This window comes from Simochromis diagramma, unplaced genomic scaffold (genome assembly GCF_900408965.1).
Source record: "Simochromis diagramma unplaced genomic scaffold, fSimDia1.1 OVJJ01000602.1, whole genome shotgun sequence".
Classification (NCBI taxonomy): Eukaryota; Metazoa; Chordata; class Actinopteri; order Cichliformes; family Cichlidae; genus Simochromis; species Simochromis diagramma.
This window is the reverse complement of record NW_024387040.1, coordinates 9025291-9529885: the sequence shown is the minus strand read 5'-3', so window position 1 is coordinate 9529885 and position 504595 is coordinate 9025291. Positions and strand designations below refer to the sequence as shown.

The 504595-nt window shown below is 41.8% G+C and overlaps 13 protein-coding genes and 1 pseudogene across 29 annotated transcripts; 5 read left to right on the top strand and 9 right to left on the bottom strand.

Annotated features, from left to right (window-relative positions):
* Positions 1 to 11012: 11012 nt before the first annotated feature.
* Positions 11013 to 19454, bottom strand: LOC120741036 (mannose-specific lectin-like). Of its 2 annotated transcripts, XM_040043628.1 has the most exons (4): positions 19447 to 19454; positions 18138 to 18142; positions 11438 to 11531; positions 11013 to 11339 (listed from the first exon to the last, which is right to left on the bottom strand). In XM_040043628.1, exons 3-4 carry the CDS (start codon positions 11525 to 11527, stop codon positions 11079 to 11081), a joined length of 351 nt encoding a protein of 116 aa, XP_039899562.1. In that variant the 5' UTR covers positions 11528 to 11531; positions 18138 to 18142; positions 19447 to 19454; the 3' UTR covers positions 11013 to 11078. The 2 variants fall into 2 exon arrangements, with proteins under 2 accessions (XP_039899562.1, XP_039899561.1); XM_040043627.1 differs by lacking the exons at positions 18138 to 18142; positions 19447 to 19454 and adding an exon at positions 11634 to 11708.
* Positions 19455 to 52164: 32710 nt separating this feature from the next.
* LOC120741271 (lectin-like) lies at positions 52165 to 53014 on the bottom strand. The gene is made up of 3 exons (XM_040044056.1): positions 52899 to 53014; positions 52703 to 52796; positions 52165 to 52604 (listed from the first exon to the last, which is right to left on the bottom strand). Exons 2-3 carry the CDS (start codon positions 52790 to 52792, stop codon positions 52344 to 52346), a joined length of 351 nt encoding a protein of 116 aa, XP_039899990.1. The 5' UTR covers positions 52793 to 52796; positions 52899 to 53014; the 3' UTR covers positions 52165 to 52343.
* A 13227-nt stretch (positions 53015 to 66241) lies between these two features.
* LOC120741270 (mannose-specific lectin-like) lies at positions 66242 to 67859 on the bottom strand. Its single transcript, XM_040044055.1, has 3 exons — positions 67035 to 67859; positions 66787 to 66880; positions 66242 to 66684 (listed from the first exon to the last, which is right to left on the bottom strand). The coding sequence occupies exons 2-3, from the start codon at positions 66874 to 66876 to the stop codon at positions 66421 to 66423; spliced, it is 354 nt and encodes a 117-aa protein (XP_039899989.1). The 5' UTR covers positions 66877 to 66880; positions 67035 to 67859; the 3' UTR covers positions 66242 to 66420.
* Positions 67860 to 86926: 19067 nt separating this feature from the next.
* On the bottom strand, positions 86927 to 89782 carry LOC120741223 (annotated as a pseudogene).
* Positions 89783 to 89910: 128 nt separating this feature from the next.
* slc4a2b (solute carrier family 4 member 2b) lies at positions 89911 to 136731 on the bottom strand. Of its 7 annotated transcripts, none has more exons than XM_040043977.1 (25): positions 136577 to 136731; positions 136337 to 136491; positions 122185 to 122264; positions 116418 to 116589; positions 107049 to 107217; positions 106725 to 106960; positions 105823 to 105947; positions 104782 to 105002; positions 100840 to 100976; positions 98712 to 98892; positions 98477 to 98612; positions 97751 to 97952; positions 97562 to 97670; positions 96913 to 97097; positions 96474 to 96690; positions 96175 to 96381; positions 95912 to 96060; positions 95610 to 95804; positions 94981 to 95208; positions 94786 to 94875; positions 94510 to 94676; positions 92840 to 93093; positions 92585 to 92754; positions 92070 to 92243; positions 89911 to 91830 (listed from the first exon to the last, which is right to left on the bottom strand). In XM_040043977.1, exons 4-25 carry the CDS (start codon positions 116475 to 116477, stop codon positions 91750 to 91752), a joined length of 3693 nt encoding a protein of 1230 aa, XP_039899911.1. In that variant the 5' UTR covers positions 116478 to 116589; positions 122185 to 122264; positions 136337 to 136491; positions 136577 to 136731; the 3' UTR covers positions 89911 to 91749. The 7 variants fall into 7 exon arrangements, with proteins under 7 accessions (XP_039899911.1, XP_039899915.1, XP_039899914.1 ...); XM_040043981.1 differs by having other exon boundaries at positions 97562 to 97667; XM_040043980.1 differs by lacking the exon at positions 122185 to 122264.
* Positions 136732 to 143490: 6759 nt separating this feature from the next.
* si:ch73-173p19.1 lies at positions 143491 to 157085 on the top strand. The gene is made up of 17 exons (XM_040044369.1): positions 143491 to 143651; positions 145897 to 146003; positions 146131 to 146270; positions 146478 to 146635; positions 147865 to 148023; positions 149668 to 150097; positions 151297 to 151395; positions 151917 to 152007; positions 152982 to 153205; positions 153293 to 153535; positions 153657 to 153755; positions 153876 to 154069; positions 154164 to 154338; positions 154447 to 154603; positions 154691 to 154844; positions 155526 to 155637; positions 155727 to 157085. The coding sequence occupies exons 1-17, from the start codon at positions 143631 to 143633 to the stop codon at positions 155900 to 155902; spliced, it is 2739 nt and encodes a 912-aa protein (XP_039900303.1). The 5' UTR covers positions 143491 to 143630; the 3' UTR covers positions 155903 to 157085.
* Positions 157086 to 157277: 192 nt separating this feature from the next.
* On the bottom strand, positions 157278 to 169213 carry abcf2b (ATP-binding cassette, sub-family F (GCN20), member 2b). 3 transcript variants are annotated; one of them, XM_040044373.1, is made up of 16 exons: positions 169203 to 169213; positions 163569 to 163591; positions 162620 to 162770; positions 162286 to 162498; positions 161544 to 161726; positions 161258 to 161429; positions 160263 to 160358; positions 160079 to 160181; positions 159787 to 159882; positions 159524 to 159643; positions 159026 to 159115; positions 158833 to 158943; positions 158691 to 158753; positions 158445 to 158573; positions 158161 to 158364; positions 157278 to 158082 (listed from the first exon to the last, which is right to left on the bottom strand). In XM_040044373.1, exons 3-16 carry the CDS (start codon positions 162756 to 162758, stop codon positions 157963 to 157965), a joined length of 1839 nt encoding a protein of 612 aa, XP_039900307.1. In that variant the 5' UTR covers positions 162759 to 162770; positions 163569 to 163591; positions 169203 to 169213; the 3' UTR covers positions 157278 to 157962. The 3 variants fall into 3 exon arrangements, with proteins under 3 accessions (XP_039900307.1, XP_039900308.1, XP_039900305.1); XM_040044374.1 differs by lacking the exon at positions 163569 to 163591 and having other exon boundaries at positions 169203 to 169207; XM_040044371.1 differs by lacking the exon at positions 169203 to 169213 and having other exon boundaries at positions 157529 to 158082; positions 163569 to 163684.
* chpf2 (chondroitin polymerizing factor 2) lies at positions 163805 to 170852 on the top strand. The gene is made up of 4 exons (XM_040044370.1): positions 163805 to 165285; positions 166737 to 167301; positions 167389 to 167571; positions 169078 to 170852. The coding sequence occupies exons 1-4, from the start codon at positions 165014 to 165016 to the stop codon at positions 170350 to 170352; spliced, it is 2295 nt and encodes a 764-aa protein (XP_039900304.1). The 5' UTR covers positions 163805 to 165013; the 3' UTR covers positions 170353 to 170852.
* A 2429-nt stretch (positions 170853 to 173281) lies between these two features.
* Positions 173282 to 230886, bottom strand: smarcd3b (SWI/SNF related, matrix associated, actin dependent regulator of chromatin, subfamily d, member 3b). 5 transcript variants are annotated; one of them, XM_040044377.1, is made up of 14 exons: positions 230452 to 230886; positions 200206 to 200426; positions 194588 to 194677; positions 192475 to 192517; positions 190222 to 190344; positions 189971 to 190096; positions 189190 to 189285; positions 182300 to 182401; positions 181847 to 182008; positions 180248 to 180345; positions 179605 to 179740; positions 176523 to 176645; positions 175996 to 176097; positions 173282 to 175902 (listed from the first exon to the last, which is right to left on the bottom strand). In XM_040044377.1, the coding sequence occupies exons 1-14, from the start codon at positions 230461 to 230463 to the stop codon at positions 175849 to 175851; spliced, it is 1488 nt and encodes a 495-aa protein (XP_039900311.1). In that variant the 5' UTR covers positions 230464 to 230886; the 3' UTR covers positions 173282 to 175848. The 5 variants fall into 5 exon arrangements, with proteins under 5 accessions (XP_039900311.1, XP_039900310.1, XP_039900309.1 ...); XM_040044376.1 differs by lacking the exon at positions 230452 to 230886 and adding an exon at positions 211732 to 215701 and having other exon boundaries at positions 189971 to 190093; XM_040044375.1 differs by lacking the exon at positions 230452 to 230886 and adding an exon at positions 211732 to 215700.
* A 2658-nt stretch (positions 230887 to 233544) lies between these two features.
* Positions 233545 to 251119, bottom strand: nfx1 (nuclear transcription factor, X-box binding 1). Of its 2 annotated transcripts, XM_040044367.1 has the most exons (23): positions 250863 to 251118; positions 249184 to 250029; positions 248416 to 248577; positions 247893 to 247970; positions 247601 to 247706; positions 246832 to 246903; positions 246607 to 246746; positions 246417 to 246516; positions 246109 to 246326; positions 245534 to 245631; positions 245397 to 245427; positions 245236 to 245318; positions 243672 to 243780; positions 243418 to 243537; positions 243097 to 243176; positions 242778 to 243008; positions 242243 to 242316; positions 241752 to 241853; positions 241325 to 241462; positions 241142 to 241208; positions 234239 to 234384; positions 234023 to 234127; positions 233545 to 233852 (listed from the first exon to the last, which is right to left on the bottom strand). In XM_040044367.1, the coding sequence occupies exons 1-23, from the start codon at positions 250879 to 250881 to the stop codon at positions 233777 to 233779; spliced, it is 3201 nt and encodes a 1066-aa protein (XP_039900301.1). In that variant the 5' UTR covers positions 250882 to 251118; the 3' UTR covers positions 233545 to 233776. The 2 variants fall into 2 exon arrangements, with proteins under 2 accessions (XP_039900301.1, XP_039900302.1); XM_040044368.1 differs by lacking the exon at positions 233545 to 233852 and having other exon boundaries at positions 234019 to 234127; positions 250863 to 251119.
* A 1885-nt stretch (positions 251120 to 253004) lies between these two features.
* Positions 253005 to 333962, top strand: asap1b (ArfGAP with SH3 domain, ankyrin repeat and PH domain 1b). Its single transcript, XM_040044236.1, is given in 30 exon segments — positions 253005 to 253767; positions 280016 to 280088; positions 285546 to 285691; positions 289916 to 289990; positions 290440 to 290489; positions 290694 to 290823; positions 298976 to 299061; positions 300327 to 300402; positions 301567 to 301653; positions 302924 to 302932; positions 303200 to 303300; positions 303422 to 303491; positions 308923 to 309010; positions 309298 to 309346; positions 312099 to 312265; positions 314552 to 314685; positions 314883 to 314974; positions 315051 to 315237; positions 317439 to 317524; positions 318229 to 318344; positions 318432 to 318499; positions 320274 to 320381; positions 324314 to 324542; positions 327595 to 327756; positions 329522 to 329600; positions 329701 to 329765; positions 329853 to 329902; positions 329904 to 330413; positions 331761 to 331883; positions 331985 to 333962. Coding segments are annotated over 30 exon segments (3417 nt in total). The 5' UTR covers positions 253005 to 253641; the 3' UTR covers positions 332060 to 333962.
* An 865-nt stretch (positions 333963 to 334827) lies between these two features.
* si:dkey-37o8.1 (uncharacterized protein LOC407641 homolog) lies at positions 334828 to 337496 on the bottom strand. The gene is made up of 7 exons (XM_040044237.1): positions 336790 to 337496; positions 336534 to 336713; positions 336164 to 336460; positions 335929 to 336079; positions 335503 to 335759; positions 335196 to 335430; positions 334828 to 335110 (listed from the first exon to the last, which is right to left on the bottom strand). The coding sequence occupies exons 1-7, from the start codon at positions 336931 to 336933 to the stop codon at positions 335004 to 335006; spliced, it is 1371 nt and encodes a 456-aa protein (XP_039900171.1). The 5' UTR covers positions 336934 to 337496; the 3' UTR covers positions 334828 to 335003.
* Positions 337497 to 339277: 1781 nt separating this feature from the next.
* fam49bb (family with sequence similarity 49 member Bb) lies at positions 339278 to 380082 on the top strand. Its single transcript, XM_040044238.1, has 12 exons — positions 339278 to 339348; positions 354159 to 354247; positions 363909 to 363991; positions 366058 to 366179; positions 366898 to 367003; positions 371100 to 371239; positions 372652 to 372729; positions 376352 to 376468; positions 376630 to 376709; positions 376790 to 376916; positions 376994 to 377064; positions 379270 to 380082. Exons 3-12 carry the CDS (start codon positions 363919 to 363921, stop codon positions 379331 to 379333), a joined length of 978 nt encoding a protein of 325 aa, XP_039900172.1. The 5' UTR covers positions 339278 to 339348; positions 354159 to 354247; positions 363909 to 363918; the 3' UTR covers positions 379334 to 380082.
* Positions 380083 to 426083: 46001 nt separating this feature from the next.
* On the top strand, positions 426084 to 434593 carry LOC120741440 (serine/threonine-protein kinase pim-1-like). Of its 3 annotated transcripts, none has more exons than XM_040044357.1 (10): positions 426084 to 426607; positions 427210 to 427283; positions 431607 to 431849; positions 431984 to 432136; positions 432258 to 432352; positions 432478 to 432525; positions 432629 to 432847; positions 433582 to 433762; positions 433849 to 434019; positions 434109 to 434593. In XM_040044357.1, the coding sequence occupies exons 1-10, from the start codon at positions 426564 to 426566 to the stop codon at positions 434198 to 434200; spliced, it is 1320 nt and encodes a 439-aa protein (XP_039900291.1). In that variant the 5' UTR covers positions 426084 to 426563; the 3' UTR covers positions 434201 to 434593. The 3 variants fall into 3 exon arrangements, with proteins under 3 accessions (XP_039900291.1, XP_039900292.1, XP_039900293.1); XM_040044358.1 differs by lacking the exon at positions 426084 to 426607 and adding an exon at positions 426693 to 426956; XM_040044359.1 differs by lacking the exon at positions 426084 to 426607 and adding an exon at positions 431116 to 431192 and having other exon boundaries at positions 427052 to 427283.
* The last annotated feature ends 70002 nt before the right edge of the window (positions 434594 to 504595 follow it).

Genomic DNA, 504595 nt, shown 5'->3' with positions numbered 1-504595 from the left:
GCTCCATATTTTACCCTGGACTCTTTCTTTTAATGGGTTTCCCCTGACAAAGGCTTAAACAGCAGGTGGGCGGGGTTGTGTGCCTGAGCTCACTATGACATCAAACAGACACAAGAGCAGAAAAAAACTATCAGAACCTGAGGGTTTAGAGCAGTATCAAGCCTAAGCTTTTAGCACAGAGCTTTGGTACATACGCTGCCTTCATTATCTGAAACTTCTGCAAGATTTAAAATGAGCTTCCAACACGGCAGCTTTTTGTACAGGATATAAATAGAGCAAAGCGGGAGCGGCCCCTTTCAGCATCACTTAATGGTAATGTTGCATTAGGTCATAATTTGCCATGTTTGAAACATGGCATTAAGGTGGCACAGTGGAGCAGTGGCTAGCACCGTTGGGTACAAGAAAGAGGATAGGTTCAAACTGGCGACAGCCTTTGACAGCTGGGGCTGGAGAAACAGTTAACAAAATTATTGGATGGAAGCAACAGTAGCTTCAGACATTGTGAGAATACTGCTGATTGCCCAACACTGAATGTGTCCAGGGCTGGCAAAAACAAAAAAACAAAACTGAAATGTGAGATTCACAGGTAAAAGGAACCAAAAGACAAACCTTTCATTAAAAATCCCCCCCCCCAAAAAATCCAAGAGTCGAAAAAACAAAACAGAATAAAAAAATAAGACAAACACGCAGTCTGACCAAGATCTCAAGAGAGAACGAACATTAGAACAGGAAGTAACTGACTGAGACAAGACGTTAATACTCAATTTAGAGATACACAAGGAGGGCTGCAATCAAATAAGACACACATGCACACACAAAATAAAATACAAAAAATTAAAAATCAATCAACTCTAAAGCTAGTAAACTGATAATTATAATCCTTAAACAGAACTCAAACTTCCAGAAAGGCAATGAAACTGGAAAATCCCCCAAATATCCCAAAAACCCCACAGACACAAAACTATGGCAACAACGCAACCACAATAATTTCTCAGAAAGATCTAAGTACAAAGTATTTGACTAATGTAAGTCAGGGCAGAGTTATTATTCTACATCATGTAATGTTTTTATAACTTAATGCAACATATTCACAATGTTGTTTTTGTAGCTTTGCTGTGATTGGGGCCAGTCTTAATTTGAAATGATTGAAACATCATTAAATCGACCCCCAGCTGTATTTTATAGCAGGAGAATCTGTTGTTCACAATCAAACATGCATAAATAAGTCTGAAAATTTAAATGCCAGTGCATTTCAATCAACATTATCAAATTCTTTGTAAACATTTATATGCTGAAATTATCGATGGCAGCGACACGCAAGCGCTCCCCCAAAATGATCTCAGAGAGACAGAAAGAAAAGAGTTCGTCTGCTGGTGATTGTTTTGCTTCACTTTTGTTGTCACCGCACATTTTTGTAGCTGTTTTCCAAGCAACAGATGTTCTGCTCAGTGGGTCTGTCCAATGAACCATCCACACAGCTTCCTTCTGATTGGTCGAAAGCCCAATCAGAGTGAGCGAGACTCACTGTGGAAATATTTGAAACATGTTTTTATCCTGTGGCTTCAGTTCACTTCAACAAACACATTGTTTGTGTGATATGTTGCTTTGTTTTGCCAAGTCCCATTGCGGTTTGAATTTATATATCTTCTTCATGCAGGTTTTGTTTTTGTTTTTTTAACAGCTTAAACCTAAACCAGCAACCAAAACTAAATTTGGACTCAGCCCCAGACAAATGAAACAAAACCAGAAACCACAGCAGCTCCCGCAGCTTGTTGTGCTTTTATTTCCTAATTTTTTAAAAAAAGAGAATGAAGCTTTTGATCTATAAGAAGGAAAGTTTCTGTTTAAAGACTCGGCAAAGTTACAGGCTTTGAACATTTCTCTATTAAATTACAGCCTGAGGCTGAGGTGCTGTTTTCTTCTTATTTGTAAGCAAGCAAGGCCTGAATGTTGGGAGTGGACTGTAGTTTTATATGGCAGAAATTAGAAAGCAGAAGGTGCTCTTGGCTAAGTTACAATTAAACCCTCCCACAGGAAGGACGGTGCAGTACAGCAGAGACCACAGAGGGACAGAACCAGCAGGATGATGCATGCAAGACTATTTCGAAACAATGATAATAAATATCAGACTTTCCCATAGAAGAGAAATATGTGAACAATGAATCTGAGGGAAATTACAGGAAACTGGAGAAGAAAATCATTATTTACAGCAATGGGATGATTTTTTTTTTTTAAATAAACACAAGTGCTCAAGATCCTGCTCAAGATGGTCAAACTCCTTAGCAGTGCACCACAGCTTTAACCCCTATAGGGCCCCCATAACATTCTGATTCCTGGGTAATCTTTGGTCATGCATATCTAGTGAGGAGGCTTGTTCCAGCTATAGAGGGTCAAAGCCGTCTCAAGAGTTGATTGTTCTTTTGTTTACTCTCTGCACAAACGGCTCACACTCAGAGAAAGATTTGTTAAATGAAACTGCATCATATTAACGTGCACGCATAGAAACTGTAGGAGACGATGGTTATTTGATTATTTCCACCTTGGGTTTTTTTTAGGATCAAAGAACAGAAAGAAAAGGAAAAGTAGGAGATTTTGAATTTATGCACTGTCGGCATAAACCTCTGAACTCTGGCATGTCCCACTTCAACAGCCAACACAAAGTTTATGCATCGCATCCTACACAAGTAGATAAAGGTCAACATTAAAAGATCTAATAAAACATTCTTTCTTTATTGATCCTTAAAACATATTTAGCCCATTGATCAACCAGTCCCCACCTGCAGGGGCTAAACCACAACAATATCATGGCTTTCCCTGTTAAAGACGCTGTCTGGATGGAAGCATATGAACTATATATAAACTGAGTCAGATGGTCCGTTTCCTCTCCAGTCCAGAAAAGTGAACGATCTGACTACCGAACTCTTTTACACGTTCTCTGAATCCATCATAAACTAACTTTGGCCCAGAGAAGACGGCAGTGTCATGCTTTCTAGGTTTTTCCCAGTAGTCCCAGCTTCTGTGGTCTTGAATCGTTTTTGTTTAAGTTCTTTTATCTCATTGCTTTTTTTCCAGCGTTTCCTAGTTTAGTTATTCATGATTCTAGTTCTTAATCTCTTGACTTAATTAGTTCCTTCTTGTGTCCTGTTCATTTTAGTCCAGTGTCTGTGTGGGTCCTTCCTAGCGTCCCCTGTTGTTGTCTGTCATGGCCCAGTGTTTGTTTACCTTTTGTCTGTGTCAAGTTCATGAGTCTTAGTGTCCGACTGTGTTTATGCTTCCTGTTTTACTTTGATGGTCTCTCGCCTCATGCATTATGTTCTGTCAATCAAAGATTTTCACTTCCCGTTTGGATTTTACTCTTCAGCCTAAATAAACTGCTCACCCTCCTGATATTCTGAGTCTTCCTCTTCACGACATGTTTTTCAAACACTGTATTTCTGGAGCATGTTCACACGTAGTTTCTACTTTATATGAAAGAGCTTGAACTTACATTGAACTGGATTCTCAAACAGTGATTTCTTTAAGTGTTCCTGAGCCCATGCATTGATTTCCACGACAGATTCATGCTTGTTTTTAATGTTTTGCCACTCGAGGGCCTGAAGATCTCAGGCATGCATTATTGATTTTTCATCTTGTGCCTTTGCACACAGATTTCTCCAGATTCTCAGGATCCTTTGATAATATACACTGTAGATGATGAGATCTTTAAAGGTTTCACAATCTTATGCTGAGGAACATATTTCTGAAATTGTTCTGCTATTTATAAAGATGTAGTGTTTTCAGATTAATCAATCTTTGCCTCTCTAAGATGCCCCTTTTAAACCATCATGTTACTAATCTGTTTCCAATTAGCAGCGTCTATTTTTCTAGCTTTTCATTGCCCCTGTTTCAAATTTTGAAATGTTTTGCTGTCATCAAATTCAAAATCAAAATTTTCTCTGATGAAACAATAAAATGTTTGATATGTTTTGTATATTCTACTGTAAATGCAGGTTTATGACATTTGCAAATCATTGTATTCTGTTTTTATTACGCAGCATCCAAACTTTTTTGCAATTAGGGCTGCATTTCTACAGTTGTATGCAACGCCAGTTCTTTTAAACTATGAATTCATTAATTGTAAATGACATCCATGTCCTTTTAACACCACTGACAGTATGAAAACTCACACAATAGGAAATGCCAAACACACAGCAGAACGAATTGAAGCTAACAGCACTCCTCTTTCAAATTAAAATCACCACATCCCTCAAAACTAAACCTGTAACAGTGCTGCTGTGCAGTTTTACGTCCTTTGAGCCAAATCCAGAAAGAATACGGTACTCAGTCTGTGTTTCTATGTATGGAGCTGAGCTGCTTATTACCTCATGGGAACATTTTTTAGTATAAACCTAGTTTGCCATCTAGTGGTCCTGATTTGAATCACAGAGACACTGTCTGTGCAGGAGTTAAATTTTCACAGTTAAGTCTGCATCACTTCTTAGTGTTTGCATTTAATGAGGAAAATAAATATCAAATGTTTGCTTCATTGCCTGCATACTCAAGTTTTTGGACGGGATCAGTCCTGTAGATTTGCATCACCACTTACCAGTTCATGTGTAATCACAGATTTGTGGAGTATAATCGCCCTCTTTCTCTATTTTTAGCTGCCGAGCCTGTGAGCGAGCCCCCGTTCCGCCAGTCCCTCTCACTCTCAATGAGATTTACTCTTGGCACATGGAGCAGCGTAGAGCAGACAATGGAGATGTCTAGACCAACCACATCTAGGACACAAAATGGTCTTTCATAAATGGCAGCAGCAACAAGGACAGGAGCAGCGCCAGCATGAATGCGGCAATATTTAAACGGCTCGCCTTGTTTACCAACTGTGAAAATCTGTTCTAAATATATCCTCGCTGCAAAGGGCCTTCATGTGTTTTTTCTTAGTCTCTGCTCCCCTGTATATTCAGGACTAAAGTGAGTTTATTCCTTGTCTCCCTGTCCTACATTTTGAGGCCTACTTTTTGACTGGTTCTGCACTTTTCTAAAGTCTGGAAAGGCGTTTTATTATAGTTATGAGAAAGTAATTACTGTTTAATGCATCATCAGGGAACGTTACCCATAAAAAGCTACAAGGTTTGCATTTTGATGAAAATAAAATATGATGAAGGCAGCATGGTGGCGCAGGAGTTAGTGCTATCACCTGAAAGCAATAAGGTCCTTTTTATGTGGAGTTTGCATGTTCTCTTAACATCTGCATGGGCTTTCAGTACAGAGACAAGCGTGGGGTTAGGTTAACTGGTTATTCTAAATTGCCTGTAGGTGTGAATGTGACCATGAACGCTTGCTTGTCTCTATGTGATAGCCCTGAGACCGATTACCATAGAGCTAACAAATAAAAATAGGGTGACACTTTACCCACCGACGCAAGACGAATGATTGAAAACAGTGAATGTAATTTCTGTTATGGCGCAACTGACTCATGAGAAAAGACTTTCATGAGAAGAAAAATGGAAGAATGGGACTGTGTTTATGTATCAATGACAGAGTGAGGACGGAAATACTGATGTCATCAAAACAAACTGTAAAGACAAAGCAATCCAGACTATTCGAGGCTGATGTAATTATTGTTGGTTTGGTTAGTTACCCTTCTTTCTTTTGTGCATATCTGAAATTCAAAAGTAACAAAAAAAGGTTAAACAATAATTAAAAATGAAAGAAAAAATGTAATTATTCGCAGAAACTACCTAATCCTGTAACACCAAGTATATGTATATTTAATGTATGAGTTTTTGAGACCTCTGCATCGTCAGTGTGATTTTTATTCATGGGAAAACTTGATGTATAAAATAAGATACATGCAGTGCTAGTGTGAGCAATAAATTGAACAAAAACTTTGCTCAGTTTTCTGCCAGTTATTTCAGGTTCAGGCTTGGGTCAAAACTGATAAATATTTTTGCTTGTTATGAATTTGATGCTTGCAACATATTGCTAAAAGCTTGGGGCCAACAGAATGTAATGCTAACAAAACAATGGAAGATCTCAGTTAGTAGTAACTGGGGAATAAAAAGAGCATCACAGAAAGGCAGAGCCTTTCAGAAGTAAGGACAGGGAGGGGTACATCACTCTGTGAAAGACTGTGTGGGCAAAGAGTTCAGCAATTTAAAAAGAACGTTTCTGTTTCTCAAAATAAAATTTATGAGGAGATTCATTGTCATAATCGGGGTGTGACTGTGGCTTTCTGAGATTTGAGGTTCTTTGTTTGGTGCCCATAGACTTGTTTATTTAACTTCATGTTTTCTTAAGTGTTTTTGTAGCCTTTAGTTTTTGTTATAATTTAGTCTGGTTGTCTTGGCGATTCTTGTCTTATCCTCTTGCATCAGTTCCTCTTTGTTTAGTTTAGTCCTGTGTCTGGATGTCCCTGTTTAGTTATTGTTCCTCACTTCCTGTTTTATTTTGGTAGTCATTTGTCTTCTGTGTTTTGTATCTTTTCCTGTGTCATTGTCTTTGTCCACTTCTCCTTAGTATCTGTGCGAGTACTGTATAAATAATTCTACCTTCCCCTCACTCTTTGTCTCAGTGTCTGTGAACATACACTTGTGTGTTTCCTTGTTGTTCAAGATTGTTACTGGAGTCCTTGCGGTTATGGACTTTGTATTTCTGGACTTGTGGTATGCAATTGATAAGTTAAACGAGTTAATGAGGAGTTGAAGACTTCAGAAGAGGTGCAAGAGACAAAACTATCTGGTAAAATTGTGGCTTGCAAATTAAAATGGTCTAAACAGATTGATTAAAATTGTAGGTGAATGGGTGGAGGTCTGTCAGTGGGGAAAAGAGGTTTAAATGTACCAGGTTTTCTACCACAGCTTGATTATTCAGTTCAATTTTACTTACTTTTATTTATATCTGTGGGATTTGCGTTGCAGAGTCAACAAAGTAGTTGAAAGTTGAGTGCACACTGTCCTGCCGCATTGGTGTTTATTATAGAAGATAATCTTTCAGATAAAGTGTAGCCTTTCTTAGACACACAGACTAGAGAGAGACCAGAGAACGCTACCACAACCAGAAACCAGGGAAGGAAAAACTCCCAACAGAGCCAGGCTCAGAGAGGGGCAGCCATCTGCCATGACTGGTGATTTCTGATGTTTCTATGTGCGTGTTTTTTATGTGTAGTGTCTTTGCTTGTATTGGTAAATAGACTGTAGTCAACAGGATTTATCAGAGGGTCATTTACAAAATAAACAAATAAAATTTCTGCCAGTATCTTCATGACTCTTTGTTTTTGTACCTTCTTCACAACCGATTCAGACTTTTGTGGCCATTTAAAATATCTAAATATTGTTATATTTGCTGCAATTTCCATATTCGATATTGGTCAGATCCCTTTGAAAGAAGACATTTTTAATGTCAGTGACACTTTCTAACTGTTTAAATAAAGGATATATGAAAATTACTTTGAGAAAAACTGATTGCAGCTTCTACTTTGTGACAGGAATGTTGTTTGTGGCTTAAGATGACTTGTTATCATTCATGAGGAATGCATTTGAAACACACTACCAGTCAAAAGTTTGGACACACCTTCTCATTTAATGTTTTTTCTTCATTTTCATCACTATTTACATTGTAAATTCTCACTGAAAGCATTAAAACTATAAATGAATGCACATGGAATTATGTAGAAAACATAAAAGTGTGACATAACTCAAACACTTTGCTTTGATTACTGCTTTGCACACTTGCCATTCTTTTGATGAGCCTTATGAGGTCGTCACCTGAAATGGTTTTTCAACAGGAGCTCCCAGAGATGCTGAACACTTGTTGGCCCTTTTGCGTTCCCTCGCGGTCCATCTCATCCCAAACCATCTCGACTGGGTTTACATCACATGACTGTGGAGGCTAGTCCATCTGGCGCAGCACTCCATCAATCCTCCATCTTGGTCAAATAGTCCTTAGCCTGGAGGTGTGTTTGGGGTCATTGTCCTGTTGAAAACATAAATGATGGCCCAACTGAATGCAAACCGGATGAGATGGCGCGTCGCGACATGATGCTGGTTCAATGTGCCTTCAGTTTTGAATAAATCCCCAACAGTGTCACCGTCATCACACCTCCTCCTCCATGCTTCACAGTGGGAACCATGCATGTAGAGAGCATCCATCCACCTTTTCTGCATCACACAAAGACACAGCAGGTGAAACCACAGATCTCAAATTTGGACTAATCAGACAAATCTCTTCTGCTTGTTGCTTTTCCTTAGTTGTGGTTTCTTAGCAGATATTTGACCATAAAGGCCTGATTCACACAGTCTCCTCTGAACAGTTCATGTAGAGATGTGTCTGCTTCTGGAACTCTGTGTGGCATTTATCTGGGCTCTAACCTGAGGTGCTGTTAACCTGCGATTTCTGAAGCTGGTGACTCGAGTGAATTTATCCTCAGCAGCAGAGGTGACTCTTGGTCATCCTTTCCTGGGCGGTCCTCATGTGAGCTGGTTTTGTCATAATGCTTGATGGTTTTTACGACTGCACTTGGGATAAATTCAAAGTTTCAGCAATTTTCAGGACTGACTGACCTTCAGTTCATTTCTCTTTACTTCGCTGATTGGTTCTTGCCATAATATGGGCTGTTAGCTGTGCACCAACCTGACTTCTGCACAACACAACTGATGGTCCCAACCCCATTAAGAAGGGAAGAAATTCTACAAATGAACCCTGACAAGGCTCACCTGAGAAGTGAAAACCATTTCAGGGGACCATATAAATAAACATGAAGACAGAACTAAACCTACACTAAACATGAGGGGCACAGGAACAAAACCCAAGAACTAGAAATCACAAAACAAAGAAGAACTAGAGCTAGAAATGAACCATAACCCAAAAGACGAGTAATGATAAACCATGTTTAAATCAAACATTAATAATAACACAGAACATAAAACACTGGGTCATCGACCCAGGACCGTGACAAGAAGAAATTAAAAAGGTTACAAGTAGCTCAAAATAAACCTGCTTTGCGATGCTCTTACAGAACTAATTTAATTAAATGGATGTGGGCTGGCTAACTGTTAGGAGATGGGGATCCAGATTTAAATAAATAAATAAAGCATTCATAATAAAAATTTCCTAAATCACTACTGAATGGCTTTGATCTCCAGGCCCTCAGGCAGCAGTGCATCAAAGCAGTGAGTCTAAATCATCTTAAGACTCCACAGCTCATCACTGCATCCACAAATGCAAATTCAATCATGTAATATAAAGAATAAAACTTCTTTAACATGTACTGACGTGCTCTGGCAAGTCACAGTCTGGTAACAAACCTGCTGGTCCTCTAAATTTCAAATTGCAGTTTGAACGACGCCATCTGTGATTAATGCAGATGGAGTGTTTAAAGTCCTACGAGTCTTTGACTTAGGTCTTCTTTTGTGCTCTGGTTTTTTATACTTTCTGATAGCAGCATGTCTTTGTTTCAGTCTGGTTTATGAAACCCTGGTTGTTCCTGCCTCCCTTTCTGTTTCCTCAGTCATGTCTTGTTTAGTTCTGTCAAGTTCGCATCTTAGTCCTGTTTGTTTATTGAAATCCCTATTTATTGAATTACTTCTTGAAATGCATATGATTTATATGAGTCTTCCAGCTTGATTTATCATCTATTATCACACCAAGAAACTTGTGTTCAACAACTCTTTCAATTTCCAGACCATCTATATGAATATGCACTTGTGCGTTTCTCAGGGAATTCCCAAATAAGACTATTTTAGTTTTACTCAGTTTATTCCTGTCAAACCATTTTTTTAAATTTTGCACATTTCTGATGTAATTGTATCCAGCAGCTCCTTTAGATTTCCCCCAGAACAAAAAATATTTGTCGTCTGCAAATAATACAAATTTTAATTTATCAGATGCCTTACAAATATAATTTAAATAAATAATAAATTTTGAAATGCAAAAATATGAAACAACACGCCCCAAACTGTCAAAGCTGAATAATAATCAAGAATGGATCTCTTCAGTTTTGAAACGCTTCCCATGAGAAGTCGCAATATATCCATAATGTCCTTAAATATCCTGCCTATGAACGCAGCTCAGGATCACATGATGTTTATTTCTTAGTGCAGCTGAGTTTGTGTGTTTCTGTGTGTTGTAGAAAACTATAATACTGTTGTTACCGTTTAGAAATTGTAGGTATAAAACAGTATGAATGTGTTTTGAAACATGGCGGTGCAGCGTTTATCACTGTCAACTCACAGAAAGAAAGTCCTGGGTTTGAATCTGCCCGCCAGCTGGAGCCTTTCTGTGTGGAGTTGGTCTCTTCTCCCTGTACCTGCGTGTTTTCTCTTCAGCCTCCTCTCACAATCCAAACACATGCATGAATGATTGTGTGTCTCTGTGTTACTACTGCGATAGACTGCTAACCTGTCCAATCTGCACCTTACCGTTCACCTCCTGGCACCTGTATAGGCTCCAGTCTCCCCACAACTCTGGATTGGATAAGTGATTCAAAAAAAAAAGGAGATTTTCAAATGTAATAATTTTCTTTTTATGTCAAATGTTTCACATGAACATAAACTACAGAAGCATTAGAGCGACACCTTGTGGTCTCTCTTCGCAGCTGCAAATAACAATCATTTGATTTGAATCATATTCTTCCTCTGCACCATAAACACTCAGACTCTTGGACTCTGATCACGAGTGACGTGAAATAAAGAAATAAAAATGAAAACATGTCTAATGGTCATTGGAGGAATCTACATAATCTGTGTAGTTTTGCTATCAGCTACACACCTCAAAGTTTTAAGACTGCTTCCTACACCTTTGCAACAATATTTATATTTAAGAAAATCTGTCTAACGGCAGAAATATAAACACACGGAACAAGAGAGGGACAAAGAGAGACTCAAGGTTGGTCAAATACCTTTCATTTTATTTATTTTTTGCCACTTGGTTACAATCCTTTGTGTTTTACGGCAGTGAACATGCACATTCAGAGCAGAAATTCAGAGCCTGATCAAAGCTAACCAGAAAGAAAAAGGAAAAGCTTGTTTATGCGCTGGTATATGTTGCTTTAATAGCATCGCTGAAGGTTTATGCCAAAGGATGGTCACACACAAGCATCACTTCATGCCTTTGGACGTTTCAGAGCTCCAGATTTCTTCGCACTCTCTGTTCACCACCAGTTTGCCGTCATCAGTCAGTTGAAGACGGCACATGTTGGCGATAGGTCCGTAAGAGTTTGTGCTCCATCTAGGCGTGTTACATTTGTTGTACATGACCAGGTTGCAGTCAGCCTGCATGCACAGACGGACAGCATCTGATCCATAGGTGTCCGAAGCCCACAAAGGCTTCCAGCCATAGATGACAAAGTTACCATCATCCTGCAGCCATAAATTATATGTTAGATAACTGTCAACATGCATGACTGGGAAACAAGGCTTTTATGAGCTTCTGAACTGAGAACATTTAAATTAGTCACCTGAAATATAGCTTTGAACTGCTTGTTGTTGGACACCAGGTAGTCTCCCCTGCGGAGCTCATCATTTTTGGACAAGAAGTTTCTGCTCATGATTCTAAAAGGAGAGAATATAAATGAGCTTGTATCCACAATATGAATTTAAAAGCACCAGGAATGTGTGAATCCATCAGTCAGTAGAGATGCGTGGAATACTTACAGTTTTTAATATTTCACACCAGCCGGTCTGCAAGCAGAAAAGAAGGGAAGTGTTAAAATTGAAAGCACATCACTCCATCTTTATATCATCTTGATTGGGGGTGGAGCGACAGTCACTGCCCTTTACAGTAAAGGGATGGCATTTCCTGAGAAGTGCTTTTTGTTTCTCTTTTTAATATCTGATCGTATCTGGCATCTTTTCCGAACAGAATTATGATCTGAATGCGCTGTGGTGCCAAACACATTTTGCATTTGCAAGAACAGGATCAGAATCAGAATACTTTAATAATCCCTGAGGGAAATTATGCAGCCTCTGTATCTGGACTTTTTGGCATGGGCTGCTCCCTTGGTCCTTGGTGGCTTGGACCATGTGAGTGGCTCTTGAGCTAAGAACAGGAGCCTTTTCACAGACTCTCACCCTTTGGCCGTGGGCGCTCCATCTGGTGTCTGCCTCATCTTCCTGATGGGATGAATGTGTCACATGTTTTAACTTTGCATGTGTTGCTGTGCTTTGTGTTTGTTTTTCTTGTTGAGTGTTTTTATACTTGCACTGATTGCATGTTTTTTTAGTGTGTATATTTGTTAACGTGTGCCGGAGAGACTCCGCCCAGTTCTGATTGCTCAATGGACACACCTGGGAGGTCATAGGGGCCAATAAGAGGGCCTGGCAGAACAGAGTCAGGGGGAATATAGATGTACAGATACCACTGTCAAAATCTGAAGGGAAAAGTATAGTTTGGACAGAAAGTAAGAACTTCTGGCAAATGGCATGGGATACTGACACAAAAGGGAGACATTTATATAGGGTTCAAAACACAATAGAAGCTGAGAGGAGTAGCAGTTTAAAGAGACAGGAGGAGGTTATTATCAGTAGAATACGAACAGGCCACTGCTTTTTAAATGGTGCTCTTTTTAAGATAGGGAAACATCCGAATGGGTTGTGTGATGGGTGCAATGCTATGGAGACGGTTGAGCATGTGCTTCTTAGTTGTAGGAAGTATGCAAGTCACAGGAGGGTGATGACGGGTGAAATGAGTGGTGGAAGGGAACTTACGTTTGAACAAGTGGTTAATAAGTTAAGTCATGGTGAAGGGAAAGGGGTGGTTCTTCGTTTTTTGAGGAATTCTGGTCTCATTAAGAGAATCTGAGGACTCAGGAGTGACGGAAGATTAAAGCCAGGAGATGACAGTAATGCAACAATTTTGGATGCAAGCTGCCGTTAAACTTGAAAGAAGAAGAAGAAGAAGAGTCAGGGGGAAGTGAAATGGAGTGGTAGCCAGTGGCAGGTGGCTGTCGCAGAGGGCAGCACGGAAGCCTGAATACAGCACCCTGGACATTCTAGGAGAGTGATGCTCGATTGGCGGATGCAGGCAGGTTTTTGGAATGAGACAGAGACTGGGATGAGACAGAGACAAGCGGAACCAGAGGATATTCTGTCAGTGGCTAGACCCGAGGACAGAGAGACACACAATCGAGTGATGAGCAGAGAGGTGACAGCCGGACGCCTGGTTCAGGAGACCTGATATGTGCTTGAACCTAAGGCAGCGGCGGCCGAAGTTCGGAGCTCAGTCTCGCCCAGCTAAAGATTATAAGGCGCTTTGGGTAATTAAAGAAGAGTGACTGCCGTGTTCCTCCTGTTCCTTAGTGGCTGCCAGAACGAAGTGGTGGAGGTTGGACGTCTGGAGGACGCCGCCGGCTTCACACCTCTTTAATAGATTATTCCAACATGTTCTCACTCCAAAAGAGTAACATTTTACGCTAGGAGACAAATCATTGATATATTTTGCTTCCAGGCACCCAACAAGTGCCTAGATTACTAGATTCAAGATTCAAGAAAACTTTATTTGTCACATGCAAGTTGCCTTGCAGTGAAATGGGACCCCCCCCCCCCCCCCGACCTTACATACACAACACGACATCACATGGGGAGACAGGTCGGAGACCGGTAGTATTACGGAAAAACACTGAAATGTACAATACAATAGGAAAGTCCAAGAGGAAAAAAAAAGAGACCTCTACTCATGCTGGGCTCCTATGGGAGGACAGCATGAGAACAGAAAACAAAAAACTCTACACAGAAAGCACATAAATGTCCACAGCACAACATTATGGAGCATGTGACAAGCAAAAGGGGTGGGTAGAGGGTGAGGAGTAATCCGAAGCAAACACGGCAGCCATCCTGCCCTGCAGCTATTTTTCCAGCGCCGGGCCCAGACCCGCCGTGTTCTCCAGGAGGGGACAAGCATCGAAGGTGTTTGGAAAGGGAGGAGTGCGTATCGATGTATGTGTATGTGTGTGTGTGTGTGTGTCCAGAGTTCAGCTGAGACAGTGTCCTTCGCCCTGCCAGGCTAAGTAAACAGTCCTCCAGCCAACCCAGGTGGCCTTGCATAGAATGGGAAGGAACAGTGTAAGCACAGTCTGTTATCAGGGTGTTTTTGTTCAGCTCCAGCCTTGAGACCACAGCTGGCGCCGAAGTGGTAGCCGCATGAAGTGATGGTGGTTTATACTTTAATGCGAACAACTTAAATGAATTTCAAAGCTGTTCTAACAGTCCGACACTGGTCTCTCAATCTCCCGTTGGAGAGCCGTGAGCTTCTCCATGATGTTATCAACCTTACGCTGATAACATCGATCGTGGCTCAAGAGTTGGGAGTTTGCCTTGTAATCAGAAGGTTGCTGGTTCGAACCCCGGCTTGGACAGTCTCGGACGTTGTGTCCTTGGGCGAGACACTTCACCCATTGCCTACTGGTGGTGGTCAGAGGGCCCGGTGGCGACAGTGTCCGGCAGCCTCGCCTCTGTCAGTGCGCCCCAGGGTGGCTGTGGCTACAATGTAGCTTGCCATCACCAGTGTGTGAATGGGTGAATGACTGAACGTGTAAAGCGCTTTGGGGTCCTTAGGGACGAGTAAAGCGCTATACAAATACAGGCCATTTACCATTTTACGCTCCGTGATGTTGTCATTCTTGTGCTCAAAGAGCAGATTGTGAGAACTCACGACCGCAGTGAGCTTCTCCAAGATGTGATCCAATTTGCGCTCAGAGGTCTTATTCTGAGTGTTCACGGCAGCCGCAAGCTTCTCCAAGATCTTATCCGTGCTGCACTCAATGAGCCCATTTTGAGAAGTCGTGCCTCGTCCCATCGTTTCAATCCCAGCGGGCAGCCTTGTGGGGGTTTGAACAGCCATGTTTACCATGTTTATAAGTAGTTTTAAACCTTGTGATCCACAAAACAGCATAACAGTAAAAGAAGAACTGACTGCGTTACAGTCAGTGCGGGAGAAGCGGCTTCGCTCATGCGCGGTTCATTTGCAGTTTGGACGCATAGGTGTGAACATCTCCTGCAGCTGTGGGAGGACTATCCTCCGCCCGTGAGCGCTTTAGCACGGGTGAGGTGCCCACGGCAGCACCGCTGCTTGTTGAGAGTAAGAGCAACACGCTCTTTCACGTCAAAAAGTCGTCATAAATAAGTCTCCAATAACACCAGAAAAAGTCGCCAGATTTGTCGCTAGTCGCTTTTTAGAAAAAAAAGTCGCTAAGGGGCCTGAAAACTCGCTAAATATAGCGACAAAGTCGCTAAGTTGGCAACACTGGCACCACCAAGCTGTTCATGTGTCTAACCATTTTTCCCCACTCGGCGACACACCCGCCGGGAGTCAAACTCTGGTAATTGGTGATTCTGTTCTCAGACATGCGAAGCTAGAGACACCGGCAACCATAGTCAATTGTCTTCCAGGGGCCAGAGCAGGCGACACTGAGGGAAATTTAAAACTGCTGGCTAAGGGTAAACGTAAATTTAGTAAAATCATAATTCACGTCGGCAGTAATGACACCCGGTTACGCCAATCGGAGGTCACTAAAATCAATATTGAATTGGTGTGTAACTTTGCCAAAACAATGTCGGACTCTGTAGTTTTCTCTGGTCCCTCCCCAATCAGACCAGGAGTGACATGTTTAGCCGCATGTTCTCCTTAAATTGCTGGCTGTCTGAGTGGTGTCCCAGAAAATGATGTGGGCTTCATAGATAATTGGCAAACCTTCTGGAGGAAACCTGGTCTTGCAGTATCCACATCTACACCAAAGAGTAAAACAGTGAAATGTGGATTATTAAATATTAGGTCTCTCTCCTCCAAGTCTCTGTTAGTACATGACTTAATAATTGATCAACAAATTGATATACTCTGCCTTACAGAACCCTGGTTGCAGCAGGATGATTATGTTAGTTTAAATGAATTAACACCCCCGAGTCATTCTAACTACCAGAAATCTCGAAGCACAGGCCGAGGGGACAGTGTGGCAGCAATTTTTCATACCAGCCTATTAATCAACGAAAGACCCAGACAGACTTTTCATTCATTTGAAAGCCTGATGCTTAGCCTTGTCCACCCCAGCTGTAAAACTCAGAAACCAGTCTTACTTGTTACCATCTATCGTCCACCTGGGCCTTACACAGAGTTTCTGTCTGATTTCTCAGACTTTTCATCTGATTTAGTTCTCAGCTCAGATAAAATAATTATTGTGGGTGATTTTAACATCCATGTAGATGCTAAGAATGACAGCCTCAACATGGCATTTAATCTGTTATTAGACTCAATTGGCTTCTCTCAAAATGTAAAAGAACCCACCCACCACTTTAATCACACTCTAGATCTTGTTTTAACATGTGGCTTAGAAACTGAACATTTAACAGTGTTTCCTGAAAACCCTCTCCTGTCTGATCATTTCCTGATAACATTTACATTTACAATAATTGATTACACAGCAGTGGAGAGTAGACTTTATCACAGTAGATGTCTTTCTGAAAGCGATGTAACTAAGTTTAAGAATATAATCCACCCACTGTTATCATCTTCAATGCTCTGTACCAACACAGAGCAGAGCAGCTATCTGAACGCTACTCCAACAGAGGTCGATCATCTTGTTAATAATTTTACCTCCTCACTACGTACGACTCTGGATACTGTAGCTCCGGTGAAAACTAAGGTCTCTAATCAGAAGTACCTGACTCCGTGGTATAATTCTCAAACACGTAGCCTAAAGCAGATAACTCGTAAGCTGGAGAGGAAATAGCGTGTCACAAATTTAGAGGATCATCATTTAGCCTGGAGAAATAGTTTGTTGCTTTATAAGAAAGTCCTCCACAAAGCTAGAACATCTTACTATTCGTCACTGATTGAAGAAAATAAGAACAACCCCAGGTTTCTCTTCAGCACTGTAGCCAGGCTGACAAAAAGTCAGAGCTCTATCCAGTTGTTCAGTGATGACGTGACGAATCCTACTTCCGGGCCTAAAGTAGTCTGTGTTTAATATGGCTTTTGTGTTGTTAACATGTTTAATGTTATGTATTTTCTTCTATTTAATCTCAAAAAGCTCCTAAAACAGTCAGTGATCACTGTTGACCTCCCTCGGCTTTTATTACCGCTAATCATTTATTTAAGCTCAGTTTTTAAAACCTTAGGATGTAACTACAGCCCAGCCCATGCAGCAGTATATGAATGACTAACCTCGTATTATGGATGGATTATCTCAGTTGTTCTCCTGGCTGAAGTTTGGTCCTTTTACAGCATCCTGCCATGCGATTACATTTGTTCCTGACCACCGAGAACACTCACGTTAACTTTTATCGAGTGGAAAAAAAGTTAGCTTGTTTATATTATGCTAACATAGCTGTGTCGCTAGCGGTCACATAGCACATCATTATATACCAGCTAGCCCAACTTCAGTAACCCTACAAACGTCACTGCTTTTTAGTTTTCTGTCTTCATTTATGCTGGAAGTGATAACAGAGCTGTACGTTTTAATTTGTTTCCAAAACCCCGCACTCAGGACATGCTATATTGTATTTAGATAGAAGCTAGCAAGCTAACTCCCTGCTAACTTCTAACTCCGTCAAATGTCATAAATTCTGTTTTCATGGATGCCTGGATGTTAAACTCAATTGTTACACCTGGTAGAGCAGAACGCTGATCATTTTATTAAAGATGAAAGACTTTAGACAGTTTTTCAACTCTCAGTAATGCCATAGTGATCGTTTGATATATGGACCTGCAGCGGAGTTTAGGTCCAGACACGGCTAGTGACGTCAGACTGAACAACCGGACTGAGCCAACCATCCCTTTAATGTTAACTAGTAATGACTTTATGAACTGAGCCATCTCTAGACCCAGCAGTCTTAGCTAATTATAGGCCAATCTCCAACCTTCCTTTCATATCAAAAATCCTTGAAAGAGTAGTTGTCAAACAGCTAACACATCATCTGCAGAGGAATGGCTTATTTGAAGAGTTTCAGTCAGGTTTCAGAGCTCATCACAGCACAGAAACAGCTTTAGCGAAGGTTACAAATTATCTTCTTATGGCCTCTGACAGTGGACTCATCTCTGTGCATGTAATGCTAGACCTTAGTGCAGCATTCAATACTGTTGACCATAATATCCTATTAGAGCGATTAGAGCACGCTGTAGGTATTACAGGTACTGCACTGCAGTGGTTTGTATCATATCTAGCTAACAGACTCTAATTTGTTCATGTAAATGGAGGCAAGGCAAGGCAAGGCAAATTTAAATGGAGAGTCCTCTTCACACACTAAGGTCAATTATGGAGTTCCACGGGGTTCAGTGCTAGGACCAATTCTGTTTACATTATACATGCTTCCCCTAGGCAGTATCATTAGAAGACATAGTATACATTTTCACTGTTATGCAGATGACACCCAGCTCTACCTATCCATGAAGCCAGATAACACACACCAATTAGTTAAACTGCAGGAATGTCTTTAAATGTTACAAGTAGCTCAAAATAAACCTGCTTTTCAATGCTCTTACAGAACTAATTTAATTAAATGCATGTGGGCTGGCTAACTGTTAGGAGATCATCCTATGCTCTATAAATTTAATGTGAGCTGTGACCAAATGTATTATATTGCCTTTTATTCAACATACTACCTATCAAACATGATCTGTAACAGAAAGATTTAGAGTGCCAAAAGTTAAAACAAGTAATATTCAGAAAATGGTGATTTACACAGCTGAATAGTTTAACTATTTGTTAAAACAGTTTTATTTCAACCAGAAAAGCTGAAATCAAAGCTGTTCAAATAATAAAACTGGTGGGTTTATGCGTTGTGCATTGGTGAAAACCTGGGTGCAAGGGCAGCGCAAAGGAATAAAAGTTTAGGATGTTTATTGCTAAAGCAACACAGGAAAGCTCTGAAGGGTGGAGTGACAAGGGGGGTAAGTGATGTCCAGATGGCTACTCTGTCTCCTCTAAAACTCTTTTTCCCCTAACTTTGCTCTCAGACACCTTTATCTGACCTCTCTGCCGTGCACAGGTGCCTTCCTTCACATCGGTGGGTGTCACATGTGGTGCAACGACCTGGTGTCTTGAATAGATCACTGGTAATGAGCCGACTGGAACCAAGTGCGTAAACAGTGACTCACAGGTGTGACACCAAAGGAGCGGGAATCCACCCCTGAAAGATACAAGGACACACACATACAGAGGGAGATGGAAAGAAACGGGTGCATCGACCAGGAGATCGTGACGGCATGTAGATGGGACGTGTAGTAACGTGTAGTAACCTGGAGAGTAATGTTTGTTAGAATGATTGTTGTGTGATGTAATGCAGATTCTTCATGTTTCTTTCTCTGTGAAACTCGGAGCTTTCTGTGTGAGAACAATCTGCTGGTTTGATGTTCATGTGTTGCAGTTGCTGGATTGAATGTGTGAGGACTGCAGGAAGAAAGGCTCAGCCTGATGTTAATGGGGATCCAGATTTAAATAAATAAAACATTCATAATAAAGATTTCCTAAATCACTACTGAATGGCTTTGATCTCCAGGCCCTCAGGCAGCAGTGCATCAAAGCAGTGAGTCTAAATCATCTTAAGACTCCACAGCTCATCACTGCACTCCACAAATGCAAATTCAATCATGTAATATAAAGAATAAAACTTCTTTAACATGTACTGACGTGCTCTGGCAAGTCACAGTCTGGTAACAAACCTGCTGGTCCTCTAAATTTCAAATTGCAGTTTGAACGACGCCATCTGTGATTAATGCAGATGGAGTGTTTAAAGTCCTACGAGTCTTTGACTTAGGTCTTCTTTTGTGCTCTGGTTTTTTATACTTTCTGATAGCAGCATGTCTTTGTTTCAGTCTGGTTTATGAAACCCTGGTTGTTCCTGCCTCCCTTTCTGTTTCCTCAGTCATGTCTTGTTTAGTTCTGTCAAGTTCACATCTTAGTCCTGTTTGTTTAGTGTTTGTTTAGTTTTGTGTCCTCTTGTCTTGTTGTATTCTGTTCACCTGTCTTTTCCCCAGCTGTTTCCTCTCTCCCTAATCGCCTTGTGTGTATTTAATTCCTCAGTTGCTGTCTGCTTGTTGTCTTGTCCGTCCTCGCAGGATGTTTTGTTTGAAGATTCGTAGATGTTGGATTCTTTGTTTGGCTGTTTCTTTTGAAAATCTGGATTAATTTGTTCTCAGTTTAAGTTAATAAAGCTGCTTTTCAGTTTATCCCCGTGCACCCACACACATGTACACACATCGGCATTATGAAAATACTGGACGAGAACACCCTATCAGAGCTCTACCTCCTCCCTGTACCCTGCAACAGCCATACCCTTGAATCGCTTTTTAAACGGACTCGTGCTTGGACATTGCTTCATTTCTTTACTTAGTCTGTTCCACAGCTTCACTCCACTCACAGAGATGCAAAAACTTTTTAGTGTTGTACGGATAAAAGGATGTTTTAAATGTAATTCCCCCCTCCAATTGTATCCCTGTTCCCTTTTAGAAAACAAATTTAGAATATTGTCAGCAAACAGGATGCTTATTGCTTTATACATAATTTGTGCTGTAAGAAAAAAAACAGATCTGTGAATTTTCGTATTTTTGATTTTAAGAATAGTGGATTTGTATGATCTCTGTAACCAGTTTTTGGATTATCCTTATGGCCCTTTTTTGTAATATAAAGATTGATGATAGCAAACATTTATTATTGCCCCAAACCTCTGCACTGTAATGCAAATATGGTGAAATCAGTAAACAGAAGAGAATGTGGGATGATTTGTGGTCCAGAATGTGTTTTACTTTACTCAAAATTGAAATACTTCTTGAAATTTTGTTATGTATATGATTTATATGCATCTTCCAGCTTGATTTATCATCTATTATCACACCAAGAAACTTTTGTTCAACAACTCTTTCAATTTCCAGACCATCTATATGAATATGCACTTGTGCGTTTCTCAGGGAATTCCCAAATAAGACTATTTTAGTTTTACTTTTTGCTACCATTTTTTTTTAAATTTTGCACATTTCTGATGTAATTGTATCCAGCAGCTCCTTTAGATTTCCCCCAGAACAAAAAATATTTGTGTCGTCTGCAAATAATACAAATTTTAATTTATCAGATGCCTTACAGATATATTTTATATAAATAATAAATTTTGAAATGCAAAAATATGAAACAACACACCCCAAACTGTCAAAGCTGAATAATAATCAGAATGGATCTCTTCAGTTTTGAAACGTTTCCCAGGAGAAGTCGCAATATATCCATAATGTCCTTAAATATCCTGCCTATGAACGCAGCTCAGGATCACATGATGTTTATTTCTTAGTGCAGCTGAGTTTGTGTGTTTCTGTGGGTTGTAGAAAACTATAATACTGTTGTTACCGTTTAGAAATTGCAGGTTATAAAACAGTATGAATATGTTTTGAAACATGGCGGTGCAGCGTTTATCACTGTCAACTCACAGAAAGAAAGTCCTGGGTTTGAATCTGCCAGCCGGCTGGAGCCTTTCTGTGTGGAGTTGGTCTGTTCTCCCTGTACCTGCGTGTTCTCTTTAGGTACTCTAGGCTCATCTCACAGTCCAAACACATGCATGAATGATTGTGTGTCTCTGTGTTACTCCTGCGATAGACTGCTAACCTGTCCAGTGTGCACCTTACCGTTCACCTCCTGGCACCTGAATAGGCTCCAGTCTCACCACAACTCTAGATTGGATAAGTGATTCAGAGAAAAAAAAGGAGATTTTCAAATGTTTTTTATGTGAAATGTTTCACATGAGCATAAACTACAGAAGCATTAGAGCGACACCTTGTGGTCTCTCTTCGCAGCTGCAAATAATAATCATTTGATTTGAATCATATTCTTCCTCTGCACCATAAACACTCAGACTCTTGGACTCTGACGACGAGTGACGTCCTAGTGGATTCATGAACTGTCAGTGCAGATGCTTGTCAGACACCTCATGTGTGCTAGTTTTTAGAGTGACAAAGAAACAACAGACAAGACTTCAACACAGGAAAGAAGCAGCATTTGTTTCGCAATGACTGTGGTGCACAAGTGGTTTCAGCATCCACACGTTAATCAGTTAGTGCTATAACGTATATGTAATTAACAAAAAAACCATGACAACCAGAGGCTGTATATACCTTTATGCTTATATGCTCTGGATGGGTTAGAGGACAGTGTCTTATTGCCTAGAGAACATCTTAACATACATTTTATTGCCGTTTCTTTTTTAAAACCCGATTTTTTGTCCTTTTCAGCATTTCCAACAACACTGCAGGTCCTCTTTTTAGGAATCAGTCTGCTCCACTGAGGGAAAGACACGGTTGTTTAAAAGTTTTTGACTCTGTGTTTATTTTCTCATAATTGAATCTGGACTTGTTCTCCTTAACATCCCGAATAGATGGAACATATTTAATAAAAACACACATTTTATCATCATACATGATGGTTTACTTGCAAAGATGGTTTCATATATTAGGAAATTAGGAAACATTAGGAAATTGCACCGCAGCAATTTCCTAATGTTGTAAACCTCCTCAACATCTGGCAATAAACCCTTTCTGATTCTGATTCTGATTCTGATATATGACTTCAGAAGCATCACTTGGAGCCCACCAAAATGACATTTTTTTTCTCTTCTCCCAGCTTTTTGACTTTCATGTGTATCATGTTTGCATGTTTTTCAGTTGCTAAAAATGTGTTGTAGAATTTCTATGTTTTGTTTTACGAGAAACAAATCACTGATGATGTAGAAGTCTCAAAAACTCATGTATCAAATATGATGCACTTGGCTTTACTGGGTTAAAAAGTCTTGTTAAAGAGAGGGATGATGCAAAACATTGGGAAACCTGTCCCTGTTCTTCTTCTTTTATCGTTCCTCTTTTTTCAGCTGCTCACTCACCACAGGAAACCATCTGCCTCTGCATCACCATGTGAATGCTATCCTCCTCTGTCACACCAACCCTCTGCATGGCCTTTTGTCCTGTATATCCCCTATCCCTCCTCTCCACATGTTCAAACCATCTCAGTCTTGGCTCTCAAACTTTCTCTACAAATCGCTCATCCTGAGCTGTCCCTCTGATGCACTCTGGCAATTACAAAATACATGTTATTAAACTAGCTGGGATAGGCTCTAGCACTTATCCTGAAAAGGATAAGTAATTTTTACTTGATACTTAAAAACCACAGCGGGGTTAGACTGGTCTGTTTACATGGTCTACACACAGTTTGATATGAGCCATAAACTCCACATACAAACATGACTGAGGGACAAAATGCAGGCGGAAGAAATCAAACATCGGGGGGAAACCAATGAGGACGGAACATAAAGGAGCAGGAAGTAAAAGACAATGAGACCATCAGTGCAGTGACTTTCCTGCAGTTAACGTTTGAATGGTGTTTCCACAGTGTTTCTGAATTGTGTGGGACTACTTGAGAGGAAAAAGTGTGAAAAATAATGTGTCAGGGCACAGCATGTGCTGGGCTAATGTCAAATGTATTCAACAGATATATTAATGATAAGACTTTAAACCTGTAAAATCTGGAGACAAAAACACTCTCAGAATCACATTTTCAGTTGTTATTGCGACAGTAGGTCAGTAGGTGTCTCTAGAGCCACCTTTCAATGCAACATCCAACACATGCAGACGCACAAAGACGCAGACACACAAAGTGTTTTATCACCACATCAGTTTCCAGGCAAAGACGCAGACGCACTCATAAAGTGAGTCAAGTTTGTTTCTCTAGCACATTTAAAGTACAGCTGTTGACCAATATGCTGTACATCTAAAATAATTAAATAACAGCCAACACAGGATGAAATTACAGAGTTTAAGAAAGGAAACATAAAATTAGAAAACCTGAATAAAAACAGGACAAATAATTGTCATGTACACAATAATGAATTGAGATGTTCTTTTATTAAAAACTAAGCCAAAAGAGAACATAAACTGAAAAAAAAAAAAAAAACTGGCTCAAGGAAAAATATCAGTTGCTAACAGGTCTAGACCACATGAAGATACTTTCAGGGAAGAAGAAATAAAAATGAAAATGTGTCTAATGGTCAGTGGAGGAATCTACAAAATCTGTCTGTCAGAGCCTGATCAAAGCTAAACAGAAAGAAAAAGGAAAAGCTTCCCATATGGAAAAGAAATAGTAAAAACATATATGATTTACTCATGAAAGTGGCCACTTTCATGAGTAAATCATATTTAAATCATATAAGGCTTGCATGATTTACTCATGAAAGGGCCACTTTCTCATTACTTTCATATATTTTTTTAGTAAGTATACAAAACATACAAGTTTCATTATATAATTTTTCAAGGGATCTTATATGTGTTTTCACTCTTGTATGCTTTTCATACAAGTTTCATACAAGACAGATAAAAACTTTATAAGATTTATATATATCTTTTCCATATGGGTTGTTTATGCGCTGGTATATGTTGCTTTAATAGCATCGTTGAAGGTTTATGCCAAAGGATGATCACACACAAGTATCACTTTATGCCTTTGGACGTTTCAGAGCTCCAGATTTCTTCGCACTCTCTGTTCACCACCAGTTTGCCGTCATCAGTCAGTTGAAGACGGCACATGTTGGCTTCAGGTCTGACAGAGTTTGTGTGCCACCTATGCGTGTCACACTTGTTGTACATGACCAGGTTGCAGTCAGCCTGCATGCACAGACGGACGGCGTCTGATCCATCGGTGTCCGAAGCCCACAAAGGCTTCCAGCCATAGATGACAAAGTTACCATCATCCTGTAGCCATAAATTATATGTTAGATAACTGTCAACATGCATGACCGGGAAACAAGGCTTTTATGAGCTTCTGAACTGAGAACATTTAGTCACCTGAAATATAGCTTTGAACTGCTTGTTGTTGGACACCAGGTAGTCTCCCCTGCGGAGCTCATCATTTTTGGACAAGAAGTTTGTGCTCATGATTCTAAAAGGAGAGAATATAGATGAGCTTGTATCCACAATATGCATTTAAAAGTATCAGGAATGTGTGAATCCATCAGTCAGTAGAGATGCGTGGAATACTTACAGTTTTTAATATTTCACACCAGCCGGTCTGCAAGCAGAAGAGAAGGGAAGTGTTAAAATTGAAAGCACATCACTCCATCTTTATATCATTTTGACTGGGGGTGGAGTGACAGTCACTGCCCTTTACAGTAAAGGGAATGCATTTCCTAAGAAGTGTGTGTGTGTGTGTGTGTGTGTGTGTGTGTGTGTGAGGAGGGGGGGATTAGTGGAGCAGTAATGTAATGGAGTGGAGCAATCGCAATTGCTGACGTGTTGTACAGGGGAGCTTGCTGCTGTGTTCTCCAGCTGTCCTTTGGTTGGGGTGAGGGAGAGGGGATCAGGGGGTTTATTTTATGTGTTGTTGGAGTGTCTCTTTTTTCAACCCACAGAACTCATATTGGGTGTTATTCCATGTTCTGTTCTGGGCTTCTCTCATGCTCTCTGTTTTTGCATCCCTTCATTATCTTTCTACATGATTAGTCCCATAAATCTGCTCAGCTGGAACGTTAAACCATCCTATTAAGAGAGGAAAGGTTTTTTCTCAAATTAAACAAGAAAATGCCTCCATTGCCTTTTTACAAGAAACCCATGTCAGAGGTTAACTCAGGGCTTATGTCTCGGTGGGCGGGGCAGCAGTTTCATTCATGTTTCGAGGCCAAGGCCAGAGGAGTATCAATTCTCATCAGCCCCAGGGTTCCATTCAAACAATATGAGATGAGATGAGATGAGAGATAGCCTTTATTTGTCAGAGAGGCCAAACGGACTGCAACTTCAGAAAACACTTGCAAAAAGAAAAATGCTGCAAAAAGAAAAATGCTGCAAAAAGAAAAACACTTGCAAAAAGAAAAATGCTGCAAAAAGAAAAATCCTGCAAAAGAACACACAACGCAACGGAAATAGGAAAAAAGACAACGGAAATGTTTCTGGGGAGACAATAACCGGACAGACCAGTTGCACGAACCAAAACATGCTAACAAGTGCACTGGGACTGGGAGACACTTCAAAGAAGTGGAACGGCCAAAGAGTAAACTTTCAAAAGTAAGTTCTGAATATTATATCACTTATTTATGTGCAAATGTTTAATAATGAGGAACATTAAAACATTACTGTCGGCCACATGCCGGGTGTTGTGCCAAAAAGTGATTGTCTGCCAAAAACTGATTTCCAATGTTTCTGTGTATTTTTATGTGTAATATCTTTACGTATGTTCGTAAATAGACTTCGGTGAACAGGGTTTAAGGCTTTACTTTAAGGCTGCAGACCCTGAATTGGGAAACAGTCCCTGAATTGGGATACAGCCATACATAGGCTGTATCCCACGGCGTATAAAGTAAAGGCTTTAAAACAAAGTAAATGCTGAAAGTACCACAAACAACATTCGTGTAACAAGGTAGAAGCCACAATCAGTTTTTGGCAGTGACTTTTACAGTTTTTCTCAGTCGCTTTGGTGCGTTCCTCAGAACACCATTAACATTTGCACAGCAGTTAGTGCATTTCCCAAAACAATTAGTGCAAACTGCAAAACCTAGTGGATAGCCTGCAAAAGCACGTCACATGCACAGAATTGATTATCCATACCTCAAAAGCAAGTATCCATGTCAATGAAACTGTCAGTGCCATCAAAATGAAAAGTCTTGACATCATCTTTATGAACAAGATAGTCAAATGGCATTGTCATGTTTCCACTATGACAGTTTATAATTTCAGTGTTTCCCATTGCAAAAACAATTGGTGACACCTGAAAATGCTGACGACAGCACTATGGCCTACCTGTACAGCCATCTGAAATGTGCAGTAAAGTCACTGTAGATGTTATGGGAGTCTTGGGAGTAACTGAGACACTGAATACGTACGTTTCACATTTCCATTGTGTAGAAGTGTTTGTAATCCTACAGAATTGTGCAAAAGAAAAACATGCTACAGTCACTTGTTCACTGTAGAATACATGTAAACATAAAATCACCCATTTGGTAGAGCTGTGCACTAATGTGAACAATAAACAGCACATGTAACAGTACAGTAAATCATTCTGGCACATCCAGACGTTCCTGTCTGTCTGGCCACATATTTTCATCTACATCACAACAGATGTTATCCCTTGCAATGCAGCGAGGAAAGTATCTCCTGGAGTGGCGAATCCATCCTCTGCAGGACCCTGCTGTGATGTCATCACATGCTGCATCCATGGCTGCTAGCAGGGCCATTTGCTCATGTGGATGCCGGTCATAAACTTTCCACCTCCAGGCAGAGAAAAACTCCTCTATTGGATTAAGGAATGGGGAATATGGAGGGAGATATTCAACCAGAATTCTGTCATGTGCTGCAAAACACTCTCTGACCTGATGGGAGTGGTGAAAACGGACATTATCCCAGACAACAACATACTTGCTGAGTTGGCCTCCACCTCTCTCATTCTCAGGGACTAGGTCCCTGTAAAGAGTGTCTAAAAATGTCAGGAGATGTTGGGTATTGTATGGACCAAGAAGTGGGATATGGGTGAGGACGCCGTTGTCTGAGATGGCTGCACACATGGTAATATTCCCTCCGCGCTGACCAGGGACTTCAGTGGTTGCCCTCTGTCCAATGCGATTTCTTCCACGCCTTCTGCCTTTGGCCAGATTGAAACCTGCCTCATCAACATATATGAATGTGTGCAGTGTTTCCCTGGCTTCCAGCTCCAGTACACGCTTTAGAGAGAGACAGAAATGCAATGTCACAATATGCCTGTGTACAGCAACAAACAGTAATGCATGCATTTGGTAAAACAGATTGTAGAGTATGTGCTGTGGAATTGCAAGTGTACTGCATGAAACTACGAAGTACTGTAAAACAGTTTGCAGTGCAGAACATAGAAGACCAGCTTTACCTGCACATACTGGTGACGGATCTCCTTCACCCTGTCACTGTTTCGTTCAAATGGCACTTTATACAATTGCTTCATGTGGATTTCATTTTTCTTGAGTACTCTGTCAATTGTTGAAATTGAAACAGATTCAATATTGCCAAATACTGTGTAATTCTCTATGACAGCGCTTTGTATTTCTCTCAGCTTTATTGCATTGTTTGCAATGACCATTGCACAAATGGCTTCTTCTTGCTGTGGGGTAAAAAGGGGCCCTCTTCCGCCTCCGCGAGGTTGTCTTACAATCCTATGTGGTGCAGAGTGAACTTTTTGTGAAATTGCAAATACAGTACAGTAACATGTGATGTGTCTGAGATGGCACAGTACAGTACAGTGTATTACTGTTTGCATACCTGTTTTCCCTACGGAATGTTTGAATGATTGAACTGACAGTAGTTCTTCCAATATTGGGTTGCACCCTTCGACCAGCCTCCTCCATGGTGAGGCCGTGATTGACAACATGGTCCACAATTGTAGCCCTTATTTCATTAGGAATCCGCCTATATCTGCCTCTTCTCCCTCTTCCCCTTCCCCTTCCTCCCCGCATCCTCACCCCTCTTCCACGGTGCTGACCTTCCATTTTGTGTCACAGAAGTGTAGAAATGGTACACACTAGCTCCTGCGCAGTTTATATATGCTTGCCAATTGGGGATTCACAGGATTCATCCATAATTGACAGTGAACAAGTTGTTTGTCATTGGTTACAACTAAACTTTCACACGCCTCCTCATGAGTGACAGCTGTAATTCACCTGAGATCAACTGTTCAATTTCGGAGACATTTCCAGGAAAAATGATACAGAAAGGTATAGGATTTGCTTGACAGATGGCCAATATTTGGCATGTGATAACTAGTTCAACAATTTTGTGTGTGATGACTCAAGCAATGGATGTATGACTATTAGTTTTATTGGGAACGACTATTCAGCAGCCATAGGTATGATTACTTTTGACTGACATGACATAAGCAAATGGAAATGTCAGAAAGCAGCAGGGAAATGTATGGAAGCAACTGATTCATGTCCAAAATCATTTGCAGTTTGTTCAGAGAGAGGAGAAATTGCTACTATGATGTGCACAAATGACTGAGTGTTGTGGAGGTTGAACTAATAGTTATGAGAATTTCATTTCTGATCTGTGAAATGCACCAAAGCGACTGAGAAAAACTGTATATAACCTTTATTTATGCAGTTAAAAAAAAATCTCATTAACATTAAAAATGTCTTTTGTAAAAGTAAGTTGACCAAGAGGACAGCAGAAATGGCAGCAAATATTACAATAGTTCTGTAAAAATATTTTAAGTAGGGATAAAGGACCGGATTGGTTATAAATGTAAGTACAATGACACAGAGTTGTAAAGATACTTGGAAAACTGATAAAACTTCTTTTTGCAAGTGTTTTCTGAAGTTGCAGTCCGTTTGGCCTCTCAGGGCCACCGTATCTTTTGCCCACAACCGAGATGACAGACCTTGCCGACCGTACATACAATACACAAACATCACATTGGGGAGACAGGTCAGGCAAGGTAGCGAGGAAAAAAAACATCGAAATGTGTAACACAAAAGGATAATACAGGAATGCACAGATATCAACACACCATAGCACAATAAACACAGACAAGCAACATGGGAAAGTGTTTCAGTGTGTACATCTGATCTGGGACCGCTGCAATCTTTCGACTGCGCCTCCAACTGACCCGATGTCCACATCAGAGGGGAGGTAAGCGTTGGAGGTGGCGTTGGATCCGGGGTAGGGAGGGTGATGCGTCGGTGAGTGCTTATCAGTATCAGTATATGTATGTGTGTGCGTGTCCATAATTCAGCTGAGACAGTGTCCTTCGCCCTGCCAGGCTAAGTAAACAGTCTTCCAGCCAACCCAGGTGGCCTTGCATGGAATGGGAAGAAACAGGCTAAACACAATCGTTATCAGGGTGTTTTGTTCAGCTCCTTCTGAGAACTCATGGCATGTCATCCAATTTTGCGCCCAGAGATGTTATTCCGGGCTAGCCCTTCCGAGATGTATCCAGTCTGCAGTCAGAGATCTTATTCTGAGTATTCACAGCAGCCATAGCCTCTCCAAGATCTTATCCGTGCTGACTCAATGAGCCCATTTTGAGAAACTTACACCTCTTCCCATCGTTTCAATCCCAGCGGGCAGCCTTGTGGGGGTTTGAACAGCCGGTTCCGCTTTCTTAATTCTTCGATAAGTCAGGGCCAAGCCAGCTCTGATCAGCCAGAACCCTATTACCATGATTCCGAATAGGTAGATATCTTCAGCACTCAGGCTTACCCGAGCCCAAACTTCTGGTTGAGAAAGGGGTGTCAATTGCATTTAGGGACCAGTTGATCCAATCCATAATTCCTCTTTTAGGTTTTAGAGAACAGACTGTGAGAGAGTGTTCCAGGGAAAATACAAAGAAAACGCGGCACAAGACAAGGACATAAGCAGGGAAGGAGTTAAACAACTCCTTGGTGGCAGAGCCCCTGGTGTTGATGAGGTCCGCCCCAGTTCCTGAAGGCTCTGGACGTTGTAGGGCTGTCCTGGTTGACACGCCTCTGCAATGTTGCGTGGAGATCAGGGGCAGTACCCGTGGACTGGTGGTGGTCCCCATCTTTAAGAAGGGGGACCGGAGGGTGTGTTCCAACTACAGGGGGATCACACTCCTCAGTAGGGATGGGTATCATTTAGGTTTTAGCCGATACCGGTGCCAAACCGGTACTTTTGAAATGGTGCCGGTGCTTAAACCGGTGCTTAAAGAATGGAGAACACAAAATTGGTCCAAAAACCTCTCATGTTCAGCTGTTTTTTTGTAAAAAGATAACAATGTTAGCCTTTTCTGCAGCTATAGGGGATTTATGGCATCACTCTTGGCTGGAAGCAGTGCTTAAACAATGGAAAAAACACAAACTTTGTCCAAAAACCTCTCATGTTTAACTGTTTTCCACTTTTTCTTTGGTCATTTTAGCCTTTTTGGCCAGGGTGAAGGGAGTATCTGCCATCAAACAAGAAGACAGCCGCATGTAGCTATGATGATGTTTGCTAGTTCACCTTACATGCATTAATTTAATAACGTGGTTAGCCTACTCAACATAAATTACACACGAACACCATTAAGCTACTCACGCAGAGAAGAACGGCTGCTGCTGCTGTCATCATCCGTCATCATTTCTGCTACACTGGCAGGGCTAGGGGCCAGGACTCTCCTCTTCGTGTTTTTGGGGGATGTTGCTAACTCCGGGTCCGATAACAGGCACCACACCCGCAGTAGATGTGCTCGGTGTGAGGTCTCACAGCAAGCTATCAAATACGGCGCATTTCTCGGCTTTTAAAAAAAACGCTATGCATCGCCAGGTGTTTCATCGGATTTGAGGTGTTACCTCCTTTGACAGTATCACAGTATCAGCTTAAAGCACTTGTTGCAGGCTGCTGAGTTTGCATATTTTGCTGTGAAGTACAACCAGACTTTTGACTGCTTTGCCTTGGTCATTTTTAATCTGTAGCTCTGCTCTAAAAGAACGTACGTACCTGGCCCCGCCTACTATCCTCGGAAAGGTAAAATGATTGGCTAGAATCTAAAGTGTATCACAGCTCAGGGAAAAAAAGCACCGAAATAAAGCATGAAATAAAATGTGCGCTGCTTTTCGGTCTGGTTACTACCGTTTATGTCAGAACCGGTGCCATCATGGCACCGGATACCGGTACCCATCCCTACTCCTCAGCCTCCCTGGGAAAGTCTATGCCAGGGTGCTGGAAAGGAGAGTTCGTCCGCTAGTCGAACCTCGGATACAGGAGGAACAATGCGGTTTTTGTCCTGGTCGCGGAACACTTGACCAGCTCTTTATCCTCTCGAGGATACTTGAGGGTCCATGGGAGTTTGCCCAACCAGTCTACATGTGTTTTTTGGAGAAGGCATTCAACCGTGTCCCTCGGGGTGTACTGTGGGAGGTGTTGCGGGAGTATGGGGTGTCTGGCCCATTGCTACGGGCCATTCGATCCCTATATAACCGTTGCAAGAACTTGGTTCGCATTGCCGGCAATAAGTTGGACTCGTTTCTGGTGGGTGATGGGCTCCGCCAGGGCTGCCCTTTGTCTCCGGTTCTGTTCATAATTTTTATGGACAGGATTTCTAGGCGCAGCCAAGTGGGGGAGGGCTTTCGCTTTGGTGGCCTCAGAATCTCATCTCTGATTTTTGCGGATGATGTGGTTCTGTTGGCTTCATCGGGTGAGGGCCTCCAGCTCGCACTGGAACGGTTCGCAGCAGAGTGTGAAGCAGCGGGAATGAGGATCAGCACCTCCAAATCTGAAGCCATGGTTCTCAGCCGGAAAAGGGTGGAGTGCCCACTCCGGGTTGGGGATGAGTTCCTGCCCCAAGTGGAGGAGTTCAAGTATCTCGGGGTCTTGTTCGCGAGTGATGGGAGAAGGGAGCCGGAGATCGACAGACGGATTGGGGCTGCAGCTGCAGTAATGCGGACGCTGCACCGGTCCGTCGTGGTGAAGAGGGAGCTGAGTGTAAAAGCGAAGCTCTCAATTTACCGGTCGATCTACGTCCCTACCCTCACCTATGGCCACGAGCTGTGGGTAGTGACCGAAAGAACGAGATCGCAGATACAAGCGGCAGAAATGAGCTTCCTCCGAAGGGTGGCTGGCCTCTCCCTTAGAGATAGGGTGAGAAGTTCGGCCATCCGGGAGGGGCTCAGAGTAGAGCCGCTGCTGCTCCACATCGAAAGGAGCCAGCTGAGGTGGTTCGGGCATCTGAGAAGGATGCCCCCTGGGCGCCTCCTGGGTGAGGTGTTCCAGGCATATCCCACCGGGAGGAGGCCCCGGGGCAGACCCAGGACACGCTGGAGAGATTATATCTCTCGGCTGGCCTGGGAACGCCATGGTGTTCCCCCGGATAAGCTGGAGGAGGTGGCTAGGGAGAGGGAGGTCTGGACCTCTTTGCTTAGGCTGCTGCCCCCGCAACCCAGCCTCGGATAAAGCGGATGAGGATGGATGGATGGTATCGGTCTGATACTGACGTAAATTACTGGATCGGATATCGGAGAGAAATAAAAAATGTAATCCGATCCATTAAATATCAAAAAAGCACCTCACAAAACTTGCGACACGGCGTAACACTCCTCATAACCGTTTTTTTTTTTGCTGGGAGTTTGGGAGTTTTAGAGCCCTATTAGTTAGGTTGCTTACTCCTTAAAATACCAGAATAGGGAGGATGGAGTAGGTTTAAGTTTATTAGATTGATCAGTATTGCTGAACTATGAAATATTTTTGGGTGCAGTGCATTTTTTTGCATACAGGTATAAAAGAATTGCTTCAGTGTTTGTTTTGTTTTTTTGAACTTGAGTATGAACTTATACAAAAAGCAGCAAGATATTAAAAAACAGTTTTATTGATTAAAAACACACTATATCGGATTCATATCGGTATCGGCCGATATCCAAATTTATGATATCGGTATTGGACATAAAAAAGTGGTATCGTGCCATCTCTAATTTTAACCCCACACTACTAACAGAAACGCTTTCTGGAATTTATGAATAACCAAATTAATTTTTTTTTTTTTTTTTTTTTAGACAAACCTTTCCCTGAACATTTCTAGCCTTTTAGTTTGGGACTCAATGAAGGCCGATCTCCAAGGACAGATCATTTCATATACAGCTATACACCCTCACTGTCAAGGACATTTTGGTGATAAAGACACATGTTTTCCATCCGATGGTGAGCAGCTACAAAAATAAAAGGTCAATGGTAGCCAAGAAGTGCAAAACTCAAGAATAGCAAATACAGTGGGATGCAAAAGTTTGGGCAACCTTGTTAGTAGTCATTATTTTTCTGTATAAATAGTTGGCTGTTACAATTAAAAAAAAAAAAAAAAAAGTTTGTTAAATATATCATAGGTGACACACAGTGATATTTGAGAAGTGAAATGAAGTTAATTTGATTTACAGAAAGTGTGCAATAATTGTTTAAATAAATTCAGGCAGGTGCATAAATTTGGGAATCACCAAAAAAAAAAAAAAAAAGGAAATCAATATTTAGTAGGTCCGCCTTTTGCAGAAATTACAGCCTCTAAATGCTTCCTGTAGGTCCCAATGAGAGTCTGGATTGTGGTTGAAGGTATTTTGGACCATTCCTCTTTACAAAACATCTCTAGTTCATTCAGGTTGATGGCTTCCAAACATGGACAGCTCTCTTTAACTCGCACCACAGATTTTCAATAATATTCAGGTCTGGGGACTGAGATGGCCGTTCCAGAATGTTGTACTTGTTCCTCTGGATGAATGACTTAGTGGGTTTTGAGCAGGGTTTTGGGTTGTTGTCTTGTTGAAAGATCCAGCCCCCCGCAGACACCTCTTCAACCGCTCTCTTTCCCCTGTGTGTCTTAAGTGCAAAACTGATGTAGGGACTTTAACTCACTGTTTTTGGTCCTGTTACAAGCTTCAAGAATACTGGGCTGACATTACAGGTGAACTGGGGAAAATCTTCCACGTTGATATAGAGATGGACCCTTTATCCCTGATTCTAGGTCTTCCAAGTGACCGCCTAAAAGCGGCGGCCAACAAAAGATTGTATAACACTAACATTTGCAGCCAGGAAAAATATCCTCTTACACTGGATCAACGATAGGACTCCCACTGTCTGTGGCTGGCGCAAAATAATTTTTGAACTGATTCCTCTGGAATACCTCACACACGTTATGCACCACAGTGTGGATCAGTTCTACGGGATGTGGCACCCCTTTTTGGACTATATTGGACCGGACCTTTCCGCTATCTTATTCAAAGGACTACTACGCACGTGATCATCACCCGAGCGCTGTAAGACTGACTCACCACCTCTTGTATGTTATATTTTGTATTTTGTATCTTGTATTATGCCTTATTTAAGAGCTGTTGTGTACGTTTTGTGTTTGTACTGTTTTGTTGGTCTGTGTCTAATGTCGAGACACTGTCTTGTTAAAGGAAAATCTGCAATAAAAACAATGATGAAAAAAAAGAAAAAAAAGAAAGATCCAGCCCCGGCGTAGCTTCAGCTTTGTCACGGATTCCTGGACATTGGTCTCCAGAATCTGCTGATACTGAGTGGAATCTGTCAAGGCTCTGTGTGCGGGTAGGTGGAGATGTGATCCAGGTGCAAGACTCAAACACGGAATTGTAGCTCAAAACCTCAGCTTTATTGCTGGAGAAACAGAAACTAAACTAAACTGAGGATACAGAAATAAACTAAGCAAGCAGACGGACGGAACACACAGAAAACTTGAGGGTGAACAGACGTTAACGACACGACACTGACGCAAAGACACACTGGGCTTAAATACACTGAGGGAGTCATCAAGGAATTAGAGACAGAAGGGGAACACAGCTGGGAGAAATAAGACCTAACGAGACGGGGAGAGCAAAGCTGGAACACTGACATCAGACAGGAACATGAACCTTCAAAGTAAAACAGGAAACAAAACACACTTTACTAAGACCCGGTCTAGACAGAGAGAGGCAGACTTGACGCTGAACTAAAACGGCAATAATAGCAAAATACAACCCGAACCTTAGTCATAATGCAGAAACATACCAGAATAACTGAAACACAGATCCATAATAAAAATCAACAAAGCACCAGAGAAACATAAAGAACAATCCATCATTCAAAAATAAACCAAAACATAAGGAACTCAAAATGCTGGGTCGATCCGACCCAGGACCATGACAGAATCCATGTGTCCCTCAACTTTGACAAGATTCCCAGTCCCTGCACTGGCCACACAACCCCACAGCATGATGGAACCAGCACCATATTTTACTGTAGGTAGCAGGTGTTATTCTTGGAATGCTGTGTTCTTTTTCCTCCATGCATAACGCCCCTTGTTATGCCCAAATAACTCAATTTTAGTCATCAGTCCACAGCACCTTATTCCAGAATGAAGCTGGCTTGTCCAAATGTGCTTTAGCATACCTCGAGCGGCTCTGTTTGTGCTGTGGGCGGAGAAAAAGCTTACTCTGCATCACTCTCATATACAGCATCTCTTTGTGTAAAGTGCGCCGAATGATTGAATGATGCACAGTGACTCCATCTGCTGCAAGATGATGTTGTAGATCTTTGGTGCTGGTCTGTGGGTTGACTCTGACTGTTCTCACCATTCGTCGCTTCTGTGTATCCGAGATTTTTCTTGGTCTGCCACTTCGAGCCTTAACTTGAACTGAGCCTGTGGTCTTCCATTTTCTCAATATGTTCCTAACTGTGGAAACAGACAGCTTAAATCTCTGAGACTGCTTTCTGTATCCTTCCTCTGAACCATGATGGTGAACAATCTTTGTCTTCAGGTCATTTGAGAGCTGCTTTGAGACCCCCATGTTGCTACTCATCAGAGACAATTAAAAGAGGAGGGAAACTTACAATTGACCCCCTTAAATACTCTTTCTCATTATTGGATTGACCTGTGTATGTAGGTCAGGGGTCACTGAGCTTACCAAGCCAATTTGAGTTCCAATAATTAGTTCTAAAGGTTTTGGAATCAATAAAATGACAACAGTGCCTAAATTTATGCACCTGCCTGATTTTGTTTAAACAATTATTGCACACTTTCTGTAAATCCAATAAACTTAATTTCACTTCTCAAATATCACTGTGTGTGTCTCCTATATGATATATTTAACTGACATTTTTTATTGTAACAACCAACGATTTATACAGGAAAATGACTATTAACAAGGGTGCCCAAACATTTGCTACCCACTGTGACATTTATTTATAGTAAAACAAGCACATGGCATTAAAAAAACCCAAAGGGTTATCTTTGTCTAATATTAAAAGGTATTTAATGATTTATATTTGTAACAAATCTGCATAAAAATACAAAATAATTAAAGAAAGAGGTGAATATTCTTTTACAGCACGTATTTGCAGCCCTATTGACCGAAACCTATTGAGACTGGGAAAAGAAGAAATGAAAGAGGAAGTGGCATGATCAAGTAGTGTGTCAACACCAACGGCCAAGCTTCTTTCTGTTCTTTTCTGACTAAACTGAGTGATCAACCAATGCAATCTTATTATCCATAAGAAGAGAAGAATAAAGAATTAATAAAGAAAAGTTTCTTTTCTTTATTCATGTAATTACATTTATCCCTGACTCTTGTACAGCTTTGTCTTTTTCTGAAAAAACATTAATACTAACACTAACACTTATTTACAACCTTACAAACATACTATTAAACAGCATTTCCATGGTCCTGTTAGGGTACCTGGGTGGTTGAGCCACTTTTTTTCTGTTAATAGAATTTTGAGTCTTGCTCATTCATTGTGTTCTCTGTGTATCTTATGTTTCCTAGTTCAGTTTGTTTACACTCTTGAGTTTATTCAATATTTCTAGTTTAGGTTGTCTTGGTTGGTATTTGGTCCTGTTCATGTCATTGTGTTGTCTCTGTGTCCTTCCCTCAGCATCCCCCAGTCAGTCTCGTCTGTTAGATTTTTGCCAGCTGTGTTTCCCAGGTGTTTCCTCTTTGCCCTGATTCCCTCTTGTATTTAGTGTCTGCGTCTCCCTCAAACAGGCAGAATGAACAGTTGGGGGGAGGGAGGGAAGCTTGCGTTCTGCCAGCTTGCGTTCTGCCAGCTTGCGTTCTGCCAGCTTGCGTTCTGCCAGCTTGCGTTCTGCCAGCTTGCGTTCTGCCAGCCTGCGTTCTGCCAGCCTGCGTTCTGCCAGCCTGCGTGTTTAGGTTTCCTATGCCTCCCTAACCCTTCCTATGTTTTGTTTTATGTACATTTGGTTTCCAGTATTAAAGCTGAGGATTAAGTTTAGCCTTATCCGAGAGTCTGTATTTTGGGTCCTCAATCCTACCTGCCTCACTTGATCCTGAATATTTGTCACGTTTCTCATGTTCTCATATGCAACCCTGTCTAATCATGACCCAGAAACATTTTCTGTAAGTCAGTTCATGGAAGCAAACTAGCCAACAACAATCAGAAACAGAAATTTAGTTGAGCAACTTTTGGGTGTAGAAACTTCAGAAAAAATGGATGTGAAAGCATGAGTGGTTAATTTAAAATAATCTAACAAAAACTTACAAAATCAAGTTTGCTGATGGTTTGGTGAGCAGTGGGGAAAATTCTAGTTTTCACATTGTCATACATTTAGATGTAGGTGTTTATAATCTCATTCTAGAATTTTTGTATAACCTTTGCATGCTTGGATGAAGTATGCGTATGTGTCAATATGACCTTGTGAAAACTGCTCAGCTTTGCTTAACGATGTTTGACTATGTTATCTGCGAACTGTGTAGGACATAGAAGGACAAAATTCCCAAGATGACCAGTGCCAGGAACTTCCTTGGAAAAGATAGTGGGAGTTGCTCTCTGCCCAGCAACAGCCTGTGGGACAAAAACCTGTCATAAATAAAAGATACAGAGAGTTGTGAGGGTATAAAATAGTGATGGGATTTCTGGCTCTTTTTAGAGAACCGGCTCTTTCGGCTTGGCTCCCAACTGGCTCTTCAGGTTGTTTTGTTTCTTTAATTAATTTATTATTAACAACAATGTAAAATTATGCACAAAATGAATTACTAATGTAAAACAAACAAACATGGTATATATATATATGTGTGTGTGTATATATATATATATATATATATATATATATATATATATATATATATATATATATATATATATATATATGTATGTGTATGTATGTATGTGTATGTGTGTGTGTGTGTGTGTGTGTGTGTGTGTGTGTGTAGATGCGCATGCGGTGGCCCCTGGAGACAAAGCACGTACAAATTCCACAACTGTGGATTGGATAAGTGATTCAGAAAAAAAAAAAGGAGATTTTTTTCAAATTTAGTAATTTTCTTTTTATGTGAAACTGAATGAACATAAACTACAGAAGCATTAGAGCGACACCTTGTGGTCTCTCTTCGCAGCTGCAAATAATAATCCTTTGATTTGAATCATATTCTTCCTCTGCACCATAAACACTCAGACTCTTGGACTCTGACCACGAGTGACGTCCTAGTGGATTCATTAACTGTCAGTGCAGATGCTTGTCAGACACCTCATGTGTGCTAGTTTTTAGCGTGACAAAGAAACAACAGACAAGACTTCAACACAGGAAAGAAGCAGCATTTGTTTCACAATGACTGTGGTGCACAAGTGGTTTCAGCATCCGCACTTTAATCAGTTAGTGCTATAACGTATATGTAATTAACAAAAAAACATGACAACCAGAGGCTGTATATAACTTTATGCTTATATGCTCTGGATGGGTTAGAGGACAGTGTCTTATTGCCTATAGAACATCTTAACATACATTTTATTGCAGTTTCTTTTTTTTTTTAACCTGTTTTTGATACTTTTTTTTTTTTTTGTCCCGTTTGGATCTTTAGCCATCAGAATTGTTGTCTTAAGGCCAAGATAGATGCCAAGCGGATTTATTTTACCAAGTGGATCATCATGGCCTTGCCATATTGGTCCATTTGATTGACCTTTATTATAATTATGAATTTATTTTATTTTCAGTTGCTACAAACAGGACAGACATGACTGGGGGATAGGACAGGGAGAAAGAATGAAAGAAAGAGAGGGAGAGAGAGAAAACCAAAGGGGAGAAGAGACGGTGAGAGGGGGGGAAGAAAGAAAAAAAACAACAAAAAACAAACAAACAAAATACCTGGGTCACCTGTATGGAGAAAAAAAAACAGAAGAGAAAGCAAACAACAAAGAGCAACATAATAAAAAAAACAGCACCATCACAATAAACTAGCTAGCAGTAGATATCATTAGATACTAAATAATAAACGATATTGTGCAGCACGCAAGATAGACAGCGCACAATGTGCTTTGAGGCAGCAGCCAAGAAAGCTGTAGTCCGCGTCTGTGAATACCCGTGTGTACACCTGTGTGCATACCTGTGCGGATCAGCATGCTTGCATTCCAAAGGTTTCTCCATGTAACGATCTGCTAGAGGGTGTGGGGGAGCCACAGCCCCGTCCTCCAGGGTATGAAGCAGGTATGGAGGAGATCAAAACTCCAGACATCCAGAGGCCCCCAGAACACAAGAGACCAAGGAAGACTAACAGAGGGGCAGCCGCGCCACTGTCCCAGTAAGAGCTGAGGAGAGTCCCAGATGAGGGCTCACTCAGCAGCCGTGGAGCAATTCAATTCAATTCAATTTTATTTATATAGCGCCAAATCACAACAAAAGTCGCCTCAAGGCGCTTCATAGATACAGAGAAAAACCCAACAATCATATGACCCCCTATGAGCAAGCACTTGAGCAGAAGCCAGGGGGGGTTGCAGTGACGTGCCCGTGAGCTCCGCCGGCAGCCAGCTGTGCCTGAGTGACCGAGCCCCAGGCCGAGAGGCCGGGGGCATCCCACCTCCGAAGTGGCCCCAGCGAGCCCCAGGCTCCAGGCCCCGATAAGCAGCCGCCAAGGAGTGAGCCGGTGTGTACCCGGACGCCCACCCCCAGACACAAAGAACCACCAACGCACCGATACCTGAGGGAGTCCGCCACTGGCAGGGGAAGTGGTGGTGGGTAGAGATAGGCCTCCAAACCTTGGAGGGCCTGAGATGTCCCCAGAGAGGTGGCGTCTGATACCCAACCTGACATATAGACACAGACATACAGGCACACACATATACAAACATCCATTCCCACCCTCATGCTCTCATATGCACTTACTCCACACTCAACCAACGTGGAGACAGACATAAAGAGACGCTGTACACACGATCACACTCCCCAAGCGTACTCTACGAACCGGGTCTAGGTACCCTTGCCCTTGGAGGGGGGAACTGCACCCAGACCCAGGTGGTGTTACCCTTTTCCCTTTGGTGGGGAGAGGCAGACCGCCCCGACTCCGTAGCAGCAGGGAGGCCCCACACCCCAGACCGCAGTCGGACGGCCAACTCCTCCTAGCCCCCCCGCTCCAGCAGGTCGCAGAGAATGGGGGTGAGAGAAGACTCCAAACCTCCCTCCACCCGCTCATTGTAGTGTTGATGCATGTGTGTTTTAAGGCGCAATTAAAACCCAGGAGGGCATGGAGCTACCTGCCAGAGAGCAGCAGGTAAGCGCATAGTCCCTCCTGCTAGCCCTCAATGTCTACGTGTATTTAAAATTGAGAGGTGGGCAACGACGCCAGGGGTGAGGTGTACACCCTGATGGTAATTTGGACTCCGTGTATCGTGCCCACCCCCAAGATATGTATGTGTAATGAGAGTGTGAGTAATGTGAATGTCTAAGTTGTGGGATAAAATTGAGGCAGAGGCAGCCAGAAGGGGACAGGGGGGGGGTAGCCTCCTCTGCACCCTGGTGACATACCCCTACTCCAAGGCCCTGCATGTGTGGGTGGTTGTGGTGGAGCGGGAAGAGGGAGGCAGCTGGAGATGGGGAGGGAAGGAAGGGAGGGGCAAGTGACCCCTCCCTGGGGCCAGCTCCCCCGCTGACCCCAGTAGGCATCCCCATACTCCGCGACCCGCCAGGGAAAGGGGGCCCAGGTCCATCCAGACCGAGACCCAGTGCAGCAGCGCCCCCCGGCCCCACAGAGCCCGGGACAGTCCACCCAACCCCACCACAGAGAAAACTGCACCCACCCCACCATCCACTCATCTTCCAGACTACATGAGACAATAGACGCCCAGGCTGAGATCTACCTCCATCTCTCCTGTATCTCCCCCTCCTGCAGAGAGTTCCTTAGGAGAGGAAAGCTCCTGCAAGGTGTGACAATCTCCTCCACCAGTTGAAGAGCCCCCCAGGTGGCTCGACGCACCGGCGGCACCCTGCGCCAGGGATGGGCCCCCATGCACCCACCCGCCCACAACCCTGGCAACCCACCAACCAGGACCCAAGCCCCCGAGGCCCGGCCAGGGCCCCAGCCCAGAGACTGAGCGCCCCCAGAACTCCACGCCCATCCCGGACCCACCCAGGGGCAGCCAGGCTACCAGGTCAGTAACCCACGTCCGTCAGCACAGACCCTCCCCTAGCCCTGCTGCACACAGCCACGAGAAAACAGTCACCCGAGAGCCAAAAGAGCCCCCAACCGGACATGACCGCTACCCCGGGTTGAGCCCCCCAAGGAAGATGCCTCCGGGGAACCCCCCGACGCCCTAAGCCTGTCCCTACCCCCACACCAATCACAACAGTGAAGGCGGGACCAAACTATGACCCCCCACCCCCACTAGGTGATGGAGCTGATCAAAGGAGCCCAGAGCAATTGATCTGATGTGGTGGCAGAGGCTGTATCAAGACTAATGTAATCTAATAGATAATTTCTATATTGGTTAGAATTAAGATTGTTTTTATTTTTCCAGTTCATGAGGACTGTTTTCTTGGCTATGCATAGGGCAGTGAAAACCATATGGGCTATATTCTTTTCTGAAGTGACATTATCTAAGCTGCCCAACAAACACACTAAGGGGGAAGTTGGAATGTTACATTTCAGACACTTTGATAAGTTTTCACATATCTCGCGCCAAAACTTCTGCACTGGTGGACAGAACCAAAGAGCGTGGATGTAATTGTCTGGTGTATTGCCTTGACAGTGTGAGCAGTTGTTGGAAGATGTAAAGCCCATCTTGAACATCCGATTGTTAGGATGCCTGGGTCATTGACCCAGGGGTTTTGAGTTTATTATATTATTTATACTTTCTAGTCTTTGGTTTCTTTGAGTTCTGTCTTATAGTTTATGTCTCTGTCTTCTCTAGCTGCTCTGTCTCCCCTGTCAGCTGTATCCCCTTGTCTAGTTCGCGTCTCTGTGTGTCCTTGGTGGCTATATCCCCGTGTCCAGTCAGTGTTTGTGTCTGCCCTGGTCCCACGTCTCTGTTCCCTCTGTTGCAGTGCGTGCGAGTCTGTGTCTTTGTTCAGTCTGTGTTATGTGTTTCCTGTTTTACTTTGAAGGTCTCTGTCTTTTCTCAGTGTGTTCAGTTTACGCTTCCTTTTGTCTCGTCAGTTCTGATTTGCCCCAGCTGTGTTTCCCTCCTGTTACTCATTCCCTGATTGCTCCCTCTGTGTATTTAAGCCCTGTGTTTCTCTGTGTCCGTGTCGCGATCTACCGTTTTCTTAGCTGTGTGTTCTGTCATTTCTCTAGTTTAAGTTTGTTTTGAGTTTTTTTTTTAGTTTTGTTATATTTTGAGTATTAAATTAAAGCCTTTTTTGAGTTCACGTCTGTCTCCGGAGTCTGCACCTTGGGTCCTATTCCTGTCTGCACACAGCCACACCCAACAGAAGATCGCGACCAGAACATGGACCCAGCAGACTCCGTGTGGTATCAGCGACCCGCAGTTTCTGCCTTCCTCAAGGAGATCGTGAGGGAGGAAGCTGAGCATGCCCAGGAGCTCCAGTCACCCTTCTATGGGTCACGTTTGGCTTTGGGAGGGCCCCGCAGCCTCCAAATGGCTACGGCCGAGCCAGCGTCTATGCCTCGGGCGATCAGGTTGAGCAGGTGCTCCTTCTCTCCAGTCGCTACACCTCCGCCTTCACCCCTGGATTACCAGTCCGACAAGAGAGTTAAGCGGCGGAGAAAGAGAGATTATGTGACACCGGACGTTAGACTCACTCCGCTGCAGTCCTTCGCTCTGTTTTTGGGTCTGCCACGTTCTGAGCTTCACAAACTCTCTGCTTCCTCATCGCAGCCCGGTCCTTTGGAGGATTCGCAGCCCAGTTCGCCACCTCCCACTTCCCGGAGGAGGCGACGCTCACACCGTCACCACTCTTTTTCTGCGGAGCAACTCCCGGTGGTGAGTTGTGATTGCTGTCGTTCCTCGGAGCTGGAAACTAATAATCATATGAACACTGCTAAGACTGAGACTATTAAGACTGTTAGACGTGGTGGTGGTAGGAAGTTAAAAAACGTTTTAGAAGAGTCTGTGTTTGCTGAGCCTGCTCCTTCGCACCATTGTGTGAATGTGAGAGTGAATGAATAGTGGCATTGTAAAGCGCTTTGGGTGCCTTGAAAAGCGCTATATAAATCCAATCCATTATTATTATTGTGTTCCTGCTCCCAGGGCAGCTCAGGCCTAGCATTCCCCTGCACCTGTTTCAGTGCTTCAGGTGAGGGAGGCTGAGGTCCAGCTGGTCCCTGCTCAGGTGTCTAGGCTGGCTGAGCCTCTGCCTGTCGCTGCACCCGTACCAGCTCCTCGGGTGGGGACTGCAGCTGCCCAGCCGTTGACTGTGCCTGTCCCGGCTCCCAGGGTGAGGATGACCGGGAACCAGTTAGCTCCTGCACCCGTACCTTCTCCTCGGGTGGGAGTGGCTGGTGTCCGGCAGGTACTTGCACCTGTTTCTGACCTCGCTGGAGGCTCAGGTGAGCCCATCCAGCAGTTTTCTGTAGGATCCGTAGGCTCAGACAACCTAGTCCAACCATCTGCTAATCCACCACCTCACCCGCCATTACTGCCATCGTTACAACAGTCAATACAACTTAAACTTCTCTCCATAGCTCAGACATTAGCTCACCTATCGGCTCAGTCACCTGCTCAGTTACCGCCTCAGTTGTTTGCTCAGTCATCTGTCTCCACTGGAGGGTCCGAGGAACCGCTTCAGCCTCCTGTCTCCGCTGGAGGGTCCGAGGGGCCCGTTCAGCCACCTGTCTCCGCTGGGGGGTCCGAGGGGCCCGTTCAGCCTCATGCCTCGTCAGCTGGGGGTCCGGGAGGACCCAGCCAGCACGTCCTAGTGTCTGCTGATGGTTCTGGCGAGGCCGTTCAGCCACCACCGGCTCCACCGCCTGGTCCGGCCCCCGAGTCTGCAGCTCCGCCTGGTCCGGCCTCCGAGTGTTCAGCTTCGTCTGCTCCTGAGGTCTCCATGCTGTCTGTTCCTGCACGGCCTGTCCGGCCTGTCCGGCCTGCACGTCCTGCTCGTCCTGCACGGCCTGCACGTCCTGCACATCTTGTCCGGCCTGCACGTCCTGTCCGGCCTGCTCGTCCTGTCCGGCCTGCTCGTCCTGCACGTCCTGTCCGGCCGATGACTGGACGTCATTGCCGTCATGGACGGCCCCCTGAACTACGTCGCCGTCGGTGCCTCCCGCCCGGCCGGCCTCCTGATCTGCTCTGTCGCCGTCGGTGCCTCCCGCCCGGCCGGCCTCCTGATCTGCTCCGTCGCCACCGGTGCCTCCCGCCTGGCCGGCCTCCTGACCTGTTTTCTGGGCTTTTGGACCATCAGCCTCCGGGCCGCCCCCCCTGACCTGCCCGGGTTTGGACTGTTGTGCCGTTAGCCTCCGGGCCGGCCCCCCTGAACTTTTTTGAGACTATTGCCTGGGCCTCTGCGCCTTTCGTGAGCTCTTTTGTTTGTTTGCTTTTGGACTATGCCTGGGCCTTGATGCTGTTGTTTTGGACTTTGTTCCTGTGTTTTGTTCTGTTGCTTTCCAGGCTCCGTTGTTTGTTTGTTTTTTTTTTTTTGTTTCTGGCTCCTTGTTTGGTTTGTTTCGAGCCCTCCATCCTGTTTCCCCTGCCGCCCACCCTGGTTGGGTTGTTTTTGTTTTGGATGTTTTGGTTTGGGCTGTCTGGAAGCCAGCCCTTAAGGGGGGGTACTGTTAGGATGCCTGGGTCGTTGACCCAGGGGTTTTGAGTTTATTATATTATTTATACTTTCTAGTCTTTGGTTTCTTTGAGTTCTGTCTTATAGTTTATGTCTCTGTCTTCTCTAGCTGCTCTGTCTCCCCTGTCAGCTGTATCCCCTTGTCTAGTTCGCGTCTCTGTGTGTCCTTGGTGGCTATATCCCCGTGTCCAGTCAGTGTTTGTGTCTGCCCTGGTCCCACGTCTCTGTTCCCTCTGTTGCAGTGCGTGCGAGTCTTTGTTCAGTCTGTGTTATGTGTTTCCTGTTTTACTTTGAAGGTCTCTGTCTTTTCTCAGTGTGTTCAGTTTACGCTTCCTTTTGTCTCGTCAGTTCTGATTTGCCCCAGCTGTGTTTCCCTCCTGTTACTCATTCCCTGATTGCTCCCTCTGTGTATTTAAGCCCTGTGTTTCTCTGTGTCCGTGTCGCGATCTACCGTTTTCTTAGCTGTGTGTTCTGTCATTTCTCTAGTTTAAGTTTGTTTTGAGTTTTTAGTTTTGTTATATTTTGAGTATTAAATTAAAGCCTTTTTTGAGTTCACGTCTGTCTCCGGAGTCTGCACCTTGGGTCCTATTCCTGTCTGCACACAGCCACACCTAACACCGATGACCTGTATAGTGCACTCTATGTAGTATTTTGTATTGTATTAATTGCAGACTGGGATTTTTAATCAATTTAAAGGTTTTTAAGCAAATCTGAGACCAGAAGTTTTGGTCTAAGCTGACTGATAAATCTGCTTCCCACTTTGCAATAGGAAGGGATATTGATTCATCTAATTTAGAAAGTGTTCTGTATATTTTAGATAATAATTTGGGGGATTTAAGAGTAAGGAAATGTGCCGCACTTGGTGGTGTTTGTAATTCAACTTGACTGAGGTTAAATTTCTTTTTTACTATGGATTTAATTTGTTGATATTCTAAAAATCTTTTCTTGTTGATCCCATATTGTGCAACTAGTCTGTCAAATGGAATAAATTCTGTTCCCTCTAATATATGTTCTAAGTATTTAATTCCTTTACAACTCCATTCTGGGAAATTAATCATATTATTGTTTTGTAATATGTCAGGGTTATTCCAGATAGGTGTACGTTTGCATGGGATTAATGAAGACTCCGTTATTTTTAGAAACTCCCACCATGCTGTCAGAGAAGAGCTGATGTTGATACTTTTAAAGCATTCATGTCTTTTGATGTTTGAGCTAATAAATGGTAGGTCTGAAATTTCTAGATCCTTGCATACTGCCTGTTCAACATCTAGCCAGGGCTCATCTAAGAAGGTATGTTTTAACCATTCTGAGATGAACTGAAGCCTGTTGGCTAAGAAGTATTGGTGAAAATTAGGCAGATCTAATCCTCCTCTATCCTTGGTTCTTTGTAGCGTTTTTAAGCTGATACGCGGGGGTTTATCTTTCCAAAGGAATTTGGAAATATATGAATCCAGAGTTCTGAACCAATCTTGTGATGGTTTGTTAGGGATCATCAAAAATAAGTAATTTATTTTTGGCAAGATCATCATTTTTATAGTGGCGACCCTTCCCATGAGTGATATGGGTAAAGATTTCCATCTAGTCAGATCGCCTTCTACTTTCTTTAGAAGTGGGATGTGGTTTAATTTAGTTAAGTCTGAAAGCTTAGGAGAAACATTAATACCTAAATATTTAATATTTCCAGATTGTAGTGGGGCAGAGGAAGAATTATGGAAGGAGCCGTTAATGGGGAGAACTGTAGATTTTGGCCAGTTAATTGAATAATCTGAAACTCTTGAAAACAGTTTATTAGAGTAATTACCTCAGAGAGGTTGGTTTGTGTGTTTTGCAGAAAAAGCAACACATTATCCGCATAGAGACTGATTTTATGTTCTATGTTCTTACATTTTATGCCCTTAATTGTTGTAGCCTGTCTAATTGCTGCTGCTAGAGGTTCGATAAAAATTGCAAAAAGTGAAGGGGAGAGTGGGCATCCCTGTCTGGTGCCCCTCAGGAGACAGAAGCTGGAGGATGTCTGGTCATTTGTTCTGATACGAGCTGTTGGGGAATTGTATAATATTCTTATCCAGTTTATGAAAGAGTTTCCAAAACCAAATTTGTGTAAAGTTACGAATAAAAATTTCCAGTTAACTCTATCAAATGCTTTTTCTGCGTCTAGAGATAATATTATGGTTTCGATGTTTTTATTGTATGAGTAGTCTATTAAATTAAGTAATCTACGAGTGTTTGTTGAGGAGTGCTGACCTTTTATGAAACCAGTTTGGTCAGGATGAATTAAGAGGGGGGTTATTTTCTCTAATCTCTTTGAGAGAGCTTTGCAGATTATTTTAAGGTCTACATTTAAAAGAGAAATTGGACGATAGCTTGAGGGAAATAAAGGGTCTTTGCCTGGTTTTAGCAGGAGACTAATGTTGGCAGAATTCATATTTGGTGGTAGTCTGCCATTTTCCTCGATTTCCTGCAACATTCTGTGGAATACTGGTGCCAAAATTGTCCAGAATTCTTTGTAGAATTCTGCAGGGAAGCCGTCTGGACCTGGAGCCTTATTATTGGGCATACTTATCAGGGCTTCCTGGAGTTCACTTGGCGTCAGTGGCGAATCCAGTTCCATTGCTTGACTGTCTAGTAATTTTGGAAGAGTTACGTTGTCAAGAAACAGATCAATTTCATTTTTAGATGGGTTTATTTGTGGTGAGTATAAAGTTTCATAGAAATCCCTAAAAATGTTGTTTATTCTTCCAGGGTCATATATTGTGTTCCCCGATAAATCTTTAGCAGCACATATAGTTGTTTTTTCTTTATTTATTTTTAACTGGTTAGCTAGAAATCGACCTGATTTGTTACTGTGTTCAAAATTCTGCAAGCGAAGTCTTTGTATAAGGAATTGTGTTTTTTTATTAATAGTTTCATTTAATTCTAGTTTTGTTTTGCATATTTTGTTCAATGTTTCCTGATCTTGGTTGCACGCGTAGGCTTCTTCTAGTGATTTGATGGTTTTTTCTAATTCCTGAATATTTTCATTTTCTTCTTTCTTTTTGTGTGATGAGAAAGAAATTATTTTACCTCTCATCACAGCTTTCCCTGCTTCCCATAGAACAGAAGCAGATATTCCGGGAGTGTCATTAAAGTCTAAATATGAAGTCCATTCCTTTTTAAAATATTTAATAAAGTCTTCATCTTTAAGCAATGATGTATTAAATCTCCAGTTTTTACTTGGCATAGTATTATTCTTGTGCATTAGTGTTAAAGATACAGGAGCATGATCGCTGACAGCTATAGGATGAATCTCAGTGTCTGAAATGTCACTCAGCAGTGAGCTGCTGACCAGAAAATAATCCAGATGAGAGTAAGAGTGATGAACATGCGAGAAAAAAGTATATTCCTTACTGTTGGGGTGAAGGGAGCGCCATGCATCGCGAAGGCCAAAGTCGCTCATATACTGTTTGATTATATTTGTGGATTGCCAATTGCGCTGAGTTCCTGTTGTGTTGAGCCTATCCATTTCTTCATTTAGTCCGAGGTTGAGGTCACCGCCAAGAATGAGTGTGCAATCGAGGTGTTCAGAGAGTGCACTAAAAAATCCGTGGAAGAATGAGGGTTCATCAACATTTGGACCGTATATACTTACAATACATAGTTTTTTGTTCAATATTGATAGTTTAATAATTAGAAATCTACCCTCTGGATCTATAACTGTATCGAGTACTGTAAAATTAACATTTTTATATATTAAAATTGCTACTCCCCGTTGTCTAGAATTATAACAGGCTGCAAACACGTTAGGAAACTCGGGTGTTTTAAGTTCGTTTAAACCTGTGACAGGTCTGTGAGTTTCTTGTAATAAAACAACATCTGCCTGTAGTTTTTTTAAGCTGGTTAAATATCTTTAACCTCTTTCCTCTGGTGCCAGCTCCATTTACATTCCATGACAAACCTCAGCATGCCCATAATTGTGTGTGTATGTCTAATGATGTACGCTGGGTGTTTCGTTTAGACAGGTGGAGAAAATGTGGAAACATCCCTTGTTTGTAAATAGAAAGAGAGAGAGAGAGAGAAAAAAGTGTGGTGAGAGGCTCCATAATTGTATTGTATTGTATGTGTGTGAATATTCACTAATATGAACAAGCGTGGCTTGCTTATGTGTCCTGCAAGTCTGTGCGTGCTGTGAGGCTGTTGTGAATGTGCTGCCGTTGAGCGGATGTGTTTGCGTGATCGTGGTGTGAAAATATGGAGAAATAGAGGGTGTTGTTTGTAGGTGAGTGGGGAAGTAGGTGACCACAGCAGTGAAAGACAAGAGAAAGAAAGAAACCACATGAACTGTGAGCGACAACAAAAAAAAAAAAAAAAAAGAAACGAAACGGAAACATTCCAATTAAAGCAATGACGGAGGGTGACGGTGTTATATCTGCTATGACATCATATTGATATTACTAGGTTAAACCCATGTTAAAGGAGAAAGTGTGAATGAAAAAGAAAAGAGTGTAGCGGGTTCTTATCTGGAGTGCAGTCAATATAACCACGGTGTGGTGCCGGGGTCGCGGTAGAGCTGTCCGTCCACGTAGAGCCGGTCCACGGCGATGACAGCACGGGAGCCTTTCTGGATGAAGCTACGTCGAACTGGGAACAGGACCTTGCGTCGTTCCAGGATCTCTTTGGGGAACTGGTCGTTCACAAGTCCGTTCCTTTCAGCTCTCTGCCGCGACTCTTCACCTGTTCCTTCTGTTTGAATTGACCGAATTTGGCCACAATAGGCCGTGGTCTCCCGGTCCACGACCTCACGCCCCCCAAGCGATGCACTCTATCGAAGTCGATGTTCTTTACGGTGTCCTCCGGCAGCTTCAGGTGGATTTTAATGAAGATTTTCACCGTTGCCTCTGCGTCCTCTCCGGCAGATTCTGGAATACCAGAAAAACACAAGATTATCTCTCATGCTACGGGCTTGTAGATCGATAACGGACTCTTTTATTTTTTTATTTTCAATGTTTAGCTGGGTCACGTTATCGGTGAGAGATTTGACCGACTCCCGTAGCGTGGCATTTTCAGCGGCAAGCGTTTCCACCTGCTGCTGGCTGAATTCCAGGGATTCTCTCAGAGATTTAAATTCCCGGTGTAAAATCTCCACCAGGGACAGCCTCGCATCGAAACTGGACAATCGCTTGTCGATTGACTCCAGGATGTCTGCGATGTCTTTGCCGGCAAGCGATGTTGTACCGGGGGAGTCTGCCGGGCGACATCTCTTCGATGACGGCGTCTCAATTTTGGCCGGGGAGGATGCGCTCTGGGCCTTCTTCATTACTAAATCTTGAAAACAGCGGTCGATGTAATCTTGGAGAGCGTCTAAACTCTCCCCGTTGTCCTCCAGGGTGTTAGAGATGATAGAACAGATGTTGTTAGTTATATGACAATTGATTAGTATATTTGGTAATACTGAAGCTTGAAAAACCTTTGTTAAACTCTATGCTACCATTTGCTTTTTTTTTCCCTGCCAATTCTCCGGCGTCTGACGTCACCTACAACATGGGTCGCTTACCTTACTCGTCACTCCCGTCACTTACCGTCCCCTGTTTTTGATACTTAAAAACCACAGCGGGGTTAGACTGGTCTGTTTACATGGTCTATACACAGTTTGATATGAGCCATAAACTCCACATACAAACATGACTGCAGGACGAAATGCAGGCGGAAGAAATCAAACATCGGGGGGAAACCAATGAGGACGGAGCATAAAGGAGCAGGAAGTAAAAGACAATGAGACCATCAGTGCAGTGACTTACCTGCAGTTAACGTTTGAATGGTGTTTCCACAGTGTTTCTGAATTGTGTGGGACTACTTGAGAGGAAAAAGTGTGAAAAATAAAAATATGTGCTGGGCTAATGTCAAATGTATTCAACAGATATATTAATAATGAGACTTTAAACCTGTAAAATCTGGAGACAAAAACACTCTCAGAATCAGTCAAAGGAGCTTGCAAAGAAAAGCGTCTGGAATTCTTTAAGTTGCTTGAAGACGTTTCACCTCTCATCCGAGAAGCTTCTTCAGTTCTACGGTCAAATGGTGGGGAGTCCCAGATTTAAACCTAGTGGGAGTATCCCTCCACAGAGGGACAAAAGGACCCCCTGATGACCCTGTAATCGCCTGAGCCAAGGTGTGAAACTGAGTGTGGGTCCCAATCAGCCAGAGTTTCGGGTGAGCTCTTTGTGAAACCTGGCCCCGCCTTATCATGCGAATTCCTGAGGTGTGTCTGTGTGTCTTTGTGTGTCTGCAAGGACGTGACGTCCAACACATGCAGACACACAAAGACGCAGACGCACTCATAAAGTGAGTCAAGTTTGTTTCTCTAGCACATTTAAAGTACAGCTGTTGACCAATATGCTGTACATCTAAAATAATTAAATAACAGCCAACACAGGATGAAATTACAGAGTTTAAGAAAGGAAACATAAAAGTAGAAAACCTGAATAAAAACAGGACAAATAATTGTCATCTACACAATAATGAATTGAGATGTTCTTTTATTAAAAACTAAGCCAAAAGAGAACATAAACTGAAAAAAACCCCAAACTGGCTCAAGGAAAAATATCAGATGCTAACAGGGCTAGACCACATGAAGATACTTTCAGGGAAGAAGAAATAAAAATGAAAACGTGTCTAATGGTCAGTGGAGGAATTTACAAAATCTGTGTTAGTTTTATATCAGCAACACTCCTCAAAGTTTTAAGACTGCTTCCTACACCTTTGCAACAATATTAATTCTTAAGAAAATCTCTTTAATGGCCAAAATATAAACACAAGAGGTTGGTCAAATACCTTTCATTTTATTTATTTTTTGCCATTTGTTTACAATTCAGGTTGAAATTCAGAGTCTGATCAAAGCTAACCAGAAAGAAAAAGGAAAAGCTTGTTTATGCGCTGGTATATGTTGCTTTAATAGCATCGCTGAAGGTTTATGCCAAAGGATGGTCGCACACAAGCATCACTTCATGCCTTTGGACTTTTCAGAGCTCCAGATTTCTTCGCACTCTCTGTTCACCACCAGTTTGCCGTCATCAGTCAGTTGAAGACGGCACATGTTGCAGTCAGGTTTGGAAGAGTTTGTGTGCCACTTAGGCTTGTCACACTTGTTGTACATGACCAGGTTGCAGTCAGCCTGCATGCACAGACGGACGGCGTCTGATCCATAGGTGTCCGAAGCCCACAAAGGCTTCCAGCCATAGATGACAAAGTTACCATCATCCTGCAGCCATAAATCACACGTTAGATAACTGTCTGCACGCATGACTGGGAAACAAGGCTTTTATGAGCTTCTGAACTGAGAACATTTAAATTAGTCACCTGAAATATAGCTTTGAACTGCTTGTTGTTGGACACCAGGTAGTCTCCCCTGCGGAGCTCATCATTTTTGGACAAGAAGTTTCTGCTCATGATTCTAAAAGGAGAGAATATAGATGAGCTTGTATCCACAATATGCATTTAAAAGTATCAGGAATGTGTCAATCAATCAGTCAGTAGAGATGCGTAGAATACTTACAGGTTTTAATATTTCACACCAGCCGGTCTGCAAGCAGAAGAGAAGGGAAGAGTTAAAACTGAAAGCACATCACTTCATCTTTATATAATCTTGACCGGGGGTGGAGTCACACTCACTGCCCTTTACAGTAAAGGGATTGCATTTCCTAAGAAGTGTGTGTGTGTGTGTGTGAGAGGAGAGGGGATTAGTGGAGCAGCAATGTAATGGAGTGGAGCAATCGCAATTGCTGACGTGTTGTACAGGGGAGCTTGCTGCTGTGTTCTCCAGCTGTGCTTTGGTTGGGGTGAGGGAGAGGGGATCAGGGGGTTTATTTTATGTGTTGTTGGAGTGTCTCTTTTTTCAACCCACAGAACTCATATTGGGTGTGTATAGGAATTTCTTTTACTTGTGTATTAATCACATTATTTTATTGTATGATACCTTGGTGCCACTGGATTTTAACAAGTCTCACACTCATACAGTAAGACAACTGGTGGAGGTGTAGTAAGGAAGTTGGGGGAAGCAGGAACTCCACAGGAAGAGTCTTTTGTCTCTTCGAGGACTCTGGGAGGTAGCAAGGGAGTGTGAACCTTAAGGTGTGAAACAGCTGTGTACTGCCTTTTGTTCCTGGAGAAGGTATTTAACTGAGAGCCATGCTAGGCTCAGGGAGACTCTGCTGACCTGCCCCGCAGTCATGTAGGCTCTCCACAAGCTTGGTTTTCTGTTCTTTGTGTGTTTGGATTAAAGAATGTTAGCTACCGCTCACCGCTCGTCTGCAGGCTTTATTTAAATGGAAAACTTCCACAACAGGTGTTATTCCATGTTCTGTTCTGGGCTTCTCTCATGCTTTTCTGTTTTTGCATCCCTTCATTATCTTTCTATAATCTTACATGATTAGTCCCATAAATCTGCTCAGCTGGAACGTTAAACCATCCTATTAAGAGAGGAAAGGTTTTTGCTCAAATTAAACAAGAAAATGCCTCCATTGCCTTTTTACAAGAAACCCATGTCAGAGGTTAACTCAGGGCTTATGTCTCGGTGGGCGGGGCAGCAGTTTCATTCATGTTTTGAGGCCAAGGCCAGAGGAGTATCAATTCTCATCAGCCCCAGGGTTCCATTCAAACAATATGTTATTTCAGATCAACATGGTCGTTTTGTCATTGTTTCAGGGAGGTTGTATAACGTACAGGTAGTTTTGGTCAATGCATATCCTCCTAACACAGATGATCCCAAGTTTTTCAAACATCTTTACAATTTACCAGACGTAGGCTCGTACTCTTTGATACTTGGCGGAGACTTAAACTGCTGGTTTGACCCTGTTTTCAAGGGTTCAAGTTTCTTTATTTGTCACATGCATAGTTATACAAGTATGACACACAGTGAAATGTAGCCTGACACGCTCCTCGACATGTGCAAAAATGAGGGGGGGGGTAGAGGAAGAACATTATATAACTATATATTTTATACATTGGGTGAATGTGCAGTAGTAGGAGCAAGCAGGTGAATTCTGTACATTAATATGAATAGACATCTGACTATTTTACAGGATAGACAATATAAACATATTTAAAATTAAAGGAATTTAAAATGTACATTGTGCCTTGGTTTAGAGTGTCTGGAAGAGAGTCCTGTCTCAGTCAATTATAGATGATGTGAGAGGGCGGGTGTGTGTGTTTAGGGCACGGATGGCTTGGGGATAGAAGCTTCTCTTGAGTCTCTCTGTCCTTGCCCGAATGATGCGGAACCTTCTACCAGATTGCAGAAGTTGGAACAGTTTGTTGCCAGGATGGGACGGGTCCTTCAGTATCTGCGCTGCTCTAGTCCGGCATCTCCTGGTGTAGGTGTCCTGAAGCGGGGGGAGAGCAATCCTGCAGCAGCGTTCTGCTGTACGGATCACTCTCTGGAGAGCTTTTTGGTCCTTCACACAGCTGTTCCCAAACCACGATGTCATGTTCTGTGTGAGGATGCTCTCCACGGCGCCTGTATAGAAAATCCTGAGGATCTTTGGAGAGACCCTGAACTTCCTCAGTTGTTGTAGGTGATACAGGCGCTGCCTAGCCTTTTTGGTCTGGACCTGAATGTGGGCAGCCCATGTCAGGTCTGAGGAGATGTGGACACCAAGATACTTGAAGGACTGCACCCTCTCCACTGGAGCTCCATTGATGATAATGGGCTTGTAGTCTCTGTGCTGACCCCTTCTGAAGTCCACCACCAGCTCCTTGGTCTTGCCGACGTTCAGCTGGAGGTGGTTGTCCTGGCACCATGATGCCAGATTCTTCACTTCATCCATGTACGCCGCCTCATCGTTGTTGGAGATGGCACCCAACACCACTGTGTCGTCAGCAAACTTCACAATGGTGTTGGAGCCATGGGTGGCCACACAGTCTGAAGTGTAGAGGGAGTAGAGCAGTGGCCAGAGGACACATCCCATTCAGCTCGTTGGTGAATGCAGAGTCAGCGTTGATCAGCGCAGTGTCCCTGGCTTTGTAGTCCGTAATGGTGCGTCGTCCGTGCCACATACTCCGTGTGTTGCCCTGGTGGAAGCGGGACTCCACACGTTCCTGGTACCGGCGTTTGGCATCTCTCACCGCGCGCCGCGCGCCGTATGAGGCCGCATTGTAGGTGCTCATATCGCCAGTGGCGAGACCCGCGTTGTAGGAGGCGGTCCTGGCGTTTACTGCAGTGCGGATCGATCTGTCCATCCACGGTTTCTGGTTTGGGAATGTGGTGATTCTCGCAGTGGGGATAATCTCCTTCGCTAGCATATTGACGAAGCATACTGCTACTTCTGTAAACTCGTTGATGTCGACTGCGCATGCTCTGAACATGTCCCAGTCGATGTCGTTGAGTGCGTCCTGTAGCGTAGCTTCTGATTGGGCAGTCCACCGTTTTACCTCCCTCGTGGTTACGTCTTCCCTCCGTATGTTTTGTTTATACTGGGGAATGAGGAAGATGGCGTTGTGGTCAGACTTCCCAAAAGCCGGGTGTGAGACAGCTTTGTAGCTGTCTCACACCCGGCTTTTGTATGGCGTGTAGCAGTGATCCAAAATTCGATCCACTCTTGTTGGACACGAGACATGCTGGTAAAAGTTTGGCATGACTTGTCTGAGGTTCGCTTTATTAAAGTCTCCTGCTACAATGAGGGCTGCGCCCGGGTCCTTGTTTTGAAGCGAGCTCAGCACATCATGTAATTCGGACAAAGCCATACCTGTGTCCGCTTGGGGTAGGATGTAGACCACCGTGGTGATGACCGAGGTGAACTCACGGGGCAGATAGAAAGGGCGGCATTTAATGCTCAGGAACTCCAGATGTGGCGAGCAGCTGCTGGAAAGAGTAGAAATGCTCCTGGCATCACACCACTTTCTGTTTACCATGAAACACACTCCTCCACCTTTGGTTTTGTTCGACTCTGCCGTTCTGTCCGCGCGCACAAAGAATGAATCCGACGGAGTTACGGCCTGGTCCGGCACGGTGGGGGTCAGCCATGTCTCCGTGAAGCACAGAATGTTGCAGTCCCTCATGTCACGTTGGAAGGTGACCCTTGCTCTTAGGTCATCGAGCTTGTTCTCCATGGATTGTACATGCGCGATGCGCCTGCTGTCTCAGTCTGTTCCTAATGCCAGCGCGTTTCCCCCGGTGCTTCTTTGTTCTGCGCCTTGGATGAGCGGCCCGTCCTTTGTTGTTCTCCGTGCCGCGTAGAATCTCTGGCGGCCAGGAAGGGTCAGGTTTAAAAGTGTCCAAGATTAGATGTGCAACCTTTGTCACCGATGTTTACAAGTGATCCGCTGTCGTATACTATAAGACTAGAGGATTTTGGGATGTAAACCAGAGCAAAAAATAAGTAAAAAACAAGAAAAGTGGATAGTCGGAGCGGAGCGGTCAGGAAGGCGTCTGGACGTGGCCGCGCCATCTGGATCGATCCTCATTAAAACCGGCCTGTCTGAGTAAGTCATCCTCGCGTATTCATTCAGCTTTTTCTACATATGGGGTTAGGGATATTTGGCGACATCTTCTTCCGACCGACAGGGAGTATTCTTTTTTCTCTAATGTCCATCACACTTTTTCTAGGATAGGCGACCTTTTCTTAGATAACTATTTGACTAGCATCGCGAGTGCCTGTGAATACCATGCCATAGTTATATCAGACCACGCCCCCCTAATTTTGACTCTGTCTATGACGACTTACCTAGAACAGACAGGAGTTGGCATTTTAACCCCACACTACTAACAGATAATACCTTTCTGGAATTTATGAATAACCAAATAAATTCGTTTAGACATAAACCTTTCCCTGAACATTTTTAGCCTTTTAGTTTGGGACTCAATGAAGGCCTATCTCCAAGGACAGATCATTTTTATATACAGCTATACAACCTCACGTTTTCCATCAGATGGCGAGCATCTACAATGGGGTGGCTGTGACTCAGGTGATAGAGCAGATCAGCTACTGATGGGAAGGTTGGTGGTTCGATCCTTGGCTTCCCCAGTCTACATGCCAAGTATGTTTGGGCACGATACTAACCCCAAAATTTCCATGGTCCTGTTAGGGAACCTGGGTGGTTGAGCCACTTTTCTTTTCTGTTAATAGAATTTTGAGTCTTGTCATTCATTGTGTTTTCTGTGTATCTTATGTTTCCTAGTTCAGTTTGTTTACACTCTTGAGTTTATTCAGTATTTCTAGTTCCTTGAGCTCCATCAGTCTGCGCCTCGGTGTGTGCGTTCCTCGTACTTCATGTTTTACTTTGGGTAATGGTCTCCTGTCTGGTGTGCGTCATTTTCAGTTTTGCATCCACCTGTCTCGTCTGTTAGATTTTTGCCAGCTGTGTTTCCCAGATGTTTCCTCTTTGCCTTGATTCCCTCTTGTATTTAATGTCTGCGTCTCCCTCTGTCCTGCATCCTGGTCTCCCTCGAACAGGGAGAACGAACAGTCGGGGGGGGGGGGCTGTGTTCTGCCAGCCTGTTTGTTTAGTTTTCCTATGCCTCCCAATTTTGTTTTTATGTACATTTGGTTTCCAGTATTAAAGCTGAGGATTAAGTTTAGCCTTATCTGAGAGTCTGTATTTTGGGTCCTCAATCCTGCCTGCCTCACACAGTACATGACTGGTCCTGAGTGTTTGTCACGTTTCTCATAATGTTCTCATATGCATCCCTGTCTAATTCTAACCCTGTTATCTCATCATGACCCAGAAACATTTTCTGTAAGTCAGTTCATGGAAGCAAACTAGCCACCACTAATTGGAAAGAGAAATTTAGTTGAGCAACTTTTGGGTGTAGAAAGTTCAGAAAAAATGGATGTGAAAGCATGAGTGGTTAATTTAAAATAATCTAACAAAAACTTACAAAATCAAGTTTGCTGATGGTTTGGTGTGCAGTGGGGAAAATTCTAGTTTTCACATTGTCATACATTTAGATGTAGGTATTTATAATCTCATTCTAGAATTTTTGTATAACCTTTGCATGCTTGGATGAAGTATGCGTATGTGTCAATATGACCTTGTGAAAACTGCTCAGCTTTGCTTAACGATGTTTGACTATGTTATCTGTTAACTGTGTAGGACATAGAAGGACAAAACTCCCAAGATGACCAGTGCCAGGAACTTCCTTGGAAAAGATAGTGGGAGTTGCTCTCTGCCCAGCAACAGCCTGTGGGACAAAAACCTGTTGTAACTAAAAGATACAGAGAGTTGTGTGTGAGGGTATAAAAGGGATGCTGCTAACAAGTGCTCATGCTGATATGCAAAAATGCTCCACATGCACACAGACTCTGTTGCAAGAAGCCATTGAACACTTAGAATGCATTTCATACCATCCAAAGGGCACATACAGTGGGGCAAAAAAGTATTTAGTCAGCCACCGATTGTGCAAGTTCCCCCACTTAAAATGATGACAGAGGTCAGTAATTTGCACCAGAGGTACACTTCAACTGTGAGAGACAGAATGTGAAAAAAAAATCCATGAATTCACATGGTAGGATTTGTAAAGAATTTATCGTAAATTAGGGTGGAAAATAAGTATTTGGTCACCTCAAACAAGGAAAATCTCTGGCTCTCACAGACCTGTAACGTCTTCTGTAAGAAGCTTTTCTGTCCCCCACTCGTTACCTGTATGAATGGCACCTGTTTGAACTCATCATCTGTATAAAAGACACCTGTCCACAGCCTCAAACAGTCAGACTCCAAACTCCGCCATGGCCAAGACCAAAGAGCTTTCGAAGGACACCAGGAAAAGTATTGTAGACCTGCACCAGACTGGGAAGAGTGAATCTACAATAGGCAAGCAGCTTGGTGTGAAAAAATCAACTGTGGGAGCAATCATCAGAAAATGGAAGACATACAAGACCACTGATAATCTCCCTTGATCTGGGGCTCCACGCAAGATCTCATCCCGTGGGGTCAAAATGATCATGAGAACGGTGAGCAAAGATCCCAGAACCACACGGGGGGACCTGGTGAATGACCTGCAGAGAGCTGGGACCAAAGTAACAAAGGTCACCATCAGTAACACACTACAACGGCAGGGAATCAAATCCCGCAGTGCCAGACGTGTTCCGCTGCTGAAGCCAGTGCATGTCCAGGCCCGTCTGAAGTTTGCCAGAGAGCACATGGATGATACAGCAGAGGATTGGGAGAATGTCATGTGGTCAGATGAAACCAAAGTAGAACTTTTTGGTATAAACTCAACTCGTCGTGTTTGGAGGAAGAAGAATACTGAGTTGCATCCCAAGAACACCATACCTACTGTGAAGCATGGGGGTGGGCCAAAACCTCCTTCCATCAGTGAGAACTTTGAAGATGAAACGAGGCTGGGTCTTCCAACATGACAATGATCCAAAACACACCGCCCGGGCAACAAAGGCGTGGCTCCGTAAGAAGCATTTGAAAGTCCTGGAGTGGCCTAGTCAGTCTCCAGACCTCAACCCCATAGAAAATCTGTGGCGGGAGTTGAAAGTCCGTGTTGCTCGGCGACAGCCCCAAAACATCACTGCTCTCGAGAAGATCTGCATGGAGGAATGGGCCAAAATACCAGCTACTGTGTGTGCAAACCTGGTAAAGACCTATGGTAAACGTTTGACCTCTGTTATTGCCAACAAAGGTTATGTTACAAAGTATTGAGCTGTATTTTTGTTATTGACCAAATACTTATTTTCCACCCTGATTTACGAATAAATTCTTTACAAATCCTACCATGTGGATTCATGGATTTTTTTTTTTTTTTTTTTCACATTCTGTCTCTCACAGTTGAAGTGTAGCTCTGGTGCAAATTACTGACCTCTGTCATCATTTTAAGTGGGGGAACTTGCATAATCGGTGGCTGACTAAATACTTTTTTGCCCCACTGTATGTATATTTAACAAACAAAGCCTATAAATCTCTGCCTATGTATACAATGTCTGTGTGTAGTGAGAAGGTGGAATTTCTTGTAGACTCCGGAGCCACTCACATCCTGGGCCATCTGACTTCAGGAAATCACATGATACGGTGAGGTTAGGTTTCACAATGAGCTCACCCGAAACCTTGGCTGATTGTGACCTACACCTGTTTTCATACCTTGGCTCGTGTGATTAGTTAGAAGATCATTAGGGGGCTCATTGTCCCTCTTGGGGGGACACTCCCACAGGGCTTAAATCTGGGACTCTCCACCATTTGACCCTAGAACTGAAGAAGCTTCTAGGATGTAAGGTGAAATGTCTTCAAGCAACTTAAAGAAGTCCAGACGCTTTTCCTTAATTCAATTCAATTTTATTTATATAGCGCTAAATCACAACAACAGTCATCTCAAGGCGCTTTATATTGTAGGTAGACCCTACAATAATACATACAGAGAAAAACCCAACAATCACGACGCCCTATGGGCAAGAACTTTGGCGACAGTGGGAAGGAAAAACTCCCTTTTAACAGGAAGAACCAGCAGAACCAGGCTCAGGGAGGGGCGACCAGTTGGGGTGAGAGAAGGAAGACAGGATAAAGACATGCTGTGGAAGAGAGACAGAGATTAATAACAGATATGATTCAATGCAGAGAGGTCTGTTTACACATAGTGAGTGAAGAAGGTGACTGGAAAGGAAAAACTCAATGCATCATGGGAATCCCCGGCAGCCTACATCTATTGCAGCATAACTAAGGGAGGATTCAGGGTCACCTGGTCCAGCCCTAACTATATGCTTTATCAAAAAGGAAAGTTTTAAGCCTAAAAAAGTAGAGATAGTGTCTGTCTCCCAAATCCAAACTGGAAGCTGGTTCCACAGAAGAGGGTCCTGAAAACTGAAGGCTCTCCCTCCCATCCTACTTTTAAATACTCAAGTAAACAACAACAAGTAGGCCTGCAGTGCGAGAGCGAAGTGCTCTAATAGGGTGATATGGTTCTACAAGGTCATTAAGATAAGATGGGGCCTGATTATTTAAGACCTTGTATGTGAGGAGCAGGATTTTGAATTCAATTATGGATTTAACAGGGAGCCAATGAAGGGAAGCCAATACAGGAGAAATATGCTCTCTCTTTCTAGTCCCTGTCAGGACTCTTGCTGCAGCGTCACACTAGAGATGTTGTGGATGGAAGAACGCAGTCTTACATATTTGTTTAATATGTGCATTGAAGGACATGTCTTGGTCAAAAATGTCTCCAAGGCTCCTCAAAGTGTTACTGGAGGCCAAGGTAATGCCATTCAGAGTAAGAATCTGGTTAGATACCATATTTCTAAGATTTTCAGGGCCGAGTACAATAACCTCAGTTTTATCTGAATTAAGAAGCAGAAAGTTAGCGGCCATCCAGGTCTTTATGTCTTTTAAGACATTCCTGCAGTTTAACTAATTGGTGTGTGTTATCTGGCTTCATGGATAGATAGCGTTGGGTGTCATCAGCATAGCAGTGAAAATGTATGCTATGTCTTCTAATGATGCTGCCTAAGGGAAGCATGTATAATGTAAACAGAATTGGTCCTAGCACTGAACCCTGTGGAACTCCATAATTGACCTCAGTGTGTGAAGAGGACTCTCCATTTACATGCACAAATTGGAGTCTATTAGATAGATATGATACAAACCACTGCAGCACAGTACCTGTAATACCTACAGCATGTTCTAATCGCTCTAATAGGATATTATGGTCAACAGTATCGAACGCAGCACTAAGGTCTAGCAGGACAAGCACAGAGATGAGTCCACTGTCAGAGGCCATAAGAAGATCATTTGTAACCTTCACTAAAGCTGTTTCTGTGCTGTGATGAGCTCTGAAACCTGACTGAAACTCTTCAAATAAACCATTCCTCTGCAGATGATCTGTTAGCTGTTTGACAACTACTCTTTCAAGGATGTTTGATATGACAGGAAGGTTGGAGATGGGCCTATAATTACCTAAGACTGCTGGGTCTAGAGATGGCTTTTTGAGTAAAGGTTTAACTACAGCCAGCTTGAAGGCCTGTGGTACATAGCCGATTATTAGAGATAGGTTGATCATATATAAGATCGAAGCATTCATTAATGGCAGGACTTCTTTGAGCAGTTTTGTAGGAATGGGGTCTAAAAGACACGTTGATGGTTTGGAGGAAGTAATTATTAAAGTTAACTCAGAAAGATCAACAGGAGAAAAAGAGTCTAAATGAATATCAAGGGTACTGAAAGTACCTGTAGATAATATTACATCTGTGAGATGATTTTGAGTAATTTATTTTCTCTAATTAAAATTTTATTTGTGAAGAAGTTCATGAAGTCATTACTAGTTAATGATGGTTGGCTCAAAAGTGCTCTGACTTTTTGTCAGCCTGGCTACTGAAGAGAAACCTGGGGTTGTTCTTATTTTCTTCAATCAGTGACGAATAGTAAGATGTTCTGGCTTTGCGGAGGACTTTCTTATAAAGCAGCAAACTATTTCTCCAGGTTAAATGATGATCCTCTAAATTTGTGACACGCCATTTCCTCTCCAGATTACGAGTCATCTGCTTTAGGGTACTTGTTTGAGAATTATACCACGGAGTCAGGTACTTCTGATTAGAGACCTTAGTTTTCACCGGAGCTACAGTATCCAGAGTCGTACGTATTCTTAAACGTAGTTAAAGCGCTTTCAGAAAGACATCTACTGTAATGAAGTCTGTTCTCCACTGCTGTGTAATCAATTATCGTAAATGTAAATGTTATCAGGAAATGATCAGACAGGAGAGGGTTTTCAGGAAACACTGTTAAATGTTCAGTTTCTATGCCATATGATAAAACAAGATCTAGAGTGTGATTAAAGTGGTGGGTGGGTTCTTTTACAGTTTGAGAGAAGCCAATTGAGTCTAATAACAGATTAAATGCCATGTTGAGGCTGTCATTTTTAGCATCTACATGGATGTTAAAATCACCCACAATAATTATTTTATCTGAGCTGAGAACTAAATCAGATAAAAAGTCTGAGAAATCAGAGAGAAACTCTGTGTAAGGCCCAGGTGGACGATAGATGATAACAAGTAAGACTGGTTTCTGAGTTTTACAGCTGGGGTGGACGAGGCTAAGCATCAGGCTTTCAAATGAATTAAAAGTCTGTCTTGGTCTTTGGTTGATTAATAGGCTGGTGTGAAAAATTACTGCCACTGATGCTGCCGCTGATACTGTATTGTTCTTTCTTTGTGATTGTTTATGTTTAAGTTGTTTGTTGCTGGTTTTTAGTTTGTTTTTTGTCTTTTTGGGAGCTGACACAGTCTCTATTGAGATGGGTTTTTGGGGGGGTAGCAGGAGGAGAGAAGCTGCAGAGAGGCGTGTAAGGCTGCAACTCTGCTTCCTGGTCCCAACTCTGGATAGTCATATTTTGGGGAGTTTAATAAATTTGTCCATATTTCTAGAAATGAGAGCAGCTCCATCGAAAGTGGGATGGATGCCGTCTCTCCTAACAAGACCAGGTTTCCTCCAGAAGGTTTGCCAATTATCTATGGAGCCCACATCGTTTCTGGGACACCACATCAGACAGCCAGCAATTTAAGGAGAACATGCGGCTAAACATGTCACTCCTGGTCTGATTGGGGAGGGACCAGAGAAAACTACAGAGTCCGACATTGTTTTGGCAAAGTTGCACACCGATTCAATATTGATTTTAGTGACCTCCAATTGGCATAACCGGGTGTCATTACTGCCAACGTGAATTATGATTTTACTGAATTTACGTTTACCCTTAGCCAGCAGTTTTAAATTTCCTTCAATGTCGCCTGCTTTAAAGTATTTAAGTGCTTATGCATATGCTTAGTTGTGACACTGCGATAGACTTCAGTGAAAGTTTCTAAAACTACATGAACCTATTTCAGCCTCAGCAGTTGGAGAAGACAACTCCCTTTACAGGTGCTGATAACGCAAAGGGCGTAAAACAGTAGACCCATTGTTCAGTTAGGTTTCATAGCGAGGCGCGTGATGTGTGGTATGATCAATTTGTAACTTCCTCCCTCTTCCTTGGAATGCATAAAGGAGTGGGAGCACCACTTCTGTTTCAGAACGCTCATTACCTTGTGTCCCTTTCTGTCTGTCCTGTTTAGTTCTGTCAAGTTCATATGTCTTAGTCCTGTTTTTTCTTTTGTTTTTTTGTTTTTTTTTAGGGTGTTTGTTTAGTTTTGTGTCCTGTTGGGTTGTTGGATTCTGTTCACTTGTGTCTTTTCCCCAGCTGTTTCCTCTCTCCCTAATTGCCTTGTGTGTATTTAAGTCCAAAATTGCTGTTTGCTTGTTGTCTTGTCCGTCCTCGCAGAATGTTTTGTTTGAAGATTCGTAGATGTTGGATTCTTTGTTTGGCTGGCTCTTTTGAAAATCTGGATTATTTGTTTGTGAAATGGAAAACTGGCGTACTAAATAGTAGCATATGGGTAATTTAAAGCAACTAACAACACCTAACTACTGATTTTATTTTCTGTTTATTGCAGGTTATTATGCACAAGCTCATTTTCATCAAAGTTTGGAGAATAAAGAACATATTTGCCTGAAATAGCAGATAATCCACTGCAGCTGAGCCTCTTGGCTTGAAAGTACATCACCAGATAAATTGCACTTACGCTGGTGACAGCCAGAGCTTTATTATGAGTGTGTGGAGATATCCATCAAATATCTCTCTGTTCTTCAGTATACGTGCAGGTACAGTAGCAATACTCAGCTGAAGTAATCAGCAGATCTGAGATAAAACCAGCTGCAGTTCAGTTATCTGCCTCGCTCTCTCCCCACAGCACCCTGTATCTCACCATTCACATGTCCCCACATGTACATCCTGATGTGAAATCCTACAGCTTTTTACCAGATATACATCTTTTTTGATTGTAAATGGTAAATGGGCTGTTTCTTATATTGTGCTTTTTTACTCCATTTGAGCACATATTTAATAAAAACATACATTTTATCACCATACATGACGGTTTACATGCAAAGATGGTTTCATATATGACTTCAGAATCATCACTTTGTGCCTCTGGACCACGTGGAGCCCACCAAAATGACATTTTTTCTCTTCTCCCAGCTTTTTGAATTTCATGTGTATCATATTTGCTTAATGTGGCATTTTTTGTTTTGTTGCTTAAAAATGTGTTGTACTATTTCTGTTTTGTTTTATGAGAAAAAAAAGTCACTGATGAAAAACCTGTCCCTGTTACAGCTCTGGCATTTAAATGTTTTTCTTCTTTTATTGGTCTCCTTTTTTCAGCTGCTCACTCACCACAGGAAATCATCTGCCTCTGAAGATGATTTCCAGATGACTGTGCAGAACCTTCCACAATGATGTCCAACACATACAGACGCACAAAGATGCAGACACAGTGTTTTATCACCATATCGGTTTACATGCAAAGAAGCAGACACACTCACCAAGGGTTTTATCACCATACCTGACGGTTTCCATGCAAAGACGTGACGTCCAACAAATGCAGACACACAAAGGCGCAGACGCACTTACAAAGGGAGTTAAGTTTGTTTCCCTAGTACATTTAGAAACAACAGCTGTTGATCAAATTGCTGTACATCTAATTAACAGCCAACACAGGATGAAATTACAGAGTTTAAGAAAGGAAACATAAAATTAGGAAACCTGAGTAAAAACAGGGCAGATAATTGTCATCTACACAATAATGAATTGAGATGTTCTTTTATTAAAAACTAAGCCAAAAGAGAACATAAACTGAAAAAAAAAAAAACTGGCTCAAGGAAAAATATCAGTTGCTATCAGGTCTAGACCACATGAAGATACTTTCAGGGAAGAAGAAATAAAAATGAAATCATGTGTAATGGTCAGTGGAGGAATTTACAAAATCTGTGTTAGTTTTATATCAGCAACACTCAAAGTTTTAAGACTGCTTCCTACACTTTTGCAACAAAATTAATTCTTACAAAAATCTCTTTAATGGCCAAAATATCAAAACGCAGAACAAGAGGTTGGTCAAATACCTTTCATTTTATTTATTTTTTGCCATTTGTTTACAATTCAGGTTGAAATTCAGAGTCTGATCAAAGCTAACCAGAAAGAAAAAGGAAAAGCTTGTTTATGCACTGGTATATATTTGCTTTAACAGCATCGCTGAAGGTTTATGTCAAAGGATGGTCGCACACAAGCATCACTTCATGCCTTTGGACTTTTCAGAGCTCCAGATTTCTTCGCACTCTCTGTTCACCACCAGTTTGCCGTCATCGGTCAGTTGAAGACGGCACATGTTGCACTTGGCAGAGTTGGCAGAGTTTGTGTGCCACTTAGGCTTGTCACACTTGTTGTACATGACCAGGTTGCAGTCAGCCTGCATGCACAGACGGACGGCGTCCGATCCTTCAGTGTCTGAAGTCCACAAAGGCTTCCAGCCATAGATGACAAAATTGCCATCACCCTGCAACCACAAAGAAATCACACATTAGATAACTGTCAACACGCATGACTGGAAAACAAGGCTTTTATGAGCTTCTGAACTGAGAAAATTTGAAGTAGTCACCTGAAATACAGCTTTGTACTGCTTGTTGTTGGACACCAGGTAGTCTCCCTTCCGGAGCTCATCATTTTTGGACAAGAAGTTCCTGCTCATGATCCTGCAACACACAACAAAGTCAGAATTTTATTTGTACACGTCAATGAAACCTGTTCTTCTTACATTCATTTTTATCCAAAAACTTGATAACAATTGCAAACTTCTGTTCATTTGCAGATATTTAACAGGATGCATTTATTTTAAAGTATACTTACAGGCTTGAATGTCTTCAACCAGTGAGAGTTCAGCAAATTCAGAGAGGTGATGTGTGAGAGGTAAAATTTACATTTTTATATACCACAGATGAGGGTGGTGACAAAAAGTGAAAAGGGGGCTGAGAAAGGGGCATTAAGCCCTCCTTTTTACGCTTTTGTTCGTCTGACATTTAAAATTTGACAGACTATACTTTAATCGTTCTGACCTTTCCATCTTGGCAAATCAGTCAACATCTTTGTAGAGAAAAGTGTGATTATACAGCATGCAGCATTCAAGGTCATGCCTTCAGGGACTTTACGAAATACCTCTTCAACAAGTTTTCTCCTGTAAGGGCAAATCCTTTTCTAGGCAGCCCTGTGCTTTGAGTAATTTTAAGTAGTACTTTGAGTTACCTACGTTAAGAATTTCCATTTCTGTCTTCTCACTCTTTTCTCTTAAGACTATAACATTAAAAAATACATGTAATCTGTGCAGTTTAACGGAAAAAAACCTGGCTGTCATTCTTACCTTTTTACATTTTTATTTTCCGGTTCTGTTCTGCTCAGTTGTTCAAGTAATACCAGGATATTAAAAGGTGAAGAAAAAAAAACAATCTTCAAGGTTTTCAAACAGCCTTTAAAGCTTTTAGGATTCAACTTTGAGCCAAATTTAAAAATCATGTTAATTATGTGAAATAGTATTTAGGTTATTGTAGAATTAAATTTACTTGTACGTATTATTACAGTGACATCTGCAGTCTTAACCAGCTTAACGTTGCTGTGTTCCTTAGAAGCCCTGCAGAAAAGTGGTTATTAGATGAGACAGTCTTTTTGTTAGTGGGCATGTTTCTATGATGAGGAATTTGGCCTGTAAAGAATCTGGATTTCTAACAAATTTAAACAACACAGAAATGCATTGTTACGTTTCCTGGGTAATGCAACGGTTGGGTAATTTATTACACACACAGCTGTTTGTCCTCGTTTTATTATATGTCACACATGGAATGCAATGAGTTCAACAAGAAAAAAACACTTCTTTCACACGTTTATCACAAATGAGTGAGTGAATGATAAAAATTAAAGTGGAGTATGCATTTAACCAGTTAACTAATGGTTACTACAGATTTCTTTCCTTATAGCTTTCTGGATATATTTGAGCTGCAATGCGAAATCTATGCTTTCACAGCCAAAAGTGTAGGAGCGCCACTGTGGTAGACCATTTTTTTGTAGTGATCCTCCCTGGCTTTCTTCATCTCCTGAATCAAGAAAGAACACAAAAAGATGAATGTGTGAATATTATTCACACATAGAAAACTACACAGAAAGCTAAAAAATGTCCAGAGTTTTAAAAGTAAAATAGAGAGCAGAAGAACATCAAAAGCAAAAACATAGAAAAGGACAACAACCCAAAATGTGCTTATTACACATGAGTAATATTACCTCTGTGAATCTCGGTTTCTGGATACAGTGAACGTATGGGTTGGGTTGGGCTTCTATCTGTTCTCCTGATGTTTTGTAGCAAACTGCACAATCCATCAGAGGCTGTGGAGCAATGACAACATGAAGAGCATAACAGTGGTGCTGTTGCTTTGATAGATGGTAAAGTTAACACTCCTTTTTTAAAAACATATTTGCTCACTCGATCATTCCTGTAGGGGCATCTCTGAGGGTCAGTCTCAGTTGTTCCTTTCGGACACCTGGTGGGTTTCAGGTGGAAGTGGTGGTAGAAGTATCTCATACCAAATCCACCCTGAAAGAGAACATAGGATAATTTTATGGGGAGCTACAAACACGTTGTTTGATACTTTGAAACTATCCTGCAACCTCAACATTTAGATGAGAGCATGGATCCATCCCATCCTGTCTTGTATCAAAAGGACAAAGCACTGTGTGGACTTTGCATATTCTCCCCATGTCTGCATGGGTTCTCTGCGGGTACTCTTGCTTTCTCCCACCGTTTAAAGACATGCAGTTAATGGGTTTGGGTGACTCTAAATTGCCCAAGTGAATGCCGTTGGGTTGTTTTGTTTGTCTTTCAGTGTTAGCCCTACATTAGGCTGCCGACCTTCCTCTTGCCCTTTGCTAGCTTGGAAACCCCGCAACCCGGATAAGGATAAATGGAAGAGAATTGATGGATTGAAAAGGTCGAAAGCACGATGGTTAAGTGGAAACTGCATCTTGGACAGAAACAGCTGCATTATGCTGCTAGGACAACTTCAGCTCTTTGCAAGTATCTGCACACAGCATGCTAACATTGAGCTAGCCAGACAGGATGCTAACGTTAAGCTAGCCAAAAACCCAGAGTGATTTTAAAGCTGACTGAATGCCGACCCCAGCCCAACAAGCCAGACCCTGAACTTCAACAGGTAACAAACCAATGAGCAGTCAGGCTGCTGCCTCTTTTTCTACCTGATCATGTTTCTAAAGTTGATCATTTTAAAGTCTCTGTGTGCTGTTTTTCATTTTTGCTTTGTGTTTTCAGCTTTGTGTTCGACTACACAGCAGGCAATTAATTTGCACAAATGTAATGTCTTTGATATACTGCCTAGTAATTGTGGTGACTCTCAAAATAGAGCCATCCCATTGAGAATCAATAAGTGGTAACAATAATTCTAACAAAATTATTGATTCGATAACAAAATCCTTATCATCTTTCTCATCCCTAATGGCTGATAAAGCCCATAAAATAAATGCAATAAACTGAATCTTTAATGTGTTTGTGTGGGAACAGCAGCCACAGAGAAAAGGTTCCACAGAGAAATCTGTTAGAAATGTAGTTTCTTGATGTAATTCCAGTTCAGTGTGCACAGCCCACTAACAGGCTTCAGAGCTTTTCTTTGGTTGTTTGTGATGGTCAGACTTTAATCTGCAGGGGCTGTGGCCTCCACTTCGCTCCACCTCCTAAACTATGAGACAGTTTCTGGAAAGAGGACACATGTCAGGATGCCAGGAGGCAGAATAAAAGTCCAAATAAATCTTCATGCGCAGAGGTCATGCAGAACAAGGCAAACAATCAAGGACTAAATTCCAAAAACAGCAAACTGATAAACAAGTAAGCAGGCCAAAGGGAACATAAGGGAACCAAGGACTACGAGGAAGACGTGATGAGTGTTATAAACACAAGTGAAATGGAAAACTGGCGTACTAAATAGTAGCATATGGGTAATTTAAAGCAACTAACAACACCTAACTACTGATTTTATTTTCTGTTTATTGCAGGTTATTATGCACAAGCTCATTTTCATCAAAGTTTGGAGAATAAAGAACATATTTGCCTGAAATAGCAGATAATCCACTGCAGCTGAGCCTCTTGGCTTGAAAGTACATCACCAGATAAATTGCACTTCCGCTGGTGACAGCCAGAGCTTTATTATGAGTGTGTGGAGATATCCACCAAATATCTCTCTGTTCTTCAGTATACGTGCAGGTACAGTAGCAATACTCAGCTGAAGTAATCAGCAGATCTGAGATAAAACCAGCTGCAGTTCAGTTATCTGCCTCGCTCTCTCCCCACAGCACCCTGTATCTCACCATTCACATGTCCCCACATGTACATCCTGATGTGAAATCCTACAACTTTTTACCAGATATACATCTTTTTTGATTGAAAATAGTAAATGGGCTGTTTCTTATATTGTGCTTTTTTACTCCATTTGAGCACTCAGAGCACTCTATACAACAATACCTATTCAAAAAAGCATGTTTTTTTTCTATGCCTCTTCCTAACATTCATACACATTCACACCACAATGAATCTTTTATAGGGCAACTCTGGGTTTCTGTATCTTGCACAAGGACACTTTGGTATGCAGACTGTGAAAGGCTCCATAGTTTGAAAGTTTCACATTCAACACTTTCAGTTTTAGCTAAACCTCCCCTGTAAGGCCTTATATTTGAAAAAGAAAGGAGTGAAAGCAGTCTTTAATGTGTACATTCTCACAGAGACACACCTCATCCTGTTTTTTTCTCTGCTGAAAACATTTTTCTCCCTGACATTTAACATCTTGCGTACAGATAGGAAAACAAGTATGAGCCAGAATTCCCCGGAGAAAGAGAGAGGAAAAGTGTGCCAAGTCAGTGTTAACTGAAAGCAGACTTTTGGGGTTTTTTCTCTTTTTAAGATTACAATTCAATGTTTGTCTTTTAAATTTAAGCTGAAAATATCCTGCACACATTTAGGAGAGTGTTGTCTTTATCTCACCCCATCAGTGACGCTACATGTTTTCAAAGTGGGTGTCATTATGAAACAAAAAAATCCGATGAGCTTGTAAAAGAGCTAAAGCTAAAAGATGCTTACCTCAGTTTCTAACTTCCCCACAGTTTTCAGAAAGCGATAATGGTGTTGGACCCTAGCGTGGGTGCTGAGCTGATGCATTGCCAGATCCACTCCTTTCTTGTAGATTTCAGGCAGACCATTGTAAGAATCCTGAGCTTCAGCAGAGTACAGCACAGCAACTGCACAAACCAAAAGCAGCAAACCAGCAGCCATTTTTCTCTGAGTCTGGGAGGAGAGCAGCTTAGAGAATAAAGACCCGAGTTCAAAACAAGTCCTATTATGGCTCTGGGAATCACAAGTGAAACTAAAAACATTGATCATTGACAGACCAGCAGCCGTACTCACTATTTACTTAATATCCCACCCGCTTTCCTGTAACACTCAGGAGGTCATAGCTTAAAACTTTCCAACAGAAAACATGCTCAGTGCCAAAAGAGGACTTAGATTATTACAATCAAGCCATGGTTCACTGATTCAGATCCTGGAAACAAGCTAAGCATGTGGTGCCAAGCTTTTAGCACCAGGACAAATCTAAAGGTTAGCAGTAATTAGATGAAAAGTTTTATTTTCATTTCATTAGATGGCTCTTTGTTTTTACCAACAAAAAATAAAACCTTTATTTCTGCCAGCAGAACACAAAACAGGCCTTGTGGTGGCTTCAAAACATGATGATCCTTGTTGGACATTGGTGGCAAAAGAAATCAAAGGCTCAGTACTCCAAAGAAAAGTACTTAAAATTCTGCTTAAATCAAAAAAAAAAAAAAAGTGAATTCAAATTCAAATTCAAATTTTATTTGTCACACACACACAACCATACACAGTATGACATGGGGGTGAAATGCTTGTAGCTGTACAATGCCCGACCATTAAATGACAGAAGAAAAGTTTTACAATATTTACAATTTACAGTTTACTACAAAAATTTACAAATGAACTTAGGAATTTACAGTAAAGAATGTGCAAATAGCAGAAGAGATTATAAAGATAAGGATTATAAATTATAGGAATTATAGGATTATAGGAAATGTGTGGTGGTGCGTGTGGTGACGTGTGTGAGAGTCCAGTCCTACACCTGGTTCAGGCCCCGAATAGCCTGGAGGAAGAAGCTCCTCCTCATTCTCTCTGTTTTGGCCTTAAGGGAGCGGAAGCGCTTCCCAGACCTCAACAGTGAGAAGAGTCCATTGTTGGGATGGGAGAGGTCCATCATAATCTTCCTAGCTTTGGACTTGCAACCGCTTGGTGTAGATGGACAGCAGGTCAGGGAGCTCTGATTGAATGATGCGTTCTGCCGAGCGCACCACCCTTTGCAGATCTCGTCTGTCCTGCTTGGTGCTGTTCCCAAACCAGGTGCAGATGTTTGCCGTCAGGACGCTCTCGATGGTGCAGGAGTAGAAGTTCTTGAGCACCTTCAGTGGCAGATGGAAGTCTCTAAGTCTTCTGAGGAAGAAGAGACGCTGACGGGCTTTCTTAACCAGGGTGTTGATGTGGCAGGACCATGACAGGTCCTGAGTGATGTGGACACCCAGGTATCGGAAACTGTCCACTCTCTCCACTGGCGTGCCACTGATGATGAGGGGTTTGTAATTCCTCGCCTGCTTTGTAGTGAAGTCCACGATCAGCTCCTTAGTCTTGCTGATGTTTAGGAGGAGGCTGCACGGCGTGGTCTGGTATCGCTGGGTTCAGCCAAGTCTCGGTGAAGCAGAGGAGGTTGCAGTCCCGAATGTCTCTCTGGAACTTGATTCTGGATCTGAGGTCATCAAGCTTGTTCTCGATGGATTGAACATTGGCTAGCAGGATACTGGGCATGGGTGCGCGGTGTGCGCGAGCCCGTAGCCTGTTCCTGATGCCGGCTCTTTTACCTCGAGGCCGTCGCTTAGGGTCGCGTCCTTTGTTCTCTCTCAGGATCTCCTTTGGCCAGGTTGGGTCCGGAGTTAAACATGGTGAAATGTTCGTGTATTGCAGACCAATAGAAACCAAAGTGTCTCTACTGTAGCAGATTTGTGTGTTTTGCATGATGCCCATGCAAGATTATCGCAGATATAGCAAAAAGTGACGAAAAACTGCAAAAAGTGGAGAAGTTAGGGCAGAGCATCCGGCACGGCAGCCGACCTCACCGGCGCCATTTTGATTTGAATGCACAGGTATTACAGAAAAATGTCCTTGTTAGTGTAGCAGAGCCAGTTTTACACACTTTATAAATATAGTTCCTTAAAAGGTTTCATGATAATACAGTTAAGGAGAAAAAAAGCAGCAGTTTGTAAGCATTTTGTGGGGATTACATTATTTTTCTCCAGTAACCTCTTTGGGCCACAGTAGAAATCATGTGACAAGAGATCCAACTGAGAGACCTTTCAAGGGTTGATGGACCAAAAAGGTTGGGAAACACTGGTTTAACAAGTTCACGGATTAAATATTCTCTGTGTTTTTACAGTTTTTCTCAGTCGCTTTGGTGCTTTTCTCAGATCAGAATGAAAATTCTCAAAGCCATTAGTGCAACCTCCACAACATTTAGTCGTTTGTGCACATCATAGTAGCAATTTCTCCTTCCTCTGAACAAATTGTAAATGCTCATGGACATGTATCAGTTGCTTTCATACAATTCTCTGCCGTCGACAACATTATCATTTGCTTATGTCATGTCAGTCAAAATGAACTATACTTTTAGATGCTGAATAGTCGTTCCCAATAAAACTAATAGTCTTCAGTCATTGCATACAAAATTGGTGAATTAGTTTTTAAATGCTGAACTTCAGCTTTCACTGACAAGGAGGTGTGTGAAGTATCAGTTGTAACCAATGATAAGCCACTTGTTCACAGTCACTCATCAATCAATCCCATGAACCCTCAATTGGCAAGCATATATGAACCGAGCAGGACATAGTGTGTACCATTTCTACGATTCTGTGACACAGAAATGGAAGGTCAGCATCGTGGAAGAGGGGTGAGGATGCGGTGGGGACAAAACAGGGGAAGAGGGAGAAGACGCCAAATACATAGGCCGATTCCTAATGAAATTAGGGCAACACTTGTTGACCATGTTGTCAATCACGGCCTTACTGTTCTGTAAATAGTTTGAAATGTTTATTTAAAAAAAAACACATTGGCTGCATTTTTAGTTAAACAGCTGCAAAAAACTTTGTTGTTTGCATAACTCAGTAACTTTTTAAAGAAGTAACTATATAATTAATTGCCCAGCATTGGTCATTATTTACTGTATTTTGCAGACAGAGCGTTACAGGACTCTCTCCCAGACCACAGACTCATAATAAGTCAGAGCTTTATTTAAAAAAAAAAGAAAGTTTTTTCAAAATTGGAGTTCAAGTTATTTTTACTTCCAGTAGTGTTAACATACTACACAGGTCATGAACAAGGTTTTTTTACATTTTCAATGTAAGTGGACTAAAGCACTTAATTAAAAGTCTAACATAAATGTAAATGCTGTAATTTGATTATTTTAATAAACCATGTAACTTGGATGGATTCGATGCTGGCGTGACCACAGTGCACACGTCCAATGTTGCTCACAGTGGTCCAAGGGATCGCTCAGGGAGTTTGTGTGTTCGCTCAGACACATGAAAAATTAGAGGGACTATTGCTGCTCAGTCACTTGCTCAGCACTCTGTGGCTCCCACACCGCCGCCTGTTCCTGCTGGAGGCCCAGAAGAGCCCCTCCACCTTTCTCATTCGCTGGGGGTTCAGGAGAACCTCTCCAGACTCGAGGAGCCTGCCCAGCCTCATGCCACATCAGCTAGGGGTTCTGGAGCGCCCGTCCAGCCGCCTGTCTCTGCTGGAGGGTCCGAGATTTGGGTTTGGGTCCTTTTCCTGCCTGCACACAGCCGTTTTATGACAAAACCTCAATGACCCAAAGCAACACTGTAAAGAAGACAGGGCCAAAATTCCTCCACAATGATGTCAGAGGCTGATAAAGTCAAACCAAAGATGATTACTTCAAGTTTTTGCTGCTAAACCTTGTTAAAGTAGCACTTAGTATTTGCAATTAAAGTAAAAGAATTGGGGGGGGGGGTTCAGTTTTTGTCACAGCTGCGGTGGCAGAGTGGTGAACGAAGGGCTCAAATGCAGGCACTAGCTTTGATGTGAGTAAGCTTTATTTTCAAAATGGTGAGAATACAGACTGAGCGAAGATGGGAAGGACAGAAACTAATATAAACCTAAACTGGCAAAAACTAAAGAAACAAACCTGAAACCATGAATCGCAGAAGAAAATGCAGAAATTATATGCAGAAAGATATGCAGGATAACACGCAGAGGTAACACAGATGGACCAGTCACAAGCAGAGGAAAACACAGGGCTTAAATACTCACAGGAGCAATCAGGGAATGGGAGACGGGGGGAATCAGAGCTGAAGAGACAAGGGCAAGGAAAACCAGACACAGCTACGCACAGGAAAGGGACCATCAAAGTAAAACAGGAAATATAACAGGTACACCCAGACACGAGCTTAACACTAAGACATCAGACATGGGAACAGGGATCGAACACCGGAGCTCAAAACAGAAGCCAAACCCTAAGAACAAGAAAATCTTAAGAATTAACCCGAAACATAAGATAATAATAATTAAAACCAAACCCACTGAGTCCACAGACTCAGGACCATGACAGTTTTTTTACCTTTTTTCTAAAAAAAAATATATTTTACTGTTCTGTTCTACCTAATTGCTGAAATAATGGCATGATGTTAAAAAATGAAAACTTTCAGGATTCAGCCATGAGCCAGATCAGCTTAGGTAAGTGAAATGGTAGCCTGACCTGGGTTAGTATTTGAGTTATTATGGAATCTGATTTACTGGGATTTATTGTTATTACAGTATCTGCAGTCTTAATTAGTTAAACACCAAACCAGTGCAAACCAGGGCAGCTATCCATGACAAGGTTTTGGTCTCATCATGGAAATCTTGCAGACACTAATGCATTGTTGGTCGCTGACCCAATGTTTTGAGTTCGCTCTGGACTTATTATTCATCTCTTTGGAATCAAGAGATTTTCTTGTTCTAGCTATGAATTCGTCTTGAGTTTAGTATTTCCTAATACCTCTGAGTTAGCTGTTGGTTCCTGTTTGATTATGTTAGTCACCTCTTTGTGCCCAGTTTGTCTCTTCTCTGTTTGGTCTTTCCGTGCCCTGTGTCTTTTGTTTTCTTGTTTCCCTCTCAAGTCCTGGTCCCTGTGTTTATCACTTCCTGTTCCCCTGATCATCTCTCTGTGTTTCATTCTTTTGTGTCAGTCGTGTCTCCATGTCTGTTCCCTGTATCACATTTTCACATCTTGCTCTAGGTCTCAGTCTGTGTCTTATGTCCTGTTTTATTTAGATAGTCACTCGTTCATGTTCAGATTAGCTTCACCTGTCTCGTAAATAACACACACACCTGATTTTCTTTTCATTGTATAGTAGAGAAAGCATACAATTATTATTATCTTCAACACATTTATCATTAGTAAGTAAATAGTAGCAATCAAAGTGACACTACAGTTGAGTATGCAAGCAACCACTTAACTAAGGTAACTTAGTAACTAAAGTATTTTCTTACAGCTAAAAAGAACCATATATTTGTGCTGCAATGAGGAATTTATTTTTAGTTGGCAGTCAAAGCGAAAAGTGTAGAAGCGCCACTGTGGTAGATCATGTTTCTGTAGTGACCCAACCTGGTTTTCTTCATCTCCTGAATCAAGAAAGAACACATAAACACATTTGGTTATTCACACAAAGGAAACTAAACAAAGAGATCCAACTTTATTCCAAACTGATGAAGCCATTTCACCAGGCTCAATGGTTTGGGGGCCATCAGAAGAGCAGTTTGAGACAAAAAGATTGACTTATTGCAACATTTGTTTGATAACAGGTCAAATATCTAGGAAATTAATGTAGGAGAAGAAGATAAAATGTAAGACACTTTTTAAACATTTACATTTGAGTGATAATACCTCTGTGAGTCTCTGTCTCTGGATGCAATGAACATATGGCTCGGGTTTGCCTTTTATCTGGTTTGCTATTGCTCTGTAGCAAATAACACAATCCATCAGAAGCTGTGGAGCAATGGTGGGTTTCAGGAGAAAGTGGTGGTAGATGTATTTCCCGTCAAATCCACTCTGAAAGAAAAGCAGCAAGTCAATGGATTTGGGCAGGTAGACATGGTCAAGCAAACCCGCTAAAGTTCAAATTGAGCATCAGAAAGAAGACAGGGGAATTAAGCGACACTGAACATGGCATGATTGTTGGTGCCAGACAGGCTGGTCTATTTAAGAAACTACTCGTGTACTGGGATTTTGTGGTCGACGCACCACTGCAATACGGACCACTATCTCTGAGGAATGTTTCAAGCAACTTGTTGAATCTATGCCATGAAGTTTTAAAGCACATCTGAAGGCAAAAAGGAGTCCAACCCAGAGAATGGATGCATGCTTACATTAATGCTTAAATTAATGAAATGTTTTTATAAGGTAAACACATTCAAATTCATGCAACCACAGAGAAAAAGTTCCACAAAGAAATCTGCCAGAAAAAAACTGTTGGTTGTTTGTGGTGGTCACACTTTAATCTGCAGGGGCTGTGGCCTCCATATGGCTCCACCTCCTAAAATATGAGACCGTTTCTGGAAAGAGGACCCAAGTGCAGGATGCCAGGAGGCAGAATAAAAGTCCAAATGAATCTTCATGTGCAGAGATCACGCAGAGGAAGACAAACAGTCAAGGGCCAAATTCCAAAATATATCACTGTGGTGAACTAAAAATAGAGAGCAGTGATTTCGACCGGTGCACAGAGGCTGTGATGCTCATGGTCAGTGTCCGGCTACATCGAATGATTCAGAGACTAATTCATTTAATTCCACCTTAATAACAACTGAATACTGTCTATAGTATAAAGACAATATATAGTATACTACAGTAACAGTATTAAAGTAGGAAATGGCAGTCAGCCAACATAGCTCATGAAGCTTATATCTTGTTGAACTCAGCTGTGTAAATCCACAAAGAGCAGCAGGTCAGCTGATCACAGTCTGTACACTAAAAAATTATTGTGAGTTGTGATTGTTTTCCTCACACTGAGCCCCTACAGCCAGTTTTAGGTTTCCCCCACTTGCTGAATCCCACTTTAACCCCTTATTGTACTCATTTTCCTGTTTAGATGTAGAGTCAAATTCACCCTCTATGATGAGGCAACAGAAAATAGATATTTACTTTCTTACTTTGAGTGCATTTCGGAGCCTGGACCTTTTCACTTTTACTTTAGTAAAGAAGTTGATTCAGTATTTAATCTTTTACTGGAGTATTTTTTTCTGTATTTTTACTTAAGTAAAGAATGTCTCTACTTTTGCCACCTTTGGCTATTCTTAACTTTAATGTCTAATTATGCTGTCGTGGCTGTGCAACTCATTCATTATCTGCAGGAAGAAATGTGAAATCCTGCAAGTTTTCACCAAATACGCATCAGTTTTGATTCTAATGAACAGCTGTGTGGAAACATCAGTCTGTTAAATAGTACTCCAGTCTTTGCACCTCATTATCTAAACATAAACTGTCAACAGTTTCAGTTTTATCAAACCTTTTTCTGTACAGCTGCTATTTGGCAAAAAAAAAGGAGAGAGGAAGAGAGAGAGGAAAAGCGCGTCAAATCGGTGTTACCTGAAACCAACATTTCAAGTGTTTTTCTCTCTCTTTAACATTAGGATTTAACATTTGTCTTTTAAATTTTAGCTGTTTCTGTTCTTATGCAGACCTTTAGGAGACTGTTGACACAGTCGGTAAGGTTATCACACCCCATCAGTGAGGCAGCTACAGGTTTCATTAGAAAATAAAAGAAAAAGAGGAAGAGTTGGTGAAAGAGCAAACATCCAAACCAAAAAGATGCTTACCTCAGTTTCTAACTTGTCCACACTTTTCAAAAACTGATAACGGTGTCGGATCTTAGAATGAGTGGTGAGCTCTTGCCGTACCAGATTGACTCCTTTTTTGTAGATTTCAGGCAGCCCATTGTAAGGCTGCCAAGCTTCAGCAGAATACAGCACAGCAGCAGCACAAACCAAAAACAGCAAGCCAGCAGCCATATTTCTCCAAATGCGTGAGAAGAGCAGGGAAAACCAAGCACTGAGTGCAAACCAAGTTCTATTATAGGAGATTAAAACACACTCAGTGGGTAATATCACAGAAGACCACGGTTGTCAAATGAGAAGTTAGACTACATCCTAATGCATTATTACAATTAAGTCCTGGTTCACTAATCCAGATCCTGGAAACAAGCCCAACATGTGGTGACAAGCTTTTGGCACCAGGACAGGATATAAAGTTTAGCAGTAATTAGTGCAAAATTTTTTGTTTTGACTTCATTAGATGGCTCTTTGTTGTCACCTGCACCAAAAAAACAGTTGTATTTGGGCCAGGAAAGCAAATGGGATGGTCATTTAAATATTTTATTTCCATGAAATGAAAACTCGTGAAGATTTCAGAGTCAAACATAGGCCTTATGAACACTTAACAAATGTTGATCCATGTATAGTGCATCCAGAAAACATTCACAGTGCGTCACTTGTTCCACATTTTACAGCGTTATTCCAGAATGGATTGAACACATTTTCCACTTCAAAATTCCACACAAAAAAATGACAAAGTGAAAAAAGTTTGCATGTAAATTTTTGTGAATGTATGTACTAATATGTACCTTATGTACTCTCAGCCTTTGCTTAATATTCTGCTGAAGCACATTTGCAGCAATTACTTTTGCTGCAATTATCTTTCTTGTCGCTTGTTTGAAAATAAAATTTGGCCTGTAAAGAATCTGAATTTCTAACAAATATAAACAACACAGTCATGCATTGTTGTTGGGTAATGCAAAAGAGGGGTGACTTATTGCACACACACAGCTGTTTTACTCTTTTTATTTCATGTAACACATGGAATACATTTAGTTTAAAAGGAAAGAAGCCTCCTTTCACGTGTTTATCACAAGTTAGTAAGTGAATACTAAAAAAGTGACACTACAGATGAGTATACATGCAACCTCTTAACTAAGGTAATTAAAGATTGCCTTTATAGTTTTGTGGATATATTTGTGCTGCAATTAGGATCGTATTAGCCGCTAGTACGAGACAAAAGTGTAGGAGAGCCCGTGTGGTAGATCATCTCTCTGTAGTGCTGCAGCCTGGCTTGCTTCATCTCCTGAATCAAGATAGAACACAAAAATATGTCTGGTGATTATTCACACTCGGAAAACTAAACAGACACCACAGACCATCCAGATCTAATCTAGGTTTTTGAGCCATCAACAGCAAAAAAAAAAAAAAAAAAGGTTTATGCAGCAAAACGTATAAAATGTAAGAAAAAAAAGTATTTTTTTAAACACATGAGTAAAATTACCTCTGTGAGTCTCGGTCTCTGGATACAGTGAACATATGGATTGGGTTCATTATTTATCTGGTCTTCAAATGCTTTGAAGCAAATTGCACAATCCATCAGAGGCTGTGGAGCAATGACAACATAAAGAGCTTTAGTTCTGATAGGCAATAAACTACTTTTTTTTTTTTTTAATGTTAGCATTCGCTCACTCGATCATTCCTGAAGGGGCATCTCTGAGGGTCAGTCTCAGTTGTTCCTTTCGGACACTTGGTGGGTTTCAGGTGAACGTGATGGAACAAGTATTTCACACGAAATACATCCTGAAAGAAATAAAGGTAAATTTTATGAGGTGCAATTGCAAAATGGACTAAAACCTAGCAGGTTTCATCGCTGATTTTTCTGTAGTAGTCAGCTCACGCAAAGCACTGTGGTGCAGAGGTCATGTACAGGAAGGCAACAATTAAGGGCCAAATTGCAAAAACAGTCTGAGAAAGTGGTAAACAAGCAAGAAGGAAACACTTGAGCTCTAGTATGTTTCCGGCTTACTAAATCCACTGCAGCTGTGCCCCTTGGCGTGCATCAACAGATAAACAGATACATGTTTACTGTATGAGCCCCTGCGTAATTATGAGTGTCTGTAGATACGTAGCAAACATCACTGTCTTCTTGGCAACAATACTCAGCTGAAGTCATCAGCAGATCTGGGGAGCCGGGGATAAAATCTGCTGCAGTTCAGTTATCTGCCTCACTCTCTCAGCCTCACATCTGTACAATCTTTAGTCTATTTGCCCCCCAAAGCACGCTGCATCTTACCTTGCACATGCAGCCACATGTACACCACTCATACCCCTGATATCAGTCTAAAATTCCAACATGATTTTTTCCCCATTCAGATTTGTTGCATTTTCAAAGTGTACCTTTAATTTTTTTGAGCAGACTGTAACTGTTTTGTTTTTCTGCACATAAATCTAAATGCTTGTGAATGTTTTAAGTTTCAAAGTTCACATAATCCAACAGAGATGGGAAAACAAGTTTGAACCTGAATTCTCCGGAGCCACAGAGAACTGCGGCTGAAAGCACTGAAAGCAGAATTTAAAGTATTTTTCTCTTTATTAACATAATTCAATGTTGCCTTTTAAGTTTTAGCTAGAAACATTTATGTTCTTCAGCAGAGCTTTAGAAGACTGTTGGTGCAATCAGCAAGGCTATCTCACCCTATTACAGATCTGATACTGATGTTTTTATACAGAACGTTAAGCAAAAACACTGATAACCCTGATTCTGGTCAAGAGTTTTCAAAAGAGTCGACAGCCAAATCTAAATGATGCTTACCTCCTGTTCTAACTTCTCCACAGTTCTCAAAAAGCGATAATGGTTTTGGACCTTATCGTGGGTGCTGAGCTGTTTTATTGCCAGATCCACTCCTTTCTTGTAGATTTCAGGCAGCCCATTGTAAGAATCCTGAGCTTTGGTGGAGTACAGCACAGCAACTGCACAAACCAAAAGCAGCAAGCCGGCAGCCATGTTTCTCTGAGTCTGGGAGGAGAGCAGGGCAGCTTGGAGAATAAAGACCCGCGTTCAAAACAAGCCCTTTTATGGCTTTAGGAATGACAAGTGAAACTAAACATACCTATCAACAACAGACCAGCTGCACTCACTGTTTATATCCCCCAGTTTCCTGTAATACCCAGGAGGCCACAGACTAAAACTTTCAGATGGAAAACATGCTCAATGTCATAATAGGAATTTGTTCTTACAATAGCTAACTTATCCAGAATACGATCTAAAGTGTGATTAAAGCTGTGGATTAGCTCATTGACAATCTAACGGTACATCTAAAGACGACCATCTTCAGCTGTTATGCTCTAGGAGCAGAAACATTTTCTGCAGGGATGGGGTTACATAACACCTGGGGATGCTTACGTAACAACTTCATTTCAATGAAACCACAACTCATAAACATTTGTTAGTCACACACATTGCAGCAAATTATCACAGCAAAGAAAACTCATTTCATTCTACTTAAACCAAAGAAAAAGTAAATGCACAGGTATTACACTGTTGTAGCCGAGCCAGTTTTATATACTTCATAGATCAGAGTTCCCAAAGAGGCTTCATAATAATATAGTAAAGGAGAGAAGTAACAAACGTTTGTAAACATTTTATGGGGATTAGATTGCTTTTATCCAGTAACTTTTCTGGACCACAAATGACACCGTGTGACAAGAGGCCCCACTGAGGGACCTTTCAAAGGCTCGTGGGCTAAAAAGATTGAGAAGTACTGGTTTAATAACTTGCCAATATCCTCTGTTTTAAATGCAAAACTTTAACATCAAGAATAATGACAGTTCAGAAGATTAAATACATGTCATCAGATCAATAGAGTGGAAAAAAGTGAAATAATCGTCACTCGCATGTTCTGACATAGAATATTTTATTTATGCATTTATTTATATTTATAGTTTTGCCTGTTGTTACCACCACAGTGGGTTTTAAAAATAATAAAAGTAAGATGTGATCAAAGGACAGACTTCTAGCTTTAATTCAGAGGCTCTAATAAAAGTTTTATATTACCTGTTTATGAATTAGAGCCATTTTTATACACAGTCCCCCCATTTTCAGAGAGTTAAAAAATAATCAGACAGAAGTAAAGCAGATAAAAGATTTGGATTCAAAGTTTATTAGAATATAAAAAGAATGCATACATTTACTTAGCAAGGGAGCTAGGAAGGTTGCATTTGAATGAAATATGTTCTTCACATGATGAATGCCTCTCAGAGTGAATAATAAAATATATAATAATAGTTTAATAACATTCCAAAAGACAAGATGCAAACATCATACGTACATCTACCAAACTACAGAAAGGTTAAGTGCAGACTGACAAGAATTTACCTGTCTGATTGTAGTTTTTTAGATATTTTCAGAAGCAAAGACACTAAATGCTGCATGTTTTCTAACAAAACTTTCACTCTTTGCCTGTTGATCCCAGAAGAACTGTTGACCCGCTGCTGTATCCCAGTTTATTGCAGTGCTCCAGTCTGCCTGCTGTCATTGCCTGCCATTCATAACCAAGTAAAGATAAACATGTTTATCATTGCAGTGCGGTTTCATCACTTATGACAGGCCACAGTTAGAACTTTGGGAGAGACTGTATTAAAGGTAAAGCAGGAGATACTGACTTGTGTGATGGCCGGTTTACGGAGGCAGTGAATATACGGTTTGGGCTCTGGTTCGATTTCTCCTCTGTGCATTTTGTAGCAGACTGCACAGTCCATCAGCGGCTGCATGAATGCACAAGAGCAAAACAGCATAGACAAGTTAGGGCAGGCCATTATCCTCACATTCCACAGTCCTGAGCCGAGTAACTCGCCGAAAACTCACTCTGTCGTTTCTAGGCTCACACGCTGAGGAGTCAGTGGTCCCTTTTTCACAAGTGGTGGGTTTAAGGTAGAAGTGGTGATAGAAGAAGCTTACATCAAAACCCATCTGAGAAGAAAGAAGCAAAGCAACCCAGATGAGTTTTAGTTCATGAAAGCATCATATTCTTTATTGCTTATAGCACATTTCCTGATGATTTTAATCCAAATACACCATAAACCATTAACTAATAACCAGGTCTTACAAAATAAATGATAAAAAATTGAGCAATAAAACTGGATTTGCTGTTCAGTACCTCATAGTCCGACTTTGAGACACTTCTTAAGAAGACATAATGATCTTGGATTCCAGAGAGAGAGTGCAGCTTCGCTAAGGCCAGATCTACTCCTTTCCTGTACGTTTCAGGGAGTTCCTGTGCATTCGAGGACAAGAAGAAAGCTCCGACGCTGAACAGCCAAACCAACAGAGCAGCCATCGTTCTCCTTGTGGCCATAAGAGTGAGGGTGATGTGGAAAGAGCAACAGACCACCCCCTTCTGTACTGTTTACTCAAAGACAGAAGAACACCCTGCCCTTACAAGGGAGAAAAACAGGCGTTTCTGTTTTGATTATGCCTCAGTGTTGATCCAGAGTAGATGTCTGCATCCTCCCAACTTCTTTCTTTTATCAGAAAGATTTTTGACATTTAAAAAGTAGTTTTAGTTTTCTATCAGCACAATGATAATAAAGTAGTACTGAATTTCATGTAGAAAATCACAAAATAAAGTTGGATTGATAAAGTAACAAAGAGAACATATACTAAACGGGCGACTCAGGGGGTTGGGAAGCGCATCTGTAACCGGAAGGTCGCCGGTTCGATCCCTGGGCTCTCTGTCCTGGTCGTTGTGTCCTTGGGCAAGACACTTTACCCTACCGCCTACTGGTGTTAGCCAGAGGGGCCAATGGCGCGATATGGCAGCCTCGCTTCTGTCAGTCTGCCCCAGGGCAGCTGTGGCTACAACTGTAGCTTGCCTCCACCAGTGTGTGAATGAATAGTGGTATTGTAAAGCGCTTTGGGTGCCTTGAAAAGCACTATATAAATCCAATCCATTATTATTAAACTGATTTACATTATTTTACTGAAGGGAAATCTATTGGTGCTCCACAGGGTTCAAGAAGAAAACTAAACAGCAGTGACGTTTGTAGGATTACTGAAGTTTGGCTAGCTGGTATATAATGATGTGCTACGTGACCGCTAGCGACACAGCTATGTTAGCATAATATAAACTTTTTTTCCACCCGATAAAAGTTAACGTGAGTGTTCTCGGTGGTCAGGAACAAATGTAATCGCATGGCAGGATGCTGTAAAAGGACCAAACTTCAGCCAGGAGAACAACTGAGATAATCCATCCACAATACGAGGTTAGTCATTCATATACTGCTGCATGGGCTGGGCTGTAGTTACATCCTAAGGTTTTAAAAACTGAGCTTAAATAAATGATTAGCGGTAATAAAAGCCGAGGGAGGTCAACAGTGATCACTGACTGTTTTAGGAGCTTTTTGAGATTAAATAGAAGAAAATACATAACATTAAACATGTTAACAACACAAAAGCCATATTAAACGCAGACTACTTTAGGCCCGGAAGTAGGATTCGTCACGTCATCACTTAACGACCGGATTGAGCTCAGTGGATCCAAACAGCCATTTTTAAAAACCAGTCAAAGTCTTTATGGCACCATAGCAGTCACCCCCCCCAGTTGCAATTAAAAAGAATGTAGGTTTTAGGTACTTTTGCATTAGATACCAATTTCAGACCAGCAAGCATACATCCATCCTTTATATACAGTCTGTGGAAATGAGTGTTTTAATTTCCTCACATAACAGGTAAAAAAAAAAAGCTCATCTTCAGTCCCTGTCTATTAAAATTTCAGATCAAGTCAGGAACTGAAATTAATTGAAAACAGATACTTTAAGAACCATACAAATAAAAAGCAGAGAATAACATTTAAAAATACTAAATGTGTAAAAATATCCTGCTCGCTGATAAACTGCTTGAAGATGGCCAGATTCAAACCTGGAAACTTTCCCTGCAGATTCTGCTCCATGTTATCATCATTGCACCATTTCACTCCTCATTCTAGCTGCTTGCCTTTGGTAGCCGATGAGCTCATGAGTGAAGACAGAAGAGATGCTGTCTGTGTCAAAGCCTGATTCTTCTACCTCTGCAACCCAGTGGACAGGTATTCAGTCCCAGCCTTTCTAACCATATGTTGTTGTAACTATCCACTGTGTTTTCATGTTAAAACACCTATGTGCATAATAATTATTCTTCAGCATAGACAAGTCATCATCTTCCATTGAAACAATGGGCGATCGCATTAAACTGCAAGGAAATTTTTACCGACCAATCAGGGGGTTAGACATTTAGACCATAGTGCAGACTGGTCGTTAGGCCTATGTGACTTAGGCCTGACATTGTCACCATGATTGTAACGCATCCAAAATGGCAAATAGGTTAATGTCACATGGTTAGGGGTCACATGCCTGCAAAACCTCCATATGCAAAGATGTGAATTGATGCAAATTCAAAAACAGATATTTGTCTCATGGCAGCCACAGCTGTTTTGTATGACTCAGTGACCATATAAAGGAATTTTACTAGTTAATAGGTTCACCATAGTTTTGAGAGCTTAAAGTCAGATTTGTGCATTATATTGTAAAGAACCTAATTAAAGTTAAACGAGGCCTGGGCTGCGATTTCATGCAATTTCCATTTGTACCACTAGATGATGCAGTGGGCCTGTGTAAGCTTTCAACACATTTTTAGGAAAAAAAAAAAAAGAAAAGATGACAAAGTTAAACGGGGATCACTCAACTGATAAAATGTTGCCCCCTGGTGGTTAAAGTTTTAGTTAAAGACGCAGGTTTACTCACTTTAACCCAGTGATTTATTATTTTGGACAGTAACCAATTAAAATGACTCAGGAAGAAAAGATCCAGCTTTTCCATGCTTTGTTATTTCTGTATCCAAAATGAAAAATTATGTGCAAGTATAATTTGTCTCTTTCCACTAAACGTGCTCGAATATTCTGGATCATATTATAAACACAAAGCCCTTAACATCAGTGTAAATAAAGGAAATAAACCTCCATATGCAGCCACTGTCGTCCATGTTTACAGACCGTCACGAGTAAAAGCTGAACCAGTGTGTGGCAACCTCTGGTGGGCTTATGAAAGAGGAGACTATTACTTTTTATTATACATGTTTATTTTTTGTTACTGGTTATAATTTGAAAATATGTCTTACAAAAGATTCTAAACTTTCCATTGTTTGTTTGTAAACACATGATACAAATTCAGTTTATCATCATCTAAGCTAGAGATTTTTTTATTAAAGCAAACTATCCATTAATAGACACACACACGACCCTGAATTGGATAAGTGGAAGAGAAAAGATGGATGGATGGAACAGCTGAGTAAATGTCCATCCATGTAAATGTGAAGCAGTGTAACATTCATAAATATGTAATATAAAGGATTTAAAAACACATCACGGGTCTGATTTTGGGCATTTTACATTAATCATCTGTAAGTCTTGTGGTAGGGCGACGTCCCTCTTTAAGTGGGACTGCATCGCATCTTTATTCTTCCTCCTCCGTCCCACATCTCTGGTGTCATACAGCTCACCAAAAACATACAAGCTTAGCAGATTTTCTGAATATGATGAAACTATCACTGAGAAAATGAATCAGCAGTATGTACTCACATATCCTCTGTGTCCTGTCCAAACTACAGTGTGTCTGTAGAGGCCTCTGACGGTTAAGCAATAACTTAAATTCAAATTGGTGATGTGTCCCACACAAAAAAAAACTAAGCACATCTATTTTGTTGGGACCTGGTCGCTCTAAGTGGAGCTGTATCTGCCCTATGAACTACAGTACAAAGAGCTTGATGCCCCTGTTGTAATGTATCCGACTCCTTCATCTGTCACTCACTAACACTGCTTTTCGTTTCTCCCCTTAAATATTTAACTCCTGTCTTCACTTCAAGTTTCTAAATATCACAAACACCTGTTCCTACATGTACACCCCCTTTCAGGCTCCAATCAGTTCAGTTACAAATACAACTCAGCCTGTCCCAAGTTACTATGGTAAACAGGGCTTTTCTACTATACTTGAGCACTCAAAGTGTTTTATATGTCATGTCTCATTCATACATCACATATTTCTACAATGCATTCTGTTTAACATTCACACACATTCATGCTGAACGCATTGGAAAGCAAAGTGGGGTTTAGCATCTTGCCCACTAAGAATTATGCAGACTGGGACCAAACTTCCAACTTCCAGCTAGCAGATGATCTGCTCAACCCCTTAGCCACCTGTCAAGTGCTCTATGAGGGTAGAAACGTTTTTGCACAGCAAATGAAGTCAGCTGCCATGAATCAGATGTGCTAAAAGGCTGTACTGTTTTCTTAAGCGTCATACTGTCCGCTCAACAAGCCCTGAGCTGGAAAACACCTAGACCACAGGTGGGCAACTCCTGGCCTCGAGGGCCAGTGTCCTACAGGTTTTAGATTTGTCCTCGATCCAGCACAGCTGACTAAATTACCTCCTCAAAACGTCTTAAACCTCTCCAGGGGGCCTGGTTATGAACTAATCATGTTATTCGGGTATGTTGACACAGGTTGTCAATAAGCAGATTCTGTGGTTTCAGGTCACGATGGAGCACTCGGCGACAGTGACAGAAGTAGATGCCCTCCAAAATCTGGTAAAGGTAGCTCTTGACCAACATAGAGTCCATGTACTGGCCAGAGGGGATGGAGTCCAAGTATTTCTTCAGGTCCATGGACAGGAACTCGAAGATGAGGTAGAGACGAGATTCTTGCATTAGGACGTCTAGGAGTCGTACAACATTGGGATGTTTCAGCTCCTGGAGCAGAGAAACCTCTCTGACAGCTGTGCTGGGAACGCCCTCCTCCTCACTCTACAGTCGGATCTTCTTCATAGCCACAATTTGCCCCGTTGCCTTTTGCTTACCTTTATACACAACCCCATATGTACCTTCTCCGATTTTCTCTATTTTCAGGTAGTCTTCCATTATTGCCTGTTTGTGCCTCGTTGGGTTTTTTGTTTTTTGTTTTTTTACAGACACGAACAAACCTCTTCAGTTTTGCTAACGCTGCACTACCAGCACATAAAAAACCTGCACCTGTGACCTTAAACTAAAACTAAAGCTTCAGGAATACTTTCATATCACTTCACACTTTTTGCTCACTGGCTTCCCTTCAGGTTCCAGGTTTTACAGATTTTATTGCTGAGAATCAGAAAGTTTCTTGGTCCTCTGAGCCCTCTGCTCACACACATTGCTGGTCCCTCACTTTTAATATGTGGCCAGCATTAGGAGTGAGACCCGTGCACCTGTCCACACTCTTGAATGTACCGTCCATGTAATAGTAAATTGAATGCATGCACACACACTCATGCTTTCTTCATGCTTCACAGCATATCATAGACCAATATGTGAGTCAGATTGTGTTCTTGCAGACTCAGTCTTGATGTTTGTTTGCACATTCATTGAAACCATCATATTTGTCCTGCCAAACTCTCTTTTTTTGCTATTTTAAAAACTCTTGGATGTTAATTTTACAACTTTTTTTAGTCAAATACCAGATCATTAAGAGAAGATTGCTTCCACCTGTATAATTTCTGTTTGGTGGTATGGCTGCTCTGGGACTTCCTCTACCTTTCATTGGAAAAGCAGTGGAAAGGAGAGCAGCACCAAGACGTGATAGGTGACAATCATAGAGCCCAGTTCCTTGTATGTGCAGTTGGGACTAAATATGTCTTCTGTGCATCTACCTTTTCTCCTTCCTCCAAGGTGTTTTACATAAAGACAGCCAAACAGACTCAAACGATAGAAAAGAACTTTTATTCATCATCAATATTTGAACCATTATTGTACACGGGAACATCAGCAATAGCCTGAAGACTTTATTGCTTTGAAATGAATCCACATACTTTTAATCATCAGCATACTTTGACATACACAGACTGCCTTCACTCCAATCACAGGCACAAGAAGCAGACACAAAACTGACACTCAAATCCAACCTCTCATAAATATCGCCTTCACTGCCGTGGGCGTGCTGCAGCTGAGCGTGTGTGTACAGAAGAAAAAAAATATTGTGTGACGTAACCCGATTAAGGCTTCTAAAGCAGCAATTACTCCACAGATTATAAACAGATAAATAACAGAGATTTTTGATTTATGCATGTCTCAAATGTGCAAACTACTGTAACGTGTGCCATCCTTAAAACACAGGAGACACCAATCACTTCATGGTCCCACAGGCACTTCAGATTTTGTGCGACTGTGACATGAAAAAGGCAACAAGATCACAGCAACAGTGAAACTGGCCCGCCTGGAGGGAAACGTAGTGCTTGAAACATGTAGGTGAGAGTAACAGGGGCTGAATATTTAAACTATTTGACACAGTCAAAGCTTTAACCAATCCATGAGATTGTCTAAACAGGTTGTTTGGAAATTTTGTCGACCAGGCTGACACAATCGCGAGTGACATTAAAAACGAGGAATGTCCTGCTGTGAAAATATTTTAAATTAGGCTGAAAATCCTTCAAGTTAGAGGAGATCTAACGTGACTGAAGTGCAGCTTATTTTTCTGACCACAAAACTATTTACACGAGACATTTGGCACAAAGAAACCACCGTTAACCGACCACACGAGAAATGAGACCTCAGAACAAACTACATTAGTGCCCTACACGTGTACGGGTGTGTGTGTATATATATATGTGTGTGTGGAGACATTTTAAAGTACACTTAATAAGCCACAGTGTCATTTTCCGTTTTAAAAAAAAGTGTTTGCACGATGAGAAATGTGATATGATGGCATTAGTTTAGAGAGAAATTGCATTTTTTTGTAGTTTTCTTTTTTCTTATGGAACGTCATAACAGTCCCACAAGATCTCCCCCTGCTGGTGATCTTCACTCACCACAGGTGAAATATAAACATTTAAAATGCTGCATTTTCTGCACAAAAACAACAAATAGTTAAAGTAGGCTAAAAATCACTCACAGATCATTTAAGAAGCAAACTAAAGCAACACTGATTACATAAAATACAGTCATTGTTCAGATTTTGTTATGTTAAAAGTGCTACAAGCTTTCGTGTAAAGTGATCAGCTGTCTAAAATAAGACAAAATAAAGAAAAAAAAAATCTTAATACCTTTATATTTCCTTCGTAAGGCGCTTGGTGATCTTAAAATGTGAAGAAAAGAATGTGAATAGCAATAACTCATAAAGCATAAAGGAATGTATCCCGTATATCTTCCACATATTCAATGTGAATCAGAGCAACTTTCAGGGCTAAAAATCAATCAATCGTACACGTCTATCTACTGTTAACATGTTTAACTCGAGCTCGAGATAAAGTCATTTGATTCGGTATCTCTTGTCCCCTGAAATGTTTAAAATAAAAACAAATAAACTAAGCGAAGAGTTTCCAGCTGCTTTTCCATTATTTGAGACACAAACTGTTATTAAAGCAGCAGAAAAGCTTCTTAAATAGTGAAAAGTTAAAAGCCAAAGCAACCTTTGACATACTGCATTTCAATGTCTTGATGATGATGATGAAGAGGGACATCGCTTGAAGGACGCCGTCCCAGAACTCTAACTGGTGATAACTGACAGATTTTCGGCGCGATTTGACGATGAGAGGGCTCGCTGTGGATCACACCGGCATTTGCATCTCCGAGTACTCGTCGTGACACTCGCGCTCGTCAAACTTTGGCTCTGCGTCGTCAGCATCCAGCTAAAAGAAGGACAAGAAGTCACATTCAGTAACCTGAACCACTCGAACAGTTGTGACTCCGACTGTTAAAACAATTTGTTTATTTTTTGAAAATTGTGATCTGATGTCTTTTGATCAACATCAAGCCTAATGTTATCGATTTCATCAGTTCCATAACATTTAAATTATGTTTCCTTTTTTACCTCTACAGTGTGTGTCAGCGTAAAGCAGGGCACTGCGCCCCCCTGTGGTTAACTTACGCATGCCATCTCTCTGACAGTGAAGACCCGTCGCAGCACAAACATCTTGACGGGGACGGTGAGGATGAGGACAAAGGGGAAAGCCAGAGACGCCGCCGTCGACATAATGGCCCACAGCACCACCAAACACACCAGCTGGATGCAGGTGAAGAGATGCATGCGCAGCGTGCGGACCTGAAGGATAGAGAGGTCGCTCACATATCCGACAAGGACAACAGTTTCTGCAGGGAGCGCTCAAAAAATTCCCAAATGTAGATACGTATAACCTTTGCAAACTATTTTAGGGGTTTAAATAAATGTTTAGAGGTTGTGTGGGTTAACATAGATAAAGTCTCCCCTAGCTGGAAACCGCTCTGAGGGAACTCCGGCGTTTTTAAGTGTGCAAAACATCTTTTTTGTGACAGACCGCAAAAATCCTGAAACTTCTTTTTCTGTTTGTTGCTGCTACAGCAGAGCATCTCCATCCTCACGTCCTTTACTTTGGCTGTAAATGTGTGTTTTCATGTTCCTCTCACCTTGCGTACATAGGTGTGGTCAGGGTGATACTTTGGTGGCATGAGCAAAAGCATCATCCGCTCCGTTAGCTGGATACCGTTGAGCGACATCACTCCCATGTAGAGGAAGATCCCGAAGAGCACGGCGAGGGGGATCTGACACAGCAGGTCGCCGATCACGATCGACAGGCCTAACGGAGGAGAGCGTTAAAGGGTGAAAATTCACACAGGACAGAGCCACGGGAGGAAAGAAAAGATGATAAGTCTGGAACTCACCAACTAAGATTGCAACCAGAAGCCCGGTGACCCGCTGCTCCTTCACCTCCTGGATGCGAGGTTTGTCTCCGGGAGCGACGGCCTTACTCATGACGGTGAGGGCGTTGACGTGGGTCACCGAGCGAACGGTCGCAGCGGCCATCCACGGCAGGCCGAACAGAGCTGAGGTGCCGCCCAGCACCACGATCAGAAGCAGGTCCAGATGGAAACCAGAACCTTTGACAAGCATGCGCTCCTTTTTACTAACTATCAGCCTGCAGGAAGCCGGGACAGAGCCAAACGTAAGAAACACATTTCAGATTCATCACATATGATGAGGTACGGCATTTTTTTTGTGTGTGTGTGCTTGTTTATCTGCATTTTGATGCGTTACAGAAGCTAAAACACTAAACACATCGTTTAGAAAACAGCTTAAACATCTGATGGGTTGAAACTGGGAAATAGCTGGAAAATTCAATCTTTGGTACGACCACCTTTATTCTTCACTCTGGGTAAACTTACTCCTTTTGTCCTCAACTTTTTTAAGGACACACTGCACACCATGTCAATTTGACTAATAGTTTTTTTGCAGATGACCCTGTTAGTTTCATATATTCAACTAAAGGAATCAGAACTAATTGTGTGTTTTTGTGACAGGCTGCTAGTAACAAAATCCCTAAAGATATCATTTCAAACTGGCTCTTTGCTAAATTGTTGGTTATGTGTAGACACAACAGTAGTTCATCCCTTTTGAGTAAGGAGTTTATTTTATGCTTGAATGACTCATGAGGTCAGTGCTGAGCAATTTAAATAAACAAACAAAATATTCCTCTGAAAATGGTCAGGTACATGGAGTGGACTGGACATGAGTGGTAAAAGCAGCCAATGTCCAACAAAACTGGTCCAGAAATTTTGGTCAAGACGAATAAATGATAAGAAATTCTGGCTCCTTGGAAGAAAAACAAATAAATGAGCAGTGGTTAAAAGTTTAAACTTGTGCACGGTACTGTACATCACGACTAAAATACACAAAACTTCCAGAGAATCTCCCGATTCAACAAAATGTTGGTCACTAAAGAACTCGGCTGATGTTTTGTTGCTGTAGTTTACTTGACCATTTCAGTTATGGTAAAAATGTAGAAAATAATGGAAAAAAATAAAGGAATATCAGTTAGGAAATAAATAATGACCAGGTGCATTTCTTCCTTTCTTAGTAAAAAGTTACAAATAGTTCTCTACTAAACTTGTTTGACCCCACATTTGGATTATTCTGTACAGGTCTTTTGTACTTTTAAAAACGTAACAGATTTTATTTATTTGATTTACGAATGACGTCAGTTTACAAAACCTATGAATAAAAAACGTCAGGTGCCTCCACCTGTAAAACCATTCCTCGTGTTTGGGGTCCCCGTCCCTATTCCTGTTTTTGCACTTTAATGTCGTGTTGTTAATTTCCTTACATCCTGCAGTGCACCTACCACGCCCCCCCAATGTCGTTTGTAAAACACGAAACCGATTAACAACCTCCTCTGCTACTACACTGACCAGATCAATATCCCAGGACTTTGACTTGATAGTGTCCACAGGGGAAAAAAATAAAAAGTGTTCCTTAAGGAGTTTTTGAGCAGCGTATAAATGTACACCAACTCTTCAAACATCTGCCTGTGTGATGCGGCTCCAGCAAAACTCACGTGGTGATCTGAGTCTCCATGAAGATAAGGATGAAAACCAGCAGAGCGGGCAAGCAGCAGGCAAACATCATCCAGATAGGGAATTCCCCATTTGATCCAAGCGGACTGATGAACCAGCCGCGCTTGTCGGAATTCGTCACTGAAAATCCACTGGGGACACTCAGTTTCTGTAAGGAAGACACGAGACAAACTCCCATCAACCTCTGAGATAAGGAGGTTCCTTATTTTTCCAATATTTTGCATGATAAACACACTGCACAGTCCACTGAGTCTCACCTGTGTGTATGTGTCTTCTATGGAGTAATCCACCAGAACCATGATGAGAATGGCGATCGGCACCCCAAAGTCTCCAATAATCCTGCGTATCTAAACACCACAGACGGCACGGTTTAAAGAAGACTGCTAAATGTGTCACATCAAACAAGATCAAATATTTGCTGCAGATCTTAATTACAGATTTCAGCTCCTCACCCTTCCAGGGAAGAAAGCGCTGTTCTTGAATTTGCGCAGGTAGAAAGCGATAAAAAACGTCCCCGCCATGAGAACCAAAGAGAGCAGCGCCGTGTTCGGTTCCCCGCTGACCTTCACAGTCGCCGGCTGGCTGCTGTTTTTCATCATTAGGGTGATGTTTTCCGCCAAGTCGTCTGCATCGGTGCCGTTGTTGAGGGAACAGCGTTTCAGCGGGTGCTCCTTGAAAATCTGCACACAGAGTTTCATATTATAAAAAGGTGCTCACGCAAACACGCTGTGATTACTTTTCTTAGACGGATTAACAGGTATCGCAACCACTCTTTCTTTGAAATGAGATTAGCTCGTAGCAAAATGCCTTTTAAGTCCGTGCCATAAAACTCTAAAAATAGCAGATCTTCCAAAAATCATAAGTCTGGACCATAATTAAAACTCTAAATCCATTTAGGATTCAGGCTCCATCAATCAGAAAAGATTTCAGGTGTGCTTGTTAGAAAAACACTCTCATTTCGACCCCGACTTCTGAACCCTGTCCAGAGATTAGTCTGCTCTGCTTAGCGTCAGCGGCGCAAACACACAGCGTGCCAACAAAAACTTTTTCTAATCAGGAGCTTTTCACGTCTCATGTGTACCCTGACAAGCTTGATGAAGGTCTCGCAGATGAAGATGAGGGAGATGAGGAAGGAGAAGATTTCCTGGGTGAAGCGGGAGACGAAGCGCACCAGGAAGCTGCCTTCGAAGGCCACCATGGTGACCACGATGATGATGAGCCAAAAGCCGATCCAGACGCGGCCCGTCAGGTACTCTATGTCGTTTGATGTGCAGAACTGTGAGCACAGAGACATTAAGCACATTTTTTTTGCCTATTTAGTAAGTCACCAGCATTTTTAACATTTTTGAAATTAACTTCATATGTTTTTTTAATGCAACTTACACTGTAAAAGGCTTCTTCAAAGACCAGCAGAGGTCCAGAGAACCCCACAACCAGCAGTGGCTGAGCCCCGAGCAGACAGAAGACCACCCCCTGCACTGATGTTGACACAATCAGCTCAGAGACACCGATCAGGCCGTTTGTCTTCTCACCTGGAGGCAGACCCGGGGTTAAAAGGTTAATCAAGAGGCCACTATTACCAAAACATGGAGAGGATTTGCGATATGAGGTGTGAATACGCTCTCAATTCCCTCACACAGACTCACCCAGCAGACCTCCAAATGTTATGGCCGGAGAGAGGGCAGCGAAGTAGATGAAGATAACTGCGGCCATGCACTGGCTGTTCAGGGCATCCTTGAAGTCGCTGACATACTTTGGGTAACGCCGCTGCACGTCTCGTATCAGCCCACCAAAAGGCCGTCCAGTACGCTCTAAGGGGTCGTCTGACTTTTTCGAAGGTTTGAGGAGTGCCTCTGAGTGACGACAGAGCTTTACGTTAAAACCCACAAGAAGGCACCTAAAATCAAATCCGAGTGAAATTCCTAATTGAAACGGAAACACTTACCTTTTTCTTCAAGGCTTTTAGGCTCTTTGGCCATTAGTTTGACCTCGAGTTCCTCCCTCTTCCGCAGCATCTCCCTCTGAAAGCGGGCGACAGACCGCAGCAGTTCATCACCTCCCACCTCTGAAGGTGGCAGCACGATGCTACAGTCCAAGAAGCTGTTGATGGCGTTCAGCAGGTCCTGCCTGTCATCTGCCAGGTAGGCCGCCTCGTGGAATTGCTGAAAGATGATGGCAGAAATAAACCAATTTACCCAACATCATTGGTGCCAACAGAAACCTACAGGTGTTATTTTATTTCATATAAATGTAAAATTCTTCTATGTCCTCCTTCACATTTTCCAAAGTTGACCAGTGGTCCGGATTAGAGCCTTTGCTGGGCCGATCCTGGCTCCAGGGGCTTATTTTTGACACCCCTTGTCTAAATCAGCACCACCACTCACCTTATCAGACATGAGGGTGGAGATGGAGCGTCCTATCTGGTGGTAGTCCATGCTCGTAGTGGCGGGTCCCAGCAAAACAAAGAGAAATCTGACCGGCACTGGCACTTCCAGGACGGACTCCAGCTCCACCGCTTCCTGCAGCCGCACAAACGCCATGGTGGGCTGCTCCAGGAAGTCCACGCTGCCTGGGAAACCACAGGACATGATGGTCAGTGTGCAGAAAGCGCTACATGCAACCAAAGGCAAAGTTTTGTAAGTAGTAACCGGTTTTTAGACTAACTGTAGTTAAAAAAAAAAAAAAAAAAAAAAAAAAAAAAAACTAGTGGTACAGCATTACCTGGCCTGTGATTTTAGTCTGTTGCTAGGTGGTTGCTGGGGAACATGATGATTTCATATATAATTCAAGTTTTTCTGGGTATAAATTAGATGTTACAATCATGACATTAAATTTATACCATGCTTTTATAAAAGTGTTGTAGGTGCATAAAAACCTATAAATGGGTAATCTTAGCCCGTTGATTGATGGTTGCTAGGCAATGTGATGCCATATTATGTGATATAGATGAGAACCTTCAGGGGCCTAAGATGTACCTGTGTGCCACAACTGCTGATGCTGTAAGAGAAGTTCATGGACAGATGAGTAACTTACCCACGAGGACCACTGTAGCCTCGGCATTTTCAGGAATCTTCTCCAGCAGCTTCAGTTCATGTTTGGACTTGGACCGATGCATGCCAGGTCCGATGCTCGGCTCTCTCTGCTGGAAACAACACAAGAAGTGTAAATAAGGACGACAAAGATCCCTGTAATATTCTGCAAACTCTGCAGACTCGGACTTACCTGCACTTCATTCTTCTCCATGTCGATGTGCGTGTCTGTGTCCCCCGTAACGCGAACTGTGCCCATGAGGGGGTCGGTCACTGACGGCTCGGTCTGGTTGGTGTGGTTGACACTGTGGTGATGCGCTATCAGACTGCCGAGGCTGGCTGCGGAGATGTTCCTGGGGAAATGGCTACTGTGCTCCTTCTCATCGCTCGGGTGACTAGGGGAGGCAGAGGTGGGGAGAGAGAGGTTGAACAGGAGGAGGAGAGGTAGTGACCAAGCATGAAGCCATCTAATAGCAGGAAGTGTGTAGCGGTGAGGAAAAGAAAACACAGTTTAACCAGCTTCCATTCTTAAAGCAAACATTGCTGATTATCACAAGGTTTTTTTATGACTCCTTCAGGAACTTTAAAGTTGATGTCATCTCATTTCCACCTCCATTTTTTTTTTCCATAAGTTAAATGTTCAGGATACTGCACGTCTAAAGAAATACCCAACAGCAGCAGAATAATCCATGAAAAGCTGAAGCTAGTTTGTGCACATACATATACCCGGTCTCCATTTTCCACACCTTGCAATTTATCATTTAACTACCTTGAGACATCATCGCCATTGCAGTGCACAGCATGTGCCACATTTTTTCAGATCATTAACAAGAACAGGTTCACCTCAAATGGCACTGAATGCCTCTGTAAGATGAAATCTCTGCTAGCTTATTTGTAGCACTGAGGCACTGCCAATCACCTGTGTTTGAGCAGCAGGGCTCTGAGGACGTTGGCCCGGTCCTCAGCTTTGATCTGGTCAGAAATAATCATCTGTTCCACCACCTGGTGGGCGATGCCAGGCAGGGTCTTCTGGTCCAGGTCCAGCAGCACCGCACCTGCAAATACACAAGCAAGCTGAGCTCAGTCGTCTATGAACCAGACGGGAGACTTTCAGGCATACAGCTTACACAAACACACTCAGTCTCTCTCTTTACCGTGGGAGATGGTCCTTCTGAGTTCCAGCAAACTGCGGAAAGACAGCGAAGCGACGTGAGGCTTCCCCCAGCGGTCCGTCTCCTCTTCAACATCTTCCTCAAACTTGATCCAACGGGCCGTCTCCTTCCACTGCAGCTCCTGGTTCTTGTCCATTGTCAGCTCGTTCAGCTCCACAAAGACCTGAGGTGATTTACATGCATACGGTCCACACGTCATCACATGCACATTCGTGCCAAACACACAGAAACAGTGAGTAAAGCACTCTGACTGGTCAGTTTGTCCAACTTTTCTCATTTCTGTTTTGTGCCTCATCTCATCTGCCCTTGATCCTGCAATCAATCTCAAATGCCACGCTCAAGGATATCTCCACACCTGAAGGAGAAAGGAGCTATGGTGGTGTATGAAGAAACCCATCCTTCGCTTTAGCATATTAAAAAAGAGGCACAGGATAAAGCTAGAATACACAAATAACAGCAGGAGGACCTAACAAATGTTGGCGCTAACATTTCTGATTCCTCCTGCCTTGACTCATACATTCACATATCTGCTCAAAACTTAAGAAATGAGGAGGGGAAACTTTAGTGATTCATGTCATGCTTTCCAGAAGTGAGCAATCTAAAAAACATACTCAGCACACAAAGATAAGTGTTGTTAATCCTTAATCTTCTAAGTTTTAAGAGTAGAATCTGTACAGCCTTAACTTTCTTCCCCTTGAGCATCCAAAAGCAGTTTTTATAACTGTACAAATTTGTAGTTTCCGACAAAATGTGATGCAGCTGGATGCGCTTTTTACAACTACATTTGTCAAAAAGCTTCTTTCGATGCCAAAATATAGCTTAAAAGCAGCAACTACAATGTTAATAACCACTTCAAGCATGCTTAAAATGTGTTTACAACTATTACAAACTAAACAATTTACACATCCAGCTGCACTTGAAAAACAAGCAACTACAAAGACTGCTGTGCATCAGCAGCAGCAGTCTCCCAGCTGCCAGGATCTGTTAGGGAGAGATTAATTACGCCATGCTGGGTCAGTCGAAGTCCTCCGAGTAATGATGTCCCAAAAAAAAAAAGCAAAAAAAAAAGCAAAAAAAAAAAAAAAAAAAAGCTGCAAAATATTCCCTTAGTCCCTGCTGCATGCCTGTGAAGTCACGCTCACACGGGATCAAACCTGACTCTTGCCGGCCATCCAGCCTCACCTTCTGACGAGCCATCTGTCCGCATCTGTGGACGCCTTCTGTCCACGAGGCAGAGCGGTACAGAACCACCGGCTGCAAACGGTGCAGGAAACTACTCAAACGCTGACCCGACCGACAGTGCCACAAAGGACGGGACCTTCACTTTCACACACATCCCCACACAAGTAGTTCTTCCTCATCACACACACCTGACAGGGACCTGTTGTTTACTGGGGCTGCTGGGGGCTCGGAGCTGCGTATGGGAATCTGTGTGTGCGCGTTAATAAAACATAGCTCCCCCTTTCTCGGGAGCTCCCAGTGTCTGGTTACCCAAGCTCCCCTCTTTTTTCCTTTCCGTGTGTGAAAGGAAAGAACGAATTCATTCATTTTTAATTGTCTCCTTCTCTCCCCAGCCCATCGGCAAAAGAGTCGAGCCACTGCTAAATTTGAGAGCGAAAGAAGAGAAAACATTTCCTGGACTTTGAAGGATTTGAAATCTGAAGTAGAAAACAGAGCCAACCAATTACGACTGGGTTTAAAAGCCCTGCTATTTACTTTCTGACCACACAAACGTGTTTGTTTACTTCCACTACAAAAGTGGAAGAGTTTCACTTTTAAGAGCCGCTCGTCTTTAAACTCATCTCTTCCAAAGATCCCTGAGGTAAAGAAATCATTTGAAAAATCAAAGAAACTCTTAATCTTTCACTGAGGTGATGACAGCTTCCAATTCAAACTCTGACTTTCCTCAGTTTTATCTCGACATCTTTATCTCAATTAGGGTCATTCAGACTACCACACACAAGCTAATTTAAGACCTTATTCTTAATTCAGCCCAGTAGATTATAAATGTGCTATAATAAGATTTTTATGCAGTTTCTTAAAATGCAGTGCTTACTAACAACATCAATTTAAGACACCTGTGCGACGTCAGTGTGAGGTGTTGTCTCACCTCATGGGGGGTGCGATCCTGCTTGCGACTGCGAGTGGTCGGCTCCTTGTGGTCCTTGCCGATGTGCACCACTTGGTTCTTGGTGCTCTTCCGGACCAGGTGTCGGCGCATGCCAGGAACATCTTCAAAGCGATGACCTGGAGTAACGGAAATAAACATGCAGCAAACTGTAGCTCCATGCAACACAACAGCATCAGGTCTTTAGTTTGTATGGCACATTTTGTTTCTTTAGCCCAGAGATTGGACACATTGACCTTCCACCCTTTTAAATCTCAGCCCATTTAATCACAGGCCTCTTCGCTTTGTATCTAAGGGAGTAGAGTTACTCATGCTGGCAACACACCAGGCACTGAAAGGATGAGGAGAAAGAAACGTGATGACAGAGACAAATGGTTCTGTCAGGTGTTGGAAGTTCAAAGATCAACAGATCCGCTGATTCATTCAAGTTGAATTCAGAAACCGAGGAGATGACAGCTTCACACTGACAAATAAACTTGAGAAAATGAACAGGCCTGCTCTTCAACAAGAAATATGCAACAGACATCCAATTACTTAGGTTTTAACACTAAAACACTATTTTTGAGACCATAAGGGAGCCTCGACTCAATCTCACATTTAAATGCATTAACTGTGGCCATGAAAACCGGATCATTGAACAGGAAAGCCTACACAAACCCCGAAAAGCTCACATCAACCTTAAATGACAGTCTGCATCTGTTGAACAAGCATCGTTTCTCTGAGCTCACTCAAACATACAACCACAACATCCAAGTTTATTATATTTTCAGGACTTCTACAACCTTTTATGACATCCTGTTTATTCTAAATTGATCTGTTAATAAGTTAAAACACATTCAACACAAAAACGAGTGAAATTTTCCTTAAAAAAAATATATCAAAGCTTACCATTATCAGAGCTTGCATATCCTATGTAAAAAACACTGAGGCTTTTCTGGTTCTTCATCAAGGCTTTAACTCATTATCTGATAACCGGGCAGGCCTCGCCAGGACAAAAGATGAAATTCTGTCCAGAACTGACTCATTGGTTCTCGCGTCACTTGTACAACCTTCAAGTTTTATTGGGAGGGCCTCTTGTCAGGTCACTACATGATGTTTGCCTGCACTTTGGGGCAGAACCTGGAAAAAAATGAGCCCTGGCTGGCGTTAAGGAAGAGGAGGGTTTCTGCTGCAGGCATCGAGAGCATCTGGCGCTGGCGCAGCCACCTTACTGCGTGACCCCAACCCTCCTCCCTCCTCAAACTGAAGTGTTGGACTTGTTTTGACAAATTGGAAAAAGTCGCCACTTCTTGACCGGCTCCTGACCCCCGCCGGAGCTGAAGCTTTCAGAATGCATCAGTGAGCAGAGGTGCTAATTTGCTCGGGTCGAACAAAAGGGGAGGGACAGTGATCTAATAATTCCTATTGTTGAGCGGCAGCCAGAGACGGACACTTTCCCAGGATGATTTAGGGTGGCGGGAGGTAGATAAAAGAGGACAAAGTATGTGACAGTGAACCTGTTTGCAGGCTCACCTCTTTCATAATGACCAAATATCACGCCCACACTTCCATCCTCAGCTGCCTTGTTTTGGCCCTCGGGTCTACTTAATTCTTCCTCTGGTTTCACTCCTTTAATGATTAAAGGTTGGAAACAGAGGTCCGGATTTAACAATTAGCCACCATGTTGGCTCAGGCCCGAGTCCAGGACCCTCATCTGACAGCGGGAACAGCTAATTTAATAATGCAGGCCTGTCTGCCACAGTTTCTGATAAGCTGCTGCTCTCTGCGGAGGAGTCGGCTCCCTGACGCAAATCACCTCGGCCCTGGACACTACCCCACGCTGGGCTTGGGGCCGGGAATGTCACAGGGCAGTGGAAAGCAGTCTGCAGTCAAACAGAGAAGGGCCCCACACCTTCACCCTGATGTTTGCGAAGGAATCTAAGCAAAGTGACTAGCTATCAGTTCAGCTGTATTTAATCATTTCTCCAGCTTCTTTAACACGCAGAACATGTTTTAGTGCAAAGTACAAAGTTTGTGTTAATGCTGGCGAAGATTAACAGCAAATGATATCTACAAGAAAGAGTAATGCGTGAGTAATACCATATTTTTAAATGACATCCCCAACAGTGTGTTTTAAACTTTTTGTAAAAGGTGCACTTAGGAGATTTCCTGAAAACAAAAGAATAATCTACTCACATCAAGGCACTTTTATTGTAAGGCAAAGATCCTAAAATATTAGATAGAAAACCAACAATCACACAGCCCCTCTGAACAAGCACTTAGTGACTGTGGGAAGGAAAAACTCCCTTTTAACAGGAAGAAATCTTCCGCAGAACCAGGCTCGGGGAGGAGGGGCCATCTGACAGTTAGGGTGAGCAGAGACGGACGGGAGAAAGACACAATGTGGAGTGCCAGAGTTTAATAACTGCTAATGCAAATACAGTGAAAAGAAATGAGTGAAGAAGAAGCATCGTGGGAAGCCCACAGAGGCCTAGGCTTATTGCAGCGCAACTACAGGAGGGTTCAGGGTCATCTAATCCAGCCCCATCTTGAAGCTTTATCAAAAAGGAGTTTTAAGCCTGTTCTTAAAAGTAAAGAGGGTGTCTGTTTCCCAAATTCACAGTTTGAGCCTGAAAGCTCTTCCTCCCATTTTACTTTTAGTTACTCTACGATCCAACAGGTAAGCCCACAGTCTGACAGTGAAGTGCTCTAATGGGGTGATATTCTCGCCGCGGGATTTTGAATCAGCCGAAGATAACATCAGTTTTATATGAATTTAGAAGCAGGAAATGCAGGGGCTTTATCTTTTTTTTAATCCATGAAACATTTTAACAGGATAAAAAACAAAAAAAAGTGAAGTCCCATTGATTGACCATCAATGGAACTTTTTTCTTTTTTGCATTCACAGTCCAGAGACAAACTGATGATTGTAAATATGTGATTATCTGTATCACCGCAATGACCTGTATCCCACCTCTCTACCTATGACAACCTTAGTTTTGTTGAATAAATCAATAAAAGCAATGGTTGGATTTTTTACTAATAAATAAAATACTCTAATAGATCCATCACCTCAGACATTTTGCCCACAAACTGCGTATAAATACTTAGTCTTAGGCAAAGAGCAAAGCAGACAGACAGCTGGAGACACCACAGATGAGTAGTCATACCTGTTGTGCTTTCTCTGGAATCCACCTGAAGAGTGTGTGCAGAGTTGATGTACTGTAGTCTATTGTCTCTCCTCATAAGAGTCTGGACATGCGCAAAAAGCTAGCAAGCACTCTTTTGTGCACACAAAGCCCTGCACTCTTCACCTGATGACGAAATTGAAGTCATATGGCCCACCGGAGGCTCAAGGATGCAGAAACCATAACAAACCTTTACAGCCTGAGATTTGGTGGATTATGCTGTTTAATCACTGTCGGTTTTTTTAAGAAAACATCTTTCTATGTTTAACAATAAGTCACTATGTACTGCTGAGCAGGTAAGTATACTTTGTACTATTTTTTGTCCAACCTTGCAAGCTGTAACAATCATCATTTTGTAAAGCAGACAGAAACTGCAGAGTAGGGAGATGATTATCTGTTGGGTTTATCATTACAAGGAGCTCATTTTACGTACAGGCAGTCATGTGAGCCACTGGTGATCCCAGAATACAGATAGAAAGAATGCTACATATTTACCAGAATACACAAAACAAAGAGGTAACGAGTCCTCTTTTAACAATATCAACGGCCAATAAAAAGCAGGAGAGAAGCGCTTTATTGCTCACATTACATCTCACTTCAATCAACGCTCAAAGTGCGTTTCCTTCAAAAAACACCCCTCAAACACAACCACAGAAGGCTAGTTGGAGGGCACCTATGTCAAATACCCCTTTACACTTTTAGTCGGTGTAGGCTTAAGCCACGATTAGTATCTGCTTGCCAAATGATTCGCACTCACTCTTGATGCCGTCCAGGTCAGCAGAGGCCAGCGTCTGAGCTTCGCTCTCATCAGTGGGGATGCGCTGGTACTTGGCCTGCTCGGCACCCGTCATGTTGCCCGTGCGTCGACGCTCTGTCAGGTCGTAACTGCGGCTGGCGGAGGAGACGCGGGTCAGCGGCGTGTGCTCGGCTGGGACTGACTGGGCAGTGGGGCTGGAGGGCTCAGATGAAGGCAGTTTACTAAAGAAGAGCAGAAAGATTAGAAGTAAAAAAAAATGGATTGTTTTTCATCTTTTATCTTTAGGATTTAACATTTCCCCCTTAAAAACCGGGAACTGTGCACACTCAACCACACATAAAAATCCTCCCAATAGTTATTTCGTTTTAACAGGACTAACATTGTCGAAGTATTGCAGCCTTCTACTGCTTCTCCTACTCTGATAAATGCATGCAAGGTGCAAGTTACACATTTAGCTGCAAAAAGCAAAAATGTGGACAGAGGACAAAGAATTTTAACAACACATCCAGCAAAAATAGACATAATTAACTTACCGTCTAGCGTAAACGCTACTTTACAACCTCGTCTTTAAGTCAACTTCCTCCGCTTTAGGTAAGAATGGTTTAAAAGAAATCTTCTGCGGTTAAGCTGATCTCTAATCGACTCAAAATAAGCAAAAGGTGTATGTGCAGCTTCTTTCAAGCTCAGATTTCTTTAAAAAGGAACAAAGTAAATGTCACAGGTGGAGTCTGGGCTGCTGAGTAGCAACAGGTGATATATGGGTCTCTGAGGACAGGATTACTCTGGTCCATCTGATCATGCCCAGCAGGCTCACTGGATGCCTGAGACATGGTAACGTACAGTGCATCACACACCCCCGCCCCCCGAACAGGCGTGAGCCTCAGTGCTCTCACCCAAACAGGATGGCTGTGAGGACATTTCATCAAAAAAGACAAAAACATGCATTAAGCAGTCATCGCGGCAGGTAAGGCATGATTACCAACCTAACAATCACGCCCTTTTTCACTTCTTTTTGAAGTCTATGAAGCACACTTGACTCACTCTGTGGAAGTTGCGTCTTCATGTTCACCTCCCACACCGGACTGCGGTACGATGTCGAGCTTTCGGACCGAGTGTGGGCTCTCTTTGACACTTTTGGATACATGGTCATCTTCGGAAACGAAGAACTGTGGAGGGAAAAGGAAGCGTGAGAGTGCTGCTTCCTGTAACACGGTCAAAAATAAATAAATCAGATAAATCGAACGTCTCTCACATCCAGACAATGGAGAAACAAAGCCTGTGGAGACTTTTGCACATAAATCAGAGTTATTTAGATGTTGCTGGATTTCAGTATGAATTCAAAGGGAGCAAAAAGTTTCATGCAATCATTTGATTATTACTTGTTGATTTTATGCGAACTCATTCAAGTGGGTTGAGGCAAATAGCCGCCCACTCCGAGTCCGGTTCTGTTTGACATTCCCTTCTATTAAAAGGGGGGGATTTTTCCTGCCCAGTGTTGATTAGTGTTTGTTTAAGAGTATAGAGTTTCTTCTCAAATTCCACCAAACCTCAGGAACCCATCAACATTTATTCTGGTCTAGCTTTGGTCAGCAAATCAAAAAAAAAAAAAAAAAAAAAAAAAAAAAAAAGTCTCTTTATGCTTAAAGTAGAAAATCAAAGGTGAAAAGTTGTCAGACTATTGCAAAAGCCAGAATTCAATATAATTCAAGCTTTTAATTAACCCTGAATTAGAACAAGTCCTAAAAGGTACACAGTAGGTTTCAATTTGGTTTAAAAGAGAAAAGTTACATCACATCGTTCCATTTTCTCAAAGCAAATTTGTATTTAAAACCCATTTTCAACCAATTTTTGTATCAAATAACGCTTCTCGTGGGGTTTTATCTTATTTGCTCCCAAACACTGTGTTAAAAAGACTCAAATGAATCTAATAATAAAATGATTACCTCCACATCTTTGGTTCTCTCTGACTCAGATCGCTCTGACAGAACAGAATTTAGCTCTGTCCCCTCTTCTTCCTCTTCCTCCTCATCTTCACCTTCCTCTATAGGGACACTGCAGGGAGGATGGCTGCTTTTGTGATCTTTATCCTTCTTCCTTTTCTTGCTGCCCTTCCTCCTGCGTACGTCAGAGGGCAGTTTGGACAGAGGCCGGTGGATGTGGTGAGAGGAGTGTCGGTGGTCTGAAACACAGATAAATACATCAATTTCAGAGCTGTTCGCACACAACTGAAAGCATCTCCATGCTTTATGAAGCTTCTGCACGCTCACATTCAATGTCTTCGTCATGGTAAATGTGGTGCTCCTTATCAGGCACGGCAGCAGCAGGCGTGAGGATCTGCTGGAAGCGCTGGACACCCAAGGCTTTATTCAGGTCCCCATCATCCTCCTCTTCTGGGCGCGGAGACCCGTGTAGTGATGAAGCAGCAGGAGCTTCTGGCTGCAACAAAAGATGAAAATAAACAAGACAGCAGTGAAATAAGAATGAGAAAATGCTTCAGATTGGCAACCTGTCCAGGGTGTACCCCGCCTCTCGCCCTATGTTAGAAGAGATATACATACTGTATGTCTAAGAGTGCATGCTGAAAACCCAGCTCAGAATGAACAAGTGTGCGCCTCACTTAAAACCACCACTAGAGGGCGTTCTGTCCTAGCTGTGAACACATCAGTTAGGTCATCTCTTCTTCAACATGAGCTTTAAAGTCAGAAACCATAGCCATGAGCTTTGATCAGTTCCAACAGGGATCACATGGGTGATAAGAGATCTGTTTTCCTGCAGCACGACGCAGTAACCCGCTGAGCCCTGCTCTGTCTCTCCCAGTGAGATATTGAGAAAAGGATGGACTGCAGCGATATGACAAGAGTACCCGCTCAGACACCATTCAGCAGGTGGCAAAACTCGGAGATCGCAAGTCATTTGACACCCTGTTAAATGTTCCCAGGACACCCAACATGGTGGTCCTACACTAGGCTTTCCTGTGCTGCAGGGAGCAACAGCAAACGTGATGATAGTTTTGTGTCTAGGCACAAAGTTTTGGCACAGATGGTACTGTACTCTTATTGTTATCAAATACTTTTCTGATGGGTTCAAACTACAAAACTTCAGTTTAACTACTAGTAATTCAATTAAAACGACAATAAAAATGTCGTTACTTACAAGCACGCTGTAAAATATTTTTATCGTTTTTTTATAGCTCACATCACATTTTCTACACCTTCTACAGCACCTGTGTGATGTACAAAGGTCCCCTAGACACACGAAGATTATGAAGTCCATCGAGATGAGAAAATTTAAGCGGGAAACTTTCTGGTTAATAATAATTAAAGGTCAACAGATGATCAGACATGCAGGCATGTGCAGGAAGAGTGTGGAAAACTGACTCCCATAGCCTGTAACACCATGCTTCTTTTTGCATGCCACACAAAGGTGACAGCAGCGGTAAGCCCTCTGCTGAACGGAGGACGGGCTGAAAATAAAAGGCTTTCAAGCAAACGTTCAACATTGACCCAAGGTTCAATTTCTCATAGATCTCTCACCCCCCCCCCCCCCTTTTTTTTTTTTTTTACAAGTGCCTAAAAACAGGAGTGAGCAGACTCACTGCACCTCAGTGACCTCCAGAGTCAAGAATTCAGCTTTAAGGACCAATAACCAAGCAGATCTGTGCTATTTTGCTATGAACTGAAGCATCAGCCTGCATCCACATCACCATCAACCGTTCAGCACTTAATTACTGATCCAAAACCCTGCAGCGCATTATCCAGACGAGTGAAGCCCTCAGAGTGTAGCTAAATGATCTCGTTGTTTGTTTTTACAGGGCCCTCATTCATATCATGGTTTCACGGTGAATCCCTCGAGGTGGAAGCAACGTGTGAAGGATTCTCGAAGGGGTGCAAGAATTTTCCACAACCGACGGCACGTATGAGAACAAGCTGAGGGAAGCACAGTAGGGAAAAAAAGAGAGCAGAAAAAAAAACGAGCAAATTGAATAAGATCAACACTTCTTCTGCAGTTTCAGTGACTTACCTCGCTCATGACGTGAGCTTTATCAAAAGCACGGCTTTTGGTGACAACAAGCGTCAGCGCCCTCCACCATGACAAAACTGGATCTCTTACTTCACTCAGCACCTCTATTAAAGAACTGCAGGCAGGAGATATCCCTCTCCCCCTGCTTATCAAAGCCTCGTGATGCCATAATCAGAGCCCTATCGCCCAGCCGGCCACCTTCACCAGGTTGCGTATTGTGCCGAGGCCGAACAAACAAGACTCGCATTCTCGCTTTGAGGACAAGTGTGGCCTGAAAGGACAAGCCGTGTTTAAACAGTCAAGAACAAAACCCGACGCTGACATTCATCCCCACGTTTTCCACATAAAGTCTAAATATTTACCTGGGTGCTTTAAGTGCATACGATCTAAACCTCTTACACTTTTTTTTTTTGAAGGCTAATATTGACAGAAGTAATGTTAAGCAACGGGCTGAAAAGAAACATGAAAGACTCAAAAGTGACTAAAATCTGACCTGTGAATTACAGCCTGTCTCAATTACAGAAACTAACAAATGCAGCTGTTTTCCCCACATGTCTACAGCTACATTAAGACTTTTTAACAGTACATTAAATGATTTTGATGCACGCTCAATCATCCAGGTAAGGAAAACCTAAAAAAGCTGGACACGTTTTCTCAGACTGAAAAGAGATGAACAGAATCTACTTATTTGGGTTCTACTTTAAATGAAACTAATTAAACTTGACATGGAATCAAAGAGCAGTGTGAAAATAGACTCTTTCCAAGAGCTCGAGTTTATGCACGTTGCTCAAATATATTCATTAAGGCGAAAAGAAAAACAAAAGTGTGACCCACCTTAAACACACAACGCAGTTTGTTTCATAAGCATTTCCAGTTTTTAGCTTGAGCTAGAACTGTTAAGTTAGCCATTTTACAGTCAATGCTTTTTTAAACATGTGAAAAAGCCTGAAAGGTTGAGTCAGACAATAAAGCACGCTCTTAATACTGAATTTGCACTGCATGATCCAAATGTGTAGACCGGGGCTAGAGATGTGCGGTTTGAGACCCGGCAAAACTGAGTTTAAGACATTTTAATATTTTAGCTTTAGCCAGAAAATGAGAGAAGTTTAAATCCATTAGTACAAGCATAATTCAATCTAAGCACACTCTTCATCAATCCTGTAAAAGTGGTTCAGCTATTTCAACAAATGATCTATATCCATGTATGAGAATTAGCAGTTGAGGGAGCTAATGTAATGCAATCTAATGGATCCAATACAGAGAAAAAAAAAAAAAAAAAAAAAACAGTTTAGGATTTCAATTGTTGTGAGCTGAAGAAGGAAGAACATTGCACAGAGTCCTGGGAGGACTTGAGACGGGGTCTGGGTGCTAGGGAAGACTTATCAGATGACTGGGGAAAGTTCAGCAGTAGTGCCAAGAAGGTGTTCGGTGTGTCCTCTGGACAGAGCGAAGAGGACAAAGAAACTTGGCTGTGGAATGAGGGAGCACAAGAAAGTGTTCAAAGAAAGAGGTTGACAGAGAATAAGTGGGATAGGCAGGATGTTTAAGAAAGTAGACAGGAGTACTGGGAAGCGAGGTGTACAGGAAAGAGAGGTGGTAAAGACAAGGAAAAAGTTTATAGTGAGTTGTATGCGAGGCTGGATGCTGAAGGAGTGTTCATAGCTGCACTGTGCTGTTCTCTTCAAGGAATTACCATTCCACTGCTTTGATAGCACTTTAAAGCATATACCTAAGGTTAGAGCATTTAATATTAATTCAGTACCAACTGAGTCATGTGCGATTCAGCGAATTTCAGTTATTTACCCACATTAAGGCCTGTTTATCTTTGGCTCAGCTCTTTTGTGTTGGCGCAACCTGACAGGAGTCCATCCACTCGCGTTACATATAAAATGTTATAACGCAAGTTAAATCATCAGTCAAGTAGAAGTTAACACCAAGATAAAAGTAGCGAGGTAGTGGCTGGATTTCATCTTTACTTTTTGCGGATGATGTCATTCTGTTTGCTTCAACAGGTGGTGACCTCCAGCTTGCACCGGAGCAGTTTGTGGTCAAGTATGAGACGTCGAGAATGAGATTCAGCACCTCCAAGTCCGAGATGATGGTTCTCAGCTGGAAAAGGGTGGCGTGCCCTCTCCTGGTCAGGGGAACGTTTCTACCCCAGGTGGAGGGGTTTAAGTATCGGGGTCTTTTTCATGAGTGAGGGGAGAGTGAAGCGTGAGCCACAGAAAGGAGTTTCCTTTAGAATCAGTGTCCTGGACTGTGTTAAACTTGATTTGGACTTCTTTGGGAAATCTGATTTATGACGAAACCAGAAGTCACTCTTGACCCTACACCGCAACCCTCCACGCCATTCACACCGTTGCGAGCTGCATCAGTCTGATGTGTTGCATTTCTCAGGAGGTGCACATCAAAGGTTATAGCATAAGGTTAAAATTAATTCACAATTACATTGTAAGTTACATCATAGATTTGCCTTCGAAGCATGAGTCACGCATTAGAAATAGGGTGAGGAGGTCTGTCTGTGTCAAAAGGAGCCAGTTGAGGTGGTTTGGGCATCTGACTAGGATGCCTCCTAGACAATTCCTAGGCATGTATTTCAAGTATTTCCTACTGGAAACAGGTCCTGGGAAAGACCTAGGACTCTGAAGATATTATCTCTCTCAGCTGGCTTGGGAACAACTTTGTATCCCCCTGGATGAGCTGGAAGACGTGGCCGGGCGAGGAAAGTCTGCCTGAGCTGCTTCCTGCATGATCTGATCCCACATATGCGGCAAAAGAAATATGGATGGATAATTTTAAAAGGGGCATGTCTAGTTAGCTTTTCCTCAAAAATATATATTTTGTTAAAAGCGATTTTCAAATAGCTAACAGGGTTTATCAAATACTGTATTTGCCAATTTTAAAACCTTTACCCACTTGTGAAAGATTTCCTTTCAACATTAGTTTACTGTATCTGCCGCACTAAGACTGCTGAAACATGTAATGCATCCATTTTTAATGCAGGTTTTAGTAAGTGGCATGCATGTGCAGAGACTGTTGTAGAAAGAAACCAACACTCAGCATGTGGAGGCTGCAGGAGATTATTTGTGTGGTGAGGCAGTCTCAAATCCTCCACAGTCAGCACTTGGAAGCAAAGTGGAGGCGGGGGTGCAGACACTGTAGTGATCATGTTGTGCATCGTGGCTGATGTGTCGCTGTATTAACTCATATCTTTAAAGTATATCAACTGCAAGAAAATCCCAGTGCAGATTGTGCTCAGTTTTCCAGAACAGTGTGTGAAAGCAGAAGAGTTGTAACCCAGGTCTTACCTCAGCCAGCGCTCAAATTTCTATTACAAACATTGATTTCAACAACCTTCCTGTTGCATCATGCATTAAAAAAAGGCCATGTTTAAAGTTTTGCTTTTCCCCAGCCATCAGTCTGACGCAATTTGGTAGTCTACACAGCCTGGGGTCGTGTTTCTACGCCTCATTTTATTTAAAATGTCCAACTGACAAACTGAGTTTACAAACTCAATGAGATGAGTCACATACAGGGGGAGTCAGATACACGTCACAGGAAGAATGAACCTAGAATGATATATAATAAAAATAAAAAATAAAAAAGTGTGAAAGAGGAGGTAGTGCAAACCACAGAGGGCTGATCCCAATCACGGACGACCAACGGCTCACTGAAAGAGTTCACTGAAAGGTCAAAGTTCAATGCCGCAAAGACAAAGTGTGCATTTCAATCTCAACGTGAAGTTCAAGGGTGAGACTCCCTAAAAGAAATCAAAGAGGGGGGCGTGATTACGATTGTGAAATAGTCAACAGGCAAAGAATATTTTTATTTTAACCTGCAACAAGAGGCCATCTATCCTGTTTAAAGCTGATTTTTTAATATTTTTGTAGCATCCCTTAACATAACAATTGGAATCACGTGTACCATGTTTATAAAGCTCTACATACTAAAACCTCGTGAGAAATGCCACAGTTGTGGAGGGCAGCACCAATAAGCTGAAATAATTCTACTCAGTAGAAGTTTTCTCTCCTTATTAGCTTATTGATGCTGTTCTCCACAACAGTCCCAGTGTCAGTTAAGTGTAACATTTCCCATTAAAAAAAAACAAAGTTTAATAGTCTAAACCTGCAGTTCTCAAAATCACTGATGACAAATTTTACGTCACTTAAACTAAAGTGGACCCAACGAGGCTCACAGACGTGTAAACTATAACAACTATTACAGGGGAGAAAATAAAGGATCCTCCCCAATAATTCTAACACTGACTCAGCTAATTTGCTAATGTGGACTGACTAAGCCATTTCTCCATGTACTCTGTTTACATTCCTAATAAGGTGACCTACGCAGCAGCAGGGGCAGAAGGAAGCATGTGTTGCACCCCGAGAGAATGGAGTTAGCTAGCTTAGGGTCACCAACCAGCAGATGTTCTGTAAGAAACTGTGACTTCAGAGTTTCATTTCCAAGGAGAGAAGTAACAGAATACTGCCACAACACTTGCCCCGTTATTTTTTGTAGGAAGTTCATTTCCTTGTTTGCTTTGCAATTCAACAGTTAACTCGTTGTGGTTTGGTTACAACCACTAAAAAAAAAAAAATCTCTGTAAGCCCCTGTGAAGAAAACTCTCATAATCTCACTGCTGACCATCAGAGGAGTGACTATGTGCAACTACTCGCGCATTAAGATGACATAAGGAAGTAATTATTAACTTCTATTTCTGCAGCTTAAGGAGAAAAGGAAATGAGCTACTGGGCATAGAAAAAAAAAAAACCCTCAAGAACAAGACTGAACATTAAACAGCTGCAGGGGTCGTGCTGAGGTTAGGTTTACCTTAAGAAGCAAAGTCAGACAACATTTGGAACAATCTCTGTTCGGGGAAAGATAACATCAAGCCAAAATGTCACACAAACAGCCTAAGCACAAAGGCGACAAACTCACCTTATACAGGAAGTCCATCAAATGACATTACAGGCGTTTTTGCGATGTGAACCTCAGAGACAGTTTTGGTTTTCCTGTATGAAGGTAGTGCTGGCTCCTTTCCTAGAAGGCAACGTGTTTCCATTTCAGTTTGCCTCAGTCACGTGACCAGGGCAGATCTTCACGGCAGGAAGACGACAACCACTGACATTAGTTTCAAAATGTCAGCACATAAAATCCAGAGTGGAGTAACTGACCACTCCTTGACCACACACACACACACACCGCTCAGGAGTTAATCATTTACCCAGAATTTTTTTTATCTTTGTGCTACCAACTGGCAAATCTCATCACAGCCAAAAGAAATTATGGATCACAGGCTCAGTTGACTGCCATAAACCTACTAAGTACAAACACAATAAAGACATGCAGAGTGCTGTAAATGAACACGGGAGCTCTGCCCTTTGCACCATGTTCTTCATAGCAACTAATGCCTTTGGTATTATACACAAACTGGATGTCTGTGCATCTAAAGGCACTGTATTAGGAATTTACTGCTTCTAAATAAACAGCATTTTACCCTTTTCACTTTGTCAGGAACAGAAAGTTTATTTAGTTATTATCATTATTATTTAGTTATGATGATTTTGATCAAGGGAATAATCTGATCCTGAAGTGCTGATTAGATGTGAGCTGTGCAGGATGTAAGATAAACAGTCATACGCAAAGGTATGCATCCATCTATCCACAGCGGGGTGTAATATTAGTCAGATGACTTCATTTAAATGCTTAAATGCAGCAGCAGCACAAACATGGTTGAGAGGTCCAGTTCACTGACTGGCAAAGGTTGCCCAAGTCGGCATACCTGTCAATCGAAGCAGCAACATCCCTAAATTTAAGCCTTAGTAGTATAACTCAAGGAAGAGTTGGATATAAATAAATAAATAAATAAAAAATCTGCCCATTACAGTTGTAGAACTATTACCTCCAATCTCAAGGCCACACCTGGAAATGGGTGCAGTTCAATGAGTTGGTGCTCCAAGTATCTCAGTGTCTTGTTAATGTGCAAGCAGGAGGCTAACAGATTAGTGCAGCGTCTGCAGTGATGTGGATGCTGAATCAGTCTGTTGGGGTGGAGAGAGCCGAGTGTAAAAGTGAAACTGCCGATTTTTACCGATAAATCGGCAGCTTTACTTTTGTGTTTTGATGTATGTTCCTACCCTCACCTATTGCCTCGAGCTGTGGGGAATGATTAAAAGAATGAGGCTGCAGAAACAAGCAGCGGAAATGATCTTCCTCCAAGGGCTGTCTGGGCCCTTAGAGACTCAGTCATTCAGGAGGAGCTCAGAGTAGAGCCGCTACTCCTCCACATCGAATGGAGCCAGCTGTGGTGACTGGACACCTCCTAGGTGAGGGGAAACAAGCACGTCCTGCAGGGAGGAGGCCCCTAGGCAAACCAAGGACATACAGTAGACATTGCATCTCTTAGCTGGCTTGGGAACACCTTTGAATATATATATATCTCTATCTCTCTATATCTGTATTTATCTACAGATATCTCAATAGATCAGTAATTGCGTTTAGTGGATCGAATTTCATCTAAATGCTTCTAATTCTCTGCGTTAACTAGTGAGATTCGACTTCGAAGTGTGTATGCCTGGTGATTCAACCTTTGTCTAGTTCCCGAGTAGTTGCAACATTTGAAATGAAGTCCAAAGCTAGGCTCAAGGTGGGATTTCCTCGATTGGGTCTGCCGTGAAAAACTGAAAACAACGGCAGAAGACGAACGTGTACTCTCAGTCAGTAGTGGCCTTCATGACTGGTTATTCAGAAATAAATGTTTTCCCATTTCTACCTAGCTGCACATATAATTCACAGTAAAGTTATCAAAAATATGGCTTGTCATTCTGGGAAAGATAGAGCTCCTGGGAAAGGTGGGTAAATCAGTTAATAAAACCACCATCCTGATATTTCCTGGTATGAAATTGAATGTATGCCTGGAATTTACAAGCCATAGTCATAAACGGATCAGCTCTAGCAATATGAGAGTATTCACGGCTGGATTGTGATTATTTTCTGCTGCAGCAAGATAATCACGAGAGGACCTTGTTGAGAACCTCTGTGGAGGAATTCTGCTTTCTTTGGCCACTGACCAGCTGCCCTCAGGCCTTTGCCAGCCATGTTTATCAACTCGTGCTCCACCAGCAGCCTCGCAATCAACTCTCATTATGTGCCAATATTGTTTTCACTGTTTTCAACAACGTCAACTTTAAGAAAAGAGGAAGGAAACAGATTTAACTGTGTGCCTGCTGATATTTTCCAGTGCTCTAATAAGAGGGCGATTTCAACAGGAGCTGCTCTCTGAGCGTTCCTGAACATTTTTATGTTGTAGTCAGAGCTGCTGTATGTTGGCAGGGAACTGGATGTTACTAGATCTGCACTGGAGGGAACATCACTGTCCAAAATACACACTCCAATGCCAGAGAGGGCAGAGGAAGCTGATGCAGCATAAATCCAGCACAAGGAGAACTGATAGGAAAAGACCAAACTAAGGAAAGACTAAGTCCTGCCAATGTGTTTAGTTTAATGTGGTTTTAAATCAGAGCCACTATCTCATATCCTTTATCATGCAGCCAGTGGTGGTGTAGCCTGACCTGATAGGGCAGGCTGAAGCTTTTGTGCATGTGGGCGTGCGTACTTACTCCGTGAATAACCGAAGCCACGGCGTCCGTAACCTGGCTGGGAGCATCGGGGTTGCTCATGGCTCTGCAGTAGAGTCGTTGCTGGAGAGGCGCTGGAAAGCTGGTTTAGACTGGTGTGGCTTTAGCCCTTCTCTTTCTCACTGGGACTCAGACAGCTTTTGGGCAGCATAACCTGGAGCCAGATGCAGATCAGGGAGTTAGATCACATGATGACAGATTTAAAACTTCAAGGTGAACAAAAGTGCAAAAGCCACCAAATACAAATCTAGAAAGAATAAGGACGAAGATATCTTTGAGATTTAAACGAAAATTGTCAGCGTTACACTTTTTTTCAAGGTCAGACAGTGAACTGTCCTAGTCAATTAACCCCGGGGGCTGGGTGGGGAGGCACTTTTGTTTCTTCAGACTTAAACTGGTCACTTTTATGATGAAGCAAAATGTAACGCATTATATTTGAGCCATAAAAAGGCAACAACTTCAGAGAACTACATTACATCTTTCTTTTCCTTTTTATTTGATTCTTGCCTTGAAGCCCTGCAGAGCTTCCCAACTACCATTCAAGGTCGTTGACCAATTCAGCTCGATAAGAGCCAGATAACATTAATGCTACTATGAAGAGGAGCCTTGATAAGCGGCAGCACGTGCCTCAGCCAACCTCCGTCATTCCAGAGTCTCCGTCACGTATGGTACACATGTAATCATAGGTAGAGATTGTGTAAAATGTTATTGAAGGGGCTTTCGGTACAATACGTACAAAATTAATTGTTTCTCTCATTAGATTTTCTTTTTCATTATTAAATCAAAAGTTGTGAAATGGTGTGGGTCTGACTTCTTCTGAGTGCACCCTGAATGTCCTTGGCTGTTGATGAAAGCAAGAAATTGAAGATGCCATCTTAAGCACCTGGGGGGAAAAGAAAGAGAAAAAAAAAAAAAAAAAAAAAAAAAAAAAAAAAAAAAATTCTCCCAATTAAACTTTAACTTACAGAACTGAATAAATTGGGGGGGGGTGTTACATTTTACAGTAAAATATAACCATATTGTCAGGCTAAAAAGATCAACCGAAACTTTAGCCAAATTAAGCAAACTGGTTACTTTTGTATATATCAGGTACCCAAAGAGTCCTTAAACAATATTAAAGCAGCAGGAGGGCCCTCTGTGGGTTCATGTTCTGCCAAAGCTGGCTTTCTGACAGCATCTATCAAAGAAATGATAAGCCTCCTTGGTGCCTGAACGCAATCATATCACTGACCTTGTTTGCAGTGAGCGATTTCATAGAGGTTTCTCTGAAGTACAATCAATGATATAAATTTTAATTTAAGAGGCAGACTTGAACTTTTGTTTGGACATGGATTTAGCAAAGATAGTACTTCACTGCACCAAATGTTAATTACATGCATAGTTTGAGATAATCCCATCCGTGCGGCAGTGGTAATAAAAGAGTCCGCCTGAGTTTGAGCTTTGGGCGTGCATGAAAATTACTTTCTCAGTAAACCTAGACCCCACCACAGTGGAGGAGGCAGAGCTGGCTACACAGGGATAAAGTTACCAAACCCTGGGATTCTGGGCGAAAACCATGGGAACCAGCTCATCCACCTAAGGGCACGTCTGTAATCATACCTTTAGGATAACAATAATGATCAGAAAAGGAAAACAATAATGACTGCAGTTGCCTTTTCGAGCAGGTAGGTTAAGAAACAACATGGTCCTCTGTCTGACATCAGGTACACTCAGAGGACTGAATAAAAGAAAACTGGTGGGTCCCTTTGTGCAGGAACTGAAAAAGGCACCGATAAGTGCTGAGGTCAGCATGTTCCTTTTCCCACCTGGAAGAAATCCATCAGGTCTTCCAAGAGTCATCCAGGAGTCTGGTACTTTGTAAAGAGTTTCTTAGATGACGAGGATGGAATTTTTTTCTTTAGAAGCTTGAAAACTTTTCCGTGTTAGACTTAGTCACGGCCTTTAAATGTGCACACACAAAGCTTTGGGAAATCTTTCCTTCAGGGAGGAAGTAAGTATGAAAACAGGAAGAAGGTAACAGCAACAGACAGATGCCTGTCAGTAGGAGCTGTAAACTTATAGAAAGAAATGGAACAAGTGGTTTCCAGATTTATTTCCAGCACTGAAAAATAAGTCTGATCCACACATACACAAGTCCAAAGCTTCAAATGCAACCAAATTAGCTGAAATTTTAGTGCCATGTGTGTAAACTAAACAGAAGTCAAAGACGCACAGCAAATGTTGAAATTGTAAATTTTTAGTTTTTTTGAAAGGTATACTCTTACTTTGAAACCTATTAAAGCAACAGGTTTCACAAAAGGCTAAGTTAAGGCACCACCTCTTCTTTGAACAATACTTTTGGTAACTGAGGAAACTTTTTACCAGCCAATGTTCCCGTTATTGCTTAATATAGGACTCTAGCTAATTAGCTAGTCAGGCTTCCTTTGTATTATGTGCCAAAGGTTTTATTTTGGTGAAAGGTCAGTAAGCAGCAATGAGACTGATGACACATGCAGAATGTGGTTTGGCATTACATTGTTGGAACGAGGAAGGCCTTCCCTGAAAAAGGCTTGTTTGAATGGCACCATACACCAATCCAAACCATGCAAATATAACATTAATGGAGCCTTCACAGATATGCAAGGTAAACACGCCACGTGCATTAACTAACCGCCATACTATAATGGATGCTGACCTTTCACGTGAATCTAATAACCTGCATGGTGCCTCTCCTCTTTAGCTCCAATGACTAGTCAAATTCTGAATTGCTCATTTTAAATGCGCTCTAGCCACCTGGAGCTTGTTTGGTTTGCATGGTAGTTGGATTTGTTGATGTGCTGCGTTCAACGAAAATAGCCTCTGTGTTACTGAGCCTTTGCAGTTGTATCGACGGGCTTGTAGTGGTGAGCCTGGATTTATAGTAGGCCCAAAGACTTCATACTCAGAAACAATACTAAATTGCTTTAGCCTGAACTCTTTTCATCTGTATTTGTTAAAGACTCAGCCTTGTTTGAATGCCTTTTTTTTGTGTGTAAATATAGCAAGTCTTGGTCAAAGGGCAACGTCTAAAGCTTGGCTGGGGGGGATCAAACCATTTCAGAGCAACAAAAGCTGCAGTTCCTCCAAGGGTCACTAGAGGCTGTCTCAAAAAAAATAACCTGGTGCAAAAATAAAATGAATAAAATCACATTTACATTTAAATGTAATTTATAAGTAATAAAAACATTTTAATGCATTTACGAAAAAAAAAAAAAAAAAAAAAAAAAAAAAAAAAAAAAAAAAAAACTTCCACCTGACATCTAAATTTAAATGTCATTCTGCTTGACAGGTGCCCCGACTGGTAAGTGTTCAGTGTTTTATTAGCCTGTTACTGAGGACAGCTAAGCATTGCACCCATAGAGATTACAGATGCAGATTGCTATATAGCCCTCTAGCTTCAGCTGATAAATGGCACTCCAGCCTTTCATCCATATAAGATAACTTTAAGAAAACAGTAAAGTTGAGCTTTCAACACCAATGAGTGACATCTTTCATGCCATCTGTGATTAAGACACTAGCCTAATCTTTTCTGAAGTGATGTACAAAGATGATTTGTTTTTCATTCTAAGCATACAGATTAATAAAAAATAAAATCAATCACAGCTAACATTTTTCACCCAGATCTACCTCTCATACTTTTTAATTATACAAGCACTGTGCCAACCAGGAGATTACCGCTTAAGAATTTTACACTTTTTCTTCAGCATGTGCAGCTTGACTGTGTCCCTAAGCATATAGCAACGTAATGGAAGACCACGATTATAAGTATCCCTGCAACAGATGGTCTGCCCCCCCAGAGACTACTGATGTCAGCATCATCCAGTCAATTTGGGATTACTTACTTATTACAGAAGACACTGCCCCAGCCTAAAAAAAAACAATAGAAATTAAGCCAGTTCTTCAAGTTCCTCAAACAAATTAAGTACCTAATGCTTATGTCTGCCTATGGTTACCTTCAAAGGGGTCACACCCAGTGTTGACTTGAATCAGATTTTTACAGAAAACAAGCGGGTGTAGCGTGTAACATGTTATTTTATAGTTTCTAAAGCGAGACTGCAATAAATCCCAAAAGCAAACACTTCCTTTGCTTTTGATTACACATCAGATTAATCTGTAAATCTCCAAAGATCTGCATCCCACTTTCAGAAGAAGACGATAACAGAGTGGGAGAGTGATGAGAGCTTGACATTTTCTCTGTATTTGGATCTCTGATGTGTACTTTGTGATGACTCATCGCTCCCAAAGTGTATGAATGCACCTGACTCTTTGGCTCTGTGGTATGTTGTAAATTTCCATTCCTGGTGGAAATCCCTCTATGTTTTTAAACTTTTCTGTGAGGAAGAGTTCCCTACCACCTGATGCATATCACAGACACATTTATGGGTAAATGGGATCCTTGAAGACAGCAGGTTATAGAAAACAGACAGAGCGCTGGATTAGGAGTCAAGAACTGATGGTTCGGTGCAAGAAAATCTCAGAAAAATAGCAAAAATGTCTTATACAGACCTACAAACTGCTTATTCTGCACCTGTGCATCTTCCACTTTGATGTCATTTGACCGTTTGTGTTAATCACAAGCAAAAGGTTAAAAATATCCTATGTCGTGCCCTCATAAATACACGAGACAGTCAGACGACGGGACGGAGGTTATGAGCCAGAAGAAAACCCACGACAAAAGCCCACATGTGTGTTAAACCAACGTTCTGTCAAGACGCCGCGGGCAGGCCCGGCTTCGGTTGGCAGCTTGGCACGTGAGCGCCAACCGCAGTCTCCCTGCACATCTACAAATTCTATCAAAAACAAAGCATAATTAAAGAACAGTTCAATAAAATGTGCACACTGCCAATAAAAATGCCCGTGCACAGAAATAGAAGCTTGATCACAATGTCCAAACCTCAACCAATACACTGGCCTGTATTTATGAAAGCAGGACAATGACAGGGAAGAAAGAAGAAGTATGAGGTTTCATTAAAGAACAGAGCTTTTCCTTTAGCTGACAGTGCAGGTTTGAACAGACAACACCATTTTTTTTTCCTGAAACACTGACTGTGTTGCTAACCTATTATTATATTATTAACCTTTTATTAAAAAAAAAATAACTTAAAAAAGAAAAGAAAGAAAAGAACTAAAGTGGGTGAAGCGACAAACACTTTAGAAAAATCACATCGTTTTTTGATGTAGCCACAAATGGTCAAATTCTGATTTAACCACAGCACTTAGAAAGCAATCCGGTCCTAAAATGTGTCCTTTGAAGGCACCAATTTAGGATTTACAACACTGGAAAAACATGTTTGTGCTACTGAAACACAAGTGGGCAACAAGAGAGCTCATTTAAAGATCATTTAAAGGGCTTTTTGTTGGTTTTTTTTGGTTTTTTTACCCCCTTACCTTCCCTCCTTCCTCAAACTGTGTAATCTGTGGAGCATATTTTGATTTGTTTACAGCTGGCTACAGATCACTGTGGTTGAACCCTGAGTCAGCTCTAATCTCACCTCAAATGTTTCATTATCAGGAAGGATTAGACTTGACAACTAATAGATCAGGTTACTCTTTTAAGCACTAGACCATATGAATAATGAATTAATAAACCAAATAAAAATGAATGGCAAAATCAATAATCTGTAAAAAAAAAAAAAAAAATACATACAAATGTGACAAATGCAAATAGTTGAAAACCTAGCAACTGTTAAAGAAGCAGAAAAAAAAAAAAAGATTATTGATTGTACCATACCTTTGTGTGCTTTACTGCAGAGAAGCCACCGCAGACATTGTAGTGCAATTCTGAACTCTGCTGTGAATACAGACCCGGGGCTGATCAGAGTGCAGGGAGAAAACAAACAGAGGGAGAGGAGACAGATAGGGAGACAAAAAAAAAAAGAAGGAGAGAGAGCGTGTTAGAGATGTGGAGTGTCTCGTCGAGCCGAATGCCCTCTCAGACCAACATGCACAGACTGATAACGGCAGCCTTCCTCCTCGGGATTACGTTTCCTCCTCCAGCCTGCTGACATGTAGCCATGTGACTCTAGGACCCATTCAGCACTGAGTCAGAGGCTGCTGCTCAGACATACATACACACACACACACACACACACACACGCAGAAAGTGGAAATGCAGCGATCGATATCTCTCTTTAACAAACCGAACGAGGGGAGTTGGATGTTTTGACAATTTTTTGCCTTTGTGACGTAGACTTGCATTTGCTTACCACTAACTGCGACCAGTTCAGCTAAAACTAAACAGTGATTTTCTGCAATTTAGTTATGCTTTTTTTTTTTATTTTAGAGACCTTAAAATTTCAAATAACCCATAATTGGCACGCACCAAAAAAAGAAAACAATGATTAGACGCAAGTTAGGAAGGGTAAACATACTTTTGAGCAGCTGAAGTGTTATTTAAGAGTTATTGTAGATATATCCTCAGGCTCCAGCCTCCAGGTTATGTTTTTGTGCTTTTTCACAGACAGTGCAGAAGTGTCTTAAATATGCTAACCCTTTAGGATTCACCGCAGCAGATCATCTGTCTCCATCTAGCCCCATCCTCAGCATCTTCCCGTCACACAAACCCTCTGCATGAACCCCATCCACTACATCAATGAATCTTCTGCTGTCTTTCTTTTCTTTCACGCTGAAAGCTCCATATTCAACATCCACTATCCCTTTCTCTGCACACGCCCGACCTCGCCAAAAAGATTTTTGGTTGTGTCTCTGGGAAAACACTTGCTCTGTGATGTCAGTGAACACTTTCCTCTTGGGTTTATGGACTCAGTTGCTCGGAGGATTATCCAGAACATGCTCATGTCCCTGCTGTCATTGTCATAGATCTTCTTGTCATTTTCATGATGGCAATGCCGAAAATGCTCAACTCAAGCCTAACGGGACTTCACTAACCAGTGGGTGACGTAAGAGTAGCTAATTTCGTCTTTTATACTGTGCATGATCCTAACATGTTAAACTGAAAGGTTAAATTAATAACCTTTCAAACAAAATTAGCCAATATATTTCTGGCATGTTTGCATACTGATATTAGCATGAAGCTTGGGGGGGGGACAGTTTGGGGGATGCTAGCATGTTTACAATGGGCAACACAAAGTACAGCTAAGGCTAATGGGTAATTAGTGACCAGCAATGAGCCAATAAGCACCATGGAAGTTACTAATGATGTTTTCTCACTTGTTGTCCAGCTGCGTGCTGAGACACCATTGCTATCCTATATTCATTATCTGCCTGGACCCACATCCTTTATCTCACTGAAATTGTGGCAACGTTACAGCTAACTAGCACTAATGTTTTGTGCATAAACAAACCAAGGTGGGAAAAACAAATGTAGGTGTACACTCTGTGTACATACTGTTTGTTTTTCCCAGTCAGTTTAATATCCGATTAATGTTTTAAATGAAACATGAGGGGAATCACCAAAGCAATTACAGGTAATCGTAAAGGAAATCTGAATATAGTCCACCCAAAAATTGTTGCTGAGACCTTTACTTCAAAACCACAAATGTCAAACTCGTGAAAGTTGGAGAGGAAACATGAGGGGATTTCTAAAGTCAGTAGACGTCAACTGCTGGGGACAACGACTGCATGTCTAATATAGCATCTGAGGGGCCATTCATAAGGGTAGGTTTCACCTGAGCTCAGCTCCAAGTTTCACAACAAACGGTCTCCTTTAAATTAAAGAAAAACTTCTCATTGCAATTAGATGATAAAAGAATTGAATGCACTTTATGACAAACTGTAAACCCTCCAGATGCACTGTAGGTAACTGTAAACTGTAAATATTAAACATAAATAAAAACATAAATTAATAAATTAAGTGTTTCTTAATTGGTCGACCCAGTAAACGGTCAAACCACACAAGAATATTTTGCGGTTCTCCAGTTTTTCTAGCATCAAAGTCACATGAGGTTTGCACACAGTGCTTCCCATGTATTCGTTCTCAAAATATCCATGACAAATCTCTTTCTCAACCTAAAAAGGGTGAAACAAAGTCATGTGACACACAAACTTAACAGGTGACCAAAGATGGCAAAGAACATGACAGGGGGATTTGTGAGGGACATGAACTGGACAGATTATTTTCTTGTTATCGTTTATCATCTTCTCATTTGGGCTATGAAACTTCTGCTTTTATTTCTAGCTCCCTCTGCAGGTTATTTACTACAGGTGTTTCTACTTCGCCACCCACACCTGGTTTTCAGACCCTGATGAAAACACATTGGTCTCTTTCTTTATTTTGTTTGAAAAATATATTTAAAACGTTATTTTACGCGAAGACAGAGTGCTTTAGTTGTTCCCTATGGTTATATCTGCATAACAATAATTAGTACAGAACTGTGAGAATGTGTTAAGCCACCCCTCATTTCTTTAGATTTTACTAGGCAAATGAGAAAAAGGTGCAATGATTGGATGCAGTTTTGTTCAGTTCATTTTCAGTCCAGTTCATGTATAACTGGCTAACCAACTACTTCAACCTCCCCACTTCCCTTCCTTAAGAATGGCTTTTTGACAGGCACTGTTCCACTGTGAACATTTCTAATGACGCGTCCAACTGAAGGGCCAGAAGCATCTCTCAGCTCCTGTGTCGTCTCTTCACTTTCCTGATGGAAAAACACTGTTTTATGTCTCTAAAACTGTTATCTTTGGCATTTTTCATAGAATCACCTAAAGAAGTGGGAACAACTGTGACAGTGCCTGAAGATACAATTTAGATACAATTCAAAACAAATGTATCTAAATTGACTTTTGTGTGTAGACACAACACTGATTCATCCCTTGAGTCAGGTGCCTTTTATATGCTTGAATGAGTCATAGGTCTGTGTTAAGTGGCTTTAGAAAAAGATAAATAAATACTAAAATAAATAAATAAAATACTTCCTATACAAATAGTCAGCTACAAAGACTAAACTGAAAATGAGCAAATGAGCAAGAAAAAAAAATTTTTTTTTTAAGCCTTCAGAGTCTACTGCTCAAGTCAGCTTAAAGATTACAGGAAAAGTCTGCCTCCTTGGAAGCAAAACAGAAAGAAATGAGATGTTGAAATGTTGTTCTTTAAACATATACCTGCTTCACTAAAGAGCGCCTGTCAGATCAGCCACGCAGCTCTTCCTTTCTTCTTTAATTATTAAAGGGTAATAGCTTTCATCTAAACATGTAAACAGTGGGTGCTGAAATTAATAAACAAGTATTATTTTATTTTATTTTTTCCCCTGGCCTTCCGCAGCTTTGCAGCATAGTTGGCAATGGGGGGAAAAGAAAAAAAAAAAAAAAAAAAAAAAAAAAAAAAAAAAAAATCCTCTCATGTTATGGAAGAATCAACACCATTACACAATTAATCCCACCTAAAGTCACAAAAGCCGCCACATTAATTGTGTTTTGCAGCGAGCAAAGAACAACCCTGTGATCTAAACAAGTTGCTTTTCCATTCCCCAAATAATCAAGCACTGCATTCCACAAAAGCTTATATCAGCCTAAGGGCTAAAGAAAAACCAAACGCCAGCAGAAGTCGGAGAGGGTGTGTGTGTGTGTGTGTGTGAGGTATAGTTGTTTGTCTCCGGGGATGTAAGCTCACGGCGGAGTCACATGCATATCTTGCGGGGGGGAAAAAAGCTAAAATTAAAGCCACTTCAAAGTCTGGGGCTTTCCTCAATAATAATAGCATTATCCACTGTGGCCAGCTCTAAAAAGGTGCGACTTCATACATGCGTGGACAACAGGTAGTCATTTCTTAACCGCAACCACCAAATGAGAAGCTTACATCACATCACCAACCTGCACAGAATATATGTCAAGTTAATGTTAGGTTAATATACCGAGCCAGATTTGGCCCAAAAGCTGGACTAAATAAAGAAATCTGTACTTCGGTCGAAACATGAAAGCAAACACAAAAATGACATTTGACGAGAATTCTTGCAGGACAACAAGCTGCCTTAACACAGTGTTAGTGTTAACGCATTTCGGAAAACTCCCCTCAGCTTCCTGTAATTCTTTTCTCCACTCAAGTTTAACACAAGGCAATATTCTTAGTCATAAAAACACACAAACACACTGAAGTGATGCAGCTGAGGCTGGACTTGCAAAGACTATGCATTAACACAGAGGTTCACTACAGCAGTCAGACCCCCTGTGCTGCCTTCTAATGCAGACTGACCTCGATGAAGCTGTATACCTCTGACAGCTGCCCTGCCTGTGGATCTCTATGGCGATTTGGCACTGGTGTGTTGATAGCGTTCACTCAGTTGCCTCTGAGTGTTTTAACCTAAAATAGCTCAACAGTTTAGAAGTGACCCCGCCAACTCCTGAGTTTTGTAACATGCAGACATCTCTTCACAGCCCAGTGGCCACACCAGCTTCACTCAGGGTTTGGCACGGTCTAGAGACTTCAGCATGACTATGCTTGTTATGCGCACAAAGTCACTGGAAGAGCTCCAGTCTAACACAGCGAACAGCTGCTCTCAGTCAATCTATGCACATCTTATATCAAACTCCCATCAGAGGGTTCGGGCAGAAAATGGCTGTGCTTACAGCTGAAACGGCACCTGTCTTTGGAGTGACGAGAGATTTCAGAGACTGCTGAGTCCCAGCCAGTCTATCGTCCCCACCTCCAGAAAAGAGAACGCAATCATCTCTCAAGCATTCACATACCTCAGAAAGGCTTAGGGTATACGAAACACAGCGGCAGGCTAAAACAGACGCAAGTCTTCACTCTACTTGAAGAATATCAGTGTCCACAAAACCAAAACAACCCAAGACTCAGCAAGTTAGAAAAGGCTGCAAAGACTTAATGTTTCTGCTATAAATAGGAGGCATGGAAACTGAACAATGCATTCAATCAACATGAAATAGGTCCTTTTTTCTTTTTTTTTTTTAAAATCTTTGTTTGACCTTTATTCCCCGTTTATAGAGATAAAAGAGATGTATTAACAAAAGCTTCCACTCTTTGTCCTCCTCCTTAAAAAAAACAAAAAAAAAAACCAAAAAAAAAACCCCAGAGTCAACAGGAAGTAGCAAGCCTCTAATAAACATACAAAGTAAAATATGTGTCTATGTTTTCATCTTATATCTAGATATTAGTTTGTAAGGAGTCAGTGGTTAGCCAAAACAACCAGTCACAAGCTTGAAAAGCACAACAACGAGTTTAAAAAGTAAAAACAATAAAAATGTTAAAAAAAAAAAAAAAAAGCCATAAAGAGCCAAAGGGTAGTGTTCATATTATCCACCCATTTCATCCTCTGTTATTAAAAAGATATTGATTTTTGCAGCTCTAACAGCCTCCAACAGCAATTGTGGTATTGGTCTCAAAGTACCCATATCAGATTGTAATAAAACCACTGAGCTAGCACAGGGAAGGTTCTCTCGTATTCTACTTCAGTGAATACCGAGATAAAGCACCTTGTCTGCAGCAATGTAATTACAATGCTGGATTACACATAGTAATATAAGGGGGGGAGAAGCACACAGTGTAATAATGGAGAAAAGACGAGTTGGAGCCACCCGAGACCGGTCCTATCCAGCTCCAGTAGTCTTAGGGTGTGGTTCTCCTTCTCAAAATTGCATCAAGGGCTGCTCAGGTTGCAGAAAAACAGCAATTGTGAAGCTGTGACCCGGTGCACTTAGAATAACCACTTATTGTCCTGAGACTTAGAAAGGCGCGGGAATAAAATATCCCCTGGACTCCCAGACCCAAAACAAAGCCCTAAAAAAAAAAAAAAAAAAGATCTCACACTATGCCAAATACAAGTCAGCCATTTATTCATTTCTTGGGAAACAACGTAATGTGATTACGTTTGTGTGGCTGGCAACACAACTTGGGAAACCTTTGCCAGACTGAGAAAATGAATGAAATTTGAACTTGTGTTTGCTTGGGAAAGGATTATGAAGGCAAAGATTGATCCAAGAGGAACAGAAAGGATGCCAAACCAGATCATATTTAGTCTGGTTTAGATGCTCCCAATAAACTACAATCTGCAGACAACTTAATGAGCTTTAATGTAACAGGACAGCAGGCCTAACAATGCACATTCCAGCGTCTACAGCCAAATCACATAATGATAATTAAATGCAAATTAGCAGGATAGAGCCGAGCAACAGCTGAGCAACAGCCAAGCAAGTGAACGTCATGGTTCCAGATAATAAACAAGACAAAAATAACAGTGTTTAGGTTCAGATACATTTTTCAGGATTAATATGTTTATGGAAAAAGCAGCATGCTTGTTTATCTGCAAGGGGAAGGTAAAACAAACATGAAGAGCTACAAACCCCTGATAGATTACCACCAAAAAAAACATAATGCAGAAAAATGGGTTTGGGATAATGCAGAGAGGATATAATACTCAGTTTGTCCAGCTTCTCTTTTTATTGCTTATTGCACTCTCAGCATAACATGTAGCAGAATGTTAGGGGTGCAACGATACACAAAATTCACGGTTCGGTTCGATACTTTGGTGTCAAGGTTCGATTTTTTTTGATACAAAAAAAAAAAAAAAAAAAAAAATGTTCATGCCCGTTTAATTTGTCATTTATTAAAATTATAAATATATATTTTAACTCAAAAGTACAGTTTTTAAATTTAATGTTGCTGAAACAATAAAGTAATAAAAAAATAAATCTGATTGAGAAATCACTCATCTTTGGAAAAGAGTTTATTACAGAGAAATGTCTCTTTCCAAAATAAAAGCTATACTATACGCTTCTTCTGGGATATATTCTCAGCAGCATATTAAACATATCAGGTCCCCATAAGGAGAATCATGTCCTAACGGCTGTCTAAATGACTCGGGTAAAGTTTGTACCATCTGTGCTTGTTGTTTTTGTCTGCTTCCACTTGTCTTTGCACTAGGATGGCGTCGGAGTAAATGTGCAGTCATATTCGTTGTGTTCCCACTAGTGCTGTCAGCGTTAATCTCGTTGAAATGACGTTAATGCCACAACACGGCAAATCTCTGTTAACGAGCTACCACGGATCGCCCCATGTGTGGGGCTAGGACGGCCAACACTTTAACGAGCAAACTGCGCTAACGCACTAGTTCCCACCCATGGAATTGAGCATTGCGTGGCACATCCGACATACTGTTTTACTTTTGTCCATGACGCGCTTACCTTCAGGGTCATACGTCACATGAAAACCAAAATAAGCTAAGTCCATCAATGAGCTTGTTTCTTTTTGAGGCAAAGATGTGAGATTTTTGTCATTTTATCTACCTTGTTTAGGTGTCTGCCTCCATTAAATCAACTCTACAAAATATTTACATGTGAGGTGCAGTGGCTGAAAAGCTCCACTACTCTACTTGGCTTATTAGATTGGGACTGTGCAATTATCATTTTTGTTATGACTATTATTTTAATTACAAATTGTCCCTTTTTTACCAATGACCTGAGGTTGTGCAAGGGATCGCCAACCGGTCTCTAGGCCCGTGTGACTGATGCCCAACACAAGAAAATCAAGATAAAATAATTACAGTGCCACATCCTTTTCTTTTATCGTTGCTGCAGTCTGAAAATCCATATTCACATTGGCATCCATTTGTGGCTGTTCAGTTTACTAAGCTATTTATTTATTCATTCAGGTTTTTCAGTTGAATTGCCCTCCATACAGTGGAAAGCCGTTTAACTGAGAAGATAACTTGTTTATGTATAATAAATACGCAGTTTCTCCAGAATCTGTAAATAATTGCGTTAAATGATCTCAAGCTTGTTACTGACCAAATTAGTTATGATCATGATTTTATAGAAAATTAATGATAAACATTTGGTATACTCTCCTGAATCATCAGGCGTAGCACTGATGGTGGTGGGTTAGAGAACTTCAACACATAACCTGACAACTCTAGTTAACCTCCTAAGACCCAAACTCTTTATGGCATGCATTTTTTTATTTCTCTTTCCCATTGTGACTTTATAGTGTTCTATCGAACACTATAAAGTCACAATTGAGTAATGATGTGCAAAACTCTTTATTTACAAAAACAAAATAAGAAACAACAATTGTGCACCTTTGAGCAATATGGCTCATTTGAAAGCAATTTGCAAGAGCAAAATTTAGTATCGTGGTCTAGACAACCCAAAATGTGATGTCCCCATATTTGGACGCCAGGTCCTAGGAGATTAAAACAGTGTGTTCATATTAACTAATTTGCAAAAGTGTGAAGTTAGACATTAAAGATCATCCTTCTGATTCACTAATATCTACATTTTTCACTCCTTACAAATCAGCATCAGAGCAGATATCCAGTGTCTGCCATGCTCTGATAAAAACGTTCAGCTCATCCCCCCCACTTTTCCTTCCTCCCCTTCTGCATGACCAAGCAATTCACAAAAGGAATGTGGAGACGCTCTGCTCAAATATTTATCCTTCAGCATTTTTTCCCCCCTTTCCTCTAAAGCACAACACGCTGCTGTTGTCAAACCAGCTCGCAATAAGTCTGTTCGACATATTTCACAGAAGCAAAGGAAAACAAATAAAAGCTGAGACTGATCACACTGATAAGTGTTCAAGCATTGCACAGCTTTATGGGACAAAAGGACATCGAAGGACTCGGGAATTTTTTTTTTTTTTTTTTTTTCCCCTCTTTCTCAAAGATCAAATAAGTTCAGATTGACCAAGACAAACATTTCACATTCCTCCATCTAGCCCTCAGGTTTTGAACTATAAGGGGGGGAAAAAGCATCACTGTGGTTTATATCACTTAACCTTAATTATTGGAAAGGATAATCGGTTTAGCCAGTGTATTGGCTTTATATCAAAATAAAAATATCTCCTCAAATAACCTGCAGTGCACAGAGATTATACTGGTGAGTCAGCAGAAGAGACATCCTTCCTCCATCCTGCCAGAGGACATGTGTCCTTACATCCATTAGACAAAATACACGGTCCTGGTTTCCAAGATGGGGATTTCAAATGGTGCAAATAATCATGAGTTATTAATTCACTTGAAATTACACCTATCCATTTATGAATCCAAACAGATGATAGACTAAGATGGGGTTTCTTTCTCTTTTTTCTTGCATAAATTATCTTATTTTCTGCAACATAATCTGTGGAAACCAGAAACAAAACAAGCCAAAATGGATTTTTCCTCATTAGTTTCTGTTGCAACACTTTACTGACAGTGAATTTAAAAAGGGATGTTGCCCATTTTTGCCTCCTTAGACTTTGCTAGAGTAGTTTTGCATTAGTCACAATCCACAATAATCCACTGTTCATCCACTCTCTGAAACAAGCTAGTTTAGCTTTCTTCTGATTGGCTGCCCCTCACAAACTTGAGGTTTAAACAGCAGATGGATGTGGCTTCTTTGCTTGGAGCCAGAGCCTTGTACTTGAGATGACCATATAAGGAATATCCACTCTCTGTGACATCATAAAGAGGCAAAAGTAGACAAAAGTGTTTTAAACTAGACATAAAGCACAAAGTTTTTAATATTTAATACATGCATGCACTATTGTAACACCCTGCATGTATGACAGAAAATAAGGAAGAGCATAGTAATAGGTACAGGTCCACTTTAAAAGCAAGTTAAGTTTGTATTTAACCTCAGATATGAGCAGAGAACGCGTTACTGTAATCTGATTACTTTTTTCAGGTAACGAGTAAAGTAAGGGATTACTATTGCAAAAACGGTAATTAGATTACCGTTACTTTCCCGTAGGAATGCTGCATTACTGCGTTACTAAAACCGTGATTTTTTTGCGAGAACGTCTCATGACAGTGACGTAAGCGAGTGCGACGTTTGTGACAACAGCTGTGTCCAGATCAACAATGGATCACATATCGATTGTGGGAGAGAGTATGAGCATGCGGCGTTTAAAGCGTGGAAGTACTGACCTTACTTTGAGTTTGATTCCATAAAAAGTGACAAAAACATTAGTGTCCGTTGTGCGTGGGAAGAAAACTTCTTTTTACAGCGAAAAAAACCCCTAAACTTCCAAGCAAGCACCGAGTGCGCAACGACGTAATGGGAAACTCACAGAGAAACTCGCGGATTCTTCAACTGACCGCTGCGGCACACCTGCACCAGGGTAAACCTCCGCCTACCGCAGTCCTGCTTTACAGGTGAAAATAGAGCAACAGGACCGCTAGTCTTTGACTTTATTTATTTTCTGCTGTGTTTTACTTGCATCTATTTGAAAGACTGAGTGTAAACACACAAAAAAAAAAAAATTATGTGCTGGAATGTGCAGAAAATAAGTTTAAATGTTAAACAAATTTCTTCAAGTCAGAGAATGTTGCATATAATTACATTTTTGCTTGATGCATAAAGTTAAAAGGTTAAAACTAATAAAACAAGTTTTAAAAAGCGACTTTTCCATTTGATTTCATTTTGTATGATGGATTATGCAGAAAAAGTAGAATTGGGCTGAGAGATCTATCACTTTATCACCTATTCAGGTTGTAAATCATGTTTTTAAAAAGTAATCAGTAACTAAGTAATTAATTACTTTTGAAAATAAGTAATCAGTAAAGTAACGGGATTACTTTTTTGGGGAAGTAATCGGTAATTAGTTACGGATTACTTTTTTCAAGTAACTTGACCAACACTGTTTCCTTTGTTTTTTTCCACAAAAAAAACTAAACTATGTTACTTGTAACCGAGCCCTCCTGTGTCTTTGTTTCCCCAGATAAAATCAGATTCAGACCTCTTTTGCATCACATGCTCTGCCGCAGCAGGAAACTCACAAGTGGCACTACAACATAAATAATGCTACGTTCCAGTAATTAGTCTAAGGCAACATAACCTCACGTCTAATGACAAAGCGCCATTCAACATTTCTCTTCTTGTCATGTGCAACCACCGCATGAGAGCCATTTACAGAAACGGTAGAAGTTTCTTACAGGCTACAGCATCAAATGATACGCATTAATGCTTTTCTATGCTGTTTCCTCAAACCTCAGAATTATCTCACGGTATAGGAATACAAATGAAAGAATGACCAGATCATGTCTTATTTGGCAGAAATATGCCATTTTTCTGCCATTTCTCATAATCTGATAAGCCTAGATGTCTGTTATTCTTAAGTAAATTAAATCCCAGTTAACAAAACTGATTACAGAAATTATTTTATTACCTGCTGATTTCCTTTTGGCTCTAGCCAGAACTTGACTGCAGGGGCGGGGTATCTGTTGCCTCAAATCAATGTAAAACTTTTAGAGCAGTTTGTCTTTTTTAAAAACAACAAAGATATACATTTTCTTGAACAGACTTGCTTAACAAGCTAAATTAAACAAAACTGTTCATTTGAACATTGGCACAGGCCAAATTTCAAAAGTGGGACATGGCCATTTGCCGCCATGTTGTGTAATAACTTCAGAAATCATTCAGTAATTTCTTGCTGTGGTGTCTAAAGAGAATACCCAAGAAACTGCTGATCGGCTGAGATTTTCCCCACACACCCATCTTTAGAGTTTACGGAGACTTGTCAGAAGAGGAACTATCCAGTAAGTGGAAGTTCTGAGCAAAAATGCTTAGTAGAGCTTCTGAAATCAACAAACTCAAACACTCGTTACAACCAAGGGATGCAGAAGAGCATATCTGAATGCACAACATGCCAAACCTTGGCAGCACCCACTCAATGCCTCTCCTGTCAGCTAAGAACAGGAAACTGAGGCTACAGTTCACAGTTCACACAGACTCACTAAGGCTGGATAACTCTTATCATACTGTACTTTGTTATTCTCTCTGCAGAGGATGTGCAGATTTAAGTGCAACTATTGCAGTGTGTACTTGTACTTTAGATGGAGGAACTGTACAGAGAGATAGCCAGAGGCAGGAATGATTTCCGGTGTCATTCAATGCTGCATTTTGGTAATCTCAGGCTCTCACTGGACGTGCTCCTATGACTGGCCAGGAGGTATCGTCTAGCATTTGCCCATCTCTTGGCTAACATCTGCCTCTCTGACACCACTTTTAGAGACTCCAGCTCCATCCCCACACATTACTGGCCTTCGGGATCAGTTTATTGAGTCTGTTGGCCTCTGTGACCTTCAACCTGTGGCCCTAGGATGCAGGGGCATGGAGGATGGCACTGGCCACAACAGACTCGTACTGTAGAAAAGCAAAGTTTAACTGATCTTGCATATTGCCTTGATCTCATTCAGATGGTGGAATCCGAATTTATTTCAAGCATCCATCCTGGCTAGTATCAAGGTTTCAGGCTTCTAGTGTAATGGTGTGGGGGGATACTTTTATTGGCCACCTTTGCGTCACTTAGCACTAACTGAGCCCGTTTAGACACCACAGCCTTCTTGAGTATTGTTGCCGACCACAGATTATTCATCTTCTGATGTCTGCTTCCAGCATGACAACACACAAGGTCACAAAACTCAAATCACCCCAACTGGTTTCCTGAACATGACAATAAATTCACTGTACTCAAATGGGCTCCACGGTGACCAGATCTCAGTCAAACAGAGCACCTTCGGAATGTGGTGGAACAGGATATTCATATTGTCATGTCTGCAGCAATTGTGTAATGCTATCAAGTCAACTTGGACCAAAATCTCTGAGGAAAGTTTCCAGTACCTCGTTGAATCTATGCCATGAAGCATTAAGGTGATTCTGAAGGGGCACACCCAGTATTAGCAAGGTGTACCTAATAAAATGTCTACAGAGTGTGTATTGAGAATGTGTCTTATCCTATGTGCGTTCACGGTCATGTTCCCAAAGCTCCACGCCACGTGGGGGCAAAAAGAAAAAAAAAAAAAAAAAGCAATAAAATTTAATATTAAACTTTTTTTCCCTCCTAAACATTAAGTCTTGATGTTTCTTTTGAACCTTTATCTATAAATTTATATGCATACGTAACAGAATGATAAAACTGATTGACCGTGCTTTCGTCATCAGGAATCTCAGCTTTGGAGTGACCTTCCTGAGAAGATAAAGCAAAATCTACGACTTGCTCCAAACCACTTCTAAAAACAATGTTTGTTTGTTTTTTTTAAACCTGCTGTTATCTCCTCTCCTCTCTCCATCTTTTTTTAAATCTATCTCCCTCTTACTGTCCTTACATCATCTATTATCTTTTTTTTAACTGACTATGTGTTTTTCTTTTTACTCTAACTGACAATTTGTCTTTATTACAGGATGTTCTCCTCCACCCTAACTAAAAACCATTATTCTAAGAGGCAGAACAGAGACACTTGGTGTTCAGTGTTACAAAAGAATGAATAAGCCGGCAGATGGGCAGACAGAGAGACCCCTGGAGATCAGAGGAGAGCAAAACAACATGTGTGCATATATTAAACATCATTTTAAAAAAAAAAAAAAAAAAAGCTCTGGCTTCTTCAGTGGTATTTTAAATTCACACAGCAGTCATTTTACAGCTGTAATCATGTTTAAAATAAAAAAAAGAAAGAAAGAAAACGAAGAGGAAAAAAAACATAGCCTGTGCACCGTTGTAGTCTGTAACTTCATAACCTTTGGGTGTATGATTAACACAACAAATAACCAAAATAGGATGAAACAGCTTGTTACAGCTCCTAACCAGTGCTGGCATGCCTCGTTTAATAACTGATTAATGTATTAACAGGAAGATAACCAGACTGACGACATCTGGATTAACTATTCCCCCTGAGAGACAATAATGCTCCTGTTGATCCAGTGAATGAATGAATGAATGAATGAATGAATGAATGAATGAATGAATGAATAAGACCGACCACACGTCCACTCCCTTCACTGCTGTGTTTAAAGCCGTCTGTCCTTCCTGATGACACAACGTGAAACAACATCCTAGCTCTTAAAAAAAAAAAAAAAATCACCAGCGTGGCTTTGGTCAAGAGGTGAAAAGCACTAGTCTATGGGATGAGGAACTCCCACGACATCAACAAAAACTCTCAGTCCGACCACATTTCTACCACTTTCCCCCCTTCCTCTTTGTTTTTTCACATTACCTGGTTAACAAGCTGGAAAACAAAGCTACCGGCGGAGGTAACGGACACTTGCATGCATGTGTGGCAGTTGACTGGCTGTCAGCTCCGCTTCTTCACTACACAGCAGAACAAGACGTCGGTCGAAACCTGTTAACGGACTTCAAAATTACGCCGCTCTGAGCGAAAAAAAAGATGCTTTTTCATAAAGCTAAAGTCGTGTGAAGCGCTCACTCACACACAGATTACAGCTTAATTACTTACCGGTGCCTGGTACTCGACCCCAAACTCTACGTGTGCTCAAGCCAGTGTTAACACTCCCGAAATAAAAGCATTTCAACTTCCGGCTAGACTTTCAACTTAAAACAATTTCACACCAAATTCGTGCATTTGTCACGGTCACGTTAGATATATGACATCTTGAAGCCTAAAGCAAAAAAAATCATCAAAAACGAGACACTGCAGTGAGACAAAGGTCTTGATTCTTTCTATACTGCATCGTGCACCTTTATTTTGAAGTTACACCAATCTAATTCCGGTTTAATCTAGGTAACTTTTGGCAGCTGTCGCCGTTTTCTTCAAACAGAAGTTGCTGCGCCTGCGTGAACGATAAAACACATTTCAGAAGGCCTGTGACGGCGTCGTTCCGTTATGATGCTTATGACGTTAATATAAATAAATGTATGTAGGAAAATAAACATTAAAAAATAATAAAAGGTTTTCTGTTTCTTATATTTCTAGTTCACATTTTACGCAGATCAAAGCGCGATATGACATTTAAGTTAAAATAATAACGACAATTTATTTATCTTGACTTAGGAAATTTCCAGAAAACGCATAGTTTAACCACCAGGAAGGACAGGCAACCTTTATTAGGATCACTAAAAATCATTTAAGGCTCATAATTTCATAGTTACATTCTGTAACAATGTGAATTTAGTCATTTTCCCTTAGTGTTAGTTTTCAATGACTTCACGTTTGTTAGATAATTCCCTTTTCTGTTCCCATTCTGTTCCTTTAATTTCCGTACTTGTCTTTTTGTCCTTTCTTGTCTCCCCGTTAAGTTGACTCTCTTCCTGTTTTATAATAGTAAGTGTTGTTCTCTTATGTGTCTTGTGTGGAGTTTCTCTTCCTGTCTCATTATGTTAGCTGTCTGCAGCAGCTGTGTTCCCACCTGTTACCTGTCCCCTCGTTATCTTCTCTGTGTGTGTGTGTGTGTGTGTGTGTGTGTTGAGTACTGAGTCGCCCCTTATCCTTTGCTGTGTTGTCCCACATTGCTGTGAGCTACCTCGCTGCAAGCTTTGAGTTTGAGTATTTGAATTCCTGGCTCAATTTCAGTAGATCTTTCAGTAGATCTTTCCTGGACGTTGTTTATTTCTTGGAGTTACAGCATTAAAAGCTGATTTTGACCCTTTTTCCTGAGTCCTGCATTTGGGTTCAGCTTTGACTGGTTACACAGCTGAGTTATGACACTTTAGTAATGCTGTTGTCGAGGCTCTGGGGAGAGCAGTCCATGACTGGTAATACTTGTATTGCATGGCCACCATGTTTGGGCTCATTCTCATGCTGAAAAATTAAGCTGCTGCCAGTTAAACTATTTCCAAATGGTATTGGTATTTTCTGCATTCATAATTCCATCAGTTTTGACAAAATTCTCCAACACCGCTTGCTAAAATGCAACCCAAACCATGACAAAACCTCCACCGTGTTTTACAGATGCTGTTCATCTGCTGCAGATAGTTTTCATTTTATATTTCCTCACAAGAGCATGATAAGTTTTCAGCTTATATTTCTTCAGACATCAGTTTCTTTGTGCAAATATATGATTTTATGTCTGTCAAGCAACAAATCTCTCATATCACATGTCGTTTATAAAGAAATATATCTGAACAACACTGCAGTGGGTTCATATTTCGCATTACTCATTGCTGGCAGCAGAAGTGGACTGCCTTGTCTTTCCTTTGTATACCAGCAGAACCTCGGGGGCTACCTCAGCCCACCTTGCTGTTCCCTGCCATCACCTGACTGCACACCTGAGCCACTTGTATGCCCTTGCATACTAATTATTAGTCACATTGTTTGATGACAGTGTAATTTCTGCAATTTTATTGAAATATACACATATATGTGTACATGCAGGTCTACTTTAAATATATGTCTAGCTTTACCCAATATCTAAGAATTGTATAATAATCTAAACGTCTTCATATGCATGTGAATAAAGTAGTAAGTAAGAAAGAATATATTATGAAGGCTGTATAAGCTGTATGCCCTTTATCTAAAGGTCTTCCTTCTTCTTTCACACATATTAACCCTACCTGTCGCATTACGGTCTGCTGCAACTTTATGAATATCTTATCTCGCTTAATCACATTGTTATCTGTTCCTGTGTCACTCACTGTTGCTGTATTACTTGTCCACAGCAGTCCTGCAAAAGCATTAAAGAAAGAGTCTTTATATTAATTTCAAGTGTAGAGTAATATGAGTAATTAAATCCTACCTTTTTTTTTTCTTTTTTTTTTTACAGTGCTTTTTAATCAGAAGAAATCACAATGATACAAGCGCATGGTGTTATTTTGTTTTATGGTTTGTATCTTCTGAGTTGATCAGATAATTGGATAATCAGACCATCGGGCTTATTTATGATTAATAAATTGTTTATGCCCATCAAATTCATGGGCATCTGAAAATCAGTGTATAAAGTCTATGGCCACATCACATAGAGTAAGTGTGACCCCTGCTGACAGCTTACTGCTAATGAACTCTGAAGTTACGCCTGTTGTGTTTAAGCATTATAATATATGTAGTGAATGAATACCCACTTCATTGAAACAAAAAGACAAAAATAAGACAAAATAAATAAATAAGGGTTGTTGTTTTTTTTTCAGACAAAAAATCCAAAATGTAGTTTTTATTACACAGTTACATTCAATAAAGACATGAAAACAAGTGAAATAAAATAAAAGAGCTCAATGAATTAAAATCTGGCACTGACAAAAAGACAGGAGGTTGAGCTGGGGGAGCAGATGATGTTAAGATTCTCACTGGGAGAGACCAGAACGGACACGATTAGTAATGACTATATCAGAGGGACAGCTCACATTTGGAGATAAAGGTGGAGATGCAAGGTTGAGATGGTTTGGATGTGTGCAGAGCAGGGACAGTGGCTATATTAGACGGAAGATGTTAGATGTTGGAGCTGTCAGGCAAGAGATAAACAGGAAGACCTCAGAAAACGTTCATGGATGTAATGAAGAAGGACCTGTAGAGGGTTGGTGTGACAGTGGAGGATGTTAGGGTGAGATGGAGGCAGATGGTACCCTGTGGCGACCTGTAAAAGAAGCAGAAAGAGGAAGAATGAATAAAAAGATAAATATGATAGAATGAAAATCAGCATCAATAAAAATCTAAACAAAATCTTCTTGCTTAATACAAAACAAAGATCACATCAGTAGGCCTCTTTTGTGGCGTGAAGCCATGGTGCCGCTTGCTGATCATCATCTCTCTTCTTAATCTAGCTTCAGCAACTCTTTCCCACGTCTTCATGGCTCATCAGCTTTATCCCTCTGTAGTTACTACAGCTCTGCACCGGTGCTCTTGAAATCAGAACCAGAACAACGTTTTCTCTATTCCTGATTGAAGTTTGTGTTAAATAGTGTGGTTAAAAAGTGCACTGCCCTCTCGCCCAGACATCTCCATACCTCCACAGATATCTCACCTGGACCAGATGCCTTTCCACGCTTCATCCTATTCATAGCTGCCCCACTTCCTCTCCCTGATTCACTGTTACTATCTCACAGCACACAAAACATGAAACACATACATACAGAACATAACAAATACAAAATAGTTCAATAAGGTCAAGATTGCACAAAAATAGAGACAGTTAAGTAGGAAAAATAAATAAAGTAAAATAAATAAAAGAGCCCAGTGAATACAAACTAAATATTACATGATAAACTTTATTTTATTTACATTATAAACATTATAAACTAAATATTATATTATAAACTTTATTGTTGTTTTGCAAATCTTCACTCATTTTGAATTTGATGCCTGCAACACGTTCCAAAAAAGCTGGGACAGGTGCAGCAAAAGACTGGGAAAGTTGAGGAATGATCAAAAAACACCTGTTCTGAACATTCCACAGGTGAACAGGTTAACTGGAAACAGATGTTTGTCGTGACTGGGTATAAAAGGAGCATCCCTAAAAGGCATCATTTTGTAAAGGATATTACCATGTGGGCTCAGGTATACTTCAGAAAAACTATTGTTAGTTAACACAGTTTGTCCCTACATCTACAAGTGCAAGTTAAAACTCTACCATGCAAAACGAAAGCCATATATCAACTCCAGATACAGCCCAGAAATTCCACCGGCTTCTCTGGGCCTGAGCTCATCTCAGATGGACTGACGCCAAGTGGAAAAGTGTGCTGTGGTCTGACGAGTCCACTTTTTCAAATTGCTTTTGGAAATCATGAACTTTGTGTCCTCTAGGCCAAAAAGGGAAAGGATCATGCGGATTGTTGTCAGCACAAAGTTCAAAAGCCAGAATCTGTGATGGTATGGGGGTGTGTTAGTGCCCACGACATTGGTAACTTGCACATCTGTGAAGGCACCATTAATGCTGAGAAGTACATAGAGGTTTTGGAGCAACATATGCTGCCATCCAAGTGACATCTTTTTCAGGGACGTCCCTGCTTAAGCCACATTCTGCATGTGTCACAACAGCGTGACTTTGTAGTAAAAGAGTGCGGGTACTAGAATGACCTACCTGTAGTCCAGACCTTTCTCCCATTGAAAATGTGTGGCGCATTGTGAAGCACAAAATACCACAACGGAGATCCCAGAGTGTTGAGCAAAGGAAGTTTCTGGTACACCTGTAAAATGATGTATACCAGATTTTAGGTAAACCTAGAATCTCAGTTTAATGCGGTTTATTATAAGTGTATATTAACTAATGTTACTAGGCCTGTATACTCGAGGTATTGTGCTAGACTACATTATCAAATACCATCAATAGCATATAACACATCATAGCCCTTTGACGTTAATACCAATCTACTTTAAAATAAGCATTTTTATTCTATCAGTAGATAAACAGTAGATGAAAACAATATTTCTAAGATTTTCAAAGGGTAGAATTATCTGCTGGATGCAGCTCATAAAGTGTACCTAATAAATTGTAATTTCTTTTTTTATTATATTATTTTAGTTGCTTCAGGAAGGTGAACGCTCGCAAAGCTACTGGTCCGGATGGGATTCCCGGCCGCGTCCTCAAGTTATGCGCGGATCAGCTGGCTGGAGTGTTTACACACATCTTCAACCTTTCCCTCTCTCTGTCTGTAGTCCCAGCCTGCTTCAAAATGGCCACCATCGTCCCAGCACCCAAATCCTCCACCATGTCCTCATTGAACGACTGGCGACCTGTAGCCCTAATCCCCATCGTGAGCAAATGCTTCGAGAAGCTGGTCAGGGACTTCATCTGCTCTTCACTACCCGACTCACTGGACCCTCTACAATTTGCATACCGCCACAACAGGTCCACTGATGATGCCATAGCCCTGACACTACACACTGCCCTGTCACACCTGGAGAAGAGAGACACGTATGTGAGAATGCTGTTTGTAGATCACAGCTCAGCATTCAATACCATCGTTCCCTCGAAGCTGGACAGGAAACTGCAGGATCTAGGACTGAGCAGCTCCCTCTGCAGCTGGATCCTTAGCTTCCTGTCTGACAGACGCCAAGTGGTCAGACTGGGCAGCATCACCTCATCCCCCATCACACTGAACACTGGTGCACCACAGGGGTGTGTACTGAGCCCTCTCCTGTACTCACTCTACACCTACGACTGCATGGCCACTAACAACTCCAACATCATTGTGAAGTTTGCGGACGACACTACAGTGGTGGGTCTTATCACCAACGGTGATGAGACGGCTTACAGGGAGGAGGTCAGCGCCCTGACCCACTGGTGTCAAGACAACCATCTCACCCTCAACATCGCAAAGACAAAGGAGTTGATAGTGGACTTCCGGAGGTGCAGAGAAGTACAAACCCTTATCACCATCAACGGCGCTGCTGTGGGGAGAGTGAGCAGCTTCCGGTTTCTTGGTGTACATCTGGCTGAGGATCTTACGTGGTCAGTACACATAAACAAAACAGTGAAGAAGGCACAGCAGCGCCTCTTCTTTCTCAGGAGACTGAAAAGATTTGGCATGAGCCCCCGCATCCTCAGGACCTTCTATCGCTGTGCCATTGAGAGCATCCTCACTGGATGCATCACCACCTGGTATGGCAACAGCACCACTTACAACCGCAAAGCTCTCCAGAGAGTAGTGCGGTGCTCTGAACGGATAATTGGAGGTGAGCTTCCCTCCCTCCAAGACATCTACAGGAAGCGCTGCCTGAGGAAAGCGGGGAGGATCATCAAGGACTCCAGTCACCCCAGCCATAAACTGTTCAGACTACTTCCATCAGGAAGGAGGTTCTGCAGCATCCGGTCCCGTACCAGCAGACTGAGAGACAGCTTCTTCCACCAGGCCATCAGACTGCTGAACACGTCATAGACACCTCACCTTCACTACTGGAACTTTAACATTATGCACTCCACACTGTATATAAATGCCACTGTTTTGCACATGTCCAACTACCAACCTCTGTATATTTTATATATTTTATTTTATTGTTTACTCTATTTAATTTGTAAAATATGTATACACACACACACACACACACACGTAGAAAAACATATTTAGTATACACATCCAGTAATGCATACACTCTTATATTGTACATATATTTATTACTCTCAGATTTAGCCATTCTTATATTTTGTTTGTTTTATGTAATTGTATTTTTGCACAACTCTGTTGCTTGTGAAGCTCGCACACAAGAATTTCACTCGCATGTACTGTACCAGTGTACCTGCACATGTGACGTGACAATAAAAGTGATTTGATTTTAGATAATAAGTCATAAAGTAAGTGTGACCTATCTGTCATGCTGTTATTATTGCCAAACTACCTAAATGTTCACAGACCAGAGAAGCTGCACACATGTGGCAATAGTTGATGAGGGTTATTGATAAGGCTGATTGGGTTCAGTCTCTGTAGTTCATTGATCAGTTTATTGTGGACACGCAGGGGAAAACCCTCCACTATCCTATGTGCTGATAGGCTCTTGCTGTGAGTGGGGGAGGTCATTGCAGCTAGCATACACAGAGGCTCTCCAAACACACCCGAGGAAGTCAATAAAGTTGCAAATGAGCATCACTTTCACTTTGATTTCTGCACGGGAACCTTGAAACAACGCCATGAGTTCCTCTAACCCTGCGGTAAGCTCCAAATTATCTACTAGCTTCCGACACATCACCCTGTGTAGCACCAAAATATCAGCCTGCTAGCCCGTTCAGCTAACGGTTAGCTCATGCTAACGCTGTTGTTGACAGACCTCCAAATACCAACATACTTAGCATTAGCTCTGGGCTAAGCTTGCTAGCAGCTGTTTTAAGTTTAAATTTGCAGTTTCGATTGTGAGTCGGTGTCTTTCACTCGGACATGGAATAAAATTTCCTACTGTAAACTTTGCGAACTAATGTTTAACTCAGAATTGGAGGGTTTAAAGGTGAAACAGATAATAAATAATTATGGAAATTACCCTTGTGAGTTGCAGCCCACACTGCAACACAGACAATGGTACTGATGTATAATGTCTGTACGTGTTAGGTTTACCGACAACAATTTAATAACACTATAACACCCACTTCTAGGGCCCTTATTTGGGACATATGGTAAAGTTTTTACGGTTTTATTATGCTATCAAAGACGAATGAGAAGAGTAGCTCTATTTTAGTATTGAAACAGTTTATAAGGGCTGCATTAGGCAATAAAATATGATCACTTCTTAGCATTATGGGAATGCCAATATAACAGGTAATTACTAGTTTGCATAGCTGATATTGTTATGGAGTAAATGGTTAATATTTCATCTGCAAATTTACTGTAATTGTTTTTTTTCCTCAAACATTTTGTGTCCAAAGCACACCAAAGGGCAAACCTTAAGGCACGCATGCATTCGTATACGCAGCAAGTTCTCTTGATGTCTTCTGCAGTGTCATCAGTTCTTCTTTTTAGTTGCACTGGACTTTACCTCCTTGCTGTCAATCAGACTTTTTATTCTACAGTGATACAATAAATTTAACGCTCATTCAAGGGTTTTTGGGCCGACATGCATTGATGCACACGATTTGGGAACTACCAGTGATCTGCAAACACTAAAGCCGCCTTTGGTTAACTTAATCAGTATTATTAAACCACCGAAGAAGAAAAATACTGGCTATTGTACCTTTATTTATGTTCGTCTTTGTTCAGTTCCGTTTTATTTATATAGCACCAGTACACAGCAACAGATGCTTTATAGTGTAGGGATATTAGAAAGACACCCAGCAATCAGATGACCATCTGTGAGTAAGCACTTGGCAATAGTGGTAAGGAAAATCCCTATTTAATAGGAACAGTTTAAACTAGGTTCAGGGAGGGGCAGCCTTCTGCCATTACCAGTTGGGGGTGAGGGGAATAAGAAACAGGACAAAACTATAGGAGAGAGTAGAGTTTAATAATTACTAATGATTAAATGCAGTAGTGGTGTGTAAAAATACAGGGAGATGAGTGAAGAAGAAATGCACAGTGCACCATGGGAATCCCCAAGCAGCTAGAGCCTATTACAGCATAACTAAGGGATGATTCAAGGTCACTTGATCCAGCCCACACACTAACCTTTATCAAAAAGGGAAGTCGTGAGCCTAATCTTAAAAGTAGAGAGGGTGTCTGTCTCCTGAATCAAAACTAGGAGCTGGCTCCACAGAAGAGGGGCCTGAAAACTGAAGGCTCGGCCTCCCATTTGACTTTTAGAAACTCTAGGAACCACAAGTAAACCAGCACTCTGAGAATGAACTTCTCTGTTATGACAGTGAGTAAGATGGGGCCTGATTATTCAAAACCTTGTATGTGAAGAGAAGGATTTTCAGTTCACGTCTAGGTTTAACATATGGGAGAAATGCGCTCCCTCTTTCTAGTCCCTGTTAGTACTCTCGCGTCAGCATTTTGGATCAACTGAAGGCTTTTCAGGGAGCTTTTAGAGCTAACTTATAATAATGAATTACAAAAGTTGAACCTAGAAGTAATTAATGCATCAACTAGCTTTATTGTTCTCTCAGTTTATGCCAAATAGAACATAAACATCCTCTGAACACTTACCCTGCCCAAACCTGATGTGACCCAGCTAAACGCCATGTTTTTTTTCCATACCTGATATCAGCTGGTTCAATATATGGCTATATTTGTGTATGGTTAATCATACATCACAAATTGCTAATAGCATGCACATTATATACCAATAAAACACTAATAAAATGAGAGAGACCATATTAAATCACTTTTTACACGTTCTTTCACACATGACGACATTATGAGTCAGATAAACAGTATCTTAGTAGCCATTGTTTGAGCAGCGACCGATAAGGAGGGAAAACAGCCAAAAAAAAGCTGCTTTGTCAGCATTTGTTTGATCCTTTCTTGCAGACTATCGGGGAGTTATTCCTCGTCCTTAGCGAGATGGGATTCACAGAAGAGCAGATACAAGCGGCTATGCAGGCGGGGCATTTTTCTGTGGCTGAGGCAGCTGATTGGTGAGTAATCAGCCCTCTGTTTGTTTGTTTTTTTTAATCTGTGGAGCTAGCTAGCTATGATCTTTCTGTATAATAGACCACTTCTTTCAGCCACTTACTTCTGTGTCTCGCTCTTGCATGTTGAAAGGCTTGTACAGGGTCAATACCTGCGACACACGTTGGTCCCGCAGCCTTCACAGCCAGCTGGGACAGCTTTTTCTGCATTCAACCCACCCAAAGAGGCAGCACACGCTTCAGAGTCTCGCACATCTCCCACTGACAGCAGAGGTAATACCCCACTCCAAGCTATATAAAAACTGTTTCTTACTGTTGTTACTGCTCTTAATCCATCGGTTGGACTTCGAGTAAAGTTTTCTTTTATTATAATATCCTAAAATTGAAGATTGTAATCATTCATTTAAGTATAACTTAAGGAATTGGATAGTTTAGTGTGCAGCATTATCTCATCAGATTTTTTTTTTCTGTCTTTAACAGCTGGTCCTTCATTGGTGCTAAGGTCACCGCAATCATGCTCCCAGGACCCACCACCGCCAGTCGAGTCGCGGATCAAACCAGACAAAAGTGACTTTGAGGAGAAAGAGAGACAACGCGTCGCTCAGGAAGTCAGAGCAGAGAGAAGGCAGAAGAAACAGGTGAGCATTGCTGAAAAGACTTCTGGTGCTTAATCTATCTGACTGGCAGTTGCCTTATTATCACACAAGGAAGAAAGTCAAGTGTTCGGCAGATTTATAAGGCTCTCGATAATAATGGCTTAAGCTTTAGCTCAATCCCTGTAACTCTCATTTCACTTATATGCTCACTGCTTACCCTATCGCATGGCGGCGTGTGATAAATTTGACGTCACATGTGCTGGGGTGTGCCTCCATGCTGGTGTCGCTTTGACCAGTTGTGCATATCTTAATTTGTATAACCTGTCACATTGTAGCTCTGCCGACGTAGAATGTGATGCTCATTTGCATCGAGTGTACGATTAAACAAACATCGGTAATTGATCATCTGCACCTTTTATTGTCCACCTCTGCCTCCTTTTTTTCATCTTGTCTACGTTTAGATATTTTTCCTGCTGTTTTCCTCTTTTCTGTTGTTTTCTGTTTTTTACTTGAGCCATATTTCTTGTTGGCATTTGCCACCTTACTAACCTACTGCAGCACGTCTGCTTTTTCGCATCACTCCTGAGGAAACACTTTGGAAAGGTGCTTTTCTCAAAACACTGTTGTTTCAGTTTTTTCAGCTGGAAATTCCCCTGCTTTTGTTTTAGATGTGCCTCCTCTGTTTTTTGAAGATCACTACTTCCTCCTTTACATCTTGAAGTTAATGTGTTTCCAGATAAAGACAAAAGGGAGTGTGGAGGTATGTGAATAAGCAGATAGTAATACAAGCCTGTGGATTAAGAATGAGTCTCATTCACTGACGTTACACGTGGTGGTAAGAACAAAACTGGCCTGTGGGCACATTTCATAAAATGTTAAATTTGCCAGTGCACTTATTTTTTTGGAGCTTTTCACATATTAGTGAATGAGGCCAATTGCATCTCACTTTACATGCGGTCCAGAAACTTTGTTTGGGTGCTGCTGGTGCTGGCTGAACACTACACGGGGAAGTATGCTGCTCTATGAGCTAGAATAGGAGCGTCCATACATTTTTCTCTGGGTGCACATTTAAAAAAACAGATGTGTACTACAGTGTGGTTGAACTGAAGCATGATGGTCACTGTGGGGAGTAAAAGAGGTGTCACATGCTCAAGCTGAGTTTGTTGTTGTTGTTTTTTTAAACATGAATAATACATTTGAAAATTAATATTTGAGTATAGACCTCCTGTTTTATTGTTCTTAGAACATTTTGTGTTCTTCTGCATTCGCAGGAGCGCGAGTTGGTGCTGAAGCGGATCGCCGAGGATCGGAGGAGCCTGCAGGATAAGAAACAGACCAATGCTGCTGCAGACGCGTCTCCTCCCAGCAGTGAAGGGCAGAAGCTTGGAGGAAAGATTCAGACAAATGTGGACAACAACTGCATTCTCATGGTGGGCCTGTGAAGAACCTTAATCATAATAGATTCAGAATTTTAGTTTTCAGTTTAGTCTCAGTCATTTTGCAGAGTGTATTATATTCTTTTATTTTACTTTTTATTGTTTGAAAATGTTTAATTGAAGTATATTACTTATTAGTTTCAGTGTCAGTTCAAAGATGGTGTTACAATACAAACAAACCACTGGTCAAGGCAGTTATTCTTTGCACGAAGGCCTTTGTTGGTGATGACAGCTTCAAGACACAAACTAGTTGGATGCATCGCTGAGGTTTGATTTTTGCCCGTTCTTCCAAATGAACAGTTGTCAAATCCTGAAGGTTCTGTGGGCCTCTTCTATGAACTCTGACCTTAAGTTCTTTTCATATATTTTCAACTGGATTTAGGTCAGGTGATTGGCTGGGTCATCCTAGCAGCTTTATTTTCTTTCTCTCAAACCAACCGAGAGTTTTCTTGGCTGTGTTCAGGATCTTTGACTTGCTGCCCACTCTCGTTTCATTTTGGTCATCCCGGTAGATGGCAGCAGAGTTTTATCAAGAATGTCTCAGTACATTTTTCCATTTATATGTCCTCCAATTATATGAAGCCCCTCCAGTACCATATACTGAAAAAAAGCCCCACACCATGATGAACCCACCTCCAAACTTCACTGTTGGTATGGTGTTTTTGTGGTGATATGCAGTGCCTTTGACCTCCAAACATGGTGTGCACCATGGCATCCTGTTTAATAGGCTTGTCTAAATGTTGTTCAGCAACATGTTTTTTCTTCAGCAATGGAGTCTTGCTTGTTGAGTGCATACAGGCCATGGTGGTTGAGTGCATTACTTTTCTTCGAAACAACTGTACCTGTCTCTTCTACCACTTTCTGTAGCTCACCACAAGTGGTCCTTGGCTCATACGCGACACTTCTGATAACTCTTTTCAGTTGTCTGTCTGAAATCTTGCATGGAGCACATGGTCAGGGGTGGTTTATGGTGAAATGATGTACATCCTACTTCCAGATTATGGCCCCAACAGTGCTCACTGGAACCTTCAGTAGTTTAGAAATTCTGCTGCAACTAATGCCTTCAGTATGGTTTGCTAAGTTGTTGAGAGAGCTCATTTACCCATCATGAGATGTTCTTTTTTTAGGCCATCAGTTGGAACTGAACCAGCTGATATTAATTTGCACTGAGTGTTAGGATTGCTTTCTAAATACTGACGGATTTCAGGTGGCGTCATGACTTTAATGATTTTTGCACGTCCCTTTCGTCATGTGTTTTTTCCCTGTGTCATTTCTCTATTACGCATAACTTAGTTTATGGACATCTATGGTTTAATTTCTTTGCATGTGTGGATTGGATGGGTTGTAACTGATATCTGGTGAGAACTTCATGGCAATAGTGCCTTTTTAAATACATTTACCTAGAAAACTGGTGATGTGTTCAGTACTTATTTTACCTGCTGTATGAGTTAATACTAATATGTTAATGTGTTGAAAGCGTGACATTATATTGGCAAAAACTAAAAATATTTCCTCTTTCTATATATATATATTTTTTTTTCATTTTGATTCAGTTTTTAAGGACACAGTATCGTTTCTAGTTTTAGAAATGAAGTTGACTGTAATAACCTTGTCATGTATATTTGTGTTTTGCTGCAGATTCGACTGCCGTCTGGTGAGTCCATGCGTGAGCGCTTCCCAGCTGATGCCCCTCTGCGCAGCGTTGTGGAGCACATCACCGGACGTCACCCCTCCCTACCCTCCTTTTCTCTCCTTCAGGGTTTCCCACGGAAGCGCTTTGGGGAGGCTGAGCTTGCCTGTTCCCTCCGCTCTCTCGGCCTTACGCCTAACGCTGCACTGTGTATTCAGACCACTCCTCCAGAGACGCCTCAGGAAACAAGTCCAGCAGGCCACAGTGCTGAGCCGCCTCCTTGTGTTGCGCCTCCTCAGCCTCCTCCTGGCCAGGACATGGTGGGAGATCAGGTCCCTGTTATACCTCCTCCACTACCTAACCAGCTGTGGGAAGAGGCAGTGAATTATGCAGGGATTCCTGGAGTTCCTCCTTTACGGCGTGGATCCCATGACTGGGGTAAGTATGATTTACTTTATTTAAACCTAATATAAAAAGCAATAAAAATAAACTTACTAAATGGAATAAAACAAGTAGAGATTTGCTTTTTTCCAAACTTTTTTATTGAACAGCTTACTAAATGTTGGGACTTTTCATGATGATGATGATGTTAGAATCCTACAGGACTACAGTCACAACCATTACTTGCAGTAACATTTACGCTTTACTTGGCAAATCATGTTTCAAAGGTTAGTTTGTCAGATAAATAACAGAGCAGTGAGTCTCTCATCCAGCTACACAATCGGTGGAGTCTTTGTTCGCCTCTGCAACCTCGGTGTGTGGTTAGAACGACCCTAAAGTTTGTAGTGGACGTTCAGAGAGGAGTGACGTAATTGTTCTGCTCTTAGTCAGTGGAGTCAATCTGTGGAAGCAGCTGGCTGGGACCGTCGAAATGGTCGAACGAGGGGATTGTCCACCACGCATTTATCTTGTCCCATGGACAGCTTTAATTATTACACATAATTGACAAATATACTTTGACAGCCGTTTCCCACCACATGTATAGTGTTCCGAAGGTACATGCTCATATTGAACATTTAAAATAATGAAGTCAGTAAATGTACAAGTATGAGGTAAAAGTTCATTTATTTATTTTCTTGGATCAGGTCTGAGTCAGCTAGAGGGGATTTCCTTATATGGCCATTATCTGTGCTCTAAGCCAATCCACCTGCTCCCTTTGACTTGTATTACAACTACTCTGTTTGACAGAATTTTCTACCTCTATTGTGCTGTATGATGTCTGAGAGAGGGCATATACTTAGTATTACTTCAGATGCACAGCTTTGACTGTGAACACGGAAGTCCCACCCACCTGCTGTTGGCTGGGTAGGGGCAGACAATCAGTTGGTTTAAAGGAGCTAAAACTGCTTAAGAGTGGGTGAACTGAGGGGGCTGCACGAGGCCCAGGATAGGTCGTCGTGCAAGTAGAGTCCAAAAATAAAAGTAAGGAGTATGAAAAAGAGTATAATAGGTCACGTTTAATACACTTGGGTGGCCTGATCAGATGACACATTGTATATCAGCCAATGGGATTCTTTGCACCTGTAACATCGCACCTCTTCATGGTTGTTTGGGCTCAGTTATTTGATCAGCTGAATGTGTTAAATGTTACTTAAATGGCTGTGGAGTCATTGGATGACATTCTGGGGGTTCGACAGGTCAAGGCCAGAGATTGGTTCCTGGTGATGCTGAAGATCCTCCCATAGATGTTGATATGGACCAAGAAGGAGAGGAAGAACCGCTTCACATGCCGAACGGTACTGCTCCAGAGTGTGGATACTTCATCTCTCCTTTGATCTACATTTTTCTTGCTTCCCTCCTCCCCCTGTTCCTCTATTACTGTTTCCATATGTTTCCATTATTCATCCGCTGTGAACAGAAACAGCTGACCCTGGCCTCTTCCTTTGAGCTTGATTTTTTTTACTATTACACTATATAGTGGCCTAGTGTACAGATTGGCCTGCTAATGTGTGTCACGCTGTAAGAGAGATTAGTATTAGAAAATATGTAGGTTAATTCCCCTTTCTGCCAAACGTACAGCACACAAGTCAGAACTGCTGAGTTTACTAAGAACTTACAGGTGGGGTCAGCCAAATCAGTGTGTGGTTGTGGTATTGTATTCTGAATGTGAACCAGACACAGAGAAGAGCTAGTTCAAGGAGAATCAGAGATGTTAATCAGAGGTGTGTGTTTTTTTTCTCAGCATCTGTAGCTTCAGCTCAGTGGCATTAGAGTATTTTTGGATGGATTACAGTTTTCGTTTGTGTAACTTTCACAGGAATGCCCAGGCTGCCTTTCTTTCCAGAGAACAGGATGCGAGGAGGATTTGAGCCCTGGCAGCGCTGGCCAGGGCAAGGAAATCGACTCAGGCGAGTGTTTAAAAAGAATGGCACTAGAATGGTATTATAGGACCAAGGACTACGATCATACTGCTTTGTAATACAAAATAGTGTTAGGGGCCACATTAAGAGAATTTTTTTTTTTTTTTTTAATTTTGCTTTTTGAAAGAAATGCTGTGTTGAGAATCTTTTTAAGCTAGAAAGACATTATCTTTCTTTTAGGACCCAAAATCCAGTGTGAATAATACAGTTACAAACTCACTATTACTTGGTGGACAGAGTGAGATGACCTTACTCTTGAAATTTACACTCCATTCTCAAATGACTGTTTCAAAATATTGTTTTTGTTAATGTGGCCCTAACACACATTACACACATTAATCATGCAATCTGAAGTGTTTTGCAAGTAGATGCATTTAATTAGTTTGAAAGTGCATGCACACTTCAGCACTCCAACTTCTGTTGCATCCAGAATGATCCGTTTTATAATAACACCCTGTTAACAAAAGAAAAAAAAAAGATGAATATTATCTTGGAGCTCCAGCTCAATCTGTGTCTGGGTATAGTCTGAAAGAAACTCTTTACTGTTGTGGGGATAGGGAAAGATGCTTTAAAGCTTCTACCAACATTTTAAAAAGATAAAGTTTGTATGAGCAGGAAGAAAAGAGCCAGAGAGAAAAGTGGATACAGAAAATAATATGTGAGAATCAGCAAGAAAAATGGATGCTTATAGTCAGCATGTCTCATTGTGCAGCAATGGTCAGTAATAAGCTAACCATCCAAATATTAGTTTTGGTTTTTAAAAACAATTTAAGTTAAGCTAAATCAATTTGACTGTATGCATCTTATACAAAAGTAAATGTGGATATTTCAGCTCATCAGAGCCTTTCCACTTATTGTTTATTGCGTTGCACAGAAATACAGCAGGGGGTGCTCTGGAGATCTGCTTTATCTGTACATTTAAAATACAACACGTGGACACAACTTGTGTTTGTGTGTCTCAGAGAGGGCCCAGAAGAGGAAGCGGCAGACCCTGAGAATGCAGGAGGGCCGCTGGCGCCCGCAGCTGCAGGTCAGGCTGCTGTTGAGCGTCTTCAACGAGCCGCACAGCAAGAAGACCGCCACGCCAACCAAGGACAGCCATCACCCCCTAAAAGACCCTTCAGAGCACCCAGCGTGCCCTCACTATGTGCCTTGGCTATCCGCGCAACGGTCCACCTCATGACTGGTAAGAGTCACAAAACTTCACAGAACTGTGCCTCACAGCTTTGTTTGCTCGCTGCCGTTTGCTCACTCTTGACTCTGTGTCTCACAGCTCCCAGCATGCAGTACAGCAGCAGTCTAGCAGGTCTGACCCCAGAGCTAGCAGAGCTTCTGCTCAACCACATGTCTCATGAGAGGCTGCTACATCCACGCACCCTGGAGCTGTTCTTCGGCTGCCCGATCCAGAAGTTTGTCTTAAACAGCTACCCGTACTCCACCAATGAGCTCCTACGGCAGTTGCGGGCCTTCACTGCCCTGAAGCACCTGAGTTTAGTCAACTCACCTCTCATCACTGGTAAAACATTTTATATCTGGTAGTTTTTAGGCTTTTTATCAATTTAGTTGTCAGATTTCTGCAAAGTCTGCTCTTCAGTTTGTCCCTGTCTTTGTATTTATTTATTTATTTTTATTCCCAGACTCTGGCCTGTGTATCCTGTCCACCCTGGTCAAACTCCAGTACCTCAATCTGGCCTCCTGTAGTAAGCTGACTGACTCCTGCCTGCAGCATATCACAGGTTGGACACACACAAACATCACTGTTGACAACATTTACAAAACTGGATCTCAGAATAAGCCGTTCTTATTTAAGTAGTTTTATTCAACATACATATTTCCCTTCTGCTGATGCCTTTAAGGTTTGAAGAACTTGTGTTTCCTGTCCCTGGACCAGACCAAAGTGACAGATGCTGGGATGGTACTGTACCTCCAGTCAGTGCCGTCCTGCCTCTCTCAGCTAAGCCTGAACCAGACAGCAGTGACTGAAACCACACTAGCTGTGCTCCCCACCTCTGTGCCACAGCTGCGACTTCTCAGCATCAAACAGACTAAAGTACTTTATCTCTGTTAGCAAGGTCTATTCAGCTGGTGACACTGCTCTGACCTTCACTGATATTTACTCGACTTGCTGTGCGTTTTTCTTTCAGGTTAAGGATTTGACGGCTCTAGCAGCGATGTCCAGCCTGCAGACCCTCAACTTGGATGGGACAGGTGTGACTGAGGCATCTCTGGAGCACCTTGCTACCCACCCTGCCCTGACTTCCCTCACTTTGGTGGGAATCCCTGTAGCAGATGGCAGTCATGCCCTTCAGATCATCTCAGGTTTGTAGAGCATAAAGCAAAAGAATTAAAAGAATGAGGGTAGGCATGGAGTGAGCCTGCAGTATGAAAGTCTGTGGTGAATCTGTGAGGTGTCTACTTTACTTCTAGGTCTGAAGTTGACTCGCATCACCCTCCCTGGACGCCACTCTGTGACAGACAGCGGGCTGTCATTCCTCTCCGGACTGACTCTGCTCTCAGAGCTGGACCTGACAGACTACACACAGGTTACAGACCAGGGAGTCAGCCACCTCTCCACCTTGACCAGGTCCTTTCCACACTCACTGACGCCATCATATCAGGTGTTTCCTTGCGATTAAAATGCTGACAGGAGTTTTGTGTTTACTTTGTGTAGATTGAAGAAGCTGTCACTTAGCAACACTCAGGTGACAGATGCAGGGCTTCCCTCCCTGCGATGCATGCAGGAGCTGCAGGAGCTCTGTTTGGATCGGACTGCAGTCACCAGCCGAGGAGTGGCCGACCTCATAACCTGTCTGCCGCACCTTCAGGTGACTATCCCAATAAGTACTATCCAGGTGTTGCTTTATCCTTGTGCAAGTGTAAATATTAGCCCTGTGATAGATTGGTGACTTGTGCCCTGTGACAACTAGGATAGACTGACTCTGAATTAGATAAAGAGAATGGATTTACAAAATAGACTTAATATTTTATTTAGTGTGACTTAAAATGAGTGTCTGATCTCATAAACTTACCAGGTAGGTGATTGTTGAGGTCAAGTCAGAGAGCTGTTTTGTTTCCTTTTGTAACCACAATTATGATCATCTGGTGGGCATTAAAAAAACAGGCATTTCTGAACTGGATTCACTCTTCAAACACAGAAGCTACATCTGTCTTTATACTGTCTATGATTGAATGTGACATCGATCTATGGTACATACATGTTTGATTAGATTAAACCATGTTAGTAAAGTCTGTGTGTCTGATCATCGATGTGATTCTCATTTCACAGTTTTTCACCCAAGCTGTCTGACCAGATAACCTGCTTATTTTATACTAGCTGGGCTTCAATTTATTATTTTAGCATCACAGTTAAACTCTTTTGCAGAATGAAATCGATCATTGGGCATTCAGAGTAGGCCGAAATCAAAATGTAAAGACCAGTTTATGATAAAAAATATTTGATGCAGAGGTTTTAATATTTTGCTATTTTTCTATTTTTTTTTTTCCAGGTGTTGGGGTTAGCCAGCACTCAGGTGGGGGACAACGTGGTGAGGAAAGGTCTGATCCGCTGCAGTCAGCTTGTTAAACTTAATCTCAGCCGCACGCGGATTACAGATCACGGTAACGTCCAGCTCTAAGGTGGTCTTTGATTTTATAGTTTTGTTTGCTCAGATGAACAGACCCAGTATATGTTGTTCTCTTCCTTTCAGGTCTAAAGTTCCTGAAACAAATCCACCTGGCTCAGGTGAACCTGGACGGGACCGGGGTGAGTCTGATGGGAATTGCTAGTCTCCTCTCCTGCACCAACATCAACAGTATTCGGGCCAGTAACACTCGCATCCTTTCCCCTGACGACGTCTCAGACGAGGAGTTGGAAGCCCAGTGAGCATCACGAGTTTCGGCTGCCGCTCTGAGATGCTGCCTCCAGGATCATCTGGGCAAAGCATAATTGATGAAACACTCCTCCTACTTGCACTGTTTCAACCGCAGCTAGTGCCACTAATCTATCAATCATGCGCGCTGAGTTGAAACCTTAAACAGGAGCGTTGTGTTCAACGGCTGTTTTTTCTAACATTTACATATACAGAATTAATCACTATTTAATACTCTGCAGCCCCAAACGCCACCTGAAAAACTTTATAGCTTTATGCGCAGCTTTACAGGTTGGAGCAACCTGTGTTTCTCCAGGGGCCTGTACTACGAAGCAGCTTCAACATACCCCTGGAGATCTTTTCCTTATCTGGCTTCACTTTGCGCCAGCAGTCAGGCTAAATGATCACAAGAAGGTGGTTGTTAACTGGAGAAGTCCACCCAGGATGTGTCTGTCTCGACATAAGCACGTTCACGTGGCTGTGAAATATGGATGGGTGTCCTGGCAGCAGAGTGACATGTTTTATGAAGATGGTAAAAATGTAATGCTAGAAGAATGTGAAGGAAAAAAAACAACCACACAGCGACTCCAGCCAAAGCAACACTACTATATTACTGTAGTTTAGCCCCTCTTAACCCAGGATGAAAAAAATGGCTGTAAGTTATTAAACTTTTTAGTATTACAGCTCTGTCAGGTAAGGCCTGCATCATGTCACCCCAGTAAGAAGGAAGCATCTTTGTAACCCTGAAGCTTCGCATTACAGACATCAGGTTGGAGCAAAGTGGCAGAAATATACTTTATGCTGGGAATGTACAACAGCATGCGATGACTAACAGACTTTATCTAAGGTATTAAATGAGAATCTAAACAACAAATAGCCAGTTAAACCAAACACGGTTCAAATGTTTTAGAGGGACATGAAGGCAGATAAATGTCTTCCACTGATTATCTGCGTTGAAATTAACTTTCTTTAATTTTGAAGCTGTATTCAAGTCATACTGGATGTACCAGTAGAAGTAATTGAGTTTTTTTTTTTTCTTAGCTTGACCGTTTGAAAGTAGTATTTGTATTGTTAGTTGTGATTAGGCAAGACTTTAATAAAAATGAGTCACCATACAGTGTAGAATACTGGAATTAGCCTAAAAATTGGATGGCTAAATTTGATGTGAACACAGCTTTTTAAGCTAAAAACAAAAACCCACATTTAAAAAGTTAAAAAACACTTAAGTCATGGTTTTTATAACTCAGCCTGCATGGATGTTAGCTCTCATCACCTGAAACTAGTTATTTTAGCTGCATCCTGGTGATGCACTGACCTCAGCTTTCTTTTATAAGTAGCCCTCTTATTATCAATTATGCCAATGTTTTGGGGTTTTTGTTTTTTTTTTGGGGAAAGTTTAGCCATTTTCTGCTACATCAGTGAGCCTCATTCAGTGCAGTGTAATGGCTGTAATATAACATATCTATGCAGCCATGGGGCTCACTCAGGACCCAAAGCAACTTTAAACCCTTCCAAGCTTTTTTTCCCCGTTTACAGATATGTGAAATAGTTTATTTTCCTTAAAAGCTTTTGATCTTTTTGGATACAAACACTGTATTCGTTACAATTAACAATAAAGTCTTCTCAAATGAAGTTGCTGTTTTTTTAATGTTCCATTTATTCAGACAAACTTATTGCATTACATTGTTAAATAAGGCAGAACTGTAATTTTACATGGGGGGGGGAGAGGAGAAAGGAAGTCAATTTTAAATATAAAATATGACCTAAAAGCTGCTGCGTACATGTTGGGATAAACAGAACGTGGAAAAATAAAACTTTCCTATGAAGACAGCACAATGGAATGCATTCCAAAATGTACCGAGATGCTTCGGGTGAATCAGCCAATCAGAGAACAGCGGAGGGGGTTTGGGTCATGTTCAGCACGGTGCAGCACTGTCAAACCGATGGAAATACAGTACAACATGTACAAGAGACAGTTTTAGTTCTGGCTTGGACGTTTCCTGCTCATCCCTTCAGGAGTTCGCAGGTCAAATCTGTGATGCGAGATAAAGGAGTGGCTCAGTATGAAGCTCCTCTAGATGTCATGTGCTTGCTGTTTTTCGATCTTTGATTTCAGATGCTCTTTGTATGCCAGGATGTCTCTGTTCCACTTTGTGATGGTCTGCTTCTCACAGACCCAGATCTCTTGAGCCACCTGCAGGAAGGGAGACCATTAGTACAGCGACACTTCTAATCAAGGTCTAATTGATTGCTTTAAGTGATCAGTCCATACCTGCTGAATTAGCCTGAAGTCGTGGCTGACTAGCATCATACCACCCTCGAACTCGTTGATCGCTTCTGCCAACGCATCAATAGTCTCGATATCCAGGTGATTAGTAGGCTCGTCAAGGAACAGCATATGAGGGTTCTGCCAGGCCAGCCAAGCAAAACACACTCTGCACTTCTGACCATCTGACAAATTTCTGATCGGACTGACCTGGAAGATATTTCAAAATGTCAGAATGGTAGAGAGGAGACACAATTAATGGTAGTTCTGGGAAAGTATCCCCTTCCTACCTGCTGTTTCCCAGTTAGACCATAGCGACCGATGATCTTCCGCATCTCCTCCTTTTCTTTGATCTCAGGGAAACACTTCATCATGTACTCCAAAGGAGACAAGTCCAGCTCAAGCTGCTCAGTCAGGTGCTATAGAGAAAATTTTAAAAACCCACACGTTTATCTTTAACTGTACCAGCCACCACCAGTGTCTAACGCCATGAATCAGATGGAGCCTGTGCAGTATGTTCAAAAGATTTGTTTTACCTGGTGATATCTGCCAATCTTGACATGAGAATGTTTGCGGATCATACCATCAGTAGGTAGGAGCTACAGAGACAAGAGAATAAACCTCATCACTCTGAAATCAACTGGGAGTAGATCTAAGCTGATGATAAAGATGCCTTACCTCTCCCATAAGCAGCTTCAGAAGTGTAGATTTCCCAGCTCCATTGGGTCCCACCAGAGCCACTCGCGTGTCCAAGTCAATACCAAACTCCAGGTCTTTATATATGTACGGCTAAAGGAAACAAAAATCACTAAGTGTGCCAAATAAATCCATATTTTAAAAGGAGGGGAAAATATAAATGCATTATACTCACTGTATTCTCACTGTACTTGAAGCTCACATTCTGAACCATGATAACAGGAGGAGGAATCTTCCCACAGGGAGGAAAATAAAATGACAGAGTCTGTGGGGAAACAGGAAGGGTTACTGCTAAGTTGGTAGGTTTCACCACTAACCACAGTCCCTAAAAACACATACATTACTGATCCAGAAGTTGGAAAAACAACTGCCTGGCTGCAAGCTGAGCAACAGTTTCAAAGGTTGTTGAATAGGAGGCAGAACATTCCCTCTTGTCAAATCAGCTCTCATATTAGATTCAGGAAACCCTCTTCCTGTTAAAGGGAACTTCTTCCTTCCCACTGTCACCAATTGGAGCTCCAAGAATAATCTGATTGACTGGGTTCTCTCCCCGATATTTAAGGCTCTTTACAGTTTAAACTGGCTTGTGACAACCATTGTTGTGAACTGATACTATTAAGTTAAAAAAAAAAAAAGATAAAAGATAAAATTTAATAGGCCACAGTTACTGTACCTTGTCATTCACGACTCTTTCAGTCAAGCCTGATGCAACCATCTTCTGCAGAGTCTTCTCTTTGCTCTGTGCTTGTCGTGCCAGTTTTGCAGAGCCGTGACCAAACCTGGCTATGTAGTTCTAGAAAATTGGGATGCAAAAAAGATAATTGAGTACAAATGTTACTGTGTGGCTATAGCAACAGTAACTGCTTCATAAAAGGATGCCTAAGTCTCTGTACCAATCAGGCAGTGACACGTGGCCACATGATGTCCCTTTTTTACCTTCATGTGTGCTATCTGGTCCTGTTCCCAGTTAAAGCGCTTCATCTGGTTCTCTTCCAGTTCCTGTCTGGTCTTCACATACTGGTCATAGTTACCCTTATAATGAAAATAGATTTGCACTGTCATCCAACAGGGTGGCACACATATATATTTAGTAATAGCCTGCCTCTGGTTTCCTTATTCAGCATTATGTGATTACATGTATAGCAATCTATTCATGATACTTGGAAGCCTACAAAGCATGCTCAGGGTGTTTTCTTTTCTGGCAGTCACTTCAGCTGCATGCCCTTACCGTGTAGTACTTCAGTTTCTTCTGATGCAGGTGGATGATATTGGTACACACGCCGTTCAGGAAGTCTTGAGAGTGTGAGATGAGCACGAGGATTCGCTTAAACCTGACAAAAACCATCAAGTTGATCAAAAATGAGTCTTAATCCATATCCGACTTAAATGAAGGAAGCAGAGGGAAAACTTACGACTTAAGCTCCTCCTCCAACCACACGCAAGCATCCAGGTCCAAGTGGTTAGTGGGCTCATCCAGCAGCAGCATGAAGGGCTTGATGAACAAAGCCCTACAAAGATGTCAAACAGCTGAATTTAAAGCAATACTGATAGTTTGTTTAGATTAACTCCTCAAATCTAAAGCTCAGAACTAGTCTTGAATGCTTGTGCTTTCACATTTTAAAATTACAAAAAGCCCTGTGCTTTGTGTGCGATGGATGAAGATCTTCAGGATCAAAGATCTTTAATTGGTCTTTCTGTACTTTGACATTTACACCAGGACATATATCCAACTCCAGCAACTGTGTCTGAGTGCACACACAAGTAATATGAAATGTGTTCTTGAAGCACCTTTATTATGAAATGAGCAAAACAATAGGATTGTTGGTTTTGGTTCAATATTATAGTGAATTTGAATATCAATTTCACACTAGTTTATCTCCTCTCCACATTATAACACAATATTGTATAGGCAGGGCACAATGAAGATCGAGAGACAGGCAAGATATTTTACACAAAACAGACTGAAATGTTAGGACTTAATACCACTCTGGCTATCATGCCAATACCCTATTAGTCATCCAAATGATTCCATTGTCAAACCGGAGATGCTAGAAACGTGATAGTCCCCAGTCTGTCACTCACACCAGATCTACTGAGACCACTGTTGCGTTTCTTGTATTAGGGCAACACGTTACACATCACAGAGGGTTCATACTGCTACCTTAATGGATACATTATCACCTCATCCCCCTCCCTGTATTGGTTATCGTGACTACACAGAGGAAATTATAACTTATGCCCACTTTAGTTTTCCTGTATGGTAGTGAAGTCAGGACACAATGCTACAGTTTGCTTTTATCGTGTGCATTTTTCTGTCATTTGGACAAGGGACACAGGATCAGTCGAAAGCTGGAGAGACGAGGATGACCGTAACTCAGTGGTACAGTACTATACGAGCTGTGTCTACCTGGCCAGAGCAACACGCATCCTCCACCCTCCACTGAAGTCCTTCAGTTTCTTCTGCTGCATCGCAGTGCTGAAACCCAAACCGTGGAGGATCCGAGAGGCTCGCATCTCCGCCTTGTCTGCATCCAGCTCCTCCAGACGCTCATACAGCTCCATCAGCTTCTCACACTCAGCTGTTTACAAAAAAAAAAAAAAAAAAAAAAAAAAAAGGGGGGGGGCATTTATAATACAGCTAAAGCATAATTAGAGAGATTTTTCAACTTCCTGCAGTTTATTTGAACACTCACAGTCTTCATGGGCAAGTCTTTCTGCCTCCTTCTCCAACATGATCCTCTGTTCATCCACCTCCATGACACACTGCAGAGCAGTCTTTTCGCTGGGGGCCATCTCTCGGGTCAAGTGGTAAATATCTATGTGCTCTGGAATGGGAATCTCACGATGTCCAATGGCTGACAACAGCATGGATTTTCCTGGCAGAAAACGGGAAAATAAATAAATAAATAAATAAATAAATAATAGAGAGAAAAATGTTTTGTGGGGTGTGATATAAGAACATTTGACAAATGCAAGCTACACAAGGAAGTGTAGCAGAACCAGTGTTGATAAGAGATTCCCTACTGGCCACTCCCATGGGCCTCAGGTGGGCCATAAAGCTGTCAAGATTTCTGCTTCAACTTTCTAATGCATTTACACCCTACCATCTGATGTGTCAGTCACCAGCATCTTTCTCTCACTGGCACTTGCTTCAAATCCTTAAAACTCAGGAAGGTTTAATTTGGGATCCAACCATTTCATGTTGTCATTTCCCTGTCATTGGTTGAAGCCTAATGTCAACTTTATATAATTCCTGTAATATGAACCCTTTAATATCATCAGTTATTCAGGTTTTTCCCCTTTGGCCTAAAGGGCCAGATGGCCAAATGAAATACTAGGTTTTGAAACAGCTGGGGTTTTTTTTCCTTTTGGTTTCTAATGTCTGTGTGTTTCAAGTCTTAATAGAAACATACTGCTCCAGGATAAATTAGTTACCTGTGCCATTAAGACCAATGAGGCCATAGCGTCTGCCTGAGTTCAGCTCCAGGCTGGTGTCTGCAAGCAGCTCTTGACCATGGAAGGTGAGCGACAGGCTGCTTATATGGACATCAGTGCTGTTAGGGTGGGAGGCAAGAACACCCGTCACTGCCCGGGCCTCCGTTTTCCGCAGCTCAAACTCATCCAGCTCCTTTGTCAAATTTTCAACACCTATCAAATATATTTAAAAAAAACAAAAAAAAAAAAAAACAAGAGAGCTTCAGTTAGAAAATTTACCACAGGCTGACAAATCCAGTGAGCAATCAGTGCTTTTCCTCAGTCATCTTCTCACCATTGCTCTCTGCTCCATTAAGCTGGGCCTCTTGTTGTTCACTCTCCCCATTTACTTCTTCAGTTTTCTTGGTGCGCTGGCGAGCTTTGGCAGCCTCCTTCTTCTTTGCTGCTTTCTTCTTAGCCAGGTCAGACGGCATGGTTGTGCAATGCTACATTATAGGAAAAGAAAAACACAGAAATGAGATGGATAAAGAAGAAACTAAGACCAAAATAGAATCGCAGTGTGTCAGGAGAATCGTGATCATAGGTTGTTTAACGGTTTTCTCAATTTTCCAATTGGTCTTAGTCTACCAGTTAAATGTCAGGATATAAATAAGGGTAAAAATGACTAATCGCTTACATAATGAGGCGCCAGGACCAACCTCGGTACACTTGCCTGTTTACCATAATGTTAAAAATGTGCCGGTAATTGAACTCACCGTATAACACCATTTTACAGATGACATTAAAAAGTAGGCTAACTTTGAGTATAAAGGCCTAAAATGTCTAAGGACAGCTAAATGACAGTAATAGCGGTGATAATGCTCCCTCCCCAAACCCGCATTTTGTTTCCTTTCAGTCCCACCTGCCCGCACGTTGGGCTTTTTGCGGTATAACGCATGATAGCATAGCTGTTAGCAGCCTACACGTCACACTTTGTCATTTCACAGTTAACCAACCATAATAAATATCATGGTCTAAGGAGCCCAGAGTGTCAAACATAAAAAGTAAATCGTAATAGTTTTTATAAGCCGGCTATTTAGCGCGTTAGCCCCTTAGCTAAGCTAACAACGGTAGCCAGGCCTGAGCAGCTAAAGCTAACTTGACGCAGGGCCCCAAGTAGCTTCGAAAAACTCTCAAATCGGTTAACTAGAGCTTACCCCCACATCTGTGTTTATCTTAAAATAAAACAGCTTACATGTCATACAACCGTGGCAGCTCTCATACAGTGTTATTCCCTCTCTTACCTAAATAATGAACCGCTGTTCTCCTGAACACACCGACAGTCTCGTGTCCACTTTCGCCGGGTGGATGTAGCCGCTCGCCAAGCCGCCAGACGGACCATATATGGTCAAGGAGGGCGGTGAAGATGTAAGTTCCCTCCTCTTCTCGTGGGACTGCAGTAAAAATGTCCCTTTACCCATCAACTGAACCTTAAATTAACTACTAAATAAGCCAAATTTATATATTTCTTAGGTAGAACTAAAGAGACGGCTTATGAGTTGAAAACTGGCACTGACTAATGGGTAGATATTGCATTTATGAGGTTTTGCCATCCTAGTAAGGCTTCTTTTGCCCTCTTATCACTAAGATGTTGTGTTGATACGTATCTAACACATTCGTGCGTTCAATGTGATTTTCTAGGAGGAATTTATTTTTAAGTACTGCTTTCACTAAGAAGAGATCTGCCGGTAGCTGCTCAGTCGGGGGGTGATGCTGCGGCAGCACTCGGCGGTCGGTGATGAGGTTGAAGAGGGACGCTGTTTCAGCGCTGTCTGTGTGGCACTCGGATTTTTTGAGGAAGTCAGGAAACTGACGGAGATGGGCGACAATGTGCACGGCTGTGCTTCGTAGCTTTCCCCCCCGGTATGAGCTGTGTTACATGGGATCTCCTTCGAGTCAGCATTCGTGGAGATGGATCGTCGTTTGTGTACGGAAACAACGGACTCGACGCTAGCTCGCTAGCTCGGCTCTCTAATGCTTTCCTCTGGTGGAAAACGATACTGTGGAGTTCATACTTCCGAGTATTCTCGCTTCGGGTTGTCTTTTATTACTGGTAACCAGATAAACGGTTAACTTTACTAGTTCATCGTCTAGCTGCATTAGTTAGCTGACTTTGGCTTCTAGCTAACGCCATCCCAAACTAGTTAAGCTAATTAACGTAACGGTTAAAAAACCACCAGAGTAACGTTACACAATTTTTATGACAACGACATTTCTGAGTTTTTCTTCCCTTTCTGTTATCTTAAAATTTTGACTCGCAATGACTGTTAATCATGCGAAAATATCTGTATGCATTTCATCTTTCAGATGAACAAAGTGCTTCATTCCGGTAGCTTTACAGTTTGGTCATCTTCCGCTGTGACGTTGGATTAAAAACTACATTTCTTGCATTTGCCAAACAAAAAAAACATTTAAAAAGTGCTGTAACATGTAACGTTTAGATTTAATCATTCGTTATAGGCTGAGTAGAAACTTCACTACCTCGCTGAAAGGGACTGGGAACAGACTTTAATTTTAAGCCAGTTTTCTGTCATTTTCTTTACTCATTTCGGTTCAGATTTATCAAAGACGTGTTAACATATGGCAGGAGTGTTGGCACTATCAGTGCTCTAGTTTTTTGTTGTTGGGATTTTTTTTTTAAATTTTTTCCCAGCACAGCCACAATAAGTGTAGCTCATAACTGCCAGGGATGCGTCTCTCCTCATTTTTGGCCCTGTTCAGGCCTGCTTTACCCCTTATCCTGGGGCTGTCTCTTGGATGCAGTCTGAGCCTTTTGATGGTGTCCTGGACCCAAGGAGACACGGAGGACTCCTGTGGAGATGAGCTGGGCAATGGCAGGCGGTTTTTGGGTGGGGGAGAGGGTCACAGAGATTCAAGAGATGGAGCTGGAGACGCAGACTTTCAGCCACGCATAGTGCCCTATCACAAGGACCCAAACAAGCCGCACAAGAAGGTCCTCAGGTAAGTGCGGGAGGTATGGTCCCTGTTTCCAGGGCTTAAAGAAGGATCACAGGAAGCATTGCTCGACTTTTAATTGAAAAAAGCTGGAGACTTTTTCCACACAGTGTGGATTTGCATTTAGTTAATTCCCCATTTTACATTCTTACATTTAATTCCCCCCTGCAATGCTCTCATTGCACTGAGGGGGGTACAGAGAATAAGTGGCCTGTAGATTACAGATTATGCCACAAATTCCTTCAGAAAACCCACTGATGCAAAAGATTGCATCCATTTTCTTTTTTCAATTTTATTTCTTATCTTTTTTATTTATTTCTACTGGCTCTGATAGTCATCCCACAAGGATGATCAGGTTTTCTCTGTCAGTACAACCATTCCTTGGAATAATCTCCCAGATGAGATCTGATTGGCCAGCTCACTGTGGTCTTACAAATGCTTCTTACAGACATATTTTTAAAAGCAGGCCTCTCCTGTGCTTACACTTTTTATTTCTATCAATCCTCTTTAATTATTGATATTTACGTTCAATTTGATGTTTCATTTGCTTTTTTCCTTTTTTTTGTTGTGAAGCACTGTAATTATTATTGTCATTATTTAGCAGGGTTTCCAATTTTGGAGGGGGGAGATATAATAGAACATCTCATCGATGGGATTTTGTGTACAAATTTAATCCTACTATCATTGAATTTGTTCTTTTTACAGAGATGATGAATTTCAAGCAAATTCAAACTTTTAGAATTTTATGTGGAACTTTAGCTACTCTTTTGAAGCTCCTTAAAGTAGCAGGACCTCAAAACTTAACTGACATAGCTTAAGTAGTTCTCTAGATATAGTTGTGTGTAAATGCCCCCACAGAAAATACTGCCCATAAAAGGCTTAAAAATACCACTGACATCATTGCAAAAATATGTTTTATAGTGTTGTTTCAGCTCATTTACTGGTTCTTTTGAAAACATCATGCATGCTCATTTTTACTACTTAATAAAATGTATGATTTACCAAGCCATTCCTAGAAGTGAAGGAGTCAAGGATGCTTTCCAGGGATCATCTGCATACATTTGGATATTAACATTTTGGGATACAATAGGTAGATTATTGCTATAAAGTGATAATAAAAGGGGCCTTGGTACGGAGAAGTGTGGGACTCCTGTAGAACACGCAAAAAAAGGAGATTTGATAACATCCATAGCATAGATTAACATTTTCTGCAGAAAAATTATATAGTGCCAATTCAGATAAAATAACTTGGTATCAAATTCCTTCTTTAAATCCAAAAAGACACCACCTACACAAACATTTCTATCCAATTATTTTTTATTTCACAGCCACTTAGTATCTGCATCACATTAGTATCTTGTGATGGAAACAAGTTCACACTTATGAGAAGATACTTTTTATGCATCGGTGTTCTTGCTGTTTGCTGTAATTGCTCCCTCTTTGCCCTCTTTCTTCAGAACACGATACATCCACACTGAACTGGGCATCAGAGAGCGACTCCTGGTGGGCGTGCTCACTTCTCGGGCCACCCTCAACACGCTGGCCGTAGCGGTGAACCGCACAGTTGCCCACCACTTCCACCGGACCTTCTTCTTCACAGGCCTGCGCAGCCCCAAGGTGCCTCACGGGATGACTGTGGTTGCCCATGGCGACGATCGCCCGGTGTGGCTGATGTATGAGACGGTACGCCACCTCCACCAGCACTACGGCTCGGAATACGACTGGTTCCTATTAGCCCAGGATGACACGTACATGCAGGCGGATCGGCTGTCGGAGCTGGTGGGCCACCTCAGCGCAGGTCAGGACCTGTATATGGGCAGGGCAGAGGAGTTCATCGGTGGTGAGGAGAAGGCACGTTACTGCCACGGAGGCTATGGCTACCTGCTGTCCCGCAGTCTGCTGGCCCGTCTGCAGCCCCATCTCGACACCTGCCGCAATGACATCCTCAGCGTGAGGCCTGATGAGTGGCTGGGCCGCTGTATTATCGACTACCTGGGTCTGAGTTGTGTGGAAGTGCACCAGGTAAAAACACAGACTTTGAAATGAGTAGTTTAATCAGTAGGAGGATTGTCCGCTATATTAATATTTATATGTGCATGTTTTTCGCAGGAGATGACCTACCGTTATTTTGAGCTTGGGAAAAATGCAGACCCAGAGCGTGAAGATAGCCCAGAGTTTAAAAATGCCTTCACAGTGCATCCTGTGTCTGACCCAAATCTCATGTATCGACTGCACAAACGCTTCAGCCACATTGAGCTAGAATGGACTTATCTGCAGATCCAGCAGCTGCAGGTTTGTAATACAGGTTTTGTTTTTCGCTCCTATAAACATTTTTTTCTGCCTGACTCATCACTTCTTAGTCAAAATTTAGTATACAGTTTGTTCTTATTTCACCACACCCTCTTCAGGACCTGAGTCAGTAATTCCTGACTGAAACAATATTTATATGCCAGAAAACCAAGAGAAGGGATGTGGTGTTGTGCCGAGTATGATCTGCCTGAGAAACCTTATGTAACTAAAGTAGCTGCTAATGACAGTTCATTAGAGTTGTTTTGACTTTAAGGTTAAATATAGCTTACAGCACCACAGAGCTATAAAATAAGTCATGACTTTATTAGACATAACTTATTGTTATAGCTAATTTTTGTGTATACTGGTTAAAGCACAAGGAACACTTGATACAGTACAGTACTGTGCAAACGTTTTAAGCCACCATTCATTTACTTACAGTTTACTACAAAAGTGGGAAATACTGCAGCATGCAAACATACATGGAAATATAGTATAAGGCAAAAACAGAGTTTGTACAATTCTAATGGCTTTTAATGCTTTTAATTCAATTACAGTGTGGTTGGAATCATGGTCATGCTGAAAAACCAAACTGCTGCCAATTAGAAATTTTCCACATGATACTGTATGGTGGATCAAAACCTGATGGTACTTTTTTGTGTTCATGATTTGACAAGATCTCCAACACCACTGGCTGAAATGCAGTCTGTATATATTGACAATGATTTAAACCAAAAATGTCAAATTTGGATTCATCACTCCATAAACTGTTTTCAGTTCGGTTACTGTGTAATTTGGCATTTCCTCCCTGTTTCTCTTCCTTAATCAGATGGATAATCAAAAAAATGACCTGTGACATCCTTTTCCAAATCAACTTCGCTCGACTGTGATGGAAAAAACTGTGAGGGAAGGGCTGTAAAAAGACTTGGCTTAGACAAGGCTATTTAATAATTTCATGATGGATGTTGATGACAAGTGTCTGCCCATCTTAGATACTTTGCCCAACATCTTCTTACCATCTTCTTTTCTGCAGGTCATATAAAAGAACCACGGGGGAAAGGGGCTGCATTTTCAAAGGACATAAATAGATGTTAGTTGCTCATCTTGTCAACTCGTGTTTTCTCTTTTGCTGGAGAAATGATCCAGTCTAACTCCCTACATTCCTCACGCAAGACAACAACTTTATAGGAAGCAGGTTTTATCACAACAATACAGCGTTCCCCTGTGGGTTTAACAGCCTGTCACTGAGGATGTTAAACATATCAGGTTATGTCATGTAGCACACTTTTAATTAACATTTACATGATCTGTGTCACCTGTCAGTTATGTTGATTATCTTTAGTGATAGTTGGGTTGCTGTGAATTCTTTTCCTGTATGCTCTGCTAATAAAGGAAGAATGTTTCATTTATATTTTGAGAATTTTGAAGCTCTTATCTCCTGCATTTTGGCTGTAGGTGACATATTGCTAGACACCTCTGATGCATTTCAAATTTGTGTGCACTCATCAGATGCAGATCAGTAACCTGAGTGACCTGACACCAGAGGGCAAGGCTGGAGTGACGTGGCCGATAGGAATCAACCCTCCCTTCAAACCCAGGACGCGTTTTGAGGTCATAAACTGGGAGTACTTTACGGAAGAGCACATTTACTCCTGCGTCGATGGCTCCCCCAAATGTGAGTTGAGAGGTGTCAACCGCGCAGACGTCAATGCAATTCTAGAGATTGCGGTCGAGCGTCTCAACGAGCGCTACCAGCCACAGCTACGGTTCCGCAAGAGGCGTCTGCTTAATGGGTACCGTCGCTTTGATCCCACACGTGGTATGGAGTATATACTGGACCTCGCGCTGGAGGCCTACACCCAGAAAGGCCACAGCCAGGTCATTGCCAAACGAGTCAACCTGCTGCGACCTCTAAGTTCAGTTGAGATTATTCCCATGCCTTATGTGACAGAAGCGACACGGGTGCAGGTCATCCTGCCTGTCACCGCCCAGGATCAGGACTATGTTGGGAACTTCCTGGACATGTACGTGATGAACACTCTGGACACCCATGACAATGTTTTACTCACGTTCTTGTTCATCTACGATCCTTTCGATGCGCAGAGAGTCAGTCAGACTGACGTGTTTGCTGGCGTCAAGGCTATGATTGGGGAAGTGGAGAAACGCTACGGAGACGTGAAGATCCCCTGGATCAGTGTGAAGACGGAGGTGCCCTCGCAGGTCAAGCTAATGGACATCATCTCCAAGAAGCACCCGGTGGACACACTATTTTTCCTGGCCAGCGTTTGGACAGAGGTCAACGCTGACTTCCTGAACCGCTGCAGAATGAATTCCATCAGCAATTGGCAAGTCTTCTTCCCCATCCACTTCCAGGAGTACAACCCAGCCGTCCTCTACCGTGACCAGCAGCCCTCTGCTGCCTCCTCCTCCGCTGCTTCGGAGTCACTGCGAGACGGCCACTTTGACCGGCACGTCTTCGACGAGGCCTGCTTTTACAACGCCGACTACATGACCGCACGGACGAAGATGGCTGCCGACATCCTGGATAACGAGGAGCTCCTGGAAAGCATGGACGTGTACGACATCTTTGTCCGTTACTCGGGCCTGCATGTGTTCAGAGCAGTAGAGCCGGCGCTGATTCAGAAATACGTGCGGCGGACGTGCAATCCCCGCTTCAGCGAGGACATCTACCACCGCTGTGTTCTCAGCAACCTGGAGGGTCTGGGGTCACGCTCGCATCTAGCCATGGCTCTGTTTGAGCAAGAGCAGGCCAACAGCACATAGAGCACATAGAGCTTGGACTGAAGGACACTGAATGTGATTTTTGTTTCCTTTCTTTCTTTCTTTTTTTAAACGTGGTACTTCTTGCATCCACACACTGAAATTCTCACCCCTGAACAAGGTGGAAAGAAGTCAGGACTGTTTCTGACACTCCAGCAGCTGCAAATAAACCCTCTGACTTATGACTGTGTAACTTTAAACCTGTCTTGTCCAGACCTGTTGAACCATTACTGATGTTAACGTCACTTTGAGAAGCCGTTACTTGTATTCCGGTCGAACAACAATATTTATAGCCCCCCCTTTTTTTTTCTTTTGTTTTTTTTTAAAGACAATAATAAATTAACATAAGCCTTTATTGTTACAAATGAATAAGAGGGGAAAAAAACTTGAGCCATAAGTCTTCCTTTTGTGAGGATTTTTTTAAAGTAATACTGAAACAAGCTGCCTTTTCTTTAAACTTTGTTCTCTTTAAGAGGTATTAAAGAGTGATACTTCTGCTCAGAGTTGTTGCTTCATTCATTCAAGCTCACAGTGTAAAAGGCTCAGTCTCATTAGACAAAACGCAGCGTGCTTGGACAGTTATTCCTGGAGGTATCTGTTGTCTGCTTGGCAGAGCTGAAGAAAAGCCAGAAAAGATTCTGTGGTCAGTAAAGATGGTGTGTTCACATTCACAATAATGCGTCTTGTAGTGTTCTCAGTTTTCCCAAAAGCTGCGTTGCAGAGAGCCCCAGAGGCAGTGAACAGTTTGTTCCAAAGCTGCCTGCTCGTCGCATTAAGTCAGTGAATCTCCACCCCTGCCCGGGCCTCCTTGAGTTTTGGCAAGCGTTCTGCATGCACGTCTTTTTTTTGGGGGGGGGGTGAACTCAGTGCCCGGAGGGAGGGTCGGGGTCTGCAGCGGCTGAGGTGGTTAACCTTGACATGGCGGTGGTTAAACGGTCTGAAAGGCTTACTTCACTCACCTTTCTCCTGTCGGCTCGGGAGAACAGAGAAGCAGCAGAGTTAAAGGAGCTCTTTCTGAGACGGGAGCAAAGCTGCAGTCAGCATTACAGCCACTGCTGCAGCTCCCCGTTGGAAGCGCCTCCACCTGCTTCCTCGTGGTGAGGCCAGTGAACAATAAAAGGCCTGTGTGCCACCTCTGAGGAGCGCCTGGCTCATGGAAGAAACGAAACCCACCAATGAGGCAGGGCACAAAGCCAGAGTGTACGGCAGGGCTGTGCATTCCCCCCCCCACCCCCGCTTTATTCTGCAGCTAATTGAAGAAACTGAAAAATTCAAAAGGCTTTTACAATGACAGAGCTCACGGAGACTGGATTCCCTGTGATCACGTGTGCATTAGCTGGGGTTTGATTGCAGGGGTGAAAAGCAAATCAGCTCACACAATACAGAATCACTCTGCTGTTCACTAAGCCAGTATTAAAAGGACACTTCACCCTAACATATAATTCATGCCTTTCTCCTCTGCCCTGTAGTTTAGAGTTCTTTCCATTTTGGATGTATCACCTGTAGAGATGTCAGCTTTCTATTGAATATAATAGAACTTAATGGCACTCGGCTTGAGTTGCTCAAAGGGCCAAAAATTACATTTAAATAACTCAGCAGCTAAACCTGATCATTGAAAAAAAAGCCACAAACCCAGCTGCAGGCACTTTCTTCAACTGCAAGCTGGGAAATTAATAAAATTTTGAATTCAGGTGAAATTTGGTCTTCTACCCATCAACAAAATGACTACAGTGCACTAAAATGACTGTTTTGTTTTGCCTGTCAGCCCATCTTTGTCATGTAGTCACATCCCTCCTCACCAGGCTGTGGCAGCTTTGCGTCACTTCATATTTATCCATTAGTTTTTAAAAATGTTAATAATAATGATTAAAGTTCAAGGAAAGTCCAGATGATTAAAAGGCAAGTTTTCTCTTTTATACAAACTCTTTGCCTAATCATCTTCTTCCTGATGTTTACCTGTGGGAGTCGCCACGGCAGATCTTCTGCCTCCATCTCACTGTAGCCCGCAGCTCTCTCCATGTCCTTTCACTACATCCGTGAACCTTCTCTGTGGTCTTCCTATTTTCTTCCCACCTGGTAGCTCCATATTCAACATCCTTTCTCTGATATATCCACTATCCCTCTCCTCATGCCCAAAACATCTCAGCCTTTGTCTCCAAACCTCAGTCTGAGCTGTTCCTCTGATGATAACTATTTCTAATCCCATCACTTCTGGTCACTCCCAGTGAAACTATTAAAACCAGCACATGTTTGTTAAAGTGTTATTTGGTTAGAATAAAAGTTGGAATCAAATTAAGGAATGAATCCCTTTGTGACAAGTGAGATGGCAAAACTTCTGCAACTCCCACAGAGACAATCCAACCAATCCAATCCTATGAAACACTGTAGACAAAAACCGGTAAATATAAAACACTTGGAAACTGGTTTCATATCTATGCAACAATATCACGTTGTATAGTAAAAGCTGGTTTTGAGTTTCTACGCAGTGTAACCGATAGGGTTTCACTTATCTTTGAGCCAAAAAACTGCAGATGGACCACAGAGTTGAAGACTTTTCTTCTAACTCCAAAAAGCTATTTCTATAATTAAACGTTTAAGTAAAACCCTAAAGTCTGAGAGCTTTATGGAGTCACATGCTAAACTCATCTCACTAAGTAACTTTTGTTTCACTGCACTCAAATGAGCTCTAGTCACCAGATCAGGGATGTGGTGGGGTCAGGAGATTCTGATCATGGCTGTGCAGCACCTGTGTGATGCTGTCATGTAACCATGGACCAAACTCTGAGGAATGTTTCCAGCACCTTTCAGTGTGGAGTTTCCCTGCTCTCCTGGTACTCCGTCTTCCTCCTTCAGTCCAAAGACATCCATGTTCGGTTAAGTGTCAACTGAGTGTGAATGAAGTTGTTAAAAAAAAGACACATTAGATCTCATGTCATTTACAAACTTTGGCAAGCGCTTCTTTATTTACATCCAGGCTGTCTCGCAGTGTCACAGCTGTTTTCCCTTTTTTTTTTTCTGTAGTATGTAATCACCAAACAAGATTTGCTCTTTACAGATATACAGCATTATGTATACTATAACCTTCCTGTCGGCGACCCTCTGACAACAGTGTAAACAGAGAAAAAGAGCAGCTCCCGCTCTTCGGGAACACATGCACGGATCGAGACAGACATGTCAACAGCACACCAGGGTTTAGTGACAGAAGACACAGCAGTTTGTTAACACTTTTATCAGACGCCGCTCGAAGCCGAGGAGCTGCAGCTCGTAGATTCCTCCACAAGAGGGTGCTAGTGAACAGCAACGTGAAGGCCTCGGCCATCCATACAAAGAAAAACAAAATCATAATAATAAAATTAAAAAAAAAAAAATCACTGGGTCAGACACAGGACCGAGATACTACCTATGACTACTTTTTCTCCTCTAAAGAGTGCAGTTAATATAATTTAGTCCTAGTAACAAAAACACGCTCAGAAAAGTCACACCTACAGTTAGTTGCTGGTAGGGTATGTTGGATTTTTTTGTAGTTTTTTTTTTGGCAAAAAAGGTTTTCAGAAGGCATTTCAACAAATGTGACGGGTCTCGCTCTCGTCACACACACTCTCACACACACACACTGGTATGCCAGCTTTTCATATTTACACAGACCGTCTCGCAAGGTGTGATAGTGATAGTGAACGTCCATGGAGCATGCATAGGTCATCGTGAAATCGTCCAATCGCCTTTTTGAGTACGCTGGGATGATAAAAGGGGTCTCAACCGTGATGAAGAGAGTCCCGACAAAGAGTTACAGCACAGTGCAAAGAAGTCCCCCCCCTCCCACCAACCCACCCAATCTAGAAACTGCAGAGAAGAAAATCCTCCATCCTGACATTACAACATATACATACAACTCATGTGTCATTTAAAAAAACAATAACAAAACAAAACAGGTGTAACATGAGAACGGTGCAGATTATATCACGAGTTACAGCTACTGAGACTCAGCGCGAGGGAGGGCTCTCTCTCTGTTGCAGCTTCCAGCTCCCACGATGCACACGGGATAGACCTAAAATAAATCATCCCGAACCCAAGATAGTACACAGAAGAACACTAACATTCCTGCCCTACTAACTCAAAACTCATGGAGCTCCCATACTGCAACACCCCCTCCCGAAATCCTCCAAAACAAACACACACACACGCTCGCACACACACGCGCACACACGGATAGTCTGTCGTATACTGTACAGCTGGCCCTCTTAAGGGGAAGAAAAAAAAAAACATATTTACATTCACATCTGTAGAAAAGAAATTCATTTCTCTCTCTTTTTTTTTTTAAATGCGCGTGTTTGTAACATAAAAAAAATGCAGAAATAGACAAAAATCCACAGAGCTGAGCTTAAAAGTTCACTGATGCAAGAGTTCAAGAGTTAAGGAAAGCTTTTGGGAGCACTTTTTTTTTTAAATACTCTGGCGTGTTTGGATTTATTCAGTCGTTTCTGTTAAACCCAGGTCTGGGATTTTGCCAACGTCTGTTTCAGTGATCGCTCTCTCCTCTCGCTGCAACCTTTGGTAAAACCTTCGGGACGCTAACGGGCAAAAAGTACGACGCGACAAAGAGGCAGTGAGTGACGGAACATTTAGAGGCATATCTGTTTCTCTATGATTATTATGTTCAGGATCAATACTGTTTGTTTTTTTTCCCTTCATCGAAACACTTATTCTTACTACAGTATAAACAGATGGAGCTGATAATGTCATAATACTTCAGTTTGGTTAATTTACTGTAAAAAGAAGTCTTTTTTTTTTCTATTCTTTTTTTTTTTTCTATCCACACCTCTGGTTTACGTGCAGCATCCTGTGCAACCACCCGGTGCGTCACGCTGTCGTCGCGACTTTGCTGGTGTAATTAATCGACAATTGGAGCACGCTCTCCCCCTAACGAGGACAAAGGAAAAGCACTCTCTCCAAAAAGAATACGAAAACAAAATAAAGACTCATCCAGAGCAGCCGCGGGGCTCTGACTGTGTCAGCGGGTTACGTCATGAGCGTTTGTCACTGCACAGTCTTGAGACGAGAATCCGAAAACACAGTGGCGTGCGAGCAGCTGGTCGAGAAGGAGCTTTTCTAGTGACGTTTATTTACAGAGCGGAAACTGGCGTCGTCCTCCGAGGGGATGAATCCACGCTTTCAACCGCGATGCCTTCGCAGTCCTGCGCTAACACGGGGCGTGGAGGAGATGGGGGACCACAGTACGCTGCTGCTGTCTGGTGAACCCCTCCTCTGATTACACTTCAAAACACAGCTATGAAATTGATTAGTCACCTCTGAGATGAAGCCTCCTTTAGACTGTAGAGGTTTAAGGAATCACCAGACAGCAGCAATGACCTCACACACACACACACACACACACACACACACACACACACACACACACACACACACACACACACACACACACACACACACACAGGAGCGGCTCTGAAATCAGACTCAGGAATCCAGGAGGGCCTCTTTTGTTTAGGTGTTGCGGACCGCTAAGGCCTGTTCCAGCTCCTGTCTCCTCTGCTGGATCTGTCACGGGGAAAAGCAGAAGGAGGTAAATCTGACTGCTGTCATGCGAACATATGGAAGCAGAGCTTGCAGGTAAAGGTGTCCGCAAGTCACCTTGCAGTAGAAATAGCGGCTGACGGCCTCTTGGGACCAGGGTTCGTGGTAGAACGCCGCCCTCCGCTCCTCTTCAGGGTTCCCCACCACGTCTGTCATTAACTGCGGCCGAAGAGACGACGAAGCCGTTACAAGCAGGTCTATTTTTAGCATTAATTAACAAAATAATCTATGAAGTCTGCAGCGGGCAGCGATCGAGCCGCTTGTTCTCCCGATAGTTCATCTCAAAAACTGCCAAACTGAAGCCTTGAGGGCACTCCAGCTGGGTTTGGGCTTTTAGTTTGTGCATTTATTGCTAAACAGTAATTATAGTTATTAATTGAATAAAGCAAATGAATACTCATTAGTGCAATTAAAATGTCAGCCAAAGAGAAATCATCACTATTAAATGACCCCCCGCCCCCTTTAGTTTCTTTAATTTTCATTAATGAATTCTTCTGCTTTTTATTTTCCACTTTCATTCAACATCCACAGGACGTGTGTCGGCTAACATGCAGGCTTGATAGATATGAAAAGAAGTGTGCAACCTTAAAGTCTCGGCTCTGGGATTTGAGCCAGTCCTGGATGTAGCCTTTGGGATCTCTGGAGAAACTCAGCATGAAATCCCTCTGGATCTTCAGCTGATTGATGGACTCGATGGTCTCATGGATCTGAACGGAAACACACACATCACACGTCACAGCGCTGTTGCTGTTTGTTCATTTGACGCTGCAATTATCCTGTGAAAATGATACAATATCTAGCAGGAAAAGCAAAATATCTCAGGAAAACTGACTTTATCTAACAGTGGGAGGAGGACGGAGACTTCTGATCCGAAGCTGCCGACCTCAGCAGCACAGAGGCTAACAGCAAACCTCTGTGTCAAATCTACGCCGTAGGCTGGAAATGTTATAGAGCCTGTACTCTACTGTGATTGGCTTATTCAGTCAATTCCTCCTGTGCGTTTCTGGCTACTTTTTTTGTCGCAATTTTTGAATTTTTCAGTGATTTATCATCTCCTCGTTGCAAGAACTCACAGATGACAGCAATGTCCTGGGAATAAATGTGAAGGACCATAAAATGTGGGGGAAAGTTGAGAACAAATAAGTTTGCCTGAGAAAAAAAAAATCTGACCATGACAAAGAGCGGGAGGGAACAAAATCCCAGCATTTGTTTCTGTCGTGGCAGGCTCTGCATATAAAGATCCCGAAGTCTAACCCACCTGGAAAAGCGAGTAGGGTAAATTTTCACTGATCTGCCTCAACTGACTCGTGACATGCTGACAGTTATTCTCTTGTATTACAAGTTTTCTTGAATTTTATTGATCAAATATAAAACCGAGGGAATCTAAACACCCGATAAAGGCGAAGGATTTTACACATTTTCTTATCTTTTTAAAATTCACTATTTTAACCAAATTTCTGGTGAGTTTAAAGGTACTTTGGTGTATGAAGGTGGCTCGTGATGTAAGAAAAAATACACACTGTATATAAAGGATGGAGGTAGTGTTCATTTGTTAAGTCTCAAGTTGAGTGTTCCTAGCGTTAACCATCTTTGCGAACACTGCACGCTCTGGACTCACAGGGTCCCAAGTTAGTCGTCGTTTCACTCTGATGGGACCGTAGTTTTTCAAAATAAAACCACACCAAGTTCAATCTGGTCTGCAACCTGCGATTGAGCCCATAAACTTGTGTGGAAGGTGTTTACTGAGACCACAGATCAAGTGGGAAATAACACTGACTTCTCTGCAATTTGACTATTTTGTGCAGCCAGAGGAGTCGCCCCCTGCTGCTCATTAGGAAGAATGAAGATTTAAGCACCTTCACTTTTCACACCCAGAAGCTTCATCCATCTTTTCGGACTTTTTGGGGAAACGTGAGTAGTTTTTGATGTGTGTCAGTGGGGATGGTTTTTCTATTCGTTTCCCCAAATTTATTGTTGCCTATATTTGGAGTTATGGTTAGCTTTCACAGACAGCATCACAGACAAACGTGAGAGTATTTTTACGCTTTAAAGGTCAAAATGTTAAGTAAGGTAAAATGAGAACCATAACTCTGAAAACAAAGCAGGTTTTAAATGTTGATAAAAGTGTTGAATTTTAATATCAAGGTCATAAATATTTATATTTTCTTCCTGCTACAGAAACATGTGACACCAGGGAGTTAACTCATTATTCATGATTATCCATCCTTCGGTGCTTTTACAGGTCACTTTAATTGATTATTTTACATAAAAACATACCGACTCGTGCTGACTCGGGCCTGTATTTGATAATTCTCTCACTGGTATGTCTTCTGACACTCTACTTGGTATTAGAAAAATGGCGAATTTAATTAGGTGAACACGGAAATTGATCCATCCATCCACCCATCCATCCATCTCATTAACAGCTTGTCTGTTTCAGGGTCGCTGAGGAGCGGGAGAGTATCGTAACAGCTGTCACTGAGCAGGAAGTTAGATACACCGTGGACAGGTGACCAATCCACACGGTCAGTTTAGAAATATCATTTTACCTAAAGTATGCGTTTGGACTGTGGGAGGAAGCTTGAACATTTCCATTAACTGTGTTAATGGAAATGCCGTTTGCAAGACTTGCATCATGCAGTATCAAGAGTATTCTCAGAAGTTCAGAAATAGGTTCTCTGCTATTATTAAGATACAACAACTGTGCAAAAGACTTGACTCACCTATAATTTCTTGGTACTTTACTTCTAAGGAGCCAGACTTTCTTATAATGTTTAAAGTAATCTCGAGGAAAAGCTCTCCAGCTTTCAAGTCTTTCAAAGGTTTTTCTTCAGGCATTTACTGCCATTTCACCCAGTTTCAGTCCAGTTCTTGTACCTGAGCTTTTTCATAGGAATTTCTTTCCCTCGTTCAGCCACTTAACACCGACTTATGAACCATTCAAGCACAAAAAGGCACAAAAATTTACTAATGTTGTGTCTACCCATAACAGACAACTGAGCAAAGAGTCCATTTTAAATGAGCGGCTTGTCATAAAAAGACATATTTTGTTTCCATTTCTTGAGCTGCATCTACAAAAATGCCAGAGATACCACAGTTTGACAGGCATAAAATAGGATTAGCTGAAAATTTAAAGAAAATTTAAGAAACTGGACAAGTGGAGGACAAAAGAAGAAGCTGTAGGAATAAAAAAGTGTTTGCACGTTTCAATAAATCCCTGCACAAATTTCCATTTTTCAAAATAAAGGAAACGAGGGGTGACTCAAGGCTTTTGCACAGTAATATATAAAATGGCTTTAAGCTGGACAAAATATTGTAAAAGACAAAGAAAGCTGGGTCTCGAGCAGCAGTACATGTTCTCAGTATGTTTTCTCTCACGTGTATTTCTGGTTATTTGTCCCACCCTTCCTTCCTGCTCAGCTCCAACAACAATGTCGGCTATAAAGTTAAAATCTGTCAGAAAAATATAAATAACAGCCTTCGCGCTTATCACAGCTGGGTGAGAAGTCCACAGCAAACAAACTACTGCAACAATAAAACCGTTCTCTTTGTGAATAATGTAGCTTAAAAGTGAATTATTCCCAAACTTCAACCACACAGTGTGTAACACGAAAGAAGACGTGTGCTATACAGAGAAAGAGTATTCTGCGACGATGGTGATCTCACCTTGTTGTCGAGTGAGGCAATTTCCTGCTGGTTGGCGGTGGAGAGGAGGAAGCTGCTCATCTGGCTCTTCAGGGGGTCGTCCACCTCCACGTCAATGTCGTAGCAGGCCGTCTTCTTCTGGTCGTTGGGATCCACGCTGAAAGAAAATGTGAAGTGAGACACATCTTTAAAAAGAGGAAGCTTTCAATAAATCCACTTGGGAGTCCTCAAGTCCGTTCAACACATTTCCCAAATTAAGAGTTTATTTTCTTATTTGTTTTCTTTTGTGTAGAAAACAATAACCTCCCATAATAAGCTTGCATCACACATCCCATTACTCTGGTGTGAACTCACCCAGTAATGGTTCAACATTGTTTGGCCTTAAAATATTCTTTCTTAAAAAATGGTAAATGATGCCGTGCTTAATTTATTTATAATGAAAAAGCCAGTAGAAGGTTTCAAGGTAAACACATTTTCATACTATAAAGCTATTTGAATTTAATATCTCTTTAAATAGCATCTTTCCTGTACTAATGCAAGGATAAATATGCAAAGCCTGGTGTAAAGACGCTTCTCAGTTAGTACTTGGTTGTGTTATTTATCTTCTGTGATGCATATTTCATACAGGAGACTCCTCTGTGTGCATTAAAGGGGGAAAATCTACCTGATAACGTGGTTGATGACGATGGGGTCAGGGGGCAGGAGGAGGTTGGTGAGGCGCTGAGGGATCTCAGAGAACTTCAGCCGAGGGCAGTCAAAAATCTAAAAATAAAAATAACTTTCCTTTTAAAGTGAACCGGTTATGCTTCTTCCTTATTTTCTGACATACACGAGACAGACCGAAGCGTTGGGCCACCTACACATTACACATACAGGAACTTTTATGACATCTCGCTCTAAATTGGTGCTCCCTTTGCAGCTATATCTGTCAGTACATGTGTCCACTCTTTTAGGAAGCCGGTGGAAATTTCATCCAGAAGAGCATTTGTGAGGTCAGACAGTGGCGTTGGACCAGAGAGCCTGGCTTCCAGACTCCATTCTAATTCATCTCAAAGGTGGGCTCTGTGCAGGCCAGTCAAGTATTTCTACACCAAACTCATCCAACCGTACCTTTACGGACTTTGTGCACCGTCTCAGTGATGCTGGAACAGACAGGGACCTTTCTCAAACTGTTCCCACAAAGCTGGAAGCACAGAGTTGTCCAAAATATGTAGGTGTGTTTCCCTTCACTGGAGCTTAATTGATTTATTAGTCGGCTACTGGGTCTCCAGCTTTCTGTGTCCCCAATGGAGTTGCGGACACAGAAATCTAGACTCCAGGAGGTCTGGAACCTTGTTTTGAAAATTTTATGCCAACCAGAAGGGAAAATTCAGGGTTACTATTACAAACCTATAAGAAAATAACATGAAATTGAGGAAGTAACTTGAAATGTTGAGTTACTAAGTTGAAATCAGGCTGCCAGAAAAAAAAGTAGAACATATTATGAAGAGGGCAGGAAAACCTATGCCATGAAGCGCTCGGCACACAGTTCTTGTGCTGATGTTAATGCTGTGGTTCCTAAATTTTTCCACTTTGCAACAAAGCTACTACTTTTTTCTACTCTTGGCTCTGTATGATGTCATAGCTCGTGATACTCCACCGACAGACATAGAGCTAACATGGAACAGACTAAATATGAGCCTTATTAAAAGAACTAACAAATCCAAAGTCTAGAGTTAGTCCAGAACAACTGGAAAAAAAAGCCCAAACCATAAAAGAAAGCGCCGGAATGCATGGTTGGAAAACACATGATCCCACAAAAGGGAAAAAAGGAAAACCAGAAGTAAAACAGGAACAGGAAGTAAAAGCAACATAAGACGCATGAGGAAAACTAGCTTTAAAAGCAAACCAGAATAACCCTACCTATGACAGAGACATGAAAGCTAACACTAAACATAATGTCAGAGAAAGGGGAACACATGGAAAAGCTACTTTCGTAGTATCTAAGAATAAAAATATGGAGCGCTCATTTGTTCCTCTGCCAAAGCGAGAGCTGAGGTGGAGGTATGTGATCGCTGCTGTTTGACTACCCAGAAGCTACTGAGCCAGATTTTATGAAACTATGAGAGCGCACGCAGAGGAGGAAGCAGTTCAATTATGGTGCTGATCCAAATCCCTTTCCACAAAACTGTAAGATAAGACTCCTGCTTTGGTGGAGTTTATATACATACTGCTCATCTTGCCCTGGTGAGATCATATTTTCAGCAACAGCAGGAGTCCACACCTGTTGGAAATACTTGTCACAGTTGATGTACTCCTTGTCATGCGAGTCCTGCAGCTTGTTGGTCTTCACGTACTGCCAGAGGGCCTGGATGATGCAGGAGCGAGTCTGAGTGTGAATACCGAGCAGGCGAGCCAGGCGAGGGTCCAGCTTAAACTGGGGAGGCTGCGGAGACAACATAATCACATTACAGCACTTTCTACAGCCGCCCACATCAGAGGCTTTACATCAGCTCCATCACATCATTCACCCTTATCGTATTTCCCCGGCTTGGAAACAGATGTCAGGTTTAAATGGCGTCTTACATGGACTGTAATGTTTGTGCAGGCCGGTGTTTATCGGCAATGTGAGGCCTGCAGGTTGTCACTACAACAGCTGATTTCAAGGCACGGATTAGTCACGGCGTAGTAACGGACTATTTATGGGCATCGAAGCGAGACGGCGTGCCGCCCTCACCTGGTATTCCAGCATCAGCAGCAGAGTGCAGCGCACGCTCACGTCTCCTGGCCGCTTCACCTGGAAGCCGTCCGTCTCCTGGGTGGTGGGCGTGCGGTGCCACTGAAAGAGCAAAGAGAAGGCCACAGTTTGACCAAACCAAACTCAGCTGGTTTATTAATCATCGGCAGCCTTATGAAATTTCCCCCTTGTGGGACTAATAAAGGTATATCAAATCAAATCAAACTACCAGACGACTGAAGTATTCCCCCGACTTCTACTATAGAGCCATCATGAAGTTGAAATAACAATAGCATAAGAAATGAAAATAATGTAGTTTAAAAAAAAGAATTAAGTTAACATGTGCAATGCCAAGGAATGGTCCAGATTTCATGAAAATCGTTAAAGGATGCCTGTGAGAAGCGGTGGAAAGAATCTCTTGTTGACTTTGGTTTAAGAGAGGACACGAGCTATATATATATATAGAGTATATCTATATATATAGATATACTCTACCTGAGCCACAGCTCTTGTAAGCCACATCCTCAGGCATGATTTTGTGGGGTAGTGAAAACTGAAGAGCCATAAACTGCAGTTCCTCTAATGACCACTTGAGGGTGTCTCCAAAAGTTTCTTGTGCCACAGAAGAAGAAATAAACACGTTTCCATGTTTACCGTTTTGGCCTCTATAGACAGTTTCCCCCTCACAACAAGGTAAAGGTGAATTTTTTTTTTTTTGCAACTCATCGACGCTGATAGTGGAGTGGAGGGTTTTCTTTGGCCAGGCCACAGATTTCCCTCTTGGGGGTCCAAAAAGGCAAAGCTATGCCGTGGGTCAAACATGGGCTAGCATACACGGGCCTCATATAAGTTTTCTATGGGTAGTGCACACTGGGTTTGCCCATAGAAAACTCATTTCGGGGGCCCCCAAGGGCAAAACTGCTGTCGGCCCTGTGTGGGTGCATGCAATTGGGGCCCAAATGCAAATGTGCAGAAAACAAGGATGTTTTCAGTGTTTAGGTCATCTAACAACATGTTTTTTGGTTTGTTTTTTTTTTAAACAGAAGCACTAATTTAGTAGGTTAGTAGGTTAGCTTAAATATCTGCAAACTAACCACGCACAAGACAGAAAGGGTGAATGTTATCAACCTCTGGAGACATAGTAACATCTATCGCTAGCAGAAAAATTCCATAAGCACGTGGTCACATGCAACTATCCCAATATTATTCTGTCTTTAAGTCGTTTTTGCATTTCAGAAGCTCTTCAGCATCTAACCTCTGATGGTATTTACATCTCTGTTTTACTTTAACCACTCAGAAAAGAAAAACACTTTAACACTCAGTCTTGCGGTACCCTGGCAAGCAATCCAAAGTGATGTTTTCCTGCAACCACTGGCTGATTCAGAACACATTACGTGCTTATTGTACCTCAAGGTAGAAACAAAATTCTTTTGATGGAAAGTCATTCAAACAGAAGCACCTGGGCGCCTGGGTAAAACACCCTCTTAAAAAGAGGAACCTTGAGAAGTCATAATTTTCACTTTGAAAGTCCTGAAGTGTTTTTTTTTAAGTCGGCACATTATGTGAGGACACAAAGTGAAGGGCAGCTAATGGTTGTTTTTAATAAGTAAGCAGTTGTTTTCTCCGGCTCTCGCATGTTTAAACAACCTTGTGTGTTGGAAAATTTAAAAACCCATCTTCTTTCTGCTGTTACAGAAAAGAAGAAGAGAGAGGGCAATCCACTCTGCCACTCTGTTTTAGTTTGAATGCACCCAACGGGAATATGAAAAGCAGCAGGTCAGCTGGGCTTATTGTACCACGAGATTTAACCAGACGTGACAAGATAAAAATTTTCACTGAACATCTCTGGACTGCACGACCAAGAGGTCGTCACTGACCCTGACTGCACGGCTGAACGGGGAAGGTTCAATGATTTCTGCTACGCATACAAAAGCCTCACACAAATCAGTGGAGCTTCCAAGACTAATGGGCAGCAAAGACCTTCCTTTGTTCTGCTGTGAACGTTGTCCAAACTGGCTGAGAAGATTAAACAGCATTAGAGTTCACTTCAGAAAACTGCCTCAGCTTTGAATTAGCTGTCTTGCCAACAGTTAGACTGATGCTTTTCTCACATTAAGCCTCTTATAAAGGTAAAAACAAGCCGTTCTAATGATACGTGGTCCGGCACATGAAAAGTCGGTCAAAGATGCCAACCACAAAAAACCCAAGCCCATTTCTAATTTGGATTTCAAATTTTTGCAGTGTTTGCTATCTTTACTTCACTGTCTATAAATATAGCGTCTGATGCAATTGCTCACTTTTTACCGTAAACCCTCGTCCAGCAAGCCTCTCGGCTATGAAGAGAAAACCCCCACTTAGTGTAGCCACACATGCCTGGGGGTGTGACCTGGCCTGTCAGCCAATCAAATGTGCTGCTTTAATGATGCTGGCAACTTCTCCATCTTTAGCCCGAAGCAAAAGCACTGTGTGATCATTATTAATCAACGGGTTCTTGTAGTCCTTGTGGAGTTTCATCGGAAATTGAATCTACACTGTGACTGATATATCAGCAGGCTGATATTAGTTACAAATGCTGATAGATATATCAGTATCAGCATTTATAACATAAATTCCAAAAAGACGAGAGAAACATCCTTCAACCGTGTTTTGAGTGTTGATGTTGCATAGTTTGCCCACCAGAGTGCCCTCAGGCTCTAGTTTCATCATTTACAAATGTGCTACAAGGGAGTATTTATCTATTTGCATTATTACTAAACCACAATAATTTAAAGAACGTGCATATTTGGACATCTTCAACTTAAAAACCAATAAAAAATGAATAAAGAAAAACTAATTTGTTGCATTTTATTGACTTTCCAATGCCGTCACATTCAAAGGAGTAATTAGTGGAATCCTTTGAATGCATTTCATTGCATTTAAGGGACAAAAACCCCTGAATTTTTCCCACATAAGGAAATTAAAATTAAGTCTTACATGAAAAAAAGTGATTTATTGTTACAGGCGGTCGTGAAAACAGGATCCAAAGAAGTTTGTGTTCATAACCCAAGCTTACGCTTATTTGTCAGACAGCACGCTGAACAAATCTGTTTTCTTATCGACACACTGCGCTGCAGCTAAGAAACTCTGAGCTGTGGTTTTCAGGGGTTGTGCACTGGACTATTTCTTGACTTCCTGGTTGCCTCATAGGTACAAACTGACCATCCTTTTCTGTGTGTTTTCATTTCAGCTACTGAACGTAAATGAGCTGGGTTCACTAACAGCTTAACTATATTACAGAAAGTCAAAAAAATCATTAGGTTTTTATTAGAGGTGCTCTTTAACCTATAAAATAAAAAACCCTCCAAGCTACAAATCACTGTGTAGCGAATTCACTGTGAGTGTGAATTAGAATATTATTTTGACACACAAGGAATCATGGCTATAAGAAAAGCCTGCTATCCTTTAGTTTGATTTCACTCGTATTGATCAGACACCTATCCCACATGATCATATGACCCTTCAAATTAAAAGCTCTGACTTTTAAATGAACTCCGAGGGCCTTTAACTTGGAAAATCTCATCATAAAAAGGTAAAATTTTGCATTACATCATTAAATTGATGTTATTGTCAGGTGGGCAACACCGATTGACCGACTGACTGATTGATTTGTAATAACTATACAGGGTTGAGTTATTACTACAAGTTTTGTAGAGACACACAACACACTGTGGTCTCTAATGTTACCCACCACGGTCAGGTGTTTATTTTTGGTAGCTGCCACATTTGACGTAGATTCATCATAGCAGTGCTCGACATTTTTAGTTAGCCTTTTATAACTCGAAGTGTGTGTGAATAACACGTTAAATACACCTGTGCTTACCCTGCTATGACACGTCAAACAGCCTCCAGCAGAAAGGAGTGTATTAGGCCAGACTGAGGAGGTTCAGTTAACAGAACGTTTTCACAGCAGATGTTATCAGATATCTTCTTCTGGTTTGGATTTGCTGCCATTTATCCAGATTACATCGCTCAAATTGAATTAATCAATCAGTTTAAAATCTGCAGGATTTATTTAAAGTGTCAGTACATTATATGTCTGTTATTTTTGTCCCTGTGGCTATAAACAGATGCTTGCTGTGCTGTTTTGGGGGTAAAAAGCTAAAATGGCTTCTTAAAGCCCCTTTTTGGTAACAAGCTACTTGGTGAGCTGCAGGTCACCTGAACGCAGCGAGTAACAGCGGCGAAACAGTGCATACGTTTTTAAGGACTGCAATTACTCTTCACACACATTTGAAGAGAAGCACTTATGCTCGTTTTTGTGTGTTTTAAGTGACACGCTGTCTGCCAAGGGGTGCGAGAAACAACAGCTAAGACAGGAAGCGAATTCGTTCAACATCCGAATGGTCTGCCACAAAGAGAAGCTGCACACATGCACTCCATAAATCAGGCGGCAGGGACAGACCGTTTGGAAGTGTAGTGGACTGTGAGTGTGGGGGTTGTGTGTAATGCTGCAGGTAGTGTTAACATCAAGCAAAGCATGCAAAACTTGTAGATCTTTGCATGGCAAATACTTTTAAAATTTAAAAGTTAGGAAAATTACTTTCCAGGGAGATAGATGTGAAAAACTGAACTGTGTCTGGCCGATGTGGGTGCAAGAACAGTGGCTTTTCTTAAAGGAGCCGTTTTAGTCCAAAATCATATGTGCATATTTTTCTTCTGGCCTTTTTGTGCCATTTGTTTGTCTTTACCGTTCTGGTGCTCAGCATTGGTCTGGAAGCTTGTTTCCTCCACTGAAAAACACTTTTTCCCCATCTATGAGTCAAAATGTTCGGGCGTCTTCTTTATAAGTCAAATTTTCAACTTCTTTCCCTGCAAGTTTGAATTAGTACGTTGAAATTTTGAGATACTTAACCCCAAATTTACACTTACAGATGGCACAAAAATGTGTTTTTCCATTGAGGAAATATGCTTTGATAGCTTTGGAGATACCTCCACACACATATTATGTATTCATCTTTGTCTTCATTTGTATTTTCTGTTTTCATTTTTGCACTCTCTCACGGTATAAGGCCCTCACACTGAGCTTCTGGCACTTTTATTTTAAATATGTTGTTTAAAAAGTATTCTAGACTGCATAATTTTTATTCTTTATCCTGCTCCTGTAGACAAAAAAGTGGCATGAATAAAGTACCTATATACCAATTTAATTTCCTGCTTTATTTTGAAATTCCTTGTCTTGTTTTATTGCTGCTCCTTCCTTCCTGTGTCCCATCAGCTAATTACTCAGCGAATGTATGCATAACCTTGCAGCTCAAGCTTTAAAGTTTCAGTGATTCTGTTGTGCACGCTGACCTCTGTTTTCTCCTTTGCTGAATTTTTTTCAGACCCTCTGTGCAACCGCAACCCTGATCAACAAAACCGAGATGTGGACTTTTATCCTGTGTACCTTTAAATCCAGTTTTCAGTCCATTATTTGGTTCAGCCACTACGCTGCAGAAAAGTCTGCCTTGTCTTGAATATAGTGGAACTAAAAGCCCGCTACCTTGTGGTTTAAAAGTGCCAGAAAAACGTATTTTAAAAACTCAGCAGCAGTAATGTTCCCACACAAACTCTGCAACACTTTCGTAGGCAGGCACAGAGACACTTTCTCCAGCATGTGTTTCAGCCCTGAGGTCACAAGGACGGAGACATAAAGATCTGCTTCACAGCCTTTGTTACATTTTTACACGTTTATCTCCTTTTTGTAACAAATATTCCATTTGCATAACTTTCTAAATCGTGTAACACATTAATATAACAACTTTTGGGTTTTCGCCTGCGTCCACACTATCGTTTCAGTCGTCCACATTTAAACGGCCGAAAACGCCTACGTTCCAGTCCTGCGCATGCGTGAAACGCAAGACGATTCGACCTGCCTCATTTCTGTCTGCCGTTTATAATGCCCTTCGCTATCTTAGTTTAATTGGTCACATGACTGCATCACATGACTAAAATGTGTCATAGTTTTCGAAAAAGCTCCGGGTTTGCTGTCCACACCGCGACACAAAAACAGTGTTTTCAAATGTATCCGCTGTGGAGAGCGTTTTCAAAACGCAGCATTTTCCTTGACCGAAAACGCCGTCTCAGTGTGGACGGACGGCCAAAACGGAGAGAAAAAGATGCGTTTTCAAACGAAAACGTATTAGTGTGGACATGGCCTCAGGGTTCAGTATCCTAGCCAAGGATACTTCAACATGCAGGCTTGACCTCTGACCTCGAGTTCACTGAAATAGACACTAATACTACCTGTGATTACAAAAAATACATAAAAATCATAATAATAATAATAAAGGCGTAACCATGTTTATTTTATCATTATTAATATAGGTTTTACAATGTTACTGGTACAGCGATGTTACCGTGAGCGCTGCCTGGTGATTTCTGGAAACCGGCACTGACTCTGAGTTTTTCTAATAGACTTTTAGGTGATTTGATGACCACAAGGTGAGTACCATCTAGTTTCATTATATTCAAGTGAAGCTCGATATGACTACAAAACTCACACCAAAACCATGCAGGTGGATACATTTCGATACAAGCCAAAGGAAAACACGTATATGTGATTTCAGGGTGAACTTCTACACGAAAGCGGACACCACACACTTTTAGAAAATCAGCTTTCAGGTTTGCAAGGTTGAGTATTTTGCACTTGAAAGACACTGGGGACCCTTTTGAAGGTGAACATCTGTTACATTTAAAATCCACTGCAGTAGAGCAAAAAGTGTGTTTTTACTTTCGTGTTTTGTGCAGGTAAAAGTGTAAAATTAAAGCTGCTGTTCATCCATTTATTGATCTGGAAAATGGATGATTTCTGAGATCAATGCAAATTCCGCAGGTGAGTGTATGGTTCCTCCTCTGTGTTTTGAGCTGACCTCGACCAGGTGGTTGTCGGGACCGTACAGGTCTTTATCCAGCTCGATCACCAGGCTCTTGAAAAACGAAGAGAATTTCTTCTTCTGCTTCCCCGGCTGCAGAGCAAACAGATAGCAATCAGAAAGACGTCGGTTAAGACCCATAATCAGTCACACACATGCATGAAACACTCATAAGCAGATTCACAAACGCAAACTACTGTTGCCATGTCTTTGCTTATAGCAACATTACTCATCAAAAACCCACGAGAGGCGGGGTGAGATCAGAAAAAAAAAAAAAAAAAGAAAGACGCAAGACATTCTCAGAGTCCACTTCCTCCGAGCTCAACCAGAAATATTTGTGGTCTGTGAAACCTAAATGCTTTGTGCCGCTGCTCTGAGAACATCAGAGCTTTTTGCAGTCAAGCTCGCGGCACAAGAAAAATGCAAAAACCTTCTGCTTTTAAGACACTCGCGGTCCCTCAAGACGCTCTTCTCAACATCAGTCGTTCATTTCATATTCTGAGCCAGACGATACTTTTCTGTCCGTAGTCGTTTGAGCGCATCATTACCGAGCCGAAGACGACCGAGAGCAACTACGAGATCAAAGAGCGGCACACTTTAATACCAACCGGGATGATTTAGATGTGTTATTATTTTAGAGGACAAGCAGTTATTTGACTCATGCTGAATTCATCTACACCCAGCCGCGACAGCTCAGTATTCAGTTATTTTCCTTTAAAAAAAAAAAGGACTGTATTAAAACTAAACCCATGCATGACTATGAATAAAACAAACTCACATCATCCAGCAACTTCCCCTCTACTCGCAGTTCCCATGACGCAATGCTGCCATCAGAGTCATCTGCGTCAGGTCTGGCAGGGTTGAAGGTGTTGGAAATGTAAAGCCTCAGTTTACGCTTCTGCTGCTGGGACAAGGGCATGACAATAACACAGTTTAAAGGGAGATCTCTGTCTGTTGCTCTTTGAACTGCAAAACTATCCTTAAACAGCATTTTCTCGTTTGTCCCGAGTCCTGATTTCTTTTCGATACCTTCATTGGCCTCTTCAGGGCCTCCTGGATGTCCACGCGTTTGCGCATGATGGTCTGGTCCAGTTTGCGCTCAAATGCAAGCAGGTCCATGTAGGCCTGAGACTCAGGGACCAGCTCACGGATCTGCTCAGAGGGAGGACAGGCTTAGGTTAAAATCAGATAATGTTTCACACCCTGGATTAAGAAGTAAGATTTTCTTTGCATATCTAAATAGCACTAAAGAACTTAAGCTGATAAGCTGTCTATTCTGGTGCGGGTGCTGGTAGGAGATCTGTTGTCTACTTTAGCCCCTTACATTCAGTATCCTGTAATTTAACCTTTAAGCAGCTTTAAGGTTAGAGAAAAAAACCCATATTATTCCACTCTAACTTTAAATATGGAGAAAATATGGCTATATGGCTAACTGCTAGCATAAAACAACACTACAAAAATGAGAACTTTAAACAAAGCCTCCAGAAAATACAGCTAACTGCTAGCGTAAAACAATACTGCAGCTTATCATATAAGGTGATAAAAAAAACACACACACAAATGAAGATAAGAATAGGTGGGAAAGAAATAAAGTTACCAGATTATGAAAAAAGCAATAATGCACTGAAGCTAGTTAGCTAAGAGAGTGAGCTCACTTGCAGCTAACGCTAATGCACGGTCATTCTAAGGCTTTAAGTATCAGGACAATCATCTGGTCTTTATCAGTTCTTAAGATTGAAAAAATACAACCTTAGATGACCAACACATGACTTGTGATACCTTTTAATTATTTATTTAACAAAAACCCAAAATGGAGAAGCAATGTGTGAAAAACTAAGTACATCCCATAAGTCAGTATCTTGTAGAATCAATGTTAGCAGTGATAACTTGAAGTAACTGTTTTCTATATAACAGTTATCAGTCCATCATATCCTTGTGGTTGAATTTTGGGCCACTCCTCTTTACAGTGTTGCTTCATTTTAATGCGGGCATTTGTTTATGCACAGCTCTCTTAGCATCCCTCCAGGACATTTCAGCCAAGTTGGGGTCTGAACTTTGACTTTTACAGCACCTTGAGTGATGATGTTAAATTTGGCTTTGCAAATGTAACATACACAGAGCACACATCCTAACTGTCTGAACCTCTAAATTATTTAAAAAGTATTTTACATTTTTAAAAGGTTTGTGCACTATAGGGCTCTTTTATATGAAAATTAGCAAGTACGATTTTTTATTATCTGACTGTATTTGTACATAAAGTTGGCATTTTTTAGAGTACTTAATGTGTTTTATAAGCGTTTCTTTTGCAAACGAACTGAAGCTGAAGTTCATTATCCCCACTGAATTTGAATTGAGGAGTGGCATGACAATGAAATATTCAAACAAAGCACAACTATCCTGAATGCACTCCACCACTGCTCCACAGTCTCTCATTATCGTGGTGGTCCACACCAGCCTTGTGACACCAGGGGATCAAAATTAGATGCAGGCCGTGCAGCCAAGCAGCCAGGAGTCTCAGGCATTACCATACTGATGAAAGTCCTCGGAGCATCAAGGGCTGCTGCTCACCAAGCTGGGCACACATGCTCCTACGGTTCCTCCCTCCCTCTTCGTTCACGTTTCTTTCTAAAAGGCTGCCTTCATTGTGCTTCTCATTCCTCCTCTATCTCCATCTCGCTCCCTTTCACCGGGCCGAGGTGCCGAGCTGACGGAGGAGTGTGGCAGACATTCCCCGTGCCTGACTCATTATTGTGTAGTGGCGCCCCAGCTGTGCCTGCAGCTATCTCCCCGTCTGGGCTATGTCAGGGGATAAGACCTAACCTCTCAGTCTCCAGATCTGTAAAGCGCTCTGTGTGCTGGCCAGGACGTGGCGTGGCACGGGGCTGAAAACCGAGAGCACGGGATGCAAACCACAGCCGGCACGGACTCTCACCTGTGGCAGCATGGTGTTTCTGCTGCCTCCTTCAGTTTTACTTGTGGTTGCGTCTTTTCAACATCCCGCTGACTACGCCGATTCAAAAAAGAAAATCAATGAGCCGCTGTCCAAGCAGCAAAATGAAACCCTAAAAAAAAAAAAAAAAGCCCCAAAACCTTCAGATCTGTTCCCCTCATCCTCCCTCATCTCATTTGGAAATAACAAATAATCACCTGGCCCTCTGCGCCTCCCAAGAACCCCAAACATCAAAAAAACGACCGGGATTTTTTTCTGTGCAGCGCACAAAGGATAAAAAACACACACAGAGAAAAACACACAGCAACAAAGGTAAAAATATGCAGCCTCACCCTTTGCGGAAGAATCTTGTCTGCCATTTTCCTTCTCTTAGCACTAGAGAGAGAGGGAGAGAAAGACAGGGAGAAAGAGGGAAAAGAGAGCATGTTACTATGGTGACTGATAGCGTAGCACCCAGGCCATCTGCTAAAATGCTGGGCCATATCCAGCACCCCAGCGTCCCAGCTGTGTGTGTGTGTGCGTGTGTGTGTGTATCATGTGTTTGTGTGTTCCCTGAGATGCAGCGGTACACCTGGAGAGCGAGAGCCTCTAACAGCCAAAAAAGTGTCACATCTCACATCTCTTCCCTGACATGTATTCACTGCACACACACACACACACACCACACACACACCTTCTGCAGAATCACTGAGGCCGCCGCCGCTGCAGGACTCGGATGGTGACAGGATGTGTACTCACGACTTTTCAGGATTTATGCGTGTGTGTGTGTGCAGCTCATTAGATTCATTAATTCCTTGCAGCGTGAACACACTTCATATATTTTACTTACCAAGAAAGGGCTAAGAGCAACAAGAACATCTGTGCCAAGTTGTCAGAACTTTCTTTCCAGGTGACGCTGATTGCAAAAACATCACTACAGCTTCCTACACCCCCCCAAGATTTCCTTAAATATTTAATCATCTCCCCGTGTAAAGTGCTCTGTCGTCGATGCCTGCAGGAGGACGCTGCCTAAAAACAACAAGACGGCACTACACTGCAAAAAGAGCATAAAAAGAAAAATAAAGACATAAACTCGTCTCATGAGGACGGATCATTTCAACTCACTTTTCTCATTAAAGATAATAAATAATCTTGCCTTTAGGGTGTTACGTCCTTGGGGCGATTCGATTAATTTGTAATCTTGTTTTAGGATATCGAGAGCTAAACTGAGCTTTTTTAAAGCCGAATATTTTGATTTGCTTCCTTGCTAAGAGTTACATTAGAAGATGGAGTGGTAAATATAGACAGCCGGGCTTTGGTTGAGATTAGAAACAAGAAAGGTTCACTAATTAACCACACTGTGGTATTATCTCTCATAATCAGCTGTTTTCTGTTTATTTAAAGGCCTTTAAAGTGCACTATTGACCCCTCAATGACCCCTCAAGTTCATAAGTAAAGGAGGTATCAACCTGAAATGTTGAAAAATGGATTTAAACTGTTAAAACCAGCAACTAAATCAATTTTACTAGATAGTAGATTTATTAGATACTTTATTAGGTAGCAGGAGCGGCCGACATGAATTCAATTTATTTACAGTGATCAGCCACAACATTAAAATCACCAGCCAAAACAGGTTCGGCCCACCGGGTTACAGACAGTTGGTGTCCTGTGGGGGTTTGGCACCGGGATCCATCGGGTCCTGTCAGTTACTGGGTGGAGGCCGCTGCCGTTGGGGAGTGCCCACGTCAGGTTTGAGTTTCATGGCGTTAATGTTGTGGTTGATTAGTTTACACTGTGATGACATTTGAGTTTCAAGGAAACAGTCCAGTAAGGAATCAATTTAACAGATTAAATGATTAACTGATCACACAAATCTAAGTACAGATTGATTTTTCCATAATTACATGAAACTTTAAGAGTTTAAACACTACAGGATCTCTGGAACTTTGCAGTGTGCTTTGAGTTCTTGCCCAGCTCTCTCTGTGGGTGGAAATTTCTCTAGTTAGTTAGATTATTTTTTGTAGCTAGAAAAGATTTTTTGCAGTGTAGTGAATTTTTCTGTCACAGTGCACTACAACGGTCTGTGAAGCAGTATGTTACATCAGCATGCCAACTACTGAAACAAGCCTGCTGCAAGGAGAATTGAAGGATCCGGGAGTGCATTGGAAAGGGGAAAAAACAAAAGAAACACAAAACAACCCGCCATTTTACACTCTCTTAAAATGGTTTGAGATTGGATTTCTATTCTATTTATTTTTCTGCTCTAGCTGCACAAAACCGTTCCCATCATGCCATGCTCCAGCCCAAAGCATGCACCACTACATTTCAGGAGTCGGCTTCTACGACCTCTACGTTTGTTTTCTCATTCAGGAAGTGCTGGGCTCAGGTGAAAAGGCAAGAAGGAAAAAAAATAGGCCAGAGTCATCAAACGAAAGAAAACGGACATGCAGCAGAATAAAATCCTACTTTGATCCGAGCGTGGGATCTGATTGGGGCTCTCTCATGTCCATCTGCCTCGCCGGCATCTCATTGGCTCCGGGGAATCCGACTGGCTTCCTAAGAATTGGTGAGGATTCGAAGGTTGTCCGATTAGAGTTGTGGCGAGACACACACTCAGTGGCAGCAAGTACGAGGGTAAACACCTGGTGGTTCTGTGTGTGTGTGTGTCTGTGTGTGTTGGATGTGTGTGTGAAGTTCAAGGGTCTGTTAGTAGGTGCAGACAAGGGCAGGCACTGGGGATGGGTAACGGTGTCCATGCATGCACAAAGTGCAGCAGGGGAGGACCTGGGAGGCGTCCTGCTCGTCTGAGGGACACGCTCATCCAACAGTTTCTCAGTGAACCAAAACAATCATGCTTCACACACAAAGACAGACAATACACTGATAATGAACACAATGGGAACAGACAAGCAGCGTGTGGTGGTTTTACCTCTTTGGGTTCAGCTCAGGATGGCCCTATGGTGCATACATGGTTGGTGATTTATGGATAAATAAGAGCTTTTTGTCATTTCCACAGCCAGAAAAGTAGCTCCTGACCACGAAACTCAGCCTTTTTTTTTAACTGCTGCATAAAACCTCACAATCCTCCTAAGCAACATGAAGTGTCCAAGGTAACCGTGCGTTATGAGCAGTGAGGAAAGTTTTTACTTCAAGGACCAACATTAATAGCAAAAACCAAGGTTCGGGGGTTTATAAGTAATGTGGCACTCAGGGGAAATAAGAGATAAAATTGAAGACAAAAAAAAAAAAAAACCTAACCAAAATATAGCAGGGTGTGGATAAAGCTGGGGTCTGAAGAACAAAGAGGCAAAGCTAGAGGAGGGAACACGGCACGTAATCTTTAAATCTTCTATTTTACGGCTGCCGGCAGTGGTTTCAACTCTCCTGGGGCGGAGTTTGAGGTGCAACACTCTGAAATCAACTGGAAGCTGTCATTCACTCAGAGGATGTACAGAGACGATGCAGTTCTTCATCTTTGTGCTGCTTTAAAGTGGAAAATCTATTCCAGAATGAGGTTTGAGCCTATTTTTGAGGCAATGGTCAAAGCAGTAGTGGCCAGCCAATCGTACATTACGTCATGTTGCAATATGCGAAGTGTCTGTGGCGAGCAAACAAGGTTTTTTTCAGTTGTGGTGCAACAAAACAAATGTTTCCCCTTTCTGAGAGAAACGGAGCAGAAACGCACTCGCAATACTCAAATGTGGGATTCTGTATGTTTTTCACACTATATCATTAATATACAGACCATAGACTGTATATAAAAGATGGATGTAGCCATCCATTGGATGACACTTCTACTCGAGAGCTATCATCCTGGACAAATGAGTGTTTTGAAGCCAGATGTTACGAGTGAGTGGCAGAGCTGACTTCTTTTCCACAAGCACCCACTCAGCTCAACTACACTCTACTGGACTCGGTTTTGATCATTTTCCATTATAACTGAGTTCCACCTCAATGTGGCTGTGGTCACAACAAGACAACAATGGAGGACATCGTGGCGCCATCATTGGCGGGTTTGACTCTTGTGAAGCAGTCAGTCTTATGACTCATGACTCATGAAGTAACGTCACTGCCTGGCCAATCAGTGGCATGCAGTCTGCTGGCGTCACATTTTCAGCTCAGAAACCCGGCTGCATAGGTTATAAAAAAGTACCAGTCGAGTCAAGTAGGTGAATGATGCAGTGACTTGTCAATCATGTAGTAGGCCCGCCCACATCCTGCATTTTGAGTCGACTGGAGACCACACTAAACATGCGATGAGTCCATAAACTCATCAGGAAGGTGTGTTTTTAGGTCATAGATTCAAGTGAGTTTTCTAATAGACTTTTATAAAACAAGATTTCTTTTTGCAACCACATAAGTGGCTTTTTAAATGCTGGCATGGAGAAAAAATCCAGGATTAATGCACTTCTGCTTTGACTTGACTTTTTAAGACCTACATCCAATTTTGGGGGGGAGAGCCCACCAAAAATACATCAACAGAGTCACAACGTTAGCTTATGGTGTGTGTGTGTGTGAGTTAAATTGTTCCTTTCTGGGTCCAGGAATTTCCAAAAATATGGCATCTAGTGTGCAGTCACCATGTTTAATTTAAGACAGATTTACGCTTTTGAACTTCATGCACCATATAAGTGAGAAGTTTACACCTACATGCTAGTTGAAGTACCCGAATTGAGACATGCGTGTGAGTTACATATAAAGATAATCTGTCCTGTGGTGCTTCTTCACAAACTTTTTAGGAAAATATATACAGACTTTCTAGGACAAAGGGTTGAGTATTTATACCAATTAATGCAAAGTATTTGTAGCAGGACAGCGTAAGCTCTGCAGAGCACGTGTAGCTGGGACCATAAGGTCTCAATGACACTGCAAACACAGGTGGCCCGCCCTCGGCTGGCAGCAGCAGCAGCGTGGAGTCTGAGCTGGATGGAGGCGCCGGACCATCAAAGCGTTTGCCAGAGGACGCGCACTCCAACAGAGCAACAGGGAGCGAAAAAGACAAAGACACCTGAACAGGTCACCCTGCACCATTGATCAGAGCCTCCACAGCCGGCTGGGCTGCTGTGGGGGTTGAGGCCTCGATGCAGTGCAACATTTCCCCTGACCTGTTCGACAAGCCTGCTAAATTATAAGTGGATCAATCGTGCTGCACGTAGCAGGAGAATGAAACAGAGGTCCACAGAGTGTGCATATTGATCCCCTTTCTAATGACCAAACCTGGCACGCACTCGTCTCCTTGTAGTCATGAAGCTACTCTGTGAGCCTCTGTGTGTGTGTTTGTGTAGCCTTGAACTTTTCTGGACATTTCTTGGAAGGATCTGTATGTGAGATCATAAATGTCTGAATCATTCGGACCAGAGGCGATCCGTGCTAACTCACTAACGGAGATTTGCCGCGTTAATGCGGTTATGGCGTTAACGTCATTTTAACGAGATTAACGCTGACAGCACTAATCCAAATATATCTAGATTGAAAGTATATCACTTTAATTTGCAGCAGTGGGTTTATTTATTAGAATTTCTATATAGTAAAACGACGTCTATGCAAATTAGTAAGTAATGGTTTCAAATAAACAGAATAGAATACAAAGTGGATTAAAAGCAGGTGCCACCCGTGGTTAACAGGACTAAGCTAAACAAAGCATTTCCAGTAGTAAGTAAGTAGTAAGTGTGAACAATTTCCTGTTGTCTGCTACATGTGCGAAAGGCCAACGACAAACAAAGTGTGAAAACGAACCCGTCCTCTATTTCATTTGATGGCAACTTCCACTACAGTTGTGGAAGAGGGGGAAGCACGAAATTTGACCTGTTTCGGAAAGTAGAGAAAACGAGCCACACGTGGATATTCAGCGTATCGCTGTAGCACAAAGCGTTTGCATGGACAGATCAGCTCCGTTTAGATTTAACCATGTGCGCGTCAAATTACCGTAACTCGTCACTATTTTGGGAAAGAGAGAAAATTAAAATTGAAGCAGAGAGAATGCTGCTTAGGTTTTAAACAGAAGGTCATAGGAAGTAATGCACAACTACTGCCGGAGGGTGCTGGTAACGCACCTGGAAGCTATTTGCAAACTGACATCAAACAAAAAAATAGAGCAAGAACAACTTAGCTAGCAGAGGGCGGACTTAGAAAACGAATAGAATAGTTAATGCTTGTAAATTTTCCTACTCTAATCACTTTGTTTTATGAATACATGCGTTAAAAGCATGACAAGACACAGAATACATGTTTCTCATACATCTAATTAGAAAAAGCAACAATATGCGAATAAATTCTCCCAAAGCACTTGACGTCCTGCTTAGTCTCCTGCACGTGGCTCTCTCTCATCACCGTCTCCTTCACTGTGGGTATGTCTGCATGAAGCCTCGAGGAACATTAATGTAAAAGTGACCTATGTGTGAATGTCAAATGAAGCCTGCAATGTTACGTATCCCGGTTTGACAGTAGATAGCGTAAGGATAAGCCAAAGAGACTACCAGAGTCTGAACGTCTGCAGACAGCTGTGAGGACGCCACGTTTATGCGATGGTAAAAATTTACACTACAAAGACGCTGAAGACAGCTAGAGGTCGAACCGAGAGCCAGCATTCAGCAGCGACTGTGATGGTGAGAGTGGATGTATACAGCAATGAGCGAGGCGAAGGATGCAAAACGAGGCGAGCAGCGAGAGAAGGGGAAACGACATGAAATGGAAGCTGAAAAGTGACAAACACGCACAAAGGTCATGGTTTCACTCGTCACCGGTGGGATTTTTTAAGCTGGATTTGAAAGATTTTAGGAGATCACAGTGCGCAAATGTTGACGTACACGTTGGAGGTACTTCGCTAACATTTTTTAAAATGATTTCACGACTGTTAAACTATGTCGGCGTTAACAAAATAAAAAATAAATAAACAAAGAAATCACATGATTCATGTCTGATCTCCAGTCAAATAGTTTCAATTTACAATGAAATTAAAGAGAAAAGCAGCAAATGATACATTTCATGATGGCGGAGCTAGCAGTTATGTGGTGTTTTTTTGGTTAGTTGCACTAGCAGTGCAAGTCTGCGGCGTGGCTCAGTCCCCCCACTTTTTATCAAGAGCATTTCTAGAGTTTTTTTAAGGAATGCAATGAAATTTCGTGCAGTCATGAATCGTGATCACTTTAAGCAGCTACGGTAGCCAACATTTGCCCAAAGGTTGAGCATTCAACACCCTCAACCTGTTGGCAACAACTTTTAATCACAACATGAATGAAAGGGTCGTCTAGTGGGAGGCAACCTGTGTTCAAAGCAGGTCAGACTCGGACTGACTGCATTTACTTTCAGACAGACTGGTATGCACCCTTGGTTGCAACTGTTGCAATATACGTTTGCAAAAGGGACTGCTCAACTGGTACAATTGCTGGTTATTCCTTTAAAAACCTGTGTTTGGTTCATGTACCACTGGCGTCTGCAGAGCTAGTCACAGTGGGATTTCTGTTCTTTTCAAATCCTGAGAGGACAAACCGACTCAACGCAGAGTTGTGCAACTTAAAGATTTTTGTGTGACCGACTGTGACAGGTTTGTGATTTTCCATGTAATTTCTAACCTGACCTCATTGAAATGGAAGCTGATAGCACGCGGACTCTCTCTTATTGCCGTACTAACGGCACCAAAGTTGCTTTGAAAGCAGCATCTAGACTGCGAGTGGTCTCAGACCTGGTCCCCATCTCCAAAGCAACCACTTTAAAAGCAACAAGATTGAAAATTTATTGCATGTTGTTGCAATAACTTTTTTGTCAGTCCTAAAATATAAATAAAATAAATTTAAAATAGGTTACAAGTATAATATACATAATGTTACATAATATTAAGACATTTAATTTAAGATATAGAGTTATATTTCAGATTTTTGTAGAAAAATCTCTCCTTCCCATTGTTAACGCACACTTTGATTATCATCAACATCTAAGGAGAATCAGCTTTTCCCAAATCTTCATCCAGATGAAAGTGTAACCACTGTTGAGCTCTTCGATCACATAAAAGCAGACACACAAAGGGTCACTGATTGCACACCATGCAGTGTTTTTGGCCGTTGTAGGTCACTTGGATTGAAACTCACTTTCTGGCACGGTTCTGGACGGCCTGCTGCTGCTGCTGCTGCTGTTGCTGCTGCTGCTGCTGCTGGACCTGCTGGGAGGGGGCAGGCCTCTTACGGCTGGGCTCCATCACTGGGGAGGGCAGGCCGGGCCGCACCGCCGGGCTCCCTCCGTACGGCGGGCCGGGGGGGCCCATGGGAGCTCCCTGGTGGGGCATTCTCGCTCCAGACGGCATGCCGGGACGCTGGAAGGAAAGAAGAAAGACAGAGAGCATGTATTATATAGAAAAGATTCTGAACGTGTTTTGTAATTCATTTTAAGCAAAAATGAGTCTTTCTAAAAATACAACAAAGACATAGCAGTGTTTGATTCCAGGTGGAGTGAAGGGGGGACTCTTCTTTGAACACGCCTGACAAAAACACGAATTAGAGCGCCAACAAAGAGCTTCACATCAGCTTCTAATCCAGACGCCACAGACCTGACCCAAAACCCAAACAGCACGCTCACAGAAATAAATATTTTGACTTTCTTCCTCTCTTTGGCAACCTTTGATAACCTTTCAACAATCAAACAGCAGCGGCTTTTACGCAATTTATTGACGTCAATTTGCACCATTTCTGTTTGTGTGTGTCTCCATCCTGGGCAGCGAACATGAAGATCAAACCCAGCTGTGAAGCTTTAACTGCAGCGCCGTCTAATATTGGATTTGTTAGACGGCAACAACAAATACAACAGCGAAAACGTCAGATAACCACAGATCAGTCACCTTAAAAGGAACCTGTTATGCTCATTTCCAAATGTTGATTCTTGGACGTTGCTAGAGTAGCTTTGCACGATTCAAAGCTAAAACTAATCCTTCTTTATCTTAAACTGCACATTGGTGCAGCCCATCAGTTCATCCTGTATGAGCCAACTTTCTTCTGATTGGCTGCCCCTTGCAAACAGAAGGTTTGAAGGTGGGGCTGTGTGCTTGAGATTACCATATTAATAATAACAGGAGGCCGTCTTGACCCCATCTAAGTGCCTAAATGTATCGAGCAGTTGAACAGGTGTACGTAACAAAGTGGCCACGAGCTTTTATGACAGCATATACGAAAAACAGAACAAGTCCGCTTTAAGAAAACAACTCTGATTACCAGAAAATACCAGAAACGAGAGCAGCTGCAGTGGAAGAATCACCAATATCTTGTTCTTTCCGCCTTATCTTTTTTCCTCTAAACAAGAATCAGGGTTGGCAGCTGGAAATGAGAATGCACAGAGGTTTTTTCACAGCAGTCAAACTCTGGGACATGCACACTGAAGCGCTAACACACACACACGTATGTCTCCGAAACAATGCAAGCAGTGTCGGAGACCACACTCCCGTTCTGACGCCTGCGAACAACTGGGCACCTCTCACCTGCGCCTGTCACTCCCATGGCAACAGCTGCCTCCCGCCTCGGTTTATTGTCTGAAACCGAACAGGGCAAAAGAAAGCGAGCGAGAAAAGAAAACGCCTGACTTCATCCAGACCTCCGACTGTCTGTGAAGGGCTCCACCAGAACACGTCCACAGAGAATAACCAGTCCTCTAATTAAAAATTCTATTAATTGAAATCATCAGAGAGGAAGAGCGGAAGAGGAAGACGGATGCTGGAATGGAAAATATCACAGCAGCAGCATTTTTAATAGCCGGGAGATGCTTTTCTTTATGTGTGTGTACTAAAGCCACCATAGAAATAAAAGCAGTTGTTCCTCTAAATCAGCGGTCCCCAACCTTTTTTGCGCCACGGACCGGTTTATGCCCGACAATATTTTCATGGACCGGCCTTTAAGGTGTTGCGGATAAATACAACAAAATAAAACTAGTACCGGTACCGAAAAAAAGAAAATTTATTCATAACACACGTGAAAAGACCAAGGAAAACAGAGTAAACGATAAAAATGATAACAAAATAACGCTGAAAACCGATAAAAACCCTGAAAACCATACATTTCACACCTGAGCCTCAACTCTCGTGGCCCGGTACCAAACGACTCACGGACCGGTACCGGTCCGAGGCCCGGGGGTTGGGGACCGCTGCTCTAATGGCCATATGAGGCTTGGTCCAACAGGGCAGTTGATTCCCATAGACTTCTATGTTAAAACGCTCAACTTTAAAGCATTAAAAAGCATTTTCGCAGGGTGGGGGGCACAAGCCAATGTACTCCTGATAGAGATAGGGGGAGATGGAGGCAGATGGCCTGCTGTGGTGACCCCTAAAGGAAGCAGGAAGAAGACGAAGGTCAAGAACAAAAACATTTTTGGCCTGCAGTTTCAAAAAGTTGGAATTATCTGACAATTTTTTCATGGTTCAGACTTCACAGAGGGCCCCGATGACATTTTGTAGAGTCACCATTTTTATTTGTTTCTTTAATTTTGTCCGTAGCGTCATGGCCACTTCTACTGGACAATATTAAAACATCGAAGTGAAACATTCTTTATTTTAGGTTGAATTACAGTTAAAGTTCAAATGAATCCATTATGTTTTCCACAGTCTCTGAGTAATCATGTGAAATAATAATAACAAAAATAAACATGATTAGGTTTTTCCCTAATCAGCCACAGCATCTGTGTCTCAAAAAAGCTGCATGACTTTGTTCGCATTGCTTCCTTTATAATAAATGCTTAATAGTTTCACAGAGAGTGAGAAGTGATTCAGAATTGTCAAATAATTTTTGCATAACTGAGATCCTATAATGAAAGATTGTTTTATTGATGTATTCTGAGGTGTCAAAATAAGCGATTAAGGGCACAGGGAAGGTCGTCAAACGTCGTGTTTATCAGGGAAACACTTGCTGCAATGGTTAGCAATGTGAGGCCAAAAATCTGTACTTTTATTTTATTTTAGGGAAACTAAATAACAGTTTTGAGGAGCGGTAAAGGTTCAGTTCGGCTTTTTTTCCCCCCTTCCCAGAACATCTAATAGGGTTCCTTATTGCATGATATTATTGGGCTGAAAACTGAGGACATCACTTCACCTTTTTACTAAAAATAATCTTCTGTGTGCTCTTAACAATAACTCAGTACTCCATGTAGCCTACAACAAGAAAAATTCAAATGTTATTAATAAAGCGCTCCTGTGTTCACATTGTGTTTAAACACAGCTTTAAATCATAGCCTCACTCGGTAAATGTAGCTGAGTAAAAGTAAAATGTTTCTTTCACACTTTCAATGTGGACACTTCATTAGGTACACCTTGGCAGCAGAGGTTGGACTCTCTTTTCTTTTCTTCAACGAGGTGCTGGAAATATTTCTCCGATTTTGGTGCATGTTGACATGACAGCATCACACAGCTGATCTATTGGACTGAGATCTGGTGTCTGTGGAGGTCATGAGTGCAGTGACCTCATTGTCATGCTCAAGAAACCAGTTTGAATTGGTTTGAGCTTTGTGACATGGTGTGCTATCCTGCTGGGTACACTGTGGTCATACATGGATGGACACGATTAACAACAATACTCAGGTAGTGACAAAGTGTGCTAAGAAAATAGTCCCCGCCCATCACACCAGCAGCAGCAGTGTAAACTGTTGATACAAGGCAGGATGGAGCCCTGCTTTTACATTGTCACCAGATTTTGACCCAAAAGTCCAGTTTTGGTGAGACTTTGCAAAATGTAGCCTCGGTTTTCTCCTCCCAGCTGACACCAGAGCTAACCAGTGTGGTCTTCTGCTTCATCTGCTCTTCTGCGTACCTTGATTAGAACGAGTGGATATTTGAGTCACCGTCGCCTTCCTCTCAGGTCAAAGCAGCTCAGTCCATTCTCATCTGACATCAACAAAGCATTTTCACCCAGAGAACCGAGGCTCGCTGGGTGTTTTCTCTTTTCCACACTGGCTGTGTGGGAAAATCCACAGCAGATCGGCAGTTTCTCCAACCGGCACGAACAACCACGCCACCTTCAAAGTCACCTACATCCCCTTTCCTCACTCCGACGCTCAGGTTGAACCTCAGCACGTCGTCTCGACCACGTCTACACCGAGTTGCTCCCATGTGGTCGTTAACAAGCAGGCGTACCTAATAAAATAACACGTGAATGTACACTTCACATATTTGCTGACTTTAAATGAAAGCAGAGCGCGTTTCCACGCAGTGAAATGTGCTCTATAAATAAAGCTGCCTTGCCTTGAATGAATCTACTCGCAATGTGAGCATCAATCGAACCAGAAACTTTTTATTTTGGAAAACACTCTCAGGATATTTTCAGTGTTTTTCTTCTCCACCTTCCTTTTACTCAAAAAAAAAAAAAAGCATATATACAATGTTACATACGCGCCTCATTACTGAGTGAATTTAATTACAGCAAACACGCCAACACATTTACAGAGCAAGAACCAGACGTTTCCTTTTCTTTCTGTGCCTTAATTAAATTATTATTTTTTCAGTTATTTAAAAAGAAATCTCTCTGCGATAATTATGTTCATCTAAACCTCGCAAAGCGGTGAAATTTCTCCATCTGAATAGAAAAAAAGAAGAAGTCTGAGCACAGAAACTGCAGCTACATTTGGTAACATAGCGGGTAAATGTTGGAGGAGGAGGACAGCTGAAGGATACAGCTCGAGGGGGGGGGTTCATGACCTCACGCATGCTCGCATTTTTCTTAAGTTTGTCATCTCTACATGTAGATTACAGCGCGTTCGCACTTGCGCAGGTCTGAGGTGATCTTTAGACCGTTCACAAACACAAACAAAGAGCAGAGAGTGGAAGTAGTAAGCAGCAGGGAGGTTTAATAACTCCGCGCTGACTGTGGATTTTTATTTCCTGACGTATTGTGTGCCCTTTGAAATGGTGATCGAGCAGAGATCCTGTGATAAGAACGACCGAGCAGACGCTGCTGTCACTCCGGCCACTGAGGGGGGGAGGGGATGGGGGTCAGAGCAACTGAGAAGGGTCTGGGGATAAAACAACATATGGCGGAGGCCTCCTGCTCAAAAGCTGTTAAGAGAGAGGTCCTTCTCCCACTTCCTAGCTAAGCTGGAAAACAACACCCAGACAGGCAGACAGAGCTGCTGCTGCTGCTACAGCTCCGTCTGGAGAATGTGAGCCATCCAGATAACAGATACACAAAACCATCGCTGGATAATGTACACACACACACACACACACTCACAATGAGCTGCGCTCTATAATCTGACCTGCTGAACTGACTCCAGCACTCTGCCCGGAGCTCTGCCAGCCAGCCAGCCAGCAATCGAATCTGCCATGTGGATGGATATCTGAGAAGTGTGTTGGCATCTCTGGGAAGGCTGGAGGGATTTGAAGAGGCCAAACTTATCCCACACCGTACTAAACATATGAATCTGTGGGTTGTTACATGCACGGTCCCTGAAAGGCTTCGATTGGAGCTCTGAAACCTGCTAAAATCTGAGGATGAGGCTGCTTCCTTAAGACTTGCTTTAGAACAAATTCCCCATCTTTCATGATATTGTGCTGCTATATGTTTTGAAGCGCTTACAGAGCGTGCTTTTATTTTAATGTCGTTCGTGTTTACAAAAGGTGATTAAAGGTGAATAAAGCTGCAGTAACTGATTAATCGATTGGCGGATAATTCATTCTCCGGCATAGCTGATTAACAGCTTGAGTCATTTTTATTAACTGTGCTTTAATTTCAGCATCTAGCATGTTTTCACTTTTCGTTTAGTCACCTTTTTTTATCTAACTGATGAATATTTTTCTGAATTTCTCTTAGTTTAGTTTCGTCTGCAACAAACCCAAAAGCATGGACAGAAAAACCTCAAGTCTTACGAGAGGCTAAAAATGACCATTTTTACGTTATTGCTTGCAAATGTACTCAAACGAGCATGTGACTGGATTTATCAAACCCTTTCCGAGCCGAATTAAAGAGCATTTGCAGGTTCCTGTTTTATTTAGTTTAGCGGCGTGGAGGGCAGTGAGAGCGGCTGTCGTTCAGATTGTCATTAGCCCGTTTGAAGATTTCAGATCAGCTGCTAAAACTCTGCTTACAGTCTGGTGTTTACACGAAGCGACACATTTGATCACATTTGTCCTCCTCGCCGGCTATCTCATCTCCGTCGTGTGTTTGATTCGCTCCCCGCGGGAGGGTTATCAGTCATCTCGTCTGTGCTGTAGTTACTGTAAGTACTTTAATACTTTGAGAGGGCCCCGGCAGATGGAGGGCAGGCGCAGGACGAGTAAGAAGTTAAATCGTTCTCACTGAGCAGTTCTTTGATTTTGGTGTTTGTGTGGAGCATATTTATTGCGTTTGGGCTTTTTAAGCAATTATTTTTAACCTTCAAGACGTCACTCAAACGGCAGCAAGACATTTATATGTGCTGTTGTGACATTTTTCTATTTTAAAAACGTTTCCCACCATGATTTTCTTTTTAAATTAGCCCGTTGGGGTGGCGAGTATTTATTGAATTTTTCCACTTATGATCACCGCATTCTAATGTTTTGCATTTCATTTTGATAATTTTACGTAAAATTAATAAATATTTTGAATGTTTCTGCAAAAAATAGCTCAACTATAACATATTTTTTAAAATTCTTGCCATTTTTCACTCTTTCTTTGACAGAGCGGTGCAGAGAGGAGGCAGGTAAGCAGGTAGTGAGCAGGTGTGGAACGACATGCATGGTCTGGGTTCGAACCCTGGTGCAACAAATATAGATGTGTAAACCCTCTGAGGTCATTTAAGATGACTCAAACCCTAAATATCCATGTAAAATACTGACCACAACAAAGAGCCAGGAGCCAGGAGGGAAAGAAAGTCTCAGCATTTTACTAGTTTTTGTTGTTGCACCGCATATAAGCACACATTAATCTTACTATAACGGCAGTACTAAATGCATTTTTATACGTACACCATCTCCTCTTTACCGGGCGAGCAAACATCGTCGCACACACGATTATTAACATCAAATCCGAATTCTTTTCCTTTTTGTGTTCACATGTCACCTTCAACATGTCGCCCACAGAGATTCACTGAAGTGTAAACCGATTCAATTTGATTTACACGGCACCAAATCACAACAGCAGTCGCCTCCAGGTGCTTTATTTTGCAAGGTTAGGACCTATAGAGATAACCCCAACAATCACACAAGCCCCTATGAGCAAGCAATTGGTGATGGCGGGGAGGAAAAACTCCTTTTTTTACAGGAAGAAACCTCAGGCAGAACCAGACTCGACCACGGGCAAGGGGAACCGTCTACCACGGCCGGGTGGAGGTGAGGGGAGGGAGACAGGACAAAAGTCACGCATCAGGATTTTCATTCCTGCCTGTTTTTCGGACCGTGTCGGGTCTCCAGCTGTCCGTGTCTGCAACTGAGTATAATCCAAGCTTCAGACCTCAGAGACTTAAAAGCGGACATCTGAGCAAATGTGTTAACAGATACTTCTGTATTGTATCATCTCTGATTGATTCCTGAAACACAATCTTCAGGACGTTATTTTGGTTACATAAAGCAGGATTACACTTCAGGGGCAGGCTAATTTGTCAGATTTTGAATTAGCTGGATTAGCCAAAATAGACTAACTCTGGAGTGTAGTGGTCAAGTCAAAGAGCCTCGGTTTGAAGGCCATCCGGTGTAAAAAAATAAATAAATATTAATTACACATGCTTCTATCAGTTAAGACCTACTAGCTGATTATTTTATCCATCAACAGTTTTCAGTTGTCAGGAGAAAAGCTAACCGGGACGTTTTATTTGGTTTCTCACCCGTTAACAGTGAAACAGGATGCTCGACCTCTCGTAGCCTAAAAGGGTCAGCTCACCAAAAACTGCACCGAAAGACGCTCTCGTTCACTTTTAGAGGTTTTCCAACCACGCAAATGGCTTTATGTGCTGACATTTTGCAGATATTAATAACCACCCATTGAAAAGATCTTTTCAGGCTGCGCGCTGAAAACCATTAAACTTCCTGATAGAGAGAAATTTCAGTGAAAATCAAGGTCTGCGGATTTTTACTTGGGTTACCTGGACATTGTGTTTGGAAAGTCAAGTAGTTGTTGAATTAGATTTTTTAAAATGTTTTTATTTTGCTTTTCAATACCGTGGCGCCACAGAGGAAATGACTTTCACCTCTGCCGCATCACAGCGTGGAGGCACGCCGATATCTCACACCCCAAACAGCCTAACCCGAACCCCACTCGTCTTCCACTCGAGGTAACTGAGCTTAAACATTTTATTTGTGTAAATTTCTATGAAGGGAACAACGAAGGCAACCCAGCTGTGAGAGAAACTGAAGTTTACATTCGCTCTCAGTTACACAAACACGCTGTGAATCCACCGACGCCCGAGCCTACACTGTGTCATATTATGCTTTGGGTTTATCGGGGTTTTCCCACGGAGAGGGCTCGAAGGCTTCCTCGCCGACTTTCACGAGCAACAGAAGTCGCACAGCAGAAGGGAGGTGAGGGAGACAATGAGAGGAGAGGAGGAAGGGACTTCAGCCCACCCATCAGTCCTCGAACCGAAGCTCGGCCAAAGCTGGCTGCTGCTGCGACCTTCAGGAACCGCAGCTATGACTGCATCCACAGTATTTATGTGTGTGTCTGTGTTTTTTGCATGTAAATCCATCTGCGCACGTGTGTCTTTGCTTTATTCGACCATGAAAGGAAAGGGAACGTCACCGCTCGCCACAAGCTCACAAACTGTGCCGAATCATCTCCCCCTCCTCATCCACCCCCCCAATCCGGTAGTGTAAATATTTCTCCATTCTGCAGTATACACGTCGGGGAACCTGCCACAAGTATTACAACAAGACTTTTCCATCTCATAATGTGGGGGAAGAGAAAGAGCAGAGGAGAGGAGAGGTATGGGAGGCGGGGGAAAAAAAGCAGAGGGAAATATTTGGCTTGGAGCAGCCAGAGCCTCATCAAGGTTAATTGGTCTGTTGAGAGGACACACTCATCTGGCTCATCAATCACCTGGTCCATTGTTTCCTAAAGTCGGTCTCCGGGCGCAGGGCTTCGGCTCCGCAGCCCCTCTAATGACCGCTCCTGTCAAAAAGACAATACCTCATCTTGTTTCGGTGTATAAATCTCGCCGTGTCGCTAAGCCTGACACCGGCCCTGATTAAAATGGAGTCAGGTCTAAAACCCAGGACTTAAAAGGGTTTCACAAACATGCTTTATCGAGTCATTTTGACCTTCCCGGTGTACTTGAGGCTTTGGAAGAGGTGAGAGTCAGTTCAGCTGGATGATGATGCAGATATTTAGGACGATGGCACCCCGGCTCGTCTTTAAAGAGCATATAAACACTTCTGATCAACTATACCTACAGACATGACGCACAGTCCAGCTTCCCACCACACGTGCCTGCGTCTGTGGACAAGCAGTCATTGGTGTGACACGAGTTTCAAGTCTGCTTGTGGTCCACGAACAGACCCTAACTGAACACACACTTAAAAAGTCCCTATTTACTCAAATCCCCAAACATGACGACAAATATTGGCTGGAAAGCCTCAAAATGTTTCTCAGTGCACTCATTTTAAAGCTTTTCTCGAGTAAAAGACTCAAATATCTAAATACTTTTAAATCACAGACAACCGGCCCATTTACTACAAATCACCAGAGGCCTCCAGGTAACACTAGACCCACGTGAAGGGCACACAGGGTGCTCCACAGTGAAGAGTTTAAAGGAAGGAGTGGCGCCAATGCAGAGTTCGTACAGCAGCAGCGCATGCAGCAGAGTAGCATCACAGTGACCCAGTCACCTCTTTTCCACATGCATGCACCTCAAGCAATCCTGGGTCCTCACTCATGCTCTAGTTATCAAGTCTTAAACTGTACAGCTATTAAAAGTCAAGCATCATTTCATCTTTCGAGGTTTCTCCAACTCACAGTCGGGCTAATTTGTGGGATTTCTTTAGTGAAAAGTCTGCTAGTTCTCCACTTTCTCAACAACGTAAAGATTATGATTAGAAAATGTAAAAACACTCTTGAGATGAACATGAACTATCGCAAAGTCTTGTCACCTTCTTAAAAAGCTGTGCCCCGTTTCAGAATCTGAGTAAAGGTGAAGCTTAATTCATCTTTTTCAGGAAGTTAAAACCACAACGCAGCTCCAGAGTTAGACACTCTGCAAACTATGGGTTGTGACGTCCTGAGAGGAATGTAAGAGATGGCGAGATGATTAAAAATGATTCTTTTTCTCTCTTTGCTGTCATTTTTATTTTTGTGTATGTCACAGCTACAGTTTGGCTAATCTTTCGCCTCGTTTCCGGTCGTCTTCTGTTGACCGTATGAGAAAAAAAATGACAAAAGCTGATACTATTAGGCGGACAGCACAATTGTAACATGGCCGGTTTGATGATTTACTGATTTTAATCACCACAACATGAGTCGAATTCATAAGAAAACGATGCCTCGCGCTTTGGGAAGTCATGGTCGGTCGTTTTCCTGTGAAATTCTGCACCGATACAAATTTTTTCTTGGTTCATTCATTTTTCTTGTTGCTATTTTTTCTCTTATGGGTCAGTAAACCACAGAAATCTTTTGTTTGGAAGTCTTTGAGCGCTTCACTGCGCTATTTCTGAACACTTCAGCGCAGGGTGGATGCGGCACAACGAGATAAAGGTCAGATAATGCTATCTGTAAAAGCCACCTTATTCCCCTAAAAGGCCGATATGAACAGATACATCAGTGTTAGCTGCTTAACTGGAACAAGAATTGATGACAGGTAGATTTAAAAGGTCGAGTCACTGGCACAAACTGTATCCACACTCGAATCAAAGTTCTAACTACAAAGTGACGCTTACAGATTTGTTTTTTCACCGCTCTCAACCCTCGAAATGCATTCGTCTCCTCACCAAAACAAACCACTACTGAAGCAGACTTTGTGTGCTGCGTGTGGTTAATGGCAATAGTTGCTTAACCTCTAAACCATGAGCAACACTTCACTTGACATTTCATGCTAGCTTTTGCATGAATGGGCTGATTGTACCCCCGCATCATTTCCGGCATGGCCGCCTGCCTCGGCTCCGTCTACGATACTACATCGGTTTGTCTCGTGACCTCACAGGTTCAAATTGTTTCACGCCGCCTGGAAGGCTGCTCCGGCTTCGCTGTTTTGAGCGGACTCGTCATTTCCCCCCCTTTTTCTGTCTGTTACTCCCAGGGAAGCATGCTCAGTGAGCGCCTCTGTTAGCCAAAGGGGGAGCTGGCTGCTTTTCGCTTCTACTGCTGCTGCTGAGCTTCTATTTCTTTTCTCTCGCTCTCTCTCCTTTTTTTTTTATTTATTTATTTTTTATTAGGGGGGTAAGAAACCCTCTTCTCCACATCCTCCTCCTGCTCCAGCCCCATCCATCCATCCACGCTGCTCCACTTCTCGCTCTCTCAAGCCATCTCCTCACAGGCTGGGATCCAGGGGGCTGGAAATAACCTTCACATGGCCAGCTTTACCCAGCTATCTCTCACACACAGACCGCCGCTGCTGCTGCTGCACCGACTCATGCACACACACAGACACACACATACACACACACACACACACACACACACACACACACACACACAGATGCATGCCAGAGCCCAGCTCCCTTCACGGGAATGACGGACAGCGCCACTCACCACTCCATGGACCAGGAACTCAAACAGTTTGCTCTTGGTGGCTTTCCTGGCTCCCCCCGCCGTCTCCTCCATAGCCATTTGCTCAGTCCCCTCCGTTCACCCTGCTATGTCTCCCCTCTCCTTCTTTTGTCTTTCCCTCTCCCTTCACCCAGCCTCCTGTTCCCCTCCCCTGCTCCACTTTCCTTCTCTTTGTGCTCTCCTTTTCAGCACTGCCTGTCCCTGACTCTCTCTCTCTCTCTCTCTCTCTCTCTCTCACTGCCTCGCTAGCTCTCTCTCTCTCTCTCCCTCTTCCCTCCCTCTCCCTCTATTTTGAATGTGCAGCAGCCCTGCCAGCCTCTCACTGTGTCTAGCTCACTTTTTAGTTGAGCTGCCTTTCAGGAGCCCAGCACGTCGCTTGGAGGTGGAGGGGAGGGGGGAGAGAGAGAGAGAGAGAGAGAAGAGAGAGAGAAGCTGTGTGGGGGTCTGGCAGGGGGGTTTCAGCCAGCCCACTCTGCCGCTCCCCCGCACAGCTGTTGCATTCCAATGGTAGATAAGGGCATGCGGCGCGGCCAGGCTGCCGTTTGGGGGGTGGGGGGTAAACTCAGTTAGCCATTTCTCTGCTGCAGCACCCGTCCTCCCCCCCGTCCTCCCCTCCGGTGACCAACCGAGAGGCCACGGTCAGCACACGCAGAGCTCCGACTCTGGGCTCATTCTCAAAAAAGGACATTGGGCTCTTAAAGGGGCCACGCTTGCATATCATTACCACATGTGCGCACTGCCATATATGACGTGCTGGTGATGAATATAGGAGTAGGTCGATGCCATTTCCTGAACTCAAAGCAAGACCACTCAAGACACACTTGAGTATTTCTGAACGAGCCAACGGGCTCTGGAGCCACTTCACAAAGGGGGAAAAAGGCCACGTCAAGAGCACCTTCATTTCCTGCCTCCCTCTGCCGGCCCTCGTCAGGGTGCATTCACAGGTTACAAGTGTTTCCTTCAACTCGCCTCATTAGCTTTTACCTTTTACCCAGTGGTGCAGCCAGAGGCTACGCTTAGGCTGTAACAAACAAAACAAGGCCGGCCTGCACAGCAAGGTGACTGTGTCTCCCCGCACGTGTAATAAGGTTGTGTTGTGATTTCTTCCAGGTCGCTTTCTGAAGCTTCCTCAGCAAAAAAATGCAGGGGAAGGCGACAACGCATTCGTCCACTGAAGGTCACAGAGAGAAAGAGTAACACACAGACGGCTGCTTTGATTTCAACATGACATGCTGACACACACACACACACATTAAAACGCCACACAGGTCATTACTCTGACGCAAACCACGCCACGCTGAAGATTATGAGTCTTTCAAGTCAGCTTCAGTTCCCCCCCCCCCTCATTCTCACACTCCCCTTCACCCGGCTGTCAGATCAGAGGAGTGAAATATTCATGAGGTTATCTGACTGACAAAGGGGGCAAAGTGGGGCATGTTCAAAAAGGCGGCTTGGCTTTGTGACAAAGGACGGCAAACTGTCACCCTCCTTTTCCTCTGTTCTGCTGAAAAGAGCTGAACGGCATGTAAGCAGCCAATTAGCACGCAACGTGCCGGTTAATCATCACCGTAAAGCGACGAGCTCGTTCTTTAAAAAAGGAGCAAAAACTCTTTGGTTAATGCGGGAGCTCAGAGGTCGTGACCTTCTCGAGGATGCGCCATGCCTCAGGACCCAGGCCTGTTTTAGTCATCTGCATTAGCTCTTATGTGACTTAAAGCCACCGTTACTGAGGGTTAGTTACGCAGCAGCAATCCATTAAAGAAATAAAAATAAATTCAAACACATGCCCCTCGAACTTCCTCAAGTCTCTGATTACTGGGTTATTGACAGATAAATGTTGGCCCTCGCATCGGCCGCTGACAGCTTGGTGGTGACACCTGCTGCCGAGATGAGTGTACTGCCGCAGCCATTATTTCAGTCTGGGAAGGTTTCGAGGAGCGAAAACATTCCTTGAATTATATATTTTTTCCTTTTAAAGAAGCATCAATCGACTTGCATTCTCGCATCCCGTCAGATTAACCTTTAATCACCTGTGTGGACTTTAAATATAATAATCGCACTGGCGTACGAGGTGTACGTCTCAATTTCCTGCAAGGTCAAAAGCTCAAACCCGCCGAGCTTATCCGTGCAGATCCAGGGATTGTGCCAATCTCCCGTTTCTCCAGCAACAACACGTGGGCGTTGAACGATAACAAAGAGATCTAGCAGCTCGGGCGATGCGAAAGGAAGCCTCGAGCGCAGGAGTACCCCCTGCTGGCCCCCCATCAGCTCCCTCACCAAAGCCAGTCAGTCTCACCAAATGGTAATGTCCCAGTGTGTAGCAGGGGGGGGATTACAGGGGGTAAGGGAGCCACAGTAGTGCTATTAATGCCCAACAGGGGGAGCAAACAAGCAGGCAGGGAGGAGCTGGCTGTTTGAATGGGAAGGAGGGCTCCATATTTAGGGTCTGGCTGCACTGAGGATAAAAACCCAATGATGGCAATCAAGGGACATTAGGGAGAGCAAAATAACTTTTCTGATAATCTGTAATGTCTGGAGCCAGCTTCCAAAAGAGGATTTCATTCCCAAAGCATCTCTTCAGAGGTTTTAATCATTCTTCACTTCCTCATTCGGCCACACGAGGGCATCAAAGAGCTCACCGTATACACAGTGCAACAGAAAGCAACAACAATGGCCTGTTTCTGCTCCTGCAAAGCCAACTGCACCCCTGTGCTGCAGTACGTTCTCCTCAAAGACGGCCTGGGAGAAGAAAAATATTAGAAAATTATCTCGGTGTATAAAACAGGATGCGTTTAACCCTGCAAGCTTTTACAAAACTTTCCAAGTTGTTCGATTTACCCATCTTTCTCTTTATAAACTCTTTAAAAATTTGCCACAAAAACGACTCAGGACAAGAGGCAAACGACGATTAATGAATTATTATGTTGATGAAGATACTGATTAACTATCTACTTTTTCCTTTTGTAGTAGTCACGTGCCATAAAACCTCAGACGAGGTTTATTATAAGCAGAAAAACAGTTTTTTTGAAGCAGTAAAAATATAATGTGGGGTTGAAAAGAAAAAAAAAACATGTTGTAGTAAATCCACATTTTCTGTTATGACAAAAAAGCAATGAAAACCATGAAAGGATCGCTCAGCGAAGCACAAGCTTTTGTTTTTTTCTTAAGGGCAACTTATAAAAATCAGCTCTGTCCAACTGCAGCCGTTTGAAAGAGGTTTTTACAGAAGTCTGCAGTGCTGTGGAAAACTGGTTTTAATAGGGTGAGCAGCTGCCAGGTGTTGTCAATCAAATCCACTTTATTAACTGATCATCAGTAAGTGTGAGCGCCTCTTTAAAAGCTAAGGTTGTGGCAGCTTGTTAGTCTGGTGCATTCAGGTGTGTTAATAAAATGCCACAATCTTCCCAGCAAATTCACCCATATGTCAAACTGCGCAATACTCAGAGTAAGTGCAAAAACAGCACAATTAGAAAACTTCCAAGAGAGTCAAATGTGAGGCCATCTCTGCCACAGCTAAAGCCCAAATTTGATCATACAACAGGACAGTGATCCCAAGCACAGCAGCAAATCTACAGTCAGAAAAGAATCAAGGTGCTGCAACGACCCAGTCAAAGCCCAGACCTCAACCTGATTGAAAAGTGCCGATGGGACCTGAAGAGAGCGGAACATAAATGAATGTCCCCAAATTCAATAAACAATGAGCGTTTTAAAGAAGAGTGGGCCAGAAAAACTTTAATAGGTCTGTGAAACCTTCCTTTGTGACATGACTGTACAGCATCTTAGTGATGATAAAAAAAAATGGGTTGCCATTATATATGTATTTTTTGACTCTACTAGAGCAGTTTCTATGATTTAGAATTAAAAGAGTTATCTTATAGCCCTGAGCCTGGTTCTGCTAGAGGTGTCTTCCTGTTAAAAGGGAGTTTTTCCTTCCCACTGTTGCCAAAGTGCTTGTTCATAAGGGGTCGTCTGATTGTTGGGGTTTCTCTGTCTTTAACTTACAATAAAAAGTGCCTTGAGGCGACTGTTGTTGTGATTCAAATGCTATCGACGAAAACTGAACTGAATTGAATACTGGGTCTTGATTAAGGCCCTCAGTTTGTCCTCTATATAAAAACAAGCTTCTTTAGCTCCTCCCCCTCTTTAAGCCAAATGCCTTCTGATTAGCTGACCCTTGCAAACAGCAAGTGGGCGGGGCTTCTTCTCTTACAGCCACAGCATATTAGGAATATCCACTCTAGCTGACATCACGCAGATCAAAGAGCAGAAAAAAATGTCTTAAATGGAGCGTTCAGAGCCATGTTTTTGTTATTATGTTTTCACCCGTTCAAAAGAAAAATCTAAAACTATCTATAGTCAAAAATTCAGGTATTAACATAAAATTCTGTCTTGCTAATTCTGACGTCTGAGAACGATTTAATTTTCACAAGTATATTTACAGTGGTGGAAACAAACTTTCTTAAGGAGCGGCCTATCACTTCCTCACACTCTGACCTCAGTATGTCATGCAGGATAAGCTTATTATAGGCATCCATCACCGTTACAGTAGATGAAAACTACAACAGGTCACCTTTAGTAAGAGAAAAATAATAAAATACCGAAACATCGGCTTTTTCTCGCTACACCGACGGCTAAAACGTGTAGCATGTGACGCCACCTTTTCTCAACTCAGTCTCACCCACTTTAAACCAATGAGACGAGAGAATACAGAAAAGAAACACAGAGAGAAGGATCTCCCTGAACTATATCTGAACTAACATGGCTTATAGTTTTATGTAAATACAGGACAGCATCGCTCAGAGTGATTCAGGAAACCGTGTCAGGGCTTTTAAGGCTCTCAGTGTGAAAAGGCTGGCAGCTGTGGGTGTTTATGATCAAGGCTACAAAAGTTTGAATGCAGAACAAGTGGATTAGATATGAATGTAGTCACACTTTTCTTTCTTTGTCTTTCGTGAAGTTCATAACGGGTAAGAAAAGCTTGCCGAAGCTACGTATACTTGATTTCTTTGCGCTTTTTAACCAATGATGTGAAGCAAAAGGCAGAGAGAAAGAAATACAGAAAAGAAAAGGGGCGATTTTGCTGCTATGTGCAGAAAAAGCAAAGAGTGAAATTGGCACCGCCACTGAGGTATAACGCACAGCTCCCAGTGGCAAGGTTTACATACCAGAAGCCACGAACCTGCCCTCGTCAACATTATTGCCACAGACAGATGGGGCGCACTAGGGGGAATATGGACCGGGCACGAAGAAAAGTCTCACTCCCTCCCACCACTGGGCCCCTCTCCTCTCTTTCTTCAGTTTAATAGCTGCAGACAAAACCCAGCTCAAGCCGCTTAAAGGCCAGAGCTCTCGGAAAGCCACTCAACAGTCATCAGCCGCCATCAAAGGGACTGTACAAAAGCTCGCAGTGCTGCACCTTCGCTGAAGGGGGGATTAGAGAGAAGGGAAGTACGTTTTGGTACCGAGTCCTTGCAGCTCGGCATATGTAATGAACAGGAACCTGCAGAGAAAGAGAGAAAAGTCTCCCGTGACGGCTGAAAATAATGGAGCATCTGCTGATATTTTTGTGATCAAAGTAGTTCGGCACAATACACTGTGAGGTGAAAAACGTCGGCACAAAGCAGCAGCGTTCCCATGGATATTTTTTGCCACTAAGGCATGTTAAGCACCGAACCTTAGAAGCCGCAGATAAGAAGTTTAGGGTCGACCTTGGCTTTCGGGGGTTGTTTGGGACAAAGCATCTTTATCCAGACAGCGTTTATGCTTCGGCTGCTGAAGAGACGCCGTGGGAGCAGATGGGAAGAGGACGCAACAGTAATGAGCCAAGTTTCCCCGCAAGCGACAAGCTCCACACTGGGACGAGCCTGCGGCGTTACCTGCCTCGGGGTATTTCCTGTTTGCTGTAGCCATGACAACGGGATAATCTGCCTTGTGTTCAGAGCTAACAGCCAATCCGGTGAAAGCGACTTCGCTGACTTCAAAAGTGGAGCAGCAGCTGGCGAAGCGCGAGAGGAACCATTTCAGATCTTAAGCTGTGAAACTGAAAAGAAAGCCGAGTTTTAGAGAGAGAGAGAAGACTTCGGCTCGTGTTAGTCAGCGGCGAGGTCAGCACGATCAGCTCTGACACAAGTATACAGTGAAAAACAGCCACTCAGTATGAATAAACCTCGCCAGCTCCCATATAAAATTCTACAGGATGAAAAATAAAGCTGGCAGGATAATTCCCCCCCCCTACTCCAAACTCTCCCTCTCTCACTGCTCCCCTTCCTCTTCTTTCCTTCTCTGCATCCAAGCTAAGTGTTAGCCCTGATCTTTCAACACCACTCCGCCCGTGCCGGACGGGACACGGAGACGACAGAACGAGGGCAGGATCGTTACGTGCAGGGCAGAGTTAAAAATCATGGATGAAGAGCAGAGCCACATCTTTAAAACTGGACCCGCTCCTTCAGTGGTAGTTTGAACCTCCAATATGCAGACATACAGCTCGAATTTCTAAGCCAGCTTCAATAAAAAGTATTATCTAATGTGAATACAGTGCAAAAAAAAGTATGATTTGTGAAAAGGCAATTGCCTGCTAAACCCTAATAACCGGCTGTTCCACCCTTGGCAGTGAGAACTGCAGTCAAGCATTGTGATAACTGTTAATGAGTCTTTCACACCGCTGTGGAGGAATTTAGTTCCACTCGTCTTTGCAGTACTGTTTTAATTCAGCCACATTAGAAGCTTTTCCAGCACGAGCAGCCCGTTTAAAGTCGTGCCAAAGCATCTAAGTCAGATTTAAGGCTGTACTTTGACCAGGCCACTCCAAAACCTTCAGTTTGTTTTGTTTGCTGAGCGATCAGAGGTGGACTTACTGGGGTGCTTTGAGTGCTCTTGAGCTTCGAGGCACAAACTGATGTTCAGATATTCTCCTTCAGGACTTCGGGCAGAGATACGAACTCATGGTTCCCTTAATATTGACAGCTCTTCCAGTAATTGAAGGAATTTTGGTAGGCTGGCCACCTTTGGAAAGGTTTCTTGCTGTTCCAAATTACTCCATTTGTGTTGAATGGTTCTCACTGTGGTTCACTGGATGGTTTACATCCAGACTAATAGCTGCTTCACTTTGTCAGACAGGTTATATTTAAATGATTTCTTGATTCAGCTGTGCTGGCAGTAATCAGGCCTGAGAAACTGAAATCAGCCTTCCAAACAACTTGATCGTTCACAGTTAATCTATGATTTAATAATTACCTGTTCACATAGGTCCAGGTAGGGCTGCATAGCTTTTTTCCATTCATAAATTCAATCATCATTTGGAAACTGCATTGTGCTCAGGTAATCTTTGTCTAATATTAAAATTTCTTTGATGATCTAAAACATGTAAGCATGACAAATATGCAAAAAACCAAGAAATCAGGAAGCAGAAAATGCTTTTTTTCATAGAACTGTATCTGAAAAACCAACACATTTGTTTAAACCTTAAAGCTGTTCTTAGGTCATTTCCAAGGCCTGAAAATAATTCAAACTTTAATCATAACCTAAGCTTTTAGTAATTATTTTTTTCATAGTTGAATGATAATAAAAAAGTTCAAGGAAATCCTCTTTTTCCCCACAGACAATGAGTAGATATGTTTAATAATCACAATCTCAGTAATAACCAAAGTAAAAAACTGATAAATCTATTTAATATTTCGGTTCAGCTTGTATAAACTGAAGCAGAATATTGAAAATAAATAGAATAATAAGAATAATAGAATAAGAAATAGAAATGAAATACATTATAATCAGTTATTTTCACTCGGACGGTTAGGAGTTTGTGGTAAGTGACCTTCTGGGTTTTAAAAGATTGACAGGTTTTTATTTTTAGAAAAAAAAAAAATCAATGTTTAGCTCTGTGACTCGAGTGCAGTGGTGACACACGAGACGACGCACACTGGAGCTGATGTGCTGTACGGTTACATAAAAAGCAGCTAACACAGTTGTGTTACTTTGGGCCTTGTCATCCATAGAAACAGCTCCTCGGAGGTCGGGTGATTTACTGTTGTGGTGTGAGTGAAGATGAAGTCTGGGTCATATTTTACAGAAACTTGTACGTTCCTCTCGGAGGATTAAATCAGTGTTTTGGTGCCTTCAAATCCACATGGCTTACTGTGGCTCATGTCACTGTGACAGTTTCCAGGTGATGGAGGAAAATCAAAATACGCCTTAAGAACAACACAAGTTCAACACAGCCAGGCTTTCTTTGTGTTAGATGGCTAACAGTAGGACAGTATGACGGTGGTTAGCAACGTTCTCTGTTAAGCCAGGCTCTCTGCTTTTTGGGTGCTCGCATAAAAATGGGGCATTTCAGGCATTATTCATATCTTTCTGCCCCACAAAATGATCCCCGTGAGTGCCACCCCCTCCAATCAGAGGTCCTATCAGATGATGACGATAAAATGGTGAATATAACAGCATAAAACATGTAAAATTTAAATGCAAAACTGTTGCAAATAAGACATTAATGCTGCAGAAAATAATCTATCTGGTCATTTAGCCTACAGAACAATTAATATTTTAAATCTGAGTTAATTATTTTAAGGCTGCGTGCGCTCCCAATGCTGTTGTTTGTTTCTAACATGATGGCTGCACGTTAAAGCTCTGAAACTTTAAACTGGATACATTTAAACATTAAAGCTTACAGTTCCATAGCCTGATAGAGAAGACGGGGATATGATATATTAGTTTGTCAGCAGATCAATTAAAATTATTTTATTGACTGAACAGGTATTCTTGGTGTGTGTTCTGTGTTGTAGCAGTTAAAAGGCTTGCGGATGTAAAACATATTTGCCCAGCAAATAAATTATATTGTGCTTCAAACATGCTGGAAATAAATGAATCGCTTCCAGATGATTTTACCTGAAACTTGAAACGTACCCTGAGGTTATGTGTTCATCATAAGTTACCATGGTGATTTTGCCAGGTAAAAAGAAAGCCGCTTTCATGTCACGAAAAACTTACTTTAAGCTCGACACAGCTGGCTAAACCATTAATCTGGCTTTATAGCATACCTCTCTGGACTATGAAGCCGAACTAGGAGCTTACTGGTAGCCCGGCTCAGGTGTTCTCTCCTCAATACAAACACAAAAAAGCAGTAATAATATAAATATGTACTTTTATATATATTCTTTCTTTAGCATTCTTTAGGTTTAGGTTTTTCCTCCATAAGCATTAAAATATGATACAAACAAAGAGAGCTTATTTGATTTTTACTTTGTGACCTTACATTACATTACATGAACCTTGCACAAAATCTATGTTTGAATCATGTTTTTATATTTATTCTTCACTTTTTCTCAGGCTTTTAAAAAACAAACAAACTGTCGTATGCATGTCTACACATGAATTAAATGCAATTTCAATTGTAATCCATCAGAATCTCATGTCTTAGTGGCAGAGCTGTGACACTGATACATCTGTTAACTTAAATGAGCTTAATTTCATTAATTACAGCAGCTAAAAAAAAATGTTGCTCTCAGCTCATACTTTGTGATCTAAGTTTTTAAAATCAGCCACTCTGCTGCAGGCGGGCGTATCCATCACCGGTTTTTGCGTGTGCTCGTAGCTAGATCGGTAAACCTTGAGTTGACTCATCCAGCTGATAACCACCTTAGTCTGATTGATGTTGATGTCAGGATAAGTGAAGCCAGACAGGAAAAAAGACACCCTGGGTAAACTTGTATCCAGTTGCCTTTCCCCTCTCAGGCTGGTTTTAGCATAAACTTATAAAATATTTTTAAAAATCGCTTTAGTTTCACCAGCATCACAAATGTTCCTCACTGCAATTTCCAAAATACCAAAACTTGCACCATCAACCTATCAGCAAACTGGGAGGAAGCGATGGTCCATGCCAATGGCTATATAAAAGGTCAGTCACAGTCAACACTGGATCTCCTCTCAGCAATTCTACTTTAAATGCAATTCCCGAACAGAGATACACAAGTTTCTCTGCGACTGGCATTGCCAATCACAGCTGTCATTGCGACATTACACCGCACTGTTACAGCTTTACGTTAGTAATTAAAATCAGCAGAAAGATGACCCCTTAAACCCAAATCAGTGTGATAAGACCTACTTAGAATGGAAGAAAGCATCTCTGAGAAAAATGTGTCTGCTTTAGTTTGAGCACCTGAGATGATATAATTTAGTGCTAATGACTTGAAGCTTGAACATGAAAAACATGAGCATCAGCAAGGAGTTCGACTGAGAAAAAATACAGTCGATGAAAAACGATGAAACTTGATCCCAGATACTGATGAGACGCACAAGAGAACGGTTCACGCTCACTTTTGTCTGACAATAATCGCTACAAAGAATTCCAGTCTGGTTTCCACCAGCTTTACAACTACACCTTTAACAATTCTCCTCTTCTTTGATCCAAATTTACACTAAATTTCATAACATTCTTCTTAATAACCTCAGTTGGAATCACTGGTCTGATCCCAGCCACTTCCAGTTGCTCGGTGTTCCCCAAGGATCTGTCCTGGGGCCTCTCGTTTTTATCATCTGTAAATCGTTCCCAGAACTCTGCCATTAATCACTGGATTTGGTTAAATATCTTGTCAATTTCTAGACTTCGTTCTTCACCTTTAACCTCATCTCATCCATAACCTCACACTTTTCTGAACTTCTACACATCAACACACCCGCTGACGCTCAGCTCTTCTTCTTTCCTCCCACCGATCAATCTCCGCTGGCTCCCTCTCCACTTTCAAATCTCGTCTCTTTAAATTCACATAGTGACTAAAATCATTTATACTCTGAACCTGAAAACACTTAACAACTCCTGCACATTGTCTCATTTACCATTAACCTCCTAAGACCCAAACTCTTCCACGGCATGCATTTTTAATTTCTCTTTGATATTTGGGCATATTGGGGCCCGATGAATGTAAAAACAAAGAATTACCAGATTTTTTTTTACGTTATTTTTGTTTTTAAGAAGAATCAGAGCCACATATGAGGATATTCGTTTAAAATTTTGATAGAACAGTAGCAGTATAATGTCCTCGTAAGTGGATATCAGGCCCATGTAGAGCAGAATTGAGTATTTTAGTCTAAACAACCCAAAATGTGATGTCCACATATACGGACGCCAGGTCCTAGGAGGTTAATACATTTATTTAACTGGTTTCCTCCCAACTGACCATCATCAGGTAACTATTATATACTGTAATATATATTGTAATTTAAATTGTAACTTGTATCGTAACTGTTTTGTTTATTTTATTGAGATTTTTGAGAACCTCGAGAAGGTGGTGTTCCCAAAAACACCTAAAAATAAATAACATGTATTATTATTATTGTCATCTTAACATTGTTGACTGACGTCAGCTTATCAGCAAATAATATAACATTATGATGAAGATGGTATTTTGTGCCAGGCAAAAAGCAATCAGGGGCAAACCAAACTGTGTTGATCTAATTATTTTTAATAGTGACATTTCTATTAAATTTTCACAAGCACTGCATGCCTGCTAGACACCAAACGAATCATCATTTATCTAAGTAAAAATGCCAAAATTCCCAAGGTTTAGTTTTCCCAATGCAACGAGTAAAATTATTCAATTATGCTAATGACTGAATATGTTTGGCTTTGGTCAGATAACACCCTTTTGTTAGGAACATTGCTAGAGGCTGAAGTGCAGTTCTGCTATTTTCTAACTGTGGGAGTAGAAAAAGCATCAATTAATTGAGAAAATAATCAACAGATTAAATGATTACAAAGACAATAACAAGCTCAGCCTGTCTGCGTAAAACAAATACAAGTTTTTCTTATTTATTTTTATAAAATAATTGCTCATGCACCTTTTATAAGAATTAAAAGCTTTTGCAGCTTCATTGTGAAGATGCACACGTATTGCAGCTACTTTTAAACCAAACTCTACAACAAAGAGTGCTGCAGTATTGAGCGTTAACATCTAAATGGGTCAACCAAGCGCTCGGCGAACTGTAGCACCATTAGGACCAAGACAGTTTGTCTCACAGCCGAGTGCACAATCTCATTATCTGCATTATAAATGGGTTTAATATACAACCGAAAAAGTAATATACAACTGAAAAAACACAGTACGAAACCAAGCTATGGCTTTAGGTAAGATAACTATGATTAAATAACACTGTTATAATCTGTTGGTTGGTATGGAGGTGCAATGTGAAATCAGGTTACAAAGCGCTCTACTTAAAACGCAAAAATCTATAATCTGTGAAAATGACACAGTGGAGGTTTACAGGATTATTTGAAAATGGTGTTTATGGGTTCAGTGTTGTGGCTGCAGACATACAGCGTGTTTGTGTGTCTGCTACAGTGCAGTACTGCAGATATTATCACAGTACTAGTGGCAAAAAAGTGCTAAATTTTTATCAAATCTATGCAAATATTAACACACATGATTTTATATGCTTAAGTTTGTTTTCTCAACTTAAAATTGACCTATTGAGCTCTTATTTTCTATCATTAATATATAGTTACGGTCACTTTGGTAGGTGCATCCACTCAACTGCTCATTAATGCAAATATCTAATCAACGCATTAAACATGTAGACACAGTCAAGATGACCTGCTGAAGATCAAAGAAAAGTGATGATCTCCAGGGTTCACAGAGAATGATCTGAAAAAGGGAAAATATCCAGCAGCTGTCTGGGAGATCAGAGATCAAAGGCGAATGACCATACTGGTTCAAGCTGATAGGAAGGGAACAGTAGCTCAGATAACCACTTGTTCCAACCGAGGTATGCAGAAGAGCATCTCTGAATGAACAACATGTAGAACCTTAAAGCAGATGGACTACAGCAGCAGAAGACCACACCAGGTAGGAACAGAAGGTGGCGTCACTGACATGAAGCATGGATCCATCCTGTTTTGTATCAGCAGTTCATGCTACTGGTGGTGTAACGGTGTGTGGGTTACTTCCCTGGCACACTTTGGGCCCCTTAGAACCAAATGACCATAATTTAACCACCATGTCCTGCCCGACTGTTGTTGCTGATCATGTCAGTCCCTTTATGACGACAGTGTACCCATTTTCCGATTGCTGCCTTCAGCTATGTCACACAGCTCAAAGACTCTCAAACTGGTTTTTTGATCATGACAACGAGTTCACTGTACGCAAATGACCTCGACAGTCAAGAGATCTCAATCCAATATTGCACCTTTGGGATGAAGTGGAACGGAAGATTCTAATTATGTATGTGCAGCTGACAAATCTACATCTATATGAACCAAAATCTCTGAGGAAAACTTTCAGCACGTTGTTGAATCTGTCCCTCGAAGCATTAAGGCAGTTCTGAATGTAAAAGGGGTCCAATTGAGTATCGGCAAGGGGTACGTAATGAAATGCCAAGCAAGCATAAGTAAATGGCCGTGTTTTATATAATGAACGCAGCATGTGCACAAGTAATCACTCTGAACCCAAAGTCCTTTAAATCGATGTAAATGCTGTGTTTCAAGCAGAGCCGATATGCCTAACATGCACATCTAGCCATCATGGCTATGGCTGTCTGCGAGGAGCAGCCAATCAGAGGAAAGCTGACTGAAATGAGAGGAAGTGAACAGCTTGTTTCAGACAAAGGATGCATTAAGGGGCTACACCAAGATCCTGTATGGGATTAATAGGGTTGTTTTGAACTATAAATCATGCAAAGCTATTATCGTAGAGTCAGAGAAGAAAAATATGGAGCTGAGGATGACATGACGCCTTTAAAATGCTGGAATACACAAAAGAGTTGTTTTCCAGAAGCAAAGATATTCAAATTGTTATCAGATAAAACCATTAAAAGAAGCAAATCTTCATATTTCATCTGAATCTTCGTTTTTTTGTTACATTTTTCCTTGAAAACCTGATCGAATAATCATCACAAAAGTACTATTAAATTAAATCAATCACATTTCTAGGTTTTAGTTTAAGCGGACTTGAGTCCAGGGCAACAAACACCCATTGAACCAGCACATTCCTCTCCAGCCCAAAAAAACAGAAAGAAAAAAAAAGGAAGTGCTCTATTGTTAATTTATCCCTACAAACAACACAAAACACAAAGCCAGGGAACATTTAATTGGGTGACCTACTATTTGGGAAACAAAGCCAAATGTGTGTGGCTTCCAGTCTGCCTAATCAATCTCACGGCTGGTGGAAAAACAGCGTGATAAATAAGTTTGAGAAACTCTGGAGGTGAATCCACTCAGCGAAACATTGATTGACCTCGATGAGCGTCCCAAACTAAATTTCAAACATCGCTGAACAAAGTGACTGGGGTGTAAACGTGCGCGTGTCCGAGGTGGGGGTGGAGGAGGGGGGGGGAGTCCTCCCGTGCAACTTTCCTTAAAAAGCCACGTGAAGCATTCAGCAGACTGTAAAAGGAGCCGATCCTCTGATCCCCTATCAGACCTCAGAAGCTGTGACGGCACCTTGCATACTAATAGGACTGTTCTCCGTTCTTTATACTGAAGGGAATATCTGTGCCAGCAGCTGGGTCAGGGAAGACTGCAGTTTGAAACTGAGCTATTTTAGTCCGTTTTTTCATACACCGGGCGCTGACAAGGACCAGCCGTTTCTACAGCGAACGCCACGCTGCAACAACTCCATTTATAATAAAAATCGAGTCGAGAGTAGCTCAAAAGCTTTCTATACCATCTCGAATAAGAATGAATGGGTAGGACATTCTTCCTCAGCCACATGGAAACCTAATGTATATGCCATATGGAAAAAGTCTGCTGGAAATATGAATGGGATCACTTCCAAGAGGCTAAACCTATGGAAAATGAACACGCAGGCAGCTGCTTTCCTAAATAACAGCCGTTATGCAATATTCTTTGTTGTCTAATTGCACCCAAATGCCTTCGTCTGTGTGGTTTTTTTCATACAGAGCATCAAAATGAAGAGCATCTGATATCAGCAAGCAGCTGAGTCACCAAGTCCTTCATAACTCCAGAGAGTGTATGTGAAATCAGAGTGGCGCGGCATAAATCAACACATTTACAGCTATTATGCAAACCGCTTAAAACCAAGTTTTAAGGCTCTTCTGAGCTTTTTCGCTTTATTGCCTCCCAAAGCATCCAGTCGAAGGAAGAATGGCGAGGGCGATGATGTGATAGGGAAACTGATCAAATGGCTTAGTTTGCTTTTTCAATTAAGGGTTGCGAGACCTCGAGAAACTGAAACGAAATGATACGCAAAAAGAGCAGCGTAGTCAACAGCCCATGTGCAATTCATAAGGTTGGAATTAAAATGTGGTGACTAGACAGTCGGCCCATTTTTAAAAGACATTTCACAGAAGGACAGAAGTTCAATTCATCTTCTACATTTCTCTGGTAAAAATAAAGCTACAGCTTAGCTTAGCATAAACAGGGAAACATTAGAAAATGGCTACCTAGGATCTATCCAAAGATAAATCCATTTAGTAGACTGATACACTGTGGTCATAAAGGGATGGACGTGGTCAGCAAAAACACTCAGTCGGTACTAAAAGGCCCAAAATGTGCTAAGAAAATATCCCCAACTCCAAAACACCACCGCCATCAACCCGAACCGGTGGTTCAAGGCGGGATGGATCCAGTCTTTCATGCTAATGAATCCAAATTGAGACCCTCCCATCCGAATATCACAGCTGGAATCAAAACTCATCAGACCAGTGAATATTTTCCCAGTTTTCTATTGTCTATTTTTGGAGAGCTCAATTTAAATTTTATTGTATTTATATAGCACCAAATCACAACAACAGCTGCCTCGAGGCGCTTTATATGTTAAGGTAAAGACACTACAATAATACAGAGGAAACCCCAGCAATCGCATGACTCTTTATGAGCAAGCACTTTGGCGACAGCTGGGAAGAATAAACTCCCTTTTAACAGGACGAAGCCTCCAGCAGAACCAGGTTAAGGGAGGGGCAGCTGTGTGCCACGACCAGCTGTTCATAGCTAACAGGTGGGGGGCACTCAGAGCGGTCTTCTGCTGCTATAGCCCATCTGCTTCAAGGTTCAGAGATGCTCTTCTGCCATAAACATAAACCACCTTTCGCCCTCATGCTCAGTGTGAACTTCCTCTTGACTGTGGCTGCCATGTGATTGGCTAATTACATCTCTGCGTTAACAAGCAGCTCAACACGTTTATCCAAAGATTTTGCCAGTGACTGTATGCTTGGTTATTAATCCATAAAACTACAACTTCAGCCAAAACTGATGCCGCATTGCTGCTCGATACGTACTCAATTTTCTCTAAGCACATGCAAAAAAGGACTACGCTGCTTCCTTTCACAATAAAAGTCTTGACAAATACACTGCATAACTGCTGCAGATAAAAGGGTTTGTAGAAGTGTTTCGAAGAAATTTATATTTAAATATATATTTAATTTAACTAGTTATTACATAGAAGATGAGCTTTTTTCTGTATAAAAAAGGCACATTGTTTTCTGGTTTTGGTTAATATACGGATCTAATTAAGCAAATAAACTCCATCGTGGTAAAGAATTTCTATGAAGCTGGTTTTGTGCTCCATGAACAAGAATGTTGGCTTTAAAAAAAAAAAAAAAAAAACACAAAGTATGAAAAATTAATTACATCTGTGTAAGTATTCATCAAACTGTAAAAAAAAAACTAACTAAATAAAACATACTAAGAGAGAAAAATCTACTTAAAAAGATACGTGAAAAAAGCAAAAATATGAAGTATAGAGCGTTACAGCATTGATATAGATGAGAACACAGACATCTGGCAACAGCAGGAGACTAATTTTAACCCAACACCTTCAAGAAAACCAGTCTTTCTAATGTGTTGCAATCTGCTGTGATGACAGGAAGTACATAAAGTTTTGCACATGTGTAAAACAAATCAGGTAGTGACAGACCTTTTAGAAGCAAGTCGCAGCCAGAAAAACATGCAAACTTTGGCCCCAAAATATGTTTTTCCAAGCGTTTTCCTCTTGGATGCTATACTTTGTGTACCCTGTCTCCTCCTTATATAATGTCTCTGGCTAAGATTAGCTTGAAGCCTGAGGGCAGGTGGAAACAGCAGCATGCACCTTCAAATCTGTACAGCTTAAAAAGAAAAAAATAACATGTACATAAAATCTATTTGGAATAGAATAAAGTGGCATTTACACCCATTTTTGCTCTCTCATTGACCCCTCCAATTAATCTACACTACCCACCACATTAACCTTTGTAACGTGTGCTACACTGACCACACCTACAGCCAATGTAGAATCACCAATTACCCCAGTATTTTCAAACTAATTCTGACAGGCCAGCTGCTACTGAGGCTAAAAATAACAGAGCATGCAACACAATTTTTATCAATTATTAAAATAAAGATCCCAGATAAATTTTAGTGATACAGAGGACAAACTCTTTCTTTATATAGGTTCACCCTGCAATATATATCACCTAGCCATCCACGTCTACCTGCAGTGCCTTGGGGCCCGCCCCACAGTTTGAGAACCACTGAGATAAACAAAGGCACAGCGAGAATGTGCAAACTTCTCGAAGAAAAGCGGTCAGAAGATTCAGGAACAGTTCGATATTTTAGGACATTTCCAGCATCCATATTAAGACAGGCCAACAGGCTTCCTGTTAAATGGGAGTTTTTCCTCCCCACAGTCGCCAAGTGCTTGCTCATAAAGAATCATCTGACAGTTTGGGTTTTTATCTTTACTTTGCAATATAAACCACCTTCAGGTAACTTGAATCACATTTAGGAGACAAACATGGGAGTGGTAACTGTCCTAAGCCAGATAGCATCAATTATTTCACTCTAAGCTGCATAGAGGTGAATGCCTTAACTATGTTGGCAGACTCTCCTCAAAAAATAGAGAATTTTTTTTTCCTCCAGATGAAATGTTGCTGACAGCAGCTTTAATATAAAAATTAGATTTTCCTTGGGATCAGCAGAAGCAGATCTGGCTTCAGCAGCTGTACACCCCCAAATTCCCCCCTGCTCCTGAGTGCACCGCAGACTGCCAGCAGATTAACACAGTGAAACTGAAACTTTCTTCTTTCTCCCCCCCTGCACCGGACACACTTAGAGAAGCAACAGCACATTATATTGTTGTTTCAAAGCGGGGGGACGGGGGGGGGACGGGGGGACGGAGGAGGGAGGGGTAATGGATTAAAGGCATGCGTAAAAAAGAAGAAGAAGGCGAGAGGATGGCAGGGGCTTCGCCGTGCATCCCATCTATTACTCCTCAAGTGTCTGTTTCTCACACCAGTCAAGGTTAACAAGCCGAGCTGCCTGGTGTCTGCGTGTGCTGCAAAAAAAAAAGAAAAAAAAAAAAAAACAAGGGAGGGGGTGGGAGGTGGAGGTGGAGGAGGGTGAGGTGCTGCAACTACACACTGTGCCTTGTGATGATGCAGACAGGCTGAGAGAGAGCCTACAGTCCCCCCCTTAAATATTGCCAACCACATCACGCTACATTTGTACACCGAGGCTAAAATCACCACGAGGTGGAAATTGCAGTTTCCCCTGTTTTTTTTTTTTTCTTCTCTCTGTTTTTTGAGGCTCACAATAAATTGAAGCGAGACGAGGTAAAAAACTCCGGTGCGCACTAATCCGACTGCGCCTACAGGATGAAGCCTAAACGCATAAAGAGTAGTTTTAATGGTGGATGCGGCTGGCAGAGCAGCGGAGACTCACTGTGGGAATAAAACAAACCGCGCTAACGTATCGCGAGGTAGCATAAGCGTCATCCATACCTTTCTCTCCATCACTGTGCGCTTTTTTTCTCTTCCCTTTTTTCTTTTCTTTTCTCTTTTTTTAAGGGCTACTCAACAACGGCAACTGTAGGATGTGTTTCTGTGGAGCTGTCCGGTCCGGCGCGGCGTGGAGCTGCTTTTCTCCCCTCAACTTCCTCACGGGCTTTCACACAGCAGCAAGCGTCTCCCCCCTCGATCACTCCCCCATTACTGGACAGCTAGGCGACTTATTAGCGCTGGCCTGTGGGACGCCGAGCCGGGGATGGAGCCAGAGCCAGGATTGGTGAAGCCTTGTTCGGAAGGGAGCAGGAGCGCAGGCGCGGTCTCTGCTGGAGAGTCGATATAATGAAAAATTACCAGTGGCAGGGAGTGTCATCAAATTATCCTCATCTCTCGCTCTCTCTCTTTTTTCATTTTTTATTTTAAGGGAGGAAGGGAAGATTTGTATTTAACCCAAAGCGCACAGTGAAATGATTTCAGGTTATCCTGCTCCAAACACATGCTGTACATGTAAATGCAGTGCAGGAACAAAAGGGAGGGAGGCGGGAGGAGGAGGGGGGGATAAACCCGGTGCACTACAGCAACAAAGGAGCAGCAGCACCACCAGCTCCCTAACCGAGAGAACTGTTCCACTTTCTAATGAGGATCCGTCGATAAAGAGGCCGTTAAGTTGTGGCTAATTGCTGCTTTAATGGATAATTTACTAATGCTTCACGCGGCAGTTACAAGTTATCACTTCACACATTTTTTTAGTGCCGGAGTGAAGATTTATGAATGAAATGAGCCAGATTTATAACACATGTGGTGGATATACTGTGGCAGCTCATTGTCCGGCTCTTACCTCTGACTTTTGAACTTGATTCTTTATAATATTGGACTTTCTGTGTAATTATTACCAAACGTTTTGTTCTACTAGCTTCATTTGAGCTGTAAAATATTCATGAAAAATGATTTAAACAAAACTAGAAATGCGTGCAAAAATCAGAATTGTGTCTGCAGATTGGGGACTGTCTGTGTAAATATGCACTCGTTTGCATAAAGTGGATAAAGCCAGCATAAATAATATAGTTTTATATTTAGCAGCAGTTCTGCCTGAGTCCTGGTTATTATGGAGCAGGGTAAAGAAAATCATCTGTGACCTGAATCCGCAGCCTCTCCCATAGCTACTGGTGTCAGTGGTTTTAACTATGTGGCCCAGCAGTCTGCTGGTGCCAGGTTTCTGGCACTGGTAATGGTCCTTTTAAGGCTAAGGATGCATGGAACCAGTTCTAGATTGAACACTGGCACTTATGTGGAAAAGGGGTATTTGCTGACATATTAGGAATATCTTTTTATCACTTCATGAATCATGAAATACAGACAACTGCCAGAAAAAGTCTATTCCTGCTGTGTTTCTACTCTGGAACTCAGGATGGGGACAAAAAAAAAGAAAAAAAAGAAACCTTCAGGATTGAAAGGAATCACTTTGGTCAACAACTGTTGTTTTTAAAAGTACTATATAAATGAATAACCTTGAAACTTGAAAAAATAATTGAATAGTTTGGTGTATGCAGGTGCTGCTGAAGTGGACAAGTGAAAAATGTAAAGAGCAACATCATGAAACCAGACTCCACTTGTTCAAATATCTAAATGTTGAATTTTGTCAGTGAATGAGTACTAATTTGACTCAGAGTAGTAAAGTTAACACATAAATTACCCGTTATCACCCATTGGCCAATTTCGAACCAGTTAGGTCCACTTAATGAAACATGGATGTTTCTGGACTGTGGGAGGAAGCTGGACAGAGCCAGGCGGTGGATTCAAACCCAGGACAGTCTTGCTCTGACCACTTCATTAAAAATCTCTCATCGGTAAATATACCATTGTACATTAATATTACGCACTGGGGTTATTTATTTATTTTGACATCTGCAACTCAAAATTTCAGGTCATTTTCTCAAAACTTAATAACGCTAACTCGGGGTTGGTCTGAGACAAATTTAAAACGCTGAGAAGATAACTTGAAACTGACAACAACAAAAAAAGGACAAAAACAACTTTCCGTTAATAATCTGAGATTTTGATTTAAAGATTTTGTTGGATAAGCATAAATTTACAAAAAAACTAGAGTATAAATTATAAACAACAGCAACAAATCTTCTCCCACTTGCTTACTAACATTAAAGGAACATTTATTCATCTCGTGAGCTTCCTTCATTTCTAAATGTGTTAAAAGTCATTGTTTATGCACCAATTTGACAACATGTGTAGAAGTAAACACCTAAATGTGTATTTTCCAAATGTCATTGATGCAAAAAATCTTAAAAAGCCATTACAAGAAAAAAAAAGATATTGAATTTAAACAAATATAGTTATGGAGAAAATGTGAGTTGTCATGTTATCCATCATGTTGTGTTTATTTATGCGGCTGCCAGGTCTCCACTGTGGAAGAGATTTGACCTCAGTGGGATTTCCTGCTTAAATAAAGGTGATAAAATAAAATGAGAACATCTGTACAGAAAGCTGGTTAGTATCCTGAAATCCATTAGCGTGTACCTATAGAGAGGAGAGGCCTTAATCAATGAGAACCTTTAAGTCGGCAAACACAGAGTGTGCGAGTAGCTGTCCATCCTGTAGTGTCCACTCAGTGCTGGAGTCTGCCTGACTCAGCATCCTAACCTCACAGGCCGCAGCAGTGGGTGAAACAGTCCATTAGCTGGAGAACAGGATCTACGCTCTCATCTCATCTACGACACACATCCTGCTGCATCAGCTCGACCTCCGAGTGCCTTCACGTTTGACCCAGGAAGAGTTTTCACAAAGTGCAGCGCCACATCTGGGTCATAGTTGTGTTTGGAGCAAAGCTTTCTTTATGCAATGCAGCCCACTGACTCTTACCCACCCGTCCTCTTGAAGCCTTGCAGAAAGAACAACAACACACCCCTGCCATACAGACTTAACCCTGAGTAAGCGATAGAGCACCTAATGTGGACATCGGAGATATTCTGGAGCCGATGTATTAAATTTCATATCAACATCTGCACCCATTAAATAGGGAAGAATTCGCTTTTTATTAAAACGCATACCAGGGAGGCAAAGAAAACACGCAGGAGCTTTTCAAACAGGGAAAGTCTTCATGGACTTTAATGTCAAAATTCAAGGGCTCAATTCATCCTCCCACATATAACAAGAGTGAGAGTTCCCCAGAGACCATTGCAGCTTTGAAATATTTCCAAACATTTATTTTTTTTATCAACAAGAAACCAGAGAAATTATGATTATTGGTCTCAGATGAATGCAAATGAAACGAGTTTTGGACTTTTTGGCAGAAGATTTGTTTTTACTTTCAGTCCTGGACGTCAAAATAATCGATCGCGGGCTCTTCTTTAACCATCTTCGACCAGGTGCTTCCACCGGCAGACCTGGCAGGAGATTAATTGATGAGAAAACACAAAAAGAAGAATCACAAGCAGGCAGCGAAAGACACTAACAAACAGCAGCATGAAAGTAAGACAGTCCGTCTCCGAGTGTTGTTTAAGGACATTTTTGGAGTCGTATAGAAGCGTCTCTCTAACCACAGATTAACACTTACTTGCTGCTGTGCTGTTTGATATGAGCGATGGGAGGAGGAGCCCGTGCAGCTGTCTCTCGCTCTATCAGTGAAGTCAGGGTTGAGTTCGGGCAGGCCGACTTCCCCCTGGGCGAGAAAAACAAAACAAAACAAGATACACAGGCACATCCTCGACTCCACGATTACCATATTTCTCATCTATGATAACGGCGCTCGTATATTTAGTCGCGCTCTCACTTGTGAGCCGTGATGACCACGTTGCGTTTGGGCTCGTTATCGTAGCTCACGCTCTCCACGCCGTAGACCTCGGCCAGCTCGTGGATGATCTTCCGATGCTCTCGGTTCATCGGCGGGAAACAGTGGCTCTTCTTCGACTGCTTTCCCTGCAGAAACGGATGCTTCATAAGGCTACGGTCATGCTCGCTTTTCGCATGTTTAGTTGCATTTCAGCTACAAAGCCGCATTCGTGGTGATGTCGGCACCTCTAAAAGGTCGCAGCTCAAGTCTGCAGTCACAAGATGACAGGGAAGAATCACAAATACAGATTTGTTTTTATTTTACCAGACTTCCTTTGATTGTTGTAACACTGCTTTGTTTTAAGTGTCACAAGACAGAAACGAGGCAAACAAAGAAAAGTCTAATCTGGCGCTTAATTTAGTTTTGGGGTTTATTTTTAGTGGTATGTCTGTGTATGTTAGTCCTTATATCGACCCCCTCACCGTCATTATTACCAATAGCGGTAAAGAGCAGGTCTGTGACCACTTATAACTCACTTCTGTGTGATGTTTTTGTTGTGTTCCTGTACATATTTGTTCACTGAAGTCTGATTTGACCTGGGCTGGGAGCAGTTTTGCTTCAGTCTGGCCCGTTCACATCTGATAGTTTCTGATGTCCATTAATAGGCGCTATCCCTGTTAATTAAAGAAATATATCTCCTGCTAAGTACCTTGGTAGCATTTGAATTTTTAAAATCTCACATTTCGAAGCTTCTTTCATTCATTTAGGAAACACTGCAAATGTCAAACATTTATTGTGAGACTAGAAAAAGTTACATTTCCTGGGAAAATGCCGTGTAGTGGAAATCATGAGTTGAAAACAGGTGAAAAAGTTGAACTGTCTGCTGAAGACGGCCGAGAAAACAGAGAGAGCGAGTGTGAGTAGTTAAGCGGCAAAGAATAAAGAAACAGGAAAACAGCAGGTTTCACAAAGGATATAGTCTTCTTTAAATCATGATGGTGTTTGCTGGTGCTGATGGCTGAAGCTAAAACTCTTAGTCACCGCCTTCAGCACCTGGTCGTAATGCCACAGATAGCGGCTGTCTGTAAGAGCCTTTGGGCAGCTGCAGAGAAGATGGAAACTTGTCCAGAGCCAAGTTGGACAGGAAGTGTGCCCTGGTGACCCTGCGCTGGAGGGTCCCCTCCCATCTTGTCCATGCTCCTTGCTATCAGAGCTCCACCACTGCTCACGTTCTCCACCTCCACACCTGCTTGGACTTTTTTTTTCATGGCTCTGTTGCATTGGACCTTTCTGACCAGACCTGGCTCTTTGGGAACAAGCCCAGACCTACCCATCACCACGGTGACCACCAGTGCCTTTTGTCTCAAGTGCGTTTCCACCACCTCCACCGCTTTTCTCCACCCTCCATTTCCTGCCTCTTCTAACCTCAGTGCCAGCTGATGACCTGCTGAGACCTTACCACAGCAGTCAGCCTCTCTAATCATGTGATTTTATTAATTGCATATAAAGCCCTACACAACTAGCTACATAATGGACCCACTGTGACCTTATAATAACAGTCTATAATAGCCTGGTCTGATCATGTTGATCACATGATCAACATGTGTCTTTTAAATGCTCCACACTCTTCTTTGAAATCCAGGGGTGACGGTGCTTTTGGAGCAGGCTCTCTCAGGCTCAGCCGGTCGGCTCAATCTGTGTTTTAACGACTGTGGAAAATTCCCCCCCAATATTTTCATCTATAGTGCATAACCAAACGCTGCTATGAAAGTATGCATTTATGAACAGAGAGATGCCTGCATGTTTCAGTGTACTACATGTACAAAACTGAGAATTAATAAGCAGGGAGTCTGTGTTTCAGGAGCAAAATGCAAGTGCTTCAGGTATGAGAGTCCAGACACAGTGAAGGCAGCTGACTCACAGTCCCACAGACACACTAGTCTCAACAAACATGATGTTCACATGCACCACAGTCTCCTCGGGCTGGTTGTGTTTAGTTAAGGACATTTCCTGCACAGGCTGTACACAAGAAGGGGATTAACAGGCTCCATTTCATAACGATTGTGGGGAGCTCAGCGTACTTTGCTGTGGTCTGCTGATATCACGAACAGACTGAATTAACTGATCGGGAAGGCTGGCTCTGCGATTGGCTGCAAGCTGTTGAATCAGAGGTGGCGAGGATGTCGCTGAACAAACCGTCATCTATCATCGATAACCCCGACTACTCTCTGCACCGCTTACTGGACAGGCAGTGGAGCACCTTCGCTAACAGGGTAACAAATCATTAACACATCTGTCCAGCTGCGAAACATCCTGCGCTTGGATTTTTCATGTTTTCTTGGCTTTTAAATGGCCCCAATTCAGTCACTCTAGCAGGTAAAGCTGCAACCACAAGGGGAGCATTTAATGAGATTGTATGTTACCAAATGTAAAACAACATTTGGGTCGTTCCTCTTTTAAAATTAAAGGTCTACAAATTTGAAACACTTTGCCACCGGGAATAAAAACACATCTGATCATTGGAATGGGTCTTATTACTGTTTTATTACTATCATCATCCTTCAATGTTTCCATTTTACTGTACATGCCGTTTTCTGTTTTATTTCTGTTTTTTATATTTGTGTTGATATAATGCATCTTAAAAACAATGCAAACTTTTAATGTCTGTTTTTGTATAAATAAATAAATAAAACCACAAAATAAAAATACTTGTTTTGCTTTTTTTAAAATCACTTTTTCAAGTATTATCTCATTGTTATTTTATTTTTTTTTAGCAAACACTCTACTTTTTATTTTATTTGCTGATTTGAGGACAACATACTTTTTATTTTGTTTTAATATAACTTTACTATAATAACTTTGCTCCAAACTACAAACGTGAGTACAAATCACGTTTTGTGAGCTGACCTCTGGTATGAAGTGATACAAATCTATCACTTTCATAAATACTTTCAGCCTTGTCCTCACTGTTTGGGATCCTCCTGGTTCAACGTGACTGTTTCACGCCCAAAAGTCACGTCCATAAAGAAATGTGTTTGTTTTCTTTTAAATTTGGTGGGGGGCTTAGATCCAAAACCTTTGGGATGAACTGGCCCGTGATCCAGTTCATTTCTGTCAACATCTGTGCCGCCCTATCTGATGTTTCTGTGGCTGAATGGGAGCAAATCCCTGCAGGCAGGCCCCAAAAAAATCATGTGAAAGGTTTAGGGAGAAGAGTGGAGGCTGTTACAGCAGCAGCTTAATGTCTATACATACGAGTTGAAGCGTCCATGTACTTTTGAGCTAGTAGTGCATGCGTGGCCTATTTTCTATAGATGGGTCAGTAGGCACATTTGACCTGACTTTTCAGAGTAAAAGAGAACAACAGCTGGTACAAAACTGAATCGCTTTCTTTGCCAGAGGGCTGTTGGAGGGGATTTTAGCAAAATTTAAGCAGAGAAGTAGATTTAATAACTCGGTTTTTTAGGGAAGAAAGAGCCCAAAAAATGAAATCAGTGAAGTCAGCACAGCATGCCTTGAGAAAAATAAGATAAAACATTTCACTAAGCTGACTCCCGGGCAGAAAAAGGTTTCATTCATGACCCGTCGTTCCAAAAAGAGGCTCAGCTAAGTAATAAACAAGTCCTTACATTTGGAAAAGAAATCAAAGCAGTAATGTCGGTCTCTCAGAGAGCCTCAGTGAATCACAGAGGACTGGAAGAAATAAATAAATACGTGGAGACATTTCCACCTGCCCGAGAAGTCTCCTACTTGCTTATTTGAGCTTGGAAACTGTGACAAAAGAGCTGAAAATACAACAACTGGGGCACAAAATAACGAAGCTACAGTCGGGCAAAAAAGTATTTAGTCAGCCACCGATTGTGCAAGTTCCCCCACCTAAAATGATGACAGAGGTCAGTAATTTGCACCAGAGGTACACTTCAACTGTGAGAGACAGAATGTGGAAAAAAAAAATCCATGAATCCACATGGTAGGATTTGTAAAGAATTTATTCGTAAATCAGGGTGGAAAATAAGTATTTGGTCAATAACAAAAATACAACTCAATACTTTGTAACATAATCTTTGTTGGCAATAACAGAGGTCAAACGTTTACTATAGGTCTTTACCAGGTTTGCACACACAGTAGCTGGTATTTTGGCCCATTCCTCCATGCAGATCTTCTCGAGAGCAGTGATGTTTTGGGGCTGTCGCCGAGCAACACGGACTTTCAACTCCCGCCACAGATTTTCTATGGGGTTGAGGTCTGGAGACTGGCTAGGCCACTCCAGGACTTCCAAATGCTTCTTACGGAGCCACTCCTTTGTTGCCCGGGCGGTGTGTTTTGGATCATTGTCATGTTGGAAGACCCAGCCTCGTTTCATCTTCAAAGTTCTCACTGATGGAAGGAGGTTTTGGCTCAAAATCTCACGATACATGGCCCCATTCATTCTGTCCTTAACACGGATCAGTCGTCCTGTCCCCTTGGCAGAAAAACAGCCCCATAGCATGATGTTTCCACCCCCATGCTTCACAGTAGGTATGGTGTTCTTGGGATGCAACTCAGTATTCTTCTTCCTCCAAACACGACGAGTTGAGTTTATACCAAAAAGTTCTACTTTGGTTTCATCTGACCACATGACATTCTCCCAATCCTCTGCTGTATCATCCATGTGCTCTCTGGCAAACTTCAGACGGGCCTGGACATGCACTGGCTTCAGCAGCGGAACACGTCTGGCACTGCGGGATTTGATTCCCTGCCGTTGTAGTGTGTTACTGATGGTGACCTTTGTTACTTTGGTCCCAGCTCTCTGCAGGTCATTCACCAGGTCCCCCCGTGTGGTTCTGGGATCTTTGCTCACCGTTCTCATGATCATTTTGACCCCACGGGATGAGATCTTGCGTGGAGCCCCAGATCGAGGGAGATTATCAGTGGTCTTGTATGTCTTCCATTTTCTGATGATTGCTCCCACAGTTGATTTTTTCACATCAAGCTGCTTGCCTATTGTAGATTCACTCTTCCCAGTCTGGTGCAGGTCTACAATACTTTTCCTGGTGTCCTTCAAAAGCTCTTTGGTCTTGGCCATGGCGGAGTTTGGAGTCTGACTGTTTGAGGCTGTGGACAGGTGTCTTTTATACAGATGATGAGTTCAAACAGGTGCCATTCATACAGGTAACAAGTGGGGGACAGAAAAGCTTCTTACAGAAGACGTTACAGGTCTGTGAGAGCCAGAGATTTTCCTTGTTTGAGGTGACCAAATACTTATTTTCCACCCTGATTTACGAATAAATTCTTTACAAATCCTACCATGTGGATTCATGGATTTTTTTTTCACATTCTGTCTCTCACAGTTGAAGTGTACCTCTGGTGCAAATTACTGACCTCTGTCATCATTTTAAGTGGGGGAACTTGCACAATCGGTGGCTGACTAAATACTTTTTTGCCCCACTGTAAATAAGCTGACACAGCCCTAAAGGGCCAACGTCTCCACCTCAGGCTGACACCAAGTTCAATGAATCCATGCGGATCAGCAATGATAGTAATAAAAGTAATAATCAATCATTTGTAATAAATAAAAGAAAAGTTTTTTGTTTTGCTCCTTAACAAACCAGAGCCATTCATCCATCACTCGTGATAAAGCCGTTTAAACACCGGCTGCAGCTCTGGATGGAGCGCGCTCAGTGCTCAGCTTATTTAGCAAGTTACAAATACACAAACACTGTGATAGTACACATTACCTACTACTGCCTCCTAGGTTTTACACTTTTACTGATATTTACACACTGCTGCCATCTTGGATTGTGAAGTCGGGGTTGGTGGGGGTTCTCCAACTTCCTGAGTTGGAAATCCGACTTGAGGAGCCATTCCATAAAAATCCAGACTTTCCGCTTCAAATGGCAAGCAACAATACTGAGCTCGTGTCTCAACAGAGCCACTTTAAACATAACATACTTATTGTATTTTAATAGTTTTACTTTTTAAACCTTCATTTTCTTTTAATTTTTTAATACTAAGCGCCCTACTGTATTTTATGAAACTTTTTATATAGCATGTCACTGAATTTTATTGAGATTCTTCCTAATTTTGACCTTTTCTTGCATTTTATTTACATGTTTATTTTAAATCATCATATATTATTTTTAGACTTATTGTACTTAATCCATTTATTGATTTCTTTTATTATTATTATTATTATTATGTTTTTATGTTTAACCTTCATTAAAGGTTTACTTATTAAGTGCTCCATATGCATTATACAGTGTTTTACTCTATTTTATACATTTTACCTTATCAAATTAAAACTTGTATTTTTAAATTTCATATTATCTTTTCCCTTTTCTTAAATGTATCTCCTCTCTTCTCTGTAGCTTGTACATTATTGAGGTATTTTGTTACATCATGCCATTTTATTTTATTCATGTACTCCACTTTATTTAAGCTAGAGTCTGTGTTTAATGTTTTGGCTGCTCTAACAGCTTTTTACCAAAGTTTGGGATAAATAAGGTATTTCTCACATTAAGCTTAAAGCCCAGCTGTTTTACTAATTATATCCCTTAGCAGTAAACAACAAAAATATAAAGAAATCGTGGCTAAACAGATAAAATTACATTAATTAACTAGAAAGAACATGATATACATGTTATATTAATGATCATTAAAGTTTCAAAAATTTAAAAAAATTACAGTTAAAGTTCAGTTTAAAACAAAATGTTTTATGGGGTAATTATGTACAAATGCTGCACTGACTTGAATGCAAATATACTGACTAATGCGAGTGACTCAGTAAAATGCTTCACCACTAAAAAACTTGGGACTACAGCAGTCTCCCAGATTCTCCACCAGATGGAGCATTACATCACATTAGAGCTCTTAAATAACACCTCACCCCTAAACAGGAAAAGGAGACTCAAATAGAGATCGTACCTTATTAGCAAGCTCTACAAGATTCTTGATCTCCTCTTCCACCTCTGTGACAAACTTCATGTCTTTTCTGAAACGCAAGCAGAGCAGAGTTGCAGTTTCAGTGCAGCGCTCCCTCTGAGTTTGAAGATTAACCCAAACATGGCGTCGCATAACCGTCACCGTGGAGTAAAACAGATATCAGACCTGGCGTCGTCTTTGAGGCTGTCGCTGTACGCAGAGGTGGAGCGAACGTTGAAGGGGTCAGAAGACGAGTCGATCTGCAACGCCTCCGCCAAGCGCCTGTTCCTCTCCAAAGTGGCGCACTCTTGATCGCACTCGAGCCTGAGAAAGCATCGCATTTCTAGGATGACTGCTTTTCACACCTCAGCTGCAGTTCAAAGTAATCCACTGAATGGATTAAAGAACGAAATCTGGCCCTCTCCAGGAAATTATTTACATAATTACTTTCAAACAAGAGCTGCATCTTGGCCATCACACATAAGGACTCGCCTGTTGTTCAAATAATCTTGAAATAATTAAGCTCGAACATCCTGTTCAGCAAATGTTTCACATCTTGAGTTTGACACCTCTGGTTCGAGCTTTAAATCATTAATTCCCTGCACCACTCTACCTCGTCTGTTTCAGCTCTTTCTTAGAGATCAGCGGGCCGATATCCATGGAGTCACCGAGCTGCATGTCCGAAAGCTTACTGGCCATGGCAATGGCAGCATACCTGCACAACAAAACCAAAAATATCGGATAAATGTTGCTCGTTTCAAATTCCAATTTTATTCCTAGATGCTACATTAGTAGCTTTGCATCACTCACAGTCTAATATAATCTTTACTTATTATTAAACTGGGCCATGGTGGTGCCCTTCAGCTCATCCACCGTCTGAAACGAGCTCTTTAACACTCCTCTGACTTTAAGCCAGCTTTCTTCTGATTGGCTGCTCCTCAAAAACACTGAACTCCTTGAATCTGAGCTTTTACAGGAGCCTGAAGACTGAGGGTTTTTTTTCACAGCTATAACAGAATATATATGTCGCCAAAAAGAGAAATGCCAAACGAGGTCTAGAATAAAACACACAAAAAAGCTGAACACACTGGGAGCAGAGCTGACCTCTGGTATGAATTGGCTGCTTCTGCACAGGCCACGGTTTCCTTTCTACGACCGCACTCACACTGTACCGCAACCTGCGAACGACACAAAGGATTAGATTTCTCCTCCCTGGAGAAGAAGTGTTTCTGTAAGAGCACAAATACGCAAATTAAAAAAAGGTCAGGTCAGTTCACGCGAAGAATTCGTGCAGCTGTGAATGGCCTCCCTCTGGAGTCTGAAGCCTGCCACTGATGTGTTATTATTTGTTCCAAGTTAACCATTTATGACAGTTACACAGCACCGCGCCACATGTCCTCAGCCTTCATGCAAAAACAGCGGGTTCACAGCTGGACTATTGAGCAGATGTGACACTGAATTTATTCACTAAACATTTGCATGAGGGAAATAAGTTATTAGAGAGAGGAGGAACTTTTGATGGTGGGAAAATGTGCTGAAAAACCCAAGCCCTGATGTGAAAGAGAACATCTGTACAAACTCTGTAACCTGTTTTTGAGCCACTGGAAGTCCAGCTGTTCTCAGTGGCACTGCTCTGTACCTTGGCAGTGCAGGTGGTGCGTGGGCAGCTGCTGCCTTTATGACAGGGAGCAGCGCACGGGTGGCCGCAGTCTGGACGAGGCAGCGTGCAGGGCTGCTGGCAGCCGCCTTCTGGCAGGCACTCTCCCCGGTGACAGATGCGTTTGCAGCGGTGCGTCTCGCAGGGCAGCGTTTTATTACACATCAGGCCACAAGAAATGTCTTGGAGATGACACGGGATGTTGCTGCGTTGCTGTGAGTCAGAGAAAAGAGTGTCGCTTCAGTTGCAAGAACAAAAACAGGAAACAAGTCGTGCCATCAGTGGGCTCAGGGAACATTACCTCGTGCTTTCCCATGCACCATTTCTGCGTGAGGTAAGTGCAGGGAGGACATTTCTCCTCACTGTGGCAGTTGTGAAACACTAAATCAGAGGCAAATGTCAGGAGCATATTAACAGTTATTCGATACAGCTGCTGCGTGAACCGAGGTTATCTAAACTAAAACTATCTAAAACATACAAATGAGTCTTTGATGGCCTTGTTTACTGAGACTGAGTCACTGAAACTAAAGAAAACTGAACTAAAACTGAACATTTTCAAATCTAACTGGGAAGCACACAAACTACAATAACCCTGATGTAAGGAGCTACAGCTAAATCCCACCTGGGTGGTCACACTCGTGTCTTCTCGTGCACACGTTTTTGCACTCGGGTGGCTTCGTTCCACAGGGGATGGGTGGATACAGCACAGTGGACCCGCAGTGACACGTCAGCTCATCAAAACCTAAAAACCCAGTGGGACTCGTGACACACTCGTGGCATCTTAACGCCAAGCAAAATACAGCTAAAGCTTCAAATTAGTGAGACAGAATAAATCTGTGGTACTTCAGAGACTTGGCTCGTGAACTCGATACTCACTGGACTGCCAGCAGGGTTCACAGTTTCCACGGTGACAAGGCTCCTGGCAGCGGTGGAGGCCACAGTTGAGCTTGTAGCCGCAGATCATGGAGCACTTGTGCTCCACGCTCTGAAAACACACGAACAAAAACATTAACATCACCTCACGCGCTTCAAAAAACACTCTTATCAGAAGGCTGCTGCAAGCGGAAATTTAAATGTAGAGTCACCTCCGCATGATGCAAAGTAATTAAGAGCTACAAAGCAAGTCGGCTTTCAAATTCAGTCATATCCCAACCCAGTAACATATCCTCACTATTCTTTCCTTCTTACTAATGTCCACCCATTTCCTTTATTACTGTTTATTCTGGCTGTTTCTCCTCACTGCTCGTCTGTCAGCTGGATGTTGTTGGACAATTACACTGCAAGTCATTCCTGTGGTGCTTGCCGTGACTGTATGAAGGCAGCGAGTGTGTCGAGATGTTTTTAGACGCGTCCTGCCGGCTTTGCATTTGCCAGACCCTCAATCTAATTAAGAATTGTTAACTAAAAAGCTAAATTATGCATAAATCAAATACAGACTGGCTGCTATCAGCTGACGATTGCAGTCAGTGTGAAATTAATATGCATTTAATGACTCCCGAGGGCACGAGTGTCAAACATTAGGACCCGGGAGTCAGAATCTGCCTGCCTAAGATTAAAACATGGCCCGCTTGGCACCATTTGCAGTTTTGAAATTGGGCTTCTTTTTCTGATATTAAAAATATCTCAGGGAATAAATTTGTCGTTAAAGTTCTTTACACTGACAAAAAGGAGGTTTCACTGGTGCAGCCCACTTCAGATATAAGTGGGGCCACACCGCTGTTCACATGTGGTAAAAAAACAAAACAACATTACAATTACTAATAATGTTGATTGGCTAATTTATACTTAATTAAGGCAACACAGCAATAACAATATAGAAGATAAGAGAAGACATACTCTTTATCCCAAAGTTGGGTTGGGCTGGTTGTTATAGCAGGTAAAACCATTAAGTTGAACAGACCAAACATTACAATTAGGTTGGTTAAGTAAGTACTTTAAAGCAAAATATGCTCCATGCAGGTCTCTTTGGGTCTAGAGCTATTTAAAAATAACTCTTCTGGTGGTATGGTTTGCCCACCGCTGAGATAAACCTTGTTTCTACAGATGGCACAAAGTCAGACTAACATATCTGTAACATCCCTGCTGCACCTGTCACATAATCCTGCTGGTTTACAATGATTCTGTGTCACATACACACCTCTGTTAGTGATGTAAGGAGAGCTGAATGGGTGCGGCTCTGACTTAGGACGAGATGGGGAATTCACTGACCATCTCACTTAAACCAGCCATGTGTGTCACATGGTTGCATTTCATTGAGATAACAGCTATTATGTTTAACACACACTTTCTTCTGGACAATAACAATGGTTAGTTGGTTCGGGTGAGACAAAAATGTTGGGGTCAGAACCAGTCAGGGAAAGAGAAAAAAAAATGTATATGTGTGTGTGAGAACAGAGAGCATAAAGTCAAAAACACTGACCCAGATTCAATGAACACTCACCACACAACAAAGCTCCCCACACTTGTGTCGGCCACAGGAGCGCTTCTTGTTGCAGCGCTTCTCGCAAGTGAAGACGAGCTCCTCTGGAGAGACAAAAGTCAGGATTTAAACACAGGACGGCAGCTCAGGGTGGGCTATACTCATATTTATTAAAACCTCACCTTCTTTTTGGATTTTCTCACATGGGACCTCCTGGAAAGTAAAGGAGAAATCTTTCAAATCTTCAGTGTCTTCAAAATAAAAAATAAAAGAAAATATGGGATTGAGAAAAAACACAGCTGCTGATATTTCTGCAAACCTTAGTCTTGGAGCCACATCTGCACCTGATAGTTGAGGTCAGAGAGCAGGGCCCACAGCTGCCCTCGTGGCACAGCTTCTCGCACAGATGGATGATGTCTGAAATAACACAAGTTCATTATCTCACGTCAGGCTGCAAGAACAAAACAGGCCTAACATGATGTACATCCTGTTTGCACAACCACAACAGGCCACAGAGAAGAAAGCAGTTGCTTTCTTTTAGAAACAAAAGCCAGTTGAAGATTGAGAATAAAAAGAAAAAACAAGATGTTTTACAGGGGAAAGATCAAGGAATTCATTCGGCTTCAGTGACATGATGTTTGCCGTTTTCTCATTGAACTTCCTCCGGCTTTCTTCTGGATTTTAAAAGCTTCATCGCCATTTTATCAATATTACTTTAAAACAGATGACAGAAAAGAACCTGTTTTCTCCTGCCACAGCACATATTGTTGAAAAGCTTCACCTGTCACACATTTTCAGATCCTGTTTTTGCAATCTTAATGAGGCTCGAATCATTTCCTAATTCTAACTGATGCTATGAGTATTTCGACATGACAGAACAGCACTTCTTCTCACCACTCGAGCCGCAGGCCAGGGGTTTGTTGCAGGTCTTCCCGCAGGAGGGGATGGGATCAGAGCAGCTCCGTCGCTCAGAGTAGCCCAGCTCCAGGAGTTTTGTCAGCGGCGTCTGACCGCAGGGACACATATTCACCAGGCTTGGTGAGCGCGGGCACGGCTTGCACGGGCCGCGATGGCACGCCTGCTGACACCGGTGGACTTCACAGTTTAGCATCCTGAAAAGAGCAGTTAAATACACGCGGCTGTGATAGGAGCAAAATAAAAGCTTTAGATGGGCAGAATTAGCGCTGAAGAGTCGGACTTACTTCCCACATATTTTTCCACAGGAGAAATGTCCCGAACCATCAAATCCTGCTTTATCTGTGCCACACGGGACTTCCCGTGCGGTCACGCCACAAAAGCAAACTGCCCATAAAAACAGCAAAAGAGTTCATTACATTTAAAATGTTCCATAAGCTAAATTCAGCTATTCATCTGCACCAAAGTGAGACTCACCCTGCTGAACTTGCAGCTGGCATGGCTGACAGGTCCCGCTGTGGCACACCTGCACACAGGTGTGTTCAGCACAGTTGAGTACAGCACCACACACTTTGTCACATTGGAGCACAGTGGCCTGACCGCAGCGCACTGGTTGACTTGAGAGACATAATTTAAGAAATATTTAAAGTAAAATCCAAAAGGATAAAAAGACAGATTCACATGTGATCAGAGGTCGAGTACCTCGTCCTCCCGCAGATGCAGGATTTCGTTGCAAAGGCAGGACACTGAGGACAAGGTCCAGGGTGGCATAAGCTGAGGAGACAAAGAACATATTAACGTACGGGTTTGAAGTATAAATGTGAACAGCAGGTGTGCGAGTTACTCTAACCAAACCTGGTAAGACAGGATTCTTACCAGCCTTGTAATACATTAATAAGTCCAAGTAATGAATCATATTAAAAATATGGCTCAGCCCCCATTAATTTAGATATATATAAAATAAATGTCCACAAGCATTAACAACATGGCTGCAAAGTGAGAGTTACTAGTTTATGAAGCCACTGAAGTCATCTATAAAATCTGTCTGCAATTGAATTCCATTTTATTTTACATCTGCTACCAAGGACCCCAACCCCAAATGCAGATAAAATACATTTATTGGCAATGAAATAACAAGCTCGGTCAGAAACTACAGTCTGTCAAAGGCTTCACGAGTCTGTGGGGCGAGTAAGAGTATTTTTAGCGATATGACCACAAAGGGAGTGTTTGGGGTGAACTTTAAATAAAATATCTCCCATACATGCAATCTGTCTCTTAAAATATAACAGCTTATGCTCCCACAGTGTACCATCAAGTAGACCTAAAAATTGCATCAAATAAAAACAGTTTCACAGCAAACCTCACAAAGAAATACATTCTTAAAAGTTATCGATGAACTTCTGAAGCCCTACCGTCTTTTAATAACGTAATTTGAAGCTAGAAGCAGCTTTCTTGTGTTTTTAAGGCTCACATATTGCAGGGGTGGTTGCAGTCCACTCCACTTCTCTTCTTCCCACACATGTCACCGCAGCTGTGGGGAATCTCAGTACGCTGCCACTCAGGGTTTGTCACTTTACCTGCCAATGAAACAAACGGAACAACTCTTCCCATCACTCTCTGTGGCAAACTTAACGTAACGAAGCTTTGGGAAGGAGTCAGTGGGATATGATAACAATTTCATTCAATCGTCTAACCTGAGAGCAAGTTCATCACCATTTCTCAGCAGTGGTGTATATCTATGCTTGAATTAAACAAATACTCACCACAGAAGCAGGTGTAGGAGGTCGGGTGTTTCATTGAAACATTCTGGCAGGCTGGACAGCGCCAACCTTCAGCTGAATCTGATACAAAAAAGCTGAACTTTAACATACATGCATCCATTTTTCCTTTCTGCATAACGCTGAATGAAAGGGTCACCCTCTGGGAAGGATGTGCTTTCCCAGTACAGTCATCTGTGGCACTAAAGTAAAAATCACTTAGCCTTAAATGTAGCTTAAAACATTTTTTCTATATTTTTTTCCTATGATGAAGGACAGAAGGTGACGTGTTGTATTGTATAGCGCAGATTCATAATGGGAACAATAGCAGAAATCCACTTGGCCTCTCTGTTTTCAATGTAACACAATGCACTGCAGAAGCAGCAGGAATTTCACTGCACGAGTTACCGTCACAGTGACCATCCCTGAACACCGAGTACCAGCCACTGTTAGGAGCTCGCTATGCTGAGTACACAGACTACACTAAAATGGTCCCACACAGAGTAAACACTGTGTTCACACGCCGCACCGTCTGCCTGTGAGGCTGGCGATCGAGCCCATTTCTTGATGCAGTTGAGGTGGAAGACGTGGAAGCAGCTCTGACAGCTCCACACCGGCGCCATGACCCGGATCACGTCACAGCACACCATGCACTCGTATTTCTCCTCCGACAGCTGTTCAATCAGACACCCTGCGGAGGAAGAGATCAGAGGTTCAGAAGATGGCAACAAATACTTCGTTTCCCCCCACAGAGCTTTATCCAAAACTTTCTGCTCGTATGTCCTTTAGTTCACTGACAGACTCATCAATAATTCAGGTTGCTTCCAACCAAACAGCCTAAGATTTTTACACTAAGTAAGCACTATAAAACATGGGCTTGGGCTTTTTTTGAGCTTGATTTGCATTTTTAATTATTTTCTGGCCTTTTTACAAACAAAATAATCAATAAAACATAACATTAAACATTGGTTTCAGGCCCAATATTAAAACTAACTGAACTAGAGCTACTAAAAAGGGACAAAAAAATCCTCCAAAAACAACCAAAAAGGAACGTTTTCTGCAAATATAGTGAATATGAAATACTTAACAGCAAAATACGGGGAAATTTGAACTAACTTATGTTAGTTTGTTAGGAAACCAGGTTTCCTAAAAAAATAAATAAATCAATAAATTCTGATTAAACATTTTGTGTCTGACAAAACTGTAACAATATAAAAATGTAAAACATTGATAGAAATGTAAAATAAGTTGGGGAATTTGATCGCCAGACAACATTTTACAGAAGTAAGAGTCAAACCTGTCTGCGTCTCTTTGCTCTTTGGCATCTTGTTCCAGCTCCTCTGACCAGGTTTGTAGTTTTGATAGTTTGCTCTTCTCCCCCCTCTGGCCTGAAGGGGAGCATTCCCTCCTGAGCCTTTTCCACCTTTGCCTGCAGAATCCTGAGATGCTCGCCCCTGATCAGAGTCATCTTGGCCACTGGCTCCCTTCTCTGAGCCTGGCTCCTCTTGTGATGGTTGTCTGGGTGGTTTGATTGGTCCTTGCCGTCGCTTTGGGTCAGTGTGTTTCCTCTGATTATTGTCATGTTGGGACTCTGAGTCTTCTCTCTTCCTCTGATCCTCCACTGTGGTGTTGTTCTCCTTCCAACTGCCATTATGTTCTCCCTTTCGCTGCTCCTGACTAAACTTCCTTGGTTTTTTAGCCTGGGCATCCTGGTCCTCATTAGTTTGTTCCGTATCCCTGTTTGCACTTCCTCGCCGCCAGCTGGGTCCATCAGCACCACCCATGGGATGTGCAAAAGCATGGACACCACTCATGTATCTGTTGCTGCCACCGTATGGATCACCTCCAGGTCTTTGCCGCCATGGCACAGAACCTCCTCTGTTCCCTTCTCTCCATCCTCTTCCTCTGCCTCGCCTTCTGCCTTCATCTCCTCCTTGGTAAGGAGGACGATGATGATCTTCATAATTTGATCTATGGCTAAAAGGGGGATTAGTGCCCTGATTAAAGGGTCCATACTGATGACAGGTCTCATTACTGTTGTTACTGAGGTGTCTGTCATTGCTGTGTCTGGGTCGGCCTCTTCTGGGTTTGTGCTGATGTGACGTTTGATGTTGCGTCAGATCTGGATTGAGGTCAGGTGGGTCTGCAACAAGAAAACAGAACCAAGTTATGAGCAACATCAAATATATTTAGAGCAAAAACACTTAAAACTTTAAACTAGGCAGGACAACATCATTTATTGTCATTTTGCAAGAATTTCGGGGATCGTTGTGATCTAGTTACTTATGAGATGACATTTTAAATTGCATAGGACAAATAAAGAGTGCAATAACATTTTGCCATGAGCAAATAATGTTATAGACAGATTTTTTCCCCTGCATGTGGAAAAATGTTTGCACCCGCCGGTGTAAAATTAACATGACCATTTTTTGTGGTTTGCAATACCGTTTTGTTTACGAAACCCTAAAATACATTTCGGTATGTCAAATGGCCAAAATCAAGAGTTCTGTTGAGTAGAGTAAACCCAGACTCTATGCCTTAACTATATGGGGACGATCTGTTCTTATGTGCAATTTAAAACCTTAAGGTCAGTATATGTACAAGTAATGAAACTATGGAGTTTGAAATTAGCATGACAGCTCTCGATTTTATGGATAGCAACGCGTACCATCATCTGGCGTGCTATTGCCTTTCAAAGTTCCCCGGCTGTCACGTGTCGTTACCTCATTCACGAACTGCACGATCACTCGGAGATGCTAAGCTAACATTAGCAACCCAGAGCAAGTGAACAGAAAACTGCGTCAGCTAAAAGTTTATGTTTAGGCTGCTTAAGGTTGTCCAGCTAACACAACTAGCAAGAGAGTGTGTAACTGTTAGCGAAGCTGCTAAAGTCAGTACTTCAGAGTGATTTAAGAGTCGGTTTAGGCTGCTTCAGGTTCCTGTGAGTCACTGTTATTAAAACTGCACATTAGTTACCTGAGAAGCCCTCGGCCATTCAGTCTGAGCACAGCTTGTTGCTTGTTCCGCAGCACGTAAAGGGCAGCTTTAAGAGAAATGACACGCGTGTCCACGCCCTCCGGGACCGTATCCACCCTGTTTCCTGTCTTCTGGTTCTTAAAAATGATCCGAAACCCCTTAAAAGCGACAGTAATCTTCCCTTGCCTGCCTCGCACCTTATTATTATGAGCTAGCTAGTTAGCTAACGTTTTCCGCAGATGTCACAAACAGAACTTCCGGTCAGCGCTTACAAAAATAAAACCAAAATAAAACGTTTTCAGTAAACTTTCAGTTTAAGTTGATATTACTACTGCATGGAGCACACACCAAGAAATAAACGGAGGGATTACAACAAAGTAAAAAATAAGACAGTCGTGATAAAAATACATAAGAAATGAAGTATTTCATTTCTAAGGCTTTACACATTATGACATAATATAAAAATAACACTTTTTAGTATAACCTCAGATGAACAGCAAGACGTGACATACTACACACAATACATCGTGTCACAGTTACACAAAAAGCCAAAATGAAGAAACAGTGGGGCAAAAGCTAAGTACACCCACCTTTGTGGCTGCAAATGGAAGTTATTGTATATAAATGTTTGAGTCAATATATGGATTATTCCCATCATGCACATATGAACACTATGTGTTCTTTCCTTTTGATCTCTGTCTATAAAAATTTGCTTTCATTTTATATTATATACGTATATATCAACTCAAAATCATGCCCACAAGGTGGCGCTTCGTGTTTGGGTTTGTATACCAGAGACTAAGGAGGGCTTTCCCGATTGAAACTTTGGGGAAAAAACAATATCAATGTAATCTGTACTTCTGCTTATGCTTTAATATGCCCTGTGCCGCATACAGAGGTACTTTCATGGAGTAGATTTATGCAGTTTTAAAAAGGAAGTGAAAGTCAATATTAGTAACTAAAAACTAGATGGAGTTAATAGACTATACTTTGCCCTTGTCATTATGACCTGAAAAGTGATAGAGGACTAATTTGCAGATGTGTTTTGTAACCAGTGCAGTCCTCTGGACCAGAACCCCCCGATCATGGCCCCGTGGACCTGTACCTAGTGGGCCTATTTAGTCATCCTGGGATGGCTGGGAATCAGTGTCATTGCCTCAAACATTATGCAGATAAAAATAATAGCAAAATGTCTACCAGGCTCTATTACATTAATCCTACCTTTATATTCAAACAGATGACCTTCAAACTGACACACATTTCCCTGAAAAAACCATTGTAACACTAGTCATTTTCCCCAGGTGACAGTTAACAAGCTAAACTACAAGAAAAACCGAGAACAAGGACCACAGAGCAATACTAGCATTAGGGAAATAATGCAATGACATATTTGCTGGTACTAAATCGTAAGTGAACTTAAAAAGCTGCTACTGAGCAAATCCTGAAATTAAACTGGAAAATACTGTACTGGAAACCCAAAGGACATCAAGTCAACTGGCGATTTTTCCACCTTTGATGGCAGCTAAGTGAACCTACAGTGCTTAGATGGGTTTCTAGTCTACAAAATATTACCCAAGAATAAAAACATCCCATAAAATAAAAATTACTCGTGTGTTTGTGGACATATTTCTTTTCCCTTTCAGGCCTACAGCTACACCGATTGACCATTCTGCAGTTACTAAGTCCAGATCACGCATGCGTACAGCAGCCCCCCGTCCTAGTCAACCAGGCGAGGTGGGCGGGAGAGATATTTGTAAAACATTCAGTTTATGGACAGAAAAAACGGATATTGTAGAATATAATTTCAAAATAAAAGTATACAAATCATGTGACACGAACACATTTCCCCTTATAAATGCTTAGTAGCCGCTATGATACGTTTTATATTAGTACACTGAAAATTCACGATAGAAAAATCAAGCTATCGTCAGCTCTACTGACAACAATCTGAACAAAAATGGATGATAAATGTTATTTTTGTGCATATCTGTCTCTTAAACACATATTTAGACGTTTTAAGCTTACCGCCTTTCATATATATATATATGTATATAGTCTTTTCCATTCATTAAAAATGCATTTACGTAATGTAAAAGCGTTAGCTGGTGTTTTATATTGAAATTACTGCCAGGAAGTCGCGCTTTGTCTCAGCGCAAGCTTGACATCGCTTCTGAGCAGCTCCGAGCGCAGGAGAGAGTGGCAGTGAATGTGTCTGCGGCAGCGTTTAGCTTTTAAAAAACCCTTAAACTACGACAGAAGAAAACGGGACCAAAGTACCAGACGAACTCGGCAGACCGTGGACTATGATAAAATTTAAACCGAGCCTGGTAACGTCGCGCGGTTTTGACGACAAGCGGCTTTTTGCACATCTGTAGAGCATAATGAGGGCATCCGCTATTCTTTACGCCGCTTTTCCCTCCGTGGTTTAGTTAGACGCAGAGTGACACTATTTATAAATGTGTCGCTTTTAGACATCTTCTCGCTTTAAATACACATCGAGAGGGGGACCCAGCCTGCAAATATTTGGTAAATTCCCTCCTGCCGTGGGCCCTTGGGGAACAGTGAAGTCATTTGAGAAGTCACAGGAGAAGAAGACACGTCTTAATCATCTCGATAGTTTAACGCAGTTTTGCAGGGGGAAAAATCGGCTTAGCCTTTCCATCGGCCGTACAGTCCCCCCATCGTGCTTTCTATCTATTTTTAAATCTTACATGGTTTTGTCTTTCTGAGCATTCATCGCCAACCCTCCTGTGGGCATTTACCCCCTCACAGTTAAAGGATGCCGGATCAAATATCGGTGTCCGAGTTTCTCTCGGAGACAACAGAGGATTACAATTCCCCGACAACATCCAGCTTCACCACCCGAATGCAGAGCTGCAGGAATACAGTGAATGTGCTGGAGGAGGTAAGGCCACGGTGTGAGCCTGTTGAGGATGGATGGATAATTACAGCCACACAGACTGTAATATTATTGTTGTTGTTATTTAATAAAGAATGATACTAATGAGGCGAAATGCACCATCTCTGAACGGGGATGCATTTTTTATAGAGCCAAGGCTGCATGCAATCCACCTTAAATTCCGCTGGTAATGTTTGAAAGCTTTTAAAATCCCTTTAGACCTCCAGATGCATTAATATGCGCAGAGGAAAGGGGAAAATAATTGCACCTGTTGCCCCTAAAGTGCACCTATTTCAGCCTAAGACCTGATGCAAAATAGTGTGTTATCTCGCTTGATATGAAGAATAAGAATAGACGGGGTGGATGGCTTTGCTGGAATAGAAAGATGTGCATTCAGGCCTGCAGCTCACTGTGTTCACTATTACATAACTCAAGGCTTTAGAGCATGCTGCCAGGCTGTAGCAGAGAAAACCCTTTTCCTAGTATTCAGATCTGGATTCTGTGTTATTCCTCATTCCTTGCTGTCACACAGGCCCAGCACACTGATTTGTATCTCCAAAAAAAAAAAAAAAAAGCAGAAAACGTTTGCAGGGGAAACACACCCAAAGTCACACGCTGTGATGCTGTGTCACCTCTGATCATGCAGGAAGAGGTGTAATCAGGTCAGGCAGGTGAGCTGTGAAGTGTTTGCCTCCCTTCTTCCTGCCATGATTAAATGGAGCATCAAACCAGGGGAGCGAACACCTTCACCGCCGTCCATTAATGCTAAAATGTGACCTCATTTCCCGCTTTGAAGCACATTTAGCTGCAGACGTGAATGACTCCAGGCTTGCAGGAGCGTTCAGTGTGATACCAGCTTTCCATTTAGGATGAAAATGAGCCGGCTGTTGGGTGTGGAGGAGAAAGCACAGGCCCAGTCCCCTTGCTCCAATATACAAAATCACATATAAAAGCACACAATCTGTGCCATCTGTCATGTCTTCTTCTACAGCTTTATCATATCGTAACAATAGGAAATCTACCAAAACAGAGCCGGGCTCGTGTTTATTCTCAACCTGGAGCCGTCTCTCAGTCTGCTGACTGTAACAAGAAGGCTCGCATCATGAATCACCTCTCTGGCTCTGTGCCTCTGAACTGAGAGACTGCAGCAGCACAAACGAAAAACATCTGTTAGAGAGGGCCGCCATGTGCGCTGGGCTTCAGTAGCCGCTCTGGAATTTTTTTTTTCTTTTCTTTTGCATCGAGATCACATGACAGAGGAAGAACCGTTAAACTGGCACCAAAGAGCGAGCGACATGCTTTTCAGTGTTTTAAACAATGGCGAGATGCGCCTGAAACATTCCTGGCAGAGAAAACGAGCCTGGCGGGTCACTCAGATTGGGATACACCCATCAGGCTGTGGCAGACACAGGGAGCAGACAGCCAGCTTAAAGCCCTGAATACTTCTAGATTCATGTCTGTTTTATTGAATTAGCAACCCTGTTTGATCCCTGCAGAGTCTTGCAGGGACTCACTTGCATCATGCACAGAAAACCGCCTTCAGCTTCACTGTGCCTGAAGAGGAGTTTGTTTAAAATGCTCTGGAGCTTTTGTCCTCAATTCAAAGCATTCAGCCCTCTTTTTCTCCAAGTCATTTCCTTGGTATGTTGACATGGTGAATTATGCAAAGGTACGGCGTGAATATTTAATATTGTAACCTGAGGGGGTGAGTTGACCCCGCAGGAGAGTTGTCACTCTCTGTGTGCTTCCATTGAGTCATCTGGAGGTGCAAAGAAGAAGGGGGGGTTGCCGCAGCATCATATCGTCTTAATTCAACACCACATGTCAATAATTGATCAGCGCGTAGTGACACACAAGTATTCGTGACTCATGGACCTCCACCCCAGAAATTTTCTCTCCCTGTGGCCGCAGCAGATCACTCGTAGATGTTTACTGTTTACATTTGGATCAGTGCAGAAATGTGGAAAACAATGGGAAGTCAGATGTTGAGATAAAGTTTTAAAAATAACCTTCCTGGCTCGCTGTCTCAGCTGCTTGAGACACAGAGGATGGGGGGCATTGTGTGCATTCGGTGTGTGGGTGGCAGACCGGAAACAGGCTGATGTGTCTGGCTTTTATTTTGCGGTCATTGTTGGTGCAAAGCAGTTATTGCTGTGTTGTTTTTGTTGTTTGAGCAGTGTTTCCCAGAAAGCATTTGGCAGTCGAACAGTGTGGGGATGAGTTTTTTTTTCTTTTTTCTTTTTGGCTGTTTAAGTTTGATCACTCATTTCAATTTCTTATCAGCTGCAACTGCCTATTAACTTGAAATATTGTCGGGGCAAATCCTTTGGCTGGAAAAACATCAGGAAATTGTGAAAAATGGCCACTGTGATGTTTTCCAGTATCCTGTTTTGTCTGACCAGCAGTGAGAAACCCCCAAAATATTGAGATTCCTTTTTTTTTTTTTTTTTTTTTTTTTGAAGGATGTCGTCAAATGTTTACGTGATTTGCGTAGAGACATGGTATGGAAAAAGTTTCCCCAACTGGTTGCCGAGTGGTTTCTAGGTGAATTTGTACAGTTGGCTCATAAATTTGTGGATCAGGTAACCTATGTCAAGCCTCAGTTGCGCAGGCCCAGACACAAGCCGAGAACCACAACCAGTCACAAGGGAAAAATGTTCCCTGGCTGATTTTGATTGGTTGCTGGCAGTTGTCAGGTGATATTGCTTGCAGTACATGGTATATGGTGCTGCAACAAAAACCTTGTGATATCTTTGGTCACCCATGGTCTGAAAGTGGAGATTGTTCACCTTCAAATTAAAATTTGGACCTTTTCAAAAAGGTTTCTGTTTGTGATGTGCATCACACTTTCAGTACAGCTCAGCAAAAAGTTCTTGAGTGTTTTTTGTTGTTTATTTTCCAAAGCAAAGGTTATTTGTATTTATTAATTTTCTTATGATTGTGATTATTATTTTATTTTATTTTTTTAGGATGTCCATGATTTAAAAAAAAAAAAAAAAAAAAAAGACCAATGTCAATGCTCATTCTGTGTAAATCTGGTTCAGAGTTGGGCCTTTGTAACACTCGTGCAACCTTAGATTGCCAGTCCAGTTATTTATATAGCACCAATTCACAACAGGCGTTGCCTCAAGATGCTTTATATTTCAAGGCATAGACCCTACAATATAAAAGAGAAAACCCCAGCAATCAGAATCCTCTACTAGCGAGAGTAGCTGTGGTAACTGTGAGGAGGAAGAACTCACTTTTAAAAGGAAGAGACCTTTGGCAGAACCAGTTTCAGTGAAGGGCACCAGATGGGGTAAAACTAAAACAAACCCAAGCAGAATACATAAAAGTGAAGCACAGAAAATAAAATGTTTGTTGTAACAGGTTTCCCCCGGCTTTTATCGTGACTCAGCCAATGGGAATGTAGCATGGAGACAAAGAATAGAGCTCCAAAATCCATCCCCTCAGTCAGTAGGTATCACGATGCAGTCTTTTTTTTTTGGTGCAGTTTAGTTTAGTAAGAGTCGAGTCTCACACTGTGAATTGTAAGATTACTAAAAATCACACTCCTTAACAGGGAAAATAACTAGCAATGAAAGTGTTCATCAGTGCGGCTCAACAATCAGTGTAAACCTTGTGATAATGTGCGGATGGGTGTGTCTAAAAGTTTTCTCCATACACAGCAAAAAAATGAAAGAACAAACCAAATAACTCGACTCCCTAAAAATACCACGGCACAGATTGTTCAGCAGCAGAGAGCAGCAAACCTGACATTTGCTTATATAAAAATGCGGCAGCTTATTGCTCCTGCTTTGTCATACCCTCTCTGATGTAAGTTAATATTAGCAGCGGGCACTTGTTATTCCCTTGAGGGGCCTTGTATTGTCTCTACCCCACAGATGGCACTTTGCGTCACTGGGTTTGCTCTCCTAAAACCACAGAGAGCCGCAGCAGCGATACAAGGGAAACCCTCACTGCATAGGCATTCCTTTGAGCATGCCTCTCACACCACATCACATGGGCTTGACCAGAAAAATGTTGACTTTTCACAGTCCCTCTATTCAAGCATGGCTGGGCTTGACCTAATGGGCAGGGGCCTTTTATACTTTTACTTTTATATAACAGCCTTTTCAGGCACAGCATTTTAACCTCGAAGACACAGGTTCTGATGCTATCCAACGTTTGAAAGAAGAAAGAAATAAATGAATGGGGAGTTTTATTCCAAACCACTGCGTATGTATATTGGAATGAAAATCATTGCCTGGAGTCGTCACTCATCAGTGTGCGAGTCGCATATTGTTTTCTTTTTGCTAGAAACAGACTTAACATTCCTGCCATTCCTTTACAGCTCCTCTCTCTATTTACAGAAAGACATTTTATATGACACTTGACTCAGTTTTCGGATCTCTCAGAGATTCCCTGTGGAGTATATATATTTTTTTCTTTTACCTATTGATGCAACAGAATAATATATTTTATGCTCAGCTACATGTGTGTTATGAATATCCACGATGGGTGATGGTGAGAGGTCATAAAAGGTTGCAAAACACCAGGGAAAAGGGAAGAGAAGGACAACTGAAGCTGAAAACTGTTTTTAAATTATTTATGCGTTACAAGCAGGCGCAGTCAGACCGAGTGTATTCATTTTTTATTTTAATTTTTTTTGGCGCAGTGTAGGAGGCCTAGTTGTCACTATTTCTGTTCAGTAGCTCCTGCATTCACTTACTCAGACATAAACGCTAATAATGACAGAGTTCGTGCAGGTCCTTGAATGGTCTCTAAAGGCAGTGAATTCATTGGCCTAAAAATAAAACCTTAGTTTTTCCTGACACTGACGTTTATATTTTCAATATACAGTTAAAAAAAGAGAGAAACGGGATGCTCAGGGCAGGTGCGATATCTGAAAAAGTGAGGATCTTGCAAACTGACCTGAAACTGGAACCATGCAAAAGTGCATGAGACTCGGTGTGTTTTGTGCAGGAAGTGTTTCAAACTATGCACGATGCCATGATGGGAATGGAGGCAAATTAGAGCCTCGATGTTACAGGCTGAAACTGCCTGCATGTTCCTATAAGACAGCCTACTTTCACCAGTTTATTGGATTAATGCAGATTCTAATCTAACTAGACTTGATATGCCTTTCTTTGTTAATTTGTAAGTCATATATATACCATGGTAATATATACTATACACACACACTATCTACAGTGCTAAATTCTTATATTAAATATGGCTAAAGTTTCAAATGGCAAAGTCAACATAGGTACAGGTAATATGAGTGACTATCTTAACACTGTTTCGCACAGTTTTTCTATTCTTGGCTCTGTATGATGTCATAGAAAGTGGATATCCATAATTGTAGCAGCAGAAGAAAGCAGTTTTAAGGCGTTGGCGGCCTTAACGGTAGATGAGCTAAAACAGCTGGTTTTGATGGTGGATAAACTAGAAGGCTGCTTAAAAAAGGCCTTGTATGCGGAAAAATAAGGATTGTTTTCAAAATTATAGAGCTACTCTAGTAAATTCCTAAATAAAAAATGTTTGTTGAGATTCTCACAACCACAAGAAACAAACAGCTGGTGTCTCCAAGTGTAACTAATTAATGCTGTTTGATTTTTGTGTTGGTAATAAATTTGATGCGGCATTATTAAAATCTTAAGTATAAAATCTGACTTAAGCTGCAGGAACCTTACTAGTCACAGTCCCACAGTTTCCACCGGCGCCCCGCTGGTCAACAGTACCAGCGGTCGCACTGTTAACCCGAGCCTCTGCTGATGATCCACATATTTGATTTGGCACATATTTTATGTTGAATTTCCTTCCTGACGCAGCTCTCCAAAAGTGTCTAATTTTTGGCACATCTAAAGTAAATGTCAGGATTTAATGAATTATAAAAATCGGAGTAATAAAAAAGACCTTAATAAACAATCTCATGTTTTAAAAAAATGCCTTCAGATTGTCCAGTAGACAATGGAAAACGCAACAATACCGAATGAATGAATCATCTTTATTGTTATTATACATGAAAGTACAATTAAATTTGGTTTGGCTTTCTCTTGAGATAAAAGATATCAATTTGTATTAATTTAATTTATTTATTGTTTGGTAATTATAAATAAATGTAAACTTAACAACTTGACAAATGTTAGTGTTTTAATTAGTTAATTATTTGATTTAGCAAAATAACATATAAGACATATAAGAATAACATAAAAAGAGGAATCAGTAGGCAGAGTCTCCTTGAGTCACAGCTACATTACATGAGGTAGGAAATGGATTTAGCATCTCAACCCCTCCTCGATTCACACATTGACATAGTAAAAGTCACTAAGTAAACAACAAAAGTGTACTTGGTCCCAATAAAACATCTGTGGATGTTTAAAGAACATCTTTTAAAGAACTCAACTGTGTTTGTTTGTTTGTTTTTTAATGAATCACATAATCATCACGTTGTCATTGAGTTCAGAGCAGAGCAGGAAGTAAAACATGCAGCGTTTAACGATTAAAATCCTCAAGCTGTCTGTCTGAAACGCTAACATCACCCGAGGATACAGCCCGGGTGAGACGCCGTCATGTGAGGCTTGAGCCCGTCACATGTGACATCCAGTCCAGCAGCACGGGATCAGCTGCCCCAGCAACACCACAAATAAAAGATTTATTCTCATATATTTGGTCGTTTAGCTTTAGAAAGCGAGTTGGCAGCTTCCACCCACATTCAGAAACAACCCAGTAGACTTTGATCAGCAGTTTATCTGAAAGCCACTTTTATTTGTCTCAGTGTGCTTCAGCTTCTTTTACTTTTTTACTCAGCGTTCAATATTTCAAAAGGAGGAGACAAGTTTTTACTACTTGGCTTTACATAACAAAACGGAGTGCCGGCTGTTTAAGGCTGCTTTCTGCAACATTTGCAGCCAGTGAGCACAGCAGTGTCACATTCAGTTATTACTGAAGTTATGGCTTTTTATTCATCATTTGTCCCCTGTGTCACCAAACCCAATGAATCACACGGTCTGAGAGAATGGCAGCATTTTTCATCTCTTGGCACCGTTTCTCACATGACATCTCGTTCCAGTTAAACCGCGCTATTTAAAAGTGGATGCTTCCAGGATTCTCAGTTCGCAGTAAAAGCCCTGGTATTCCTCAGCTGCATTTCCCAGAGATGAGAGTGTAATATAAAAGTGTTTAGAAAGATCTGTAAACTGTAAGAAGCAAACCTTGCAGGTTTTTGTGTAGAAATATTGCAGAGTTACAGTTATAAATACAGTCATATTACAGCTCTTAAAACTGTAAGCTCTGGATTTATTCTAGAGCTTTCTATTCTAGCTTTCTATTCTATTCTATGCTTTGTCTAATGCTTTGTGCTACCCAATATTCCTGTAAAGCTCGTCTTCTCTTCTTTCCGAAACTGCTTTAATTTTGTTTACTAGCACAAGAGGTCGCAGAGTTACGTTCATTTAACGAGCACTTGTATGATTTTTTTAAAAAATAAAAAATATTAAGGACTCCTCCCTAAAGTCTACTTTCTTCTGATTGGTCAATTTCTGGGTGCTTTTAGAGGGGTAGCACTAGATGCTTGCGAGCTGCCTGTATCTTATAAGGCTGCCGTGTTTGTACCAGGTGTTTTGTAATAACTGACAAGCTAATAGAAGCTTTTTCTGTGAAAGTAGAAAAATTACATGAATCGTCAAAGACATGCATGAGTAATTGATTAATTTGGGAACCTTAATTGACTGTAGGTGTGAATGTGAGCATGAATGGTTGTCTCTATCTGTGTTAGCCCTGTGACAGATTGGACGACCAGTCCAGGGTGTACACTGGCTCTCGCTCTATGACAGCTATAACACCCTCCAGCCCTCCTGATGAGTGTGAAGCAGATGAAGGTGGATTGTATACGACAGAATAAATGGGACCCTGTTTAAGCTTATTTTTGCTATTTTTGTTTGCTAACAGATGAGACCAGGACCAAATGCAGCAGTGTCAGATTATGAGCTAAATGTAGATTTTATTTGGGTAAAACTGAACTTGATGAGAGCTTTATTACTATTTTCACCAAGAGGTTTTCAAATTAGGGGTACCTTTTAACATTTGTACCAATACCTGAAAATCAGCACCCAACAGTACCTTTATTTAATACTTTACTCATTTTGAAATAATAAATTCTATTTTTTTTTCTTGCAAAGTCTTTACTTCTGAGTTGAAACTTTAATGACAACGAATAGTGAGCTGTAGTGTTAGTCTATTAGTGGTTATGGTTGCATACCAAGGTTTTAGAGGTACTAGCTCACATTACATGTTTGTTTACTGTAAATAACAAGCTGATTAAAAAACTCAAGTGCAGTCAGGGTAAAAATCCAAAGTTTAAACACCCATTTCTCTGACAACAGTTTGTCCGTCAAATGAATACTCATCAGATTTAATACCTGAAGAAAATGCCTCACTAAAAGTTTCATCATCATCATCATCATCATCATCATCATCATCATCATCCTTGTGTTCATCTTCTTATCGGTTAATGGTGGATGTTCTAACGTTTGCTCCCTTCTGTGAGTTTTGCTTACAGACGTTTGTTTCTCTCAGATTAGATGTGTTGCCTTGGCCAGTTTTGTAGTCTGCACTTCAAACGTTGCAGAGAGTGTTGTCTGCGTCGAGTTTTGAAAAGTGTAACCACATCTGAGCTTGCTTTTGGCTCGCCTCCACCATTGCCCTACATGTTTGTCATTCTTCAACATGTCGCAGTAGTGATGTGAGGTGGTCCTAAAATTCACCATAGACTGTAGGTGTGAATTAGTACTCGGTAGCACAAAAGTAATTCTGTTTGTACCCTAAAAAGTACAGCTTGGTACTTAACGGTAACCGTAATGGTGCACTCACGTCGAGTGAATGCATGCAGTTGCATTGGGAACCCATGATTATCCGGCTCTGCCAGTCTTGAGAGCTGGAATCAAGTTACAGTGATGTGTTACCAGAGCTTAGCAAGAAGTCCTACGATTTCGCTCACTTTTTCCCCTCTCCATCTAAAAGTGAGGTTGGATCATTCAGCTCCAGCTGGCCTCAAGCAGAGAGTCCCAGCTGATGGGCTTCAGTGATAAAGTGCATTTTTTTCCAAAGTTGCAATATTTGAACCCCAAAGAGCTTGCACTACACTACAGAGCCACTGCTTAGGTCTGCACAATCTGATGACCTATTATAACCATCCATTTTCTTAACCACCTATCCAATCAAGAGTCCCAGCTGTCTTAGAGCACTATGGACAGACCACTAGTCTGTGGCAGGGCTAAGATGGCCCATCTCCCTCACATGTACACTTATGAGCAGTTTGCACTCGTCCATGTCTTTTGCATGTGAGAGGAAGCTGCAGTACATGGAGAGAACCCACACAGACATGGGGAGAACATGCAAACCCTAGAGTTACAGTGTTAGCATTTGTAGAACTGCTGTTTGTATTTTTTGAAGATGTGTAGTGTTTTAGGCTCCAGGAATTCACAGAATGGTGATGGTGAATAAAAAAAAAAAAAAAGAGCATTTAAAGACGGGGGATGTGCCTTTAAATCTCCCTCTGTAAACCTTGAAGCCATTTTTTAATTTGTTCTGCCTCTGTCACAGCGGGAGGTGAGACTGTGTTGTGTTGCCTGTTTGCTGGCTTGTTTGCATCTGTAGCTGAAATCTGATAATCGGTCTGTGGGCCACAGCTGTTGGCCTACCTTCCTGCCGCAGCTGCACCGCGTATATCATCAAGGGCTATTAGCTGGCAGCGGATAAGCTGTGGACCAGACTCTCCTCTGGCACTCTGATCCCCCCCGCTTTTCTCCCTGATTTAGACAAAGAAGAGTGGGTCAGTGTTCACATCTGTCTGCAGCCTTCCTCACACGGATGGATGGTGTTAAAGTTCCCCTCCATCGACAGCCATTTTAATCTCAGATGAGGAATGGCATGCGATGAAGGGAGCTAGCTAGCTGCAATACAAGTGCATGAAATGATGATTTACATGATTATTAAATTCTACGTTATTTCTATCACAACAAATCACAACAAAAGTTGCCTCAAGTCTCTTTATATTGTAAGGTAAAGACCCTAGAGTGAAACAGAAAACCCCCAACAATCAGATGATCAACTTTGAGTATTTGGCAACAGCGGGAAGGAAAAACTCCCCTTTTAGCAGGAAAAAACTAGGCTCAGTGAGGGGCAGCCATCTGTTGTGAGACAGGACAAATACACAGGAATTATCTCGGCAATTATCCCAATTTAGGCTTCAGCAGTGGTTGTTTCCAATAACGTTAACTATGTTAATTCTTATTCATAATTAAGTATTTTAAGGTAACGTATTTTGCTTATTTACTGTAACACATTGCTACTCTCAGACCCTGGTGGAGCCGCTTGATTCAACCAACATGTGAAGCAAGAGAGTGAAACTTCCGTTCCTTTAAGTCAACTTTCTTCTGATTGGCTGACCCTCACAAAATGAAGGTTTAAAGAGGAGGTGGGTGGGGCTTCTGTGCCAAAGCTGTGTGCTTGGGACGACCATATTAGGGGATAGCTGCTCTTAGTGACATCACATAGACCCCAGAGTGGACTCTCAGCTAATCTTTGTATTCAATGCTAACTTAGCAAATCATACTGGATATATTACTTGCCACAGCCCTCAGTGATATATAATAAATGACGTATTCATGGTGGAACAAAGTTATCATAATCAGGACGGAGGCAGTTGGTGCCATAGATCTGTTAAACAAATCTGGTTTGTTTTAGGTGCATTTAACTTGCACTTTGTTGTTCTTTGGTTATTGGTGACACTGGTTTGCAGCAGTTGTGTCTATCTCTTGTATTTGAGTCTGACAGCTTCCATAAGCACATTAAATTACACTGTCATATGAAAGGCATCAGTACATTGGATGCACATTGGTATCGGCTTATATCACAGTGTCTGGCAGTAGCCAATCTTAATCTGTTGTGTTACATCAACCTGTTTTTGCTAAATGTTTAAAGAATGTCTCAGTGAAAAGAGAGATGAATAAAAGCAAAAGCAACTTAACATTAACAGCTTTCTTAACTGGAGCATTCCTAATAGACAGTCTGAGCATTCGTCACAAAGCCCTGCTGTGCCTCAGTGGTGTGCGGTCACCCTCTTTGGTTTAGATTAATACAACTAGTCTTTTATTGATTTATTGAAGCCACAGGGGGAAAAATACAGTCTGACACCATCATGTAGTTATAAGCTACACTGGTACTCCGTAGTGACCCTTCGCCTTCTTTTCTCTGATTTTGGTTTGTACTTGTGTTTTAACAGTAACAAAGCTCACACAGATCCTCTTAACGTCCTCCCCCTCTTCCTCCTCCTCCTCGCTCTTCGGTTTTCTTCTCCTTCAGTGATTACATCAGCTCAGTGGTAACGCTGTTGTCCTCTAAGACTGGCCTGCAGAACCAGGAGACGGTGTTGTCCTGTGACCGGCTGGCTGTCTTGTTGTGGCCTCGGGGATAAACAGTGCATCTCTGTCTGCGAGCTTTCATGGTGTTTGGCCCTGGACTCTCTCTCCTTTGTGTGTGTGTGTGTGTGTGTGTGTGTGTGTATTGCAGCTAAGCAATTGATACACACTTTCAATGTCGAATTTGAATGCTACCTTTCCCAGAACAGCCGAGTCCCCGCTGAGGTCATTCAAGCCTGCAGGAAAAGGCGCTGATGGTCCTTTTAAGATGAGCTGTTTACCTCTTTCCCTGATGTCTTTTAATGTTATAGGAAAGTCTTACATCACTTCCTTTTCAAAACCATGACAGCAGCTGTCAGAGCTCGGGTCTGTGAGGGGAAATCGAGGTGGAAATGAGCATTGATGGGAGTTGGGGCTTTTTGTTGGACATCATGGTAGTGGGGCTTATTTTTGTCCATCTGTGCATCAAGTTGCTCAAATGTCTTTGCATCCAAATGGCCCGTGGGAGTGGATACACCTGTGGGTTTTAGAGTAGCTCACATCTCACCCGTTGGAGTCCCACAAAGTGTGAAATTCGAGACTCAATTGTATGAAAAACATTAAGGAATGCCGTGAAGCGCTCTGCAGAACCTGTGCAGGAATTCAGAGGCAGGAAAAATAATGTTACTTCTAATACAGTGTGTTTTTCATCACCCTCTTTGGCTGCAGGCCCTGAAGATTTACAACAGGGGTGGCTGGTTGGTAGGAAGCAGAGCTGGCAGGTTCATCGGCTGATCAATGATAAGTCAAAGATTAGAGTAGTTTATTTTAGATGTTTCTTTTGTTGACCCACGCACTGTTGATCTGTTATGAAAGAGATGGGCCTTGGACTCTTGCCTACTCTGAGAGTGATAAATGTTATAAGTGATCAACATCCTGAGTATTTAATTTTAAGATAAAACGCTGGATTTTATCTCCTTGATAATGCATTTAAAATGTGTTTGTTACTGTTGCTAAAACCTTGAGAATCTCAGCCGTCAGTAGTTTAAGCTTGCAAGCAGTCATCCCCATTCTTTATAGTAAATATTTATTAACTAGAGTATCCTGTTTTGTCTATGAAACAGTCCTCAAACAAAAATTATTTTAGTTTAGTGTCAAAGAAAACCAAGAAAAACATCAAATATTTACAAGAACCAACATTTTAGCTTTAAAAAAAACAAGCTTTCGATTGCTTATCTGCCACAGTCGAGGAAGCCAGATCTTGACTTTAATACTAAAGCAACAGTTCAGACAAAGAGTTATTAAAGAGACGGGGATTATAATCCGCAGAGGAACTACATGCTCTACATGAAAGAGATTGTTAGTTGCTGGAGTCAGAGTGCTAAAAACAGCCTCTGCGTTGTTCCTCGGTGGTTTGTTATCGTTATCATCATCATCTCACATTGGTTAGTTCAGGTGGAGTCAACTCACTCTGAGGTTTGTGGGCCTAAAATCATCCTCTTACTTCCCGTTTATAAACGGGAAGTAAAAACAAAGGCTCGTATTAATGTGAGTGTGACGACATCCAGGGTCTAAAGGAGATGGTCTTAACAAGATAATGTGATCAATCAGCCTTTTTTCCTTTATTATTTAATGACAAACAAAATGATGAAACCCTGTTTTTTCTCGGAGGAAGATGTTTCAGGGTTTGGACTTTGGTTCACAGTGGAGTTGCCTCCAACAGCTCTGGTTTCTTCCCAAAGTCCGATGTCATGCTTGTTGGGTTAATTCACCTCCTTAAGTGCCAAATGGTGTTGGCAGCCATGATCGTCCAAGATAGGCTATCTCTCACACAGTGCAGCAGCTCAATGGGTGTTTTCTTCCTCCACTCTCTCATTCCATCAATGATGGTTTCTCTCCTTCTGCCTTTGCTTCTCTCCCCTTCGATTTTTCCAGATGTGACATCATATTCCCATCATCCCCTCCTCATCATGTCTAATGAATCTTCCTCATCTCTCTCTCTCTCTCTCTTATTCTTGCATAGAGATCTTTTGGTGTTTGCTCTTTTAAAACTTCTTAATTAGCCTGTCTTTTCATTGATGAATCACCCTCCTGATGAACCGCATCTCTGCTGCATTGATGCTGTCCGCAGTTTTCTTGTTTATCGTCCATGCTTTGTTTCCGTACCTGAGGATAGGTGTTATGCCATCTAGGACTCTTTCTTGTCTTTAAGGGCATTTTGTCGCTTGACTAAAATATTTGCAAGGTCAAAGAAGTCTTTCGTGACAAATACAAATCTTGATTTCATGCAGTGATCTTCAGTCGATCTTACTCTTCAGTCAGACGTTACATGTTGATTGATGAAGATGATCATTGTCTCAGTTTTCTCAAAGTTGTCTGTAATTAGTGATTCTAAATTGGCCGTTTGTGTGGATGTGAGTTTGTCTGTTGGCCTATCTCTGTGTGTTTGTGAAAGGACTGACGACCTCCACTGTCACCGAAGCGCTTACTCATAGGGGGTCATCTTATTGTTGGGATTTCTGTTTTCTCTGTATTATTGTTGGGTCTTTACCTTAGAGTGAAAAGCGCCTTGAGACAGACGGTTTTTGTGATTTGGAGCTACATAAATAAAATTGAATTGAATACTGCAGTGCAGCAGACTTGAAGCTCCTTGCAGGATTCTGCAAACCTTTCTTTGCAGACACAACGCCTTGTTGTGACTGTTGCCGTTAGCGCTAAAAACAATTGTTTGATTAGTTGACTTTTTTTTTTTTGCTTAAAAATAACAACAACTATATCCTTGATGCAGCTCGTTTGTCTTTGAGCTATTGGTCGAACAGAAGGCATCACCCCGGACACGTATAGATTAAATGAACGGTAATTTAGCCAAGGAAATGAACTACAGATGGGTATGTGGTGAAAATAGTTGTTGATTTCAGTGTTGTTTGTTTTTATTTGGCATTTCATCAGCTGGAAGAGTTTGCTGCAGCCTTGCTTTTGCCACGGTTGAGGTTCAGTTTTGCCCTGAAGCAAACAACCTTTCTGCTCTGCTGCTGTTTGTTTTCTTTCTTTTATCAAATCCTACACAAAAAGGATGCTAGCTGCCATTTTTTTAATCATCAGCTGTGAGTTTCTCCCGCTATAGTAATCTAACAGCTGCTTCACATGAATAATGACTTCCTGACTGAGAAGCACAATAAACAAATAAAAGTATGCTGCTCGTCTGATGTTAGGTAAGTGCAGTCGATTGCAGCAGCGCGTAGGTGTGATTGTGAAAACATCGCTCGAGAAACAAGCAGTGGGCTGCGTGAGAGCAAGCAGAGCGGAGGGAAGCCGCCAAATGATGTGTGAATGTGATACTGCAGCGTGCACCGCTTGAGTTTTCACCGGCCGCAAGCATGCGTGCGTGAGCCTCTGGAGATCTGCAGCAAAGAGTCCTTGCAACTCAGGAAGTTGGCTTAATCCTCCGTGTGGCCTTCGCAAATCTGCAGAAAAGCACACGGCTGAACAGCTCCTTTCTCTGAGTGTTGAGAGAGAGCGAACAGCAATACGTCATGGAGTAATATCAGGGCCTTATTATTTATGTTAGTGACCAGAATCATTAGCAGGTGGAGATTTGTGTAAGAGATACAAGCTTGTAAGTGATTAAAAAAACTGACACTGATAGTTTTGAATGCTTTTGCCCATAAACAGCATACAGCTCATGTTTATATAACCACAGACTTCCCTAAAGCAATTATTGTTTCCTTTCCCTAATATTTCTAATTCAACACAGTCTGTTTTATTTTTTAAAGGGAACATTATTCTCATGTAGTGTTGCAGCCGACAGCAGCGACTGTTGAGATTTCACTGTGGTTTTGGCTTCCTTGCGGGTCGTTCGACTGCTAATGGGACGTTGCTGCAAATGGGAACTTGAGAGTTGGCGGCTGAAAGGCATCGCATCGATGAGCTTTGTTGCTGGAACATCTAATCGAAAGGAAGACGGAGAAGGCTCAGTGTTGCAGGCTTTCACCGTGTTTAAAAGATGGGTGTAGCCACCAGAAAGGCAGTGTGGAAGTGCATTAACTGTTTACTTCTTCAAAGCCTATTTTGGAGATCTTTTGTGAACTGAGCAGTGTGTCTCATATTTCACGCCTGCTCACAAAACAAAGTGACTGGGTGTGCATCAGACGTTAGTGAGGGTGGTCTCTGAATACGCAGCTACCCTTGGAAAACCCCAGAAGCTGTTGTGTAATTGTCCTCAAACCGCACCTTTATTGACAGATGCTGAGGTGTCAAGGGAGAGAGAGTGAGAGCCTATACAGCTCATGGTGATGAGTTTAAGGTCTCAAAAAAAGGAGGTAAACTAGGGTACAGATAAGGGTGGGCCTACTTTGTGATTGACAGGTCATTACCACATGTGTGTGCAGTGTCTCAAAGTTTTTCAGTCATGTCAGCTTGATGCTTCACAACTTCACTTCAAGCAACAGATGGCTCCACCCATCCGTCCATATGGATGAACGTAGCTGTAGTAGCGTGACACGATGTCCCAAGATGAAGACTTTGAGCGTCTCCATGTTAGTGTTTTGAAACTTTTAATACTTTAATTTTTAAACACCCTGTCTTTAAAATTACATTTCAAGAACAGCTGATCCTGTCTTTGGAATCATTCTTTGGTCAATGTGCTTGTTATGCAAAACAACTTTAAAAATTGAGGAGGAACGAAGCGGCCGTGGCGAGCGCTCTGGTCGCTGTTTGTGATTCTTGAATAAATATTTCTTGACTCAGAATTTAATTCAAGTATCGCCGGCTCAATTGATAGGCTATGAGAAGCCAGGGGAAGCTCTGACTGAGAAACACATGGACACGTTCATAGGGTAGCTATTTGTGAGTCACACAGGAGGCCCACCCTATGAGATCAGCATCATATCCATCCATCCATCAAGAGGTGGGGTTCATCCAGGATAAGTTCCCAGTCTATTCCAGTGCTAACAGAGAGACAGACAATCACATTGCAGTGACTAAAATTTAAAACTACCAACTGAGATCATAAACCTAATCTGCGAAAGCAAGCCGAGGCCTTCGATGAAGGAATATGAAGGTTGATTTTTCTCATAGACCTCTGCACTACTTGACTTCTTTTTGCAGCTCGAGGAGTCGACCCTGCAGGCCATTAGCAGGAATGCAGGTTTACGGCACCTTTTATGCATTGGCTTCACTTTCCAACAGGGAAAAAACATTGCGATCCTTTTAGTTTTGAAGTGAAGCTGATATATGAAATATTGTTAAAACAGAACAATGCATCAGCTTGTGTGTTTTAAAAGCTGTGGGTCCGTGTGTGTGTGCAGGCCAAGCTTTGGCACTGACTGCACTGCAGCTGCTTCTTATTTAGGGATGTATAGATTTTCTCTCTAATTTGGCTGATTTGAATAAAATGATTTTGTTCCACTGATCAGATGTGGTTCCATAGGTTTCTATTAGCATATTGATTTGATAGAATCCATTGAGAAAATGTTCTCTGTTAGCTGTAGAAGAGATCTAACTTCATCCAGTTGCTGTGTCAGATACACCCAATCAGTCATGCGGTCGTCCCGATGCACCTCGTAACCAAAACCAAAACCACTGGCAGTTGATCATTCTCTTTCTTCCTTTGTGTGAGAAATAGGCCATCTGACCTCAGCTGCTTTTGGAAATGTTGCATCCTCTCATTTTTCCCATTCTTCTTGGAGCACTGATGGGCTCTCCGGCTGCAGGCCAGAGAAAGGGATGTGCATTTGTTTCCTGCCAATGAAAACGGCTCCCCGCCCTTCCTGCTTTTTGAGTCATGCCACATAGACTCAACCAGCAGGCAGACAAAATTACTTGACAGACAAACAGACTTATCTTTTATATGACTTTATCTTTATGACTAAACAAGCAAGGCGAGATTCGTTGCTCTGATATAAATTATAATGAACAGGTGCTCTTTTTTGTGTGTGTGTGTGTTTTTGTAGTGATTGGTGTGCAGTTGGGTCCAGAAGGGAAATGAAAGAGCATTTCTGTGGAAGGAAGCAGAAATAAAACTCCAAGCTGGTGTGGATAATGTTATAAAAAAAAAAATGCCACTGCAGATGTCTGAACTCTGAGGAAGTCCTTTGATAATTGTGCCCTTTTCCTGTTTTCTTCTTCTAGGAAATAATTTACATTTTAGCAGCTCTGAGAGGTTTAGTGTTCGCTCTTTGCTGGGAGGAGAGTGAAATGTGTCACAGTGGCAACACAGAGGCCCAGACAGCTGCTGACAAACAGGTTAGTCAGAGCAGCGTCCCTCAATCTCCACGGCGGAGAATATAGAGCTGCTGCTCGAGACGGCCACATCACATCTCTATGGTAACCGCATAGCTATCCTGCTGCCAGTGTGATACCAAACATGGCAGAGGAGAGGAGCACGGTTCAAAAAGGGGGTGAAGAAGAACAGCCAGAAAGCGCCTTTTTTGTGTTGTTGGGTATTTTTTCTGTTCCTCGGCTGTCAGCAGAGAGCAGTTGGTGTCATTAGACGGACACAGGACAGGACACTGACAAGCCTGGTCGCTTCCTGCTTCCTGTCAAAGGACGGCTGCAGGGGAAGCGGCAGGGCTGCTGAGGGAGGATAAGGCCTCGGGCAGGAAGCGTGAAGCTGAGACAGCCTCCAGTCAGTCATGCCCAGTCACTTGAGCCACCAGTTCCCCCTCAAAGCTTTGACCTCCTGGGCATGACTGTGTGTTTTTTTTATGTGGTGTTTGGGAGCCAGGAAGTCGGTCCCATTAACCTTTTTGGTCACTTGGGTGGTCACTCTCCACCCCCCACCCTTACGTTGCTAATGTAATATTTAAAGGCTGCAATTACCAAGAAGTTTCATGTGATTTTTGAAAATTTTAGATATCATACTTTCAGTAAAGGAAAAAGTCGTTGAAAATGCCCTCAGTTTGTTTTGCTTTTCACTGGGTTATAAAATTTCTGTTTGCTTAAATTATATGTTGGTATGTCAGACACTGCCATTTTGTCAGATGCCGCTCTCCTTGCAGAGATGTGCACACAGTTTTCTTTGTTGTTGGAGCCTTGATGCACTTGCACAATAATGGATGCTGCAGGATAATGGTCCACTTTAAAGGGGACCTATTAGTTCCAGCTGTCTACTTTTATTCTTGAACTCTGCTTGAGTAACTTTGCGTGATTCACAGTTCAAAATGGAAGGCAGCCCTTTTTTTGGACTTCCTGCTCCTTTCAACTCGGTGTTCTTCTCACTGGCTGCCCCCTTGCAAACAAAAGGTTTGGGCAGCAGGTGGGTGGGTCGTCTGCATTCACGACCGCAGCTGTGTGTCTGAGCTGTATGATATAATAGAGCCAAGAATGGGGGAAGAAACTGCCCGAAAGTAGGTGTAAAGCAGGCTAAACGGAGATGAATTGCATATACAAGGTCTCTGGCCATGTTTAATATGAACCTACACCACTGTAAGGTGTGGTGGATATTGTCGAGTGACCGATAGGTTTCTTGCCCCTTTGGGAGGCATTGTGTTTCCGACTTAGTTTTGCTTTTGTTTTTGAGTAGTTTTGGTTTCACTTTCACTTGTTAATTAATTTTATGTACTAAAATGATTCCTTTTGTGTCGGTAAAAGAATTGAAAAGTGTGTCTATAAATAATTGTGTGACCAAGGAGTCCATTTCAAGCATCTATATGTGTGGGTTTCAAAGAATGACCAAACTACAGGACATCGTCATCACATCTTGTATATATCAGTATAGGAGGATTTGTGCTTGTACCTTCTTGTTTTTTAGTGTGAGGCTTCAACATTTTTGGTTGAAGAAGTAATGTCTTCAAGCAGGTTACTGAAGGTAGTCTAGGTAGTCTTTTACTCACATATGATTGATAGAGTCTATAACTGTCTAGAGTTATAACTATTAAAAGTGGCTAAACGATTCATGACATCACTTACCCCATTTATCTTTTATATTTACAGTTGGGGAATTTATCTGTAACTAACTAACTAACTTTATATCCACTAACTTATGGTTGGGTCGTTTTTTTGCTTAAGGAAAAATGCCTAAAGGTTACAAACCTTCAGCTCTCAAGTATGAACACTTTTACAGTGTATCAACTAAACAGTAAATCGATTGGTTACTGAGTCATGATCTTGATGATTGATATCAAATTAAATATCTTTGGTTTTTTTTCTGTCCTTAGAAAGAAAACGATTGCACAATTTTTGCAAGTGAGATTGGCTCATTCTTTCTTTTTGTACATAAAGCAAGTACGTGACTCTTTCATAGAGATGCTGCAGGGGTTTGAGTTTACTGGCCAACAAAGGGTTGAAACGTAAAAGACTGAAATTGTCACTGAAGTGTCTGAATTTCTTTAATTGGGCATTTTATGAACTTTTAAACTCTGTGTTGCTGCTGGTTTAAAAAATCTCATTTCAAGTGTTATCTCCCTTCTTCATCTCTCTTAAGTAAACTCTTGACTTATTTGACTCCATATCTCACAAACTTCCCATAAAAACGTCCCGACACTCCTGCTGGAATCTCCAAGATGGATCATCTCTTTTCTGTGCTTCATTTTCTCATTAAACACTTCATCAACATGCATCACTTTGTGTATGGGTGGAGAGATGAGCAGCTGCAGATGTTTTGGCATCGTCATACTTGAAGAACCGTTGTGTTGTTTTTTTCTTCCTCATGTTTAAACTGAATATTTAATTAAGAAAACACACTGAATAGATTATGGGTGACCCTTTAGGTGGCGGTGCCAGCTGCTCTCAACATGAGCACCACATAGGTCATCCGCCTTATCAGCCTCTGTTTAGTGTCTTCATCCTAATCAGCGCACACTGCACCATAGCCTCTGAGTAATCACAGATCTATTGACCGAATCCGAGCGACGAGGGTGGGGTTTGGCAAGTTGCAGAGAGGCGATTTGAGAGGAAACGCGGCTTGTTAGCGAATGTGTCAGCTGTTACGGGGACCTAATCTGTTGTCTAATCGCTTACATGGAGTCGGCACAGTTAGAAAAAAAATGAATAATTCCCCTTTACAGCATGTATAAGACACAAAGCAATAGTTCTGCTCTAATTTTGAAAGATCTGTTTGATAACTCGAATTCAGATTCATATGTTTTCATAGTGGAATAGACTAGATTCTGTTTACATTTTATTGAAATAGAGGTAAACTTTTATACAAATCAAGGGAGGAGATGTCAGCAGAAAAATGGTAAATGCACAATAATGAAAGCTGAATGTGGTGAATGTAAAGTTTTGGCTGTTAAAGAGGAGAAAAAGACACAAAGTGATTCTCTAAGAAAGGTTGATGTTGCAAACTTATAGCATTTCCGGTTAATGAAACTTCACTCGTTCTTATCTGTGGTTTGATTAAAATATTTGATACCTCTCTTATCTGAAGAGAGGTAAATGGTTATATCCTGGTCTTTTGAGTTTTTCTGCTATGCTAAACTGCTTTGCTGCTATCTGTAGACTCAGTGAACAGAAAATGGAGTAATGATGTTTGATTTTTAAACCCAGTCAAGACAAAAAACAAGTGTTTTGCTAACCTATCACACTACTCTATGTTGGTGGCTGCATGGACAAGGGGCTCCACGGTGTAGTGGTTAGCACATTCACCCAACATGTGAAAGATCAGCTGTTGGAGAGCAGGAGAGGAGATGAGCCCGACTCTTACGGATTCTTAAGCTAATACTCATTCTTTGGTTACAGCGTTTATGTCTATTTGCTTGCACAGAGCCTATGTGACCAATGCAAACGCCGGAAAAGTGCGCCGGAACAGGGATGGGCGTAACAGTGTAAAACAGCATCAAAGATAAAGAACTAGCATGAGAAACTGTTTCACTGCAGCTCTGTGTTATAACTTTGATCAACTCGGATGGTTGCCAAGGACTAACAGCAGAGTAACATGTAAAGGATGGTGTGCAAAGGTGTTAACTGGTTGTGTGTCGGTCACTGCAGAGACATGTTTGAGTCAAAAGCCAGCAGCTGAAAGTACCTCTTAGGGTGGTTTCATGGAGAACTCTTTGCAGTTAGCCTGCATGACTCTCGGATACATGCAGGAGCCCATTCCTGGAGTTTTACTGTATGGCATGATTGCTGTATTTTTTCTGTTTACTTTGGTGAACAGAACACGATAAACTATAACATCAAAGGCTGGATCCATGAGTACTTATTGACACAATTTAAAAATGCTAAGTAGGGCAGGAGGTTATGACTGTGAGACACTTATAATGACTTCTGTAATAAATTATCCGCTTATCCATGACCAGCGATCAGGTTTATCAACAGCTTACTTCTTTCTGTTAATAAAACTGTCCCGAAAACCGTTATACTTGTATGTTCCTGCAAAATGAAATGTCAGAAATCTGTGCCTATATACTAATAAACACCTTCTTAGATGAAGCTCTCAGTTGTTTAACCAGAACAAATAGGTGACAGGTGGTGTTTGATGGTGTGAAGAAAGAAAGGAAATGAGCACAAGTGAAAGTAGCTTATGCAGCGAGTACCCTGACAGCAAACATTTTATAATGCAACCTTTTCTCTGATAATACGCTCTATAGGTAGATGTATAAACACTTGACAAAGTCCTCAAAACCACTTTTGTGGTAGTTCCTGCTACGGTCTCTGGGAGATTTAACCATGAAGCTGCACACATGCATGCACACAGATTTGCATGATAATATGATACAATCTGCAGTTCTGCAACTTGAATAAGACAGCCCCACTGTGCTTTTTGAGGCTAGGCAGTCACTCAGCACACATGTTGTTATCAGAGAACAGGGGTTACAAGATATGTAACCTAATGTTTGTGTCATCATTGAAGTATGTCTTCATACTCTTTGAAGACTTTTATCATAGTAATTATCAGGATAATATCATATACGAAGGCATTGTTGGAGAGATTAGAGGTTTATTAAATTTTGTACTGGCCTGTTTGGACCGCTGTTTAGCCAAACAGACACGGGGCTAAGTAATGAGGCTGTGTGGGGAGGTATGTGGCTGCAGAGACTGTTCCCATGTGCAGAGGGTTCAAAGGGCTCAGCCCTGGCAAAAAGGGCCCTGCGGCAACAAGCTACTGCTGCCATAATTGGGGAAAAGCCATGTAAAACTGTCCAAGGGAGGCCAAGGACAGCTTAATTATGTTGTGAAATTTAATTAGCCAACTGGTGTGTGTGTGTGTTTATACGTGTATGTGCACGTGCTTCTGCTTTTAACTGAGTGACCTTGATGCAATAGAGCTTTTTGCTTGGGTTTTATTGTCTATTTTGAGAAAACGTGGCAGATTTATGGTTTTATTCCCCGCGGTTAAAATGGGTGGATGGGAAATGCTTGTGCCGTCAGAATGCATTATTCTAAAAGCGATCAATGCAGGCTTACAATTTAAATCATTCAGCAGAGGCAGGTAGCACAGACGTGCATTTGTGTTCCTCGCGTGTCCACTTTTCCTGAACGTCGCATGTTTTCCAGTTATCTCTGCTTCTCCTGCAGCAAATGAGCCGATAATAGATGTCACACAGGCAGATGGTTTTCAGGGTGTCACAGGTGATTTTCATGCTGCTGTTTTTGCAACGCATCCAGTTTGTTTAGCTCACTAGAGGGATAAATGCTTGACCTCAGCGTTGTTGTGCCTGCTCTTTCCACGTGTGCAGCACTAATCTCTTGTATTAAAAGTAAACATCTACCTTTCATTTTTATTAAGCTATCTTCTAAATAGTCACCCGGGAAATACGACAGGTAAACAACAATTACAGAGAAGGTGCTATGTTAGAATATTCCAGGGAATTATCACTCGATTAAACACGTTGTCCAGCATGAGATATGCTGTCAAATAAAAAATAATAAAAAAACACTTTAATGAGAATTCACTGTTTTTATTGGGTGTGAGGTCATCATTGTTCATTCACTCCCTTTTTATTCTTGGTTAGATCATTTTGAGTAGGTGTGGCAGGTTGGAAATGGTCTTACGTAGCTGTTTTCCTCATGCATTTAGTTATTATATTGATCTACTTCATGCTACAGCATTGCCATTCTGAAGTTATGTAGTAAAGGAAAACAGCAGATTTATGATTGTTTTTCTGGTGTGTCATAATGTCATGCAGGGGAAGAAAGTTGGTAAACAGCACCAACTTTTTTGGATACTGACTACCAATCTGATACCAGTGTTAAATTAATACGCTGTAATGGTCACTCTGAAAGAGAGACTATGAGTGCATTGTTTTACATGTAAGACCTCAGGCCTAGAGATTGGCTGGCAACCCCTTAGAAACCACTGGTTGCTAGGGTAAAACCTGTATTCCCTGACCAGTTGGCGCATTGTTAGCAAAGGCAGTAAAAAACTTGTGATTGCTTTGGTTCCTAGCAGATTGCAAGTGGTCTCCCCCAGTTCGCATGAACAATGCAGACTTGTCTGCAAACATGATGAAGTGCAAAGTGCTAAAGAAACTGGAGAAAAACTGTTCACCTTCAAAATAAAAGCTGCACTAGGTGATTATTATTATTACTTTTTATTTTTTTAAACTTAGCCTCGGCCTGTACCCTCCAGTAAACAAAACCTAACTGGTTGGGGGGATGTTTTTTCCTAGCGACCAATGGTTACCAGGTGGTAGCCGGCCAGTCTCTAGGCTTGTGTAACATGAGGCCTGATTTAAACAGTACGCTCTCCTAAAATAAAACATAAAACTGTGAGGCGATCACTGCGCATCTGGACAAGACTTGAAAAATCAATCTTTAAGTTGTGTTCAAGTTGTCCTGAATGTAAAGAAATGACTTCCCGTGGGTATTGGACATTGTAGTGGTTCACACACTGAAAGGAGAGAGAGATTCCTGGTTCGATCCTGGGAGAAGAGACAAACCTCTTCAGGGTTACGTCAGGAAGGCGATCTAGCATTAAAAAAATCAGCCAAATCAAACACCTGCTACCTGCTGTGGCGACCCAGTGTGAATAACAGAGCAGCCGAAGTAGCAACAATCTGATCGGTACTAGAGATGGACCGATCAGATATTACATATCGGTATCGATACGTAATATCGGCTGGTAACTGTGCAGGGCCGTGTCTAGCAAAGTTTAGCCAGGGGGGCCGATAGGGCATGAACATGGAAAAGGGGGCACAAAGACATACTTTTCTTTCTTATTCTCATTTAAAATGTCTAGCTTTTAATAAATAATTATCCGATCTTACACCCAAAGTTTTAATCTGATGTAAAATGCATAGAAGTCCATTACTGTATATAGTAACTATTAAGTCTGATATACCCTAGTAAGCTATACTACTTTTTCCTTTGGGAAGGTACCATCTGTGCAGTCTGCAGTTCTGTTGAAGAAAGATGTTGAATCTATTTAATTATTCTTGAAAAATAATTTATTTCTGTGCATTTTTTTTCACACTGCATGAAATTAAAGTTGATTACGTCGATTAAGCATCATGAGGTGGAGGGTGGGTGGTTCCCTATTTTATGTATTTTTTGCTGGGAGTTTTAGAGCCCTATTGGTTAGGTTGCTTACTCTTTAAAATACCAGAATAGGGAGGATGGAGTAGGTCTAAGTTTATTAGATTGATCAGTATTGCTGAACTATGAAATATTTTGGGTGCAGTGTATTTTTTGCATACAGTTATAAACGAATAGCTTTAGTGTTTTTTTTTTTTTTGTTGTTTTTTTATACTTGAGTTTGAACTTATACAAAATGCAGCAAGATATTAAAAAAACAGTTTTATTTATTAAAAACACACTATATCGGATTCATATCGGTATCGGCCGATATCCAAATTTATGATATTGGTGTCGGTATCGGACATAAAAAAGTCGTATTGTGCCATCTCTAACGGTACTGGTATAAGAATTTGGAAAAGCTGGGATTTCTGTACCCCCGCCTGCTTCAAACAACAGTGACCACACATTATGAAGGCTGGGTTGCCAAGCTTTGCAGAGTCAGTTGACCTGTGAGTGAATAAATGCTGATTTTACCCTTTCCCACTGAAGGCAAAACCCAGATGTTCGTGGGTGTTTTGTTTTTTTGTTTTGTTTTTTTAACCAACTGAGAAAAGATTTAACAAGATAGGATGGGGGGGGAAAAAAGCAATAAAAATGTGAACGTTTATAATTAAATTCTGAGCTAAGAGGGCGTCAAAATCTAACATTTCACTTATTCACTGATGTAATTGACTTTAGTCTTTATCTTTAAGCGGTGCACAGGATTATGTCAGTCAGTGCTGGGATTTCTAACGGGGAAATGTGAGTTATGGGGTGTGTTCGAATGTGATGTGACTTCAGATGTAGTTGTTGTTTTCTCTGGCAGGGAATGAGCTGAGCAATACGGCCTCATGGTGAGATTTTCTTGCATGTGGATGATGTTTATGATGATGAATTTTCCTTGTGTGAAGCCATATTTTTTGGGGGGGACGGTAAATCAGCTCAGGGGTCACGCTTGTGGATTTTGCATTGAATGGCTTTTGTAGTACTTCTGTACATGTAACCACCGGTGGAAGATGCATGTGTTTTTATTATTAATACTGGTCATTATTTTAAATCCCTGGTGCTTTGTTTGCAAAGCGCTAAACATTAATCTGTGAAACTGCAAGAAAGTGAGATGTATAGCGTGCAGTAACGGCAGGTCAGCCTCATTTTCGTGTGAATAATTTGTAATAATAAACAACCAGTAATTGCACAAAAGTTCTGCTTGAAATGATGATTGATGCCTCGTTCATTATGAATGAGCACTTCAGCTCTATTATTGAGCAAATATTTGTTGTTCTTATGCCGTAACCTCTTCAGGTTTGGTCTACCATTAAAACAAATATTTAAAGGTTGCAAAGTGTCTTTGCTGTTTTCTGATATGAATGTTCACAGTCACCTTTAAAGGCATGAAACCACTTCAAAGGTGTTAAAAAGCATCATCTCTTCCTCAGGCGCTGGACCAGGACCGAACCTCCCTGCAGAAGGTGAAGAAGTCAGTGAAGGCCATCTACAATTCAGGTCAAGGTGAGAGTCTGTTTCTAAATCTGTCAGGCTTTGCTGTGCTTTGATTAATGTTTGGATACAGCCTTGTAGCCCTTTCCTGAAAGTCAAACGCCCAGAGCCCAGGATTTGTTAAATATCTTTAATAAGAATGAGGGTTGCTGCTTTTTTGTGTGTGTGCGTGTCTGGAATGCAGCCTTGTGTTGGACAGATGGTGTTTGTTGCATGTATCGGGCCGTCCCAGAAACCAACACCTGAGTTTGTTTAGTGTGTTGCTGTGACATGGATTCTCAGTAATTTTCCACTGAACGCTTGCGAGAGCCTCCTCCCTGTAAAATGACAGTTTGTGATGCTTGACCCACAAAAAAAGTTTATTTTTTCTCCTCAGAAAAGAGTCTGTTTACCTTTGTCTCATTGTGGCTCTTTTGGAGAAACAGCTGGGTTAACTTGAAGCCAGCTGTTACGCAAGTTTTTAGTTTCCTCCAAGTTAAAGTAAGATAAAGGCCTTAATCCTGTTAGTGTTTCATATGTGATACACGAGTTTTTGAGACCTCTGCATCATTGGTGTGATTTGTTTATCTATTTTCCCATGAGAAAGCTGATGTATACTATCAGATAATGCACAGAAATGCCAATAATTTCATAATTGAGGCTTTAAAGGGTTAAAGTGATTGCAAAACAGAGACTTGGACGTCGCTCTGATGGTTTGCTCAGTTAAAATATATTTAAAAATTGTGATATCAGTCCCAGCAGTGTGCCAGCAGTGCTGTGGTGGCAACTGTTTGATCAGTTTACCCCGAGGCCACACAAACTGAGATTTTTCTTTAACCGAAGTCAACTTCTCCAAAAGCTTTTCATCATTTTTGCAGTAGCTGAATCACTGGTGTAGTGAGAATAATGCAAAGTTGTATATAGAAATGTATGTTTTAAACATCATCTGGGATTTCCTACATCTTATCACTGTGTTGTCATGTTTGGCATTGAACCCTGGCAACAAAGTCGGAGTAGCAAGATTTACAGCAGAAGCCTTGAGACTAATCCTAACCTACCCCCTTTTTTTTTCTTTCTTTTTTTGCATAAAAATGATTGAAAACGATGATCGAAAACTTGTATTAGAGCATTTTAGAATATGTGTCATAGATCTTACAGATCTAACAGTCCTGCTACTGTGATATGAGGATTTTAAAAAAATATCAAAACAAAACCAAAAGATGACCAAACGTCGACTGTCAGGGCCCCTAAGCCTGAGCGAGAAACTCCATCTCACTTTGTCCCGATCTTATTTTAAATAAATGTGATATACCTTCGTCCTTATAAATGTTTTCCTGTTGTTTATATTTTTAATCTAACCCATTTAAAAAAGTTAAGGTTGTTTTATTTTTTTGCTATTTATCTTATTTTGACTTTGTGTTTCAGTCTTGCTTGGCCTGGATTAAATTGATATGAAAATTGTTTATACAGGACTGTGCAAAAGTCTTGAGCCACGCCTCATTTCTTAATATTTTGCCATAAGAATGTGAAATGGGTGCATACACGCAAATGGAGGTTCAGGCATGAAGATGGGTGCACACTATGAAGCTACAGCAACAATATATTAATGTATTAATGGAGAAATTAGATTTTTTTTTAAATGATGCTGGCTTTAAAGACACATCCCAGAAAGTTGATGTAGCTCATCTGGATTCAGTGTTTTCAGTGGTAGAAACTTTCTGTCACGTCATCCAAGTAACTTCTTCAGTCTTGGTCATAAAAGTCTGAGTTTGTAGCCCATTGTTAGACAGCTACTTCTGGTCATTAAGCAACAGTATGAGGTTAGAGGAACCCTAGATGAGTGATGAAATATTTCTATCACTGAAAATGCAACGACCGAACGAACCTGGATTTTTGAGCGTGCATCAAAACGCCTCCAAAGACGCTCTTTACCAATAAGAAGCAACAGTGCTTAGTATAAAATTACCTAAATTAATGAAGATACATATAATATTTTGTGTTCTGTCTTATCTTTGGTTTTGCTAGGATTTTATTTAAATCCTCGAGGTCGTTTCAATTTTTCTGTGAGCTGTTTTGTAATTTTTCCTCTACAACTCCAACAGCTAGCAGCAGCAGGTGCTCAGGTTTTATACGAGGCACGACGAGGTCACGTCGCCTCAGACGGAGATGCCAAGTGTAGTCTGCATAATGGCCGTCTTCCAGGTGGCTTGTTTCTGTGTACTTAAATTTTCAATTTCATTCATGTAGAAATCACATTTGTATGGAAAACAACAGAGAGCTTACACTCCTCCCAATTTGACCCTTTTTTGTGACTCCTCTTTGGCCTGAAACTCAACAGACGATGGAGATGGAGCAAAGTTTTCATGTCTCATAAAGTCACAGCAGCCAGCCACAGAAATGGGAAGTGTGCCAGGTTGAATTAAACTGAGTTATTCTTTAATGCAGCTGTCATGCAAGGTAAGCACAGTGAGCAATAGACATCCTGTGTTACGTTGTTGTGCAGTTTGAATCCAGGGAAAGATTTGCAGAGTATGCAAATGTAAAGATAAAGAAATTATGAAGTACTAGTTACAGAACTAGGGATTTTTTTTTTAACTGATTCATTAATGTAACAATGAAAGTGGAAGGATATTAAGAACTTGAACTTTTAAGCTTGGTGAATCTAAAGACCTCTCATGCTACCCCTCCACTGTAACCCACTTCTTTCCTGCTGGGCTCCTAAACCCCTTAAACACCCAGAAAATCTGTAGAAAATGCAGAAAATACAAAACGTCCTCAATAGTAACTTCAGGACTGTTTGAACTTTGAGTTTCCACTGTGACGCGCGTCCAAATTGGCTGCTGTGGGGACTAAGCTCTGCGGGTTTCTAGTCTCACCTGACCTCCCTGCCAGGTCTCCTCTCTAGATTTGGCAACAGTCTAAACACGTCCCCCTCCACCTCCTCTCCAGCTTAACGACAGTGACAGATGGATGCTGCTCTTTGACTGACGGCTCTCGGGGAGTCTCGCAGACCCTGAGAACAACGTGTCTTGTTCCATTGACAGTAACTGTATATAAAGAGGACTTGCTGTGGTCAAAATGTATAAAACAAAGTTTCTCAGGAGTGAAGGTCATGTGTCTTATTTTATTGCTTGTGTTGCTGCTCTGCTGAAGGAACTTTCCACTGCAGGATCGGCTGAGTATTTCTGCCACATTTGTCTTATTGGAAACATCCCTAGGAAAGATTTACACTTCTGTTTGTTTCAGGTGTGTGTCTGTGTTGCCTTTGAGAACAAAAAAAAGCTGGACTGAAATACTTTCTCTATCCACAGCCTTTTTGTTTCTCACTTTCTTTAACTTGAGCTGTAAAATCTTGGCTTTAGAACATTCTTGGTTATAAATTTACAAACCTCTCCAACTCACATCCAGATCATCAGAAATAAATATGTGCAAAGCTGAAAGCAGCTGAACTTGATTCTATAAAGTGAACTTTATGGTCCTCTGAAAAACCTCCTTCGCTTTGATTGGCTTTGTTAGTCCATGTTAGAGACCGGGTTTGCAAGAGGCTGCATATTCTTCTTTTGGTATCTATTAGAGTAGCTTTGCATAATTTTCAGATCAAAATAAGGCTTATTTATCTTATTCTGGTGCAGCCCCTCAGTTTATTCAGCTCCTCTCCCTCTATGCTCCAGTCACATGATCTCAAACATTTGAGACTGATCGCATGACCACAAATTATTGCATTATGTTCACTGAACCTGTGATGTCACTGCCTTTGAAACAGTTCCTTCAAAGACAGGGATCGGGTCTGCGGCACCTCGTAGTCAGCTGCCGTCAACATAGTGAATTTGGTGTGCCAAGACAGCAATAAGACCGAGTCAGTCTGCTATCAGTTTGCTGTTTAATGTGATCAAGTTGGCAGTTTTATGCAATCGGTGACATTTTGGTAAATTCACATTTACTAATTACATTTGGAGTCCAGCCAGAACCTCACAGATCTGAAGCATTAATTCAGAGATTGCGCCATAAATAGTCACGTAGTTGCATCAGGTGGCTATTTAACAGCAAAACCCCATAGGCATTTATTGCAACCTTTCTTTTGAATAGACTTATAACCATAATACAATCAGCTGGGAACCAGTTGCAGAGTAAGAGATGAGTTGCAGACGATCATCGGTGCAGACAGAGTCATATTTACTGCAACGTGTTGAGAATCTGTCTGCGCTTTTATATTAGATGATGCTTAGACTGGTGAAGGTTTGCAGTTATCTGAGAGTGACTGTAGTCAGTCCAAGTCAAATCAAAGATTGTGGGTGATGCAGTCTCAACTTCTGGGAACTATTTGGTTGCAATTTGCAATTGGTCGTTAAATAAGAAAAGACTCGATGTAATTACTGATCAAGCGTTTTGTTTAGTCTAAAGCAGAGATGTCAAACTCATTTTACATCATGGGCCACATGCAGTCCACTGTGATGATGAGTGGGCCGGAGCATGTATCAGAAACGGACAGAAAATAAGTAAAGGCATAACGGGTCCGCTTTAAAAAAAAAAAAAAAAGTCGCAGTACTGCCCACTCAAGGATTTGGCCACTGGGATGTGAAGGGTGTGGGTGAAGGGCCTCCAGGTGTTAAATGTCCTCAATGAAATGACAGGGCAAGTGTGTGAGTTTTGAAGTTTGAAGTTTTCCACTCTTGCTATTTGGAAGATAATAATATTATTATTATTATTATTATTATTATCATCAATAAAGTATTATTATTTTTTATGTCTCGTCAATTAAATTCTGAACTGTTCGTCGAGTGAAGAGCTGCGACTTGAGATCAAGTGCGTGAGTTGGCCCAAATCTCTGGGACGGAGACTGGGAATCTGGGTTGATGATTTCACTCGGAGTCGTTTGCCATCCACTTAGGCCCATCTTCCTATACCTGACAGCCAATGTGTGGTACATGGTGTGTGCGACACCTCTTTTCGATTGCAGCTAGATACAGAGTGGGTCAGCGACTGCAGCAATAACTACGGTATATCAGAGGTGTTGTCTTTTCTTTTCTTTTCTTTTTCTGAACTCATAATGCAAGCCGAGCGCTCTCCTCTGAGTGGGTTTTAGAGGTCATTAAAGCTCATTCTTCTTTCTTAGAAACATGTAAAAGGATCTCAAGATTTTCTGATATGATGTGGAGAAAAATGCCCCAAGAAGCAAAGTTTCTGGCTTTGTTTCTGTTCTCGATGTTTTTTAACAGTTTCAAAACAGGACATAAGAGGTTTCACTTCTTTCTTTTTTTTTTTTTTTTTTTTTTTTTAAAATAAGCATATACTTCTTAAATATTAAATGTCTAAGCAGAAAGAGCTTTTAAGGAACTTAAAGCCTAAGACTGATTCAAAAAAACATATAATTCACTACCTGGTCGCTGTGTGTGCACCTGAAGAAGGACACTGATGTTTTTTTCCCCTCAGGATGTCATTAAAAGTTATAGCATTTAAACTGACCACTGCCCCATCCCCTTCTTTACACAGACCACGTCCAGAATGAAGAAAATTACGCCCAGGCTCTGGATAAGTTTGGCAGCAACTTCATCAGCCGGGACAACCCCGACCTGGGAACAGCCTTCGTCAAGTTCTCTTCCCTCACCAAGGAACTGTCGGCACTCCTGAAGAACCTGGTGAGTCCAGCCTGTCAGCACTCAAAGTGTCATTAAAATAAATGGCTTGGAGAGCCTTTACTGCTGGCCTGGTGTATGCAAGGATAGAAAGAGGAATCCTTTCCATACGTTTGCTGTCTTCACTTGGATCAGTGGGATAGACTAGGATTACTTTAGTTTAAAGGTGAAGATTGGAAGGTTGGATGAAGCAGCTAACACCTGAGTTATGCGTTTGTACAGGTTCCAGCTGAATAATACAAGTTCATCAATCTCTGCTCTCGCCTACGCAGTCAAAACCATCATGGCGACTGGACAGTATAGCTGACTTTATCCACCTTTTTCCTTACCAGACGGGCTCTTATCTGCCTGGTGTGGATTTCCCCTGACGTTTCTGTTGAATAAGGTGTCCTGTTTGAATCCTCTGTGAATGATTGTTGTTGGAAGAGCCAGACCACGCGCTCTCTCTTTCTCTTTCTTTTGCTCTCTCTCTCATCCTGTGTGGCTCACGGGGAGATTAGACTCCATAAATAAACTTGGCAGCACCAGGAACAACTGCATGCGTGTTTGTGTGCATGCGTGTCCGTGTGGAAACCACCTTAAATCACTCACCTGTCTGAGCTGCCTGCATATTGAAGCAAACATCTCTTGACTTTTTCATTTTGAGTATTTCATCGAGTGCATTTTTCAGACTTCAATAACGGCGCCCTGAGGGCAGCTGGTGTGTGCGTGTACTACAAATGAGTATCGATGAGCGGCGCTTGCCCTAGATGTCCTACATGTGTCATCAGCTGAAATTTAAGGATTTCACAAACAGATAGAAGCAGCTTTTCTGTGTCTTCTTCTCTGTTTTCCTTCTGAGAAGACAGTGACAGTTTCCAGGATGGCTGTTAGAGCACATCGGCAGCCGGCCAATGAAAGATTGATTCTGACAATAGCATATGCAAGACAGGCACTTAAGAAGCACATTAGCGCCCATTAAGCATTGTTTACTTCCTCGAACGCTGCAGTGAGGCGCTGTGGACTTGGCTAACAGCAACAACCGGGACTTAAATGCTTAGTGGTGTTGTGAGTGACCTTGCTGATCCTAATGGTTAGAGCTGCTGAGCCTAGCTGCGGCAACCCGAGCTGCTGCAGACATCGTTCTTTGACGGACTCACTTGCATGTGCGCCATTTTCCTGTGGCGTTTGCTCGTTGCTTCAGTCAGCTGCAGCAGGAATGTGTTGATAAAGTGCAGTGAAGGTTAAAAAAAACAAGGCTGGTGCTGTTTTGTTTTTCTCTCAAATCCAAAGATGCACTGAAGATGCACTGCTTTAAAACCGTGCTTTTTCATTTCATTTTAATGGGATCAAAGGCCTGTGTGTAAAGTGGAAGGAATGGTTTGTACTTATTACTTATCTGCGGACCGTTTTAGCATTTTTCAGCTCATTGTTTAGTTTCACATTCCCCGCTTTGGTTTTGATTCATGCTCATTACTTTAATCTGACTCAGGATTCATTGTTTATCAGTTTTCTTATTGATCCCTGATTTTATTTGTTTGTTAAAAAATGGTCCTACTTATGTGTTTAGCTTTTTTTTTAACATAATGTTGAAAGCTTGTATGTGAATCAGCTGTGCAAAAACTCCACCGACATGTTTGATGTCACTAATCCTGATTTATTGAACAAATCGGAGCTGGTTGCCAATTCCCATTATAGTCTAGCCCCCAGTAAAAGTTGTATTCAACACTCCATGACCCAGTAGCAGACAAAACTGGTGATTTGCTGCCACAGCCTTTAGCAATTAAACCACGCAGTGCTAACTGGAATAGTGGAAACCAAAAGTGGGGCACACAAGAGATGACTCGACTTCCCGGCACTGGACATTCGATGGGAGAGCTCCTTTCCCAACAGGAGAAACTGGCAGTGTTGTGGTGGGCTGCAATAATTTCATGTTATCTTTATGAACTCCTACTGCTAAGAGTAAATATTACACTAGACAGTCATGATAGATGTTGGACAGGTGCTCTCACATCTGCAGCTTCATGCAAACACTGAGCTGAAACTGATTAGACGATCACCTCTTGCAGGATCTCTACTTCTGGATTCCATACTGAAACCAACATCGCAGACTGCTTGCAAACTTTCAGTGAAACTTGTTTCTGAGTTCATTTGACTACGAATAGATTCAGAGTTTGTCATGAGGTCCTAGAACAGGAGTGCCAAACATAAGGCCCAGAATTGACTCCAATCCGGCCCACTGACAGTTTTTCAAATGCTAAACATTTACTGTCAATTAATGAAAACTAGTTCTAATAAATGAGAACTTTATATGCTAAATTTGGAGTTCCAGGACCGTCTATGCACGACTTAAAATGAGTTCACATTCCTGTTCTAGAGGCATTGGATCATGTCAGATGCATTGCATTTGCATAAAATAATCTAGAGTTTATGCAGATGTCTCATCTCTGGATGCGTTGCACAGGCAGTAGACAATGAACGAGAAACACAGAAGTGAGAGATCCTGTGGACACAGTAACACTCACCAGGCAGCCTGAAATGTGTCTAAGCCTTACTGTTGGTGTTGTGTGATGTGTACAGCCAGACTATTACTGCGTTGTTGTTTTTTTTAAGGGCGACTGATGCTGATCCCTTTTTTTTTTTTTAATGTATCTGCACAGCTTTGATTCTATTCTGCTGAGAGCATTTGAAACAATGAAACTGCTCTGCTTGTCAACAATGTGCTGACACCATTCAGCAGTGTTTACCCCAAGTTTCTTCCTGTGTGTAACGTTGAGTATGCTGTTGGCACTTGTTGGACATCATATTAGCTAAAACCGACATGTCTGTTGCAATATTTTTCTATCATATGTGAGTTACTTTGTCTTTGTTTGCAACCCGCCCTACTCAATCACGTGTTCAACAGCCCAACTTGGCACACAGGTACATCTTAGGACCCTGAAGGTCCTTAACTATATTATGACGTCATCACGTTGCCTAGCAATAACCTGGCAATGGGATAAAATTACCCTTGCACTTAGGGCTGCACGATTTTGCATAAAATGAGAATCACGATTTTTTTGGCTTAGAATTGAGATCACGATTCTCTCACGATTTTCTTTTCCAGTATAAATATTTATTGCACTTATTAACTGCACATCAACTTCGTAACAGTTGAGACTGAACATAAAAACAATAAATAAACATAAAAACAACAAAATGTTGTACTGCTTGAAATTCCGTCTGCACCTTTGCTCGACACTGCGTGTATAGAGCAGGTAGTGCAACAATAGAAAAATAGTTGCGGGACGGCACTGTGTAGCGTTTGTCTAGGGTGTTGATCATTTTCCTAAATCTCTCATTTTGCACAGTGTTGATGGGAGCCATATCTTTGGTCAGGTGATAAGTGATAGCCTCCGTAATTTCTTTGTGCCTGCGGGAGTTCGACGTGTATAGGGAAGCGCTGTATAAGGTTCCTGTTATTGATGTTTGGGTGGTTGACCGGGACGGATTTTCTCCTGTCACTTTCTCGTCATCCCTGACGTGCTCTCCGTTGTTTTTTCCCTGCCAATTTTAGCAGCCAGCTTCTGTATCACGTGGTATAAGGCTCCGCCCTTGTCATTTGTTGAGCAGGAAGAGTGAGCGCTTGTTTTCATGCAGATTATGTCCCGGATCAAAATGCGGTACAATCGTCGCCGTCTTTTTCTTTTTTCTTTTTTTAAATCGTTGTCATTTGGAAATGAGATCGCACATAAGTATGAATTGAGATCGCGATTTTCTAACGATTAATCGTGCAGCCCCATTTGCACTACTATAAACAATGCATGAGTTGTGGTGTAATAGTATGAGTCGTCCTAAATGTACCTGGGGGCTGCAGTTTTTAGTGTTACCCAAGAATTTAGCAGGGTCTGTTTTCAGCTGTGGATTGCAGTAAATAAACATTTGGTCCTCTGGTGGCTGAAGGTTTAGTAGCAGGATTGTAACCTACAGTGTATTTATGGTTAGACTTGCTATGCTCATGAGTAAGGAACATTTAACCCGGTGTTTTAATACTTTTGGACAGATCTGTGGCACAGCGGAGTGAGTTATATCGAGCTCTGGCTGCACAGACAATACTTGTTTGTAATAGAATTTCATTGTTGGTTCTTTTTGTGGTTTTACTTGGCAGTCCCTTTAACGTCTGCCTCTGACGCTATGGTTTGATATACGAACTAAGTTTTCTCTCCTCATTATAAATCCTCTCCCTCCTCCTCCTCTTGTCTCTTTCAGCTCCAAAGCCTCAGCCACAATGTGATCTTCACCCTGGACTCGCTGCTGAAGGGTGATCTGAAAGGCGTGAAAGGGGTAAGATTTACTTTAAAAACAATTTCTCTTCTTCCTCCTTTTTTCTCTCTCTCGACTCTTCCGGGGCCCCTAATAGTACATCTCAGTGGGGCAGGGGGATAGATGGCCGGTCAGCCCATCTCTCTATCAATTTCAAGTTGTGTGCCTGTGATTAAGAGACTTGGAGGATAGACGGGGGAGTTTAGAGAAGAAACTAAAGATCACACTGTAAATCTGGCTGAAGTAAACACTGCTTTTGTGTTGTTTAAGGCGAATAACTGGGCCATGAACTCTTGATGTTTGAGGTACAAGGAGGGGCGTGGGTGCTCGTTGGGCATTGAGGCCATAAATCGAGAGTGTAGTGAAGCATTTGCTGGGCCTCAAGCAGCGATCCAACTCTTCAAATAACTCCGTCCCTCCTGTGACCTCCTTTGTAGTTTGCTGATTCTTGTTCTTCTGTGTTTCTGCAGGACATAAAGAAGCCCTTTGACAAAGCGTGGAAGGACTACGAAGCCAAGTTGTAAGTGGATAACTTAAGTGTGCTGTTGTATCTGCGCTGTTTGTCATTATGAGTCAAGCTTTATTGACATTACAGCAGTTCTGCAGGGGCCCTTAAAGAGTATCACAGAATTTACAGCACACAAACCCAATGCGAAAAACAAATAAAGGTCACATTTAGAAATGTAGCCCTTGTAATGATTAGTCCTGTGGGTTTTTTTGTCAGTACAAAGATAGAGAAGGAGAAGCGAGAGCACGCCAAGCAGCATGGGATGATCCGCACCGAGATCACCGGGGCCGAAATCGCAGAGGAGATGGAGAAGGAACGGCGTCTCTTTCAGCTCCAGATGTGCGAGGTAGGCCTTTGTTTACGTCTAACAGCTCTATATTTGCAGGAGGCTTGCTTGAGAGTCAATGATTAAGATTCAGTTTAGAGAAAAACAGATACGAAAGCAACAATTTTGCCCAAAATTGTAAAAAATAAATAAATAAATCACAGAGGTAAGACTTTATCTTAGTGGGATAAGCGTTAAAACATACAGCAGCATACCCACTAGCCTGCTCCTGTCACTTCTGTCTTTTACTTTAAAAAAAGAAAAGGATCTAAGCTGATTGAAATAATGGTCAGTAAAGGATCTACAAACTATTATTTATTGATATTAAAAAAGATCACTCACTCACTTAATTTCATTCAGTTCATATTTTTCCCCTGGTCCTCAACATCCTGTCAGGGTAGCTGTCCACAGTTGGTGTGTTTTCATCAAACCCACAAAAAGTCGCTCCAGCAGCCAACGGGGCAAGAGGAGCACGACCAAGAGAGCTGAAATCCAGTTACAGAAACAGATTTTCAAAACTTGACCATGATGCCTTTCATTTTTTTCCTCCGACTCTGTAAAAGCAAAATGTAACCACAGTTGGTAAGCTTGTTCTCTATTTCTGAACATCAGTGGCGTCAGGCGAATCCACAGCCTGTGGGGAGAATCCCAGCTGATTGGCTTTCGTGACGTAGCATAAAGCTTTTTTTTCCTCAAATATCTTTATTTCAGGATTTTTCAAGTATTTTAATCACTGCATGGCCTTTCCCTTTGACTCTTTTCTATTAAAACTCCGATATATTTCAGGATATCGAGGCTCAAAAGTTTGTCATAGAAAAAAAGAAAAGGTGATTCAGGCAAAGACTGAAACGAAATGCAGGAAATTCAAGAAGGTATAAATATAGAAATATGTTTTTGATACTGATACTGTCACCTAATGTCTCCTGCTTCCTGTTAGCTTGAAATATTAAGACAAAACCACCACTACACACACACACACACACACACACACACACACACACACACACACACACACACACACACACACACGAAGAGCAAAGTTTATTAATAGACTGTATAAAAGTAAACATTTATGAAAAGCAGGCCAAAGGTTAAGCTCTGCCAAACTAAAAACCAGTAGCAACAGGTGAGAGGAATTGGTGAATTGAAATTTACGGATAAATTATCGTCATCAACTTGTGCAGAGGAGGTCAGGAGAGAGGTACAACTGTCATGGTTTGGGCTTCAGTCAGAGGTGTTGGTGTTGTCAAATTTGATGAAAGTATCAACACAGATTTTGATCCTCCATCCAACACCAGCTGGAACGTGTCTGATCGGTAATGGTTTCACCTTTTAGCATGACAATGCTCCCAAACGCAATGTAACACTATGGCTACGCTCACACTGCAGGTCTTGATGCTCAATTTCAATTTTTTGGATCAAATCAGATTTTTTTTGTCTGCTCGTTCACACTACAAATAAAATGCGACAGCAAACGCGCTCCAGTGTGAACCCTCAAAGCGGCCCGCATGCGCAAAAGAAGACGTCACACACAACGCGCTCTGTTTAGACCCAGAGCAAACAATATTGTTTGACTGCTTCGGACTTTACGTTTCCCAATTGTGCTTTAAGTTATAAAGTTATTTTGTTATTTACATATGGCCTAATAATTATCCGTATTGCTGTTTTAGAGGAGCGGTGCTTCAGAGGATAGCTGCAGATTTCTGTCAGAATCTGCAGATTATACAGTAAAAATAAAATGTTCACGTTTCTCCAACGTTGTCTTCCCAACAGTTACTAGTGACGTAAAAGACGGATTTAATGCGACATGACCGTTCAAACAGCAGTCGCTTTCTAAAACATCAGATATGTATCGGATTCAGTACCACATATGAAAGTGAGGTCGGATTTGAAAATATCGGATTTGTGCCGTTCACACTGTCAAACCATGATTGGATATGGGTCACATAGGGTCAAAAAAGTCGGATTTGATGTGCTTTCGCCTGCAGTGTGAACGTAGCCTATGTCATGGACCGGCCTAAGAGAGTTCAGACTGTGTTGAAAAACAAAGGTGGTCGTCCAAATAATGACAAACTCTCTTTTTGCCTTTTATACTATATGTCTATGTATATATTCACAAAATTTCTCCACCTATTTCCCATTTTCCTGTAAATATATAAAGAAATGAGGGGTGGCTCAAGAATACATGACAGTGAGAATCCACGAGTTTCTTCTCATTGATGTTGTAGTTTAGCAAAATATGAATTAGTCATTTCTTTTGGTTAAATTAGTGATTTGTCAAAACTGTAATGTGCAGCACCATGTGTAGGGTTTCAACATACACCTCTGCTACAGTAATGCAAGAGAAAGGCGTGTATTTTCAGTCTTTGTTTGTCAGCACTGGAGCTGAACTGGTTGTTGCAGTGATTGCATGTCAGAGGATAAGAATAAGAAGAAAAAGAGTCGATGACATAAGTTGGATATTTGAGCTCTTACTAAACAATCAAACGTTTGTCTTTAAGTGCTTTCAGATGTTCATCTGGTGCCGTGAACGTGTTTGCTGTTAAACATGTTGTAACTCTGTTTGATATTAGCGCACAAAGAGCAAACTTAAAGAAATCTGACAGCGAGAATTAAGTGTAAAACAATTGCGAGCTCCTTATGCACCCATGAGAATCAGAACAAACTGTTAGAGCTCACTCTGCTCTGCCAAAACCGTCTCTAGTGGTGGGTGGTGACGCCTACGCCTCGTTCACTGTTTTATCCTGGTAGGATTTTTTACATAATGGACCAATGGCTGCTGCACTGCTGTTGGCTGTGTGAATTATTCACTACAAAACTCGCTGCACTTCTTTTGTGCCCTGCCATGCTGATCTGCCCCCTTCTCACTGTGGTTCTCAAGTATTTCCTTGCCCACATTTTCCACCTGTCTTCCAACTTCTCCTTACTCTGTTACAGAGCACGTACTGAATGGCTGATCAAGTCATACTTGATTACCTCTGATGTTTTCCAACGACTTCTAAAGCTAAACATGAGCCAACATGAGAATATTAAGAATCTCTGAGCTAATCGCTAACAGCTCAGCTTCACATTAGAAAAGGAAAGTACACCCTCTGTCAGTTCTAAGGTTTTATGTATCAGGACATAATAAAAACAATCTGGTCCTTGGCAGGTTTTAAAATTAGATAAATAAAACGTCAGATGAATAGCAACACTTGATATATTCCACTGTTTTAATTTAGAAAAATTAGGAAAAAATCTAGAAGTAGTGTGTAAAAAAAAAAACACTCTGATTACATCTACAGGAATTAAAAGGATGAGTAGCAGCCAGGAGCTTCCAATTCAAATGCACTTGATTAGCTGATTATCAGCAAGTAGAGCACCTCCATAAAAGTGAGATTTTGGCAGTTTGATGGTCTGAAGCAGTAAGATGTGTTCACACCCTGCAGAGGAGGACCGATATCTGCAAAGACTGCTGCTGCCCATCAATCTGAGAAGGGTTTTAAAATCATTACCAAACAATATGAAGTCTGTCACTGTACAGTGAGAAAGAGTATTTACAAGTGGAAACCATTTAAGCTCTTGTAGTGTTGCCATGCTTAGAAGAATTAGCCACATCTCGGACTCTGCGGGCCTCAGTTAGCATGTTAAAAGTTAAAGTTCATGAGAGTACATTTAGAAAAAGACATAACAAGTTTGAAAGTATTACCTACCTCTCAAATCTCTAATGCACAGCATATCTGCACAAATGCCTCATACCAACTGTTAAGCAAGGTGATGGAGAAGTGTCGGTTGGGATTTTGCATCCACAAGACCTGAGCACCTTGCTGTCGGCCATTAACTCCTTCAAAACGATGTGAGAGACCGATAAAGCCATGCAGAAAATGATTACTTCCAGTTATTGCTGCTAAACGTGGTTCTACAAAATGTTTAGTCACAGGGTGTATTTAGTTTTTCACTGCTTCTGGACTTTGAGTTTTTGTTGAATAAATAATAAAATAGTGTAATCTGTCATGTTGTTGATCATCTGAGGTTTTTTTTTTTATTATTTCGGTAATCTGGTAAGGTACCAAATTATATTTCATTATGTCCTGTTATGTAAAAGTGAAGAAGGTGTACTTTTGTTGCACTACTGTAGATGCTAATATGCTAACCTTCTGACAGGTATTCTCACCAACTCTGTCAGGATGCCAGCATATGGTGTGTTAGCGGTGTTATAGGTTTGTGGCTCTAAAACCAAAGCCCTTATCTCATAATAGTTTTAGCTCTCCTAGTAACGGCTTTTAATGTGGTAATACCAGCTGCTAATCCGCTTGGCTGCTCTGTTCAGTGTTTGGAGATGCTAGTGTGCATTTTAGCTCACTTTCACATGACCCTTACTTGCATTTTTTTCTGGTATCATGGAAACTTTATTTGAATCTCAGCTTTTATAGGTCCCCTTAAGGTTTATTAAGATGGTATTTTTTTTAATCTTGTGTCCCTGATGCACATACTTAGCGCCTAATGGCGTGAGCTTAGCTAATCAAGTTTATTTTCGCCTCTGAATGTCTTGCAATTAAAATCGTGCTGCTCTTACAGATAGACATGGGATTGTTATCAGCGGGAATCATTTACGCCTTTGCAAAGCAAATGATGTTTGCATGCAGCAGAACCTCTGTAAGACAAGCCAAGGTAAAAATAAACCTTGATTAGCTGAGCTGTCATTATTATGCAGCGGCTTTGTGCATCTGAAGTTGTTTGAGACTCATTTGAATTCATAATTAATTATATTGGGCACACAAGCTTTAAAATAAATACATTCTGGGACTTTGAGGAAACTATGGAGCTCCTAATCTTTAGCTATAAGTGTCTATGTGAGATTCCCTCACTCTAAGTTTTTATCAAGCGTAGTACTCACACGTTTAGCATTTAAAGAGCTTCATTATCGTGAATTTGAAGTTGTTTATGGCCACTTAAATACAAAGGTCACTTTATGTACTTATTTCTTTTTGTTCTGCTTTTAGTCTCTTCTGACTTCACACTATGTTTGTCAGCTAGTCACAACCGTTTCCTGCTGAGCAGCCACTGTTAAGAGCTGCAGACAACTTGATCTGCAAATGCTGCTACAAAAGGGCTGAAAAATGAAGTGAAACAGTAAAAGAAGAAAAACATGAGTAAAAAATGTGAAAAAGTCATATTATTAAAACATCAGATTTACAGATTTTAGTAACCAGAAAATTTTAATGATGTGGACGACTGAAAAAAGTAAACCCAAAATGGAAATGAATGGAAAATAATTAGTGCTCGAATTGTGTTCAAGAATATTTTGCAGAAATAAAACAGCTTGTAAGATAAATAATTACAGCTACAGTTCAGATTGTCAGCCAAACACATGAAATGTGGCCTTTAATTCTTTGGTTATTGATTCGAGTTACTCCTGAAGGTAAAAGTGGTTTTAGTGGTTGAACGTTGTTGCTTGATTAATTAATTAATTAATTAATTGTAGAGAAGTCCGGCTCAAATTTGGGTTTAAAAATGTGAATATTTAACAACATAATTTTTAGTTATAAATAAACTTTTGGCATATTTATAAAATATTTGTGTTTTCCCGTTTTGATCATTTAAATTTGTTGCGCACTGTCAAATCTGCCAAAATCAAGATGAGATCTATTTATTAGAGGGATGGCACCGAAGCAAGAGGATGGAAAAACATTAAAACCTCCTGAATTAATTAAATAGAAAAATATGATACAGAAAGTTAAGTTTACAGGAAGAATGTCCCCAAATTTAAGGAGGAAGCGTTTGAGCTATTGAGATATGGCTGGAAATTATAAACATCCTTTTTCTTTCTTGTAAGGCAGGCATGTAAAAACATGTGGATGTATTTGGATACATATAATGTACTCCTATCCTATCCCTGCCCCCCCTTCAGATGGCATGTTTGTTTTTATATATAAATTATGTTTTTCCCCTTTTTTCCCTTTTTATCCTTTTAAAATGTCAAGTATTTAAAAAAACAAACAGGAAAGTGGTTTTACAGCCAATCACTCTAAAGCACCGTAAGAAAGAGGAGAAGCCTTTCATTCATTTCAGCCTACAGAGAAGCTTCATATTGTTTATGATGATCATCTGCAGGCTCAACACGGCGCCTCCTTTCACGTTGTGTTTCATACGCTGCTGCAGAAATGTTTGAACCGGCACTTGAGGGAGATTTATCTTCGCATGATTCCAGAAGACCATCACATTATCCAATTTAGCAGTCCGCCTCCAGCTGATGCTGAATGCCAAAGACTAGTTGTAGCTCCTACATTACATTAGCTCCGACTTCCTCTTTCGCTGGCTTCCTCAGTCCCAGATTTGATTTTAAAATTCTTGAGAGCGTTGCACATCCGTGCTGATTTGCTTTGTCCTCCCAGACCGACAGGAGTCCTCTGAGCAGGAAAAAAACATCTTTGTGGTTTTGACCACTTGTGTTTTTTTGTTTTTTTTAAAACGGCCTCACTGAAAACGCCAGTTTGATGACTTTGTGGTTTCAAGAATATATTTATCTTTAAAAAGAACATGTTAACGCACTATAATGAGAACATAACTGCTTGGTTCTGTGTATTCAGGACAAATATAGCTCAGTGTAGAGGCTGAACACTGAGTTTTAAAAACTCCATGACCCACCAGGCGCTGGTGTGCTTGTGGACTCATTAATATTTATATTCAGAGATGTCAAACCACTTCAGATAATGTATGAGCATGAGCTGGCAGGGCCATGGATGTTTATGTCTTTATCATTGTTTCACATGGTCGTGCAGATTTGCTGTAAGATGAGATGAGCTGCGTTCAGGGACGTTACCTAATGTATACAATGGTTGGTGTCTCTGAGTTATAACATGCATCGGTGTTATAAAAGTTCGGATTTGCAGCTAAAATAATACATAGATTAGACTTAAATTCTACTGATGGGAGTTAGGTGATGCTGTTCTGTAATTTAAAAAAATGTTGTCTATGTTTTGAAGCATTTTGTAAGTGTACAAGGTGTTGTACCAAAAAAAAAAGAAAGAGGAGCTACAGTAATCATTCGGATCAAAAGTCTCTTAATCAACAGCCACAGAGGCTGGAGATATCAGTGGTGCTGCTGTTGTGTGCAGGGCGTTTGCTGCAGTCAGTGGTACAATCTGTTCATCCCACTTAACCTCATTTCTCTCACACTCGCTCGTGCGCTCGCTCTCTCGCCGTTACTCAATCACCAGATTACAGGACGCTGTCACTCTCTCGCCCTTTTCATCCCACGTTGCCGGTGAACGAGCGCGGAAAGGCCGGGCTCAGCAGGCTGTGCTCTGCTCTGCCCAGACGCGGCAGCAGTGCGAACGTCGCTGCTCATTCACACAAAAGAGTCCAAACTCGCACATTCGGCAGCTCGCTGCGAAACACTGAACCTGCACAAGCCTGGCACAAAATGTGGATAATCTCCCGTCCAACAGGCTGTGTGAGGCAGACAAAGCGGGGGTTGCGTGCATGCACACACGCATATGCACGCATATGCACGCATCCACACGCGCTCAGGCGTGTGTGGATGCACCCAAGCATCCGAACACAATACTAGGAGCAAATTGAAACTGTATGTTGGCGTCACAGGCTTCAGAGCGGTATTGTGTAATAGAGTAAAATTTCCCGTAGAGCTAAAAGTGGTCTTTAGCTGTGACTCTTTGTAAATCTCTGGATTGGCACACTGAAGGATTAGTTTCAGATTAAGATCCTCTTTTATTTGTTTGTTTGGTCGGAGCATCGTCTGAAGGCACCCAGACTGAGCACACAGCCTACAAAGCACTTTCTCTAGAGGCTGTTCCTTTTTTTTTCTTCTTTTTTTAAAATAATGCTAATGTTAAATATTTCCCATCAACCCTTTGAAACTTTATTTAGATCAAGGCAGAGGGATGGTATTCTCCTGCTCTACAAGGGAATTTCACAGTGTTTATCTGGTCTCCGCTCCCACAGTGTTGAGACAGGCTTGGCTCGCACATCAAAGGTCTCATGAACATATGTGCACTCAGATGAGATTATCATAATGCAAAGTGCTCATGTTATAAGTATCTAAGGCAAAAGCAGAAGCTTTTACTGTCTGTGTAACAGTGCTGGCATGTTATACCTCATTAAACCCAGAAATCCTATAAACGTACCCTACATTTCAACTCGTGGCTGAACTCTGCTTCTCCCCTTCTTGCAGTACCTGATCAAAGTAAACGAGATCAAGACCAAGAAAGGAGTGGACCTCCTTCAGAATCTAATTAAGTATTACCACGCACAGTGCAAGTAAGTACCACCTTAATCCCCCTAACCCATATGTAACGCTCTCCTGGCATGTCCATCACACCCACCAACGAAACTCTTTCAAAAGAAGTAGGTTGCTGCCTCACTCTCCGTCTTGCCGTGCAGCTCTTGATGTCAATTTCCTTGCTCCTGCATGAATCACAGCTCTGCAGGGTGCACAGGAACACATATATAGCTCTCATAAATATGCACAGGTCCTCACAAAGATGCGTTCTGACAGCTCCAGGGTTTGGCGGGTAAATAAAGTTGGTGCTCTCCACGCCAGAACTGTGGCCCATGACAGAATGACAGATCATCTCTCAGCGTTCTAGTTCCTGTCATAATACCGGGAGAAAACAATACACTTCCCCTTTAATCTGTCCAACCTGGGCCTTGATGGAGAGAAAAACTGCAGTGGTGATGGATTAGAGGCATAAGGATGCCGGATGGCGAGCTGAGGAAAGTGCAGGAGGCAATTTTGTGTTCACTTCAGCTTTAATTCGACTTCTAAAATTAAGAAAGTTACAATCTAACACTACCGCAGTGTTAGATTAATGTTTCCCTCAATTCTGAACTAAAAGTGGCAAATAAAAGGTTGCCAGAAACTGTAGTCGTAATGGGTGTCAGTTATTAAATTACCCAAAAAACGCCAAGTAAAATGAATCCATCGCTAACTATGCAGCACAGCAAAATGTGCCAAGGGAGGTCAAGTCAAGGGAGGTGAATCCTTTTCTAAAACTGCAGTATAAACATTTAAACTGTGCATTCTGACACTCTGCAAAGTCAACAGTACTTGACACGGAGAGCACGCTGGAGTGGGAGGAGAGATGTGGGATCGTCGGTGCAGAGGCTGAAAGAAAACAAGCAGAGGGAAAGCGGTGGCAGCGAAAATAATGAAAAGAGGAAAGGAGATGTATGTTTCGAGAAGAAAAAAGCATCGACGGAGAGAGAGAGGGATGGAGATGGAGATCATTAGTGGTGATTTGCGGCCGTGGAGCTGCATCGAGGTGTGTACCGCTGACACATCTGTAATGGATTTCAGGATGTGTTAAGCACCTCTGCAAATCTGCCCAGCACTCGTGTGCCAGAACGAGCCTGGCTATACATTAAACTGCCTCCATCGCCCTATCCCTCTCTCTCTCTTTCTGTGACCTTCGTAAAGGCCAAACCAAGCTCACTGTAACACATGAGATTTGATCACATGTCACGCATCTGGATGACTTTTAATGCCAGTGAAGTTCACGTGTTATCTCTGTTTCCCCCCCCAGTTTCTTCCAAGATGGCTTGAAGACAGCAGATAAGCTGAAGCAGTACATCGAGAAGCTGGCAGCTGATCTCTACAATGTAAAACTCCTCTTCGCTCTGGTTTCATCTCCTGCTCATTATAGGGTTTCATTTTTCATAGAAAACAACTTCTGAGCTATCCCAAGAGTCGGTCACCTGCTTTCCTGGACAAAACTAAGAAGTATCGTTAGAATGAGCAAACCGAATTATTTTCACTTCACTTTAATTACACATTACATATCTATATATATATAAAGCAAATGTAGCATTCTGACACAGGGGAGGATAATCCTTCACCAAATGCTGACCACCACTTCTTATTTACAGCACTGCTGTGCTTTCTCCTGAAGCAGCAGTTTTCTCAGAATATCATGCTCTTGCACTTTTTAAAGCAAGAAAAGTTGGGCAATCCTGCACCCACTGTCATGATTCAGGAAAATACTAGACCTCACATAACTTGTTGGGCTCAGGAGGTATAGGCTGGTCATCTGCTAGTCTACCAATCTGCCAATCCCTGACCACATCAGTCTGTAAACCAAAGTATCCTCGGGCAAGACAGTGAACCCCGAGATCCTCCTAATGCGTTCAGCGGAGTGTAAATGTAAGATGGTGTAAATGTAAGATGTAGTATAAAGTGCTTTGAGTGTCTAAGTAAAGAAGAAAGTGGAGCTATGACAGAACCAGTCCATTCACTATAACTTTTTTCTCAGCACCTGTAAACTGTTGTTTTCAAGCCCTGAAATTTTCCTGACTTGGGCCACGTTTGGATCAGACATTATTCAGTCTTTCAGCTCCTTAGTACGATGTTTGGTTGTGCTGACGTGAGAGCAGTGCAGTTAATAGTTTGGTACATTCACTGCGCCTAAGTGTATCTTCACAAATCAAAAGTAAACTCTGCGATTTAAGTGATTGGATCATTTGGGCTGTAGATGTTTTGCCTGAATATTACTGCCCTTGTTTCTGGTATAAAACACTGTCTTTTATTGATGTTTCATTTATTGCCTTTAAAGTTTATACATACTTTTTGTTTTTTATTTTTATCAGCTAATTATACTGCTGTCTTTCTTGGCCAGGACACTCTTGTAAAAGAGATTTTTAATCTCAAAAGTCACACTTTCCTGGTTAAATGAACATTGCATAAATAATAAAGAAGGGAAACTAAACTAAAAGTGCATTATTAGCCCTCTTAGCTTTCCTCTTATATCTTTACTTCACTATCTGCAGATCAAACAAACTCAGGATGAGGAGAAGAAGCAGCTGACTGCCCTGCGAGATCTGATCAAGTCCTCCCTCCAGTTGGACCAGAAGGAGGTAAGCAGGTCACACCCTACCACACAAAGCCAAATTTAAACCCACAACTTGCCAGCCCAGCACAAACTCAGCTGTACTGGGCTGAAAACAGGCCTGACTCAGTCATCCCAGTCATTCTGAAACCTCCTTTTTTTTTCACGTCCTCTCACTCTGGCCACCACCAACTTTTGGAGCTTGTCTCCAGCAGCACAGAGCGAGTGCCCAGTGCTGTACCATGCTGGTAGCCAGTGTGTGGTAGGCTTTGCTGGTGACCAGCGTTGTGCCTCACTGGCTGCTCAGTGGAGAGCCACTCGCTGCCCGACTCTCACACACTTTCCAGCACTCATACTTGCCAACCTTGAGACCTCAGAATTAGGCAGACATTGAAAAGGGCTGTTGGGGGGGGTGATAAATACATTTTACAGTGTTTATTTATCGGATAAAATACGTTAAATGTCACCGTTATTATTGGCTGGGAGGAACCCTTCCGAGGGATTAATAAAGTTAAATTAATCTAATCTAATCTAATAACTTTATTCTCAGCCAAACCGATTTACTCACGAACAAATAAAACACGGAAAAAGCCAAACAATAACGTTTTTAAGTTATCAAAGTGACTTATATATCACGTTTAACCCGAGTAGCGAAAGACCGCGGGGGTTTGAAAACGATGTGTCAGGAGTTTGGTGTTCTCGCCGGCTCAGATATTTGAAGTTTACACAGCTACAATCTCACCATGAAAATATGTTAAAAGTTCTTTTGCAACCCAGAAAGGGAAATAAGAGCAATATTAAAACTAAGTAGCTGCCGCCATTGTTGGAAACTGGAATTGGCTGGGCCGCGCTATGAATTCTGCGATATGGTTTTTCAATTTTGTTGTCCGGGTGGAAAATCGGGAGAAATTCGGGAGAATGGTGGCTCCGGGAGATTTTCTGGAGGGGCACTGAAATTCGGGATTCTCCCGGAAAAATCGGGAGGGTTGGCATGTATGCCAGCACTGCCGGCTCGTTTTACTTATCAGCACAGGCTGCTTCGGCTGTGCGTTAGCTCACACCCTCTCGGTTCACACGTTCACACTCTCGGTGTGCCTGTCTGCATGAAACAATATATACAGTTTTTCACATTTCAGTTATTCTGTCTGTAGCACCACTTTTAGACAATAAGCACAGAGGATTGTAGGTTTGGTTAACACACGGGCAGGTAGCACACTTTCTCACACCTGAGCCGGATCTTTCACGCCTCTCCCCTCTATCTCCCCCTCCTCTCTGCCTTCTGCTTGTCTGGAATCAAGTCTAGAAGAGTAAGTGTTGGTGCATGTTGAGCATGCTGGCGTCTGTGTTCTTCAGCTTGACAGTAGAGTGCTTTATCCCTGTAGAGATGTTGCAGAGCATGCCTTTTACCTCCTTTTATTTTTAAGTCTTCACTCTTGGTTTGTTTTTCAGAAGCACTTTGATGTCAGAGAATCCTTTTTGTGTGTGTGTTGTCTATGTGTTGCATGTCTTTATTAAGCCTCTCTGTTCTATGCACACAAAGTGTTTATTTTGTGTTATGGTGTGGGTTTGCGCAGGACTCGCAGAGCAAGCAGGGTGGCTACAGCATGCACCAGCTGCAGGGAAACAAGGAGTTTGGGAGTGAGAAGAAAGGCTACCTGCTGAAGAAGAGTGATGGGTAAGCTGCTAACACAGCGAATAAATAAAAAAACGCTGTAGTGTGCGTTCACGACGCATTAAAATGTAAAGCAGGCAGGAAATATCTCTAATGATTGACCCCGCCCCTTCGCCTCTCACAGGCTGAGGAAGGTGTGGCAGAGGAGGCAGTGCTCAGTGAAGGGGGGCATCCTCACCATCTCTCATGCCACAGTGAGTACACACACACACACACACACACAGGCACAGCTGCTCATATGAACCCCGTGACCCTCAGCACTGACTGTGCGGATCAAAAGGAGAACATCATGTGGGGAGGTTGTGGGGTTTTTTTTTTCTCTCTCTCTCTCTCTCGTCACAATCTGGAGGCTGGCACAGTGGAATTGACATAAATGGGTTGTCATGGCAACCTTGCCTCACCCTCTTACCCCCCCTTGCTGCCTGCTGCGCCTCGGTGACTCATCTCAGAGCGAGTGTGAGGGTACCGCCACCGCTGCCGCTCTTGTGCAGCAGGCAAGTTTCAGTGTGATGTTTTCTTTCCCGCTCCGGACCTCGGGAATCTAACGCGGGGCTCGTATATCTGGGTTAATTCTGTCAACCGCCGGCCACTGAGGTGTAACCTACAGAGCCTCGAAACTCCCACGGGACCAGCTGGACTGTCAGGGGGGGCTTAGCGCAATCAGTAGCTCTTAGCTAATTGTGGCAGAGCAGTGGCAGGTGTCTCATCACGCTCGGACAGTCCATCTGTTAACAGGAAACGATGCATTGTTCAGGAATTCATTATGTTTTTGGTGCTTTTAGTGTTTAGTGTGAAAGCTCCTAAAGGTTTTTTTTCTTCTCTTGAATCTTACTTACGTCAGTGTGGTCATCAAAAACATTTGAACCTTGTCAATATTAAAAGCAAGACTTTCTGACTGAAATTCCTCTTACAGCTTATAAATACAATTCAGATTAAAGTGACCCCCCCCCCTCCAAAAAAAACAAACAAACAACCTGATAACATAACCAACAAATAAACTGAGCTTCAACATTAACTTGACTTTTAATATTATTTAAATGTATCCAGGAGAATAGATTTAGCAATTAGTATCATTTCTATGTGATTTATTAATTCAGACAGCTTTGACAAGTCGGCGCGAGACAACTATTGAAATGTTGTTTTATTAATCCTTTGGGGGAAGGTTGGGGTGTCGAGAAGGGCATCCTGCACAGAAATCTGCCAAATCAAATCTGCAGAGCTACCAGCTGTGGCTTATTGTAATATATGCACTTATTATTTTTAATTAAATTCTTTCAGCCTTGCCTTTTGTTATAGAGCACAGCAGGTACTGGATATATGTCTTTACCAATATTCCCATACCTGTATTCAGTTCAGTTTAGTTCAGTTTTTTCCTTCAGAGCTGCCTTAATTTTTCATGGCATAGATTCAACAAGGCGCTGGAATCATTCCTCAGAGAGTTTGGTTCATATTGACGTCGCAGCTTCACAATCTTGCTGCAGATTTGTTGGCTGCGCATCCATGATATGAATCTCTTGTTCCACTGTACAGTACAGTGAACCATCATCTCCCAGCAGTCCAGACTTCTGCTGCCCAGCTTTGGCGAGCCCCTGAGAACTGTAGATTTTGATTTTGTGGGATTTTTTTTGTAAGAGAGGTAACAATGGCACATCACTGCTGACAGTGAAACTCTTAGACTCAGACCCCCCTCAGTATAGCACACAAGGAAGCAATATTGCGCTAACACTCACATGTAAACTAGACTGGTTTTTAGTAAAAATAGAAAAAAAAAATACAAATACTATAACAGCTGTAGTGCAGAGATAAAACGTCAAACGTATACATGATAAGGTTCCTACGTTTTTGTTTTTATTGTCCAGTTTTCACAAACTAGTTGGCGACAAGCTGTTAGTTGTGACGCTCGTCTGCTGGTAGGAAATCAGAGCTTCTTTGCTGGACAGACAGTACCTTCCCTAACTGTGCATAGCAGAAAGAAAATAGCCAATAACACAAATGCATCTTTGTACTGGCAGATTATATCAACCCACTGATTGGGACTGGTTCCAATTTCCAAGTTAACTGTGTGGTTTGTGCGTGCAGATTAAAAGTAGGACGGCTTAGATGCTGCAGAAACCCCCAAACTTCCAGAATTGAGCTTGAGGAAGACACACTTACCACAAACCACACACGGGGGTGAGAAGCAGAGTTTATACATATATTCTGTTGTTTGTAGCTGAAATACCGAACAGAGCAGATGTTATCCTCTCATAAAGTGTTTACATCACCAGGAAACCTTAGATGTGTTTTATTTGTCGTTATGCTAACAACTTGACTCCGGGGACTCTGGGTCAGTCATCGCTGCGGTCAGACTGAAATACCTCAACAAATAAACTAATGGCGCTCCCTTCAGCCTCAGCTGTACTTTGTGTTTAGAGCTAAGTAGCAGATGATGGCTAATGGTCAACACCATATCTGCTAAACACTAGCATATTGTCTCTGTGAGCGTGCCGGTGTTAGCACAGCCTTACAAATCCGCAAGCATGTCTGTGTAGTAACAGCCTGTGGATTAAATCAGATAAATCATCCCTGACGGCTTTAAGCATACATGCAAATGTTTGAATTCAGCCTTATTTACTTCTAACCGGTGAGGATTGGCAGCGAGTCGGGCGTGTGGGATGAGCTTGGTGGAGTTGGCACTCTGGCGGCTTATTTCCCAGCAGACACAGCAGTTGCTCCAGCTGTAACACAGCGGGGAGGATCAGGATGATCGCGACTGACGTGAACGTGAGCTTTGTTGTTTTGAACTTTCACGCTGCTGCTGCAAAGACGCTCTGAGGAAGTGGTCGCCTGTGATGTGAGAGGAAAATGTTTTCTCTTGTTGCGTTTTGTGATGGAGGAACTGAATCTTTGACCTCAGTTTCTAATTTAGCCCACTGAGCGGTTATCATACTGAGCTTGTAATCGTTTTTCTCTGTCCGAGAGCAGTTTACCGCCGCTTCAGGTTTTTCCCTTTTCTTCAGGCCTCAGTGCAGATGAACTTTAGGTGGCTTTAGTTGGATGTGGCATCTTGCCAGCAGGCTAACACCAACTCCAAGGCTCATAACAGCCTGTTAGCATTTCATTAGCACGTGCCCTCGTCCCCCCTCTGCCCGGGCACTGGCAGGAGACAATGCTCAGTATGTACGTGCCAACTGGACCCAATTATTACAGTACACAGCCCAGCCAGCTCAGTCCACTGTCTTAATGGGGGCACCTTGAGTTCAGCTTGTAGTTCGGACCGCAGAAGCTTTGTTGAATAATAAAAACATGACTTGATACAATTATCTACGAGAATTATGCAAATCCTTTTAAAATGAAAATATACCCACCATCTGGTGGCTCCAGCTACTCAAACATGAGCATTTTTCTCTCCTTTTCTATATAATTTCTTTTTGTTGTTTCTGACAAAATGAACAACATGAAGACCCCTCAGTTTGTGGGAAACCCAGAAATGTTTTTCATTCACCAAGTCAGCAAAACGAATTGTGCATATGTTACTCATGTTTTATTTCCTACTTTGTTGTGTTTATGCGCAAATTGTTCTGGGAATCCATCCTACCTGACAAACCATCCTACCCGTTGTTTCTGCGCATGCGCACAACATGAAATTAAGTGCCAAACCAATCCTACCTTTGTGAATGTGACCGACAAGCATACTTTAATGGGTAAAATGAAGTGGCAAACCATCCTGGCTTTATGAATATGAGCTACAAGCTTACTCTGATGGGCAAAGTTAAGTGGCAAACCATCATACCTACTTAAATTTGTGCTGGAGTTACTCTGTGACGGCAGAAATGTGCATAAATTACTTAAGGTAGGACGTTTTGCCAAAGTAGGATGGTTTGTCAGAACACCTGATCTGGAAACAAGATGGGCTGTACTGCCAAACATCAAAGGAGGTTTCTGTGCATTTCTGTTATCACTGTTACACCTGTAAAAACACATCTGGGTCACTCTACGTGGACAGGAAATAGACTTGAAATAAATTTTTTAAAAAGTGTTTCTTCCCTTCAACCAAACTTTTACTTTCACCCGCCATATTTCTGCATGTACAGCGTCAACAATCAGGTGGATTGTGTGTGAAAATGTTTGCACACTTTGAATTCAGCTTGAGGAGGAGCCTTGATCACTTGTTGAGGCCTCTGTGAGGCTGTGCTTGCTGTATTAGCTGAATGCTAACATGCTCACAATGACAGTGTTAAATGCTGATGCTTAGCTGTGTTCACGATTGTTGTAATTAATCGGCACTACAGCTAAGAGTGATGAAGTTTAACCTTTATTTGACCGTATGATGCAGAGAATAATCCATTTATTTGGTTCACAGTTTGACGACAGCATCATATTAAAGATAAGACTACATGTTCCAGGACACAGACGCACAAACATACGGCCTTGCATTCATTCCTGCATACACACTTCCGGAGACGCTAACTTATAGCAATGACTCTTCAGCAGCTTCATTTAAAACAAACCAGAGATTCGGCCGACCTGATAGGCTGAGGAAGTTTGTTCCAAATATTAGGAGTTACAGCCCTAAAAAGTGTGGAACAGTTTAAGGGCTGCTGCATGTGCTGAAGCTTGGCCATGTAGGGTTTCATGTGTTCTCAATAATTTTCTTTTTAAATGGATTCTGAGTTTCACTGGATGCCAGTGAAGGGAAGCAAGAACAGGGGTGATACAGTATGTGAGCTGTGGCTAGTTACCACTCAGACTGAAGGCTTAAGGGCCGAGCGGGTGGGCGGCGTGGACACCCAACTGTTTGAATGAAACCATAGATGCATCTATGAAACATCCTGCACGAGTTCTTGTGAACCCAAGTGTTCAAATAGACCTTTGACAAAAATAACAGGCTATGATGTATAATCGCTCGTGTCATGACAATGCCGGTACTAATACGTTGTGAGGCGTTTCAGTGGTGACCTGGCAGGTGGGTGTTCTTGAACTTGCACTTCCAGGCAATTTGTGCCACCTTAAGACGCTACTGCCAGGAGGCTTAGCCTAGCTGCTGCGTTCTGGACCAGTTAAAAACTGGCTGAAGAGAAAGGAGAGGGAATCGGACGGGAGAAAATTAAGGCGACTGCTAAAAGTTCTAAATTATTGGGTGGCAGTAGAGGTTTGAGTTTTGCAATGATTCTTAGATTCAAAATTCAAATGCAGGGGAATAATATTGATAGCAAAATTCCTGGTGGGGATCGTAAGAACTGAAAATTAGAGCCTCAGTTTTGCCGGGATTAAGATGAAGGGAATTTGAAGACATCCAGTTATTAATGGCAGTGAATTATTCAGTGAGGTAGGAGAGGCTGACGGGTCGCCTGCTCATCCAGGTGAGCTGATATTAGCGACACCAGATATTACTGTTTCTGTGGGTAATACGACGATGATGTCACTGAACGATGAAAAGTGATCAACACAGTCACTGCACTTCATCCGAGGAACACCAGCTTACATGCATACACGTGTCGACTGCTTCTCATTTTGAGATGTTTGACTGAACTTAAATCCCCAAAGCAACGAAATATTTATGTCTCTGATGTGAGGACGGTGTTGTGCTTGTGTGTAATATTTCCACTGTGGTCCAGTGTGTGATCTTTGTGTTTGTTCTTACAGTCCAACAGGCAGCCAGTCAAACTCAACCTGCTCACCTGCCAGGTGAAACCAAGTACTGAGGACCGGAAATGCTTTGATCTCATTTCTCGTAAGTTACACACACACACACACACACACACACACACACACACACACACACACACACACACGGTCACGCACTTTAACGCATGCCTGAATGGCTCGGTGACAAACACTTGTAATATGATGAGAGTTGCCTCTTGTAAAAGGACCTGTGGAAACTCCACATGCAGTTTTCTTTGTGTAATAGTGTATTAAGAACACAGATAAGCGTTAGAATCGTTTGCTGCATGCTGGCTATCATAAATGCAAAAGTAGACATTTGCATTTTTTAACTCCACCGTTTATTGTTTGCAGATAACCGGACGTATCATTTCCAGGCCGAGGATGAGCAGGAGTTTGTCATGTGAGTACTTCAGGGTAACGACAGACACATGATCCTCGTTCTGCTTGTTATCGCTGTTTGAATCAGTCTGACACCACTTCGCCTCAGTCTACACCCATTTATTCTTCTATGTGTGATCTCGCTAAAGGTGTCTTTAGCTGTCAGCTAAAGGTTTTTCATTAATGGGACGCCGGTGTGTCGCTTCATTGTCACTCTTGAGCACAGGAAGTGTTTTTCACTTTGTAGAGAGCAGTGAGGCTGCGACTCTGTGGCAGCGAGGATGGCAGGGGGATTGGTGGTCTGGAGTAATTCAGGTCGCTGTAACTTCATACTGTTGCTTCCCCATACCCTCACGCACGAGCAGACACACATACACAGGAATAACCACGGTTGTGCTACCTATTTAAGAGATCCTTTCACACACTTAACGTGTTTAAATTAGTTTTACAGCAGTGTTATAGTGACTGCACATGAAAAATAAGGTGGTGTGATATAAAAAAAGTGCCTTAGCGTTGTTCACTTTTGCCGTTTCTGTTGAAGTCGAATCGTATTTATGACACAAGAAGTCATATTGTAAATTGGCGAGTTGTCTGTGTAGTCAGACTCCATGAGGACAAATTTAGTCGTCATTGTGGCTAAAAAAAAACAAGCGTTAGATAATTTTTGGGAACTATATAAAAGCCTGTACGTTGTGTTTTTTGAGTTACAGGAGCAGTTCTGCAGTGCAGAGTATGCCGTCTGCATTCATGTGAAATTTGAATAATTAATATGTCACAAAGACACGGCTTTGCTTTTACCATGTGGGAGGACGAACAGAAAGTTAAATTTGTAAATTAAGGCCGGTTGGTCAGAGTAAAGCAGCTGCAGGCACGTTAAACTGTGCAACAGTCGTTTTTTGGTGTCTGCGGTAACCATGTAACGTCGCTAATTCGTCATCGTGTTGTGGAAACCGGCCGCCTCAATTTTCCAGAAATTTCAAGTGAAACTAGCTTTGTTAGTTTGTGAGAATAAGTCACAGGATGATGAATGCACGAGTTTTCCTGTTTGCTTGACGGATTATGGATCAGATTTTGATTTAAGTAAATAAATATGTTTAGAAAAGTACTGGTATGTGTTTTGAACTACAAGCGGACTTGTTGCCAAATGCGCTGGTCTGATTGGTCAGATCTGTTTATTCTCATGTGAAAATCTGAAAGACCGAGCGTCTACTGAAAGAATAAATATCACCGATTCATCCAGTGAAAGTACGCGGTCAGTGTGAGCGGCGGACTTAAGAATGAGTCAGAAAAATATTTTTAAAGCATGAAAAATTCACCCAGATTTTACACGACCAGTGTTTAAAGGCCTTCACTTCTCGAAGCTCAAAGCGACCTCACTTTAAATTAAAACAAAGGCCACAACACTAACATAATAAAATAAAACACAAATAACAATGAAAGAATAGAACTGAGAAACTGGGATTAATCGATTGTCAACGTACGTATGTGATTTTTAATGAAACTATTAACCCTGTTAATATAATACACGTTTAAGCAATAAAGTATTATTTTAAAAGCCAGATATTTGTTTAATATTTAATTATTTTTAAAAAAAAAATTGTCACAAGGTTCAATTAAAACTCCATTTTAAAAAAAAATTATATTTTGGTGATTTTTGTTTTCATGCTTTACAGGCTTTTTAATAGCTTGCCCAACAAACAGGAGCTGGGATGAGATCAGCAGTTGCGTACAGATAAACAAAAACAGTTGAATGCAGTGTTGTGATGACGTTGTTGGACATAAGATGTGATTCCCCTGGAGCCGAATCACTCATAAACGCAGAGGAGTGAAAACAAACCCGAGTCTGAATACTGTCGATCTGCCACTCTGTGATGCTGTGGCTGTTCTTCCTCTGATGGTGGAAACTTTCTTCCAGCCTCGCTGTGGCTTTGCCTCTTCGCTCAGTCCTGCTTGAACACTTCGTGTTGCTTGTAGTCCTTTGGGATGCCACTCGCGGCTCTGCTCTGCTCCTTCCGTCACGCAATTCCAACTGCAGTGGTGTCGGCGATGGCGTCGTCTTCTTTGTAGTTCCCTTCAAATATTTAGTGTTTCATAGGGCGCTCGCTTCACATAATCACGCTCTTCCTCAATTAGGCCGGCAGCATATTATAATGCATATTGTAAGCAAACACGCAAACACTTTTGGCCTGGCATCTGCACACCTACGCATTAGTGGATTAAAATATCTTGTTTTTCCACACATGGAGATAAACAGACAATCGAATGCATCGGTTTGTGTGCCCACTGTCTGTCTGCTCTCAGAGAGGGGATTGAGTGGCAGTGACAGAGGAAGGGCTGCGATCGGCTGCGTGTGTGCAGATTGTGCTTTGTGTAGTGAAATGCAGGAGGTCGTGTTTGTACGCCCGCCTCGTTGTAACGGCCACAGGCCTGCGTGGGTGCATTGGTTCCTCTTTAACCTTTTCAAAGAAACCAAAGAATGGGCAAATATTTGTGTGTTTTAGCATCTTTGTAAAGCAAAAATGCAACATAATCCCTCCTTTTAGCTTCCCTGTTGCTGCTTTTCTGTGTATTTTTGTGATTTTGATGCATTTAGACAAGATAAAAGGTCACCGAAGGCTTTAAGAACCTGTGATGGGCGCTTTCCTGACATTTTATCACAAAATGATGCTATGCTGAATTGCTCTCCTTAACTTTACCCCTAGCTGTTTTTATCTCAATAAAGTAAAACTTTATTTTATTGTTTGTAATGTCTCTAACAATGTTCCCTCTTGCAGTTGGATCTCGGTGCTGACCAACAGCAAGGAGGAGGCGTTAAACATGGCGTTTCGTGGCGAGCAGAGCAGCGGAGGGGAGGACGGATTAGAGGACCTCACCAAAGCCATCATAGAAGACGTGCTGCGCATGCCGGGCAATGAAGTCTGCTGCGACTGTGGAGCTGCAGGTGTGTTTGTGGAGCTGCGCGAGTCCATTTAAATGTGGACCATGTTTTATTTAAAGCCGCTCTCCTGTCTCGGTAGCTTTACAATGTCACCACTGCCTTGAACTCCGTGTCCTTCAGTTAGATGGTTGCTGAGCGAGCTACACTGCAGTGTGTGTGCGCGCATGCTGGTGTTGTTAGCATTCAGGACGCAGCTCTATCCCGATACTCCCCCTCACATTAGAAAGCAAAGAGTCAGCACTCAAGAGTGCCGTGGACACTCAGACCCTCTGACTCTCAGCACACACAGGCTTGCATCCACACACTCCACTCTGTCTGTATAAACACACACAGCAGCTTGCAGAGTACTGGGGCGGTGGACTTTATCTCTTGGGGGAGAAAAAAAAAAACATTTCTGGGCTTTGAGAAACAACATCATTACATCACGATGTTACATAAGTCACACACGCTTCGTCGACCCCTGCGGTCCTCAGAGAGCGGAGGTAATTTGTCATGTCTGCTCTCTTGTTGCTGCATCCGTTCATATACATGGCTTTGGCATAACACATGTTCCAGATGTGGATTTAAGCATCTGATTCCTGTTGTTTTCCTTTATCTGACCGAGAAGGTGACGCCCATGCTTCCCTTTCCTCAACACATAAAATTAATTTGGTGGTTGAAGGACCTTTTTATGACTTTCAAAGGTCACCTCGTTGTTCCCTCTGCTGCTCATTCGATGCTCTGACTGGAAATTCATCTGTAAGATAGCATTAATCAGCTATAGAGGACCCATAAATTCACAATGCATCTGTTAATTGTGTTGTGTAAATGTGTGCACGTGCCTTCCTGCAGTCTGTGTTTGTGTGCATGACTCACCGGGTTTTTGGGCTGTCTCTATCATTTCCACCAGCCTCCTCTGGTGTTAACTTGTCAGCTTCAGACAGAGCAGCACCCCTCGCCTCACAGCATCAGCATCACTGAGGTCACAGTTTAAAGCTTCCTTAATTCCCCCGGATTGCATCAGAACATCAGTCAGCAAAGTCGCTCAGTCTCTGGAGGTTTCGAGGATCTGCCACATCTCTGTGCGCGTGCGCCTTTGTGCTTTGCAGTGGTGGTGCATTAATAAATAAAGGCAATGAATATAGTGGAAAAATAAGCTGTGGTTTAGCAGCTCAATCAGGGCTAGTTTATTCACAAGATGGTTGTTTTCTGTTGCAGTGATTTGAGGATATGGTACATGTGGACATGCAAAGCCTAACTGGCAGTTTATGCTTAGTGCTGTTACCCTTACGAATGGTCTGGCTTTACATGCATTTCAGTGTTAATGCAGGACCACAGATATTTCCAGAAAACTGAGGGAGAGAGTGTTGCATCAGTTAGAAAAGATGAGACATTCTGTGGAGGAAGAAAAAAACCTAAGCAATCGCTTTGTTTCCTGTTTCAACTTCTTCTTTTGTGTCATCAGAGTCAAGCACGCCTCAAGCATCACTATAAATGCTTTTGTGGCGGTTTTAAAGTCACAGTGCGTGCGGCCAGTGACTAGTGCGGCAAGCATAACGCAATACAGAACAGACATCAGTTATATAAGAAGTCAGGAAGAGCTTGAAAAGAGGCATCTGTAGTGGAGGTGGGTTGCAAAGCAGATTGCAGGGCAGCAGCAATTTAAAAAGGAAATAAAACTGCATGCTGCATGTAAGATTTGCTACATGTGGGGAGGTTTATCAGCTGAGCCCTCGATGCTGTCGGATAGGGTTGTCAAACATAAGGCCCGGGGCCCAGAATTGTCCCGGCAAAGACTCTAATCCAAACCACTAGATGGTACTGGAAAATGTGAATGAGCGCATAAAGTTTGGACTTCAAACTGTATTTTCATACATTTTACAAAATTTTTACTGATGGCTGAAGACCTACCTCATTGCTATTCATACTATACAGAAGTAATTAAGTAATAAATAAAAGTCATCTAAAGGTTTGTGTTTGTTTGTGTTTTTTTTTTTTTACACAGTATGTGCACAGTGAAAACATTGTTTTTAAAGCAGCATTTCTTTATCATTTAGAAAAACTGAGATTTATTGTTAAAATTGCACTTTTTGTATTAAAATGTCTCAGGAATTAAATACATAGTTAAAATTTAGACTGGAAGAAAGGAGAGTTTCTTTGGTTCGGCCAACTTAAGATCAAAGCGGGCTGTATATGTGGCCCACAATGTAAAATGAGTTTGACATCCTCACTGTAGGAGGTCAAATCACCACCTGTTTATATATCAGCCTCCTGTAGCCGTAATAACTTGTATTACACTGTTGTCTGTAGACCCAAAGTGGCTGTCCACCAACCTGGGGATCCTCACCTGCATCGAATGCTCTGGCATCCACCGAGAGATGGGAGTCCACATTTCCCGCATCCAGTCCATGGAGCTCGACAAGTTAGGAACCTCAGAACTCTTGGTGAGTCAGACGAACGGCCCTGTCGAGGGAACTGATCTTATTTTCGAGGCACACCCTTCACTGTTTTCACCTGAAATATGAGGAATCATGAAAGAGTATTGTGAAGACAGGATGGAGCCAATTTTAATCTTTAAAGCTGCAGGGATACATCATGTGTCTTTCTTTGGTTGCTGATGTTTCCCTTCTTTCTCCCACAGCTGGCCAAGAATGTAGGGAACAGTAGCTTCAATGAGATCATGGAGGGAAACCTCCCCTCCCCATCACCAAAGCCCACTCCCTCCAGTGACATGTAAGTTTTATATATAAACAAATCTTTATCTCTCAACTCAACTCTCTAACTTTTTTTTTTGACATTTTGTCCACAGGACAGTGAGGAAGGAGTTCATCAACGCCAAGTATGTGGACCACAAGTACGCGAGGAAGACGTGCACGTCTGCGGCAGCTAAAATGATCGAGTTGTTTGAGGCGGTTCAGTCCAGGGACCTGCTGGCACTTATTCAGGTCTATGCGGAGGGGGTGGAGCTTATGGAGCCGCTTCCAGAGGCAGGACCGGTGAGTCAAAGAGACATCTAAAGGTCTGATTTATCCAAAGTTAAAAACACGATAAGATAATTTTGTTTCAAACTTTTTTTTTTTATGGTGTCAAAATCAATGTCAGTAGAGGTGAATCAAAAAATAAACATTAGTGCTTTTAAAGACTGACAGTGTTAGATTTGTCCAACAGTTTTCTTAGTCTTATAGGCAGATAGAACTTGAGTAGGTTCCTCTGGGAAATTCTATAATAAGTCATGTTTTTTAAGAGAGATGTTTCCAATGTAGAAACTTTTTAGTTATTTGTTTAACTTGAAGGAAATCTCTCTTTTATTGTGTGTCCACAGTTTAGGAACTGTAGACTATCAAAGTTTGCAGAAACCTAAATTATAGGACTTTTTATAGGTCCTACAGGGCAGAAGAGAAACTTTTTATTGGCAAAAATGTACAGTGATTGGTCCAAGTCTGGATTGTTGTAGCTCTGGTGTACACAACGTACTGTTAAAGAAAAGGCTCTAAAAGTGGAACATAGCCCAGAAAATGGATCAACAATGAAGTCCAGGCTTTATTAACTATATGTTATGGAAGAAAAAAAAAGAAATACTCTTGGAGGCAAAACAGAATAATTTTCAGTCATATTTCCCTTCAACTTGCTGCCTAGGACATCTCCCCAAAGTGATGCAATGCGGAAAGAAATTGGAGAAGCGTAATCTTGCGATTATAAGAGAGTAAAACACCACATCTGCTTTGTAATAGCACTACACATAAAATTGCACGCCTAAAACAATTTGCTGAAGGTCATAAAATTGTGCCTTAAAAAGTGCATATTTACAGATGGGGACCATTTATGCCAATAAAGCAGAACATTATATCCAACTCTGACGACACCTCGGTGATCTGTAGCCAGCTACAGATCACACTGTCAGGTAACTCTAAGCCAAAATCAGCCACAGGGTTAAAAGTTTAAAAGGCCAGTAGAGGGTCATACAGCGAGCAGAAATCACAAATAATCAAGAAAAAAAACACATGAATGAACCCTGTATGGAAATGGGCAGTAATTAAACCATTAAATGGCTTGAGGAGCTCAAATGAATTCAAACATGAACACTTGAAGCCAGAGCTGTCCGCTTCTCCTGACAGGATTTAGAAGAAAATATGCAAAAACATGCCTGGAATCATAACACGTGCAGACTGCGACGCTCAGAAGCCGCCTGGTCAGTGCTCTGTGCGTGTTCCTGCAGTGGTTTCATCCTCATGTGTGGTTTCTTCCCAGCAACACCGCCGCTGCTGACACGTTCTTGCCAGCTGGTGAATTATTTGGCAGTTAGAAATGGGTGTAACAGTTGGAAAATTCTGAGTCATCCGGGTTAACTTCTCCAGCAGGTGGTGATAGCCAGCAAACCTCCACCACATTGCAGGGCATCATGTGTTTTGAGTCCACATATATTTAGATGGCGACATCTGTAGCGGCTCAGTTCATGCGTCTGTTTTTTATTTTGTGGTTCGGCTTGTTTTGTTTTTTTTTCCCCTCTCGCTTTTGTTCTCTTGCCTTTTTGCTGTTTTTAGGCAAAAATGAAAGTTGAATAACAAGCAGTGTCTGGTGAGGATACAGTACCGTGAACAACATGCGTGATAAGACTTAATCTGACGTAAATGGGTCAAGGTTTTATAACCCGAACACGGTCGTTCCCTAATGAAAAATTAAGTGCACAATGCTGCAGAGGAATAAAAGAGGATATCGTCTGGTGACGGAGAGTGGGGGGGTGGTGCTGCTGAACGCGCTGTGAAGTCTGACTCACCGATATCTGATCTGCTGCTGTCAGTGCATCCGAAGGGCTGCACTGTGACTTCCCACCCCCAACTCAAAACACAGACAGCGTGACAGCAGTGCGTGATTAAATCCGACCCCCTCTCAGATGCCAACAGATCCACTAAATTTAAGCGTTAGCTCCATATGTTTCGCCTTTACCTCCATCTTTAATGCTGAATCTAAAACACCACCACCTAGATCCAGCTTCAAGACAGATGAAATAAAAGCAAGAGACTCCCAGGAATGGACAAAAGCCGGCATCAGGCCTGCAGAAGTATTATTTTTAGGAGCCATTTTGTTTACTGCAGCTTGTTTAAATGCTGAAAGAGTCGCAGACAGAGAGAGAATACAGAATGGATGCTGCCCAAGATCGCCCCACTGAGTCTTTGCTGTGTTTGATGGCCCCCTGCAGGAAGCTGGAGAGACTGCACTGCATTACTCTGTACGGACTGCTGACCAGACCTCCCTGCACTTGGTGGACTTCCTCGTGCAGAACAGGTACATTTTGTTTTTTAAAGAGCTGCTAAACCTTTTAGAAAATGCAGCTGCGTGCATTCAGCTTGGCTCAGGAGGAGTGCAAAGAGCTGTTCAACTTTCATAAAAACACACGCGAGTACTTTGGAGTAAAATTGTGTATAAAACAGCACAGCTTGGTGTAAACACTCTGTATTAAATATGATCCGTCTGTCTGCTGCGAGTCACTTTCTGTGCTCTAGTCTAATAAAGCAGTGCAGAGGAAAAGCTTCACGCGGCACAGCTCAGCTCAGATTCCCACAAGGCAAACAGAAATGGGTCAAGCACTTGTTCTCTGCCTTAATTTATTCCTCTCCTTTCAATTGTTTACCCACCACTGCTCCAACTGCACACAGTCTCCACTGCTGAACTGAGACCCCCTCATTAATTAAACCCATGTCTAGGCCTTGTCTTTTAATATTTTTTTTGTTGCCTTCATGGGAATTGCAGAAGATCTAAAGATTGCTACTGCGCCATTAGCTGTAGTTTGTAGTTTTTCTTGAATGATTTAATGTCTCACCTCTACTCAAGACGTCTAATGTGCTGTTTCCAATCCTCTTCTTTCATGCTAAACCTCAAAATCCTGAGCAATAACATATTAACCTAAAGCTGCAGGACTGTGGAAAACACCCTCAGGCATGTGACCTCACTGCGCGAGTCTTGTTGTTTTTGTTTTTTTCCTAACTCAGCGGTAACCTGGATAAGCAGACGGAGTGGGGGAACACCGCCCTGCATTACTGCTGCATGTACGAAAAGCCAGAGTGCCTCAAGTTACTCCTGAGGGGCAAGCCTGCCACCGACATCAGTGAGTCACACGCCGAGCTTCGTCCTCCAGTTAATGTCATCACCTATCAGACTCCTAACTGTTGATTGTCCGTCCTCGCCCTTTCAGCCAATCAGAACGGAGAGACGGCGCTGGATGTTGCCAGGCGACTGAGGAACACTCAGTGTGAGGAGGCAGTAAGTATAGGACCGACCAGCTGGACATCTTAGTAGATCATTAAAGGCCCAGAAACATTACACAAACCCCCCGTCCTCCCCCCAAACATACACACAGCCACATAAAGGGTGTTCATCAGTTACCGGGCAGTTTAGTGAGAACACTAGATGGCAGTCAGAGGTCTCTCCAGCCGCGGGCGGTAGCAGCAGCAGAGTGGAAGTAATGGTTGATATATGTTTGTTATTAACAGTCATATGAGCAAAGAAGACAGAAAAACACTTTAAATGCTGTTTGGAATCTCTGAAAAATAAACACAGTTGGACAAATCTTTTTATTGTTACAGGAAAATGTGCCTATAACAACATTTTATTTACATATTAACTAGATTTGTACTTGAATTATATCTGTGATTAAGATTATTGGCTATTAGCTCGAGCACATATAGACGATCGAAGTTATTGCACTTTGTGTCACACATAAGTCCTTATGTCCTCAGATGTAATTAGTGGTAAGCCGAGGGGACTTCAGTCTATTTCACCCGCACCTTTCCCGACAGGTAGACAGTATAAAAGGGGAAATCATCCTCTGTACTGACATCAAATCATTAATTTAGAGCCAGATAGTGTGCAGCATGTGTGTATTTTACTAGTGCGTGCCCATGCTGCAGTGTTATTTGGTCTATTTGTGGATTTGGTAAGCTGATATTTTTAATCACACTGAGAAAAGTAAAAAAAAAAGTATGGAGTTATCTTGTTTATATGAATAAAGATAAATATTGGACTCGCTGTTTGATCATACACAACAAAGTGTATTTACCTCTTCGTATGATTAAGGGACCACAACCACTTATCATCCAGACACTGCCCACCGCCATATGAAGTATATAATGACAAACTGGCATGCAACACTTTGTCTGAATATGCACCCATGCAGTAGAAAGGGATTTCGTACGTTAGCTTTCTTTACAAATGTGCTTCCACATTTTCACAAGTCTGTAACATCCTGGAAAAAAGCTGATTTGAAATCTCATCTCCACACCTTCACAGCGCATTTTATAGTCAGCTGTTGAGTTGACATTAAACTTGTAAATACAGTGAACTTCACTTCATAGGTTGAGTATTGATAGTGTAAATGTCACAGTTTGCAGATATGAAAAATTATATTTTTCTCTAAATAAAATGTTTTGTTGTGAAATTAATCTGATGCGATGCTTTTATGAGGTGTTTCAGGTGCTTAAACATTACAAATGGGTCATTTTTGCCTGTTGCTAGGTGGTTGCTAGGCAAAATGATGACATCATGAGAACCTGCAGGGGCCTAAGATATATCTTTGTGCCAGTTTTAGTTGCTCCCAATCATGTAGCAGGAATTTACAAGCAAACAGATTTTCTGTGTTATGGTAGAATTTCAGGTCTGGTGCCTCAATAAAGAAGATAATTTTAATTCCAGTTATTTGTAAAAAATAAATGAAAGACTGAAAAATAAATAAAAATTAAATAAATAGAAACTATTATCTAAAAAAAATCATGTTGAACTGTTACTTTAGCTACGTTTTTTTTCCTCGGTTTGATAAATTTGTTTAGCAGTTGTGTTGCAGTTTCATATTTCTGTGCCTTATTTTATATTTAAACAAATTTCAATTATTTCTTATTGCGCTGCTTCTTCTTCCCATTCATAGTTTTTTGGGGGCTTTAATTAGCAGCCAGTTTTGATCCACCTTCTCTGTCTCGTAGCCGTAATGATCTGTTTGTATAGAGCTGCAGTTTGAGTTAACGGATTTGTTTGTGTGTGTCAGCTCGTGCAGGCCGCAGAGGGGAAGTTCAACCCGCACATCCACGTGGAGTACGAGTGGAGCCTCCGACTGGAGGAGATGGACGAGAGCGACGACGACCTCGACGATAAGGTCTGAGCACGACGCCGAATTTAACAAGGAATCTGGTTATGAGTGAGGCTGAAGGTCAGATATGACTGTTCAGGTTTCCTCTGCAGCCCACTGGCTGTCTGGCTTTGTGCTTTATTGTTGTTGTTGTCGCCTCCACATCACCAAAAAAAGAACTTCTCCATAGATTCATATATGTAGAGCACGGCTGTGAAGCTCATTTTAGTACATACGTGGGTCACATGCAGATAAATTTGACCTTAAATGAGCCAGACTGATGATAATCTATAAAGAAAACATTTTTTTAGGGTTAAGAAGTCCAAGTACGTTCTGAAAATGTCCACATTTCTGGATTTCAATATTTGGCCAACCTAAGGTCATTACACAGATATGTCATTCTAGTAAATCAGCATGGCTGGGTACCGTTCAGCCTAAGAAATTAATCTGTAAACTTTCCTAATATAAAAAAACTGCAATTTTCTGTTAATTCGAAGAAAATGTTCCATTTTTCCTGTTGAATAAAATATGAAATTGTCCACTGATTAATTTATGTTGAAAACCCACCTAAATTTGTGTTTTTTTGATGGTTTCTAGTATTTATCTTTGTGTAGTTTGAAAAAGCATTCACCGGTTCAGATCAGACTCTTTAATGACCCGGTTCTGGTCCCCGGGCCCTATGTTTGACACAAGGTTAATATAATTAGCTAAAACTAAACAAAAAACTACAAATAGATGTGGAAAAAACAGTTTAGCTAACTTAATAAAAATAAAAAGCAGAATTTTAGAAAAAAATAAAAGCTAAACGAAATGGTTTTGTGAAACCGGGAAAATAAAATTTTTATTATTTGTTATTTTTGTTAAAAAACTGTAATATAATTTGCCTGATGAGGTTTGATAGACGTGTTTGAGACTCTGGATGTCAACAAGATTTGAAAAGGTTCTGCGTTTTTGTTGTGCTGAACACAGAAACTCATTCAAACAAAACTAAAACTAATCATTTCCACGCAATAAAAACTACTTAGAAAATACGCTATTAGAATAAATCTGGTTTGACACCCTGATGTAGAGGCTGAAGTTAACGGTGGATGCAGATGCGTCTTCCCTTTAGAGTAGGTTAAATGCACCGTGGCGTAATGCGGCATGAGTCAGGAAAATGGTTTAATGTTGTAGAAAAAAAAAAAGATAACTGAAGATTTGTAAGACTATAAAAATGGAGAAATAAGGCGAGCTTAAGGAAATGAGACGGAGTGTAGTGATGCTGTGTCATTTGTAGGTCAGAACAAGCAGATGTCGGGCTTTCTTCGACAGGCTTTTACGCTTTAAGCAACAGCAGGTTAGATGTAAGCTGCAAACTACTCCAGAACCATACTCATCAAACTGCTCTACTAGGGCTGTTCGATATAACGATATATATCAGATGACGATATAAAAACATCTATCGTTTCATTTTACACTATCGTTTGTTTCGTGGTGTCGCAAAATAAACTGTTTATGGCAATATTTTTTCATGGTTTTGATGGTCACTGTAGTGGCTATATTAATTTCTTAAAGTTCTCTCTTTCTCTTATATTTAATATAACCACACTACGGACAGACAAGCGCCTGTTTTTATGCATTGTGGTTAGCAACAACGACGGTAACAGCGTCGCGTGTCCGCTTGCTTATGTTCCACATAAACCTTTCACAATAAAGCTCAAGATCCTGTTGAGACTTTTCAAAATAAACCGAATCACGTGAAAGAGCAGATTATTTACGGATGAGAAGTAAAAAAGAGCCGCCAGGTGTTAAAAAATAAACCTTAGACTCAAACGTTAGAACAGGCTTTTCCCCGCAGCACGCCTTGTAATAAATACTCAAAAAGAAAATGGCTGCCGTTACAACTTATGTCTAAAAATGTATAGTTTCATGCATCGGTTAAAACACTTGACTCCAGGTACATGACTCCCAGCTGGAAACACTTCCCACAAGACGAGCTGCCCGAGATTCACAGAATTTACAGAAAATGTTACATTTTTGTGATTTTATATCGTTATGGGACAATAGAATTCTTATATCGGGATATGAGATTTTGGTCATATCGCACAGCCCTATGCTCTACATAAAAGCTACGTTTGTGTCGGTGGTAAGCTGATATCAGCTCATAGTTCTGGCTGAGCAACATCATCTGTCAGGCTCTGCAAAGGATACCAAATGTTGTAGACTTGAGGCATTATTTTAACACTTCAGTTTGCAAGCCTGCATAGAAAAGTGACTGAAGTAGTTCATAGTGACTAAAAACCTTCTCAAAGCAACAGTTATTTGTCATCTCTGTCTTAAAAGCATTTCAAAATAAAGTGTAAAAGCTCCCTTGAACATCGCCAAGAATAATACTAGAGGTTCAGTATTACTGATGGCATGTATATTTTAGTCATCTTAAAGCACAAATGTGTAATTTTTTTTGTCGCAGCATCAGTTCTGTAGTGTTACAGAGGAATTTTGTGATTGGTAAGTGGTTAGCCAGTGAGTATATTCTGTATAATCCTCCTTTATGATTCTTAGAATTATTTACAGTTTACAAAAAACATATTTTAATAATTATGACCTGAAACTAGCAGGTGAGCTCATAAAATCATCATGGAAATGTTTGGAAACGAGCTGAGGGGCTTTTTACTAGGGGTGGGTTTTTATAATCGATTCATCGATTAAAATCGATTCTGGCTTGGATAACGTAAAATCGATTCATTAAAATCCTGAATCGATTTTTTTAATATAAATTTATTTTGCCCGAAATGCCAGAATCTCTGGTGACATCTCGCAAAATTTCAAGAACCACCAAACAGTTAAGACAGTAAATGAGAGCAGGAACACGGATTCTGCACATAGACTTAAACACACAGCGCGACCCACGGATCAGAATCAGTTAGATGTCGCCTTTCTCACGGTCGGGGCTGAAAGCCGACAGCTCGCTGATTCTGATCTGTCGGCGGGTCCGCGCTTTGTGTTCACGCCCTTTATGAGCTGATTCTAAAGCTGTTAGTTTGATCTCTCTCCAAACAATATTGACCGAACCAGCAGCAAAAGAAGATCCAAACGCTTCACATAAACATCGTCATGAATTCACTCTGACTTTTACTGTTTTGCTTCCACCACGATGCACAGCTCTCTCTCTCTCTCTCTCTCTCTCTCTCTCTCTCTCTCTCTCTGTACTTCAAGAACAGTTTCCCTTTCTTCATTATTCGCTTGCTTGTTACGCACCAGTCTACCGTTGTTTACAGCGCTGTCAGCCGCTGTTTTTTTCCCTTTTACATTCTTCCGAAAACAAAACCTCATTTCTGCTGTTCAATACTGAACAAATTTAAACTTTTTTAAATTATTCAAAATGCAAAACGCTTAACCGTGTCTCTAATAAAACCGCTGTAACGTCAGAGGTAATGTTCATATGTTGATTAATGGTTTTCTTTCGTTTTTGATGTACTGCAGAATATTTTTATAAAATCCCAGGCCAGGAAAATCACCTTCATGTTTTTCTGTGTTTTATCTTCAGCTACTTTGACACAAAGGCATCTGCTGTGACGCTTACACCTGTGATAAAGTCTTGCGTGTGTCAGCTTCCTTTTTATTGATACAAAAATATGTAAATGTACTGATCTGAATTATAATATTTCTGACTGTCAAAATTTCCCAGATTTAAATCGAATCGAATTAAATCGAATCATGGATCGAATCGATTCGGGACCTTGTGAATCGGAATTGAATCGATTCTAGAAATCAGTGACGATACCCAGCCCTACTTTTTACCAAAAATCTAGACGTCTGCTTGTAAACAGAGGAGTCTCCACCTGCTGGCCACTGTAAAGAATGCAGGTTTGGGGCATTTCTGCATTGGGTGAAAGCTGCATCGATCTTTTATCGTGTCTATGCTCAGGTTACAGTGACTGATGTCAGCTCGGTCTCATCTGTCATGTGTCCTTCTGCAGCCCAGTCCCATCAAGAAGGACCGCTCCCCGAGGCCTCAGAGCTTCTGCCACTCCTCCAGCCTCTCACCCCACGACAAGCTCTCCCTGCCGGGCTTCATCAGCCAGAGGGACAAGCAGCAGCGTCTCTCCTACAGCGCCTTTACTAACCAGATGTACAGCGCCTCCACCGACCTCAGCTCCTCCCCGGTGGCCGACGGGCCGCCGCTGCCACCCAGGAACCAGGGCAAAGGTCAGACCTAGCTGCTCCGAGCGGCTTTGAGCCTGCATCGGTTTTCCGACCGCATTTAGTTTTATCAGGCTCTAGCTCGAATAAATTCAGGAGGTCACATTCTGCTAATATCTCCTTTTGCAAATGTCAGCCTGTGATGCAAATGGTCTAAAGGTTGTATGCATGCTCTGCTGTGGCTGATAACTGTGGAGGAAAGATGGCCTGTGGAAATGACTTTATTATGTCTGTTAATGTTTGATTATTTGCAGTCAGGATAAGGTTTGTGGGAATGCTTTGTAAATGACTTTAATGGAAAGTTCCTTCTTTGTGCTGTCAGTCAGTTTCCACACCCTGCAGTGGTATGCAATTTGTCAGCACACAGATCAGAGGGCGGGAAGCGGGTGTCATTAAGATTGCTTACACTGTAAACGTTCAGGAAAACACGGCTGTAGCAGAGGGCAAGGTGGCAAAGGAGGATACACACTTACTTAATCGTTAGCCTGGGCAAAGTATCCACAGAGTATACTGTGGGCGTGCTGTCTCTGCAATATTGGAATTAAAAATAACACTCCTCCCCCTGTGGACCTGTACTAGCTTTCTCTGAAAACACTGCATAAGCTTAACTCTGCCAGCATCCATCTTAACAGTCATTTAATCCATCGCATAGCATTCAAATCTTATTTTTCCTAAAGCAAAGGGGTGTGAAATTTCACTTGTTTCCAGTTCAAATTAACCTCTTTCTGGTGACCCTTGGCTAAGCCTGCTTTCCACAGTAGCACAACAAGCACCCAGTGTGTAAAAAGGAGAGAAATTATTACATAAAAATGTGAGACATTGAATCAAAATGTGAATATTTTTTAATACTATGGACACTAAATTTCACACAGAAGTAGATTACAGTATTAATCTACTTCTGTGTTTGCTTCTCCAGCCAACACATCTTAACAGGAATTATGCAAATTTTCAGGCCCCTGAACTCATTAGTTTCCTTAAAAATGAAATGAATTAAAGGAAAAGGGAGTTTTATCTTCTAGCATCAGTTTTAAAGGGCAATTTTAAAACCCCGTCATCTGGAAAACTACTTGAACTAAGACCTTAATTTTATTTATTTTTATTTTTTTTAGATATCTCTACGGTGGCTCAAAAAAAAAAGCTCACGTTAACACAGAGTGATGGATGAATTCCCTAAAATGTTTGGACGTCTGATCTCTGACAGCAGAGATGGAAACTAGAGTTCTCTCTCATTTTCACAATATGACTTTTTGAAGTACTCAAAAGTCATTCACCCACACAGCTCAGTTAGAGGATGTGATGTAACGCCTCTCTCCCGTACAGCAGCCACAGTCTTTGGCTGTTATACATAACTATGAGCATATCACAGAAGTTCAAGCAGTGCTTGTTATTGGTTTAGTAGCTGGGGATAGTAGCTAATAGCTAATGCAGCTTTATATTAGGTATGTTTGCTCCCTTTGCTTGAGAGTACAGATGAGCGTACTAAGCTATACAAACACAATTTTTCCATTCATATTAATTTTAGCATTTTTTTTCTCACATTTTTATCTTTGGAAAAGCAATGACAAATGCTCGTAGGTACCAAGTATCTTCCTCTCTTCCTCTTCCCCTCTGCGATCTGATATTTCTGTCAGTGTTGTCCCCAAAACATCATAATCAGAACTGACCGGTCGTGCTTTTGTAATGTCAGAGCTTTACGCCTGAGAAAAGTTCCTGCGCATGGTGAAATGTTGTTTTTGAAACCATAATCTTTGCTTAAACCCGGCTGAACTTTGTCCATTATGTCTAACGAACAGAAGATTAATAATTCCACATTTACTTTTGGTTTCCTGTTGGTCACAAATCCCAGTGTCACGGGTGAAAGTCCAGCATAACCTTATCTATAATTAGCCTTTATCGCTTCAGCCACGTTGTAGTGTTTTTATCCTTGATCGTCACAATATGATTGGTCAGTCGGTCCAGTGTTTATGATGCTTAAGGGACAACGCCTGCGGCTGTGTCAGAGACATCTTCTCATGTGAACTGTGCTTTGATCTTTTTAGTTCCTGTCCTCCTAAATGTCCCTGAAGAATGAGCATTAATATTTCTCACAGGTTCAGCTACCCGTAAATAACCAAAACGGCACTGGAAACAAGTCATTTTATGCAAAAATAAGATTAAGAGGGAAAACATCATAGATGCATTGAGAATATCACGCTAACCCTTCATTGGCGGCGCTCTCTCTTTCTCCCTCTCTCTCAGTGGGTGCTGAAGAGCTGGCTCCCCGGGGGGCGGCTTCACACCGTTTCTCCTCTTCTTTTTTTTTTTTCTTCTTTTTTTTGCTTTGCTTGCCACTGATAAGATTTCATCTTGTTATTTTACAGCGTGTGGGAGCAGCTCTTTTATAAGACTGACATACTGTAGATTCTCTCCCACACTCCTCATCTCGCTCTGTTTTCTTTCTCTTTTTTGTTTCTCTATTCTTTCAGCTCCACACTTGGCATTCCTTGGCTCTCATTCGCACTACGCCACACTGGCTGGCACTCGACCATACATCAGTGAATATCCTGGTTTTATGTTCTCCCTCCTTACTCGGCTGTGTGCCCCACATACAGTTGTCCCTCAGTTGTTTCTTCCTTTTACAGCTCACTTTTACGGGGTGGTGGCATTTATTTAAGTGAATAACGGCACCACATAGGCAAGCTTTTAATTATTTATTGCCTATGTGATTTTTTTTAAATTCTATTTTCCCACCATCCATGGGCTGTAAACTCCTAACCACAGCTGATTCCTCTCTGGCTGAGCTCTCTATTAGCTGCTTTCACCCTACTCTTCTCTGTACTGGTGACCAGTGACTGCTTTGGAGTCCCAGTAGATAAAGGCAGGCGTATTTAAAAAATAAAAGTCCCCGTCCAGACACTCCTGTGTGTATTTATATGTTCAAACAATATTGTTTTACTTGCATTAACTTGTCTCCTCCTCATTATCCTCTCCTTTATCTCCTTTACCTGTTATTTTTTTTATTTGTTTATCTTTTTGGTGGGCTTCATCACCTCATGTGTCTTATGTATCGCTCCTCCAGCTCCTCCCCCATCCGGCCCTCCCTCTTCACTCACACCAGGAGGCAGCTCCACCCTGTCCAAGAAGAGACCGCCGCCCCCCCCTCCTGGACACAAACGCACCCTGTCCGACCCACCCAGCCCACTCTCTCACAGTCCACACAGTAAAGGGGGCATAACCGGGGGTGAGATGCAAGCACACGTTCTGTAACAGTAGGGCTGGTTTCACTCAGGCGTGTGGTTCCAGTCTGAAGATAGAAGATCACGATTCTCCAGAGAAGTTTTGTTCATTTTTTAAGTTAATTTCACTTAGGAGAGGGAAAAACCGAATGTTAACTCTGCGTCCACTTCTAGGTTTTTCCAGAGCGTTTTAAGTTCATACGCTCTTACCCAGAGATTCATAGGTCATGTATCCCACCGGAGGTAGACTCCATTGAATAATTACCACCTTAAAATGTGTTTTTAAAGCTAATAAGTGGACATAGTTTAGATTTTTTTTTTATTTTAGCTGATTTTTTTTAGTATTTTGACTTTTGTTTATTAAGTTCCACAAACTGTTTCTTCCATTTTTGTCTCTTATGCAGTCTGAAGAGTCATAAACAGTCCCTCTACACATCCTATACATTTGTGTAGAGCTGCATTTGTCAAGTAATTTGTAGTTAATATCTACTGGATGTCCAGTCCAATCCAACTTTATTTAGTAAGCACTTTTAAAAAAACAACATAGTGCTTTCAATTTAAAAGACACCAATAGAATATAAAACACTTGTTTGTTTGTTTTTGTTCTTTTTAAAAAGGAAAGTAAAAACCAGTAAAACATGAAAATAACAGAAATAAAATAATTCAAGTAAGTTTTATTTTATAGCTCTAAATCACAACAGCAGTGACGTCAAGGCTCTTTATAGTATAAATATTATAGCAAAGACCCCAACAACTCCATAATCCGATGACCCCCTTTAAGCAAACACTTGGCGACAGTGGGGAGGAAAAACTCCCTTTTAACAGGAAGAAACCTCCAGCAGAAACAGCCTCAGAGAGGCCATCTGCCCCAACAGGCTGGGGGAGATGGGAGAACCAAATGTTTTGTCGCTGAAAGCATTAATCCACAAAAACTTAGCATTACAGCGTAGCAACGATGCTTCAACCACTTAGACTGTTTAGACTCGATGTCTCCAGCTGTTCGAGTCCACATCAAAGTATAATCGTGTCTTTAGCCTCTGGCGGGAAGTTTTTCAGTTTTCTGGTTTAGCCAGATGTTACCCGGGTCGAGCTGTTGTTTACAGTAGCAGCTAAATTTTAAAAAGCTAACAAAAGACAGATTTTGGTAGAGTTTAATCGATGATTCTGAAATTGTATTCCAGCAAATATGTTCAACCAAAGATCGCTAGATCCTGATTGGCCAACAGCATTTGGACTACAAATTGACTACAAATGGTACCAAAAATCTGTTCCTTTATCTACAGTCTGTATGTTTAAATATATACAGAGAACTTCCATATGGTTGCATTATGAACCATCTAATTCACAACTTTGTGAAATAAATCCTCAAATCACCATTCAGAATAGCTTTAAAGTGCATATTGAGACAAATATGCTTATACAACTGTGGATTTGATTTAAAAAACAATCACATTTTACATGTGGTCATATCTTTAGGGAAATTTTTACTGTTATTGGGGCTACGTTCCCATGTCTCTCACACACGCACACTCTAAACCCAACCACTAATAAAAAGATGGTATTTAGTTGCACAACAACCCCTGTTTCCAAATAACGAGGGGCTCATGGAAAGCTCAGCCAGATGACGCCTCCCTCATTGTTTTTTTTGTTGTTTTTAACCATCACAGCATGTTGATTTATTTCCATATTTATATTAAATTAATCTCTTGGCCAGCGCTCCAATATGGTGTTAAATAATCTCGTATTGCCATCATCGATGTTAATTTTTAGGAAGCGACTCCACCCCTCCTCCGGTGACTAAGATGTCTCCTGTTTCCAACAAGTTTGAAGGCATTCCTCAACAGCAAAGGTATCAGACAGAAACTGTGTGGATGTTGAAGCCTCTTCTTTGTGAAATAGTTTTGTTTTTGTTTTTTTCAAATATAGTTATTTCACTTTTTTTTTTCTAGCTCTACTTCAAGCAACACAAAGTCTACACTTGGTCCAAGGGTTCTTCCCAAACTACCTCAGAAAGGTACAGACGTTTGGATATTTTGTGTTTTTAGTGCAAGGAGTTGAATTAAAAAGGTATTAATGAGCCACTATGCGGTTACCTCTCCAGTGGCATTGCGTAAGATTGACACCATACACCATCCGTCTGTGGATAAAGCCTAGCCTTCCTCCAGAGGTCTTCCAGAAGTCTCCGCCGCCAGCTGAAACCCCGCAGAAGGTTCCTCTGGTGGAGAGGCCTCAGCCAGGAGACCTTCCCCCAAAACCGCAGGTGTCGGAACTCCCCCCTAAACCTGGAGACCTTCCTCCGAAGCCGCAGCTCTCCGACCTCCCTCCCAAACCTCAGCTGGGTGACCTACCACCTAAACCCCAGCTCAAAGACCTCCCTCCCAAGCCTCATCTTGCAGACATCCCCCCAAAACCTGGGTCAGTCGAGTCTGCTCCCAGACCGCTCCACGGAGAGCCAACGCCAAGGCCTCAAATACAGCCTCCACCTCCGCCTCAAACTCATCCTCAACCACAACCTCAACCGCACCCACAGCCTCAAGACTCGCCGTCACCTAATCAGCAGGCAAATATAGGGACCCCATCTCAACAGTCTGCTGAAGACACCAACGGGACCCCTGCAGGCACCCAAGAGACACCTGTGCCCCTCCCAAGGAAGATCACAACGGTATTGACTCGCATATTATTTCTAAGGGTTCCTTTTTAAAAAAGAAATAACAGTGTAAACATACACATTTTTACGTCTTTGTATATCTTATATAATATTTCAGCTATCGCATATATAGATGTTAATCATTGCAAAAGTCCCTCCAGCATAGACTTTCTTAATGCAAACAATGTTAACAAACAATGTTAACATTAACACACTACAAACTCCTGCATTCCTAAATGCCTGCCACTTCACAGTATATCAGGTAAACTTGCCATTGTTTTTGTCACCGTATAATCCAGACTGGACCTTATGTCTTTTTTTTCAAATTGAAAAGTACAAAAGTTACAAACCTACCTTAAGATCCTGGATGTTTTGTCCTCTGTGTCTGAGATAATTTGTAGTTTTAGAGTATAAATGGGTTGAATTCGTTCCCAGTGGAGACTCTCATTGACTCTGCCTCTGAGTGAAGCTGCTTTTATTTAATAAACTCATGAAAACACTCCTACAGATCTTTTTATCTGTTGGTAAAACCCCAGAATATACATTTGCTCTGTCACTTCCTCTTTTTTGGTGCGAAACTTGTTGATAAACAGCATATTTGAGGTTAGGCGTGTAGGCGTTTGATACAATGTGCCAGATATGGCATGGACTTAATTTACAACGCCTGCATTTACATATGCAAAGATAACTATTAGAGTTTGCATGAACATGAGATAAAATGTACAGCTGTGGTGTATTTTCCACTAAATCAGCTGGATTGCACTTTACAAGTATGCACTATGCCAGTACATGACTATCGGATATAAAAGAAGCACCACTTGACACCTATGCAACATGTCTTTGTAAACTGTTCCTGTCTTCAAAGGTTTGTTCAGATCTCACCAGATGCTCGGGGGACATTTCAGTCTTATAACAAAAACATGGTTACTCTTAAAAAAATATCTGTTTTATTGTGTTAAATGTGTCTGGACACATTGTGTTATACTAAATTTAAGTACATCTCCATTATTATTAATAAATGGAGTAAATCATGCAGGCTAGTTAATTAACACGCCTCACTACTACTCGTCATATTCCAGAGACACCATCCCAATATGTGGAGAGCGATCACCTTGGGTCAGCACTGTCCCCGACACCATTAAAGTTATTAAAGTAAATTTAAATATAGCATCCCAGATACGAACTTCGCAGACAGACTTTTTATTTCATCATCACTCCCCACTTTTTCGGTGTAACATATTTGTGGGGAGTGATGATGTCGAAGCCTAGATGGCAAACTCTAAATGCGTAATGGTGCTGTTATGAATCGCACAAAGCCAGAGTGGTCGGACTGAACTGGTTTTGCTGTTTGTTTCTGTCCAGGGGAAGAACAAAGCCCGGCGGGTGAAGACGATCTACGACTGCCAGGCTGACAATGATGACGAACTGACATTTGTTGAAGGAGAGGTGATTATAGTAACAGGGGAAGAGGACCAGGAGTGGTGGGTGAGTGTGGCCTAAGCGTATCTTGTACCTTTTGAACGTCTCGCAGTTTAAACTAATAGAAAAAAACAAAATCGCACAATATTCCTTTGCTTTGCCTCCAGATCGGGCACATTGAAGGAGATCCGGAAAGAAAAGGAGTATTCCCCATGTCTTTTGTGCACATCCTGAGTGACTGACAGCCAGAAAGACTTGCACTACACCTCTGTCCCTAAATTGGGAGGTCCTGTAAATAGCTCTCATAATACCTCTTGTCACAAGACAAGTGTCCTAAAGAAGAAAAAAAACAACAACACACCAAGAAGAAACCCCACGAAGGCTCATCTAGCCATGGATGCCTCATCCATGCTGTACAAAGAATGTGTGTATTCTTCCTCTACCAGTATTATCTTAACCCTATAGCACGGCTGTGACGAAGCCACTCTCAAAACCCTAGCACTTACCTTAAAGTCTATGTTTATGCTGTTACTGTGTATATATGTATGTAAATATATATATTTGTGTGTGAGTGTACATACATGTTTTATTGTACAAAACATGTACCATTGCTCTCTGCCTGTCAGATTAAGCATCAGGGTGGTAGAGTTTGAATTTTATCTGTATTGATTTTACCGGCCCTCAAATAACTATCTGCTCATATTTCTGGGAAAAGGACAAATATGAAATGGAATGTGAAATAGGTCATGTCATTGTTTGTCTTGCATCCCTGTTTACCACCACAATTGACTGAAGAGGCAGGAAGTCTCCCACTGACTCTTCCCAAGATGGAAGAAAGAGGGGAAAAAAAAAAGTCATTTAATGTACTCTTTGTTCTTGCTTGCTTTGTGTGTACTCGTATTATGGTTGTTTTACAGTATAGAAACCTGCTGCTACTGTGTGGTGGAATATCAACGCCTGTGGTTCACTGTAGGTCACTAATTTACTCCTTGTTACACTGTTCACTGTATGTATGCTCTGTGTGTGAACTCAACGCCATCTCCACAGTCCTTTGACCTTTTTTCTGTGCATGGTGTAACAATGACTGGAAATGAGTGGAGTGCTGCGTTCGACGACGCTCACCTCAGGGTTTGAAGAGCCACTATTAATATAAAGCAGGACTGCGCAAAATGTATCCTGTTGTTAAAAGCCACTATTAATGACAAGTACGGGAAACTCCAGAGGACATCTTAGCAATAACTTGATTTTTCTGACAGGCTAGAAGTCTCACAACAACCTGTGTTCACAGTTCAGTGTCTTGTAAAACCTCATGAGCTTGAATTTTTTTCTTTTTAGTTTGAGTCATGTGATATCATTCTGTTACTGGATTCAGTTGTAGGCAGTATAAAAGACGGACGGAGATGGCTGCCGGTTTTGGACTCTGTATTTTTGAAGCTTCGGCGCTGTTTTAGTCAGTGCCATGTTGGCTTTTCAAAGCCAGAAGTTACCTTATATGGCACACTGCGTTCATAAACAGTATGGGTGTGCTGAGTAACACACTAACGATAATAATACTAGAATTTAACTCGGCAAAATTGAAGGAGAAGCTTCTTGGATGGTCTCTACCACACAGCAAACTGTGATATTAGTTGAGATCTATTAAAAATGCTCTGGAAGGCACCAACGGCACAAAGTGGACAAGGCCTAGCAGACAACAATTAGGATGCCTTTCAATCTATGTGGTCACACCCCTTACTTATATACCTAGATGGATGAGTTTTAAAAATAAGTTATGAAGGGGGGGGAAAGAAACTACCCCTGAGACCAAAAATGTTTTGTTTTTTTTTCTACCAGGCTGTAAACATGCTTCTTAATGCTGTCAAGTTATTTTAACATGGGAGTCTACTCCCTTCTGGAGCCAGCCTCAAGTGGCCACCAGAGGAACTGCAGTTTCCCTGCTGGCTTCGTTTCAGCTCCAGCAGTTGCCCCTTGGATTTAGTACATTTCCAGGTTTACCTGTGAACCAGAGATGTCTTTTTAGACGAGGTGGACTTTAGAGAGCCGATGTATTTTCACCTGGTCCACACCAACCTGCAGTTCTTCCCATGTTAAGGAACAAACCCATCAACCCATTGTATCATTAAAAGTGCTGTATTTAAACCTTAAGCCTGGTCTTTTATTTGGTCGCCATGTAGTTTTGAGGTCTTTACTGCTTTAAGCCAAGCATTTATGTCTAAAGTTGCTGTTGATGTTAAGCTGGAGAAATATTTGGGATTTCTCTGGAGTTTTAGTTTTGGGGTTACTCAGATAAAAATTGGTGACTTGTGTAAACGCCATCTATCGTTTCTATATTAAACTTTCACTGCTAATGTTAAATTTACATAAATATGCTGTTGCTTAGAAGCTGGTGTTTTACTAGCATAGCATTGAACTGATTTGAGTTCTCAAAGTGTATTTCAACATGCAGTATAAAGCACGGTTGCAATACAGTGGTGTATATTCGATTCAGGCTTGAACTACTTATGAGGTTTTCTGTTCAAAATGCACACCAAACCAAAAACATTACAAGTAGCCTTAAATCTAGAGTAGAGGCTCAAGTTGTAGGGAGAGAAACTGAAAACTTTACACCCCCATTTAGCACATTTAAGTTTCACACTAGCATTCTTTTGCCAAAGCAAGACACAAACTACCAGTACAGGACGCTAAAGTGACTCCATGTGCCACTCAAAACATTAAAAGTTTAGATTTCAGATGCCGGCTGTTGTAAATGAACTTAAAAATCCAGACCATACTCATTAGAACCAATAAACTCTGCATTTGGTGCTTTACAATTTAAAAAGCATGACTTTATTACAAACTGGAGATGTTGTGCACCATGAGATGCTGAGGCTTCTTCTCATTCAGCTTTAATATTTAAGACTATCCCTGAGGAGAGTTTAGTTGAAGTTCTTTCAGATGTACATTAAGATGCCGTTGACGGTTCAACAGTAAAGACACTTAAACCAGTTCTTCTCCACACCATTTTATTTTGAGACATTCAATTTTAAACCAAAAAACCAACCAAACTCTACTTCTGGGTTTATCAACACAGGAATACTATACACTTTAAAGACAACATAAGCTTTTTGTGTCATAACACAAATACATTTCATCAAATAAAACTCTTCCCATGAAGCAGCATTACCAGACCTCTGGTAAACCAAAAACTTATTTACAAACTTGAGCTTTGTGAAGTTTTGAGCCGTGGTTCTTTTCCACTGACTTGATGACTCCTACAGCGACCGTCTGCTTCAGGTCTCTCGCCGCGAAGCGACCTGTGAAGAAGAGCCAGTCAAACGAGGGCACAACCAGGAGGATTCATACGTGCAGAGTTGTGTGCATGAAGAGATCTGTGCTTACCTAAAGGAGGGTATGTGAAGAAGCTCTCCACACACATGGGCTTGATGGGGACCAGTTTGACTGTGGCTGCATCTCCAGACATGAGGATCTGCGGGTAGTCCTCCAGCTTCTTGCCCGTGCGGCGGTCGAGCTTCTCCTTCAGCTCAGCGAAACGGCAGGTGACGTGGGCTGTGTGGCAGTCCAGAACTGGGGAGTAGCCTGCTTTGATCTTCCCTGGATGGTTCAGGATTATCACCTAAGACAAAAGCAAGGTTTAGTGGAAACAAACCAAAAAAAGTGAGGCAATTTCTTCCTGCAGTGAACCAACCTGAGCGTCAAAGCTTTTAACATCTGAAGGAGGATCCTGCTGAGCGTTCCCAGCCACGTCCCCACGCCGCAGGTTCTTCACGGACACGTTCTTGATGTTAAAGCCAACATTGTGGCCGGGCAGAGCCGTCTCCAGCCCCTGGTGGTGCATCTCAATAGACTTTACCTCTGCAGTGAGCTTGGCAGGGGAGAACGTCAGCATCATGCCAGGCTTCAGGACACCAGTTTCAATTTTACCCACTGGCACTGTCCCAACTCCTGGAGGAGTAAGAAACACTTCAATTTCAGCATGTTTACAGACATTTTCTACTCCAAAAACAATACTGTACTTCCTCTACTGCATTTTTCATAAATCATAAATGAAGCTGTAATTGAGCTCAGACCAAGAAATCAAGAAAATGGGATCAAAAGCAGCGATTGACATCACCTCCAATTTTGTAGACATCCTGCAGAGGTAATCGTAGTGGCTTGTTGACTGTGCGCACAGGTGGCTGAATTGAGTCCAGGACTTCAAGCAGCGTCCTCCCACTTTTATTCCCTTCCCTTCGTCTCACCTTCCAGCCTTGAAACCACGGCATCTGTGCAGACGTCACTTTTACAGCATTGCAAGCCAACTTCTGGGGTTTTAAAGGGGGGGAAAAAAAGCCTGAAAACATCATTACCCTTTGAGATGCGGTGATCATGTTCTCCCCAGTCCAGCCTGAAACTGGAACGAAGGGCACAGCCGTGGTGTCGTAGCCAATCTTCCTGAGGAAGCCGCTCACCCCTCGCATCACTTCCTCGAAGCGGCTCTGGCTGTAAGGTGGCTCGGTCAGGTCCATCTTGTTCACACAGACTATGATTTGCTTCACACCTAGAGTATAAGCCAGCAAGGCATGTTCTCTGGTCTGACCACTCCGAGACACGCCGGCCTCATACTCTCCTTTGGCTGCAGAGACCACCAGGAGGGCAACGTCAGCCTGAAATGATATGAGCTTTAGGAAAAGGCAGCATTCATAGCAACAGATATTCAAGCACGCGTGTACTTCCTACCTGTGACGTCCCAGTTATCATGTTTTTGATGAAGTCACGGTGGCCTGGAGCATCAATTACAGTCATGGTGTATTTCTGAGTGTTGAACTTCAGCAGCGTGATATCGATGGTGATTCCTCGCTCCCGCTCAGCTTTCAGCTTGTCCAGCACCCAGGCAAATTTAAAGGAGCTCTTCCCCATCTGGAAGTCAAGCAGAATGAGTTTAACACTTGAAAAGTTGGAAGTTTTGCAGAAATAGTTTTTTGTTTTTACTCACTTCATTCGCAGCCTTCTCAAATTTCTCCAGCCTCCTTTGATCAATTCCTCCACACTTGTAGACCAGGTGTCCGGTGGTGGTGGATTTCCCACTGTCAACGTGGCCGATAATCACCACGTTAACATGAGTCTTCTCTTTTCCCATGGTTGGAGATGGCGTTGCAAAACTTAATCAAGAGCGCTGCAGAGCTTCAGAAACTGTTGTTTTCTAGCAAATGGATCTGGCCATCCTCTTTGGAGAGCCTTTATAGCCCCCAGAGGATGCATAACTGAAGACAGGTGTGCTGCTTAATCAAGCTTAATTGGGATCAGTCACACTTTGATGACAAATAAATGCTGCTTAAAGGCAAAGTGGCTTTGAAGCTTGAAGTTTAAAGAATATATTGATCTGCTTTGTGACTGTAATCTGTATTTTTGTTTAAAGTCCCAATGTTTCAGCGCAATCTTTTGATCAGTGTGCAGAAACAGACCGTTACACTCGCTTCTCTCTTAGGGCCTCATCATGGATCCTCTGATGAGCTCAAATTACAGCCAGGTGAGTCTTTCTCTGGAGCTGGAGCGCTCTCAACACCTGTCTCACTCTTACTGAAGAGTGAACCGAACAGATAACGGGCACGTTTAGTATCTGTGTCAAAAATATAATGACAAAACAGATCAAATCCATCATACTGAGAGTCTGCTGGTTTGTAATGTAGTGGGAAAAGCACAGCTGATGTTTTGAATGTATTGAGCTTAATCACAATGAGGGATATTTTACAATTTACAGTCAATTTACAGATGGTACTCTAATTATAAATCAGAAAATATTTTTGTTAATATGTGCATTTTGTTTTAATTTTCAAGACCCGAGTTCATCATCAATCATCAATCAACCAGATTCAATTTCCATAAAAAACATTTTATGGTCCAAAGTTTGAGGGTACAGAATTGAACGATTTCTGTTCATTTTAACTTCACATACTAAATACCTTTCAGATATCTATTTTTGCATAAAGGCGTGTCAACCCACTTTCAGGCCATTTTCCTTCCACAATGAGAAAAAAAAATTGCCTGAAAGTGGGTCAACGGACCATTTAAATGTCAACACAACCCAGTGAGAATTCAGCAGGTGAATGATGACAGAGAATAAAAATCAAAATAATATATATTACTGTGATTATGGAAAAAACTATACCAATAGTATATACCAAAATTACTGCAGCTGTACTGCAGCTCTTGTGGGGTGTTACTGGTCTGCAGTGGTTAGTATCGATCAAAAGCGGTCCAAGGAAGGAACAGTGGTGAACCAACAACAGGTTTATGGGCAACCACTTTACTCCCCACATGGATCAGAGAGCCTTCTCTGATCCATGTGGGGAGTGAAGTGGTTCAATCCAACAGATGACCTACTGCAGACCAGTCGGGTCTTTCACCAGGATAACGCACAAAGCAAAGAAATGGTTCAGGAATGGTTTGAGATTTTGACTTTCCCCATATCTCAATCCAATCAAGCATTTGTGGGATGCTTACATCCTGTGCTGTATGGTTTGGAGAGGGTGGCAGAAGGAAGAACTGAAGATGATTTTCACTTAGCATCTTCAGGACTGTCCTGTGTTGGTAATAATACTAATAAACGGGACCATAAGAGAGAAGAAGACACCCTACAATGAGTTAAAACATTAACTTGTTTATTCCTACTTAAAACAGATTATTATAGATTTGAAAATCTTATTTGGTTTTCATATGTACCCATTTTCAGTGATATAAACTTTTTTTTTTAAGTAACCTATATTTGGCAACAGCATAATAAAACTGGAAAATCTGTTTTTGGTGTGCCACCCCAATATTCTTAGTGGCCAGCATATGGCCACCCCTATAAAACAAAATCTGGAGGCGCCCCTGTCAGAGGGACAACTCAGGCTGAGCTTGGAGACAAAGTTAGAGAGACGTGCAGAGGAGGGACGGTGGATATACCGGGAAAAGGATGTTGAAGACGAAACTGCCAGACAGAAGGAAAAGACCACAGACAATATTCACCATATTTTGTGAATGAAAGTAGTCAGCGTCATTATTAGTACGAATAATTTCAATGACATGCATGGAAATCGAGGATTAAAACTCGCTGATAGATTCTGGGGCGAAATAACAGAACAGCGTCACCTAGAGGCGCTATGCTAGTTTATTGCCCAAGGGCACGTCGGTAGAAAGGCTTCAGCTTTGATGTCCGATTGAAGAACTAAGTGCAAACACTGTCTACTGTCTAATAAGACCTAATTTACGCGGCGGTGGGTTCCATTAAATCTATTTTAGTAGTGATAAGTGGAGGTGACCGTTGACACAGTATCGCGCGTGTCCGCTGACCGGGCGCATCTATTTTCAGTTCTGGAGGGGGAGGAAGGTGTGCAACTCACCCCCATCCGCGCTCAGAGGTGGGACAAACCGAACTCCCCTATCGTTTGACGCTGGATAGCTAACCCGGAAACAGCGGCAGCAAATCGCTGTTCCCTTTCTTTGAGCCCGTACCGCTGCTTGTAGCGTGGTGTCCAGCCGACGGTTGCCGTGTTTCTCCGCGAGCATCAAGGTAAAACACAAAGAAAATACTACTTTATTCGCACTCTTTCTTTCCTTTCTGTTAGTCACCTTCGCTGTCCGCCGTATGCCATTCATTGAAGCTTGCTCTGAGTGTTAGACTTTGCTCCTCGAAGGCAAAACTGTTGAATTAAAAAAAAAAAATCAGGTAAAATCAAACCTAGGTAGGGTTAAGTTGGCGTTAAAGTAAAAGGAGGGGTAAATGCGAGCATGACGGTGTTACATCCTCGGTGTACCGTTAACTTCCCCTTTCAGAACAACGGACTGGTTCTCAGACAGGAGGCATTAGGCTCCGATGCTGAGCAGGATTTCCCTTAATTTATCCACAGACGCTGAGCGATACATGCCTGACCCACAGCACTTCACCGATGACCAGGCTATCAGCTGTGTTTGGCGTGTGTGCACAGTTTTAAACGGACCGTATGGCTGTGGATTAGGACTGCGCGCTTGCAGGCAGCAAATGAAGCTTCATTAAAGGAAATGCACACACAGTGACAGATGGGGCAGCAGGTTCAGGGCTGGGTTTGTCTTCGGTCATATTTTTATTTTAAAAGCTGTGGCTTGATTTCAAAGTGCTGGGAGTTCATATAAAGTGTCAGCAGTAGCAGCCGCAGAGTATACACATACCTGCAAAAGTCCGAAATTAGACCTGCTGTTGGTTAATTGAAGTCACCGCATGCTTTATATGCTCTTTATAGAGGTTTCTTACATGAATAGTTACTACAGTTGCCAAGTAATATCAAGTACCTAAAAGTGAGGACCCTTTTTTTGCAGTCCAGCACTGGGATTTCTGTAGACTGCATGCTTAATCTTTGCATCAGTGTTTCAGTATAACCACAGTATATAATTTCCTGTCTGCCCAGAAGTGGAAATGAAACATCCAGACGATTTGTTGACAGTGTTTGGAAAGTGCAATGTCCTACTTCAGATTCGTCTCAAAAGGTCTCAGGCTCGCTCCTGCTGCAATTTAGGAACCCCTGAGTGTAGTCAGACATGCACAAAGTTACTCCACCATCTTTAAAGATGGCTCAAGTCACTTCAGTGCGTCACCCGGATATTGCAGACTCATACTTTATTTCACAATTGCTTAGTATCACTTTCCCCTCCATGTGTGGCTCTAAAAGGGAGTGGAGAGGGGAGTGTTAGGGCTCTCTCAATAAGGCTTTTTCCAGTGTGTATTAAAAATTTAGGCCTTCAATGTGATTTATTTATTTATTTATTTTAAATGACAAAGGAAGGAGTAAACTGCACAGACTTCTGTATAGTAACGTTTTCCTACAGGCACATTTTGAGACAGAAAAAGCCCTGCAGCCCATTTAGCTGAAAAGTAAAATATTTGCATCCATTTTTCAATGCCGCCGCATATAGAAAAGGCACTGATAAATGTACAATTTCCTTTCCGCTCAAAGTCTACCGAAAGTGGAAGTGAAACGTGTGCAGACGGATGGATTTGTTGATTAGTGCAGCTTTAAATTTAAGGTCTCACTCCTGCTGCACATTAGAAACCTCCAAGTTTAGTTAGACATGTAAAACGTTGCTCCACTATCTTTTCTGATGGCACCAGTCATGCATACCAACCGGATATTGCAGACTCATACTTCAATTCACAGATGTTTACTGTGACTTTTCCCCTTGTGTCAAAAGCACCTCAGATGTGGCTTAAAAACAAGTATATGAGGTCGAGAAGGGATGGAAACTGAATCAAGTATCGCCTCTTTTTATGTTTTAGACCTCTAAAGATTGACTGGAGGACGCAACAGTACCCAAGTGTTGCCACAGTCAGTTGTGAGATGTTAGACGAGGTGAAACTTGTTGCGCCCTGTCTCCTTCCCTTGCTGCTCTTGTGTGAACAGCTGGGATCATCGCCAGTTCCTCCTTATTTTTATTTATTTATTTATTTATTGTCTTGATCTTTCTGCTGTCACAAAAAGTGTAAAAGCGGGGAGAAAAGACTGCTTGCGATAACAAAGTGAAATGTTGTGTGGAGGAAGTTGTTTATGTGAGCTTTTTTTTTTTTTTTTTTTTTTTTTTTTTTTTTTTAAATGCTCACAGTCTTGAATGAGAAAATATGGCTGACTTGGCCGCGTGTTTTCCCTCATAAATCCTGCAGGTACGGGCGTGCAGGTGCGCTTAGGCATGACCTTTTCTTAGAAATCAAATGTGGGCTGGATACCGTGACGTGTCAGCAGCAAACCAAACAAATGTTAGGAGCCCTGGGGGTGACTTTCGCGGGTTTAATCTTGTGTTAATGGAACAATAGGCATTTGGAAAATAATGTAGTTTTGTAGTCAACAGCAGCAGATAGCCTTAGAATATAATAAGACAAAGATAAACAAAGCCTGCATAAAAGAAGTGCACGTTTCTCCCGTGAGGAGAGATTTGCCACGTTTTCTCCGGCAAATGTTGTTCGGATAGTTGTACACGGTACAGCTGGTAGAGAGAATGTAATGGTGGTCAGTTTTAATTATTTATAATGTTTCCAGGAGTCTTCCTGAGCTTTTCAGTCATCACACAGACCGACCTGCACTCAAAGCCAGGGTAATATTATATATTTTATATTTACTGTTCTGATAGCTTTACATTTCCCCACATTGTAGAGCTCACAGGACCCACTCCCTGAAACACACCTGTTGGCTTCAGCTTGGGTTTACTGAAGTTATTCTCAGTATGCTGACACTCGGTCTGTATTATATAGAGTGTCTCTGATCGTCTCACGCTGAACACACTGAACATCTCCTCATCTTTGAGTCATTGTTGTAACACGTCCAGCTCATGTACCATTGTGTGGTTTTTGCAGCAGTGTTGTGACATTACAGGCAGCCCAACACATGTTTATTTACTACACAGTGACAGCTTGGTCCGAGCATTTTTCATGTTTGCTGTGGCTACGTAGCCAAGCGGCGCAAGATTATTTTCTGGTTTGGTAACGTAATTTAAGCTTAAAGGAGGCAATAACCCAAGCACTTGTGCAACACCACACAACCCAACGCAGTCACCTCAAATAACCACCAAAAACAGTCCCCACAGAAAAGATTCACGAGTATTTGCCTGTTTGCCGTGCTGTTCATCTTATTGTGTCCAGCACTCGTTTTTAAAATAGCGCAGCGAGCACGGTTGGCAGAAAAGCGTTGTATTGATCCATTTCTCTGGCATTAAGCTGTTTGTGCAGTTATTGGGATTAACTTCCTCGAACTCATCTGGCATGTTCAGCATTCAGCTCTAACACCATTATCATGACATGGCCTTAATCCAGAGGAGCCGCAGACTTCAGCATTTCAATTTTAAGATTGTTTCCCCCCCCACATATGTGTTTAAAGACACTTAAATTATAAATCCAACATTCTTACACCATACACTTTGTTTAAAAGTTGCTCGTTGCTTGGATCACTGCGTAGGTTGGTAACCTGCCTGTCATACAATATTATCGCAGTTTTTGACATCTTAAAAAAAGCTGAGTATTGCAGTAATATGTGTTGTAATTTATCAAAATTTTGCAAATGCAAATTCTTCTCAAATTTAAACTTTGTCAGTATTTTTAGTCCAATAAGCTAAAGTTATTTGCTTCAGTTATTTTTTTTGCTACAAAATAAGACTGTCAAGCACTCCAACACCGTGTTACTGTTGCCTTAATATGAGTCAGTTTGCAATTGGATAGGCTTAGTTAGCAATTACATGCAATGTGTTTCTAATAATAAATCATAAATCATCAAATATCACGTATCTGTTGCTGTCTTCATGGACAGAAGTTCACATGTAAATATTAAATTTGCACTCAGTAAACTTCCTGTTCTTCAGGAACCTAACCAGAACGCAACCAGCTGGCAACTGGTTTAGTCGAGTTGTGCTTGTTCGCAAAGACTCATAACATGTTAGCAATCCGTCTGCATTTATAAATGAGAACGCATGTATTCGCAAACCTTCTATAATCGCTCAGAGCGACTGCAGTCGGTCCAAGTCAGACTGCGACTGTTTGCAGAAAGGTTGCCGCCCAGGTGACCTGTGCAGCCACCTTGCGATAAAAGTGGTTGTCAGTGCGCAGCACCCTCAAGCTCTGGGCGAGCATTTAGTTACCACAGTCGTTCAGAATGTGAAAAGATTCAGTAGAAACACCAATCAGAGGCAAGGTTGCTGTCCTATTTTTATCTGTGTGACTGAGCTGTTAGCTTGCTCTGAATTAGGAGGTAGCTTTGTTGAGTTGAGTGTGTCCAGTGTTGGATGGTTTTGCGGTTGAGCTGACTTAATGTACGTTTGCTTGGCTAACATGATCTCAGGATGGCGGTGCATGAGATGGGCCCTTTTTCTTCATCTTATTCCCAGGGTATTTTCATTTATTTAATAAAATATCAATATTTTGTGTCCCTTTATCAATACAATATCGCCACGCACTGTATTGGCCCCCATTACACTCAGTGTTTTCCTCCATGCAGCTAGAAAAACCTGACACCCTCTAAAGAGTTTTTGCTCTTTCACTGAGGGAAAATAGTCAGGACTGCCATTAACAATATATTTTTGAATATGCATTTACTTACATTTACTCAAGCTTACAATACATCTTTGTTTATCAAATGTTCAAAGGAATATCAGAAAAAGACATCAACGTCTTTTAACTGCAGTAACTAGCACCTTTTGCATTAATTACATGTGGGGCCAATTGTGGTTGTGTGCACAGGCACCTCCTCACGCAGGCCACACGGAGCCAGGAAAAACCCAGACTGTTATGACTAAAATGGGTGAAACCTTGTGGTCCTTCATGCTTCTGCATCAAATTTGGTAGAGAATTCTGACTTAGCTGACTGGTATTCATTCTCTAAAAAGTGTAAAGGTTTTTCCAAATCTCACACCGTTCTGATTATTCTTTTTATATATATATATGTATATATGTATTTTTTTAATTTATTTTTATTTTTACAATAACATAGGTTTAAAGGATTTTTTTCAATTTGGGAATTAACAGAGAAAGGACTTTTGTGATAGCGGTTGTCTAATATACCCTCTGATCACACGTGATTGTATTCCTCCCTTTGCATGCCGGCTCATGTCCTTAGATTTGAACTGTCGACTTATTTTGAGTCATTTAGTAGTAAATCCTAACTGTAATGCCCCCTCATTCAGAGCAAGATCTAAATCTATTTTTCTTGCAGTTGTTTGGAACTTTATCTCTACTGTTTTGTGATCTGTTCTTTTGAAACCTCATTGTTTCTTATGCACTTCCTGCTGCTGTGTTGGCCAAGACGACCTCGGCGAGGGACTTCTCCTGCCTAAATAAACTATTACAAATGATGTTAAAGGGCACTGCATGCTCCCTGCTGTTCAGTCTGCAAACGGATATATTTAATAGTTTACTGATTAACACACGCTGACTGTATTTCGCATTAAATGAGCACAGAAAGGTGGTCTGAGGCTGCGGAGGTCCTCACTCTGGTTTGTGTTTGTAGTTTTTGGCGGGGACGAGTAATATGCTTTTGATATGTGGCTCTGATGTTTATGAGTCAGTGTGTGTGTGCCAGTTTCTAATCTGCAGGGCTGGCTGTGCTGGTAGACTTGAGCATTCCTCTCAACTTTCTCACTTCCGTCTGTGATCCTGCTTCATCTGAAGCCCAAAGCGTGCACATAATGAGAAAAGAAAGCAATCTTGTTTCTTTTTTTCTTTTTCTTTTTGCTCTTGTAAGCAGGCATCTGACGGCCTTTAATGGGATGCTCACTATTTCCTGCTTGGTGTATGCACCAGCAGCAGCATCTCCAATGGAAATATGAAGCGAGGTGGACTTTGCCTTGAGAAAGTGCTGTTTAAGTGGTCAAGTCTTCTCAGTATTCTTAGTTGTGTTTTTGGACACAGACTTTCAGATGTATGATTTGTTTCCAAGTAAAATTTTCCACTGTTAAAGGGCAAAAAGGTCACATTTGAGGCCTGAGGGGGACGGTGATGTGTGATAGCTTTCAGTGCTCAAACCAGAAACCACAGTTTGAGTCATACAAGGAAACGATTTTTACTCTTAGATTTGTGTTATTTTAAGTGTTATTGTCACCGGAAAGGAGTCTGTTAAGTTTAGGGACTAAAATCGACTCAGGTTTAGGAAGGAAAAACTACTCGTTAGGTTTAGGCACAAAACAGCTCGGCTAGGCTTAGGCATTAAATGGTTGTTCTAGACTTAGACTTAAATTGCTCAGTTAGGTTTAGGTTTTATACTACTCAGCTAGGGTAAGGCATTTAGGAAAGGAAAACTATTAGGTTAGATTAAGGCATTAAATTATTCATGTTGGTTTAGGCATTAAAATAGACTTGTTTAAGTTAAGGTATTGAAAACGACTTTAAGTATAGGCACTCTGTTGGGTTTAGCAAAAACTAAAAGTCAGTTAGGTTCAGGTATTAAATTAAATTGGTTAGGGATTAGGTATGAAAAACTACTGTTAGGTTTTAGCAATAAAAATGAAACTAGCTGATTAAGTTTGTAAAGAGCTCGTGGTTTGGGTGAGACTACCGTGGTTCTCACTTTTTCAAAGCTAGTTTCATCGGTTGCCATGGTGACAGGACCTCTCTGAGGAGTCTGGTGTCTTACATGGTGCAGAAGCGATAGACTTCCCCCTACAATACATTAGTTTCCTAATTGACATCTTGCCATGAGACTGGGCTGTAGTATACCACATTAAGACAATAAATATCACTGCTCACTCAATGAGAAGGAAAAAACACTGTGCTCCTACCCCCACACTCATGCACTGAAAACCCCTACAGGCTCACACTAGAGAAAATCTACTTTCACTTCATCCTGCTGCATTGAGAGAAATATTCACTCATGACAAAAGCCACAGTGGGGATTTTTATTTTATTTTATGTTTTTGTGATAACATGTCAGATTCAACAGGCATGAGATTCTCATGCGGCTGCCTACATTTTCAGCAGACGCTCAGAGCAGACGTGCTACCACAGATGGCAAATCAGCATGGTACAAATCCAGTTTTTGCATGAAAGTGTTGCTGTGCTGCCCCCGCACCAAACCTCCCATTTTCACATAGTATTAAAGCTGTTATATAAAAACGAGTCGCTCCCACTTTCACCCCAATTGCCTGTACATTGTGTAGTCAGGTCTAGAATTTCCTGCTTGCTTCAACCTGATGTAGTACATCTGAATATACATCCTTATGTGAAATAATGTAATGGTGCTTAATATTTTGTTCAGCCAAAATACTCTATTTAGTCCATTAGTCAACAAAAATGATTTTCTCAGTTTTATGGCATTTTAAATTGAATATTTGTGGTGTGGGGCTTAAAAGGAGTAATTTGAAGACGTCCCCTTGGATTCTGGGTAAGCTGTAATGGACATTTTAGAAATTTTATGACACTTTATTGATAATAACCAGGGTTTAATGGGATTTGGCATTAAACCCTGGTACTTAGAAGTACGCTTAGAAGTACATTTTGTTAGGTATACCTGTTTAACTGCTTATTAATGCAAATATCTAATCGGCCGGTCACATGGCAGCAGATTTAAACTGAGCATCAATTGGCATGGTTGTTGGTGACAGATGGGCTGGTCTGAGTCTTTTCAGAAACTGGTAATCGCCTGGGATTTTCCCACTCAACAATCTCTCGGATTTACTGAGAAATATCCAGTGAGCAGCAGTTCTCTGGGTGAAAGTGGCTTGCTGATGCCAGAGGGCAGAGGAGAAAGGCCAGACTGGTTTGAACTCAGTTGTAACATAATGTTTAAACCAAGGCATGCAGATGAGCACCTCTGAACACACAGCACATCGAACTTATAGCAGCAGAAGACCACACTGGGTGACCCTCATGTCAACTAACGGGAAACTGTGGCTACAGTTTTCACAGGCTCACCAGAAATGGACAACAGAAGATTGGGAAAAATGTCACCTCATGTGAAGATTCTCGGTTTCTGCCACTTTTTTTTTTTTATACCATCTTGTACCACCAGCTTTTTTAAAATTAAAATTCTGGCTTTCAAGTATTCTGTTTAACAGTTCCCTTGTTAACTCTTTCATCTCTTGCACTTTGCTTTATTTTTGTTGCTTCCTAAAAACCCAAATTATATTTATTCTTTATTTATTTATCTTGGTCCAAGAAAATCCACTTCTTTTCTTTTTTCTTTTAAATGTGAGTAATCTATGTTATTAAAAAAAAAAATCACAATCTAAGTATCTTCTTAGTATCAAAGACATTTATAATGGATCTGTGTGCCAGCGTCTGGTTGCGTGATTGACTGTAGATCCCTGGCACGGTGTAAATATTCCTGTCCAGCAGAGAGGAACGAGTCCTAAACAAGCATTTGTTGTGTCATTTCAGTTCAAGCATCTCCGGCCCGTGTAAGCGATCTGTGGGAGATTGCTTAATGAAATGATTTTCCACAGAGGCTCCGCTGTGCTCTGCGGGCTTCAGTAATTTCAGTCACACAGCCGATATCCCTCGTCAGTCCTCGGCTCTCGCGCGCCAGAGGGGAAAGGGGAATACAAGTTGTCATGACAACCCAAGTTTTTATGGAAGATTTATTCAGAGGTGTCGAAACTAACAGCGTGAGGGACAGTTTTAAGTCCCAGTGTCACTTTCTTCATTTTGGTTCTGGAGATGCTCACAAGTCTTTTGCCGCTCTCTCTCTCTCCTCGACTGCACAGCCAGCATTTTCCATCTAGGCTCCATCATCACAAGAAAACATCTGCCTTTGAAGTTTCATTCATACAGCTGCAGTATTGTAAAACACACTACACAGGTGAGATTGGAGGTGTTGTCAGTTTTGGAAAGAAAGTTGGAGCTTATGATCACATAATGTCAGTGACCCAAATGTCATGTTGAGTGTAAATGTTTAAAATCTCTAGGTTTCTAAGCACATCACAAGTTGTGTGTTGTTGTTTTTTTTATTTATTTATTTATTTATTTAAATCACTCTGTATAATAATAATAATAATAATAATAATAATAATAATAATAATAATAATAAATAAATAAATAAATAAATAAATAAATCCCCATTTAAGTCCTTCAAACAGCTGTAAGTATTTAAAAATCCATCTACACCTTGTTAACTTTCCATCTAACTTCTTAAACACTTATTCAGTTAAGGGTTGCAGGAGTACTGGGGCTTATCCCCGTATGTTGTTGGGTGTGAGGTGGGGTTACCCAGTACAGGTCAACAGGCAATCACAGGGCCAACACACTCACATTTGCACCTACAACCGACTTAACCATTTAACCTAACATGCATGTCTTTGGACTGTGGGAGGAAGCTGGAGTACCCTCATGGAGCCCATGAAGGCATGAGGAGAACATGCAAGTAAAGCAGGGCGATATGACCAAAAATATTTATCACGATAGACATTTGAAAATTTGCGATAACGATATAACTGACGATATGATTGACACTAGAAAAAATACTTTGCAACTCCACAACTTTATTAGTGCAACCCCCCCCCCCCCCCCAAAAAAAAAAACATCAATGTATTTTCACTTCAACAAGCAGCTGTTGTTTTTTTTTTTTTTTTTTTTTATGTGCATTAAAGTTATATACAAATTTAACAGTGCAAATGCAAATTCCTTGCTGACAGTTCAACCAAAAGGCATTTTCAGTGGAAATTGGCCGACATATCTTCAGCATAACCATGTATAATATCCACAAAACTTAAAAAGAGGTTATACACACACAATACTGTAATACTATATTGAAGCACAGTACGTATCACTCCGAAGCTTCTGCCTACGATAGCCGTAATGCTCCGACAATCCATCAAGCGGTGCGGCTTCGTAGCTTAGCAAAGTCGTACTAAAACATTTGACAGATTTTCGAGCGCCGTGTACATAAAATCGTTTCGCGGTCAGTAAACACAACCAGAATTCATACATAAGGCCCATTAGATTATAAGGGGCACTGTCGATTTTCAGAAAAATCAAAGGATTGATTTTAAGTGTGCCGCATTTTCCAAAAAAGCACGCTCTACCAAAAATAGTGCTTTGTTGTGTATCTGACGGACGAAAGCCAAAACCAGTTCCACACCACTGAAGTTGGAGCATTTTTACAAACCAATTCTGGTTCATCCGTTTCATTCAACGATCCGCTTACGCCCTTCTCATTCTCCGCCATGCTTTTTCCGCCATGTGCGTATGAAAACAAAGATACTGCGCATGCACGTTTTACCCATATTCTATCGCGATATTTCATTTTCTTATCGTTGCCCAACATTATACCGGTATTACCGTGAATGGTATGATATGGCAGAGCCATACATGCAAGCTCCACACAAAGGCCTCCGATGGCTTAGGCAGTTCAAATATTCTTTTACAGCTGAAACATCTGAAGCTCAAAATTGGTTTTATCCATGTGGATGACAACCCGATGTGCTCCAAATCTCACTGATTACCTTATGCAGCACATGTTTTAGTGTTTGTAGTGCACACAGCATCAGGGCCACACACGCTGTCCCACATTTATTGAGTCCTTCATGTGGCTGAGTAAAATTAAAGCCAAACAAGTGTACATGGTGTGTTAGCTTATTGCTCCTGCAAACCGAGAGAGCACAGTCCAATATCAGTTTGCTACACAAGCACTTATTGTTGGAGCTTTTGTGATCCAACAGCAAAACTGTAATATTTTATACACTGTGCAGAACAGACCAATCCAGCTCTGGTATGCAGCGACCCTGCCCCCCCTTTTTTTTTTTTTTTTTTTCATAATCAAAACAAGGAAATAAATGAAGGAGCAGGAAGTGAGCACATGGTTAGGAGAAAGCTCATTGGCATGCCACTCCAGCATGTAGTTCGCTGGAGTTTTTGTTTATGTTTGTAACTGGAGTGTAATGAAAATTGCATTTTAGCCGCTCCTTCTGTCTTGGTTTTATTTAGATTGACCATGTTCGGATGAAGTACCTGTTGGGAAAAGCGTAGCTGCCTCTGAGGTGACTAAAACCCCAAACTGTGAAACGCCCACATCGGTTAACTGTTAACTGTTTTGTCTCTGATTGCTTTGATTTTTTTTTTTTTTAAAAACGCTGCTTGGAGGAGTGAGCAAAGTTGAATCACCGCTCGCACACATGCTCACACACAGCCTGAGTGCGCTGAATGAGCTCATCGTGTGGGTCTTTTCCTGCAGCAGCACTCAAGTGAATGACTGTGTACTTCTGCACTCACAGGTTGAGCCATGCACCTCAAAAGCATGGTGGTGGTTAGAAGAGCTGATCTTAGTCATTTGCCCCAGGATAATTTGATTTAATTTACAGGCGAGAGAGAGAGAGAGAGAACGAGCTTGGGCAGCCTCGTATTTATTGTATTAGCTGTAACAAAGCACTATGAAGTAGCATCTAACCTATGTGCTTGACTTTTTAGCCAAGCTAGCAGCTCGCCTGCACTCCAGTGCTTTCTTCACACGTAAATGTCTCATCAGTTGAATGGATTCTGATGAAGCTTTGTACAGTCACAACTCTGGCTCTAACACAACCACAGTGATATGTTGGATGACGCCTGGTTCTACTGGAGGTTTCTTCCTATTAAAAGGGAGTTTTTCCTTCTCACTGTCACCAAGCGCTTGCTCAAAGAGCATCATGTGATTGCTGGGATTTTCTCTGTATTATTGTACAATGTCTACCTTAAAATGGAAATGAATTTCCATCCACTAGCACGATCAGACAATACAATCTGTGTTGGGTTAAGCCCCTCTGCACTTTGTGTTTAGTACATGGACTTAACAACTACGTGACCCACTGATTTATCATCAACATGTGGCAACTTCAGTATCAAGGTTGTGAAATGATTTAAAAAAAAAAAAAAAAAAAAAAAAAAATCACTTCACTAGAATTGTTATGAAGAGAGTGGCGATTGTAACATGAGTCTATGGCAGGGGAGGGAAACTCCAGGCCTCGAGGGCATCCTTGATCCAACACAGCTGATTTAAATGGCTAAATGACCTCCTCAAAATGTCCTGAAGTTCTCCAGAGGCCTGCTAATGAACTAATCATTAGGGGTGCAACAATACTGGTATTGGTATTGAACCGTTCCATACAGTGCTTTCGGTTTGGTACGCATATGTATCGAACAATACAAAATTTTTAATTTATTTTATCAACTTTTCTTTTGAGGATACTGTCTGTGTTGAGAGCTCAGTGGATCTGCGTTCGACTACTCTTCCTAGGCTGCACTGTCGAGCGCAGATCCACTGAGCGCAGCGCAGTTGCAACATGGCAACTGCCTCAACAGCCTCCCCCACCCTCATTCAGATCTGGCGTTTGGTACTATTTTGGTTTTCATGTGAAGTATGACCCTGATTGTAAGCGCGTCATGGACAAATTTAAAACAGTATGTTGGATGTGTCACGCAATGCTCAATAGTGGCAACTAGTGCGTTAGCGCAGTTAGCTCGTTAACGTGCTGACGCCGTCCAGCCCCACGCACAGGGCGATCCGCGGTAACTCGTTAACGGAGATTTGCTGCGTTAATGTCATTTTAACGAGATTAACGCTGACAGCACTAGTGGGAATATGACTGCACATTTACACCGACATCATCCTAGTGCAAAGAGAAGTGGAAGCAGACAAAAACAACAAGCACGCATGCTACAAACTTTACCCGCAGCCGTTAGCATATGATTCTCCTTATGGGGTTTAATATGCTGCTGAGAGTATACCCCAGAAGAAGCATATAGTATAGCTTTTATTTTGGAACGAGCCATTTCTCTGTAATAAACTCTCTTTTCCAAAGATGAGTGATTTCTCGATCAGATTAATTTTTTTTTATTACTTTGTTATTTCAGCAACATTACATTTAAAAACTGTACTTTTGAGTTAAAATATATATTTATAATTTCAATAGATGACAAATTAAAAAGGCATGAACATTTTTTTTGTATCGAAAAAATATCGAACCCTGACACCAAAGTATGAACCAACCCTGAATTTTGTGTATCGTTGCACCCCTACTAATCATGTGATTCAGGTGTGTTGACCCAGGGTGAGATCTAAAACCTCCAGGACACCAGCCTTCAAGGCCTGGAGTTGCCCACCCCTGGTCTATGGGGATCACTAAACTCACTTATGGGGCCGGCCACATGTGGCTGTTAGAGGAACTGCAGTTTCAGGCACTACAGATTTGTCTTCATTTTCCAGCCCTGGAGGACGTGGCTTGATTTAGTATTAAGTCAGAACAGTTGGCATACACAGACTTTAAAGGAAGCAGTTTATGCACAGTAGACTTCCTGAGTAGTTGGATTTTCTTATTCCTCAAGTATTGTTTTAATATTTTTAATTACATTTTGCATGAAAGTCTATCTACAATGGCAAGACTAATGGAACTTTAATTTTAATAGTCTGTGGGACTTGTGCAGAATCACAAGTCTAACAGGATATCAAAATGCTGTCTTTTTTCACTGCCACGCCTCTCTGCTGTAATGTATCTGATTAAATATCCTGCCATGCTGTGTCTTCAGCAGCTGACTTGCACTGTTTGATATTACAGAACCAAACCTTAACTGTAGCACCACAGCTGACATACTGCTCTGCATGATGTAGGCTTAAATGTAACCTCTATGACCTCAAGCGATATTCAAGCGATGATTTGGCTGTATGTTGTGACCCCAGCTGTGTTTGAGATGCATAGCGGACTCCCATGATGCCCTGCTACAAATGTTTCCTATGGCATGTCAGCTCTGTTGGATTAAGAGCAAGTCACATTACATTAACGGGGAGAAAAGTAAAATAGGAGAGGCTGTTACACCCCCTTTTTTCAGGTTCACAAGAATGTATCTTCCTTGTTTAGTCTTATTTTCTTCTTCTCTGGTTTCTCGTGTGTAGCTTAGCCCTTTGACAGTGTCTTATTTCATCACGTTTGCCCTCTGCTCAACAAGTCTCTCTCAGGCTTCACTGTTCTTGTGGTTCTGGGGTTTGAAGTCTGATCACATTCATGCATGACCAGCACTGATGCCACCGCTGTGCATTTGTATGCAGGCTGGCGAGAAGAGAGCTGCCTCGGTCCTAATGGTCTCACAGTCTACTGAGCGTGCACTCTCAATCAGGGCTGCATGACTTGTGAAACGAGCTTGTGGCTTGCAGAGACTGTTGAATCTTGAAACTGAGAGTCGTGAGGTTATTATTTTCATATTTAGACCTAAGAACCAACCAGACGCACAAAACGTGTGCTAAATGTTTCAGTCGCTTCGATTTCTTATTAATGTGGCGGGTTTAGGCGTTTCCACATCTCAATAAAAGGACTCAAACGTGAGTTGGGTGAGTGAGTTGTGCTGTAGTCCTCTTACAGGAGGAAGCGTGGAGTCTTGTAGAAAACCTGAAGTGAATCAGAGGAAGTGTTACACAATAGGAAGTGGTGTGCTTTTTTTCATGCGATTCTGTTTGTTCCATGCTTCTTTTTTTCTCCTTTCTAAAAATTCACTTACTCTGGCCCATATTTCTCAAGGTAGTCGCATTAGGATAGAACAGGCCAGTTATTGCCTATTGTTTGTGTTTGCATTTTCTCTCATAGTGCTGCGTTTCCTTTTTTGTGTGCTACAGCTCATTTTAAAAGGGAACCCAAAGACAGACAGTCATTTCTAAAGGGTGTAACCAGTATGTGTGAAGTGTGCAACAGTAGTGTTGTCCAACTTTGGTAAAGTCAAAATGCACAAAATAGTTGCTTAGCTGTGGAGTTTTTTTTGTTGTTTTGTTTTTTTAGTGCATTTCAACTAATTTAGTTGAACTTTGTCTGCAGGAGGAACAGTGATGCCACGTCTTGTTATCTCTAGTTGCGGATGTTTTTTTAGGATTTTTTTCAAGCTCTAGATTGTAAAGTTTTATGTTTTGTTGCTGTTGATCTTTGTTTCAGAGGCTGACCTCTGCTGGAGGACTGTGACCCCGGGGCCACCTGCCAGGCCGGGCCTCCCTGCTCCTGCCAGACACACAGCTCCACTGCTGGTAAGTCCTAAAAGATGCGTTTCTGTTGATGTGCTAATCAAATAGGGAAAAACTGGAACAATTCATAATAATTTAAACTTTCAATGACAAATCTTTGTGCCGTGTTGTGGCAACATGTAAACACAAAGCAGGAAATTCACTCTGCAAAGCAAATGCATGTCCGGACAGTGCTCACTAAGTCAGACTGCTCAATGATTATATTAGCTTTGAACCTCATACTGCACGCTAGTCTGTGGTTATTTCCATTGGAACAGTATAAAATTCCCACTCAAAGTCCGCAAGTTGCACACGTGCATCATTTTCATCAATGCAAAAATTGAAGCTATTTTTATCCTCAGCATCTTTCTTTTCCCACCCCTGATTACCATCTGCTTATCTTCTGTTATTTTGTTTGCATGTCTATTTATACCTGCACATATTCACAACTGATATGTTTCCTTATTTGCATTCACTGCAGGTGCTTAAAGGCTTTTGAGATCACCATAAATACTGCCGTCATTCATTTGTGTAACTATATTTTTCCAGTTGTTTAGGTCATTGGCACATACTGAAGAGCGTTGAATTGAATGGAAGCATTTCCCTAAATAGAGGCTGAGTCAGTTCATTTTGCTTTCTTTCCACTGCTAGTGTTTTTTTTTTTTTTCCATGCTAATGTGGGAGAAAATTCAGTTAGCTGCTGTTTCTATTACAAAGTTTGGCTTCAATCACAAACACAAGTGGCATACTTTGCATTCTCAGGCCAGATCTCAGGGAAAATTGGTTATAAAGCACATTTTTAAGGGAAAATTGAGGCCAGGTCACTAGGTGCTTGAGTTTCTGTGTCTTTTCTCCTCAGACTATCCCAATTTAACAAATCTCTGAGCATAAAAGTGCATTCACTCGTAAAAATAATTAGAAAATCTTCACCATTTATCTTCTTGTCGCTGGTGGAAGAGCTACTGCTGTAATGGCCCGCGTTCATAAAATTTCAGCCTACTTTTCTGACAACCATCACCTCATCTCATTGACGTTTAAGCATTAGTAGCTCTCTGTGCACAAATACAGACATGTCATTATGTAAGACCGCCTGTGGTGCACCTATGCCTGTTATAGTCCTAATGTGCAGTGCTGTGGGTGTATGTGTAATGCTGGCACAGGAAATGAAATGCATTGTGGGCCATAAAAAGGAGTTGAGTAATGTAGGTGCTCCCGGTTTCCTGTCCCCCCCCCCCATCAAGGCCAGAGTGTTTATATAACCACAGGGCACGGGGTCACGGCTCCCGTGATGAGCTGGCAGCTCTGGTGTTGGACGGTGTTTAGTAGTTGGTCAATTGTGGACTCAAACTCACTCCTGGTGATTTTAGACGAATATTTTAGTGCTGTGTCGTTCATCTCTCCCTGCTCGTATGCGTGCCCATCCCTGTTGTATTTTCCTCTGTGTCTCCTTGGAGATTGTTACCATGCCACACAGCTATCATTTGATTGGCTCAGCTGTGGAGCTGGAATGCTAGGCTGCTTTGACAGCTAAGCCTCAGGTGGTTCATATATAGGATTGCTAAGTCAGTGTGTGTCCCCATGTGAGGCTTGTAGTGTGTATGCGTGTGTATAGGCTAATGCTTCTGCAGTGCCTTATTGAGACTCAAATCTATTCACTTAAATCGGCCTGAACGGTTGCTGTGCAGTATACGACCCTGCAGCGGTGCAGGGGAACAAACATGTGATGGACTATACATGAAGAAAGGGAATGAGTTAATGCAGCAGCCTGAGGTCTGTGTGGAAGGGCGGATTAACCCTGCTTAAACCAGGGGGAGGGTGGTAGCCATAGATGAAGCTGTTCTTGGCTCTTATAATTGGATCAATACTGCCCCCAGCTGGTGAAGCCTTGAAGTGTTATTGTTATGGACATGAATGCAAAATATGTGTAATTGTCTTCTATATATAGCTCTAAACTTGCACTAAATTACAGATAGAAGCTGTTTTTTGACCAGTTTAAGTGATTCAGCTGGTAGATCACATAATAAGCTGTTGTTATTATTATTATTTTTAAATACTAAATGAATATCAGTTTCTCCACTCCTGACTCAGCATATGGAAGCTGTTCTGGCCTCCTGCTCTCAGCCAACCCCACCCTCTGAGTAGGTCATTTGAGATGATGCATCTGAAAGGGTGTAATATGTAGAGTGGCTCGTTATGTCAGTTAAAAGCCCCCAGCTTCTCCTAGGTTATCTATTATTTATGCCGCTGGAGGCTTGACGCCGTGTAACTTCCTGCCCAGGTTTTCCGTCAGGAAGCTCGCAGACTGCTGCCATATGCGCCAGAAAAACTGAACATGTGGAAAGCTAGTTTTAAACTTGGAACTGACATATATTATTTCTATTTCTTGTCAATGGAAATAGTGTCATTTTTTCCCCAAGAGATATGGGAGTGTTTAGCCTTAAATAGTTGTTAACACCGGATGGCGCTGTTGGATCTGGCATCGGACCTTCTCTCCAACTTAGTAAAATGAAATTTGCAAGCCTTGCAGAAGTATTCTGCAGGGTTTCCATCAAGAGACAGTTTACAGTAAAATCAGTTTATTGTAAATATTCCCACTTCCTGTTTGCATTTGTAAAAGTAAACAAAAAGATGCATAAATGTGCCGGTACAAGCTTTGGGAGTGGCTCTCATCCTTCCTGCCTTCTCTGCACAGCTGCTTTCCTCCTCCAGATGGCACTCGCCTCCTACTCAATATAAATGTCAGTTCTCTACAATCTGACACTCATCATCACTCCCAAACCTCCTCTGTGCCCCACCCAAAATCCTGTTGGGGTAATATTCTGCAGGAGGAAAAAACATGCAAGGATTATGTTTGATTCTAAAATTGAAATTAGGCTTAAATTGGAAATTCATCTCTTCCCGAATGCTTTTGTAAGTAAGATTAAAAGATGCTGCTGATGTTGGTGAGTCAGTCAAAGGTCAGGCAAGTAATGATGGTTTAGGGTGGGGTGGGGGCGTTGTTTCTGCAGAGGAACGAGGGAGAATGTATGTGAATGGATTTAGGAGGCAGATGCCCCGAGGGAGGTGGCACTTAGAACAGGACAGCGAGTCAATGCTAACCCCACTCCCTGTTAATGATCTCCTCACACATACCAGGAAGAAGTCAGAGGACTCTCAAGGGCAGAGTGGGAGGGTGTGAAGGGCCTGGCTCTGAGGTGGATGGAGCAGAAAATGAAAAAGTAAATTTATATGAAAGATGATGCAAATGTCACTGAGCCTCCTGATTTGAATATTTTTAAAATAAGGAGGATTGATCTGAAATTAACATCATCCAGCCTGTGAGCCCTGCTCTCTCTCTCTCTTCCCTGTCTGTTGGTGTGACTGAAGAGCGGCACTAAGAGCCTCTCCACAGAGCTCAATGGAGCCCGCGTTTTAGCTGACTCTGGTGCATCTGCCTGTTGCCATGGTTTCCATCTTTCATCAGGTGCCGTCCAGAAAGCAGCGCTTAGCAGAGGATGAGGCGCTCCCGCTTTCATCCTTCCTCTCTGATCTGCTTCTCTGGACAGAACGGCAGTTTTCATAACTGAGTTCGTTACAGCTGTTGGCGACAGGGGATGTTTTTAGCTGGAGAAAGACGAGACTGCCGATACCGGATGTCACCTCAAGTGACGCCGTCTGTCTTCCTGTAGGTTTGTTTTGATTTGCCCCGAATCTGGGTGAGTGGGGTATTAGCCGATGTTTACGCGGGTGCAACAATACAGAGGCGTGGCTACGAGTTCAGAGAGTTCACCCACATAAACAAACAAATCGTAGCCTGCCCCCGCTGCTCCTCCCTTTTTCTCGTCACCTTGCACCCCCCCCCCCCCCCAAGCAATTTTTAGTCAGCTGGGTGAGATCGGTAGGAGATAGTTGTGGTGGGTGGGGGGTGAGGAGGAGATGAGTGGGGGGGGTGGGGTTAGGGGGAAATGGGGACGCATGCCAGTCCCATTTGGGAAGTGCTCCCCCATTTTCTGCCTGTCGAGTCAGGCCAGTGTCAGCGAGCTCCGGCGGGTCCAGGTCTGGCCGAGTGGGCTAATGCGATGTGGCGTGTCACCCGGGGAATCTAGGTCAAGTTTAAAGCTGCCTAGTTCTGCCCGCCTCTGCCGCAGTGTGACGCTTCAAATCCCTCCCCTTCCACGCACGCAATAATATTCAGCACGCGTCCATACCTGCACTTTTATTTTGCATTTGTTTTATATTTTAATCATTTCACCCTGATCAAAATGAGCTCTGCATTTCCTGTTACAGGCTGTGTTTATTGCAAGCATAAACACACTCATCTCTCACACACATGCCTTGCCCCATCCCACCCCCACTCCTACCCCTATCCACACACACAAACACAGACAGACACCCCAGGCAAGCTCTCAGCCCGTCCACGGCAGAGCCCACGTGACGCTCCGCGCGGAGGCTGGGGAAAGGGAGGGCGTTGTTTTTCCCCTCCATAGTAAAGCAGCGGGGCACGTGGATTCTCATGCTGCAGCCGAGTAGTGGAATGTCAGCACTATCCCTCCCTCGCATCAGCCAGCTTTCCAGTTGCCCCGAGCCGTTTCTGCAAGGATGGCCGCGGCAGTGCTCGGTTTCAGCCCTGTCCCGCTTTTTATTAAATGGAGAGGCACAGAGCTGGGAGATGTTTTTAAAAAAAGGCAGTGCCATTCTGAGGTCAGGCTGCTGCATGGGCGTGGCACTGTTTTGGTTTCTTCACCGAATGGGCTTGAACCTCCCTCCACCGTCTGTAATCTGCACATATTTGTTTTGGATTGTAGCTTCAGTCGGATGACATTTTCCTGGAATAATGGCAGGGTGTCAGTGTGAAAGTCCGCCTTTATCGTGTTTTTATTGCAACGATCTGCACGTGTTCATCAGTAAAACTAGATTTTCATCTTTAATAAAAATTAGAGAATTTGCTGAGCTACACAGAAAAATGAAATCGCATCCAATCCAGTCACTAACAGATGGGTTCAGACACTTCTCCATCATCTGTAGTTGATTTTACTATCCTGCTAATCCGCTGTTTTTGGCGCATTACCTCATCTGTATTAATATATTCGTGCGCTTTCAAGTCTTACTACTACTGTACTTGCTCTTCACCGGGAGCTCGAACCTGATTGGCTGCTGCATTCTTTTCAATGGCACCAAATTTTTTTCGACTCCATGGATACAGCGAGCTGTTGGTTAGGCCGGCTCAGCCAATGGGAGAGCTGCGCGGGCTCCAGCTTGTCAGATTCTGCCCCCTGGCCTTGGAGGCAGCCCTCCCCTCCCTTCCCACCCTCATTGAGAGCACGCGATGTCTCAGCGGGGGGGTTCAAAACAACACCAAGATTGTCGTCGGCTTCTCTGTGGTGCCCAGGACATGCCAGGACTGCTGGGTACTGCTCAAACTCTCTTTAATATAGTGTCTGCACTTTCTTCACTACGCTATCACTAAGCAACCAGTTACACTTAGTTACACAAATTGTTGGAAATACATCTTTAAAGAAAAAGTCCAAATAAACAGCAAAGTCAGTTATCTGTAAGTGGTTCTTTTGATGAATTTTGGTGGAAGAAATTTGCATAATGGACAGATTTAATTTGCTCTTTTTTTTCTTTTCTCTGCACTTTAAGATTCTCTAGTGGACTTTGAAACGCAGCCACGCAAATCCCCGTCCTTTAAATGACCTCATTTTAAACGGCACAGGGGAGCAGCGCCGGGCCTGCAAGGCTGCCAGTGCCCTCGTTGAAGCGCTGCGAGCCCAGGCTGCTCTGCCCAGTCAGCGAGCAGCTGAAAGGTGGCAGTAGAAGATAATGATGATGGAGATGGTGTTGGGGTAGTGCCCACATCATCCAGCAGGGTGAAGTCGGTGACAGCTCTCATCGCTTTCCGAGGCTGCATCAGGTGCCGCTTTCCGACAGCCAGTGAGGTGCTGGCGTTGGCACGGTCAGACATTCAGGTCACATTAGAGGAGGGTAGTTTGATGAGACCGGACAAGGCAGGTGGGGCTTTGCAGGTGGTCTGTGGATTTGGCTGGTGACACAGTTTGTAGAGGCGCTTTTGAAGTAAATAAAAGTAAAAAAAATATCACTGTTCATCCACTGATTTCATGCTGATGCACAGGAAATCAGAGAGAAGCTCATTTTAAATGCACACCAAATATTTATTAGAATATATTCAAGTTAAATTTAGGATTCCTACTACCAAATATTTATTTTTTGATATAATCTATTACTTGTAACAAAACAACTAAATAAAAACAAAACAGGGCAAATGACGACTTGGACAAATTCAGCTTCAACTCGTCATTCAGTCATTTAAAAACTGTCTGCTCATCGCACTTCGAAAACAAAAAAAAAAGGGACATGACCCAGTGCTCGGTTTTCAACATTCAAGAATCCTCCCTACACGATGCATCTCATGCATTTTAAAAGCGCCCCGTCTCAACCTCTGCTCCTGACTGCTGAGTGCGTACTTTGCTCTGTCGCAGCACCTCCCTGTCTTCCAGAATCACCTGCGCTGGCGTGATTTGCCCCCGTCTCTGCAGACCCTCGCTCGAACGCTTTGGCTCTTCACCTGCCACTCATCTCGGGTGACATCTGCCTGCCAAAATTGAATTGCGTCACTGTTCTGCGCCGACCCCTCTCTCGCAAAGCCCGTCCATCTCCACCCCGTCACCGAGGGCTAAGGCTGCCACCGTTTCTCTCTCTACAAACTGTAGCAGATCTCTGACTTATCAAATGTCTGTCAGCCTCTGTAGCGCTGCGCTTTCGAGGAGTCGGAGGATTGACAGCAGAGAGCGGCGCAAGGGTGTCGCTTTTCATTGCACAGCTCGCAGCTGACTTGTGAGAATGTGTGTGTGTGTGTACATATACAGTATATATATATATATACTGTATGTGTGGGTCTTCGTCGCCTCCTCATACCTGCAAAGCACTTGAAGATCATCATAGCCACAAAAACTGGGTCGTTTTCACAGGCCCTACATAAATAACCATAAATCATACTGGGTGGTAACAAATTCCAGTTAACGGGGAGTGAGGACACACTGGTAAATTTGTGACTTTGATTGGCCTACCTGCAGTAAAGTTAGGAGTTTGTTTCCAGAAACACACTTGACAGAAATCTTTTCATTGTCCTGCTCTCCTTTTTTGTTTTTTTTGTTTTGCCCATTATAGGCAAACAAAAACGTAAAGATATAATTGTATTGCAGTGCTCTGTTTTTCCTACGGGTGTGGCAAAAACATTTTCCTCCAAGGATCAGAAACCCTGGTGCTGTAGTTGTATAAAAGTATGACTCACTTCTGGTAGCAAGTCTCTAAACAAATCTCAGCTCTTGTCTTCAAATGCGTCTGGTCACCTATTTTGGGCATATTCATTTTTTGAGCAGAATTAACATTTTCCTTTGAAACTTTAAGTTAATAGAATAACCAGTAAAATCTGGTTAGCTAGCTTAAAAAGTTTGTCTCTAAATGAGATTCATCTCCTGGAAGTTAACCACCATCCTTGCTGGTGCAGAAATCTCCAGCTGATCTCAATTCTGGATAATTGGACTGCGGTGTCTCTTTATGTCCCTGCAAATACAGATTCTGTGCTCAGGCTTTGCTTTGGTTTTGGTGCTGCTCTATCTGTACTCCATTTAACATCTGTTTACCCAGTTAATCTTAATAGTTTAAGGCACTTAAAACAAAAAGCTCAACACTGACCACGCTGACCATTGATCAGTTTTAATGATATCAATGATGTTATCATTTCTGCTTACACGCCAAATTCTTTGACTCTCACTGATCAGCTTTCTGTACAGCAAGAAATTGGCATACCTAGGTTTTAAGCAGGAACTCATTTGTTTTATTATCAGAGTACATTTAAAAAAAAAGAAGCTTGCACGTGGCTCAGGTGTGCAGAAGCTCCACTGAAATGAATTTGAGCTCATTGTTGTGTAATGTGACTGTCAGAAACACTGCTAAGCAGCATTGATCACAGGAAGAGACAAACTCGGAGGGATGCTGTTTGGATTTGGTTCCCGTTCTTAGCTGGACCACGATTGTGATCCTGTCTGGTTCACTTTCTGTTCTGTAGAGATTTTTGAAGCCTTTTGCTTTAGTAGACAGTTTAGTAGAGAGTGGGTCAGGAAAGCAGAGAGAGCAACTGAGGTGAAAATGCACGAGCTTCTGGTTGGTCTGCTGCATTTCAGCCTTGCGGCGTATGGTCGCCTGCTCACCTTGTGAGCTAAACTGGTGCCTGTCCTGTACAGTTTATTAGTCTTAGAAACCATGACGAAGATGTACAAATGACCTGTTGTGCTTTGTTTGATGGAAGAATGGATTATATGGATCATATTAAACAGCTGCTGTTCAAACCTTAATGGGGAGCAGCGAATCAGAAGAAGCTTAAAGGGAGGAAAGCTAAACCAGCTCGTTTCAGACTGACCCAAGGATTATTTTGAACCACGAATCATGCAAAGCTTCTCCAGTGGAGTCCAAACGTGAAGCTAGAAATGAGCTTAAGAGTTCCACTTTGATACCCTATGCCAGGGGTGTCCTGCAGGTTTTAGATCTCACCCTGGGTCAACATACCTGAATCGAATAAGTAGTTCATTACCAGGCCTCTGGAGAACTTCAAGACATGTTGAGGAGGTAATTTAGCCATTTAAATCAGCTGTGTCGGATCAAGGACACATCTAACCTGACCTGCAGTACACTGGCCCTTGAGGCCTGGAGCTGGACACCCCTGCCTTATGCTCTAAAAAGGTGCAATGGTCACTGGTTAATAAATATTAAAAAATATATGCTTTAGGTTTCTGTATCATACTGCTGTCTTAGGCTGGGATTATAGCTACACTCTCTACAGACACCACAGACAAGTACTCGATCCTATTGTAGTTTTCTCGAGGCTGTGGTTGGTGCCTTGTAGCATAGCATCTTGTGGACAAATCCAGGTGGTCCAAACCTGGTAGACACGGAGCCTTGCAGTCATCGTCTGATGAGGAAATTCACTCAACTTGCAAATTTATGGATTGCAAAACTGTAACTCTGGCCTTATATTTACTGCTGTAGCACAGTGCAAGTGTTTTGTTTACTGTACCACATCCATCGTACATGTTTGCATTGCCAAGGCATGTTTAATATTAATGTGATGTTTGGGCAGCTGCATTATCTGATTGTGCAGAGACTATTAAGTGAATTTCTTAGTACTGCTCTAAGTCTGATTCACTTACAGTAAACAGAGAAGGCCTTTATGAATGTTTGATTGGATGCACTGTGCAGCAAACAGCTACATACTTCATGCATAACATAAATTATGAGCGATATCCCTGCGGACGATGGTAAAATGGATTAGTTTGCATGCGGCTGCCCGTAAAGGTTTGCCAATGCTGGGAAGAAGTTTAGCAAAGCAGAAGTCAAACTGTGTTTTTTATTTTTGGGGCCTTTTTTTAGTTTGACATCTGGTTGGTGAGAGCCTGGGTGCAGGAAACACACACTGGGGAGTGTCCGAGGGGAGTGCTGGTGTATGTGAACGGTGGGCACATCTGGGGTATCACTGAGTTCATACAGGCACCAGAGCAGTGAAGCAGAGCGGGAGTGAGGTGCATGGATACAACAATGCATCACCACCTGCTTACTTCACTGCTGCACTCTTCTTCTTCTTCTCTTTTTATTGATTCCTCTCTCTTCTTCTTTTTTTCTCTCTCAACAGGTATCATAACATGGGGAACCTACTGAAAGTTTTGACATGCACAGATCTGGAACAGGAGCCCAATTTTTTCCTCGATTTTGAAAGTGAGTTTTCTTTTTAAGTAATTTCTCCACATCTCTCCCAATATGGATCGCATGGATATTTTATCATAACATTACCAGCTCCAAAACTCCAAAACGTAAATCTTTTCACCACCACTTATCTTTTACACTGTTCCTCCCAGCGGCAAAAGGAATCAAATCTACCACTAGGGCTGCTGCTCTTTTCCATCAACCTGCCTTTTCCATGCTGGAATGTGTGCAGAATATCAATCAGGGCAGAGGTGCAGCAGTGCCCCCTCCCCAAATATAAAGCACTGAAGTCGGGCTGTGGTGTAGCCTAAGGGCCCTCAGCGTGGCTTGAACCTGTGCAGTGCTATTCTCACACTTGGCAAACCCAGAGAGTCAGTCATACCTTCAGAGGAAACGGCTTCTCATAGAGCTCAGAGTGTTTGGAGGTGGTTTTTATACTGAAAGAATACCACCGTTTTATATACGACTGATGCTTCACAATACTGAGCAATGCTGTATGAAGTTTTTCTTTAATAATGCTGTTAGAGGCTGAAATTGTATTTCTGAAGAGCAAATAGAAATAACTACTTTAAAATAAAATGAATAAAAACTATTTTTTAACTAGTTTCATGTTTAAAAATAAAATGTATCCTTATGAACAGTTCTCCAGATCCATGGCTTGGTTCATATTCACTGGCCTCTTCACTATTTACACCTCTTTAGCTGCATATTAACACAAATGTCTAATGAGCCAATCACATGACAGCAGCTCAGGGCACTTGGACAAGTAGTCAAGACAACCTAAAGTTCAAACCGAGGATCAGAACAGCATCTCTGAACACACCCTGAAGCAGCAAGCTACAACTTCTGGGTTTAAAATGAAGTTAGAGATCACACAGGCTGGAAAAATGTTTCCTGGACTGATAAGTTTTTAAAAAAAATTGTCATTAGATGTTGATGGTAGGGTCAGAATTTGACATGAACAACATGAAATCATGGATCCAGCCTGCCTTGTATCAACAGTTCAGTCTGGGCCGGTGGTGTAATGGTGAGGGGATATGTTGTCGGCACACTTTGGACCCCTTAGTACCATCATTTAAACACGACAGCCTCCCTGAGTGTTGTTGCTGACCATGTCCATTATGACCACATTGTCTCTCATTATCTTTTGTGCAATGTCTGCTTCTATCAGGAAAACGAACCATCTCCCAAAGATCGAATCATCTCAAACTGGTTTCTTGAACATGACAGAGTTATGTCCTCAAATGTGCAGCTTACAAATCTGCCGGAACCATTGACGTGATGTTGTCACATCAATATGGAGCAAATGCTCGGAGGAATGTTTCCAGCATCTTGTTGAATCGGTGCTGTGAAGAATTAAAGCAGGTTTGAAGATAAACGGGTGTAGCTCCTTCTCTAAATGATAAAAGAACATGGCACTGGCCTGTAAGTCTGCCTACTTCTGACACCTTTAACTCAGTCGGACTGCACCCACCTACGAACTCTACCATGACTTTGATGTCAGCTACACACCTGTGAAGTCTTGTGGCTGGATCTTGTGTGGTTGCAGCACTTTTGTGTTGGTGGGGGAAAAATAAAACAAAACTGTCTGCCGGCAGACAAACACCTGCTTAAAACTGCTTTTTGTGGTAGTTCCCACTGCAGGCTGTGTCTCCAGGACTGCATTTTCCCACACTAATACAGACACACACTCCATGCCATGCTATTACATTTGGTAATAATGTTAGCCAAAATAAAAACCCTGAAACTGTATGGCTGGAGCTTTTACAAATTTTGAGATAACTCATTCTGTTCGTCTTCTCTTATCTTCCTCTGTTTCCCTGCTTTCGGCCGGGAAAAGTGGGTGGTGTTAAAACTTAACGGGAAGCAGTGGGAAGAGACGATTATTTGACTGAACTTTCATTTGCATAATTGAAAGTTGCTCATTAAACTTTCTGTGATATTGAGGGTGTGGTAGATGTCCTAGAGCTGTATTTTACTTTATGTTGAGTCAGTGTGAATATGGATGAGATCCCAATCAGATTTGCCCTGCTGACTTTGTTGTTGGTCCTTTTTTTTTTGGTGCGTGTCCCCTGCAGATGCCCAGCCCACAGAAGCAGAGCGAGAGATTTGGGAAGAGGTGGATGTGGTGCTGAAGGACGCGAAGGCGATCCTGGACGAGTTGCAGGCCTACAAGGGAGCGGGGCCGGACATCCGAGAGGTACGTTCATCCACCCCTTCATCGCAGGACACACTCGTGCAGAATTACAAGGAGACGTGCATTTATGAGGTGGTGGAGGTGTCGCTTGTCCTTTATCAGGTGTTGCTTTAGGAATTTGTATCATTTTTTTTCTAACACAAATGAGCAGAAAAAAGCAGATGATCAATTTTGGATTCAAAGATCAAAGGAATGACCTTCATGGGCCATTAAATCAGTTCTGTCTTTTAGCCTCAGTCTGTTTTTAAAGACTTGACCTACAAATGAACCGTTAAAATTTATTTAATTTCAGCTTCTCGTATCTCATTTTGGTGTTCAGCATCTGTAACTGCTGATTTCATCCAAGCCAGAGTCCTGATCAGTTTTATTGTCTCCTTACTGATGAAGACTTTACCCCTGGCCTGCTGTACCACACCAAAGTGGTCTGTCAAGGACCTGTTTTGTTTCTATGTAATGACAGAAAATGGAAAATATGAAAAACACAGACTCGTTGAGATTGCTCTTATTTTTCTTAAGAGGCATCAAGTAATTTGTAAATATGTGACTCATTTTCTTTTAACATTTTGTTACGGTAAAAGAAAGAGGGTTCCCCCCCCCCCCTTCTTTTCTTTTTTTACATTATAATCCAGTGGTTTTTCTGCTCCAGCCCAGAGATAAAACTGGGCTGTATGTGCCCCATGAGCATAAATGAGTTTGACACCCGTGATGTATTTCTTTCCAGGCGATCCAGAATCCAAACGATGAGGCGTTGCAGGAGAAGGCGTGGGCGGCCGTGGTCCCCTTGGTGGGAAAGCTGAAGAAGTTCTACGAGTTCTCGCAGAGATTAGGTATGTGTCTGCCTGCGCCGTCTCTACAGTAACCGTGTTATGTAGGCCAGGAAAAATTACATCACTGCTTCTGAGATCTTCATCACTGAGCCTCAGACACGCACCGTTTCAAGTGGAGCGAACTCAGGTGTCCTCTGAGATTTCTTTCAGAGCTAAAACGATCTTGTGTGCGACACCGCGCTTGGAAACGTAGATTAGTGTGAGCTGCTGAAACGTCTGTGCAGTTTTGTTGTCTTAATGACTAACGGGGAGAGCCGGTGTCCTTCATGTGCAAGGCATTTTATAGCGACCTCATACCGATGTAAACGCGACATTAATTGTCCGCTTCTGCATCGGCAGGATTTGCTGCTGAGCTGCACAAGACGTGCGACACATACTTATACACGCGTGCTTTGAACCCCGCCTACATGCTACCGTCTCAACATGCTGCTTGCGTTGCACTGTGCATCGACCTCTGTAGGGTCTTATTAGCATGGATTCAAGGTGGGGGTGTAAGCTCACTGCTCCCTGATCTTCTTATGACCCTGAGGCTTGAGGGGAGGGGACCCGGCATGCGTCAGTGCCCTCAACCCCTTTGACCCCGTAATCCCAGTGGCAGTGGAGAAGGCAGTCAGTGGGCGGCAGCGGCGGCGGCAACAGCCTGGTGATGGCTGTTATGTAACAAAGTAGGTCAAATCTCAGTCTCGAGCGCTGCTCTATTTCTCTGCCTGGATTTTAGGCTTCAGGTGCCAGGATGGTGATATCCAAACAGGACTCCCTGAAAGAGGAGAACCTATGCATTTGGAATGAGCGGACACGTTTTACTGCACTGAAATCCAGACGTATACATGGGAAATCCTAAAATTTGTCACAAGAATAGATAATAACATTAAAAAAAAATCACAAATTTTGTATATCGGGGACAGTAATATCCTGCTACACCAACACTAAAGTTGGCTTCAGTATAATAATGTACATTTCTTAGAACAAACCTTCAGACTCAAAGCTCATATCTTTATACAGATTTTGACCAGAAGTCAAAAATTTAGGAGTGGCAAAAGTTGGACTGTGCATAGTTGGATTAATTTTTATTATAATGCTGAAACTTAACTTAACAGCTTACCTAAGCTCCAAGGTGACATCTTAATATTACCATAGAAAGAAAACCATGTCATAGACCACAGATTATGCATGAACTGGGGCCCATCGCAGTTCCTAAATCTCTGTTTTAGTGTGTTTTTAAGCTTTTTCCAGCATGAGAGTAACGATGATGGAATGTTTGGTCCACACTTAGGGGGCCTGGATAGTTTGAAGACATGATTATGGCACCTGCAAATGCGATTTTAAAAAATGGATAAAACATCAGACAAAACACATAAATTTTAGCCTTTAAAAATGGAAGAAAACAGAAACAAACAAAAAAAAAAAGTTGATCTTGAAGGACAGAAGGAGAAAACCTGCTGATAGCATCCACCACAGAAAAAGCAGTATAGAGACAATTACAGGAGGATTACAAGAAAATGAAAGACCACAAAAAGAGGTGTTGTTGCTTTACCAACTGCTGGCTGTTACTTCACTCAGGAGTTCCTGTTTGCAAATGCAAACACAAGAACAGGACTGGGAGGAACCTGGGGACTTCCCCAGACCCTCAGGTAGTCCCCAGAAGCTGCACCCGGCTGTTTAATACACTTTAATTTGATTAATCGCTTAATTGTTCAGTTATGTCAATAGCTGATGTTTTCTTTTGTAGAGCTGAAGACCTTGTTCAGGTAGCAGGCTCTGCATATGGCATAGATGAACATTTATCCCCTTCCAGCTTGTTCTTTCATAACAGCCACGTAGCTTTGAGATACTGATCTTCACAGAACTTTTGTCGATACCTAAATTTAGATCTGCTCCTTTTAACAACGGTGAAAACTTCTCGAGTCTGTCCCCTAGGAAAAAGTAGGATCTAGAAAAGTCCTTGAGTCCCGCTGTCATCTGGCCCCGCCCCTCTCTGCGAGTACAGTCTACATGCCTGCATTCTGCTCGCCTGCTCCGCCGTGACCTGACGAGATCAGACATCTCCCAGCGCCCCGCCCTCGCACGACTTCCCAACATACTAGAGTGGCTCATTTCTGGGGGCCTTTAAGCAGCTCCATCTTAACTTCTGTTTTGACTAGGATTGGGGGTGTGTGGGGGGGGGCTGCAGTGCTGAGGCCATTTTTAATCAGCTGCTTCGCTGCGAACGCTAGCCCAAGCAGATGGGAGTCATTACTGAATGGCAGACGTGCTCAATTTACCGCACTGCACTGCCAGCTCTGTGTCCTTCGAAAAGTCATCTTCAGATTATTTTAAGTAGACCGCTGTCTGAATCACACTGATCCTGGGTTACGCTGACATGCGCATCGTCATTTGTAATCAACAGTAACTGTAAAATACACAAGTCTATTTAAAGTGCCCATTTGGTAGCTTATTGCATCAGATGTTCAGCTTGTCTGGGTTATATCATTACTAAAGGCTCCCTTCGGCTTCTAGACTGAATTCTAAGCACTGTCTGCATCTATAAATAAAATTCCCTCTGGGCTTCAAAGCTCTTTTAGTTTTTCTTCTTCAGAACTATGTGTCTGAACAAGATCTGTTTGTCTGATAACTTGACTTGCTTGGAAGTTGTTCGCCACATTTCCCTCTCCCTGGTTCCCTGCCGGTGCTCTTCTTGCATGCTTAATCATTGGTCCGTGGGTATGCTATGTCACGGCATGGCACAGGCTTTGTATTTACTTAGTGTCAAAACAATGAGTGTAATCCTGCTTGAATGAAATCTTGCCCCCACCCATTTCATGCCAATGAGATAATTAGTCCCATGTCTCATTTGCATGTGAGCAGGAAAGCCCCCCCCCCCCCCTCCTTTCTCCTTTCTCAAAGGCCTCCCCACCCTTCCCCCCCCCCCCCTTTGAGACTGGCACTGGGCCCTGGGCAGTTTGGGCACCACCGCTGCCTCATTATTTGTCTATGTCTTAATCAGGATGCTACAGCCTGCCGACACCCTGCACTGGTCACATATCAGGCTGCTCCTTGACCTCCTACAAGGCCCAACAATAAAGAGACAAAGAAAGACTCGAGTTTTCTTTCTTTTTTCCACTTATACATGACTTAACTCATGTAATTATGTAATTGTATTACTTTAGGACTCTTTAGGTATTTTTTCTATCATTTAATTGGAAAAATGTTTTTCCGCGTATTAGCTTTTTTTAAATTAAAGAGTCACAGAAGCTTGTCATTTTCCCAGAACTGCAGGAAATTCAATGTTTTTTTTTCAAGTTCTCTAAAAATGTGAGGCTATTCAGTTTACAGTGATATAACACATATAACGGAATCAGCAGAGCAGAAACCTCTCACAAGTATAGAATGGTTTGCTTTATAAACCATTCTATACTTGGGTAATCCGACTTTCTCTCACAGTCCAAAGACATGTAATTAGTGGTGTCAGGTTAACTGGTAAATTGCCCATAGGTGTGAATGGTTGTCTGTCTCTCTATGTTGACCCTGTCTGCAGATATTTGCAAATCTACACCAATTGTTATCAACCTGTGTGACTGTATGTGGTTCCCCAGAGGTTGACAGATGTGAAAAATCTCTGGGCAACCACAGTTATTATTTTTTTTTAAATGTTAAGCACATTGAGTTTACATGCAATTAAATGTATCTTGCCAATAAAATTACTGTGGCATCCTCTTTTTACTTTAGTGTAACTGAGCTATTAACCATTACTATACAGTGAATATAACTATTAGCTGCAGCTGCGTGTTTTCCTCCATTGTTCTTGCCCTGCTCTCCTTTTCAAACCTGAATATTGATCACTCTGCCATGCTACATGCAGCACTTCTTCTTTCCCCTGACCTTTGCATTTTTGCATATAGTGCTGCCTGAGCTGTTAACCTGGCGCTTGAATGGCAAAAACCTGAATGTAAAACTACTCAGTGGCTCTGACTGATGACCTGGAAGACTACACACATCAGCTAAACTGTCTCTGTTCAAGGCTTTTGTCAGGCTCTTCATTAAACGAGTAAAAGCCCAATCGAGGTCCTCTGACAGCGATGCAGGTTCACCACAGATGTCTGTCTTTTTTTTTTAACAGAGGCAGCGTTGCACAGCCTCCTGGGAGCTCTGACCAGCGAGACTTACAGCGACCCGACTCAACACCTGGAGCGGGAGCAGGCGCTGGCCAAGCAGTTCGCGGAGATCCTCCACTTCACGCTGCGCTTCGACGAGCTTAAAGTATGGCTCTTTATTTCTTTAAGTGTCAAATTTTAGCTGCTTCTGTAGGCTTTGCTCTCAATCGTCCAACAAGCTGCTGATGCCCCTGGATTGATTTTTTTTCTTTTTTTTTTTTTCTTAGCTCTGTGCAGTTTTAAGCTGCCGCCAGTGAGCGCATGATTAGCATTTAATTAGAGCCCTGATACTGCTCTGCTGTTTATGATACTGTGGATGTCAGTGAAATGGCCAATAAGGGTTATTGCAAGGGGAAAAAGGTCTGCAAATTGTTGTTGCCTGAGCCAAGTTTTGCACAGCGTGGCAGGTTTTATATAAACGACAGGCAGAGGGAACTTTAAAAGTCTGATCTGGTTTGAATTCAGACACAAACTGCCGAAACGAAGCCGCGATTGAAGCATGTTTGTCACTCAAATGCCCATTGTCAGAAACATAATTGTGTGAGCACTCATCTTGTAAGACACTGGGCCCACATCCCTGCTCCTTTGACACAAAAACGTAAAAAAAGAAAGGCTCCCCGACTCCCTGAGGCGGTTTGCAGCGACGTCCCAATTAGTGCCCACTACCCAGGCTGGCAGGATGAAAAACATGAAGGTAGGGGGTGCAAGGTGGCATGCCAGGCCCATTCATCAATCTTTCACACCCATGCACGGGCTTCTGACCTAGTTAAAGTGTCTGAGTGCCGTGCAGCCCCTCCCTGGCGAAGAAGCCTGTCTCTCCTGGTGGACGCGGTGGACGCAGACTGAGTACCAGCCTATTGTAGCAGGATTAGCATGCTGTCAGCGCAGCTTTGACTGTGACAAGCTCGTGCAGGAATGAGGATAATTAGCCACATGACGAGCACTCGCTTGTGGTGACTTTTGAAAAGAAGCTCTCTGGTTGGCCAGCTTCCCTTTAAAAAAAAAAAAGTGGTCAGTTTGGCTCCACACTGAAAACCAGATGATTCATATATTGTAGGGAGTCATGTCAAAGGAGCTAATGGAGCCTTGTGGCTTTTATCGGAGGCTTTGAGGGTGCATAACGTCAGAGAATAAGCCTGCGTTTGTCCTGTGCTCACTCTAACCTCGCCTCTCCTTAATGAGACCCACAGCCAAAGCTCACGGCAGCAGGAAAAAAAACAAATATTTGCTGACAGGGCGAGCAGGGATGTGGACGTAAAAGGGGGCAGAATGAGTGTCAGACATTCAAATCCAGTTCAGCACATAAAATAGTAATTGTATCAGTGCTCTTTTTATGTCATTTCCCCCCCAAAGCTACATTTCTGCCTTGTTGGCTAAAGCTTTCTGTCATGACGATGGTGTGTTTGATCCAGAGCTGAATGTCCGGCTGCAGGCTGTCTCTCTCCCCTCTCTCTGTATTAGATTGCCTCCAAGCTTACATATATCTGTATATATAATATTTACATTTCTGTTTTGCAGATGACAAATCCAGCCATTCAGAATGACTTCAGTTACTATAGGAGAACGCTGAGTCGAATGCGGATCAACAATGTACCGGTGAGCATGTTGCGCCCATCTCTGACATACAACTTCTCCTTTATCTTTTTTTAGCATCTGTTAGCTCTTTGTTTTGGTTTAACAGCCCATTTATCTGCTATTAGAGCGTAGCAGATGGTGTTATTTTTGAGTAAAATTTTATTTAATTTTTGTCATAATTTAGTCTGTAATAATCTTATAATTCTTTTAGTTTTAGTCGACTAAAAATCGAAAGATTATAGCAGACTAAACTTGATTCAGTTGACTTAAATATAAAGTGTGAAAGTTTCTCATGGTTTTACTGGTGAGTCTTATTTTCCTTGTGAAATGCATCCATATGTCTCCTCTTCTCTTCCTCTTAGGCGTTGACATTTTGTCGCACTTTCATGAGAAACGGGGAGCATGGCAGATTGCACCCTTTCCCGTGGGCACATAAAATTGTTCATATTTAACCTTACTGTGGAAGGACATTACTTCCGATTGGATCACTTTTAAACTTGTCCCGCCTCTCTGCACCACTCAGTTGGTTCTGATTGTGTCTCGCTTTTCCAGAATATTTAGGTTTTTTTTAATATTTTTAGTGTCAGTGCATTTCATCGTCTTCTTTTCCATGAGAAAAAAAAGAACGATGAAAACTATGACTAAAATGACTGGTGTGTGATGTTGCAAGAACTTTTTATTTAAATCAAAATATGACCCACAAGTTATATATTTTCTTTTATTTTACACTGACCACACTGACTTTACTGACTAAACGGTTTTCACTTCAGGAAGGCTTTTAACTGCTGCAGAAACTCAACACACGTGGTGCTGTGGACATGGTCAGCATCAACTGACCATCAGTGTTGGCCTTACTTGAGAATCAGTGTCGGTTTGAATGTGTGTTATATTTAGAACATTATCACTGCTTTTGCTGCCGACAGATGGCTCTCTCTGATGAAGAAGGGAAGCTGTTTCACTCCACCAGACTCCATTGGCAAAACGAGTATTTTTTCTTTGCAAAACATGGGAATGGTTCATCTATTGCTGGCTTGACCAGATGGTTTGTCTGTGCTGTTGTGCATTTATGGTTATTAAAGCAGTTAGTTTGGGTGTGAATTGAAAAAAGTCACGCTAATTAAACTAACAACTCCCATGTTCTGTCAGGTAAAACTCACTGTTTGTGTCAGTGGTGGTTTCGAAAGGAGTGGTTTGGGTCTTAATGTTCCTGATTTTGGTGTTAGCACTTTTATTATGATTCAGAATTATATTTCGAAATACCAAAAGCACCCAAACAGACTAACCGGCTGATGCAGTGGTTAACCAACTGTAAGATTTCTGTTTTTGTCAGCACAAACTGGTGGCTTTGATGACTTCCGTTCCTCATCAGAAGGAGACATCTGTGGCAGCTTATACCTTATTTGCTGTTCTTGCATTGAATCAATGTATGACATAAGTCGCCTTTATGGTTTGCATGTGTAGCTCTGCAGTTTTGCTGCTGAAATACTGGTTGTTGTTGTTATTGTGGTTTCCCTCTTCAAGTTAAGCCATTATCTTCCAGTATCTTTCATAAATGGTGGCAGAGTAAAAAGTCGAAGGAAACAACAGTATTGAATGGACCAGTCACAGTGATGCCTTCAGCACAGTTATTTTTCTAGGGAAGTGCACGGCAGCTTCTGGCATAAGTTGTGGTGGAGGGTTTGTTGTTAACGCAGAAGCGTAAATCCCGGATAAGCCCCCAAATTACTTTAAATACAGACTAAAGTTAAACTGACAGTAATTTATTTATTTTTAAACTGGCATAATACAAACGGCGTACCAAAAAAAGCTGTGATGTTGTTTAAAATGTAAATTTAAAAAACAGAATGCAATGATTTACAGATTTTTATGAACCAGATTTTATTTACAATAGAACACAGGAAATATCGAAGCATTGGAAACGACTGTGGCATGAATTTTAGCTCAGCATTTATTGGTTAAATACTTTCTTCTTGGAAAGTGGAGTAGTATTTATACCTGGTATTAAACACGTGTATAATCATTTCTCCTGTAATTTGCCTTTTCTTTACTTTGATAATGAAGGCCAGTGCTGCGCATTGTGCTTGCTACCTCGCTGTTATGACTGACTGAGACAGCTGACTTTGTTTCGCTTGTGCGTTTCCCGGTAAAACGGTCAAAATGTCATGTTTTCTTTCCACCTGTTCATCACTGTGATGAGTGAGGTCCAGGTGCAAATTCAGTTTAATGAAGAAATTAGATCTCTTCATGTAGGTCTATGTGTGCCTCTTACTTACATGCAAGGACTTCCCATGCTGTCCATGTGTAAGGAGACCAGAGAAAGTCAATGTCATTCAGCACTTTGAAGTGAATTAAGATAACCTTGACCGACACATAAAGGGGTGGTAAATGCATTACAGAGTTACCCAGGCAACTGGAGCCTGAAATCTCCAATAGAGTGACCATCAGCTACAAAGAGATGTCCTATGTGGATGCACCTTTAGGCTTTAGTTTACTCTGTGCACTTTTGCACATATGCACCTTGCTGTGTGGACACCCAACTTTGTGAACATAACTCGAGAATGAGGTGATGTACGGTTTTCAAATTGATACCATAGATGTGTTTTTTGTCTTGTCGTCCTCCCTTCAGCCCCAACCGGTCATGGCAGATGGCTGCACCTCCCTGAGCCTGGGTCTGCCAGAGGTTGAGGGAAACGTGGGGTAGTAAAATTGGTCATTTTTAGCTGCATATGAGGAAAAATGAACCAAAACTGCACTCAGTTCAGACCCGCCTGACAGGAGCTTTTATTTCTTAAAGCAGAACATGTCATTAGACAAATGGGCCCAGACAAGTTGTCGTTAGGACCTGTCAACGCTGAAAGACGCTCGGGCCGCCGTCCCTCCTCGCAGCTCCGTCGCACTCGGTTTAGTCAGCGCTCAGACGACTGAATCATTCAGACATCCGAGATGAAACGCAACTGTCCCGGCTCAAACAGTCTTTGAGCTCATGTGTCATCATCGTTTGTTAAAAAACCCAAAGTGGTTTGAAAGTTTGGGGCGATTATTCATATTCCGTCAGTGCTCTCATGAAGGCAGGAAGTGTTGTTGTTATTTAAATACGCAGACAAATTTAGAACAGGCTGTTCAAGAGACGCCTTATTCTTTTGTTGTCCGCCAGGTGTTTTCAGCGTCTCATCTGAAACGGCAAAGCGGCAGTCAGCTGGGAAACCGGGGGAGGGAGGAGCAGGAGGGCTGTGTCACAGGGTTTATATCAGTGTTTTCCTGTCGGTGTTTTATTTAACGAAGCAGCTTTTCATCTGCACAAACAGTCTGTTAAAGCTGCTTCGCATCAAATGAACTAATAATACATCCTGATGTTCTCTCGCACCTTTTCATTCAGAGTTTTTAAATAAAATTTCACAGCATCGCCACAGTGTAGAGGGCAAAGTGGCTTTAATGTCCCTCCAAGCGTGTCAGCTACACGGCCACCTTCGTGGTCGCTTTCTTTTCTCAGTCTCCTTGTAAAGTAGCTTTAACTGGCAGCTCTTCTAATAACAGAGATAACCACGTTTGCCTGCGATATGAGTTTGATTATTTTAAGATCAGAGGTCCAGAACACTAAACGTGCAGTCAGTGGATTCAAGCTTTGTTTTTCTTTTGTTTGCAGGCAGAAGGTGAGAATGAAGTCAACAATGAATTGGCCAATCGGATATCTCTCTTCTACGCCGATGCCACGCCCATGCTGAAGACGTTAAGTGACGGCACAACGAAGTTTGTTTCTGAGGTGAGACTCAGAAACCAAAATATTGGATACTTTATTTTCTTGTGTGTGTGTGTGTGTGTGTGTGTGTGTGTGTGTGTGTGTGTGTGTGTGTGTGTGTGTGTGTGTGTGTGTGTGTGTGTGTGTGTGTGTGTATCCACTCAGTCATTCCTCCCTCCTTACAGAACAAGAACCTGCCCATCGAGAACACGACGGACTGCTTAAGCACGATGGCGAGCGTGTGCAAAGTCATGCTGGAAACACCGTAAGTGACCTCCTCCACGTGTTAAATACGCCATTCACGACTTTGCGTCTAATCCCTCCTCTTCCTCATCCTGCTGTCAGGGAGTATCGCAGCCGTTTCACAAGCGAGGACACGGTGTCCTTCTGCCTCAGGGTGATGGTCGGGGTGATCATCTTGTACGACTACGTCCATCCCGTAGGAGCGTTCGCCAAGTCGTCCAAAATCGACGTGAGTGTAGACACGTTCACGCCAAACTTCTCACTCGCAGCTTCTTCTACAGCTAACGGTCTCTTTCTGTTCCACAGATGAAAGGCTGCATCAAAGTCCTCAAAGATCAGCCGCCAAACAGCGTAGAAGGCCTTCTCAACGCTCTCAGGTCAGTTCTTGTTCCGATTATTATTAAAAAAAAAAAAAAAAAATCCCTGCTGCCCAGCGTGAAATGTGATTGCAGCCCGTGAGCAGGCTTTTAAACTGAACAGGAGCAGGCTGCTCACGCTGTGAGTTGGATGAGTTGGTTCCTGTTCACAAGCAGCAGACAGACCTCATCCCCTTCAGCGCAGTGACTCATCCTCCACGCCGTCCAGCGGGGGATTCGGTCAGCTGTGAGCCTGATCCGGGTTGGGTGTCAAAGCCTCTCCACAAAGGCCGATTACATGTGACACCAGGTCCCCTCGCGCCCGCACAAATTTCACCCACCTCACCTCGCTCTCGCAGCTGCTGACAGCTTTGAGTCGACCTTACATCTGTGTGTTTGTGTGTGTGGGGAGCCCGAGGCGGGCCGGCTCTACCGGGCCACACGAGGTTATTTTCATGCGAAAGCTGACAGATTTTCTCTCAGTGATTGCCACACTGATGTGACGGAGGATGATAGTGTATGTTAGACACATGCAGTGCTGGACAGTAATGAAGTCAAAGTTCAAGCTCACTTTACTGCACTATTTATCTGACATTTACTGGAAGATTTTTCTAATTTACCGTTTTGTTTGTATCAAAACAAACAACACAGCCAAGGAAAGTACAAACTCTTTCATTTCTAAGATGGGCTTAGACGAACAACATCATGGCACATTACACTGTGTCGTTATTTGCAGTCAGTACATCCTTACTGCTTCCTCAGGAATTAAGAGGGCAAGTAGCAGCTAGCTGCTGCTAATCAAATGCAGTAGACTAACGATCATCAGCAAGTGTGAGCAGCTCTATAAGAACAGAGGTTTTGACAGTTTGCTGGTCTGAAGCATTCAGATAAGTGCAGTGTCAGTCTTAACAGGAGTGGACATCCCAGCTAATTCACTCCAGGATCAGATCAAGCAGCGCTCAGAGAAACTGCAAAAAAACCAAAACTCAGATCTCAGGCTGTATTGACCTCGTTTTAAAACCTGCTAATGACCAGATAACTTTTATGCCCCGATAGTGCAAACCTTAGAATTGACAGAGGGTGTACTTTCATTTTTTGCTATCAATGTATAATAAATAAATACAGTAATAGAAACACTGGGGCTCTTTGCCATGTTTCAGCTTCATTAGCAGCCGCATCAAAGCAGGACTGCAGCTTCCTGTTATTTTCATCAATATTTAAACTGCAGATCGGGCCGGTGTGTCAGGTTGTTGCAGGAGTTCTCAAAATCTTGCGGGCAGATTTACATGAAGATTTTACCACCAGCATGGCCCAACTTGGAATTAATCCAGATCTGGATGATGATTCTTTTTTATTTAATCGTAGCGTTTTTAAAAATATGGCCTCAGAGCAGGTTTCAGTATACGGGGCGCCTGCTCTCCCAGGTGAGCTGCAGACACAACACTTTAAAGGAAGCTGTTGCTGCTGCTGCTGCTGATCATGATGAGAAAAATTAGTAGGAACCGGAGTTAAAGAAAATATCACAAACTGAGGCAAGAATTCAATGAATGCATCATGTGGTGGCTTTGGCGTTGGTACGCAGCCATCTGAGCGCTTCTTTTGATCGATAAGACGTGGAAATGCTTCCTTTTGTTAAGTGTCGACTCATTTTCAATCAAATTAAGCTTCACGTGAAAACACACAGCCTTCAGATTTAAAGAGTGTGAATCTTTTAAAGGTACAAATACTGCAGAAACAATAACTCCTTACTTTGTAATAAGAGTTCCTGGCAGAGCAATAGTTCCTGGTTTTGTGTAGTCTATAAAGTCTATATTAAAAAACTGCTTCAAACTTCATTTTTAGCAGAACAAACCTTGAACATGTTACAACTCGAGAAGCAGAAACCAGAGCATTCACAAGTGTGATTTCCCATCGGACCTTTTGTTTTTAGTAACAGTTTAAATCTTTACATATAATCCAAAGAGGCTTAAGTCGGATCAAAAGGTTAAAGGAGAAGAAAGCTGCCTTCTACTGTTTGGAGGAGATTGACACCAGATCAGGAACCAGTGTGGACGAAAGGAAATGCTTCAGTATTAACATTTACCCCGTTGAAGAGGACGTTTTCAGCTAAACGAGGACTTTCACTTTGAGAGCTCGAGCATATTTTGTTCATAATACTTCAGTATTTTCACTCTTTGTTCTTCTACTGAAGTGCACATTTGCTTTCTCTCTCTCTCTCGCCTGCAGGTACACAACCAAGCATTTAAACGATGAATCAACCAACAAGACTATCAAGAGCATGCTGCAGTAGGACTGAGCTGCTAGGACTGCTGAAGGGAGACGCCGCTCTCTCGAATGTCGCTGCACAGAATGTTTTTTTTTTCTTCCTTTGTTTGCTTTTTTAAATGGAAAAGAGCTACTGCTCCGCCCTCTTTTATACTGCAAAATGCTACTGCCATTGTAAACGTCTTTTTTGGTGCCAAAAAGATGTCGCTGATATGTAATGTTTTCGATAAAAGCCCATGCCGCTATGGCAGCTAATGAAAGCATTGTGGATGCTCCGGTTTTTATTTTAAACATGTCTTCTTTTTTTCCCCTGTGTAAGGGGACGGGAGTTCTGACTTGAAAATTTAATACAGAGAGATATATAGAGACGTATATATTATTTTTGGTTGATTTGTTATTTAATTCCATCTTCTGCATGATTACGAAACAAAATAGTCTTTTCCTTGTATTTAAAGTAAAAAAAAAAACAAAACAAAAGCAATGGTTCCTCTTAATTTGTCTGCTCTTTTGTGCTTTCATAATTAAATGTTTTGTTATTGAAATGGTACTTGTTGAATTGAGATTAAGAGTACTGTTTTTATATTTTTTATAGGTTTTAATTTGTGCATATGTCTTTTTTTTGTTTTTTTTTTAGTTGTGTTGTATTTTTTTTTTAGTTGAAAACTTTAAACTGTGATATGTTCAAAATCAAATTAAAACTGGGAGTGTGTACTGTACATGCACAGTATGTTGTGGCTGGAGAAATTAAAAGGAGAACTCTTGTTTTCTACGACCCCGACTCGTCAGGTTTGATCTCTTCTCGCCGTCTCCGGGCGGCCGGAGGGGAAGATTGAGAACGCAGTGACACGTACAGTTTTTTAAACTTAAAACCAAAATAAGCAACTTTAACACTTCAAAGCCAATCCTCTTAATCTGATTGCCAAATTATGTCTGTTCACCTTCATGTGAAGGTCAATAACGCTCTCAGGGTTGATGTTAAGTAATGGTAGTTACAAATAACTGAAACCAGCCGAGCGCAGCAGAATATTAATAAAATGGATTAAGTGAAATCCACCTTCACTACCTGCAGGACTGACTTAACATTAATGCATTGATAATTACAGCACAGAAAACCCTTTTTTCCTGTATTTTGAATGTAATTTAAGCATGATTTGATTTATTTACTGATAGTGGGTCTTGACGAAGCCCCTCAGTTCAGTCTGACTGAAACAGGACATTTTCGCACCCCTATGCCTGCTTTTAGGAAGGAGGGTGGAGCTTCTGTGCTCGCAGCCCTAGATGACCATATTAGGTATATCCACTCTTGCTGACATCACTCAGAGTCAACAGTAGAAAAAGAGTCTGGTGCCTAAGCACCATTTAATATGAGCATCCTTCATTGTGATACTTTATATTTGTGACACTGTGAGTTCCCATGGAAATCTGCTTTTAACAGTCCCTAAAGTGATGGCTCAAAACAAACTGCAAAAGCACCTGATGATCAACGCTGATGTCGTTGGAGGCGAAGTAGATGAATCACAACCCCGGCTTCCACAGCCAGTCAACACTAAGGATGAATGACGACAGAGCAGGTTAATAAGGATGACAGAAAAAATAATGAGTGAACTGTGGATGTAACAGCTGATTATAGGAACCTGTTGGCAGTTTAATCTGTCAGCAGGTGCAACAGAGCAACCATTTTTGGGCCACCCGATGAACGGGAGTCTCTTATAGTTCTGTTGTTGGTCTCCACCACCTGTTGAGGGATGTATTTTTCTCTTTAGCTGCTAAATGTTGCACTGTGTTCACTAGTCAGTCTCTGATTTACAGTACAGGCACATACTGAGAAGGACCCCCTCTTTAAGGTTCATTTAATGTGTTAGGCTAACCTGCACATATAGAGGGAGGTGTGGCACTCTCCTCCAACAGCACCAAACCTACACCTGTTTTCTTTTAGGTGCCTGTTTGTTTGTTTCAGCTGATTCAGTTTGGCCTAGAATCTTGTGTTGGGTTTTGCAGGTAATTGTTTTTGCATTATTAAACTGCAGCAGGTTGGAGGCATCCCATTTCAAATGGGCTCTGTGAGCTATACATTTGGGGGTTTAATAATAGTACCCCAATGTAACCACATGTCCACAGTTCAGTTCCTTGACATTCATTCAGTTTCCTCTTTCTGCCCGTGATTATTGTCTGTCCTCTTCAGACCGCCGGATGTCTGATAGAGGTAAAAAAGCATTAAGAGCTAGTACGAGGTTGAGCAGGCAGTACTTTCTATCCACTTCCTGTGTGTCCTTTGCCCTTCTTTCTTTTCCTGATTTGTCTACATTTACACTTTACAGTTGTGGTCTCATCACTCATCATGGGCATTAATGTTTGTGGTGATTTTTGTCTTTTAATGTTTTCTTTCAACTGTTCCTTTTCCAGGGTGGAATGATCTTTAATGACTTTAAAAACGAGGACTGGGTGCACAAGTTTTAATCTATTTTAGATATTATAATCCACACAGTGTCCAAAGTGTACACACAGGCTCAAATATATACATACAGTCAAGTAAAACTTTTAGTAAGTTGTGCTGAAGGTTCTACAAGGTCTTTTAATTTGAGAAGGCCAAGGCCCATTAACCTCTGGTTAGTGCTCATGACTTACTACAGTTGGTAGTTTCTCTTTGGCAGCATAAAGAGGATTTGTTTGACAGCTCTCATTGAACTGACCAATACTCATTACTTCAAACAACTAAACATAAGTACAAATTATTCAGCTTTCAAATCCAAGACTGTACCAACTATCAGGCATGGTGGTGGTAGCATCATGCTCCGGGGCTGTTTTGGTGCGAATGGTAATGCTACATTACACATAGTGGATGGAATAATATAAAAAGGAGAACTACCTCCAAATTCATTAACTTGAAACTTGGACACAGTTGGATGTTCCTGCAGGACAATGATCCCAGAGATATAAAAAGTGGTTTGGGATGGATAAAGCAGGCATTATTATGACATGAAGCTCCTGGAAAAACCTTCACAAAGCCCCAAACTCAACACTTTGGAAAATTTGTGGACTATTTGTAAAAATTTGACCAATTCTGTCCAGAAGAGCAGTCACGAATCCAGCCAGAATTATGCCACCAGCCTGTTGATCGCTACCAAAAAGGTACAACTTGCTAAGGGACATTTAACGAAATATCAGTGAAGACGTATGTATATATATTTGAGCCTGTGAAATGAAAACCTACAGACCCAATTCTTGTTTTTAAAGTTATTAAACATGTATGCTGTACAACCGATAAATAAATCATTAAAATCCCCAAATTACCATGACATTCGCGCCCACTATGAGTGCACGTAAACTTCACATCTGCACAGAGGGTTAATTACCGAGCACTAGAGAGACAAACAGGCCTGCTGTTGTGCACAGTTTCCACCTTCATGCCGAGCTAAACTAAACGGCTGTAGTCTGTAGAGTCATATTTAGTGTACACATAAACAAGCAGTAGAATAATCCTCTCCTCTCTCCTATGCAATATGAAAATAATAGTAACAAGACAAAAAGTACTGTTTTGTTTGTCTGCTAATGAAAAGCATCCATTTCCCCCAGTGACACCTTTGTTAAATGAGCTTTTCATTTGTCCTCTTTTTGCCTTTTACGACCACTCAAAGTCTGCTATACTTAATGGCTCACTAAGAAACATAATTACACGATGTCAGTGACAAGTGGTCATCTCTCTTTATCTAAAACCAAAAAAAAAGCTTTTCAGGATCCATTATTCCTTTCCTCCACATTAAAGGTTTTCTCCTGTTCCATCCATGCTCCGGTAAAAATAAAGATCCTTTCTAATCATTCTCACTCTCCTAACCTTTTTATTTTTCCTCCTCTTTTCAGTCGTGACACACAGAGAGAGGGAGCAAAAAGAAGGGGGCCACTCTCGTGTGGCCACTGCAGCAAAACTTCTCAGGGTCAAAGGCAGACAGACAGCAGAGCGTGCATGGGTGTGTCCTCTGCAGCATCGCTGCACTAACAGACTGGGGGGAAAAAAGGGAAGGAAACGAGAGGGAGTGAAGGAGGAGATGGGAGGCAAGCGGAGCGGTTTAATCTTGGGTGGGTTTAAAATCCTTGAGGGAGAGTTATAGAAAAGCACGGTGGGGGTGGAGGTGTATAGCTTCTGTTGCATTTTTTTAATGCAGCTCAAACGTGGTTGCAGGGCATGCGACGCGGACAGAATAGCTGCCTTTTTGTCACCGTGACTCCTTCTCAGTGGGGAGCGTTGACCTTGTTTCCCACCCACCGTGACCCTCCATGCAGAAGCTTTCACTGCATCATCGGGGCTGCAGGCGGAGACGGCGGCCCTGCTGTCCAGACGAATGAAGCCTTTCTGAGCTGTATTCAATCTAATATCAAAGTCAACCTTTCCTCTCACCTGAGAACGATCATAACGGAGCAGCGTGGAGGCGTGGAAGCCAAAAAAAGAAGAAAAAGACTGAATTAATGAAGTTTTTAAAGTGTATTAAACCTCCAAATGTTATTACAGATTGATGCTTGAAGCTACAGGATCAGATCATGTGTGAATATCAGCAAATGCTGATTACACCCACAGCATCCCTGCTCTGTCACTAGAGCCACAGACTTAATAAAAGAAGGAAAAAAGGGAAGGACCATGTCTATGGTATCAGACAAGAGCAGCAAGCTTGGGGAAAATGACCTTCACGCAGATTAAATCCTGCAAACACAGATATCAGCTAATTAGTGCAAAATACAGAATCTCACCCGCTATAACTGGAGTTCCCAGATTCAATCTATATCATCAAATTATGAGAACTTTCTTCTCACCTACCTTTGATCTGCCTGAAAATGTTTTTGTTTGACCATTAAAATGATTGCTTTGAAATCTGAGCTTCTCTTCTACATGCAGCTGATTGGAAACCCCGGGGTCCCAAGGAGAATCAGCAGTGCTGAGAATAGTGGGAGGTGCTTAGGTAACAAAAGGCCACGCATCAGGTGTGGCAGCCCTTTGTCTTACTCGGTGAGGGGTTTGATTCAACACGCTCCTCCATGATATGTATATGCGGTGAATGTGCTGTGGTGTTATAGGACATCCATAAAGTCCTAAATGGTTCTTCTATAGCACTTTATACAACTTGGCTCGTTCACCCAAGCCTTTCTAATATTCACACTCCGATGGATGCATCGTAGAGCAACTTGGAGTTTGGTATCTTGGGATGCAAGCTAGAACAGCCAAGGATCAAACCACTGACCCACCAATTAGTACCGGTAGATGACCTGTTCTGCCTATTGAGCTACACCACTGCCAGATCTTTTAAATAATTTTGTCATTATCTCAAAATTTCCACTTATTAACTCCATATTTCTTTTTTCTTTCTGCTGAAGTTATTTTCTCAGCGTTTTAATTAACAGCCTGAAAAAACTGTAACATGGCAAAGAGCAGCTGGAGACAACTTCTGAATCATTTATAACTGTATTTCATAATCATGCAAAATGAAACATGTACGATTTTTAGTCACAGAAATTCCCCATCAGTTGACCTGGAGAAGCTTGATAATTCAGGTTAAGTTTAAAATATATTAAAAGGCATAAAATGTAAAATGGCCTGTATTTGTATAGCGCTTTACTTAGTCTCTATGGACCACAAAGCACTTTACACTACAGTCAGACATCCACCCGTTCACACACACATTCACACACTGGTGATGGCAAGCTACATTGTAGCCACAGCCACCCTGGGGCGCACTGACAGAGGCGAGGCTGCCGGACACTGGCGCCACCGGGCCCTCTGACCACCACCAGTAGGCAACGGGTGAAGTGTCTCGCCCAAGGACACAACGACCGAGACTGTCGGAGCTACAGGAAGAGTTCTCCATGTTTCTTGAAAGAAACATTCAAAACTCTTCTTTGGATGTTTGCTGCATTTTGTTCTGTTCTCTGTCGAGATGATGACACACTGCTTCATTACGTTGAAGTCTGGACTCTGGGGAGGCCAGTCTGATAGTTTTACATTGTGTGTTTTTCTATCCAGGTGTGCTTTTGCTGCATTGTCAGTGTGTTTGGGATCATGCTAAAAATGAAACCACTGCAAATCCGATGCTTTTCACATGTTATTGCAGGTTTTACTGTACTTTAACAACGCTGGCTAAAATGCAGCTTAAACCATGACGGCGCCTCCACCCTGTTTTACAGATGGCTGTAGATTCTCACTGTTGTACCTCTCTCCTGACCTCATTTGAATGTACTGTCAATGATGTAAGACAAGAATGTCAAATTTGGGTTCATCACTCCATAAGACCTGTTTTCACAGAATTTCAGTGCCTTTTCTCCCTGTTTGCTTTCCTCTTTGAACTGAAGAAGCTTCTCAGATGAGCGGTGAAACATCTTCAAGAAACTTGAAGAAGCCTAGTTGCTTTTCTCTCCAAACACAGATTACCATGACCTGGACGACTGAGAACCTGCACAGAAATATTCTTGAATTCACCTTAAAAAAAAGGACAAGAAAAAAAGGCGGCTTGTTCAAGACTTTTGCACAGTAGCTTTGTAGCTGTTTATTTTATGTTAGCACTCACCAGCAAATCTCATCCATCTATTTATTACTGGTTTATAGTTGTTGTTTTATGTCATTGTTGTAGCCTGTATTTCATTATTATGTTCATGGGTGATTTTTATTCGCTTGGCTGCAGTCTACAAATGTTTTATTATAGGATTAAACTTTGTAAAGCACTTTGAACTTTTGTTTTGAACAGTGCTAAATTTATTCAATTTGCACACTATTCATACTTGATGAGTTATGTCTGTGTGCACTGATGCTGTGGATGATTTGAGGGAGAGAAGGCACACAAAGGAAAAAAAAGAGATAATCCCGAAGCTGTTTGAAGGTCAAGTGTTGCCACATTAAATTTTAAAGTATTTGTCAAGCAAATATTATATCACATCACACATATTTCCTGATGGGGATCTTGGCCTCGAATGTTTGGATTGCTGCTCCTTTGTCCTTGAAGTTTATAGCCTTCAAAATGTTTTCTTGATGTGACCGACTGAATTCGTTTGAGTCCTGCTCGTTCAGCAGGAATTCCTCATGATAAAAATCTCCACGCTCGTTCACGACCACGTTGGGATTGTTTCTGTGGCAGTAATTAAGATGTAGCCTGACAGCTTATTCTTCTTAAAATAAAATTTATTATATTTTCTGTGTTTTTTTCCCTGGAAAACAAGAAAGGAAAAATTCAGTGCCAAGAAGTGAATTTTTTTTGTGTGTTCAGTTGCAGACAACAAGAGGCAGACTGCCAGAAATGAAATATGTTGCACTTCTGATCACCGTAGGTGCATTTCTGATCTGTTGTGTTATGCACCTTTCCCCTCTTTGCACCTGCATTTCTGCAAAAATCGTGCACGCATACTAGGTTAAAAACAGAAAGAATTTTCCCTGGAATTTGAAAAGCCTCACGCGCTGTTTCCATGCAGATTTGTTTAGCTTTTGTTAGAAGATGTTAGTTTACGGATACGGAGCAGTTAGTTTTCCTTTAACGTGAGCAGCTGAAGAATGAATTAAAAGTAAAACAGATACAGTAGAAGAAGTAATGATTTGATCCAAAACTACAAAATAAACAAACTCACAAATTCAGCAGGGGATCAAATCATCATTTCCCCCACTGTATCCCCTCATTTGTGTTTGTTTGGGATGATGCTTGCTGGATTTTATCCGTTATGTCTTCTGTCTAAAACACACCAGAAAAACCGGCCAAACACGGGCGGCCTTTCATCCTCAGTGATCCTGTGAGGCTTCCCATAAACGCCCGAGGGTGAAATCTTCCTGTGTCAGGGAACTTTGTGTTATTTACACAGTAGGCCTTGGAAGATGAGCTAACACTTGGCCCCCTCGCAGGGGAACATGGAGCTATACAGCGGCGTCCAGAGGAAGTGAATTATGTTGTTGGTCACACCTCACAGAGAACATCTCACCATGCGGTTTAGTGTTTTAGAGAAAAGTGAAAAGGAGATTCGCTTTATTACAAAACACTCGACTTTTTGGCTTCGTGGAGGGCAAAGCCGCCTCCTTTCCTCCTTTCTGCTCAAGTTATAATTATTTTTTTCTGAAGACACGTGTAAGTGATGCTCTACAGTTTGACATTTCCACTCCCGTGTGTCACAGAGAACGGGCACAACTGTCAGTTTGTTTCCGAGTAAAGAGTTTCTTCTTTTATTCCAGTGAAAACCCCAGCAGCCTGAGAGCCGTGCTCTGTCCATAAACCACAAGGCCCTAACACATTGCTCATCTGTCTCTTGGGTGAGACAAGTTCACTTTTCTCAGAAAGACAACGGCTATCCTCTGAGACCACCCTGCCACCCTCACAACCACCCCTTTCACACACAAACACACTCACAGATGCAGAGACCCCCCCGCCCCTGCTCAAAAATCCCACTTCCTCCTGTACGTTGCTTTAATCGGGGGAGTCTTAGTTAATCAGTCGTGTCAAAACATTAACGGCTCATTGAGGATCACGTTTCATGCCAGCCAGACTGAACCAAGGGTGCCGTAATCTCGGTCCGTTGAGCAGATAGGACTATTTGCTTGGGCAAAGCTTCAACGCTTTATCAGGAACTAAGAGTCAGTGAAAGTATTGCTACACTTCAGTAAGAAGGCACAGGCCAAGTTCCTCTTAAACACTGTCAAAGAAAGTGGACGTTTTATACCAAGAAGCCTGTTTTTTAGAGAGGGAAGCATAATCCACATCTGGAGTAATAATAATAAAAGAAAATGCCTTAAATCCAACTTTAAGAAGATAAAACCTTTCATTTAGTTTCTTAGTTCAATAACTGAAGAAGGCGTAAATCTTCGGTTAATATTAACAATATTTCAAAGCAGAATCGTGAATGTAAAATTTATATTAGTGACAATTACATGTCCAAAAAGAAAAACAAAATTATGAATATTCAATGTGGCAAAAAACATTAACTTTAGTTGAACTTTTTTCAACATTTAATCAACAGAAAATAAAATTTCCATGTTCTTGGAACATGACACAAACCAATCCAAACAAACCTTCAGGCTAACGTGCAGAAACACATTTACTTGTTATATTTTAAGCTGGAGAGTTCCCTAAAATAGCACATAGGATATCAGAATCAGAATACTTTAAGATCCATAAGGAAATTATGTATGTGATATGTGTTTGTTTGTCTCCTTACCAAAACTCCCTACTGAGAATCTAAGAAGCTGTGACGTAAGAGCAGAGCACTCGTCTATTTTAGCAAGAAAAGCTTCGGTATCCGGACGGTGTGAGGAATTATTGGGGTTGTAAAGAGGAAACACACCTAATTAACCTAACGGTCTCTTCTTATCAGGAGTGCAGAGAAACTGTCATGATTTGGATTGTGGAGTTGTTGAACATCCAAAATCAATCTTTAATTTGCCTAATTAAAAAAAACAAACAAACTTAAAGAGATCTCCAGAATACTGACGCTTTTTTTTGGGTAGTCTTTCTAGCGCTCTTGTGCCGTTTGGTGTCAGACCTTTTACATGTGAACCATCTATTATCCTGTCAGCACAGATGCCACTTAATTGATGGTTACAGCAGTTTTCTTCATAGACCTCGTCCGTGTTGGCTTAAAGAGCTCGGAAACATAACGTGATGAAACCTAAATGTCCACGTAGCAGCTGATAACCTGATTCTCTTTTTTTCATGCGTGCCAGTGATGAGACTTCAGAGGGGGCAGTGACGGTCTGTTAGGCTATCCACTGAACTGAGACCTCTCAACAATTACTGTCTGGCTTCAAAGAGCTCACACATGTATGGCTAACTGCATTAATAATTAGATCTAGTTACGGATTTCAGTGAGGGAACTTTGTTTTTATACCCTCCCTCCTGTGTGTGGTAATCCTGTCGTCCAGTTAAAATTTTTTACACGTGCTCACACTTTTTTTACTTCACACATTGGTGTGAAAAGACACCAGAGGAGTGTGAGAGTCTCCCTCAGCGGCTGTCACTTCCTTACTAAGAAACAGAAATGTATAGAAATTATGCAGAGCACGCCAAAGCCTCGCTGACCTCCAGCAGCAGGCTCCAACCATTCACGCAAGCTGCAAACAGCAGCATGTCAGGTTGCTGCAGCGTGCCACCGAAATTTCACTTAAGTTTCACTTTCCACAGAATTTTACTTTATAAGCTGTTATGTGCAAAGACACCGGGGAATATTTATCTGAAGGGACTTCTGCTTATCTTCACTTTTATGTACAAGTCTAAAAAAAGTTATTAAAGTAGTGACGTGGGGGAAGAAGCACTTAAATGTTAATTTCATTGAATTTTTGACATATTTAAGTAATATGACAACATATAGCACATTTAAAGGGGATAGTTAATACATTTTATCTGCTTGGATATTACTGATGAAATTAACAACAATGAGACTACCCCAAACAGGACTGATTTTACAGCTGGAGGCCGCTCACAAGTTTGCTTTTATTTCACTAGTTTTGTAGTGTCAGTGTCCCTGCTGGTAGCATGAGGCAATATCTGGACCCTACAGAGGTTGCACAGGTAGTCCAGCTCCTCCAGGATGGTGCCATTGTTACCCAAGGAAAGAAATCAGTTTTAAGAGCATGGAGAAGATTGAGGAAACAGGCATTTACTCTGGGAGAGCTGGACGGGGCTGCAAAACACCCTTAACCCATCAGCACGACCAGTATCTGCTCCTTTGTGCAAGGACAACCAGGGTGAGCACAGCCAGAGCACTACAAAGTGACCTCCAGCAGGCCACTGGTGTGAATGTTTAGATGTGATGTCTTTTCAAAGTGTTCCTTTCATTTTTGTTTGAGCAGTGTATACAATACTGCCAAGCTAAGCTAACAGGGGCTTGTTTGTGAGATTAAAGTAATCAATAAAATCTTATTTTAACTGCAATCTGTGATGAACCACTGCTGGAGAGAATCATCTACTAATTGGAAGTTGGTGGTTCAATCCCTGGTTCCTACATGTTGAAGATAATGAACCCTGAGTTTACCCCGATTCATCTATTGGAGTGTGTTGGGGTAAAGGTGCATAGGCTTAGAGAAAAGGGGCTTGCATGAATTTGTATGTGTGTCATGAGACTCAGAGTTACTTACTAACAGTGTCGTTACTGGAGCACAAAAGGCCATGCTTTTCTTCTTTTTTCTCCCCCAGCTTTACCTGTTTTGTTTAATCACTAAAACACAGCTTAATCTTCAGTATAAAGGAGTAAAACATCTGATTCAACGTACTTTAACTGTAAAGTATTAATTATTCACATTTTTCAGAGTCAGAAAGAAATGGCATGTTATGTTAGAAAACAACTAACTAAATAGAGTTTTCCTGGCAACCCAAAGACTAACATTAATAATGGTCAGTAGGTTTTTTTCTCTTGTTTCATCCAGGCTAAAGCGCATTATTTCCAAGTGATCAACTACCCTTAAGTATGTTTAAGTTTGACACTTTGAGAGAAGTTTTTCAGGTGTTTGTGACATGCCAGTCACAACACATAAATTCCAACTTAAAACCAAGATTGACCTCAAAGCTGCCTGCCTTGGACTTCTTTATTTTTTTGTCTGTATATACAAAACTGTCACATTCACTTCCACTTGCAGTTTTCATTCACTCTGCCTAATGCAATTTCCTCCGACGGAGGTCCTGAAGGGAGTCGACCGTTTTCTGTCTTTCCATCGGTCCATAAATCATGACCCTGAGTCCTGATGACGATGCAACTGTGGTCACGGTTTCCACCATCAGGTTGTGCTTCCAGCCATCCTGTCACTGAGTAATATCCGACAGAACAGCACACGTTCATGTGAGAAGCCCGGCCGTGTGGTCTCACTAAGTTATTGTGATGGTGTATGGTGAAATAGTTCTGTTTTTTTTAATTCTCGCAAGTATTTCACATGACGGTGTGGAAATGATGCAGACCCTCGTACATTGAAACTCATCTTCTTAAGCAATACGAAAGAAAAAATTCATTAAAGAAATGACACAGGACCTGAGAGAGATACATCTGGACCTTCGGTTGGACCACTGGTATCTGCGGTGAAGCTTTGACCGTCAGTTTTGGCTGATAACGGTGTTGCTCCAACCACTTTTGCTGGGACATCCTATCAGTCCTCTTATCGCACTCTAACCAAGCAAACGGATCAACATTTTCCCTAAACTGTAAACTATTCCCTTACAAACCCTCGCAGTGTGTGTGTGATAGTCTGCATTTAAACAAACGAGTTTATTTGTCACAGGTTTTACTCCTCTCACATGTTCTGTTACATTTTGATCTCATTGTCATAGTTTTATCAGATGAAATCGAGCCATCATCGCTGTGTCCTCGCCACGGCTTTGGCGGAAGAGGTTGTGGTGCAGAAAGCCTACCAAATCAATATAAATTATATATTTGCATCAATTCTGATGAAATTTATGATATTAAATTGCTTTGCTGTGCTTTGAAAAAAAAGAAAATCGATGCATATCACTATGACAGGCCTGTGGAGCCTGCAGAGTAAAGAAAAAAAAAGAAGTATTGATTGGAGAATATCTCTGATTATGTCCGATTATGCCACTCATAATCTCTTTAATCCATTTAGACTAGTGTAAAAAAGAAAAAAATAACACATACACAGTGTCTTTAAAGGCTGATAGAGTGTTTTTATATTGAATTAGAAACCAGGCAGTGTGTGTGCATGCTGTACTCTGCGAAGGGCATAAAGGGAAGGGAGTGTCAGCCGGTGCGCTGCGCTGCTGACTTTAGCCGAGATGTTCCAGCTGCTACTGAGCGTTCACATTACTGTAATCAAGCCCTGCTGGCACTGGTTAGCTGTTCCTCGCCGCCTCCTCTGTGCTACAGCGTTATCTTACGCTAGAAAGGGAACGGTGAAACACTGTAAGCTTAAAAAAGACTCTTGTCAGGGGGAGCTTTGAGAGCTGCTTTTGAGAAATAACGCAGCACATTTTGAAAACATTCAAAGACTCTCGAATAATTGGCTGCTTTATGTTTATCATAAGCTAGAAGACACCTTCTTTTAAATTTTAAACGCAGATCGTCCCAAAATCCTCTTGAATGGCGAGATGAACTTGGCAGAGAACTTCCTAATGTCAAGGCAGCTTTTGACCTGCTCACACCCACTGCGTAACTGTGCACGCTTGATCTGATGGTGAGCCTGCAGGTGGTGCAGTAGCATCAGCTTTGGCTCGCAGCTCTGTGCGCCGGCCTCTCCCCGACTGGGAGAGAAGAGCTGCTGACTGGAACACATTTGCCCGCCGCACAGGGAAAACACTGATTCAGCTCTTATGGGAGAGCCCCCGTCTCTGGGGTTATTGAGGTTGGGATAACACCACCGACGCTAAAGACATCCCGTCCTCATCACTCTCTGACACGCCGGGAGCGCCTGTGAAGGTTTTTAATCTGCAGCTATTGATTTACTGTTCAAACGAGAGTTGGCTTCTGGTGATGAGCTGGGATGAGATATATTTTGTGCTCCTTTTCTTTTAACTTCCCTCTAACTGTCTTCATGCTCTTGCTCAACTAATGTGTCAAAACACATAAAGTGCTGCGAGTGAGTGTGTGTGTGAGAGAGAGAGCGGCCTCAGGGTGACGATAACAGACGGAGCCCAGCGGCTGGGTGGACGACCTTCTCTGGTTAGAGCCTGGCAACACCCTTACAGCTTCACATACCCCTGCAGACCATATCTACCCCCCCTTAACCTCCTCCTTTTCCTCTCCTTCCTCTTTTACTACACCCCTCCTCAGCCCCCTCGCCTGCTACTCCACATGAATAATGCAGGGGCCCTCCTCGATCGTTGCTACCAACATGCCACGGCATGTTTTATTCACGCTAAACTCAGGCAGATCCCCCACCCCACTATCACCACCACAGCCCCCTCATCGCTGACCAGATCTGTGAGCAGCCACCGGCCTCAAAGACATCAGCGACAGCTCGCTGTGTCTGCTCGCAAGGTCTCCTTGACCCCTGCGTCCCTGCAGGAGAGCGACCCCGGTTTTTCTTGGAAGTAAATATTTGCATTTAATTCCTGAAGCCCCGTCACACCCTGCTGAACATAAATGCTCCTGATTCAGTCCAGTCCTTTTCTTTCCCATTATAACTCCTTTTCTATTCTTTTCCTTTTGTTGATGAAGGTGGCTTTTTCAGAGATGATCCTCTTTTATCAGCGAGTCTGCTGCTATCACTTGGGATGCTCTGATACACCAGTGCCCTGTTTCTTAACTATAGCCTTAAATCACTCGCTTATGGTTTATGGGTCTCTTTTACAATCGTTACACCCACCTGGTTACGTCAGAGCGATGCTTGTGGTTTGATTGCCTTCTAGACACAACCCAAACACAAGAAGGTATCCTTCAAACGAGGATTTACGATTTTTCCATTATAAACGTCTCCATTTTTGCACGTCACATGAGTGGCTGACGAGCAGCCGGATTCCTTTGACTAATTGAACTACATGACCTCTGACCTCAAAACTGAAATTAAATTTTCACATGTTAATTAACGGATTAACAGCATTAGAAAAAAGAGTCACATACATATTTTTCTACCTGGTAACCTCATATAATTGGCTTATAATTGACCAATGAACACCTAAAAGACAGTACCCCATGTTTTACATTTAATAACTTGACATACTTTACCTCGGTGTGCACGCTGTTTTATATTTGTATATATATTTGTATTTATTTGGCTTTGGCTTTGGCTCTGAGCTAAGCACAAAGCTTCCTGTGTGACCACACCCAATGTATGTGTGCAAATGGCAAATAAAAGACTTTATCTTATCTTTTTTATTTATTTTAAAGATAAATATAATCCTTTGTCCTTGCTCCACCTCTAAATTAAACTTCAAATCTGCCTTTTTATTTTATTTTATTTTTTTTGTTTAATCTTGCTGGCACTTAAAACACCTAAACTAGTGGAACAGGTTAGGTATTATATATAACTGTCAAATTTAAAGCTAAAATCTTCTTGTGACGACCAAAAGATGTGACGTCATAGCTGGAGTCAGTCTGAGTGCTGTGTTGTTTTGACTTTGGAGCTGAGGAGCTCCAGACAGTGTTTGGGGTCCATCTGTAGGAAATGTTTGCCTGGACCGTTGTCCTGAAGGTGAGACGTTGCACCTGTCCTGTGTATCACTTGAACACTCACGCAGCCGAGAGTAACCACCTCCGCTCGTGTTTTGAAAACAACACGCCTGCCTTGCTTTAACAGAAGCTGTTGCGAAATCAGAGTTTTTCACCCTTATCTGATGGCCCGATCACCGCGGTGCGGTCCGGTCACGCCTCACTGACTCTCCATGGCCACGCCGGTGGGGATGACAGCGCTCTGACGAGTCATTTGTTACCCTTCGAGACTCATTCCTTTGCCCCCGTCTGAAATGCTTGATTGATTATTCATTTGTGCTCTCGTGAGGGCTGAGCACATTAGGAAGAAGGTACCAGGTTCAAGGCCTTGAGCGCAGGTTCCTCCTGCTGTCTGCAAACATTAATCTTCATGGACTTGGAGGTGGTTTCAGCATATACAGCTATTTTAGCCCCTCCACAGGTGAAGGTAAACGACAAGCAGCTGGGGGGTGTTAAAGCCGAAACCCAGCTCTCGGCCTGTTTTTGTTTTCACCAAAAACAATCTCTTGCATCATCTTGTCTCCTTACTATGCTTCCCCTGAAATATGATCCCTCACCTCCGAGTGGTGAAGCGTCCAGAGTCCAGATGGCCCGCCACGACAGCCTCTTCATCCTCGGAGGTGTCGTTAAGAAATAACATACTGCAAATAGCACACATGCTTTTAGTGTCGCACAAAAAAGGAAACCTTGGCATTATTTCTGATGTGTTTACGGAATAGCTTCCTTTTCCCTAAAGTCTCCTCATTTGAACCCATGTTATGAAGACAACTACCCGACCCGCATGCAGATTACACTTTGTTTTGTTGTGCAACAAAGGTCCACTGTGCAAGTATGATATGAGTCGCACCTGATAACAGGATGACTCCAAACTCAGAAACAGGTCAAAGGCTAAACAACACCTTCATGTAACAGAGGAGGAAGCCTCTGTTACTGGAAATGTCCCACTCTAAGACTACGTCCACACTAGCCCGGATAGATTTGAAAATGGCGTTTTCGTCTGAGAACGCTCCGCGTCCACACTAGCGTTTTCAGTCGTTTTCACAGAGTTGCGCGTCCACATTGAAACGCCCGAAAACGCTTACATTCCAGTACTGTGCATGCATGAAGCGCAAGAAGATTCGGCCTGCCTCATTCTGTCTGCCCTTTATTTACTTTTTGGCAAAATGTCGAGGAAAAGCACCAAGTTTTTTAAATGGACTAACAATGAGGTGGAGTTGTTGCTGCGAGTAACACAAAAGTACAAAGTTGCCAAAGTGAGTGAGAATTAAACAATTTGAAGAAAAGCTATCTGGAGCATGTGCAAACTGATGTTAATCTTTAATAGGGCTGTCAAAATTGAGAGCAAACAAAACAACTGCTGTATAATGCCCTCCGCTATCTTTTTTTAATTGGTCACATGACTGCATCACATGACTAAAATAAGATAAGATAAGATAAGATAAGATAACCTTTATTAGTCCCACACGTGGGAAATTTGTTTTGTCACAGCAGGAAGTTATGCATCATTGTTTTCAAAAGTCTGCGTTTTAATCTAGTAATTTATGTCTTTTGCCCCCTTCGTGAATAAAAGAAAATGACACTGCCAAGTTCTATACTGTGGTGATGCTTCCTCACAACCCTAAAGGGGCATCGACACAGAAAGTGATTCATGCGTCGCTTTGTTACTGATGGTAAGCCTCTAATGCAGGGGTAGGGAACTCCAGGCCTCGAGAGCTGGTGTCCTGCAGGTTTTAGATGTGTCCCTGATCCATCACAGCTGATTTAAATGGCTAAATTAGCTCCTCAACATGTCTTGAAGTTCTCCAGAGGCCTTTTTTACTTCAGTCGCTCGCGTTGAAGGTGAGAAAAGTTTAGAGTTGATCTAAAATGCTGGATGTGACCGACTTTCTTTGGTCTGTTGTCAACATGTTGCTGTGAATCGCTTATTTACTGAGTCACAATTATGCAAGATTGGATTACTGTTTCATTTACTGCCACCATCTTGGGTTGTTATACCCGGGTTGGTGGGGCAGCTTCGGCTTGCCGAGTAAATCCGATTTGAGAGGGCATTCCAGATTTAAATTTGGACTCTGAACTCTGGCTTCCATCTTATTCAGGATTGATGCCACTCCTTTGTTAATGAGAATACTGCCATGATTCTATAGCTGCACCATTTCGTATAACTGAAACCAACAATGGCTATGTGAAACGATGTTAGTTTACAAAGCCTGAGAAATAAGCTCTAATAAGTCTGAATGGACACTTAAAGCTGCTCAAGTTAACTAACCTTAAATGTCAGAGTAAAAAGATACAATGTGATTGTTGGTGGACGTTAAGGCGAGGTTTAAAGTTTTCAGATTAATCGCTCCTATCTGCTCCACTCACCGCTGTCTTGTTTTTTCCCCTCCTCTTTCACTCCTCTTAATTTTCACTGAGTGGCTTTTAGTTTTGTTTAAACAGAATCCTGCTCTCTGCTTGCAGCAGGAGTGATTGGATACAGTTGAAGCTCTGCTCACACTAATGTCACAGTTATACTCACTATTAAACTGGTGTGTGAAATCTATTTAGGTCTTTTGATTAGTTATTTAATAGGGTTATCTGCATTATTAGCTTCTCCAACGGGTCAACAATGTCAATATTTAAAGTTAAACATTTTATTTTGGTACCTTTTATCCTTTTTTTTTTTTTTAAAAAACTGCCCAAAATCATGGGCGTAAATATGCTGTCAGTGTGTTAAGCTTGGTTTAAAAAAAATGACACTGCTGTTGGAGGATGAAACACCCTGAGCAGACGCATGCTGTCGTTACTAAGGTTTTGTACCAGGTGGAACAAATACAACAAAAACCACAAAAAGGCAGATTTACTGAGTCCAAAACTAAAGAAGAAAATGTGAAACGCACAAACCAGGAAACAAGACAGGTCACAGGAGGGAAAACAGACAATTCACAGTAGTAGAAATAGAAATAGTCACAACCTCTAATCCACCATCAACACAAATTTCCCCCACTTATCTTCATTTTTCGTCTCTCCGTTCTCAGATGTGTTTTTCTTTTGTTACAAGGTGAAAAAGTTCAGATTTAGAGACTTGAAGCAGCTACAGTCACACTAGTGAATAGAGTGATCGGAGACGACACAATTAAAGTTATTGAGGATGCGCGCGCCTTTCTAATGGTTGCTTTAGAAACGAGGACCACATCTGCAGCCTCTTGCTATCAGCTGCTGTGTTCAAAGCAACTCTGGTGCATCCAGACGGCGATAAAGCAGCAACAAGACGGAGTCAGTCTGCTATCAGTCTGCGACCAATTGGAGTCAGGTTGGCAATTACACGCCATCCTGTTTATGATAATACCAGATAAACAGGAGGTCTGTTTTCTACATACACAAAAATCTACAGGAACTTCTTGCATTCAGACTTCAGAACTTCATAGATCTGAAAAAAGAATTCAGAAATCCCAGCACATAAAGTGTTGCAATTTAACTGAAAATGACAAAGGCGCCTGCCAACCTTGCTTCTGTACAGGGATATAAATAGAAACCAGTTCAGTCGAGTCATCTATTGCAAAGAGAAGCATTCAGACTAGTTACGTTCATCACTGCAGGACTCAGATCGATTGCAACGTGTTCATAAATTAGACAATTATTTGCAAAACTTTGGCAGCCAGTCTGAAATGGACAATGACTGTTTGGAGACAAGTTGCTTCCCACAAGGAATCTGTGCACCACATTAGAAACTGCAATTAGACTATTTTTAGACGTCATTTGTGCAATTTAATTTTTTTTTTTTTTATCATTTTAATACATTTGTATCATTGAAAACTGCTGGGTTATGTTAGGAAATAAATCACTTGGTGCCAAGTCTTACAACTTTTTTGTTTAGAGCCCAGACAGGTTTTTGAACCACTTCAGTTTCAAAATTGTGCTGACTAACCCAGAGAAACCTGAAAAAGCAGAAGCAAACAGACCTGTTGTAAGTACTTAATGTTTTTACATGAGACCAGGTTGATATACATGAAGGAGTTTTTCATGAAACATGACAAAGGTGAGAGTGAGCCACAGGAGGGGGCAGCCAGCCAGAGGTGAAAAACAATGAGGGCGGGTCGGACAGTCAACAAAAAACCCCAAAACAAGATACACGAGTAAAGTAATGCTCAAAGCCGAGAAGAAAACCAAACAACCAAACCAAAACCAAAAAACAAAGACAATGAAAACTAAAACTAAATACCAGACGAGAACTAGAGACGAGAGAGAAAAATGTCAAAACAAGCAGAAAAATCCTCATCGTTATGGCACACAGACATTTGAGCATCTTTATTAAATGCGTCACACAAATATGACTTTTTAAACAGATTGCATACTTCCTCATTGTATATGAAGTAATGAGACAGGGGTTTAAAGGAGGCTATTTAAATCCCTCATTTATGGCTCACATGCCTCATTTTATGGCTTGTGGATGCTGAAATGCCCTTTAGACTCAACAAGGAGCCTCCTGGGATTGTCTGAATCTGCTGCTGTCCAAGTTTAGTAAATACAGCCTGAAAACAGATGTCGCTGCTAAGAGGAGGAAGGACAGTAGGCCCAGTGGAGCGATTCTGCCCGACAGAGGTCATGTTCAGAGGTGGGAGAGTAACTGAGCACATCATTGAGTGCTCAGCTTGACCCTCGGTGAGTTATTGTGTAGAGGTGGTCTGCTCTGCAGGGAGGCCCCACTTGGATCACTTTCATCCCACGCTACCTGTGGTGTTAGAAACTGTCCTGAGAGGGTCGTTATTGTTTGTAGGTGAAACATCTTTAAGTGTTAACATTATGGAGGCAGAGAAAGCTTTTCGCCTCTGCCGAGCCGAGGTCAGATAGCTTTCCTCCTGCCGAATTCATGAAAACCGGCACCGCCGTACACCGAGCTCTTCGCTTTCTCCCTGTTCAAAGTGTTCCCATCATTCACTCAAGGCTTACTTAACCAGCAGAGTGGAGATGAAAGCCTGATCATTCGAGTACTCCCAAGATCCTTTGATGCCCAACCATGAAGTATGTCTTAGGGCTTTTAGCATTCCTGACTCGGAGAGATGTGTTTTTTCTTTTTTCCCCCTTTTTTTTAAGGCTCGGGGAGCAGGAGGTCCTCACGGTGAACGGTTTCCCTGAATTGAAAGCATGTCGTTCGACTGTTGAACTGAAATGTGAAGTCTGCTTAATCTCTGCATGCTTGTTGCTGCAGATAGGCTAACTGCTCACTTGTGATAACAGTTGTGCATTGTTTTCTCCAGATGCAGTAGTGAGTCTGCCATCATGTCTTTTCTATTTTGAGCACAGCTGTCTCTTAGCTGAGTGCCTGCAAGCCAGTTTTTTTTTTTTGCTCTCTGCATTTTGTCGATTCTTCTGAGGTTTTGGGTAATGGCATAAGGAACAGCTCTCAGTGTGCAGACAGACTTCATCTCCTTTCCTCAACAGGCTTTGCTCATCAAAAAGCCGAGTCCCAGAAGCGGCCGTGTGCTGCCTGCCTCGGCCCTCGTGGTCTCAGCTGTTCAGGCTCTGGAGAGCATCGGGCCCACTCAGCTGCCTGTTCCCGTCCTTACCCCCTCCCACTGCTCTGCTCACCACAGGCTGTGTAACCCCTTCAGGATTGACAGCATCTGTCAGTGTCATTCATTCAGCTGCTTTTTGATGTTTGACCTTTTAGGTTGGGAACGTGCTAGAACTATAAACACGGCGTTTTATCGTCATTCTCCGCTGTTCAGGTGCTTTAACAGCTTAACGTGGCTTTAAGTAGCCTTTTGTGTACAATAGAAGACTTAATGAGGAACTATATATCACATATGAGAGCGCAGGAGCAGATAAACTACTTCCCAGTGAACACTGGAAACCAAAAACAGAGCTTCATGATGTCTGCAGACAAGATCGCGCCTTCACCCGTTTTATTAGAAGCACTCGCAGACTCGCGCTCCATGGGGGAAGTCGTTTGTCAAAGACAGATCCCCTCAGGAGCTCTGCTGGGTTTAGGGGTTTCCTCTGCTGTTCACGGGGCACATTTCCCAGAATTACACTCATTCATAATGAGTCCATCCATAGGGGGAAAACCCCCCCCCCTAGAAGAGCTGCCTCTCCCCTCCATTCAGCTGCCCGGGCCCCTAATCTCTGCTAGGACGGCCCACAATGAGAAAGAAAGGCTGGCACTCACATCAAGCACTGGAATCTGCGATGATGACAATGGATAACACTTCATGCCCTAACGTGGACTGCTTCGTCTGGGTGTGCTGTTGGAAACTTAACACGCTTCAAATAGCCAGGATGTTTTCAAACCACATCATGTTAATGACCTTGTGTGTCATTTTTGGCAGTCTAGTTTATGATAACCATCTGTGTTACCGCTTAATAAACACAATATACAGAAGGGCTTGCTTTGCCCGTATATGATGCTATTTACATAATATTACTGCTCAAATGTGTGTGGTCCTGGACAAAACACACATGATCGTCACCTCCAAAACATCAACAATGAGTCAGCTAGCATATTGTTTTTCACCTTTACGCTCAATATGATCTTCATTAACGCAGCTAGGTCAATATTTAAAGCCAAGACCACATATGGTCATGAGCTCTGAGTGGAGAGCGACAGAATGAAATCCTGATAGAAGTGGCACAGTTGAGCTGTCTCCCTGTCTATGGGTATTTGGGACTGCTATTCCTCCACATCAAAAGGAGCCAATTTAGGCAGTTCAAAAATCTGGTTAGGATGATTCCAAGGGGAGATGTTTCGAGGAGGAGGCCATGAGGCAGACCGACGACACGCTGGCTGGGTTGGGAACATCTTGGTGTCTTGTATCTCGCTTAGACTGATGCCCCAGTGACCCAGACCCAGACAAGCAGCAGAAAATGGATGGATGAATGGATTACTGCAAAGCTACAACAAACAGTGTATCCATAACACACCATGCAGAAACAATGGATGTAGTTACATAAACGTAAACGAGAATGAACAGCTTGTAGAACTGGGGGAACCTATATAGATGAGAACCGGAAGGAGCAGGTTTGGAGGCGTGGTCCCGCTCCTGAAATTCAGATACTTAATCTCCAGTTATGTGAAACTAGCAGTTGGTGAGTGTTCACAGACAGGTTGGTGTGAAACTACACAAATGAGGAAGAAAGGAGATTTAAGTCATTTTGGATGTGGCATGATTGTTGGTGCCAGGTAAGCTGGTCTGAGTATTTCAGAAACTTCTGATCTACTGGGATCCCCCACATAGCCATCTGAGGGTTTACAGAGGTTGGTCTAAAGAAGGCAAAACATCTAGATGTCACGTCAGAGGTCAAAGTAGAATGGCCAGACTGCTTCGGGCAATAGAAAAGCAACAGAAAGTCATAAAAATCTGCTTACATAAACAAGGTGTACAGAATAGTATCCCTGATTGCACAACATGCCCCAGTGATCTTGTGATCCTCTATGGGCAAGCACCTCTTGCCCCTTCCTGAGCGGAGTGATGCTGCTTCCTGTTAGAAGGACATTTTTCCTTCCCACTATCGCTATGTGTTTGCTCATTGGAGGTCATCTGATTTGTTGGGGTTTTGTCTCTCATTGTTTTGCCTCTATTATTTTACACTCTTTACCTTACCATATAAAACAACTTGAGCCGACTGGTGTTATTTTTTGACTATATAAAAAATTAATTGACAGTGGGGATGAAGAACTCCCTTTTAACAGGAAGAGATTTTTGGCAGAACCAGGTTGTGGGTGTGGGGAAAGAGAAGATACAAAAGAGGAACATAACAAGACCACCGAGAACAAATGGGATGAAACAGAAAACTATGCGAGAGAGCATAAAGTTACTGTTTTGTAACAGTGTGTCAACATGTTTATTTCTGCTGTTAACATGGGGGGATCTAGAAGGACTGATTCAGCAAGAGGCTCTTTGAGGAGATGCAATTCACAGCACATCACTTTTGCTTCATTTTTCAACCATGCTGCACCGCTTCTTTAACAAACACCTCTGTGAAATTCTCCCTTTCGCGTGCAGTGTCTCCAGGACTTTTGGCATCTGACTAATACTTAACATTTAAAGGGACAGCATAAGTTGACCAACCTGTGACCACTGATTCTCCAAGGCCTCATGAGGTAAGAAAAACTTCTGTTTTAAGCCTTGAGAAAATGTGCATTCTCGCGTTAAGAGGGATTTCATAAGAGTTCTGTTGGTTGAAGAATACGTGAGTTTTCACAAGTCATAAAGGTCAGTAATTTCACAACTTCCCACCAAGTTTTGAGGTATAGTGTATTTTGGTATTAATTACAAGAAAAATTGGGTTTACACTGAAGGAATTGCTTCATTTACACTAAAGTATACACCCATTCTTCATTTACTGCCTGTGAACAAATTTCATTTGCATTTTGCACATTCAGCTGCTGATTATGCCGGCAAATCCTGCTATTGTGATTAATAGATTTAAGCTGTACTAATTAGACACGGCCTCTTTATTCCCTTTAAGTATTTCCAAGTTGTATTGTTGACTTTGAGAAAATTAATCAGGAAGAAACAGATCAACACCACGAAATGTTTTTGCATTTTACTACATAGAAATACAGAGTTCAATTAACCAACCATAGAGCAGTTTGTTTGAAAAGAAATACCTCCCTGAGGCCAAATATCAACTATAAAAGATCTGTGGAGATCTGTCTTCATAATTAATGACATGCTGTTGCACTGTTGGTCGTCTTTAATCAAATAAAAGACTCTGACATAGCTGGAAGCCTTGGTATTAATATAAATATACTGTGCTGTAGTGATGAATCCTACAGCGGCGTGTTGCATTAACAGTCCTGAGGGGTGACCTGAGGAACATCCCTCAATCGCACTTCACAGACACTGCAAAACATATTTTATATATATGCTTAATCCAGTTTGTCTTCTGTGTTTAAACCAGTTCAGTTTAGCTTTTAACAGTTTAACAAGAACTGGTGGCCTACTTTTCCCCCCCTTTCTTTGTCATTTTTTTTTAAAATGACAAAACAGCCAAACAAAGCCAGACGACATTTTGGTAAATAGCAGTAGCCCTGGTGGAGCTGGTGGTGCTCTCGTCTTCTGGTGTTGTTGCTAGGAGACGGTGGGTCTGAAATCTGGCTTCGATGAGGTGCACCTGCTTCTCGGGGTCTGCCACATTCAGAGTCTGCACAATCAACACATGGGAGAAAAAAAACCTGAACTGAGCCATGCTAATCTGAGGAGAGCTTCCCCCTCCGTCCGGCATCTCGTGATTAGATAACCGAGATGAGCTGGGTAAAATCTTCAGGGACAGATGTGCGTGCGGCGCAGGTGTTTTCTCATCATGTGCCCTCTCTCTACTGTACATAGTTCCTAAACAGCTTTTCCAAAACTGCAGAATGTCCTTCCTATGCCTTTTGCGACTCAGTAAACACGCCATGAGCTTCAGTCAATAAAGGACAAAAGGATTTAAAAAAATCACACAGCTTCTGTGACTTTGAAGCAGAGTGGAGCATCCGCTGCTAAAGCTGTCACACCCGGTTACCAGCTCATCTGTTTGGTGTATAAGGAGGCAAAAGACAGAACTTTTTAGTATGAAAATAGGTCAGTCATATTAGAAGGGACTGACTTCTTGTGTGGGTTATAAAAGTATAAAATTAGAGGTTCAGATTTGGTGACGATGAGGATCTACTGCACACACCATCACATGGAAGAGCTGTGACTCTAACGTCCTCACACCCTTTAATTTATTCAGGTTTCATTCACTTTCTTTACAAACACAAAGTCTGGAGAAGTGAAGAAGAAAAATCTATTCACCTTGAGGATGAAAATAGCTCGGCGACATCCCTTTCCTGGAGTCTCATTGGTCCCCCTGTGCTGCTATGTGTGTCAGCCTCCTTCCTTCCATGTGGCTGCTGGACTCCACTGTACTGTGCATGTGTCAGACTGGAGCGCCTCCAGCTCCCAGTCTGGAAGATGATCAGCTGGGCGCGGCGGGGTTTGCCAGGAAACCAAGGCCAGCAGCCAATAAACACCTCCGTATCCTCACGCTGACCTGCTGAGCTGCAGAGTGTTAATTGTGCTGCGGGTCATTAGGCTGAACACAGGCATATTTCAGACCTGGCCTCTTAGCAGGCTTTGACCTTCTGCTGGGCTCTCTGGGTAGTACAGTATGTGGGCGCCAGCATCAAACTGCCTGGTGTGAGCCCAAGCTAAAATTATCACTTTCATCATTAATAATGATGAGGGTAACTGACCTAGTGGCCGTGTTATCAGACATATGCTCCATAAACTTCTGTAATAAGTTTGATTTTCTCTCTGTTTCTAGAGGCTGCAAGAACATCAGCATCTGTTTGCTATTGTTAGTGATCCAACTAGTGATCTGTAAAATAATAATGATAATAACTGGTATACAATAAGAGTAGCGAGGTCGTTAGCACCTATGCCTCACACCAAGAAAGTTCCTGGGTGTAAGCCTAGCTGGGGCTTTTCTGGGGGAAGTCTGAATGTTTTCCTCAGCTCTCTGTGGTTTTTCTTCAGGTACTTAAACTTCTTCAGATAGTCCAGAGGCATCGATGTTAGATTAGCTGTTTAGGTCCTAAATCAGCCATGGATATGAGGAAGTTAAAGTGCTTGAAGTGCATAGAACAAAGTGCTGCATTAACATATGGTTAGAAATGTGATCAAACCACTAGTCTAAAGTGGTTTAAGTGGTCAGTAAGACCAGATATAAATATAAACACATATATAAACACATTATATATTCCTAAAAAAGATGAGCCTTTATTTTGGAAAAAAGAAGAACAAAAACCTCATGAAGTGACAAAATTTGCAAATGTCGTGTAGTAATTTTAGTACTTTTTGTACTTTTATTAGTAAACTTTGTTGTTTGAAAGCTTTTATTTTGAAAATTGGTGTTTGTGAGACTTCCTATCCACAGCTCCTTGAGGCACACCTGCTCTGCAACCCTTTTTAGTAAAATAAATGGAGACAGGAGACCAACATGGGGATGTCTGTGTGTTGGGTGGGGGCGTCTGTCTGATGAAAGACTGAGTGCATGCCGACTATATTGCTGCGATAATTTCTAGAGTAATTGTTATAATAGTGTTGGACGTCTAAATTGCTCTGTATGATTTTATTTTTGTCCTGCTCGTTTTTTATTATTTTATCTGTGATACTCATATCAAACAATATTTCCAAAAACATGGTTCTAAGGAATCCCTACAACCCAGAGCCTCCAGCTTCAGGTCTGCTCTGATTACTCAGTTTCAGGTGTTTCCTCTATTTTTTGGCTTGTTTGTCCCGCCCACCTGCTTTTTAAGCCTTCTGTTTGCAACCAATCAGCCAATCAGAAAGACAGAGGATGGGTTTGTATAAATAAGGTTGATCTTAAACTCTGAACTGTGAAAAACTACCCTAGCACAATCCAAAGGATGTAAGAATATGGAGCTGGAAAAAAAGCACAATTAAAATAAAACTTATCCATAAATTCGGTAAGGCAGACAGATGTTGAACTTTGTTTATTGTAGCCAAAGACTGCCTAAAACATAGACATTATAAAGTTACCTACAGGTTTGAGACTCACCTTGAAGCTTCAGCTTTATCTTTCTGGCCACCGCCCCGTTAGTAATAACCTTGTTTTTGTAACCACTGTCCCAGCAGCAGACCTATTTTTTTCAAGCACTCTTTAAATGACCGTAACTCCATTATCATTTATGCGAGAGATAACATTCAAACAGTTTCGGAAAGAAGAGAAGATGAGCTTTACAAGGACATTCGGTGCATCGTGGCAGCAAAAAGCATTGACGAGGTACTGTTGTATGAACATGGACACAAAAAAACATTTTACCATGGGTCCTTCAAATTACCGTAACTCAACAATTTCAGGCTACAGAGAAAATTCAAATAGTTCCTGATTTATGAGAATAATTTTATTTAGAATTTTACAGCTAATATTACATAATAAGCCCAAGCAGCCTGTATGATACTTGGTGATAAATGGTGAAGGAGCCAGAATATACAAAATTTGAATGAGGTGGTAGCTTGGTTAGCAAGCTGCCTCCCTAAAGACTATGAGTGAAATGCACAGACAGGCAAGCAGTCTAATTTGAGCCAAAAAAACCAGATTATTAAAATACTAAAAGTTTACTCACCATAACCGAAGCACTAATCTCATGGACTGCTGTATCACACAGAAAAATCACTCATCAATTAAAAAATGCATGCTAAAGTATCCTTGGGCAAGATACTAAAGCCTGAATTGCTCCTGATCTGTTCATCTGAGTATGAATTTTAGATAGAAAGCATTTAAATGTATGTTACAAAGGTCTTGTATGAATGTATGTGAGTGAAAAGTGCTATATGAAGTACAGGTCAATTCCCAGTCCGTCCACTGTCCACCCTCCTCTGTCACTGTTACCTGGAAACCTGGCCTGCCTCACTCACTTGTAAGTAACGAATCAAATCAAATCTGAAAGAATAGCCTTGATTCCACAGCATTAACCCTCTCTCTCCCTCTCTCACTGGCAATTCATCCCTGCTCGCCCAAGTGAAACACACCTGAGTCCTGAGTTCATTTTTGCTTGAGTTAAAACTAGCATTGATCACCTGGATTTAGCGTTTAAGTCCTTTGAATCTTGCAAATATGACAAAAGGACAATCGGGGCTTGAGGCTACGCTCAGATGAAGCTGGAAGAGAGGCTCTCTTCAAAGCATAAAAATCACTATAACAATGGGAATAGTTATTATTTCTCAGGACGTGAGCCCTGTTAGCCTTAATCTGTTGTAGTTGTTCTCGGATCACTAGTTTAATGTAGTCCAAAATAACCCCAAAAAAACATGAATACTGGAGAGTACTTTTCAAACACGACAGCTAAATTCAGGTAGAAAAACACTTTAAAGCAATCAATTAAAAGTAACACAACTGAAGTGGGTTTGAATCTCAGCTTTTATCAGAATAAAATGAAAACGATTCCTTCCTCTTACCCAAATTATAATGAACCAATCCAGACGAGAGCGGTTTAGAAGCACCTGTCGCAGTTCACCTTAGGCACTCGGTAATGAAGCTAAGCGACTGACAAACGGAAGAGAAGCTCAGTCATGTGAACAGTTTGTTCCATCTGCAGTTGGCAGGCGTACTTTTGCCGACTATAATTCACCCGAAGAGCAGCAAAACACATTTGCAGGAACATTTCAGCACCTTTCTGACAAGCACATCAACTCGCCCATCTGTAAACCAGAATCTGCAGTTCATCTGTATTCTTAACTCGATGTTTCTCGATGTAGTGTCTGCATGCGGCTTGGAGGGTGACAGACGCTGAGATGCAATCTCATCGCTTGCTCCGCCGTGACCTTTGTTAGACATAATCGAGGAGACAGATGCTATTCACTGCTCTCACTCTCTAATGAGCTGGTGCAAAATCATTTTGTTTTTGCTCATAAGTTATTTGTTTTTTGGGTTTTGTCTTTGTTTTGAGTGGAGAGTGCGACACATGCACCTCACCATCTACGACAACATCAAAATGATCAAAGTGATATAGATTTTAGTAATTTAGCTTTAATGATAACTGTTAGGGTCTCAGTCATGGCTAAAGACCGGTCAGTGATCCCTTGGCAACCAGCAGTTGCTATGGAAACCAGAGTATTTTAACAGCCAGTTGGGGAGTGGTTGCTGGAGGTTGCTGGCAGTTGCTAACAAAAAAAAAAGGTCTCAAAGAGCTATAACGTGCTACATAAATGACTTCCTTGTGATTCTTTTAGCTGCTAGATTGCTGCGGTCACTCGCATGCCCAACGGGAAATCTACGTCGCAACCTACGACTTGACCGCAAACCCCTCTAAACCTGACGTTATAATCTACGTCGTAATCTGATGTACAATCTCCTGAGAAACGTAACTACATTACATTTTTTTTCTGTCGGCTAGCACTGCACACAATACAATCAACACATAACGCACCAGGGCAAGCATAAATGCCGGTGACGGCTTGGTCCACTTACGTAGGTTGCGTCGTAGGCTCTGCAAAAATTCCTGGCAGTAATCTAAATCAGGCCTTAACTTGCAGGGAAGACGCCAACTCGTCTACAACACTTGCCAACCACCAGTTTCACCAAGTAATAGTGAAACTGTGAAAAGTGCAGCACAAACTGGAACCGCAGACCACTGGCTTTCAAAGTAAAAGTTGCGCCTTTTGAAATGTGTTGGTTGCAGCAGAAAGGCACAAATTTTTACTTTGAAAGCAAATATTCTCAGACTCTGGTCTGCGTCACAAAGAAAGGAAGTCAGGGGTGTTTGCAGGCAAGTCGGCAGCTTTCACGAAAACCACAGGCGACCACGGCAATCTGCTAATGACCAAAGCAATCATAAGGAGGTTTTTGTTGCAACAACCTCTTTGCAGCAACCTCCAGCAACCAGTCGCCATCCAGTCGGGAAATGCGTGTTTTTTCTTAGCAGCCAAAGCCTGACAGGACGACACCAACTGTTTTCTAGGCCTGTGTGACCGAGGCCTCAGCAACACCAAACCTTTTCATTTGTGTTTTTAAACATCCCAAAACTTTTTTTCCCCAAATGGAGGAAGAGGTGAGCTTTATGACCCTTTTATCTTTTGGAGGACCCACCTCTGGAAGCCATCACAGTTATTTACAGGCTTACTCAGGTCAATGGGCAGCTCCATTTACGATGCTCAGTGAGGCAGACCGGGAAAGACTACGACTCTGGAGAGGGCAGGAATCATCCACTCCGCTCATTTGATGTGGCTGACTGGGCCGACGTAGATGATATGGTGTGGTTGATGGGTGGTAGAGCCCGCTGGTGGTTTATTTTTCCTGTTTTTAGGTGCTCTGTTGTTTTTGTGTGTTTTTGGTTAATGCCTATTTGCTCAGTGGGGCTACAGGAGTGGACGAGTATTAAAGTAAAAGATGGAGAAAAGCCTGAAGCTTTAGACCTATTTTACTCTATCAACCACAATCTAGGGCTTCTCTAATGCTCTGCTGGTGGTGATTGTGCAAGGTGGTAAAATGCATTGTGCTTATAACTTTGTTTTTAATCATCTTTTCAAAAATGTATGTACAATTTTTAATCAGAAAGAGCAGAAAGAGAAAAAATATACACTTGCAGAATGACTGAAGCCAGGTTCTCATTCCGGGGACTGCCAATTTTAACCAAATTTTCCAAACCCCCCCACTATTTATGTGCCAACATTCAGAGTTGGATCTTCAAAAGATAACCAGCTGGTACTGCTAACTCTCCAGTCTGGTGCCTTTAAACCACAAGAGAAGGAGAGGCTTCAGCGAGCGCCAGCCAAGCTTCAGTGAATAGAAACAATACAGAAAAGCAGACAGATTTATGGTATTCCTGTTTGATCGAAGTATTTCAAGAACATTACACCCTCCTCTTAGCGCCATGCAGGTCTGATGCTTCCGTAAAAAAACGATTTCTCACATCTTTTACATGCATCTTCTTCACAGTGTTCTAACAAAGGAAAATCTTTGCCTCAGAGTCTAGGATGTTTTTGCTAAAATCATTCTGCCATAGTGCAAAGGGCGACGGAAGCAAGAGGTTGAAAAAGATCCTGAATCTATGATCAAAAGCAGAATTTACGAGTTCACTTCTCAAAATACTTGGCAGAACATGCTGCGAAACCACTGAAGATCATTGTTTTTAGTCAGAAATGGGTTCTACTATCTGGCCATAACTTTAAGGAACCTTAAACAGGCCCTATTAGACTTTTTTCAGTGTATATCTTTCATATATATACTGACACATTATTGGATGTTCACACTGAAGTTTCCAATAAAGTTATACAAATAATCCCTGTGACCCGAAAGCTGCTCTAAACGATACGCTTCAGACAGTTTTTCTACTCTTGGCTCTGTATGATGTCAGCGTGAATGGTCACCTCTAGCCCCACCCACCTGCTGCTTAAACCTTCAGCCAATCAGAAGAGAAGTAGGGCGTGTTTCAGGTATAGGACAAAAACCTAGAGCTGGATATGAGCATAATATTTCTTCTTTAAATAACAACAAAGATCATCTGTAAGTGCAAAGAGAAACATCTGTATTTGCTCGTCTACCTGCGTTGCTGGGCTTTCATCACTTAAGACGGTCGCAATGGAGGAGAAGACAAAGGCGGGAAGCAAGAAATTGAAGTAAAACAGGAAGTAATCAAAAGACATTAGTGAAACAGGAAGACTAAAGGCCATTACACACCAAGCGTGTTGCAAAAAAGTGACACGAAAATTCTGAATTTTCTGGCTCTGAACTTGTTGTGTAAAGTACACACACCGATTTACACACCGAATGTGTTTTTGCAGGAAATTCATTGTCACAAAATGCACTGTCAGACAAATGAAGTCAGCATCAAGTGATGAGCTGGTCCTGAAAAAAATGGAGTAAACTGCGATTTTGGGTTCATGCAATTATCACGAGAAGGCAGCAGCAGAGAGAATTTCATGGATTGATCCAGGAGTTGATGCTGGATCTCGATATTTCAGGATGTCAGTCGGGCAGTTTGAGCTCTTGTTAGAGTTGTGACCACATCTGAGGAAACTGAGAACCGGTTGACCCGGAGCAGCGTCTCAGACAGAATAGTATGATTCGACTTTTTGTATATTCAGAGTATGTATATGGTGCCTGTTTTGAGCTACAAGTGCACTTGCTGCCAAATGCACTGATCTGATTGTTCAGATCTTTTTACTTGGAAAAAATTGAGCTTGGTTTGGAAAAAATAAATGTAGCAGATTCGTCCAGCAAACATTAGGCAGTCAGTGTGAACGGCTGCATCAGGAATAGACGAGTCTAAAAAATATTTTTAAAACACAAAATATTTGTACGGATTTTACCTGTCCGCTGTGTAAAGGCCTTTAGTATAAATGTGATGACAGGGATTGGGGTGGATTAGGGTGATCTTCCTGGTGGATTGGGAAGAAAATAACAGCAGGGAAAACTAAAGAATACAACCGGGATCACGGCGCTGTCAACCTGCAGGCACATTAAAATTCTGTTGTGTTTGCTGTGAAGTAATATCAGGAGAATAAAAGCTCCAGCAACAGCACCAACATGTCCACACCAGCTTTGTACCTAATATTTCTATTCATGGTTTGAACCTCTGGGGTAATCGCTGATAAGCGATGTCATCTGCTGTCTGAGAGACACGGAGACGGCTCGTCGACAAGCACCGCTCCCACATCCTCTGCTCCCACTGTGGCGCGGCTCTTTTAACCTCGACTCCTTCCACACTAAACAGTATTTCCATCAAAATACCTCAGTGGTTTGCATTGATGTTGCAATCAATCGCCTTCTGCCAGTCAAGTGGGAGCTTTCGCCGGTTAGCACATGGAGATCAGAAAGCTACCTAAGATCCCAAAGTGTTGAGAGCCTGATTCAGTTTGAACATCCCACTTGGTATTCACCAATCCTGGATGTTTGTTTTGTTTTCCTGCAGGAAAACCTAATAAATCCCTCCCGAAGAACGTTGGTTCAACTTAAATCAGAGATGCACAATAAGTTTTTCTCAGTGCTTTACAAATGGTGAACTTGAGGTTTGAGGGAGAAAAAAAAAAGAAGAAAAACTACAAAAAAGAAGCGTTGACACAGACATCCTTTATTGCCCATTTTACACCTGATTAAACATTTCAAATTCACACCTCATTAAGCAATCAGCTTTTCTTATTTGACCTCATGACCTTACCTTAATTATGGATTAATTATATGATGTCCAAAGCTGGCTATGTATATGTTTATAACTTCAGAACGGCAGCAATGACTGCGATTATGCAGAAAAAAAGGAAAAGGTTAATTGGAAATGAAAATCAGACCCACCAACCTTCATGCTCCTAGTTACAGCACACATACGGCTGCTTGGTGTTGGCTTTAATGTTGGAATTTTATGTGAATACCAAACCCTGTAATCACTGAGTATGTATGTCATTTCTAGAGATGGTCTTCTGTGTGGATGTGAAGGTCTACCTTCATTTTTCTTTTGGCTACCATCTTCTCCTGATCTAGCTTGGATCCGTTCCCAGACAGTCTTAATCTGGTGTTTATAATCGGCTCATATTGTCTGGTTTAAATTCCTCTTAGATAAAAACAAGTTGGAAATTAGCTGACGGTGGTTTGCAAATCTGTAGTGACCTAAAAGTCTGTTTCAACTGACGGGAGGTCTCACCTTAGCCAGATAAGCGGCGTAAAATAAAGCTTATGCATAAGTTCAAAAAGGAAGATCTATAATCGCTCATCTGCCTGCTTTCCTGGGTGTTCGGCTGCTACTTTCCCACGCTGTCAATCTCAGTACTGACATCACTATTCTAGTCCAATCGTCACACGTGCCTTTAAACCAATCAGCCTCCTCACCACTTGCGGTGTTTACTTGTTTTAAATCAAATTCTGGTTCGTTTTCCCCCTTCCTGCTTGTCATTTGTGTACATGCGACTGCAGTAATCCCACTCGAGTGCGATTACAAACGCACTGAGATTTTTTGGAGGAGGTGGCCTCGCTGCGGTTCCAAAAAGACCTCCAGAGAGGTTCGTTTATGGCGTGATCCAACCTCGATCTGAACAAACTACCAGGGGTAGTGTGTTTAGTTACTTTAGTTACTACTTTGATTCGCTAGCCCCTTACCTCAAGTGCGCAGTCTTCATTTTTTCTACCCCTCTGTCTCGTTTGATTCTGTTAACCTGTCGTTTTCCCCAGTTGTATCACCTCCTGTGTATTTAAGCCTCAGGTTTTTGTTACGTCATACTGTTGTTTCCTGTCCATCTCCCACATGTCGTTTGCATGTTTCTCTGCTTGGCTTTAACATCTTTGTTTTCATCTGCTGCCTGGACTTTCTGTTGCATAAATACAGGTTGTGTTTTGTTTATACCACTTTGATTTAATCGCTCCACATAGCACAAACTAACTGAGGACAAGGAGGAGAGGCTACAGAGAGAAAACACCCTGACCAGCCTTGAACCATTAGCTTATTATTTGTAACTTCTATCTATACTACTAGTATCTGATATTGCTGGCTTCTCTATGTTTAAGTCAGCTTGTTGTTATTATACAAATCCTCAGTGTAAGAAAACATACATGTACATACACCAGTGTATGAATGTGAGAGTGAATGAATAGTGGTATTGTAAAGCGCTTTGGGGGTCCCGAAAAGCGCTGTATAAATGCAATCCATTATACAATCCCACAAAGGTCCTAGACAGTCGTTTCACTCAGACAACCTTCGATGTGAGAAACTAGAGCGCTCGCAGTTGTCATTAATATCTAAATCATTATTTTTCATATTTGTTTCACATTTTGTCCATCAGCAGCCAGGTTGTGAAATATTGTGTGCAATATAATCCTGTAACACATTTTCAAGTTAAATAAAGAAACAAAACAAAATAAATATAATGTCCTGAATCAGATCTGAAAAAGTGTTTCCAGGAAAAATAAATCAATGGTTTTCTATAAGGCGGACGTTTCAGGTTACTACCCTCCTCGGAGGTTTGGGCTCGGAGCCAGAGAGGACGGGCTGAGCCACCATGTAGTATGTTCCCCGCATCGCCTGCCAACCAGCTCCTCATTCCTCAGCTTCCACTGAGGTCAGTGTGCGGATCCGGTGGAGGTCTCCCCACACAAAGTCAAAAAGAACAACCTGCATCTGAGAGTAATCTGGAGCACATCGTATCTTTCAGGTCTGAATGTGGCTCATGACCTTTGCCCAGTGTCACTGCGTACCCACATCAAGGAGGGAGGCAGGCATTCAAATTTCCACCTGTTCCCCACCTACACTGCTATAGCTGACCGTGACCTTTGACCAAGCAAGAAGAAAATTTCCATTGAACATGTGTTTCGATTTTATACCGTAACTGATGTCAATCTTGGCGGCCCAGTGACAGTGCAGTGATAATGCAAGTGAGACAGCGTGTGAGCGTACCTCAGAAAACGCGCGCTTGAATCGGTACATTAAATGAGCAATTGGATTCATTAGCTGTTAGTTAGCTAATTAAAAAGTCTCATTTAGTAAATCAGCCAAAGTCAAGTTGTTAATGTTTGCTTCTTTTAATTAAATCAAGTGTTTCCATCTAACTGCTACATGAGCATTTAATGGCTCAGAGGCATCAGTGGATACATTTTCACCCAACACTGCAAACATTTAAATGATTTAAATGATTTAAATCTCTGATTTAAATCTAATCCTGATCCTTAACTCAAACTTCGCCTCTTATTCTTATAAATAGATTTTTATCTGTTGTTTTTTGTGAGGTGGAACACTGAATTAGTTAAGCACCCTCTTAAATTCCTCAATCTGGCAATGGATGTCTCACAGACTTTAGTTTATCTGCTGTTTTCTGGTTTGCATCTTCTAATACAAACCCACTCAGCCCATTAAAATCCTTGAAGAAATAATTCAAATTGCCTCGGGGAGAAATAAATTCTATGCACAGATAAAGTGAACCCAGTGTTTTTAAAAAAATGTGGTTTGGTTTCTTAACACAATGAGTAAAGAACAAGTAAAATCACTGATCTGGTGCTTCACAAGAAGAGATGATTGCGCATTGATCTGCATCTCTCTAGGAATCCTGGAAGCAGATGCTAACACGAATTTACAGCCATCTGCAAACCCGTCGGTAGCACCAGCCACATGTAGACATCTCAGGGCTCCTCTGATAATGGGAGTTAATAAGCACAACAACCTAATTACACTTCATAATGGAGATGACTAGCATGTCTCAATAACACAGAGGGGGGTCCTCCAAGAAAATGGGCTCCATCGCCAGCGGGGTGGAGACCTCCTGACTGTGACCCTGACACATTCACCCACATCAAATCAAACTGCAGACAAACACACCGCCGTTGTTATGCGCGTGACGCTTTTTGTGCGTGTGTGTGTGTGTGTGTGTGTTTTAGAGTGTTTGTCTTTATTGACACTGAGAAAAGACCGCAGGCCATGGAGTCTTCTTCTTTTTAAAACCAGGCAGAGGTCAAACAAAGGATGCTGCTTCGTTCTGCGGTGTTTACTTGGCAACGCCTGACACAGATCTGTTAGCTCAAAATACCACACTGGTAAATTATGAGGGGCCATAAATCAGGTGACAAATATTCTGTCATGGCATTTCGTCTGATGTTCGGACTCTTGTCCCTTAGAGAAAAAAAACTTTAACATTTTATAGCAATCTAGAAAAGACGTAATCTTAAAATCTATAACCAATCAAATAAATGGATGAATTTAAGTTTGTCAAAGTGTTTTAACGTCTGTTTTACTCTAAATTCAATCATAATTTAAAATACACGTTGTGTGGTATTTAATGAGATTTAAAACTTACCATAGAGGTAATTTTTCACTGTGGTGTTGAAACAGGTGAAGCTTCATTTCTTGAGTTTTTAAGCCCCCATGTCCTTCACACATGGATTCAGTTCGCCTGTCATTGTCCTAAGTATATGTACTTCAAGCTGTTCGCCTAACACTTCCCAGATTGTTGTTGTTACCTTTATTTAACCAGGAAGTCCCACTGAGATCAGATCAGCCATACACACTTAAATACAAGATCAAATACAAAGAAAACATCCCCGGCTTCTTTGTCATGCTCCTTATGATTCTTATAAACTCAGCAACATATATGGGCATGTTTAAAACAAGAATCCATAAAAATGAGGAGGAGATGTAAATGTATGGCATATAACCAAGTAGCTTCCTTGTGTTTTCTTTGTACTTTTTCTTGTGTGTGACCTTTTGGAGTGTTTTTTGGGGATTTTGTCTTCTGCCTTCTGGTTCGCTGCCGGCCTTCACGTGTATGACTGCTGCCTGTTTCCAGTTAGATTTTGATTTGGGATTTTCTTCTTCGTATCCCTCTTGCGTATCCTGCATTTGTGTCCTCTTCCCTGTGATCCTCACACCACAGCACGTGTCCTCAACATTTTGTGTTATGTCCAACTAGAAAAAGAATAAATTGTTAAAATAGGGATACTAATAAAAGAAATACTACACAAATAGGAGCTGCCTCTGCTGCTGCTGCTGCTGAGCCTAACCTTCTGTAGTGCACTCTGGCCCACTGTGCCTCCAGGCCATGGTTAACAATGTGCTGTTTCATGTCAGGAACAAAAAAGCCAAACTAAATCCTCCTCATATGTTCAGGTTGTGGGAATTTCAAGCCCTTAGTGTGGTCATTAAAGCTGCCTCTTAATGAAACTCAAACTTCACCTTGACAAAACAAAGCCAAGCCGGACACGCTAAGGAAGTGTCAGAACGGACGCTCGTGCACGCGTGCAGCATTTTCACCTCAGGTAGAAATATTTCAGGATGGCGTCGTTCTAATGCAGCAGCAGTCGTCCACACACATCTGTCGCTCACGTGTGTTTCTGCTCCCTGCAGCTACTTTGCATTCAGGATTTCTGGCTTTCACGCTGATCTTTTCTCAGCTACTGTGTGTGCGTAGAGAAAACTTCCTAACAAGCTGATTTAGTGGGCTACAAGAGCGTTGTGCAAACCCAAACCTCATGTGAGCTTTTTTCAGCCTCTCGTGCCCCTTATAGGAAAACGCACGAGGTTGAGGGGTCAGCAAATTCATTGCAGTGAAGGTGCTACAAGTGAGACTGACTCGTTTGATCTCGGTATGGTACTCGTCTCCAGTAAATTAACCAGCAATCGAGGCCGTATAGTTTGGTTTGGAGACCATTTGTGCAGGGATCATTAAGTGGCCAAATTCAGGTATTTATGGGAAAATATCGAAGCTCTTTGTAGAGGGTAAGCGGGCAGCGCAGGGGTCTGGCTTAAAACTGAAGTGACTCAGTGCCCCGATGATGAACTTCAGGGAACAAGTTTAATAACTTTTTTTTAATGAAGGCTGGAAATGTTTTTCTCCACTTCAAAAGCCGCTCATTTCTCAAATAAATGAAGGGCATTTATTGCAAACAGAAGCTTCTGCGTTATGTTTGTCTCAATACATCAGTCACAACTACAGCGTCCTTTAGCCATTTAACCCAGACGTCCAAGAGAGCTGCTTCTTAATGAAAAATCACTCTCATTTTGAAAGGAGTAAAGCATACCTTGCAGACTGGTAGTGCATGCAAACACCCACCACAGACCCACCACTTCCCTGTTATGCTGAACCTGAGACGATGCTTCCTCCCTGCTGCTTCGCCAATGATCAGAATGACGCGTTTCAACACCACGCTCTCTCCCACACTCCTATGTTATGCCTAAGTTTGAAGGAGTGTTTTCCAGCCCTCGATGGACTTTACTTGAAGAGCTGCCATGAAGTCATCCGCCAACACGTGGCTTCAGGTGGTCAAAGTGTCTGTTTGTCCGCCCCCGTCTTCATACAGCTTTTTAGCTCAAGCAGGGGGAAGTTTCCACGTGGAGGATGTCTCAGCTGTGAAGTCTCATCCTTACTGGTTAACCGTATTTAAGCCGAGCGCAGAAACATTATGTAATGTGGGCTGATGTATTAGCTTCACGTAGCAGCAGATTAACAGATAACCAGGCTGCCTTTGTTTCATTTTTTTGACGTAGTTTGGGTTAAGGGCGCTTTAATGTCACTGCAAATATTGGTTAATGTTGTTAAGAGGTGTGAAGATGAGTATCACACTTTCATGACAGGTGGAAGATCTGCAGAGATCTACAGCACTGTGCAAAGGTTTGGAGCCGCTCTTCATTTCTTTGTATTTTGCAAGGAATACAGTGTATAAGGCCAAAACAGAATTTGCACAATTCTAACAAGCTTGAAAGTCGATATTTGGTACGAGAACCTTTATTCTTCAGCACAGCCTGAACTCTCATAACCAAGTGTTCTTGTCATTTAGTCTAAATAGTCTTCAGGAATAGTTCTCCGGGCTTCTTGAAGGACATTTAGAGCTGCTCCTTGCTTTTGTTCCTTTTCTGTCAAGATGATCTCACACTGCTTCAGTAATGTTGAGGTCTGGGCTCTGGGGAGGAGAGTCCTCAGTGTGCTCCATTGTGTGTTTTTCAATTCAGGTATGCTTTTACTGCATTGGCAGTGTGACTGGGATCACTGTCATGGTTAAAAGTAAATGCAATCAGATGCTTTTAGAATCGAAGACTCCAAATTAAAAAGCAAAATCTGATTGTATGTTCATAATTTCATACATTTTTCCATAAACTTTCAACACCACTGGTTGAAATATTGTTTCACAATGACCGTAGATGATCCCTGTTGCATCTCTCTCCAGACCTCTTCTGTACATACTGACAGGCATTTGGATTTATCACTCCATCAGACCTGTAGCCACTGATTTCCACTCCGGTTCTTGTGTAATTTGGCAGACCTCAGCCTTTTCTCCCTGTTTCCCTTCCTTAAAAATGACTTCTTAATAGCCACCGTTCCACTGAGACCATTTCTGATGAGGCTTCAGTGAACAGTAGATGGATCGACTAAAGGGTCAGATACATCTCTCAGGCCCTGTTTCTTAAAGACGTGACTTTAAGATGCTGTTCATCTGCTGTAGATAGTTTTTAGGCCTGACTCTTCTGCTTTTACCCTCCAATTTCCACAATTACTTTTAAGGACACACTGCTTACTTTTCCGAAAAATGTTTGTTGATGCAGCAATATAATTTTGTAGTACTTTTCACATCTTGAGTTTGGTGTTTTCATGCTTGAATAATTCGTAGGTATCTTCAGAAAGCTGGCAACTATTGCTCAACAACACTTTGAAAACAGATTCTGGCTCCTTGGAAGCAAAATATAAAGAACTGAATGTTCTAGTAATGAAAACTAGGCCAAATAAAACTAATGGGTCAATATAATATGAGAGATCAGCTACTTAAGAAAACGAATATGTTAAATTATTAAAAACCAATATATCTGGCAGCCTGGAGGTCAACATGTGAGTGAAAACTTCCCCTGCATCAGAAGAAGCTGCCTGTTGAGCACACCAGTTCCATTCACAACTCGAGCCCTTCGGCCCCAGAGGATGTTTGTCTTTCATCCGTCAAACGGTGTATTTTCACAGTACTGTCTGCTTTTCCTTTGCTCTGTAAGTGTCTTTGCTCAGTGGGAGCAGCTGATGTTGTAGCAGAATATGATTTACAGCAGCAAGAGAAGAGTTGCACTTAAACGGGACGCCACGGGGCACGATACGTTTCAGGGGACATTTGTATGCACGCCAGATCGGTGGGGAATCAATGGCTCTTCTTATACACACATACATGACTCATGCACATAAATAACCCAAATCACGTGTATGCGGATGTTGCTGTAAATCTGAAACCCGGTGTAAGATGTCTGCGTGTAGGTTGTAACATAAGCTATCAGTGTATCTCCAGATCGTCGCTAAAAATGGGGAGATCTGCGCCCCGGTTTCTTGGAAACACAGAGCTGCCGTGCAGCGTTGCTTTCTAAGTAAGGGCACATCTGTCTGTTTTCACATGTGCACATAAAGAGATTTATGAAGCTGTTTTTGTGGAAGGTAAAGCTGCTTCAACAATTCCTCAAAGAACCCATATTACGTTAAGTTAAAAAAGACTAAAAAGCGCCACGAGCCCAAACTCAGGTTGTGTCAAAAGTCGAGTCAAAGGTCATAAAAAGGGTAAGTGGTACCAGTCACATGAATTACTGGTCATGTGAGTGCTTCTATAAACATTTAGTTCAGTATTGCGCCTATAACAAGTTTGATATGAATGGAAATTAAAAGCTATACTGCACCGATGACTCATGCATCAACAAGCTGTGTATAATGTGCAGCTGACATGCTGATGTAGGCGCTGCTAAACAAGCGTCCTGCAGCATGTGTCACATGTGTATAGGCAGTCAGTCATGTGCAGATACGACACTGCTCTGATAAATATAGGAGTTCCGGGATCGCATCCAAACGGGCAGCTGTGCTTTCGTGACACTGATGGTAATCGAATATGACTGGAAGTTTGGTGGAGTGACACACTTCATAAGAAACATGACATATATGCATCATTTGTGGGGATTGTGGGCAATCTGTGGGCAGATCCAGGCCTTTTAAGGTCAAAGATGTTTTGCATTTACGTAAAGCCAACTCATATTTCGGTTTTGAACTTCACAGCAGGGGTTGCTACGTTAGTTCAGAGGGGGTCAGGGCCATGGTGGTCACAGCGTATCCTGTCCTGGCCCCTCTCCTCCGGCGAGGGCCTGCTTGCTGACAGCGGAATGACATCACCAGGGGGGCCCTTTGTCCCCCCTTTTGGGAGCGTTGAAATTTTGCACACAAAGGCTGCGTGGCGCTCCTATCTGCTCATCTGAGTGGACGCAGCACTTTTGAAAATCCCTAACAAGATTAAACCATAGCGCAATCAGCTGTCAGTCCGCACACACTAGCTGCTTCTCAGAACTCACACAGCATCTAAGCCCTGCTGTTCAAACTCTACATGCAAAAACCACATCTAAAGTGGGACGAGTGGAAGGATATGCAGCTATACAAAGCCAGAGAGTTCACAGAAGAAGTGTAACTGGGGAAAAAATGCTTTCAGACTGGCATTCATGCTCTGCCACTTTAGACCGAGAGCCTACAGACATGTTTTTTTCTCACATTTCCATTCAAACTATCATTAAACTATTTTAAGAACCGAGTCTTTTGCAGCTGTATAAATATCCATTTCAAATCCAATCAACTAAATCTATTTAATTAAAGAAAACATATTAACATGAAGTCAAACATGAATTTATAGTCTGCTAATCTAGTCGGATATAACAACAGGTTAGCTTGGTTTTAATCTGCGTCTCCAGTGGAGTACTTCCATACTTACTCCTGCTATTTTGAGTGCTTAAGTTAAGTTTACACTGACAAGTACAGCTACATGAAATGCATGACGAGTATCCAGATGGTGTGCTTATAAAAGTCAAAGAGTTAAACGTGGAGCTCATGTGCACATTGCTCGAGAGTCATCCGTCATACTGGATGTGATACAACCGCTGGTTGCTAGGGAAACGTGTGTATTCCCGACCAGTTAGCAGTGATTCCTGGAAGTTGCTGGAATTGTTTCCTTTTTTGTCTAAAGTAACTATTTAGTTCTTTTTTTTTCTTTCTAGTATTAGTTTAGTATTTAAACTCTCAGAGTTTTACCTCGGTTGTTTACTTTTGACTCTGACAGCGAGCTGTCTCTGAGCTTTAGTCTTACTTCCTCCTCTCTTGACTGTCTGATTGTGTTCACTAGTCCCTCATCATCCAGCTGTGTTCACTCCCCCTCAGTGTGTGTAAATGCTGTGAACGTCACACCTAAATGTTTCTCTGGGCTTCCTGGATTTCTGGCACTGGGTTTTGGGCTAACCAGCCCAACAACAGCTCACCTTTTGTCTGTCTCTGTGTATCCTGCATCAGGGTGAATCATTCAAAGGCAAAACATACATTTCAGTTGATATGGAGATGATACCCAGTTCCATCTATCCATAAATTACAAGAATAACATTTAAAGATCTGGATGACCTCTAATTTCCTGCTTCTAAATTCAGATAAGCCTAAGGTTATTCTACCAAGGCCTAAAAATCTAACCAAATGTTTACTGTGGATGGATTGGATCTGGATGATTTAGCTTGGCGTACAGTAAAAGGAGGAATCTTGGAGTTGTTTATGACCAGGATATGTCCTCAAACTGCATGTTAAAAAAAAATATAGGAATGCTTTCTTGCATTTGTGCAATATCTCTAAAATTAGAAACATATTGCAGCAGCATGTTTTTCCATATTGGCTTCTCATCTCTCTCTCCCAGAATCAAATTTAAAATCCTGCTCCTCACATACAAGGTCTTAAATAACCAGGCCCCATCTTTTCTTAAGACTTCATACTACCATATCACAGGCTTACCTGTGGTTCTTACGGTAGTTAAAAGTAGAATGGGAGCCTTCAGCTTTCAGTCCACTCTTCTGTGGAACCAGCTCCCAGTTTGATTTGGGAGACAGTCACCCTCTCTACTTTTAAAATTAGACTTAAAACTTTCATTTTTGATAAAGCATTTAATTAGGGTTGGATCAGGTGACCCTGAATCCTCCATCAGTCAAGCTGCAAAATGTCCAGGCTGCTGGGGGATTCCCATGATGCACCAAGCATTTCTCACCCCTCCTTACCTCTTTTCACTCACCATGTGTTTTTTTTCACCACTCTGCATTTAATCATTAGTTATTATTAATCTCTTGCTCTCTTCCACAGTGTGTTTTTTAACCTGCCATCCCTTCTCACCCCCAACCAGTTGCAGCAGATGGCTGCTCCTCCCTAACCTCTTCCTGCCAGATGTTTCTTCCTGTTAAAACAACGTTTTTCCTTCCCACTGTTGCCAAGTGCTTGCCCTTAGGGGTCATCTGATTGCCCCTAAAGGCTGATTACCTTACAGTATAAAGCACCTTAAAGTGACTGCTGTTGTCTCACCTTCTGCTTTGAACTCTGCCTCATTATCCCGATCCTAACCTTTCATATCCCAAAGCATGACATCAGTGGTTTATTAGCTATAAAAAGCAGCTGATTTATCCGGTTTATTTCTGTTGTAAAGTTGGGCATGTTATCATTAAAGAAGCAGGTTTTCTCAGATGTTCTACCTGTGATAACAAAAGCTCCAGGACTAACAGGCAATCGGTCCAAACACTGTCAGGATTTTATCACGGCTACGTCGTGAAATCAGCATTTATTACATAATAAATTAAAGAAAGAAAAAGAAACTTGTCTATTGTCCTCTCTGATGTTCTTCAGTTGTGGTTTGAAGCAGAGGTGTGGACTCGAGTCACATGACTTGGACTCGAGTCAGACTCGAGTCATTAATTTTATGACTTTAGACTTGACTTGAAAAAATGTTCTAATACTTGTGACTTGACTTGGACTTTTACACCAATGACCTGGGACTTGAATTGGACTTGAACCGGTTTACCTGAAAAGACTTGATATTTTACCCCAAATATAAAATTTAACATGCATATTATATAGAGATTGAAAATGTGACGTCATTCACGGGTAGAACCGCAAAGGATTCTGGGAACTCGTGGCAAGCGGTACTAGCGCATGCAGGCTTTCAATTAAAATCAGTTATACAGCGATAAAAAGAAACACAAAAATGTCAAGAAGCTGTTGTATTATTAACTGCAATAGCCGGTCGCATGACAGCCACGGCAAGCCGACGGGTAAAGAGATCGGTTGTTATCGGATTACGTCGTTGAAGAGAAATTGTTCGAGCCATGTTTCCGAAGTAACAAAGAGGCGACGGGTGGCCTGGATTGCAGCCATTCAAAGACCAAATATAACGTCCCAGAACACTCCAGCTCACAGGTTAGTCTGCTCCAAGCATTTACACGAAGGTCAGTCTGCTGTTGTAGTTAATGCGTCATTTTCATAACATAATTGGTGATATAGGTTACAAGCAAGTCTGGCGCTGAACAGAAATTGTCGCGCTATGCTCCTTTATTTATTGTGCATAAATAGTGAATTGTCCTGACACAATATTGTGTTTCGCTTCTGTTATTATGGTACATTGACAAAAACATATACTTTCATTCACAGGGTAAAACAGTTGTTTTGTATCACCAATCGCCCAGTACGATTACAGCATACAATATTATTGTCACTGCTACATTTCTGTGATGCTACCAGAAATTATTTCCACTGCTAATTAATTACCGTTGAGCTCAAAGGTCCTAAACGGTTAACGAATGTGTATTTATGACGACGATTTGTGAGACTGGTAAACTTATGATACGTACGATGGTCTTTACTTTCTACACGGTGCATTTCAAGGTCCTGCACCCATCCGTCGGTAAACTGTACCTGGGCTTGTTGCAGTGACCGGAAGTTACTAAACTTCACGAGTGTATGCACTCACTCCAAGAACCGTATGATTATAAATATGCATATAAATATGCTACGATGAGATAGCTGACTTTTGTCATGTGTTGAGAAAAACACAGATTTAAAAATTACATGGTCTAATATTTACATTTAGCATATAACTGCAACATGCTTTTTTTTTTTCGTTTTTTTTTTAAAGACTCGAAAGGACTTGAAATTCAAAATTTCAGACTTGTGACTTTACTTGGACTTTTACACCAGTGACTTGAGACTCGACTCTGACTTGCCTGACATTACTTGAGACTTGACTTGAGACTTGAAGATAAAGACTTGAGACTTACTTGAGACTTGCAAAACAATGACTTGGTCCCACCTCTGCTAGAAATATTATAAACAGTCGTCTCCGTACCACAGTTTGCTATCAGTAAACACCAACGGCATTCATTGATAGCATAGCACATCCATGTTAGCAGTCTATAAACGATAGTTTAGCATATTAGCACAGGTATCAATAAAGGACTACCGTATTAAACACTTTTACTAACCTCAGGCAGACGGACAGGCGCTCTGCAGGTGGGATTGAGCGCCTGTAGTCGGTGTCTAGGCGGGCGATTCTTGGACCAACGCGGGACAGCAGGTCCTCAAACTGGGCGAGGGGAAGACGGCGATATCGCTGAAATCGGCCGTCATCCAGGCGCAGCTCCTGGAGCAAGTGTTGAAACTCACCAAACTGCTCACGCGTCTGGAGGACCTGATGGACCCAGGTACGGCGAGGACATCCTTAACGCCGCTGCTCTGCTCTCCACAATAAATAGAGAAGGGAGACTCTCTCTTCAAACGCTAGCTCGACAGCTGACAAAGATACCGGTCTGGCACAACTTCCTCCCACATCCCTCCCACATTTCCGGTTCACGCACGTCAAAATATGCAATTTTGAGGCGCGATGGATTTTTCTTGGACACGCGTTGAGGTGCAAATGTGCACGCGTCAAATTAGGGGCGTTTTTGTTCGCGTCTATCGCGTTCAGTGTGAACACACCGTTAATGTTTTGCTTTTATTCCCCTTGTTTTGTAGTGTATTGCATTTATAAAATGAGGTTGCTGTTGTAAAGTGTGTGACTTTGGGTTATCCTTTAAGTGTGTGAGCTCTCATAAAAAGAAAAAAGAAATTTGTGGGATTAAAATATAATTACATTTTATCATAAGAATCAAGAATCGCACTAACTGTACCATGACATAAAAAATGTGGCATTTTACCCAGCTAACTATTTTAATTGGAATTATGTTTTGTAAAATATATTTTTTGTTTTTGAAGGCTCTGATAGGATGAATTTCTTAGACAACCAAGAAATTGAGGCACTAGTGGCTAACACTGTATTTTAAGTGAAAGCATAATTCTGGCAACCACTACCAATCAGCAATCAGAAAACAAAAATAAAAATAATGATGAGGAAAATGCAAATAGTTCATCCAATCTGGGAATCACATCAGCTTTAAGTAAATCATGCTAGCTCACAGCATGTGACAATCCCACCACCTCCTAACAAGAGTATGTTGCTGTCATTAGAAGGACCACATTGTGTGATTATTTCACCAAGAGTCTGAATAAAATTTGACCAACTAATTTAGTTTGTGTGGCTATTTCTGTGTGTATAGATTAATAAAATGATTAGGTTCCATTCAGTAATCCAAATCAAGTGAGTAAACTTTGGAAATAAATCAAGAGAGGATACATACACATAATTCGGTAGTAGAACGACTTTTAGCAGCTATATCTTGAAGTAATCATTTTCTGTATGGCTTTATCATCTCACATAACTGTGGAGGACATTAGGCCCCTCTTTTAACAAAAGAAACTGTTTATTGGGCTTGATTGCTATTTAAAAGTCGGTGCTATAGTTCAGATATTTTTTCTTTTTTTTTTACAGCCCATTTTTTGTGCTTGTTGCATTACAGTTTTACTAAAGTAAAGGACTCATTGTCTTGATACATGCTCAATCATCCAGGTAAGTACATCCCCAAAAGTGGATTTTGTTCATCTGGACATAGCGTTTTCAGTGGGAAGAACCTTTTTGTCACTCAGCCAAGTGACTCCTGCAGTGCAAAAAACCGATTCATTAAAATATACTAATTACAACAGCTAATAGTCATGCTTTAACATTCCCACATCTTAACATACCTATCTTAAAATATAAGTAAAGTTATTTTTATTTATAGCATTAAACATAACTGACATTTTGGTGCATAGCAAAACTGTCAGTCATACAGTCATAGAGTCATAGAGCATGGTTAGCACCCTCATGACTTACCATATTTGCAATGGGCAATTAAAATTGGTACACTCATACTTTTTTGAGGTATAGTAAATATGCTTCAATTGATAGTCATTAATTAAGTATGAGATTTCTGATTATTTGGCAGTCATTGAACGTGCTGCAATGCCGTGAGCATAGCAGCCACCCAGCCCAGCTCTAGAATTTTCTTTTCCTCCCTTGATCTGATGAGGAGTGTTGTTCTTGTGCCCACTGCCAGCTGGAAACTTGGGTACATTTAATATGAGTCGCTGTAGATAAGTTTATGAAACATTTGTACTTGAAACTGATGTTTTAATGTGTTGTTAGACAGAGAAGTCATGAGCCGAATCCAACAGGCATTGGCCATTGCATGAACTCCTCTGGGGAGTTAGCTTGCAGCACATGTTCAAATTGAATGTTCTGGGTCTTATTATGCTGCAGCGAGATTCAAATCCACAACTGCGATGTTTTTGTTAAGGAAGAAAGCTGAATGTTGTAAAATATGTGAATGAAGTTATTACCGGGCTGGATAGCAGACTGTTAGCAAGCTAGCAGCTAAGGAAACCTGGCTACCTTTCCAATATGGCGGCTGATACAAGGTCAAATATCAAGATTATGTGTTTTTGCCTAAGAAAATTTGGTTAACAGCATTTATTTTTTCTATTTTTTATATGGACTAGCCTGTATCTTTATGATGTTAAGACTGCTAGATGAGCTGTTAGTGACACTGAGTTAGTCATGACTATGCTTTCTGTGTTTTTTCCCTCCCCTTTTGGTATCCTGTTCCTGCTGGATGAACCACTTCATGATAATCCTCATCTGATGACTCCGCTGCGCTATCCTGCCTGGTAGATTCTCCTTGCTGCAGGTGTATGCTTCTGCCAGCTGGATGCTGTTACTGGATAGTACACCGTTCCAATGGAGCGGTAGGAACAAATTGAAACACACTAAAAGAAAAGGGTTATTGTTTAAAATTGTGTTTTAATAAATGTGTTAATGTTAATTAAGTGTTCATTGTGTGCTGGAGGTCCTACTGGTCCTATGGTGGAGCAGCTACTACCTCTCCTTTAACCCTTTAAGACCTACCATAGAACCAAGTCCGCCAGAGCTTATATTATATTTTTACATGCTGTGGAGCCATTTCTGGGAGCATTTCAAGTTGCTATACATCAATACAACCATTATAGCCCAGATTTTAATAATATGTATTCATTAAGTGCATAGTAATTACATAAATTGCAAAAAAGTGCAATGAACTACAAAAAAATCGTTTTTGATTTTTTAACATATATTTGTAGTTAGAGAAATTTAAGAGGCTTATCCCTCAAAACTGTAAATACAAAAAAGTTGCACAAAATAGTTTCCCACCACAGGAAATTTATTGTCTTCATAGTTTTATTTTGAAATACACCAATTTTTATACACTGCAGGAAAAACGAAAATAAATATTATACTGCAAATTTGCAAAAAAGCAGCATATGCATCAAAATAAACTATTTCCAGCAGTGCAATATGAGTCCTAAGCATCCCAGAAACGACACAGAAAGTCATAAAGTCAAAGATAACTTTTAAAAAGAGCAGTATAGGCCCTGAGGCCCTGATGGCAAAAAAGACTACATTTCCGCGAAAATGACGTCACTTCCGGTTTCGGGCAGGTAATGGCGGAAATGCAAAAGTTTGCGCTGACGTCTATTCCAACGTAGGAAGTGTTATGAACAGCTGATCGGATCGGTAAAGCGTGTTTCTGGAATATTATGTTTTTGTTCCTGCAAGCGCTTTTTATGCAGTTTTTGCAAAGCTTTATGTGGAAGGAAACCGTGACCTAGGACAAGCTGATGGCATAAGATGTAAGTACAACTCCTCCGGTTTCATATGCAAAAAAATTTTTTGCGCTAGCTTACGTGGTTGCAGTGCTACTGGGATTTAAAAATAGTTACGCAAAACAGAGCGTTACCGCTCCGATCGGCTCTAAAGGGTTAAGAAAGTTGCCTCTGATGGGATACAGATATTTGGGACACATTTCAATTCTTGTAAGAGTTTAAAAAATACACAAACTTGGAAGAGTTGGCTGGATTTGTACAAAATGAGATGGCTGGCAATGGAAAGATGCAATTCGATTCTTACATGTTTAACCCTTTAAAGTCGGTCAGAGCAGGCACGCTCTGTTTTGCGTAACTATTTTTAAATCCCTGTAGAACCGGGAACTGCGTAAGCTAGCGCAATAATTTTTTTTGCATATGAAACCAGAGGAGTTGTACTTACATCTTATGCCATCAGCTTGTCCTAGGTCACGGTTTCCTTCCACATATAGCTTTGCAAAAATTGTATAAAAAGCGCTTGCAGTAACAAAAACATAATATTCCAGAAACACGCTTTGCCGATCCGATCAGCTGTTCGTATTCCAGATGTATTTAATTTTCAATCAAGATGGCAGAGCTGTAATCATGCTCTAAAATTATATATTGTAATATGAAAATTGTAAAGTTACTTAACCTGTGAGTCCTTGGTAAAGACATTCTCTTCAAAGTGAACGCTGCAAAGATGAGATGCAAGTTTCAAGTACAGTACATTTCAAGTACATCCTTCTTATGTTAGCTAGCCACCAGTTCAGTCTCTGTGCTACACCATCACCTACAGGACAACTGCAAAAAAAAAAAAAAAAAACAACAACAACAAAGAAAAACAAAACAAAACATGTAGTTAAGATGATGGTTTTTTAATTAGCTGCTGTAAAACAATGTAATAACAATAAATAAATGCAACATGACATTAACTACTTTTTAGGCAAGTACTTTATGTACTTTTGGAGAACTGTTAGATCATCCATGTTTTCTACAGTCATTGGTTTGCTGGACAAAGTGGCCCACCCGAGGGGTCCCCTGCCGTCAACCAGCAAGCCACCCTGGCTGAGGATCATCTGGTTGCCAGGGCAGAAGGAGCAGAGCATGCCAGGTAGTCATGGAGGTACAGCATTCTAATAAGGTGTCAAGGGGGTATACACCAGGCTTTGGTGGACACGGGCTGCACACAGCTCCTGGTTCACCAAACCCCGCTTTGCCCCGGGACATATTGGTGTTGCAGTGGGTGGAGGTTACATGTGTACATGGGGGCATTCACAGACAAAACACATGGAATAAAGGCTGCAGGCAGTTTGTACCTGTGGCGTCCTCTAATTTTAGGAACACGTTGGCAGGGATTTAATAAACTTTTGGGGCAGTATGTGGGGTTCTGATCACGATATTAAGTAGTGTGTAGTGTCTGCGTGGCGCTCAGCGGTGATGCAGGGTTGTCCGACGCCGATTCCGATGATTCGCCCCACAGAAGATTTTCCACTGGTGACACCCTACGCTCAGCCTTTGACAAAGTGATAGAAATTGATGATCACTTCCTGCTGCGTTGACCTACCCTCGCTTTGTACTATTGAATGATCCTAACAGAAAAAAAAAAGAGTTAACACTGACTTAATAAAAAAGTGTTATATTTTATCTCAGATAAACTAGTCAGTGTTTATTAGTGTTAGCTCAACTAGAAGTCTTCATAGTAGCATCCACACATCAAGTCTTTAACCCTTTGAAGCCAGTCGGAGCGGGCATGCTCTTTTTTGCGTAACTATTTTTAAATCCCAGTAGCACTGCAACCGCATAAACTAGCGCAATAATTTTTTTTGCATATGAAACCGGAGGAGTTGTACTTACATCTTATGCCATCAGCTTGTCCTAAGTCACGGTTTCCTTCCACATAAAGCTTTGCAAAAATTGCATAAAAAGCGCTTGCAGGAACAAAAACATAATATTCCAGAAACACGCTTTGCCGATCTGATCAGCTGTTCGTAACACTTCCCACATTGAAACAGACGTCAGCGCGAACGATCGCATGTCCACCATTTCCTGCCCGAAACCGGAAGTGACTTCATTTTCGCGGAAAATGTAGTTTTTTACTTGTAGGCCTTAAGAGCCTATACTGGTGTTTTTATAAGTCATGTTTGACTTTATGCTTTTCTGAATAGTTGCTGGGATGCTTAGAACTCGAATTGCACTGCTTAAAATAGTTTATTTTGATGCACATGCTGTTTTCTTTGCAAATTTGCATCATAGGATTGTTTTTTCGTTTTTCCTGCAGTATATAAAAATTGGTGTATCTCAAAAATAAAACTATGAAGACACTCAAAATAAATTTCCTGTTGTTGTAAACTATTTTTTGCAACTTTTTTGTATTTAAAGTTTTGAGGGATAAGCCTCTTAAATTTCTCCAAGTAGAAATATATGTAAAAAAACAAAAACGATTTTCAATGTTTTTGTAGTTTATTGCACAGTTACTATGGACTTAATGCATACATATTATTAAAATATGGGCTATAACAGTTGTATTGATGTATAGCAACTTGAAATGCTCCCAAAAATGGCACTACAGCATGTAAAAATATAAAGTAAGCTCTGGCGGACTTGGTTCTGTGGTAGGTCTTAAAGGGTTAAACAAATAATGAAAGGATAATGAAAGAAAGTTTAATGTGAAATTACTGAATTATATGAAATATTATGGCTTTGTCTGCCAGAGTGTTTTTCTTTAAACTACTTGGGACACTGCCTTTTAGTGATGTCACTAAAAGGAAAGGTTCTAATGTTGTGTTGCCATAGTCTCCGGAGTTTACTTTTAAAGCTCACTTACAGAACTGACTTATACAGCTTAGTTAGAAAAGTCAAGCATCCAGACATTTGAAGGACTATTCACTCATTAAGGTGACATTTTCTATTTTAAAAGTTCTCAAAAACTTAAGATGAAAAAGGAAACAAGAAAAGTTACGACTGAGGCAGATAAGAAAGATCCAGGAGATCAAAGTAAGTAAAAAAAAGAAAAATCCCCCAAATAACAGAATCTACATTTCTAACAATGTTGAGGCTCTGTGTATAAAACGATTCATTTTTAGAGGATTTAAATCCTGGTTTTGATTGAAACTAACCTAAGTGCAACATGTCTAATCAAAGAAAGGTTACTGGGGCACTTTGTCTTTTGGTAAAATAATGTGACAAGTTTATTCTTGGACTGAGCAGTGAAAACAGAGCAACAAGTGTCATCAGTATCTAGACTTAGTAGACCTAGTATGGACTCGTGTTGGTGTGTTTTTTATCAAAAGGATAAACTTGTTATTATATTGTAAGCAATACTAATTTAAAATTCAGTGACATCAAAATCATTCTAGTCCTGATGTCGAGCGCTCTTTTTCACTAATGTGTTGTTGTTGTTGTTTATAGATTGTAAGAGCAGGATGGCTAAAAGAAAGGCCAGTCCTGAAAAAACGACCCCCATGAAAAGAAGGAGGGTCTCTGAGCAGGCTGGTCCTTCCACCAGCTCAGATGCTCATGTGGTCAGGGGAGTCAAGCGAAAGGTCCAACAAGATGAAGCGGGGACAGCCAATACAGCAAAGAAGCGTAAACTTCTTGACCATGTGAGCGGTGACAAGGGGCAGGCATCTTCCTGGTTGGACACTGGTAAAGGTAGGCTAATTAGTTGAGTGAGGGGTAGATTAAGTGTACATCTGGTTGCTAGTTTGAAGATATTAGTGTTTGGGAGATATTTGTGTCTATTATCTAATAAGCTGACGTGCTTTTGGTGTTTTCCACATCTGCAGACTGCAGCATAGAGATTTCAGAGAGCTGCAGTAAAAACAAAAAGGCTGGCAAAAGGAAAGCTGCGGGAGACACCAGGGACCCACCTAAGAAAAAGAAAGTGGACCAGGACAAAACCAAAACTGTTGCCAAAAAGTCAGTGGCTGAACAGAAACGTAAGTAGCAAGCAGCTTAGCTTTTATATTCAGGTGAAGAGCAAAATGAACATTTAGGGTACAGCAGAGAGTAATTTGTGTGACAGCTGTAGTAAAACCCAATTTGTGTTTGTCTGTTTAGGTGACTTCCAAGCGAGATACGTGGAGGAGCACCGGCTTGGAGAAGGAGGATGCGGAGCAGTGTTTGCTGGCTACCGCATAAAGGATCATTTACCAGTAAGTGTTCAGATGGTGGTAGTAAGACAGGCAGTAACGCAGATAAGGGATAATATCGTAAGCTGTTTTACACCTTTAATTATGTCATACTGAGGAAATGCTCATCAATGCCCTGTGTCTTTTAGGTGGCCATCAAACACATCCCAAGGGGGAACGTGTACTGCAAAGTGAAGGTAAATGTGCAAGACTTGAATTGTTTTTACATTAGTGGATTGCATGCAGCGTTCACCTGTGGAACGTCTGTGCCTCATCATCCACTTTGTTGAAATATTTCAGGATGATAACGGGAAGAATGTGTCAGTGGAAGTTGCCATCATGCTGAAGCTTGCAGCTGAAGCAGATGGATCAGTGGAAACATCAGCCCCAGTGTCTCTGTTGGAGTGGTTTGACTTTGGCAGAGAGCTGATCCTGGTGATGGAGAGACCTGTCCCCGCTGTGGACCTGGATAAATACATCGAAGAAAATGGAGGATTTTTGCCAGAGGACAAGGCCAAGGCAAGTTGACTTGCCTTAGAAGAGTCTTAGACTGTACATCATTCAATCAAAGCACAGAGTATTAGAGAAACATTAACCCATTGATTGATTATTGTCTTTTTCATCGTTTCCAGGTAGGGCTGGGCTATATCATACCGTTCATGGTAATACCGGTGTAATTTTGGGCAACGATAGGAAAATGAAATATCACGATAGAATATGGGTAAAACGCGCATGCGCAGTGCCGGTGACGCCGCATGAATTCTGGTTGTGTTTACTGACCTCAAAACGATTTTATGTACACGGCGACTTTGCTAAGCTACAAAGCCGCACCGCTCGATGGATTGTCGGAGCATTACGGCTATCGTAGGCAGGCGCCTGGCGGAGTGATACGTACTGCACCTCAACATTATATTACCGTATTGTGTGTGTATAACCTCTTTTTAAGTTTTGTGGATATTATACATGGTTATGCTGAGGATATGTCAGCCAATTTCCACTGGAAATGCCTTTTGGTTAAACTGTCAGCAAGGAATTTGCACTGTTACATTTTTATATAACTTTAATGGACATAAAAAAACAGCTGCTTGTTTAAGTGAAAATACATTGATGGGGTTTTTTGCACTAATAAAATTGTGGAGTTGTAAAGTATTTTGTCTAGTGTCAATTATATCGTCAGTTATATCGTTATCGCAACTTTTCAAATGTATATCGTGATAAATATTTTTGGTCATATCGCCCTGCTCTATTTCCAGGTCATTCTGAAGCAGCTGGTTGATGCTGCGAAGCACCTGGAGGATAGACACATCTTTCACCGGGACATCAAGAGTGAGAACATTCTAATTGAGACCGGCTCAGATGTACCGCGTGTTCGTATCATCGACTTTGGACTGAGCTGCTTTGTTAAGGAGCGGTCACAGTACCGCGTCTTCTATGGTAACATATTCTGCTCTTGCTCTTCACAGATGTCACAATTTTCGCCTTTTGTTTTAGAAGAAATTGCAATTGTGTCTGTTTATTAGGTACAGAAATTTACTCCCCTCCCGAGTGGTACAGGCGCAGTTGCTACAGGTGTGGACCCACCACGGTATGGCAAATGGGAGTGGTTCTGTACGAAGCGCTTCATGCGGGGGACTTTAACACCACGAGCTTCCTCAAAAAGCGCCTGAAATTCAAAAGACGTCTGTCCAAAAGTAAGAAAACGTCACACTTCAAGACTGACTGATGGCTTGGACCACTGGAACTATCATCTTCGTGTTTTTTCTCTTTCCTTTCTTTCCAGACTGCCGGGATTTCTTGGACGCGTGTTTAACCAAAGTCCCGGAGACGCGGCCGACGCTGGAGGACCTACAGCATCACACTTGGCTGAGATAAGCATATCACACACACACACAAACACACACAATTCAGACGTTATCATTTATGTGTGATGTATGAATTACCTTGCTTTTTTTCAGGAAATTTTTTTTTAATTGGCCCACTTTAAATTTCAGTGTTTTGGAATTCCTGTAACCCCCCCAGCCATCCCAGGAAAGGGGATCTCTCTTTGAATGGGCTTTCCCGAGGTTTCTTCCCGTCAATCTGGCCCCCCCAGGGGAGTTTTTCCTCGTCTTCATAGAGAGCTTGGGCTGGGTCAGGAGCTCCATCAAAACTGTCTTTATTTAATTACTCTAATGTAATCATATACTTTAAAGTAATCAAATAAAAGACAGTAAAAATCTGAAGACTTGAAGTAAACTTCCATTAAAATAAAACTTGTTTAATTCATCTTTGCTGAGGATACTGTGTTATTACTATTTCAAGGATTATGTCAGAACCGGTGCCTTTATGGCACCGGATACTGGTACCCATCACTAGGGAACAGAACAAACCAGACATCAATTACAACAAAAATGACACTGACCCAGCCAGCATAACTTGTCTGCCTTAAGAAATGTTTAGCAATATTACAAATTGGGTGATATGCCTAAAAGTAGCTTCTCATGTGTTCAGCATTGTCAAAGGCTACATTTTAATTAAAACCACAATCTAGTAATGTTCTGTCTTTAACCTTCCTAATTCGTTTTTAAAACAAAAGTTACATAAATAAAGAAAAGTAAAGAAAATTACGGTCTCACACAGGAGTCAAACCCTAGTTTCTAGATGATGTCAGTAATAGGAAATTCTATCTTTAAAAAACAAACAAATTGTTACACCACTTTGTCAGCCTCCCTGGCATCAAGAATCATTAGTATTACTCCTATGCTAAAGCTTTAGTAGAAGTTGCACATCAGTTGGTGTCCCCGCCCCTTATCCCCCTTAAAATCCTAACTTGAAGATGCAGAATTTGCTTCCTATTAATATGGATGTCATTCATGAAGGTAATACCCAAGCAAATAGCAATTTTATTATGATCTGTGCTGCAGTTGTAAGACCTGGCACTCGAATCCTTCCTAAAACCCTCTCCCCACTCCCTACTGACATTGTCGTGATGCTTTCTCACTGCAGTCATGCAGTTTATTCTATAAAAAGCTCTTACGGTGTGTTCACACCGAACGCGATAGACGCGAACAGAGCGTCAGGTTTACATGTAAAGTCAATGGAAAAGCACGATGACCCGCGATTGCGGCTCCCGCGAAAATTCGGAAGCAGATTTGCGTCGCCAAAACGCCTGAAACGCGCGTCAGTCTAGCGCATTTGTAGCGTTTGACTCGCGAAAAAAACCACGCGCCTGAGTTTTTGTGTTGCATTTTGTGCATACGCGTGTTACGCGTCTACCGCTCGAGTTGGAAAAATCTGAACTCCAGCGTCAAATCGCACCGCGACAACCAATCAGGAGCCTGTCGACGTGGCTGTGACCTAGGTCAAAGGGGCAGATCCAGCCAAAGCCCTTCATTCTTCAATGGAAGGAAGGCTAATCAACGCCGTAGCAAACAACCTGGAGCTGTACGACACCAGCTGCTTTCTGTACCGAGACAGGAATATAAAGGACCGAGCTTGGAGGAAGATATGTAAAGAGATCGGGCAACCTGGTAAGTTCATTCATTTCTCTTTTGAAAGTTTTCACTGACCAGGGGAAGCCGCACAAAAGCTAGCAAGCCACCGCTATTTTCCCACTCACGTACAAATACCGTTCTGCTTTTATGCATGTTGTCATATAGGAATATATTTTGTTTATTAATAAACAGCACACAGTGGTCCCGCTGTTCATCCGTCACTGCTTCGCTTTTTCGCTGATTTTCTTTTTCTTTTCTTTTTTTTGCACCGTACAGCATTGCATTCTGCAGCCTGATTGACAAATCTCCTTCGTGTCGTGTCTCCTGCGCTTGCCAAATTTATCATGTTTGGTTTTGATAATAGAAAAAACAGCACAAAAATACCCATAACTATGAGCCTCATTCGGAAATAGACACCTGCACCGCGAGGGAAAAAGGCGCACGAAAGTGGCAGGCAGATGAAGACAAACCGCGGCATAATAATACTTTTACCTTTTTTTTCAATCTACACAGGTTTGCACTTTGAGAATCAATTGTGAGAACTGTGACCAATGTTCATGTGTGTGGGGAAAACAGTGTATACAGTGCGTGACCAGGGGCTAGTTATTCTGAGAACCCCTGCTGCAATAAATGAGGGACCACTGTATATACTTTCTCTGATTATATTCAACCTGTTAACATTTAATACTGTATTGTAAGAACCAACTCATTCTGCAGCAGAGCATCCCCTGTTGCTTCTCCTGGCTCCCCAGTCCCTGAGCTCCTGCTGCTGCACCCACAGGTATGTACAGCAAGCACTGATACCTTTTTAGTCGGTGGGATTGCCTTGTGATCACCTTTACTAAATATCTACAACCAATCTGATTATATCCTGTTTTTGTTTTTTTTGTTTTCAATGTTGAAATTAAAATCTAGTAGCAGTCTTCTCATTTCTTTGTGTTTTGTGCTGTTTTACAGGCCCACAGAGGAGGACAGCTCCGAGGCAGATGAGGGACGGGTTCCAGGACGGTCCATCGGCGGTGGAGCTGGCCATCCTGGTGTCCCTGAAGAGTCCACACCAGTCTCCAATGGAGCATTTCCTCCTCAGCCTTGTTCCTGCTCTGGAGAGCAGCTGGTCCTTTTTATTCCTGTCTCTCTGTAAATACTTATATTTTATATATTTATGTTTAATGTTTTTCTGTTTGAGAATTTTAATATTATTTCAAATAAATTTTCATAATGACTAATGTCTCAGTTCTATTACACAGCAAATGTTGGCACACGACTTGACACATGTAGAATTTATTTCATATTATACTAATGACAAAATATACTAATACAGTGGGATGCAAAAGTTTGGGCAACCTTGTTAATAGACATTATTTTCCTGTATAAATCGTTGGTTGTTACAATAAAAAAATGTCAGTTAAATATATCATACAGGAGAGACACACAGTAATATTTGAGAAGTGAAAAGAAGTTTACTGGATTTACAGAAAGTGTGCAATAATTGTTTAAACAAAATCAAGCAGGTGCATAAATTTGGGCACCACAAAAAAAGAAATGGAATAAATATTTAGTGTATATCAATGTGTGTGTCTCCTATATGATATATGGGGTGCCTTTGTCTGGACGTGCTTCCCATCCAGAGCTGCACAGCAGAGGAAAGTTCCAGCGCTCCTGGAATCCCTCTGTGATGGACCGCCAATCTCCAGGTGAAGGCACAGCCATGAAGTCGTCCACTAGACAGTCCCAGATGGCCGTCGCTACCTGGGGGGTGATGTGGCTCACCGTGGACACACCGACTCTGTAACTGAACGCTTGGTCGTGAAGGAGTCCCCGGTGACAAGGAACCTGGACAAAATTGTTCAAAATCAGTATTATGTGTACTGCAGTTACAAAATACATTATTCAAATTCCAAAATACTTTTGTGATGTCAGATTTAAATCACAAAACTTAAATCTTACATAAAACATTTTGTAATTATAAGGATAATTACAAAATGTATATTAGATAATATCTAAAACAGTTGTGTTTTGTTTTAACTTTAACATATCATAATTTGATTGGTAGCAACTTTTACAACTACAGTGAGCCAATCACTCATAATTCCTAAACATGTCAATCAGGTAGGAATGAAGTAAGACATTAATAGAAATAAAGAGTTGTATGTTGACATGTAGCCCTTTCCTTGCTTAAATCATTAATATTTTTGAAAAATTAATCTGTGATAAGACAGCTTATCAAGATAGAACCATGTAACTAAAGATGAACCAAACTGTTCACAGTTTTATCTAACTCTGTTTTAATAAAGGCTGGTGACCCCTGTTATAGAGTCTGACAGCTGCAGGGATTATATACAAATACTCAACTATACCAGAATTAAACCAGGTCTAAATAAAAAGGAGTGAGTATCACTACAAAGATTAACCTACATTGGTCCTAATACCAGTTTGATATCAGCAAACACCGAGAGCATGCATATGACACCACAGCCATGCTATCGTTGCAAACACTGATAACAGCATAAATTGAATTAAATCAGGACTTGATGAGACCTTTCAAGTATCACTAGAAAAGTATCTGCCATGTTTGTACTGGCTTTATGTTCTCATGGGCTGCTTTAGGTGAATATCCATCCTGTTACATCACCGCACCCTAGAGAGCTGCTGAGTACACGTAAATCAAGGCCATGAAGTGGGATCCTTCATTGTCTTTAATTTCAAAGACATTTCTTCCCTGTACTCGTACACTTAAATCTTGTGCTAATCTGCAGAAACAGATGACTATCTGTTCTTGCTGCTGTTGTCCAGATGTGGTACTATAGTATCTCAGCATTTTCTCAGAACACGACATAACTCAAAAAAAACAACAAAGGCACATCAATGTAAATAGTTTTGCGTTCTATATATAACAGCACATGTCAGTAACTCACAGCTTATGTCAGGTTTTGCGTTTGTGCAGCTGCTTTTAGCTTTGCTCTGGCGAAGTCATTTTCTCAGCTAATTGCTGCGAGGACGGGTCGTCACGTTAAAGTTCATGTTGTCTCCATCGAGTGACATTTCAAGTTTGCCAGCTTCGACTTCACAGAGTCACGGAGCAAGAGGGTGGTGCAACATTCAAGAGCAGATGAAATACAGAAACAGCACCGTGTGAAAGCCTTGAAGTCTGGCCGAAAACTGAAAAAGAGCACAGTGGTGTAAAAGGATTCAAAATACACTGTTGTCAGATATTCTTGTCAAAAAGATATTAGCATTTTCTTTCCTCCCCTGTTTTTAAACATACAAGATAAAGCGCAGAAGCCTCATGTTCCCGAACCTCCCCAGGGCTGTTTTTAATTGAAATTTTCTACCTCAAAAGAGTTTTAAACGAGCGCCTCTAACAATCAGCGTGAAGGTGGAGGCTGATTGGCTCAATTGCTGTTCAATGCTCATTTGTATCCAGGCGACTTGCTTTGTGTTTGTGTGCTCTGACCGTAAATGCTGAGCATCTGATGACAAGTGCATACATTATCGTACAGACTTGAGAACCTTTTGCATAACATGAGGTGATCTCCTTTATGCACGAAGAAGGAAACTAAAGGAAAGCCCCTCTAACGAGCACATTAGTCTACATATTTCAGTAATGTATAGCTTTATGTTGCAAACATGCCGTATGTACCTACTCCATCCCAGATTAAATTATTTGAAAAAGGAAAAGCTTTAAGCCTGACTCTTACCGACATGACGATCTTAAACAATGGTAACACAAATAGGTCAGGTTAAAGAAGACAAAGCACCGCCTTTATGAGCCAGAGCAGTTTCAGTGCATCAGTGGATATTTGGCTTAACCTGTTTACATTTCACTTATATACAGTAGTATGCCTTTCAAAGCAGTCTCAAGGATTGTAGCTGAGGATTACTGACTGCAGAGTTGAAATAAACGCTGGTCTCACATGTAAACTTGGTGCTTTTAAAATAAAGGAAGTGTCTTAAATAATTCACTGCTCACACTGAGAAAAGCTTCCCGCTCTGGAGTCTCTACTCAGGAGTTTAACATCTGTAGGCTGGAGGTTAATACCGCAGACAGGCAAAGGATCTAATCGGGGTCTTTGCATAATTAAAAAGAAAATGAATATTGAGCAATTTAAGGATAATTTCTGCTTAAACGTTCCTTTAATTTATGTATATTTTTTTTTTAGCAGGCAGGGGCGATTAAAGACAGTGACACACAATTCAATGTTAACTTACAGAAGGTCAGCTTTATTCACTGGAGGGTTAAAGGTTGTGATGTGTCACTGATGCGACGTTACACATTTAATGTGACAGCAAAAAATCAGTGAATGCCCGTCTGTCAAATCACTGCAAACAAATCTTCCAGGAATCAAAGACCTATGAAAGTATGGACGACCTCTCCACCCCGCTGACCCCGACACGTCCGTCTATGGATTGAGCCGAGCAGGTCAGACTGGTGTCAAGCCTTGAGGTTCAAAGGTGAATGTAAGACCAGATCTGTCGTGGAAATTACACCAAAGTAATTGTCCATAAGTCCATTTTAATTACAGCCGAATCAAAGGGGAGTCTAGTTAACCCGTTCCAGGCCCGTGACACCAGTCATGGGTGGGGGTTAGTATGGAAGGAAAATTAGATCATGCATGCTGCGGTGCACTGGACACAAAAGCAAATTCCCAATTTAATTAACAAACAAAGGCCCTCAAACATGAAGCATCCGCTATAGTGGGCTGCAATGTTTTGAAACAGATTTTTCTTAAAAAAAAAAAAAATAAAGTAGAAAAATCTTACCAATGAACAATAAAAATGGATCACTCTAACTCCAAAGTGTATTTACAGGAAGCCTATAATTTTAAATTATGAGAAATAGGTTTGCTCTTTTCCCCAAGACAGAGAGAGAAAAATCAATATACCCGAGGGATGCAAACGGGAACTAAAGCATGTGAATGAGTCTGCCTTCTGGTAGATGGACTTTGACCTTCCTGTTTCACTGTATTTCAAATCTTATGCTATGCAGCTTTGTTTTGAATTCACCTGGATATTTGAGTTATGGGCGTGGCTCGTGTCCCAACAGGCTGACTGATGTCTGCTAGGCTTCATCTGCTGCTGTTTGTGCATCTTTGAGCATTTTTATTGGATTAGCTGACAAAGATTATGTGTCGTCCAGGATGTTTATGTGTAAGCTTTGGGAAGTGAAATTCAAATTTTTCTTTAGTCCGTTATTAGCACTAACTAACCAATACATGTTCATTGCACCTGTACAGTTTATGAATGCAGCTTGCTAACCAAGCATGTATTCGTCCATAACTTCTGGTGATGGTGCCCAAAACGCTGATCTCGTGGCTTCAAAAAGTCCAAAAACAAATGGTTGATGTCCATCTGGTATCCTTCTTAGTTATCCCCAGATTTTTTTTTTTGCCTCTTTTTATTCCTGTGAGGTTTACAGTACAATTGCTGTACTGTAAATGTAACTCTACAAAATATATTGTAACGTTTTCATGTGAATATGCCTGGTAGTTTTTAAATCTATGAATGTTACATTTATCATTCAAGCCTTTCCCAAAGGTGGAACCTGACCCTTGTTCAATTGCTCATTACTTGAATCCCTGCGCCAGTGTGGATTGTGATTAGCATATCAACACCACCGTATTAGCATGCTTACAGCTAGTTAGCAGTCTAGCTGATTCCTCCTGTCAGTCCCACTGCAGCCTGTTCAGCTTTGTCAGCAGCCGAGATCTCCATCTGCAGACAGCAAATGCTCCCTTGGTGAAAGGTTTAGCGCTCCTGCTTTGATCAGATAAATCCTCATGCCAATGGATGCGCTGCACCTTCTTTTGTTTCTGCTCCTTATTGAACAAATGCTGGAAGACAAAGCCATTCGTATGTACTCTTGGTAACCTGGGCTTTAAATCTAGAAATGCTCCGGCATCAGAGCATCTAATTTCTGTGCAGAAGAGGCAACAACATGCAAAGCACTTAACCTCAAAGATGTCGTAAGTGCACTACAGACTGGAGTGCACTTTCTGTTGAAAGTGCCATCAGAAGGAGGAGTGTGCAGAAGTGGCTTTGACATGCATGGAGTTTGTGCCTGGTTGCTCCTTTTTACCCTGATCTTTGGATATGCCCAAGTTAGCGCTAAATGTGTTGCGTTAGCGACCACTAGGCCACATTCCTTATCTCTGCTCTGAGTTTGCCTCCCAAGATTTGAGCCACGTGTGGGTCTGGAGACCTGCTATAGAATATCATCCTGAAAGCAATTCCTCACATTGTGGAATGCCTATTTTTGGCCAGACTGGTGCATTTTTGTGCATGAGAGAAAAAAAAAAGGTCAAACACTCTTGACAGCACTGCTGAGCAGTCACAGCCAGCTGTGAAGTGTTGCTTTTAAAGACTCTTAGTGTAAAACATCTGTCTGGCTTCCTTAAATCAAGCTATTTGCAGCTATATAATTACAGTCTAGACACGCTGTCTTTTCCTTAACATGAACCTGGAGTTACTTTACATGCGAATCTACAGATTTCATACACAGACGTGGTGGAATAAAAACATGGAGTCTGCTGCCTTGTCAGTCAGATTAGGGGAAAACGAAACAAATGTAAAGTGCTCAGTACGACATCAGCAGCTGTTTGTTATGACTGACTCAGGTCGTGTAACAGAGCAGAAAGCTCACTGAAGTAATTCACTTTTGAAGGTTTCTTGTTTTTTTTAAGTTTTCATTGAAATCTTGGAGGAGAACATATAAACTGCATGTTCATTTCTACATTTAACCCTTTTATTGTAACATTTATTTGAGCTCTTCACTTTTATTGTAGTTTCTGACAAGAAAAGAGAAAAAGGGAGATTCTGTGTTCATCCAATAATTTAATGGTTTGAAGCTGTATAGTAGTCACTTTCCTACATATTTCAGGATGTCAGTGGGGCAGTTTGAGCTCTTGTTGGCAGAGTTGGTAACACATCTGATGAGGGAGAAAAATAATTTCAGAGAGCCGATCGATCCGGAGCAGCGTCTAGCTGTTTGTCAGAGGTAAAACGGTACTATTTAACTTTATGTATATTCAGTATCAGTGCACCTTTTTGTGCTACAGGTGCACTTGTTGCCAGATGCAGTGGTCTGATTGGTCAGATCTGTTTTTTCGGATCCCAGAAAAATCAAGCTTATTTCAACCAAGGTTTGCAGAAGAACATCTTTATGTCAACTTTTGTAGCAGATGAGCTACGCTGACTCCTGTCAGCTAAAAACAGGGAAACCGAGGCCGTGGTTCACCTGGCCTCACCAAAATCAGACCATAGAAGACTGGAAAAACATTACCTAGTCTGATATCTGCTGTGGTATTCAGATTTTGGCTTTTCTTGAACACACTCCTGAAGTCAAAAGGGAATGCAACCGAAAAGCAGCCATTTATAACTAATGAAGTGGCCGGTGAGTGTATAGACACTGAATGGACTCATTAGATAATTGTATGAACGGGATACTAATCAGGACGGAGCAGGGAAAAAGTCAGCAACTTTAAAATAATAATAAAACCTTGAAAACTGAAAAACTATGGCTGTGTATCGATCCAATACCAAGTAAATTAGGGGAAGTATTGCTGATACCAATACAGATACTTTTAACCTATAAAGGGAGCTTATGTAGTGGAGGGCAGTGTATCAGGGTCTGTGAGCTGCTAAATTCTATATGTGCTATATAGATATAACACATTTAATGAACACCAAACAACAGTGTTGTCATTTTTACTGTACACAGTAAATAGTTAAAAATACCTTGCCAGTCAGTGTTACGAGATTTCTTCCACATACTTATGAAAACAGAACCGCGTTCACACACATTTCCTAGACAAATAAAAGATCCTGTTATTTCAGAGTCATGTAAAACGCTGCATAAGAGCTTACATGTCAATTTAAGGCTTATGGCGCATATATTGCATCTATCAAAGACATAAGGGTACATTTAATGGTGCATGAATGGGGTAATGATAAATCTGTCCCTATAAGAAGGATTGAACGCAGACCCCTGAGGGAAGAGTAAGTACACTTAATGCACAGGATAAACGACCGACATATGGTGGTGATATATTCTTAATGTAGACACCTAAATAAATCTGATTCATCAGGGATTGGTTTATGGAGTTGTTTTTAAAATATTGTAAGCAGCATGTTCAGCTGTCTTGTCATTTACATGCACTTTTAGGTCCTTTTGAATTAGTGATGACAGAGCGCAACTAATCAGTCGTCATTTACATCACAGATCCCTTTTTAGTTTCCAGAAAAGTTCGACAGTATTGAGCCGCTACCGATCAGAAGCCGATCCGTTACTGTTCATGCTTTGAAGTCATGAACTGCACAACCACATCCTCTCGTACGCTTAGTATAAAAGGGAAAGTCCATCAATCAAAGTGTCCTTTGGGGTGGTTGACGTTACGCAAACAGTAATTTGACTCGTCCTGCCTCTAACGGGTGTGTCACGCTGTCCCCCCCTGGGTTTAGATTCCCAGTGGGGATCTATACAGCCCCGACCAGGATTTCTGCATCAATCTGGAATTGTCTCTTCTTTCGGAGAAGAGAGGCCTAATGGGAAAAAATGTACCACCCCATCACCACCTCCCCGGGCTGCCATAATGGAGCATCCATGGTCATTAATGGAGCGTACCTCCCAACTCAAGAGTCCCTATTCAGTCTCTGTCATCATTCACGGCCATCACTTCCTCAGAATTTAATGGTTTTGGAGGTTCCTTTTATCCCATTGTCTCTGCACCTCTGTGTCCCTTCCCCATTTAGAAGCGCAAACTTGAAGACGAGCCTGTTAGCTGGGCGTTGGGGCTGACCTCTGAACCCCTCCACTGGAGACTCCTTCAGCTTTGTTTTGGGCCTCTGTCCCCCTTGCCAAGGCAAATCAGACCCCAAACGGGTCACGGAGAGAGGGAGCCACTGGGGGTCTCATTGTCTTCCCATTCACATCAAGTGGCCCGGAGTGTACATCAGACGCTCCCTATAGCCACACACACTGACAGGACAATGTCCACACAAAGTGACAGCTCCTATTGCGTGAGGAATGCCTGTGAATCAAGAAGGTTCAAAGAAGCACGCCAGCGAACCAAAGACATGGGAATATTTGATTGCCAAGCGCTGTTCCTGCCTCTTTTATCATCTGATGGCTTTTATGCAACAATGAGGAAGATTACACTCACACAGTTTATTGTAATGTAAACTTTTATATGCAGAGGACCTTAATGCATTAGGAAGATGTCCATATGAAGCTATACCCTGCATGTTCTCACCTGCTTCGCTCAAACAAATGCCTCAGGAAATTAGTTTTTGATCCACCAGGACCTGCCACACTGTGCTTATTCTGCTTTCTGTGCTTTAGGGGGCAGGAGAGAACCAGAAGAAAAGACTGGCTGGACCGCACAGGCAGGGCTGTGGGGTCGGAGCAAGCCTGGGCCTGGGGGTGTGATTAGGGGGCAGCTGAGAGAGGGCACGTGGCCGTCCTCCAATACATATTCCCGCCATGGCCCGAGGCCAGGAAATGGGGATTAATGCAGACTAAAGAGGGGACTTAAGTCACCGACAGTCTATGATTTCCATACATTTTATATAATCACCTTTCTGATGAAAGTGTGCATTCGAATGCATGCAAATCAGGGTGAAAGGATTCATTTAGAGGACTGTGACTGAACTCACATTTGCTCATTAAATTACAGATTCATTTGGTAGGCTTTGCACACTTTAAAATATGCTGCATGTTCCGAATATGTGCACACTAATTTGACTCAGTCGGCTCTTTTCACAGCCCATCGCAGCAGCGTATTCTCCTGTCTGTCTGACACAGCTTCATATAACTCATTTTCTCATCTTTTCTCCAGTGATAATGTAGTGAGATTAGAGCACCAAAGCCTCCCGTAGATCCACTGACCACCCATTCAACACCTCATCACAGGACATATTGCTGTTTTGTTAGGCCTGTGAAAAGCATCTTAAGGGGTTCATCCTCAGCAAAAACCTGCTGGGAGTGTGAACCTGAATGGGATGGTCTCTAATAGTCTTTTCAGTCTTTCCAATCTAAGACTAATCACATCCACAGACCAGGAAGCTGACACTCCACATCTGAGCGCCAGGTAAGTGATGATTGGCTCTTTTTCAGGCAGCTTGATGTGCATCTGTGCAACTGGCACTGCAACTTCTGGCATCAAAAACCCAACATAGCTACATCAACAGTAACATTAAGGCTTCAAAATTCAGAATAAATCTATATCAATCAGCATGCATCATTTGTAAAGTCTGAGGTAGTTTTATAATTCACATAAGCAGACTTAAATTGCCTTGGATATATTCAAACTATTGGAAATATTGGTGTGGATTAGCTGCCTACATAAAATCGCACATTCTGAACTGCATCTGAACTTTGTGTTCTCGCATGCAGCTCAATGTTTTCATGTTTGTGACAGCTCAGTGCTGCAGTGCAGGTGTAAAAATGGCCATAATGTTCCAACATGTTATGGTTTTTGGAAAATAATCCAATACTGTTGCAACACAACTCCAGAGAGCTTCCATCAACTTTAAAACCCAAATTTAACAGGAATTATTTTTAACTTTTATATTTGAGTCTGACAAAAATTAAACACAGACATTAGGTGGCTACTCTTTTCTTTGAGATGCTTGGCAGCTCAGCTAATCAAAGATATATTTATCCATGCATGTTGGTCTGCTTTCACGTATGAGTCCAACTTCTTGGAAACCCAGCATTGGATTACTCTCTGGGCACTTCTGTTGAATAGTTGGCTATATCTAGAGCACCGAAGAGGAGAGCTTAATTCAATGGAAGGCAGGGAAACAACAGGATGTCCTGTGCTGGTGTTTCTGCTCTCGCTGCTCAGCTGCTGTCCTGGAGATGGTGTTACACTTCCCAGAATCAACAGGAAGAAAAGACTGAGCCAGCCTGGAGCGAACGCTGGATGATTTAATGTGCTGGATTGCTTGTTTGTTGCTACCTCTGCAGCACAAATGCACACAATCCAGAGCCAAAGCAGCATGTGTGGATAAATGTGCTGCTGATTGGGTAAGCCAAGAGGTATCCCTGGATAAAGATGCCTAATGCAGTTAGAAAAATGTCTGATAGACATGAATAACTGTACAAAATAATATTTTTCTCTTTGACGTGATGTTACTTTTCTTTTGTGCAGAATCTCGTTTTTCCACATCTGCAAAGTTAGCATGAGCCGCAGTCACACAGCAGCAACAGTAATGGGAACACATACAAGTTGAAATAAGGCACGCTCGTGCTTTAGAGCCATTTTCACAAATCAACTCTAGACAAGTCCGAAGAATTGGATCCAGTGGGCATCCAAAGTATAATTTTTACTGCACCTATCCTTGGAGATTTGGTGCTGAAACCTTACCAAACAGAGTGAAAATGAAACTAATAAGCAAAGTAAAGCGAAGCTCGTGGTCGTTGGTTTTGGTATCAGGGTTTTGAGGGCTTTTGCATTCATGCTTATTATTAAGTGTTTTCTGTTGTTCTAGCGCTCAAGTGGGTCTTTTAACCTGAAAAACTGAATGCACAGAGTTCTCAAACAAGACACAAAAATAAGGTCTGCTGACGGAGACATGACTGAGGATTCATGGCACCTTCTCATCTCTGCTATTTCAAAGAGAGCCTTTTGTTCTGAGTGTCTTGTATTGTATTGATTGGCACGCCCGCTTAATCAAGCACCAACGGATATCTTGTGCATACACTATATGGACATAAGTACTGGGCCACCTGAATGTTACACCTACAGAATGTCGGTGACTTCTACGCCCCATGCACCTCAGCACTTGGCGATTCTGCTCTGTGGCTTTACATGGTCTGAGACACGGTGGTTCCTAAATGTTTCCAGTTTGCAATAATACTGCTGACAGTTGATTGTGGAGTATTGAGAAGGAAACTTCAAAACTGACTTGTTGCAGCGATGGTATCCTGTTACAGTACCATACTCAAATGCATGATTAGATGCTTGATATCATATACATATGGCAATAGGACTGAAAACTCCTGAACTGACATATTAAACGTTTTTACACACCAGACGTGTAAAATCCATGTGAATCAAGCTCAATTGTTTCCAATTTTTTTGATCCGAATAAACAGATCTGACCACTGTGTTTTGTCAACATGTACGCTTGTTGCTCAAAACACGCATTGCTACTGAATATAGAACGATATGGAAATCGTAAAATAATACTTTTTTATCTCAGACACACAGTTTGATGCTGCACGGGGTCAATCAGCTCTCTGAAATTATTTCTCCGCCTCCTTAGATCTGGTTCGAACTCTGCACAACAAGAGCTCAAACTGCCCCACGGACATCCTGAAATATGTACGAAAGCGGCCGTGATCCAGCTTCAACTCCCGGATCAAACCATGAAATTCTTCCTGCTTCTGTCTTCTCATCAGAATTGGATGATCTCAGACTCTCCGTTTCTTCCTTTTCTTGTTCAGAATATGTGGAGGATAAATTATCCACAAAAAAAACCAAACATGTTTGGTGTGTATATATGTTATACAACAAGTTTGGATCAGAAAAATTCTGAATTTCGGGTCGCTTTTTTGCAGTACGCTTGGTGTTTCATGGCTATAGCAATGTTGCTAACCCAACAAAACACTCACCCAAAAAACTTTATGGATCCGTTTATATATACTCCATTAAATATGTACATCATAGAGCAAGCAGCAACATATTTATAAATGTTATTTATCTATTTAATTATAAATGTTTAAAGTCAGCACACTTTCATTTAAAGTATAGTTTCCTATAACATCTTTCTTATTAAAAAGTTTTTCAAGTGCAGTTTTAAGTTGGAATGATTGCATTAGGTCTACTTGCAAGATACTACCAACAGTGTGACTATATTTGTAATGCTATAAAATAAGGAGAACCTGCATTCATATAAAGGAGCAGCTGTGACAATTATGCATTGGTGATTAAAAACCACTGATAGATATCACGTGATCCTTTCAGACGGTGGAGAACCATCTGAAAACAAAAGCTTTCTTTCCCTAACAGGGGCTTCTGAGCCCTGAGGCGTCTCATTTCCTCCTCCCTCATCTCGCTGCTATTCGCTGCTGTCAACGTCATGGAATGTATGATGTCATCCCCTGAGCGCACACACAGCACATGCTCTCACCTGGTTTCCACAGCAACCAAACCACAGCAGTTTCCTCCCACTCATGTCGCAAGATGTGTTCACTGAAAGGCCCCCAGCATACCTAGAAAACACAGGAGAATCAAAAAGCGCTGCGGAGGTTTGCATGTGTCATCCGGGCTGCGATGGACAACAATAGCTTCTTCTTCGGTTTTATCTTTTTTTTGTCTCAAACCAACGAGTCCTGTTTCTGCCTGTGTGACTCACAGCAGCTAAAGTTAAATGTTCTGAGGCTTAAGATTCAGCACCTTTCACCAACAGCTTCTCAGCACATCAAAGCCTCAGTTTGTGTCACATTTTTTTGGCTGCGGCTGCAAACTCAAAAACCAGGACTTGGCAGTCAATTTTACATCCTGATGAGCTTTATCTTTCACTTTCAACCCCCTCAGAGCATACCAGCAGCAAAGAAACAGCTGAAGTTTCCAGCGTGATCAAAATATATCCAAAATTGTGCCACTCAGGTTAATGACAGTGACCACTGATTTATATTTAGACAAACCTAAAAACGCATTCAGGCAGTGAACAAAACTCTGAATATATTTGAGCTTTCTTGCGTGAGAGGTAAGTTTATTTCTTTATTCCCCATTTGGTCAGAGCAGCTGTCATTACCAGATGTTTATAAGTAATGTAGTACACTATGCAGTAAATTATTTAATTACTCACTGAAGAAAGTCATTTGTTACACTACTTGTTACTTTGTAAAATAACATGAAATACATTCACATAAAGGCACCATAATGTAAATAAAGTCACATAATGACCAGCCACAACAATATCAAGCTATAGGTTAGGGTCCCACACACCAGCACAAATCCCAACACACACGTGATCTTTCTTTTACTTTTAACATAATGCGACCTCATACCAATCGCTGTAGAAACATGAACAAGTAGAAATGGAGGCTACAGCCTGATTGCTCATCACTCCCTTTGTTACCTGTTGAAGTTCAAGCTCTGGCTGCTGTGCTTGGGTCTGCACACACTCAGCTTTGAAATCACTCTTGGTTCTTGGCTTGCTTTGAGTTAGCATGCTGTCTGTGCAGATGTTTGCAAGGAGTCAAAGTTCTGTTTGCAGTATAATGTGGTTGCTTCTGTCCTGGGTGCAGTTTGCGTTTTACAATTGTGCTCTTTTGATTTTGTACAATAAAAATTTATGTTTATATCTCAACTCCTGAAAATCTGTATCGCTGCACTGCTGACCTACATGCAGCGTCATCCAAGTGGAACAGATGACAGCACGTTTGCATGGGTCGCAAGCTCCTTTGTGTGGGCTAACACACATGCAAACAGATGCAGAATTCCCATACAATAATTTTTTCAGTGGAAACAAAGTTCGAATCAGGACTTTTTCATAAAAAAGTGTTGCAAATCACTAAAGGCTTATCCAACAAGTCCCTAATGTGTGGCAGACACAAGATACCTTTTTAAAACCCTGCAACAGACTGCTGACCTGTCCACAGTGTACCCCAAATCTCCTCTTATGGCAGCTGGTATAGGCTCAAGTCACTCCACAACCCTGAAACTGGATAAGTAGAAGAAAATGGAACAATGGATTGACTATAACAAGTTCATTTTAGGAGCTGTTTGAAGGGAAAAGTCTACATTAGTCTCAACAGGTAATGTCAGACCCCGTATCAGGATATTGATGACTAACTGGAAGGGATCATGTCAAAAATTCTCCTGGCTGTAGTTTTCATTGTCTTCTTCTTCTTGTCAGTTTCATATTAATTTAACCTACAGTTTAACCCTCATCCTACATCTTCCCTGTGCTAATAATGTACTCATATCAGCCTAACAATAGCTCTGTAGCTGGTCGCTAGGTAGCACATCATTATTGAGGTTTTGCAGAACTGTGACCGTTAACGTCTGCTCCATTTTGGACGTATAACATTGTAGGATTGTGTGAATAAGGCCTCGGTCACACAGGCTTAGACACCGGTTCATAACCATCTGGCAACCACTGGTTGTGAAAGAAAAATTTCTATACCCCAGACTCGGAGCGGTTTCTGAAGGTTGATGGCAGTTACACAGGCCGACAGGCTGGTCAGTGAGCCCCCCTAGCAACCGACTGTCACTAGGGAATAATGTGTATTTCTGAAAAACTTACAAAAAAACCCCTTTGTAATTGATCTGGTGAGTAGCAGTCATAGTTTTAATAGAAGTGATAGCTTGGACTACAAACACTGTCCAACTACTCTCTGAACTGAACTGAAAAACTATACAAATCAGACGAATGCTGTTTCCCAATAAAGAAAAGGTTGCACACTTTCAACAACTTTTACTTTGAAAGCAAATCTTCTCCATTTCTGGTTTGTTTCACATTTGATAGAGTTGCACTACTCTTTGGCTAGTAGCTAGTGTTTGCAAAACTAAAGAAAACCACAGTAATCTGCTTGGAACCAAAGCAATCATTTGGAAGCCTTTGGTGCACCACCTTCTTCAGAGTGAAAGCCAGCAGGAAAGAATGAAAAGATAAACCATTTTCAAGCTTATTCCCTTGCCGGTTGTGCTATCTAACATTATAACAAACCACACAGGAAGTACGAACCTTAGCTGGTGTTATCTGTGTGCTTTCGCTCCTCTTTCGCTAGCGCTTTGTTTGGCCCAGAAATATGGCGCCTCAACCAAAAATCCTGGTCACGCCCCCCTCCCGTGACATCACGCTCCAAAGCCCTATAGAAACCACTGCCAACCAGTCAGGGAATAGACATTTCCTAAGCAACTGGTGGTGGTATCGCATCCAGTATGGTGGGCAACTCATGAGCAACGTGCACATCACGTGAGAAACCTCAATACTTGCCCAACTTCCCTAACCTTTCTAAAGTCTCAGATTTTTAGTTTTTCAACTGTCTTTATAGTTTTAATTATGCTGTAAACTTTAAAATATTTTAGTAACACATCACTCAGAACATGTCATCTTTGGATGTTCACTTGCTTGCTTACTCTCTGCTAACTTCTAATTCCACTAAACCGTTTAAATCCTCTTTTTCATGGATGCCTGGAGACACCTGGGAGAACAGCCTCACTGATTGTTTTATTGGCTTGTGCCTCTGAACAATAGCTTATGGTGAGAAAAAGTCATGCAGGCGTGCACAGTTTTGTGAAATAAAAAAAGGTAAAATGAACCGCCATGCAGTCATGCTGTATGTTACACAACCAGCATCTTACCAGGTTTCAAACAGCACATTTGAGGATATCAGTCTTCTCATATACTTTTTAGACTTTGAATCTGCCGGTTTTCCAAATGTCAAACTCTTCTTATTGTTTCCAAGTTTCCCAGGACATAATGCTACAGGTGACTTTCTCATTGCAGAGTATTCAGCCAAGTCCTGTCTCAAATCAGTGCTGCACGGACCCTCTGCAGTCAGACAAAAGCCAACGTTCAGCTGCCTTTGGCCAAGTCTCTCGTCCACATTGTGTACAAAATGAAATACAGTACTGTGCTAAACCACTTAACTGGCTCAGACTGACAAACAGCTGGCGATGGCAGTTAATCAAGAACCTTTTTCTTTCCTTGGCGGTCGACACACGGCACGGTTTGACTTCTAATAATACAAATGTGCATTATCCAGGCACGCTCTTCGTGCACGCACACGAACACACACACACGTGCTCACTACACTCGGCCTGATCGGCGCAACGCCAGGCCTTATGGGTAACTGGCATGGCTGGTTATCTCCATGGCAACGGGAATGTTGGCCCTGGCGGGTGCCAAGAGAGCAGCTGGTAGGTAGTGGCAGATTAGTCTCTGAACAGATTTACAGCCAGTCAAGTACTGGATGCCCTTTGAACAGAGGAAGAAATTATAAAGAAGCCATTAGAGTGAAGCAAAACAAAGGAGGGATTGTAGTGCGACTGAGTGAGTCCACTGACTGAGAGGAGGAGAAACCTTTTCCTAGCTGATCTGCCAGCACACTGGAGGTGCTGAGTGCAAGTGAAGAGCTTGTGGCTCGGAGCAAATGATCAAAAAGAAGCCCCGGCTTTCTGAGAAAATTATACATGGCTGTGTGCATGCCCCCTGCTGAGACTCAGTAAGTGCGATCTGATACAGAGAGGAATGAATTTCAGACCAATTTATTACTCTCTGTTGATTTATTTCTAATTTACTAGAGTCTCTCAGGCATGTTTATTTGATTTTCTGGAGTTTTAATTTGCGCCAATTTGGTGGTATATTTAATAGCATTTGCCTTCTGCACACAGAAGAACAAAGAAAACAATGCAAAGCTGTTTAAAGCACATTTTAGTAGTTTAAAAACAGAAAAAGAGATCTTCCATTTTTTTCACATAATTACTGCCTGAGGAGCTCATGGGGTGTTAATTACCCATTTTCTGCATCTTCTACACATCTTCAGCGCGGTTATCTGTACATTTGTTGTGTTTATTTGAAGGATCAAGGCGATGGATGGAAAAAGCTGCAGAAAGGTTTCCATATCAACCATTTCTTACTTGCTGTTTCATGGTCATAAACAAAAGCTAAATCCGAGCCGACATGAACCGGAAATCCTCAGATAAAAGTGTTCTGAATTCTATGGGAAACGGACAAAGTTACTGAAAGTTCCTCAGATCCTGTTGTGTTGATTTCCACCTCTATATTTTTATTCTTGAGCTCTAGTAGAGCAGCTTTGAATAATTTACTGTTCAAAATAATCCTTATTTGTCTCATACATGCAGCTCTGTTCATTCACACTCTGAAAGAAGCAGTTTTTGCTCCTCTCCATTTCAGCTAACTTTCTGCTGATTGGCTGGCCCTCGTAAACAGAAGGTTTGAACAGCTGGTGGGTGGAGCTCCTGTGTTCCTCTCTCTGATACAGAGGTTAAGGATACACATATCAGAGCCTCGTTAAACAGCTGCTAAATCAACGCTTCTGTGAGCCGCAGCTTCAGTTATAAGTATCAAGCCATGATCACAGTATCTGCAGGTCTGCACATTATGAAATACACGCCGACTGGACACTCTATTAGGTACACTTTGCTACTTTGTTGGAAACCTTTTTGCCTTCAGAAATGTCTTCATTCTTCATGGCACAAGTTCAAACAGATGCTGGAAACATTCGTCAGAGATTTTGGCCCTTTGTGACATGATAGCATCACACAGTTGCTGCAAATTGTTGGCTGCACATCCATGATGTGAATCCCCTGTTCTCCCATTCCACCACTGCCGATCTGACGGTGGAGGCCATTTGAGTACAGTGAACTCACCGTCATGTTCAAGAAACCAGTTTAAGATGATTTGAGTTTTGTGATATGATGGGTTGTCCTGCTGGAAGCAGCATCAGAAGATGTGTACACTGTGATAAAGGGATGGAAATGGTCAGCAACACCACTCTTTTAGACTGTGGTGTTTAAATGATGCTCAGTTGGTACAACGGAGCCCAAAGTGTGCCAAGAAAATATCCCCCACACCATTACACAACCAGCAGCCTGAATTGTAAATACAAAACATGATGGATCCATGCTTTCGTGTTTTTTACTCCACATTTTTGACCCTACCATCCAAAGCTCAAAGCAGAAATTATCAGAACAATACAGACAATATTTCTTCAATCTTCTAATGTCCAATTTTTGGTTTGCCCATGTTGATCTCTAACCCCAGTTTCCTGTCTGTATCTGACAGCTCATCTGCTTCAGGTTCACTGTGTCGAGTGTTTAGAGATGCTCTCTTCTCCATACCTTGGTTGTAGCAAATTGTTATTTGACTCACTCTTGCCTTCTTATCAGCTTTAAGCGCTCTGGTCATTCTCCTCTGATCTCTGGCATCAAGAAGGCATTTTCTGTTGTTCACTGGAAAATTTCTCTTTTTCTGACCATTTTCAGTAAACTCTAGAGATGGCTGTTTGGGGAAAGTCCCAGCAGATCAGCAGTTTCTGAAATACTCAGATCAGCCTCTCTAACACCAACAACCTTAACAAAGTCACTTGTATCACCTTTCTTCCTCTCTCTGATGCTCAGTTTTTAGCAGGTCGTCTTCACCATTTCTACATGCAAAAATGCATAATTGATGCCAATCATGACTGGCTGATTAGATGTTTGCATTAACAAAACAGCTGAAGAGACATAGCATTAAAATAAGCTGGTTCGTACATCACATTTCTGTCCACGTTTTAAAAAAGGGAACAAGTGGAAATCGAAGAGTCTCTGTGATTGAGTCTATTTCAGCGTTCAGCATATTTTCAGGTCAAATGTGAACATAATGCGACAGACAGATACTTCACGCACTGCTTCGTCACCTTTGTGATGAGTTCAACCACTGCAGCTGCATCCTCAAGCAACGAAACCTGTTTTATATGCTGAGTTAATTAATGCCAACGCTTTAACATGTTATAATGCAGCAGTAAGCTGTCCACACCCTTCTGGTTTCATATCCTTTTTGCATATGCACATGCTTTTATGACTTTTAAGAAAATGCCCAATCACATTCCTCAATCTGGCATCAAGTGATTTAAATTTAACGTCAGTCTGTTTCACAAGAGTCGGTGTCCATTAGAGTGTTTTATGCCTGTTGTTGTTGTTGTTGTTTCAATTTACTGACTTGTATTGCACCCTGACAAAAAAATGATAGCGTATGAGCAGCAGAGACATCATTTTGAGTGCTGCTGTTCTCTCCCTTTTATTTTATGAAAACAAACACATAAGAATGATTAGAGCCTATTTTATGACCAAATTACACTGAATTTGATTGGTATTCATTTTAAAACCCTGCAACATAAAGCATCCATCAGGGTGCCACTGGTGATTGCACTTTTTTCAGTTCAGTTTGACTTGCTGCACTATTCCCAATCCAGTCTTACTCAGGAATATCAGTCCTCGCTAACAAGCCTCCCCCTTTTTTTGCAGAGCTCATCAAGTTAACACTTCACTGAACAGATAAAGGCGAGCATAACCAAACAACTAAACCAGTGATTAGGGTGCAATTTAAGTCTGTATTTATCAATCAGAACTTACATAGGCACAAATGTTTAAGGCTTGTGAGAAAACAAAGGCTGTTAATATGTCTTGTTTGGTTGGCAGCTCATCAAAAACTCCTTATTTTAAGTTCTGGACTTGTTATTACTCCCAATATCTTGGTGTCAACATGGCAACGTGACCTTGTGTCAGCTTATGAAAGATAATTACACACACACACACACACACACACACACACACACACACACACACACACACACACACACACACGCAGGAAGAATAATACATTATGCAGGATTTCAGCTTCCAAATGAACAATCAGGGACAAGCCGAGGCATGTCCTGGTGAGCGCCCCTCTGCCATCACATCAGTGGCTGAGCATCAAGTGCGGCATGAATCCGCAGATTGTTGGGAGATTGCAGTCTTTCTGCAGAGCAGCAGCTGCCCTGCACAGCTGTCCAGGGATGCAGCTTGTGAAAGATGCAGCAGAACTGGTCAAAACTCACCACGAAATCAGAACAGGTGAAAAAAAAGAGACCTGTGGCGCTTATTCTTTATTCATTAAAAACCTAGTGGCTGGAAACATACTGCGCTACATGCTGCAGACATGCCTTTTAATGACATAATGGTAACTCTTTTTAAAAAAACGAGTTCGAGAAACAGTCACGCTGGCGCAGTCCCTTTGGCAGCCGTTTGTTTTTAGTGCTTCCTTCCTGTATCTTCTGTGCTTTCCTTGTGTTCTTTGTTCATCCATCCATTTTCTTTCACTTATCCAGTTCAGGGTCGCTGGGGGCTGGAGCCTATCCTGGAGCTGAGCAACGGATACTGCAAATCTTGGTATCAAATCGATACAAGCAAAATATAGGGCCAGTGTTGGCGATATCAACACCGATACTGATATATGAGATCTGGAATGTAAATTTGTCTGACTCAGCTTCTGTTGTGTAAATGTGCTGGAGGCTATAAATAAAATAGAAATGACAGTCAAAATGTTTGAGGTGTTGATCATATCGCGTTAGTATCAATCCGATACAAATACCAGCCTTGATATTGATCTGCTATTTCAATCCACTTAAGCAGTGTTATTCTGGCATTTCTGCTGAAAGGGGTGGCTTGGCAGCATATGTGAGTGTATCAGCAGTAAAGACGCTAATTTAGATAAAACTATAATGTTAGAAAAATATGATGAGGTTACACATAACGCTGAGTGAAAGTAACACAGCTGCTGCAGATAAATCAGCCGTGTGAGACGCGCTGATCAATATTTTAGTGTTAAAGCACTGTATGACTGTGTGTGCGCTTTAAACATTCTGCTTAGTCAGACTAGAAGTCTGATTTGAAGGCAGGAAGGAAGGCTGGCAAAGATGCTAACTGCCTCGCTCATCAATATCACAGCTTTATTTAGACATGGGATGATCTGATAGGTTATAACGGAGTATTCCACTAAATTGCTGTTCAATATTTGCATTAGACAGTTTAGCTTATTATTATTATTTTAGCTGCAGCCCAGATGGTGTTTCATGGTCTGAGAGCAAGTACAGAATAAATACAAAAATAGAATTTAAAGTTTAACCTACATGTGAGTACAAATGAGTGTCCCAGATTTTATATCAATGCGTACAAAACAACAAACCTGTTGTAAAATTGTTTGCAGCCAAAATATAAATAAACATGTAAAGTTGTGTCTAAGAATCTGCATTTATTGCTGCTGCTCATTCGAGAAACCCAAAGACACTATTAAAAGTCTTTAGAACCTCTTGCTGTCAGCACGCTGAGGTCAGAGAGCTCCTCTTGGGAAGGTGATGCTATTTTCCATGGGTTTGATCGGTCAGTAGGTGGTGATTTCATACCTGTTGAGCTCTAATCTGGAAGCTAACACGCTTGTGAGCAGGATGAATTAACAGCATTAGTTACCATGGTGACGGAAGAAGTGAACCACGTTTGTAGTACAGAAAACCCACAACTGATCCCAAAGTTACCTGGGTGTGACCAATTCCTGCTTTGGAAGATCGTCAGTCAGTCACAGGACTAACATTCATGCCTACGGCCACCTAACCCCACACATGTCTTTGGAGTATGGGAGAACCCACGCAGACACTGGGAGAGCATGCACGCTCCACAGACAGAAGTAGAACCCAGACAGATGACTGTTCTGACAGTTCAGTTATTTCCTGTATTATTTTGAAAAGTTACCATGTGGACTTCTAATGTCTGGGTGCGTTACGTATGCGTGTGTGTGTGTGTACAAATCAAACACCTCCCTTTTCCTAGTCGCCTTTTCTTGGACCCGGTCCTGGTTGACCTGTAGTGAAATTAATTAATGATAATCCTAAAGACTAATCTCACTTTGATCATTTCAATAGCTCATAATCTTGATTTTAAGAGCTTTTTAATCTATACACTTGTGTTCTTCAAGCAAGGAAACAACTCCATAAGATTTAAATACAGAAGCAGAACATTCAGAGTTCGGAGGTTTAGACAGCCTGTCTTTTGAGGTTCAAGCAGATTATGGCATGAAAGGAAAAACACACTAATTAAATAACAAGATCTGCACCACTTGTCAATCATGTTTGTTTTGTTGAAGGATCTGACAGTCTGTCATTATGTAGTATCATCTTTCCTTCCATAAAGGATGGTCAGGTCTGTAATAGATAGCAGAGATGGAAGCACCTTTCCTTGCACTTATAGAGTTTGCTCTCACTGCTGTGCAGATCATGTGGATCATGTGAGTCAGTTAGGAACCTTCCTAAGTAAAAGATCTTCTTCTTCTTCCCATATCAGATCTCAGTTTGTTGTGTGACATTAAGAAAGACCCCAAGACGACATTTTGCATCTCCTCGAATCTCTTGGCTGTCCGTCTCCTGTGTCGGAGTTTCCCTGGGGCGCAAACATGACACAGGGGTCTGTGTCTATTATCTCGTAATTCACCCGTGACAGGGTGGACAATGAAGACATTCATGTCATAAGCTTCAACACTCCGCTGCACAGCACTGCTCATGTATCAAACACAACTGTAAAATCAAACTTTTACGGCATGGAAACACTCTGGCAGACGGAGCCAGTGTCTCTTAAAAAAGCCTCTCCTGCGTAATTCTGTAGCTTGTAAATTATCCGGGTGCCTTGAAACCTAACGAAAGAGCTTACAGCCAAGTTTGGTCCTGATGTAAAAATATGCCAGTTCTGCACATTAGGGCCTCTGAACTTACAGAGGAGCTCAGAGGAGCTCAGAGGAGCAGGAACAATGGCTTTGATTTTAAATGCAAAGAGAGAATATCAGTGATGGATAAGACGATAAAGAGAGATAAGATATGAAGAAGACTTGCACTCGGTCAAATATCTGCTGAAAAAGGAAACGCCATAGCTGCACACAGCTTCTCCTAGAGTTTACCGGGAGTTCAGGGCCGTCCTTAAATCATAAAAACAACCCGTAGTGGTGGTGGTGAGATGGGGGGGGTGCTGTTTTCATTTTATCTGAAAGTCACATTTCATCAGTTAACAGCACATGTTGAGCCCCTACTGACACTTGGGTGGAAAAAATGGGTATTATCACTCTTTGTTCAAAACAAAATTGTTGTTTGAGAGGAGGAAATCAAAGCCACATTTCTGTGAAGTGATTCTTTGCACACATGCTGCTGAAGATGGGATTCAAAGCTGTATCCCAGCTACCTATGTTGTTGGAGCCAGATTTTCCATGTAGCTCGTATGAAACCCTACATGTCAGGGAAGAGTGAAGTAGTGCAGCCACCAGCAGTTGATGGATAAACAATAGGCTGCATTCTCCCCTCTCTTTTCCTTCTTCCTTGTCTTTTTATAGACGCCTTTCTTTCTTTTTCACGTCTCCTTGCCTTCCCCTCTGACATGGGTTTAAACCAAGCCATATCATTAGGGAGTCAAGAGCATCTCTGTTGCGCCTGTGAGGTTTCCCCTCTCTGTTATATAATGATCTTCCCGTAGGCCTCTTCTGGTGTTGGCGGCGCTCCCTGCCTGCTAGCCTGGCCCAGCTCTGGCACGACTCCAGTCTAAACAGAACCCACTTTGTCCTCAGCTCTGTTTTTGGCACCAGCTGTTCATGCACGACTCCAGCAGCTGACTCCTTTGTTTTACTTACAGCCGGCTTTTTCTTCTTACATCACCTTTCTTTCTCCCCCCTCCTCTAAGTTTGATCTGTTTTTCAGGCCTCGCTCTTCCCTCTCTTTCTGTTTTTTCTCTTTCTTTCTTTTTGTCTCATTTCTATTGACATTTTTTTCCAGCTCTCGCCTCGAGCTCTTTCTCCCCCCGCTGTCTGCAGAAGAGGCTGTTAGTGCTGTGATGTATGAGGGCAGCTGACGCCCACCTGCTTCCCAGCAGTCAGTCCGGAGGGTGTTTCTGAGCTCCAGCATCAGCTATTGGCTATTCATTCAGCTCTATGGATGAATCAATACCAACGGTCACACCTGTCGCAGCTCCTGCTAAACTCTGACCGCAGACACAGCAATAAACTATTAGTAAAAATGACTAATGAAGACATAATTATGTTTCTTTAGCACAGCCAATTGTCTCATGATTGGTTACCCTTTTACATTGGCATGATATCCCTCTAAAGCTCGATTAAGTTGTATTGCATGGAGGAAGGACAGCAGGCTTGTTAGGAATGATTTACAGCCTCACTAAGAGCTTTTATCGTGGTTAATTTGAAGCAGGAAAAATTCATAACTGGAGGAAATTGGCTTAATAATTGAGAGGCACTAACAAGGGATTCTCCAATAATTGCTCCACTGTCTTCAGCTCAGTTACTGAGAATCAGTCACCGGTAGAATGATGGCTGGCGACAAACTTCTCATTGGGAATAACTGATGAGGAGTCAGACAGCTTTAAGCATTTAAGCATGAGGAAAATAAGTTTGCATTTCATGTTTTATCTGAAAAGGCACCTGGGTCAAAAATAGTACGTTCAGCATGCAGGGAACAAAAATCCGAACACAGATTTGGATGTTTTGGGAGTGATTCAGAACTTTTTTCTGTGCTGGCAAACTAGCTAACCTCTCAAATTCAACTGTCCCTTTTATTTTGAAATATTGTGATAGTGAATATATTTGAATATATCTGGACTTACTGTTTTTTTGGAGGGTGTTTGTTTTTTGTGTTTGTTGAACTTTTCAATTCTTGTTTTGATTTCAGTTTCTATTGTGACTTTTATTTTTGCCGATGTTATCACTGAATCTTTGATTCCTGTTTTTTGTCACGTTTTTCCTCGCCTGTTCCTTACTATCTTCCATTCCTTATATCCAATTCATATTAACGGTTACATTTCCTGTGCATCTTGTTATATGTTAATATTTATGTCTGTATTAGTTTCCAGTTGTAGTTTCTTCCTGTTTTGGTTTTGTAACAACTTTCTTTTCATCCCCCATCTCTCCTATCCCCATTTATCTACATTTATTGTGTATAGATAGTCCTGCACCTGTCTTGATAGCTTTGTATCCAATGTTTCTTTGCTGTTCCTTGTGTGTAACCTACTGTGAGCTTTAGTTCACCTTCTGATTTGGTTTTTTTTATTTTTTTATTTATTTGTTTTTTTTTAAACTTGAGTTTGTTTCCTTAAGTGTTAATCTATTGGTTTTAGTCCTGTGTTTTTCCCGGTCTGTTCCTCCCTCTCTCTTATTTCAATATTAACAGCTGGTGGTTTTCCCATGTTCCCAGATTTGATGTTTACTTATGAGTTAGTATTTATATCTACATTAGTTACAGTTATATTAGTACTTTTATTTATTTCTTATTTTGTTTTGCACCATGTTTCCTGTCATATCCTCCACCCCTCCTATTCCAAATCCCCTTTTAGTCCTAAGTGTATAACTAGTCCAGTCTTTTGCCTATATAACCTCGTCCCTTATATTCCTTCATTGTTTCTCAGTGATCTTCAGTTCTCCTTCTGATTTTTGGACTTAAGTGAGTTTTTGGAGTTGCCAGCTATTTATTAAAGCTTATTTTCTATTAAATCTTTTTGCTATAACTCCACACATCACACATCATTGTCTCACCATCTAAGCTTATAAAAATGGATCAGTGAGAAATTGTTCTTGACTTCATCCAATAGCAGAAGACAGAAACTGTTTTCAGTTGCTCCCTTATTCACAAGGGGTCACTGTAGCAGATAGCTTCACATGTTTGATTTGGCAGATCATCTATGCTGGGTGCCCTTTCTGATGCAGCCCTGTCTCCATAATAATAATAAATAAATAAATTCAGAGTGGTGTATAAACAGTAAAAAGAGGTGAGTGAAAAAGAAACACGCATTGCACCATGGGAAGCCCCCAGCAGCCTAAACCTATTGGGGTTTCAGGCTCACCTGATCCAGCCCTAACTATATGCTTTGTCAGAAAGGAAAGTTTTGAGCCTAATCTTAAAACTAGAGATGGTGTCTGTCTCCCAAATCCAAACTGGGAGCTGGTTCCACAGAAGAGGGGCCTGAAGGCTGAAAGGCTCTACCTCCCATTTTACCTTTAAATACTTTAGGAACCACAAATAAGCTGGCAGCCTGAGAGCTGCTCTATTATAAGTGATACGGTATTGTGAGGCCTTTAAGATCTTTAAGATGGGATCTGATTATTCACAACTTTGTATATGAGGAGAAGGGTTTTAAATTTGATCCTGGGTTTAACAGGAAACCAATGAAGAGAAAGCAGTATGGGAAAATATAGTCTCTCTTTCTAGTCCCTTTCAGTACTTTTGCTGCAGCATTTTGGATTAACAGCTTTACAGCGAGTTTTTTGGATGTCCTGATAATAATGAATTACAATAGTTCAGCCTAGAAGTAAGAAATACATAAACTAGTTTTTCAGCATCATTCTGAGACAGGATTTCTAAATTCAGGGATACTGCACAAAAAGATTGCATGTTTAATGTACATGTTTGCTAGCTTTACTTTTAGGATCTGGAAACTACGTTTATCTTTTATACTGTCTGTGGTTGTGATCACGATGCATTTTATTAGCTCTTTTACCTCCCAGTTTAACGACCATCAGTGTTGCCCCATATTGTTACATGGCAGCCGCATTAACTAATGGAGGTTTTATGGAGGCAGGAGATATGTGAACACAGAGACCACACCTCAAATATGATTAGATGATGTTTACTGTATGGAGAGAGCACAGATCTAGGCGGAGACTGCAGCCTGTGGAAGAACTCAAACTGCAGTCAGTGAGGAAAACTGAAGAAGAGCGAAGACTCCCAGGCCTGGAAGATCCACTGAAACATCCAAGGGGAGGCGAGAACCAAGAAAGAGTGATGGAGGGTGGGGCACAGGAACAAGAACAAACACGCAGGGCAGGAAGGCATTTACAGATGTAGAAACAGCAGGGGAGTATATGAAATTGATATAAATTCTATATAATACTCCTACACAAATTAATATTTTCAACCCTTTTCAGCTGGTTTGGTTTTTATTTCTGAATTAAAGAAATTCAGAAAACATAAAAAGTCGTCTTGTTTTACTGGTGTAAATGGTCGCCATGTGTGTCTGTGGACTTCATACAGCACAATTTTAAACTTAAAGAGTAAAGTGTAGTGGCCTCAGTGGCCATGTGTTGTGGTCCCCCTGTTTATTGTAATTTATCCTTTTAAATTAAGGCTTTAATAACATGATGTCATGGTGAAAATAACATATTGCTTCCAGCACGTTTTGCATTTCAGTTTCCTTTTTCAGCTTTATGTTGAATAATGTGTGAAATTCTTCAAGTGTGCTTTGTCGACACCACATAGCTAAAACAATGTGGGGGAAAAAGTGTTGCGATAACATGTAGAATAACCTTGGCAGATTACTTTTCTTTGACTTAAAGAAAGATAAATGGAGCACAACATAGAAAAATTCAAAGCCTGAACTATGAAATGAAGTGAAATTATCTTCTGTCCTCTTTTTTTTCAGTGTAATAAAGGCATTGAAAGAAAACCCTTTAGTCTCGGTGGGTTAAACAGGCAAGAAAGTCGCCTATTATCTGCAAAAGACACACAGAAAAGAATCAATTAAACTGCTAAGGCTCACCATGGAGAGAACAATGTCAAATTAGAGTCGGATCTTCGGAAGCTGTCACCGCTCATCTTCATTTTATCACGCGCGGAAGAAGCAGCAGCCGGGCTCAAAGAAAGAAGAAAATGAGATAGTATCAACTGTGGGGTCAGATGTCGCTACCAACATGACTTTATTATTTCCTCCATACATGTCTGAGCATTAGTTACGGGGTAATTGAGCAGAGGGGTATTGATTTGATGTCCAGGCTAATTATGTGCTGGAGCTGAATGGCTGTGTAACTGGCCGCTGTGACAGGTTTAAGGGCCGAGGATGGTGGAGGGGGGTCTAAAGTTTGAATTTTATGTAGTGCATCTGTCAGATCGGGGTGTAAGAAGAGTGCTAGCTGCTTGCTGTTAACAGCTCGGTGTGTTCGATTGATTTGTGCTGCAGGCGTCTCTCTGCGGCATGTGTGCTGTCAGCCTTTATTGATGTGTTATTTACTATTGCATCATGTTACAGATGGCTTTGGTTTAAAAATTGCACCCTATGAAGTGTTAACTGAAAAATGCACGCTTCTGATTGGCTGGCTGGTTGTCACATATGCATGTAATGTTGCTGTGTTACCTGCTAAATTTTCTAGCCGTGAATATCAAATTGCTGTGGTTTGGATGAATCTCGCTGGGGTGCTGTGTCTTGTTATTGACTCGCCCAGCATGTTTCTGCATCACATGTAGCACGCAGAAGATTCACGCAGTTTTCTTTCTTTGAATTAGAAGATCTTTATTATGGAAGAGAACATGTTCGTTTAGCATCAGACATCTGTGTTTGTTTCCATCAGACTGAAGAACTGCTGTCGGCTGGTACAAGCAAACGTAGAACAACACTAAAACATTACAAAGCACCTAACTAATTTAGCGCATTGAATAAAAACATTACATAAAAATATTTAAAACCCTTCAGAGAAATCTGTCTATTGCCTCAGTTTGTGAAGTTGTTGAAAGGGAAGAGTTTTAAGACTCCTTATGAGCAAAGTGGTTAATAAAAGAGGGAATTAATCACTTATTTCTCATCATCTGACAGAACTGCGATGGCTCCTGGTCTTATGGTTTCAGCTTCATCTGGCACATCAGTGTCTCCCAGAGGAAGACGGCAAATATTGCCATCTTAGAGAGGCTGTTTAACTTTTTTTGTCTAGGGAAACTAGCTGAATATAACGCACATGCATCTGCCACAAATAGGTGTGCCTTCACCTGTGGGAGGGGCCAGAGCACCAAGAGAGACCCCACCCAGGCACATGAAGGATGGATGGATGGAAGGATAGATAGACAGATAGAGGACCTGAACTTGAGGAACACACAGAAACCACCCCTTCATGTGGGCGAAGGAGATTTTTTTAAATGTAAAATAATGAATGCATTATGAATCTTCTTTGACCTTAAAGACAGACGTAGTTAGACTGATGTCCAGTAATTTACATTAGGTGGTACATTCGTGTAGATGATCCCATGAATGCTGCTGAACTCTTTGATCTTTGACCTTTAGGTGAAATCTCTCAGACAGTGACATTAAATTTACATTCTGGCTCACTATGCGAATTTCTTTTCAAGTTAGGTCTTCTCCTTTGTAATTATCTGCCACTCCCTCTTTAGTAACACCTGTATTGAATCTGCCACACCTGTTCCCAGTCACCCAGTCATTTATACGTAGATGGCACTGGTTTTCCACATCCCACTTGCTAGATTGCTTTGTTATTTTTCAGCTTTAAAGCCATTTTATTGTGTTTCCTATCTGCTTTTCTCCTTGAGTTTTTTAGCCGCTGCCACCCAGGGGTAACGCTTTACTGTTATCTGATTACTTTTTCAAGTAACAACTAAAGTAAGGGATTACCATTACAAAAAAGTAATTAGATTACGACAGGACTCAGTGCTGCTGAATCTTTGATTTTATTTATTTTCTGTTGTGTTTTACTTGCATGTACCTGAAAGAGTATGCTGGTATGTGCAGAAAATACATTTCAATATTAAGCAAATTTCTTCCAGTCAAAGACTGTTACATATAATTTAATTTTTGCTTAATACAATTTGCATAAAGTTAAAAAATTAAAACTAATACATTTTTTAAAAAGAGACTTCTTCATTTGATTCAATTTTATATGATGGGTTATATAGAAAAAAAAATAGAATTGGGCTGAAAGGTCTATTGCTTTTGTGTATCATGTTTTTAAAAAGTAACTAAGTAATAAAGTAACTAATTACTTTTGAAAATAAGTAATCAGTAAAGTAATGGGTTAACTTTCTTGGAGAGTAATCAGTAATTAGTTACTAATTCCTGTTTTCAAGTAACTTGACCAACACTGCTCCCAACAAAAATGCGAGCAGAGGAGGATACACCTGCATACCCTCGATTGTACCTCCTCTCTCCTCTGTTCTCCGGATGCATTTCAAGAATTGAGACATCCTTCAACATGACATTGATTTCTGGGTCATAAGCAGAAGAATGGAGGAGCGCTTTATCCTAACGGCTAAACATGCATGAGCCCTGCTTGTTCTAAAATAAAGATTTGGATTTCAGAGTCATACTTTCAGTTTCTCCAAATCATTGTGAAAACAATTATCTATGCAAAAGAACTGGTTAAACAATAAAGCAGAAATTTCCTCCACAGCCTGTGGATGCATTCTACCAAAGGATGGTGCAAGTATATATTCAAGTGCAACCACTTTTAGAACCAGTGTATTTAGATGTTCTCTGTAATTGTAATAGATTAAAATATGCAATAATTTCACTATAATAAGATAACTCCATTACAAGCTGCAAACATCTCTCCTTCTTTCCTTATACGTTATGTCCTCACTTCTTATTAACAACAGAGCCACAAGTTTTCATCGCTCTGCAACCACAAAATGCACCCGCTTTTGTTTCAGTCGTTTCAGCGGTTGCTCTGTTTGTGCAGGATAAACTGTGAAATGACCAAAGCACAAATAACAATTTCATCCGTGCAGGAGGGATGGATGCCACTTATCATCCGGCACTCGCTCAAACCACAAGCGAGATTAGAGTGAAACGGAAACTCAAACACCACCACCACCCCTCTGCTTTGTGGAGACACTCTTACTCCCAAGATGTTTCACTAATGGCAACCTCTGCTCCCTTTTCTGTCTCTCTGAACGTCTCCGCCTCTGCTGCCTTCTCGTCTCACTCAGCACCGCTACTTAAAGACTGATGAGGAAATGGCCTCTTCCTGATGTACCTTGACAGGATGAGGGAAAGTGCATAAACGTGCGGTTAGCGTGCATGTGTGTGGGAGTGTGCAACCGGCGAACATCCACAGCTCAGCTGCCTGTGGGGAGAATTTGCTGTGTAATTACAGAGGAGAGAAAATGAGAGAGACAGCTCGAGATAGGGACAAAATAGAAAGCTGAGAGGAATGTGCTGATTAATGGGCGATCGAAGGCAGCGTCCCTAAGCAGCCTGCCTCATTAAAGTTCAGTCTGACCCACCGTTCCCTTCATTAGGCCTTAAAACAGCCTGTTAAAATGCTGCCCGTGTGTGGTATCCTCATTAAAGCTACAGATGATAACCAAACAAAGGCCAGATTCCTTTTTGTCAGTTCAGACCGCTATGTTTCAGCCAAAAAAAAAAAGAAAAAGGGAGACAGACAGCAAAGAATGACAGGAAGAAAGACAGAGAGAAAAGGACCCTCTTGTTTTGGGCGGTATAAAAAGAAACTATAATTAGAGCTTGGGAAATTACAGCTGGATCATCAAAATAAATACTTTGAAGTTCCACTAGTTATTGTTTTTACATACAGACTACTGATGAATCCAGAAAATTCAGGAAAAAACACCTGCTGCATTCTCATCTATCATCTGCTACCGTTGATTGTGTTTGTGCTGTTGTTGGTCCTCCATCGTGGCATACTGGTTTATTTTTTGCCCCCTTCTTTGTTCTCACTTCTTTCTCTTCAACCAATCAGCATTTGACCTACACACAGCATCATTGCCAAGCAAAAGCCACAGCTGGTTTATTGGAGGATAGCGTACAATAGGAGCCTGTGTGTCATGTTCTATTGTACAGCACTTTGTGACTTTTGTTTTTTGAAATAATAATAAGCTTTAATTACTTAATTACTTAAATCAGGATCAAAAATCAATGCTTTTCGGTGCATATTTGATAGCCAGGCAAACAGGCAGTATCAGAGTCAAGCAGCATCCTCAACAGGTGAGATCATCACAGAAATACCAAAAACAGCTCCTCAGCTGGACGCTTGACAGGCAGTTTATCCCCATTATTGCCGCTCCTGTGAATACGCTTTGGTGTTTGAGCTCCTTGCAATTTTTTGTAGACAGCCATAAGCAGCTCAGCCTGTGTAGGTGGATACATTCAATGATACATCAATGCTGGAGCAAAGAAATCCCCAAATTATATGGAGGGTCGTGCAGTAACAGCTAAAAACGCTAAAATGTTCTGGAAAAAACTTAAAAAAAGCAACAACTCAACAAAAAGAAACTATCAATCATTTAGGAGGAGACAAGTAAGTCGCACACGTCTCAAGTGCCAGTATAAATGCTTACTGGGCAATGTTGACATCATGGTTAATGTAAGTGGTGACCGGTGCATTGAGCTGGATCCAAAAGCAAATCTATGCCCACAGTCTGATTTTAAAAGGCCAGACTTTACAGACTTTACTGAACTCTCCTGAGGTGTCACCACTCAGATAAAACCTTCACATCAGTGCTCTCTAAACTCCGGTGTCTTCTACCTGGCTGTGTCGGCTACCTCATGTGCACAAAAATTGAAAGGTGCATGATCAGTTGGCTCGCGCCAGCATACATGACATTATTATGAGGGCGACAACAGCAGGTGCAAATGGACAATGCCACAATCCTGGCAGATCGCCTGATCTTAGTGCCAGCCCACGTCAGCTGATGCCTGTGCTGGTACCCTTCTACACGACCAGTTGGCAAATCTGATATAACTAAGCAGCATTTCTTTTACATTTGCAAGCTGCTTTGCAACCCAGCTCCACCGCAGCTCCTTTTCTCATGCAGGGACTTACTCAGTGTCATGTCTGTTGTGACCAGTGTTGGGACTAACGCGCTATTAAGTAACGCGTTACAGTAACTACATTATTATTGTGATAATGAGCACGAGCACGGTAACTAGTTATTATGCCAAAATCAGGAACGCGTTAGTCGTTACTGGGGTTTAGATAGGGCCGTTATTCGTTACTTCGTGTGGTGGCTATCGCGGAGCTTCCACAGCAGGTGGATGAGGGAAAAGGGACGCAAGAGGAAGAGAGAGCCGAGGCGGCCGCCGGTCCAAGTGTGAACTGAACTTCAGGTAAGAAGTTATGACCTGCAGTCTATCTGGGTCAGATATGAACCAAGTTTAGGTGTAGTTTATTTTCGTTATGCTGACTTTTTCCGTACTGCGTACTAGCTAGCATGACGGAGTTTCTATACAGCTGGGTGGGTGCTATGATGTTACTGATGTTGAACTTTATTTTGTTCATAAGGTTAATTATTAGAGTTGCCAACCATCCCATAAAAAAACAGAATCGTCTCGTATTCAGAGAAAATATTACGGTTTCGTAATATTTTCTCAGTTTGTCCCGTATTTCAGGTACAATGAAAAAGACACCAAGCTGGAGCTGCACAGCTGCCTCTTCTCCTCTCATTCTCTCCCCTCCCTCTCCTGTTGCTATTTCAATCATAAAACTGATCAATGATCAGCTGATCGGCTTTTCCCTCTTGTTTGTTTATCGCCCACTTTGCGCCAGAAAGAAGAAACCGCCGGATGTCGCGTTAAACAACAGCAGCACGTTTAAGAATGATAAACTGTTGTTAGAATTTATTTAATATTAATTTCTAGTATCAGCTGATCTTTGCTGGAGCCACAGCTGCAAAAAAGCTGCTGGTCATGATATGGTTTGGTTATCTGGTGAGAGGGAAAAATGAAGATGAAACCAGGAGATGTCCTTACTGGATCATCAGAGCTGTGATGGAGAAACAGGTTTACCTTTTAGGTGACATGAATGAGTTGAAGGGAAGTTATGATCTGTTTCTGAGAGACAAATAACACCAGGATCCTTTTTTAGGTAGCTGACAGCTGGTAACTGTGCAGGGGCGGATCTAGCAAAGTGTTGCCAGGGGGCCAGGTAGGGCATTAACAGGGAGAGGGGGGCACAAAGTAACTTACTTTTACTTTTCTTTCTTATTCTCATTTAAAATATCTAGCTTTTAAAAAATAATTATCTGAATCTTACAACAAATGATTGATAGATTGATACATATATACCATCAAGACTGTGTACATCACATGTTTTCATTCAAAGGCTTTATGATTTTTCCTATAATGGTGGGCCGGTCAGTCAAAATGCCTGGGCCGATTTTTTGTCCCAGTCCAGCCCTGTATGCAGCTCATCTGCAGTCTGGTGTTACCTACATCTTCCTATTCAGAAGGCAGAATTTCAGAGTTCTGAGTACAATCAAAAGCACCACGACCGCAGTTTTTGTGTTGGATGTAAAAAGCGCACACGACGCTGTGACGTAGGCTAGAATCATGGCGGCGGTCAATGACGGTCTAGGCGTAGGATTTCTCTCGTGGAAATATGCAGATTATTTTTTCCTTTCTATTGGTAGGTGGCACAGTGCACTTGTGGCAAGTAAGCAAGCTAGAAGACTGGCAGTCTTGCTGGGTATCCAGTTAATTCTGAGTAAAACCAAAGTAAATTTCCCTAGTAACTAGTTACTTTGAAAGTAACGAGTAACTTGAAGTAACTGAGTTACTTTTGATAGAAGTAACTAGTAATGTAACTAAGTACTAATTTAAAGTAACTTACCCAACACAGGTTGTGACTGATACCCTCAGCAGGCCTTGCTGATGCTTTCCCTGCCTCATGCTTTACAGTTATGTGTATGAAAGGGTGGGGAGGTCCCAGAATAGAGCCACACCACCATATAAAAATAACCACAGATGGAAATAACAATCTTCTTTTGACTATAGTGTTCATGACATTTTATTTTAAACCTTTTTTTGTGACTGATAGTTTGGGAGCCATTCATTATTACAGTGAATGATGGATCTCCCAGCTCGACCCTCTTGTGCAAATATCCCAGTTTTAGTTCAAAAACCAAAATTCCAATTTCAGGCTTCAAAACCGTAGTCCGTAACTGAGTAAGAGATGAATCATGGTGGCCATGTCGATCTTATACACACTGTGGTTGTTTTGATTTCACATCCTGTTACTTTACTGTTTCTTTCAAAGTAATGCCTGCACCAGACAGCTGTTTCCAGCCGAAAAGCTCTAAAAAACAGCTGTACACTGCAGGCTCAGTAGCAATTACCAGACAGACACAGTAAATGGTGAACCAAATGGTGCATTTAGCAGCCAAAAAGCCAGATATTTCCCTCTGCATGTGGTCCAAACCGAGGGCAGGGATAAAAGGATAAACGAATCCAAATGGAAACCAGGGCTGCTCCATATCTACCAGACGTCAACTTTATAAAGTAACGGCAAAGGCAAGTGTAACGTTCGCAGCAGATTCGCCTCCAAAGTGGCCGAAAACTCAGGTTTAAAATGAAGTGCTGTCTGCTGCCACAAACATGCCTGCCAAACTCTGGCACTGCGCTCCAAAATGAAAATTTACCACTTCTTCATGCACCTCTACTGGCAGCACAACAGCAAGTTTGTCTTTTTTGGAGGTTTTTTGTAATATTTTGCAAAAGCAATGCCTTTCAAAACAGTTACAAACTGACATGTAAAGGTTAAGGTTTGCGTAGTAAACCTCAGTTCAGCTAATGAATCATATTCTGGAAAAAAAACACATGCTGAGCATAACGGATGTTCTTAGTAGCCATGATTCATTGTTTCACTACTTTAATTTTAGAGGCTTGATGCATTAAAATATCTGCAATGTCATAAGACACACATGTGCACAAGCACCGGTTTTCCCTTTTCTGTTCTTATCAATCATCTCCGGACTCCTGAGATTCCCCCTTGTGACTTTTAGCAGGACTCTGATCACCGTGTGAGCTCGGCAGGACACCTGAGATTTGAAATGATTTCCTTCATTAGCAGACTACAGTTAGACTTTGGCAGCTAGGCTCTGAGCTTGTCACGCCCCACAAATATGTTCCATGAAGAAACAAACATGAAGAAACTGAGTGATGAAGGGGTATCGGACTGCAGCGTGCAGGTGGAAGCTGCTCAAGGGCTGGCAGAGGCAGCATTAGCAGAGAGTACAAATCTCTGTGATGTGAGGAGAGTCAGGCATGTAGTGTGAAAGACACCACACAGCGTGGTTGTCCCTCTGAACTGAGTTTTTTTGCAACTGCGTTAAATAACATTTCACAACAGCTTTGATGTAAAAACCAAACTGATAGATTTATGAAGTGTTTTGCACCTTCGAAAGAAGCAGAGCGCGGATCACAAATGACCTTACGGTGATTTAACATCAGTGTCGCAGCTCCTACATGCTTGGCTCGTCACGATTTCACGTCAACGAAGGCACTTGCTGGATTTCTAATCAGAAATCAAGTGGCTGAAAATTTCCTTAGTGATGCAGACGTGTTTGTTCAAGAAAATTACAGCAAGAAGTTTGACTGGGCGCAGAAAGGAAAGAAGTGGAGGTCAATCGAGGTTAAGTGTAAATGTTTCTACTGAATTTAAAAGGTCAGGTCAAGAGGAAGCCTTTTAACTTCCTGTATTTGTTGCGGTCTAAAGTATGAAAAGGTCATGCGCTTTTTAGCCATGCTGATCTTTGTCGAGACATCACTTTACGAAACGTGACACAGGTGATGCGCCGCTGTCAAAAGCAGCGCTAACGTTTGTCTCTGCACATCTCGTTCACTCTGCTGCAGCGCCTCATCCAGATCTGTGAAATAAAAAAATAATTGTAAAATCTGTGCCGTTGTCTGTGCCCCCGTCAGGTCACATCGACCGCTTGATCAATCGTGCTGCGGGTGCTGTCTGGAGGATAAATCGCCGTGGTAACAGAGTCTGCCATGCCGGACAGCACATGGGAAAGACTGACTCATCACGCTCAATAAAACAAAGAGCAAACAACAAGTGCGTCAGGGACGGATGTGCCACAGCTATAAATGTCAAAAGCATCATTTCCCGAGGAGAGCGGAGTCGAATCACAGCAGATCTCTCCAGGCGGGATGTTATGACAGAGAATATGTTACAGCCCGATGACCTCATGGTCATTTTCCCTGCCTAAAACAAACAAAACAGGCTGGTTTCAGTTTGTATGTGCATAGCCCACAAACAGAAAGGTTTATGGGGTGAAAGTTACAGTTAATGGGAAACCTAAGCATAAGGTCCATTCAGTAGCTGCCCCAGAGCTTTCATTCAAAACACTGCCCGCCTCAGCAGGTGAAGTTTGACCACTGTTTATGGAAAAGTGTTTCCTGAGCAATTTAAAGAGAACCCGTTCCCCTCATTTCCAGCTGCAGAATTTATTCTTGGACTTTGCATGACTCACAGTTCAGAATACTCCTTTTTTTATATTATACTCAACTTTTCCTGTGCAGCAGCTCAATTCACCCTCCGCCTGAAAAAAGCAGTTTCAACCCCTTTACCTTTGTGGCAAGTTCTGATTGGCTGCCCCTCACAAGCAGAAGACTTCAACAGCAGCTGGGCGGGGCTTCTGAGCTCATTGTGTAGAGAGGTTGTCAACCTACACAAATGTGCTCTCGTACACATTGCTTGACACTGCGTGGCAGTTGAATGCTGATTGGCTCACAAATGAGTCCGAAACGGGTGAAAACATTCAAACGTTTACTTTTCATTGTTTTTAACTCTCGGTTTCACATCACCCGTCCAACAACAGAACAAGAGAAGCTGGCATATTTTTGACAATGCCCTGATCTAATCACAGACACTCTCTGCACAGACTGCCAGCATGCTACCATCACTGAGCCATAAACTTCTCTTGAGATGACCACATCCCAGCTCTCTGACATCACATAGAGCCATGAGGGGGAAAAACAAAAAAAACCTCTCACTGTCAGTGATGTAAAGCAGTCTGAAGCCTGAGCCTTTGGCTCACGGGGATTATTGACAGCTGGGATAGACTCCAGCCCCCACCACCAATACAGGAGACCCTGAGTTGAAGCATCCACCGTTGTAGCAGTGTGTATTGTTTGAATAGAAAATAAGAGAAAGCATAATAACTCAGCCCGGGGAATTGTGCACACCGGCTGATTACAGGTCTACAGAGGGGGCTGAGATGCACTGCCAGTGATGTAGATGCTATAATTTAAAGATTCAATGAAATAAAAGAACAGGTTTAATATTTTTTCTTTATTTCTGTAGCCTGTGTTTCGTGCGTTTATGCATTTTTTATTCTTAGGAAGAGCATTTTGTTTGATCTAAAAAGTGTTACACAGATGATTTTGTTTTTGTTTTCCTGAACATCTGCTTAAAAAATAATAAACATCAACAGAATAACCTTACATTTTGTCAGCACTACATAAAACACACCTTGATCCTCATCTGAAGTACTGTTTTTTAAACGTGGATGTTGAGGCGTCGCTGAAACGATCTTAAACCCTGTGTTCATTCATGTCATTTTCTTCCCCCCACAGCAGCCCGCAGTCACGCTTCAACCGTGAGTTTCTATAGCAGAGAAATCTCCGCGGTTAATGGAGCTGAATTCAGTCTCTCCTGAAAACAGCGACGTAGCATCAGTCAGTGGGAGGATGGAGTCAGTGGGCGTAAAGAGAGAGAGAAAAAAATCCCCATGATGATACTCGGTGATTTATTTATGTGGGAAATTTCAAGAATGATGTATGTAAAAAGCATCATAAGACAAATATAAACAGTGTTTGTTGTTTAAATCAAAGGAAACACGTGAGTGGAGGAAGATGGGCTGTTTGTGCTTCCTTTGCATGAGCTGCCTGTTTGATTCACTGTTAAGTACTCCAGCTGACTTTAATGTTATAACTAAAGCTTACTTACTATGACTTGTAGACCATTCAGTCTCATCCACTGGGGGCAGTCACAGGCTTGGCTGGGTCAGGTCACCTACTAATGGGAAGATTGGAGGTTTGATCCCTGGCTTCATTAGAATATGAATGTGTTATATAAGGACAATATCCTGCATTCTAGTGAATTAAAAGTACCAATTTTACCTTTTCTGCAACAGTTTAAGACAGACGTCTTTATTTAGTAGAGATCAATAAGGAATTCTGAACTTCTTTCACATAATTATTAACTTGTCTTCATTTATTTTTTATCCCAGTTGAGTCAGATCACATATATAAAACTAATTTACCCTTATGTCCTCTAATGTTTGCCTGGATCCAGATGAGAGAGTCGAGGAGATATAGTTTTGTCCTATTGTACGGAAGAGGATTAGGACCACTAAAAAAAGGGGGGGGGGGGGGGTTTTTTTTCTTTAAATCAAAATTCAGAATAAAACAAACAAACAAATAAAAACACAAACTATTTATTTTTGGCCCTAATCCTCTTCTCATCCTCTCTTTTTCTTTTGGCTCCAGTGAGGAGAAGACGCTGTGCTGCTGTGCTTGTGTGTGGAAGGAAATTTTATATTAACTACAAAAGGTGCAGAGATTTGTATGAAGTCATAATTTCAGTTCATGTTTTGAGAGTTAGAAAGGCCATCGCTTAAACACGTGTGTTCTAAATACTTGGAAAGGGACAAATCCCCCCTATTTCACCCTGAAATCTAATCCTGCTTCTCAAACATTAGCTCAAGAATATCACAGGATTTATTTATATATGTATATATTAGGGGTGCAACGATATTCGTATCGATATTGAACTGTTAGATGCAGTGCTTTCGGTTCGGTACGCATATGTATCGAACAACACAAATTTTTTTATTTATTTTATCAACTTTCCTTCTGACGATGCTGTCTGTGTTGAGCGCTCAGTGGATCTGCGCCCGACAGTGCAGCCTAGGCGGAGTAGTCGAACGCAGATTCACTGAGCGCAGGGCAAGCTAGCGAGACAGAAGTTAAGCTCCCCTTGCAACATGGCAAATTGAACCTCCCCCACCCTCATTGAGATCTGGCCTTTGGAACTATTTTGGTTTTCATGTGAAGTATGACCCTGAAGGTAAGCGCGTCATGGACAAAAGTAAAACAGTATGTTGGATGTGCCACGCAATGCTCAATTACATGGGTGGGAACTAGTGCGTTAGCGCAGTTAGCTCGTTAATGTGTTGACGCTGTCCAGCCGCACGCACAGGGCGATCCACGGTAGCTCGTTAACGGAGATTTGCCGTGTTGTGGCGTTAACATCATTTCAGATTAACGCTGACAGCACTAGTGGGAACACAACGAATATGACTGCACATTTACCCGGACATCATCCTAGTGCAAAGACAAGTGGAAGCAGACAAACAAGCACGCATGCTACAAACTTTACCCGAGTCATTTAGACAGCCGTTAGCACATGATTCTCCTTATGGGGTTTAATATGCTGCTGAGAGTATGCAACACGTTCTCACTCCCAAAGCGTAACATTTTACGCTAGGTGACAAATCGTCAACATATTACGTTTTCGGCTACCCACCATGTTCCTAAATGACGACCTCGGAAAAAAGAGGAAATATGAGAACCGCCTGGACTCCATCTACACGTGTTCGCTCTTTTTCTTCAAATCGCTTAGAAACACGCTATTTAACATCATTATAGTCCTGGTTAACATCGGGAATAAGGTTATGGTTAGGGCTAGGGATAAGGTTAGGTTTAGGGCTGGAATACAGGGCTGGAACGTCTATTACCGCGGGAGCGTCATTGCACTGGATTCCAGCCATAACCCGCCGCGTACCATAAGAACGCCGAAGGTCTCCTTTCGCGTTCCTCAGGAACGCCGCGGGACGTGACAAAACGTCGACATGTTACGCCTCGGGAGTGAGAACGGGCTGGAGTATACCCCAGAAGAAGCGTATAGTATAGCTTTTATTTTGGAAAGAGACATTTCTCTGTAATAAACTCTCTTTTCCAAAGATGAGTGATTTCTCGATCAGATAGATTTATTTATTTCATTACTTTGTTGTTTCAGCAACATTAAATTTAAAAACTGTACTTTTGAGTTAAAATATATATTTATAATTTTAATAAATGACAAATTAAAAAGGCATGAACTTTTTTTTTGTATCGAAAAAATATCGAACCGTGACACCAAAGTATCGAACCGAACCGAACCGTGAATTTTGTGTATCGTTGCACCCCTAGTATATATGTTTCTTGTGTGGGAAAATCCATGCAGATAAGCAGTTTCTGAAATACTATGCGACATTCAAAGTCACTTTAATCAACTTTCTTCCCTGTTCTGATGCTCGGTTTGACTACATACTTTAATGCACTTTAATGAGTTTCCATTATGAGATTGACTAGTTTTTTGAGTTAAAGAGGTGTACCTAATAAAGTGGCCAGTGAGCTATATTGTTCATGTTCTTCTTTCATTTTTCTCTCACTCTGCAGAAGCTGGAACATAGAGGTTGTTAGTTGTTACGGTACGTTTCTGTGCTGCATGTAAAAAGTGAATTGTGACCAGTACTCAGATTACTTTTTGTTCCTCAGCAGCGCTACAGCCACGTAGCTGAAGGCTAACAGTGAGATGGGGTTAGCTTACATACAGTATCCCCACGTATCAGCACAAAGGCCTTTTGCACCTTTTGCGCTACAACTTCAAAGGATAATGTGCACACTGTCTCCACCCTACAAAAGCTGCTGCTCTATTTTTATATCCTGTGTGAAGTAAGATCAGGTGATCTGTGTTGTGAAAGCGTGCCTGAAAATGTTTGTTTGATGTTTTCTGTGAAATGTGCAGATAATTGTACAGCTTGTGTAACGCGGGTGACATAATTATTTGCTGACTGATCCTGGAGCTCTGCCTCTACGTCTGCTGATTTAACCTGCGCCCGCAACTGCCAGCATTTTCGGGTTTCTGGTGCGGCTGGCAGATATCTGCCCATGGGTCTGAGATTGTGTTTCGACAAGCGTGTTCCCTCTTTTCCTCGCCACACAGACTGTTTACCTGCATGTCATCAAACCGTACTCAGACACGACTGGTCACCTGAGCTCGGATTCAAACGTAAGCCGGAGCGCTTCCCACGTCTACAGATCGGCATATTCAAATATTTGTTTAGAGGTTATTTGTGACTGTACTGAGATCGCTGGATACAGGAACTGTAAAATCTCTACTAGCAGCTCGAGTAAGTGGCCTTTGCTGCATCAGAGAAACGTGTCTAAACAGAAACAAATGAATAAATACATAAATCTGAGAACTCCTGCTTCTCTTTTGGTTTTGGTAGGTAGATGGAGCTACTCCCCTGTAGTTAACCTGGCTCAGCTTGAGCGACTCTCAGTGGGTCAGTCACACTCACACTTCCACTCATCACTGAGTTTCACTGAGTAATATGTGGCTTCACCGGTGGAAAGCTATCCTGTAAACTCACTCATTTCTCACTGTATTGGTTTGAAGATGAGTAATCATGTGCTCGTTCTTCTTCTGGCCTTCCCTTTGTTCACTTTTTTAATGAGAGGAGATTGAACAGTCAGCCTCAGCCCTTCCTTTCTTCTTTCCACAGGTATCGCTGCTGGCTTTTATTTGATTTGCGGACAGTTCAAATGAAGGCTCGGCGCACCGAATGGCCATCTGCTCTAACCTTGTTTCATTGACCATAAACAGACCGGCTCCATCAGCGAAAGAAAAAAAAAGTCTTGGCCAAATATTTGCTGCTCTTCGACCCCATTTGGTTTACTGTGTTCTCTGTTTGCATTTCAATGACCCACGGTCAGTGTCAGAACGATGGCACGTGTGTCCCTGACGAGCTGTCCCCTGATAAGACGCCAGCGCGAGGGAAAGGCGCCGAGGCCTTGTGGGATAGGAGCGAGGGTGAAGGATGGAGCAAATACAGACAGGCTGCTGGTTCACACACACGTAACAGTCGAGCTCTGGTATCAGCCTCCTCACACACATCAAAAATCCTGCCGCAGTGCCAACCGGCTCCCCGATAACTGCAGAAGCCTCGTCCCCTTTTGTCTTGTGGTTCCCACCTTTATTGGCTTGCAAAATATCCTCTCCGAAGTGTCAGGAAAATGCGTAGCGGAGCAATTGTTATTCATTGCTTTATTATCTGAATGGCACTTGTTGACTAAATAACGCCTCCCACTGTGCTGCCTTCTCAGTCAAGCATAATGTAGTGCCTTTAATCCCAAACCTCCTAATTACTGCTCATGCAAATCGCAGATCAGGGGCTCAACAGATATTTTGAGAGGGCGAGAGGATAAGGGAATGCAGGCGAGCGGCATGCACGGGTGTGTTGCACTTTTTTTGGGGGGGTGGGGGTTGCTGCAGATATGGAATTAGCTGAGGAGGCCGGGATTGTGTGGATTAGAGATTTTACCCTGCGTGGTCTCCCTATGTGTAATTCATTTTGGCGTCCTTGAAATTGCTACTGTGAGAAATTCAGCAGCTGCAACAGCAGCACTCACAGCAGTCAAAGAGCCCCCCCCCCCCGCTCCCCTCCCCCTCCTACACCCACAACACCCACACCACCAGCACCACTCCCACATTTCTCTGAAGCACGGCTGAAGCCGTTGGGGGTGTGAATGCAATGCTTTGGGTTCTTTTTGTGAAATTTGCAGCTCCTAAAAATATTTGAGTCTTTGTGGTGAACGGATGACATATTTCACAGACTGATGCCTCTCAATGTGAAACTGTAATCCTGTGAAAGTGTTCGAGAGTTGGTTTGCCCAAAACACCAAATATTTTTTCACCCTCAGCTGCATCATGCCGTGGAGCTCGTTTTGCTTTCATCTCTAGAGTTAGGTTTTTTTTAAAGCTTTTTTTTTAGCTACCAGGAAACCCTGCTGCTAGATTTTCTCCTCCAGTTCTCCGAACATTAAGAAGTGACATCTGAGGAGCACCCTGGTTGCTTTCGCGTGGCCAGCCGTGAATGCTAACAGCTGGTAAACTGCCAGGAATCTCTGCTGCGTGTCAGAGCCCATCTTTTTTTTCTTTGATTTTTCATATTAATAATAATGGATTGCATTTATATAGCGCTTTTCTAGGCACCCAAAGAGCTTTACAACTCCACTATTCATTCACATGCTGGTGCAGGCAAATCACAGTTGTAGCCACAGCTGCCCTGGAGGAGACTGACAGAAGCGAGGCTGCCATATCGCACCATTGCCCCTCTGACCAACACCAGTAGGCGGTAGGGTAAAGTGTCTTGCCCAAGGACACAACAACCAGGACAGAGAGATCTGGGGGATTGAACCGGCAAGCTTCTGGTTACAGATGAGCTTCCCAACCCCCTGAACCACGGTCCACTGCCCATTAAAAGCATAAAATGATTTTTTAAAATCAGCAGCTTGAAGGTTCTAGGTTTACAAACTACCAGGAAACTGTTTCTGGAACATCTGGTGCATTGCTGCAGAGATCTTTGGATTATTAAATTTACTTTCAAGTTTACTCTTTGACCACTGCGGCACAACGACAGATATCTGTGCATCGTATATTCATATTAGTTATTAATGAAATTGTTTTTTTTTCTGTAAAGTTGGGCGACTTCAGTGTGGCGTTTTACTTTCGCCAAGACTCAAAAATCTTCTTTTGATTGTTTATGTCTCATTCATTATGCAGTAAAAACAGAATGACAACCACCTTCTAACAAGATAAAATTGGTGGTTTCCTATTTGATTACAAGTAGACGCGTCGTCAACCAACTTTAGATTGAAGTTTAGTTTGCCTGGTGGGAGGCAACCTGTCTCCAAACAATCACTGTCCAGCTCAGTCGACTGCGATCTCTTTCAGATTGGTGCAGATTTTTGTCACAGACAGATGTGCCCTGATTAGTGTAACTCAACTCAACTGCTTTTATTCCTATACAAACAGCCAACTTCTGATTTACCAGCTTATCATACATAAGATCACGGTATTAAACAGATTGCCAACTTGAACCCATTTGCAAACTGATTCCATCTGACAGCAAATTTATCGCCATCTTGTCGCACCCAAGTCTCACTGATGACAACAGCTGACTGTAAACAGTTGCAGACCTTGTCATGAATTGGTAAATAAGGACTCATGCAGACTCATTAGGCAGGCATACATAACAAAAAACAGACCTTTATTTAGACTGTAGACCTGGATGCAAAATAACAAGTGCATGCACTGATGAACCAAGTCCAAAATGCAATGTCCAATAAATAAAGCCTGAATCCAGACACCAGCAAGGAAGCACTCACAGACAGTAACATGGAGGTTAACAGATGCTCTGAAGAAACAAAAGGAAGACAGTGCTATAAATATTTACAGGGCTAATTAGGGGACGTGGACACAGCTAGGGAAAACACAGGTGCACAGAATCACACAATCAGACGGAGGTGTGAGATAAGGAGACAACTGTTACCAAAATAAAACAGGAAGTAACTAGCAAATACAAATGTTAAACACACAAGCATGATGGGAAGACTACAAAGTTTAAACAAGAACGATTCAAATATTTTTTTTTTATTGTCAATTTGCTACAAATAAACATACAGGATAATTAAAATGCTGTTTCTCTCTCACTTTAGCATAAAAGTAGGATTAATAAAAGATAAAGGACACTCCAGAGATGTACAGCTACAGCAGCAGGTATGATGTTGGTGTATGTGGTCACAGCAAAGTGCTAAAGGCAGCAGAATCTCAAAATCAACAATACGAAAAACCATTAAAGCTAAAAACTCTGAGACCATGACAGAACTGTTCCCTGTGCCACGCTCTCCGACCAATATTTTCTTTAGTATGACCGAACCTTAAGTGTCACCACAACGGCTCATCTGCCTCCATCTCACTCTGTCCTCACACCCTCCTCTGTCACACCAACCCTCTGCATGTCTTCCTTAACTACATCCATGAACCTGCTCTGAGGTCTTCCTCTTTTCATCCCATCTGGCAGATCTTCATCATCCTCGTCGTCATTGAAAAATATTTATTTGCTTTGTGCTAAGAGGTAGGTGAGAAGACTGCCACTGCTCTCACATCCTTTTTATTTGATAATAGCAAAGCTAAAGCTAACTGGGAATTAGCATACTTTTGTTCTTCTTCTTATTTTAAACAGAACAAAATTAGAAAGTAAACTTCTTCCTGTTTAAAGAGAGTTTTTCCTTCCCGCTGTCACCAAAGTGCTTGCTCATAGGGGGTCATATGACTGTTGGGGTTTTCTCTTTATTCTCCGTATTATTGTAGGGTCTCTTCCTTACTGAGGGAACTGTTGTTGTGTTGTTTTGTGCTGTATAAATAAAATGCAATTAAACTTAACTGAAATGGAAATTGAATAATCTCCGCCCTATACTTTGCACTTTCAGAAACAAACTCCTAGAAATACTTATTCAATTCAATTTAATTCAATTCAATTCGATAAAACTTTGCAACAACTCTGAGTTTCCACATGTTACATGCAATTTTGTCATTGCTCTCTCTTTGCAACTATTTTATATTAAGCCTTTGTAAGTGGCTGACACTGCCTGTATTTTCACTTGCGTTCCATGCGCTTCTGTAAAGCTTGATTTAGACTTTTGCAGGAAATCTATGTCCTAACTTATGCAGTAACTGGAAACTCCTTTCATCCCTACACTGCAACCTTTCACGCCTTTCAAGTCGACCTGACGTGTAGTTACGTTTCTCCAGAGGTGCACATCAGGTTACGTAGAAAGTTGCAGCATCCGGTTAAAATTGAGATCCAGTTATGGTGTAAATTACAACACAGAGCTGACGCAGAAGTATAATTAATAATCAGGGTTGACCAGTCAGGGTTGTTGCGGTCTCCGCTGAGGTGACTTTTAGTTATATTTCTGAGTTTTGAAAAAGATTTAAGACAGTTGCATAAATCTCACTGTACTCTTTGCACAAATCAAATCAGCTTATTTGATTAGTTAGGAAATCGAGTAAATTAATCCATTATAAGCCAGCTGGTCCTTATTTCTTTCAGGGTGTCATGACAGAAAAAGAAAAGCTCCTCAGGCACTGTGTGAATTATAGAAAACGTTGACAAACATAAAGGTTAGTAGCACAAGCAGCACGACACAGCTCCGGGAGTCAGGTGTTCATAAAACCGTCACATGCACTCATAAAACATGATTGCACTGCAGTTATAAGATAAACTCTGTTTCGCCTCCTCCCAAGGCCACTGAAGGGAAAAATTAAAGCATTTTTTAAACCCAAACCAGAGTGTCACAAACTGCAGCTTTTAAAAATGCATGTGCATGTGATGAGGGCCACATTTTACGGAGCGTAACTCACCGTCAACATGGTCCCCGACTGCTACACCAGTGTGTGTTGCAGGGGGTCATAAAGTTCCTAGATGCTACCATAGATTCATAAAAATAAAGACCAAAGTGTCTCAGTGTGTTTGATGTGTAAATTTGAAGCTGCTTCTCTCAATACAAACAGTTTCGTTTAAAGTAGACAGTAAGATGACTATATCACCAATCATCTGACGTTGTGTAAAGCCACAGGGGCCTCAGTCGCAGTAAAAAAAAAAACCTCCGAGCCCTCCACGCCCTCTCCTGTCAGCCTGAATGGTGCTGCAGATCTCGATCCTGCAACCGGTTCTCAGGTTTTAAAACATTTTGGCCTCAGGAGACAGGACGCACATGCTCAGATGCTTGTTTCATTCTTCGAGTGTTTGAGTGGCAGAACAACCAATGTTGAGGCCACAGGAACTAAAAGACCATATGGTGGTGCAACATAAAGCCATCAAACCATTTGCCCCTTGACACAGAGATACTCCTGCTAATAGGATGCCCTTACACCGTAAAAACAGTAAAGCTTTTCCGTCATTATAGGGTCACATGTCTGGGGCTTGTTGGCCAACTTTTCCACCCCTCTAAAAAAGAAGCAAAAACCATTTCAGTCTGTTAAAACATGTTTTTACAACCTGGAGTTTAATCCCACTCAAAAGGTCACAGAATTATCCCACAGTCAGGAGAAAAAGTGGGGAGAAGAACCTCACGACATCATCCACAGTTGTCCTTTTCTTACATGCAGAACACGACAGGAGTTTGGGTGAAGAAGGTGTCTGGATAGAGCGTGCTTGCTGTGAATTCAGTGGACAATTATCAATCAGACATCAGACTGACTTTGTATAGGGATCTAAAGCGGTATCTGCTGTTTGATGTCTGATTCCATTGTGTCGAGCATTTGCTTTTGTTACCTGCACCACCCCCTCGGGTAATTCTCTAGAAAAGTTCAGGGCTGCGGTGCGTGTATGAAAACGGCTTATGAGGTCATGAGGTGATTTACAAGGAAGGGGGGGGGGAAGGAGGAACTAAAGGAGAGAGGATACATCAACTCTTGTGAGCTCCTAGCTCCCAGGCAGAGATCAAAGACTGAAAGTTAAACCTGCACACTCAGAAGTCAGCACTCCTGCTTTCAACATCTGAAAGCTGATGCTTCTGCAAGAACTTTCCTGTCACTGTGTAGACAAACAACTGCATCAGATTTGTGAGCGTGAGATTTCCCACTTTTAAATTTAATAGGGAAAAACATGTTTCCAGTGGATGGAAGTCTTTTTCACTAATCCCTGCTTCTTTACTAGAGAATTACAGGCAGCATTTCACCCATTCAATCCTCTGAAAGTCATTCAAATAAAATGAAGGATCACTTTCTATTGAAACTATTTGGAAACCAACACAAGATGATTGCTGTAATTTTATTTTTTATCAAGTGGAAGTTTGAGGATAAAAAATGAAGCCACCACAGTAGTACCAAAAATTCTTCTGTCCATTATCTTAAACTTATCCAAACTAAGTAGGATTTTCCAGATGTCCTTCTCCCCGTCTCAATATGACCTTTTCAAACAGTTGGCATTAATGGAAAACCTCCAAATGGGGGCACCCAGAAAACCAGATGCCTGAACCGTCTCAGCAAACTACTTTTAACACAAGGGAGCAATGGCTCTGCTCTGAGCTCCCTTTGGATGTCTGAGCCCTCGATCCTTTCTCTACCGAAACTGAACTTGGCCGCAACCTTTTTCTGACTCTTTCAATCAGTATCCTGACCCCACGTCCTACGCTGCAACGTAGTCGGACTGTTAAATTAAAAAGTTTGCCTTTTGACTCAGCTCTCTCTTAACCACAGCAGTCCATTATAACACCTGCATTTCTGCTGACACCACAGCAATAGCCCGGTCCAAACCCAACCCAGAGGGACTCTTAGATCCACCATACTCACCATGGCCTCAGACTTGGAAGCACTGACTCTTATCCCAGCCATTTCACACTCTGCTGCAAGAAACACTCCAATGGGTGCTCAAGGTCATGTTCTGGCACATTCCAGTTCCTTAAATGGCTCCATAAGCTCCTTTTATAAAATGGTGAGCTTTTAACATATTGACAGCCTGGTACAGAAACTGATGTGGTTTCTGTAGCTAATTTCCCCTTTTTGAATTGTATTAAAACTTAAAGTTATGCAATATTAGACACTGGACTGCTTTGAGTGACATTTAGGTGCAGACTAGACTTTAGTTACCGCCGCTAATCTGAGTTAGCGACAGTAACGCAAAGACTGTTTGCTGTGTTGGTGCCTGTTTTAATTGATTCATCTACCAAATAAAATGGCTTGCTGTCATGTTAATTGTGCTAACAACTTATCCAAGCAGTCATTTCAGGTAATTATCAGGTATCTGCTAATGCTATGTATACATCTTGCTAGCTAATGTTAGCTAAAAGCTGAGCATTGTGATCTGTTCAATATAGTCCTTTCCCACCAACACCAAACATCCAAAAATGCCTTCAAAACATTAGGTGTTGTCACAGTAACGACATTTGACTCACATATTTCTAACATATCGTCATGTACACATTGAGGTTTTGGTTGCTAGGGAAACATATGTACTCCCAGACTAGTTGGCAGTGGTTGCTGGAGGTTGCTGCCTCTCACCAGGTGAAAGCAGTTGAAAATAAGCTGCTACACTAAAAACCTCCCAGTGATTGATTTAGTTGGTAGCAGGTTCCCATGGTTGCCTGTAGTTTTTCATGTTTGTTTGCAGATATATTTTCAAATCAGAGCTACAACCATCATGTTTCATAAGGCAAATGGTCGCTGTTTCTGGTTTGTATTTCACTTTTCAGTTTCTCCAGAGCTCAGCGAGTAGCACACAGTGTTTGTGGACAAGTCCATCACATGTAAACTACAGGTGGCCGCAGCAACGTGCTAGTGACCAAAGCAATCACAAGGAGGTTTTTTTCGTCAGTCCGTTGGGGAATCCACATTTTAAAATACACAAGGGTCACTGACCTGTGTAGGCTTGTGTGACTGGGGCTTTCCCATTCGTCTGTCACAGCGAATTTGGCATTATACAGAGAAGCAGTCGTTAAACTGCACGCTGTCCAGCACAACACAGCAATGCATTGCCATCACAGCCTATATGTGCTGAGTGGGTGGTGGTAACCCCTATGTTGCAGACACCTGTTTGCTCATTGGGAAGTAAACATTAATGTTAAATGTAAATGTCAAGAAGTCAGCACAAACTCAACACAGCCTCTGATCTTTAATGTCTCAACAAACACCAAAAAATGACCAAAATAAGGGATACAGAGTCTGTAGAAAGCTGACTGAAGAGGATTTATTTGTAATTTTTCAAGGGTTAATAAAGCAGCAAACTGCCGACTGGAAACAAAGGTAGGCCAAATGGCAATGAGGATCTCTGTATTAAGCTGCGCTGGCTCACCTTGGCTTGTAAGCAGTCTCTCATCCAGCTCAGTCCTCTAAAGCGCAGATGGCCCTCAAAAATGACATCTGCCAGGTGACTGAGGCCCCATGTTTGCAATCTCAGCATTTTGATTGAGGTTAAGTGAAGGCTGTTCATTGTGCTTTGGGCCCCAGTGTGTGACTCTTACCTGGGATTATATCCCTCCATTAGTTAATCACCCACGCGCTAAACCTCCTAAACCCAGCGCTCGAACAATAGAACACATCTCACACAATCAATCAGCTTTTTACGGCAGGGCTCGGAGAGATTCTTTGCCAGGCCACATATTATTCATATTGGCCATAAATTGGTCGTTTCTGGTGTCACATCTGCTGAGCTTTATCTCTTAAAAGGAAGTCTGGCATCCACGTGTAGGCATTTTAAGTAAATTACTAAACGCATTCCCCCTTTACCGGCATGATCACTTTATTGTCATTAAAGAGGTTTTACTGCTTTGATGTGTGAGGCTGTAACTCTCAGTGGGTGGTAAACGTCCAGACGCGGTGGGAACATGATTGCGTAGTTCTGGATGAAAGTTCTTAGATAACAGCCCTGTTTCATTCATTGCATAATTTACCCAGAACCCAAAGCACCGGGTCACTGTGACCACATCTGGTGGACACCCACATTACAGGAAGGGTAAGTGAATTCCTAAAAAAAATGAAAAAGAAAAACACATAAACAGCATGAGCTCATTGATTTGCCAATGATTAAGCAAGGTTCCCCTGATATTATGACGTAGTCACCATGCACGTCTCTTTCATCATTTGCTCACTTTTGTCACATTCAGTGCATCTGCAATAAATGGTAAAGACAGTAATTTCAGAAGAATTTAATTTTTTCAGGAGTAAAGAAAAAAACAAAAAACAGAAGCTGACAGTGAGCTGCAAAGTTTAGTAACCTGTGAGCTTTGCTTTACCCTGCTTCCCAAATGAGGCAGGGCATGGGAGAGTGTTAAATGTCTTCAGTAGAGCCATTCATAGTCTCTCTACCGCTGGAAACGCTGGCGAGGAATTCAGGGAATGCAACTTCTCGGCAGAGATCAAAAGGGTTGAACATTAACTGCTCTGAACTCTTCAGCCCTCCAGTGCTGCTCCCAGGGACTGCTCCTCAAGTTCAAGGGTCCCACAGGAGCCCTGTTGAATGCTCAGTGTCAATAACAAGTACATCACATGGAGCGATTACACGTGAAGCCGCGGGTCATCCCTTTTTTCTGGCCCCAGTGCCCTGCCAAGTGCCTCCAGCATTACACACACACACACACACACACACACACACACACACACACACACACACACACACACACACACACACACACACACACACACACACACACAGACTGGGAAACCTTCTGATGATTAGGTCCACTTACACCTGGAGCAGGAAGGAGGTGATAAACAGATATATAGAAATATGTTCAAGAATAATCAGCCGCAGATATATTTTGCAAGAGTAGACGGCTACTCTCCAGGTGATATTTCAACACCTGCCTGCAGAGGTTTGTCTTCATCAGTCACGGTAAATAACCCCAAATGGGTGCCTCACATATCTAAACTGTGTCAGCAGCCTGCAAATGAGTGTGCCCAAAGATAAATGAACCAGATTAGCGACCATAAATACGTGATCTTTGCACTGAGATGCCTCTGGTCCCTGCAGTGCACCATCTCTGCTGATGTCACTTGGATCCACAACACAAAAGCCCTGAGAAAGAATAACCTGGACCAGAAGCTGCTGCTGGCCTACTGCTCCTCAGTGGAGAGCGTGCTCTCCTACTGCCTGGGTCTTTGCGCAGAGTGTAACTAACACTGTCCAAAAAAATCATTGGCTGCCCTCTGCCACCCCTGGAGGCCATCCCCAGATCCTCCTGTCTCCAAAACACCAGGACCATCACAGATGACCCCTTGCACCCACCCCACCGCCTGTTTGACGCCTCAGGTCAGTTAGGTCCCATAACAGCTTCTTCCCCTGGGTCATTCAGACTGTTAAAAAACACTGCCCACCCCACACCCCACCCCTGCCCACTCACTGCACCAATCTGAGCCATGGTCTGAGTAAACCCTCACCACTCAGGCCACTCACTCCATACTCAAACCAAGTCCTGCACGCTCCTTCCAACCACTTTGTTCTCCATTGTGTGCCTTCCTCTTTCCTAGCAGTCTTTCAGGCCTTTTTACTTTATGAGCCAATTGGAAATCTAATTCAGGCCTGTTAAATTCACGTTTTATTTCAAGCCACATAAGGAGGAAAAAAAGCCACACACACTTACAGTACGCACACACTCATAATACAGCTGAGAAGGGATTAGTGTCATATGCTACAACTGTCATACATAGAGTATCTTTTTGCGGATCCTTGGCAGTCCTCCCGAGTAGTAAGCAGCTACTACTGAACAGGACTTTGGGTGGGTGCCATGTTTTGACAGTGAAGGATTGCAACGTTCGTGCAACAGCTGTGGGTCTCTGTCACAGGGCAGGAATCAGAGGTAACAGAGTTCATTGGGTGATGCTCCGGTGTAGCAGCCTTCTCATGGAAGCAGCTCAACCAGCTCCCCTCTGGGCGCCTGGACAGATTTATGACCCAGCAAATGAACCTTAAAGCGGGATGCTCCGAGGAGCCGGAAGCTTGGGTGTGGACGAATCTCAATGTCAGCTATGGTTGAACTTATTAAAACTGTTGGCCTAAAAATACTCTGCTTTAAAGATCTGCGTACATGTGATTTAAATGTTATAAACTTTATTTTCCAGCATGCCTTTGATAGGGCAAAGATGATTGGTGAATATATGCATGCATGTCTAATGAGTTTCTTTACAAGACTACCCAGACTTGTGGTTCTTGGAGTATTTAAAAGTAGAATGGGAGGAAGAGCCTTCAGCTTCAGTGGAACCAGCTCCCAGTTTGGATTCAGGAGACAGACACCCTCTTTACTTTTAAGATTAGCCTTTAAACTTTCCTCTTTGATAAAGAATATATTTATTTCTGGATCAGGTGACCCAGAATTCTCCCTTTGTTACGCTGCAATAGATCAAGGCTGCTGGGGACTTCCCATGATGCACTGAGTGTTTCTTCTTCACTCATGTTTTTCCCCCCCACGCAACATGTATTTATTCACCACTCTGCATTTAATCATTACTTATTATTAATCTCTGACTCTCTTCTGCAGCGTATCTTTTGTCATATTTCCCTCCCCTACCTGAGCCTGGTTCTTCCTGTTAAAAGGGAGTTTTTCTTTCCCACTGTCACCAAGTGCTTGCTCATATGGGCTTGTCTGATTGTTGTGGTTTCTATTATTGTAGGGTTTTTACACTATAAAGCACCTTGAGGTGACTGCTGTTGCAATTTGGTGCTATATAGATAGAACTGAATTAGAATTAGAACTGAAGATTGTGTTTCTATCGTCATTTTCCACAAATGCACTGAAGGCCTTTCTCTTCAAGACATTACCAGAAAAACATCTGATGCAAATGACTAGCTAAGGCAAGATAAATGATCTTTAACCGCTTAGGTCTGTGTGATGTTGAATTCAGCAATGTGTGAAAAGAGCTCACTAATACACCATATTGAGGGGGCGTCCATAGCAGTGCTCCGTCCTGCACGCTCTAAATCACGGGGAGTGTTTCCAGTGGTCTGAACCTCTGTGGACTGCTGTGAGGTACATGTGAGAAAGGATAACTGTAAAAAAAATCGAACATCCGATTTTCCCCCAAATACCATGGGACATCAAAGGCCTGGCAATTTTCTGGACTCACGTTAATTATTAAGTTTTGATTCCTCTTGATGATACCAGAATTATCATCATCATTATCACGACTGTCTGTCTATGTGCATGTTTTGTTTTTATAGCCATTCCATGTAGTTAATACTTCCTCTAAATTTCAGACACAGCTAACTGGGCACAGCCAACATCTTTTGCCATTTTTTTCCTGAATGAGCTACATACCCACTTCTGCTGTTATTACAACAAGAGCTGGATTTCCCTTTTTCTCAGTTTTTATTTGTATTTCATTTTGACTTTTTATTTCAGTTTAGTTTCAGTTAATTTCCAGAGTGGTTTTATTGTTTCAGTTTAGTTTTTTTTATTAGTTTCAGTGTCAGTTTTGGTCTTTTTACTTATTATTGAATGGACGGCATGTGCAAGAGGGAGGATTTGGGAAAATCATTTAATGACTACTAAATCACTGTGATTTTTCAGCTTTTCGTGTATTTTGAAACTGGGTTTGTTGGAGATCTGTCTTGAAAGTACTTTGAATCATTTTTTCATTTCTCAAAAAAAAGTTCAGTGGGCTAGATCGTGAGTGGACAGAAACCAAGTATCAACCCTGTGGAGCTAGTATCGATCTGACACCAATATCAGCGTTGGTATCGATACTATCGATATTTGGATCTGCCCACCTCTAAATTTATTTCATTTACCAAGTTCATAAAATTGTTTCATTTAGTTGATATTTTTTCTAAAAGTCTCATTTTTAATTTAGTTAGCTAAAGTGCTTTTAGCTAGTTTTAGTTAACTATAATAACCTTACTTTCAACGGACTCTTGTTGGGGCTTCCTTTCGATCAGCCAGGTACAAGAGTTTGTAAAGGTCTGCAAACACCCGCTTGTAACTGCCGACTGTGTATTTACAACACAGTCATGCGCAACTGCTTTCAGGTCTAAGGATTTATTTATGGGGACATTATAAAATATTATCTTGCCCTTGCATGCTAAAAGTATCCAAACACAACCGCAGAAGAACAACAAAACGTAACACATGTGTTGTTTATTTATTAAGAAAAAAGCCAAAATGCAGAAGTAGGGTGAGGAAAAAAAAGATTTCATATCTTGAAGAACTACATTTAGCAGTAATAACTTGAAGCGATCGTTTTTTGTGAGACTTTTATCTACATTTGTTTAATGATGCACGATTCTGCCACAGCATTTCAGTGGGGTTGAGGTCTGGACTTTGACAGCACCATTGCAGCACCTTGAGACGTTTCTTATTCAGCTGTTCTGTTGTAGCTTTGCTGTTGTGCTTCAGATAATTGTCCGATTGCATGACCCAGTTTCAGCCAAGCTTCAGCTATCAGATGGGTGCCTCACATTTGACTCTCGAGTACTTTTATATACAGAGGAGCTCGTGGTCGGCTCTCTGACTGCAAGGTGGCCAGGTCCTATGGCTGCAAAACAAGATCATATCATCGCCCCTCCACCACTGTGCTTAACATTTGGTATGAGTGTTTTGTGCTGATATGCTGTTTTCTCCAAAGGTGCTGCAGTGCATTATGGCAAAACATTTCCACTTTGGTTTCGTCTGTTATCATTGTTCCAGAAGTCCTGTAGTTTGTTCAGATGCAAACATAAGCGATGCTGCCACATTCTTCTGCAAACCCTTCCACGCAAACCATACTTGTTCAGTCGTTTTCTAGTTGTACTGTCATGAACTTTAACATGCTGAGACCTGTAGAGTCTGAGATGTGGCTTGTGGGGTTTCTTTTTCAGTTTCTCTGAGCATCTTTCTTTCAGCATTTGCTGTCCGCACATGGGAAGATCATGTTAACACTCACCTGAACCTCAAAACGTCTGCTTTTATAGAGGTGCTCATGCTTGCTGACGATCAGTTAATCAGGTGCATTTGATTAGAAGCACCTGGCTGCTACTTACCCTCTTAACTCATATAGAAGTAGTAAGTTTTTCACAAGACTGAGGCTACGTCCACACGTACCCGGGTATTTTTGAAAACGCAGATTTTTCTATGCGCTTGCACCTTTCGTCCACACGTAAACGACGTTTTCGGTCACTGAAAACAGAGATTTTTAAAAACTCCGGCCAGGGTGGATATTTTTGAAAACTCAGTTTTTGCATTTACGTGTGGATGAGAAAAACGCAGCGTCAAAGGTGTGCGCCTTTTTTGACGTCACACTGTGCGCCACGTTATTGTTTTGGTGAAATGAATTTCTACAATACTATTACTGTTAATTGTACTCTGTGCAGTGTTTAAATGCTTACATATACACACAGTTACTATCCCTCCACACATACGACTCGGTTCTGCTTCTATGCCCCATCCTTGTTTACTATTTCCCACCGAGGCTTCTAGACTTCTGATTGGCCAACATTTCTACACGGTTAGGAATATATTGCCACCTGTTGCTTTGGCATGTTCCTAGCAGCGTTTTCCTTCATTTTTGCGTTTACGTGTGGACGGGATTATTTTTTAAAACGAAAACGAAAAATCTCCGTTTTCAAAAATACCCGTGTACATGTGGACGTAGCCTGATTCTGCATTTTGTCTTAATTGTTGTTAAATAAATAAAGACAGTGTAAAAAATCACATTGTGCTGTTTACCTGAGGTTGTATTTCACTACAGTTTTTTATGTCCTCATATGTAAAACCTTAGAAGTCAGGGCGACTCTGTGTTTTCCACTTGATCTGTGGTTTATTTGCTACAAAGTGAATAAAAGAAAAAAAACTGAATGAACAAACTCAAAGTGTGGTGATCCACTTTTTCTTTTAATCAATGAATATATTTTTTGTCAGGTGTTGTTGCAGCTTTCGGAGTACCCAGAAATTTAGATCTTATACTTGTTTTTTTTTTTTTTTTTTTTTCCGTTTGGATCTATAGCCATCAGAATTGTTGTCTTAAGGCCAAGAAAGATGCCAAGCGGATTTATTTTACCAAGTGGATCGTCATGGCCTTGCCATATTGGTCCATTTGATTGACCTTTATTATAATTATGAATTTATTTTATTTTCAGTTGCTACAAACGGGACAGACATGACTGGAGGATAGGACAGGGAGAAAGAATGAAAGAAAGAGAGGGAGAGAAAGAAAACCAAATGGGAGAAGAGACGGTGAGAAGGGGGGGAAGAAAGAAAAAAAAAAAAAAACACCTGGGTCACCTGTATGGAGAAAAAAAACAGAAGAGAAAGCAAACAACAAAGAGCAACATAATAAATAAAAAAAACGGCACCATCACAATAAACTAGCTAGCAGTAGATATCAGTAGATACTAAATAATAAACGATATTGTGCAACACGCAAGATAGACAGCGCACAATGTGCTTTGAGGCAGCAGCCAAGAAAGCTGTAGTCCGCGTCTGTGAATACCCGTGTGTACACCTGTGTGCACACCTGTGTGGATCAGCATGCTTGCATTCCAAAGGTTTCTCCATGTAACGATCTGCTAGGGAGTGTGGGGAGCCACAGCCCCGTCCTCCAGGGCATGAAGCAGGTATGGAGGAGATCAAGACTCCAGACATCTAGAGGCCCCCAGAACACAAGAGACCAAGGAAGACCAACAGAGGGGCAGCCGCGCCACTGTCCCAGTAAGAGCTGAGGAGAGTCCCAGATGAGGGCTCACTCAGCAGCCGCGGAGCAGAAGCCAGGGGGAGTTGCAGTGACGCGCCCGTGAGCTCCGCCGGCAGCCAGCTGTGCCTGAGTGACCGAGCCCCAGGCCGAGAGGCTGGGGGCACCCCACCTCCGGAGTGGCCCGAGCGAGCCCCAGGCTCCAGGCCCCGATAAGCGGCCGCCAAGGAGTGAGCCGGTGTGTACCCGGACGCCCACCCCCAGACACAAAGAACCACCAACGCACCGACACCTGAGGGAGTCCGCCACTGGCAGGGGAAGTGGTGGTGGGTGGAGATAGGCCTCCAAACCTTGGAGGGCCTGAGATGTCCCCAGAGAGGTGGCGTCTGATACCCAACCTGACATATAGACACAGACATACAGGCACACACAGACACAAACATCCATTCCCACCCTCATGCTCTCATATGCACTTACTCCACACTCAACCAACATGGAGACAGACATAAAGAGACGCTGTACACACGGTCACACTCCCCAAGCGTACTCTACGAACCGGGTCTAGGTACCCTTGCCCCTGGAGGGGGGAACTGCACCCAGGCCCAGGTGGTGTTACCCTTTTCCCTGCGGTGGGGAGAGGCAGACCGCCCCGACTCCGCAGCAGCAGGGAGGCCCCACACCCCAGACCGCAGTCGGACGGCCAACTCCTCCTCCTAGCCCCCCCGCTCCAGCATCTTATACTTGTTGACTTTACACACACAGACACAATATTAACAATCTATTGTTACATAATCTAGCTTTATTGGTAAAATTGCTATTTTCTTTAGAATTTTGTGTGAATGTTGTGCAATATGTCAGCATATGTCGCCACATGTGGCGGTTTGATGTCTCTGTCGTAGTTTTGCAACTTATTGCACTTGTTTTCTTTATGTCTGTGTACTTATTTCTCTTTATTTTGTATATTTCTTTAATAGCTGTGCATCTTTTGGTAGATATTTGTGAAGTTCTTTTCTCTCTTTTGTTTGTCCATCTTATACTGCAGATCATTTTGGGTCTCCAGTCACCTAACAAATATTTACGGTCACTTCATAAAAGGCTCTAGAGGAGAGGCTTGTACTCACTGGAAAAGCTCCACGAATGACGTGGTGGGTCACGTTTGTTGCGAGCATGGGTCAGGGCTCAGCTGAGGTGGCCTTAAGCCCAAAACCCTGCACGATGGAGCTATTTCGGTCGAAAGTTAGTAATGACATGCATACTTGTGTGCACGGCAGAGATACAGAGGGCCCTTCATGTACACACCATCCACGAGTCTCCTCCTCCGTGAGCTAACACAGCAACCCATTCACTGTCCGTCACACTGCAGCACATGATCCTCACGCCCATGGCCGTCCTAATCAGACCATTTATGAACGTGGTGGCGTATAAAAGGGACATTTCGTCTTGCGGCCGTGACTGCGCACAAAGACGATAATTGATTTATTCAGTTTCAATAATAAAAGCTTCTTCATGAGGTCAATGGCGTTATTCCCCCAGAGTCATCACTGTCTGTTGAATCATCAAATGTTCTCCCTCGGTGACCTTTTCTTTTTCCCTTTGCGTCTGCTCACTTGATAGTAAACAGAGAAACGGTGGATTAATTTCAGCCGCCGTGGAGATGCACTCAGTGATCTCAGCTTTTTCTGGAGCTGGACTGTCATTTGTGGACACACATGATTCTATGCTGCCTCTCCAGAGCTATACTCACACACAAAAACAGCAGGCGCTATATTAGAAGGGAGATGCTGAAAATTACAAGCTTTGATCCACTTGTGGTTTCTGCATGTGTCAGAGACAGCAGGAACTGTTTTCTCGCTCTAACATCACAAGGTCTCAAAGGCTCTTCAGATCTCTGTGCGGAGATATCTGCTGCTATCTCTTTGTCTCCATGAGTCAAGTGAACGTGCCCAATTTAATGAAAGTGCACGGGTTGGTGTGGGTGCGCATGTTATTGAATCAGGAAGCCCTGTGATGTCATTGTCGAATATGCTAAAATCGGCGAATCTCTCGTTTCTTATCAGCGGCATCTGTCAATACAACTTCCTGTCTGATTTAAAGCACTCTGCTCTGACAAGAAGCGAACTGCAGACAATTTGCATGCGTGACCTGAAGTACTCACATGATCTCATGCCCCTGACATTTCTTTTCCACTATAGTTCTCTCTAATGCAACTTTCAAATTGTGACACCAAGATGTCACTTTAAGAACTTTAAAATAGAGGTTTGAAAAAATAAAAAGCTGTTAAAGTGAAATAAACCTTTAATTAGATTTAATGTGCTGCTGATAAACGCTCCATAGGGCATTGGTGACACAAATAAAAAGCCCATTAGAGTAGTAACTCTAGCACGTGCTGTTTATAGTACTACACTGACTCACCTGTCCAGTAGCTGTTTGCACTTATACCTTGTTCATACTTCCCATGGTTGCCCTCACAAAAAGAGGGGAGTACAAAAAGTGCAAACATGCACCACGCTTTGCTGCTTCTCGACCTCCCAATTTTTGTAACTCTGCACAAGAGGTGTAGCAAGGCTGAAGCAAAAAGTGTACAATCGATGCCAGGTAAGCGTAGGAGCTCAGATATCCCCAGGTCATACAGACAGGAAGACGCTGTCACAGCCTGAAAAGTTACACTTTGGAAGGAATTTGGAAAAATCTGCTACGCTGCTTCTTGTCTCGACAGTAATGAGGCTGTGGTTTTGTCACAACTGATGCGTGCAACATCCAATGAGGTGGATCCATCAGCGGGTACATTCAAAGAGAAGAAAGAGGCAACAATATATTGTTGTATGTGTCATTAATAGCAGTATACTGGGGTTTAAAGTGGGCCGGAATAATCTGGAACAGTGTTTTTGGTGCAGATGTTCCGGTCACGGTACTTCAGTATCTAGCTAGCGCTACAGAAGAGGAGTGAGTGGAAAAAGAGTAACAATTTTGAGTGTCAGGTAATTTCAAGTGCAATGTTTCTATCAGCTCAACAACTATCAGCAAACACGTAAACCTTTCGGTTGCAGTTTGCTGCACAGTGTGTTGCTAGCTAAAGGTACAGCTCCTGGATTTCCCAGGAAGAGAAAAGATGTAAGAAAGACAGGACAGGAGATGATGAAGAAGAGAGGTTATATTTAAAGGTAAGGACTGCTCATGGGCATTTAATGAACTGGAAAATTAAAGCTCACATCTTATATTTGGACAAGGTATCGAATATGTAATATATAGTATGATATTAAGTTTTATGTTTTTTTCATATTCTGAAACATCCTGCAAGACAAACTGAGATTTACTAAGTTTGTCTTATTAAAAGGTTCTATGAAAGTACTTAAAGGGTTTAGTGCGACACAAAGCTGATCACACTGTAGTGAATTTACAATCAATAACTGTGTTACACTGGTGCAGAGCAGCACGGTCAGAGTTTGGTTATATCAACTGTAGCAGAGATCAGTTTGAACAAAGTTAATGATAAATTTATTCATTGAATTCCACATTTATACTGACTTTATACTGACTGGTAGAAAGACGGTAAAAGAAAAAAGTATACTGTCAGTTTAGGGTGATGGAAATCAGCCAGTATAACTCATGAAATGTTGCGTAACATCTTGTTGAATTTTGTTGCGTAACTCCGCAAAGAGCAGTAAACCTCAGAGCAGCAGCAGCAGTCTCACAGGTCAGCTGATTACAGATGATTCTTTTCCCCCTGCTGGGCGACTAAAACCGATCTTAGGGTTCCTCCACCTGCCAATTCCACTTTAATGCCTGAGATTTCATTTTTCTGTTTAGGTGTGGAGGCAATGTTTAAAAGAAAAAAATTGTATTCTCATGTACTAACATAATTTTATTGTTATACTAACATAGCATGAGTTTCGGTTAACTTTGCACAAAGATTGCTGGTACAAATATCCTACAAAGACCAAGTATGTGTACTTTAAACACATCTGGCTATTTCATTAGCATGATGAGAAATACTGTTAACAGCTGCTATGTCGCTGCGGAGCCTGACTCCATCTGTTTCACAGAGATCAAACACAGAGCCATGCTAGCCAGAACCAGCCCGCTGGAGGATCTAATCCATTCAAACTGAATAGTTTTGCAAAGAAGTCAAAATTGCAGTGAACATGGGTGTCGTTTTTCTTCCCACTGTATTTTGCACCAATAGATCACATCATGAGAGCAATTTGAGCCAGACATCTGAATCGCTGTCACTTCTACAGCCTTGTTACTGACTAAGGTTATAACTGTAACACTGAACTGTGACAGTGAAACCTGCCTACACATTTCTTTAATTTACGATGGTAGTTTCTTTTTAATGAGAAAGACTGAATCTGGAAAAACTGAGACATATTGTTTAAATGGCACTTAGCTTTTTTAAGACACGTCAAGTTGATCAGCAACTGTTTTTTCTTTCAAGATTTCAGCACCAACTCTATGCTAAAAGGATGGGAAACCTCTGAATCATGCTTTGCTTCAGCTGGAGAGACTGAAATCCATGTGACAGATCCCTAAACATATATTTACCAACGGAAACAAGAAGGGATTTCTGAAAATACTACCTAGAATAAATTGCATAGGCAAAAGTAAGACGTATAAAGTCATAGTCATGTTTTACTGAAAGTCACACATAAGTATAGGGAGGCCATACTTATGGGGAATCCTGTTTGTGAGTCACTGCTTATTAGAGCAATATCATCAGCGAACGGAAGTAATTGCAGTCGGCAAGCAGTGACATGGTGGATGGAATCGCAACAGGTATGATGATTTATGCTTTTCTATTTTTTAATTTTATGCATTTATTTATTAGATTAAAAAGATTGAGGTAGGCAGAATATTTGGGTGTCAGCATCACTTCCAAAAGTAACTGTATTTTAGGGCCTTAGAGTGGACGTCAGGTGAAAGCGAGGTTAGAAAAACTACATCTGAGAGCTTTCATCGGCAGACTGACTACGAGGTATATGAATATAAAACTTATATATACATATTTATATAATGAATTATGAACAAAACAACATAAGCAAACACTTGTGAAGCAACTTAAAAATGTTGCTTGGTTTGTGCATGCGTGCAGACACAAACGCACTCAAGGTATATTACTAATAAAGACTGAGCCAATAACAGCAACAAAGAAGAAGTTTCAGCACTTAACCATATTTAATCTGACTCGCAAATGGGAAATGTTCATCTTAGATTATCAGTAACTTTAGGGCGCAGTCACTGCCCCCCTTATCGGTGATATAAAACGCAAAAGATTAAATCTGCTATAAAGAAAGGTAGTGAATGAATGAATGACTCTAGTTATCACACTGAATACACATACATTACTCATGTATTTACACTCTCGATGTTCATGCAATTACAGATGTGGATGGCGCATAACTGGCTGCGACTCCTCAGTGTTTTATTGGTGCATAATTTGCTTTTAAATTACAGTTGTACCAAGTCAGAAACATGCGGCCTTAACCTGCCCACAGCGCTAAATACTGTGGTGCTCGTCTGTGAAGTGAAGCCTCCCTGGGTAAACTTCAAACAGCTTGGTCATTAATAATTCTGATTAAGGATGTAGTCTGCCCAATATTTGCAATTCTGATAACTGATACTTGGCGAAGACGGGAGATGGGCGCATTAAGGCGGCCTGGGGGAATTTAACTTGGAAAGGTGAGTGGTGTCTAGTACTGCAAGCTTTCCTCAATTATACCTCAGAAAAAGCTGACAACACCCACAGAGCACTTTGGTCTTGAGGGAGCTTAAAAAAATATCTCCACAACTGCCTCTTAAATTATTCTTGTCCAAATTAGTCTGTGCGTTTTGCTGATGAATATTTCATGCACCTTTTTTCCATTTATTACGGTTAATACTGTATGTTAACTTCTTACCCCGTCATATCGAGGCTGGACCGAAGTATGCTGATTTAAACGCACAAAGGGGAAACTGCAGTTTTATTTTAGGTCCGCGCTACGAAGAATATGGTCTGCATTCTGTGAACGCGCGACACCATCATTCCTAGAAGTGTCAGAGCTGATGAACGTGCGAGGGCTTCATTCAAGTTGTGATATTTAAAGCGACAAGTTTTTTTTTTTTTAAAAGACACGCTGACTTCCGTCTGAAAATTCAGTGATGCAATTTCCTTGTAGTCTTGTGCAATTTAATTGTTAAACCTCAAGCCTTTAAGATTAACAGCAGTTTGTCTGCTAAATGCGTCCCCCTCCCAAAACAAGGCTTAAAGTGAAAGGGGGGTGTTTGTTTTTATTCTGCTTTCACATTCTGTCAGCTGTAAAGCAGTTCTGAGAAAGCAGCTCTGGCTTATGTTAGTTTGCCTAACCAGTGTTCACACACCCGTGCCAACTGACCCTTTCTCAGGAGGGTGGGCGAAGAGCGGCAGGGAAACCCACTAACGTAAACCCAGCAGGTAAACACGCACGTGAGAAGTCCCGTCCTCGCCTGAGCCGACAAACCAGCCCTCAACAACACGCTCGGCTCCCTTGGATTTCACAGAGATTGCTCGCTGCCTGCAACCTGATCGCCGCTTTTCTCCTTTCTCATGCCCTGTCTAAATGTCAGCATCTGTGTAAACGCTAAGGTAATTCGCATGTGGCCTCCCTGCTGCGAGCGTGGAAAGAGCAGAGGATGATTTAAAGAGGATGAGTCAGTGCACACATCCTCTTAAAGATCAGCTGCCTCTGTGTTAATTATTATTACCAGATAATAGGGCTTCTCATAGTTGTCGTTTTTAAGGAGAGACCAGGTGATATATGAATGTACATTACTGGTATGCGTAATTCAAAAGAAGAGTCTTGAGTCAGGTGTGATTGGGTGGAACACATAATGTGTTTCAGGTTAGGGGTACAAAATATTCAGTGGATGCTTGAAGAATTGAAAGCTTACCAGGGGAAGCCCCCAGGCAAACACCAATGTAATTTACAAATCATTTAGAGTGAGAGCAGCACTAGTTTTCATAGCCGGTACATATGCATAAAGAGAGCAGCAACTTCCCCTAACCATGACTCAGAGTGAAGATGCTGAACAAAACAGATTAAGCTAAGTTGAATTTTCAATACCTATATGGCTGTGCACTTTCCACAGCCATCAACGGCATCTTTCTGAGGAATAAAAAAAAAGACCTTGTCGTGTTTTATTGTGTGACAATGTTTGAGGTTTTTTTCTTTTAAGCTGAGGTGTGAGATGAGTGTAATGCAGTTGTAGACTTGTCAAAAGTCTGCGTGACAGTTTCATTAGCCCGTTCGAGACAAAAAAAAAAAAGAAGCACAAATGCAAATGCGTGTCAAGAGTCACTGCAAGTGTTTGTCATCATAAACTGTTTTCGCGCATGAACTCCAGACGATGTCGAATCAGGTCAGGGCATCATCTGAAGCTGTCGTGTCGTGCACAGATTCTCCTGAGCAGGAGGCAGGTTCACTGCGAGAAACACTGATTGGTTCGGGCGAGGGCGCTTCCTGGATTGAGAGACACGTGACGTCCACTCGTTCCGCCGGGAGTTCTGTTACTTGTGCTTTTCTCATACGGATGCAATCAGACCGCACACAGACTGTTTAATTTTTTTGATCCCAAATGCGCCGCCGTCAGGTCATCTCTAAAATATTTTAAATTAAAACAAAACTCAGGGCTGAAGTTGTTTTCTTCTGCATGAGTTGAAACAGCCATAAAATTTGTGTTTTTATGTTGTTACAAGTAACAGGTATTCTTTACTTTGTTATATAGAAACAAAATTAATAGAACACATGTAAAAGATTATATACTCACTGTCCACTTTGTTAGTTTTAGCTCCTCGTTAACTAATCAGCCAATCACATTATAGAAACTCAATGGACAAAGGCATGTAGACATGATCAAGATGATAAGATGATGGCTGAAGTTCAACCCGAACAATAGAATAGAGAAGAAAGGTGCCTTTGAATGCCTGTTTGTTGGTACCAGATAAGCCGGTCTGAGCATTTCAGAAATTGCTGATCTACTTGGATGATCAGAAAAAGAGAAAATATCCAGTGAGCAACAGTTCACTGTGTGAAAATGTCTAGTTGATGTCACAGGATAATGGTTAGACTGCTTTGAGCAGATGGGAAGTCAACAGCTACTCAAATAACCACTCATTACCACTAAAGTATGCAGAAGAGCATCTCTGAATGCACAATGCTTCACACCCAAAAGCAGATAGTCTACAACTACAGAAAACCACACTGGATGCCATAACTGTCAGCGAAAAACAGGAAATTGAGGCTGCAGTTCACAGTTTGGGGTCACCAAAATTGGGTGATTGGAACTTTTCCTGGTCTGATGGCTCTCAGTTTTTGTTCCGACATTCAGATGCTAGGGTCAGAATTTAGCGCAAAAAACACGAACAAGGTGTAACGGTGTGGGGGATATTTTCTGGACAAACTTTGGGCACCTCAGTACAAACTGAGCATCATTTAAACGCCACAGCCTACCTGAGTGTTGTTTCTGACCATGTCCATCCCTTTACGACCACAGTGTACTGCTTTCAACTGTTAGACAAATCAGACTGTTCACTGTAGTCACATGGCCTTCAGAGTCTCAGGATCTCAGTCCAATAGAGCTTCTTTGAGTTGTGGTTGAATAGTAGATGTGCAGCCGACAAATCTGCAGCAAATGTGTGATGCTGTCATGTCAACATGGACCAAAATCTCAGAGGAATGTTTCCAGCACCTTTTTGAATCTGTACCACAAAGAATTAAAGCAGCTCTGCAGGAAAAAACAGATCCCAAGGTTTACCTAATGATGCCTAAAAACGTAATTAGTAACATATCTAACGTATTGCTTCCCGTACGCTGTCTCTGCTCTGAGCTTTACATACACTGGTACATCTTTGTAGTCGGGGTAGAGCCGCTCTGACTGTTTCCTTCTGTTTTCAGTGTTTATGCTAGCTAAGCGAATTACTTCTTGGATTCAACTCCATACTTTGCATACACAGTACACACTAAGTCAGACTGATCTTATCACCTTACTCTGGCAAGAAATCAAACTGTGTTTCCCAAAGTCAGCTGTTTACCTTTAACCCACTTACAGTGTTATGTGAAGCTAGCAATAAGGCTACCTATCAGTGTTTACATATATGATTGCTCCCAATGCTTTCCACCCTGGAAGAAGTAAATCAGAATAATCAGATAAAAACGACTGAAAAAGCACTAACCTTAACTTTCATAAACATTATTACACTCTTTATTTGAACTCTTTTTGCGTGTACTTTTTTAACTTAAAGGTCAGGAAATTCCTGATGGAGTACAATGTTTTTCATAAAAGCTAGACAGTATGACTTTCAGCTTGGTTCCATTGTTACCAAGCTGCTAGATCCCACAAAATGGACAGAAAAGTCCAGGCGACCTGTCCGGGGTGTGCCCCACTTCACCCCTAATGACAGCTCAGATAATCCCCAACCCTGCTGTGACTGACTTTAATAAGTTGTTGAGAAAATAAATTCAATCACACAGGCCTAGATCTGATCTGTGACCTCCTCTGGTTGTTTGTGAATATGTGTACTTTTCTACACAACGTTGCTGGCTCTTGCTGGGTGAAATCAAGCATAAAGAAGGTACTTGAAATCAGAATTACTGATTAACCCTATCCAAGTGCAAGTGATCGGACCGTGGGAGGAAGCTGGAGTACCTGGAGAGAACCCACGTAGAGAACATGCAAACTCCACACATACAGGCCCCGAGCTGGATTCTGTTACTCTCTTCATATCTGGTGACTTCTTCAATGAGCATGACGCAAGCTTAAGATTGGATTTTCAAGTAACCCCAGAGCTCATAAAGCACATCAATCGCATAATTTCATTCTCTAGAGAACCTTGGTCTGTTTCTCTGCTGCTTAAATGATGAAAGAACACAGAGGCCTGCATTACCTATGATGTATCGCTTTTGGGGATAAATTTCCATCACTACTCTAAACTTCCACATTGGAATACAAACCTAAGTGAAAGGCCCGGCAGTCATGCCAGTGACAGAATCTATATTTCAATTCGCAGGACTGAGCGGGGCTCACTAACTGGGTCGTTTGATATCTCATTCTTTAAGTCTATACAAAAAGACAGCTCTGTATACCGTGACTTGTTCAGCAGTGTAAGTGTGCGCTCCCAGCATTACAACCACTTTCAGTTGTATCATCATTATTTGTGACTCTGAGCCAGACCTTTGATTAAAGGCCGCTGTTTAAATTGAAGTTGGAATTTTTTAGCCTTTTACTGCGCCTTACGGGGCGCAGTGTTATTTTAAGAAATCTTTTTAACCCAAACAAAGTGATGGCTTTAAATGAAATAAAAGTGCCTGACTGGGCATGGAGACCGATGGAGCGTGATTCCTGGATAGTGCTTTCCCATGTGTGGGCAGGCAGATCAGTTGGACAGGAGCAAGTATCAGCCTGTGCTGGTGTTTGACTCTTGAGTGGGCAGACTTTTTTAAACACTCCTGCCAAGTTGCAGACCTCCCACAGCTGCCTTACTATATTTTATTTACACCCAGCCTGGGAACGCAGGGTTAACCACTCACCTGCAGAAAGTCTGGACACTTCTTAATCTACAGATTCGTAACTTTGGGGCTTTGCAGGAAGTATCGCACCTCTATGACCTGTGCAAACCGAGGGGGGAAAAATAGACGATATAATCTGTACTGTAGTGGCTGTATAATATTACTTGATGATGGGGAGATACCCGATGCAGTCACATACAAACGTAAAGGCTCACATGGACATGTGCACACAC

Coding starts and splice junctions, on each gene's coding strand:
- chpf2 (XM_040044370.1), top strand. CDS start 165,014: ATGCGTCTCTCCTCATTTTTGGCCCTGTTCAGGCCTGCTTTACCCCTT. Junction 167,302..167,388: donor GTTGTGTGGAAGTGCACCAG/GTAAAAACACAG, acceptor TGTTTTTCGCAG/GAGATGACCTACCGTTATTT. Junction 167,572..169,077: donor TGCAGATCCAGCAGCTGCAG/GTTTGTAATACA, acceptor TGCACTCATCAG/ATGCAGATCAGTAACCTGAG.
- LOC120741440 (XM_040044357.1), top strand. CDS start 426,564: ATGAGGAGTGTTGTTCTTGTGCCCACTGCCAGCTGGAAACTTGG. Junction 427,284..431,606: donor TACACCGTTCCAATGGAGCG/GTAGGAACAAAT, acceptor TGTTGTTTATAG/ATTGTAAGAGCAGGATGGCT. Junction 432,353..432,477: donor GCATAAAGGATCATTTACCA/GTAAGTGTTCAG, acceptor TGTGTCTTTTAG/GTGGCCATCAAACACATCCC.
- abcf2b (XM_040044373.1), bottom strand. CDS start 162,758: ATGCCGTCTGACCTGGCTAAGAAGAAAGCAGCAAAGAAGAAGGAGGCT. Junction 159,883..160,078: donor AGAAACTGAAGTACTACACG/GTAAGGGCATGC, acceptor TTTCATTATAAG/GGTAACTATGACCAGTATGT. Junction 159,116..159,523: donor AAAGAGTCGTGAATGACAAG/GTACAGTAACTG, acceptor GTTTCCCCACAG/ACTCTGTCATTTTATTTTCC.
- si:dkey-37o8.1 (XM_040044237.1), bottom strand. CDS start 336,933: ATGGGAAAAGAGAAGACTCATGTTAACGTGGTGATTATCGGCCACGTT. Junction 336,461..336,533: donor TGATAACTGGGACGTCACAG/GTAGGAAGTACA, acceptor ATATCATTTCAG/GCTGACGTTGCCCTCCTGGT. Junction 335,431..335,502: donor TTAAAAGCTTTGACGCTCAG/GTTGGTTCACTG, acceptor CTTTTGTCTTAG/GTGATAATCCTGAACCATCC.
- si:ch73-173p19.1 (XM_040044369.1), top strand. CDS start 143,631: ATGAGTTCCTCTAACCCTGCG. Junction 146,636..147,864: donor AGAGAAGGCAGAAGAAACAG/GTGAGCATTGCT, acceptor CTGCATTCGCAG/GAGCGCGAGTTGGTGCTGAA. Junction 152,008..152,981: donor GGGCAAGGAAATCGACTCAG/GCGAGTGTTTAA, acceptor TGTGTGTCTCAG/AGAGGGCCCAGAAGAGGAAG.
- LOC120741036 (XM_040043628.1), bottom strand. CDS start 11,527: ATGAGCAGAAACTTCTTGTCCAAAAATGATGAGCTCCGCAGGGGAGAC. Junction 11,340..11,437: donor AGTTCAAAGCTATATTTCAG/GTGACTAATTTA, acceptor TTATGGCTGCAG/GATGATGGTAACTTTGTCAT.
- nfx1 (XM_040044367.1), bottom strand. Junction 243,177..243,417: donor ACACGAGTGTGACCACCCAG/GTGGGATTTAGC, acceptor CCTCTGATTTAG/TGTTTCACAACTGCCACAGT. Junction 241,209..241,324: donor AGCCTCAAAGACGACGCCAG/GTCTGATATCTG, acceptor CTTGCGTTTCAG/AAAAGACATGAAGTTTGTCA.
- slc4a2b (XM_040043977.1), bottom strand. CDS start 116,477: ATGAGCAACCCCGATGCTCCCAGCCAGGTTACGGACGCCGTGGCTTCG. Junction 105,948..106,724: donor AGAGAACCAAAGATGTGGAG/GTAATCATTTTA, acceptor TTCCCTCCACAG/TTCTTCGTTTCCGAAGATGA. Junction 92,244..92,584: donor ACCACACCTATGTACGCAAG/GTGAGAGGAACA, acceptor TCTATCCTTCAG/GTCCGCACGCTGCGCATGCA.
- smarcd3b (XM_040044375.1), bottom strand. CDS start 211,809: ATGGCTATGGAGGAGACGGCGGGGGGAGCCAGGAAAGCCACCAAGAGC. Junction 189,286..189,970: donor AGGGGAAGTTGCTGGATGAT/GTGAGTTTGTTT, acceptor TTTGCTCTGCAG/CCGGGGAAGCAGAAGAAGAA. Junction 176,646..179,604: donor TTGCCTCACTCGACAACAAG/GTGAGATCACCA, acceptor GTTTCCGTTCAG/ATCCATGAGACCATCGAGTC.
- LOC120741270 (XM_040044055.1), bottom strand. CDS start 66,876: ATGAGCAGGAACTTCTTGTCCAAAAATGATGAGCTCCGGAAGGGAGAC. Junction 66,685..66,786: donor AGTACAAAGCTGTATTTCAG/GTGACTACTTCA, acceptor TTGTGGTTGCAG/GGTGATGGCAATTTTGTCAT.
- LOC120741271 (XM_040044056.1), bottom strand. CDS start 52,792: ATGAGCAGAAACTTCTTGTCCAAAAATGATGAGCTCCGCAGGGGAGAC. Junction 52,605..52,702: donor AGTTCAAAGCTATATTTCAG/GTGACTAATTTA, acceptor TTATGGCTGCAG/GATGATGGTAACTTTGTCAT.
- fam49bb (XM_040044238.1), top strand. CDS start 363,919: ATGGGGAACCTACTGAAAGTTTTGACATGCACAGATCTGGAACAGGAG. Junction 363,992..366,057: donor TTTTTTCCTCGATTTTGAAA/GTGAGTTTTCTT, acceptor TGTCCCCTGCAG/ATGCCCAGCCCACAGAAGCA. Junction 367,004..371,099: donor CGAGTTCTCGCAGAGATTAG/GTATGTGTCTGC, acceptor TTTTTTTAACAG/AGGCAGCGTTGCACAGCCTC.